The sequence below is a fragment of the Lissotriton vulgaris genome, chromosome 2_2 (assembly GCF_964263255.1).
Source record: "Lissotriton vulgaris chromosome 2_2, aLisVul1.2, whole genome shotgun sequence".
NCBI lineage: Eukaryota > Metazoa > Chordata > Amphibia > Caudata > Salamandridae > Lissotriton > Lissotriton vulgaris.
The window spans coordinates 21,103,620-21,680,335 of record NC_141688.1 but is presented as its reverse complement, the minus strand read 5'-3'; the positions used below and the strand labels follow the sequence as shown (position 1 = coordinate 21,680,335).

The 576,716-nt window shown below is 45.9% G+C and overlaps 3 protein-coding genes and 3 non-coding genes across 6 annotated transcripts in view; all 6 read right to left on the bottom strand.

The window, feature by feature from the left end:
* SNX1 (sorting nexin 1) overlaps window positions 1-12,704 on the bottom strand; it is a 672,004-nt gene extending 659,300 nt beyond the window's left edge. The window contains exon 1 of the mRNA XM_086959205.1: window positions 12,413-12,704. Coding sequence (XP_086815331.1) covers window positions 12,413-12,553 — 141 coding nt within the window. The 5' untranslated portion in view covers window positions 12,554-12,704. The remainder of the gene's footprint in view (window positions 1-12,412) is intronic.
* An 85,169-nt stretch (window positions 12,705-97,873) lies between these two features.
* On the bottom strand, window positions 97,874-389,062 carry LOC147728953 (uncharacterized). Its single transcript, XM_086959204.1, has 27 exons — window positions 389,017-389,062; window positions 343,311-343,461; window positions 337,875-337,949; window positions 336,457-336,585; window positions 334,741-334,830; window positions 327,842-327,954; window positions 326,158-326,178; window positions 321,122-321,207; window positions 284,560-284,660; window positions 280,764-280,907; window positions 239,857-239,970; window positions 224,996-225,191; window positions 221,542-221,678; window positions 212,910-213,005; window positions 199,601-199,720; window positions 180,151-180,226; window positions 174,918-175,067; window positions 168,388-168,519; window positions 166,929-167,052; window positions 164,230-164,287; window positions 162,987-163,163; window positions 157,149-157,328; window positions 153,197-153,339; window positions 135,119-135,212; window positions 119,383-119,624; window positions 117,765-117,913; window positions 97,874-103,125 (listed from the first exon to the last, which is right to left on the bottom strand). The coding sequence occupies exons 1-26, from the start codon at window positions 389,049-389,051 to the stop codon at window positions 117,781-117,783; spliced, it is 3,117 nt and encodes a 1,038-aa protein (XP_086815330.1). The 5' UTR covers window positions 389,052-389,062; the 3' UTR covers window positions 97,874-103,125; window positions 117,765-117,780.
* Window positions 389,063-498,689: 109,627 nt separating this feature from the next.
* On the bottom strand, window positions 498,690-534,677 carry RPS17 (ribosomal protein S17). Its single transcript, XM_086959203.1, has 5 exons — window positions 534,550-534,677; window positions 532,288-532,439; window positions 514,401-514,506; window positions 507,073-507,138; window positions 498,690-498,820 (listed from the first exon to the last, which is right to left on the bottom strand). The coding sequence occupies exons 1-5, from the start codon at window positions 534,550-534,552 to the stop codon at window positions 498,740-498,742; spliced, it is 408 nt and encodes a 135-aa protein (XP_086815329.1). The 5' UTR covers window positions 534,553-534,677; the 3' UTR covers window positions 498,690-498,739.
* Window positions 506,439-506,571, bottom strand: LOC147728952 (small nucleolar RNA SNORA71). Its single transcript, XR_015309235.1, has one exon. It is a non-coding gene; the product is annotated as a small nucleolar RNA SNORA71 (small nucleolar RNA).
* LOC147728951 (small nucleolar RNA SNORA71) lies at window positions 515,367-515,497 on the bottom strand. Its single transcript, XR_015309236.1, has one exon. It is a non-coding gene; the product is annotated as a small nucleolar RNA SNORA71 (small nucleolar RNA).
* On the bottom strand, window positions 532,555-532,684 carry LOC147728950 (small nucleolar RNA SNORA71). Its single transcript, XR_015309234.1, has one exon. It is a non-coding gene; the product is annotated as a small nucleolar RNA SNORA71 (small nucleolar RNA).
* Window positions 534,678-576,716: the final 42,039 nt, after the last annotated feature.

Below are 576,716 nucleotides of genomic sequence, written 5' to 3'. Positions count from 1 at the left end.
CATCCTCAGTTCTGTAGCCTCGTTTGCTTCAATATCATTAATTTAATTATAAAAAGGTTAAATACCCTGATTAGTAGAGGGAAAATCTCAGCTGTGATAGTATCCTGGGTTACATGGAACCATATAGACATATAGCCGTTAGGTTTTAGAGAGGTGAGTTATAGCTCATGTTTCACGAAGGCCCATAGGGCAGGCTACAGCGTCCCACATAAGACACATAACTTGGCTTTAGACAGCAGCGCTGTCTCACAAGTTAAACAAATTGGACACGGGTTTGCTTTAGACAGAGCTATCCCTCAGGTGAAACTGAACATTAAAGCTTTGGCAAGGTAAAGCATATCTAACAGGGACCAGGTACACTTACTGGGCCAGGTCTCACCCGCACTACTCTCAGTTGACGCCAAACTTAAAAGCTCATTCTTCAGACAGCAAAATTAGCTTAAAGGCTTTGCTATCAGATAACAGTTATCTCTTTTGTTAAGGACGTCTAACAGCATAAAGCCTGAATCTCAGGCTAGAGCTATTCAAATGTGAAATTGGAAAATTCTAAGCACTTTGCACGATTGATTAAACCTAATATAAATAGGTTAAGTAATTTGCTCAGGATCACACCGACTGTCAGCAAGAAGCTGGGAACTCCACACTTGAAACCCAGCAGCTCAGTTGCCTGTTCACTCTTTCCTCCACCTTGGCCATCCAAAAATGTATAGTGCATACAGAGAGTTAACTTTGGTTACTTGGATTACTTAGTTTTAAGTCATGCAGAAAAACTGGATTTTGCATAGCACATTAAAGCTAAGCTTTCATACGATCTCATCTTTCATCCTGAATCTCATTTTTTGTTCTCCCTTCCTTTATCTCTCCTCTTTCACTCTAAACGTTATTGTCTTTCATGCAAATTCCAACTCTGTGATATAATAGAGAAACTGAGGTAATACGTCATACAGTCATGTACATTTGGACTAACATTACAAAATCAATGTTACGGCACCGATTTCCACAAGTAACCCATAATGCAAGCCTTGCTTTTAGCAGTCATTTGCTGAGAATTCCATGCAGTATTACAGGATCTAGGAATGCTGCTGTGCTATAACACTACAACACTATTATAACCTTTTGAGTCAAAAGTGGATGACTGGGCAACTTCCAATAGGGGCCGAAGTCTGCCACATTCCCCTAAAAGAGGCACATTCCTTACCCTACTGACGTCCCATTTCCAGAAACCTATTGAGCCTCCTATGGATATCTCTGGCCCATTTGTAAGTTATCTCGGACCACGAAAAGCGTTGTGGTGCCATGCTAATGGGCGATTGTACACTACATGCATGGTGAACAACAAGGACAACAGCTCAGTTATTTTTGCATGGTCCTTAAGGATGCATTTATCATCATATCATATTTATTTATTTATTTGATGACATTTATAGAGCGCGTACAATTACCCGTGGGCGTCTCGGCGCTAGTATGCGATAATGTCTCTCCCTGATCAGTTGACTCAGAAGCTTGATTTACTGATTAAATAACCATGTTTTCAGTTTTTTCCTAAACTGAAGGAGTGAGGGGCTTGTTTTTATGTGGTTTGGTAGGGTATTCCAGATTTTAGGGGCCGCAATTGAAAAGCGGCGGTCGCCCCAAGAAACTGTTCTGCTGCGTTGAACCACTAGTTGGTTAAGTGAGGTGGATCGGAGTGTTCTGGGCGGATTATAGGGAATTCGTTGCTCTTTAAGGAAACGCGGTCCTTGGTCCTGCAGTGTTTTATAGACTGTGCACAATGATTTGAATTTTACCCTGTTTTGGATGGTTAACCAGTGGTAGCTTTTCAAAGTGTCCGAAATGGGTGCAAATTTAGGTTTTTTGGACAGCACGCGAGCCGCTGCGTTCTGCACGGTCTGTAGTTTTTTGGTGACTCTGTTTCGTGCATTAAGCAAAAGACCGTTACAGTAGTCTAAAGATGTCAGGACCAGGGAGGTGACTAACGTCTTGGCTGCCGAGTCTTGTAGATAAGGTATAATTTTCCTTATCATTTGGAGCTTAAAATGGGCGTTGGCTGCCACCTTATTTGCGTGAGCCATGAAGCTAAGCTGGTCATCGAATATTACTCCGAGGTTTCTGACCTTAACGGTGGGGCAGGGAGGAATACCTAGAGCCGATGGCCACCATGCTACAGACCAGACTGGCAAAAGGGTGCCAAAGATAACCACCTCCGTTTTATCGGAATTGAGCTTCAGGCAATTTTTTGCCATCCACTCACCGATAGCAATCATCCCACTTTGGAACCTCTCTGCCACCTCCTGTCCATCGCCTTTTATGGCCAGCACCAATTGAGTGTCGTCGGCGTATGAGGTTAGGCTCATCCCATATGCTTTGATGATATAGCAGTCTTTTTAGGTCAAGCCTGGGCAGTGCATGCATTGCTTTGCGAGGCATGCTGTATTCAGGTATGGACTTGAAGCTCCTCCCATTTTCAGCCCATCTTTTCAATTGGCTCCTGTTACTGTCCTTTTTAAATGGTTGTTTTTTAGGGCTCGCCTGCTGATGGGCATGTGCATAGCTGGCGAGCTATATTGCAGCTTAAACAGAGTTTACCTAACTCGGCGATTTGTTGCAGTGCCCGAAGCGCGTGCACATCAAAGCCACCAGCCTCCTCAGGCATCTCAAGCCTCCCCCATCCGCATTTCGGCATTTCTCCTCCCTTAATTATTCACTGCACGGCCGGCCGGCCAGCACATCAAAGGCTGCTGCTCCCGGCCCCTATTCTTCCCTTCTTGCCTCTCCCCGCTCCCCCTTCCCACCACAGCAATGCCGAGGGATTGTTTATATTGCAGCCTAACCATCTCGCACTCTGCTCTTGAAACAATTACCGTTGTTGGTCATGATATAATTAAACGCTCTAATTATTTTATCAGGGCCACAGAGAATTTTCTAAAGTCTTTTGCTGGCATTTTCGTTTTATGCTGATTGCTATTTTACACCTTTCACATGCTGGCGATTTGCTTCAAAGGAATACATTCATCCTGAATCCCGTTACAAGAGCTTTCTCCTCTTCTGCTATATATGGGGTTTAGTTGAATTTCATTGATCTCTTTTACTAATGATTTATAAAAAGTGCCACATACCACACAGCTCCACCGACACAGCTTCACCAATGCACCCACCACACAGCTCCACCGAGGCACCCACCATACAGCTCCACCGAGGCACCCACCACACAGCTCCACCGATGCACCCACCACACAGCTCCACCGATGCACCCACCACACAGCTCCACCGATGCACCCACCACACAGCTCCACCGATGCACCCACCACACAGCTCCACCGATGCACCCACCACACAGCTCCACCGATGCACCCACCACACAGCTCCACCGATGCACCCACCACACAGCTCCAGCGAGGCACCCACCATACAGCTCCAGCGAGGCACCCACCATACAGCTCCACCGAGGCACCCACCACACAGCTCCACTGATGCACCCACCACACAGCTCCACCGATGCACCCACCACACAGCTCCACCGATGCACCCACCACACAGCTCCACCGATGCACCCACCACACAGCTCCACCGATGCACCCACCACACAGCTCCACCGATGCACCCACCACACAGCTCCACCAATGCACCCACCACACAGCTCCACCAATGCACCCACCACACAGCTCCACCAATGCACCCACCACACAGCTCCACCAATGCACCCACCACACAGCTCCACCAATGCACCCACCACACAGCTCCACCGATGCACCCACTAAGCTCCACCGATGCACTCACCACACAGCTCCATCGATGCACCCACCACACAGCACCACTGATGCACCCACCACCAAGCTCCACCGGTGCACCCACCACCAAGCTCCACCGGTGCACCCACCACACAGCTCCACCGAGGCATCCACCACCCAGCTCCACCGAGGCACCCACCACACAGCTCCACCGATGCACCCACCACACAGATCCACCGATGCACCCACCACACAGATCCACCGATGCACCCACCACACAGCTCCACCGACACAGCTCTACCGATGCACCCACCACCCAGCTCCACCGATGCACCCACCACACGGCTCCACCGATGCACCCACCACACAGCTCCACCGATGCACCCACCACACAGCTCCACCTACACAGCTCCACCGATGCACCCACCACACAGCTCCACCGATGCACCCACCACACAGCTCCACCGATGCACCCACCACACAGCTCCACCGATGCACCCACCACACAGCTCCACCGATGCACCCACCACACAGCTCCACCGATGCACCCACCACACAGCTCCACCGATGCACCCACCACACAGCTCCACCGATGAACCCACCACACAGCTCCACCGATGAACCCACCACACAGCTCCACCGATGCACCCACCACACAGCTCCACCGATGCACCCACTAAACAGCTCCACAGATGCACCCACTAAACAGCTCCACAGATGCACCCACTAAACAGCTCCACAGATGCACCCACTAAACAGCTCCACAGATGCACCCACCACACAGCTCCACAGATGCACCCACCACCACCGATGCACCCACCACACAGCTCCACAGAGGCACCCACCACACAGCTCCACCGATGCACCCACCACACAGCTCCACCGATGCACCCACCACACAGCTCCACAGATGCACCACCCACCACACAGCTCCACAGAGGCACCCACCACACAGCTCCTCCGATGCACCCACCACACAGCTCCACCGATGCACCCACCACACAGCTCAAGCGATTCACCCACCACACAGCTCAAGCGATGCACCCACCACACAGCTCCACCGACACAGCTCCACCAATGCACCCACCACACACCTCCGCCGAAGCACCCACCACACAGCTCCACCCACCACACAGCTCCACCGATGCACCAACTAAGCTCCACCGATGCACCCACCGCACATCTCCACCGATGCACCCACCACACAGCTCCGCCGAGGTACCCACCACACAGCTCCACCGATGCACCCACCACACAGCTCCACCGATGCTCCAACTAAGCTCCACCAATGCACCCACCAAACAGCTCCACCGCAACCACTGCATCACTCAGCGCAACCACTGCATCACTCAGCGCAACCACTGCATCACTCAGCGCAACCACTGCATCACTCAGCGCAACCACTGCATCACTCAGCACCACCACAGCATCACTCAGCACCACCACAGCATCACTCAGCACCACCACAGCATCACTCAGCACCACCACAGCATCACTCAGCACCACCACAGCATCACTCAGCACCACCACAGCATCACTCAGCACCACCACAGCATCACTCAGCACCACCACAGCATCACTCAGCGCAACCACAGCATCACTCAGCGCAACCACAGCATCACTCAGCGCAACCACAGCATCACTCAGCGCAACCACAGCATCACTCAGCGCAACCACAGCATCACTCAGCGCAACCACAGCATCACTCAGCGCAACCACAGCATCACTCAGCGCAACCACAGCATCACTCAGCGCAACCACAGCATCACTGGTTCAAATATGTTCTTTCAATGTTTCAAGCTGTTTTCAAGCTTTCACGCTTTATTACAAATCACAAAAAGATGTTAATATTTCACTTCTGTTCTTGGATTTTCGTCACAATAAAAAACACTGAACATAATATTCACAAATGTTATTTACAAAAGTTTAAGCTATTGCCATTACAAATTAAATAAATTATTTAAGTATTAATTATTTAAAAAAATTAAAAGCCATTGTTATTTGTAATATCAATACATCTAAGTCACGTAAATAGAAAACATGTTGCATTACAAATGCTTTAGGTGTCACATTTGCAAAAGTTATAACTATTGGCATTGTAAGCGACAAAGCTATTAATTTAGCTATTAAAAAAAAAACACATAAATAAAAAAAAATGTATAACACTAATAGCTCAAACTTTCCTAATGCGAGCCCTATTGCATTTCCAATGCTTGTTTAAACATGCCTAGGTTTAGTAGTTAGTCCCACTCTAGTACCGCCTTGTCTATGTTTGTAACCTCCCCTGAGGACTGGAACTTTTATTTGTGTTATTGTTCGGTATGTTTTATTTAGTCTGTGAACACTATTTTCTTGAATGATTTCTCCTATTCCACCTACGACAGGTTTTCCTGTAATACACCATGGCACCAGCTATTATATTTTCTTAGTATTGGAGGATCAATCATATTGACAGCCTGCACCTTTTAATTGATAGACATTTTTTGGCAGCGCTGTACGTTTTAACTATAGCGGCTGCGCTCCTTCCTTAACTTACGTTGTCAGCGTGGGCAGCTTTGACAATAGCGGTCCCACTCCTTTTTAGGTCGAGGCTACCGTTGCACTGCGAAGCAGTCCCCAACACTGTACAGCGAGGAACTTTCCTATTAAAGGGACAGTGCTTGCGCGCACGCATCTGTGTCGTAACATTTGGGGTAATCTGCTGAGCCGCTGTTGACAGTGTCGCACAGCTTTCGGCCGGCTTTCATTGCCTTTCCTTTGTTGTACCGTAGAAATGACGGGCGCAGGCGAGATATCGTCAGGCCGCCACAGCTCCCCCTGCTGCGATATGCACAGAAGGCTCTGTGTGTGTGTGTGTGTGTGTGTGTGTGTGTGTGTGTGTGTGTGTGTGTGGCTCTGTCTGTCTGTGTGCGCGTGGGTGGCTCTGTCTGTGTGCGCGTGGGTGGCTCTGTCTGTCTATGTGTGCGTGGGTTGCTCTGTCTGTCTTTGTGTGCGTGGGTGGCTCTGTCTGTCTGTGTGTGCGTGGGTGGCTCTGTCTGTCTGTCTGTGTGTGCGTGGGTGGCTCTGTCTGTCTGTGTGTGCGTGGGTGGCTCTGTCTGTCTGTGTGTGCGTGGGTGGCTCTGTCTGTCTGTGTGTGCGTGGGTGGCTCTGTCTGTCTGTGTGCGTGGGTGGCTCTGTCTGTGTGGGTGTATCTGTCTGTGTGTGCGTGGGTGGCTCTGTCTGTGTAGGTGGCTCTGTGTGGGTGGCTCTATGTGAATGACTGTGTGGGCGGCTCTGTATGTGTGTGTGGGTGGCTTTGTGTGGGCGGCTCTGTATGTGTGTGTAGGTGGGTGGCTTTGTGTGGGCCGCTCTGTGTGGGTGCAAATGCAATAGGTCTCGCATTTGCGAGCGATTAAGCTATTGGCATTGTAAATGACAATGTCATTTAATTATGTTTTCAAAACAAAAACAAATAAAAATAATGTCATGAGCAATGCCAATGGTTCTAACTTTAACAATGCAGAGACCATTGCATTGTAAATGCTTGTTTTAACAGTAGTTATCCCTTAGGTACTTCCTTTTTGAACTTGGGGAGACAGCATGGCTGTGGCTGGTTGGGACATTCATGCATTTGGCTAGTCTGGGGAATGTTTCATCAAAGAGGCAATTAAGCCCTACATGGTAGGTAGTAGATTACAAAGACACTATAAAATAAGCCAATTAGTCCTAAGATTACATTTTTAAGATGTTGTACTTTAAGCTTGTGTCAGACACAGCGTGCATGTATGCAATATTTTTTTAAAAAGTAGAATCCTGAGGGGTTGTGGCAGGGAAGGTACCTTCTTTCATATTCTTTGGGAGTGCCCAGTGATACAAACGTATTGGAGTGGGGTGACGCGGACAATGGGGTGTGCTGGCCCATGAAGTACCTATGGACATTAAATGGTTATTAATGATTTCAGGGGGAAGATAATATGGCCCAAGTGTCAAAAAATGTGGTTGGCATTGGCAGCGGGGAGGCTAAGAGAAATATAGCAAGGGCCTGGGGCTCAGCGACTCCACCTCTACTCTCTGACTGGAAAGCTGACCTGGACTGGTTACTGCGGGTGGGTAGAAAAGATAGTCTACCAAAGTAGGGGCTGCCCAAAGAAGAGGGAAATGATCTGGGGAGCATGGCAAGCCTATAGGGAGTTTTGATATTGATGGTGAGGGTGGTTGTAGGGTTTGGATCTTGTCCATGTACTGTACAAGAACTTTCATAGTTTTGATTACTCGATTGCTCTACAACGTTGGTCTCAGTCATATGTAGTGTAGGTACTATACTATTTAACATGTCCAGATGTGCATTCTTCTGTATTGCACGTTTGCATTAAAAATAAAAAAAAGTTGAATCTTTGTATTAAATACTGACATTGAATGTAAAACTTCCTAACAAAGGCAGTGTGGGAGAATTATCTCAACCAGTTTTGAATCACAGGTTCTTACAAGTCCACGGTTTGTGAACCCACTGATCTTGATTTATGTGTGAATGATTACCCACTTGTGTTGGAGATTCACTTTTCATGCATTAGTTTAGCATTTTTTCCATCCGGGATGAAATATGGGTGTGCAGATTTTAAGAGAACAGATTATTACAAAAGAAAAAAAAATAGACAGTGATGATGATGTAGCCACTGTGCCTGTTCAAAGAGCGAAGAGGACGAGACTGAAGATAAAGCTACCTGATCCTTTAACATGATGATGTGATAAATGGAATGAATGGGTGAAAACTCAATACAAGTGGTACCAGATGCTTCTGTCATAAACCACAGAACTATACTTGCATTAAAGATCTAACTACAGCAACCCTGTCTTAAGTCTAGCAGCCAGTGACAGATTTATCACCAGAACGTGTATTGATGCTAAAAAATTAAAATAAAAAGGCAAGAGAAATACAATATGATATTTAGGGGCAAACAACATTCTATCTATGTAAAGGAAAATCTTCAAAACTACCAAGAGATTCTTTCAATAAAAGAGCTGCATAAACAACAGTAAAACTATCTAATCCTTTAAAAGACTATTTCAGTGACTCAAGTGTTTGCTCATACTTAACTCTATATTAGGTGCTTATTTTAATACTACAGGTTTAAGGTTCCTAGTTATAACATGTGCACAATGATGGCTTTAGGGCCAGGGATCCCAATTTCTCCTTGAAAGTTCTGGGCCTCTGGAACGGTTGACATCCAAGTCACAAATCCCTAGCATACAAGCGGAAAGGAACCTCCGGCTACTTAGCTACACACATTCAGGCACACACTCAATCCGTCATATCTGCTTTCTCATTAGCCAGAATCCTGAAGATTAAACCTTCCATTAATGTATCTCAAAGTGGGATCCAGGTGATTGACCTTTACTCCACCAACATTCGTTGTATACAATTACTTGAGTGCTTATAGCACAAGTGCCTTGAGGTTTGCGTGAACTGGAGTCATCCTGGATGTTTCACTGCAATGTATTCTATGAATCAATTCACTCCCTTCTTACTATGTGTTTTTGCACTGACTGGATAGCACTTGTTACTATGTGTTTCATATATACAATTAGTATGTGACTGTTTAATTATAACTGTGCAAAGCTGAATAGATTTCTATTCTCAAGCCTAATGCTAGGTAATTTTAAATAATGTAGGGTTAAAGTCTTAATAAAGTTTTTGGGTGAATCCTTAGGGACCACTGTTATGTAATATTTAAGCTACCAACATTCCCAGTTGTTCCATTCCTGTTTACCTGTCACACAGTTTCAGTCAGGCCAACAGTAACATCCCGAGAGGATATAATAGTCACTTTGTAGCTTTCAGATTGGCTTTAAAATGATTATCCTCAATGAAAATCATACCCAGAAGTCACACAGACAATACACCAGTCCATATGCACACATCTAAAAAATATAAATGAAGAGCTTGTTCTGAATACATACTCTGCCTAGATGAAAATTAAGGCACAGTCCCGCTGCAAACAATTGAACTCCTGCTAAGCCGCATTACGGAGCAGATAACCAGACGCTAGACTTTGTAAGCGGTAGTTGGATAACTTAAGGTACCTAATAGCTGACAGGACTGGTACACCTCCACCTAATTTCATTCAACCACTGTGTGAATTTGCTGAGTAAAGTACAGTACGACTGCATGATGAATGTTTGCAAAATAGTTCTTCATGATTTACTTCTAGTAATCATTTTGCTCTCCTTACAAGAAACCTATGAATACTCATTAATGTCCGTATATGGAGTGTGAATATGCATTTCATACATCAATTCAGTGTGACACTTGAAACCACTCCAGTTTTGAAAATTGATAAGGTAGGGTAGGAATCCTTTAGTACCAACTCTTGTGGTCCTGATGAAAGCTGACAGACCTACTGGGCTTTCTTGCGTCTGAAACATGTAGACTTCATAAGGATATGGCAGTAATTGGCACTTTATGAGTATGCTTCTTTGTTTTTAATTTATCAGCGGTACAGTTCCAATAAAGAGTTGCATACTGTGTAACACACTACATGATGTTGTTATCTTATTTTCTCCCTAGTTCAGAAGTTGAAATAGCCAGGAACTGAGGGGCACGACATGCCCATACTTTTTTAATTTAACCAAAACCATTCCCTTACTTTATGTTAAAAGGCAACTGCCTGAGACGGTTAATTCAAACATTTAAGATGCCTCCGCTGAAGTTGAGGGGAAAGAGTCTCCGATGCTGTAAATCCAAGGGAGGGGCAGATGGTTGAACAAGAAACACACAGGCTTCTTGCTAGGATGCCTGCTTCCTGAAAGAAATGTAAAATGTGCACATTTGGTTAATCTGAAAATGTACAAGCTGCTTAGAAGCCAGTATTGGCTTTAATTGATGGAGTCACTTGAAGAGTATTCTTTTTGGGAGGTTTGTAAGGTGACCTAATGAGCTGTGAAAGATGTGCTTTTAATGGAAAGTTATTTTTAAAAATTGCACTAGGTCCAGTCCGATCTATATTTTGGGAGTACTTTTTAAAAAATCTCAAACCTAAATCTTTTTGTGCAGTTGATGGTAGCCTCTCTTATACTGTGTGTAATACTAGTTTAGAATAATGACGTACATATTCAAGGTGCTTTCGGTCACAGGCTGGGACCTCGTAATACTAAAAAAACATCATTATTCCCCACTGCACCAACCAGAATTCATTACTTTAGCTCTCTGGTTAAATCACACAAATATCTTATTTATTTATTTCTTTAAAGTTTTGTATGGCGCGAACATGACCCAAGCGGGTATCAGAGCGCTTTACATGCGGGTTGAGGAAGACACCGATAGATAGCTCGGGGAGCAAATTAAGGCAATATACATCAGGAACAATAGTGACATATGGTGGGCAACACTGGGCTGTGACAAAGGCCAGTTAGCAGTTACGACAAGATACATTAGGAACAACAATGACATAATGGCGGGCGACACTGGGCCATAACAGAAGCCAGGTGATAACAAAATCAGCTAAAACAGGCAGGACGACAAAAGGTGAAAGGCTTCTAAGTTCAGTTGCAGTGATTGCATGTGCTAATAGAGATTTCACTACGTAAAATAGTGCATCTCTCACTGATTAGTCTAACTTGCCCTGATTTGTCATTTAAGGAGTGTGTTATTTTACATGCAGATACTTGAAGGTGAAAGACGAACCAAATAGTTACAGAATATTTTGTTAGTTTGAGCCATGTATTTGACCCCACCACCACTGGCATTCAGGATCACAGATGCCCTACTCAGTGAGTTTAGATCGTTCGCCTAGATCCCACCATGCAATATTCTAAATATCCAGAGAATCCACACCAGTGACTGCGTCCAGCCTGGTGAAACACCTTTCACGGATGTGGCCGTGACTTCTATCAAAAATAGATTTGGTGATACAGAGAACTTTTCTGGAGTCTTAAAACCTGGATGATATGCTATGGTGGATTTACATTTACAAAAACATTTTAAGTACCACTTTACCGCCGTCTTGAAGAAGATTTATACACTGGGTAACTTTGCTAAAACTTGGATAGTTTGTCATGCCAATAATGGACTTATTTTGAATTATTTTCAAATAAACTATGCACAAAACTGACGGGTAGCAAATGAAGAATATCGAACAATGACGACTGAACTACAACTTCCTCTTTTTGGCACCATAATAACTCTTAAGTAACAGAAAGGCGACAGGCAGCGGAATATAAAAGTGCTAAAAAATAGTTTGTTCCAAATTCAGTTGGTGTGTAGAGGAAAATAAGTTGGCTGAAGAGTAAGGAACAAGAAAAAAAAAACCTTCCCTAAACTTTAATTGATCACTCATACAGCAGTCCGTCACGAGGTACTTCCTCCCTTAAAAGCACCAACATCACCTAAACGCCCAATATCAACACAATCTCACAGACCCTACTTTATAGCCACATTGGAGTGTACATTTTAGTACATGTTCATATATCCTATACATTTACTCCTACTTCGTAAATCATCCACATTCATTTCCAGAGTCCATACTAACAACACTCACAACAGAACTAGCGACCTCGTGAAAGAAAGAGTACTCGGCATTACAACTGCACCAGAACAGTAACTGGTCAACTCCCCTAGAAGAAGCACTATGTTTTCTGGCAGGCCAGTGAGGAAGGTTTCCGAAATCCAGAGCGCAGGGGGCTCCCACATAACATTTAGTGACACTCACGCTGCCGCCAGTAAAAATGTCCTCGCCTTCCGTGTCGCTGTCTCCGGCTCCGCTGGACCCTTCCTCATCCCCAGGGAAGGGCGGTGGGTGTTTTGTGCTGCCTACGGTTGTGCTGGGGTTGCTACTGTCGGCGGTCGCCATCTTCCCGACCAGCGCCTGAGGCCGCCGCAAACGTCACCGCGCTGGGAGGAGGTGGGAGGGAAGTGGGGGCTGTAAACACCGGCGCGAGCCTAAACGCCTCTTCTGACAGACAGAGACACTCAACAAGGACAACTTTATTCAGCCCTGCGACTCGGACAGAGCGGGAGGGTGGGGAGATGTCAGGAGGGTCGGCACGTGGGACCCTGACTCACACAGGGCAGGAGAGGACGGGCTGCCAGCAGCGGCTGGTCCCAAGACAGGTCGACAGAGAGGGAGGGGGCCATAAGAATCTGTTCACAAACCAAAAATGAAGATTTTGTTTTTAAAGATACGAATATAGTTTGGGACTGGACTCATCCTGGGGTGCTTGATGAAGTTATAGCAAAAGTGGAAAAATATGTGTTATTGTTATATCATAGACCTTCTATTTCAGGCAAACGTATGAGGATGTGGTCCATCGGCTAAACTGCAGACTTGGGTGCAGGAAACTGTAAGGTCGGGCCTTAGGCCCGCATGACTGGAATGAACGCACGCAGACACTTAGTACGGTGGTGTAGTACTGGCCCGGAGCCCGTGCACCCCGGCCCCTTTTATTAACAGGGTCACCTCACTGGTGCGCCTGTGGTGGGTGGGTGTAAGGTGTGTGACATCACGGGCCAACCACTAGAACGTATCTATCCGGATACATCATCCCTCCCAAAATGTAATGAAGCGAAACTAAGGAAAGGTCCAACCTGAAAGAAAACAAATAAACAAAGATCACAGTAATGATGACAAGTAAGTTGTAACTCCTTTATTCAAGAGTAGTCCTAACACCAAGGCACGTCTATCTGCAGTCACCACTCAAAGTAACTGTCAACTCAACTGTCATCCTGCCGGTGGTCAGGTAGAACACCCTGACGTCACAATGCACCGGCAGGTCGCGTGTGCAATGAACAGGGCGCGCGTGCAATACATTAGCTAGGTACACTAGCTTAAGTAAGTATAACACATCTCCCTTCCCAAAACAACATGAAGGACCGTGGGTGCACGACTGAAGCTTATGGGTAAGGAGGGGAAACCACGGCTAATCACATATGTAATTGTGTAACTTAGCTGGAGGTTTGACCACTCTCCCATATCTGCTCACAGTGGGTTCATCCTCACAACTGACATCCTGAGACGTAATATCTTCATAAACAGAATCATCTGAATCAGAATTAGTATCGCTGTTGGTCTGATACCTGTACTCTTCCGATGTCTCCTTGCTCTGCCTACTACTACTGTCTTCCACCCGTGAGGCATCAGAAGTGTTCTCACTCTCAGAAGATACTTCGTTTGTACCTAAGGATACAATGTTAGTACCATCTGGCCGAGACCCTCAATTTCTTCATGATCCAGAATCCAATCGTAGTCTTGAGAACAGGAAACTTCATAATTTTCCGGAGTGACTTGAGAACCAACCATTCCTTTCCCCTCTTTGCACATTGATGAAGCAAAAAAATGCCAAGTTTTTCCATCACTCAAAAGAGCAGAATTACAAAACACTTTCTTTACCTCCATAGGTTGTGAGTAGTGATTTTTTCCCTTGCTAGTACCTCTGGTATTCTTCACTCTAACTTTGTCACCTTCTTTTACTACGACCTTTTTACAAGCATGCTTAGTGTCATAATATTTCTTACCAATGGTTTGTGACTTACGTAAATTCCCTTGTATCTCCGCTGGAGACCAACACTCTCTTTTGGGGGTAGCCCAACCTACGTTATCCTTGGTAATGGGGTCCTCCCTCTCAAAAGTACAAAGGGACTGGTACCTGTTGATACACATGGTGTAACCCTGAATGACCAAAGATTTTTGATATGTTGTTTTCTCCATGACATGTCATTTTGATTCGCTAGTTGAATGATTCCTTTAATCCCCCGATTGAACCTTTCAACAGCACCATTACCTGCAGGATGACAAACAGACGTGGTTTTGTGTTCTACCCCATGTTTCATCAGAAATTCTTTGAAAATTTTTGATGTGAATTGTGGGCCATTGTCCGACACAATGCAATTTGGAAGGCCCTCTCTTAGGAATAGCTTGCGCAAAAAACCTACAACACTTTTAGCTTCTGCGTCTTGTACCACTTCAACCTCTGGCCATTTTGAGAAATGGTCTACCAGTACAATAAGATATAACAGTTCCTCCTCTTCTTGAATGGGTCCGCAAATGTCAATACCCAATCTGACCCAAGGCATGTTTGGACAAGACAGGGGTTGAAGAGGTGGTCTCAGTGTGTGTCTGGACTTGTCAGAATTTTCACAGGCTGTACAATTCCTGACACTTCTTTCAATTTCTATGTCATAACCGGGCCACCAGTATGAATTCCTGACTCTACTCTTGGTTTTACCAATGCCAAGGTGCCCCTCGTGGCAAATATCTAGGAGTTTAGTGCGTAAACCCTTGAGAGGAACAACCTTGCCATTTCTCAAAATCAAATCACCTTCGATAGACAACTCGTCCTTAAGCTCCCAAAATGGTCGTAATTGTGCAGGAATTTTTCTCTTTTCAGGCCAGCCCGCTCTTATGTATTTTTTTACCTCAAGTAGAACATCATCCTCCTCCATTTTTTCTGACCACTCAGCACCAGAAATACATAGTATCTCTTCTACAACATTAGCTATGCAGAAAGTGTCAATGTCTGAAGCCTGATCTTCATTGTTTGGTAGAGATAAACGGCTTAGACAGTCCGCAACCTTATTTTTCACACCAGGAAGATATTCAACTTCATAGGTATATTCTAACAATTTCATTGAAATGCGTGACAAACGGGGGGAAGCAACTTGAAGACCCTTTGTAGAAAGCACCTTTACTAAGGGTTTGTGATCACTTCTAAGGGTGATTTTGTAACCCCAGATGTATTGTCTAAAATGATTCAATCCCCATGCACATGCTAGTGCCTCTCTCTCAATCACAGAATACCTTCCATCTGTGGGTGTGATTGAGCGTGAGGCAAAAGCAACGGTAACCTCTTTTCCTTCTCCGTTAACCTGTGAGAGTACCACTCCTAACCCCTTATTGCTTGCATCAGTGGTCACTATGCTTTTGAAAGAGGGGTTGAACCCTTGGAGAGATGGGGCATCGCAAATGTCCTCTTTAATCCTGTTAAATGCTTCTTCACAAGTAGCATTCCACTCAAATTTACTCTTCTGTTTTATGAGTTCTCTTAAATGTAAGGTTTTAGAAGAGAAGTTCCTTACAAATTTGGCATAAAATTCTGAAAAGCCTAGGAACGCTCTGACCTCTTCCTTGTTTTTGGGTGAGTGGGCTTCCCTAATTGCTGACAGCAGCTCTTTTTTTGGTTTTATGCCATTTCCATCAATTTCATGCCCCAAGTAGGTGACTTTATTTGCAGCAAATTTGCACTTACGCAAATCCGCTGTAAGCCCATGATGTTCTAGCACCCCTAGGACTCTGTTAAGTTTAGCATCATGTTCACCTCTGCTGGAATGGAATGGAATGGAATGAGGATTTGTAGAGCGCGTTGGCTACCCAGGGGCGTCCCAGCGCTGTTGGGAACTTGAGCTAATCCGGAGGGGTAGGAAGAGGGAGGCTAGGTTTTGGTTTTAAACAGAGGTTTTGCTGAATAACCAGGTTTTGAGAGTTTTTCGGAAGGTGAGGAGGTTGGGTTCGGATCTGAGATTGAGAGGGAGGGAGTTCCAGATCTTGGTTTCTAGAGAGAGAGTACCCCACTATCACCAGGGAACAGGGTACAGTGACAATCAGTCAAAGGGAAATCCCTGGGTGCACACTTAAGTATAGAGTTATTCTAATACCATACCTAACTAATTAGCCATTCAACCGTCATACACAGGGAACTATATGAAAAGAATTTAAAATTTCCACACTAAAATTTGAACGTTCACAGTCTTTTTAATTAAAGTATAAAAGAGTTTACTACCAAATAAGTAAATTAAAATTTCAAAGAGCGACCTTTGAAAAGGTTTTCTTAAAAAACATAAGTAATCATATCAATTTACTGTAATTCATTACATATATATTCAAAAACAAGTCAAATATTAAATATCACATTCATGTACTTTAAAAAAGATTGTAGACACAAATTACATTAAATCACAAAAAAAGAAGAAAACACTGAACCCCCTATAGTGTGGCTAACTAATATCTTTACCACTCCTGATTGTTGGATCCAACGGTCATTAGTTAATCAAAGAGTGACATCCAACAGTACCACTTATACATGCGTATCAGTTGTTCACTAGACCTTGTTTGGATTCTATAAGAAAAATGCGTCAACGCGTTTTGGTGCGAGGAACATTAGATACTGTGGCACCTTCCTCAGGACTGCCGTTGCTTCGGGGTCACCGGCTTCCAATCATATAGCTTGCCACCCTCTCATCCGGGTATGAGGCAGGGCACGGCTTCAAATGTAGATTTTTGTTGCCAGACCTGGTGTCTAGGGTCGGTTGTCCCTTTACCTACAGTTTAAATTATAATTTCACTCTTTTTGATATAAAGGAGGTAGTTAGAGACCTCTGATTTTCCTAGTCTGTGGGTAGTGGCTCCTCGGAGTTCCTGGGGCTCACTCTATCGGAGTCTCTAAGCACGTCTCATGTGTATGGACAGAAGACCTCTTCAATCTTTGTGTTGGTATGTGGGGAAAATTCCACTTGTCTTGATCAGTGTAGGTAATTATCTTAAAAGGTTAAAACCAAATCCTGAACGGGCATATTTTGGCGTGATTCACACCGTGAACTGGATATGTTCGTTGTGGATCGTGGATAGCGCGTCTGCCTCGTTCTCTTTCCGTTCAGGATTTGGTTTTAACCTTTTGAAGAAGCAGGAGGGAGATGGGACGGTAGTTGGCGGGGTTAGATGGGTCGAGATTGTTTTTTTTTTAGAAGGGCTTTGACCATTGCTCTTTTCCATAGGGAAGGGACGATCCCAGTACGGAGTGAGGAATTGAGCAGGTCTAGAAGGTGTGATCTGTGTGAGGGTACTGGGGGGAGCAGGGTCGGCGGGTGATCCAGATTTGACCTGTCCCATAAGTCTCTCCAAATTAGTAAGTTCTAAAGGAGGAAAGCTGTTCAGATCATGGAGAGGGACTGGTGGGCTACCTGTGTTGACGAAATCTGTAGGTGGAGTGACGAGGAGGGGGAAAGAGGAGTTGATCGTTTCAATTGTTGTGGTCCTTCAGTGGTTCCGGAAGTTGTAGAAGGGTTTTGGCTATTCAATAGATTTCTTTGGGTTTGGATGCTGCGTTTTCAATCTTGAGTTCGAAGTATTTAGCCTGGGCCTGGTGAATTTCCGTTTTGTATTTTTTGATTGCTGTTCTATAGCATGATTTATCTGAAGGGAGGTAGCTGAGGCGCCATTTCCTCTCCAGTCGCTTACATACACGTTTTGCCTCTCGTAGCTCGTTTGAGTACCACAGGGCTGTAGGATTGCCCCGTTTAGGGTGGGAATTTTTTAGTGGCAAAACTGTATCCAGGGAACTGGTGATCAACAGGTTGAAGTTGTCATTGTCTTGAGTGGGGATAGATGTATTAGTGGGTTTAGTACCTAGTAGGAGTTCCTTCCACTCAGATAGGTGGAGTTTAGACCAGTTACGTTAGCGTTGCGCCAACGGGGGTTGGGGGGGGGGGAGTGATCGGGCAGGGTCCAGGTGAACGGGATAAGGAAGTGGTCTGACCAGGGGAGGGGAGAGGAATTTCCAATTTGGAGGTTATTACAGTTGCTGAAAACGGAGTCCAGGAGATGACCCTTTTGATGAGTAGGCCCGGTGACACGTTGGTGCAATTCAAGGGCACTTAGGCCCAAAGACAGATCCCTTGCTATAGAGTCGTTTGGGTCATCCAGGTGGATGTTAAGGTCACCCAGAATTGTGAAATTAGCAGTACTGACTGCAAGACTTGCCGCTATTGAGGTGAGGTCTGAAAGAAATTGCCTTTGTGGTCCAGGGGGACGATATATAAGCATACCCGAAAAGGTATGTGTGGCACTTAATTTTATGAAGAATGGGAGGCATTCGCAGTCTGGGAAGTCTACGGGGGTGCTGGTGACAGTGTAACTTGATTTGTGAATTATAGCCAGACCACCGCCGATGCCTTTTTTCCGGTCGAGGCGGAATATTTGATAGCCAGGGGGAAGTGCTTGTATTAGGTCAGGTTCAGAATGTTCCTGTAAACAGGTCTCGGTAGCGAAAACGACGTCAGGGCTTATTTCCTCTAATAGTAGAGAGATTTCTGCGGAGTGTTTAGGGAGCGAACGGCAGTTAAGCAACAACATGGAGAATGAAGTGGGATTCTTTATACCATGAGAAAGGTGAAAGCCACAATGGTTGCAGACGGAGTGTTGGGTAGAGGGATCCCATGTGTGTAGACAGGATGGCCCAACTGTCTGGTTTAATTGGTGAATGGATTGCGGGTGATAGGTGATGGTCTGGCGTGATAGTTGGGCAGGGGGGGTGGCCCCTGGCCCCGGCCGGTCGCGGACGGGCGCAGACGGGCTTGCCTTAGGCGCGCCTTCGGCGCGCAAACGTCGCACCCGCTGCGCGACCGGAAGATGCACATTATTTATGCTGATTAGATGGGTGGGGACCGTAGGGGCGTGGCCTAAAAGGGGCGTGGCCTCGGCTCGTGGCGCGAGGAGTGTTGTCAATCAGAGTGCAGGGTCAGCGCTGGCTCCGCTGCCTCTAGCATCCAATTTCCCAACAAGTAAGTTTTTAAAATCAACAATACACACGTTAAATTTGTGACAGTTTTAAGAATTTTTAAAAGTGAATCGCTCCCGGCTTCCGCCTCAGGAGTGTGTCTCAAGCTTCTGTCGGTGCCTGTTACCATGATGTCATCCTGAAAAATTAGGAGTCGCTTACTGGTTTCTTTTTTTTGTTACCACCATCTTCAACATTCAACATTCAACACAAATAAATTCATATCTTCTTCTTCATCAGAAGATGTAAAATCTTCTTTTTCATCATAAACTACTGCTTTTACATTTCTTCCCCCTTTTTGTTTCTTTGGACACATGGCACTGAAATGTCCTACTATACCACAATTAGAACATTTTTGTCTTACAGCTGGACACGATCTGTCGTTAGCCAAATGGTATCTACTGCCACATCTAAAACATTTCCTGTCATCTGAAAGTTTAGCTCTGTAGCTAGTATCTCTTTTCTGTACGTAACTGGAATTAGGCTTACTATTTCCTTTCTTAGAACTAATGACTTTTGCCACCATAGATTTGTCCTCTGTAGAGGATTTTTCTTCCTGTAATACAGCCTTAGCACACATTCCAGTTAATTCAGTACATTTAACAATTTCTACTACTTCTTCTAATGGCAATTCACCTTTTGCCCACAGTTTCTCCTGGACATGTTTATTTGAGGATCTCATAACGACCTGGTCACGAACCCGCTCATCATGTAATGCCCCAAATCTGCAAGTTAGTGCTAAATTTTTCAACGCAGCAACGTAATCTTCTACAGATTCTTCTTGGGCTTGTCTACGTTGAAAAAATGTAAATCTGTTGACAGAAATAGAAATAGTGGGTGTGAAATACATGGTCAAACCTTCTAATGCAACCGTGTACACATCACCTGGCCTAGTTTTTTTGTTGATGCGGTTGTAAATTTTCATAGCCTTAGCACCTAAACAATGAAGAAGAATTTTCTTTTTCTTCTCAGGGGTCAATTCTTCATCACCTTCAAAAGTTGATAAATAGTTCTCAAAGTACTCCCGCCACTCTTCCCATTTAAGGGCATGTAGAAGTTATGAAAGGTAAAGTTGGAGATAAATTCCACACATTTCCTGAAGCCATGGCTAATTAACTTCTATTTTCAAATGAGGACAGATTTTGAAGTAAGTATATTTTTTCTTTGTAAATACCTCTTTAGACCCACATGTACAATTCTATATTTGAATTTTCTTTTAAGATTATAATCCAACAAGCTTGTAAATGTTTTTTCTATGAAAGTGTTATTCAGATAATGTTTTTAATGTTCCAAACCTTGGGGATAAGCGTAGTGTTTCAGAACCAATTAGTTCTAAGTTTAAAAAAAAAATACTTTTTTATGGTGTGCGTGTCACCGCATTGAGTAACACGCAAATTCCACAACTATTTGCTTTGTTGTGTTTCTTTCCGTTCTTAGAACACTAAACTTGCGCTAGAAGAAACGATTGGTTAATGAGGACTGGTGTGCGCATCACCGTAATAGTGACAAGCACAAAACTCAGCTTCCGACTTTCCCAAAATGGCCGCCCGACGTCGTTGAACGTATGCGTTCCACTGACGTCACCCAAATTCCTGACAGGAAAAAAAACTTCTTCACTGAATGCGTCGTGTAGTCTGGTCATAACAATCACCACCAAATGAGTCTCTTCAGACCGTCTGCTGGGCAGTGTTAGAGTTCTGGACAGCACCGTCAGGATGCCTCCTTCACCTAGTCGACGTTTTGTAGACCGGCCTGGTCTCGCAGTGGTGAAGTTCATATGGACAACTTTTGTGTCGATGCATCTGGAGCTGTGGTGAAATCCACTTCAGTGTCGGAGACAATCTCGATGAGTTACGCCTTCTTTCAGAGGTGGCGCGCTTGGTGACTCTCCATACTCCTGACTACTGAGCGATGTTGGACTCGCCTCTCTCGTCTGGACTCCACTGCCACTGGAGTCGCTTGGGGGCTTTTTCCTGCTGTCTGAGATGGGACCGTGTGGACCGTACGTGCTTCGCGGGAGCCGCGCAAAGGCGTTGCTGAGGAACTGCCAACAGACTCACAGCCAAGTCGCTCATGTAGCCTCTGAGGGTGGTGTCTTTGTCTGTACGCCCTCGCCGCCTGCACTCGGGTTCTGCGTCTTCCTCTGCCGATCTTATGGCTGACCAGTCTTCAGTTGTACTTTTCGTGCTTCCTGCGCCTGACGTGGAGCGGCGGCCGACAGACCTCTCCCACTCGGACCCCATTTCACACGGGGACTCCGTCGAGGCCCTTGTCCCCTGGACTGCCACCTGACTGTGTGGGCTGTGCGGGATGATGCGTAGGCCACGCTTAGGGTTGCTGCGGAACTCTCGACAGGGCCACGGTCAAGTCTTGTATAGTCCCCAAGGGTGGATCTCCCAATGGCTGGGTGTTCTCGACTTCATCAGGCTTTGGGTGAACTAGGGTGTACAGACTGTTTCTGGGTGATTCGCCTCTCTGAGCTTCGGTTGTTTTGGGTGTGAGGATTTACTCGGGTGGTGTACTGCTCCTTGATGGTGATGCACCTGGACGGTGGTAACAAGATGATAGTTTTCTTCAGTGGGCAGACAGGCAGCGATCTTCTGTCGGGGTGACTTGAGGGAGTGAGGAGGACTTGAGGGACTTCGTGGCACTGCTCCGTTGTCTGAAGGCAGGTGCGCTGCGAGGTGTGATGTTATCGATACCAAGCAGCTGTTGACAGGTGAGAGGAGGGTCGAACTGTGAAGTGTGGAGCTGGGACGCAAACTGCGCTGCTAGCGGCTTACAGTAGGTCCTCCCGCGGAGCTGTCTCCAGTGACGTCTCTGCACCCTGGTGGCTGGCTCGTGTGGATGAACACCTTCCTCAGTGCTAGTGCGAGTCCTTGGTCCTGTCGCTTTTCTCTGTCCCATCTTGCGTGCCTGTGGTGGTGGTCTGCCCTGTGGCATTGTGCCACTGTTCTTTCCTCCTTTGCGGAATGGCATTGTGCTACGCTCTTCTCCTTCTTCCGACCTGGTTTTTTTTCTTTTTTTTTTTGATGTGGTGTCCTGCCACCTGTCTTTGTTTGCTCCACAAGGACATTTCATTGGTCGCGTCGCTCTTGTGATGGTCTTCCTTTTCTGTTGCGTACCTATTGCCGGAGGACTTGCGGGTACATCTTGGGGACTTCCAGTGGCACCATCACCTCCTCAGGGATTTCACGGGGTCCCTCTTCTCTTTGCTCGAGGAGCTTCGTGCTTGAGCCGTCTTGGCGGCTGCTTCTTCCTGTTTTCCGGTGCGCTTGTCCAGACTGTTCACTCTGCGTGATAGGCTCCTTTGTCGCTGTGCGCTGTGACGTCTGGTCACATGTTGCTGTGCTGTTGGAGCATCTGTTGCTGTGGCAGCCTGCCACATGGGGTGTGCAACTCCTCTCTTGCCTGTCTTGGGTCCCTGCCGACTCTGTCTTGAGGCAGTGCAAGGGAGGACACTGTGCGGTCTTCGGCCCACTGCGGGGCATTTCGGAGTGGCGGCCTGCCACGTGGGGTGTGCAACTCCTTTCTTGCCTGTCTTGGGTCCCTGCCGACTCCGTCTTGAGGCAGTGCGAGGGAGGACACTGTGTGGTCTTCGGCCCACTGCGGGGCTTCTTCTTCCGGGATGCTCTCTTCTGGCACTTGGGGTGCCTAAGGTGTGGCTTGCAGTCGTGCCTGTTCACCAGTAGGAGCAGGTGATGCAACCTCTTCACCGGTGGCGGCGTTGGGCAGCCATGTGTGGTGCGTGCTCCGCACCAGTCTTTCTTGCGCTTTGCTGGGGGCAGGTCACTGAAAACGTTGCTGTCTTGGCTGGTCGTCCACTCTTGTGGGTGGAAATTGTCTTTGGTGTTGCTGCTTGAGTTCCTTGAGGTGGCAGGTGGTGCTCTTGTGTCCTGTGTAGTCTGTCTTAGCTACTGAGCATGAGCAGGCAATCTTCCTGGTGATGGGGGTGTGCACTCTGAGACCTGATGTTGCCGGTTGGTTCGAGGGACGCTGTGTGGTGCCCTGGTGCAGCTGGTCCATGGAGCACAGTGCTGTTTCGTTGGTCGCAGGTCTGCATCCGTTGGTCGCGGTGGGCAGTTAGTGTGCTGGACCGCTACTTCTGGCAGGGTATTGGGGTGTCCTGGCTCCTCTTACGGTCTCTGGTGCTGTTTGGGTTGATGGTCACAGGGTGCAAATGCCTATCCACTCTCTCCCGGAAGTATGTCTGTCCATCAGGGCATTGTGCCAGGTGAGCCACCAGGTGGTGCTGCGGTCATCTTGGTGTGTGCCCTGGATGCTGGAGGATTTGGGCTTCCTGGGAGTCTTTGGTGAAGTGCAACCTGTTGGGGTAGTGCGCACTGTATCCCGTCTTGTGTGCTTCTCTTGGGGACTTCCAGTCTCGCTGGGATTTTGCTATCCTTTTTCCGTTGTGGTCCAGGGCCCCTAGTTGTATATCTGTCACACTTTGACTGCATGTGCTGGCAGATCTTGGCAGGTGTCTAACCGCTTCTTCAATGACATGCAGCGAGCGGCTGACGTGTGTTGAGGCTTTGTCTTTTGGGAGTGGTGGGCACTATAAGCTGCCTCAACCGGCTTCTCTCCTCTCCTTTGCGACCTCAGCTGTGTCAGCCTAGCAAAAGAGACATGTTGGCGCCCTGCTGCCCACTAACTGTCTGTGCGATGTGACCTTTTGGCAGCTAGGGCGTGTTGTGGGCACTCCCTGTAAAACAGGGTGTAGGAGTATGGTTCACTTGCCACAGTACTGCACCGCGTCACTAAGGGGTATTGCCCTTGTTTGCCAGGGCTGTTGCAGTAAAATGCTTGCTGGCCTTTGTACTTGGAGAGGCAGAAGTGTGGACATGAGACACTTCATTTTTTTTTGATACTGCCTTTTTAAGCCTCAGTGTAACTCTGTCTCCTGGCAGAGCTCCTCATAGGAGCAGAGGAACTACTGGCTTCTGGGTGCTGGGGCTCACTTCTAGGCGCTGGGGCTCCTCCGCTATATCCTGCCTTAACTTGCTGCTTTAGCTTCCCTGGTGGGTGTGGTGCAGGCATGCGACCGCCAGGTGGTGCCAGCTTCGATGTTGCCGACCGCTACTGCTTCCTCTGGTGCGCGGGCCTCACGCTGTAGGCACCGCAGGTGTTGTCCGTTTTAGCAGCTGCATCCACGGAGTGACCCTGACGCCGCGGATCCTCACGCCTACAAGGGAATCCCTGGAGCAGCTGCAGGGGCTTGACAAAAGCGGCCGTCCGTTCCTTACATGTGCACGGGTGAGTGCCCATCTTGCGGCTGTAGAGTCAGGCGTCCAGGGTGGGGCGGCCTGTACTCGTCTCTGTGCTCGTTGTTGCGTGGCCCTGGTGAGCACTACCAGCACGTCGGTGCGAGACAGGTTTCACCGCCGGGACGGCAAGTGCGCAGCGTTTTTGAAGTGTTATTGCTAGCGCCAAGGGGGTACAGATGCGCTCCGCCACTTGCCTTTATATTCAGGGCAGCATGTAGCCACGCTAGCTAGCGCATGTAGGTGCAGGTAGCCAGCTCATTCGCTCCGGTTGCAGGCTTGCGCCGGGGTAGTGAGGCAGGGGTGTTCCAGACTCCTCTCGCCTGCCGGAGGGCGCAAACTTCTCCTCACACATAGGAAGTGCTTTTTCCGCTTCGCGGCGGCGTCACTAGCCCCTTCCTTCAGGTAGCGCGAAGATGGTGGAATGGGGGTGCACGAGGTTCCAATTCATAGGCCCAGAGAGTAATGTCCACGTAGCACTTTACTGGAACAGGGGCAATTGGTTTTTCCAATGCTTGATGGCTGGCGATTGGTTGGTTTTGCCAATGCTTATTGTTTGGCAATTGTTGGGGTCAATGCTTGTTGTCCACCTCCTGAGGTGAAGCCTCCTTGTCTCTCACAGTGCGTTCCCGTTCTCTGCCTTTCTGGGCGTGTAGACCTCCTCATGGACTTTTTCTGTCAGCGCTTGGGAGGGGAGCAGGCATGGAGGAGGACGACTCCGTCTCCTCGCAGCGGTTTCAAGGCTCCCCGACCTCTTTGCCTCACACGGATCTGCCTCGTGGAAGAAATCAAACATCTTTGGCAGTGTTAATGTTATGTTAATGTTAGGTATGTTTTATATAGCGCGCGGCTACTCCGAGGAGTGTCCCGGCACTTTATGACCTACAGCAGAAACAACAGGGCAGGCGAAAAGAAAAAGACCTACTGCACTAAAAGCCAAGATTTCAGACTTTTTCTAAAAGCCAGCAGATTGGAGTTACTACGCAGCGAAATAGGCAGGGTATTCCAGAGCGGAGGAGCCAGGCGCCTAAAGGACCGGCCCCCAGTCCGTACTCTTCTTGCAACAGGGACCACGGCAAGAGACAACGACTCTGACCTCAGAGATCTAGCCGGATGGTAAAAAGCCAGGCGTTTCTGAATGTACTTAGCCCCAGAGGCATGGAAGGCCTTGTGAGCCAGAGTAAGTGCCTTAAAGACTATCCGCATCCGGACAGGCAGCCAGTGGAGTGACTGCAAGAGGTCCGATGCTCAAGCTCGCCCGCGTAGGCCAAAAATGGCTCTCGTGGCCGAGTTCTGGACCACCTGTAGACGTTGGAGAAGATACTCCGGCAGGCCCCGATACAGGACATTGGAGTAATCCAACCTTGACCCAATAAGGGCCTGGACCGTAGTTTTCCTATGTGCCAGCGGGAGCAAGGGAAGAAACTTGCGGAGCATCTTAAGGAGGCCAAAGCATGTTCCTGCTAAGCCAAGAATCTGGGACTTCAGCGTTAAGTCGTTATCGATTTTCACACCCAGATTTTTAGCTAGCGTAGAGGAAGCCGCAGGGGGAAACATGTTAACCGGCCACCATTCCTGCCAGCTCGGGTCAGATCGACAGCGTCAGCGACAGTGACACGCGTCTTGAGTCATCAAGCGCTTAGGTAGGCCCCGGATGATGCTGCACAGGCCGGGAAGGTCACAGGCGGGTAGGGTAATACTCACCCAGACACCAGCACGCTGAAGGCGAGTCCCGCCAGCTGAAGGCGCTCCCGTGAAGGAGACACGTGGGCGGGCTCGAGCCGTCAGCGTTGTTCCTCACACGGCAGGCAGCACACGGAGCGATGCGGGTGGACACCGCAGCTCTTCTTCACTGTGCAGGCAGTCTCATGGGAGTATGGCAGCCACGGGTAGGCACTGCGCACTCCTCGTTTGAGAAGCCGCAGGGTTGCAGGCACGCGTCAGTATCGACCGGCCTTGTCGCCATTTTAGGTCGGGCCTCAGGCCCACATGACTGGAATGAACGCACGCAGACACTTAGTACGGTGGTGTAGTACTGGCCCGGAGCCCGTGCACTCCGGCCCCTTTTATTAACAGGGTCACCTCACTGGTGACGCCTGTGGTGGGTGGGTGTAAGGTGTGTGACATCACGGGCCAACCACTAAAACGTATCCAGCCGGATACTACAGAAACTAGGGTTCGAGCCTCGAGGTCGCGTCCACATTCTATGATTCTGGGCAAATCACTTAATCTCCCCGTGCCTGATTGTGTAATGTAAATACGGTGCTCATGTAAAGCGCTCCAATACCTTCGGTCGAGTTTGCGCTATATAAATATGCAAAAATAAAAGCAAAAAGCGTTACATGTGAGTGATCCAGCGTTTTCTGGGCCCAGTTGCTTTCCATTGGCCCCCCGAATGGACCTTGTTAAAAGTCCATCAAGTTTCAGCAAAGGGCGCAACTAGAGCCAAAAAAATCGAGGGGAGGGGCTAATACTTCCATCAATGTAGATCCATATTTCGGGTGGAGGAGTGTAGTAAAGAAAGGTACGCAGTAATAGGTTCCTAGTTTTATTGAATACAGCCCCACAGGGAGTAGCTTCAGTTAGGCTCAGGTGGAATGATGACAGTTGGGAACAGGGGGAGAGGAGAGGAGGCATTAGAATGTTGGGAGAGCCAATGGGAGGGGGTATACACAAAGGATGCTCTCCCGCAGTAGAGTCAAGGCAGTTACTGTCACGCGCTGGCAGAAGCGCGTGACAAGAATGCAAGTTGATTACAACACATCTTCCTCTCTTGGATGTTTAACAATTATTCACAAACAAAGTCATCAAAACGTTTGGTCTGTTGATAATTCTACCAAACCTTCCGATGGGGCAGTGGTGGTCTGATGCGACCTCAATGTTTGAATGGGGTTTGCTATTGGTCCTACCATACTTGCCCCTAAGGTGCTGACTGTCACATGTGACCTCGGAGTCAGAATGTGAATCACCCTCGCCACTCCGATCAAGCTCAGGAGCGCGTAAGTTGATATCCTCAAACTAGGCAGATGGAGTCAGTGGTGAATGGTGGAGTGTGATTTAGTACATCTTCACTAGTGGAACACCCTCTATTGCTACTTGGCATGTGACTTTGGGCGTCAACATTATCACCGTAATCTACCCACAGATCTTTACCTGAACTGTTGGGTTGGCACAAGCCTGAATCATCTCTGGTGGTACTAAAGGACTGATAATGGTTGACCTCACTCCTAGTGGAATGACGTTTAGCTAATATGTTCAAGTGCCAAACTCGCAGCGTTTAATCTAATTAAAAGGGTGACAGTGAGACAATGTTACCTACGCAAGGGGAAAAGACTTTATTACGATATGGGAGGTCCCAACGGGAGGCACCCGGTAGCTAACTAAGGAGTCAGATGTAAAAGAAGAGTTTTGGTGCACTACTATGTATCAATGTATTTGGCTAGCAGTATGATAGGTTCATTTAGCACCCACTGGGTCACACATGGGGAGTAAAGTATATGAATTTATGTTGATGTCTGCGCTGATGGCAGTTTACATGTATTGTTTTAATGTTTTATTATAGATACCCCTGACGAAGGAAACATGGCTTCCCGAAATGCATTGGGTCATTTTAAAATAAAGACGTGAGATGTGGATTTATATGGTGTCTTCTTCCGTGTATGTGATAATGCAAGCATGGTCAATGAATGAATAAAATTAATTGAAGTAAACATGGAACAAAGGAAACATGAACCAAAGTAAAGGAATACGCATGGATTAAAAATGATGATAAACTGGGGAAATTTAATTAATTTGATTCATTCAGAAACTGCTAAAAAGTGCAGTTTGATTGGAACCACAGCTGGTTCCCACGTGTTCGTCACGTGCCAAACTTTCCCATCACTGAGTCTGGCAGCGTTGTATAATTTGCTGATGCGCAGGGGGGGAGTGAATCTACTTTCTCCCTTCCTAGTTTTCCTTTCCAGGCGAACTTTGACAGGGTCACCAATCTTGAAGGAATGTTCTTTGACAGAATGTCTGGAGTCATACCAGTGTTTGTAGTTTTTTCTATGCTGTTCCTGATGGTTTCAGGTGACCATTCGATTTGTTTGGAGGCTGGCATCCAGCCTAAATCTTTGCTCAAGGGTTGTCTGCTTTTCATCAGGACAAAGGGTTCCAAGTTGGTGCTGGCACATGGAGAAATTCTAAATGCCAATATGAATTTGAAGATTTCTTCTTCCCAGTTGAGATTTGCATTCCAGTATCGTTGTATATGTCCTTTAATGACTCGGTTGAAACGTTCAACAAGGCCATTACCTTCAGGATGATAGAGTGAAGTAGTGAGGTGGGTAAAACAATTTCATTCTAAGAACGAGTTAAATGTTACAGATGAGAACTGAGGGCCGTTATCGGTGAGCAAGAATTTGGGTAATCCCTCACTCAGGAATAGCTTGTCAAGAAATGAAATCTCTGAAGAACTGTCGGTGCATGATACAATCTTAATTAAAGGCCATTTTGAAAAATGATCCATGACGACCAGGATATACTTGATAACTCAAACATGACCTTCAATGGGTCCGGTGATGTCCAAGCCAATCCTTTCTCATGGCATTTTTGGTAGGATGATGGGAGACATAGGAACTCTTGACGTTTTCAGACTCATTTCTGAGTCATTGCAATCCAAGCAATCCCTGATTAGGATTTCTACCTGCTTATCGATTCCAGGCCACCAATAGTTGCATCTGACTCTTTGTTTGGTCTTTGAGATACCTAAATGACCTATATGGCATAAGTTGAGTATTTTGTTTCTGAGTGTGAACGGGGCTATAGCTTTACCAATTCTGTACAACACCTTATTTTCCAGACTAAATTCATTCCTTATTTTCCAATATGCTTTGGTATTTTCGTCCAAACGCTTTTTCTCAGGCCAGGAACCCTTGATATATTTGCACACTGTAAGTAGAGTGGGGTCTCTTGACATGTGTCTTTTCCATTCTTCTGACGAGATTCCATCAAGATCCAAGCCGAATAGCAAAGCTACTTTCTCAGCATCATCTAGCTCGTTAATGACTTCCTCGTGGGGTAGAGGTAATCTGCTTAGGAAATCAGCTACTTTGTTCCTGACCCCAGGCCAGTATTCGACCGTATAGTTGAAATCCAGTAGTTTGACTGACATTTTGCTGAGTCTGGGGGAGGCATTCTGCAGCCAGGATGTCGAGAGGATCTTGATCAATGGTTTGTGGTCAGTGCGCAGACGTATGTTGAAAATCCAAATGTACGCTCTGAAATAATTTAGAGCCCAGGAACAGGCAAGCATCTCGCGTTCTATCACAGAGTACCTTTCTTCAGCTGAGGCGAGTGATCTTAACGCAAATGCTACGACCCATTCCTTGTTTGCAGCGTCCTTTTGAGCTAATACCGCTCTGAGTCCCTTGTTGCTGGCATCGATTGTTACGATAATTTCTGCTTTGGAGTCAAAACCATTGGGAAAAGGTGCATTACTGATTTCCTTTTTAGTGGAAAAGAAGGTGTTCTGACAATCAGTAGACCATTCAAATGTACTTTTGTTCTTGAGTTGTTGCCTTAAATTGTATGTCTTCTCAGTGAAGTTACGAATGAACTTGGAATAGTATTCAGTTAGTCCCAGAAAGGCCCTAACATCCTCTTTGCTAGAGGGGCATGGAGCTTTGAGAATGGCATCTACTAAACCTTGCTTCGGTTTGATACCCTCATGACTAATCGTGTGACCCAGGTACGCAACCTTTTTTTGAGAAAATTTGCATTTGTCTAATTCAACTGTTAAACCATGCACTTTCAAGTTTTCTAGTACTTGCTTGAGTCGTGTATCATGTTCCATTTGGCTGCTGCCCATGACCAAGATATCATCTTGGAAGAACCTTACCCCAGCAATTCCCTCAAAGATGGATGACATAACTCTTTGGAAAAGTGCTGCGGCTGAGGCCAGTCCAAATGGTACTTTCATGAAGCGATAACAGCCGAATGGGGTAATGAATGTGGTGTACTTTCTGCTGTCTTTCAATACTTGGGTGCGGCTGCGATAAGATGGAAGACTAGCCAGCCCACAACAGCTCAAGAACTCTGTGTATGTGTGTTGTGCACGTTGTGAGTGTGTGACACATGTATTGTAGTAGGACTCCGCTTATAGCGGGCTTCTGAGTACAGGGACCATTGGGCGTCATTTTGGAGGACCCCTGGCTTTCCACTTGCCGTGGCTGGTGGAGCGGGCTGCTGATTCTTGGAGCGTTGAGGATCTCGTGGGAGGATAGATGCTCCACAGACCCCGGGTTCCATACTGCGACTCGGGACTCCCCAGGTGTGTGGGCGATGAGAGAGGGGACCGAAGAGAACTAGGACTCCTGATGGAGCCGCCTGGTTCGGCTATTGGGGAGTCGGGCATAGGTTCTCCCTTGACCGTCTCCTACCCAGCTGGACATTGGAGAGGGACATTCCACGTCCTGCTGCCGCTGCTGTTCACTGCTTCTGCCTCGGACCAAATCGCTGCTGTTGAGAGTGGCGCCAGCCTTGGCGCAGCTTTGCCGCCACCGGCTGCCTGCCAGTTTCACCGTCGAGCGCTGCCCCCCCCCATGCAGGCTATCTTCCTGGATTTTGCCTCGCATCTTCATCGACTTTGGAGACCCCAGTGAACTTTTCCCTGGTGTGGGGACGCAGGAGCCACGACCAGCTGAATGTCCTCAACGTTGCTCCAGGGGACCCGAGCCTGCACGCCTCCTCTCCCTTCCTGTCTTTCATATTTCAACTGTGTATTCCCCCCGGACTTCTTCTGGCACTTTGATTCATACTCACTGGGTCATTCCCATGGACTTCTTTACTTTTGTCCTGCCTGCCTGCCATTTTGCTGCTGTTCTCGGCCGCTTTTCTCTAGACCCTGACCCGCCATATTGTCCATTCCCTTTTCCCTCGTTTCCCCCATGACGATCCTCTGATTTGTCTTTTCTCCATTCCCTTGTATCCCTCCCACCCTCCCTTGGTGCTGTGACTACGTCCCCCATCCGACCCCACTTAATGGAACTCTGCTCTCCTGGTTTTTTGGGTCTTGACCTGAGAAAATCTAATATTTGTATATATATGTATATAGAGATAACTCTAACCACTAGTATATGTAGTAGACCTGTACTCTCTACCATTCCTATGTGACTCTTAGAGTATACAACAAACACAAAAGGGGTGCTACTGGTCTGAGTGGGCTAGAAAGTGTCTGCTTTGTCATGGAAGGTGTGTGTATAAACTAAAGAGTAAGAAGAGGAAAGAAAGAAAGTAAAGCCATCAGCCCACCCATTGGCGGAACTTCGTCATCTGGGATTTTGATGTACGAACTGGTATCCACTAAGTTACTCACTGTTGTTATCGTGAGTGAACTCTAGTAGCGGATCCACCAGTGATGGAAAGCCAAAGAGTAGTAGTGTGAAGAGCTGTGGGGAGAAAAGTTGCACTGCTCAAAAAATATGCGCTAGTAGAATAGTGGTGTGTTAAAATTGACTAACATGGTGCCTAAAGATAAGTTTTATATGACGGTCACCATGATGACAAGGTTAAAAACAGAGTGTGGATAGTGTTTCAACAAATACTACTATCCTGATGGTAAATTAACTGGTTGACATGTTTCAGCCAAAAATGGCTTTCTTCAGGACCTATGATAACAGCACTACTGCAACTGTGACCAAAAGTGTAGTGAGGACTATATACCATACGTGAATGACCTACCATCTGACGATGTTGTGAATGGTAGCTTCGGGAGTCATGGTTGGGAAATCACCTCTCCTGAAAAGAAAAACAGTGTATACAAACACACAGTGTAACAGATGAAAGCAACAATTGCGAAAAAGACATAACAGCCAACGAGACATTGCTCCTTCATTGTTTTATTAGATAATCACTCACCCAAAATTTACTTGGGAGTGGCCTCACCTCGCCTGGCACTCGCTCAGGTAATGAAGCCCCGCTCTGAAGAAATGGAAACAAAAATACTTTTAGAGTCACTTTTCTGGTATTGGTTCCACTTCGTAAGAATATCCTCTGGTGTCAAGACTGGGCGTGGAAAGGAACGTGGTTCTCAGCTAGCCTAGCCGCATTTGATTCTATCGTGCAACATTTCCTTTGGAGAGAACAGAATAGAAGAAGTCTCGGTCATGATTGACTCAGGAGCAACTGGGAATTTTTGTGACCTTCAATTTGCCAAGTCTTTAGGAATTCAGTTTCAAAGGAAAATAAGACCAGAATCGGTTCGTGCTGTGGATGGCACCAATTTATCCTCTGGTCCCATAGTCTTTGATACTGAAGTCATTATGGTTTTGGGTCCTGGAGAACATCGGAGTTACATAAATTTTAATCTAATTGATGCTCCGCAGTTTCAGTTGATTTTAGGTTTGCCCTGGCTCACAGAGTACAACCCGCAAATTGATTGGGCTAGACGTACCGTGGAAATGAATGCAACCTTCTGTCAAGAACATTGCTTTCAACCTTTGCCAGACGCTCAGAGGTCAACCATGTCATCCAGTCTGGCCAAACAAATCCAGATGATCTGTACAGTGGAAGTTCCAGAGATTCCAGAAGAGTGCCTAGATTTGAAGGAGGTGTTTAATGAAAAAGAAGTACAAAGATTACCTCCTCATCGGGAGTACGATTGTAGGATCGAGTTGGAGCCAGGAGCTTCATTGCCCTGTAGTCGCATTTATGCTTTGTCCGAACCTGAGAATCTACACTTGAAGGAGTACATTGATCAAAATCTTGCCAACGGATTCATTCGGCCTTCATTGTCGCCAGTATCCTCTCCTTTATTTTTTGTCCCAAAGAAGGATGGGTCTTTGAGAACATGCATTGATTATCGAGCGATTAATCTGGTCACTAAGAAGAACCGCTACCCGTTACCTCTCATTTCTGAACTTTTAGATCAAGTCAAGGATGCCTGCATCTATACTAAATTGGATTTGAGAGGGGCATATCATTTAGTTCGTATGGCGGAAGGGGAGGAATGGAAAACTGCTTTTCGTACGCGGCTGGGGTTGTTTGATTACCAAGTAATGACTTTTGGATTGTGCAATGCCCCAGCCGCCTTTCAGCATTTTGTAAATGATGTCCTTCGGGAGTTCTTAGATCGATTTGCAGTTGTATACATCGATGACATTCTTATCTTTTCCAATAGCCGTGAGGAACACGTGAACCACGTACGAGTCATTTTGGAGCGTTTGTTGGAGCACCAATTATTTGTAAAACTGAAGAAATGTGTTTTCCATTCCTCAAGAGTGGAATTTCTGGGCTTCATACTCTCCCCGGAAGGAGTCTCCATGGATGATTCCAAGTTGCAGGCAATTAAGTCCTGGCCTGCCCCAAAATCAGTCAAGGAAATACAAAGTTTTTTGGGTTTTGCCAATTTTTATAGGCGATTTATCCAGAATTTTTCTGAAAAGGTAAGCCCGATCACTCGATTACTTAAGAAAGATGTGCGATTTGTTTGGGAGAAAGAAACTGAAGAGGCCTTTCAGTTGTTAAAGGATGCCTTCATTTCAGCTCCAGTTTTACAGCATCCTGATTTGAGAGAACCTTTTTTCATTGAGGCGGATGCTTCAAATTTGGCCATCGGGGGAATCCTATCTCAACGCCAGAAAGATTCTGGTCAGTTACATCCCGTGGCCTATCATTCTCGGGAATTGTCACCTGCTGAGGTAAACTATTCTATAGCTGACAAGGAGCTTTTGGCTGTAAAAGAGGCTTTCAAAGTATTGAGACACTATTTGTTTGGAGCTAGACATGTGATCAGAGTCTTCACTGATCATCGAAATTTGCAGTTTTTAAAGTCTGCCAGGACACTTACTCCTCAGGTGAGGCAGCACGTCGCCACTTGTGAACAGTGTGTTAAGGGCAAAAGTGCTAGGCAGTCCCCGCAAGGTCTCCTCATGCCCCTGCCAGTGGCCCCTTCCCCATGGCATACCCTCTCCATGGATTTCATTGTGGACCTACCATCAAGTCAGGGTTATTCAGTGATCTGGGTGGTTGTAGATCAGTATACCAAGATGAGTAATTTCATTCCATTAAAGGCTTTACCTAATGCTTCTCAATTGGCCACATTGTTAAATCCAACACATTGTAAAATTGCATGGGATACCTAAGGTTATCATTTCTGATCGGGGTCCACAGTTTGTGTCCCGATTTTGGAAATCATTCCTAAAGGGATTAGGAGTAGACTCTCGTCTGTCCATCAGTTACCATCCAGAAACGGATGGACAGACTGAAAGAGTAAATCAGGATCTGGAGCAATATCTCCACATGTATTTGATGGATCAAGAAGGAGAGTGGCGAGGAGGAGCTACGACAGCAAGCAAGATGGCCGCATAGACTCCCGGCTCCGCTGACCTCCGTCTTGTGCTCCATGATCCTGTCACTTATCCTGATTTTCTGCCCCGGATCCGTGTGTGTGAACTAATCCGCACTCCGATGGTGTGATCCCGGGGGTTTTCTGACATTGTGGAGCTGAGTAACGTCGAGGACCGATTTGTGGCCTAACCCAGTCTGGAAGCCGGGGTCTCGAGTGCTGGCTTAGCCGGGTCTGAGTTGAACAACAGTGGACTGGTGAGGGCGGCAGGGTCCGGTCTCTGGAACTTTCAACATTTTTGGATTGCTTTGCTACCATCTGCAGCCTGGTGTTGTGTTGGAGGTGAGGAGACGAGTGACACACAGTGCTGTGTTGCAGGGGTCCCTGACCCGGAGGCCCGGCACTTGCATCGCCGGCGCCCCTTGGGTTGGAGTCTCGTCGCGCACTAATGCATGCTGACGGTTGGTCCCTCACGGCTCACTCCTGCTCCGGCTGATCTTACCCCGGAGAAGGCGCCTCTCCGTGGGGATCATTATGCCTGAGGAAATATGGAACCGGGTGGAGCAGGCCCAAAGTGGCCCGTCACTGCGGGAGGTGCTGGCGGCCCTAGAGGCACTTCAGGCGACTGTGGCAGCTCAGACCTGCGGCCTGTTGTCGGCGGCAGATGGACTTAAAGGACTGAGACCAGATCCTGACTCGATGCCCGAGACCCGGCAGCCAGCTTGCCTTTTGATTGACACCCCAGTCGTGCAATTAGACCCGGTGCTGGAAGCTGTGCCTGCCCGTACAGAAGTGGATCTACTTGAATGGGCTGTGATCGGTGACTTAACTAATTTTTGGGAATCCCCAGTTTTGCAGCTGTCGGAACATTCAACTGCTGTCCCTATCCTGGAACCTTTTAATTGGTACTGTGAACTGTTTTGGATCGTGTCGAACCCCCTCCCCAGTCGGTATATCAAGATGGCGGATGTGATAGTGCCTGCCTTCGGAGACGGGGAGGGACATCGTCGGTACCAGCTGCTTACTTTGGGATCTACTGTTCTTTTTTCATCTACTGAACTATGTTCCGACCACTTCTGTATATCTTTTGACATTTTGATGATGGTCAGGGTAAAGAGTAGCTACAAGGGATTTTGTTTTTAAATCTTACTCAATTATTTTATAGATTTTTGGTTTGTACAATAGAGCCAAATGTATCCTCAGGATAACTAGACAAATTTATTAAACACTTTTATGAAGAAATAATACATTCATTAATGAAAAAATTAATTTGAAAAGTAAAAAGGCACACAGCAGGGAAGGGTTTATGTTAAAAGGAATTGTTTATATTGATATAAATCGCAGAAAAAATTGATGGGGATACATGTTGAACAAAACTATACAGAGACCATCATGAATAGCAACAAATAAATATTAAATTGACAATTCATAACAGTAAAATCAACTCCAATAAGTAGAAAAGGAAACCAAATTCACAAATGTATCTTGATGTCCTATGGCAAAAAATGCCTGGGGAGATGATATTTATGTCGACGTTTCGGTCTTTTGGGCTGTCGTCAACAAGACCATCATCAGGACTAGTTTTTTTTTAAAAAAACCCCTGTGCAAAGAATGACATACAATTAAAATTCATTGATGTGGTAACAAAAACAAGCACATACATAAACAATATTCATTTTTTACCCTAGCCAAACTACTGTGTGCGTCACATCCTATTGATGGACAACTAAACTAAAACAATACACTCTCAAAGAAATTGATCTGAGATGTTTGAACTATCGCATTTATTATTTACAGTTGTTGTTGTTTAAATCTAAATTTTCAAGGCAAGAAACTTATATTACTCACTTGGATAAACCCAGAGGAAATAATGGGTCTTAAGGTATTGAATGGTGTTTCACTCTGGAGTGGTTCTGAATGAGAACTGAAAAGATACATATTCAATTAACAGTTCGGGACTTGCACAAAAGGCACTCTAATTAGAGTCTAACAAGGTAGGATCCTATTAGACATACCTGAATGGAAAACTTTGTGTAATCAACGTTTCTTTTCTCAAATATGCTTCTGTATGAATAATTCAAGTTGATTTACAAAAACCGAACTACACGACCTGAAATGACATGAATGGGGTTCCTTATATCTAGTTACTGAAAGACATATGAACGTTTTATATGTCGCAAATTAATAGATTTAAAGCAAAGGTGCCAGCAAGGGATTTGTTTACTGATCAAAGTTTAACAGTGTAGTGAAGTCTATATTATTTAGACTTATCTGCTGAGCAGAACAGCAACTGTTCTACGTATTTATTATCTGTTCCTGGACCCTATAGAAGCTACCACACTAGCCCCATATAAGTCAAACAAATTCAACAGATTAACAACACTTTTTATGATTTTACTCAATGAATGAACTATTGGAAACAAGAAAAAAGAAAAAAGAAAAAAGGTAAAGCAACACGGAAAGGGTTGTTCTTCAAAGAAAATTATTATTTATATTCTTTTGAGTGCAGATTTGTCAAATTTTCAAGGGTACACAGTCAATGGTAATTGCATATGTATCTTAAGTAAATGGAGATGACAAAACAATCCATTAGTACATAAGAAAACAATCCAGTCTAACAAAATATATAAAATTGACTTCTTTTAAAAATAATAAATAGAAAGTCAAGTGCAGGAAGTAGACTTGGACTGGTGTGTCGACGTTTCGGTCTCAAAGGTGAAATCCAGAGACCATCATCAGGACAGTGAATTTAATGCAATGAAGATGACCCCTATAAAAAAAGCTTATAAAATTAACAAATAATCCTAACACGTGTTGCTAACATGTGACAATTTTTTGACATGTGTTTAAACTATTTACATTGCGAAAGTAAATCTAGAGAACGAGGGAAGCTTTAACAGACTAGTCAGTGTGGTGACAAGAGTGTTGGCTTACATAGTTACTTAAGAGAGATTAAAAATAAGGCAGATGCACTTACTTATGGTGAAATTTAGGACAAGCTATGAGTAATCAGAGCTGAAGTTCAAAATCAAGGTTCATTGCCTGTAGAAAATGAAAATAAATGAGCTCTGATGAGCCTACAGTGTGCAAAATAAATTGCTAGATGTGTCCTTAACAGTACATAAGAGACCTACTTCATAGTCTTTTACCTTAAGGGAACATCAAGTCTCCCCTGTAATTGTGTCCATATATTCAGGCCGATTAGTGATAAATCCTTTTGATGATGAATCCTTGTGTAATCAATCTCAGGATACAAGTATGCTGAAATATATAACATTTGCAATTTGAAAACGGATCTAGAAGGGTTCATGTCTTTATATAAAGGTAACCGGATCTATCCACTTCTTATGGTCTTTAATAGAGGGCTTTGAGTTAAAATTAGATGAAGACTAAATTAATAATACAGACAACAAGTTGTGTCTATAACTTGATAATGGGCGAATAACTAACTTAGTGATAATAACAGATCATGTGACCAGCCATTGCGGAAGTCTGTGCGGACTGAGCATAAACAGCGATCTGAGTTAACATGAAATCTCGAATGGTGTCAGCACAGCGGTGCTCTTTATATGCTTTTTAAGGTCGTATTTAAAGCAAGAATTTGCACATGTAAACTAGTATTGTGGGATGCTAGAGCACAACCGTGTCCAGGCTCTCGGAGGAATGTGTATATAAACACATTACAAAACATCGTTTATATTAATGCTTCATATGCGGAATTCAGTAAAAGTTATATTGCGTCTCTGCGGCTAAAAAGAATATGACAAGCTGATCGCAGCGATTTGGCATCTATTTAGCGTGTTAGCGTATTCAAACCGCCGATCTGAGGTCTGTACTTACTATTGAGAAATGGCGTAACAGACGTAGCGGCTCCTCTGCGTGGGGTCAAAGGTGATCAGAGGGTAGAGCCAGCCAATGTCTTTATGTAGTGTCATGACGTGGAACGTAACAGTCACGTGACATGAGTCAGCCGGATGACTGTTAGTTTGTAAACATGGCCGCCATTTTATAGTGGTCATATTGTCCTGTTATAGAAACATATTGATATAGCTTGATATGTGTGTTAAAAGTATAGTTTGTTGTAGATGCCACTGCAAAAAATGTCCTCGTGTGCATTAGTTAAATGAACGATCCTTTGTCAGTTGCTAATATCCAAAGTTGGTCACTATCAGTTTCAAGACATTATCTGAGCTGGTATTGGTGAAATCGCCCGTTTAGAGGTTGTCTATTACTCGGTTGTGTCAGTTACTTATGCCTAATAGAGGCATACCTGAATCAGTTGTGGTGCGTGCAAGCAATTTGGAGCGGTCAACGATTTGTCAAGATAAGTCAATCACGCTAGCGATCGTGATTTAAATCGCCAAATCTGTGAGATGAAATAATAGCTAACTTAGCTTATGTCTGATACAAAAACTGGATCAAAAGAGCATGAGATTACGGTGATTTAGAGACAATTGAAGCCTTTACAAAATATTAAGAGCATCAATGACGTCTAGAGTTAAGTAGGAGACTGGTTCGCGCTCATATGTATAAGACTACGATGGTTGTGCATAAGGTAGTTTAAATAGTGCATACTTTAACCTGTATCTTGAATCTGCTGATAAAGCTATTCTTAGTGCCAATGCTTTAGCCAGTCATAATCATTTCAAATGAGGAACTTAAAAGATCAAAGTCCTGGTATTATCAATATCAACCAGTTAGATGGACATTAATTTAGAAAAAACGGTTGGATGGACATTAATTTCGAGAAAACGAAATTATAGTAGCTACCACTAGTGCTCGTGTCGATTTAGTTTAAGCAGTTTACCGTAGTGCGTAACTTACTTATATTCCAAAGTAGCTGGCAGAGGTTCATCAATCTCTCCTGGACTAGCTTGAAGCAGAAACAAGAGTCGTCTGGCAACAAGGTATCCAAATGCTCTCCTACCTTTTAAACAGTGGGGCCCGGAAGTTCAAACAACCCCGAAGGCTATGTTTGACAACTGGAGTCTCATTGCAATTGTCGGCCATCTTTGAATGGAGGTTGATGTGTATGCGAATGGCTTATCTTGCATATCTTGCTTATTTTTGTTATTCTAACATTCAGATTTACATAGTGTTCTTCATGGGCTAAATTTTAAAGTTCCGACAGTGATGTCTGACTTTTTATGGGAAGTAGGAATTAAATGCTCTATTAAGAAACGTACGTAAATATCATTCCATATTTGTCTGTGACGGAGTACCTGATTAACGGAGTACGGGCTTAAGCCTTAAAACATTATGATACCTCAGAACTTACAGACCCGAAAATACATAGACTCGATATTTGAATGAAAGTAATAAATGCTGTAATGTCTACGATGTAATTACACAAAATCGAGCTGAATGTTTCACGAAAGCATAAATATACATTTATATGGAAAAAATGCCTATTTCACAATATTAAGATGTTTCTTGACATTGCCTTATATACATGATACTTGTGTTTGACATATTGTGTCATATAGTCGATTTCAATTCTATCCGACAACATTACATTTCTGTCTTGAGCATTGTAATACAGTAATAATTACCGTAAGAGGCATCTAGTATCGTATGAATGATGTCTAACAGTTATAAATCGGGTGAATGTCTATCTACGTGACATATCTGGGGTCTCGAGTGTTAACAGTTATTCATCAAGATTATATCTCAAGTTTTTCTAGAATCCTACTGTTGGATTTACTAGTTCTACACATCAATACTTATGGACAGTCAGAGACGACAGTGCATCTTAATAACAACATATCTATCTGGTAGACATTGTACATAGTGTCACGTTTAAACAGAGTAGACAATAATAGCAATTGATGGACATTGCAAAAGCGTAGGTATTTCTAATAACCTAATTTAGAATCTACTAGTTCTAGGTTGACAAATGTGGGATATATATACACATCAATCCTTATGGACAATCAGAACCAAACATTGCATCTTGGCAGCAATATCTCTACCTTAAGACCCATTATTTCATTATATTCAGAACCACTCCAGAGTGAAACACCATTCAATACCTTAAGACCCATTATTTCCTCTGGGTTTATCCAAGTGAGTGATATAAGTTTCTTGCCTTGAAAATTTAGATTTAAACAACAACAACTGTAAATAATAAATGCGATAGTTCAAACATCTCAGATCAATTTCTTTGAGAGTGTATTATTTTAGTTTAGTTGTCCATCAATAGGATGTGACGCACACAGTAGTTTGGCTAGGGTAAAAAATGAATATTGTTTATGTATGTGCTTGTTTTTGTTACCACATCAATGAATTTTAATTGTATGTCATTCTTTGCACAGGGGTTTTTAAAAAAAAAAATAGTCCTGATCATGGTCTTGTTGACGACAGCCCAAAAGACCGAAACGTCGACATACATATCATCTCCCCAGGCATTTTTTGCCATAGGACATCAAGATACATTTGTGAATTTGGTTTCCATTTCTACTTATTGGAGTTGATTTTACTGTTATGAATTGTCAATTTAATATTTATTTGTTGCTATTCATGATGGTCTCTGTATAGTTTTGTTCAACCTGTATCCCCATCATTTTTTTCTGCGATTTATATCTATATAAACAATTCCTTTTAACATAAACCCTTCCCTGCTGTGTGCCTTTTTACTTTTCAAATTAATTTTTTCATTAATGAATGTATTATTTCTTCATAAAAGTGTTTAATAAAATTGTCTAGTTATCCTGAGGATACATTTGGCTCTATTGTACGAACCAAAAATCTATAAAATAATTGAGTAAGATTTAAAAACAAAATCCCTTGTAGCTACTCTTTACCCTGATCATCGACCGCCCAAACCTACAAGGGTATATTGGGTTTCCACGTTTGTACAAATTTTGATGATGGGGCTTTATTCGTCTGAGGGACTTGGCGAATTCGATCGACGGGGCCAAGGCTGAGACTGTTGTTTGGGTTGTTCATTGTGGTTTTATCGGTAACGGGACTGCTTCATTAGCTTAACGGAGTCCGGGGCAGGGTTGGTTGTTCCCCCCGGGATGTTTTCTCAGTTTGGACTATTCAGATGTGACAGTTTCGGGGGGACCCCTTTGTTAGGGCGGGGGGGAGAGACCGGGAGCACGTAGAAGATAGCCCTCCCCCTTTCCCCTCTTTGGGTGGGGTTTAATTTCTTTCTGTCTTTCTCTGGGTCTCTCTATATTTCGGGTCTCAGTTCTTGGGCGACAGGCACGCTGCTAGGGGGGTAGGCCGTAGTCATCTGCAGGGGTGCAGGGTGGGGGGCTGGGGGATGGGTGTTTTGTTTTTCGTTTTATTTCTATGGCCTTTTTTCTTCTTATCTTTCTTTGCCCTTTTCTTTTCTTCCATTCCGGGTCAGTGAAATGGGTTCATTTTTACGGCCATCTTTGCTGTTTCATATGTGCCTCAATTCTCGCGATGTTTCAGTGCTACTGGGCGGACATTCAGCTGGCGCGAACTGTATTTGTCTGCTTGCTTAATCCTGAATAGTATGTTTTAACGCCGCTGACTTACACGAAGATGATTTAACTGTGGACATATAGCTATTTTGCCACCCCCCCCCCTTTTTTTTTCGCAACTTGAGATATTGTATGGCACCTGATCCTTCTATCTTATATTATAAAATGAAACCTTTTTATCCTGTTACCAACCTGATATGTTTTACAACCAGTACGCATGGTGGACGTGGCGAATCTGCTCCCCGGGATGCTGAGTCTGGGTTTTGATTGTTTTCTTGTGTTGCAAATGCTTAGCGGCCGGCCCTGGGGGTTGTAGGCCCGTGTTTGTACTTGGTTGAAATGTCAAATAAAGGTTTTCCAAGAAGAAAAAAAAAGAAAAATAAAGAAGGAGAGTGGCCTTCTTTATTGAGTACTGCTTATAATAATTCAGTCCATTCTGCTACTGGTTACTCACCATTCTTCTTAAATTCAGGTCGTCATCCTAATATGCTAGTGGGACTTGAGGAGATTAACGTTCCAGCGGCAGAAGAGGTAATTCGGAATCTGCAAAAGACATATCAATTGGCTTCCTCAAATCTCTCTAAGGCAAAGTTAGCTTACAAAAAGCAGGCTGACAAACATCATAGAGTTAGTCCGATCTTTGAGCCTGGGGACCAAGTTTGGATTTCCACACGTAACATGAGAATGAGTGGGAATCGTAAATTTCAGCCAAGATTTGTGGGTCCCTATCCAGTGATTCGGATGGTAAATCCAGTTAGCGTCAGGGTAGCCCTTCCAAGGTCTTTAAAGATTCATCCCACTTTTCATGTCTCCCTGATAAAACGGAGCCCACCAAATCTTAGACAGACACTTCCACCAGCTCCAATTCAAGTTCAATCCACTGAGGAGTTTGAGGTCAAGAGAATTTTAGACTCAAAATGAAAAAAGAGAAAATTGTATTATCTTGTGGACTGGAAAGGTTTCGGTCCAGAGGAACGGTCTTGGGAGCCAAGCAGCCATGTTCATGCACCAAGATTGGTATCGGAATTCCACAAGACATTTCCACAGAAACCCAAAGAGGGGGCTTTGGTGGGGGGTACTGTCAGGTCCCTCCCAGAAGCTGGTTCATTGACTCCCTCAGCCCCGTTCTTCAGGTTCCGTCAGGCTTATAATCAGCTGTCCCCCATTTGGAATTGGAGACTGAGATTGGCACGTTTCAGATGTAAGCAGGAGAGCAGGAAACTTCTCTCAGCGTGCCAAGATTCGGAAGCTGGTTAGCGCTCTAGTCTTTTGTCCAGTCCGCCATTTCGTGCGCTCGCGGTCAATACGCGGCGCACTTCAACTGATTTTTATCGGTGGTAAGACGTGTTTTGATGCGCTTGGCTGTAATCCGCATATCCCAGTTCTGAGTTTAATTCTGGGGTTACAGCTGAGTGTGAACCATCCTGTATCTACTTGTAGCCAGACATTCCAGAGAAATTCCGTTTTTGGCTCGTCAGGTATATTCTTGCAGCTGTTTTTTCTGTCAGTCCTGTGTTCGTCATATTCAGTCCTGCGAGTCTGGTAAGCCGAACCTTTACTTCTTCATCACATGCTGGATCGGACATTTGGTCTGAGCTGAGTTAAGGCAATTTCTGAATTGACAAGTACTGACATTTTCCTGTAAAGACTTTGGATGGTCTCAGTGAGAGTTTGAAAATTCTGAGAGGATTCTAGTTCAGAGGTATCCGGGTTGCAGTGTACACTTCAAGCTTCAAGTATATAGGAGTATTCTTATGTATGCATATATAGTATACTTGTATTTACCATCACTTCAGCTCATGATTTCTGCAGTGAAGTCTACATTGAACAGTTCTCTGATGTTGATAAAGACTGTTTTCTTCAACCATGAAATCCGCCTTCAAATATAGAGAGGGGCTCAATTCCACACTAAGTCAGGTAAAGAAGTTGTGTGTGGAGAAGGTATTAGACTAGTCAGAGAAAATTGGAGAACTTAATAATCTTGTGCTTAATGTTTCAGGTGCGTTCCTTCAATTAGAAAAAGACGAAGTGAATAGACGACACCTGTGTGGCAGTCTCTCTTATTTATTATTTTATCCACTTCCCCTTTCCCCCTCATTACTGGGCTCTGAGAAATCCGGGGCTAGGGGTGTTTGGGATTTGGGTAAATATCTTCGACGAAGCTTAGCAGTCGGCCCCCACGGAATCTGGAAATTACAGGTACTACTTCTGACAAGGTGATTTCCCAACCATGACTTCCGAAGCTACAATTCACCACATCGTCAGATGGTAGGTCATTCACGCATGGTATATAGTCCTCACTACACTTTTGGTCACAGTTGCAGTAGTGTTGTTATCATAGGTCCTGAAGAAAGCCATTTTTGGCTGAAACATGTCGACCAGTTAACTTACCATCAGGATAGTAGTATTTGTTGAAACACTATCCACACTCTGTTTTTAACCTTGTCATCATGGTGACCGTCATATAAAACTTATCTTTAGGCACTGTGAAGGGGCAGAGCTTACCTCCGGGTCGCAGCGACCCCGTACGAACGCCCATAGGGGCAACAACAACACTAACCTGCCGCTCAAAACGGCTACACCTCTCTCTGTCTCCCTGCAGGTACCGACAGCATCACTGACGCCCAGCGGACCGGAAACGACCTGGATTGACCCCGGAAGTTCCACGGCCATTAGAGGACCGGAAGTGACCCTGCCTGACCCCGGAAGCCGTTCCTCAGCGACCCGAGGCGATTGTATAAAGACCGGCAACACAGAGGTGGATTGGTTCCCATCGGTGGACTCGTGGCAGGAGTTGGCGAGACGCGAAGAACCAGCGGAGGAGGTTGTAGGAGAGCGGACGCGAGGAGAGAGCGGAGAAGAGGAAGAATCGTGGTGTGAGGATTGGTGGCATCCTCAGGAGGTGGCTGGAAAGCGGCCGTAACTCGGATGAGAGTTACGGCGGGGCACGTGAGTAATCTGTTATCATTCTCCGTGTTTCCCCCACCTTGTGTAATTAGTGTAAATAGTGTAAATCGTGTACAGATATCACGCGCACCCACACTGCGTAATATAGTCACCCCTCCACTGTATAATACTTACCACCCCCCCCCCTTCCTTCACGACAACCACTCTATTCCGAAGCCTCCTTTTCCTTTCCCGTCTTACCCAACCCTATCGTCTTCCCTCACAGTCTATTTCCCTCCCTACACTCCCGGTGCCGGTGTCGGTTGTCTCAGTTCCGTGTGCTTTGGAACTAATTGCCCTGTGTCTTTCTCACTTACCTCCGAGGGACGCCCCGACGCCCGCCAGCAGGAAGGAGATCCCCAGCCCGGCGGAGGAAGACCTACCTGTGTTTCCCTCTTCGGACCCCCTCTCGAGGACCCGGACCAGGGCCAGCAAGCATCGTACCCGGACACCGTACCAAAGGACTTGCTTTCCTCTGTAACAAATAAAATCCTTGCTAACCATAGCACACTACATTCGGCCTCCACGCCTGTTATTCCGGCCCGCACAACCCCACACCCCACAAGTGGTGTCAGAAGTGGGATCGCCCGGAAGCATGGAGGCCGCCGTCAAACAGCTGGCCGAGGGCCAGGAACTCCTCGGCAAATTGATGGAGAGGTTTCTGAAGACCGCAGAAGATGACAGGGGCCAATTGCACGACGTCCTGAAGGGGCAGGGAACAGCCCAGGACCAGGCTCTAGAAAAATTGACCACCGTCATGGGGCAGCAGAGACCAATGGCATCGTTACCCTCGGTAGTCCTGCAGAAGTATGTGGCAGGCGAAGATCCAGACTTTTTCTTCACAAATTTCGAACGGCTGGCTCAGGCCGCTGCCTGGCCTGCAGATCGGTGGGGCCACTACCTAGGTCCCCTGCTAACAGGGGAACTGCAAGCAGCTTATCAGCAGGCCAACATCCAGGGACAGACTCCGTATGCGGATATAAAGAAATGTATCTTGGAACGTCTGGGGATAGATGACGAAACCTACAGGGTTAGACTCCGCCAGGCCAAGGAGGGACCCCAGGAGAATCCCCGGGCCTTGTCGTTCAGGATACAAGACTTGGCCGACCGATGGCTCAAACCAGCAACCTCAAGTAAGGCTGAGATAATGGCCAAGATATACCTCGAACAATATCTGGCTTCCCTACATCCCGCTACGCAGAAGTGGGTCCGCCAACATGCCCGTTTGACTCTTGACAGTGCCGTCGAAATAGCCAGTGCCTATAACCGAGCACAGGAAGGCCAGCGGCCGAGGGAAGAACACCCAACCCACCCAGGTCGGGGCAACCATCCCAGGCCAACAAGACCACCTCCGGTGCAAAGAAAACCAGAATTAGCCCCACTGATGCCTTATCCCGTCATGCCCAGACCACCGCCACCCGGACCACAATGTTACCATTGTGGTGGATATGGACACATTGCACGCATATGCCCTCAGAAAGAGGAACCCATGGAGATTGGCTTGACGAGAAATTATGTGTGTCTCACCACCGAAGCAACCCCTCCACCCTTCCGGTGTCCCGTACAGATCGACGGACAAAGGATGATGGCTCTTGCGGATACGGGGTGTCGCCACAGTGTTCTGCGTCCCCAAGAACTACCTCACGCCGTGGGGCCCGTGACCGGGTCAGTGGCCATCAAATGTGTCCACGGAGACACCAAATGTTATCCGACCACACAAGTACGGGTACAACACCCTACTGACCCAGGAAGCATGTTGACAGTCGGTTTGGTTCCCAACCTTCCCGAACAGGCAATTCTGGGGAGCGACTATAGTGGTCTTCCGCATCTCCTCCAAGACACAACAGACTCTTTGAAGAAATGGTGGGCAGAGGCTCCCTTTTCCCGTGATTCCCCTGCTACTGTCGAGACACCCAAACCATGGAAGACCAAGGCCCAAAGAAAAAAGGAAAAGAGGGAATTCGCTCTGGCCTGCCCAGCCCAGGTGGACCCTCATCCGTGGGAAACCGATCGGGAGTTCAGAGCTGCCCAACAAGAAGATCCAGTGTTGCAGGATGCTTGGGGTCGGGCACTCCCCGACGAAGACCCCTTACACGTAGGTCCCTACTTCTTCATACGGAATGGACTCTTGTATCGCAAAGGAGGAGCCCCGGCCAATACTCAACTGGTTATCCCGGGGTTGTTCCGTGAGAAAGTTTTGTTTCTGGCGCACAGTCATCTGTTAGGTGGGCATTTCAGTGATGAAAAGACTGGAGAAGCGATCCTGGAGAAGTTCTACTGGCCCGGGGTGTACGCACAGATTAAGCGCTATTGTCGGGAGTGCCCGGTGTGCCAGAAAACCAGCCGGTATCGACCACCGAGAGCTCCCCTACACCCCCTTCCTTTGATAGATATCCCCTTCACTAGGGTGGGGATGGACATTATAGGCCCCATGTTACCCTCCAGGAGCGGCTGTAGGTATGCCTTAGTAGTAGTGGACTACGCCACCCGATTCCCGGAAGCAGTACCTCTCCGTCAACCAACCACCCAGAACATAGCCAAAGCGCTGATTGCCATATTTTCCAGGGTGGGGTTTCCCCGGGAAATTTTAACCGATCAAGGCACCCCCTTTGTCTCCTCCCTCATGCGCCAAGTCTGTTCCAAACTGGGGATCAAACAGATAAGAACATCCGCATACCACCCCCAGACGGACGGCTTGGTAGAACGCTACAATGCCACGCTCAAGACAACCCTGAAAAAACTTTTGGGTCTCGAGAGCAAAAGATGGGAGGAGATGTTACCTTTGGCCCTTTTTGCCATCCGGTGCAAGGCACAAAGTAGCACGGGTTATTCGCCCTACGAACTGCTCTATGGTCGCGCCCCCCGAACTCTTTTGGACATGGCTCGTGAGGCCTGGGAAGCCGAACCTGATCGAACCCGTCCTCTCCCCGAATACGTCAGCAACCTGAAGACCCATTTAGGAGAGATCCGGGAGATTGTGAGACAGAACCTACTGGCCGCCCAAACGTCTCAAAAACAACAGTACAACAAAGGAACCAAACTCCGGTCCTTTGTTCCCGGGGACTTGGCCCTGTTGCTCCTTCCCTCCTCCGACCATAAGTTGCTAGGACAATGGCAGGGGCCATTCACCGTCACCAGACAAGTGACTCCCGTGACATATGAAGTTCAAATCGACGCCACCAGGGGGTCCACTCAGATATACCATGTCAACCTCCTAAAGAAGTGGGAGGGTCCACGACCAGTCTTGACTGGTGTTAGCCCCCTCCCCTTTGAATGCTGCTTTGATGCAGAGCTATCTGAGAGCAAGAAACGGGACCTCTGCCAGACCCTGTCCTCAGTGCAAACCGTGTTTTCCTCCCTCCCAGGACACACTACAGTAGTGGAGCATGCCATCCATACAGAACCGGGGAAAATAGTAAGGCAGCGTCCGTATCGTGTCCCAGAAGCTCGAAGAGCAGTCATAAAAGAGGAAACCACTCAAATGTTAAAGATGGGCATCATTGAACCCTCCCGGAGCAACTGGAATTCGCCCATAGTCCTAGTACCAAAGCCCGATGGTTCTACCAGGTTTTGTATCGATTTTAGGGAAGTAAACAAAATTTCAGCCTTCGATTCCTATCCCCTACCTCGGGTAGACGAGATGGTAGAACGCATCGGTAGGGCCCAGTATATAAGCACCCTCGACCTCTGCAAGGGGTACTGGCAGATTCCCTTGAGACCCGAGGATAGACACAAAACAGCGTTCTCCACCCCAGAGGGACTGTTCCAGTTTAAAGTTATGCCCTTTGGCCTTCATGGAGCCCCAGCAACATTTCAACGGGCCATGAATCAGGTTTTACAGCCCCATTCCCACTACTCGGGTGCGTACCTAGATGACATAGTCATCTACAGTGACACCTGGGAGCAACACCTGTCTCATATACGAGCAATAGTAACCTCCCTAGGTGCCTCTGGCTTCACCATAAATCCCTCCAAGACCACGTTAGCTGCCCAAAGTGTGAAGTATCTAGGATACCTGCTGGGGGAGGGACATATTCGACCACAAGACAGCAAGGTCAAGACCATCCAAGACATTCCCTTTCCCCAAACCCGTAAAGATCTCCGAGCGTTCCTAGGTATGCTGGGGTACTACAGGAGAATTATACCTAACTTCTCCCATACGGCAGCCCCCTTGACGGATCTCCTAAAGAAAGCAACGAAAGCGGAGGAGATCCTCAAACAACCAACCCCCTTGTTGTTACAGGCCTTTCACCGTCTCAAACATTCCCTGACCTCAGAACCCGTGCTGATGAGTCCTGACTATTCCAAGCCCTTTATATTGCAGACCGACGCGTCTGACCACGGTTTGGGGGCAGTACTGTCGCAAAAGGACGAAACGGGGGCGGAGAAACCCATTCTATATCTAAGCAGGAAGTTGTTTCCCCGTGAAACCAATTATTCAGTGGTAGAAAAAGAAGCCCTCGCCATTAAATGGGCAATCGAAAGCCTCCGGTATTATCTAGAGGGGAGGGAATTCATTCTATACACAGATCATGCCCCTCTTGAATGGATGGCGCGTAACCGGGGTAATAATGATCGAGTACTCCGGTGGTTCCTCTCTCTTCAACCCTTTCGCTTCCGAACCTTACATCGGAAAGGGCTGGAACAGGGTAACGCAGACTATCTCTCCCGGTACCCACCAAACCTGACCCCTACAAGAAACAATCCTAGGGAAAGGGGATGTGAAGGGGCAGAGCTTACCTCCGGGTCGCAGCGACCCCGTACGAACGCCCATAGGGGCAACAACAACACTAACCTGCCGCTCAAAACGGCTACACCTCTCTCTGTCTCCCTGCAGGTACCGACAGCATCACTGACGCCCAGCGGACCGGAAACGACCTGGATTGACCCCGGAAGTTCCACGGCCATTAGAGGACCGGAAGTGACCCTGCCTGACCCCGGAAGCCGTTCCTCAGCGACCCGAGGCGATTGTATAAAGACCGGCAACACAGAGGTGGATTGGTTCCCATCGGTGGACTCGTGGCAGGAGTTGGCGAGACGCGAAGAACCAGCGGAGGAGGTTGTAGGAGAGCGGACGCGAGGAGAGAGCGGAGAAGAGGAAGAATCGTGGTGTGAGGATTGGTGGCATCCTCAGGAGGTGGCTGGAAAGCGGCCGTAACTCGGATGAGAGTTACGGCGGGGCACGTGAGTAATCTGTTATCATTCTCCGTGTTTCCCCCACCTTGTGTAATTAGTGTAAATAGTGTAAATCGTGTACAGATATCACGCGCACCCACACTGCGTAATATAGTCACCCCTCCACTGTATAATACTTACCACCCCCCCCCCTTCCTTCACGACAACCACTCTATTCCGAAGCCTCCTTTTCCTTTCCCGTCTTACCCAACCCTATCGTCTTCCCTCACAGTCTATTTCCCTCCCTACACTCCCGGTGCCGGTGTCGGTTGTCTCAGTTCCGTGTGCTTTGGAACTAATTGCCCTGTGTCTTTCTCACTTACCTCCGAGGGACGCCCCGACGCCCGCCAGCAGGAAGGAGATCCCCAGCCCGGCGGAGGAAGACCTACCTGTGTTTCCCTCTTCGGACCCCCTCTCGAGGACCCGGACCAGGGCCAGCAAGCATCGTACCCGGACACCGTACCAAAGGACTTGCTTTCCTCTGTAACAAATAAAATCCTTGCTAACCATAGCACACTACATTCGGCCTCCACGCCTGTTATTCCGGCCCGCACAACCCCACACCCCACAGGCACCATGTTAGTCAATTTTAACACACCACTATTCTACTAGCACATATGCACACTGCAACTTTTCTCCCCACAGCTCTTCACACTACTACTCTTTGGCTTTCCATCACTGGTGGATCCGCTACTAGAGTTCACTCACGATAACAACAGTGAGTAACCTAGTGGATACCAGTTCGTACTTCAAAATCCCAGATGACGAAGTTCCGCGAATGGGTGGGCTGATGGGTTTACTTTCTTTCTTTCCTCTTCTTACTCTTTAGTTTATACACACACCTTCCATGAGAAAGCAGACACTTTCTAGCCCACTCAGACCAGTAGCACCCCTTTTGTGTTTGTTGCAAGTAAGATTAGGGGATAGGGTGCACTTAGGTCAGTAAATCATTTTCCCCTTCAGACCCTCCTCCACGTTGTGTTTTTTGTTACTCTTAGAGTATATCCATTTGTATCACTTCCTTGAGTGACTAGCAACTTGTACGTTTGCAGTTTTTTCTGTGTGTATCTCTTCCTTGTGTGACTCTACAACTTGTACATTTGCAAAAATGTTTCTGTTTGTATCTTTTATGTATCTCATGTAATCCCAAGTCCATATGTATCACAACTGGTTCTTATGTAAAGCGCTCTGACACCTTCGGGTAATGTTCGCGCTATATAAAATCGCATTAAATAAAAATAAATAAAATAAAACCATGGCATAATATGGATGGTGGGTACAGCTTCCACAGACAGTAGACAACAGACTGCATTTCTTTGACTGGAGTGCGGAGACTGAGAACCTGAAGTGAAGGAGGATGGAGACAGAGCTCCCCTTAGAAATTGTTAACAGCCGGGCATAAAGATCTCATGCTTCATTGTGCCATTGTAATGGATACTAATGCATGGAGTGAGCATCATTGCCACATGTTGTGAAAACCACATCCTTGCACAACCACTGTGTCTGAGGAACACATTTAAAGGAGAACCCAACCAAACCGATTATGAAAACCTCACACAGTAAATCCACAATCTCTGACTAGAAGATGTGCACAAAAGTGCAATCAAATCCATCCTATTTTGTTGCTGTTCCGAGTTTTTCATGGCCAATGAAAAACTTGGAAAGGAGTGCTCTGCAGAGTACTCAAAGAACTTTCTGTATGAGGGCAAGTCTCCAGGAGATGAGGGGACATCACCAGAAAGGCGCACTTACTCCTAGAGGATTTGAGGGTCTGTCTAGAACGTAGAAGTCTGCCTGTTTGCTAATTAATGGATGGAGTGTGCCTGGCACTGTAGGAGAAGAAACTTTCCAGAAGGAGAAACCTAGCATGTTTTGAGCATGGAAAAGGCCAGAGAGAGCTAGCGACTGCCAGGGAGCAAATGCAGGAGTGACCCTTGAGTGGAGGGATCTCCCTTTCTTCCAGGATAGTTTTGGTCAATAACCACAACAAGCCTTCTACAAAAATCAAATATCAAGTGTGTCCTACAATCTCCCGAGACTAAAATACTAGTGCTCTCACTGCTGACGTTGGATTCAGTGTGCTCTGTCTTTGCTGAGAAGCGCACACTGATTGGCCAACTACCAGAAGTCTTCCACAATAGTTGTGATCAGCCAGAGGCCACAATTCTATCTGCATATGGACAAGTGAGGCCAGAGCTGACGTAGTAAACCTTATCCCATTCCAACCTGGCATATAGAGACTGCAAATGCTGAAGACCAGAGCTCAATCAAACAATCAATCATGGTTTTGTAGAGCTCACTACCCACCCGCAAGGGTCTCAAAGTGCTGAAGGAGGAGGGTGTGAGCAGCTCCGTTGGGGTCACTTCGAAGAGCCAGGTCTTTAGTTTCTTTCTGAATTAGTGTGTCGGACTTCGTAGGAGGTGAAGAGGGAGTTCATTCCAGGTCTTGGCGGCGAGGTAGGAGAAGGATCTTCCACCTGCTTTGGTCCTGTAGAAACAAGATACGGTGGCTAAGGTGAGGTCGGGTGAGCGGAGGTTTCTCTTGGGGGCGAAGGAGATTCGGCTGTTGACGTTTTGGGGTCCGGTATTGTTGAGGGGTTTGTAAGCGTGTTTGAGCAATTTGAAGGTTAATCTTCTTTTGACGGGGAGCCATTGGAGGTCGCAGAGGTGTTGGGTGATGTGATCATGTCGTGGCATGTCGAGGAAAAGTCTGGCTGCGGCGTTCTGGACAGTTTAGAGTTTGCGGAGGAGTTGTTTGTTTATTCCGGTATAGAGAACGTTTCCATAGTCCAGTCTACTGGTGATAAGTGTGTGAGTGACGGTTTTCCTGGAGTCGGGGGGGAGGATCCACTTGAACGTCTTGCAAAGTATGTGGACGGTGTTGAAGCATGCGGAGGATACAGCATTGATCTGCCGATTCATGTTTAGTGAAGATTGATTATAATGCTGAGGTTACGTGCGTGGTCCGTTGAGGTGGGTGGGCTTCTGAGGATGGGGGGCCACCAGGTGTTGTCCCATGCAGAGGTGGGTGGAGCCGAGGATGAGGACTTCTGTTTTCTACGCGTTGAGCTTCAGGCAACTGTTGCTCATCCAAGTCGCAAAGGCTTTCATCCCTTCTTTGGAATTGCGCCTGGTGATGTTGGGTTCCTTGGGGAGGGAGAGGATGAGCTGGGTACCATCTGTGTTGGAGACGATGTTTGTCTGTGGTTTCTGACGATGGTTGCGAGGGGGGCCATGTGGACATTCAAGAGTGTGGGGCTGAGGGTGGATCTTTGGGGTACTCCGCATCTGATCTCTGTTGGTTCTGAGAGGAAGGGCAGAAAAATTAATTGGTTTTGAGTCTTTCTTAGCAAGGCCGGCAAATAATTCTATAGGGCTGGAGCAAGGACAGAAAAAGAACTACAGCCACTATGGCTCTTCTCTGATGGGGTTTGGAGGCCAGATCCTAGTCTGATGAAGGTAAGACTCTCATAGAGGAATACAATTGCATCAGAGCAGCAAGACTTGGCAAATGAAGGTAACCATGGGACATGAAAACTATGTGAGAACAATGACTGAACAGCAGACCGAAGTTTAAGAATAAATCCTCGAAGAGAAAAGGGAGCTGTACTGTTGGGTGCATATGCTTTGGGGTGAGTGAGTGAACAGAGCCTGTGCCTAATCAGTGCAGTCTCCAAAATTAGATGCCAGGGATTAATGACTCTGCCAACTCCATCAGTGGGGTTGGGAACAGAAAGGTGTAGTGTCTCAAGATTGCTAACAGGATTTCCACCATGTATTGCATTCATATAACTGTGCTGTGCATGCATTATAAGTAACGCTTTGTGACTCCAGTCTATAATGGCACAGACAAGTTGAAAAACAATGGATTGGAATGGCAGCTAGAGTAATTAACAGTGACTAAGATTCATTCAAGTATTCCCTGAGATCAGCATGCGCAATTGTAGTAAGAACATACTAATATGTAACAAGATAAATGCTATCGAGTTTAGCAAATAAAAAATGACTATAGAACAAAACTCTAGCAAATATTTTTTTTTAAATCACGTGTAGGTCTGCAGAACTACTTTGGAGACTGCCAAGGCTTCCATTCTCATTGGAAGCTGGGCACTTTGAAACAGCTCTCAGTGCCCAAGCTGTTTCACTCCTGCCCTCTTAAACATGCAGCACAGGTGGAGGGACATTCATCTCTAATAGATGTTCCGACATTTTCTTCGTTCAGCAGAGGCAGGAGCCTTTTCTTCCTTCAGCAGAGGCAGGAGGCTGAGTCAGCGCCCTGTCGCCATGGTAATGCCAGGGCCAAAGGCCAGGGAATTGCTCAAACATCCGCAGATACAAGCTGTGCATCTTGTGCAACCAGCCTTTAGGGACAAGGGGACGAAATGCCAACGAGGGAAGGACACCTCTGCTGGGCACTCCAGGCTTCTGCGGGCCCCTGGTCACCTTGTCACCTGGATAAGGCAAGGAGAGCAGAGGGTCTCCGAGTTAAGGCAGAAAGGAAAGTTCACAAGCCAGAGAAAGGCCTGGAGTTTCCTCTGCTGTTGTGCTACCTTCATTGCAAGTTCAGATGCCCAAGGCACACACCCTTTGGGTCTCTTTAACTGGATTATGAGCGGGGCAGAGAGGGAACCCCCTTGCTAGTGAGACCGCCATGGGCAACAGTGAAAACTGGGGTTGGTCGTGGATCAACAACCCCCGCGCTGAGAGTCATGGCATCCAAAAACCTCGCAAAATCGGTCCGGTTACTCATTTAGTTAATGCATCCACCCAGATATCTTTGGCCTCATGGTCCTCAAAGGTCCACTCAGCTTTTCATACTTCCAAGGTCAATGAAATTAATAAGATTAAGTGTGGAATTGATAAAAGTCTGTTATTCAATGCCAAAATGTCCCAAGGGGTGAATGTTCACTTTACCAATACCAATGTGAAAATATCCGAATGGTTGGAGTGCCTGCTGCTAAGGTAAACATATGTGCAGCTCACAAAATTGACTCTCAATATGGAAAGCACTGCCCTGCATCTTCTGGGTACCAGTACATTTGGTAATATCAAAAAACGTGTACTGAAAGTGCAAAGGGGTCGGTGTAACTAGACCGCATATGCACCCGGGGAATTTTGCACCAATTCATTGCGATCGTACCACGAACTATGCAAATTAACGCAAAGAGCTCTGGGATCTTGGATTGCACTGGTACATTTGTTCACTGAGGTTTTGACTGAACAATGAGTACAAAATGTTGGTTTCTACATATGAAATGGTGAGTAACTTGGTGAAAAATGTCAACACCAGTACTGCATTCCAAGTGAAAGGGGAACGCCGGAACAAATGTGCACCCTTGCAATCTGCCTGATTTCACCACAAAAACCCAGTATGCTTGCGATGTGCATGATGCAGTAGGCTTATTTTTTGGCTAAGATCACATATTGAAGCTGGCTGGCTGGCCGGAAGGCTGGCTGGCTGGTGAGCTAAGTTGGCTAGCTGGCTAAGTCGGCTGGCTAGGCTGACTGGCGGGGCTCGTTGGCTAGGCTGGTTGGCGAGGCTGGATGGCTAGGCTGAATGGCTAGGCTGAGTTGCTAGGCTTGTTGGCTAAGCTGGTTGGCTAGGCTGGTACGTTGGGCCGGCTGGCTAGCACGGCTGTTTGGCTTGGCTGGCTAGCTGTGGGGATGACGGAAAGGACGGAAAAAAGAAAAGTGGTCTTAGATGTAGGAGTCACGTGGTTCTCTTGAGCCCTTCAATCCAAAGAGCTGATCCTTGATGTGGCTTGTTCCTACCAACCATCCTCTAACCTCATGCACCACAAATTAAAGACAAAAAGGAACCTTTCATGTAAAACAGGAAAGAGAAGAGATGCCCTTCTAGTGTAGGAATGGCACAATATCATATCAGAAAACTTTCACCCGTCACCAAATTGTGTGATCCTAGGCAAATATTTAGCGCCTTTTTCTTCATTATCACGTATGAGTCAGGATCCGTACTGTCCAAAAATCTCTGTTTTTCTTTTCTTTTTTTCAACATCTCTTTATTGAAAATAAATAGCGAAGTCATGGGCAAGGAGGGGACAATGGGATTACTAGGAAAGGAGAAGGTAGCAAAAAGGGAGGGGCAGAAGGGGACCTTATCATTGGGGGGACCTCAATGCGATGATGGACGCCACCATAGACATACACCCGGCCAGACCACCGACGTCGGGGACCTCACGCTTGCGGAGCTTCACTGACGCAATAGGGCTCGTAGATGTATGGAGACATTTGCACCCAGCAACGCGCCAATACACATACCACTCATCAGTGCATACTAGTTTATCCAGACTGGATTATTTTATGATGTTCGAAACCAATCTACAAAACGTCGAAGACGTAGAAATTAAGCCAAGGGGGGTCTCTGACCACTCCCCCATGATACTTACTTTCTCCTACCGCCAGAAGACTAGGCGGAGGATACACCCCATTCAGCCCAGTTACTTACACGTCCCTAATATAAAGAAAGAACTCCTCAAAGTTACGAAACACTTTTTTGAGGAAAACCTTAACTCAGTTCGCTCACCCTCAATAGTATGGGAAGCATACAAGACAGTACTCAGAGGGAAAGCAATAGCATCCATTTCGGGGCATTAAAAAGAAAAACAAAAGGAACTATTAGACTTAGAATTGGCATTGCAGGCAGCTGACGCGCAGCACTCGGCGGATCCCACGCCGGAAACAGCACACACATTACACCTTAGGCAACAACAACATAGGAGCTATCTACAAAACCGAACAGTAGCCAACCTAACGGCCACTAAACACAGAATATATGACGTAGGCGACAAACCTGGGAAGCTGTTGGCTTGGCTGGACAGGCGGGAAACAAGTTCCAAGGGGATACAGAAGATACAGAACGCGGAAGGAAGACTTGTGACGAACCCAGAGACCATAGTAAACATGTTAGCAGAATATTTTCGTAAAGTATATACACCGACATCGAACATAATGAATGCAGAGGTAACAGAGTCCCTAGTACATATAGAGATGCCAACACTACCACAAGAAGCAACTCTAGAGTTAGAAGCAGACCTCACGGACGAAGAGGTGCAGTTAGCGATCAGGTCACTTCAGTCTGGCAAAGCACTGGGGCCCAATGGGATCCCAGTGGAGTGATACAAACAAATGGCAGAAACTCTCAGCCCACATCTGAGGGCAATGTACAACGTAAGCCTACAAAAGGGCGAACTACCGCTTGACCAAAGAATAGCAACGATAGTGGCAATCCGAAAACCTGGCAAGCCCCTGTGTGAATGCACTTCATATCGCCCTATATCTCTGCTAAACGCTGAAGCCAAAATCCTACCTAATTTAATAGCCAACAGAATGATGGCCCATTTACTGCACTTAATACACCCAGATCAATCGGGCTTCATGCCCAGCTGGAACATGGCGCTCAACCTCAGACGTTTACATGGCGCAATGACGAGGGCTCCGTCACTATCAGAACCTGCAGTGATCTTATCCTTAGATGTGAAGATGGCCTTCGATATGGTAGAATGGCGATATCTCTTCACGGTCCTCCCGCATTTGAGGTTCGGCCCTAAGTTCTGTGCATGGGTGCGCCTCTTATACATGAAACTTTTGGCTCATGTTGTAGCTGACGGGCACATATCAAGCGAGATACCACTGGCAAGAGGGACGCGCCAAGGCTGCCCTCTATCGCCACTTTTGTTCGCACTAGTATTGGAACCTCTAGCTACGTTGATTAGAAAAGCCCCACTGCTGAGGGGCATTGGATGGAGAGAAGGTTGGGAGGATCGTCTCTCCCTATACGCGGATGACATATTAGTATACATCACAGACCCGGAGCGCTCAGTCCCAAGACTCCTTGACATCTGCGATGCTTTCGGGAAAGTATCAGGTTATACAATCAACTGGTCCAAGTCAATCCTATATATACTGAAGGGCCCGGAACCGCAACTTCCAGCTGACTACCCATTGATTTTGTCGAGAGACTCTTTTAAATACTTGGGTATTCATATCACCCCAGATGAAGGGGAATTCTTCTCTAAGAATTTGATAACCCCTTTAGAGAGGTTGCGAAGAGATGTAAGACACTGGGCATCCCTGCCCCTCACTCTCCTGGGCAGAGCGGCACTATATAAAATGATGGCCTTACCCAGGTTCCTCTACGCCCTCGAAAACACTCCATTCCAAGTATCGCCCAGATACTTTAGACAAATAGCGGCACAGGTATCGCAACTCCTCTGGGGCAACGGCCCGGCTCGTAAAGCACAGGCGAAACTACATAAAAGCTGGTACGATGGTGGGATAGCACTCCCGGACATAAAACTGTATTACTGGGCGGCACATCTCAGTCATAAATCAATGGCTACACGCACCACAGGATGACCCGGCATACAGGGCAGACAGAGCCCAACTGGGAACAAACAATATGCTAACAGTCCTATATGACAAAGGACTGGCAACAAAATTAGAGGGCCCTACAAAACACACGGCTATACTATGGCACAAGGCGCTGTCACGGTTGGGATGGAGAGGGGTTATCACTAAACTTACCCGGCTATGGGATACCAAACAGTTAGGACAACTAAGAAACAGCAAGGGATTTAACCAATGGGACACTATTGGTATTTCCACGGTGGGAGATCTATGGGACAAGGGGACTGTAATCCCATTTGCCCAGCTCCAGCAGCAGTACGAACTAGGCCCGACTGAGACCTACAGACACAAATAAGACATGCGTTATTGACAGCGATTCCACAAGGCACTGACGTCCCAGAAGCCTCCCCATTAGTGGATCGACTCTTGACTGACCACATGCCCAAGCGCGCTAAATGCTTCACATATAAGAAACTGATTAATAATTTGCCAGACCCGACAGTCTCACTAAGGGGCAGGTGGGCGGCAGAAGTGGGCGACACAGATGATTCGGAGTGGCAAGAAGCCCTAGCGTCACCAAAAGAGGTGGGAATCCCTACGAGGCTTCGGTTAGTGCAGCTCAAGATCCTGCATAGGGCCTATTACACCAGAACCATGTTATTTAAAATATTGAGGGCACAGCATCCGTACTGCATGAGGGGGTGTGGGGAAGAAGGCTCCTTCATACACACAATTTGGGAATGTTCAGCGGTGGCGGATTATTGGCGACAAGTACTTCGAACAATATCACAAGTGATGGAGGTGTCAGTACTGCCAGAGCCGCGCAGGTGTCTACCTAATATATGGGAGCCTAACGATCTCACGCGCCATGGTCAGACGTGGGTCACCCTAGGGCTCATGGTGGCAAAAAGGAACATTACACAGAGTGGGGAGCTGTAGACTCACCGTCGCTAGAGACTTGGTGCAGAGATATGGATCTCACTATGATAACGGAAAGAACAGTGTACACAAACCGTAAAAGCCCAAAAAAATGGACAAAAATCTGGGCGGCTTGGAACGCTTATAGGGGGGACATCTGTGACCCAATACCAGATTTGGATAGTTCAGATGAGGATTAGGGGGGAAGATGGGCTTGATGGGAACTGCTCAACAGAGTGGCCAAACTATATGGTACACAGATTTCTTTTGGTTGCTAGCAGCAATGTGTTAAAAACAGATGTGATCTAACTGTATAATGCGATTATTGTGATTTTGTCATCATTACCTATATGTCAATTGAATAAAAATTAAAAAAATAAAAAGGGAGGGGCAGTCAAGAGTACTGCCAATCCCACGTAGTTATATGATGCACCAATACAGCCTAAGAATAAAAACAATATGCATTGAAGGTTTCTAGGCACATCTAGGCAATAATATAACAAAGCCACTTGCTGGCAGACTACAAAAAGAGACTCAAGGCCTGGCTCTTCGATGGAGACACAGCGCCCTGCTACTCCTAAGGGGGACAGTGTGTGCTTTACAATGCTGTTGAGTGATTGATTGATTGATTGAGTGTGGCAGTTCCAGGTAGGTCAGGGTCCTGGCAATCCATCTCACTAGATCACCATGGAGACTCGACTTATGATCTTTGTTGGGGATAGAGCGTCACATTCCATTCCAGCTATTTTTGTATCCAGAAAACTGGGAACATTCCAGGATAAGGGGCATCCTTCTGGGCAGCGAGGCTAATGGGTTCACAATGATAAGAGAATGTCACCCGCTTACAGGAAAGATTTAATAGTTCCAGTGGATGAGGGCAGACCTGATATTGAAATTGATGAACACATGATTGAAGCTGTCTTCAGTGCTTCATGTTAGTCCACCAGTGGGGGCCCGTGTCCTTTAAAAGTGGTGAGGCGTAAATGTTTTGTGTGACATGCTCGCATTCGAACTACCTTTGCATTAACAATAGTGGGACAACACTAACACCCTGTGCGCTGCTGTCATGTTTTATTTGCCCCAAACCTAACCTGCACCAGGCATCATCACAAGGTGAATTGTTTGTATAGCGCTCTGTCGCCTGAATGGGCCATGGTTGGTTTGTAAGTACACAGACTATATGGCAACTTCAGACTGTCTATAACAAGTAAGCAAGAGTATAGTTGCTGTCACATCCGTCCTTAAGGATAAGTCTATTGCGTGCATGTTATGTGCTATGCTTTGCATCAGGCGCATTGACCCTCTGTGCTTGCTGAGTCAACCTGTGATCATGCTGCGCAGTGCACACAAATCACCCTAGCAAGTGCACAAACCAACATCAATTTACTGCCATTATATCCCGGGACTTCTGGGGTGTAAAATGTGCTCTTCAGCGGGTGCATTACCCTCATAAAATATTTTATAAAGCAATCTGTCTGTAAAGAAGCCAGAACAGCTTTGCTGTTACATTTGTCAGTAGGGACAAAGTTTGTAAAAACAGAAATGCATAAACGGACAGTCAGTCTCTGCATTTCCAGCAATGCTTGCCGTAGAGCATGTCCTGCAGCTCTAAAATGTAAGCAGCATATATTCAGAGGTGAGACTAGAAGAACTCTTAGAAATTGATCTTGTACACTAACATCAGAAGTGCAAGTTAGTGCACCCTATAGCAGGTGCCCACAGATGTGCCGGTACAGTGTGTGTCATAGTGACCATACCCTTGGATCCCCAAACACACGGAATAGCCCAACAGCAAGTGAAGGCACTTCAACAGACAGAAAACTCTTGAAGAGCCGGCCTTTGACCTAAATGCTAAACCACGTGTCAGCAATAAACAATAAGGCATGGAGTGGAGTGCTTCCACGGCCTAGAGGCCTGACAAACTATAATGCTAGGGGCAAACGTTGTATGTTATCACACAGAATCAAGCAGGAAGACTCAGTACATTTGTTATAATTAATGGCAGCCCCTGAGCCCCAATTCAGTTCTCGGTAACTTGATAAAACCAACCTGCTGCTCGCTCGTTTGAAACCATGGCTGCAGGCGCCTTTCTTTTTCCAGCAACAGTGTCCCGGAAATAGGAGCTGCCAAACGAATGCATACCCCACTCCCCTAAGCTCGCCCTCCCCAATTAGGAAGCCTAATACACGGAGGCGAAAGGAGTGCTGCAATTGTTACCACCCCCTTGCACTGTGAGCCAGCCCTGCCCCTTCCCATTATCGTGAATGGCGCTCCACTGACCGCACCCTGGGCCAATTCCTTAGCGCCCCATTTGAAATCCATGCCATGCCGCTTTATGCGGCCACTCCCACAAGCTTGATGTCACCAGCCTCCTTGCTTGTGCCTCAAGGGTGAGAAATAGTCCTCACCCAGCTTTGCACATGCTCAGGAAGACTTCGAGCACAAAAAAAAGATTTTACATAGTTTCACAAGGGAGCACCAAGCAGTGAGCACTTCTTTTAAAACTGCTCCATGGTGTTCAATCTCTCCCTTTTACCATATGCTGGTAGGGAGGGCAACGCCTCCTACGCTCCTTAATACCAGCCACCACTGTAGTCCACTTTAGAGATAAAATGATGGCTTACAGCGGCCCTCTCGAAGGTGTGCAAAAGGTATAACCACTCGACCCTACCGAAAGCCCTCTTTGCATCAGTCGAGGAGGCCAGAACCTCTATCCCGAGGTTAATGACAAAGATGTGATAGCATGCAAAGTGGTTCCTGGAACACCTACCAGATATGAAACCAACTTGTTGTGATCTGTGGATTACCAATGGTAGGACCTTTCCAAGCTTAGTAGCTAAGGGCCATATGTATCAAGGCAAAATGGGTTCGCAAACGCCGTTATTCGCAGAATTACGGCGTTTGCGAACCAATTTTCGCTAAATGGTATGTATGAAACATTTTTGGTGCAAAATAAGGAATCACTAAATTTGCCATTCCTTATTTTGCAATTGCATTTAAGGAATTGCAAATTTTGCGATTCCTTAAATGCAATGTATCAAGGAAAAAAACATTTCAAAATGCCATTAAGGAATCGCAAATTACCACCAACTTCTAGTTGGTGGTAAGTTGCGAATTCTTTAAAAAAAAAATTTTTTAAAAATCAAAAGGTGCCATGTGACGCTCATACATGTCTTTAGGGCATGTATGTGCGCCATATGCGCACACATGTCATTTTCAGGGGTGCAGCAGGGTGTTCTTGAGACACCCCTGCACCCTTGAAAATATTCACAATTTGCGATTAGCAAATTCGGATTCGCAATTTCCCCTTCATTCCTATGGGCCTCCTGGCCCATAGAAATGAATGGGAAATTATTCCTTAATTGCGATTAGCAATTTGCTAATCGCAATTATGGAATTTTAAGGAATCGCTAAAAAGAAGCGATTTTCTACATATATACCAATTTGCGATTTCTAAATAGCGATTCCTTAAAAATCGCTATTTAGGAATCGCAAAACGGAATGTTGATACATATGGCCCATTGCTCTTTGCAAGAATTGTAATGTCCATGTTAATGAGAGGTATCGATCTATAGTTGGGGCATGTGAGAGGATCATTACCAGCTTTAGGTAGTAGGGATATGAGTTTTTATTGGATAGGACACTCAGGGAGTCAGAGGTTTGGGCTTCCGTAAAACTTTGTTGAGCACTGGACTTGGAGAGACTTAGTTGTTGTGTAAAATTTGTCTGGATAACTGTCTTCTCTAGTTGAGTGGTATGTGTAGAATTCAGATTTAGCAGCTGAAATTGCCTCTGTTGTGCATCATCCTTCTAGGTAATCACCTTATTTTCAAATGCCACTCATCCAACCTCATTCTGGCATCACATTTAATCAATTAACTTTCCTCTTCAATCCTTTGAATGCTAAAGTATTTAGCCTGGAGTTGGAAATAATGGGAATTATATTGACTGCCAAAGTGGAGAGGATGTGTAAATAGTCACCTGTAAGGTTTCGTCACTGTAACAAGCAGCAGATAATGGAAGTGGAAGAAGGGTTGCAACCTTACCACACCACACAGTGCAAGAACCACATTTAGCAACTGGAGCTGTGGATCGATGCCACCGTCAAGGGCTTGCAAAGGTGCTCACTTGGCAAGGGGGCTGTTATGTCTTTAAGAGATCATAGAATGTCTATTATTCTTGGAATCTCATGAGTGGTTCCTTGGAGGACAGTTGGGTTGCATTTACTTTCAGAGAGCATCACAGAGGTCCTGGTGGCATTAAACTTCAGAACCGACATAGTGTGATTATTGGTTATAGAACTTTAGCAACAATGTGAGGCCTGCGCATCACCTTCGGGATGCTAGTGAGTGAAGCCACTAATGTGTTTTGGACCATTTGCTGTTTGATGCCAAACGCTGCATCATCAGATAAGTAAGACACAATTTATTCAAGTATGCTTCATGGGCCATCAACACTGTGGCAGACCTGTCAACTGGCATAACATGACTATGATTATTCGCGACAAATATTTAAAGTGTGACCTGCCGGTAGACTTACAGTGGGGCACTGGAATTGCACATGCTGGAACCTCAAGCGGTGTAAGCGCAGTGCAGGGTTGTGTGCTAGGTCGACTCTTCATGTTTACCTGCACCAAAACACGCAGGTTGCAGTGGCAGTATGTCTGTGTTTGGTGAGGGATCTCTAAGGGTGTAACAATACATGCTGCATCCCTTAGAGACTACCTCTCTCTCTGGTCAGATGACCCTCGGTACCATTGGTACCTTTTACAAGGTGTTTATATGTGTTCCAGAGGTGTGCCAATTGTGGAAACATATGTGCAGGTTTGGTGAAAGACCACTGGTACTGGAAACCTGATTAGCAAGGACCCACCCAGTACTATACAGTCAAAGTTGCTTCACAAGTCAGGAAAAAAGTCTTGGGGGGGCCTGCAACAGAAACCCCCTTTCCTACACAAGACCTCCTAGGCAAGCCCGCCCAGCCCATATGCCAGGAGACTCAACCAAACCTGGGATAGTCTTACTAATCTGTCAGACGAGGAAGAGTAGAGGAAGTGGTCTGAATGTTGCAGGGCCTACTCTGCCTTACATCCTTTAATCCAGGTGAGTTCCTGTGGGGAGCTGGCCTACCTCAACAGTTTCCAGACCTACCTTAGAATGCCCCATTCCTAACTCCTTAGTATCTTTACCTACTCTTTTTAGTTTGGGGTCAGAGATGTCCACCTCTGTAAATTCTAACTTAGTTAGGACAAAACCCAGCTTACCCAAAGAGGTCATCCACAACTTGATCAACCCCACCATGATCAACAGAGTCAGAAGGCCTATCTTGCTATTTGGCATAGGGTCAGGCCACCATGCCACGAATAGTGCAGCCGTAAAGGCTAAAACCCAGCAGAGGTCATTGACAGCTGTCAGTGTCCAGAACCACATCTTTAGCTCTTTACTGACAGGTGAAGGAGCAAATGTGCAGGCTTCTTTGCGTTCAGGTTGATTGTCTGCTGTTTTAGTGGGGGGGGGTCACCACTTCAGTTAGTGAGCACCCTACTTCCACTCTCTTTTCTGTCAGCTGAAAGGCCACCAACTCATGCTGGACATTTGCCTGACTAGTCAGGTCTTTTTGAGGGTCAGGTAGAACCTCACCAGGGCCAACATTGGAGGTCTCTCTTACTGGTGTAGATTCTCCTTCGCTCACTGTAACTGTGGCTAAAAGTTGCCTACCTTTCCTACACTTTCTCTTCTTTTTCTTTTGGGGCCTACCTACACTGGTTGCTAATTCAACCCCCCAGATTCCTTTGGTGAGGACTGGCACTAGATCAGTACCTCACTTGGCTCAGACCAACATGTGGGTGGTCATTCCTAAGGAGACAGTCAAGGGGGGGGTCTCTACTGCCTACCACCTGTCTCTAACTAAATGACCCAGCTATTTCTAGGGGCACTACAGCCACAGGCCTAACAGTGACCTCCCCAGGCATAGCCCTTACTCTTTTTGTCTCCCCTGGGACATACTGGTTTGAGAGTACCAACCTGTCATGTACCATAGTGTTGCTGGCACAGGCATCTCGCAGGGCAATGGCTGGAGTTCCATTCACCAGTAGGTGGTGGAAGTTTCTACTACCTCTAGAATCTCCAATTCACTCTTTGGACCCCCTTCCCAGTTGAAGTCTAGGAGGACTTCCTCATCAGAGGAACCATCTGCAAAGGCTATACTGGCAACTACTGAAGTTACACTAGGAGTTTGGTCTTTAGTTTGGCAAGTGTCCTTGGCTAGGTGCCTTGGCCTGTTACAGTTAAGGCACCAAGTCTTCCTGGGCCCCAGTTCTTAACCTGGAACCCTTTTTAGGTCTCGGCGTCAACGCGCGGAAGCGCGTCTCCGCCGAGATCTTTTGTCAGCGACTATCATTCCCAGGAGACAGTCCTGGCCACGCGCATCCTTCCAGGCGATTTGTAACTGGAACGCGCGCTGTGGCCAGGCGCTGTCTCCTGGGAAGCGCAAGCACCACACACGCATGCGCATACACACACACACGCGCCCATGCACGCACGCACATACATACATACAGAGACACCACCCCTGACTCATACACACACGCGCGCACACACACAAGTGCACCGAGGCCCCCCCTCCCCCTCCCCCGCCATCACCGTCGCACACATACATACACACACACACACGAGCATACACACACACAAGTGCACCAATCGCGCTCCAGCCTTTTGGAACTTACCTTACCTCAGCACGCGGCGCCCAACCTCCTGCTGGCGCGGCCCCGGGGCTCTACACCGCTCACAGGAGCCCCGGGCCGCGAGACGCTACGACTCCGCCTGCCTCCTCTTCCGGTGTGAACGTGGCCCCGCCCCCGTCACAGGCGACCGTGCCTGACTTCCGGGGCGGCCGCGAGTGTCTTAACCCTGTGAGAGATTTTAAACGCAGCCTCTCTGGGAACGAATAAGCTGGAACAGCCAATTTATTTTCTTTTAAATAAATGTATTTGTTGACTGTCAGACCCTGATTTCACCAGTCTGCCTCGCGAGAATCCACGCGCTTTTCTCTGCTGCACACTGAAACCCAGTGTATGGTTTTTCATACCATTCCAGCACTGGATGTGACTCAGCAGTCCTGGCCCCTCTCTTCCTATGAGGCGCTGCGGCTCTTGTCGCTTTGTACTGATGAACTTGGGAAACAATATTACAGCAGAGATTTGGAAATGTTCTATAAGTGCTACACTCGTCACCAGACGGGAAAGGATGACGCCGTCCACTCCAAGCCATTGGCTCACATCATCACTCTGTCATTGGGGTGTGTGTTAGTGCAGGTCTTTGTGTGCATGCTTCGTGAACTATACACCCCCCCCCCTCCATATCATCTTTTGATTTATAAAGGTTTAGCCACCCTAGTCAACGGAGAAACAAAAGTTAGGAAATCTGGGTGTAGGTACTTCATGATAATTTACACACGTGTGGTACACATACACTGAAAATTGTCCTCATTCGTGAACTATTCACTGCGTTCACACAGTGATACTGTGTTGTACACACCCAAATTGAGCTCACAGAGGGAGTGCGCTTTGAAGGTTAAAGCTCACACTGTAAGTATATTGTACAGCCTATATGTTGTGATCACACTAATAAGAGTACAATGCTAGCGGCCATATCAAAATAGTGCACAGGAGCTAATAACTATACCCTCCGAGCTGCGCACATGCCGGTGCCTCCTGTGGGGTTTCTTCACACTAACATAAGGGATGTTTTACTCATCCACAGTGGTGAGTGCAGAGTGGTGAGTGCAGAGTGGTGAGTGCAGAGTGGTGAGGGTGAGTGCAGAGTGGTGAGGGTGAGTGCAGAGTGGTGAGGGTGAGTGCAGAGTGGTGAGTGGTGCAGAGTGGTGAGAGTGGTGCAGAGTGGTGAGTGCAGAGTGGTGAGTGCAGAGTGGTGAGTGCAGAGTTGTGAGTGCAGAGTGGTGAGTGCAGAGTGGTGAGTGCAGAGTGGTGAGTGCAGAGTGGTGAGTGCAGAGTGGTGAGTGCAGAGTGGTGAGGGTGAGTGCAGAGTGGTGAGTGGTGCAGAGTGGTGAGAGTGGTGCAGAGTGGTGAGTGCAGAGTGGTGAGTGCAGAGTGGTGAGTGCAGAGTGGTGAGTGGAGAGTGGTGAGTGCAGAGTGGTGAGTGCAGAGTGGTGAGTGCAGAGTGGTGAGTGCAGAGTGGTGAGTGCAGAGTGGTGAGGGCAGAGTGGTGAGAGTGCAGAGTGGTGAGGGCAGAGTGGTGAGGGCAGAGTGGTGAGGGCAGAGTGGTGAGGGCAGAGTGGTGGTGAGTGCAGAGTGGTGGTGAGTGCAGAGTGGTGGTGAGTGCAGAGTGGTGGTGAGTGCAGAGTGGTGGTGAGTGCAGAGTGGTGAGTGGTGAGTGCAGAGTGGTGAGTGGTGAGTGCAGAGTGGTGAGTGGTGAGTGCAGAGTGGTGAGTGGTGAGTGCAGAGTGGTGAGTGGTGAGTGCAGAGTGGTGGTGAGTGCAGAGTGGTGGTGAGTGCAGAGTGGTGAGTGCAGAGTGGTGAGGGCAGAGTTTTATTTTTGATTTAAAGAAAAAAAATGTCATGAGCAATGCCAATAGCTCTACCTTTAATGATGCCGAGACCATTGCATTGCAAATGCTTGTTCATTCAGTTTATGACTTGTCTCTGGGCTCCCTCTTGGACAGGTTTTTGGGGGCCTACAGGGGACTCCTTACTTTTATATTTTTCATAGTGCCCTACTGTCTTTCTGAGGATTGGAGGGGGGTCTTCTTGGCCTCAATCTTTTATTCACCCCCACCATATCTAGTTTTGGACACTGGTTCTTACCCAATGATGAGCCTTCTTCCCGAACTCTTGGGGCGAGACTGGCCGTAGGTCTGCTAAATATTGTTTCATCTTTTCCTGCACACAATTACTTAATAGATGTTCTTTCATTATGAAATTATAAAGTCTATCATAGTCATACACATTACTTCCAGTTAACCAGCCATCTGGTGTTTTTACTGAGTATGCTACAAAGTCAACCCAGGACTGAGGTTTTGTGAGCCCCCCTGAACTTGATCCTATACTCTTCAGTTGTAAGTCCAAACCCCTCAATCAGGGCACCCTTCATGAAGTTGTAGGACTCAGCATCTGTTACAGTGAGTGTCAGAAGTCTATCCTTGCACTTCCCAATGAACGGTTCCCAAAGCAAGGCTCCCCAGTGTGAACTCTTTAAATGTCTCCATACACAGGCCCTCTCAAAGGCTGTGAACCATTGTGTGATGTCATCACCTTCCTTATATTTGGGCACAATTCCTTTGGGAAAATACGGTCATAAAGGTTCACTCTGTCCCTATTAATTATGCTGCAGCCACTATTTATGGGTGCTAGGCCCATATCTGCTCTTTCTGTTCCTATAGTAGGAGTTTATCATTCAGGGCTATACTACGAGCAATCCTTGCTAAAAGGATGTCCTCCTCATTGAAACTGTCCTTAGCACTGCTTGGAGTGAATGACCCACCTGTGTGGGAGCTAGGTACTCTTTGCACTACTCTTGAAAAGATGGATATAAGGACCATATCTTCTCTGTCTAGGGAGGAGGTTGGGAATGGTCCTCCTCATCACTACTTTCTCCTTCTGGGAGGAGGTTTGTGAGTCTACAGAGAGTCCTTCGCTCTTTTATGCCAAGATGGAGGTAAAAATTGGGAGAAGGTCCCAAAAGATGGTCAGGCGTTACAGATCGAGGAGGCGTTAACCTCATTAGATCTGGCCCAACAAGTAAGGGGCCCAACACATGCTAAGGGACACACCCTGGACTTGGTGTGGACGACAGTTCCTGTTCAGGACATGGCCACGGCCCAGCCATGCGTATGGTCCGACCACCATTTGGTGAGAGGCAAGCTATTGGTGGACAGACAGAGAACAACAACTAAAGGAGGGTGGAAGGCAGTTAGGAAGTGGAGCAAGATTGATGGGGATAAAATGATACATCTACTTCGCACCAACCCCCTTCCCAACAATCGCCCCCATAACCCAGAGGCCCTTTGTGGGGCACTCATGGATAAACTCCAGAAGGCCACAGACAACGTTGCACCAATCTGTAGGGTGAACCGTACGGATAGGAAACGAGGGGCCCCGTGGTATAACGATTCACTCAGAGCACAGAAACGTGGGTTACGTAAACTGGAAAGAACATGGCGCAAAAATTACAGTCCTGATTCTCGGAGCAACTACATACGGGCTCTCGCTAGTTATAAGCAAGCGATTATAGCCAGGAAGTCCGAGTTCTACGAGGAGAGGATTTCTACGGCTACGAACCCACAGAAAGAAGTCTTCCGAGTCCTTACGGAGCTCAGGAAGAACAAGGAACAGTCTCCGGACTTTAGTCAGGAGGATTGTCAGAAATTCCAGGACTTCTTTACCAACAAAATCATCGATTTGGTCACAGAAATTACGGCAACCTCGCAAATTGACTGTCCACCGGTGGATATTCCAGCTAGAATGCCAATCACAATTTTGCTCTCTAATCTACCCTTGATTACAAAGGATAGTTTCGTTTCTCTCATGGGACGGGTCAAGTCTGGCTCAAGGTTGGATCCATGCCCACCTGAAGTGTTTAAACTCGCACTCCCGGGCATAGAGGAAGATGTGCTGAGCCTCCTGAACCTCTCTCTACAGACTGGTCAAGTGCCCTCCTCCTTTAAGGAAGCCCGTCTGATTCCCTTGCTAAAAAAACCGGGGGCAGACGCAAAATGTCTGAAAAACTTCAGACCAATTTCCCAGCTACCATTCCTGGCGAAGGTTCTGGAGCAGCATGTCCTTACCACTCTTTCAGAACATCTGGAAAGCAACACGCTGTTAGAGCCGAATCAAGCAGGCTTCCGTGCGAATCACAGCACGGAGCTGGTTATGCTGTCAATCGTAGATGAGCTTAGGAACAGAGCAGACAAGAAAATCCCGGGGGCCCTGGCGCTGCTGGACCTCTCCGCGGCATTTGATACCGTGTGTCATGAACAACTACTGTCACGGATGAGGGATTTCGGCATTCAGGGCACAGCACTGGCATGGTTCACATCCTTCCTTCAAGGGAGGATGCAGAGAGGGCAATTAGGTGACATGCTTTCTACCGCAACCTCGATCACTTGCGGAGTCCCACAAGGGTCTGCTCTGTCACCCCTATTGTTCAACATATATCTACAGCTTTTGATTCGAATGCTCAATCAAATGGACTGCCAGGTATATAACTACGCAGATGACACTCAGATTATCATCCAGTTGGAGGATAGCCAGAATGCTTTTGCCAGACTGCAAAACATTCTGAGAAGTACAGCTAACTGGATGTCCGGCAACTCCCTAAAAATCAACCCGGACAAAACTGAGGTGCTGCCGATTACCATCGCTGGCAACCCTTGGTGTGATCGTTTCTGGCCCGGGGAGTTGGGCATGCCTTCGGAACGGGCGGAGGTGGTTAAGAGCCTGGGCATCCAGGTGGACAGTAAGCTGTCCATGAAAAAGCAAGTCACAGCTGTGGTGGGCAGCTGTGTCGGCCTTCTTCGTCAACTCAGGAAAGTTTCCCCGCTGCTCTCTTTCTCCACTCTAAGGAGTGCGGTCTCTGCAATGATTTTAGCCAGGCTGGACTATGGCAATTCACTGTATATAGGACTTCCACAGGGTCTTCTAAACAGAATGCAAACGGTCATGAATGATGCTGCTAGGCTCATTTTTAAGAAACCGAGGAGTACCCAGGCATCCCCCCTCCTGCGGGAACTCCACTGGTTGCCAGTTAGGCAGAGGCTAATGTTCAAAGGGCTCTGCATTGTCCACAAAGCTCTTCATGGCAGGGCACCCACCTATTTGAAATCTCGCCTGACCCTCTATAAACCAGGGAGGGTGCTTAGATCTGCTGATTCCATCTATCTGGTTCAGCCACGCTGTAGACTGACCACTGTGGGTGGGCGTGCTTTTTCACATACTTTGCCAGCTATGTGGAATAAATTACCGCTGGAACTTCGCAATGAAAAGAAACTAATGCCCTTCCGCAAGAAACTAAAAACTGTGCTTTTCCAGCAAGCGTGGGGTGGCCGCCAATTGTAATCTGATGCATCCTTTCTATCGCCTAGCTGATCCTAACAAAGCGCTTAGAGACCCCTGGGTTATAGTGCGCTATAAAAATCACAATAAATAAATAAATAAATAAATAAGTGTCAGCTTGAGTTCCACAACTACATAATCTGTAACTCTCATTATTTTACTAAAGTTGGGTCCTTTTTCATAAAAGGACAAAAAACTTCTAGGCACTTTAATCCCCTATCTAAAGCGGGCTTTTAACTTTAAAAAATAGGAAAGGGACTTAAGAAAGGCGTAACAAGAATTTGAAAATTTAAAAAAAAGTTAATTAAAGAATGCAGTTGAATCTAAAGGTAATGTTGGATTGTAGTCATGTGGTCACTTTTTGTCAGAGTGGTTCAGAAAATGCAAAGTCGTAGACCCAGAGCTGATCCACCACTGTAGGAAGCTGGCTCTGTATATACTATACCAAAGTAAGGTATAGTGTGCACTTTGTCCAGTGGGTCCTCAAAGGCTTTACAGAAGCTCATGGAGATAATACTAATGCTCTCTTTTGTAGTAGTGTGGGTGAGCAGTTAGGTTTATCAGAGGGCAGAGCTAAGCATTTGTTGTAGACACACAGGCAAGAAATTAGTACACACACTTCATGACTAATTCCGAGACCACTAATATGTAAAAATATTACTTTTTATATATTTATTTCTTAGAGCCAAGGAAACTTTGTTGCAGTGAAATACGTTTCCCAGTATCACTGTTTTTCAATGTAAAAAGTGGGCACATGCATTTTTCAATCAATACAGTTTTATCCTATGGGAGGATGGGATTAAATACAATGAGCAATATGCAGGTAAGTAAACAATGTACGTTATTGAGCTTTTGTATGATGGATCAGTACCAGGCAAGGTTCAGGTTAGTGACAAAACTGCACCACTGGGTCAACTGGGTGCAGAGGTCAAACTTGGGACCTGGTTTTACTGATATCCCACAGAGAAAGGGCAATCAATGTGGTACTGCGTGCCGGTGAGTACCACGCTTTTGGAACCCAGTCTCTGAGGGTTAAGTTAAGCATGGGGGACACAAGGCAGCACCACACTTACACCCTCAGCGGAGCAAGGGTGGCTGGGTGAAGAGGGCCAACACAGCGTTGGGCGCCCCATGCAATCAAATAGAGAATCTCAAAGTTGGAAAAAGGCTGCTGGCTCAGGCCAGGACCTACAGCTGCACAGATGACTTTGGTTGTGCTTGAGCTTCGGGACACCATCATATGGTCTCCCCAAGGCACAGGGGCTCCGGGTGCATGGGTGTCATATGGTGTTGGAAATCAGCTTACCAGTGCAGGTCGCAGTTGGGGAGGTTGTCGTGCAGAGGCTGCAGGTGTCGTAGTGGAGTTCGGAAGGGGTCAACCCATGGTGGACTCTTACTCTAAATTGCTACAGAACCATTGCTGGATCTGTGGGCCACTGGAACTTAAGCTGTGAACATCGGGTGTAGAGGTAGTTGGTTTTGTAGTACCACAGACAGACCACTTAGTATTTAAAATAGTTTTTTTCTCGACAGGTCCGCTGTGCAAAAGAGATTAGGAGTCTTTTTAGAAGGCAGGCAGCCCTGCCAGGGTTCTGGGGGTTGCTGGGCTGCGGGATGAGTTGCTCTTCTTTAGCAGGGTCTCTGAGGACTGCAGACAGGCCATTAGGCTTGGGGCCAAGTCAGTTGTTGCCTGCAGTCTTCGCTGCTGCCTAGCCCTCATTTGTCCTCTTGTTCATAGGTCATCAGTAATCTGAAGGATTAAAGATTAGTACTAATTCTATGGGTATTACCGGGATTAGAAGATAGTAACCAATGGGCTACTTACCTCTAGGGTCTACACCCTTTGCATGTCCACTCCCTCTGGGGAAGGGGCATATCCCTTAACCCTTTTGGGTAGCATCCTCCAAAACACCATGTTTGGATGATGGAAAGGATGGCGTGTATAAAGCTGTTACAAATGCTGAATGGCTAGCAGCGATGTATAAGGATGAGATTTTGAATGAAGCCAGGAAGACGTTTCACAAGGTTATATGGAGAGAGGATTCAGTGTCTGTGTCTGTAAAACCATATTGCAAGGTGGTGGAGGAGTGGAGAAAGATGAAGGATTCTCAAAGGAGGAGGTCACTTCAGCTCAGGACGCCGTAGGGGTGGTCTTGGCTGAGAGGAGACATGCCTCTCCTGCTTACTAATGTTCTCGCCAATATTGCCACCAAAAGGGGCCTTGGTTAGGGGAGTGGGATTCTCCACTGGCTGGAGAGGCCCTGGTCAGCATAACAAGGGGCAGGAAGCCTTTGAGGCTCACTGTCTTTCTATGCTTATCCTGCTTGGGGGTATGTGTGAAGCACCTCCACCCAGAGCAGGCTTGATTCTGACCCACAAGAGCAAATGGCTCCCACCTTAGGGGCAGCAGCGGTGCGTCCATTGGGGCGTAGGGGCGTAGCCCCACCAGCCACCACATGGACCCGCATCGTTGCCGCCGGCCGCAATCCTTCTCTAATTAAAATAAATACATACATTGCAACAATCAGCCGCCAGGTGGCCTGCTGCAGTTGCGCAATCCCGATAGTTGCGCAATCGGGAACTTACAGTGCAGTGCGCATGCTTGGGAAAGTTGGGTACTTCCTCAAGCATGCGCACTGTAAGGTCCCCAGCGGGACCCAGGGGTGCTGTTCGCCTGCCACAGCCCGGGTTCACAAAGGGCGACAGGGCGAGCAGCAAAAATGCCCCTCTAGCCAATCCTGGCGCATCATGGAGCACCAGGATTGGCTTGTCAGCCCCGCAGCTTCCATCATTGGATGCCGCGCGTGGGGGTATTTCGAATTGGCTGGTTTTGTGACGTGGCAGCCGCAAGCTGGGGGAGCTAACAGGATGTGGGGCGCATCGGAGCAGCGTGACTGCAGCAACACGTGGGTGGCATTTCGTGTCTGACTCGGCGCTGATAATTCCAATGCTGTGCCCCGGAGTTGCTGGAATGTTCACTTCACTCTCTCCAAGGTCGGTGCCGAGTGCCTCGAGCTAAGAGCAGGTGATGGGCTAGAGGTTGTTTAGGTACCATGGTGCATTCTGTGTATCAGTCTTTTTTACTTTTCGTGTTTTCTTTTTCAGTTTTAGAAATAAGCTAAAGAATAGACATAGCATCATATAAATATAATGGCGATTCAAAAGAAGTATTTTATTTAGATATATTTCAACCCCGGAACTCATTTGTCTTTTTCAAATGTACAATGCTGTGCATAGTGTTTTCTATTTACATTAAAAAAAAGCTCTGCTGCTTGCTCTTTTACCCACCGCGCACATCGTGTTCCCCTGTGTGTGAAAGCCATTGTCGCAGAGTGAAAACATCCTTTCAGCCCAATGATGCTCATTGTCCCGAAGAGCGGAAATTGGTTCCACTCTGATAAGTTTAAATGTACCCTGAGCAGCTGTAATCCCTGTATGCAAGACAGTGCCGCAGAGAGGTCAAGCTAGAGAAGATGTCGCCTGCGAACTAGCGCCTAATTTTCATCACTTTCCTAGAGACGCTTAATCAGGACATAGCAGATTGCAACTCCTGATCTAATTTAGATATCCCGATTTTAGAACAGCTTGCATTGCTTTAAAGCCTTGATTGTGTTTGCTAAATATCCCCAATGTTACAAAGCCCCCTCACCCACTTGTACACAAGCACTTCAATTAGAAGATGTTCTCTGAATGCATTTTTTCTCAGTCATAACGTTACTGTTTTTTAGATGGCAACAGGCGATCAGAGGTCCACTTTTCATTACTGAAATAGATTTGTACCTCCATTTGCCTTTCACTTGTGAAAAATGCTCTCAAATAAGCTGTAACTGCTGAAAATTGAATAGTTTAAGGCCCCTGTGTAATCTTCCACAGCCTAAAAAACTGGAACCATTAGATAAAGAATTCACATTCTTTTGAGTTAGTGCTGCAATTTCTAAGGGCAGTGATTTGTGAAAATTGCTGCCTCGCAGTGCTGCCCTGATTTTTCTCACTGGGGATCCTCAATAGACTGAAAACTTTGGGGCAGATTTACAATAAGTGGCGCATCCCTGCATATCAGCAGGGATGCGCAACTTATTGTGCGCTGCTGCTACGCCACCATGGATGCCCCGCATTTACAATGCGGCGCACCATGGGGCAAAAACAGCACAGATGCGTGATGCATCTGTGCCGTAAAAGCGGCGCATTGCTGGAGTTGCGTCGCAAGCAGGACACAGCTCCAGCAGGGTTTTGACACAAGAAAAGTCAGCGAGTGAGAACACTTCGCTATTTTTTGGTAGGTCCAATTCAGTTGTGTCTATTTTTATTAGCACGTTTGCTTAAAGCTCTGGATGCTCGCAGGGTGTTGTGTGTGTGTGTGTGCACGTGGTGTGTGGGTTTTATTTCATCTTCGGCTCTGAGCTGGATGGAGTAAGGGGCAGGCTTTTGTCAGGCAGAGGGGCGCTGAACTCCAGAAGCTCATTCACGCCTCAGTGCAGGGGAACAGCATATGCTGCGGTGACTTGTTACAATATCAATTGTGAACTGCACGTTTTGAAAGTGCAAGGTGTCACTGCAGCTATATTCAAAGGTCTTTTTAATTGTACCCCATAAATGTTTAAACATCCTTTCGTTTTTTACTGCAGTGCGTGTGTTGTACTAAAGTATGTAAACCTTTGACCCCTTTGTTTACTGGGTACCAGTGAAGCCCCGGGTAATGTTTGTTGCCACCCTATATTCGTCCCTCTGTCTGTCCCTCTCTAAAAGACGCTGGAAATTCAGTTGTTTAGTTCGGCAGATTGTGGGTCCGCAATAGCTCTGATTCACTTATTTGTTTCAAAGTCAAGTTTTTTTCTCAATGGGCCTTTGATTAAGATGGATTAAATGATTTTAAACTGACCGGCAACATGGTATTTACTCAAATTTTGTGATAAGGTTTATTATCAATATTATTAAACACAATTGTTTTATTACATTTATGTATCGTTACATGGAGCACAGAGGGGCTTCCTGGCACCTTTATTAGAAAACAAAAAAAATGACCACATTTCTTGTCAAATTAATTCACACTAAGCAACAACCAACTGAAAATGAAAGTGACTTTTATTGGTGTGAAAGCTGTGGGGTTCTCTGAAAGGAGTGAAGCACTTTGAATTAAATAACTAAGCTCTGTGTATGTTGTAAGGTCTTCAGTGTGTCTCACTCTCTCTCGCTTTCTTTTTCACACCATTTTCCTCTGCACTCTTTCTCTCTTTGAAACATGCTCCCATGTTCCTCCCCATATATTCCTGGAATCTTGCACCTGCATGCCTCTCAAGCAGTCGTTCTCCTCTCCAACAGTTTCCATTCTCTCCTTTTTGTGCATACTTCCTTTCATCTCCTCCACCTTTCCATGTCCCATGCACACAGAACATGCCCCTCCACTCACCCGTGAGCACTGCATCCTCGTTTCCTTTCTTTGGGTACATATTTGAGAGTAGTGTGACCCCCTTTATATGCTAGCTCACAATTGGCACACTACCATTTTCAAGATGCTCGCAGAGAGGCCAAGGACTGAATGTGCCTGTTGTGTGAATACCTTTATTACCAGTGCTCAATTTGAGCAGGTGCTTTCAGGTGCCCAGCACCAGCACTTCTTTTACAGGGCCGGGGCTACAATTTCTGTTCCTGCAGGTGATGGTTTCAATATTAATTGTCCAATTTAAAATAAAAAGAACCACATACCTTGCATGGTGACGGGCTAGTATGTTTTCATAGGGAGGCATACATCTGTTCAGCAGATAACACGTGCATGACCTCTTTTCAAATGTTTGGGTTCTAATGAGCACTAAATATACATTTCCTGCACAGACCAGCAGCCTACCTCACAGGAAGTTTCATTTAGTGTATAAAGTGCCTCGATTTTTTGAATAGCACACAGACTTTACTGTGAGTCCTCTTTCATTCACTCTTATAATTTCTGAGTGTTATGTTAATCAACATGCACGCCGAGGTCGCTGGTTCACCCAGTATGTACGATAATTGCTAAAATGCAAGGACCGTTTTAGACAGTCCTACTTGGGACAAAAAGAGCATGCAAGTTGTTCAGAGTACTGAACGAACGTTTCTTTTTGTTTTCTCTTCCCTTTTCCTTACCAATTTTACCTGCCAGACCCACAGATCTTCTTCTTTCTTGTTGACAAATACAGGTAGGATTTTTAGTACGGAATAAGGATATCAGCACAAATTATACGCACTGATACACAGGGGTATAAGGTTAAATTAAGGTATGCACAGATGTACTGATCCGACACATCCGCACAACCGTAGCTGACCCACATAATACACACGGGTGAGGAGCTTGTGTTTTGTTTTTGTGGGATCTCATTTCAAGGTTAGTTCTTAACAGTGCATACAAAGCAAGTTAATCAACACAACGTTCACTGCTCTAGATAGATTTCTGGTATGTATACATGCTGGAATTGGAGCCATGATCTCTTTTGTATGCAATTCATTCTAATTTAGAGTCTCACAACTCTCTTTAATTTCACCTGTTCACGTGGGCAATCGGGCCTGTGTAACTTTTTTGACCACATATGAATTTAATTTAATTTGATTTATGGAATGTCGTATTGAAATAATCACCAGTGCATGACATGCCTGTGGTATAGACAACCATTGATCTGTGCATGATATGCCTATATGATTGCCATTATGATATACATTCCCGCAGGGGCATTTGAAAGGTTGTATGTTCTAGTCCGCCTTTTTGCACGTGGCTTCAAAACGCTGTTATAATATGGATTCTTTAATTCTGCTTTTTGCATCTGGGGACACGTGACCAGCCCAGGCCTGTCTTACTTTTAAATGTTGTTCATGTGCCCCGAGGTTTATTCCCTTATAGATTGTTACTTGCACTTTATCATACATTGGTGCTGCGTGTCGTGAACTCTTTACACACATTTGTAAGAGTAGTTTTTATCTAATGAAATATTGTTTAGCCTGTATCATTCACAAAGGCAGTGTAGTTGCTATTCCCTTCTGCTTTTAATCATGTTGCTATTTTAACAATGTTTTAATTGTTTTGATGAATTATGAAACTGTACTGTATGTGGTGTTAAGGATTTTTGAAATCCGAAAAAAACTTGAGGATGATGACTAATTGTCGCTAAACAATAGTCTGAAAAATGATAGTGGTGAATTCACGGGCTGGTTTTTTATTGATTTGTTTTTTGTCTACGCCCTGACTGTTGGCCCTATGGTGTCATTTGTCAGTGTTTTCTTTCTGTTTTTCTGTCTTGGCCCAAGTCTGGCTTCTGATAGGCTTTCAGTGTTAGCTGTTAACTTGCTGATCTGAAGGCTCGAGTACACATTAATGTTTGCAGCACATGGTGGTTTCTCACAGTACACCACATGTCGACTGCCCCTCCACCTTTATTCATGTTTAAGGGTAGGTTATGTGTATTTGTAGAGCGCTCCTCCGCCCACGAGGGTATCCAGGCGCTGTGCACGGGTCCAGCCTCGCCTAGAGGACCTAGGGAGAGTTATTCGAAGGACCAGTGTTTCTTCAGCTGTATGTGTGGTGGGAGTAAAACACAACTTGTTCTTTATCCATCACATCTTTTATTTTTGATGTGCGTGTAAGCCACTGCTAATTGCCCAACATTGGCCTCCGAGTACCTGGAGGAGTACATACAGAGCCGGCTTTAGGGCGGTGAGACGGGTGCAGCAGCACCTGTTGCTGACCTTGGTTGGGGGCACGGTTTAAATTACTTATGGGTTTAAAAGGACTGTGATTCTGGGCAAATCACTTAATCTCCCTGTGCCTGAATGTGTCCCTGTGTAACATAACCGGTGCTCATGTAAAGTGCTCTAATACCTTTGTGTCGAGTTTGTGCTATATAAATCTGCATTTAAAAAAAAAAGGCTTATTGTATGTTGATGGCAAGGAAACCAGTCGCATCTTTTCTGCTGGTGCGTTTGAATTACAAGGCTCATCTCTCCTGTTTTGTCCCTTTCACTCAGAGTTTTTTGGGAATATCCTGATTAAGTGATTTGTAATGAATCTGTCACACATATATTCCTCATTGCCTCATTGCTTCCCCAGTGACTTCCCAGCCAAAAGACAACTGGATCCCCTTCCAGCAGTATCTGAGTCTGAAATGTGTCTCTGTTATGTAATGCTCACCTTAAATTTAGCCTTTACTACTCACATCAGTGGCACCTCCTGTTGTGGTTGTGGGCAAAGTTTTATAATTGGGTAGCTCATGTGCATTTTCATGACTAATAGTTGGGACAGATGCTAGTCTAAAAGCGATCCTTGGGGATGGTCTGAGAACGGTTCAATACATTTTACTCCTCTGCATGTACCATTGTTGCTTGCTTGGCATCAGTCATCGGTCATTGACATCATATTCTAGTTGCTAAATATTCTGATTTAAAGCTGTGAAAACACAAGGAATCTATTTACTCCACATCAAAAACTGTTTATTGGTAATGGGGTAACAGTCAGTACCAATGTTGTAGGGCAGGATCTTGATATGGCTGCCATCCTTCCATCATGCTGCCTTATCCATGGTTGCTGAGTCCATCTTTGAATAACTTCACTCTGTCAGTGCCACCAATTGCAATGATTTGATCTTTCCTTGTGTCATCACCCACAACAAATTCTTCTACTCTTAGGGCTGAGATTTTCATGAAAGTCTTATAGTCTGAATTCAGCACCTGAGCGTAATATGACGGAATGTATGCAGGCTCTGTGGTTATACTGAATAAGCAGCTACCTATGTTATGCCCTCTATTAATGTAATAACTGCACTTTCACAATTGCTTTATTAACCTTCCTGCTTTCTCAAATTTGCTTGAAAATGCGCGATTTTTCTTCTTTTTTTCAAAAATTTTCTTGGGGGGGATTATCCCCCCAAACCCCCCTTTTGGGGTTCAGGCTCGCTCGCTGCGCTCGCTCGCTACGGTGCTGTATGCAAATCACTTTGCGCCCCACCACTTTAAAATCTCACCCACCGCTACTGCTTAGGGGGTCAGAAAGATGTCTAGAGTTAGCAGACTTGCAAGGACCAGTCAGGCACACACTAGCGAGTTGGTCAGATTTTTAGGGGGTACCTCTGAAGTGCCCTCTGGGTGCATTTTTTAAATAAATCCATTACTGGCATCTGTGTGGGTTTATTAAGCTGAGACGTTTGATACTAGTGAAACCATCATGGAGCCGTGGAACTCATAATGACAAGCTCCCAGCCCATGTACTCAGTATGGCTTCACTTTGCACTTATAATGTCTAAGAATGGACTTAGATACTCCATGGGCATATCTGTTAAAAGCAGTTATGCCCTCATAAGGGTTATGGTGCAGCCTGCTATAGGGCTGTAAGGTCTGCTGTAGAAGTGACTTACCTATGCCTTTTGCAGTGCTGCCAGGCTTGGCACACAGGGATGTGCGCCAGGTTGACTCTCCACTTTTATCTGCACCAAAACAAGCAGGCTGCCGTGGCGCCATGTCTGCGTTTGGTATGGGGTCCCTAAGGGTGGCACAATACATGCTGCAGCCCTTAAAGACCCTCTCTGGTCACAAGGCCCTATATACCATTGGTACCTTTAACAAGGGAATTATATGTGAGCCATAGGTGTGCCAATTGTGGAAACAATAGTATAGTTTTGGTGAAAGAACACTGGTACTGGGAACCTGATTAGCAGGAACCCAGTGCTTTACAGTCAAAGATATATCAGAAGGCAGGCAATAAATGGGGGGGTGGGACAACTGCATTAGAAACACACTTCCCTATATGTGACAAACAAAGCAGGAGTGTACGCTCGTTCACCTGCTCATTCAGTTGAGGAATGACAGCAAAGCAATTAAGGGCACCAAAATAAGCAGCACACAAAAATGCATGGTACCAGAATCCTAGTGCTGAAGCTAACGGACATAAAACACATCAAAGTATAAATTGAATCTCAATTCAATGGAGCTGTCATTGGTGTGGTAGCTCATATCATGGTTCTGAATCAACAAATTTGAAGAAGATTTCAGGTTGTGTAGGAAACAATGTTAGTTCACCTGTGTATGTCATGAAAACAGAGGCAGAGGGGATCAATGGATGTGGCTTCTAAAGATATCATCACTAAAATCTAGGATGACCAGTTTGATGAAGTGCACGCTTTGGAAGAAGTTCAAAACCAAAATTCCACAGAGACATTGATAAGAAACTCTTTCCTAGGTTGAAAAGGCCAAACTAGATGCAACAAAGAACAGCTCAGATCTTTCATGGGTTTAATAATTCAAAGTTTGTGAGTACTATTGCTAAAAAAATGAATGGATCTCAGGGTGATAGTAAATAAAGTTCAATTTTCTTGGGGCAAAGAATACATTTGGGCAATTCAAGGACTCGAGCGTGAGACAGCAGAAGAAGGCATCCTCACATCTTCTGACATCAACAGACAATCCATAGTTATGGTAGATGCCGATACTTCTGGGATTGGGGCCATTCTTTTAAAAAAACACGATGGTAGAGACACGACTGTAACTTTGGCTTCAAGAGCTTTGATGTCTTCAGAAAATAACTATTCATTCATTGAGAGAGAGGAATTGGCAGCAATGTGGGGAATGGGACATTTCAGAATGTAGGTATGGGGATGTTGTGTGGAGTTTTAGGCTCCGATTGAATTTTCCCGAATTATGCCCTTATATAGGTACATTTCATATTGCCCTTATATAGGCAAAGAAATCAAGCCCTTATTTAGATATAGCCCATGCAGACCAAATACCGGCATGGCTACTTCCACCCGTACCAAACGTCACAACGATTTCTTGGAAAATTGACTTAATGAGTTAGGGAACTTCCCCTTGCTCGAATATTGATTTGTCCAAGAACTCGGGTACTTTGCAAAGAACAACTATTCCCTAGGGGTTCTTTCCATCTGTTTTTATGCCCGACTTTACGTCAAACTATGGCAGACAGAGGTTTTTAGACATGTGATTGGATATATGGTATAGACCCATTCATACAAGGCGTGCCCCCGTAACATAGATCCTATGCAAAAATTTTAATTGAACGAGCCGCAGCCGTGCGGGAATGGCCACCACTTTAGGGGGAGGACACAGCCGTTTGACAGTCCTCATCATAGAGTTCTATTCCATCCCTCACCCACTTATCCCTCAACTTTATAAGTAGGTCCGCCCTGTGAATAATTTGTTTCTTATAGATCAGGAGATTGTTTTTTCGGGGAGGTGACCATCCAAAATTCTATCCTCGAGGGGAAAGGCCTCCGGGTTTGCTTCCTGGTTTTTAAAGTAAATATTGCATGTATCAGTACCGCGATCACGTGACAACGTCATGATCACATGACCGATGACGCGCTAATGCGCCAAAACACGGAACTTTAAATACCAGGAAGCAAACCCGTGTGGTAAGATCCGGGCTGCAGTGGAGAGAACATCAGGTTTCGGGCGGCGAGTCTTCCGGCACATAGTAAGTGTATGCGCGATGTCTCTGTGAGGATGTGCCTCGCTTCACGGTGGGGCAGTCCTCACAGCATGCATACTAAATTCGTAGCGATAATCACTCGCTCTTTCTAATACGTTCCGTTTGGTTTTTGTCAGACGGAGCTGGAAGTGAAAATATGCCGAACACTGCGCGCCCATGAGGCATGCTGATTTTGCAAGCACCGTAAGTACATTTCAATTGACTAAGTCTGTTTTACCTCTGTCTGGTATCTGGCCTCTATGGCCTTCGAGAGTCGGCTTTGAGGACCAGACTTTTATGGTATGCATAGCTGGTATTGTAATCATAAATTCCGAATCAAAAAGATACATGCCTCCACTGGAGTTGAAATGCTAGGTAGATCCAAAATAGCGTGTGCATTTGCCAAAATAGCGTCTATATTTGCCAAATTATTTCAATGGGCAAGAAATAGAGTATCTGGAATAAGATTTACTCAGCTGGTCAATTAACTATAAAGGATACATCTAATACATATGTCTGTTTTCTGATCATTTTACAGAATACATCCTGACGATTAGCAGGAACATTGACGATGGGTAAAACCGTGAGTGTAAAGAGGAGAGTATAAATTCCTTGTCTTTTCTCTGTAGTCCTAACGGTGTGGGCACGCCTTAGCGTGCGTGGACCCCCGTAGGACGTTTTCATTTGTTTTCTTGGTCCTGATGAAAGCTGAGCTAAAATGGCGTTAACCAGCAGAAACATGTTGACCATCCACACTAAGTCACTGGATTTCTAATATAAATCCCAGTAACTTCACTGTTTTTATTGTGAACAACTGGCCTTTAATAAAGTTTGTTGAGGCACAGCTGTGATCTTTTAATACACTTTCCTATCACTGATCACATACACCACTTCTTTTCACACATACCTGCTTCGCTGCATTCGCAGGCGTCAAAGCACACAGGTGGGGATAGTCGGCCCCATCTGTGACTGAACCCCATGATGATGCATGTCACCACTAGGGTGAGTGAGGGTTCTTTTAGAGAATAATCTATTCTTCTTCACCTTGGCCCTTGTTTTTTGACCATTTAATTTAATTTAATTTATTCACTGTGTTGTTGTTCCTCACTTGAGACATACTGTCGTTTAACAATTCACAATTGTAGGCTCTCTTTTGTTGTTAATAGTTACTAATTTTGGGGTAGGAGAGTAGCCATTATTCCCTTCCTCTCTTGTTGTACATACAAACATTTAGACTAACCAAAGGCCTTGCAAATTACTGCCATCAAGATATGTTTCTTCTAGATCATATTTGGGTATCCTAAAAATCCAGCACAAGACCGACCCTAGTAGAATTACTCTGGGAGACCCCGTTTTGAAGGTACTATTTGGATACTAGAAACAGGTGTGTTTGTCAGCGAAGAAGAATATTGTTCAGTTGTGATAATCTGTCCAGGACAGCTGGAAATTCAGAACATAGAACTCTGGCCTTGGTTGCCTGTCCCCTGCGATCCACTTCTATATGGCTGGGACGCGCTTCAGTCAAGGTGAACAAAGAGCAGCAGAATTTCACCAGGTCCCTTCTCGCACTGCCCCCTTTGCCTTCACTGATTGGTTACAGTGCAGTGCCAGTCTTGACACTGCAACCAAGCTTCTGTTTGATTATCTTGGTTCATTGTTACAGTAGGGAGGCACAGCAGTGCTGTGAGCAAGGTTGGTAATCTCTGGGGCATTCAACACCATTATCAAACAACACAATTCACTGAAATTCCACTTGGGACACCCCCAGAGGTTGAATCACCGTGTTCCTTTAAGAGCTGAAGCCTTGATGTAGCAGTGCACTCTGGGCTACAAGATAATGTGTCATTTCTCAAAGATCACCAAGCCACAGAGAAATTGTACTGTGATTCAAGCAGTCCCTCCTTCACTAGTGTGTGGATAATGAAAGGATATACAAAAGTGTCTCAGAACACTCATTGGATTGTGTTGTAATTGCATTTAAATAGCGCTTGCTACCCCTGCTAATGACGTGCAGAGGAATAGGTGCAAAAAGAACAATTGATGGACAGAATTCTGAACGATGTCAAACATTCACCCCCTCTCAGAGATCTGGGTCTAAATCCATCGTTTTTTTTCTCCCCACGCCATTCCAGCTTAAACCTAGCCATGTGGAAATCAGTCTTGGCCCTGCTTTTTGTTGAAAAACTGCACTTTCGCTTATAACTGATAGAAAATTAAGCTAATGGTTGCAGCATCACTCAGCACTACCACAGCACCACTCAGCACCACCACAGCATCACTCAGCACCACCACATTATCACTCAGCACCACCACAGCACCACCACAGCATCACTCAGCACCACCACAGCATCACTCAGCACCACCACAGCACCACCACAGCACCACTCAGCACCACTCAGCACCACTCAGCACCACCCAGCACCACCACAGCACCACTCAGCACCGCCACAGCATCACTCAGCGCCACCCCAACATCACTCAGCACCACCACAGCACCACTCAGCACCACCACAGCACCACTCAGCACCACCAAATTATCACTCAGCACCATCACAGCACCACTCAGCACTACCACAACATCACTCAGCACTACCACAGCATCACTCAGCGCTACCACAGCACCACTCAGCGCCACCACAGCATCACTCAGCACCACTACATTATCACTCAGCACCACCACATTATCACTCAGCACCACCACAGCACCACTCGGCACCACCACAGCATCACTCAGCATCACTCAGCACCACCACAGCATCACTCGACACCACCACAGCATCACTCAGCACCACCCAGCACCACCAGAGCATCACTCAGCGCCACCACATTATCACTCAGCACCACCACAGCACCACTCAGCACCACCACAGCATCACTCAGCACCACCACAGCATCACTCAGCCCCACCACATTACCACTCAGCACCACCACAGCACCACTCAGCACCAACACAGCACCAATCAGCACCCCCACATTATCACCCAGCACCACCACAGCACCACTCGGCACCACCACAGCATCACTCAGCACCACCACAGCATCACTCAGCACCACCACAGCATCACTCAGCACCACCACAGCATCACTCAGCACCACCACAGCATCACTCAGCACCACCCCAGCATCACTCAGCACCACCACAGCATCACTCAGCACCACCACAGCATCACTCAGCACCACCACAGCATCACTCAGCACCACCACAGCACCACTCAGCAAGACCACAGCACCACTCAGCACCACCACAGCATTACTCAGCACCACCACAGCATCACTCAGCGCCACCCCAGCATCCCTCAGCGCTACCCCAGCATCACTCAGCACCACCACAGCATCACTCAGCACCACCACAGCATCACTCAGCACTACCACAACAGCACTCAGCACCACCACAGCATCACTCAGCGCCACCACAGCATCACTCATCGCCACCACAGCATCACTCATCGCCACCACAGCATCATTATGCGCCACCACAGCATCACTCAGGGCCATCACAGCATCAATCTGTGCAACCATTCAACAACAACTGGTTCTAATATGTTCTCTCAATGTTTCAAGCTTTATTACAAATGTCACAAAAAGATGTTAATATTTCACTTCGATTGTTGGATTTTCATCACAATAAAATACACTGAACATAATCTTCACAAAAGTTATTTACAAAAGTTTAAGCTATTGCCATTATAAATTACAATCACTTTTATTTAAGTATTAATTATTTAAAAAAATTAAAAGCCAATGTTATTTGTAATATCAATACATCTAAGTCACGTAAATACAAAACATGTTGCATTACAAATGCTATAGGTGTCACATTTGCGAAAATTATAACTATTGGCATTGTAAATGACAACGCTATTAATTTAGCTATTTTCAAAACCAACACATACATAAAAAAATTGTCATTTACAAGACCAATAGCTCAAACTTTCCTAATGCGAGACCTATTGCATTGCAAATGCTTGTCTTTCTTTTCCTTCCCCTTTTGCATTTAGTTTGTTCTTTTTCTTATGTCTTACAGTTTTTGTTCTCCCTCGCTTAATCTTGCTTTCGAACCTTTAAAAAGTGCACTTTCTGTGCCTCCAAGCACCACCACTTTGGTGGGTCCGGGTTCTGGGGATCGATTTTGGGTGCCATTTTGGATTGGGGCTTTACTCTCAACGCCGGCCGCCATCTTTGAGCGGATTCGCGCGCGCGCAGGGTGACGGGATAGCCTACTTAAGGCGGCTCCTTACGTGGCGGTGTCCCTGACCACCTACCACCTCGTTAAGCTCGCGCTGCACTAGCGCTGTGTTTTTAACAATTTTCCCTATCATTTAGCTGGGTTTGTATCTGCTTAGCGCTTACCTTGCTTTTAAATTGCACTGCCTCTTGCTTGTAGCGCGCGCCCTCTGGCCCCTCTCTGCATTTAAAAAGTGCACTTTCTGTGCCTCCAAGCACCACCACTTTGGTGGGTCCGGGTTCTGGGGATCGATTTTGGGTGCCATTTTGGATTGGGGCTTTACTCTCAGCGCCGGCCGCCATCTTTGAGCGGACTCGCGCGCGCAGGGTGACGGGAGAGCCTACTTAAAGTCGCCCCCTTCCGCGCAGCGGAACGCGCAGGAGTACGCCTTCGCTTAGCCTGAGTCGTGCCAGAGTCCTGCCCGTCTGCGCCCGTCAGCGTCTCGGAGGCGGCGAGGCGGCAGCGGACTCTGTCTAGGAGCTGGGAGGATGATACATTATACCTCTGCTACGCTTCGGTCCTTGCGTACTACGTCTTGCCTGTGTCGCTCTGTGTTCCCCAGCCGACACAAGGGTAAACGTCGTTGCCCGGCGTGTGGCTGGTCGCCCACCGGGTCACGCTGCTGCACCCCCAGAACATCCAAAGTGCATGCGAAACATCTTTGTCTGCTGTTGAACACTAGATCGGTAGGAGGACATGCTCAGCACATCTACGATCTTCTTGTCAGGGATAATCCTCTTTGCCTGCTCCTGACCGAAACTTGGTTGGGAGAGGCGTCCAATCCGGACGTCTTTACTGCGATCCCTCCATCCTATAATATCTTCCGCCAAGACAGGGCGAAGGGCAGAGGGGGCGGAGTTGCGGTGGTGGTGAGGAAGAACATTTCCTGCTCGGTTCTTCCTGTCAACCCCATTGAGGGCTCTGAATCCTTGGGCTTTACGCTCAGACTGTCTCCAGTTCAAGCACTTAAGGGTCTGCTAGTTTACAGACCCCCTGGCCCGGTGGGTTCCTTTTGGGAGGATCTACAGACAGCTATCTCGGAGCTGGCGCTTTCTGCACAGCATTGCCTCCTGGCAGGCGATTTCAACTTTCATCTCAATGTCACGGACGATCCGAATGGGGCCAAACTGCCTGATATTACATCTCCGCTCGGCTTGACACCGTTTGTGTCAGGGCCCACACACGAGAGAGGGCATACCCTAGATCAAGTGTTCTCGTCTGTCCCAATTGTTGACATCGAAACACGGCCGGTGCTCTGGTCGGATCACAGTCTGATTGGGTTTTCCGTGTTGGAAAATGGGCTGTCTGACATCTGCGCCCCCGCGGTGCCCAGAACGGCTTCGAGAGCGCTGCATAGAGTGACGCCAGATATGTTGGAGCAGGCGCTCACGGAACATCCCTGCCCCCTCTCGGGGGATCCGGAAAGAGACACTGAGGCCCTGCAGTTATGGCTGACTGAGAGGCTAGATGATCTTGCGCCAAGGGTGACCCCCCGGTCTTCGGTGATACGGCAGTCAGCTCCCTGGTTTACGGAGGCGCTGCGTCTGGCTCGCAGTCAATGTAAGGTTGCTGAGCGGGCCTGGCGCCTTCAATATGATGGGGAGGCCAAACTCGCCTATAGATCGGCGGTGAAGGCCTATCATCGTGACATTCTGGGTGCCAAGCGGGAATATCTTGCCAGGAGGATTGAGACGGCGGCGAACTCCTGTAAGGAGATCTTCACGATTGTGAAGGAGTTCACGGCCCCTTCCTCCTATTCCCCCCCGCCTGTCTCTTCGGATGCGTGGGCATGTGATCTTGCCACTTTTTTCACCGACAAGATTAAGGCTATTCAGGCCTCCTTCTCGGAGAGCGTTGTGGAGGGCTGTTGTGGCCCCGGGGCAGGACTTGGAACATCGTCCCTGCCTACGGCAGTACTGGCTGACTTTCCACCTGTCTCCAGTGATATGTCCCGGGCCCTGTTGGCCAGTCTCAAATCTGGTTCCCCGCTTGACCCCTGCCCTGCCAAATGTTTGGCCGGGATGGCGGCAGTGGTGAATCCTCTGGTCAACCCTATCCTCAATGCCTCCTTGAGAGAGGGGAGTGTCCCTCGCACCTGGAAAAGGGCGATGGTGATCCCCCTCCTGAAAAAGCCTGGTCTTGATGCCGAGGTCTTGGCCAATTATAGGCCAATTTCACTGCTCCCGGCCCTGGCTAAGATCACCGAGAAACATGTTCATGGTGTCTTGTCGAGCTTTTTAGAATCTAACAACTTGCTCCATCCGTCCCAATCCGGGTTCTGTCCGAATTTCAGTACGGAAACGGCGTTGGTGGAGGTCTCTGAGATTATCAGGGAGACCTTGGATGTGGGTGGCAAGGCCATGCTTGTCATGTTGGACCTGTCGGCGGCCTTCGACACCGTCCCTCATGAGGCGCTTCTCGCTAGGCTTCATGACATCGGCCTAAGGGGGACGGTGTTCAGATGGTTTTCATCTTTTCTGGAGGGCCGCCGCCAGACGGTCTGGGTTTCCCAGAGCTCCGCCGAGATGCCGCCATTGGGAGTTGGGGTTCCACAGGGTTCTGTGTTGAGCCCGACATTGTTCAACATCTTTATGTCCCCCTTGGCGGCAGCGGTGGAGGCTTACGGAGCCCAGATCGTGTCCTATGCCGACGACACGCAACTCCTTTTCACATGTGCTAAAGACCAGCCATTTGATGGGGAGAGAATTCGGGACTGTCTGGATATGGTCTTTGGCTGGTTCCAGCGGAACAGTCTAAAGGCCAACTCCAGTAAGTCGGAGGTGTTATTCTTCGGCTGTGTCACCGATCCCGAGTGGCGGCAGTGGTGGCCGGCCGCCATGTGCCCTCCGGCACATTCTTCCTTGGTGGCCAAAAATCTTGGCGTTAAGCTTGACAACAAGCTTTCTCTCAGATCACATGTTCTTGGCCTGGCTGGCACCTGTTTCGGCGTTCTGAAAATGCTCCGCAAGTTTCTTCCACTTCTTTCTGCGGAGCATAGACGGATTACGGTGCAGGCGCTTATCGGATCCAGGCTAGACTATGCCAATGCTCTTTTCCTGGGTCTTCCAGAGTACTTGGTCCAGCGTCTGCAGATGACACAGACCTCGGCAGCGCGCGCAATCTTTTCTCTGCATAGACGCGCACGGGCATCTGGTCTTCTGCGGACGCTGCATTGGCTCCCGATCCGTAAGCGGATTATGTTCAAATCCTTGACGCTGGTGCACAAAGCTCTGTTTGGCTCAGGCGCAGGATATCTACAGAAGAGATTGGCTTTCTATCGCCTTGCCCGCTCATTGCGTTCGGAATCCCTTTTCACGGCTGTGGTTCCACGCGTGAGGAAGGCCCGGATAGGGGGGCGCTCCTTCAGCCTCAAGGCCTCCCAGCTGTGGAACTCGCTTCCACTGGAACTTCGCAGCACTCCCAATCTGCTTCAATTCAGAAGGAATTTGAAGACTTGGCTTTTTAATCTTTCTGTTTAGGTGGATTTTCTTCTTTGTTTCCTTCTGGGCTTTTGTTTTTCTTGTTATGTTGTTATACACTGTAGCTTCATGTGGAAAGCGCCGGGACACTCTTTTAGAGTAGCCGAGCGCTATATAAACACATTTTAACATAACATAACATAATATAACCTCCCGAGCTATTCAATGCTCTCTAGTTATAGCTCTGTCTCATTACTTTTCCCTCTTTGACTTTAAACCAGTTTTTCTTTATTCATTTCTTTTTTCTTTCGTGGTGTCTCACTTTCTATTCTATTCCTATCCTTTTCTCTTATTTTCGTCTGCTGTTTTCATTTTGTTTCTTTCTGGCTCTATTTCAGTGTAGAATGAGTTTCTGTTTATTCTTTTTCTGTCCCAAATATTTTCTCTATCTCGTTATTCTTTACTTCTCTTCTTCTTTACTTATCCTGCTGTATCCCTTCCCCCGTTTTACCTTACTGTTCCTCTGTGTCTCTACACCTGTCTTGTTTTATTCTTCTCAACGTCACTGGATGGTGTACTCTTCCTTGTGTATCTACTGATGGATTAAAGGAAATTGTATAGTGTACTGTTTTCAGCAGGAAACAAAAAACACTATATAGTGGAGGGTATGAAAGTGTTTAGCTAGACAGATTACTAGGTTATTAAGTAACAGATACAAACAAGCATTAGAAATGCAATCGGGCTCGGATTTATTTGAGTTTGAGCTAATGGCATTGTAAATGCCAATGTATTGTTGCTATGTGTTATGAAGTGTGTTCATGTGGTGTGTACTGCCAGTGATCTCCTTGTGACTGTGCGAATATTGCACCACTTGCCTGTGATGTCCTTCTTGTGAGTGTGAGAAGCTTGCACCTCTGCTGCCTGTGGTCTCCTTGTGAGTGTAAGAAGCTTGCACTGCTGCTGCCTGTGATGTCGTTCTTGTGAGTGGGAGAAGATTGCACCTCAGCTGGCTGTGGTCTCCTTGTGAGTGTATGCACTGTCAACGCTAGCCTGTAGATATGCACTGTCATCGCTAGCCTGTAGATATGCATTGGCTTCACTAGCCTGTAGATATGCACCGTCATCGCTAGCCTGTAGATATGCACTGTCATCGCTAGCCTGTAGATATGCGCTGTCATTGCTATCCTGTAGATATGCGCTGTCGTCGCTAGCCTGTAGATATACATTATCATCGCTAGCCTGTAGATATGCGCTGTCATTGCTATCCTGTAGATATGCGGTCGTTGCTAGCCTGTAGATATGCATTATCATCGCTAGCCTGTAGATATGCACTGTCATTGCTAGCCTGTAGATATGCACTGTCATCGCTAGCCTGTAGATATGCTCTGTCATCGCTAGCCTGTAGATATGCATTATCATCGCTAGCCTGTAGATATGCTCTGTCATCGCTAGCCTGTAGATATGCGCTGTCATTGCTAACCTGTAGATATGCGGTCGTTGCTAGCCTGTAGATATGCATTATCATCGCTAGCCTGTAGATATGCACTGTCATTGCTAGCCTGTAGATATGCACTGTCATCGCTAGCCTGTAGATATGCTCTGTCATCGCAAGCCTGTAGATATGCACTGTCATCGCTAGCCTGTAGATATGCATTGGTTTCACTAGCCTGTAGATATGCACTGTCATCGCTAGCCTGTAGATATGCATTGTCATCGCAAGCCTGTAGATATGCACTGTCATCGCTAGCCTGTAGATATGCACTGTCATCGCTAGCCTGTAGATATGCTCTGTCATCACTAGCCTGTAGATATGCACTGTCATCGCTAGCCTGTAGATATGCATTGGCTTCACTAGCCTGTAGATATGCACTGTCATCGCTAGCCTGTAGATATGCTCTGTCATCCCTAGCCTGTAGATATGCGCTGTCATTGCTATCCTGTAGATATGCGCTGTCGTCGCTAGCCTGTAGATATGCATTATCATCGCTAGCCTGTAGATATGCAGTCATCGCTAGCCTGTAGATAGGCACTGTCATCGCTAGCCTGTAGATATGCATTGGCTTCGCTAGCCTGTAGATGTGCACCGTCATCGCTAGCCTGTAGATATGCACTGTCATCGCTAGCCTGTAGATATGCACTGTCATTGCTATGGCTTCACTAGCCTGTAGATATGCATTGGCTTCACTAGCCTGTAGATATGCACTGTCATCGCTAGCCTGTAGATATGCTCTGTCATCGCTAGCCTGTAGATATGCACTGTCATTGCTAGCCTGTAGATATGCATTGGCTTCACTAGCCTGTAGATATGCACTGTCATCGCTAGCCTGTAGATATGCTCTGTCATCGCTAGCCTGTAGATATGCGCTGTCATTGCTATCCTGTAGATATGCGCTGTCGTCGCTAGCCTGTAGATATGCATCATCATCGCTAGCCTGTAGATATGCACTGTCATCGCTAGCCGGTAGATATGCACTGTCATCGCTAGCCTGTAGATATGCTCTGTCATCGCTAGCCTGTAGATATGCACTGTCATCGCAAGCCTGTAGATATGCATTGGCTTCACTAGCCTGTAGATATGCACTGTCATCGCTAGCCTGTAGATATGCATTGGCTTCACTAGCCTGTAGATATGCGCTGTCATTGCTATCCTGTAGATATGCGCTGTCATCGCTAGCCTGTAGATATGCATTATCATCGCTAGCCTGTAGATATGCACTGTCATCGCTAGCCTGTAGATATGCACTGTCATCGCTAGCCTGTAGATATGCGCTGTCATCGCTAGCCTGTAGATATGCATTGGCTTCACAAGCCTGTAGATATGCACTGTCATCGCTAGCCTGTAGATATGCTCTGTCATCGCTAGCCTGTAGATATGCACTGTCATCGCAAGCCTGTAGATATGCATTGGCTTCACTAGCCTGTAGATATGCACGGTCATCGCTAGCCTGTAGATATGCATTGGCTTCACTAGCCTGTAGATATGCACTGTCATCGCTAGCCTGTAGATATGCTCTGTCATCGCTAGCCTGTAGATATGCGCTGTCATTGCTATCCTGTAGATATGCGCTGTCGTCGCTAGCCTGTAGATATGCATTATCATCGCTAGCCTGTAGATATGCAGTCATTGCTAGCCTGTAGATATGCACTGTCATCGCTAGCCTGTAGATATGCTCTGTCATCGCTAGCCTGTAGATATGCACTGTCATCGCTAGCCTGTAGATATGCACTGTCATCGCAAGCCTATAGATATGCATTGGCTTCACTAGCCTGTAGATATGCACTGTCATCGCTAGCCTGTAGATATGCTCTGTCATCGCTAGCCTGTAGATATGCGCTGTCATTGCTATCCTGTAGATATGCGCTGTCGTCGCTAGCCTGTAGATATGCATTATCATCGCTAGCCTGTAGATATGCACTGTCATCGCTAGCCTGTAGATATGCACTGTCATCGCTAGCCTGTAGATATACATTGGCTTCACTAGCCTGTAGATATGCATTGGCTTCACTAGCCTGTAGATATGCACCGTCATCGCTAGCCTGTAGATATGCACTGTCATCGCTAGCCTGTAGATATGCTCTGTCATCGCTAGCCTGTAGATATGCACTGTCATCGCTAGCCTGTAGATATGCACTGTCATCGCTAGCCTGTAGATATGCATTTGCTTCACTAGCCTGTAGATATGCACTGTCATCGCTAGCCTGTAGATATGCTCTGTCATCGCTAGCCTGTAGATATGCACTGTCATCGCTAGCCTGTAGATATGCACTGTCATCGCTAGCCTGTAGATATGCATTGGCTTCACTAGCCTGTAGATATGCACTGTCATCGCTAGCCTGTAGATATGCTCTGTCATCGCTAGCCTGTAGATATACGCTGTCATCGCTAGCCTGTAGATATACGCTGTCATTGCTATCCTGTAGATATGCGCTGTCATCGCTAGCCTGTAAATATGCATTATCATCGCTAGCCTGTAGATATGCACTGTCATCGCTAGCCTGTAGATATGCAGTCATCGCTAGCCTGTAGATATACATTGGCTTCACTAGCCTGTAGATATGCGCTGTCATTGCTATCCTGTAGATATGCGCTGTCATCGCTAGCCTGTAGATATGCATTATCATCGCTAGCCTGTAGATATGCACTGTCATCGCTAGCCTGTAGATATGCACTGTCATTGCTAGCCTGTAGATATGCACTGTCATCGCTAGCCTGTAGATATGCATTGGCTTCACTAGCCTGTAGATATGCACTGTCATCGCTAGCCTGTAGATATGCATTGGCTTCACAAGCCTGTAGATATGCACTGTCACCGCTAGCCTGTAGATATGCTCTGTCATCGCTAGCCTGTAGATATGCTCTGTCATCGCTAGCCTGTAGATATGCACTGTCATCGCTAGCCTGTAGATATGCATTGGCTTCACTAGCCTGTAGAAATGCACTGTCATCGCTAGCCTGTAGATATGCTCCGTCATCGCTAGCCTGTAGATATGCGCTGTCATTGCTATCCTGTAGATATGCGCTGTCATCGCTAGCCTGTAGCTATGCATTATCATCTCTAGCCTGTAGATATGCACTGTCATCGCTAGCCTGTAGATATGCTCTGTCATCGCTAGCCTGTAGATATGCACTGTCATCGCTAGCCTGTAGATATGCATTGGCTTCACTAGCCTGTAGATATGCACTGTCATCGCTAGCCTGTAGATATGCATTGTCATCGCAAGCCTGTAGATATGCACTGTCATCGCTAACCTGTAGATATGCTCTGTCATCACTAGCCTGTAGATATGCACTGTCATCGCTAGCCTGTAGATATGCACTGTCATCGCTAGCCTGTAGATATGCATTGGCTTCACTAGCCTGTAGATATGCACTGTCATCGCTAGCCTGTAGATATGCTCTGTCATCGCTAGCCTGTAGATATGCGCTGTCATTGCTATCCTGTAGATAAGCGCTGTTGTCGCTAGCCTGTAGATATGCATTATCATCGCTAGCCTGTAGATATGCACTGTCATCGCTAGCCTGTAGATATGCACTGTCATCGCTAGCCTGTAGATATGCATTGGCTTCACTAGCCTGTAGATATGCATTGGCTTCACTAGCCTGTCGATATGCACCGTCATCGCTAGCCTGTAGATATGCACCGTCATCGCTAGCCTGTAGATATGCACTGTCATTGCTATGGCTTCACTAGCCTGTAGATATGCATTGGCTTCACTAGCCTGTAGATATGCACTGTCATTGCTATCCTGTAGATATGCGCTGTCATCGCTAGCCTGTAGATATGCATTATCATCGGCTTTAGTGGGTCAATTTCTGCAAAGTCATAAGTAGTGGGCGGGAAGAAACGTGAATGACATAATAACGGGGTAATGCATGAAGAGGGCTCTTTAAAAACTCCTGTTAGTAAGTGTATTAAACATAAAATGTTTGTTCAAATCAGTAGGTCTTGGGTAATGGCAGTCCTAAAAAGTTAGTTACTGGCTATACAATTTCTAGAATATTTTGTGTGTGTTATCGAGGTGGGAGGCTGATGCGTTGATGGTGATTGTTTCCTGCTTCGAGCACATTCTGCAGGGGCATAGATAAGCATCCCCGCGCCAGACATCGAGTCCAGAAATCTCCGAGCCTTAGGCGCACGCTCTGCCCGGCTGCCCCCTCCACTTCACACGGCAGTGAATCACACAGCGAGAGATAAGAACTGAGAAGGAGTCAGCGCTCGTGATGTGTGAAAAGTTCAAGCAGGACACCTCTCTTAACCATCTGGATTGCATTACACGGGCACTCTGACAGCTCCTAATTAAGATTAATCACTCTGCCGTGCTCGTTCGCGCACAGAATATGCCACATCGGGCACGCGTAAATTACTTACAGCCTATCACGTCAACGCTACTAAATACACACCACAGCGAAGACGAATCACTAGGCAGATGCCATAAAAAAATAAGGAATGTGCCAGCCGGAGCCCTTTCTGCATTTTTTTTTTCTAAATACGAAAGAGCTCGGAAACTCCGCCCACCACTTCCTGGTGACGCGGAGGCCCGAGCCCTAAAAACGATGTCATTAAGTCAAAATACAGTCTTACCTGGGTACCTACTCGAGTTTGTGATCAAATGCCATTGGTTTTTAATTTCTACATAATGTTTACACTGAACATTTAAAAGTGTTGTTTCACTGTTACAGGTAACCAATGTTCACACTACAGTGTATACAAGAGGGAACATCAACTGAGAAGAACCCTAAACATTGTGCATTTGTTTAACAGTCATCAATTTTAAAGTACTTTTTGAAAAGGAAGTTGCATACAAATATGTAACTGATATGTTGTTGTTTTTTTATGGACTTTCTTTCCTGATGGAAAATAGTGCTTGCTGCAGCCCCACAATGTGAAAAGAACAAAAGTACAAATTGAGTTTCAGAAGACACAGCTACATGGTTGGGACAAAAACAGCAAGTTACTGTAAGAAATGTTAGGATATAGTATACTATCTGATGAATGTGAAAAAGCATTGGCAGATGTACATATGTGCGATAAAATGTTGATGTAGACGACGCCATTGAACCTGTGATGTAAATGTACTTTCTTTGTACATTATTGTACATAATTCGCTGTTCCATGCCTTAGATCTCCGTCAAATACCTAGCCTTGTTTGGTATTGGAATTCCAAGCAGACTTATTGCTTGAAGACGTCTCTAGAGAATAACTAAATCTTCTTAAAATGTGACACAGCAAGTATAGTACTTCAGACTGCCTTCTATACTAACTGGCTTTGTTAGACAAGGCACCTGAAATGGAAATTTCCCAAGTGTACGAATCTAGAATTGCTGCTCATTGTGAATCTGCTTTTCCAGCTGGGCCCGCACCACACAAACACTGTAAATAAATAAATAATAAATAAGCTACATGAGCATTTTATAGTATGGATGTAAGACTTGTTGAATTATAAGAGGACTTCCTCCACAAATCTCCAACACATAAATCCAATAATGTATTAATAACAGGAAACACATGTTTGGTCCTTTTTGTTTTCTTTATTTACACCTTAATAAAAACATACAAAAACAAATGTTTTCGGACATAGTTTAATTATGTTGCACAGCCACAAACGAATGGCGTTGGCCAATAACTGACATTTCCTAGCATCAGTGAAAGGGGTCAGAGGTAAATATCTCACTTGTGACAAAAAATATTGTGGACCATTTGGAAGCTATAGGATTGTAAGATCCAATCAGATCAAGAACTGATGGCATTTTGCTACAATTTACAAACGGTATTTACAAACTTTTATCAGCATTCATTTCGTGCTTCAATGTCAGTAGGGTAATTGGAAGAGGAAATTAGTCATGTGGTGTCTCAGATTTAGAAGAGGAATTTAATCAGTAAGTCCCAGTCAGGAGACAAACTATGAATTGTGAAGGAATTGATGTTATTATGTGTCGACGTGGTCAGGTGAGGTAGAATTAAAAGTTTAATTTCAACAGCACACCCCATACCCTCTTCTATACTCAAGCATTCGAGCAGAAAGAGAAATTCATCTGAATCTTGACAGCAGAAACATGAGATCGGTTTCACACACCTTCTGAAGATGTATCTTTTTCTGTAAATGTTTAAAATGAAAACATTAGAACGTTTTCCTCTCATGGGGGAGGGGGCACACTTCACAAAGAAAGTAGTACATTTGCACCCATAAAAGTACACCTGCATTTGGGTCCAGGTTTACTACTTTTTTCAATTCACATGCATTCTCAGCAATAAGCCAAGAATGCTTTACCTTTGTTCAGGTTTTCAGAGGTACTACTAGAAATGTCATGTGACATCTGCCCTGTGTCCTATTCTTACTGTGCATAAAGCTACATAGCATACATTAACACCACGATGGAATGCTTCCTGCTCTCCAATTCACACTTTTATTTCTTTTGTTCTCAAACTAGATGTATTTTCTCCAAATTTGCCCTTCCTCTACAGCCACCTCAAATTTGGGGGTGATGAGATCCTCTTCCCATCTCAGAAAAGGAAATGGCTGAAGTAACTCTCCAACCATTTTCATAGTGGGAAAGTATTAACATTTGATAATGGGGATGCCTACAAATGCACGAGTTTCTGGGTGTTCCCAAACTTACAAGGTTAGCCACTGCTTGTTATGTCCACTCACACCTCTTAAGTGGGGCTTATTTCTCTGGATTGTTTCACACTTAAAGTGGAGAAATAAACAGTAGGGAAACTATTTACTCCGATCAGGAATCCTTTTGCCAATTTCTGTCAGGAGGAAATTGAAGTATTTTCAGTGTTAAACGTACGTTTACAGCCAACAACACCAATATAAATTGTCCCCAGTGTACCATTTTTTAAACAAGGATCAAAATGAAACAAAAAAGATTTTGGTTGCCTTTTATTTTACTTTGAAGTTATTATGGGAACGAATATAATGTAGTTCACAATGAAGGCTGGGTTAGAAATTGAGGTGATGTATTGTCTCACACAAAAGGCATAATTATACCAGGGAGGTATGTAACATCTCACACACATAGAAAGCTGAGCATGTATAGGAAGTGATGCAACATCCTACATAAGAAGCTGGGAGTGAATGGTAGATGAAAAAAGCATCACACAAGAAGCAAATTTAGAATAGGAGCTATATTAGTAAAATGGAATAAGACGTCATATTTTCCTTTGTAAATGTTCTTTAAAATATAAGGTGAGGCTGTATCTTCTATCTGGGGAAGTGCATTTTAAGATTGAATGAATGAATATGCATTTACAAAGCACAGAAATACTCAACATGTGTCCTTGTGTGAGAGAAGGCTAAAGCTAACTCACAAGAACTTCATACTGGAAACTTGAATAAAAGTGGTAAATAACCAAGTTTCAAGCTGTTATTAGCGAACAGATGGCTTTTAGTTCACCAAAAGCCAACCAGCAGGGCATTCCACAGTTTTGCTCCAACAACGGACAAAGGCCTCTTGTCAACACGGGAGGTTTAAAACTAAGGGGATTGAGCAGTCCAAACAACTGCTGCACTATAGGGCCAGAGAACATCATTTTAAAGGGGACTAGGGAGTGGTTCGACCAGGAGTCTGGAAAAAGAATGGAAGCAGCAATTAAGACAAACACTGCTAGAATCAGGTCGAGCAAGTAACCTGCAGAATGAGTAGGTACACTAATTAGCTACTCCAGTCCAAAAACAGCACATAAACGGGAGTGAAAGGTACCTCTGGGTTGGTGGAGCAGTGTGCCCATAAGTTGAAATTTTAAAAGGACAAATGTCTTCGAAGCACCTTGCACCAAGAGAATACTGGTGGCGGATTTATCAAAGGAATAGGCAGCACCTGGGAGTACAAGACCACAATGCTTACAAAAGGGCAGTTTAGAGATATAGCCACATTCACCTCCTCAGTATAATCATTCCTATCAAGGTGAAGCTTAGTCAACTGAAATCAATCTCAAGTCACAATTTCCTCCCTTCCACTGGATTGCAAAAGAAAATTCTTGACATGTGATGGATAAACCGAGTTAATGATTGCCTACAGGGGAATCCTAAAGATAGGTGGTATGTGTTTTGCATTACACCCACCCCATATTTAAGAATGATGAGCCTCTGAGGTAGCTCGAGGGAGGTGGGACTATTTTTGTTTTGGAACAACAAAAGGGACAGGATGAGATTAAACTAAAAATTTTTAAATCTTTCAATCCTCTAATTGTATGTTTAAAAGAAACCTGGGCATGTACAGAGTTTATATTTGTGGGCTACTTTGTGTTTTCTTGTAATTCAAGGCATTCTAAAAGGGGTCATGGCAGTGGGGGTTGGGGGAGGGAGGTAATTTTACTTAATAACCCGATTAATTGGAACCATGACGTTTTTCTTTATCCCTCAAATGTAGGTCTTCGCTTGAAACTGGCTTTCCAAGATGCGAGAGGCTGTTCTTCCGTTTTCCTACCAGCAAATATGCTGGTGTGGTGTGGCTCACTGGTTAGAAGCAGGAGTCGCCCTGGGACCAGGGTTCAATTCCCGACGCGGCAGGGTCGTGGACCAGGGTCAGCGGACTTGATAATTCTCGCCTCGGTGCCTACTCGAACCAGGGTTCCCACTCGGCAACTCTGGGCATTAGCTTGCCTCATTTCCACAACGGCCCCATCAACGCCGGGGATGCCTGGCTCCACCTAGGGGACTCCCAGTAGGGACCATCCCACAGGGAAAGCCAGGACGGGTTCCCCAGCGGTATACCGCGCCATGATACTCCGGTAGTAATTGTGCGCGTTAAAAAACAGCATATAACATATATCACTCCAGGGAAACCATTGAACTACCTTGTGAGCTCATTCTTTGCTTTTGTTCATTACTATTACAGAAGATTGCCCGTTGGTAATAATCATGGGTTATCCAAATGCAAAGGTGTCCAATTCTGCCTCCTTGACCGTTGCTAATGTTGAAAAAGAAGAAATATGGTATATTCTTGAGATTTTGCTCCCAGAAAAAATAGAAGAAATAAGTGTGGTTTTCAATTACTTGAAACTCTGGGAAAACATGATTTGGTCATCTTAAATGGAAGATCTCCAGTGGGTAAAACTGCCTCCTATACCCTTCAGTCAACTTCCACAGAGTCTACTTGATTACGTGATAGCATCCGTTCAAATGTTTGGAGCCGGTGAGAAACTTACTGTATTTTTAACTGATATGGGTTATCACAGCTTAGTTGGTATACAGCTGTGGCCTTTAATCTCCAGGAATTACTTCCTGTGAATCCACCCCTTGGCACAATCCGCTTCAGTAAGTCGAATGGTCGTACCTTAAAGACATCTAAGAATATCGCAACCTTACTTGCCAAGATTAATGGATAAACCATAGAAAATAGTGATGGTGAGATCATGACTGAAGTAGTCTTTTATCTAGATTTCTGCAAAGCCTACAATCAGGTTTACAATCTATAATAGCATTGTGATCCTCAGCAGTGCTTAGCAATTGAGCAAGTATTAGCAAGGGGCCAACATGGCCATCAGAGACAGGGTGATGGCAGAGGTTTTTTTTCCTTATCATTATTATTATTATTATTATATTTCTTATATAGCGCCAGAATCGACCCCCGAAGGGGTATCTCCGTGCTTGCCTTGGGAACCCATCCTGGCTTTTCCCTGTGAGATAGCCCCTACAGGGCATCCCCAAGGTGAAAGCCAGGCATCCCGCCGCGGGGGGGCCCTTGTGGAGATTAAGCAAGCTTAATGCCCAGAGTTGCAGAGTGTGAACCCATGATTAGGTCAGGCACCGAAGCGAGAATTATCGAGTCCGTGGACATTTGAGCTCAACACCTTTGAGCCGCACCCTCATGGAAGCACATTGGACAATACAAAGTTATCACTTTTTAATCTTTTCTTATACATTTGAGGATATATTTTTTTAATCTCTCCCCAAAATATTCCAGGATTGGAGTTACAATATTAAAAAAGGGCCTGGTGTAAAATAGGGTTTTACCCATGCGTTGACACATCAGTCCTCAAATTTCCTGGTAAAGCTGCACTATTCCAAAATATTGTACAAATGGAGTTAGAATAGTACATTTCACCTCCCAGGGTACACCACACTCCCTGCTGCCCTGATGGCACAACTCAAGGCAATAACACATAGACTGGAGGATGAAAAGGAGGAAGAAGCAGTGGCCACCTGTATAGTGACAGAAATTGTAATAGTACAGGGTATGAAGGAGTCTCCTTCATGACAGAATGTTTAAACTTGAGGAACCAAGTTGTTTTCAGCCTGACAAGGGGAGTTGGCATGGCAGGTTTTGCAGCATTTCAGCTCGGAAGCTGATCTACAAAGACACACTGAGTTAAGCAGAAGGATGATTTAGATAGTCAGGCATGTGAAGTGCAACACAAGGAAACCTATTACAAGCACAAGAATGCAAATAATGCAGCCTTTCTCACCTGGTAGGTAAGGTAGGATGCAAATAGACGCAATGCTTCAGATCTGGAAGAGAATGTTGGATTTTGTCTTTCTGTGATGGGAGGCAGACTTGGAATGGAAAGGGAAGAGATGCAGCTAGTGTTTGTTGTTTGCCCTATACATCCCTCTCGTTTTAGTCCCTTGCTTTGTGAGTTTGAGTTCTGAAATGAAGATTAAATCTGGGACCAAAAGAAATAAGTAAAACGTATTTGGGTACAATACTCATGAGAACACTGCTTTCAATGGGTGCTGCTCCAACTCGTAAGGGAAGGTCCCACCAGAAGCCCAGATTCAGATGATCGATGGACAGCTGCTTGTCAAGTTCTTTCTTTGCCACGTCCACCACACCTAGGTCAAAAAACATATTTGGTGAGCTTTAGAAGCAATGAGCTATAATTCCACATCACAGCCTACTTTGCCTAAAATCAACCATGGGCTTGTCACAGCGCTCTTTTGAATGTGAGAAAGTAATTGGGATTCCAGTTCCAAAGTTCACTGAGAAATTAAGTTAATTACTTATATAGGGCTCTGGATTTGCACAAATAAGTACAGCCGAATTGATTGAATCATTCGACTTCATTGGCTAATATACTTAATGTCTACCTGTCCTTATAGACGTTTGAGCACCAAGAACAATAAATGATTGCCTACTTTTAGCCTCTCACATATGTCATTAAAATATCATTTTTACACAGCATCACAGCTGTGAGTATGTCGAAGTAATTTATTTTCATCTGCCAACAAACTAAGGTGGGAGCCACTCCTGCCAGAAAGCCTTCACTGTCCCCATCCTTCATGCTTGCCCTTTTCCAGCACCGAACTAGTCACTATCCATGGGATGTATGTCGTTACAACGCATACTTTTACAACGCATTTTTTACACCGCAACATCCATTAAAACGTATTCCATTACAATGCATGCCATTACAACTAATTCTTTAAAGCTACCTTTACAACGCATTCCACTACAACGCATACTACATTTACAACACATACCATTACAACGCATACCATTACATTGCATGTATAGTAAATATTGGATAGTGTAGGGGTAAAAATTACTATTCTAACTACAGGGGGTGCAACAGTAGGGTAAGTGTTGGATAGTGTAGGGGTAAAAATTACTATTCTAACTCCAGGGGGTGCAACAGTAGGGTAAGTATTGGATAGTGTAGGGGTAAAAATTACTATTCTAACTCCAGGGGGTGCAACAGTAGGGTAAGTTTTGGATAGTGTATGTATGCGTTGTAATGGTATGTGTTGTAATAACTGCGTTGTAATGACATGCGTTGTAGTGATATGCGTTGTAGTAACATGCGTTGTAATGGTTGCGTTGTAATGGCATGCGTTGTAATGGATGTTGCGGTGTAAAAGTTTCGTTGTAAAGGTAGTGCGTTGTAAAAGTTGCGTTGTAAGTTTTGTTTCCCCTATCCATGGTATGCATGGTGTCAAACTCACACTAAAGGCAACAACAGGCCTAAACCAGTATCACATGTTATGGTAATACTTCGTTCCATCACTGACTTCAGTAACCATAATCCCTCTGCATTTATAATTAATGGTCAAGCATTGAAATCATGTGTCCGCATTATCAGTAATAAAGCATGACATACCTGCATTATCAGTGGTTAAGCATGAGATGCTCTTTTGCACTTATTATGAGTGATCAGGCATTGCACTAGGGTGCCCACATAATCAAAAACTCACATCCCTTCCTCCTTAATGAACCAGCTAAATCCATCCCGGATTAAAATTTGTAAAGTAAAAAAAAATGGCAAGAAAACAAATAGTCGTATAAAAGACAGGTTCATCGTCAGATAACCCCAAGCTATAAAAAAGTAAACAATGTAATAAGCAAGACATCTATAATAACAAGAGAAAACACCAGGATTCTCTGTGGATTGAACTGCACAACGCATGCCGCACAAAATAACTAAAAGAAGTTTTGGTAGCTCGTCGGGTTGGGAACTAAGTTTATCAGATCAGGGAGAGACTATCAAATTCCAAATTGAGTTTTGGAAAGAACATCTGGAAGGGCTTTACCGAGGTCCTACACCGAATACTTCCATGGATAACAACATCACAGGTCGAGATAGATATGGCATAGCACCTCAGGAGGCTAAACGGCGTATATCTGCAAGCAACAGCTCGAGAGCTGTGGGTCCAAACAGCCTCTCTACTGCAACAATGAAGAAAGACTCGGCTGCCTGGCGTGGGCTGGTTGCCAGTATAATCAATTCAGTGCTGCATGTAGGGAAAATGTTGCCACCAAGGAAGGGTTCCATTATACATCCACGTTACAAGCGTGGCTCCAAACATTTGCAGAAGAGCTCAATGTGGAAGGGAACATTTTCATAGAACATTTATTAACTTTTCTGGAAAATGGGCTAATACAGTAAGCAGCCTAACATTTCACCAAGCCGGATTCCGAAGAGATTGCAATACCATCAACAACATCATGGCATTGGCCATTCTTGCCCAAAGGGCACCAAGAGGCAAAAGTAAAAACTTATTTACATGTTTTTTTGACTTCTCAATGGCTTTTGACAAAGTAACCGTGACAAATTATGGGCAAAACTGGATGCTTGAGGAATTGAGAATAGTCAGCTTAAATTTATAATGGATTTACATATGGATAAGTGGGTGAGAGTAAACTTCTCCCATGGTAAAGGAATGTCCACAATTGGCTAAAAGAAGCCCCTAGCCCCTTTGCTGTTCAGATTATTTCCAATCATTTTGTACTGACCGAGGCCTGGTAATAAACACCAACAAAACAAAGTACCTTGTCCTCAATCCTCCAAAACAGCATGTGCGTTCCCCTACCCTAAACACTGAGCTTTTGGAAAGGGTAAAAGTTTTTGATTACCTTGGGATACGCCTTTCAGACAGAATGGATTGGACGCCTCATCTAGACAAAATGCTGCTGAACCATAAAAGGATCACAGGTGCCCTTCTAAGGGAGCAACGTTCCAGCTCAACAAAACCAATAGGAACAGTCCTTGAGATCTACGCAGCCAAAGGTGTCAGCTCTGCCCTTTATGGAGCGGAACTCTGAGGCTTTTCATCTACTGAAGCTCTGCAAAGATCTGAGAACAACTTCTGCAGACAAATAATGTCCCTTCCACAAAGCACCCCACTACTTCCTTTATTTATGGACCTTGGTTGTACCCAGATTGGCGAAATCGCGAAATTCCGTCCACTACTATTATGGGCCCGTATTTGGCGGGTAGAAGAACTCAGCAGATATGCCAGAGGCCTTAAAGAAATCATGGCAACACCGAATTGGGACAGAATCAAATGGTTAAAAGACATGAAAATTCTACTGACCAAGCTGGGCCTACTCGAATCTTGGCTAAGTAGAACCTCACCCCCAAAGCAAATACTCAAAAAGCTCTATCGGGATTGGATTTGCTCCCAAAGACATTCCAGCACGTCCCTTGGCAAGCTAACAGAGGACTTCCTGATGTTTAAAGACTGTCCCAGGCGGGAACCCTATCTGGACATAATTGGGAAACCCTTTGCTCGGACTTTGTATTTTAGATTTAGAACGGGTACTTTGCCACTGAACACTTTTACCAAAAGATGGAAATCCTGTATAGACAAAACTGATTTATGTCCATCGTGTCTAGCTAACCCAGAGACATTAGCGCATTTTCTGTTTGTCTGTAAGGAATATGCTAATCCAAGAAGGGTGTGGTTGAAAAACCTTTGCCGACAGCTGGGAACTAGGAGCCATGATGTGGCAATCAGGATACTTGTTTCGGACAGTTATGTACCCTATGTTTGTGCCCTAGCCAAATTTCTATCTTGGGCTTGGGCTATCCGAGCCAAAAAGCTAAAACAATCTGTTTAATCCTTTTTCAGAATAACTATTCTTGTAATGTTTTAATTTTTCACTTTTTTCAAAAAACCAACTGGCTACACAATACTGAGCAAATAATTTCAGAAACTTTTTGCTTGGCCCAGAGATACAGAATTCCTCTTTTTAAAAAGTAAAACTTAATTTGTAATTTCTTATACATTTATTGTTCTGCTTTTATGATAATGAATTTTTATCGAAATAAAGCTTTTTGACTTGACTTGACTTATATATCTCTGATCTCATAAAGGTGCTGCAGGAAGTAAAAGGAGATTTTTCTAAACTAGGAAAAACCAAAATAGTATATCTGGCTTATGCCAAGGATATTGTTATGTTATCACCCACATCGATTTGGCTCCAAAACCAGTTGACGAGTTTACATGTATAAATGTAGCTAATGATTTACAGATCAATAAAAGCAAAACAAAAATGATGGCATTCGGCTGCAAAAAACTGTTACACCTGGTTCATAGGGCCAGACGAAATTGTGCAGGAGCCCAACTACTCATATTTGGGATGAAAATTGATAACAAGTTAAACTGGAAAGCCCATGGAATACACACAACAGAAGTTGATGGTTGGATCCGGTTCCATCATAACAGTCGGTATTTGTATAGCACAGCTTATCATCCCAGGGGGTATCCAGGTTCTGAGGTCCTAATCAGCCTTAGTTGAAGAGCCAGGTCTTGAGCCCCTTCCTAAAGTTGGTGAGTGAAGGGGAGGTTCAGAGGTAGAGTATGAAGTGTTTCAGGACTCGGAGGCGAGTCTGGAAAAGGAGCGACCTCCACTGGTGCTCTGCTGGATGTGAGAGATGTGTGAGAGGGCGAGGGAGGTGGTTCAGAGTTGTCTGGTCGGCTGGTGTAAGGTTAGGCGATGGTTGATGTAGGTGGGTCTGGTGTTGTTGAGGGCTTTGTAGGCATGGGTCAGCAGCTCTTCTGGATGGAGAGCCAGTGTAGGCTACTTGAGGTGGGGGTGAAGCTGGTCTATTTGGGGATGTTGAGGTTGAGTCTGGCTGCAGCACTCTGTATAGCCTGGAGACGTTTAGGGCGATGGGTGGTGGCTCAGGCGTAGAGTGCATTTCTGTAGTCCAGTAGACTGGTGACGAGGGCTTGAAACACTATTTTACTGGTACTGACGGGGATTCATCTGATATCTTGTGAGGCATGTGGAGGGTGTGGAAGCAGGCGGAGGCTACAGCATTGTCCTGGCATTTCATGGAGATCGCTGTCCAGGATGATGCTGAGGCTGCAGGTGTGGTTGGTAGGGGGAGGTGAGGCACCGAGTGCGTCCCATGGGGAGGTGTTCCTTCTGAAGATGAGCAATTCCGTCTTGTCCGTGTTCAGCTACAGGCAGTTGGATCTCATCCAGTTGCATACGTTTGCCATGGCGTCCCAGAAGTTGGATTTGGTTTTGCCAATGTCTTTCGTGAGACAGAGGATGAGTTGGGTGTCATCGGCACATGAGATGATGTTGACTCAGTGGGCGTGGACAATGTCTGCCAAAGGAGTCATGTATGCGTTTAAGAATGTGGGGCTGAAGGAGGATCTTTGGGGGATGCCGCAGATGATGCTCTCATGACCGGGGAAGAAGGGCAGTAGGCGGATTCTCTGTATGCGTTCTGTGAGGAAGGAGGTGATCCACTTGAGAGCATTTCCTCTGTTGCCGATGTGCTGTAGTCTGGTGAAGAGGGTGTCCTGGCATACTGTGTTGAAGGCCGCTGGGAGGTCGAGGAGGATCACGGAGTCTGTCTCACCATGTTTGATAATGGATCTGATTTTGTCTGTAGCAGCTAACAGGGCAGCCTCGTGACGTGGTTGGAGCGGAAGTCAGACTGGGATGCATCAAGTAGGTTGTTTCCTTCCAGGTTGTCTGTGAGCTGGTGGTTTATTGCTTTCTCCAGGCACTTGGGAAGGGGAGCAGCGAGATCAGATAGTAATTCTTGAGCTTGCTGTGGTCTGTGGAGGGCGTCTTATGTAGGGGTTTCACATCTGCATGTTTCCATGCATCAGAAATGGTGGTGGTAGGGATGGAAGCATTGAGGATGTTGGTGAGTTCGCGCTGATCTCCTTTTGTCCCAGGTTGAAGGTGTGGTGGGGCAGGGTTCTGTTGGTGCTCTGGAGTGGATCAAGCTCATGATGGCTCTGGTGTTTGGCGTTATGTGCGGAGTCCAATCGGTGAGCAGGTGACTGTGGGAGTTGTTAGAGTCAGTTGGCTGTGGGTAGAAGTTGCTGTAGATGTCTCCTATTTAGTTGTGGAAGTAGTCCGCCAAGGGGTCGCAGAGGGCCTGAGAAGGGCAGATCATGGTCTTGGTGGCAGGTGGGCAGGAGAATTCTCCGTCAATGCTGAAAAGTTATTTTGTGTGGTTCACGCTTGCCTCGATGCAGTGGTTAGGGTTAATTTTTGGTTTCTTTGAGACGATGGTGGTTTTCCTGAAAATGGATTTGAATGTAGTGAGGTCTGGGGCGTTCATACTGGTGTGCTATCATCTCTTAATTGCTTACACTCGTGTTTGTAGGCCTGGAGTTCAGTGGTGAACCAGCTGGAATATTTGGTGGCTCTGGTAGTTTTCATGGAGGTGACTGTGTCGGTGCAGTTGGTAATCCAGTTAGAGAAGTTTTGCACGGCTAGCTGAAGTTAGCTGATGGTATTGGGTCTGGTGGTGTTGAGGGCGGTAGTCCCTTGGGTCTTGATTATTTATTTCCTATTTGCATTGTGCAGGAGTTGAGAGCATGGTGGTGGGAGGTGTTGAGCTTGCAATGCTGAAGGGGACGATGTTGTGGTCTGTTCAGGCAAATTTTGTGGCGTGGCTGTATTGGATTCTGTCACTGGCTGTGAAGATTGGGTTCTGGGTGTGTCCTGTGCAGTAAGTGGGGCTGATGTTGCTCATGCTTTCCAGGAGGTTGGCAGAGTTGGTGTCATTGGGGTGGTCGAGGTGGAAGTTGAGTTCGCCGAGGAGGATATAGTGCTTGGAACGGATTGCTGAGGGAGATACGTTTGGAAATGGCAACGCAGAAGCCTGGACGGGGGGCAGAGGACCTGTAGGCGAGGGTTCCTCTGATGGTTGTGTTAGCGTTGATTTGGATTTGGAAGTCGAGGTATTCCATGATTGCTGTGATGCCGTCTTCCGTGGTGGTGCACTGAAGGGTATCAGTGTCGATGACGGTGATGCTTACTCCTTGTGTGTTTGCGTGGTTTCTGTGTATCATCTTGTAGCCGTGGGGCATTGCAATCGCAATTTCAGGGGTTGAGACGGTGTGAGCCAGGTCTCAGGTTGAACATCACGTCAAGGGTGGAAGTGGTGATGGTGTCCCAGATATCTGTGGCATGCTTACCTAGGTTGCCAAGGGAAGAGCCAGCACAAGTCACGCTGCATCCTGCCAAAGCTGTCAAGCATGCTCACTGGCAACCTGCTGAAGTCCACAAACGAAGACTTTGAGGTACTTATTGACCTCTAAAAACGAGTAAAATTCACCCAGTTTTTCAGCAAAAACTGTAGCATTCTCTACTTAAGTCCTGAAGACATCCCCCTGACCCTTCTGGGCAGACCAAGGGCTGAAACATGTCGACCTTTTTTTGGACAACATAGTGCGCAAAACTTATAATACGTCTACACACGCATGACACTGTTTTAGACAAATCTGGAACCTAGACCATTAAATAATTCTTAAACTAGGTAAACTAGATTGTTTTAATCATCACCTAGTTCCACCTTCACTAAAGCACTGTTCACCACCTACCTTCTCCTTGATCACTACTGCAATAACCAGTGGTTCTCCTCCGGATGGAGGAAGCATACAACTGAAAGAAAACCCAATGATTACTTTCCCACACTGTAATACTTGGTCAATGGAAAACTTAATATGTCCATGTGACGATATCTCCATTCAATCAAACATTCATTGTGTGTTCTTTTGTAAATTCTATCAGATACCAAGGAGGGCCTTCCTGAAACCTATTTTAAAGGAGTGGGGTATCCGCACTTGTAAATTAGCATTTATTAGATTGCAACAGCTAGAAAGTGATCCTGTAATCTATGCAGTATCTAGCTTTTTAAAACTTGTCATTAGGTTTCGAACTTCAATTTTAGACTGTTTTAAATTGAAACATTATGTTTTTTATTTTATCTAAGCAGATGATTAGCCCAGCACAACAAAAATTGTTTTTATCTTGGTGAATTTTAAGAGTTATATAATCCATTCAATATTTATGGCACTTTCTAATGTATGCTTTTATGATTTTGTTTTTAAAATTCGAATAAAGCTTTTCTGAACTGAACTGAAAACCCAATGATGATGCTGTCACGTTTTTAACAGAAGGCAGAGAACCAAGATATACCGCCTCGCAACTGGAGTACGTGAATGAGGGTTTGTTATTGACAACTTGGATAAATATTGCAGACCCCGGTTACTGAGGTCAAGTGATCCATTCCCTATTGATTTTGAATGCGTACAGAAGGATCATCAGACGGTAAGAAGCATGCATTGGAGCTGTTCCGAGGGGATTGAGGTCAGTTGTGTGGGTGCGGCAAGGGTTTCGGTGTTGCAGGTGAACTGGCAGCGGTGGCAGGAGAAGGGTCCTTCCATGGGTAACGGGGAGGAGAGGCAGCAGTTGCTGTCGCGGTCGCTGGGGGCCAGGGCTAGGGGCTTAGAAGAAGTGTAGCGGTGAATGATAGGAGAGCTAGGGTTCCTGGCACTGGGCACATTCCAGGCACGGACAGTCGCAGACGGACTTGCCTTTAGCACGCCGGCACGCATGCACTGTGGCCTCCATTAAATAGGTCCTGGGGAGGGAAAAGCACTGGACGGCGGTAGGCTCGGTGGTTGAGGGCAATGAGAAAATGTCGGGAGGGCACAAGGGGGCTAGCTTGTTCCAGGAAGTGAAAAGGCTGACTGTCTGACTGGTGCAAAATGTACAACAATTACATAAAATAAATAAAGGCTAGTCAAATACAGGAAGTGAAGGCTGACAAAAATGCCAGGTTTAAGGGGTGGCCAGAGTGGCAAAAGGCAGACCTTGGTGGTCAGAGATTGGATCCTGGTGGCGAGAACGGGCTGGGGAGCGGCCCGCAAAAGGAGTGGAGCGAGGAGAAGGCAGAGTCGGCTTACTCACGCAGCGGAGTCAACTAAGCCTGACCACGACTGTGAGAGCTGGTGAGAAGACTTACTTCCATAAAACTCCCTAAAAAGAATTGCCGCAGAATACGGTGGAAACGCTATTGGATCTGTTGTGACAGTATTTATGGATAAGATAAGGAAAATACTTAATGTATGGAATGCGACTCCCCAAAGTTTAATCAGGCTGTAATTGGGCCTGTTATCAATCACGGCCCGTATAAATATCAACCGTATTAATTATTGCATAGACTGTAAAGGGAAATTCAAGTATAAAATAAGATATGTTATAAACATAGAACTGGCCAACTCAAAAAATGATTCTCTAATGGCAGATTACTATTTTAAGGATCTTCTGGTCAATTATAATCTGCTTCCTCTAAGTGAACTTTCCAAAATGACCAGTGCCACTCAGAAGCTGCTGGTGAAGCAAGAAATTAAAATGGCCAGTGTAGTGTCTTGTGAGTTTGCAGTGACGTAACCCTTTTGGCTCCTGATGGACTCCATACTCCATAGAGCTGTGATGTAAGTGTTATGTTGGAAGGCAATGAAGGCAGATTAAGAATGTGGAGTTCGCAGTTACATGCAGAAGAATAAAGATATGTAATACTAAACTCTGTGTATGGCGTAGTCATTGGTGGATACCTAGGCTGGGTAACATGCTAAAATCGGTGACGAGATAAGGGATAAGTAACCGGAAGATCAACAGTGCTTTCTCAGAGAGTTTACCATGGTCAAAGCAAACTGCTCATGCCTTCCATGTTGTCAAAGTACGAAATCGACACTTACTGCATGCGAAGTCAAAGTGCTGTTCTAGCCATTGTGAAGAAGTTGTAAAAGACACACAGATGATGGAAGGAATGCAGAGCAAATCAAACATTCATCCCCAGTCAAGGGATCCGGGTTAAATCCATTGTTCTTTTGCTCACCATGCCAGCCCAGTTTAGACCCAGCTATATGCAAATCAGTCTTGACCCTGTGCTTCATAGAAACAGTCAAGTCTGAACTTCCAAGCCAGGTCCTCCCTAGACCGGAAACAAGCATCCTGGGATCGGTTTTGGGGCATCACCCTGGTAGCCAGTCAGAAGCTGCATTAAATTCAAGGTCATTTGTATAGCCCACAAGGCCCTACACAATACATGTTCTGAGTTTCTTAGACATGTTTTTGACTGGTACAAACGCGGTACACTCCTGCTCATGCATCTGTTGCTAAGAAGAGGTTGGTTCCCAGATTATATATTAGGGCTTTACTCTCCCTGACTTCATTTACAAAGGAGCTTAAGACTGCTTTTTAATACCTAAAAGTTCATTCCAGTTGTACATGGTTTTAAATAACTAGAACAATAAATATATCTTACTTAGTACTTAGGTATCATCTTGGAACTCTCAGATTTTGGTTTGGCATACAGGTTCAACCCCTTTTCGATACATCACTGGTTTCTGTAGGCATAAGGGAAGCAAAAGTACAAATATACAAATTCTTTATGTACTCTGTGTCAGTCTTCCCATAAGTGTACATGGAGTGTCACTGCAGAAAGGACAGAAAACCACGTTGACTTTCTCAATTAGTGTACACTAACATTTTGAGGCCCATGCCAATGTCCAAACCTGCAAAGTCCCCTCTGCACCAAGCTCCCCGTTACTCAGTTACTGGTCTGCGCATGACAGGAGTCTCACACATGCAGCCCTCACACGTGTGCACACATGTTCATTTGTAAACCAGCCAAGTGCCCCTTACCCATACTGCGTCGCAGTGGCCTCATCCTAAAAGGCAGGCACTGGCGGTAAACATGCACAATTAATTTGTCAAGTGTTTGCCCTGGGTGAGTCATCAGTTTTGATGCTCACCCACAGTAAAAGTGTAAAAAAAATGGTCAAAAAGCAAATAATCTGGGTGGATTTGGTGAGCAGAGTCTATTTTAAGATCAGTGAGGGCATAGAATGACACTGAGGAGTGGACTGATGTGTCGTGCCCATAACCAAGTTTCCCTCCTTTCCATACACCCCCTTTCCTGTGGATAACCCACACCATCCCACGAGTTGCACCTCGCCCCCTCACCCCACTATAACTAAGCCCAACCCCTCATCGGCAAACTTGGTTATCTCACACAAGCATTCGAATGCCACCCTTATTCAACCTGCACCTCCCGATTACCCTATTGTCTACTCTATTCCGACCATCTCCTCTGTCAGAACAAAGTTTCCACCTAAACCCTCCCGAGCACCCCTGTATAAGTTTAACATCCCAATCACCCTGCAGAGCCCAAGTACCCCCATCACCAAAACAGTCTTGACAGAGCTGCGCTGTCTGCTCCACAATTGCAGATCAGCAGTAAGACATAAACTTCAAATCTCCAATACCATCACCCTTCACAAGGTTGACATGCTCTTCCTCACAGAGACCTGGTTCAACGGCACCTCACACGCTATCTTTGATCTCCTACTACCCACAGGCTATTCTATACTCAAGAAAGACAGAACTGACGGCATTGGGGGTGGTGTTGCAGTCATCTTTAGAAACTCCCTTCAACTGAAGGCTCTTCCTTTCAGCTCTTTCCGCACTTTCGAAGGCCTTTCTCTTGAGCTCCAATTGCACCATCGCTCACCCCTCAGATTCCATGTCATTTACCGTCCACCGGGTAGCGACCCTTCGTTTTTAGAAGAAATCACTGACTTCATCAGCGACCAATTCTCGGAAAGTGACCATCAGACCTTTGTGGGGGACTTCAATCTCCATTGGGGCTCACCGCAAGACTCCTCTGCGAGCTCGCTTGCCTCCTTCCTCTCTGCAAATGATCTTATACAACACTGCATACAGTCAACACACTTTAAGGGCTCAATCCTGGACCTTGTTATTTCCAAAGCAGACAGACTTTCTATCACCACCCCTTTTCATGTTGACTGGTCTGACAACCTCCTCATCCCATTCTCTATTCACCTTTCACACTCTATAACTCTTGGCCAACCTAAGAGGGCTACCTCGTGGCTCCGTGATGTTAAAAATATTGACATTGGTTCCCTCTGTGAATCATCCTTGTTATCACTTCCAAAGCTTGACCCGAACCTAGATGTTGACGTACTCACCTCCCAATACCTCACAGTCCTTGTAGTCAAAATCAATAAGGTCGCTCCTCTCCAAAGCAAAAAGGTTAGGCCCACTCCTTCAGCGCCTTGGTACAACAAATCCCTCTATGAAGAAAGGAAGCAGCTAAGATACCTGGAGAAACAATGGAGGCAAGCGCCCTCCACTGATAACTTAGCCACGCTTCGTTCTGCAAGATCCAAATACCATAAGAACATCTTCCTTGGGAAAGCGTCGCACTTCAGAACTCTCCTTGACTCTGCCAAAAATAGACCCAAAAAACTTTTCGATCTCATCAAGATTCCTAACCACTCTCCCACATCCTCCAAGCTGGAGGACTCTACCAAGAAAGCAACGGACTTTGCTCTATTCTTTGACGAAAAAGTGAAATCCCTCGTGGCTCAAGTAGCTCACCCTACCCCTCCTGAGGAGCGCAAATCCTTAGCCGTTTGGCAGAACTTTGACCTCATCTCTGAAGATGCCCAACTATCACCTCTACGCAGATGACACTCAAATCTACCTCAAAGTTGCCTCAACCCACGATCTCACTATCCTTAGCTCAACTCTCGATTCCATTCAAAACTGGATGTCAAATCATCAACTGATTCTGAATCCCTCCAAAACTGAATTCCTCCTCCCTCTCCCCTCCCCCCGGTTCAATCTTGGATGGATCAGACAAATCTACTCAACAATAAGCCTATCATTGTTGAAAGCGCAAAATCCCTTGGTGTCTTACTCGACAAGAATCTCAATCTAATCCCTCACATCAATTCCATTGCAAAGTCTTCTTTGGGGAATTTGTCGCTTTTTTCCTGAGCATGACTTTAAAACACTGGTGCAATTGCTGGTCCTCTCCAGACTGGACTACTGCAATTCTCTTCTTACTGGCCTCCCCAAATCCTACCTGTCCCCCCTGAAATCGGTCCTACACTCAGCAGCCCGTTTCATCTATGGGGCTAAAAGAAGCGACCACATCTCACCGCTGCTATCCTCACTGCGTTGGCTTTCCATCGAGGCTAGAGCTATCTACAAGACTGCCTGTATCACCCACAAAGCCTTGCACTCCTCCTCTCCTCGCTACCTGTCGAACAAACTGAAACTCTCTGGAGGCTCTAGACCATCTCGGAATGCGGAAAATCTGCTGCTTGAACCCCCCACTTTCAAGAAGGAAAGATCGATGGCCCAATCCTTCTCAGGCAACGCAGTGAGAATCTGGAACTTACTCCCGCCTCAGCTCCGGACTACCTCCTCCTCTCAGGCCTTCAAACGGGACCTTAAAGTTCTTCTCCTCCAAAGACACCTCCAAGTCTAACTCGCACCCTTGCCTTCGTTTGAAGGAAGACCTCCCATTACTGGAAAGTCTATTGGCCAGGTTTATGGTACTTCCTCCCCAGTGTGTTCTGGTAGTTTAAATGTTTAGTAGTATCCCAATACCTGTGTATGGTACCCTTTTGGAACTTGCACACGTCACGTTTGTTTTGTAACACACTGTTTGCTACCTCACACATTTTGTTTGTTTTAGTTACTTGCACAAGTGCCTCCTTTGCCTACGTAACGTTTGTTCTTGTGATGGAGTGTCTGCCTTTTATTGCAATTTTATACTTCTACTTGTATTTTGTACATTTTTGTAACCTGCACCAATTTCACTTTTTTCTCCTGTAATGCACCGATTGCTACCTCATGTATTTTGGTTTCTCACTAGTGTCACTTTTGATCCATGTAACCTATTGTCTGCATTTGTATTTTGTTCCTGTATGTCATTTTTGGTCCTTTTGTGAAGAGCTCTGACACCTTCGGGTAAGGTCCGCGCTATATAAAATTGCATACATAAATAAATAAATAAATAAATAAATAAATAAATAAATAAATAAATAAATAAATAAACATAGAGCACTAGGACCCTGCACATGAGTAAGGGAAGGGCGGGGGCAGGAAACCGGACACGAGTTCCGGTCTGCGCACGCACACAAAGACACAGGAAATGACCAGGAGCAAGACGTGCATGGATGAGCTGTAACGTGAAAGAATAAACCTACCTTATTGCACCATTGGTCTCTGTCGTGATTATGGCGTGAGGATACTACGTGATGTAGCTGCACTTTGAGTGACACAATGTACTTCTAAGTTGCACGCTAAGTGGTGCTTGTTTGACACAAGCACACAGTTGTGTCCTTGGGTGATGTGATGTCCCCAGAGACGTGGTTCCAACATGTTTCTTGTCTCTGTGCATGGGATCACCTCAGCTTCATAATGGATCCATAAAAGGTGAATAGAAAGTGACAAAAGTGTTCACTTCACGTACAGCGAGTCAGGATTGTGTGTTTTTTCATTTGTCATCTTCATTTGTGTTTTTTCGTCGTCCAACTACTGTCAGAATATTGGAGATTGAACAATACTAGGAATGTTTCACATATTTCTTCAGCGTTTGGAGCACGCGGAAATAATTAGCGGGTTGCGAAAGGCGCTCTTTATAATATTCTAAGCAGGGTGTGCACCAGGACACAAACAGAAATGTAGATTTACGTCCTGCTTACATACGAGGCTAGAATATGATATGCCAGATGGGAACACAGAGAAACAGGAAGGACCGCAAACGTGCAATGCCAGCCTGGGCCCAGCATGCGATGAAATACGGCATTCATCGATTAAGTCATTACTCTGCTCTGTGGCGTCCTTCTACCTGCACTATAATGTTCTTGTGGGAGGGTATCCTGTATCAGCCAGAGGGCAAGCCACAGAACGTCTCGACGATCAATGCCGGATACTAACCTGCGGCAGGAGCCGACTTTCTTGCACGCGCGAGGCAGGCACTGCGTAAGGACTCCACAGGGCGGGCACGGACACACACACACGAACACCCCTCCCCCCATTTACGTGCAGCATCACAGTTCCCATACTTTATTTAAACGCACTTCGACCACTGCTCAAGGCTTACCGTGTCTGGCCAGCGGTCACGGCACCTCTCGGTTATTTATGTTGACTGGAGCCACACGCCGAACAGGAAGGAAGTTTCTCAAAGAGGGGGCCGCCCCATATGTCCTCAATTTGAAACCATTGGAGTAGTCCAGGGGGTGTGAGAGTACACTGCAAGATAATGACAATAGCCATTTGTTAACGTGAACTACACAAATCGATTTCCTCTTACGAACGGTATTATAAAAAAAACAATTGATTTATTTATTTAACATGCAAGAAAGATGACATTTTTTAACTCAGCGGCACGGACGGGTTTCAAACATGCGACGCATGAGTAATTTGATGGTTCATGCAGTCGCTCATAGCCGTGGGTTTGGAGAAATTGATGGACCCGGTGGAGTACATTCAAGGTGAAGCACGAATTATGACAATATGCAAGTAAAGATGAGCGGGATGGAAGGTTCAGGTTCTAGAAAGCCCAGAAAATTCCATCTGTTAGGCGCTTGAGGTTTCAAAATCCGTTAGAGAGCCCAGGGCCTGCCTTCAGGAGGGACTGTAATGGAACGCAGAGGACCGAGCTGATGAAATGAGCGCCAGCAAGACTGGCACAGGAGAGTTTTAGGCGCTGTGAGAAGGTGGAGTAGTGTGTAAAGGCGGGTGACGTTATTAGCAAATACACAATTCTCTGCAACACTTTTGACTTTCAGGAACAGTCTCCACTCCCAAGGATCTCCAAGAGGTTTCTAACAAATGGACCTGATTTCAATATTTGAGCAGTAGTTTCTGCAACCTTGCCTGGAGACTAGATGGAGACAATTGGAAGATTCTGGCCAGGTGTGGATTTTATATCAGGTGCAAGAGTGCGGGAGGGGATCATTTGTTACAGGAGCTTCCTGGCTGTCTCTTGGTGCCTCACTCTGGAGTATGCCTACAAGAGTTATAATTCAAAAAACTAAACCAGGACTGGTTGGCTAAATCACTTTGTTGCCAATCCACCACAGCTTGACAACAAAGTCATCTATCTAACCGGTTCTGATTTAGTTTTTTGAATTATAACCCTAGTAGGCATATTTAAATACCGATAGCTGTATTTCCCAAGCCTCCAAGGGTATATTGGGTTTCCCACTTTCGTTTTACTTCACCCTGGAGTAGGCAGCAGCCAGCTAGTGGTGGAGCTGATGGGTGATTCTAGCTCCTGAGCCACCAGAGTAATGTCTAAACCCAGAGGAGGGAGGGATCACTTTTTTTTGATCCATGTACAATTGCACTGGTGGTCTCCACTGCATGAATGTGGGAGTCCTCCTGCCTTGGACCAGCTAAACAGATACCCTGCACAGGTTGAGCAGTAGAAAGAAAGCAGAAAAAAAACTTGATGAGTAAATAGAGCCATAGGTCTTCGTAGGATGTCTCAGGGCTTGTTGAAAGCGAATGAGATGAAAGCAATGGCCATTGCTGGAATTCTATATAGTGGAGCAATTGTATTTTTTGAACGAAGGACGAGGCTAATTAAGAGAAACAGAAGATTAATTGTCTTGTCTCAATAGAATGTGGCATTCGTACTTAGGGCTAAACATTCTCATATCAGTCGAAATAATCTTCAAAGGCTTGCTCTTGATCTGAGGCATCAATGCACCTACCTCACCCGACTCTCATCGAACAGGTAACGGTTTATATCCATCTCCAGTAGCTTCGGCGTGACAACCATGGCACTGGGCAACACCTGCTTAACATCTGCTGACCCGTAATCTCTGGTTACAGATGGTTTGCCGCTCCAGAACATCTTGGTTGCTCCTCTGGCAGTAAAACTGGTGGGTAATGAGATGCCCTGGAGAGTGATACCACAAGAAGTCTTGCCATTGGTAGGAAGAGGAGAAGATTCCTAAAAACAAAAATTCAAGAAGGTGAATTAACTATCTCCGCCATGTGATTAACAAGTCTAGTGTGTTCAGCTGCTCCAGCTAACGATTCTTAAAATTCTGCACACAGATCATCACATTTAAATATTATGCTCACCCTTCATTTTGGCAACTTGCTGCGTATTATTTACTGAGGTATTCTTTGTTATGCCTTAGTCACCCCAAGGAAAACTCTACTTGACGTACAATTTTTGAACATAGTTTTTGTTGCTTTTCGCTCCCTTTACATTTTTAAATAACATTGCTGCTCCCCGAGAGGAGCCTGGCCTACAGGCACAAAGCATCCTGCTCTCTTGCTGCTTACTGAGAGGAGCCTGGCCTACAGGCACAAAGCATCCTGCTCTCTTGCTTCTCACCAAGAGGGAGCCTGGCCTGCAGTCACCAAGCATCCTGCTCTCTTGCTGCTTACTGAGAGGAGCCTGGCCTGCAGTCACAAAGCATCCTGCTCTCTTGCTGCTCACCGAGAGGAGCCTGGCCTGCAGTCACAAAGCATCCTGCTCTCTTGCTGCTCACTGAGAGGAGCCTGGCCTGCAGTCACAAAGCATCCTGCTCTCTTGCTGCCCACCGAGAGGAGCCTGGCCTGCAGTCACAAAGCATCATGCTCTCTTGCTGCTCACTGAGAGGAGCCTGGCCTGCAGTCACCAAGCATCCTGCTCTCTTGCTGCTCACCAAGAGGGAGCCTGGCCTGCAGTCACAAAGCATCCTGCTCTCTTGCTGCTCACTGAGAGGAGCCTGGCCTGCAGTCACAAAGCATCCTGCTCTCTTGCTGCTCACTGAGAGGAGCCTGGCATGCAGTCACAAAGCATCCTGCTCTCTTGCTGCTCACTGAGAGGAGCCTGGCCTGCAGTCACAAAGCATCCTGCTCTCTTGCTGCTCACTGAGAGGAGCCTGGCATGCAGTCACAAAGTATCCTGCTCTATTGCTGCTCACTGAGTGGAGCCTGGCATGCAGTCACAAAGTATCCTGCTCTCTTGCTGCTTACTGAGAGGAGCATGGCCTGCAGTCACAAAGCATCCTGCTCTCCTGCAACTCACCGAGAGGAAGCCTGGCCTGCAGTCACAAAGCATCCTGCTCTCTTGCTGCTCACCGAGAGGAGCCTGGCCTGCAGTCACAAAGCATCCTGCTCTCTTGCTGCTTACTGAGAGGAGCCTGGCCTGCAGTCACCAAACCTCCTGCTCTCTTGCTGCTCACTGAGAGGAGCCTGGCCTGCAGTCACAAAGCATCCTGCTCTCTTGCAGCTCACTGAGAGGAGCCTGGCATGCATTCACAAAGCATCCTGCTCTCATGCTTCTCTCCGAGAGGAGCCTGGCCTGCAGTCACAAAACAGCCCTCTCTTGCTTCTCACCGAGACGGAGCCTGGCCTGCAGTCACAAAGCATCCTGCTCTCTTGCTGCTCACTGAGAGGAGCCTGGCCTGCAGTCACAAAGCATCCTGCTCTCTTGCAGCTCACTGAGAGGAGCCTGGCATGCATTCACAAAGCATCCTGCTCTCATGCTTCTCTCCGAGAGGAGCCTGGCCTGCAGTCACAAAACAGCCCTCTCTTGCTTCTCACCGAGACGGAGCCTGGCCTGCAGTCACAAAGCATCCTGCTCTCTTGCTGCTTACTGAGAGGAGCCTGGCCTGCAGTCACCAAGCATCCTGCTCTCTTGCTGCTCACCGAGAGGAGCCTGGCCTGCAGTCACCAAGCATCCTGCTCTCTTGCTGCTCACTGAGAGGAGCCTGGCATGCAGTCACAAAGTATCCTGCTCTCTTGCTGCTTACTGAGAGGAGCCTGGCCTGCAAGTCACAAAGTATCCTGCTCTCTTGCTGCTTACTGAGAGGAGCCTGGCCTGCAAGTCACAAAGCATCCTGCTCTCTTGCTGCTTACTGAGGAGCCTGGCCTGCAGAGGAGCCTAGCCTGCAGTTACAAAGCATCCTGCTCTCTTGCTGCTCACTGAGCGGAGCCTGGCCTCCAGTCACAAAGCATCCTACTCTCATGCTTCTCACTGAGATGGGGCCTGGCCTGCAGTCACAAGGCATCCTGCTCTCTTGCTGCTCACTGAGAGGAGCCTGGCATGCAGTCACAAAGCATCCTGCTCTCTTGCTGCTCACTGAGAGGAGCCTGGCCTGCAGTCACAAAGCATCCTGCTCTCTTGCTGCTCACTGAGAGGAGCCTGGCATGCAGTCACAAAGTATCCTGCTCTATTGCTGCTTACTGAGAGGAGCATGGCCTGCAGTCACAAAGCATCCTGCTCTCCTGCAACTCACCGAGAAGAAGCCTGGCCTGCAGTCACAAAGCATCCTGCTCTCTTGCTGCTCACCGAGAGGAGCCTGGCCTGCAGTCACAAAGCATCCTGCTCTCTTGCTGCTTACTGAGAGGAGCCTGGCCTGCAGTCACAAAGCATCATGCTCTCTTGCTGCTCACTGAGAGGAGCCTGGCCTGCAGTCACCAAACATCCTGCTCTCTTGCTGCTCACTGAGAGGAGCCTGGCCTGCAGTCACAAAGCATCCTGCTCTCCTGCAACTCACCGAGAGGAAGCCTGGCCTGCAGTCACAAAGCATCCTGCTCTCTTGCTGCTCACCGAGAGGAGCCTGGCCTGCAGTCACAAAGCATCCTGCTCTCTTGCTGCTTACTGAGAGGAGCCTGGCCTGCAGTCACCAAACATCCTGCTCTCTTGCTGCTCACTGAGAGGAGCCTGGCCTGCAGTCACAAAGCATCCTGCTCTCTTGCAGCTCACTGAGAGGAGCCTGGCATGCATTCACAAAGCATACTGCTCTCATGCTTCTCTCCGAGAGGAGCCTGGCCTGCAGTCACAAAACAGCCCTCTCTTGCTTCTCACCGAGACGGAGCCTGGCCTGCAGTCACAAAGCATCCTGCTCTCTTGCTGCTTACTGAGAGGAGCCTGGCCTGCAGTCACAAAGCATCCTGCTCTCTTGCTGCTCACTGAGAGGAGCCTGGCCTGCAGTCACAAAGCATCCTGCTCTCTTGCTGCTCACCGAGAGGAGCCTGGCCTGCAGTCACCAAGCATCCTGCTCTCTTGCTGCTCACTGAGAGGAGCCTGGCATGCAGTCACAAAGTATCCTGCTCTCTTGCTGCTTACTGAGAGGAGCCTGGCCTGCAAGTCACAAAGTATCCTGCTCTCTTGCTGCTTACTGAGAGGAGCCTGGCATGCAGTCACAAAGCATCCTGCTCTCTTGCTGCTCACTGAGAGGAGCCTGGCCTGCAGTCACAAAGCATCCTGCTCTCTTGCTGCTTACTGAGGAGCCTGGCCTGCAGAGGAGCCTAGCCTGCAGTTACAAAGCATCCTGCTCTCTTGCTGCTCACTGAGCGGAGCCTGGCCTCCAGTCACAAAGCATCCTACTCTCATGCTTCTCACTGAGATGGGGCCTGGCCTGCAGTCACAAGGCATCCTGCTCTCTTGCTGCTCACTGAGAGGAGCCTGGCATGCAGTCACAAAGCATCCTGCTCTCTTGCTGCTCACTGAGAGGAGCCTGGCCTGCAGTCACAAAGCATCCTGCTCTCTTGCTGCTCACTGAGAGGAGCCTGGCATGCAGTCACAAAGTATCCTGCTCTATTGCTGCTTACTGAGAGGAGCATGGCCTGCAGTCACAAAGCATCCTGCTCTCCTGCAACTCACCGAGAAGAAACCTGGCCTGCAGTTACAAAGCATCCTGCTCTCTTGCTGCTCACCGAGAGGAGCCTGGCCTGCAGTCACAAAGCATCCTGCTCTCTTGCTGCTTACTGAGAGGAGCCTGGCCTGCAGTCACCAAACATCCTGCTCTCTTGCTGCTCACTGAGAGGAGCCTGGCCTGCAGTCACAAAGCATCCTGCTCTCCTGCAACTCACCGAGAGGAAGCCTGGCCTGCAGTCACAAAGCATCCTGCTCTCTTGCTGCTCACCGAGAGGAGCCTGGCCTGCAGTCACAAAGCATCCTGCTCTCTTGCTGCTTACTGAGAGGAGCCTGGCCTGCAGTCACCAAACATCCTGCTCTCTTGCTGCTCACTGAGAGGAGCCTGGCCTGCAGTCACAAAGCATCCTGCTCTCTTGCAGCTCACTGAGAGGAGCCTGGCATGCATTCACAAAGCATCCTGCTCTCATGCTTCTCTCCGAGAGGAGCCTGGCCTGCAGTCACAAAACAGCCCTCTCTTGCTTCTCACCGAGACGGAGCCTGGCCTGCAGTCACCAAGCATCCTGCTCTCTTGCTGCTCACCGAGAGGAGCCTGGCCTGCAGTCACCAAGCATCCTGCTCTCTTGCTGCTCACTGAGAGGAGCCTGGCATGCAGTCACAAAGTATCCTGCTCTCTTGCTGCTTACTGAGAGGAGCCTGGCCTGCAAGTCACAAAGTATCCTGCTCTCTTGCTGCTTACTGAGAGGAGCCTGGCCTGCAAGTCACAAAGCATCCTGCTCTCTTGCTGCTTACTGAGGAGCCTGGCCTGCAGAGGAGCCTAGCCTGCAGTTACAAAGCATCCTGCTCTCTTGCTGCTCACTGAGCGGAGCCTGGCCTCCAGTCACAAAGCATCCTACTCTCATGCTTCTCACCGAGATGGGGCCTGGCCTGCAGTCACAAGGCATCCTGCTCTCCTGCTGCTCACTTAGAGGAGCCTGGCCTGCAGTCACAAAGCATCCTGCTCTCTTGCTGCTCACTGAGAGGAGCCTGGCCTACAGTCACAAAGCACCCTGCTCTCTTGCTGCTCACCGAGAGGAGCCTGGCCTGCAGTCACAAAGCATCCTGCTCTCTTGCTGCTCACCGAGAGGAGCCTGGCCTGCAGTCACAAAGCATCCTGCTCTTTTGCTGCTCACCGAGAGGAAGCCTGGCCTGCAGTCACAAAGCATCCTGCTCTCTTGCTGCTCACCGAGAGGAGCCTGGCCTGCAGTCACAAAGCATCCTGCTCTCTTGCTGCTCACCGAGAGGAGCCTGGCCTGCAGTCACAAAGCATCCTGCTCTCTTGCTGCTCACTGAGAGGAGCCTGGCCTACAGTCACAAAGCATCCTGCTCTCTTGCTGCTCACTGAGAGGAGCCTGGCATGCAGTCACAAAGTATCCTGCTCTCCTGCAACTCACCGAGAGGAAGCCTGGCCTGCAGTCACAAAGCATCCTGCTCTCTTGCTGCTCACCGAGAGGAGCCTGGCCTGCAGTCACCAAGCATCCTGCTCTCTTGCTGCTCACCGAGAGGAGCCTGGCCTGCAGTCACCAAGCATCCTGCTCTCTTGCTGCTCACTGAGAGGAGCCTGGCATGCAGTCACAAAGTATCCTGCTCTCTTGCTGCTTACTGAGAGGAGCCTGGCCTGCAAGTCACAAAGTATCCTGCTCTCTTGCTGCTTACTGAGAGGAGCCTGGCCTGCAAGTCACAAAGCATCCTGCTCTCTTGCTGCTTACTGAGGAGCCTGGCCTGCAGAGGAGCCTAGCCTGCAGTTACAAAGCATCCTGCTCTCTTGCTGCTCACTGAGCGGAGCCTGGCCTCCAGTCACAAAGCATCCTACTCTCATGCTTCTCACCGAGATGGGGCCTGGCCTGCAGTCACAAGGCATCCTGCTCTCCTGCTGCTCACTTAGAGGAGCCTGGCCTGCAGTCACAAAGCATCCTGCTCTCTTGCTGCTCACTGAGAGGAGCCTGGCCTACAGTCACAAAGCACCCTGCTCTCTTGCTGCTCACCGAGAGGAGCCTGGCCTGCAGTCACAAAGCATCCTGCTCTCTTGCTGCTCACTGAGAGGAGCCTGGCCTGCAGTCACAAAGCATCCTGCTCTTTTGCTGCTCACCGAGAGGAAGCCTGGCCTGCAGTCACAAAGCATCCTGCTCTCTTGCTGCTCACCGAGAGGAGCCTGGCCTGCAGTCACAAAGCATCCTGCTCTCTTGCTGCTCACCGAGAGGAGCCTGGCCTGCAGTCACAAAGCATCCTGCTCTCTTGCTGCTCACTGAGAGGAGCCTGGCCTACAGTCACAAAGCATCCTGTTCTCTTGCTGCTCACCGAGAGGAGCCTGGCCTGCAGTCACAGAGCATCCTGCTCTCTTGCTGCTCACTGAGAGGAGCCTGGCCTGCAGTCACAAAGCATCCTGCTCTCTTGCTGCTCACTGAGAGGAGCCTGGCCTGCAGTCACAAAGCATCCTGCTCTCTTGCTGCTCACCGAGAGGAAGCCTGGCCTGCAGTCACAAAGCATCCTGCTCTCCTGCAACTCACCGAGAGGAAGCCTGGCCTTCAGCTGCATATGGAGCAGTGGAGGTCTGGCCTTAGCATTCAATGTTTCCAATAAAAAATCACCACAGAAACTGGTCTACAGTATGCATTCTCTTCCTGCCTGATGCTGATAAACCACCATCTTATAGACCAGGAATCAATTTGAAGAAAGGGGAGGAGGGAATCGTACATCAGGAAGATGGTCCTGCACAGCAGAAAGTCGGGACCCAAATGTTCAATCCAAGTTAAATAAATTACATGAACTGCTCACTAGAAAACAAGGAATTTTCTATCTCTGCCTCCCTCAACTACTTCCTGTCGCCCACTTTCTCTCACTCAGTGTATTCCAAAATGCATCATAATATTTCAAGGCTCAGCAGGGAACTCACTGGAACACAGGACAGACTAGAACACTCCCCACTCCCCACTCCTTACTACACAACAGAGCAACAGAAAACGGCAGATCAAGAACTAGGAACATTCCAAATCTACCACAGTGATACAGAGTTCTTACTCTGCCATAGTACTTGCATATTTAGTTAGAGTTCAGATATTATTGAAAATGTACTACTGATGTGGAAGCGGATGTGGAGCGTACACGTCTGCCATGCACATGGAAATGCAGGGATACGTTGTGGCTTATGGGCCACAGGCACACATGTACCCAGCAAATCTGAAACTCTTGCCAGTATTAGCTTATTCTCAAACACATGGTGAAATGGTTCCTATCTGTGTGAAACAACCTCTCATAGCAGGTTGGTTGAACTTGGGCTTATGTTTGCCTCGTGAGGAGCGGTCTTTGTGTACGATGCCACCCGCCCCATGCTCTCCTCCATGCGGCCCTCTTTCTGCTGACTGGCTGTGGGCCGCTCAGGTAATAGAGCTGTCAATTATGAATAGCGTGCAAGAGCACTACCTATGAAGGTCCTATATCACACTGCTGACCAGCTCCCAGAGTGTCCATGTCCAATGTGGTCGGTGGGGCTAAAATCAACTGTGCTGCTCTGCCTTGTACCTTAATTTCAGTCTCTGTGACATCACCAATGAGGAGGACATCAAGACACAGGAATTTGAGGAGGAAGACACTGGGCCTGACCAGCCCTGACAAGTGGCAAGTTAAGGAGGCCTTTCTAGACCTCACACCCCTTTATTGCCCGCCTGGCGCGCCATAACTGTGTCTGTATGCCAGCCCCTTCTCAGCCCTGCCTCTGCCAATTTATCGAGCCCTGATGAAGTGCCATAATAAAAAGAAAGAACTCATTAAGCTGCTAGGGCCCACATAATATTGTCCTGAGTGCCCCATTCAGACTATCTACAGAAGCAAAACTAAGTAATAATTGATGGGAGGGAGGACAAATGCATATTAGTTCTCTCCAGAAAAAAATGGGCCAGCAGGTACATCAAAGCCTTCACTGCAGAGTAGGTCTATCTGGAAGGAATTCAACATCTTGCTGGGAGAGGAAGAGAATGGGGGCAGGATCTGCATAACTTAATTTAGTTCACACTGCCTGGCATGCCCTTCCGAGGGAAAGAATAGGGTAGAGGCCAGACCTCTGTCTCCAGCCTCTCCAGGAGGTCCATTTGAAGTTTGGTGGGAACAAAGTAGTTTGGCAGTGGCAGTGACAGGGCTTAGAGTTCTCAGAGCACTATGACCACTTTCGTTCGCCATTTTGAGAAGTCGCAAGATTCTGTGCAGGAGAGATGGGACAGGGGTGAAGTGGTGATGTACCTACTTTCTGTAACTTCCCACACTCACGTAAAATGCCTACACATGAGAGATTTTGAGAAGCACTGGATTTTGCAGGCCTTCAAGGACAGATGGACACCTCGTGGCTGGACCCCAGTGTGGAGTGGAGGGAAACTCTGTACTTGTGTGGGCTCTGTGGATTTGTCTCTTTAGGGCCAGTGACTCCGGCTTCCCCACTCCCTCTGGGAGACAGTAGAGTGGGGACCAGCTGGGAGACTCTGGAGGAAACTGGAGGAACGTTTGTGAACAGGTCCTGTAGATGGGCGACTCCCTAAGGGGAACCATCAGACCCCATTACCACATGAGTGATGAGGAGGATGACGTGTGGCTTGGGAGTGCAGGCAGCGAGGGTATTCTGCCTTGTCGACCCAGGTGCCCACTGTACAGGCCCTGGGTCTGAGGAGCGAAAGGTTCGGGCCTTCAGCTCTTTATCCTCAGAGTAAGAGCAGTGAAAATCACCTCTTCGAAATTTGAGAAGATTTAGATGTTAGGAGACCAAAATGAACACCCCTGGTGGCTAGAGTGTGCCCATAGGAATAAAATGCAAAAGCAAACTTGGCCCAATAGGACCACATGTGTGCTTCTCCCTTTGGTATAAATGTGCCCAACAGCCCTTTGGTGACTCTAGTCTCGCAAATCTGTATTATCATGAGGAGTGGTATGTGTTACTCCCACTCCAAGTACTACCAAATATTCCCAATGGAGGACCAAGGCTGTGCAGGCCGATGCAGCCCCGAATGCAATGCGCTCCTCTCACCCAACAATCTACCACCCCTGTGGATAATACATATTTTCTAATTTTATACCGAGTTTGGCCCTCTGCAAGTATAAGCTCTATATCAACTTACTACTAGTCAGGAAATCTGGTGTACTGTAGCCCAGTAACCACGTAAGCATTATATGAGGATGGTGGGCTCTGGGTAACATTTATTTGTTATAAGTAGGTTCCAAAACTCTCTTCATCATGAATAGACCCAGTCAAGAGTGCACAGTAAGGATTTGTTTTATGTTATTGATATTGGATACTAGGGCTAAGTGATGGGAAGTAGACGTGCACAGTCTTTTGTGACCTTTATGAACAAATTAGACTTAGTCACCCATTTTGGAAAGTCTCACATCAGGGCATATGGGCCAGGAAGGAGAAATGATTGGTTGGCAGTCAACCTTTGAGTTGTGTTAACAGTTTCCCTTATTTGGGAATTGTTTTCGACCCTACAGGGTCTTGGCAATCACAGGTCAGAAACTCTTGCCTAAAGCTTAGCAAGTAGGTAGGATCGATATTTGATCTCCCACATACTGTAGAAAGAGCGACACCCTCACCTGTGTTGGCCATATACAAATCTCAGTGCGTCCCAGCAGTTCGGTATCGAGCAGGGGTTTGGGGTATTCGAATGTTTTTCCTCTGCAGTAAGAGGAAAAACTGATGTGTTAAATGGCTCCTCTGACACCTTCCTACTAGTTATCTCTACATTGCGCCCACAGAACTAAGTTTACAATTTATCTCAGATCATGTGAAGCTGGCTCCTCTTTTACTGTGGGTTAAGACCTGGGCCAATAAGGAGACTCGTTTGAACAGGGACATTATACGTGGCTGTCTTATCCTAGGGAAGGGGCTAAAGGTCCCCTGGTTGAGTTATGTCCAAAAGGCCTTTAAAGAACTAGGGGCCTGATTTAGAAGTCGGCAGAGGGAATACTGTATCACAAACTTGAAAGATATCCCACCCGCCCTATTAAGATCCCCATAGGATAGAATGTGATCGTAATACGGCATCAGAATATCTGTCACGTCTGGGACTGAGTTTTCCCCTCTGCCAACTTCTAAATCCGGCCCTTTGTCTGCTCCATATGTTTGAATCACCCGCCTTCTTAACTAAGGATGATAAGCAGGTGGTCAATCTCCGTTTCTCAGAACTGAGCCAGGCACAAAGACTACACGTAGAGTCTAATAAAAGCTCTAGTAGAGATTATTCCTGGTTATCAGCTTTGGATGAGCTTGTATGCCACTTAACTCTAGATTTGACACGGTGGGAAAGGTCACTTCTGTTCTGTTTTAGAGGGCACAGTGCCTTTGGTAGCACTGCGCTGGCCTGTCCATGCAATAGGCTGCCCAACCAAACTCTGACACACGTATTTTTTTGTTGTTGTAAATTCTATAGAATGTGTTTTATTTCCTTTTTTCAAAACCTATTTTCAAGTATTTAAAGTTACAAAAGTACAGGTACGTGCATATCTACTTGCAGCTTTAAGCAATCTTGATGTTTGTCCAGAGTGAGCTCTTCTTAAAAGCAGCAGTGAGGGGCGGAAATCAATGGTAGAGTGATTTCCAGGCCTCACTAATTGTCTACTGTATTTCATGCACCTTTTTCTTTCCAACCCCAAAAATCGTTAAGGTGATGATGGTTAGGCTCCAAGGTGCAGTGTACATGCGTACATTTTAGGATGTCTTTGGTTTCTAACTTATAGAACCATAATAGACCCCAGGAGGTTTTTGATCTCAGTATAGCATGAGTCCCTAGGCCCTAGGGTCTCTTAAGAAATAACTGATTGTTGTAATGATTCTGAACATGAATTAGGCGCCCTCGGGAGTGTTGGTTTTCTTTTCTGTATTGCTGCTTGTAGCGATTGTATGTACTTTATTTTGATATCCGTTCTGGTGCTGCTCTGGGTACAGATATTAAATCAGTTCTAGTTATGTGATGTATTGCTTGCCTCCTTTATGAATGTATTTAAAATATAATAAAGATATCTGATCGATCGATTTGTTTTATGGTTTTATTAAAATCGATGCTCTCCCCTACTCCATAAAATATGAATAGTTATGACTATAAAAATAAACAAAACTGTGGCAATTAAATGATTATTAAGCATCATATTAAAAAAATTGCAACCGTATAACAGCGGTACAATAGTCATAATTTACTTGCATGAATAGAGAGAGTCCATCTGTATCCTCCAACCCCTCCCTTCTTGCTCTAGCTAAGCTGTATTAGCACCACAAGGGCAATGGGCATCTTTCCAAGGTGGCCTCTGCATACTTACTGGAACAATGGAAGTGTGATTCTATGTGAAGAAGGTCATTGTGTAAGTGCTTGGTAGCGAGGGCGTCATAGTGAGCCCATACGGTCATACGCCTTCCTCTGGTCTTCACGAGCAGTATTTTTAGTTTCTGCTCCGTCCTTCTCAAGGGAAGATTTCCTCTCTGCCTTCTACTTCTCTCTACTGAATGAAATGAAATGAAATGAAATGAAATGAAAGGAATCTTATAATGCGCAACTAAGCCCGAAGGCATCAAGGCGCCTAACAGAAAACCATAAACTAAGTATAAACACAACTACGGGTACTCCCTAGCGAAAAGCCAAGTTTTCAAGGCTTTTCGAAACAGCAAGGCGGAGGACATTGATTAATTTCGCCAGGGAGAGTATTCCATAGCTTAGGAGCAATAGTAGAAAAGGCCCTACCACCCCACTTAATCCTGCGGAAACGAGGTACCACAAGCAGATTCTTTGAAGAGGAGCGGAGCTCTCTCCCCGGAAGTATGGTAAAAGCAACTTGTTAACGCCCCCAGCACCTTTACCAGAGAGAGCATTATAGGTAAGGCAAAGAATTTTAAAAGTAATCCTCGATTCAATTGGAAGCCCGTGTAGGGCCCTCCTGGCTGCTGTTGCTGACGCTGATCTGGTGGCGTCCAAAACAAATTTGGCTGCCGCGTTTTGGGCAGTCTGAAGACGCTGTAGCAGGTTCTTATTCATGCCTATGTATAGCGCATTACAGTAGTCAAGTAGCGAAACGACAAGAGCTACCACCACTTGCTTCCGCGCCTGAGGGGACAGATAGTGCTTTATTTTTCAGAGTATTATAATAATACCCCAACAGGACGCCACCGTTCTATTTACCTGCAAAGACATGGATAGAGCGGGGTCAATTAACACCCCCAGGTTCCGTGCCGACTCCGTGGGTGTGGGACAGGCTCCCAGAGAGGGCGGCCACCAATCGGGCAACCAGATGTTCTGGTTGGGACCGAACACCAAGATCTTAGTCTTCTCGCCGTTCAGTTTAAGTGAGTTGTGAATCATCCACAAGGAAACTGCTTCCATGCAGCTCCTAAAACTGAACGGTGACAAGTTCCCCAGATGGGAAAGGGACACCAAGATCTGTGAGTCGTCGGCATAAGAGACTACCTCCATCCCGAAAGATCTTACAAGCCTAGCAAGCGGGGTCACATAGATGTTGAAAAGGGTCGGACTTAATGCCGACCCCTGTGGGACCCCGCATTGCACCGGAAGGGATGGAGATAAGAACTCTCCCAACTTGACCCTCTGCACTCTCTGGTCCAAAAAGGAGGCCAGCAGACTCAAAGCCGTCCCTTCCACCCCTATCTCCCTCAGGCGAGATGTTAAAACCGAAGGGGACAGGGTATCGAAGGCAGCTGTCAAGTCCAAAAGGACCAGAATAGTAGTGTGTCCCCGATCTACCTCCATGCGGATGTTATTCAAAACCACCGTAAGGGCCGACTCTGTACTATGGTACCTCCTGAATCCATGCTGGGAATGATCCAGGAGACCCGAGGAGTCCAGAAAAGCTGCCAGATGTTGATTGAGATAAGTCTCCATCATCTTTGCCGGTGCTGGGAGCAAAGAGATTGGGCGGTAATTCTTAAGCACCTCGGGATCGAGTGTAAGCTTTTTTAAAAGGGGCTTGACCACCGCGCTCTTCCATTGAGAAGGAAAGATGCCCTCACTCCTAGCCCTGTTCATGATATCCAACAAAGGAGGCAATAAACAGTCTCTGCACTCCTTCAGGACTTTAAGGGGGCAAGGGTCGAGTGGAGACCCCGACTTTATCTTATTCAAAAGCAAATCAAGCTCTGAATAAGAAATAGGTGGGAACTCAGGCAGAGTCTTGGAGATGATGGAAAGAGCCTCCTTCGCAAACAGAACCGGAGAGGCGGGTGGGAGAGGAATAGCAGATCTTTGTATCTCAAGATCAGAGTAAATATCTGCGATCTTTGAGTGAAAAAAACCGGCAATTTCATTGCAGAATTCCTGGGAACTTACAACGGGATCCGGCATCTGTAACGTACAGAGCGTGTCCACTATTTTGAAAAGATCCCTCGGAGAAGAAAGAGAGAAACAGCTTAAATAAACTGTTTATCTTATTGAAGGATGTCAAACACAAGAATTAACATATTAATCTTGTTGCTTCTTAACTTTTATCTATAAAGCATTATAAATCATGTGAATACATATATAAATTATTGCTGAATTATCAAAAAAAATAAAGCAAATATTATATGATATTTATGTGCCAACAATTATAAATGCAAGGTGCTTTTATAAATCAAAAATATGTGCTTGGTGGTGTGCAGACTGTTAGAGGTCGCGCCAGCACAGGGGGTACAAGTAACGTTAAGCGATTACCTTACCAGTGAGACTGTCTTTACTGTGCCACCCTATGGTATTTTTCTGAACATCGCTATTCCTGCGAGACGTGAGTATATGGATTTGGTTCTGGCCCTGAAACATTTTGGTCCTGATGACTCCGTAGAGGAGTCAATAGAGAAACATGTTGACATTTGGAAATTATTTTAATTTTATTTTTTTACCCATTAATTCTATGCGGTACTAAAGTGTGCAATCACACTACTAATAACATTGAACAGGGAATGAACTCAGCAACAATTTTATCATTATAGAGATTGTATCTCTTTATAGCAGACCTAGAGTTCACCTCACATAAAACAGTGACCAGGTCAGATAAGGGTTGTATGGTATGAAGGAGGCAACTGGTTAGGTAGAAAGGGGTGTAGGGTGGAGTAAAAAGATGGCAGCACTTCAGGGCAGATAGGATTGCACCTGTCTTCCGCCTGTTTCCTTTCCCACTACATGTACTGTGTGGTTTTGCACATAAGTGAACGTTGATGATGAGAAATTAGATAGTGATCAAGATTCAGAGCCAACGCCATTTGCTACTGCTCCCATGATCCATTTTTCTTCACATCTTTTTTTACACTATTTTACATTTCATTTGTACACCTCTGTTAGATTAGTTGGGCAATCAAACATTAGGGATATTTTTTTTAAACTGATAACACCTTTGAGATCTACATGGAGGCGAGATTCCCTTGATGTTCTGTGTATTTACAGTGATACTACTATCAGTTCTATGGGCTTTGTTATATAATTGAGAGAGTGAGAGTGGGCCATGAGACCGCGAGGCTACATGAAACCAAAACTTTCAAACAGCCATAGTTGGGGAAATTTACGGGGGAGACTGTGACTGCATTATTATAGGCTACAAGAAGAACAATCTTCCAAGAACACTGTGGGCTTTTACCAGAAATCTTTGCTATTTTTATTTTTTAGACATGTACTAGAATGAAGAAATGTGCTATCTCGAACCTAAAGGTCGCCCCTGGACTAAGGACCATTCCCAACTAACAAACTCAATATGACAGAGTAAACAGTATCATAGGCACTCTGGCTATATTTTTGTTCAACTATATCAAAATCCTTACTGTATGCAAAATGAACAGTTCGGTAAACCCTGATTTTCATTCAAGTTATGGTCACAAGTAATGCACAGCGGAATTTCCATGTGGAATTCCGCTCTGCACTATATAGTGAGTGGCAAATCCCGGAATACCTAGAAAACGAGCCTCTCTAAAACCTACAATTGACGTATGAACTATAAAACCCAGATCCCTTGAACGTATAAGATAATTATAAATCCCAGAATATCTAAGTGGGATACACAGAACAACGTTCAAAATACCTCAAATGATCGAACTTACCAGAATGGTTAAATGGATAGATAGAAACGCATATCCAAATCCTTCAATGCAGAGTGGAAGAGTAAAACCTTTTCCCCCCGCAAGACTTTTAAGACCTTGCGACAAAGTTCTGCTCACTGTTCCAAGGGTTAGAAGGTACCGTTCAGGGGGCAGGTTGTTTTATTTCCTAGTCCTGCTTTATTGGAATAGGCTGCCTCTCCAAACCCGAACCTGCCCGGATCATTTCTAGTTCAGGAAATTGCTGAAGACTAGCCTATTCTAATTGTGTTATTTCTTGCCTGCTATCCTGGTTACCACGCTGAGATACCCGTCCTGAGGTGATTTGTGCATGTTATGAACCATAATAACATAACATAACATAAAATAAATACTTCAGAGATAACAGAAGCAGAAGTCTGAGAAGACTTCAATGGAGTGTAGAGCACCACCTCCTTCAATATGGTAATGCAAGAGCAGACTCTCCTCCCAGAATGCTTTTAGAGAGATAAATATGATACGATTCAGTCAAATCATTTTAACTAGATTAAAAATATACAAAATTGTCAAGCGCATTCAAGGTAGGCGAAGTCAACATTTCTGTATAATATAAAGTCCCCAATCATTTAAATCGTTAGTAATGCTTTCCTATAAGTTTAGGCCTACATTTGGAGTACATTTCTGACTTACTTGGAATTGCAAAAGGCTTGGTGAAGTACCCCTGAGAAGCTACACTAGATGCTGTTTTAGAGACTCCTACATTCCAGATTTTTCTAGGTTGGCGCATTCATACCTGCCCTGCAGCTGCATGCGGAGAAACTGTGATGTTCTTCGGGACCACTTTCAAGTAGGCATTGATCCGAGAAGACGACTTTAATAAAGTTGATCTGAAAGGGAAAAAAGCACATTTATGTGGAAAAGTCTACCTAAATCAAGTAGATGTTTCCTCTGCCAACGTGAAGTAAAAGTATTCTGATCCAGAACCAGAAAATATGGGACATCATCTCAAATGCAGCTATACAGATGTGATGGGCCAGCTAGCTTAGGTAGGCCCCTGTTCTATTCTGGAAAAAGCTGCTACTTTGTTATGAACATCAGTGTATTTCCAGAGATCTTCATTATGATCACTATCATTACATAGATAATGCCAAAAATGAAAGGTACCAACCGCTATGAAAAAGTTCAGTGGAATTCAGAGTGCAGGAAGACCATACAGTAAGGTCATATTGTCCCTTTCTGTTGCAGTAATCAACAGACACCATCATTGATTGACTAGAAGACTGCGGTCCACAAACACAACCATGGTTTCAGTTCTGAGAACATTCTCAGAGTCATGGCCTTTATTGAGAAGATTTGACTACAAACAGCGGTCTACATTGCTGTTCAAAAGGAAAACCCAGAACTAGTAGCAAAGTGTCCTAGGGCAATAGAGCCTTCCGAGCATCCACAGCCGATGCAGAATAAAGTCAAAGGCAGGCATGTCAGCAAAGGAAAGAAGGACACTGGGCCTCATTGCAAAGTTCTACCTCTCTTTCAAAAAATATGTAAAGATGAAATCCAGGTTGCTTGGTCTTTGAAGCAGGATCATACTTATGCTTTCTTCTTCTCACCAGTGCCAGCATTTGCCTTTTCCTACAACCTCTGGAACAAACATGTCTTCACCTGATACTCACTCCATCACTCTTTTGTCTAGCAAGAAATAACTCAGCCCCTCCTCTGATTCCCTCCTCCCCACACCCTATGAGTTACCTATTTTGGGTTGCATGCCACCAGCCCATTTGTCAAATGAAGCTCAACACTTCTAATGTGGTATTCTGTTGGTATGGAGCCATTTGGCCAATGCATTGCCACCCCATTACACCATCTCTGCTCTGTGCCACTTGCCGCTTGATTAGTGAATACATATGTTTGTTTCCGCCTGCACCTATGGGATCTTATAAGAATTTATATAATTCTCTAATTCATGCTTCTATAACACGAATCACTCAGGAGGTTTTCATTTCATGTCCTATGTAGAGTTCTGTGCACAATAATAATATCATCATATCCCAATAAAATAACAAATAATATGCTATGTAGATACTGTGTATCAAAATATCTATTTGTGTTTCGATGCCAACTTGAGTGAAGATGGTAGTGCCCATCTTCACGTAATCTGACGCCAGAGGATCATGCAGGTGAGACCACATGGTCCTCAGTAATAAGCAGAGAGAGAGCTGTAGTTGCAACTTGTGCCTCGCTGTTAAACTGGAAGTGGTAAGTAGCATGTCTTGTTGATGAATATGGAGCTGGAGACCACATGGGCACCAGTGGGGAGCTTCCACTTTTTCCTTACAAACTCTTTTGCATCTGGAAACATGATGGCCGGATAGGTTCTTTTGGGAATCTTCTGGTAAGCGGTAACTGGGTAATGGTGCATTAGCAGAGAGAAAAATGTACCAGCGTCTAAAGGTTCTTGACTAGGCCTCATACCCCCAAACAGAAGGGTTGTAATTAAACCCCTCACACTGCCAGTAGGAGTATTGTGACTGCCTGCACTATATGCAAAACGTATTAAGAGGTACAGTCCGGCTCGTGGTCCCTCGTCCAAACAAGCCGAGTGTTTTTCAATGGTGCCCAGCCTCTTAATAGAGCCTGCTGAGGATGAAGAGCTTTAGCCATTAGGTGGAAGGGTAAAGGATCCTGGAAACCTCTACTGTACAAAGTAAACCCTATATTAAAGAGAAAAGGATGGATTTTGGGTGACTGATGCTCAGAGGAAAATTGCCTGAGCGTAAGGGAAACAAGTAAAGATGCACCAACTACTGCCCATCTTGAAGACTGAGTGAAGCATTAGGAGAATTTCTGCAGGCCCTGTAATGTAGCCCTATCTCACAAAACCGCTTCAAATGAAGAGGTGTGCTCCAGAGCCAGTGAAGCCCCCCATATAATACGGCAATAAGGACAACAACAAAGAGCCTAGTAATGGCATGAAGGATAAGGGTAAGAGGTTGACATGTCTTCAGGAACAGCATGCACGAAAGCAGTGAGCAGTGAGAGCAGTGAACTGGATAATAAAATCATTCTATCAGGGCAGCAGAATACGTCTATTTCATGACGTTGGCCCTATGAAGAAGTTGAAGAAGCTAGTGGTAGAACGAGGGCCCAGGCCTCTGTCCACTGCCCTGCCCGGTTCAGAGTCATCGTAGGAGAGAAAGGTTCGTGTTCGTCCAGGCAGCGGGTGCCTATGTAAAGAGCCTCAGTTATGATGAGGGTGAAGATGGAGTGGCTGTGGATGGAATAAGTTGATGCTTTTCGGCCCTTCATTGCTTGTTGTGTGGTTGCCTTGTGCACTCTTGCTGAGGTTCTGTTCTTGGCTGTTTGTCCAGATCATCAGTACTTCATTTTGGGGGTTGATTCTTGAGTTTCTATCAAGGCTATTTTCTTGGATCCCTTCCTGGCTGCTGGTTTAGGGACAAGACTGATGGGGGTTGGGGGGGCTGTTAACTAAGCGCACAGCAGGTCCCACAAACAGGAGGTGATGACACGACTGGTATTGAGATTCGGCCACCATGTCAACAGCGTCATCATGTTAAGCTCAAAATAAGACAAAGTGAATTTGTGACAGTCCTCCATCTTTAAAAGATGTCTGCATTTGGTTATCTAGTCACATTAGGCCCTTGCCTCCCGTGGACGACACCACGCTGCCAGTAACAAAACTGCACTTTTTATCAGTCTCTTAAAAGTACTATCCTGTCAGGGTCCTTCTCAAGAGATCAGGCATTCCTGCCAGGCCTAAGCTGGTACTAAATCCCCTTGGGTGTATGTCCCTCTATTTTTGGAATGGTCTGGGATTCGGCGTGTCCCAGATATGGTTGCCACGTGTCCAGTATTTAATGGCATTATCACTGTTTTTATCAATTCAAACGTATTAGAAAACTATCGAAATTGCTGCTGTCTGTCAGGGAGGAAGGGCACAAACAGCCATGCAATGAACGAATGTATAAGAATTTGTATTCTTTCCTATTCAACAAGTAGGTCTAGGCAACTTCAAAATGTGACCAAATGACCCGTATTGGTCTCTGGCAAGCTACTCTCAGCAAGCCAAGATGGTCTATGTGTGGCCCAGACTCAAGGCCTCCCTTTAAGGTCATAGGCTGTGCTCTATGGAGTGAAAACCATCAGATGTAAGTGCTAGAATATGCTGCTGAGATGGCACAGAGAAGCAGCTGAACCGCCGTGTCTTGATACTTACAGCAGCTTCCCCGTCGGAGTGCTGCAGCGCTGAGTAGGGTGAGTGCGTTGGGTGCTCAATGGCAGACTCTCAGCCGAACTCTCCAGTAATTATGTTCATTGTAGATGGTGCTGAGAGCACTCTGAAGTCTGGGTCTCTGTTTGGTGTCCCGCCTCCTCCTTCAGTTCAAAGAGAGACGGCTGGGTTGGGAATGTCCCCTGCATGGCGTGCAGGTCTGTCCCTCTGCATTGAGGGCCAGACTTGGTTATCTGGTATCCCGACTTGATTTTTGATGTCGGGTCGCACTGACCTAGTCCATGACAAGAGTAACTCTTGGACTTTCCCTGTTACCAAGAATGTCTCCTTTAATTGGCAGTGGACTACTCTCCCTGTCATGGGTTTAGTACATGGAGTGGTGGTATTTTGTGAATCCATATTGTGACCAGGCCTTTTTAGTTCTCACCGACTAGACAGGACAATAGAAAAGCCTATTGTGAACCTACAGTGGGCTTAGAGCTTGCCCATTGCTTACCATTGGTTTAGCTTTGTTGACATACTTATTTCGTTGCTTCTTCTTCAATGGTTTGCCTTCCTCTTCCTGTGTCATTCCCTCCCTTGCAGCATACCCTCTTTATGATTCTTTTGGTTGTCTGGCTTGTATCCTTCGACTGCTCCAACTTTTTTCTTTTTAATTTAGCACTCCATGAGAGAGCATGTGTTTCTAGCTATCTCCCTCTTGTGCTGCGGCCCCCTCAAATATTCCCAACCTCCCCTGATGTACATCAGGAACCCATCATGAGTCGCGGTGTGAGATTCCACTTGCTGGACCCATTATGGGACAAACTGGGAAATTATGGATAATTTGTCCCTAGTGATACAACACATTTGAAGCTTTTTGAATTTATATCAATTTCAACACATAAGGCCTGAGGAAAAGGGTATTCCCTCGAAAAAAGTCTTGAGTGTGCTTTTGAATTTAACCTGAGGTTGTGCTATTGGATTAACAGGAATAAAGATAAATTTGATAAAGATAATAATGTTGACTTTTTGTGAAGTACCTCCTTTTGATGAATTTGAATCATAAACGAGTGTGGCTGGTTAAGTTGGAAGGTGCTGGGGTCCAGATCCCTCAAACAGTTTTTTTATTGCAAGTGCAACAGGGGTTGTGCTTGGCCCAGTTTATAGGGCAATACTAGGGTGTACCCCAATAGTTGTGGCCCGGTAGCCACTGCTTGACCATAGTCCTGAAAGGGGTCAGACAGAGATAAAAAAAGTTCACTAAAGATACATCTAGTATTGTAATTTTCTGATGCACAACAATACAGAGAAGCAAATCATGAATAGATTTATCAGATCACTCTATTTCTGCTCTGTGGACGCCCTTACCTGATCGCTGTGTGCTCTTCTGCCCCTGTTTGGCCCCAGGAGGGGGGTTGCTGTTGCTCGGCGCGGTTGCACACATCTTGCAGCGCCGCCACTCCTACTTGTAAATAAGGGGACTACATTGCCCAGAATTCCAGGTGGCGCAAGAACAGCGCATCACAATCCAGCGCCAGGAGGCGCTTAAATTGGATCGCGGGCTCCCCAAGCGCGGGATGCTTCACTCTATTTCTGCCCTGTGGACGCCTTTACCTGATCACTGTGTGCTCTTCTGCCCCTGTTTGGCCCCCTGAGGGGGGCTGCTGTTGCTTGGCGCGGTTGCACACATCTTGCCGCGCCGCCACTCCTACTTGTAAATAGGGGGACTACATTGGAGTGGTGTGGCTCACTGATTAGAGGAGGCAGACCCGAGCGCAGAGGACGGCCCGGGACCAGGGTTCAATTCCCGACGCAGCGGGGGTGTGGACCAGGGTCAGCGGACTCGATAATTCTCACCTCGGTGCCTACTCTAACCAGGGATCACACTCGGCAACTCTGGGCATTAGCTTGCCTCATCTCCACAACGACCCCCCACATACGCCGGGGATGCCTGGTTTCACCTTGGAGATACCCAGTAGGGACCATCTCACAGGGAAAGCCAGGACGGGTTCCCCAGCGGTCTACTGCACAGAGATACTCCTTTGGAAGTCGATTCTATTGCATTACAGACCCACAATTAATTAATTAATTGCCCAGAATTACAGGTGGTGCAGGATCAGCGCGTCACAATCTAGCGCCAGGAGGCGCTTAAATTGGATCGCGGACTCCCGCAGCGCCCGTCGTAGCCTGAAGGAGGCTGGGCCTGGCCACCCCCCGAAAATGTACAGAGTTGCGAGGGGACCATTAACTTTATGTGTAGATTGTTGCATTGAGTTTGGCTGGTAATCTATCGCTGGGTAGTAGACTAGGCGCGCCGACCTATACTCACTATATCAATGGCGGCACGCGCAGGGAAGGGGAGGAGGGCCGCGGCGGGGGGGAACCATAAGCGAACACTTGACCAATTCATTACCAGGGCAACATCGGTACTTACGCCACCTTTCCCTAGAACCAATGTATGTAAGGTGATCTTCTCTAGGGGCTATAATGTCTGTTATCTCCCCAAACCATTTAGAAAGACAAGTTAGTAATATACATACTAATGAGGGAGTTAACAATGAACACGAAGCGGAAAGTTTACTCAACATTTCAGTGCCAAATGAGACTAGCTCATCTGTCTTACCTAATACCCTTGCCCCTGAGTATGTACCTAACAATGTTGTAGCCCATTCAGCCACAAGGTCTTCTGTGAAACATAGTACAAAAATTCAAATGTCAAAGCAAATTATAGGATCAGCTACCACTGCTAAGAGGAAGCGGGGAGGGGGGCCCACAAGGGGAGATGCCCAAAGATAATAAAAACCTCTAAAGTCCCTAACAATACTATAGAAGAGATCGCAACCTCTCAAGTTACTGCTCTGACATCACAGGCATTGTCATCTACACCCTCATTAACGTTTCCAACTACTAAGACGGTCAACTTGACTTGCCCTTCGCTGCAACCACTTGAAGGCTTTATGGTCCAAGTGGAACAGCTGATGAACTCCTTAATTTTACCCCTTTTAGAGAGGACAAAGGTAATTAACGAAGGACTGGGGAGACTTGAGCAGAATACTATAGAGAACTCTGGCACATTAAAAAAGCTGGTCGAGTTTACACTGAGAGACGGCTGAAGTAAATATACGAAAAGTACCTGTAGTTGGAGCAACTTCATTGTCTAACCCGACTGCAACTAATATAACCCCTGTGGTATCTATTAGTAATAACCAGGCTGCTATACCTCTTGAAAGCAGGACAATGGATTTAGTGAGAAGCTGCCGTGGGGCGGGGGAGGAGAGGCAGTTAAATGAGCATGGTACCGTGAGGCAGATCAAGGACAATCCAGTGGTAGTTAAGGAAACTTCCGATGCTACAAAGAAAAAACCTGCTTTAAATTGTATTGATCTGCCACCAGACTCCTTCCCATATGTTCTTGTACTTACTGGGGTTCCTGAAATAAAGAATGACAAAACAGAAACTTACCCAGAATTGAAAAATAAGGTAACCTTTTGGTTAAATAGGAACAGACCCCTCCCAAGTCATATTCATGGGAAAATCTTGTATGCCCGAAGAGTAAGCTGGGTTGGGCAAAGATGCAAGGATATAGCTGGGGATTCTGTCATTGTCAACTTTAGGGATAGACGGGTAGTTGGCTATATTTGTGACCGATTCTATCCACGTGATGGGAGTGGCATTCACACTCATGACCTGAGCTATTTCTATCGTCCAACTCCCCTGGCACTACCTAAGTATAATCCCTTTGGGATACACCGAGTAGGAACTATGGGTAGGCTTAAAAACCATTTCACCATCCCTACTTTTAATCATTTTGATGAGCTACATGGGCTTGGAGGAGTTGATTGACTGAGAGATGAAGGACAGAGTACATTAGCAGCCTTGGACCTGGGGGACGAAGGACTAGTAGATGTGTGTAACAAAGTGATCCTTGAAAAACATCTTAAGGAGCAAGAAAGGCAAAGTTCTAATAATCCGGACTCTATATTGCTTCTAAATAGCATGACAGAGGGCTTAGACTTGGGCATTACCATTATTAATGAGATTATGATTACTGAAATGCCCAATGAAAGAGTTTGTGAGAATAGCCTTGCGCACATAATACCCCAAGTGAAGGCACACGACCCTTACTTCGTGCAGGAAAACCGGAGCAACATAATTGAAGGTGACCCCATAAACAATAGTGACCAATATATTAATATTGAGGTTACACAAGTAACAGAAGCCAACAATACAAGATTAAACGGCAACACACCGGCTACGGGTAGAGAATTTAGTATTAAATTGAGGTCCTGGAATATAGCAGGTATTGGAAAAAACGAAAGTGATCCCACGTGGCAGAAATATATTGATAATTGTGAAATTATATTATTTCAAGAAACCTGGGCTGTGGTAAACCGTTTTAAAGTTAGTGTACCTGCAACAACCGCGAATCGGTTAATCCCCATAGAACTTTAAAAAAAACACTGACGGCTAACACTGAAAGGATCGAATATGTGCAAAATTTTAATTATTTAGGCATTACTTTAGACACTAAACTTGATTGGAAAACCCAAGTAGATAAAAGTAAAACGATCCTCACCCAGAATCTAGTTCCGATAGCGAGGCGACACAAGAGAAGTTACTCGAAAGCTGTCTCCCCAGCATTAGAGCTGTTTAAATACAAAGCCCGATCGGCTTCTCTTTAAGGGGGCCGAATTATGGGGCTATGCAGCCAAACATGCCTTTATGACACAAGAGAACATCTTTTTTAGGAAAATACTAGCAATTCCACGGCGTACACCTTTACTCCCACTCATAATGGACCTGGATATTCATCGTACTGATGACCCTGTGGTTTTACGACCCCTGTTGTATTGGGTCCGCGTGTGGTCAACAGACAAACTAGAAGATTACAGAGACGCCCTAAAAGAAATTTTAAAAATAAAAAACACCACTAAGCTGGTATGGTTGAACCATATCGAAGATTGGTTTGCTAAGCTGTGGCTAAGTCACTACTGGGCTGATCCTGAGGCCCTTACTTTGAGTTGTAAAAAGCTGTTAAAAGAAAGATACTGGGTGTTTGTCCTAAACTCAAATTTACATAACCCGGACTTGGGGACTCTAACTCTTAAGTATCTTGGAATGAAGACAGAGAGTAGATTCGAATCCTTTATGGATGAGATCTTACCAAGCCTAGCAAAATCGCTGTATTTAAAGTTCTGTTATGGAATACTACAAATTAAAGCAAACACTGCGAGATGGGTATGCAATGAGGGTAATGCAGGGAAGGACGACCTGGTTAGATGTGAATTGTGTAGTACTGGCGCTAAAGAGGACGAAGCACATGTACTCTTCTTCTGTTCTGCTTACATACACTTAAGGAAAAAAATTGATAAAACATATTTGCCGTCTCTTGGGTTTTAGACGCTTTAGTGAGGTGGAAAGAATTCTCAGAATTGAAACAACCCAATCTGTTGTTTTTAGTATAAGCAGATATCTCTTTTCTGTGGAGATAGTACGAAGGAGACGGGGTTTCAAGCTCTAATGTCACTTGATTAGACTTTTAGTTAAATTTCTATAATTACTAGAGGTGGGACGGGGAACCATGAGTATATGTCAGTACTGCCTACTTATAAAGTATGGTTTAATGAAATATGAATTGTAATGCCATCATTGTATTATCTTGGATGTATGGTCTATATTTTTTAGATTTAAAAAATGTATCTATTGTTCTATTATCGCAAGTGCCTATGACTGGTATTCAATTGGCATAAATGAATTGTGGGAAAAATGGGGGTGGAACTGGAAATTGGTTTCTGTTTTTATACTCTATGTACATCTTTTATGGTTTTTGTTTTAACCAAAATAAAAATATTTGACTTGACTTGACTTGACTGTCATTGGGACATCTCATTTCCATTCTGGGAACTTAAACAGTCAGTGCATTCTGGGACATGCAGTCTGGGTTGACTTCAATTGGATCATATGGATTAATTAATCTTGAAGCATTTGGAAGCAACTACTTGTAATACGAGAGGAAAGGTTGGAATAGGTGTGTCCTTGTGACGTAGAGTCATCTGCAAATCCTATCCCGGATCATAAACATGAGTTATATCTGCTCTGTGGTCGTCTGTAGGTTTGGGTCTGTGTGTACTAAGAGATATGTGCTTTATCTGTGCATGTGATATTTCTGCCTCTGTTTTATCCATGTAGGTGAATTATCCAGCCTCGTGTCTGTCATTTCCGATGAAATGCTGTGCGTACCAGCGGTAAAGATCCTGAACAGAGTTTCTGCTCCTGGCGCATTTGCATGTGCAATAAACCTGCCTCAGTGTACCAGCCTAAATGTTCATGTGTTTGATTTTGTCACCTGCCTGTATTGCTGAAAATAGTAATTGGGGACATCGAGATATCAAAGGTAGTATCACCGAGCTCACCAGATACTTTGCAGAAATAATAAACTGATCAGGATTGAGCATTCCTTCTTTAATTACTTCCTTAAAGTCCCCTGTGTTCCCCTGAAGTAAAGCTACACACATTCTCTATGGAATCCCTCAGGGATCTGTTCTATCTTCCCAGTAGACTGGAATTTGCCCCGCTCATGGATGTGGCTGCAGTTGACACACTTCCCTGCCCTGGGAGTCTAGTATAATGCTCTTTTTACAGGTTAAGCATTGCAGTTTTTCTTTGCAGCCACGACTACCAAGTATTGGGGAAGCTTTTTGCCTCAGAAAAAGGGTCAGATGATGCAGCCTTGTACTGTTTCTCCTGTCTTCTTTACACTGCTATGATGGAAAAAAGGAGTGAGAATGGTGTGTGTTGTCTACTCCGGCAAGCTACCAACGGTCATGTCTCAAAAATGATAAAGGTTTTAACCAGGGAGCAATCTCTGCAATGCTACCTCCAGAATATCTATTTCTTCAGATTTTGTGTTTGCTCAGCATCCGTACTCGGCGCACTACATTCACATGTCCCTTTCTTGAAGATCAGTCTCTTCCACATCATATTCCCAGGCCCTGTTCCTCACTCTCTGGGAGAACCCACTCCTGCCATTCCCTTGGCGGTCCATGTCCGCCAACTTACTTGCCACCACCTCCTCCCAGGTCCTTGAAATAGTCTGTCAGATTTCCTCACTCCTGTTTCCCCATTTGTTAATCTTCCATTCCACTCCCAGGATTGCCTCACCTCTCCTCGGCTCTTCGATTCGGGCTTTTCCTCACCGAACTCAGAGGGCTTCCATCAGACCCAGTGGGTTGAGTCAATCTGGGCGCATGGCTTGGCCAGGGTCGGATTCCTGACTGTGCCTGTTGAGTACTTGACACCCAAGTTCCTAGATTTGACTGGGTCTGACTAGGCCTCAATGCGTTCTGAGCCCGGGAATCCTGCCGCCAGACGAGAACTCAGTTTATCAATGCTTCGTTTCTTATATTGAGACTACCATACGGCCCTGACTATTTCAATATACTCAGGGTTATCTTCGCTGTCTCTTTCAGAAAGAGCTTCCAATTTGGTATTATACATACACACTAACCTGGGGGTCTCCATTCAGGTTGCCCGGTGACTCAGTTACTGCATCACATCGACTGACGTATATAAGGACTTTATATCTGTTTTTAGCAAAATTAATGTTTTAAAGATCCCTTGACTTTTCAGAAATCTTGTGTCCTTCAATTTATCAACAAGTAATCTATTTACTTTGGGTCAAAAAATATCCATTTTGGTTCCCATTCGCATACCTATCTAGGTTCTCTGTGGCTGTCCTGAAGAAGGCGCTCACAAGCCGAAACGTGCGTAGACCAAAAAAGAACTTGTCCACCATCTAGCCACTATGTCTTAATAAGAAAGAATTTGTTTATGTTTATATGTTATTGTGTTGTATGTTTGAATTTTTCGTAGTGAATTGGTTCATATTTGTTAGTATAAATGTATCTCATGTTTCTTTAATATGTCGTTAAATACAGTATGTCTCAGTATCTTGGATTAAATAGTTTTTATTATGAATTTATTAGAATAAAATAAAGATTTTAAAATAAATGTTTAGTACACTGAGTTTGCACATATATCAATGAGCCTGTCATAGGTCGCTTGATGACCAGTAAATTGCCTAGGTTTTTTGCCTCTTTAGGCCTCACTGTGTCACATGGATAAGACAATGGACATGTAAAGGGACTGGCAGCATGTGCTCTATGGTGCTAGCATGACATCCATTTGTTAGAGGTCGAGGGAGACAGTTTGCTGAGGCAAGTCAATGGCCTTTCTGAAGGTAGATGTGCTTGTAGATTGGTGATGACTGTAAACTGAATTTGCCTCTATCTTAATCTGAACTAGTTTTTTTATACCAGTATATTAAAAATCCAATTGCTTTTAACTATATGTTACCTTATCGAACAGCTAATTTAGTTTTGTTAATGTCGGACTTTTTGTTCTATGAACAATGATCATTTTAATATGAGAGGAACATTTGTGATGTACATAATATTTGATGCATTATCGCTTGTTTCTTTTGAGATTAACCGCACTTTTGAAGTCTCAGCTAAACAGCGCATGCTCGTGTTCTTCGAGAGATGTTGTCTACTGTCAGTGGGCTTGGACGACGCCCATTACTTACCAGTGGATGGCTTCAAAGCCACTCCTACCTGCAGTTTTTTTCCCTCATTTTTCATGTTTAAATTGAAAATAAAATATCGTTTATATATTCATTGTAATAACTCCTGGGCAATATTAACTTTTCTCCCATAGTATTGTTTAGTTATTTTCCCGTTGGGACCGTTTTTCTAGTAACATAATTACAATCCAGCAAATTCCACTCAACATATTTCCACTCCACTCAATGTTGCATGATCCCACTTCACATAATACCATTCCACACAACATAATTCCACTCTACTCCAGTCCACATAATTACACACCATGCAACACAATTCAACTCCAGATGATTCCACTACATGCAACACAATTCCACTACACATAATTCCACTCCGCGCAACGCGCCACATAATTACATTCCACATATATCCATTCAGTTCCAAAACACATAATTCCACTCTGCACCATGCCACATAGGTGCACTGCACATGATTCAACTCCACACCACATACATCCACTCTATTCCATAACTCCGCATCATACCAATAATTCCTATCCACAATATTACACTCCACAATATTCAACTCTGCTCCATGCCATATATTCCACTCTTCATAATTGCACTTACCACCACACAATTCCACACAAAATAATTCAACTCCACAAAATTCCACTCAACGCCACGCACATCAATGCTGCACATTTGCATGCCACATAATAACACAACACATAATTCTACTACACAACACACATTTTTACTCCACAGCACATAATTCCCATCTACAACACATAACTCAACTCCACAACACATAATTCCAATCCATGACACTCCACACCTCAATGTCACTCCACATAATTCCACTCCAGGCCACATAATTACAATCCATATAATTTCACTCCACACCATACAACATATTCACACTCAACATAATTCCATTCTGTTGCATGAAACACAATTTGACACCACACAATCCCATGGTACACAATTCCACACAACACAATTCGACACCACACCACTTAATTCCACCCACACCACATAATTTCACTCCACCAAAACAAAAAGAAAAGGATGAGCCGATAGTCTAGAAAGCACACCTTATTGGCTTTGCCAACGCTTGTTTATACTCCTTATTATTATGTTATTCTTTTGTTTTTATCTGTATTGTCAGAGCCTGTTGTAAACAGTGCCATATTCTGCTTCTGAACGCATCCAGCCTGCCCCTTCGTTCCAGGGCATTGCAGTGATGTTGAGTAATGTGCTGCCCTCTGTCACTGCAGTTGCAGCCCTATCTTCGGGCACCCTGCAGTCATCACCTGCTGGCAGGTGGCCTGGTTGCTGCCAGATGAACTTTAGTGTCACTGTTGCCACCGGAGGGAATTTATCGCACCTACTTCGTCGATCAACAAGTCACAACCAGCTCCACTCCACAGAAAACACCCCTCAGCATTTAATCATCAATTTGTGATGTGGAGGCTGCCTGACAAGGACCTGCGGCTCGGCGCTTTACATAAACAACCGCGGAGATTCTATAGGCCAAGTGCCCGGATCCTACTTGCCTAGAGTAGTATCTTTATTTAAGTGGGCCGGGTCTCAAGGGGTCTGAGCACCGGCAGTTTTTTAAAGGGGGCTTCGAAACGGGTCTCTATCGGGCTCTGTTTTGAGCCCTGGCACAGGTGGTCTGTTTTTTTTCCGGACTGCAGTGACAGCAGTTTGCTGTCACTGCAGGCCAGAAAAAATTGCCAGGGAGCAAAACAGCCTGATACAGACCAGTTTCGAGACAACAAGCACATTGATGTGCGCTTCTCACACTGCTCACTTCTCACTAGTGGAGAAGTTATGGCATAACGTCATGCCAGGTGAGCGTTGTAGGGGAAGGGAAATCCTTTAAAGAGTCAATTTCTTTCTGGATTTCCCTTCTCTTTCTGAAACGCAAGAGCAACAACATTGTGCTGGGTCACCAGGGCTTTAATTGGAAGCGTTTTCAATGTTATATGTAACAAGCCATCAGGGGCGCAACTAGGTCTTAATTTCGGGGGGGCTAACATGGCAGATGAAGGGGCGTGGCTAATGTAAATCAATGGGGCGGAGCTAAAATGGCAAATAATCAGGATCGGTTAATGCTCAGGTCAAGCTGAGAAAAAAATGTGGTGAATTCTGCATTTGAAACTGGACAACAATTAAAGCACACATTTTTGTTAGTTTGATGCATTGCCCCCCAAAACCCATACTCACCCTGAATCGTAAAATTACCCCTGGCACACCAAAACACATCCCCACGCTGAACCCTAAAATTAACCCCCTCACACCCTAAAACCCATGCCTGCCCTGAAATCTATAATAACCCCTGGCACCCCAAAACCAATACCCATCCTATCCCTAAAATTATCCCTCCCCGGCACCCCAAAATCCATACCCACCCCACACCCTAAAATTACCCCCTGGCACCCCAAAACCCAATACCACCCTGAACCCTAAAATCACCCCCCTGGAGCCCCAAAACCCATACCCGCCCTGAAGCTTAAATTACCCCTGGCACCCCAGAAACCATACCCATGCTGAACCATAAATTCCCCCTTGCCCCCCAAAACCCAAACCCACCCTGAACCTTAAAATTACCCCAGGCACCCCAAAACCCATACCCATGCTGAACCATAAATTCCCATCTGGCACCCCATAACCCATACCCACCCTGAACCCTAAACTTGCCCCTGACACCCCAAAACCCACACCTGCCCTGAAACCTAAAATTACCCCTGGCACACCAAAACACATACCCACGCTGAACCCTAAAATTAATCCCATGGCACCCCAAAACCCACACCCACCCTGTACCTTAAAATTACCCCTGGCACCCCAAACCCCATACCCATGCTGAACCATAAATTCCCCCCCGGCACCTCATAACCCATACCCACCCTGAACCATAAATTCCCCGCTGGCACCCCATAACCCATACCCACCCTGAACCCTAAAATTGCCCCTGACACACCAAAACCCACACCTGCCCTGAAACCTAAAATTACCCCTGGCACACCAAAACACATACCCACGCTGAACCCTAAAATGTCCTCTGGCACCCCATACCCACCCTGAACCCTAAAATAGCCCCCTGACATCCGAAAACCCACACCTGCCCTGAAACCTAAAATTACCCCTGGCACACCAAAACACATACCCACGCTGAACCCTAAAATGTCCCCTGGCACCCCATACCCACCCTGAACCCTAAAATAGCCCCCTGACATCCGAAAACCCACACCTGCCCTAAACCCTAAAATTACCCCTGGCACCCCAAAACCCATACCCATGCTGAACCATAAATTCCCCCGGCACCCCATAACCCATACCCACCCTGAACCATAAATTCCCCCCTGGCACCCCATAACCCATACCCACCCTGAACTCTAAAATTACCCACTAGCACCCCAAAAAAAATGAACACTACAAACTTACACTACATTTGCATATTTGGAGGGGACTGTCCTCTTTGACGTTTCTATGTATGTAAGTCAAGAACAACATTCACAGTAACCTTGATATGCAGGCAGTAGGTAATGCTGTGCTGAAAAATGCATTAAAGTTACTGGAACTTACACAAAAAACTGCTGCCTGTTCTTCTGATACTATACTTTGGAGTCTGGCTGATCAGCAGCACTGTGTCCTGGCATCCAGCCCCTCCCGAAGGTCTCACTGTGTAAATCAATGTGGGTCAAATGCACAGACAGCAGGGGGAAAGGGATGGCCAGTGCAGGTGAAGCTTTTCCTTTGTAAATTAATTCCTGCTGGCGTCATAGCCAAGGGTTTGCTGTCTGTGCAATTGTATGGAATACACATCTATACAAGTGCACAGACAGCACACCCTGGGCTAAGATGCCAGCAGAAATTCCTTTACAAAGGAAAAGCATCACCTTAACTGGCCATGCCTTCCCCCTGCTGTGCACATCTTCACACCCCATGCTCACAACCCATCAAGTGCTTAGGTGAAATCCCTGCCTTCAGGCAAGGATTTCACCTCTGTGCCACTCTAAAGTAAACACAAGAGGTCAGGGCAGGGGGGTTCACTCGCTGAAACTTTTCAGAGGCTTGCTGTCTGGCTCGGGCTGCTGGGCCTCTCAGAAATCATTAAAACAATCACATTCTCGGTTCGGATGCGCAGCCTTCTTGCACCATTTCAGTGCGTGTGATCTTAGCCCGGGCAGAGGAGGCGACGGGGGGGGGGTGAGCGGGGGGCTGAAGCCCGGTGAGCCCAATGGGTGTTGCGCGCCTGCAAGCCATAGTTGCTGCTTTTTTATCTCAACTAACAACCATTGACAAAGCCAATAGTCCTGACCTGTTGTAGGTGTGATGTTACTTGTTATCTCACATATCTGGATGCAGTGACAGAAACAGCAAAATACAAGTCGGGCGGCACACTATTCTAAACACAGATTTTTAGCGTAAGTGTTTTAAAGCCGCGCCCCTAATTACTCTGGCCACGCCCCTTTGAGAGACCCCCAGTTTTTTCATCCCACTTAAAGCCCTGCCTAGCATACCTTGCGTTACAGATGCTCGTCATAAACGTCTACAATTTATTTACATTGATTTTGGAGGTGTAGTTTCTTTACCTTGCCGGTTTATTTACCTGTTTAGTAATAATAATGACAGGCCATTTTAGTGCATGTCATAAACACAAGTAGGCTGATATCACTGCAGACCATCAGAAGTGGTGATGAGTGGCCCCGTCAAAGATGGACGCTGAACCACACGTCATTCCGCCTTGAGGGACTATGTTGTTTTTTCACAACTTCTTTAAGCCCCTGCCTCTCCACTCTGCCTTTGACTGGAATAATTAGCCCCCCCCCCCGAAATTTTTATCAGCCGCACCCGAAATGTGGCTCTAGTTGCGCCTCTGGTCTAACCAACCCGTAGTCACTAGGGAGCACCTCTCTATCAACTAAGAGTGCCGATGTAACGAAGAAATGGGTCCCGTGGGCATCAGTTCTGTTCCATTAGTCTATCCAACCTCTAGTCGCTATAGAGCACCTATATATCAACCAAGAGCGCGTATGAAAAGAAAAAATGGCTCCAGTAGAACACCACGGTGGTGCATCAGTACTGTTCCATTAGTCCAGCCAACCCCGATCGCTAGGGAGCCAGAGAGCACCTCTACATCAACCAAGAGAGTGTGGATGTAAAGGAGAAAGGGGTTTTTGTGATAGTCTTAAAGCCAGTAATGGTGCAAGGGTGCATGCAGACCTAGACAAAGTGACATTTTGACTTTGCAGACCTCATTACCCAGATGGAAGGCAACATTCACTGTTTTTCTGGGCAATCTGGCACCCCTCTTCCAATGGTGTCATAGATGGCTGTCTGGTTTGGCCAATCCTATGGAAAACAAATGTACCAGGGCAATCCACTACTCCCATGAGAGCTTGGGTAATAGTATCAACTGAGGTAAAAGGCCTCCCTTCATTCCCTCATTGGGGTTTTACCTCAGTTGATCTTGCTATAGAAAAAGTCCTACTCAAATACATGAGAGGCCATCACGAAAGGCATATATTTTCCTGCTGTCTTCATCTTCCAACTACTTGACCCACTGCCAAGTCCATTAAAGAGGACTTCACACTATTGCAGTTTATTTGAGCATTGATGACAGAAGAGCAACCTACCAGTATGATTGATTTGTCTCAAAGCCCTAACATACATAGCGTTCACACCTGGAGGCCATCGATACCAGGGGACCAATTCTCAAAGCTAGTTGCGCATGTAAATTTGACTTGCATACACAAAAGGCTTCTTTTGCGTGTGCATTATGACCTTTCCTATTCAAAAAAGGTCATTTTGTGCACCTAAAAGGATTTACTTGGGTTCACTAAGATGTGCCTGTGAGTAAGTCCCTGTTGGTAGGTAGCAATGGGCATTTCATGGCTGGAAGCCCCACAAACATTCACCAACTCTCTCCCTTCCTGCTCTGGAATTAGGCAGGAGTAAATACCTTTCCAAAGCAGGAAGGACAAGGACCCCACCCGCCCCTAAAATTTATGTACAGTACAGAAATCATTTTAGACCCTACTCATTTGTTGTAATTTTGCGCTTACCCTCCGGCCCATGACATAATGGGCTTAATCAGAAATATCCCAGACTGCACCTCGGCGTTTCGGAGGATTTCATTTAAGGATTCTGACAGCAGGCGTCGACTCTCGGAGCTGTGGCGCCTTGCTTCTTTCCAGCGATGAAGTGACTGTCACAAACAAGGAAAGAACATCTTGAGATATGATGAGCTGGACTTGCCAACTATCCTTTAAGTCTCGGCCTTGTTTCACAACAAAAATGATCGAGAAACTTTGCTAGATTTCCAAGTCTGTAACAGTGATTTTTTATGATTTTGTTTCACTCTAGTCTGTGTATTTGATGTCCACTGAACCCCAAGACTACTGTGAAGATTCATTCATGAGAGTAAAGTGGCTACTCTAGACATCATGTGCCCTCTCATGTGGGAACCCACTGCTACAGGCACCTTAAGATTTTATTGTGGTTATCTACCTTATACTGCAATTCCCATATATACAACATTGTGCCACCTCACTCTGGTGTGAGACTGGAGTCTCAACCCCAAACCTGTCCCAGTCCAACTGGATTCCTTCCACACGTCACTACTCATCCTTCTCTGACTCCCCAGTCACTGCTTCGCTTACACACTTTCAACGTGCCTGCACCTTTCATCCATCGTGTAATATCCACTACAATTGATCAGTTTTACTCTTACAGCCCATGTTTTCCACACGCATACTGGACAGCTCCCCACAACCCCGCTACACTAGCTACTCTCCAATCAAGCCATGTTCTCTGACTTTTCCCGATTATCTCGCTTAGGGGCTGGGATCCAAAGTAGGGTGGCATAATGAGCAAATGAACAATGGATTAAACCCAGATCTGTGACTGGGTGTGAGTGGTTGAAAAGTGTCAGCGCTTTGTCCATCATCTTGTTGTGTTTGCTATGTTCGCCCTAAGTGGCCAAGAGTATGTCCAGACGTGGGTCCCTTGCTCATTGTGCCATTGGATTCAAGCTAGCCTGGATGGTCCCAGGATGCATGTTTCCGGTCCAGGGGCTGGATACAAACTGGACAGTTCCCATGAGGAACAGGGTCAAGACTGATTTGAATATAGCTGGGTACAAACTGGGGTGGCATGGTGAGTAAAAGAACAATGGATTAAACCCAGATATGTGACGGGGGTGAGTGGTTGAAAAGTTTTGGCACTCTATCTATCATCTTGTTGCAATTGGTGGAGACAATGTCTTTATAAACAAATTTATGCCAACCATACACCTAACCTTCTGCGACTCCTGCCATCCTCTGTAGAATATCTAGGACTCACATCACAATTCAGAATGCATAATGTCTGCATCTAACTCTGTGTCCCAATCTTCAACAATACCACTGTGAACCAATTATAAGGAAACAGAATGGAAGGCGCACTCAAAGGAATTACGCAGGTACTTGTAGTCTTGAATTTTCTTTTCTTTATTTGGGTAATTATACCAAAAAGGACATACACAGCCAACGTGTTTCATTACGTGTTGTAACTTCGTCAGGGCTAAGTCTGTGTTGTTGGTTTAGAATCATGAATGACAAGTGAAGTACAGAGGATAGGCGTAGTATGGAGCAGGCACCGTAGTAGGTAACGGAAAATCCAAATAATATATTGTGGTACAGCTAATGATGCATCCTGCTACAAACCCGTGTTACCGTGCTGGGAGACCGTCATCCCTTATTGGGGAGATTAGTATGTCCAGGGGGTTGTTGTCTTGATTTTCGACACGGTCCAAGAGCACACTTCGCATTAATCACTGAGGAGTACCACACATGTTGTGAGCGACATCCTGCATAGAAACCATCATTAGCTGTACCACAGAGACAAGATTTCTGTACCCTACAGTACCTGTTTCCATCAACGGCGGCAGGCCACGCTTCACTTCTTTTGGAACCAGGCACATTGAGCAGCTTTACCCAATATATTATTTGGAATTTCCGTTACCTACTACGGTGCCTGCTCATTACTACGCCTATCCTCTGTACTTCACTTGTCATTCATGATTCTAAACCAACAACACAGACTTAGCCCTGACGAAGTTACAATACGTAACGAAACACGTTGGCTGTGTATGTCCTTTTTGGTATAATTACCCAAATAAAGAAAAGAAAATTCAAGACTACAAGTACCCGCGTAATTCCTTTGAGTGCGCCTTCCATTCTGTTTCCATATCTGTTTGTTGTATTTGTGCCCAGGGACAACGGGCATGGGAAGTGTGCTGCACCATCCTTATTCTTATCTGGACTAGTGCTTTGGTTGTGCTAAACCTTGGTCGTGTTGTCCTGTTGCTTCTGCTAACGTAAACCAATTATATCCCTCTTCTCCTACCAGCATACTAATAGAAATGAATCTGAAACTAAAACATCACACTCAAAATATGCTCTTCTTCAACAAATTCTCTTTTACATGGAATCCCTCTTTACTGTATTCTCATCTCTAACCAGTTCAACCCCTCCCAACCAAGTCTCTCTCCAGCCCCTGGATCACCATTGTGTAATCTGAGTCCTTGTGCAGCCTACCATCTCTCGCTCAGTGACCTGGAAGCTTTGCATATGCACTTATTAGTACCTGGCTTGGGAAACAGGCCAATGAGCTCACTCCTGTTACTGCTAGTGGGAGAAGCACATCATGCCCAACCTCTCAGGCCTTAGGCAGCAGCCGTATAAGGGCAGGGAAGAATTGTGTGACTTGTACCCACCTCTGCCCAGCTTCCGCTGGAACTGGCTAGGCCATTCAACTTAAGGGAATGCCAGTGAACCCACATAAATATCTGGGCCCACCACAGCTGCATTAGGTCATCATTAGCCCCTCCATGGGCCGCCATAAGAAGCACCAGATCGGTAACCAAGGCGAGCAATGAGGAATGTGGTGGATACACAAAGAAATTGTGAAGGGACTTCTAAGCTAAGGCCTGTCGAAGGTGGACATAGCTAAATTACTAGAGTAGTGTGGTTGGCCAGTGATAGCAGGTAAGAGGCACCACAGTGGCCTTTGGATGGCACTAAATAAGCCACCTATCATTAGTACAAAAAAAGAGAAGTTAGCTGACTATGGTTGGTACATAAAGAATGCAGAAATATAATGCGGTGTTTGTCATTGGTTAGATAAACATTAAAAAAGCCTTTTTCATAAGGGGAGCTACTGATTTCTGGGGAGAAAGTATGCCCTCTTTGGTGGTGTCAGCCAATCAGAACTGCAACATTTTTCAAGTTTCAACCAGTCAACCGCTGTGGACAACAGGACATTTCTCCATCCCCCATCTTCACAGTGGTCTTTATGCAGAGCTTGCATAGGCACGTGTGCGGTAGGTAGGCTATCGAGAAACACTATTTAAAATACTAAAAATATTGGGTTAAAAAGAAAGTACCTAATCAATAGTACATCTCTGTATAAAAAAGTTCAATCTTAGAGTGCATTGTGAAAGTTTTATAGGTAGCTGGGGTACGGCGACAGTTAGACTGTTCAGATTAGTCTAACTGTGGGTGATTGTGGTGGTAGCATCATGTGGCTGCTGCGACCACTGATTATCTGAAGAGTGAAGCTGTGAGGCTCACTCTTGAAGGCCTAAGGCCTCGGCTAGGATTGCGAGAAGAGTGAATTCTACAAAACTAACCAGAGAGTCAATAGTCCAGATTGGAGTGAGAGAGCATACCCGCACACCAGACTTAATGCACTGTAGATCCATTTCTGGATATCAAGTGCTATCATACTGGCCATTCCTAAGATTAAATTGGGTTACATTATTTAATATCTGTGGTTAGAGGTTTTATACCCTAGGCTCGCTGACTTCATTTCTAGATAGGATTAATGAACACTCGGTTGCTTCTGTCGAGTGACGCTTCATTATGACCTTGGTGGATAGGGGACAGTGAGTTGAGTAAAGTTGTGTGCATGATGTTTGCCTTCCAGTCCTGGTGGCATGGAGGAGCTGGTGTCAGTTCACCCAATCACAAATACCTGCTGCTCGAAGTCTCGCAGTAGTTTCAGCGATTTCCCGGATTCCGGCCGGCAGTGGACTTCTCTTTTTATCTTCTTCACTGCCTCTTTCAAGCTGCTGCTTCGAATGTAACCATTCACCAGGGTGACCAACCTTTCACGTCGAATCTGGCCATAAGAATCCATGGCAAGGATAGCACTCTGTCAAAAAAGTCAAATTAATCGAGTGGGGAGTGTTCTGCAGGTAAAGTGAGCAAGAAAACATGCATCATAAAAAGGTCACCTTTGGTTTCTAGAAAACTGCATGTCCTCAGGGACACAAGACTCCAGTCATGGACATTCCTTTTACAAACCACTGCAATTTCATGCCTATTGCAATTGGATTACCCGATGTAAACTAAAATTCAGCTTCCAACAGGCATTTATCTTAATTTAAAGGATAGGGCTGGAGCACTGAGTTATGGATGACATTACATTTTATCCTTTACCAATTACAAGGCAACCTCATAATTATTTCTCTTTTCCTGTGGTGCTATCTTTGTATACAAAAGCATATTGGAAGAGAATATTGCTTGCTTAGTCAAAGTGACACCCTTCTTTGCACAGTACTGAACCCTAAGCACAAGGATAACATGCGAGCTCCCCTTTCACCACTGATGCATGACCTATGGCTTTAAAGCAGAGTTTATAATGCAGACAGAACTTACATCTTACTTTTTTCATATAATCATTTATAATTTCATCTTTTGCTTATACAATAAGGCAAACACTCACGTTTAGGATTGTTTCCCTTAAATGCATCTTCGATGCATCATTGCGGGTTGGGTTTTCCCTCTTTGCGATTCTAATTCTACCTTTAACAATACATGTCTTATCCTCACCCTTAATTCTGTAAATAATCTCTAAAATGGGAATCCTAGAAATGGCAATAGTTGCATATGAGTGAAATTAGTTTGTATATCACCAAGATGGTGTTCACTGAGAGGAACCCTGTGTCACCAATGTGATTGGTCAGAATGTCTTTCATGTTAGTTAAACAAAATGCACGAAGAATCCTGTGAAGATACCTGCACAGGAATGTATCACTAGACAGGATACAAGACTAAAAGTGAACATAATAAAAACAAACACTTTTCGCAAGTTAATTTTTATATCCCAAGACCCCTTTGAAGATACCTGGGGAGGTAGCTCCAGCATAAGCTGCTGGACTAATAGTGTATTGTAATGTAATAAAACAATATACAGCAACCCATCGCCCAGCTTAAGCTAAAGTAGAATGAGACTTATGTGAAAGGGTGCCACACACGATGAAAAAAATTGAGCAAATAAGTAAATATCTTATTTCTCACAGGATTACTATATAAAGTCATACACAACTCTTCTAATAAGAATTCTCTCCATGAGGCGACCTTTACTGCGAGTCCTTTTGGACCTGGCAGAGATAACAACTAATGGTCGCCAAGTTCTCTTTTTAAGAAATAACCCCTCGCGCCTCCTTGAAAAAGAATACCACATGCGGAATGGGCTGAAAAAACATATAGGCCTCTCAGCATTAGCAGTTGCAGAAGCGCATCCATCATACAAGAAGAGGATATTTCATCAAACACATCCGTGCCGGGTATATTGAGTTCCCAAAACATGGCTAGTGATCCTCCACCAGGACAACAGACGCCAGCGTCTCCGCTGCCCTGGCGGGCTCCCAGACCACCGCCAAAGTTTAAAGGTGCCCCTAAGTCTTTGAACACCAGACCATTGATGGTTTTTCTGAATTTGACACTGGCAGGGATCAGAATGCCCCTTCCCCCTTTGATCTTTGACATAAAGAGGCTATTGGTGCAGGATTGGGGAAGCGGAGAGAAAGGCTGCCACCCAAAAACCAGTATCAAAGTAAACTGGGAGTGAGCTGGTCTGGGGAAATGGGAACACATGAGCCAGAACTTATGCCTCAGCTAGGTCTGCTACATGGAGGTAATGCCTGGGCAAACGTGTACTGTATCTGTACTAAACTCCTTCCTAGGTGCATGAACAGGGCAGAGGGACATCTGGCATATGTTGGGGTGGCTAAGCACATGTGGCACTCATACCCATGTATTCTGGTAATGCCTGAAGTTCGCAGAATACTGGGGGATCATAAATGGAATTCATGGAATTGCTCTGCCTCAAAACTTAGACGATCCTGTATGGATGCAAGTTCCAGATTACTTCCCGCTTTACACAGAGGTAAAGAAGCTGATAATTACTCCAGCTCAGCCTGCTGCAGCCCACAGGAGCTAAGTAATAACCCATCTAGTTTAGACTGAATCCACAAGTTATAGGAGTTGCTGTGATAGAGAAACTGAGTATTACAATGAAAAAGGCGATTCATCCTTGAGAGGTGAATGGTGTCTGCCACTGGAGCCCATAGCCAAAAAATGCTGAAAAATTGTGTGCACCCATTTCGTGAAGGTTCTAAAAATAATTCTCAACATCAATCTCAACTTCTGTGATTGTGGGGAGCTTAAACAGAGAAGTGCTTGTCATGTGGAGGACATCTTGAGTTTTGGGACCGATTCGAAACAATACAGTTTGCACCAAACACAAAGAGTAGCACTGGGGTTGGTGGTTAAAATGATTATTTGTGCTTTTTAACTTGTACTTCAGTTGTCTGCCAATCCGTTGGGAGTGTTTCACAGATTTCCTTGCAAAAACCTCCAATAAAATATTTAAATCTAAATACCTGAAAATAAGTCTGAAATACGCCTAACTACAATACAACAGAAGATGGTCCATCAAGTTCAGATTTCTTCTATTAGCCAGAATCTAGGCTGCTGGTTAGGGCCCAGAATAGAAACCTAATCCCCCGACCGAGATCCAGTCGGTTAACTATTTTGTGGCTCTTGGAAGGCAATGCACAATGAACATTTGGCGGTGGTAGGCGTCCTCCATGCCCAGACCTGTCTGCTCATACGGTGCTACCATGTGTCCTCTGAACTATTCTTCCAGTCATACTGTGACTGAATAGCGGATCTTAAACACTGAGCACAGGGTGAGCTGAATATCCCTCCATACAGGGCCGGCACACGGCATGGGCAGTGTGGGCAGCTGCCCAGGGCCTCGCACTCAACCTACCAGCATGGAGCGGTATACAACGGTTACAATGCAATTTTTACAACGCACTACCACTACAACGCAGCCATTACAACGCATTGCGTTGGGGGGCGCTCTAGGATAGGGAATAAGTTTAATTTTATATCCAACACCTTCCCTAGTGTCCACGGGGACTGGAGTTGGAATATAAAATTATACTTACCACTATCCAGCACCTCTAAGCGCTACGCGTTGTAACGGTATTCGTTGTAAATCCGCGTTGTAATGGTATGCGTTGTAAAAGTATGCGTTGTAACATCATACATCCACATGGAGCCCCACACAATTGCAACTCCCCACCTGCTCACCTTACCTAAAGCGCCGGGATTCTCTTTTTGAGTAACCGTTGCGCTATACAAAAAAATAAATAACATAACATAACACCGGTGCTCATGTACCCCTGCCGATCCAACGGAAAGAAAGGTGTCTCTTTACAATTGGGCCCATGGGAGGGACCCTGGCACTCTGCGAGATGGTGTGGGGGGGGCCTAGGGAAGGGGGACACTTCCTCTTGTCCAAGTTGCAAAGAAACACCCTTTGCAGGTTTGTCCTACAATTCGGCCTCCTGTCCAGCTGCTCATTCAGAGACACAGTAGGACTCCCATTGTAAGCACTTACAGCTCCCAAGCCATTCTCACACCTTCAGCCCGATATGAGCTGTAAAAGAGGTGCTTGTAGGTGGCTGAGAGGAGGAGCTGCGGCCCAGGAGGAATCTGCACAAAGAAGCTTCATGAGCCCATAAGGTGTCACTTATGTAAATTGGAGGAGCCTCGCATATTCCCTTTCATCCGGGGCCCTGAAAAACCTGCCTCCATATAATACCTCTGCAGCTCAAGGGTAGAAAGCCTTCAAATCACCCCTGGGCACAGAAATTGCTGCCATAAACCTTTAATTGTGTTCTTGGGAATGTAAGAGCTGGCTGTTGAGGCAGTACCCTGCTGACCCTGGCCCAACCCTTCCAGAACTCTTCCACAGTTCCTTAGGGAACAAGAGGGTCCAACTCCCAATCCCTGACCATAAACCACCCTCTTATAAGGCTCCTCCATAGGGAGGTGCAGTCTCAAAGCCTGCCCATGTCTCCAAGACCTGCGCCCTCAAAACCCCGCCTACTTTCTCCATAGGATCAGACAGTGAACATGTATTTTAAGGTTGGAAGGTTGGCACCCCACCTACCTACTGAATTAATAATGTACTTACAAATTTAGACATATGCAGTGGTGCCTCTAAGCCAGTTATGTCACGCATTGACGACAGAGGTCCCAAAATAATAGAAATAGCCCGAAAGACTTCATGAATAACAATAAAAATTTGTGGTGCTTCTAAGTCATTTATGTCATACATGGAGGATGGGGGACAGGGTTGAATCATTGCGACTACTTTCTATTTGTTAAAAGTATGACTTCCTGACGTTTGGTTTAGCTCATAAAAACTTGCCAATTCTCCCAGTGGTACTTTTGGAAATGTATACGGTTATCCATATAGTTGAATTCTAGTTTAAAGGCATGAACATACTATCACAGCATGTTTATCCTTTATAAAATCACGCAGACTAAAAACGTTAAATGAAACTTAAATTCGGCTATACCAAAAAATGGCATTGTCTGAAGAATTTTCTCTCTCCGCAGAATGTCACAAAACCTTAATCCTTGGTACTATAGGGCAGGAGGTATGGGATAATAGGGTATTTAGTGCAGCTGTACCAGTAGGCTGGCTACGGGTCCTTACGCCACCAAGGCCTGCTTGGCACTGGGTAACTAATGCCCTAAATAGTTTCTAAATAAATACATAAATAAAGGAACTTGCATGAGTTCACCCAGATTGGCATTCTAACAATGTACATTCAATAATTTCAGATAAATAAAGACCTAACTGCAACATCCGGTCTTCCACCTCCTGGGTATTAATGAGTCATACTCTTAACGATCTGTTCCATATTCAAAACATCAATGCTTAATATGTTTACAATGTACAATAGTCTAGAGATCAGACAGGCAATCATGCTAAAAAAATAGCAATAAAAAATATTTAAAAAAAGATAAAGGATCTCACTACAGGAGACGCAGGAGACGCAGGACTCTCAAAACGGTAATCCAGGACGGGGACATATGGGTTTTATGGGGGGGCGGGATCTATACTTACAGGAGGCATTATTATTGCATCATTAAAATTCCAGAATCAAAAAATGGGAAATACCCTCAGGATTTGGCGTTCTGGGTAGATTCACTTAGGAGTTTGTTATTAGCGGACCTCTTACCCCACAAAGATTTCACAGAAGTTTTTCAGGGTGCAATGTGAGTGAGGAAAGAAAAGTGTGATTTAAACACGCATCTTATAATTCGGAAACTTGTGAAAACCCCTGTTTCCACCAATATCAGAATTACATTTGAGCCAGTAATGAAGGCTCAAATGATAATGTTGCTCCTAGTAGAGAGTAGAACATTAAGCCCAATTCACTCAGTTAAAGCCCAAGATCAATTACTCCTGCAGATCTTGTTTATAGGCAAACCCATAAAAGGGCATCTGGTCCTACTTGAAACTATTAAATCACACCCTATCCTGCACTCCATGTGCCAGGCAACTAGTTTATTGTTTCGCGACACACTTTGGTGCTGAAGTGGACACCTTTAACAGGATGCGACCCTTGCCACTCTAACATGCTCATCCTCATATTTCCTGGTCTTCTTGTATTAGAGCTCTATCTGAACTGAACATAAATATGTCTTGGCTGCTCACCTGGTACAGGTCTCTAGGAAGCCTTCCACTACTGACCCCTCGATTCAGGGCCCGGCGATTGTGTGCCTCATCAAGATGAGTGAAAAGAACCCCAGCTTGGGTGGCAGGCCAAGAGCTACCCGTCTCAATGGGGTCGTTCAGTGTCCCAGCTATCCTTATGTCAGGTACTGGGGTTGTCTGGGAAGCAGAGAAAAGGGAAACATGATATAATTTGATGAATAAATTAGTAGGAGGCTAATGCAATTTCTCCGAAGGAGTACAAACTGGACTGAAAGGTAGCATCTACCTGACATTACATGAAGTTGAAGGCAGAGGATACAGGTGACCAATCATAGTCCGGCCAGTCCTTGATTCGCACCAAGATCTTAATGTATTCCAAGAAATCATGCAGGATTAAGTTCATTCATGGAGACTCCTTTTTCAATAAGTCTATCGTGCAAAACCCTTTACTCTCAAATTTGTGACATTCATCTTTACTCTTCAGCACATTTAGGGTGCACTGACCTTCTGACTATTTTCTGAATGTTAGATAATATTACATTAAGAATAACAGAAAACTTAAACAATACAAGTATGCAACAATAGGAATATTGTAAACAAAACAGAAAAGGCTTAATAAAGTATTAAAACTAAAGAAATTCAGGATGTGGACGAATGTACAGGAGCCTTCTGCCAGCGCTTTTTGTGCCTCCCACTTTTCATAATATAACTACCACCTTCCTAATAGGCCTGCACGTGAAAAGAGTCATGGGTATATTTCTTTGAAAAGACAAAAAACTTTCCAAAAGAGGTTTTTCAATATAACCTTAGCTATTTTTATGTTTATTTGCTTGTACGTTGGTGCATGAAGCATGAAAGAGCAAGGCCAACAGTGTGAGGTGACAGATTTCAGTCAAAGAAGAAGATTAAAGTGAAAAAGGGAGCTATGGGTATTTGCCCCCATTTAACAAGAAAAGGTGGAGTGCATTGGGAAAGGGATTCACCACTCACCGAAGTAGTTATCTTTTTGTATAGTAGACAGTTAAAAAAAATATGATTTTAGGTTTGTTAATCACGACATTGCCTTGTATTTACATTATCACTTTTTTATGTTTTTAAATTTGTGCATCAGAGTATTAAAGTTGGTATATTTTAAAATATAACTCCACTCATCTCTCACTGTTTTAATATTTATGTTTCAGAACAATTTTCCTGTCTCCAGATTTGATTTTTTTCTTATCTCTTCCTCTTCTTGGACTCTCACCAGAATGGATAGCTTGCTGCTCCTCCCTGAGGTGCTGGTCTTGTCTAATGCCATTGACCTGCAACAAAGAAAATGTAAGTTCAGTAAAGCTTGAAAATGTTCTTCCCAGGAGAGAACGCCGTCAGAAGCCCAGGTTTAAAAGGTCTTTAGGTGGCAATCTTAGTTTGAAGGATCTTAGCCGAAGATTTGCTGTAATCAAACCCTTTAGACTAAATTAGATTACATTGATGGTGATCTTTGCTTGCAAAACCTACTGGGCTTGTAGCTTGAAAAACCTTGCTCAGTTCATGGCTTGTTGGAATGATAGATGAGGAAATTTTGTGGAAGTTTTATAAAGTTTTAAAGGATTAAGCCAACCCCGAACCGTCCACATTTAGGACTAGGGATAGAGTAACAGATTACCTGCAGGGTAGCACTAAGGAGGGAGCATGAGTGTGCCTGATGGGGCCAGACACTGGTTACTGAAAATGGAAAGATCCGTATGACAATGTATCGGGCACTCATATGGTTCCCATACTCTGTTTACTATGTTGATGCTCTTGAGGCCCAGGCTACGAAGAAAATCTATTATTTGCGAAAGTCAGTGCTGCTTCTTTGTAAAAGAGTTAGTGTTGACATCAGCCTGTGTCTCTCTTTATATTAGGTGTTATACTAGACCTCAAGTCTTACAGCCACCAAACCAAATACACTTGTACAGGAATTAATATTCATTGTTTTCTAAAGGTTACTGGTGAAGGAGCAAGATGTACAGTCTGAAATGCCCCCAAGCTGCTAGTGTGAGAACCCCCAGGCAGCTCACAGCAGAACGTTTTAGAATGAGTTGAAAAGAAGACTAAATCCATTGGCAAGAACAGCAGTATATGCAGCCATTTTGCTGAAGCAATATTTAACGCCATTGGAAAAGAGTCTTTTTGTGCTCATGCAGGACTACCCCACCTTCAAAACCAGCTCCATCATTTACAAAGCCGTCACTCATGCCCTAGTCACCTTCACGTTGGACTATGAGAACATCCTCTATACTGGGATCACCAAGCAACTCACTAGAAGACAACAAACTATTCAGAACTCAGACCCAAGACTCATCCTCAATATACCACAGAGAACTCACATTCTACCACACCTCAGGGAACTACACTGGCTCCAGATATACTAAGAAACAAGCTCAATTCAAACTCCTCACACATGAATTCAAGGCACTACACAACTCAGGCTCCACCTACCTAAACAGTCGCATCTCCTTCCACCAACCACCCAGACACCTCCGCTATACAGGACCCATACTTGCACACATCCCATGCATACACAGAACCAGATTAGGAGGATGAGCTTTCTATTACATCACTCCTAAAACAGGGACTGGCCTTCGACTCCACATAAGCGTCTCCTCATCTCTTCTTGCATTCCTCAAGAAGCTGAATATCTGTTTTTTCAATGAACCAACCTACCATAAGCAGGGCTAGGCACACACACACCTGCTCAGTGCCAAGATTCCCTTGCGGGTGATAGTGCACTTTACATCACATACCATAATACGACCAGGACTCTCATTTATCTTGCAGACACGTTCACCATCTCCGGTGACGCTCGGCACACCCACAGCCATCAGACTGCATACTAAGACGCATAAAAAAGAAAAAAAACAAGGCAGTAGACATTTTCCATTTTTGCACCCAGGGTCTGCAACAACATCCCTGTTTCCATCAGGAGAGCCCCAACGCTGCTCCAATTTAAGAAAGAGTTGTAGACTCACCTCTTATAAGAACACTATATAACAATACATTAACAGTCCATAAACCAGCTACCTCTCCTAGCACCAGCTGACTTTATGTCCATCTTTAATTCTGTACTGCAGTAAGCTTCCTTTTGGCTCGGGTCACGATATAAAAATACCACACACAAACATGTTACTGGGCATAGAGGGGCTTAAGTAGAAAGTGTTGCTTATGTAGATTTTGAAACCAGGATGTGACTCATGCTCAAATATATACAATATTAAAATATCCATTTTTGCAACATCATATATTAAAAGTAATCATGATGTGTCTGTTGTACCACTTTTGTCATTGAAGGTTATAATTTGGGGCACAAACGTTTGGAAGTCACTACTAGACTCTGATGGAGCATATGTCATAGGAGTAGTACGCAAATCCTGGGTGGGTCGTGATTTCAAAGTATAATGTTGAGATCATATAAAAGTTCAATAGAGTTATTCATGTTTCTTCTTCGAAATGTTATAGTTGATGTATGTGAAGTAATTTTACATGGATGTAATTTGTTTTTATAGTTTGATACATGAAACGTAGTAAACGGAAATAAAACGAATTGCAGACTATCATTACATGGTGAGTGTATTTCATTATCTGATGGAAGTAATTCACTCTTTGATTAAAGTATTCTGTTGCTTAGTGAAAGTATCAAGTTGCCTGAGAAATGTATCACATTGCATGAAGAAGATATTGGATTGACTGATCAAACCATCATTTTTTTGATTCTACAGTCTAATGAATGTTTTAAATTGCCCACAGAAGATATGTTATTGGCTGATAATATCACTTTGGTTGATGACGTCTTAACCAAGGGGAATTGCCTGTGAATTTCAAATTACCCAGTAGGTCAGCACAGTTAACTAAGGACCAAGGAACTGCAGAGTGGAGATGAAGTAGCACACACTAAACCTACCACAAAAAACATGCACAAACCCTATCTCAGATATGTCTTCATCTTCTTCTTTCACTTCCTGCTCTTCACTTCCTGTGGCCACTTCCTCCTGCATCGAAGGCACTCCACAGTGGTAGCTAATAGTTTCAAGTAAACTGTGGAAGACTGAAAAGTAAAGATGAAAATACATGAAACATTATTTTCATTTTTCGCATGTGACTTTATGTTCTACAGTGCATAGCAACAGTCTAACACACTTAAAGAGTGCACCGCACTAGTGCATAACTAAAACAACTTATTATAAGAAACCACCAGGAGCCACATAAAAATAACATCACAAAGAGAGTAGGCACACAATGTAGGTTAGGTAGAATTGACTGTAGTCAGCTCCTCTGTCGTGTGATAGCACTGGTTTAGGTCAGAGGTTCTAATCAGCGAGAGATTCAGGCTTGGACTATTGCTGTTAAACTGCTATTTTACAGAAATGTCTTCTAGATTCAGATCAGAGTGGATGCCCTCATAGTACCAACCAGACACCCAGAGAAAACCTTTCCTGGCCTAACAACTCCAGAAAAGCAAATTAAAAAATCTAGGTTACGAAATCCCACAGAAGGCAACTAATAAACCACAAATGAACTACATTAATCTTACGCTTCCTTAAAAATCCTCAAACCACTTATACTGCAATTAACTTATAGTATATCAATATTGAAGTTTTCAAGCCCTGCTCTAAACCCCTTAGTCACAAGCTTAGTGATTTAATTACTTGGTCAAAAGTCCCTTCTCTGCTAGTGGTGTCTCGTCCAGTCCCAGACCAAGGGCAGGGCCAAGACTCGAAAATAATCAGGTGTCCGCAATGCAGCAAAGGAATCCAATGAGCAGATAATGTCCCAGTAGAAATATCGACCGGCAGATATAGCGTGACCGTCGCATTGACTCCAAAATATTTCTATGGTGGCGTTAATATTGAATCCGCGCCTACCTTGATCATATTCTGGAAGCTCATGTTATGGTGAAGATACAACTGCACTTCCATATTTCGACTACAATATTGCAACTTCCAACCAGCGTAGCATTACTGGACACGAGTCAGTGGAAAACAGACCACTCCACTGATTGTCCACCCTTGAAAGGAGGAGCGCCAGGTCATTGGAACCGTGCACATTTTTGCTTTTAAAAAATATTTGAAGCACGTTATTCACATGAACTCCAATTCAAATGAGGAGCTATGTGATTTGCACCTGTTGTGTTGCTCATAAATTTACTAATCACAAAATATGGCAAGACTTTGGGGGAAAAAAGGTAAAATGAGGTAGCATGTGCTGGGAAAAAAGTCAATTTTGCTACTAAAAGGTTTGACACCTCTGCAATAGATTATTTGTGGGTCTTTGTAGTCATCTTCTCTAAACACATGCTTTTACTAGCTCAAAACAGAACATGGGCTATACTTTTATTTGTAGCCGGCCCAGAATGCATGCTTAGAGTGTCAGAAACCTGTACCTTCTGTAGCATTCTGTAGCAGCTCCAGGCTTTTGGCTAGTTCTGCCTTGTGAGCTTCGCCTGGCACATTTATTTCTCCATCCTTCTCGAGGATCCAGCCACCGTCCAGGAGTTGAGCGAGCGAGTGGAGACCTGCAGCACACACGGGGTATAGAGGGTACAGCAGTCAGAGATATTCACTGACCTGATCTCACAGCGGTTAGCACAGATCGCCTGCACTCAGTAAGTATGACAGCATTTTAATAGGTACATCAACTCACAGGCAAAGTTGTAAAATGAAACGCTGAAGCGCAGGGTATGGACTCCAAGGAGACCACAAGATTTGGACATTATGTGCTAATTTAAATGTATTCATTCCAGAGTGATCTCCTGCACATTACCCCCTTCTATTCAACATATAGTTTGTGGCTGCCGGATCAGAGAAGATCTTATTGGGTTCATGCTTCTTAACAACACTGCATTGGTAGAGTGGCCACTAGAACACATAGAGCGTCTTTTTGTGCCTCTGCCTTCCTACATCCTTTTCCCTGAGCTATCGGAGTGACTGCCAGACCTCCGTCGGTAGTGCGCTGTATGGGGAACAATAAAGGAGCTGCACAGTCATGTGAAAGCCAGCTGAAAACCAACAATAATTCCACAGCCAACTGTGGCTAGCAGTGGCTGACATGTCTGTAAACTGGGCTAATGAAATAATGAATAAGAAAGATCCCATATAAAGCAAAGAGATCTGGGGGCTCAAGAACCTCTTAGGCGCAACCAAACAAATTATACACAAAGGAATGAGACTAGGGTCAAGGAAAGGTAACAGAAAATGTAGAGTATGTGGTGCTAGAGTAGGCGCGCACAAGTGTCAATTAACCAGAGGTATAGGACAGTCAGAACTCCTTTCATAGGGCCACGGGGCACACCGAGGCTCCTGGGCTCAACTGCGGTGGTTGAGGCCTTTTACTCCTGGATGTCCCAGGGCACTATATAATGGACCCTGAGCAACAGGGCCAAGTACCTCTTCTGCACTTGACTCTTATTGGTAGCTGTGGACGAGCAGTCAAAGGATCCCTTGGTGGGAGGAGGAGAGGCGAGTGTAAATACAGGCTAGTAAACATGAGTCATAACTCAAAGCGCGCGCCCAGTAGTGTCAATAAATCAATATTCAGGCAAATACTTATTTTTTATATTGAAAAGAAGGGCATTATAGCTAACTGTTCACATTCAAAGAAGTATCATTTCATTCATAAGCAATAACACAATCCCCTTGTGGGCCGGGGTCTATTATTGATCAGGTAAATCCCTGCCCCACCCTCTTCCTTGAAATGTGGTTGGAGTAATTCACCATTCACTGGTGGCCGTATCCAGGGAATGTTCCCTACTAGGCCTCATTCAAGAGTCCATTCTGACTCTTAGGAAATAGTCAAAATGGTCTGTGATGCTGCAGCATTGTTAGTAGCAAGTTCACTGGGGCCCATCAGGCCCATATCAAGACTTTCCTGCAGGGCCAGCTTTAGAGCTGGTGGCGCCCGGTGCAACAATGTTTGTTGGCGCCCCCCAATAACCACCTCCACCACGGATTCCCTCAACATCACCCTTTAACAGTGCCAAAGTCTCCATCTCTCTCAGATGCATATATATAGCACTCTCGCTCAGATGCATATATAGTGCCACTCAACAGTGTAGGGTGTCAGAGCACTTTGCATCAGACACACTTTAGACAGACACAATAAATCATACGTGTGTAACTCAGCATAAAGGAAACGTTACATAAGTCAGAGGACTCCAAGGTGTAGGATTCCATGTTATCAAAACTGGTAGGCATTATAGTTCAATAGTGCTTGTTCTAGAGAAGCACATACTCAGAATGTAAAAAGAAACACCATAGTTGGGGGTTCTGTTTAATAATAAGAATAGATTTCTAATACTTTTTGCAACCTTAATCTTTTCACAAATCTATACTCGGCAGCCTGCATGCAGTTCTTTGATAAAAGTTAATAGTTCAGTACAATTGCAAAGTGCATAGAATGTAAATAGGTCCGTATTGTACTGCTTTTAAAAGAGACATCCTAATATAGGATTTGTACTTATAAATTGCAAGTAACAAAATGATGTCTCTTTTAAAAGTAGTAACCCACTGGCCTATTTATGTTTTATGCACTTTGTAATCTGCTCGGTACTGGTTTTCTGCAACAGACGTATTAACCCTCTGTGCTACTTTATAGTGAGTCAAAACCCCAATTAAACACAACTCCAAATTTTCTTCAGGAAGAACATCAATCACAGGAGTCATCCTGACATTTGTTTGTTGGCTGGAAATTACTGGAGGAAATGAATGCGGTAGCAGGAGCTTTAAAATAATAATAAACTTGCAAGCACTGTACCCGGTGCGGTGGCACAGGCCGCACAACCCTAGAGCTGGCCCTGCTTTCCTGCTCCAGCAGCATGGAAGCTTTCAGCATTTCAGCTCCCTGACTGCAGGCACAGGCAATGCGCAAGTCCTGCTTGGTCGGGTCAGGCTGCATGCTGGACAAACAGCAGCACCTAGCTGGCCCTCTTCTGAGTGGCATGGCAGGCCTCAACAGCAATTGGCGGTGCTCCAGGCATCTGTTGGCAGAGGAAGGTCAGTTTTTCCCTACACGGGGGGATCTTTGTGCATCTGACCAGGTCCCAGCAATGGAGCAAAGTCCTCTCAATGTCCTCTGGAGTCCATGGGTCAGGTCAGGGGGAAGGTCTCAGTTTTCAATTCTAACCCACAGGTTGCAGCTTCAGATTTCCTTGGCAACTACCAATCTTGTCAGTACTTGGTACCAGCATTCCCTCTTGACATTCGGTGTTGCTGCGATACCTGCTGGCAAGGCATCAACCTCTCCTGTACAGCCACATATACCACAGGGGGCTCTCCTGGCATACGGGGTCGCCATTAAGGTGCACACAAGCCTTGGCCTTTGTCGGCACAGCCACCTCTACAGTGGCCCTTTCTGGCATATGGGATCATAGGCTGTACTAGCTTCATGCTCCCCACACAGCACTCGATTCATATCTTAGTCCATGGCAGCCCTCTCCTGGCACTTGGGGGAGGGGCACGGATTCAATTCTGCACAGGACAAGGACCAGTTCAGTGTACAGCTGTCTCTTCACACCTTGGAATGGGAGTCCTCTTCACAGGGCTCCCCACCGGGCCTTAGACTCCTAAACACTCTTCTCTTCCTCACAGGGCACACTGGTCTTGGCAAGCATGCAGCTACTGGTGTTCCAGCCTCCAGGGCAAGTGGTCTTGGTTTCCCTGGGTGATGCTCCTTCACCAAGTAGGGAGACTAGCAGGCCTTTGCCAACAGCGCTGGTCACAAACATAAGTCTTGCAGAGCTTCCCCCTCACACAGCTCGCTTGGCGGCCTGGCATAGGACACAATTTGAGGTCTCAACCTCACCCTACTGATAGCCCATTTCCAGACATCAGATGTAATTTAGAGTTTGAGTCTTTGAAGTTTTTTGTTGGGAGTCCTGCTTCTTTTGAAGTGTGCACTTTTCGCTCTCTTCTTCCTCTTGAATGGTTGTCTGTCATAGCAGGAGAGACTCAGAGGCTGATAGTCCCTCCCACATCACAGGTCATGGGAGTGACTAGAGTTCACACCTGGATATCAACCACAGTGATATGTACATCAAAAGGTTAACCCTGGGCTCCAAACCCCACTTTTTATGATTAGCATATGAGCCCCATCTCCTTCCAGAGATGTGTCCAGGCCCCTGCCTTGTGATCGATCACTGAATCAAAGAACAATCTTTTGAAGAGTAAAGGGGGAGTCTCTCTCTTTTCCTTCTCAGTCGTGTCCCACCCAGCTCACAGGAATGCAGCAATCCACTAATCTGTCTGCGGGGTTCTTCTACTCCTCATGTCTTCACCAGGCAGGTCTGCGCTTCCCAAGATGGTACCCAGGCTCCTCCATGTAATGTCCATTGCAGGAACACTGGCACTCAGTATATGGATACAACACACACTTTTTTCAGTACTATTCCCTTCATGCAGTGTGCCCTCACAGACACACATATTCAGCACACACAGTCACCTTGCCCATTGTTCAGTACTGTAGCCTTTCTGTATTGTGCAATGGTGTGCTACTTGCAAACACACACACTGCCAGTACACACATTCATTAAGCGTGCACTGCCCAAAACTTAACCTTTCATGTATTGTACTTTTTTCAAACACACATACACCCAACACATGCTTTCACTACACAGCACTACATTTCACATGTGAGATATTCCTCACAGGTATACATACACTCAGTACATGCACTCACCACGCATGTACTGCATAGCTCTGCTCTAACCCTGCACAGTACCCTATCCAGGCACACAAGCATCCAGCAGAGAATCACCATTCCTACACTGTACTGCACGTTACATCTAACCGCTTTAGGCCAAAGGTGAGTTATGCACACATCAGCAGAACTTTAAAAATGTGAGTGAGCAGGTGAAAAGGACCTGTTCACTTCTACTGATCACTACATGGTATGCTACCATCACTGCGCTCATGCTGCTTAGCTCCTGGTGAAGGCAGTAGCCTTCCGTGACTATGAGGGTAGTGCTTTGGGCGCCCCCATGGTCCAACAGGACCGCAATCCGATAGACAGGCCTATGTCTTGGCTCACATGTAAAATTCGTGTTTGTCTATTACATCAAAAATCATCATTAGGGATCCAGACAACAGTACACTTTGGCACTCAGGGTAGGGGTACACGTCCTTTACCATGCAGAGGACTTTTTCATCCCAACAGTCACCATCTCTACTAGGCAAGATGTATCTTCATGGGGCTATTTGGGGTGTGGGACCCCATTAATAAATGCATTGTTTACTTGGTAGTTGTGCTTGGGGGGGCCTGAGTTGGGTTTGCTGTGTCTCTATTGTATTTTTTTGTCGTCATCATTTCATTGAGAGAAGGTTTTAACCTGTAAATATTTGATCTTGACCTTTAAGATATATAGTGACTGATTCACAAAGAAAGTTGTAAAAGTGAACTCAGCACTCCTATGAATGGGTGCATATTTCCTAGGTTTTGGAATTCACAAACATTGGCACTAGTAGGCTTGGAAACCTGTGTCAATCTCAGCTTTCCAGGCATATTACTGACAATGTCGTGTGACATTCTGGTCACGTGAGATTTTTAGATTTTACTATTTCCAAAATGCAAATTGTACAAACTACGCATGTTGCCAATGGGAATCTTGATTTACAGTTGCATCTTTTTTTCTTTTCAGGCAAAATATTTTTCTGCATGGAGAAATTCCTTCCTCTGCACTCCACAACCCACCCAAGACGCGGAATTACTCCAGCACTTTGCTGGAGCAAGCCTCCAATCATTTCTAAGGTGGGAAATAGTGAGACAGATGTTTGAGAATGCCCACAAGCTTACAATTTGGTGGGCATTCGCAAACTCTCAAGGCAAATCATGGTTGATCTTTCCATTCTACACTCCTTCCACAAGGTCTTGTACTGCATAAATACATGAAGTTGCGACACACAATTCTGCAGTAGTAAACGCTGGCTATCCTTTGGCGGACATCTATTTTCAATCATAAACTTGTCTTTGTTAATTGGGGCCACAATGTCAATTTAGTTTGCGCTGTAGGGTCACAATGTAAATATCAATGGCTCTCTTTTCTGTTTTTCTTTTGGGAGGTGGAGAGTGAAATGGAACAACATGTCAAAAGAACACACCAATTAAACGGATATTTTTTGCTTAACATTGCAGAGCTAGACTGTGCACTAGAAGCATCCCTGGAAAATGTTGTAATCTTAGTCTTTTACTGCTCTAAATGCAACGCACCAGTCTGACCCTCTCTTTGAAGGCTTGGGTTATCCCACCAACAAAATCTGAAACAAATTTCGGAGTGAACTATTCCTTTTAAAGGAGAATTTCCAGAAATACTTATTAGATATAAAACATACGCCTGATTCAACAAACAGTCAGAAAGTTTCACCTACAGGTTTCCGACCTCTCATGGCTGTTGTACCCCTTGGTCATCTCACCACTCCACCCTACCACCTACTGCTTTTTTGGTTAGTGAGATTTAAGATTCACACCCCTACAATCTCACTGACTAAGTCCTGCTAGGTCACCATACACCTAGCATCTCTGGGTAAGTACTCTTAAATTGAAGGTGTTTAAAATGTCTCTAAAAAGTAGACTTAAGGGTCAAAAACCCAAATTAGGCCAAACTTTCAAAGATTCTCATGCACGCCAAAGTTTGCATCCATTAATACATAGCAAGGCCTGCTGTGGGCTCAGAGGGTGAGCATGGCCTCCAAAAGCATTCGATATGCCTAATAATTTGCATGGCTTAGCCTATCTCTATTGTAACTTCTTAGTATGTAAAGTATAGTAACTTTATGGATGCAGAGGACTGCTCAACTACTCTGGAATTAATGTTATCTTTATTATTATTTTTCATAGTTCAGGGGCTATGTGGAGCACTTTGAAAACCTTCATTGCCAAGTACAGCCTTTTCCTTCTGTATACTGGGATATAGTGGGCTCTTACCTTGGGCCAGCAGGCCTTTCTTGACACTTTCCACCAAGGTCCTAATGCCGCGCTGTAGCCTGTGGATACCATCATCGAATGCAGGGTCCGCTCTCCCAGATCCTGGAGAATGACCACTTCCAGGCCTTTGCTGGGGGCTCATTGGAGATCCTGTAAATAATAGAGACACAGAAGAAATTCTCCCTCTACACACACACGCACACACACAATAAACATACATTTCAATAACATTTGAAAGGATCTTACAAGCCTAAGGTACAACTGCAATGAGGATTTGTAATTCCAGTGTACAGGCTGGGTTATGGTTGAAGCATGTTTAGATATTACATCTAATGAGCCAACTTAGCTTAATTTTTCAGGGCTGTAATGCAGCTGCTGGTTAAATTACATGGTTGGTGTTGTCTGTATATTACTAGAGGAAAGCGTTTCAGACCTAGCTTCAGCTGCACAGATGCTGCCTTGCAGCAACCTATTATTAAAAGTGTTATGATGATATGGTTGTCCTTTGCTCCGAGTATTGTAAACCAACATGTTTTTATTGCCGACGGTGAATTACTAGGACGCTGAAGTGTTTAACTTGAAGGTATACACTTTTCTGACAAGGGTACCGCCACTGTATGTGCATACGTCTTCAAGCCAACATAGGCCGGCACAAAATGATAGATTTCCAGAGCCGGCATAGGCAGGCACTGTAAATGATAGATTTCCAGAGGTATGTGCTCAGTTCTCCGAACATACAATCTTGTCTCAAACCAGACCCTTCCAGAACACGCGGCAATGCCTAGGTACACTCAAAGTTCATCATAAAGTCTTACGCAAGATTTTGGACAAACGCCCATACCAGCTATGCACATAACTTACTCTGCCATGGGGATTGGATATCTTGTAACGATCTGCAAAGGGCACGGAAGAACACCAGGAACAGAAATGACTCTATGGTGAAAAGTATGTGCCACGCGTGGATCCGGGCACCAAGCACAAAGTCTGTGCCTGCGCCGTCGAAGAATGACAGAGTTTAGAAGTCGAGACTAATGTTTGCTGCGATTTGTGATTCTGGGATGCTGGAATTTATGCGTCCAAAATGTCACAAGATCCTGAGAACTAGGCAAGGGAATCATACAATTGATGATTATGACCTATCCGCGCTTTTAGTAGATATCACCTCTTTCCAATAATGTCCTCTATATTTTGACGGCGGTGCCAGTGGAGCCACTGTCTTCGCAAACCAACACAACTGTTGGAGGTCATTTATTCTGTGCAAGTGCAGGTTCAAATTCTGACCCCTTTGCTTGATGTCTATTATTGTGACTGATTCTTCTCCCCATTGTGGCTGGCGATTTCCTAAACAATATTGATGACCTCTCTTTCTGTCTCATTGCAGATCCATGCATTGGAGGCTGCTGCCTGACCCTCAAACGTGTACTCTTTCTGTGCAGTTGTCATCTTCCCTATTGTAGAATCTGCACAGCACGTTTGAGGGTGTCTTCCTCATGGTTAAATCTTAGAAAAACCCCAGGGCCATATGGGATATAATTTCAGAACCTGCCTGAATTTTGCCAGTGTCTGCTTTGAAGTTCCCAAGATAGTTCCCTTTACCTTAAAACCACTTTGAGCTCCCACCTTCTCTGTTTGGTATTAATTACGATTACTTTTTGCTTTAGCATTTATGCTTGAAGGGTGTTTTAATGTTGCTTATCCTTATATATTATTATAATATATTGTAGCACTTGTATTCCAGTAAAGCCACTGATGTGTTATCCTCACCTCCTGCATCTCAATAAATATTTACTTATCTGAAGTATTATCTTAATGCTTGCATGAAAGACACAGATGATAGCCATGTGCTCTCACGCAGCATATAAAGTTGTCAATGCACTGCCTTAACCTAGGGTTCCTGTGGTTCAGGACCACACTATGGTAAACAGTAATAAGGTCACTGAGTGGGCCAAATAAATCCACCATAAAGTACTAGCACACTTTCTAATACTAAAAATGGAGGTAGCACAAAACGTGTAGCGGTCTTATGTCGAAGGTGCTTAGGATTGGCCAGCAGCCTATTGGCAACCCATGGAAGGAAGACTTGGGTATTGAGCTCTTCATTGAGTAAGATAAGTGGTAGGTTATGCATGCAGGCTGTGTAGTACACTCACCTGCTAGTAATCAAATACAAGAATCTCACCTTTGCACCAAACGGAACCCTCAAAATACAACTCATATCCAAACCAATCACGACATACACTTGCTACAATAGCTTCGAAACCACACCCACCATAATTCACTTATCATGAACGCATAATAATAACAACGTAGGTAATAATATTATATAAAGAGTCCACAATAATACAAAAGAAGTCCAAGCAGTTCAGTGTTCATTGAAGTACTCGATGAAGAATCCTGAAGGCCATTTCACTACTTCCTGGAGTAGTTTTACTTGGACTTGCAAATTATTGCCTTTCCCTTCAGACACAAATGCATATTGTGTTTGATACGTCATTAGGAAATATGTGATACCCAAAACAAAAATGCACCACAATTCCTTTCTATGACATCAGATTCATTCAAATCTTCCTACTTCAATCCACACAGTTCTTTTCATACCTTTTCAGGTATGTTGTCATTTATTGATAGCAGGAACACACACAGCAGGCGTTACCTTTTATTAAATGAATCCTTTATAATGCACAGTTGCACCTCTTGGGTCAGGTTTGAGAGTCCACTGTTAAGTTTACTGATGGAAAAACTGTAAGCAATACCTGATACATTCATCTGAAGATGCAACACATGTGATCCAGAACATGAATGCAACACCCCCAAAAGTAAACTTCTCGTCTGAACTCATGTTCCTGTTTGAGATTATGTGTCCCAAACCAAGCTCTCGGTTCCTCTTCCATTATTAAAGTAAATACTTTTGAACTAAGCCACAAAATCAACATATTTAAGTTTGAAAATCTAAAATTCAACCTTCAACACTTACATCTTCTGTTAACCCTTTCACCATGTTGGAAATATTCTTTCCAAATTCCTTCCGTAGTTTTACACATTACAGTTTTTGCCAACAGCTCCTGCAAGCTCCTTTGACCCGCAAAACATTGGTTGCAGTTAGATAGATGAGACCCACTACCACAGCATCAGCATAAAAACCAAACCCTGGGTTCAGAGCAGCATGCTGCTGGCAATGTAGTGCTTCAATGCCTCATCACGGGTAGAAAGTGCTGTAAACATGCAGTGACAATAGAATAGAATACAATGAAATAAGTAAACCTCCTGGCCTATACTAATTGTAATAGGATAAGAGTCAGCGCTCAGGCGTTTAATTGTAAGCTGCATAATAATTCCTTATACAACTCAACCCTCTTGCACTCACATACGATAACACTGCTATGGGTCATGTCCTTTAATTACCCTGTAGAATAGATTATAAGCAATACCACCTGCAGAGCTGCTCAAATCAACAAATTACTAAAAACCATAATCCGTGCGTCTGTGTCTCACAATTCTCCATCCATCACTCGTCTAAGTGCTGCGTTCCAAAGCATGATCGCTGCAACTCAGAGGTCATCACGCATGACATGGAAACACTTCTCACATGAGTCAAAAACAAAGACAACACACTTCCAGCCATACAACCTACATGCTGTACCAGGCAATCCATGTAGGCAAGAGCTTCAATGCCCCACAGAGGTGTAGTACGCACTGCATAAATGCTGCCATACAGTTCATTTCGATACAGTATGCTTTCTTCAATCTTCTCTTCCTTTTTGTCGCTAGAGACAGCCCATACATAAGTTGTTCATGTGATATGACTCATTTACATCGTGGTTCTCTTTATCAATGACTCTAGACAGTCTGACCACATAAATCATAATGTTTAACCCGGTTAGCCACCCCAATAATGTCTTCTGAAAGTCAGTCTCTCTAATGTCACTCCTTATATTGCACATAGGCACGTATTGGTGGCTGATCTATCCATCATGATTTGTTTAACAACAGGGGACCTTGATGTGTTCCACATTATTACAGCTTGGATCCACATACTGCCCTCACATTATAGTTAAAATGGTCTACTACTGTCCCAATTTCATTGTGGGTTCTCTGGGGCAAGCCAAAGCAAGGAAGGATGTGGCGGAATGGTGTGCACTTATTATGTGTGACATTCAATAGTGACCAGTACTGCCCAAGTATAGATAATGTGTACGGGTACACATCTACTTTCCTTTGACCTATCATTCCCTGCAGCTAAGTATAGTTGTGCATTGGGTAGCATCAGTATATGTTCCTCCCAGGTAATGTGGGGGAAGGCACACAGAGATAAGGGACAGCCTGCAAAACAGCAGTGCGACTGTCCACACAGAACAGGTACCACATGGGGAGCAGACTGACTCAATCAACAATCCCTCTGCTCATCAGCACTGCCTGGACCTACAGATAATGCCAACCTCCCGACAGCATGTCTCCCATTCCCAGTCCACCCTCATCATCAGTACCCCGGTCAGCCAATAGCTGCAGTGACACACTAAAGATCCATCTGAAGCGGTACTCCTTCGTCCTTGAATCAAGTACAGCAGAACACTTACAAATAAAGAGTGTGTGTGGTTAACCTTAGTTATCAGATCTGCAGCTAAGCAGGGTGGGAGGCAGGAGGAGTGATTTTGGGGTGAGGCTAAGCAAGAGGGAGTAGGAGCAGGAAGGCAGTAGAGGTCACGGTGGTGGAAAGGGTGCAATGGGTAACAGTTAGGGGACGTCCAATAAGTGTCTGAGGCTGCCTCTTTTCCCTATCAACTGTCCCTATAATCAGACTTCACGCGCAGCTGCCCACTAATCGATGCAGCTACCTGTGCGGGAGAGAAAAATAGAGGGAGGGCATGCTAAGTCCTCCTAAGGATTGTGGGAGCACATGGGAACCAGGGATGGAACAGTAGCCCTCCACAAGCTGCTGGAGGCTTCGTCCCTTCCACTTATCCAGTGCTCTGCACTAGCCTGGCGTAGTGTGCCCTGCACTGGGCTTTCAACCCTCAAGACCCCTAAGTGGTCTTATGCACCTCGCAGCAAGCTTCGGCCCAGGCAGGAATTCGTTCTCTTTTTCTCTCATACACTAATATGGATTTGAAGATGTGGATTCTGGTATTCCAGCTGCAATGATGTATCCTACTTACATGCAAAATAACAATCTTTTTTGCTTGCATTAAAAACACATTTAAACATAGGAAGAGTTGTCAATAAGACTCATACACACCTGATCCCGACGATTTGCCGATGCTCTGGCTCCGAGAGGTGCAAGATTCCTTAATGGAGACATCAGGTGCAGGTGACTGAAATGTTAGATATTATTTTAATATCTCATTCATTTTTTATACTAGCTGTTGGCAGGTTGTTTTATCATTTCCATTTCAAGTTTGCAAACATTTAAGAATACCTTTGTAAAATGCACGGTCATTATGTATTATTTGGTTTTTTTTTACTATTCAATGAGACAGTTGTCTGTGCTCAACAAGCCCCAGTTCTCTAAAGTACCCCTGAAAGTACTCTACAATTTTGCCCATAAACTTCAGACAGCGCTATCTGCTCTGGGGAACGAGATGTATTTTGCCAGCAACTCGCTGTGGGGATTGGGCCACTGCCATACTGAAAAGACCAGTAGTGACAACACTGCTGGCTTCTCTGTGCAAATGACTGCCGGGAATTTAAAACATGCAGGTGTCCTCCGGTTATTTGTGGAAATGATGTACCTTCTGGGGATTCAGAAAAAAACATAAAAAAACACATACAAATCTAAGGAATTGATAGATTTTAATGCATATTCCTAATTCTAAACTAGCAGATTTTCCACCGTTGGAATGCCTGCTGGTTTACGGCTGCAAATGCACCTTAACTATTTTTTATTTCAGGCATTCTGATTCACTGTGGAGAAACCCACTCTCCTGAACACCTTGACAGAGGAGTAGTTTGGTTATAAATAACAACCATGCAAACACTTATCTCAGCATTTTCTGGCACTAACTTTAGGTGTGTAAACGGAGTGTGAAAACAATAAGAAGGTTTGTTAATAACTACTGCTGTTCAATGTATTTTTCAATGGCCGACCAGTAGCATCTATGTGGGAAAAGCCTATTTTTTCACCCTGTCCCTAAACCTTGCGCAGCAGACAATCTGCTGTACTGTTCACCTGATAGCATATACGTCCGCCGAACTCAACTGTGTGAATCACAATCCTGGAATTTTTGGTCGTACATTTTTGCACACCTACTTTCAACTTAATTTGTTCAAAATGTTTGTGAATCGTGTCCTGCAAGGTAAGTTCCTCAAAAGCTTGAAGGCCCCTTTGAGTAATGTAAAATGCCCTACAAGAGTCAGATGCTAGAATAGTACCTTGTAGGCTTTCTTCAGCAGGAAGGTAATTAAATGTAGTTCGACTCGTGGTGCGATCACCTGCTATAACAAGAGTAAGCCGTCTCTACTGGTGATTGCTTTCTTCTGCAAGTCTGGATATCAGCCACACATGGCTTCCAATACGTAGTTCTTCCAACGCTAAGAAGTGTTCGCTCCTACAAGAAAGCCTTAAATTGGTGGAAACTAATATGGCAAAAGCAAAGGAGCGGTATGTAAATCAAGCAGATGTCAAGAGGTTGACAGACGCTTTTCCAACAGGAAAGCTGGCTTCGTTATTCTAAAACAAAAAAAAATATCGATGGAAAACAAATTGTCATTGTAGTAGTTTGTCCATTCCCAGTACATTGCATGATCAAGACAGAAGCTTTTCCAAGCAATCTTGCTCCTTCAATGCAGATCTATCCTTTTTCCTTTTAATCAGCATAGGTGGCAGATACGATAGAACCCCAACCCTTAACGTCGCATCAGTAAGAAGCAGATGAACCCTTGTCCATGCACGCCTTTAAGTCTTCCTGTAGCTCTTTAATCCCTACCCTCAACTTGGAGTTTGCTTATCAGATCCTGGGTGACACGCAATGTCCAGTCCAAAACTAGGGCTTGCAAAAAGGGCTGTGGGTTAGGACTGGATTGTGCTGTTGTGGGCATAGGAAGACACAATCAGATCCTATTGTACCCGTGAGCTCTTCTGCGGGCCTTGGTTTTCTTGGTCCATGTTAAGATGCTCCTTAAACTAAGTACCAAGAACAGGCACAAAGGTAATGACTGCTTCTGAAAATGGGAAATCATGAGTGTGGGAATTCCTGGTCTTTGAGGAACTGACAGAAAAAATAGATGTGAATGAACCAAAAGACGTCGATCATGTTTATACCCCCACAACAATGAGAAAAGAGCAAGTGGCAAACGCCCCTTTTTTCACATAGTGCCAACGTAGGAACAGATAAAACAGGAAGTGAAAAGGAACCACAATCCTTATTGGAAGTCTATAGCCCTGGATGTTAATCTTACAGTCAGAGCCTCAAATGAACCTGGGAGATATACATTGAGGGAATACATCCTCGTAGAAGGACACCATCTTTACACCATATGTGGTCTGTCAAGAGAATTCACTACTTCAATACTAATTCTCAGTTTAAATGGCCGTCATGTGGGTTCTCTCTAAATATTGATATTCAAGTCTGTCTCTCTTATATGGAAAAAATAAAGTGGCAGAATGAAACACATCAGAAACATGCATGTATCTGAGAAGGAATAGTGGTTTATATTGTACCCATGTTAGATAAGGAATGCTGTGAGGAGGCCCTGGGAGGACAACAGAAATTCTGGGAGTCAAACAAACAGGGCGCCCATGCACACTCTAATGATAAAGATAAACATCGTAGTCGTGGTTAACAGTTTCTATAGAGACAAAGGTAAGTGCAAGAACATGTATAACAAGTATATAACACAAGTAGTCCAGCGTAGATGTGGTGTCTTTTATTGTTCAGACACGAGAAGGACCAGCCGACACGTGTTTCGTCATATATTGCACAATCAGCCTACGACTCTTCAGGGCTGTACCGAACGTGCACAAAGTGAAAGGTCGCCTTATCGGTGATACTTCCGACCCGATAGGGCCCAGGACCGGTGAAAAAGGACGTCATGTCTGTATGTAAAGGCTCTTAAGCAGAATCTGAGTATCAATCTGGATCCAAATGTCCAAACAAAGTAAAAATGCAAGGCAATCCGATTTTAACTGGTTGCGAAATTATTTCCGTAGGGAAGGAGTTGATAAGCGGACGGGTACGTCCGGAGAAGTATCAGTTGCGAGCCGGATAAGCCCATTGCAATGGGCTTATCCGGCTCGCAACTGATAATTAACCACAACTACGATGTTTATCTTTATCATTAGAGTGTGCATGGGCGCCCTGTTTGTTTGACTTTTTTTGTACTGATTTTGGTTAGCACTCTTCTGGGGGGTTATCGGGCTTATCCCCTCGTCCCTTTGCACCTCGCATAACTGGAATCCTTACTTATTTATTTATTTGTGGCATTTTTAAAGCGCAACATTCATCCCAAGGGATATCAAGGCGCTGAGCAAAGAGAAGGCTGCTGAGGTTTATTCAGGAGGGGTTAGTCTTTGGGGAAGAGATGCGTTTTAAGTTTTTTCGGAATGAAAGAAGATTTACGATATGTCTTAGGTCAATCGGTAGTTCATTCCATCGTTTGGCCGCAAGGTGGGAGAAGGCCCGTCCTCCTGTCCTTGTTTTGTAGATGCGCTTAGGTTTTGCCAGGGCTGAGTTAGTAGACCGCAAGTTCCTGTTTGGAGCATAAAATTCAATTTTCCCCTGTAGGATTGTAGGGCCTGTTTTGTGGAGGGCTTTGTGCGCATGACAGAGCAGTTTGAACGTTGCCCGCTGGCGCATCGGCAGCCAATGGAGTTGTTTTAGGCATGCTGATGCCGAGTCACGTTTGCTTTTGTTGCATACCAGCTTGGCAGCCTGGTTTTGCAGAACTTGTAGTCGGGAGAATAGCTGCTCGTTCATTCCCTCGAATAGAGCATTGCCATAGTCTAGGCGGCTGACTAGGAGGGCCTGGGTAATCGTGCGACGGCAATCGAGTGGGATCCAGGTGAAAATCTTGGCGAGGAGTTTCAGGATTGCAAATCCCTTGCCCCACAGTGTGCGCACATGATCTTTCATGGATAGTGCATCATCCATCATAATGCCTAGGTTTCTGGCATATTGTTTCGGGGTTGGGGCTGTTCCCAGTGACGGGGGCCACCATGAGGTATTCCACGATAGTTTGGCTCCTCCGAACAGCAGGATTTCCGATTTTCCGGCGTTGAGCTTGAGGCAATGGTCACGCATCCAATCCGCCATTTCGGAGAGGCAGCTGTGGAGTTTATTTTTAGTTGTTTCGGATTTTTCAGATCTTTCATCCATGGTCACCATCAGCTGCGTGTCATCGGCGTATGAGCAGATGCCGATGCCCCACTTTCTTCCGATATTTGCCAGGGATGATACGTAGGCATTGAAGAGAGTGGGGCTTAGGGAAGCCCCCTGTGGAACTCCGCAGCCAATGGGACGGGGTTTGGAATGGAATTGACCCATGTGCACTGCTTGGGTGCGGTTGCTCAAGAAGGATTCTATCCATTGCAACGCAGTGTCCTGTATTCCTTTGCTCCTAAGTATATTTAGTAGGCATTTGTGCGACACCGTGTCGAACGCTGCCGACAGGTCTAGCAGTATCAGAGCCACCGAGCCCCCTTGGTCGGTGATGCATCTGACACTGTCAGACACTGCCAGCAGCGTAGCCTCGGTGCTGTTGTTGGATCTGAATCCGGTCTGGGTGGGGTCTAAAAGTGCGTTGTCCTCCAGATATTTGGATAACTGTGAGTTAACCATTTTTTCCAGTGCTTTGGAGAGATAGGGGAGTTGTGAAATAGGTCTATAGTTCTCAGGATTGAGAATATCGGAACCAGCTTTCTTCAGGAGGGGAGTTACAGATGCGTGCTTCCAGCAGTTTGGGAAGAACGCGGAGGTGAGGGACTGATTGAATAGCTTGGTGATGAGTGGGCATAGAGTCGGAGCAATTTCGGAGAATACAAAGTGCGGGCAGGGGTCTGCGGGGGAGCCCGATTTTATGGCTCTAAGGACTGATAACACTTCTTCTTCAGTCAGTGGTTGGAAGTTGGATAGACGAGGAGAGTTGTCTAAGTCTGTGCGATCATTGTTTTTGTCGGGTGTAGATGGGCATGAGTCCTCGCCGGGGGGGACAGGATGGGAAGGGGTGAAGGTTGAATAAATTTTATTAATTTTGTCAGAGAAGAAGGTGCTAATCCGTTCGCATGCTTCAGTGGAGGGGGTGAGAGTTTGCGAGGTGCAGGATGGGTTGCTGAGCTCTTTCACGATTTTAAATAACTCTTTTGCAGAGTTATGGTTTTTGTTGATACGTTGCACAAAAAATGCCTTTTTTGCCATTCGGATGGCAAGGATGTATTGTTTTCTTTTGGCAGTATAGTTGGCTCTGGTTGTGGGATCTTTCGCTTGTCTCCATTGGTGTTCTGTTTTTTGGCATTCCCTTTTAAGGCTCTTGAGGGCGGGGGTATACCATTTTTCGTTAGTGGTAGTTTTCTTTTTAGCTTCTCGTAGGGGTGCTATTCTATCCAATGTTTGAAGGATTCTAGTTTCTAACCGGATAACATTATTGCCAATGGGTTCATTGTCTGGCAGAGAGACATCTGTCTCGTGAAAATGATTTTCAAAGTTGGAGTTGTTAATTAGTTTCCAAGCTCTCTTAGAGGAGAGAGGGGTGGGTCTGGTCTTAACGGGTTTGCCGGTATGTTCGAGTGAAAATGAAAGCATGAAATGGTCGGTCCATGACAAAGGGAGAGATTCCATGAGAGTGGTCGATTCGATGTTTGTAAAAAGGAGATCCAGGGTGTGTCCAGCTATGTGCGTAGGGCCATCAACTAGTTGTTTCAGTTGGAGGATTTCCATGTCAAATTTGAGCTGTGCGACTCCTGGGGCATTGAGGTTTTCATAGTGGACATTGAAGTCTCCAATGATTAGGTAGTTTTTGTGCTTTAGGCACAGAGGGAGTATTTGATTCAGGAGTTTAGCGCTGAGTTTGGTTTGTTGTCCCGGTGGATTATAGACAACTGCACCGGCTAACATGACATAGTTCTCAGCGAGGATTTTAAATGGTAATAACTCATGTTCGGGATCCACAATAGTTGTGTCCGTTAGGCAAGTTAGGTGGTCCCTGAAAATTACGGCGACTCCACCTCCTTTCTTCTTGCTTTGTCTGTTTTGTGTTATTATTTTGTAGTTGGGGGGGAGGGCGTTGGCTAGGTCTGGGGTACTGACATCGGATAGCCACGTTTCTGTGACAAAAACTAAATCTGGCGTTTTTGAGGATAATATGTCCCATACGTCTAAAGCATGCTTGGGTAATGATCTGGCGTTGAAATATAGACATTTTAGTTCATGCTTGGGTTTAGTAGAGATTGTGTGAGGATCCGTTGAGTGTTGACCCAGGCTGGTCCATTGACATGAGCGGCATGAGATGGGTCCGTAGGATAGGCCAGGGCCAGTTTGGATGCAGTTTGTTGTTGTGATAGGTTTGCGCAGGGCAAGTAAATCGCTACGATTGTAGCGGATGGTGGCTGCCCTAGGTGCGCTGAGGTCTGCAGGGGATATGGCCCCTGGTCCCGGTCGGTCGCGGACGGGCGCAGACGGGCTTGCCTTAGGCGCGCCTTCGGCGCGCAAAAGTCGCGCCCGCTGCGCACGTCCGCTGCGCTTCCTGGCAAGGCACATGCTTTATGTTGGCGAGTCAGGAGGTTGGGGGGGTGTGGCCAGCCGAGGGGGCGTGTCTCGCCTCGCCCTCGGGAATGGCGGGGATCGTTGCAGCGAGTATCGCTGTTTAAGTAGCCAAGTGATGCAGGTCAATAAAGTGCCAACACAGTATTACAGGTAAAAAGTTTTAAAATGGTGATTTGCCCTGCTCCCGGCTTTCCGCCTCAGGAGCCAATCTTAAGCGACGCTGTAGAGCGGCGCGCTCTATTTGTAGGTATGGTGGGGGGCGTGGCCAGCCGAGGGGGCGTGTCTCGCCTCGCCCTCGGGAATGGCGGGGATCGTTGCAGCGAGTATCGCTGTTTAAGTAGCCAAGTGATGCAGGTCAATAAAGTGCCAACACAGTATTACAGGTAAAAAGTTTTAAAATGGTGATTTGCCCTGCTCCCGGCTTTCCGCCTCAGGAGCCAATCTTAAGCGACGCTGTAGAGCGGCGCGCTCTATTTGTAGGTATGGTGGGGGGCGTGGCCAGCCGAGGGGGCGTGTCTCGCCTCGCCCTCGGGAATGGCGGGGATCGTTGCAGCGAGTATCGCTGTTTAAGTAGCCAAGTGATGCAGGTCAATAAAGTGCCAACACAGTATTACAGGTAAAAAGTTTTAAAATGGTGATTTGCCCTGCTCCCGGCTTTCCGCCTCAGGAGCCAATCTTAAGCGACGCTGTAGAGCGGCGCGCTCTATTTGTAGGTATGGTGGGGGGCGTGGCCAGCCGAGGGGGCGTGTCTCGCCTCGCCCTCGGGAATGGCGGGGATCGTTGCAGCGAGTATCGCTGTTTAAGTAGCCAAGTGATGCAGGTCAATAAAGTGCCAACACAGTATTACAGGTAAAAAGTTTTAAAATGGTGATTTGCCCTGCTCCCGGCTTTCCGCCTCAGGAGCCAATCTTAAGCGACGCTGTAGAGCGGCGCGCTCTATTTGTAGGTATGGTGGGGGGCGTGGCCAGCCGAGGGGGCGTGTCTCGCCTCGCCCTCGGGAATGGCGGGGATCGTTGCAGCGAGTATCGCTGTTTAAGTAGCCAAGTGATGCAGGTCAATAAAGTGCCAACACAGTATTACAGGTAAAAAGTTTTAAAATGGTGATTTGCCCTGCTCCCGGCTTTCCGCCTCAGGAGCCAATCTTAAGCGACGCTGTAGAGCGGCGCGCTCTATTTGTAGGTATGGTGGGGGGCGTGGCCAGCCGAGGGGGCGTGTCTCGCCTCGCCCTCGGGAATGGCGGGGATCGTTGCAGCGAGTATCGCTGTTTAAGTAGCCAAGTGATGCAGGTCAATAAAGTGCCAACACAGTATTACAGGTAAAAAGTTTTAAAATGGTGATTTGCCCTGCTCCCGGCTTTCCGCCTCAGGAGCCAATCTTATACTTTTAGCGTTACTTTAAGCTGCGCGCCACTTTCAAAAAACCCTTGCTCTGTCCCATATCAGAAATTCCGGGAGCTTTTTTCTCGTGAAGGCCAAATTGCAATTAATTTTTGTTTTTAGGCGTTCCTGTGGGTCTAGAAGGGCAATACAGGAACGGGTACGTAATTACTTAAATGAATGAACAATGAATAAAATAATGAAATGTTGATTTCCACTGAAACATGTGGTTGTCAATTGATTACGTCTATAAGGCAAACACAACTAAACTTACAAAGGATTGGATGGCACCTAAAGCCCCAGTAAGGATGGCACAAATTACAGGCAATATTGTAGTTTGATTTGTTAATACTCTTAAAACACTAGCGTGAATCCACATGGATAAATTTCAACACCCGGGCACCAATTCTGAGAAAGATTTATGCTTTTTTTATTGTGCAACAAAGGAAAATGTCAACAAGAAACACTGTTTAAAGCAAAAGAACTACAGTATAGGACATTTAGGTGGTAGATAAAGGGTATTTTTTAGATAAGCTGTTTGTGAGTAGTGAGTCTGAACAATAAAACAGACTAAGCAAATACCAATAATCACATTAGACAAAATGGTAAATATATATATATCTGCTGCTCTCTTTTTTAAATCTGGCGGAACACAGGAGGAAACAGACCTTCATTCCCAGTGCACGCTCAGTGGTGATATGCAGGGGAGATAGGCACCTTATGCACACACTTTGGAGTGTCATTGGACCCTTCCGCGCAGTGGGGTCTGGAGCAGACAGCTTTCTTGGGATAGGCACCGCTCCTTTGTCCATAATGCCATTAATCCTCGACGAGACTAGAGCTCCCTTTTGAACAGCCATTGACACCGTAGATGAATAAATAGCGCTGTTTTGCACGCTGGGAACCCGTTAAAAAGATACATATCTTTTGAAAAAATTCACTGACACCACGGGGAACAATGAACAGCTTCCTTGTGTACACCAATAACACTCCAGAGGGGAGACAGGAATGTTCTGTGCACTGCTGAGGGGAGCTAGAATTTCCCCGTGGACGCTCCGCTCAAGGCCCTTTTTTAACTTTACACAAATACTACACCTCCGCATAAACTCCGAGGCGATAGCCTTATGTGTCCATAAATAAGACGGCCAAACTCTTGCCAAGTGGGAGAGGTGAAGGAGCTACGGACCGCTGCTGCTGACCTGTGACCTCATCCCTCTGGACACCGCTGCTCCCGCCACTGCTCGCCGCACCCGCTTCGCGGGTGCCGCTTCGCGGGCTGCAGCGAGGGGCCAGGCAACAAGGCTATCATCGGAGCCAGGAGGCGGCAAGGAGGAGGGCGCAACATCACTCGGACTCCAAAGACCAGGAGTCCCTGCATTCGCCCAGGTGCGCACGGCAGCGCCTCCTGGGAGACACGCCTCCCCCCCCACAACCACCTACTTAAACGGCTTACGTGACGCACAGCGGGACGCGTGTGGGACGCGGAGCGAAGCCCGAGCAAAGGGCGGGCAGTCTGTGGCAGTCAGGGGCTGTCAGAGGCTGGGCTGGGCCACCCCCTTACATCTATTGCCCCCGGACTAAGACCTCGGAGTTCACTTGTGGGCCCCGAAGCCACCATGTCAACCCGCTCTGGCAAAGCTTTGAGGGGCGGTGTAGAAAGCACTTCAGGGGGTACTACGATGATTGGCACTATGGACAAATTTATTACCAGGGTGGCCGCCGTCATTGAAAAGGAGATTGCAATGACGGAACGCCGCCTCTCACTAGACCTCCTCCCTTCCAAACGCTCTTCCCTGGGTGCTGCGGCACATGTTCTGTCCCCAACTTCCTCTATCCCCACCGCACCTCCGCCTGGGACCCTCTCTGGGGAGCCACATATTGTAGCGCTAGAGGCTGGAATAGACAGGATAGAAGTTTGATATCTGATTCTCTCCCCAGCAGTCCTTGCAATGTGGTAGTAGAGTACCGCCCCGCTCATCCCATAGCTAGCTCGCCCGGCATTATGTCTCAATCCGGTACTAATGTACCTACACCCGGCCTAAAACCATTGTCCCAGATTCGATCTACCCGGGTGCATAGAAAAAGGAAAAAGGCGCCCAGTAGCCGGAAGGGTTGCTACTCCACGCTTTATAAGCGTCCTAGGACCCAGCACCAAAGGGGTCCTACACACTCAGACTCCGGAGGGCCTGATTTACCTGGGAACCCCACCCCCCCTCAGCTTGCAGCCAACACCCTGCAACCTCCCACCTTGGTCCCGGCATTACTTGTTCCACTAAACGAGGGCCCTTCACTCGAGCCCCTCGAGAAACTGGTAAAGTCTCTGCTGGCACCACTCATTGACCAAGTCAAGAGTCTGGGGGATAGGCTTGACCGATTTGAACAGGTTACCAGGGACAATTTTTTCTCCCTGAAAACCTTGTTTAAACTACAGCCAAAGCTTAGTGAGGACAACACAGACAGGAATGCTGGAAAAGGGGTTCCAGCGAGCCAACCATTGGGAGATCAGTCGACACTGCCAGCTAAGCCACTAGCTACCGGGAATGCTCCCACACCAGCTCCCCAGGCCGGTGCGAGGCAGGCAAGGCCGAGTGTTTCCACTCATGTTGCTCAAGTGCATGCTACTCACTCCCCAGCAGTGATAATACCTGTGCCTAATCCTGCCCATAAGAAGCAACAGAAGGGAGGGACTGGCCCAAACTCTCATTCCCTGACTGCTCCACTCGCTAAAGCTAGCGGAGTAGCCACAACCTCTAAGGCGAAACCTACCACCTCTCCGCCTAAAAATCCCTCCCCAGTGGCCATTTCGCAGAAACCGACACGTAAGTGCCCCCCGGTCAACCTCCCCCCTGAGTGCCACCCATAGGCTGTTGTCCTTATCAAAGTTCCCCCCCTAAAAGATACCCAGCAGGAAACTCACCAGGCGCTAAAAAACAAGGTCATCCACTGGCTGAAAACCAATAGACCCCTTCCATTGGGCGTGGATGGCCTGATTCTTGGCGTACGTTGGGTGGGCTGGATCGGACACGGGAAAAAATCTTTTGAGGGTGACTGTGTGGTGGTCAACTTCCAAGACACAAGAGCTGCCCACTCAATATGTTGCCAAGGGCGACCCGTGGCCGGCCCGGAAGTTGATGCAGTTGATCTGGATCACTGAAATAATATCGAGGGACAAAATATCGACTTGCCAAAATATCGTGGACAAAATATCGACAGTCAAAATATCGAGTTTGTATCTACAAACAGGTAAGTACAAAAATATCGAGTACAAAATATCGTTAACAATAATATAGATGTAAAAAATATCAACTTTATTAAAAACAGTGTTAAATTAAATTAATATTAAATTTTAATTACTAAAATATACTTAAAACTACTTAAATTAAATTATAATAATTAAATATTAAATGAAAATAATAAAAATAATTTTTTACAATCTTATTTGTTGACCCTGAACCCTAAAAATACCCCTTTACCCAAAAACCCAAAACTGACCCTGAACCCTAAAAATACCCCTTTACCCAAAAACCCAAAACTGACCCTGAACCCTAAAAATACCCCTTTACCCAAAAACTGAAAACTGACCCTGAACCCTAAAAATGCCCCTTTACCCAAAAACTGAAAACTGACCCTGAACCCTAAAAATACCCCTTTACCCAAGAACTGAAAACTGACCCTGAACCCTAAAAATAGCCCTTTACCCATGAACTGAAAACTGACCCTGAACCCTAAAAATACCCCTTTACCCATGAACTGAAAACTGACCCTGAACCCTAAAAATACCCCTTTACCCTAAAACTGAAAACTGACCCTGAACCCTAAAAATGCCCCTTTACCCAAAAACTGAAAACTGACCCTGAACCCCAAAAATACCCCTTTACCCTAAAACTGAAAACTGACCCTGAACCCTAAAAATGCTCCTTTACCCAAAATGTATCAATATTATTTAATTACCAATTAATTATTAATTAACAATAACAATAAAGTAAATATATTAGAACATTAGCTGTAATTATTTTAATAATTAATATTATTTTTTCCAAATTAATTACTTAAAAATAACACAAAATTATATATATTAAAAATTTACTCTAATTAATGTAATTAACTAATTACAATTAATTAATTAACAATTAATTACTAATACAAAATATGTTCAAAATTATATTAATTAATTAACTAATTAATATTAATTAATTATCAATTAATTATTAATTAAAAATATTAACAAACATATATTAATTAATTAATTATTTTAAAAATTACTTCCCACCCTATTCCCCTATAAACCCACAACCCGCTACAGAATTACATTACGCAATTATTATAAAAACAAAATTCATTCAATAAAATATTTTATAACATTAATACACACTATTCACACATATTATTACATAAAAATACACTATAAAATATTATAAAATATTAAAAATTCGATATTTTTGCTATCTATATTTTATACAGTCGATATTACTTCACTTACCTGAAAAACGATATTTTTGTAGTCGATATTATGTCCAGTCGATATTTTGTCCAGTCTATATTTAAAACTCGATATTATGTCCAGTCGATATTTTGGAGTCGATATTTTGTCTGTACACCAGTTGATCTATCATTCTTCTACTCGCGGCCGGCCCCGATTATCCAGTTCACCCATCCCGGGCCCCTTCCTCAAAACAACGTCCATGGCCAACTTTTCCCAGGAACTACTGTAGCGCAAGTCGCATACAGTTCCACTACTACCGAACTGGGGCTTCTGGGGCTGCTGACTTTGTGACGCTCCTGAGGAGGCCTTGATGACTAGGAGTCCCGGTGTCGAGTCCCCCCCTTCTGCCAAAATTTATAGCCCTCCGACCACACCAGAAGATCAGGTCATTGTCGAGACTTCAGGGGTACCAGGGGAGGTGAGGACGCCACTTGACCCCCCCAGCTGGCTTCCCAACTGAGGGTGCTGTGGACTTGTCTGCTCCTGTTGAGACTTGTAGCATTGCAGCTGTGGCGGACCCACTCATTAGGGTTCTCAGCTGGAACGTAGCAGGCCTCGAGAGAAAGCTGGCATTGCCCGACTGGAACTCGCTTGTGGAGCAATACTCCATATGCCTATTCCAGGAAACCTGGAGCAAGGAGCCCCTATACAAGGCAGGATACTCTACCCACTATTTACCAGCTGTCCACTCAGTAACTGGTAGGGGTCGCCCTTCAGGCGGCCTCCTCATCTGGGTGGCTTCTGAACTTAACTGCAGGGTGGTGGAGCGGGATACTAAATGTCCGGACCTCCTCAACATTTCCCTGAAAAATCCTCAGGGTCGAGTCATTCTAAACATCTTCAACATTTACGCCCGAGGCACGAAGGGGGGTAGAGAATCCCCAGTTATAGCTTGCCTGGAAGCCCTGCTTCGTTTGTCACCTCACAAGCATTGCACTCTGGTGGCGGGCGATTTTAATTGCACCTTTGAGCCCCTGGGCCCCGAAATTTTACAAGATCAAGAGGATCAAGATAATAGGTGGGGGATACCGTCCTTAGAACTCAGCCCAATCAAAAAGTGGACAGAAGTGGCCCTCCAGATTAATTCCCTAACTATGGAGTTTGGTCTGAGGGCAGGACCGGTTCTGATAAAGCAGGAGCCCACACTTACAACAGGCCTGGACATACGTCAAGAATTGATTATTTTCTTCTTGACGTAAACTTGTGGAGCATGGTAAATGATATGGTGATTTTACCATCTGTGGAGAGTGATCACAACCTCCTCTCGCTCACACTGTCCCATAGGTGGATATCTGGCACTGAGAGTAGAACCGCTTGCAATCTCGCCCCGGATTTGACAGCAGTCTCCAACTGTGGACGACGATTAAGGTGGGCGAAGCTGTCGCTCTCAGAGGAGAAAACCTCTGCCATAAGGCAGCTTCTTACCTCAGCTCTAGATAACCTCGACTCTTGCGAGGATGGGTTGTTGGAGTTGACCACTAGGTTCTGTACCCTAACTCAGGTCATCAGCGACCTTTTCGTAGTCCCAGCTAGTACCAACAGGAGGAAACCCCGCACACGGGCTAGACAGGGCTGGTTTAACCAGAAGTGCAGGGAGGCGAAGTTGCTACTTATTGAAGCAGTTAAATCTAAAATACCCATTAGGACCAGGGTGGCTAGAAGGCAATATTCCCTCTGCCAAAAAAATGCTAAGAAGGAGTGGGAGGATAACTACTGGCAGGACCTTTTGGCTGCCAGTCGGGGGAAAGATGCTAAAGGTTTTTGGGACTTGGTGGGAAATAGGAATCGTCCCGATGACACACTAAGGACCTGTAGCATTAATGCCCAGACATGGTTTACCCACTTTCAAACACTCTATTCCGCCATCGAAGGCCCACTTAATGATCCCTTTATCCATCCGCCATATACCTTAGATAGAGACCTGGATTTGTTTTCTGTACAGGATGTGACAAAGCAGATTAAAACCCTGGTGCCATTAAAAGCAGCTGGCCTGGACGGTCTCCCTGGAGACATCCTCCGAGCCTACCCAAAAGAATGGGGGGTACTGATCTCGGCCCTTCTTAACGCAATCATCGAGGGAGGATCTGTGCCAGACTCCTGGAAAGGGGCCGAGGTAGTCCCAATTTTCAAAAAGGGTTGCCGGGACCTACCTGGGAACTATAGGCCCATAAGCCTAATAGACTCGAGTCAGAAACTGGCGGGGAAAGCCATTTTGGGGAGGATCTTACAATGGGTGGATGACAACCACATTCTGTCTGATATGCAAGCCGGGTTTCGTTCAGGAACCGGAACTATTGAACAAGTGTTCAGGCTCCTGTTACTGTACTGGAAGGTGGTGGAGCTAGGCAAAGGCAGTCTTTACCTGGCCTTCATAGATCTGAAGACTGCCTTTGACCTGGTTCCTAGGGAGGAACTGTGGAGGGTGTTGTATGGCCTAGGGATGCCCCCGTACATCTTAAACCTTCTCATTAAATTGCATAATGCCACCTATGCCCAGGTTAGATGGGGTTTGAATGGGGAAAAAACTGAAAAGATTAGGGTCGAGAGGGGAGTGCGGCAGGGTTGTGTTCTGGCTCCCACCCTAATTTCCCTCTACATCAATGGGGTGGTAGAGCACCTGCTCGGCGAACCAGCAGACGCCCCCACTTTGGGAGGCGTAAAAATTCCAACATTGCTGTTCGCCGACGACACCCTCCTCATTTCGAAAACCCCCCAAGGACTCCAGAAACTCCTGAACCGCTTCCAGGACTTTTGCACCATTAGAGGATTAGTCATCAATGTGGACAAAACCAAGTATCTAGTCATGCACCCCCCTCGTAAACTTGGTCGTCCCCCTATTTTGAACTCCACCCCCCTTGAAAGAGTGGCAGAATTCGATTACCTGGGAATCCGTTTAAGTGATGCGATGAGCTGGTCTGCCCACATCAATAAAATGACAATCGGCCATAAAAGGGTGGGGGGGGCCCTCCTCAAGGAGTACAGCAATTCAACCAAACAATGTGTTGCCCCATTAATAGACATTTACAAAGCTCGAGCTGTATCCGCGTCACTTTACGGAGCCGAACTGTGGGGCCTAGGTAAACTGGAATCTCTGAGCAAGGCCGAGAACAAATTCATTAAAGACCTCCTTGCCATCCCGACGAGTACTCCAACAGTTCCGGTCTTAATGGATGTAGGCTGCAAAGCAATCGGGGACCAGGCACACCTTCGCCCTCTCTTGCTTTGGGCTCGTCTGTGGAGGGTTCCGGAGTTAAAATCCTACGCTGACGGGTTAGCAGAGGTGATGCGCTCTGATGGTTGGCAGAAGATTAAATGGCTCAGGGTCATTAAACAACTTTTAGGGGATCTAGGTCTGGAATCCTGTTGGCTCAGCCACTCAGCCCCCCCAAAGGAGTCCCTAAAAAAACTTTATTGGGAATGGGTCTCCGCGAGGCGCATCAGCAACCAGCACCACTGCAAAACCACCGCAGCATTTTTGTTAATAAAAGATGTTGTTGCCTTCGAGCCCTACATGGTTTTAATTACCATCGCCATGGACCGGTCTCTGTACATTAAATTCCGATTAGGAACCCTTCCCCTTGCCGACCATTGTTCGAGGTGGAACAAGTCCCAGCCAGCATCACGCCATTGTGCCCTATGTTCAGACAAACCAGAGAGTGTGCCACATTTTCTTTTCGAATGTCCGGACTATGGGCGCCCCAGATCACGGTGGCTCAAACCAATTTGCAGAGAACTGGGCACCCGCCAGCATACGGTTGCCCTCCGGATTCTATTAACTAATACAGCCCCTCCCATTGTCTGTGCCGTTTCCAAGTTTTTAAAATGGGCTTGGTTGATTCGACTAAAAAGACTGTCCATATCAATTGAATTCTGTCTTAGCTAATTTATTCTGACCAATTGTGTTTTTATTCTTTTTATTCTTAATGTACAGTCACATTTTTCGATATGCTGTTTTTATTTTTTGTAATGCTTTTATGATATATGCATATCGAAATAAAGCAATCAACAACAACAACAACAATATATCTATATCAATATTTCACATTAAAAGATATTAGTGAGCCAAAGAAATGTAGGGGTTAGTGAATGAGAATTAGTTAAAGCCAGTTTCCAGGGTTAGCAGGTGAGATGCTAAGTCACTTTTGAGCGTAGTTTGGCCGGGAGTCTATTCCACAGGTAAGGTCTGAGCTGGGATGAGCAGAATCACAAGGAACTCGTAGGAGGCTTTGGTCAATTGGGTGAAGGATGCATGTATGTTGTCATCATGCATGAGAGGTAGGTGGCTTTAAATACGAGATTAAGTCGTTTGAATTAAGACATTGTTGCTGATAACCAGCTAATTTGGTAATGATAGAAGGATGTATGATTGTGCCTCAGAATGCAAAATTTTGAAATTTCTGATGGAAGGAACAAGTAGTAAGGGAGGCTAACAAGGAGGCTATTGTAGTAGTCTAACTTGCTCAAGATGAGTGTGCCGAATAGTACTTCAAACTCGTGAAAGTGTATATAAGGATGCGTTTTGAATATAATGAGAACCACACAGCCGCTGGGTTATCTTTGATGGTGTACTATATCTATACATGGATGCAAGATATTTGGTAGCTGGTATTAACTACCAAAGCCTCCATTTGGAGAGTTAAAATTTATTTTCTACCAACCCTGTTGTGGATGGTTCTTTATGCGCTCAGCTGCCTAGGGCAGACTATGAAAAATTAGGGATTCATTTAGAGCCTGGTGGGTGATCTGCTGGTGCTCCAGGGGTACGGAGGTCGCAGTCTCCTTCACCATCCGTCCCATTTAGAGATGCCCTCTTGCCTGAATAGGATTTTTGTGCTTTATTGGGAGCCATGACAGTATTGCAAGTTGGTCAAACAGGTGCCATGCTTAAAGCTCAAGCACAGCAAGCTTTTTTTGTTTTTAGAAAATAAACTCCTGAACTAGATGTTTTCTCTTAGCAAAGATCAAATGGTCAATCAATCAATCAATCAAGGGCATTTATAGAGCGCACTACTTACCCGGAGGGTGTCAAGGCGCTTGGGGGAGGGGGGGTGCTGCTACTGCTTGAACAGCCAGGTCTTGAGCTTCTTCCTGAAGGAGAGGTGGTTTTGGGTCAGGCGCAGGTCGGTCGGGAGGTAGTTCCAGGTCTTGGCGGCCAGGTAGGAGAAGGACCTTCCTCCTGTTGTCGTTCTTCGGATGCGGGGGACGGCGGCGAGGGCGTGACTGGCTGATCGGAGATGGCGTTTGGGAGCGTAGAAGTTGATGCGGTTGTTGAGGTAGCTCGGGCCTTGATCGTGTAGGGCTTTGTGTGTGTGGGTGAGGAGCCGGAAGGTGATTCTTTTGTTGACGGGGAGCCAATGCAGGTCTCTCAGATGTCCGGAGATGTGGCTGTGTCATGGGATGTCGAGGATGAGTCTGGCTGAGGTGTTCTGGATCCGCTGGAGTCTCTTCTGGAGCTTGGCGGTGGTTCCGGCGTAGAGGGCGTTGCCGTAGTCCAGTCGGCTGGTGACGAGGGCCTGGGTGACCGTCTTCCTGGTCTCGGTGGGGATCCACCGGAAGATCTTTCGTAGCATGCGCAGGATGTTGAAGCACGACGAGGAGACGGCGTTGACTTGTCTGGTCATGGAGAGGGAGGAGTCCAGGATGAAGCCCAGGTTGCGTGCGTGGTCTGTCGGTTTGGGTGCGGTGCCCAGGGCGGGGGGCCACCAGGAGTCGTCCCAGGTGGAGGGTGAGGAGCCCAGGATGAGGACTTCCGTCTTGTCTGAGTTCAGTTTCAGGCGGCTGGTCGTCATCCACTCGGCTACGTCTTTCATCCCTTCGTGAAGGTTGGCTCTGGCGGCGGCAGGGTCGTTGGTCAGGGAGAGGATCAGCTGGGTGTCGTCAGCGTAGGAGATGATGTTGAGGTTGTGTTGGCGTGCGATGGCCGCGAGGGGGCTCATGTAGACGTTGAAGAGGGTGGGGCTCAGCGAGGATCCTTGAGGGACGCCGCAGATGACTTCGGTGGCCTCTGACTTGTACGGTGGTAGACGGACTCTCTGTGTTCTTCCGTCGAGGAAGGAGATGATCCATTCCAGAGCCTTCTCCTGGATTCCGACGTTGCTGAGGCGCTGCACTAGGGTGCGGTGGCAGACAGTGTCGAATGCCGCGGAGAGGTCTAGGAGGATGAGGGCCGCTGTTTCTCCGTTGTCCATCAGGGCTCGGATGTCATCGGTGGCAGCGATGAGGGCGGTCTCGGTGCAGGGAGTTTTCTGCCTGTGGCTCCCGTCATATTTTCTCTGCCCATACCCGTCATGTATCATATGGTGGATATGGTCAAGGTAAAGTAAAAGCTTCAGTCAGAATAGGGTGGGGTGACTGTCACTGCAACCTAGCAGCCCGTTGGTGGACAGGTTGCCAGGTCTGTGATAACCAGTGATGGATGCTCCACTTGTGTAAACCTAGAGCTTCTCCGACTCTAAGTAGAGTGGGGGAGCCACAGGGTTGGGGGGCAGAGACACCATCAAATAGACCCTGGTAAATGCTCTGCAGGTCTACCAGGGGGTGGAGGCAGCAGAGGACAGTCTGTCGTATTTAGAGATGCACCTGCCTTGTAGAGATCTCCTCACTGTGAGGGGTACTGTTTATAAATATTAATAAATTAACACATATAACTCGACATGAATTGTACACAACACCACTTATATGGGAAAGTCTAATAGCGGTAGGTAGTACAAGGGCTATCAGGCTTCAGATCTTTCTTTCCACATTCAGAACTGTTGAATGGAATATCCTTTCTACAAACATTTATAAAAAATTTACCTTCTCATGTTTAAGGAAAACACTAAAATCATTCTTGTATTGGATTTGTTTTGAACGTATCAGTTGTTGTACGTTTGATAAAGAACACTACCCTCTCACATCCACCTGGAACTTCATACGTGAATCAAAAAAAGTTTTTTTTTTATTTTCCTACTGATGTTACTGCTTTTTAATTATTTAGACGATTATTTACCAAGTATGCTTTATGGTTCTCTGTCTTTGCATTCGCGAGTGTGATACCCACCCCTGTGTCACTATGATAAATAACAGAAACATATAAAGTACAACACTCAAAGGGTTTTTGGTGTTGGAACCAAAAACCTTGTGCCCAAATATTACCATTTGTTGGCGTTCACTGGTCAGTCGCTGCAGCTCATTCAGAGCGAAGGCCGCCTTCCTCTCACACACCTCCAGGTCCTTTGCTGCCTGCTGGATCTGCAAGAGCAACTCCCGCCTCTCCTAAAATTAAAACAATGGACTTAAGACTTTGTGACAGTAGTAGGGTGACAAGAGAAGCATGAAAAATTACCATTGCAGTCTAGCAAGTCTTTAGCAAGCGAATGACTTGACAACTCAAGAAGAATTAAGCCAGGCTTTGCTGTGTGATGGAGGGTGCAGTTCAAGGAAAGCCTTGTTCAAAACAGTTCTGTTTTTAAGCATGTAGGTTTCCCCCTGCTGTTACATTCAACTAAAATGAACAACTTCCAGTGTAGTGGATAGAGCACAGTATGTTATTGGTCATAGCTAGCGTTGAACAAGAATTTGAATGTCTTTCTTTTTCATTGGCCTCCCATAGCCTCTCTGCCCAACAACTGATATGGAATTGGCACCAACAAGAGTACCACTGGACTTGACTTGCAGGGGGTTTTTGACAGAAGACCTGAAGGTTAAGATGTTTTCATGCCTTTTGTGCCTCGCGCCTTTCCTTTCAGCATTCTCCTAGTGATGAAATACTGCTGAGGGCTGGAGGTGCTTGAATCCTCTGATGTTAGAACTGTTCACTCACTCACTGGTGAATGCTGCAGTGGGTATCTTCTCTGGAATATAAGGTGTTACTGGAAAGCAATTCAGACAAATTGTCACCTCAGTGATATATGTCCCCGCCTAGTGATTCTGTGTTAAAATATTGATAACACATGGTGTGCATCCTTTTCCATGAGATGAGGTTTCCTACTTGTGGCTTCTGGTCCAGAGTGCTGGTGGAAGACGTCTGTGGCGTATTCATTCTAAGCCACTTTCTGGCATTCCTCTTTCTAACTTCTGTATGTTAAGAAGCATCCCTGCACTATACATATACTTGTGTGTAGGCAGGGTCAGTTTCTGCATTTGGGCTTCTGCACTGTCACTCAGCCAGCGCGCTTATGTCTTTCTCGTGAAGGATCAGTGGTATGGGTCATTAAGTGAACTAGGATTTTAGCTACTGGCATCTGTGGTGACCATTTCCTGGGTGTAATTCTATGTCCCAAAGGGTGCTGCATTTTCTTCATTTTAACACAGCAGTGGATCCATTCTCTATATGGAATCCAAATCATCATGGCTGCTTGTGCATCTTGCTTTTCCTATCACTTGTACCTCTGGAGTTGTAGCTCATAGCGTTGCAGTGTGTAGGTTGCTCCTCTTTCCGCCGGGGTCTTCATCGCAATCTGGTCTTTGCAGTCCAGTCCTATTTCTCTATGCCAGACAATCAAGCTCCAATTTATGTACTCTAGTGACCAGCCTGAAAATCAGGTTCCTTTTACAAGGCTCTTATACTTACAAGACTAAAGCTAATGTTCCAATGTTGCTATTCCTTTGAAGCTTGAAGGCCAGACCTATATTGACATTCCATTCCAGAACTTATAAGCTACAAGATGCAAAGGGACTACAGATGTCACACCTACACCCAGTAAAGAACGTGATTGGCTCATTTGAGTACAAGACACACATTTGTTTTTTCACTAGGCCTAGTTAAGGGATGCTATGAAACATTCTGTAATATCCTATGCACTAATTTGCAGTTTAAGGAGGGGTATTTCCTTCACTATGTACTTCTTCTAGTCTCGTTCCAAAAGATTACATTATGTTTTTTGAACGTTTAACATGGCATCATGGCACTAAAACACCTTAAGAGTGAGGAGTGCTGCCATACGCTGGAGGTAATTCCATAAAGCATGTATTAAAACAACTGTCTGCAAAACTATTCTTTTGCTCTAAATTTTACTGCAACAATTTGAATACAAGGAAACATGTACCTCTTGTGTACACATCATGCATGAATTTGACTAAGTATAAAGATGAATTAGGTTGCATTCATAGTGGCTTCCTTGCTGACTTCTCCTAGCACCCATGCTGAACTACAACCAGGGCAACCCAGGATCTGTAGCTTCCAAAAGCCGGGGTGAGCAACCTGTGGCTTACTAGATGAAGCAGGTGGTAAAAGCAGACCTTAAAGTGGAGCTTTTATGTTTCTCTGTCCCTTTAATCATTTGGATGTGAATGCCAGTAGAAGCTGGTCTTAGTCCAGGACTTGTAATTGCTACTCATGCTTTGCCAATAAGGATCAGAAAGAATGCTGTGTCTAGCAATTTCATCCCCCCAGGCAGAAAGTAGAAACATAACTCACAGTCTCTGCCAATGAGACAGAAATGTCTCACTCTAGACTCTAAAGTTAGATTTTCTCCTTGATCTCTCATGCCCCAAAGAGATAGTATCACACTGAAACCCCCCTTACATCCCCTCCACTGATTTCCGTTTGTTTTCATTGTAGGAAATCATTGGTCTTAGTCCTTAAGAAAACTGCTGTATGTTATAAGAAGTATGGCACAGAAAGTTTGTATCTGCAAGTGTAGCAGGTAGATTTCATGTGTGGAATGTGGGCTTGAATACAAATTGGGTCAAACTGCGCCAAGACATCTCCTTGTACATATTACGCTATACAAACAACATATCACTACAACCTGTTGTGTTTAAACAAGTTTCATTGTAGACTCATCAGGATGATCTTGTAAGTGACACAGATGTCAATGCAGTTATATTAGATCTTTTTGGTGGAGTGGGCGTCACATGAGATTCTACAGGAAGCTCTTTTATATGAAAATTGTGTGTCTGATGGTGCATAAGTAAAATCTCCAGAATGAACCATTTGTGTCTCTCTGGAGGTGCACAAGGATGATCTACTGAGTTGACATGGTCTGTCTTGAGAATCAGGGGAATGCTCTTCTGTGTGAAGATTGTGTCTCATGATAGGTCTAAGACCTCTACTTCATACAGGAGACGCCTGAGGAAGAGCTCAACTGCAACACATATTGCACAGATGGAAAATGCAGTACTGTTAAAACAGTCGACGTGACGTTTCGATCCCTATCTCCAATAATTAACTGGGATCATCTTCAGGACTACTTATAATACTTTTGCCTGAGTGTTTTTTAGCCGGTTAATGGTGAACCGACGGCGTCTATTTGCGGAGCCTCGTAGGCAATTACGCTACACCAGACGGGACTCCCAACGCCCGTTTCCGAGATTCTTTCAAGGATCTGCTGGAACCGGACTGCATCACCCTGCAGCCGCCCTTTGCTCCAAGTCGTCCAGGCTCGCAAAACCTAAAAACGCACCTGGCCTTCCGCCACCACGCATAGGCTGCCCTAATTCGGTCAGGAACGTTCCCCAGACGTCCTGCCACGCCGCCCATAACCTCACGGAAGCCTCATCAGGCTTTCTGTTCATTTGTTCAGGTGTACCACACCGCCTACGAGGCTCCGCAAATAGACGCCGTCGGTTCACCATTAACCAGCTAAAAAACACTCAGGCAAAAGTATTATAAGTAGTCCTGAAGATGATCCCAGTTAATTATTGGAGATAGGGATCGAAACGTCACGTCGAGTGTTTTAACAGTACTGCATTTTCCATCTGTGCAATATGTGTTGCAGTTACTGTTGGTTTGTGCTTACACAAGATTTAATTGTATTGTAAGCCACCTTTTGCTCCACTCTGTTTGCCTGTCATTCTTTCCCCATGTATTGTGTTCTCTCCTATTTTACTTGGTACAGGCTTGTGCCCAGTTTTTGATCTGTGTTGTGTCTCACGTAACCGTGCATCTTCATTTTATTTTGGAAATACATATTCCTCTGTCCGGCTGGACATTGGAGAAAAAGAGACATAGTTCTTTTCTAAGTCTGTGTTTATCTCTCATAATTGCATTGAAAAAGTTTTGGACCTTTGTCTTTCTTAAAAATCATTAATTACCCAAGGTCCTCAGCTACCTAGACGGGTCCCCTTGTTGCCTACACTGGTATGTATTTTAACTGCATATATAACTGCATATATTTTAATTGATTATGGTCTTATCGAATGTGTTACTTGAATTCTGTATTTTAAGTTCAGAATATGTACTTGAAGCTTTAATTCTCTTATGTACAGTAATACAATGACATGAACAAGTTGTGAGAAGTTGGCCTGATATATAATGTTCACTATTCTAGTGAGCACTTTGTATCAGTCCAAACAACCCTTATTGATGATTGGTTGTAAGTCAACCTTATAGACCAGCTATCCTAGTAGCATGGATACGAGCAGTCTTCGGGCTAAACTCCAGAGGGCGTGTTAAGCCAGCTGTTATACCATCACATATACCCCTTGAACACCAAGTGAAAGGACACCACACAAGTGTTATGAAAATAAACAGTGTATTTATTTAGATCACAACAGCCCTGTACTCTTTATGAGGACAATTTACACAAATGCCCGAGGGGCACGAAAAACAATATACTATGGAAGTGGAATGCGAAATTACTAGCAGGTAAGTACGGTACTAATAGGCTTTGGAATCGCTAGGAATACGTTACTGAACCTTCAGATTACTAGTAGGAGGCCTAGGGGACTCGGGTGCAGAGTGTGCACTCTCACGCGGGATGCGGGACAAAGTCTATGGTAGCTAGATATCACAAAGTTAGTGTTATCGGGCGAACCCGACTAGATAGGATGAAAAACGAAAGGGATCTGGACCCTTGGATAGTGAGGCTATGCTGGGGCACCGAAGTGCCGAAGTTACCTAGCCCAGGGGCTGCAGCTGCATAGGTCTGAAAAGACGTCAGGAATCCTCGTTGCAGTCTATGGAGCCTGAAGAAAGAAGTTGCTGGCAGGCGACCAGTGAAGAAGTTCGAAGTGATCCAAGCCTGGATCGAAGATGGATGACACCTGAAAGCAGAGGGGACCAAGTTCTTAATCACTAGCCAGTGATTGTGGGGGCACCAGGATGGCACCGGGCGAAGTCACCTCGACCAGGTGAGTGGCGACGCTGGGCTCTGCAGTCTCACGGACCAGGAGGCGTTATCGGCGACAAGGATGGAGGTGCGAGCTGTCCCACGATGGTTGATTCTGTCGACGTCGCTGGACCCAGGATTGGGGCAACAAGTCTCGGCAAATGCAAGCCCACGCGGTGGACTTAAAATGGCATCTGGGGTGGACCAGGAGGGTCCGGGGTGCTCCTCTTTTGGAAGGGAGCAAGGGCCAGTCTGGAGCAACCAGACCAGCAGTGTTGTCGTCGTTGATCGTCGTCGGGAAGGCCACAAGCCAGCGGGCTAGTAGCCAGACAACGCGGTGAGCAGCAAAAAGCAGAAGGGCCCCTCGCAGATCTCGTGGATGCTGGGAGGCTGGACTTCGGTGCTGGAGCTGCTCAGGGTCGGGGCTTCTCGGACCCCAAAGCACTCACCAGAGGATCCCTCGGCGGTCGTGCTGGATAGAAGTCGTGCAGTTCTGATGATGGCCGGTCCTTCGAGGTCTCATCGCACCTACGGTTCTCAGCGTAGCTGTAGAGGTAGGTAGAGGTCAGAGGTGCCAGGGAGGCCGGGTCTCGTCGTGCTGGTCGGTCGGATTCCGGAGGAAGGACGTGCAGCAAACCGCAGAGTTCTTAGATGGTGCCTGCGGATGCAGGGTGACTACTCCTTAGTCACAAGGGAGAAATCTTGAGAAGAGTCGAGAGTTCCTTTTGTGGAAAAGTAGTTTCTTGATTCAAAGATGATCTAATTTGGAAGGGTCCCCGCTCCTGCCTTTATCCTAAAGAAAGGGGTGGGTACGCGACTAGGTCCTGCCCTAGGGGTGGAACCAGGAAGGGGGGTGTTTACACCCCTCTCCCACGCCGGACTTTCCCCAGCTCAGGGGCTGGTGTGCCCCTGGAACTGGTTTAGCCGGCAGATGCGTAGTGAGCACCGGGGTGCCACTTGCAGTCACCTTCCTGTAAAGCCCTGCCTACCCAGGATACTCAAAACCCTGTCTGGGATGGTGCTAGCACCGCCCCTGACAGGAAACCCTTTGTCCAAGCTCCCCTCGCTGGAAGGTCTCCCAGCTGCAGGGGGTCAGACTCGTGTCTGTGGTGGCAGCATCCATTTTGTGATGCTGAGGCTTGAGTTAACTTTAACCGGGGTTCACAGTTACATACATGTCGTGTCCCTCTAGAAGGGTGGAATGCTAACCCCGTCGCCAGAATTGGCGAGGGGTTAGTATTCTAATTCGTATGACACCTTACTCGACATGTTTTGATAAAGCGATACCAAAGATAGCATTTAACCGCAAGGATTATAATGCACTTAAGAGTATATGGTATGCGTTATCATGGAACAGCTATTAGGACTTGGTTCCGCAAGCTGCAAACGGGCTCAGCTCATGCCAGAGCACCATCTCACACGATTCCAAGCACTCTGCCTTCAGGATTGTCAAGGCCTGCCATAGGAGTGACTGATAGGAATCTGTGTGTTCATTTTAGGGTTAGATATAGGTATACTATATCTAAAGCAAAGGGTGATTACACCACCTTGCCCCAGCTGTCGTGCAGCCAGTTGTGTCCGATTTAGATGGCCAGCCAGGGGTGGCATAATACATGCGTCAGCCCCTGGTAGGCCCTGGGTACACCTATGCCCTGAGTTACAGGGTCTGATAAGGTGGCCCAGTAACAATTGGAAATGTACCTAAGGTACATGGAATCCATTTTAGAGAGAGAGCAGTAAGCCTGGGGTCCTGATTGGCAGGGCCCCAGGTCAACTAAGTCGGAAAACCAGCAAAACACCAGGCAAAAAGTTGGGGGCAACCATAGTCAGGTATCCACCTTCCTACACAACCCCCCCAAACGAAAGGAGATAAGGCTATCCTTGACCAGGTAAGCCTATATTGCCTGAGTGGCCATATGAGGTGGTGCATGCACTGGCATGGTTACCCCCTGTATCGTGGTCCACTAAGCAACCCCTCACTCTAAGGGTATCTGAGGGTCTCCACCATAGGGAATCACTACCTGTGGTGTGCTTTGGCAAAGTAAAAGGCTGGTGTGGGAATGGAGTACTGAAGTGAGACTCCACTACTGTTGGGCTCAACTTCCTCCAATCACTATCCACCATATGTGCCTTTCTTTCCAGTACTGAGTTGCTATGAGCTCTCAGGGTCAACCTCTGGCTACCTAAAGCTGGAGGCTGAGTCCCTCTTTTTGGCTTACTGGAGGGACAGGTCAGGTTTGGGGGTTTTAGGCCCCAGGTTTGGCTGTGCCCAACAGTGTCCAGCTGTGGGAGTTTCCTAGCTAATTTTAAGGGGGATCCCTCAGGAGTGTGTTTTATTTTCACTTGGCTAGGGTTACTAGCTTCAGTGATCCTAATATGTTGATTGGGGATTTCTTTTGGACAGGGGGCCCTTTGGGGTCCACCACTGGCCTCCCTGACCTCTACAGCCCTGGGCTGGCTGAGGCAGGGTAGAGAGGTGCAGGTTACCTGCTCCAGACTGGGTCCCACCTTGGAAGGGTCCACTGACATCAGGGGCTCTGCCAGGCTAGGCCTGACTACCTCTGGGGCAGTTTCTTCACAAGGGGTAGAGTCAGTTCCCTGAGGAGGCTGGCTCTCACCTAGTGTCTGGGAGGGGGAAGACTTTTCTTCCTCCTCAATGCTCTCAGTTTGGGTGGAGTGATCCATTGTTTCAGGCTTCACAACCCCACTATCTGTTTGAGTAGAGGCTGAGACCATTTCAACCTTGCCAACCTTTTCAGGAGGGCACTCAGTTTGTGTTTGGGCTGTGACTGTCACAGCCCTCCTAACCTGTTCAGGAAAGTCTGTCTGAGCCTGGGCAGTGGCTACCACTGCTCTTCCAACCTTTTCAGGGAGGAAGGATGCTGGGACTGGGGCTGTAGCTATTACTGCCCAACTAACCTTTCTGGGTAGGCCTATCATCCTGGAGTGAGTTTCTTGCTCCACCTCAGCCCACGCTGAGAGTTCCAGGTCATTCCCCAGTAAGCAATCTACAGGTAGGTTATCTGTCACTGCCACTCTCATGGGCCCTGTGACATTACCCCAACTGAGCTCGACTACTGCCATGGGATGCCTTCTTTTCACTCCATGAACGTCTGTCACCTGATAAGTGAAACCAGGGGTCAGTTGAGCAGAGGGGACCAGATGGTCAATCACCAGGGTGATGCTGGCCCCTGTGTCTCTGTATGCCTCAACTTTCTGACCATTGATAAAGGGCTCTTGTCTATACTTTCCCAAAATGTGGGAACCAGTAGTGAAGTTGGCAAACCCCAGGCCAGTCTCACAGACAAGAGTGTTGTTAGGGGACCTGGCTAGGCCATAGTCCACCTGGTTTCCCAAAGTAATGCCCACTACATTCTTGGGGGCACTCCCACCACCTGGGGGATTACCACTAGTGGTAACAGGAGGTCTGGGAGTATTACCTAGGGGTATGTTCTCCTTATTGTTGTTGGCCTTGGGACAACTGCTGTCACTTTTATAGTGGCCTACCTGTTTGCAGGTATGACAATAAGGTTTCTTTTGGGTTTTGGGAGAAGTTTGGGACCCACCCTTTTCAGAGGAATTTTGGGGCCCTGTGGTTTGATCAGAAGATTTATTCCCACCCTTCTCTTGAGGCTTGGTTGATTCCTTCTTTTGGTCACCACCCTGGTTCTTAGGCCTGACCCTGGTTCTGACCCATTTGTCTGCCCTCTTACCCAATTCTTGTGGAGAGGTCAGATCAGAGTCTACCAGGTGTTGGTGTAATAACTGGTTCTGACAATTACTTAAGATTTGCTCTCTCATAATTAGATTGTATAATCCTTTGAAATCAGTAACCTTACTTCCCAGTAGCCAGCCTTCAAAAGCCTTAGTGGCACAATCAACAAAGTCCGTCCAATCCTGAGACTGAGTTTTCTGGGTGTCTCTGAACATCAACCTGTACTGTTCAGTTGTTAAGCCAAACCCATCAACCAGTGTATTCTTCAGGACTTGGTAATTGTTAGCATCCTCAACTCTAGTAGTGAGGAGCTTATCTCTACCTTTGCCTTCAAAGGAGAGCCACAAGATATCTGCCCACTGACTCTGGGGGACACACTGTACAGTGCAAGCCCTCTCCAAAGCAGTCATCCATTTGTGGATGTCATCCCCTTGTTTAAAGGGGGGTACTATCTTACTCAGGTGTCTAGTGTCTAAACTCCTGTCCCTGTTGCTAGGTAAAATGCTGCCACCAGTGGGGTCTAACCCACTTAACCTTTGCTCTCTAGCAAAGGCAAGTCTCTCTTTGACCAGGGCAAGTTCTTCCCTTTCAATCCTCAGATTGACTTCCTTCATTTTTGCTTCATGCTCTCTCCTCTGAGGGGATGTCATCCCTCTGCGAGAAGAGGTCTGAGAGCCATTGGTTCGAATGGATCTGTTAGAGCCTCTGGATAGAGACCTAACTCGCCCATTCCCAATGTTAAGCTGGCCTGAGAGGGGTCCCAGGGGTCTCCTAGTACCATTCTCATGCCTGCTTAAGTTGGTCCTAGTTAGCTGGCTAACTACTTCTTGACCTTTGTCTGCCTCGTCCTCAGATGGCTCTAGATCCTCATCCTCCTCTTCACCTTCTGCAGAGAGATGGATAAGGTCAGGGTCACCTGCGGTTCCCTCTAGGGGAGGCATTGTCCCATCTGGATTAGAAGGGTCTGGGTTACCAGCCCTCCTGGCATCATAAGTCTCTAAGAGACCAATCAGGAATGGGATTGTAGGGTTAGAACCCTGTTTTAGCTTCCTGGAGGTACACAATTGTCTCATCTCCTGGAAGCTAAGTGCTGCATATCTGGACATGACCTGTGGAGGGTCAACTGACACAAGGGGAGACTCAGAGTTTCCTCCTTTGTCTGACATGCTGCTTTTCTAGTGTGGTGTAAGTGATGCACCTACCTACACTATATGTTTGCCTACTGATCCCTTGCTAAGAGTTGTAGTCAAGGTGTGCTAAGCCTTGTTGAGCTACAACAGCTGGTTCAGTAGAACTCAGAGTATTCTAAGCTAAGTTATATGTACCTTAAGTACTTATGTGATCTTTCACAATGATATTCTTAGGATACGTGTGGTAAAACAACAGCAAGCTCAAATCCCAACCGCTGCTCACCAATGTGAGAAGTTGGCCTGATATATAATGTTCACTATTCTAGTGAGCACTTTGTATCAGTCCAAACAACCCTTATTGATGATTGGTTGTAAGTCAACCTTATAGACCAGCTATCCTAGTAGCATGGATACGAGCAGTCTTCGGGCTAAACTCTAGAGGGCGTGTTAAGCCAGCTGTTATACCATCACATATACCCCTTGAACACCAAGTGAAAGGACACCACACAAGTGTTATGAAAATAAACAGTGTATTTATTTAGATCACAACAGCCCTGTACTCTTTATGAGGGCAGGGTACTAAGCACACAACAAAACTCTTACGAAAATACTTTAAGTTGCACAATTTACACAAATGCCCGAGGGGCACGAAAAACCATATACTATGGAAGTGGAATGCCAAATTACTAGCAGGTAAGTACGGTACTAATAGGCTTTGGAATCGCTAGGACTACGTTACTGAACCTTCAGATCACTAGTAGGAGGCCTAGGGGACTCGGGTGCAGAGTGTGCACTCTCACGCGGGATGCGGGACAAAGTCTATGGTAGCTAGATTTCACAAAGTTAGTGTTATCGGGCGAACCCGACTAGATAGGCTGAAAAACTAAAAGGATCTGGACCCTTGGATAGTGAGGCTATGCTGGGGCACCGAAGTGCCGAAGTTACCTAGCCCAGGGGCTGCAGCTGCATAGGTCTGAAAAGACGTCGGGAATCCTCGTTGCAGTCTATGGAGCCTGAAGAAAGAAGTTGCTGGCAGGCGACCAGTGAAGAAGTTCGAAGTGATCCAAGCCTGGATCGAAGATGGATGACACCTGAAAGCAGAGGGGACCAAGTTCTTAATCACTAGCCAGTGATTGTGGGGGCACCAGGATGGCACCGGGCGAAGTCACCTCGACCAGGTGAGTGGGCGACACTGGGCTCTGCAGTCTCACGGACCAGGAGGCGTTATCGGCGACCAGGATGGAGGTGTGAGCTGTCCCACGATGGTTGATGCTGTCGACGTCGCTGGACCCAGGATTGGGGCAACAAGTCTTGGCAAATGCAAGCCCACGCGGTGGACTTAAAATGGCGTCTGGGGTGGACTAGGAGGGTCCGGGGTGCTCCTCTTTTGGAAGGGAGCAAGGTCCAGTCTGGAGCAACCAGACCAGCAGTGTTGTCGTCGTTGATCGTCGTCGGGAAGGCTACAAGCCAGCGGGCTAGTAGCCAGACAACGCGTTGAGCAGCAAAAAGCAGAAGGGCCCCTTGCAGATCTCGTGGATGCTGGGAGGCTGGACTTCGGTGGTGAAGCTGCTCAGGGTCGGGGCTTCTCGGACCCCAAAGCACTCACCAGAGGATCCCTCGGCGGTCGTGCTGGATGGAAGTCGTGCAGTTCTGATGATGGCCGGTCCCTCGAGGTCTCGTCGCACCTACGGTTCTCAGCGTAGCTGTAGAGGTAGGTAGAGGTCAGAGGAGCCAGGGAAGCCAGGTCTCGTCGTGCTGGTCGGTCGGATTCCGGAGGAAGGACGTGCAGCAAACCGCAGAGTTCTTAGATGGTGCCTGCGGATGCAGGGTGACTACTCCTTAGTCACAGGGGAGAAATCTTGAGAAGAGTCGAGAGTTCCTTTCGTGGAAAGTAGTTTCTTGATTCAAAGATGATCTAATTTGGAAGGGTCCCCGCTCCTGCCTTTATCCTAAAGAAAGGGGTGGGTACGCGACTAGGTCCTGCCCTAGGGGTGGGACCAGGAAGGGGGGTGGTTACACCCCTCTCCCACGCCGGACTTTCCCCAGCTCAGGGGCTGGTGTGCCCCTGGAACTGGTTCTAGCCGGCAGATGCGTAGTGAGCACCGGGGTGCCACTTGCAGTCACCTTCCTGTAAAGCCCTGCCTACCCAGGATACACAAAACTCTGTCTGGGATGGTGCTAGCACCGCCCCTGACAGGAAACCCTTTGTCCAAGCTCTCCTCGCTGGAAGGTCTCCCAGCTGCAGGGGGTCAGACTCGTGTCTGTGGTGGCAGCATCCATTTTGTGATGCTGAGGCTTGAGTTAACTTTAACCGTGGTTCACAGTTACATACATGTCGTGTCCCTCTAGAAGGGTGGAATGCTAACCCCGTCGCCAGAATTGGCGAGGGGTTAGTATTCCAATTCGTATGACACCTTACTCAACATGTTTTGATAAAGTGATACCAAAGATAGCATTTAACCGCGAGGATTATAATGCACTTAAGAGTATATGGTATGCATTATCATGGAACAGCTATTAGGACTTGGTTTCGCAAGCTGCAAACGGGCTCAGCTCATGCCAGAGCACCATCTCAGACGATTCCAAGCACTCTGCCTTCAGGATTGTCAAGGCCTGCCATAGGAGTGACTGATAGGAATCTGTGTGTCCATTTTAGGGTTAGATATAGGTATACTATATCTAAAGCAAAGGGTGATTACACCACGTTGCCCCAGCTGTCGTGCAGCCAGTTGTGTCAGATTTAGATGGCCAGCCAGGGGTGGCATAATACATGCTTCAGCCCCTGGTAGGCCCTGGGTACACCTATGCCCTGAGTTACAGGGTCTGATAAGGTGGCCCAGTACCAATTGGAAATGTACCTAAGGTACATGGAATCCATTTTAGAGAGAGAGCAGTAAGCCTGGGGTCCTGATTGGCAGGGCCCCAGGTCAACTAAGTCGGAAAACCAGCAAAACACCAGGCAAAAAGTTGGGGGCAACCATAGTCAGGTATCCACCTTCCTACACAAGTTATGCACTACAATGCATGTGTTTTAGTCAGTGTGGAGATTTTATCTCATCACAGACATGAACCACAGTGGATTTGTCTCGCGTGATGCATAAGGAAGGTCACGTGTAGAGGTCTCATCTCTGTATAGCTATCAGCTACAGGGCATTTGTCTAAGGAGTTGGGAATTCTATGAGGAAGACATCCTGTGTGAAGATGGCGTCTCTGAATAGGTATTTGCTAGACCACATTCATCTCAGGAGATATATAAGGAACTCTTGTGTAGAGATGGCACCTCAGGGCAGATATCTGCTATTGTGTATGTGTCTCAGACGTAGAAGGAAGATCTCTCCAGAGCATGCGTGTATTTGTATGAGCAAGGTATCCAGTGTCATGCATGTGTCCTTGGAAGATAAGTATTACGAACCAGGTCTCTGGAGATGCATGGTTGTGATCTCTTAAAGGGAGCATGCATCTTTACATTTTGAAAGGGATGGAACACTCCTACCAACCCATGCATCTCCGAGGATGAGTGGTAAGATCTCCAGCAGGCTTTCTTTTCCCTAGTGATACACACCCACCTCTTCCCATTGAGCAGTCAGTCCCTGGAAGCTGGCCTTCAGCTTGGCAGTGGTCTCTTCATGCTGCTTGTTGACTTGGGCGAGTTCTGCTGCCAACTGAAATAAAGATATATTTTAGTAAACAGAACTGGGAAGAAAAATTATTTGCACATACATTTAATCTGTTATTCCATCTTTCACTTGCTTTTCCTTATCTTGTATACAGCAGCAGCTCCTCTGCAATGGTGGAGCAGCGTCGCCCCACTGGCTCAAAGCCAGCCGCTGAAAAATAAAACAATATTTTATTATTGCTTCATCTCTCAGCGACTGGCTCAGCCAGCATGTGTAGGGAGGCATGGGGCTGGGCCATGGGAGGGAGTAGGAATAGTGCACTTGTGCTCTTCTGTGCATGTCTGTCTGTTTGGCCGGCCGTCTTGTACAGCCGGGTTAAAGAAACAGCATAGGCTCCGTATGCCTGAGCAGGCGTTAAACCAGCCCACTCAGGTCAATCCCACGCTGCTCTCATAGCATTTGCGATTCAATTCACAGGAGACTTATCTCAATCGGGAACAATAATCCCATGTGAAACACTGGTAGAGCAATATACAGCTTGCACACAGGGCCCTTCTTTATTCAGAGGCAGTTTATCACAGCACTTCGCTCTCCCTGAAGCATACCCACCTCTGAGCTGCACACTCATCCCCTGATTCAGCCAATCTACACCATTGGCAACACTATGCTTGTGGCTCGGGCAATCAATTCAGTCTCAAACTGATAATCTGGGTCATGAGGATACATTGTCAGATAGATATGAATAGGTCGGGCCCTGACTCTAAAGCAGTGGGAGAAACGCTTATCACATCCCCACAAAATGTCTCCAAAGATCTGGTTTCAGTATATTCACTTCAACATACTATACCATGCATACCTGGCCTGCGAGCAGCTAAGAAAAATACATTCAGGAGCCATGTCATGCTGCCAGGGCAGATATCAAGTACATGTTTTGGCACTATAATAATGTGACAGTTCTTAATTTGAGCCGGTGGAGTCCACCGGCACCCATATTTGGGGACTGGCACAGCACCTATTTTTCCTCATCAGACATTGACCACGAGCAAGAGAGATAAAAACACACAAAGGAAGAAAAAGATGGAAACAATCAGAAAGGGAGAAAATAGCCATTTGCATGGCTGGGATAGAGAGGTAGGGAATGTCTGATATTGAATGGAAGAGCCATTAGGTTGAGTCAAGACTATGCAGTCTTGATAGTCAGTGTGACGACATTTAAAAGCACTGGTGTGGGTTTCTGAGCAGACACCGGCACTCATTCCATTACTACTTAAGCACTGGATTGCTGGACATTACTTGAGGGAAATCAGCATAATATTAGCATCCATACTGGTCGTACTGACCTGTACAGGCTGGAGAGTTGGATACTCGGTCTCTTACGTGCCCTAGGACAGATCTAGCACTCTTACCCCTCTTACTCGCCAGAAGATCCAGTAAAATGACCTGGAAGGCGCCATCCCTCTCCGGGATAAATCCATGGTAGTAATACACCAACAGCACTGCTTGCACAAAACTCCACACAAATATAGTTATATGCTGCATCTACAACAGGCAGTGCACAGTCCTTGGGAGTAAAGCATACCCATGCACAATATGACCTATTCTATGGGTCGAGTCTGTAGTGTAGCGGTCTAGCGCACGCACGTTGCGTAACAACGTGACTTGCGCCGGCGGCCATCTTAGGATGCGCGTGCAGCAGCGCGTGCAGCAGCGCGAGCAGTAGCGCGAGTGCCGGAGCACGGATAACAACCGGCTCGGCGCTCTCTGGCGAGAATAAGTAAATACAAGCATTTACAATGCAATGGTTTTGCCTTTGTTAAAGTTTGAGCTTTTGGTATTGCTTTTGACAAATGGTCTTTTCTAACTTCTTTGAATTATGTGTAAAACGTGACTGGTAATAGGAATCGCTTGTACCGAAGAGCGTCTGTGGTCCTCTGCAGTATGAACATATTCGGCATTGGATATATTTCATTATATAGTCTGCCGTCATCCATGAAGATGCTACGGACATTATAAGTGCCCGCAGTTTATTTTTGGTCCTGTCTGCATTAGAAGATGGGGCGAGTATCACCGTCCTGGAACTACATTCCTTTTTTCCGGGGGGGGGGGGGGGTTGGAACGTCCGCCCCCTCCTCCCCAGGCCTCATCCTAAACCCTCCTTCTCCTTTCCCTGGGGGTAGGAGCGTTTCCGAGACCTCATTTTGTTTGCTTTAGATACTTGCCAAAGTGCCACCATTGCCTACGTTACGTTTGTTCTTGTGCTTGAGTGTCTGCCATTTATTGCAGTATTATACCTCTACTTGTACTTTGTACGCCTTTGTAACTTGAACACATAACTTTTTCCTCCTGTAATGTACCGTTTGCTACCTCTTGTATTTTGTGTGCTCAGAATTGTCACTTTTGCCTCATGTAACTTATTGTTTTCCTTCGTATTTTTTTCCCTTGTAATTTTCTCCTCATGTATCATTACTCTTCCTATTGTGACGCGCTCTGACACCTTCGGGTAACGTCGACGCTATATAAAAACGCATTCTAGGAACCAGTGCTTTAACGGGGATGAAAAAACTGAAGTGTCACAAAGGGGCGTGGCCGATGTAATTAAAGGCATGACATAAAACATCAATGCTAACCTTCCTCACTCCATTCAAACTAGCGCCGTAATTAAACCGGTAAGTTCAGGCAGAGTTTTGATTCTTTATGTTATGAGACTGTTGTATAAATCCTCAATCTAAGTTCCTTAGATTGGGTTAGACTGAAGATGTCCGGGGAGCAGGGCTGAAAGCAAAGGAAGAGTTCTGTTCTATTGCACACATCTACAAGCCCTTGATGCACAGCACATATAACGCTATCATGCAACTTATCTAGCAACTTATCTACTAAAATGTTGTTAATGCTTCCTTCCAGCAACGTTACGTATTAAAACATTCAGAAGATCAGACTTCACCCAGGTCAGGATTTCTTCAGTGTTCGTAATCCCACCATGGGTCTCCAAGTCACAGTGGAAGATACGAAAAGGAGAAATTATCATAGATGGGCCCTGGTTTTATCTATGTTTTGTTTTAATAACTCCAAAACAGGATTTAACTATGAAAAAAATATATATGTGTTTGCAACATTTGGTTTACCCAAATAATTGTCCTTAATAGAAATTTTAACATTTGTCCCATTACGAGGAAATATTTTCACAAACTCCTGGTCATCATCAAGATATTTAAAAGCTGATCAAACATTCTACAATGAAACGCCGCAATACCCAAATTATTTTTAGGTCACGCCCAGATACAGCATAAACTGTCTTGCCACCCACAGTTTTACCCAACATTCACACTAATAAATACAAATGCACATAGAGAGCCCGCTTCCTCGTTTGGTCCGTTTAAGTGTCATAGTTTGCTACTGTACACCATGGGGCAAAGGGTCAGCCTACTTAGCAATGCTCCCTCTTCATTGTAAGTGACAGCATTCTGCTCTTATGAACATCCACCTAAAAAGTAGTTCACTTAACAGCCAGGCTGGTAAATCAATCTCCACTTGTACTACCTTATTTATTTTTGCAATGGTTCGTGATATTTTTGCAGTTTAATATTTGCAAACCTATTCAGAACACCTTTAAAAATGGTGGCATTTTTATTTTTAACTTTTATTGCCTTCGTTTGTCAAAAAAAGTTTTAAAGGTTAGGCTTGTCCTGGCTAGACCCAATGGCTTTTCGAATGCTTGTTCAGCATGGACATGGCACATACTACATAAGACATAAGACAGAAAAAATTAGCCACCCACCCAGGAATAGAAACAATGGTATGAATTAACTGACAATCTAACTGGAACAAGCAGCAGAAGTTCATGCTTTATAAACAAACTGTTTAGAATATAATTAATTTATGCACATTGGACAAAGAAGCAATCCTTACGAAAATAAATCACGCTTATAGGCAAAACCAAAACAAGTATTGGCAAAGCCAATCGGACTCGTGGACGGGAGACCTATTGGCTTTGTCAATCGGTGGGGGTGGCTAACGGGGGTAGTGAATAAACAGATAAGGTGGGGGGGGAGGTGGGGAGAAGACAGGGTTGAAAAAACAGGGAGCGGGTGGGGATAAGTAAAGCACCACATTTAGAATGCTTTGCCAGAATAAGTGGACTTGCGTGCAGACCCTCTGCTTTAGAAGTACTTGTGACAGAGGCAGTCTTAAGGAGTCAGGTGTTCCACTGCACCATTACAGGAACCGGCTGCCACGCTGACACATGCTAAAGTAGCGAGCTACGCACAGAGAGCATGCACAAGCGCGATGCGCCGGGAGTTAGCCATGTCCCTCCTGTGAACAATCCTCCCAGGCGCTCTGGTGGATCGAGTATTGTTAAGATCATAATGAGCGAAGGATTTTCACATCACATGCCAACATTATAAAAATAAAACTGCTTATAAAAAGTAAAAACCAAAATAAAAGTTAAAAAAATTGGCAAATGTGACGATCAGAGACAGAGCTCAGAAGCAGGGGGCGGGAGGGGGCGGGAAGGGGTAGAATCGGCTGCGTGGAGGAGGGAGCGGCGGCGGAATTCGGAGGAGGGGAGAGGGGAGTGAGTGGGTGTGAAGAGGAGTGGAGGGGAGGGAAGGGGAGTGTAGTGGAGGGGTGGGGGCGCTGAGAAGGAGGAGGCCGGGGTGTGAGTGACAGTGGGAGCAACTCCGACGTGGCTGAGGGAAGAAACCGAGAAGGCCAGGAAGGCGGGTGTCGGCTCAATGCCGGACCAGATTCGGGGGCGTTCCCGAGGGCTTTTGGCTGACGTAGCGTGACGTCGCCAAAAGCCAAAAATACTCGGGAACGCCCCCGAATCTGGTCCGGCATTGACGGACAGGCCCGTCTTCCAATGGCTAGCCTCCATTTATGGAGCTAGCCAATGAAAGACGGGGGCCGTTCCTGTCTCCCGTATTATTCTCATTAGGTTTTCGCCTGCGCGAAAAAGATGCGCAGAGCGCATCTTTCGCCAGGCAAAACCTAAAAAGGCGCAACCTCCCATAACTGTGTCCTGTCATCATTGGGGGCAACCATCTATACAACAGAGTCTGTCACAGTTGAACTATTGGTGTTGTGTTTCCTATGTTTCTGTTCCACCCACATACGTGTTGCACTCATATGTATGTTTTTCTCCCAGCTCGGTGCTGGGCAGATGCTGTGAACAACTGGAGAATGATTCCAACCTGCCAGCCTATTCACAATAAGTACTGTAATGGCCATGGAGTACTGAGAAATGGCACTGTAACTGCTTGAAACCCTATAAAAGCCCTTAAAAGAAAACAGAGGGCTTCCAACTGTTTCAACGGAATGTAATCGATAAATTACACCAAGCCAGGCATGGCATGAGGAAACCCATCAAAGTGTGCTTTCACGAAGAGCAGCAATGATGCTTAAGTCAGGCAGATGGTTCTAGCTGTTTTCAGAAAGGAAGCCCAGGGGAAGAGTTGAAGTGAAGAATATTTTTCTAATAAGTGCTTCTGAAAGCACTCACCATTATCTACAAAGAAAACCTGGTCAATAAATATTCCTGAACTCTCTAAATGTATAGTCAAAATTGGAGGCAAAAACAAATAAAATATGAGTGTGTTTCTGGCTTGTGTGTGTCAAAGAGTAATCAGGGCTCGAGTCGGGGGTACACGCAGGTACACGGCGCCCCCCCCCCCGCCCCCCACTCATTTCACAGGGTGGGCGCCGTCCCCCTTGCCAAGAAGCTGGGCCCCACAGAAATATGCTGTACGTGTCCCGGTGTAATATTCATATACGGGACACGTTCAGCACGTGACGTCATGAGGTCATTTGCATATTGTCAGTCCCTCCACTTTTTTTATAGGATTTGTGCCCTACGAGTAATCTACATATTAAAAGTCATTCAGTGTTCAATTAGTAAAAAAAAAAAAGGTAACTGGAGAAGACCAACGTTTTCTCATCTTCCTTCCTTCCCTATTTTCTGCCTTTTTTCTCCCTGGATTTGGATCAAAGTCTGATGTCCAAAAACGAATGCAGGCGCACCAGCTGAAATCACTAGCACAAACGAATCCGGGGAGGAGAACGTGTTTCACGCAAAAGAGATACTTCAGATCTCACTAGGGCTGTGATGAAGCTCAATAGCGTCAAAAGCGTTTTCCTTCTCAATGCAGCTTAAGTTGCCTGTGAAGTGACCTGACTGTTACTCCTTCCACGGACATGATGGGAGTTGAGTACCTTGGAAGCAGTTGTATCTCTTGAGCTTTACAATAGTACAACACGATGAGACTCTTTTCTTGATTTTACCCAGGGATGCATTCAAGAAATATGCAGAAGAGGAGTGTGGTGATGTGGAGATAGTTTGGGGTCCAGTACACATTCTGCTGATCCTCAGCCTCTGCAACACCTACGTGCCATGCACCCAGATGAAAACACATTTCTGGAAAATGCTCAGTACATGTCACAGGAACCAAAGTTTAAACTTTTAAGGTTAAGCGGCCATCTAAGTTGCAACTCCACAGGAAAAAATTGTCACTACGTAAACCACTGGTAATTCAAGAGACGTCCAACAGAACTTCTCCTCTTTTGGTCCACCTTTTATTGAGTAGCAACATACTACCAAGTGATAGCCTTTTCAGTATTTCATATTTTACACTCATTGCTTTCTTGTAGAGCAACATGACATTGTCATTATAAAAAGGTAGGAATCTGCTCATCAGTGCTTACATCCGGACTTCCATGCTCCACATATCTGCCTAAATACACTTGGTCCTGAATTACCTCATGTGCGGCATAGGCTGGATTGTAGCAGCATGTCATTAGCTGGCAGTTAAGCCCACCTTAAAGGCTTCATACATAGCCCGAAATCAAGAAGAAGAATTTCTGGTTTGAGATTCTTATGAATCAAAAGAAAAAAGAGGTACTGAGAGCGCTCCTATGGTCCAGCATACATGCTCCCTGATAAATGTATAACCTATGCATACTTACTGTTTGCTCATATCCTTATGGGCATATGCGTGTAAGCCATTGTTGTGTAGTTCCTAGGATCCCTCATGACCTGTACATTTTGGATGACCTAAACTGAGGGCTAGGTGTGCAGACAGACTCTGGACACCCCCACAGGACGAGTCAGCCATTAACCCAGCTAGCTTTACAGTGCCACTACCACCCCCCTGTATTCTACAACGGTGTAGGTAGTTTCTGGCAACGAATGAACAAAACAACCCTGATTCCTCAGGTATAGTGGAAACAATACAGTATCTTTCGCTCAGTCACTCATGCTTACTTGGTCTCAGACTACACACAGAATGATGATTGGAACGGTTTCAATAATTCTTTAATGGTCAAGTGTGAGTCTAGAATGAAACATATTTGCTGCGACAATCAAAAGACAGGATCAGACAAATGTGATCGCTAGCACCAATATCTTAAATAGCAGATACATTTCTACCATAGTGCTAATAAAATGAATAAAAGCAGATTATATAAAACAATAGCATTGGCGTACTCCTACAATGCGTAGCCTACCTAAATGTACCTAGCCTAGATATGTAGGGAAAGCATGTGTATGTGAGTGCTAAGATATATCCTAATGGAGCCAAGAAACCCACAGGGAAGTGCTAACCCCTCACCTGATGATTCTGAATGAAGGACCCAGTCTCTGCGTCGAGGATGGCACCCCGCAAGGGATGTCAGGTCTCTGACTTTTGAAGGATCAGACTGCAGAGTCTCGGTCCAGCCTGGAAGGAATTCTCTCTCTCTCTGTAAATGGGATTGAGGGTCTTTTATACTAAAGTGGTCACTCCAGGGTTTTCTAGAATCGATATGTTTTGAAAACATTCGCTAATCCTCTGCTAATTATTTTCTAAACAAACATGATCATGCACAGCTGGCTGTTGGCCATGGATGAAAAAAAGTGGTGACCCTTATACAGAATAAATCTGTGGTGCCTGGAGACATGTTTATGTGCGTCAGATACAGGGATTAAGATAGGGTATTGAGAGCCTGGTTGTCGAAGAGACAGAAGTAAGCTACTAGATAAAGGGTCACCTGTGTAAGACCGTTATGTCGTGTGGATGGGACAAAATGTATGTAAATGGTATGTATATGATGGTAGTTTCCTAAAAGACATGACACCATTGCTGCCATAATCTGGCAGAAAAATATCTGGGCTTCACCTTCTATTAGACTGTCTTTGCCAATTATTGAATCAAAGAACTCTCTGCCACAGCAGTACTCCAAAATCATGAAGATCTTCTTTGAAGTTTTGATACCATGATACAATCAGCAAATGTGATGTTGGCTCAAGCTCTTCATTGCTTTAATCTCAGTTTTAACATAAGGTAAATCAGGCCAAATCTGAATTTGTCCATAATTATCACTGGCACGATTTCACCAGTAAAGGGATGACACGTAAGTTTAACCGTTGCAAACTCATTCCTATAATTTTGTTCAAGTCATAACATTTGAGTAGTTTATCATAGTCATTGACAGCCACGTTAGTTACTATAAATAGGGAGTCTTGTTGAAAAGCAAGTTCAAACCTCAAGAAATATCCCCGCTCTGCCACTTGCAAGGAATTTAATTGCTTTTATCCTCTTGGTATTACCTTATCACTGATATCCTCAGTGGAGATTCCATGGAGATCAGAATATTGGATTCCAGCCACTGGTGTCTTCTTGACTGAGATGGTTATTTGTTCTGTGGAGTTTGAATCCCCAAATGCACCTAGGCTACTCGGATTTCCTAAAATTAACCAACACAGAAACAGAAAGCTAGAAAATATTCAGGGTTGATGCGATTGAATAAATAAGGGAAGGTGTATAGTAATAGGCAGTTTGTAAACATTAGCTTGCCCCAGCGGGAAAGGACAGACTCGGGACCCCCCAATCTGTGCCTTCGTCAATCAACCCAGGGCTGATTCTTTTGCTTATTACAGTATTCCTCTATATGTGGGAGAAGCCTTGTTAACCCACAGATATGACTGTAAGTTTGAAAGTGTTTTAAAGTGTCTATAAGCATATGTGGATCAGTTTATCCTGCCAAAAAAATGGAGTTAGTCATTTTTTATCATACAATGATCAACACTGAATTTTAGGTAGTAAACACTACTTTATCAAAGTTCCACATTGAACAAAAACAATTGTCATTTGGAGCACTTCTGATAGTGAGCGGCAGCAGAAGCTTTTCAAATTTGGGTACACAGTGTGGATATCCATCTTTTGGTCATCCCTTCTTATATTTCCACAGAATATGTTTTGTTCATGCAAATGAATTGTCAAATTGTAATGTATTACTGCCTCCCTCCAGGAAGAGCTCTCTAATATCCTGCCCCAATATAAAAACCCATAAAAATATTAGTTCTCATCACAATCATCTAAACTCTAGGGCATCAAATGGTTTGACATATTGCCAATGATTTAATAAGGTAGTGCATAGCATAAGTGAATAACTCTCTTTAACATTGCTTTGCCATGACAGAAGACCACAGGATTTCTTGCTCACTTATACCTGTTGAGATTGCTGGTCTTGGGACAGTAGTGACAAATTATTTATCCTGTGAGGAAGACTGGAATAACTAAATGTTTTGTATGATCATGTATACAAAATAACCCTTTAGATATTCATAGCTCCTTTCCATCCCAAGTGAATACAATCATCTTACAAAGTTATCTCTCCTCTTCCAGAAGTTTCCCTCCCATTCTGGAACAGTTTTCCCCATGTAAACTGGAAGACATGCTGGGAGCAATGGAGAAAATTAAATCAGGCTCACCTGTGGACCCCATACCACCATGTTTTCTTCCAAATATTGCACCAGTACTTGTGGATCATCTTACCAATCTGTTTAATCGTTCATTATCACAGGCAGTGGTTCCTAAGATATGGAAGGTTGCTAGAGTGAGGCCTATCTTGTAAAAAAACACTGCTGATCCTAATCTCCCAATAAATTATCGCCCTATTTCGCTCCTACCATACTTTGGAAAGATGCTGGAGTCATTGGTCAATAAGCAGCTCGTTGCTCACCTGGAAAGTAATGGTCTTTTGGATCCATCCCAGTCAGGTTTTAGGGCTACACACAGCACTGAAAATGCACTGGTTGAAGTCACTGATAACATCAGACTAGCATTGGACAGAGGCTTATCATCTATTCTCCTCCTACTAGACCTATCCGCTGCCTTCGACACCATCTACCGCAGTATTTTAGATTTAAGACTCTGGGATATTGGTGTCTGAGGGAATGCCCTTAAATGGTTGAGGAGCTGCCTAACTGATCGAGTTATGGCTATCCAGATCGATGACATTGTCTCTAAAAACAGGCCGGTAAAGATGGGAGTGCCACAAGGCTCTATTTTGAGCCCGACGCTCTTTAATTTTTACGTAATTCCGCTGGCCAAGGTGATCAGATCTTACGGCTTTGATGTAGTGTCATATGCCGATGATACTCGGATCTTGATCACCTTAGGCCCAGATCCAGCAGATACCAAGTTACTTTTCCAAAACTGCATGATCCACATTGACAAGTGGATGAATCTAAATCATCTACAATTAAATGGAGGAAAATCCGAAATAGTCCTTTTTGGCAAAGCTCATGAACACTGGTCAAATGACTGGTGGCCTCAATCTCTAGGACTTTGCCCAGTGCCAAAACAATCAGTTTGAAATTTGGGTATCCAAATAGACAACCATTTGTCTATGAAAGACCAGGTCAACAACCTAATTGGCTCCTGTTTTGGCATTATGCGAAATCTACGCAAAATTTTCAAATGGCTCCCGTTGGAAGCCAGGAAGCCACTAGTCCAAGGCCTAATCATCAACCATATGGATTACGGCAATGCTTTGCTGTCCTCAATAAACGAAGACCTTCTTACACGACTTCAGGTTCTGCAGAATACTGCAGCTAGACTGGTGTTGAATCTGCCTCCAAGAGCTCCTTCAGCCCTCTGCTTGAGACTCCTTCACTGGCTTCCTGTCAGGAAACGGTTGCATTTTAACATTCTCTGCCTAACTCACAAGAATCTACACGGCAAGGGCCCCAGATACTGGAAAAAGAAACTCATCTGGTATCGCCCTCACAGGACTCTAAGATCTAGCAGTAAATTTCTTTTAACACCGATCAAAATCCGGGCCACGAGAATGGGAGGGAGATCTTTCTCTTTTCTTGCACTAGTCCTATGGAATAAATTACCCTTACTTTTGCGCGTTCTCAGATCAACATAGTTTTCGAAAGTAATTAAAAACGTGGTTATTTTACTCCTAACCAGCTCCTGTCGAACCATACTTTCGAGCCTCTGCAAAGTGCCATGAGACTTTCGGTTGATATGTTGCGCTCAATAAATACTCCTGATTTGATTTGATTTGATTAGATGTAAATGTGAGGTATTTTGATGTCCTGCTAATTGTTTATGTTTGAGTTTCTGGGGTACTGTGTAGTATGATCTGGTACATGGAGCGTCTAAGTGCATCAGTGCCCATCAGGCTTCTCAACAATGGAGAGGAAAGTCTATTGAAACCATGTGACCAATGAGGGTACAACCTGACCGAGCATCCTTGAATACATTTTAAACTTTAGTTTTGTGAGATGGAGCATCATGAGAGAAGCTGTGGTTGGACAACAAACTCCCTATACACAGGTAAAGGCCATAGGACAGATGTTGTGTTCCTGTATTGTTAAGCTAACCTTGTATTTTGCTTTGGGGATGGCTTGTCTGGGTACATGTGGTAGCTTGAGTTTGTAAGCACTACTGAAACAATGATGGGACTGCTGAGCATCCTAAAATAGGGGAAAGCTGGCTAGAGAACCCCTTTCATGGGCATAGCTACCTTAAATCAAACATTTTGAATAGGTCTGAAAGCAGACATATCAGTCACTGGAGCATACACAGTAAAATGAACCCCCAAATAATTATCTACCGTACTTCACAAGGAAAATACTACAGGAGAGTGCAGAGTCCAACTTGCTAAGTCACTGGAAAGTGGCTTCAGTAAATGGAGAATTAAGTCGTCAACTGTAATGAAATTGTCAACTGAATCCGCATTAGGCTTTCGCCAGGTTTTCTCCTCACCTGTCTCCTCTCGGTCATACTGTGGGTGGTCCAGCAGTTCTGGGGACGTCACCCGGCTGCTCTTCTCCAGGATGTCGACCTCCTCTAGAACCTGCGATCCTTCATCTGGAGAGTCTCCTCCAGAGTGAGAGGCGGGAGGCGGAGCAGAGAAGGGTGAGAAAGGTAGAGGAGTAGGGCTGGCAAACAAAGTTGGGGACTAGGTGGAGGTCCAGAAATGGGGACCCAAATAATTGGAAAGGAGGACAATGATGGAAAGGAATGAGGAGGCAAGTCGGAAGTAATGACATAATGAGACATAAGATATATTACATATCGTTTATGAATTTACAGTTAAATTCAGATTAAAAGCTGAAGTTGTGTGGCTCACCGAGAAGAAATGTAATAGCTACACTCTAATTGGTTATAGGCGATCACTATAGTCTAACAGACAGGGAGCTGACATGTTTGGGGTTACATTGTATGTAGTTCAAGTTCAAAAGTTCAAAAGACCTTTATTCGAATTTCATAAAATTCATAACAGTACCAGATAAGAACAAATCATTTACATACACATTATTACAGAAATTCATAATTAAAATATAATACAGTTCTAATGAGGCAAACATCAAGGATTTTCCATCGTTTTACGCACTCTTGTTATCAGTCTCAGAAAGGTGCTGGTGCGAAAGATTAATTCATCTGAATCCAGGGAAACCAACATTAAATAAGACTCCTCAAGAGAAAGGGGTCTGTGTTTCGTAAAATATGGAGTTAAAAACCATTTGATATATCTTAAGTAAAAATTGCAGAAGAATAGAAAGTGCAGATCATCCTGTGTACTGACACCATCACACAGGCATGGATTGTATTCTGTGCTGTGTCGATAACCCAAGGGAAATGACAACAAAAATTTCACTGAACCCACTCTTAGGCGAAACAAAAGTGATCTCTCCCAGCTGGTCACAGGTAGGGCAAGATACAGTGGGAGCGGTTGTCTACACAGTTCATTTCCCAAATATTTTACAACAGTTGATTTTGATGATTCTCTTTCCATCCGTTCAGATTTGTAAAGTGAGTACAGTGCATATTTAACCTCAGTTTTATCCTTAGGCTCAATCCTGGTAGGGTTGGAGAATAAATTACCCCTGTCCACGGCGCTCAGTGTCTTGAAGACTCCTGAGAGCCATGGAATTGCCATCCCATGGTCACAATTTAAACAATCCTTTATAATATTTTTTGTAAGGGTGGCTGAAATGTTCCTCCAAACCCTAATCCATAATAATGCTGGTCTGGCTCTGATAAAATCACAAACAAACGGAAGATTTAGTTCATTGTGGCAGATAAAATCAGAGGATGAGATTGGGGCGCCCAGTATTTTCCTGCAAAAACGACTTTCTTCCCGCTGAATGCATGGGCTACTTCCCAACCCCCAAACCTCTGCTCCATATGAGGCTACTGGTAGGCACTGTAATTTAAAAAAAAAATTAAATAGCTCTTGTGGCACCTATTTTCTTAGGGCGAGGCAAGCTCAAAATTGAATTGCTGGCTTTCGAGAACTTACTCGTGGCGTGGGCCAAATGCCCACTCCACGAGCCGTTCGCAGCGAAAACCAGTCCAAGGTAAGGAAATGTAGGAACAGATTCGAGTTTATCTGTCCCTACATGTATTGTGTTGAGCTTCCGTTTCCTGGGCCCACATGACATAATAAAGATTTTTTTAAATTTACACGCAGATCTAATCCCTCCATATATTGAACAAAACTTTGAACTAATAAGCGGAGGGCATTTGGTGTGCGGGCCATTAGCACCGCATCGTCTGCGTATAAAAGCACTGGTAGAGGTTTCCCTAGGATTATCGGGACATCAGTGGTAACTTGTTTAAGACTTCTGGCTAGGCCGTTAATATAGATAATGAACAACAGGGGTGCTAAAACGCACCCCTGTCTCACCCCCCTGCCAATATCAATAGCCCCAGAAACTTCTCCACCCTAATTGGTTATAGGCGATCACTATAGTCTAACAGACAGGGAGCTGACATGTTTGGGGTTACATTGTATGTAATTTAAAGGTCAATAAGATTAGGTGGCTAAAATAGGATATAAGGTCCATGGAGTTTACCTTTCTTAAAATAGCCAAGATGTGGCCATTCCCTTGAAGCCATCTTTAGAAAGTGACATTATGCTCCGTTTGGTCTCCAGTGCCATCCCAAGAAGCTATATCACACAGCCTTTGACCTCAATGATCAGCCGTTCTGTGTATATACCAGTCCGGGGGTTGCAGCATGTGCCCCTAATAGGAGCTGTAAACAGGACATAAGTATATAACTAGCAGCTACCAGCTGCCACTAAATGACGCCTTAGCATAGTAAGTAAAACAAATAAGCAGCCGGCAGAAGGATACCCCGGCAGGACTTCTTCTAGAGCCAATCCACTGTTAAGTAGATCCAAAGTAAGAAATACGCTAAAAAATCATGGCAAGGCCGGTGGACCTCATATTAGGCAACGTTCTCCAATCACCTTCCAGCAGCAGCTAATATAAGTTATTTATTTTCTGGCACCAAACAACCAGAGCAAGATAACTTAAATATTTCACAAACAATCCTATCTTGATTTCACATATAAAAAACAACTCTGGTTGATGCCTTCCCAACCAAACACAGCACAGCCACTACCCCACCTCTTAACCAATCACAGCATTTTAGTCAATATCTCAACTACAAGGCTACCACAGAAACTTAACACCATTCACAGCTGAGTTTCTACTCCCACAGAACTTCCTGATTGCACCTACTAAACAAGACCTACACAACATTGTAGGTGTTAAGATGTGAACCCAATACTAATCACTTATTCATTTAGCATTTTACATTTTAATAAATGCAGTACCTCTTACACGGGTATCTTCGGTGTGCTTTGACATTGCAATTCCCATCCCTCCATACACCTGAACCCTACCCTAATCACACCCACCCCTTTCAATGCCTTCCCTCATTTTCTTGTGATGCGAGTGCCCTGTTTGTACTTCCTCAGCTCCACGCATGTCCTCCATGCCTCTTCGCTTTGACCCCAAAAGTGGTCTCTATTTTCCTCCATAATTCGACTTGTGCTATTTTTAAACGCAGGCAGAAAATTAATAAATCCAAAATTATACATTAAGTGTAGTGAACTAAGTAAAAGCAAGAACGGAACGTTTCTACAAATACATACATTGAATGAAGCAAAACAAAAAGAGATGGCCCTCTAATCGATAAAAAAGGTAGGCCTCTAGAAACTTTCTCAGAGGCAGTAAACAGAATTAATATATTTTTCAGTTCCTCATTTAAATATGCTGGGCATGACAACTTGTTACAAACTGTTAGAGAAAGGCGTTGGATAATTTATAAGGCATGCACAGATCTATATTCTAGTGCTCTTAGGGAAGTACAGGTGGTTTAAGAAAAACATTAGCGGAGATTTGAAGGAAATAGTTTTGCGTTACATAAAAAACAATACACACATGAAAAGGAATTATGTGAAGCCTAACAACTGGAAAAAGGAAAATGTGTCGCCCATAATCAAAAAAGAGTAAAACGATTGGCACCATAAATTAAAGATAAGGGGCCAGATTTACCTCTGGGAGTTTCACATGCTGCTGGCCAAGGATCCCTGGCACTAACTTGAGGCAAAGGCTCTTATCTTCCTATAAGAAAACACTGACTGTCGTGAGCATTGGCTGAACAACAACAACAGGGGTGCACGGTCACAAAAGAAAACAGAATCTCCAGTAAGAGGAGCATAGGTGAGAAAAACAAATGAAGAACGAGATGTCTGTTCCAGTAACACTAGCCCCGTAACCAGGTTTGAAGAAAAAGAGGTGAACTGAGTCTGTGGAAGAACTATGGGCAGGGCAGAGGTCCTCCAACCTCTAGAAAAGTCCTATGGACTGCTTGAGTGTGAGGGAACTCAGTGTGAGGAAGAGATGACGGCCCAAGGGCCCACAAAAGGTGGAAGATATATTCGATGGAGGAAGGTTGTTGAGAAACTGACATTGTTGAAAAACTATTAAGAAAATAAGCATACAGTTATGTTTGAGGAAAAGAAAATGTATGAAGTTAGAGTTAAAGCAGAAGCACAATATTTGGATTATGTAAATGTAACAAATAATTGGTATCAAGAACTACCTGATAGTGATGCTCAGCTGAATGCAAACAACATGTTATGCCCACAAGCCCAAAGACAGGCCTACACTTTCGAGTTGGCTTTCGTATTGGCAAGGTAAGCCTATTCCTCATCCGTGTTCTAGTAATTTTATTAGATGTATTTTGATAGATCTGCCTCTTCTCCAGCAGAGGACTTCCCTGTTTGTTAAACAATCTAAGTCTGGTGGCTCAGTGGATTGTTGCATTGCTCCGTGAATCTGTGTTTGATCTCATGATCTTGGGCTCAAATTCTAGCAATCATTCACACTCCTGAGGTGGATAAAAGGAGTACCATTGAGTTGGGTAACATAAACATATGATATTCAGCTCCAATATCACTAAAGGGTGAACCTGCACCGTAAAAATACACATTATGTTATTCTCCTAGAGGTAGGTCATCATATTAACAACAACGTCCTAAATATCACCTAAAAGACTCTCCACTGTCTAGTACCAATGTTCATACCCATATTGCCCATGCACTCTCTCTCCCCTGTGCTCTTTGCCCTTTAACAGTTCCCACTGATCAGTCAATTTGTTTCCCATTACCATTCCAGAGTATGGTCCTTTCATTATTTCACATATCTCTGAAATGATCTGTAACTTAATATATTTTGTGTTTATTTATTTGGATTATGTACAGCATTGCACACCGTTGATGTCCACCTCAAAGAGCTTTGGATGTGGGTCCATACATAGGAACTCAGCAGTCTCAGCACAGCAGGAAAGACATTGGGTTCAGGTGTCTATCATCCTCCTATGATTGATGTTCCACAGTATTTTACACCTTGGCTGGCTCTATCGTCACCCCACCCCTCCGCAAGAAATTGTGGGGATTCAGAGATGCATTGTTAACCCTTTCCTGAATGTACCCAAATTTATATGAGCGATTCTGACGAAGACATAGACTTTGGCTCTTACAGCATTGTATCAAAGCAGTAGATTTGATCTATTATCACCATATTCTAGTCTTTCCCTTCCCTTTGAAATTTAATTGAGGTAGGGGACAAAAGAGAAGGTACAACATTATACAATTCAAAGCAGTTAAGAAAGACGTCATCTTGTTTTGCACTAATGGAAGATCTCGGTTTTAATCCATCTCTCTTTCCTGCCTCTCAGACTTAGAGCTTCCAACCTTATAGATGTACTTGATGCCGAGAGTCCCTTCTTCCTCAGACCCATGCAGAAGAGACTAAGGGCCAGATGTAGGTCGCCAAATACCGGTCGGTAACGGCTGATTTCGGCCGTTACCGACCGGTATTAGGATATTGAGATGTAGGGGGTCTGAATTTACAGAATCGGTAAGTTACAGATTCCGTATATTTACCGATTTAGTAAAATACCGAATCAGTAAATTTACCGATTCTGTAAATCCAGATGTAGGTGGCACTGAAAACAGTGCCATAGGCCCTTAGGAATGCGCTATTTACCACCAAATAATACTTGTTGGTAAATAATGAATTTCTGTGTGCATGCACATCTGTGCATGTACACCGGTGCCATGTGGCATACATACATGCCCTAAGGGCATGTATGTGTGTCACATTGCACACAAGCCAGAATCAGGGGTGCAACAGGGTGTCAAAGTGACACCCTGCCCCCCTTGTAAATTCAGTAATTTTACCGAATCGGTGTTTACCAATTCGGTAATTCACATTGATTCCTGTGGGCCTCAAAGCCCATAGGAATCAATGGCAATTACCGAATCGGTAAATACCGATTCGGTAATTACCGAATCTTACCGATTCGGTAATTGAATCGGTAAAAATACCTACATCCCGATTGCCAGTTCTTAAATACCGAATCGGTATGATTCGGTATTTAAGAATCGGTAATCTGGGATTACCTACATCCGGCCCTAGATGTTTCTTTGGGCTTTGTTGTCTATAAACATCATTCACTTTGCTACCTTACTCCATCTAGCCATTATTATTGAGGCTACTGAATTCTGGTTAGACAATGCTAATGTGAACTAAATTGGTCTCCCTTAGGTCACTATTTATAGTCTGCAGGTAAGTTAGCCGTCTGATTGGTCGGCTCTGCAGAGGTGTGACACAGAAAACAGAATTGTGAGTAGCAGGAAGATGAAGAATTGAAATAGCTGCTTACCTCTTGTTGGCAGGTCTTTTGGAAAAGATGGATTTTCAAGAATGTAATGAAAACGCATCTTGCCTCAAGTGTAGGAGGCACCACATTCTAAAGTAATGAGTCATGTTCATGTTAAGGTCCCCACACTCATATTTATAATTAACTCCTGTATGTTTCATATAGAACCACCTTCGAAACCTGCATTTCCACTCCACCACTAGGCTTTCCATACTACACTTCCTCTATAACCAGCCCAAATACGAAACTATTTCCCAAATTGCCTTTTTTCTCTTTTATTCAACAGAATAAATTCCTCCACTGATAATCCACGGTCGGACAGGCAACTTCAGTACTTTTGCCTGTTGATACCTGGATATGTTTTAAGATATTTTTGATTGTGGGTGATTATTAGGTAAGACTCCAAGTTGAATGATTAGCAGGGCTGGACATTTGGGTCAAGAGTCCACCTTTTTTCTTCAAGGAACCTGAAATGACCCAAGAAGGCAGGGGTACTATTTGTTCAGAGATAAAGACTACAACGGGAAAGCCGTGGGCTAGCTCTAGTAGTATAGCTCTAGAGCAAAAAAAATGGTTGAAAGAATGCTTAAGGACATCCTGTATGAAAGATTATCCATTCCCTTTTAAATTTAAGTGAGGCAGAGGACAGAAGAGGAGGTGACAGGAACACACCAGGTAAAAATCCAACCAAGATCACCATAACACTTTCATTCAAGTGATCTACCAGCATGACTTCAGAGGGAAAGATCACCTGATAGAAGATATTGAGGTGATTGGCACAATTAACACTAAAGGAGATTAAGCAAACAGGTCATTTGCTAATAGGAGGAAAAGTGACGAGGTAGAGAGAGGCTAAGAGACCTACTGTGTTATGTTTCATATAGGTACTCCAACATAGGCTTAGGTAGCAACCTAACCTTTCACCTATATTCTCCCCTATCATTACACTACATAACGGTACTTTGTGACTGACCTTTTACCTAGTTACGGTACTGCTTACAGGAGCTGGGGTTTTCCCTGAAAATTAACTTTATCCATTGTGTATGGGAATTCTTGGAAACTCAGTAGGACTACCATCTCCTGCAAAATAACTATGTATAAGGGTCATTCCTCCTGTCATCCTAAGTCCGACATGACATAGCAAGGTATGACCCCTGAGGGTACCACTATGGGTATATATACACACCATATCTTTGCTGAGGCAAGGAGAGGAGAAAAAGGACTTCCATGCTGACACACTGACGCAAGACGCTGAGGTTCCTGCACGAAGACACTCCAGCTTGCTATGTTCTGACATCCCTCGCGGGGTGTCCATCTCAAGACCAAGATGGGGTCCCACAGTCTCTTACTTCAGGTAATGGGGTTGACTTTATCCTACAGGGATTCTTGGCTTTAAACCTACATACATGCTAGGTACACTTCGGTACATCTAGCTAGGGTCGCATCGTAGGAGAATGCATTTTATTGTCATGTATTTTTTATACCTGCCTGTATTCATCGTTTTAGCACGATGGTAGAAATCTACTGTCCTTTTACTTTGTTGGCGCTTATTATCATTTAAATCTGTTTTTGTCTAATGGTTGTTTCAGCACACCTATTTTACACTAGAAAGACACTAGTTCAATAAATGCTTATTGAAAACATTCCCACCATTTATTCTGTGTATCTCTCTGAGACAAAGTGAGCACGAGTGACTGAGCGGAAAGTAATACATTGTTTCCATGATCCCTGATGAGACAGAGTTGTCATGTTCGATAGTTGCCAATAACTATTCTCTCCTTGGTAAGAGGGGTTTCTAGTGGCACTGTGAGCTAGCTGGTATGCAGGCGAACATACCCGGTAGGGGTGTCTGGATTCAGTCAGTCAAGTAATCCTTATTTCAGTCAAAAGACCATAAAAGATGCATAGCAGCCATTGATGACAAATTAAAACTTGAGCAAATAGCAATAATTATAAAACTATAAATACATAAAAAAGTACAGCATAGATACTTGGTAAACTTATAAGTAGATTCCACAAGCTACAAACAGTTACTACAAAAAAGATTTTCTCCTGCGCCACATAGCATCAATAAAACGAGAGATTGAAAATACAACCAGAGTGGAAGTATTACTTTTCAAAATCCTGAGAGCCTCTTGGTGGGATCTGAACCCCAAGTTTTTACAAAGTTGGATGAGCCAACGTTGCCACATGTTTTTATAACTAGGGCAAAAAAAGAAAACGTGGGACTCAGACTCCTCTTTGGCTCCACACGCCAGACAGTTAATTAATTTAGTAGTACACCATTTATGGGAGAAGATCCTAAGAGGAAGAGTACCGTATCTAAAATTCAGGTATAATGTCCTCGCTGAAACAGGTAAAATCTCGTCAAGAAAAGGCTCAATTAAATAGTCATCTTTGAAATTAAAGAACTTGACAGTAAGTGGACCAAAGGAAGAACTGCCAAGGATGGCCAAGATCCTTGACCAACGGTCAAGTTGACTAACTCTGCATGAGATAATTGCACACAAACCACAGCTGGGTTAGTCCATAGTCCAGGTAAGTCCAGTCTCTTACTTTGCCTTTTTAAAAAGGCAAACCATGGCAGTTTCTCAGAACCAGGGAGGCCCAGTACCTCTTCTAATGTTCGTCTAAAACATAATAGTTCTGGGTCTACCCATAGTCTGCACCAGTAAATTATAGGGCGTAGTGCGACTACCTCTTGAATAGGTGTTATGCCGAGATCCAATCGCATAGGGATCAGGGGGGGTACTAGATGGAAGGGCCAACAGTGTTCTTAGGAATTGGTTTTCAGCTTTGCCTATGCCATCAACCGAGCAATGGCCCCGGAGTTCAGCCCCATATAAAATTGCTCCCCGAGCTAGGGCTTTATAAATTTCTATGATGGGAGCAACTGGCTTAAAGGTGGATTCTCAATGGATTTTCAAAATGCCACCCTTGGTCTGAACTAATCTAAGTTTGGCCTTTGCAAGTTGGGGTGCCCAGTCCGTTTTATCCGTAAGGGTAATACCAAGATATTCAAAGACTGTTACCCTGTCCAAAGCTGTGCCATTAAGGGAGGGGTTAGAGTATCTAGTCTTTGGTGGGTTATAGATCATAAACTTGTTTTTTTGGACATTAATTTCTAACCCCCTAAGATGGCAAAAGTTAACAAAACTGTCCAGGGCCCGTTGAATACCCATGGGTGATTTGGACAATAGGAGGGTGCTGCCACCTGTTCATTGTTCAATTTGGGGGCATCGATGTCTTTAACCCCCTTAAGGTGGGAGATCAGGGCATTGAGACACAGAGACAAAAAAGGGTGGGCACCAACACACACCCTTGTCTGACTCCCCTATTGACTGGAATTTTGGGTGTCAGACTACCCCATTTACCACTCCTAATTTGTGCAAAGTGTTTAAAGTGGAGTCTCTTGATGATGTTGCGAAGGTAAGCCGGAACCCCCAAGTCCTCCAAAACAGCCCAAAGGATTTTGCGTGGCACTATCTCAAAGGCCGTTTTGAGGTCGACAAAAATTAAGTAGAGGCTGCCACTCTCTACTCTCACGGTCTTCCAGTAGAGAAGCTGGAGTCTTAATAACTGGTCAACCGTGGAGGTCTTTTCCCTAAAACCGGCCTGAAAAGGGCTGAGAATCTGATGTTCCTCCATCCAAAACTGAAGCCGATCCAAAATGATACGAGAAAAGATTTTTTGACTAACGTCGATCAAACTGATCGGACTGTAGTTGACCGGGAGAAGTGGAGAACCTTTTTTAAAAACCAGAATAATCTCAGCACCAACCCAAGTATTGGGTAAGTAGCACCCTTCATTATAGTATAATATAGGATGTACAGATAAGGGCCCCAGACCGCAATTTGATCTTTAAAAAGGTCTCCGGGAATTTTGTTGAGACCAGGCGCCAGACCCCATGGAAGCCTAGTTATGGCTGTTTCAAGCTCCTTCAGTGTAATTTTGGATTCTAAGGGTTGGCTATTATAGGGGACTAAGGGAGGAAGGACCAGATTGTTGTTTGGGGCTAGGACATAAGAGGGTACCTGAATAGAAACATCCATTATGGTACCATCTTCAGTGGGAGAAGCATACAGCTTCTGATAATGTTCGACCCATCTCTCAGGTGCAATGTTACAAACATCAACCTTTTGACCCACCTTACTACCAGAGTGAACAGTGGTCCAAAATCCCCTCATGTCCCTGGACCCAAGGGCATTTTTTATTGTGGTCCATTTAGAATCCTCCCGGGTCTGTTTAGCATTAGACTGTACTTTATTATGCTCATGCCTCTTGGTTTGGATTAATAATCAGTTCTTGGCTTTAATAGCAGCCAGAAGTGCCACCTTGACTGCCTTACAATTAGCGTCGAACCAAGAATTTCCCCTCCTATTTTTCCTTGGATTACGGGCAGGTGGATTAAGTAATTGCATAAGACTCGATAATAGTTCTGAATGGGTGTTAAGGATTTGGTTGGAACGTGCTTCCTGCCCCCGTCCTAAGTGACCACTAAGATCATCAAGTGCCCAAAGAACACTTTGATACAGTAGACTCATGAGTTCGAGAGAGTTTTTAACAGATGGCCATTTAAGCCTTCTTCTGTTGTTGGATATTAATGGGGGCTCCCAGGTGGTTGTTCCATCGCCCTGGGTTATGCCCAATTCAGGGAGATTTAAATCAAGTACAAAGGCATTGTGGTCACTATCGTGACGAGGATGGACCACAAAATCAATGATCTTGGGCCAGGTACAAGCCTCGACCAGAATATAGTCAATACAGGAAGATTGGGCTAGCCGATTGAAAGTATGATTACCCTCTAGGTCAGATTTAGAATGACCATTACAAGCTCTCAAAGAGTGGCCCAATGCAATGGAATTCATTTGGAGTGCTAAAGTGGTCCAGGCCCTGATTGGAGAAATTAGCAGATCAGGGAAGGACCATACGGAGTCCTCGGTGCTAGAAATAGATTCTAGCAAGCCTGGGAGCGGCTCATATTGATAATTGAAATCTCCCGCAACTATCAAAATACTCTCACCCTTGACCTATGAGATGAAATTATCTAGTATATCCAAAGTAGGAGATTCTTTACCCGCCCTGGTAAGACGGGAATAGACATTAATAAGGGTTAAACGAAACTTTGGAGTAAAGGAGAGTCTAATGCATTGAAGATCTAATGAAGGGGATTTAAATGTGTCACCATACACCCCAGATGGGAGCCTACAAAAATAGTCAAAAATAGTCATGCCCCCAAAGGGTCTCCCTCTCGCACCCGACGAAGCCAAAGTGTTTACTGACAAAAATCCTACCCAATGCACGTTTTCCCTAGTCCATGTCTCTTAAAATGAAAAGCCTCCCCAGTCAGGGCTATACATTTTATTAGAGAGTCCTGCAACATTCCAGGATAAAATAGACATTTTATCACTAGAACCTTTCGCCCCACCATTGTGTCCAGGTTCAATCCTAGTCACTGGGGCTTGCCCAGCAAAACTACTATCACTAGTTACGATATCAACATTACTGGCTTCCACCTCCCTGCAGCCCCTTAATGGATAGTCCAGTTGGAAGTGACCTACAGATAATGCTGGCTCTGGGGGGTCTAAAGTTACTAAAAGATCCCTACTTGTAGTGGTGGCAGCTGGATCTAATTTTCCAGGGGACACGTCCTTGATAAATGTAGCCACACACGACCTGGGTTGGGAGACAGGGCTATCGAGGATAACTTGCCCACTTAGTCAGTCAACTTCCACCAGGGGGGCAAAACGATTTGAAGCAGGAAAACCAAAAGAAAATGGATTTCGGTAGCAGAAAGTAGGGGTATTAAGAGAATTGTTGGCCCGTAGGTTAAGACGATTTATGGGCTGAAAGAAGCCTTCCCTCCCTGGCCCACGATAAAAAAAATCTAGGGTAAGGGCTCCGATAGACAGAGATTGGTTGGAAGGGAGTGAGACATGAGACATTATTCTTTGATTAGTTGCTGGATGCCTAAAGTTGATAATTACGCAATCTCCACTAATGGACTTGTAGGTAGGGCCCACCCTTGCAACCCTCCTAGCCATCAAAATCTCACCAGCCTTTTCATAAGGAAACTACTTGTTCTTCACTAGCCAGTACAAGATAGCTCCGTCACACCTCAGCACTGGAACAAAGGAATGTCTTCGGGCGGCTAGCAGCAGCAAGCTCACCCGGTTTGTTTACCCTCTTCGTGACACGGATCACCCGCTCCACTGGAGCTCTGTCTTACTTTTAAACTCCACCGGGCGCAATGTAGGCATAGGCTGCGTCCAGCCTCAACGACTCCTGGGGATGTAGTCTCCCCCGTTGGCGGCCGCGCACTGAGATGGAAACAGGCAGCGGAAGCCGGGAAGACCAACGGTGAGTGCCCCCACACCTCAGCACTGGAACAAAGGAATGTCTTCGATGTGGCCAGCAGCAGCAAGCTCACCCGGTTTGTTCACCCCCATCGTGACACGGAGCACTGGAATCAGTCTGGACACCAATCCCACAATCTATGTTGTCTAAACGTGCAGATCCTATATAGGTTTATAGGAACTACACGACAAATGACATTGCCATAAAGACTATAAGCGCAGTATCTATTGAATGAAAATAACTGTAACAGTGAGGAGACAGAAAACGAAATTTGATCCCAGGGAAAGGAGATTTTCAATCTTCTCAGAGAAACAAAGAATAACATAAACAGAGCAGAAGCAGTGACATAGCAATATTGTGTAGAAGAAAGAGGTTGAACCTCAGCACAATACACAGTGAGAAACCAAACAAAAACTGGGCAGTTGCAGGGAGGAATAGTCAACGAGGCTACACTGGAGTAGTTTAATACGAGACTGGAGGAATGGTAGGTGCCAGTATCATCTGTTAGGTCTGATCTTGAAGGCCGAAATACAGCGAAAAAACGTAAGGTCTCATATTCAGTTGAGCCTTAGGTCACTTTCTAGTCAGAGGTGTGTTCACATAGAAAGAAGAAAGGAGGGACAAGGCATTGAAAATAATTAAGGAGACAACTATTGGATTACATATAGTGGAATTGTAAACATCCTCAAAGCTGTTCTTTGATTTTCACTGTTGTGAATTGTGAATGTGAACTGATTTGGGATTACGAACACCCAGCAAATAAAGCTGCCGTTTTTAGAGTTTGTGTATATGTCTTATTTTAATAATGTGCACTAGTCCACTAAACATCCAAGTCACGTTTACCATTTTATTCCAACATTAAACGGAACAAGCTGATTAGGCACTCAATTCCACATCAAATATTGTTAATGCAAGATAAAAATTATAATTCCAAGCACAAAAAGAAATGTCTTTATCAATGCTTGTTTATTCTGTCTTTTGGTACTATTTGGCTGGTGAAAAATGGGAGCTTGATTTTTTGTCGGTTTCCGTGTGCCCAGTTTCAAAAAGTATAACATATATGTATAGTATGCCCTGTCCTCTTTTAATATTTCTGCTCTGACTCCCAGTTTCTTCTTTCTCATCCCCTCCTTGTGTCTCTTTTGGATCCTTCTCCTTTCATCTTCTCGATCCACTGATTAGAATACCCTCACCCTCAACACCTAGGGGCCCATTAGGATAGCGGGCGGATCACCCCCGCCAGGTTGGCGGTAGCCACCGCCGGCCTGGCGGGGGCGATCCGCCAGCCATCCTTGCTTCAAAGACCCCCTGCCATATTAAGATGGCTGGGGGGTCAGCGGCGGACGGAAAGACCGTCTGCGCTTTTCCACCTTGGTTGCCTTGCGACCGGGGCGGAAAAGGGTTGTATATGGCGGTGGTGTGTATCAGACACCGCCAGCCACATTACAATGGGCTGTAAACAATGCCTTTCGGTGGCGGCAATGCGGCCATGGAAAGGCATGCAGAGTCTCCCTGCGGGGGCCCGTTGCGGGCCCCCAGGGTCTCCGGGGGAGTGAAAGGTGCACATGGGAGGTACCGTTTCAATGTACAACATGACAGGCACCGCACAGTGCCTGTCATGTTGTGCAATGAAAAGCACAACGTGCATTTTTAGCATTGCGGCAGGCGGTGCTGAGAGCACCGCCTGCCACAATGTTAAAAATGCAGGATGTGCCCACCACTGTGGCGGGGGCATCCTAATTCCCCCCACGGGACCCCCGCCCTTATGGCGGGCGGTCCCGTTGTCCGATAGGATGGCGGGCAGACAAAGGTCGCCCGTCATCCTTATTTCCTCCTTAGTCTTTGCTGGAAACTGAAAACACATCTTTCCTTCTTTCCCATACAACTTGACCCATCCAGGCTCAACATCCAACAATAATCTGTAATTTCCCATAATGCGTTGTTGCCAAACCTGCTGTTGTCTTTGTGTTTCTGGCATGGTTGGTGGCTTAAATTAAAAGTGCCTTAAAACGATTTAATCGGTAAGCAGAATGAAACTTTTGCATAAATATGTCTCTTGTTGGTGTCACAAGAGGTAACAAGAGTACTCAAGGTTTGTTTGGACAAAAGGTTTTTACATTTCAGTTCCAGTCATCATTCCTCCCAAACTTCCGATGTCTTCAGCTAGCAGAATGACACATCCCTCCAATATCTACACCCCCATCATCAAACCACTTAAAAATGCAGGAGACCAGGATACCTACCTTAAAGGTGCCTGAGAACTCTGTTCCATCCAGCTCGTCACGGATCTCGAGTTCCTTGTCTAATTCTACGTCCCATTCAGAGGCGCTCATGCTGGAAGTAGCACGGTCACTCCACTGGGTCAGGAGAGAATAGAGAAGCCTGGGTTATCTTCGAATAGATGCAAGCTTGTTAGTATAACTCTACAAAAATACCAACTTCAAGATTCCTGGATCTGAACAGCAGTTAGTGGATAGTACCAGATTACTGCTCTGGCGTCCAAATCAACTTTATCAACAAAGCACTATTCCGCCACTCAAGATGTGACCTTACCACTTTACATGAACTACTAGCTGTGGTATTGTGATGATCCCATCAATTGACCTACTTTCCAATACAATAAAATGTATATATGAGAAATATATTTAGAGACCTTTCTGGGTGCTTGCAGAAGCATTTATAAAATGATTTAAAAAGTAATTGCAGATCACGATTTGATTATATGCTTGTTTGTAAAATTATTCCTTAGGAGTGAGGAAAGGAAATGGATTTCATACATGTGAATTTGGAGGCCGGGAATCCTTCCAAGCGTTTTTTTAGCAGCACAGATGCTGCTGAGGTCCTGAAGATTTATACATCTGATTTGTTGAAATATATATCTGTCTCAGCATTTCTTCCAGGGTTTTCTGCTGACTTCCACCCTTCATACACATAAAGACAGTGTCATGCTGTACTGAAACAGCAGGGAATGTCCCAAGCCTAGTCAGCGGCCATCTTGCCTACTCCATTCCTTGTTTTTTTAACTTATAAATCAAGCAGCAGATGGCAGGATGGCTATTTCAAGTGCATTCTTTGGGAGCGATGATTTTCATCTTCTAAATAGATACAGCCAATTTTGTTCGTGCTCAATAAACCCTTGAAATATAATTGCATATATAGAAGCACTTGTGTGACTATATGGATACCAAGGGCCATGGTAAAAAGCAAAAGTTCCAGGGTGGTCTTTCACCAGCCTCAGATTGACCAAGTGGTAAACACAGTTGTATGATACAACCACACATGCATAAAGCAAGCATGCCTAAACAACGCAGTCTGAACCACGACCGCATCTTTACCAAGCATGTCTTTACATCGAATTTTGTTGTAAAGGCATGACTGCTAAAGGATATTTGTGAGAAATTGCACACACCAGCCCCCTGCCCTGTCACCTAATAGCCAAAACCCTAGCCAGTGCTTAATTTGTAAAAAAAAAGATAGGTTCCAGGGCTCTAGTCAGGAGTTCTCTGCAGCTTGCACCATCCATTGCCACTGTCATTGTTGCCAACGGCAGGGCCTACACAACTACTACTAGCCAGCACGCGACAAGTGTAACAAAGCAGTATATTCCAGGCCCCCAAAGCTATTGCAATAGCTTGGGCGGCAGGTATTAATTATGTTTAATGCATACTGAATGAATTAACAATTGCTTTTCTGCTGTCATAAGTGCCAGTGTAGACAAATGAATATTCATGTTGACAACTAAGTGCTGGTGCCGACCACCGGAAACCACCAGCTCAAATTAACCACTGACCCCAGCCCTGCACTACCCTCCCCAGCCCTTAAAACTACCCCAACTCCACACCCTGAGCCCTATAACCCAGCACTGCCCAAAAAACTACCCCACCGCTAGCTCCCCCATCCTGAGCCTTAAAGCTGACCCGCAGCCCTGAGCCCTAAAACTGCCCCCCACTCCTGGAACTTGGCACCTCTGCCCCACACCCAGCCCTAAAACCAACCGGGCCCCATCTCTCAAAACTACCCCGGCCCCTACCCCCCACCCTGAGCGTGAAAACTGGCCCCCAACCCTAAAAATTAACCCCCCCCCCCCAAAGACTCGGCCCCAGCATCACTTGCCAGGCCGCCTCCCATAGCTTTCTCATCCGACCCTTCCTGTTCTGCACATCAAGACCGCTGACTGCCTTATCCATGCAAATGCGTGGTTAAGGCATAAGCCTGGTTCAGGCAAGTGTTGTTCCACTTGCACTTAAACTGGACTTGTGGCTCAGCCCCCATTGTAAAGGTGTTTCCTGGTAAAAAGCGGACACTTTCAAATTAGTACATTTACACGTATTTTTCCCTTTTATTAGTGTCCAGAAGTACACATATTGCTGAGAGTTTTAACATGGTACTGACATATCTACTTAGATTTGCACAAAGGGTTCATTTAAGTTCAGTAGTTAATATCTAATTTACCAAACTTTCCACTTAGCCTTTGGAGACCACAGTAACTCCAAGCATTGGCAAAGGCAATAAGTCCGGGGTTAGTTGTCAACTTTGTGGCTTCTTTTTTTGTCTTGTCATTGCTTTTGTAAAGCTTGATGGTTCAGGAATTCGCAAGACAATAACCCTTATATAAGTAAAACATTGGCTAAATTTGAAAAATATTTTTTTAATCTTACAAAGCACACATTTTCAAAGCCACACAACAACAAACCAATGGATGAAGAGGGCTGGCTGAAAGTTCCTATAAGTAAATATACCATATTTACAATTTTAGTAAAATCAAAAGGTCTTGGCTAATGTCAGACCACAAAAGCAGTTGCTTAGTGGATATAATGAACTTCCCAATGTTTTACTACAATACTCTGCACATAAGCCATTCCAGAAAAGAAAGCTACTACACTGTAAATGGTGTAAATGGCGTAAAATCCCTCAATTCACAGACCCAGAAAGGAGGGCGTCTCAAGATTTAGACTCACTTTTTGGGACATGTGTTGCTATTGATAGTATAAATTTGGTGATTGAGGAATGCTGGGGGTTACCTTAACATTTATCCTCAATACTTGGCACATTTTCTGCTATTAGTGTTATGTGCTTCGGGGACTGTGCAAGGGTCAGAATGGCCCAAGATATTTACTCTGTTTTGGGGTTCGTTGTTTGCTGTTAGTACTGTGAGTCTGAGGAATGTAGAAAGTGTGGCTCAAAATATATCATTCATATTTTGGGTATTTAATTTTTTTTGTACTATAGTTGTGGATCACTTGAAATTTGGGAGAGCCTGCGGCACTATCTTGAACGTTAGTAAAATTTTTGCTGTCGGTGTTACATATCTGTGGGGTAGGGCATAGATAAGTGGGCCCAGGTTTATCCTTGATTTTTGGATCTTTGCTTACTGTTTTTAGCATCTTCCCCAACCCACAGAGCAGGCAGATGAATTAAACCACTCAGGAGCTGTAATCAAGGTCAAGCATTACTCTATCCTTCAACACATACTGACACACTGAATTGAATTGAATTGAATAAAAATTTATACCGCGCAAACAATAACCCGAAGGTATCAAGGCGCCTAACAAAAAATCATAAATGTAAACACAACACCACTACAGATACGCCTGCGCAAAGAGATGTGTTTTCAGAGCCCTTCTGAATGCCTGAAGAGTGGGTAGGGATCTTATTTACAACGGGAGGGCATTCCACCACTTGGGCGCCAAGGTGGAGAAGGCCCTGCCACCCCATTTCGCTCTCCTGAAACGGGGGGTAGATAGGAGAAGTCTGCCAGAGGAACGCAGATCCCTAGAGGGAGTGTAGCGGGACAGGATGGATCCTACACCAGTGGGACTGTTTTTAGCGAAAGCCCTCTATGTCATACATAGGGTCTTAAAGTGAATGCGGTCCTCAACAGGAAGCCAATGCAACAGCTTTCTGGCCACAGTGGCTGAGGTGCGTTTAGGAAGATCCAGGACAAACCTGGCAGCAGCATTCTGGACTACCTGCAAGCGCTGCAGTAGACTCTTATTCATTCCCGCAAACAGCGCATTGCAGTAGTCCAGCCGGGAGCAAATGAGGGCAACAGCAAGCTGTTTCCTTGCCTGCAGGGATAGGTAATGCCTGATCCTCCTCAAAACATGAATAATGCCGCAGCAGGTGGAGATGGTTCTGCTGACTTGTTTACCCATGTTGAGGGCAAGATCAATCATAACCCCGAGATTTTTTGCAGAGGAGGTAGGGGTGGGGCAGGCTCCTAATGAGTCTGGCCACCAGCAGGATGACCATACGTCATCTTTCCCTCCAAACACCATTACCTCCGTCTTCTCTCCATTCAGTTTTAGCGAATTAAGGATCATCCATTGACGACTGCCTCCATACAAGATCTAAAGTTGGAGGCAGTCGGGACGCTAGTTCATGATATCAACCAGAGGGTTGTAATCCACACTGTGCATTACATCGTACTTTCAGTTAACCACGCCCTAACACCTCCTGAAATGAATCGTTCAATTACACCATTTGCTTGGAGCCAGAAGTGTGTACTCTTTTGGTGTTTGACGTTGAGACAGACAAATTATTTTAACACTTTTCTGTTGAAGGACGGGCCTTGTCAGATTTGAGGATTTTGGGGACACCCCACACTGCAAAGATGTAACCAAGACGTTCTATGCTATGAGTTTGTCATGGGTTGTCGAAGATACGTCTTCCACTAAATGAAACTGTGAATATTCATCATTGACTACCATGAGATGGTGTTCATTTAAAGGCCCAAAAAAAGTCAACTGCAGGAAGATCATACATTGTCACTGGGTGATGCGTTTCGTTGGGCGACAAACAATTGCAAATGTGGCATGCCTTCAATTCCTTCTCGACTCGTTCATCTAGCCGAGGGAGCCGCACTCGATCTCTTAAGGCTCTTTTCGTTGCTACGATAGCACGATGTCCTTCGTGGGCCAGCTCGATGACCTGCTGTTTTAGGACCCAGGTTTGACGATTTTCGAGCCTCGCAGTATTACACCTTCTTGGGTCCCTTTTAACTCATCCAGTACATTTTTGAACTTTGGAATTCAACATTATCTCTTCCATTATGCATTGTAATAAGTTATTTGATTATGGCCATGTCCTTCTCTGCATTGTTGGCAGCAGTGATTTGTTCCACAGACAGAGCCGCTAGTGTTCTGGATTTCATAATAAAGTTAAGATATGCTTCAGCTGTTTATGGTGTTGAACTGTGATGATGTGCTGGTAGCTGCTAAAAGTAATCTGCAGGAGTTTGTTCCTTCCAAGGTTGATGCACAATCTCATAGTCATACTCTTGTAGTCTTAACCCGCACCTCTCAATGTGAGGGGGCATCTTAGCCTTCGGGTTTCCAAAAATTGTAAGTAATGCCTGGTGATCCAGGATGACAGTGAATCGTTTTCCGTAGAGGCACACATGAAAATGTTCGCAGGCCCAGATCACAGCCAGACTCTCTTTCTCCTGCTAAAAGTAGGCACATTCTGTTTCAGACAGGTTTCGACTAGCAGACGTCACAATGTGTCCCTGGGTATTCTGATTGCCATTGTGTTGAGCAAGGATTGCCTCTAGCCCTAGTTGGCTTGCATCAACTGTTATTTTGGTAGGCAACTTTATTATTATTATTATTATATTTCTTATATAGCGCCAGAATCGACCCCCGAAGGGGTATCTTCGCGCTTGCCTTGGGAACCCGTCCTGGTTTTTCCCTGAGAGATAGCCCCTACATGGCATCCCCAAGGTGAAAGCCAGCCATCCCGCCGCGGGGGGCCGTTGTGGAGATTAAGCAAGCTTAATGCCCAGAGTTGCAGAGTGTGAACCCATGATTAGGTCAGGCACCGTAGCGAGAATTATCGAGTCCGTGGACATTTGAGCTCAACACCCTGCCGCGTCGGGAATTGAACCCTGGTCCCGGGTCTGACCTCTGCGTCAGGGTCTGCCTGCTCTAACCAGTGAGCCACACTTCTCCAGGTCTCTTAGGTTGAAGTAGGCCATTTAAGTTGCATCCTCAATCGCATGTTTAATGACTTTGAAAATCCGGAGGCCACTGAAACAGTACATTTCGCTTTGTCAAGTCTCTCAATGGGGCACTCACTATGGCAAAGATGCAAATGTTTCTTGAGCAGTAACTGATCATGCCTAGAAAGGATCGCAGTTTGGTAACTTTATGCAGGGGCAAGTGGATGAAAGTGCTTGCACCTTGTCTGGGTCTGGAGTCGTTCTCCTTTCACAGAATATGTGCCCCCAAAACTTGAGTTTAGTTTTGTGAAACACACTTCGCAGCGTTCGGGCTGAGACCTGCATAAGCAAGTTAATGGAACACTTGAGTAAGGGCTTTGTCATGTCCTTTCTGTGTTCTCCCATAAACCAGTATGTCATCACTGTAATTGAAAGAATGTGTAACAGATTGGATTACCCTGCGAATAACATCCTGAAATATACACAAAACTCATTCTCTTATATCTGAACAAACTAACATGAGTTGAAAATGTAGTAATGTACCTGCACTTCTCCTCCTTCTTGAGCTGATGGTATCTTCACTCTGGTCAAGATGCAAAAAGACTTTGGCTCTGCTCATTTGCATGATCATCTCCGCAATATGTAGACCAGGGTGTCTCTCCCGCTCAATGGTTTGGCCTGTCACTACTGTCCTTTTTTGGCACTCTAATTATGTGCGAAATCCATGGGGTGGGGCCTGTGGAGTGTTCAATGATGTCATGTTTTAAAAGTGCTTCCAACTCGGCAACTCTGTAGTGCAGGTGAGCAACAGGGCGAATGTCTTCATTGATATGAAGCTGTACATTCATTTTCTTGAGTTTTCCAAGGCCATGGAACAACAACAAGAATTGGCTTGGGATCTGAGCACAGAGGTTGTTTTTGAGGTATTTCAAACCAATGTTAGCAGCGGTGGCAAAACTGAGCAAACGGGCCCAGGACAAAGTCCCTTGAAGAACAGGGAAGACATGGCTTGGCAGTTCGGGCTGCACTGTTCCCATGAGGCACAGGGTCAGACTGATTTGCATATAGCCATGTCTGAACTGGGGTGGCTGAGTGAGCTAAAGAATGGTGATGGATTAAACCCAGATCAGTTGACTGGGGGTGAGTGTTTGATTTGCTCAAACGGTGAGTCCCTTGCTCACTTGGCCACTGGATTCTAGATAGCCTGGCTGATGAGGATTATGAATCCGAAACTGGTCTCAGGATGCTTGTTTCCGGTCCAGGGAAGACATGGCTTGGCAGTTCGGGCTTGACTGTTCCCATGAGGCACAGGGTCAGACTGATTTGCATATGGCCATGTCTGAACTGGGGTGGCTGAGTGAGCAAAAGAATGGTGATGGATTAAACCCAGATCAGTTGACTGGGGGTGAGTGTTTGATTTGCTCAAACGCTCTGTCCATCATCCCCTTTTGTATCGCTATGCTACTACAAACAACATGAAAGCAGCAACCGGATTGGTGAAGTTGACGGGCGACACACCTTTGCAAGACCACTGCGTGACGACGTGTGGTGGGGCATGACGCCAGATCCTTAGCGCTCAGGTCTCCCTGACTATAACTAGAAGGCCAAGACCCAACGGAGAAATAATTAGAGTCTCACCACATTTAGCCCCTCCTAAAGCATTGTCTCTGACAAGATGGGAAACATAGTTGTCGTGCTGCTTTCCCTGAACTGCAGCCCCACCACCTGGGACGTGTGCCACCATAAGAGGAAGACTGAGCAACCAGCAAAACTGACTGCCACTCGACCAGCCCTGGGATCCCAAAACTACAGTAGACTTTGCACGACCTTTGCAAGCTGACGTGAAAAGCTGCATAGGGCTCCAGCATTCTGTCCTTTGCAGCCTTAAGGAGGACTGCGGTGACATCAGAGACAGCGTTAGCGAGTGAGTAAAATCACAGATAGCACACAGTGCATACCACCTTCGAGGGTAGAAGCGGGTGCAATTTAGGAAAATGCTCTTGGGCTAAATTAATACTGTTAAAGAGCAATAGCATAGTGCTATATTGCCATAATGCGCCTTTCGGTATGGTGGGAGTTTGTCTACCTTCGCATTCTTGTCTTCGGGACTCCTTCATAGGAATGTGGTAGTAGATTAGGGTCATCAGTGGTCCGAGCGTGGTTAATATGCTTCATTGGCGTGTGTGTGTGCTTGTATGTGTGTGTGAACGTGATTGTTCATGTCAGTGTTTCTTCGGAGGTCTGTACCAGTCGGGGTGAGCCATCTGGGAGGATATGCTTACTTTTTACTTTGTTTATTGTTATTTTCATTTGTATACAACAAGCGGCACATGACATGTACAGTAAATCATGATCTTTTATAGTTCTTTCAATTGGTACTCATCTTTAGAGGATTTGCTTACTTGTGTCTAAGTGATCAGCGCATGCCTGGAAGAAACACAATCCTTTTCCAGGGCTTTCTGTTAGTGTGTAAATAGAGTAAGCATGAGCGAATTTTGCGAATCTGGCGTTCGCGAATTTTGCGAATTTGCGAACTCGCAATCCGCAAAATCCGCGAATTCTCGCGAATTTTTTTTTGTTTGTGTTGTCAAGGATTTCTGCCAGTTCGCGAGGGTTTTGTACAAGTTCGCAATTGCGAACTTACATGTCGGCTCGCAACGGTCGCGATTATGTTGTTTCTACGTCTGGTTCATCATCACAGGTTCCCAGCACCCTCTGTTTCACCCCTGCCACCCTCTGTTTCACCCATGCCACCCTCTGGTACATCAATGCCACCCTCTGGTTCATCATCACTGTAGATTATGGGGGGAAAAAGCAAGCACACCTGCCCTGCTTCAACTGACATGAATTAATTTGGGGTTGATTTATTAATGTGTCACTGTTTTCAAATTCCAGTCTGGCACCTGCTTGCTTATCTGTAATTTGCTTTCTGTTGCAGTGCAATTTTTTTTCCAGGACCTTTGTGGCCTACTTGTAGCTATTCTATGAGCCTGCTGTGAGGGTCAGAGCAGGGTCATACAATTGTTGCAACTAGCAACTGAACTCTGGAGGGGCCCCAGTCAGGCAGCACTACAGGGAATTGTTACTAATGATGAGTTTGAACTTTTGAACCTGCTGAATGCTTTCACTTTTGAAAAACTCGTTTTTCTGCAGAACAGCATTACAGCAACTGTAATGCCCCAAACAAGCTTACTTGTGAAAGTTGATTTGTAATCCAAAAGTGATCCAAAGAAAGTCAAAAGGCCTCAAATCCAAAAAAGTGCAGGCAAATGTCAACCTGAGGAGTTATTCTGATAAAAATCGTCATTTTCAGAAGGTCTATGCTGCTTGCTAGTGGATTTCTTGTGCAGAATTGCAATTTTTGTAATTTTGCGAGTGCAAGATTGTTGCTGCCCGCCGCACCTACATGTTCGCAATTGCGAACTTACACCGCACGCCGCAAAATTGTATCACCAAGAAAAAAAAATCTGCTGCGTGCGAATTTGCGGATTTTCGGTAAATTCGCGAGCGTTCGCGGATTGCAAATTTACAGAAAATCCGCAAAATTCGCGAGCGGAACGGATTTTCCGCCCATGCTTAAAATAGAGCCAAGTGGAACATTTGTCGCTGCGGACGAGTCTGGCAGCTTCTGCAAGTTCCATTTCGGGAGCTGCTGCATGGTCAGTGTGTGCCCAAGCAGGCAGCTTTTGATCACGTAATCAGCAAAAAACAAAACATTTACATTTGAATGTTTGATTTAATATGCATTGGTTTTGGGTCAATTAATCTTATTGTCCTATTTACTGCAATGAATGATTGGCTAGTTTAAACAAAAATACCCATTTTACACCCTGTGGCAATACTGCGCAAAAGTGTCTCAAGCACAGGATGGATGTTTTACCTTTTCTATGCTGTCACATGACAGACAGAAACATGTAAGTGAGCAGCATGTACCACCATACATTACTCGAGTATGGTTAGGAGCAGTTTTAACTTTTTTTTCGTTTAATTGGCAGTGGAGGCTCTCTCTTTCAAGCTTGCAAAGAAAATCTCGGCCCTGCCAACCACACTCTCCACCTCGGAGAGTTGATGCAGTTTTAAGGGTGACAGACACAGAGGCAGCGTGTTCACAGCACTTGTAAGTACATGTAAATATGTGTTAGCAGCTTTTCAATCTACATCTGCTACCTTCCTATCCCATTTCTGTGTTTCTGTGCAGTGGGTCAAATGTGAAGGTCTGATTTCCTTTCATTCCTGTCGCTCTTCTTCTTTCTTATTTCTTTTTAACCCCTGGGCACTGGGTATTGTCTGGCACCATCCTACATTGCCACTTGATGAGTGGTATGAGGATTGACAGGGAGTGAAAAATTTGGTTTGGCGGAAGCACAACAGCACTGTTGAGTGCACTAATAAAAAAGTGCTTCTTACAATGGGAACTGAATGCTCAGCCACGCTCCATCACATGATGATCATATTTGCTCTATATAATATGCATGCTTTATGTCTTAGATGTGGGGAGCATTGTAGCCCAAGAGGTTGTGTAAATAACCATGGAGGAGGTGAATTGTGGTCATCCTAAATAGGCAACTACCTTCGTCAATATTATATGAAATCTTTTTATTGATGTCATAACTACTCTTTCACAATTGCCTTATAAACCTTCTTGATTTTTCAAATTTGCACTATTTGCCCACTCTTTTTTCAAAATTTTCTTGGGGGGAGAACCCCCCCTGAGCTCCTAGTATAAGATTTGGGTTTCCTCACTACCCTCGCTCGCCATAGGGCCCTCATCAGGAAACTTTACGCCCTACCACTTTCAAATGTCACCAACCGCCACTGCTTTTGGTACAATTTTACATCAGTCTGTGAAATTTTCTTTAACACTTCTTTCACTCCATCACCTGCAAAGTTTTTCAAATATTTGATGATCTTCTTGTCATCTTCTTCTTCCTCTAGCGCATCTATTAAGTCATTGAATGTTTCGATTCACTCAGCCCACCTGGTACTAATGTTCTGCTTCTTAGAAGTGTCAAAAGGTAGTGGCGGCCTTAGGAACACGGTTGCATTGTATTTTGCATTCCCTTCACCTGCCATTGTGTTGGTATGTGCTGTTCAGGTAATTGGGGTGTGGGTTGGCACCTACCGACAACTTCTGTAATGAGAAGGTGCCGGAGAAACATGTGTTACAGTAGGCTTCAATTAAATTGGATGGTGAGTAAGTTCTCTGTTTCCCGTACCTTGTTTACGTTATCGTTATTTCTTGCTTTGTAGGACAAATGGCTCGGTTTTTGGAGCGCAGAATCTCTGTTGTCCATCTCACCAGTGGTTTTGAAGGCTGTTCTGAATAGGTTCCTTTGCAGGGCCTTCGATTGCTTCTGCAGATATGTATGGGCTGGAGCAGGGCTTTGATTTCAAATGTGTTGGTTGCAGACCACTCTGCATCAATTCTGAGCACATGTAGCACGCCTGAGCAGTTTGCCATATCGTTGCGAACTCTCAGGGAGATCAGTTTTGTCTTTTTGGGCCGTACCCCATACTCGTCGCCAGTTGTGGCATCTTCCCCAACCCAGAAGCATGCAGATAAATTGAGCCACATGAGAAATATAGTCAAGCATTCCTTTATTCTTCAGCAGACACTCACACACTGCGAATTTTAGATCATACTTTACATTAACCACACCCTAACATCCCCGCATATTATGTACTTGAGAGAAAAGCCTTGTGGTCATTTTGTCTGCCTGACTATTCTTTGTATGTTGGGTCTAGCAATACATGTTTACCTTGCACACAACATTTTGGGAGGATGTGGGTACACACTGGTGCTGTTGGGGGGCTCTTCAAGGGTGAAGGCTGGCCCAAGACTTATTCTTAATTTTTAGAAAATATTTTGCTGTGGTATGTGTCAGGGAAGTGTTGGTATTGCTTTAAGATAGAACTTAGATTTCAAGACTATTTTATTTTTCAAAAGATTGACTGTTGGCAACCTCACAATTAAGGCAGATTTAAAGTCAGAGAAAACATATTTATATATATATATATATATATACACATATATATAGATATATATATATATATATATATATATATATATATATATATTAAACAACGCAAAAACCCCAAATCCTGGGTTTTCCCAATGAGAGCACTCCAAACCAATACAGCGTAGGTTCGTCACGATTTTTATTAACAAAACCTTCAGCAAATCAATCCACAAACGCGTTTCGGCGTTGCCGCCTTCGTCAGTGTAGATTGACACTGTTTTTGAATTGCATTTAAAACAGAAACCGTGATTACTTTTAGGTCACGTGTCCTCAACAAAAATGAAATAAACATTGACATAGAAAACGGTACATGAGGTAATTCATTCATTACTTTCACGGCGGCCATCTTTGAACGGCTATTCGGCTCATTTCAATATATACATTCTAGGTTACTCTAGGAGAGCCTTTATCTCCTCTCAACACAGTCATACATGAAAATTCATTTTCTTAAGCTTTTCTAGTGTCCTATGCTTTTGCTATATGTACAGATGACACCAATGCCGAAAGTACCTGATATGTGATTTACACAACTTAATCTTGGTGAAAATCACTGGGTGTTCACAGTATTGCAAGTCACCAAAAATCCAAAACACAGTTAAATAGAGTATTTACAATCTAGCCCTGAATGAAAAAAAAAATATATATATATATATATATGTATATATATATATATATATATATATATATATATATATATATATATATATACATACACAATTATTTGGTTATCTAGAAAGATTAATGAGAAACGAAATTAACAAAGGTTGGGAAGTAGTCACTATGGAGAAATATATTGCAGTAGATCGAGTGCCCAGAGGCCTAAGAATTTTACATTACTGAACCGCCCTAATACAAACCTGAAATGCTGGAAGAATGGGGCAGAAACAACATGTAGTGCTCCAGAAAAATGATGCAAATCATCTTCAAATATGCAAAGATAGATCTGGATGACATACATAAACTGATAAACAACATAGAAGCACTGATCCATTGCCTAGAAGATAATGAAGAAAGCAAGAAATACAGAAAAGAGATGGAAACCAGACTTGACAAGTATGAAAAAGAAATTGAGGAAAAAAAACAAAGAAAATGTAGACGGGATGAAAGGGATTATGAATTTGGTACAATATTTACCTTTGCCAAAAGTTTGCAACATTAAAACAACAATTGCAAGGAAAGTAGGTGAAAGGGAATGAATATGATTCCACTATTAGCGAATCAGAGGCTGATCTAAGTGAGGGAGAAGGCACAGCGACAGCCATGAATAAAACCACTTTTTTTTAGAGGAGATGATACTCCTCTATATAGACCAACGACCAGGGAATGCAGGAGGGCAAGGGAGAGGGCGTGGACGATGTTGGGGCCGAGGAAGAGGAAGATGAGTCAGCCATTCAGGAAAAGAAAAACAAAGAGGGGGAACAAGAAAACACAAGCAAATACCCTCTACGCAAAAGACAGAAGAAATAGAATCAACAGCTGACTCTGACATAGAAAAAGCTTTGATAATTAATCTATCACAATACACACTGACTGAAAATCAACAAAGAGTCTTGAACAAAGAATTAACATTCTGTCCAGAAAAGCATTACGACTACGTGGAAACACAAATTGACTTATATAAATATATATGGAAACTAAAATTAGTACAGTTTTTGGCAAAAATAGGTATACAACCGCCCCATGATCAGAATATAAGGACTCCCAATGTCAAACTATCCATCGATCAAATACATGATTTAAAGAATGTGTATGATCTTGTTTTGAATCTAGATGATGAGGTAATGCCCAATACACGGATACTAAAGGAATTAAAAAAGAAATAACCTAGGACATGAACACACAGAACTGAGATCACAATCCAAATTTTGTCCAATACTAAATCCAGGTAACAGAATTTATCTGTATCAAGAATTGGCCGTAGCGGACTTGGAAATGCTGAATAATAACATACATCCAAATCGGAAGGAGAATCTAACAAAAGCAGAGAGACAAGCCCTAAAAAAATTGATAAATAACCAAGAAATCGAAATTGAACCAGCAGAGAAGTGTGGAAACGTAATAATGGACAAAGCTCAGTACAAAAGAGTGACGCTGAGACAATTGAATGTATCCAATAACTATAAAAGATTGAAACAAAACCCAATTAATGAACTAACATTAGCTCTAAACAAGAAATAAAATCATGTCAGGAAAAGTGTCTGTTGGAGGAAGAGGAAGCAACTTTTTTGAAAAACAAAAGTCAAATCATTCCCAAAATGTACTTCCTTCCTAAAGTCCACAAGACATTAAATAATCCTCCTGGAAGACCAATAATATCATGTTGTGGAGGATTATATGAATGCATCTCAAAGTATGTAGATCATGTTCTGGCTCCAATGGAAACATTATTAAATTCATACATTAAAGCTTCTGGAGACGTTTTATGAATGTTGGAAGATATCGAGTGGCAAGATGGATATCTTTTAGTTACAGTGAACGTAGTATCATTATACACGTCCATAAGCCATGAAATCGGACTCAATGCTATCAAATATTTTTTGTGCCAAAAAGACATAAGATACTTGGAACAGTCAAGAATGATAATGGAAACGGTGGAAATCTGTTTGAGGAATAATAAATTCATATTTGATCGTCAAATATACTGTCAAATATGGAACTGCAATGGGAGTTTCCTTCTCTCCAAGCTACGCAAATCTCACAATGGGCTGTTAAGAGAAAACTGTAGCTTGGGGAAAAGGAAAGGATCAGTACACGGAAAAATCATGCAGTGGTTGAGGTATATCAATGATCTTTTTAAAATATGGAATGGTACGATAGACGAGTTCATGGAACACTTCAGCCTGTTAAATAATAATGATATTGGTGTGTAGTTCACATGCAATAGTAGCACCAAAACTGTACAAGTGTACATAGAGCAACAACAAATAAGAACTACGGTCTAGCGGAAACCAACAGCAACAAATAGCATACTGAGTGGCTCAAGCTTCCATCCAAGAACTCTAAAAAGAAGTATATAGTATGTAACCCTGGGCTAGTAACTCTGCTCCGCCAGTGGAGTTTGCAGAGATTTGCCTACTCCGCGCTCCATTGCGAATGCGGAGGTAGGCTAAACTCCGCCTCCGTGGTGGAGTGGAGTTAGCCGCTCCCTCCCCCCTCCCAAAGTCTTTAAAAATTAAAAAAGAAGGCACTTAACTGTGTGTCTGCCACCTCCCCTGCCTGGCTGCTCTCCTTCCTGCTCCTCTTGCGTCCTTCTTCATTTAAAAAACACTACTACGTACAGCAAAGTGGTTTTTTTCATGAAGAAAGACGCGAGGAGCCGGAAGGAGAGCAGCCAGGCAGGGGAGGTGGCAGAAACGTAGGTAAGTGCCTTCTTTTATAATTTTTTAAGAATTTGGGAGGGTTTGGGAGATGGAAGGGAGCGAAGGGAGCGGAGTGGAGCAGAGCAAAAGCGTAGCTCCACAGAGGTTTTTTCAAACTACGTGGAGCTACTCGTAGAGGCACTACGCCAGCTCCGCCCACCCTTAAGCGTATGGTGAATTTTTAATGATAAAAAGAAATTGCTCAGATGAAAAAAGAACAGATAAAAAATAAAGAGACTGAAAGTAAATTCTTGAAATGAGGATGTAAGCGATCTGATATCGAGGAGGGCAAGAAAAGACCGGAGAGCATCACTAGAGCACAAACCTTAGTAAATACTAATAAAGAGAAATAGGCCCCCAGACTGCTTGTGGTCTAAGCGGAGGTCTCCCGCCCTCCTTAAGGGAAGCTCTCTTAGTTAAGTTGTTGAAACCTGATAAGGCATCCAAACGCTGTGACTCCTACAGCTCCGTCTGGATTATTAATATTGACGCCAAGATATTAGCTAAGATGATTGCCCTCCGGCTAAAGCCACTGGTTCCACTGCTAATGCTCCCTGACCAGTCAGGACTTGTACCTGCCCGGTCCACCACACACAACCTGCGCACGCTTTTTACTACTCTACTTTGACTCTGATTTTCAAGCTGTAGCTGCGTTGCTTGACGCAGCAAAAGCCTTTGATTCCCTTCAATGGGCTTATATGTTTACAGTCCTCACAAGAATGGGCTTCCCTCCTTTTTTTCTTCAGTGGATCAGGGACCTCTATACTGAGCCGGTAGCCAGGGTCTGTTTCAATGGGTGGGTGTCCTCTACCTTTCCTATTCACAGGGGCGCTAGGCAGGGATGCCCTCTATCACCAATGCTTTTTGCATTAGATCTGGAACCTCTCGCATGCAAGCTGTGCCAGCTACATGCCTCTGCCGCATTCCGTTATCGGCAGCGCCCTCTTCTTGTCTCACTATATGCAGACGATATACTGTTATACGTCCGCGAGCCTGCCACCTACTTACGGGAGTTGCTTTGTGAGTATGTCAAATTTGAAGGATACTGGGGCCTAGGGATCAATTGGGCTAAGTCTACGGTATTTCCCCTGACGGCTGGCACCTGCAAGTTTCAGCTAGATTTCCCACTGCCCTGGACCCGGGGAAATACCTGGGAATCTGGTTACACAGGGACCATGCGCGGGTTATTTCCATGAATTATGGCTGCACCATCTGACACCTTACAGATAAGGCTGAGCGCTGGTCCCGGCTGCCCCTGTCGCTTGCGATCGCATCACAGTGATGAAGATGACTATTTTACCTAAGCTGTTGTATCTTTTTGTAAATATTCCTATTCGTCTGAACATCTCTGTTTTTAAGGCCCTGCAGTCAGCCTTGCTATCATTCGTTCGTCTGGGGGAGCAAGAGGCCTCGCTGTAGTTGGTATACACTTGTTCAGCCATTTGATAGTGGTAGCTTCGAAGCTCCAGATATGCGTCTCTAGTATTTGTGCGCTCATGTGCTCTTTGCGCATTATTGGTTCTTCCCTCAAAAGTTCCTGCCACATACAGCAATAGAAGCGGATGCCATCCTTCTCCTGCCGTTTGTGGCGGCGGCGCTTATCGATGTCGGTGGTGGCCCCAGGGCAGAGATTAATCCAGCCTGGGCTTGGCAAGCTCTCACTTAAAGGGCACAGCTAACCTATCTTTATGCCCCACAGCTGCCAATAGCGGCGCACCCTGACATTTCGGCGGCACAGGAACATCTGGCCTTGTGTGCTCTGAGGTCTGCCGGCGTACTTCAACTGGGAGATCTGTATAAACAGGGCCATTTCCGTTCACTGCCAGACGTGCAGGCAGGTCAGACTAACGGTCTGATGTTAAGTTTCACATATGTGAGGGTGCGACAGACGGTTAAAGTGATCTACCCTGATTATCCTGCTGAACCACAAATGTTGCGAGCACGTCGGGTAGTGCTGGGTGGCGAGGAGGGCAAGGGTCTGAGTACTAAATTATATGCTGCATCCCAGAGTGAGATGGAGCCGGGGGAGCACCATTCATATCGTAAATGGAATGCTGCATTGGGTTACATCCTGCCACTAGACCACAGGCAATTTTGCTGTACGCTAACTGGACGCCTTACTGCCATCTGTAATTTGCGCATTATTCATTTTACATGTCTACACCAGCTATACTATACTCCATTGCAACCATGTAAATTTGGATTGAGCGATACAGCTTGTTGTGTGCGGTGTGGACAAGCGGATGCCGATTTCTTGCACCTTGCTTGGCAATGCGCAGGTGTGGCTGCCTTTTGGACTAAAGTTGTGGGTGTGCTGATGGATGTGGTGCTTGATCGTGTGCGGTGTGTGCAGGAAGTATATCTGCTGGGTGACGTGAAATCCTTGAAACCGGTAACCAGCAACTGGTTGCAGTAGCGACATTATTGGCCAAACGAGCCGTGGCACAGTGCTGGGGTGCCAAGTCGCTCCTTACGGTCCAGAGGTGGATCCAACACCTAACCTACTGCAGGGAACAATTGGAGACCTATGAGGAGGACCTGCCGGAGTCATCTCGGCCCAAAGATTTATGGACCCCACTGACCATGTATCTAATGAGTCACCCTAATCTGTGATGTGTCTTATCTCCTTTTTCTTTTTGTACTTTGCTTGTTTTCTATATAGGTTTGTTTCACCTTGGGAACAACTGCATGTGAACCTTTCTATTTGTGTTGACGAATAAATACATTCATATCACTTAAAGTTCCTTGGCTGTAAGATGCCACATCCTCGTAAGTGCCGAGGGGGGAGTTGGGTGGGGTGGGTTGTTGGCTCATGGAGCTTTTGCTATGTCTATTCCCTGTATCTTGTTATTCCCAAAAATTACTTGTGTTGATACACGCTTTGTTGATAATGATGGCTCCCTAATGGGGCGTGTATATTGTAACTGCAAGCTCTTAATAAATAAAATAAAAAAATACAAAGAGAAATAAAGCGCAAACAGAAAAGGATAATCAAAAGATCAGGCTAATATTGACATACAGTAAGGAGACTCAACAAATAATTAAAAATATTAATACACTTTGGGACACTTTAAAAGATCCAAATATTAGCTACAAACTAGGAAACAGACTGAATGTGACATACAGAAGAGCCCCCTCTTTTTACGATAAACTGGTACATACTCACTTCACGAGGCCGAAAATTGCATCATGGCTACAACACCACCAAGAAGGATTTACCAAATGTAAGAAACGTAAATTTTGCCAAAAAAGTAAAAATGTCAAAGAAATCAAGGATTTTAAAGGAAGAACATATGTGATTGATGGGAAAATCAATTATGAAACAACATATTTGGTTTAAATGCTAGAATGTAAATGAGTCCTGAGATATATAAGCAGCACAATCTACTCACTTAAAAAAAGAATTTTAGAGCATAATAATGACATGAACTATGCAATGACGAAACAAGTTGACACATCATGGATACCACTGGCAACAAATGACCTATTGGGGATGGCCACAGTACTACCAAATGAAAGAGGTGCAGACAGAACATTAAAATTGAGACGATTGTAATCTAGATTCCACATTAGGTTCAGAACCAAACAACCTTACAAGTTGAATGGTGATGAGGAACTGTATGTGCATCTTTAGTCTGTGGTATTGGACATAAAAAAATCACATCATCAACATACTATGTAAGGTACTCTTAAAATATCAATTAATATGTGGTAATAACAGGTTGAATTATGTCATCATCAAGAACTAAGTTAATGAGTTTCCATTATCCACTTAGAATATTTGTTATGATACAGTGGGCACTTAGCCGGAAACATGAATTCAGAAGTAATACAGATGTCTCGCAATCAATATATTGCGGAAGAGCTTATTACTAGGGTAATAAGGCACTTCTAATGATCAAATGATTCAGTTTTCACTATCCACTAAGGATTTAGAATGTGTGTCTTGTGATGGTGAGTAGAAAATGATGGCACTTAGCCGGGATTGTGAATGAATTGTGGGGAGATCACCAACACACATCAGTACGTATCCGGGAATGTGTAAAGCAAATAATAGTCCGATAATCGATATATGCACCCATCAATAAAAATTACCTGCCATTCATTTACAAATACATGCTTCCATCTAAACTGGAAAATAAGGACCAATTTGAAGAATAAATGCCTCACTATTGTTACTCATGGGAGATGTAGCGATTTGAATATAATATCAAATATTCAATTGCAATGACAACACAATATGGATTGGTGTCGTTACAACGCAGGCTATTACAACGCCTGCTGTTACAACGCGGTTTTTACATCGCATACCACTACAACGCATAGTGCTTTTAAGCGCTGGATAGTGATTTATTTAATTTACTATTCCAACTCCAGTCCCCGTGGATAGTAGGGAAGGTGTTGGATAGTAAATTAAATATATTCCCTATCCTAGAGCGCCCCCCAGCGCAATGCGTTGTAATGGTTTGCGTTGCAATGGTTGCGTTGTAATGGTAGTGCGTTGTAATAAATGCGTTGTAAGTGATGTTTCCCCACAATATTCGTAAATGTACATGTTTTTAATGTCAGGAACTACATGTCCCATAATTCCTCATTGTGGGCCTACTGGGTATTTGTGTATAAATTAGAAATTAAAAATTGAATCGCTAACCGTGATCCAGACCAAGTTCGTCCAAACGTGTTGGTTGATGGTTGAAAGTGTTTAAAGACTGCTGTAATTTAAATCCTTGGAGTGAGATGAAGTTATTTTTGATGGTGAAATGAAACTCTAGGTTGGATTCAGGACTCGTTGGTCGCACCGGTCGTGATGCGTGCTGTGTTCAGAATCCTTTGATGAGATATATATATATATATATATATATATATATATATATATATATATATATATATATATATATATATATATATATATCTATACTACTATTATAAAGAGAGAACTGTGTCCTTTGAGCCAGGTAAACTCGAAAAGTACACCACCAATCGCAACACCCAATACAGCGTTGGAAAGGGCAGTTGCAGCAGAAGGACATAGGCTAGGCAGACGCCCACCATATACATTTAAAAATTAAAAGAACCGTGCCAGCAAAGTAGTCCCTTGTGGGCGTGTATGTGTTGTGCTGTGGGCTTGTGCTGGGGGGGCGTGACAAATGCTGGGGGCGTGTGGTACGTTCCGCCCTTCGGGCTGGACTGTTCCCATGAGGCACAGGGTCAAGGCTGATTTGCATATGGCCATGTCTGAACTGGGGTGGTGTGGAGTGCAAAAAAACGATGGATTTAGTCCCAGATCTCTGTACTGGGGTGAATGTATGACATTGTTCTGCATTCTGTCCATCAACTGTTGTTTTTGCATTTGTCACCCCGAGTGGTTTGGGTATGCTGAGGCATGAGTCCCATGCTCTCCACTCCACTGGAGTCAAGCTATCCTGGCTGAAGACGGCTGATAGCCAGAAGTTCGTGAAAGAAATGGCTTGGCAGTTCAACCTGGAATGTTTCCATGAGGCACAGGGTCAAGGCAGATGTGCTCATGGCTGTGTCTGAACTGGGGGTGGGGGCGTGGAGTGCAAAGAAAATGATGGAGTAGGCCAAGATCTCTCTATTGGGGGGAATTTAAGGCATTGTTCTGCATTCTATCCATCAACTGTTGTTTTTACATTCTGCCCTTCATGCCATGTCTCATATTGTGTGCTGGGGGTGTGGGCGTGTGCGGGGCGCGCGTTGTGTCATATATTTCATTGTTTTTCTTCCCAGGTTCTGTACATTCCAGCTCCGCGTGTCCACCCTGCTCCCTTTAAATACCCCTGAACCCCGCAATCAAAACCCACCCTTACTCCTTAAAATACCCCAACACCCTTAAACACTAACCCATCTTAACCCTATAAATATACCCTGTACCCCAAAACCCAAACCTATACCTAAATCCTAAAAATACCCCAAAAACCAAACCTACCACTGAACCCTAAAATACCCCTGTACCCCATAACCCAAACCTAGCCCTGAACCCTTAAAATACCCCTGTACCACAAAACCCAAATCTACCCCATAACCCTAACATACCCCTGCACCCCAAACCCCAAACCTAGCCCTGAACCATAAAAATAACCCTGTACCCCAAAACCCAAACCTACCCCTGAACCCTAAAATACCCCTGCACCCCAAAACCCAAACCTAGCCCTGAACCCTAAATATACCCCTGTACCCCAAAACCCAAACCTAGCCCTGAACCCCTAAAATACCCCTGTACCCCAAAACCCAAAACTACCCCTGAACCCTAAAAATACCCCTATACCCCAAAACCCAAACCTAGCCCTGAACCCTAAAAATACGCCTGTACCCCAAAACCCATACCTATCCCTAAACGCTAAAACTACCCCTGTACCCCATAACCCAAAACTATATCGAACCCTTAAAATACCCAAACACCCCAAAACATATACCTCAGTACCTCAAAAACATACACCCCTATATCCATACTTACCTTATCCAAACATTAAAAATAAAACATGCTTTTACAATTCATGTATTTACAACGAATTTCGTTGTAAATGTATGCGTGGTTAAAGCATATAAAATGTAATGCCATGCGTTATAATGGCATTGCGGAGTCATGGTACTTTCATAATGAAAGTATGCAGAGTGATGGTCTGTGGAAAGAAAGTTGCGGAATAATGGGTGTTCACCCTCCTCCGGTAAGTACATTGGTGGCACGGCCGCCCACATCTCCAGCAACATACTCATATTTTTTCACCACCGATTTGAAAAATGCACAGTTTCTCTCATTGATGGCCAGCACCGACATACACTTTTAGACACACCTTCCGCCACAGGTTCTAGAATTGCGAACTTTAGAGCTGGGGAGCTACGTTCGAATCTCGGCATCAGGTCGACATCCTGTGATTGCAGGCAAATTGCTTTGTCTCCCCGTGCCTACCACAAATTAATGTGTTCTTCTGTAATGTAAATTGTGCTCATGCCATGTTGTCGAGTTCGCGCTATAGAATATTGCAAGGAAAAATAAAGTAGGGAAACTCGAGTTCACACACTACTAAATGCGCACTCTTAAGTGCATCAGCAGTGCACTGTGAATCGGAGCGTTTCACAGGCCTGTCACAGATAAGAAATGCTATCAAAACGAAATCCTACAAAACAAAAATTCACCTGGCCGGCAGCAATTCATACCCGGACAACGTCGGGACGGGCTGCTAGTATATATATATATATATATATATATATATATATATATATATATATATATATATATATACATATACATATACATATACATATACATCCTGTGAGCTCGGAGCCAGGACTTGCAGTAGTTACCGTGAGTAATCATGGAAATTAAATAATTGGCAGTGTTTGCAATTTTGCATGAAGTTGGTGTCATTATGGAATCGCCTGCCAACATTGGAATGGAATCTTTTCATAAATCAACTTGTTTGCTGCCAGCAAAGGAGGTGAACTTTTAATATCAGTATCAATAAAGACTGCTGATTCAAAACGGAAATAGCTTTATTATATTACATTTATACAAGTGTTTGCTGATAAAGAGGAATATGCCTTTAATGACAAAATGACATAGTGTAAAGCAACACCTGTGGGCAGTATTTAAAAGTTCAAGAGTGCAAATTTAAAACATGCTTATTCAGGTTGGGAAAGGCTGCCAAGAGAGCGAAACGCGTTCCTGGTATCTTTGAGTACTTACTGCCAAATAAAAGAAAATGTTTCTTGCTTGAGTTTGGGCTCGGTCTGAATGGGAGTGGAGGTGTATTTGATATTAAAGAGGCATGCCTGGCATTCTCCTCTGACCTGCACTACCGGCGTTCTGCATGCAGCCAAAGTTTCGAGCCCCCTTGGCCCTTGATCACATGAATATATATATCTGTGAGCAAGGGCGGATGCCCGAAACGCGTCAGATTTAGTTGGACTCAGCTTGTAAATAAACTTTGTGCCTTCAAACATGTTGGATTCGTGTGGTTTCCTTGGGTCGTTCCGACGGAGCTTTTGGAGACTGCTGTTGATATATACATATATATATATATATATATACACACAAAGTTCACAGAGTACCCACGTGCAGCACGCACTCCCAGCCGGCTCTCTCCAGGTAAGGGAAGGAGATGGGTACAACCTGTGTCAGCAGAGCCTGACGCGTTTCGGGCATCCGCCCTTCATCTGAGGCTTCTCTGCTCCGAAAAAGACTGCCAACACTAGGATTACCGATAATAGTCCCATATTTATTGCATCATCACCTGCTAGTTGCATACATCCATTGCAAAGTATTCTTGGATCTGCAGTCCTTATACAATATAACCCAAGTGGGCTGATGGCAGTCGTTTTCAGTAAATATTACAAATCACGGGTGTCTCCCACAAGTTCTTCCCTGTTCAAATGTTAAGCCTGGCTGCTCCACTCCGCCGATAAGCGTACCAGCAGAGGAGCCGCTTTGTATGCGGTGGTGCGTGCCCCGACCAGGTCGACCGTCAAATATACAAAGTTCACAGAGCACCCACGTGCAGCACGCACTCCCAGCGGCTCTCTCCAGGTAAGGGAAGGAGACAGGTACAACCTGCGTCAACAGAGCCTGACGCGTTTCGGGCATCCGCCCTTCATCTGAGGCTTCTCTGCTCCGAAAAAGACTGCCAACACTAGGATTGCCGATAATATTCCCATATTCATTGCATCGTCACCTGCTAGTTGCATACATCCATTGCAAAGTATTCTGGGATCTGCAGTCCTTATACAATATAACCCAAGTGGGCTGATGGCAGTCGTTTTCAGTAAATATTACAAATCACGGGTGTCTCGCACAAGTTCTTCCCTGTTCAAATCTTAAGCCTGGCTGCTCCACTCCGCCGATAAGCGTACCAGCAGAGGAGCCGCTTCGTATGCGGTGGTGCCTGCCCCGGCCGGGTCGACCGTCAAATATACAAAGTTCACAGAGCACCCAGGTGCCGCACGCACTCCCAGCGGCTCTCTCCAGGTAAGGGAAGGAGACGGGTACAACGTGCGTCAGCAGAGCCTGACGCGTTTCGGGCATCCGCCCTTCATCTGAAGCTTCTCTGCTCCGAAAAAGACTGCCAACACTAGGATTGCCGATAATAGTCCCATATTTATTGCATCATCACCTCATAGTTGCATACATCCATTGCAAAGTATTCTGGGATCTGCAGTCCTTATACAATATAACCCAGGTGGGCTGATGGCAGTCGTTTTCAGTAAATATTACAAATCACGGGTGTCTCGCACAAGTTCTTCCCTGTTCAAATCTTAAGCCTGGCTGCTCCACTCCGCCGATAGGCATACCAGCAGAGGAGCCGCTTTGTATGCGGTGCTGCGTGCCCCAGCCGGGTCGACCGTCAAATATACAAAGTTCACAGAGCACCCATGTGCAGCACACACTCCCAGCCGGCTCTCTCCAGGTAAGGGAAGGAGACGGGTACAACCTGCGTCAGCAGAGCCTGACGCGTTTCGGGCATCCGCCCTTCATCTGAGGCTTCTCTGCTCCGAAAAAGACTGCCAACACTAGGATTGCCGATAATAGTCCCATATTTATTGCATCATCACCTCATAGTTGCATACATCCATTGCAAAGTATTCTGGGATCTGGAGTCCTTATATAATATAACCCAATATATATATCTGATCCAACGGCTGCCCCGTCCAACAAACACCAGCTCTGACTCCAACTTTCAGTTCAACTTAATGGAAGCAAAGCGCATGCCCCGAAGTTGGGAGATCATCAGCTATCTAACCTCCTATACGCAGACGATTTAGTACTCATCAGTTGGACACCCACCCATAGGATTACAACGCCTGCTGGACATTACATCTCAATACTCAGATACTAACAACTAACCATCAACCAAGACAAAACAAAAGCCATGTGTATAAATTACCGGAAAATAAAAACAAAATACAACTGGTACTTGGCAAAATGAAAGCTTGAAGTCGTACAAGACTACAAATATCTGGGGGTTATGATCGATAGCAAAGGCAATTACAAAGCACAATTTGAGGCAATAAAAAAGAGGGGATTAATGACAGCAGTAGCACTAAGAGACCTGAAGAACATAACAGCGGGCCCTAGCTTCCTCCCTCTGACCAAGGTGATACTGGCCAAACTCATACCATCTATCACCTATGGAAGTGAAGCCATGAGAGGGAGGGACGCGGAAACATTAAATGGCACCATCGCGAGAGCGCTAAGAATTATATACGGGTTGCCTAGATACACATCTGCGGCGCAAATGAGGCTGGAATTCGGGATATAAAAACAGGAGCTAGCCAGAAAAGTAGCCTTTGTTAAAACCCGGTTCAAGATCAAAATAGGGCAGCCAGAAACGTTAAATTTCTACTTGTGGAGAGAAGTAGAAATGAAAGAAACTTGCCCAGCCAGATATTTCTTGGACACTGCACTGGACCAGTTGAGGTTACGGCAACTCTGGGCAACGTCTGGGACTATGGCAAGCTTCAAGAAAATAACATTGTTAAAAAAGAGTCTATCTTACAAGACAAAGCGGCCTTGACTGAACGTTCGCATGGCTGGCTCACTATACAATACTACAGTAAAGCGACTCCTCAAGCTTACCTCCTCTCTAACTTCTCCAGAACCACCAAAGAGAAGTTTCTGAAATCTCGGTTAGGTCTGTTATCGACAGTATACCATCTGCCCCCTTGGCTGCGCCCTCCAAAGCCAACAATGTGCCGTTTTTGTGGGGAAGGAGAGGAGGACATATTCCACATTATAACTATTTGCCATGAGCTGATGCAGGAGCGCCGGCTACTACTCAGACCCATTGTTATATTTAGCCTGTCTCTTTTCTGTCTGTGGGTTTTCATTGTCACCCACATGATGTCACCATTAGAACCTTTGGTGACATCATGGAGTGTTGATGGCTTAGCCTGGTCTCAACTGGCAGTTGGCACCAGGCAGGCTGATTGACAAGGTGTCACTCCTGGTGGGTCTCTTATTTTACCATCTTAAAGACTTGACCATAAATCTATCTTGAATAAAACAACCTAAGTTATACCCGGCTCCAGACTTCTATTTACAACATTTTTGGCGACGTTTGGAGAAGCATATAATAACTTACACCATGCAAGGACGATGTAGAAGTAAGCAACTTAAAAGTAAAGAAACTGGAACTTCTGAAAATAAGCCTACAGTGTGCAAGAAACAGAAAGCGAAGAGTCTGGGTATTTAGAAGAAAAGAAGATTATTACTGTATCTGCTGAAACGGGTAAAACAGAAAAGATGCACCTGGGTAAGATTCACCAGTGTCCATAGTAATCTGGACGGCCTGCAAACCCAGGGTGTTGGTGTGCTTGGAATTAATGTTGTGACATAGTTGGCAAAAATCGTTGGTGTTGAAAATGCAGCAATCAAGGAAAGGAAGGGTTTAATGCAGTGTTACATCTGCTCAGGAATTGCGTGACAAAAGTGACTGTGAGATTATTTAACCAGTAATTCGGCATGCATTCAACACTGTAAGGACAGATTATTATCGAGCGTCTGGGGGAGTGTTAAATTGGTAAAGAAGCTGTTATCAGTACTTTGGAGCTATGCAAGAGTATGCAGAACAGCGATTTAAATTTTGGAAGCTGTTAAGACTGTCACATTAACACAAAAAAATAGCGAATGTCTTGAAGCAGCTCACTCTATTATTCACGGGAAAAGCAACACAATTTTAACAGCGCAAAGCGAAATGCGCAACAAGTGATTAACCGTCACCTTCATGTTTAAAAAAGAGAAGTGCGCGAGGAACGTGAGGAGCATACCTTCGTCTTTCAGCTCCTTGTGACGTTGTGATGTCTTCTTGTGCTGCACTGGCACGTTTGAGAGCGGCGGCGTGCCCAGAGCCACCCGGTGCAACGCAGGATGCGTGCCGCCATCTTGGGCCGATATCGTATTGTGGAGGAGCCTTGTAGGGAGCATCACCATAGTAACGTGATTTTGTGAGATGTACGAGACTTTCTTTTTGGTGAAATTGCTGCTGAGAGTAGTGGCAGATGGTGCCCTTTTCTTTTTAAGCGACATAGAAGCGCGAAGAGTGGAGGCTGCAAGGGGTTCACTGAAAAGGTACTGTCAAACTCTACTACTACGCGGGGAAACGCTACTGGCACTTGGAGAACAGTAACACTACTGGCACTTGGAGATCAGTAATACTACTCGGGTGAGAGACCGCTCACCGGAGCACAAGACTTTCTCTTGCATTACTATGCTGGTCATTGTGATGTTTGTCGCGTGGTTCGTGTAGGGTTAATGGTGAATCTGTTTTTTGGGGTGGTGAGTGCCTGTGCAAGTTTGTTTTTTTTTCACGTGTGGTGAATGGCAAGTTTGTGGTGAGTGACGAAATATTGTGTTTTTGGGGAGGCCTAGTTGGTTATAATTCAGAGTGTTACCCTGTTGCATTTTTGCTTTATATTTTTAGATGGAGGCTATATTTGAAGTTCACAGGGTGAGGTGCTTGGGACTATATGTGTCCTAGTTAAGTGTTTTCTTTTTAATTTAAGAGTGGTGAGTACCCCATTAGAAAATTGGGGGCGGAGCAATGGCTACTCCAAGGTGAATTCACGGGGAGAGTTGCACCCCCGTTACGGTGTAGAGTGTTTTTTTTTTGTTTAAAATTTAAGAGTGGTGAGTACCCCATTAGAAAATTAGGGGCGGAGCAATGGTTACTCCAAGGTGGTTCACGGGGAGAGTTGTACCCCGTTATGGTGTAGAGTGTTTTTTTAAAGATTTACGGGTGGTGAGTATCCCATGAGAAATTTGGGGGCGGAGCAATGGTTACTCCAAGGTGGTTCACGGGGAGAGAAGTACTCCGTTACAGAGCAAAGTAGGCTCCAATTTGTGTTCATGTTTCCCAAGGAAAGGGGATGGGACTTGGGACTAGTTGTATTTTGATTTGTTATTACCTTTGGGGCTTGTTACTGATTACCTGAAGATGTAAATGATATCTTAATGCTCTAGCTTTAGTATATGTTGTGTACGTTTATCTCAATGGTTTGTTTTAGAATGCACTGTGTACTTTTACGTGGATGTGTACACTGAAACTAACTCTACTTATTTGTATTTCATTCTTTTTTGATTTCCCTAAAGAAAGGAGATGTGTTATATTTAGCCTGTCTCTTTTCTGTCTGTGGGTTTTCATTGTCACCCACATGATGTCACCACTAGAACCTTTGGTGACATCATGGAGTGTTGATGGCTTAGCCTGGTCTCAACTGGCAGTTGGCACCAGGCAGGCTGAGTGACAAGGAGGTCACTCCTGGTGGGTCTCTTTTATCTTACCATCTTAAAGACTTGACCTGAAATCTATCTTGAATAAAACATTATACCCGGCTCCAGACTTCTATTTACAACACCCATTTAAAACAAAAACCAAATACGGTCGTGCAGACAAGCGGTGCTTGCAAGCTTCTCTGGCCAAGACACTCAACTAAGCTGCTGTCTGGTAAAGTTTTTAGCTGCAGCTGACCTACGTTTTTTAAAAAGTGCACACAACCGTAATAGTGTTTTAAGCACATAATGTCAAGCTTTTTTGCACACCTAAGCCTCAAAGGAAGCCATCGAAAAGCTAACTATGTGACATACTTTGCACAGACCAATGGAAGTTGAGGCAGCACTATACACTTTAAATCGGCGCCTCTCGGCCTGTCATCATTCCGCAGCCAAGACTTTAAAAAGTGGGGTAATTCTATCTCACGGACTGTTACTAATATTTGCCGACCGAAATTAAGAAACAAGATTATGGATCACCAAGGCCGGGGTGTGGATTTTCTTCGTAATCTTAACGTGTGTTTTTAACTATGGCCATTAGCCTTTTTTTAAAACTGAGGTTTTACTGTTTATAAGAGAGGGTCGATTATTGCAATGGTTTTAATTAACTGCACAATAAACTTATTTACTTACTTATTTACCAACTTCCAGGTCAGTTTTAAAAATGCATATTTATTTGGCTAAAACAATTGGCATCATACAGTACTTCTGTTTACAATGCCGGACCAACGCATTTTGGTGAATTGCCTTCCACTGGGTCACTGTGGGTTCGACATTGCATACCTTATATTCAATCAATCAATCAATCAACCAAAGACATTTATAACGTGCACTACTCACCCGGAGGGTCTCAAGGCGCTTGGGGGGGGGGGTCCGCTACTGCTCGAACAGCCAGGTCTTGAGCTTCTTCCTGAAGGAGAGGTGGTCTTGGGTCAGGCGTAGGTCGGGAGGGAGTTCCAGGTCTTGGCGGCCAGGTGGAAAAAGGACCTTCCTTCTGTTGTCGCTCTTCGGATGCGGGGGACGGCGGCGAGGGCGTGACTGGTCGATCGGAGATGGCGTTTGGGAGCGTAGAAGTTGAGGCGGCTGTTGAGGGAACTCGGGCCTTGGTTGTGTAGGGCTTTGTGTGCGTGGGTGAGGAGCCGGAAGGTAATTCTCTTGTTGACCGGGAGCCAGTGCAGGTCTCTCAGGTGTCTGGAGATGTGGCTGTGTCTGGGGATGTCGAGGATGAGTCTCGCTGAGGCGTTCTGGATCCGCTGGAGTCTCTTCTGGAGCTTGGCGGCGGTGCCGGCGAAGAGGGCGTTGCCGTAGTCCAGACGGCTGGTGACGAGGGCCTGGGTGACCGTCTTCCTGGTCTCGGTGAGCATCCACCGGAAGATCTTACGTAGCATGCGCAGGATGTTGAAACAAGATGAGGAGACGGCGTTGACTTGTCTGGTCATGGAGAGGGAGGAGTCCAGGATGAAGCACAGGTTGCGTGCGTGGTCTGTCGGTTTGGGTGCGGTGCCCAGGGCGGGGGGACAACAGGAGTCGTCCCAGGTGGAGGGCGAGGAGCCCAGGATGAGGACTTCCGTCTTGTCTGAGTTCAGTTTCAAGCGGCTGGTCGTCATCCACTCGGCTACGTCTTTCATCCCTTGGTGTAGGTTTGCTCTGGCGGTGGCGGGGTCTTTGGTGAGGGAGAGGATCAGCTTTGTGTCGTCGGCGTAGGAGATGATGTTGAGGTTGTGTTGGCGTGCGATGGCCGCAGGGCCATTGCCTGTCCCTTTTCCATGATAACAACCCTTGGTGGCCACTAGAGCGATACATTTCTTTGATTTTTTTGGGCCAAAATTCCCTGCCATTAGTGATTCACTTCATCACATTGAAAGGAAATCTTATTGCATTTATGTTTTTATATTTCTAAACAACGTGGCATTTTTTCTCTTCCTTCTTTTTTCCTCATTTCTTTCCGTTTTCATTTTTATCATTTTATATACTTCTAGTCTGTTTTCCAAAAATCTGTTTTAAAAATACATTTATTTTCCATTCTTTATCTTGTCTGATCTAAAAAGTTTTTTTAAAAAATATTAGGAGAACAATTCGAAATAAAGTTTTAATGTGATCATCAAAGTAAAAGTTTACAATAAGTAATGCAACTGTATAATTTTTGTATCATGTCAATGTAAATCCCACAGTCAAGTAATTTACTTGCAAAGGTGACATTTTAAATCATACACTTCTCTTTCTGCTTCACTTGTACTTAGCTATGATAATTTTGACTCATTTTCACTGTCCTCTCTTTTGCTGACATATTTGTTTTCTATACTTCAACATTTTTCTATCTCCAACAGCTGTATAATTATAGTTAGTTGGATGCGATTTTAGATATACAAAACCAACCAGGGTTTGGGTAAAGTGCCTGTATTGTGTCATGCACAGTCCAAGGAGCATCATTTTTACAGTATGCAAATGGAAAGGCAGGATACGTTTACGTTTTGACTAATACAGTCTCAGCGCCAATAGTTTGGTGGATGAAACCTACTGAAGATGTTCTCACCTAAGGGAGCTAAGATATAGTTAACATTTACATGAAAAGCTGTTTACCATCAAGGAAAGCATAATAGTGAATCCCGGCCCTGAGTATATTTATAAATCATAAAGGTGCATTTTGCCTCCTCGAATGACATTCGGAAATGTCATTCGAGGCTTTTTCGATGCTTTACCCACCTCGTGTCGGAAGAGGTGCAGAAATGAAGGCGCTCTAGATGACATTCTGGTTCATGTGGAGATTCTTATCGAATATAATCACACGGCATCAACAGTGCTCAGCATTCTGAAAGGCGGAGTGAGTGCATAGATTTGGGAAAGGTGTATTCTGAAAGACCGAGAGAGTGCCTTTAGTTTGGAACAGTGAATTCTGCAATTAAGTTGGGAAAGGAGTATTGTGATAGAGTGGGTGCATAAGTCAGGAAAGTTGTATTCTGAAAGAGAGGGGGGGCATCGAGTCGGCAAAGATGTATTCTGCAAGACAGAGTGGGTACATAAGTCAGGAAAGGTGTATTCTGAAAGACAGACTGGGTGTATTAAGTCGGGAAAGGTGTATTCTGAAAGAGAGGGGGGGCATCGAGTCGGGAAAGATGTGTTCTGCAAGACAGAGTGGGTGCATTAAGTTGGGAAAGGTGTATTGTGATAGAGTGGGTACATATGTCAGGAAAGGTGTATTCTGAAAGACAGACAGGGTGTATTAAGTCGGGAAAGGTGTATTTTGAAAGAGAGGGGGGCATCGAGTCGGGAAAGATGTATTCTGCAAGACAGAGTGGGTGTATTAAGTTGGGAAAGGTGTATTTTGAAAGAGTGGGGGGTGCATGGTCAGAAAAGATGTATTCAGAAAGACAGAGTGGGTGCATTGAGTAGGGAAAGAGGTATTGTTCAGTGAAAGAGTTGAGTACTTTCCCCATGTAATAGCTGAGAAAATTGTTAAACCTAAGTCTAGTCTGGTCTCTGCTGTAAGTGATACATCACAAGCCATAGGCAGGTAAGCTTCATTTAAGAGGGTGCTTTGAAAGCTAAGCTAACATTTTAACTGAATTTAACACCATATTATGACTTTGGCAGTGCGGGAGCGAGCCGCCAGTGCCCCGTTACGCCAAAGCTATAATTAGACCTCGTGCCGGATTCCGACTGGAATCCAGGTCAAGTGGTCCTGCGGCAGCTGGTCCACAGTGGTGCCTGTTTAAAGGCTCGTAGGAGAGCCGTAACAGACACCACAATGGGAACGCCATAGCGCATTCCTTCATGGCATGGACTGTCGAGTTCATGCCCTGCGGGTACTGGGGGTGCATGCAGACAGGAGGGCACACCATGTGTCCCACTGCATTCATCCCCTCATGCAGAGGTGAAAGGGGGCCCTTTTCTTTATTTCCTCTCCACCTCACTTTTCATGGCCGGCTCCTCCCCATGAAAACCGTGGTGGAGAGGAAACTCATAAATATGCTGGCGGGTCCGCAAGCATATTGCACCCTCAAGACTGCCACAAAACTACCAGGGATCTTTGATCCCTGGCGGTTGCGGTGGTAACAAGGTGATCTGACCACCCAAGTTGTAATGGGGCAGTCGGACTGGGGGTGCCCGCACTACCACCGTGGCCTGCTATAGTCATAATAAGGCTGTTAGCCTGCAGAGAATTGCTTAACTATGGAGTGGAGTTAACAAGGTATAAGCAGCAGTAAAATAGTTTTGAAAGTGTGGAACAAAAGATTTTTTCAGCTCCATCCCTACAACCATTTAATTCTTTCTTGCCATGCATTATAACTATATATGCATGAGCCTGTGGCCTTAGAGATGTTGGAAGACAAATGGTTGGCATTTTCAGGCACACCGTTACTTTTGGGCCAGGCTCATCTGAACTGAACTACTTCGTACATGGGCAACTAAGCATTATCATTGTAGACCGCAAACCTCTGCTACCCATATTGGCATAAGTAGAACGATGAACATACACTTGGAATCTCTAAACGCTTGAATATCAGTTTCAGGCTAATATGATAAAAAAAAGTTTGTTCATGGATTTTGGAAAGCAAGGAAAGATTTGTCCAGTGAGTGTGCTTTATTACACAGGAGTGACAAGTTGGTCCTGCCTGGTAACTTCTGTTCATTATTAACAGAGAGAAAGGTCCTGGTGGCTGGGAATGGATGCAGAAATGGAAATGGTGGTGAGCCATGTGTCTTTGTCACCTGATAGACAAGAGTTTAAGTATGAATGTAGAACCACAGACTTCTGTACATCCACCTGAAGTGCCATGGAATGTATTTACTAGAGATTTTATGGTTTCTTCCACATTCCTCTGCTAGCAAATGTGCTGCCATTACCATGACTATTAATTTACCCAATGGTTGGAAATATGGTTATTGGAAAAACCTAAAACAAAAGAGGTGATAACATTTGTAAGAGATGTTCTTGGCTGGAAAAGCTGTTCCTCAAAAAGGGTTAGTAACTACTATGAGTCTTCAAGTAAGACAAATTCTTAAGATAGCAGGCATCAGACCCTGTCGCACAGAACTGATGGTCAACATCACCAGAGATGCTCCTGCTCAGAATAACCCATAGCCCCAACCCTCGAAGCCATGTTTCCAATGTTGAGGCCAGAGAAAATGAGGAGGTCCGAAAATTTGTGTTAATTTGCACAGCTGGCCGGAGATGAAAAGTATTTAAAAATCTGAAGCTCTTAACTTTACTATTGGAGATGCATCAATGATTAATTTGCAACACTGACCCTCTTCACTAGCTTTAAACAAACCTACGCTGACTCACCCTTCACTGCATCAAGGTTTAATATTGTACAGTGGTGACCCCCAAACCATCATTCACAAAGATTCACCATCCCTAGTTAGCAAGATGTATTCATCACTGTGCCACACAAGGCACACTTCGGTGGTTCATCACATCAATCACCGCTTAAGTGCTGCCAATACAGCCACACCATCTCCCTCACCTTCAAAAACCTAGACTACCAACCTCCACTGGTCTGTAGCAGCCCAGACACCCTCATGGTGCTGGAAAATAAGAGTATAGAGAGTATTTCCTTTTTGTGAACATAACCTCCTATCTGTCAGACCAACACTGGCCCTACCTATCACACAATTATATATGTGCAATATGAGGGAAAATTGAATGCATTTCTCCCAAACTAGAGGTATTAATCTTGACAGCTATTACTGCCCAAAAGGGGAAAATAAACACACAGTTTCTATTCTACACCATGGAGGTTGCATCAAGGATCCAGACCTCCAAAAAGGCCAAATCGACCACCCCTCTGAGCATGATCACCTGTTGTACCAAGCTTGTATCCATTTCACAACGTAGATTACAAATCACAAACATCTTTAAGAATGGAAAGACAAATGGCCTGATGATACCTAACTCCGAAGTCAGTATGGTGAAGAAAGCCTACAGCATGCTGGTGGCTATGTTAAAGGGTGCAACACCCTAAGACTAATGTCAAACTACTGTATTGTATTGTATTGTAATGGTTTTTGTAGAGCGCGGTTGCTGCCCGTGGGCGTCCAAGCGCTGAGCTGACCAGAATGTGACGGAAGAGGTGCTTATGGTACAGTGGGTTTGTCAAACAGCCATGTTTTTAAGTCCTTACGGAATGAAAAGAGATTTGAGTTGGACCGGAGAGAAAGGGGAAGGTCGTTCCAGAGTCTGGCGGTGTTCAGCGAGAACATTCTTCCCCCTGCTCTGGCTCGCTTTATTCTCGGAATGACGGCAAGGAAGGCCTCCTTTGATCGTAGGTTCCTGTTGGGATGGTAGGGGGTGACAAGGTTTCTGTTGATCGCTGGGCTTGTGTTCCAGAAGGAGCGGTGCGCTAGGCATAGTGCCTTAAAAGCTATCCTCTGCCTCACTGGCAACCAGTGGAGCGTTTTTAGGGCAGGTTTAGCAGACTGAGTGCGCGGAATTTGTAGCAAGGCACGCGCTGCACAGTTTTGGACAACCTGTAGTTTTCGAAGTGTAAACTCAGGTGCCCCCATGTACAGGGCGTTGTTCGAGTCAAGGCGAGACTGAATTAGCCCTTGGACCGCAACTTTTTTGGCTTCTAGCGGCAGCAGCGGAAGAACCTTCCTCAAGGTTCTCAGAAGGCCGAAGCATGTGGCAGATAATTTTGTAGCCTGGATGGAAAAGGAGAGTTTGTTATCCAACCACACTCCCAGGCTCTTCACGCTCTCCTTTGGGGTAGGAGGGGGACCCAGTGCATTGGGCCACAGAGAGGTGAATGGTACTGGCGAAGGTGGGCCTAGGAGCATGAGCTCCGTTTTGTCTCCATTTAATTTAAGGGAGGAGTTGGTCATCCATCCCTTTATGTCCTCTAGGCAGTGTAACAGATCGGCTGGGGAGTGCTTGCTGTTCTCGGTGGCCAGTGAGACCACCAGCTGAGTGTCGTCGGCGTAAGATACGATTTTAATGCCATATGGTTCGACGACACTTGCCAGCGGCCTCATGTAGACGTTAAACAGCACAGGGCTCAGGGAGGAGCCCTGTGGAACTCCGCAGCTCAGGGGTTTGCTAGAGGATACTGTTGCACCGTCGAAGATCTGGAACGACCTCCCAGACAGGAAGGACCCAAACCACCTTAAAGCGTCACCCGAAACTCCGATGTTATGGAGACGGTCTAGCAAGGTGGCGTAGCTGACCGTATCGAATGCGGCACTTAGATCAAGGAGGATCACTGCCACTGATCCTCCCTGGTCCAAAATCCTTCTCGTGTCTTCGGTGACTGCTAATAAGGCGGTTTCAGTCCCATGTTGTGGTCTAAAACCCGTCTGGGATGTGTGCAACAGCGAGTGATCCTCCAGGAACTGTACCAGCTGTGCATTTATGTGCTTCTCTAGCACTTTGCTCGTCCAGGGAAGGAGTGAAATGGGACGGTAATTTGACAGGTCGTTTGGGTCTAGGCTAGGTTTCTTTAGCAATGCCCGTACCATGGCCTGTTTCCAGGCTGTGGGGACAGAGCATGCAGAGATGGACGAGTTCAAGAGGTCCAAGATTACAGGCAGGGTGGCTTCGCTTGCCTGCATCAGGATATCTGGAGGGGCGGGGTCACGGGGAGATCCTGATTTGACCGTACGGGCCACTTTACTTAAGGTGTCGAGGTCAAGAGGGAGAAAGTGCTCGAGCGATGGTTGGCCTGGCCGGGGAGGTGGTCTAATGAGAGATGGTTTGCACGTTTCCGGGGGAGTGGCTACAGATGGGAAGGTGGAATAGATTTTTAGGACTTTGTTATAGAAAAAATCTGCAAGCTCATTGCATTGCTCCTGGGATTTAATAGGGGGGGGGGCCGTGGTGGCGCTGGAGCATTGTTTTATGATTTGGAAGATTTCCCTGGGTTTTGACTTCGCTTCCATTATTTTCTCAGAGAAATAGGTAGCCTGAGCTGCTCTAATCCCTTCTTTATATATCTTAATGGCCTCTTTGTAGGAGGTCTTCTTTTCTGGGAGGAAATCTAGGCGCCAGGCTCTCTCTCTTTGTCTGCAAGTGCGTTTAAGTTGTTTTAAAGAGTCAGAAAACCAGGGGGCAGATCCGTGAAGTCTTTTGACGGAAGATTTTCGCATCGGTAGAGTGGAGTCTAGTGAGCAGGTGATCCAGTCTCTGTAGATGTCATTTCCCACATTGGGATCCGGGCAGGGTGTGGGGCGGGTAGAGTCTAGTTGGGACAGCCAGGATACCAGCGGGAGTTTTGACCAATTCCTCTTGATGGTCACTTGGGGGGGTGCTTGGGGATTTTTGTGAATAGCCCACGAGAAGGGGATCAGAAAGTGGTCTGACCACGGAAGGGGAGAGGGTTGATCGACCGTTAGGTCTGGGCAATTACTAAAAATAGGGTCTAGCAAATTGCCTTTTTCGTGGGTCGGAGCCGCCACTAGCTGGGTGAGTTGGAGGGCCTCCAAATCTTCTAGTAGGTCCTGGGCGATGTGATCAGCAGAGGAATTAAAATGAAGATTGAGGTCCCCCAAAATCGTGTGGTTGGCTGATGTAAGGATTCTTTGTGCAATGATTTCTGGCAGGGACCTGTGGAACAGTTTTGTAGGTTCCGGGGGGCGGTAGATCAGGGTACCTGAGAAAGAGTTGTTAGCATCGAACTCTAAGCAGAAAGCTGCGCTTTCACAGTCAGGGATGTTGTCTGCCGAGAAGCGGCATTGGTACTGGTTTTTCAGAATTATCGCCAGTCCTCCGCCTCTGCCGGCCGGTCTATCTACTCTGAGGATGTGGTAGCCTGTAGGAAGTGCTCGCACCACGTCTGGGTCGGAATGGGCAGTGAGCCATGTTTCTGTCAGGAAGATTGCATCAGGTTTTTTCTCCTCGAGCAATATGGCTATCTCCGTGTGGTGTTTCGGTAGGGAGCGGCAGTTTAGTGCCAGCAAATGGAATACTTGTGCTTTAGCCGATGGAATAATGCGGAAGGGGTGCTTGCAACCCTGACATGAACCGGGTAGTTCGGTGGGGTATATATATGAGGGCAATGGGGAGTACAATTCCTACCTATTTTGTGTAGGGCCGCCGTCCTGTAGATGCACATTTGTAGAGCGATGGGGCGTGGCCTCTGGTGGGCGTATCCGGCGAGCGCGCCTGCTCTAATGGCGGCCGCTTTGTTGTGCTGGGTGGCGCTACAGCGTATGCACCGCTGAGTGCTTCAGGGGGGTGATATGGCGAATCAATAGTATATCTAAAAACAGATTGCAAGTGACACCACACAGGTTAAAAGTCTTGGATTAGCCAAGAGTTTCCGTTCTCGTACCTCCAGCCCCGGCTTCCGCCTCAGGGCTGGGTCAGCTGGTCTATCGTTGCGCTGTGGAGCAGCGTTTTATACTCAAAGGGGGCGTGGCCTCTGGTGGGCGTGTCCGGCGAGCGCGCCTGCTCTAATGGCGGCCGCTTTGTTGTGCTGGGTGGCGCTACAGCGTATGCACCGCTGAGTGCTTCAGGGGGGTGATATGGCGAATCAATAGTATATCTAAAAACAGATTGCAAGTGACACCACACAGGTTAAAAGTCTTGGATTAGCCAAGAGTTTCCGTTCTCGTACCTCCAGCCCCGGCTTCCGCCTCAGGGCTGGGTCAGCTGGACTGGAGAGTAGCTTGCTCCGAGCAATTACACAAGCCCAAGCAGAACTGCAAAACAGAGCTTAAACCACTACTAATGCCAACCCAGGGCTTCCAACGACCTCAAATAATGAGATTCTAACCGATCTACACATCAATGAGAGAAAAACAACTTGTCCCACCCTCAAGCGCTTTCAAACTCAGCCAGGTCAAAAAGACCAGCATGCCTAGCAGAAGTCAACCTGCATGCATCCCTTTGGCTTCTCACTACCCATCACCTCTTACTGACTAGAGAGCCATGTTTTGAAGGTGTGAATGACACAGCCTCATCAATTACAGAGATGGTGTCTGAGAATGAAGTTAATGTCTCCCAATTTCCTCGTCTAGATTCTATTATAGACAAAGTAACCAATGAAAGGTTTATACTCAAAAATGCAACTAATATTTCTGACTTCATTGAAGACAACACCACCAATATGATGACAGTTAAAGCAGTGCTCGCAGCACTGTTGTAAGTCTCAAACAGAAACAGACCACTCCACCAGATGTCTGAGCACAGGAGTCTGACTGCTGTCTTCAGGTCATCTGATACACAAACCTTCTGATCCTCCCATCATCACAACATCCCATGAACCAGCATGCACAGCCCACAAACCTTCAGCAAGTGTGTTCTAGTCCAAGAATCTGAAATCAAGATTATCATATTATTGTTTAAGTATTTCTTCCGCCCATACAACATGTGTCCCACACAAGGCCTTAACATGACCACCCTACTTTGATCACCATCAACACATCACTTCCCACGAATTAAGTCCCTCACAAAAACGATTATGCTATCATAATTCTTTTCCCCAAAAACACTGAACGCTAACTGTAATATTAAGCCTAAATACTGATCTATACATTGGAAATGCAGCTAGAGTTTTCATAGCACAGCAGGCAGTCCATTTTGAGAAATGTCTTCCATCCTATCTTTGGTCTTGTCTGGGGGATAAAATTCATGATTCGAATGGCAGAGGACAGCCATCATGCTCATGACATGAGTTTACCCATCGCCGCTTCTTTTCATGTGGCTTATTCCATGAGCCTACCACCATTACCAATCCCAAACATATAAAACATAGGTGTCCTGTTTTACAATGACCTCTCCTTCATCCCTTAAGTGAATACATTCACCAAGAACATTTTCTCAGTTACACGTTACGCTGCTTTTCTTGCTGGAGTGCGATCCTTTATGGACTAATGTTTCAGCATTTACAGGAGCTCCCGAGAAGTCAAATGGCGAATTTCAAAGAATCGAGAACCAGGCGCCCAACTCATATTTGATACATTACCCCTAACCTATTGGCCCATCCAGCAGCTCATATTTACAGAGATCTCCCTGCACAAAAAGCTTCTATCACTACCATCAAACAGTGAGCATAACGTTGGTAACCATTAACCTATTTGACATCGCCTTGCCTGGGCCCAATAGATTCCATGTACAAGGAACAATACTCTGGAATTGCAGCTCAAGGAGTATTTCTTAAAGTTCTGTGAGGTACGTATTGTATTGTATTGTATTGTATGGCATATTTATATAGCGCAAAACTGTCACCCAAAGGGTATCCTGGCGCTTTGACTTTGACCAGCCATACGTGATGTTATAGTGCCCCGATCTTTACGCTATCCTGAGGAAAAGGTATGTTTTTAATCCTTTTTTAAAGGAGGAAAGATCCTCCTTACTTCTCAAGGGCAAGGGTAAAACATTCCACAGTTTAGCTGCGGCGAATCTGAAGGAGCGTCCGGCCATCAGAGACCTCACAATTTTAGGAATTACCACCAAACAGGCTGATGAAGAGCGAAGGGGTCTGGTGGGAGTATACCAGGAAAACATTGCCTGCAGCGGAGACGGACCCTGACCATGAAGGGCCCTAAAAACTAGACATAATGCTTTAAAATCAATGCGCTGGGCGATTGGCATCCGATGGAGGTCCATAAGCGCCAAGGAAGAAGAATCAAGACGCCGTCTAGAGAGAGCCAGCTTAGCAACCATATTCTGCACTCACTGCAATTTACCCACTAGGATAGCTGGCGCACCCAGAAGTAGCGCGTTGCAGTAGTCAAGCTTGCTTAAGATGATACTACGCACTACCTCTGGGCGGGCATGAACCGGGAGAAAAGAGAGAATCTTCCGCAATGTTCGGAGCAGCATCATACACGTGGCCACAGTTTTATTGACAAACGCGTCTAGCTGTAAGTGAGTGTACGTGTCATTAAACTAGGTAAATCGACCTCAGTACCCTTGCATCCTTTATTCCCTTCCACTGTTTTGACCAAGGGTTAAAAAAAACTGAAGCTGACCCTAGATATTCTGGGCTCCCACACTCAAGACTTTTCCAGCACCAACGAGGCATCCCAGTATTCAGAGTTCAGACAGCAAATCCGTGGTTGGGCAAAATGACAGGAAATTTGTATCTTTACTTGCCATTTTCACTATTCTTCCCAGCCCCACTTTTGTAACACCCTGAAAAAAAAGAAATATGGTATACAGCACTTATTGTTATTGTTATTGTTATTTTTGATTTGTAGCGCGCTCAATCGCCTACAGGCCTCTAAGCGCTCGGGAATCGATGGTAAACAACAACTTTGACAGTACAGGGGGCAGCCACTAACCTAAGTGGCTCACAGAGCTCTCCTGAACAACACCGTTTTCAGCCCCTTTCTGAAACGTAGGAGGTTTCCTTCCTTACGTAGTGGCTCACTTAAAGAAAATAATGTTCCATTATTTTGCTGGGAACTATTAGACTTTTCATCATTCAATGCTAAATACACAAAGGAAACAGGAAAGTTCATAACCAGGTTTATTTACTCTGTAGGAAGAAAGATGAGATCAAAAGTGAATGATAGCTGCCCTCGCCTTGTCGTTGGGTCAGTTAGGTGTGGCTCACAAAGTTTCCGAGGGTTAGCATCTGGCAAGTAGATTTCCCTAATGACTTACCTGTGATGCTGTCTCTCTCCTGAGCTCCACTTTGGCCCTCAGTTGCTCTTCCAGGTGAGTTACACTGGCCACCTGCCTCCTCACCTCTGCTTCGAGCAGGGCCTTCTGCATCATGTAGTCCTCCTGGAAATGCTCCAGGTGTATCTGTAATGAGCGTAATAAAAATAGGTGACTGGACTGCATTGGGCGTAGCTTGGTCAGTAAGGCTGGGGGGAGTGGGCTACAGATGTTCCGACAATGATGCTGGCATATCATGTTAATCACTATATGGGAAGCAGTGCATGGGGGGCCCTTAAGAGCCAGTGGAAAGAGCAAGAAGTGTGGATTGTGAGGAGTACATAATACACAGTATTCTGTAAGATAACCATGTTTTAAGACCTTCAGAGATGAGTGAGTGTGTGTGTTTTTTGTCTGAGCATTTAAAAATCCCAGGTGAAATCGAACAGACATCTTAACATACCCAACTGAAACCTCCTGTGCCCAACTATGTATTAAATAGTACATGTATTAGGGTGGTGTAACACCCCAAACATCCGTCCATTGGGCTGGTTGGCAGGCTATGGGACTTCAATTCAAATGCCCATAATCCATAATGACCACGTCAATCCTGACACAATACAATGTGAAAAATGTGGGTAAAAGACCTTAAGTGAGGCCTAAGCCCCAAAGAGAAAGGAGAAAACGAAAAGATCAGAAAGTAGGCAAAAGGATAAACCCACAGCAAGTGTGGTATATATGTATATATCTTAATCACTAAGTACATGGGTACGTGATCCATATACATATCACTAAGTACATGGGTACGTGATCCATATACTGGTGCTCACAGCATAGAAATAACATACAGCAATGAAGTTCTCATCACAAGGGTAGACAATGTACGAACTGTGGCTCTGAGGACAAGGATATATTATGGACACACAGTGGTGTTATAAGCAAATATTATAAGATGCAGGCATTCTGAAGCTTTCAGTACACGGCTATGCAGTGTATACAATATGGATCTCTCTGCCTTACGGTCAGTGGCGGCTTCTGGCATTCGTTAGTGATGGGGTGGGGGGAATACAAACAAATTGGAATATAATTAAAATAAATAACATTTAACTTACCTGCCACACCTACAACGCTTCTCTTATGCTTGGAATACTGTTCCCAGCATGAGAGAAGTGCTAGGATAAGTATGAGTGGCCTGATTTGCTGCTCGAACAGTAACTGGGAGTCTGTGGTGTTTCTCTAACCCAGCTGTGCAAAACAGCCGGGTTGGAGAAACCTAAGGGAGCATGACTGTTTGGCCGGCTCAACTGACATGCACACTTATAAGTGCCCACTACCTCTGCCATTGCTGTCACGGCGGATTGCCTGGCCACGCCCCCCTCTAACCACCCGCGTCTGCGCCGATCAGATAGGCAAATAAAATGATAACAAAATGCTTTTATTTTTTATTTTTAGCAGGGGGGCGGTGCTCCTCCGCCATTATGGAGGAGCCGCCCCTTTATAGGGTGCCCTGCCCACCATGGACGTCTCTCCCATTTATAGTATACAATGGAATGCAATTTACACACTCTGGTGCTCTCAGCAAATGGACAAGAGATACACACACCATGGAGTTCCTGGCATATGGTTATGGGATGGAAACGTCAATGGATGGTCTGCAGAAGAGTGTCTGATGTGTACACCTTGGAACATGAGATTGAGATGAATACATTGTGCAGCTTTTGGCACAGAGTCATGTTAGTTGCCACTGTGTACCTCTTAGCCCATGAGAATGTCAGGTGCACAGCACATACATGAAGGATATTCAATGGAGCTCCCAGCACTTGGGTAAAATATGCACACACCATTGAGCTATTGGCAAATGAGATGTACACACTGCAGTGCTCTGTATACAATAGTGCACCCTACACAAACCATGGAGATTTCAGTATATGAATATAAGATGTGACCAACACTATGCCATAAAATGCATATTGCCATAGAGCTCTTATCACATGCATATAAGAGGGACCCATTGTAGAGATTTCAGTCTCTCTATAAACATGTGAACAACTGCTACCATCTACGCTTGTCAAAGATTTTCACTAAGTTACACCTGGCGAGACAGCTGCTAAAGGACCAAGGTTGATTTTTGTTGTATTGTCCTCTTGCTAGTGGGTCTGACAATGGCAGCTTATTTGGAATTTGTTTTCAGATTTAGTCTGACACTCCTGATGACCATATCATCCAAGTAACCAGTCAACAAACTTTCAAGAGATTTAAATTACTGACAAGCTTTGCACATATGAAGAAGGTCTTAAATTCACTAATTAAGTTAGGAGCCTGAAATGTCTCATTTGAGGCGGCGACTTCGTAATGCACCATTTCTGGTCCATAGATTTGTACACAGTCTCTGGTCACCATCTAGGTTTAGCTTTGTCTGAGCTTTGTTCCTAGGGACTAAGACTGTCATCAGCCTGCCAATGTAAAGCAGGCTTTAAAAAGACCAGCTAGGACCATGAAACAACTCTCTGATGGTCTGAACCTTATACAGCTCCTGACCAGGGGACTGGGCGCGGACTCTACTCATCATCTGAAATGTGCTGTCTCAGTAGCCTCGTGTTGGCGTTTGCACTAGAGACAAATCTACTCCATCAAGGTGTTCATTCTTCCAGCGCTATACCAGACCCAATCAATGGCCTCAACAAGGGATCAAGTTAGGGCATGGATCAAGCGTTCAGGAGTTCAAAACGAAAGCGAGTCTACTCTTAAAGTATCCCTTGGACCGGTTGCACATCACACGCCATACACCATGTTAAAAATCTACAATGCTTCTATCACCGCCTTTGAAGACTTAAAGGTCAACCATCAAAGGTGCAGTCCTTTGTTGGGTCTCCAAATTATTTACCAATTACAAGCATCTAACTCGATTAGGCTCTGCTTCTGATCTCATTTCCATCTCCGGTGTGTCCCACAAAGTTCCTTTTTAGCCCAGTCTTAAAACTTATTTTCAAGGCGGCAGATGATAGTCTCCAATAGGCAGCTGATATCTAGCCATACTTACAAATGTCATAATTTCAAGACATCTGAACACTGAAAAACGGCCTAACAGACCCTAGTAGCAGATGTCCCATTAGTTTCTGACAGTGAATCCAGAAAAAAACAAAACCTTTTCAGCACAGTTCTCATGACATCCAATGTCATGTCCCTGATATCTGAATTTCAGTTAATTAGATTCTCACTTTCACCTACACAGGCTTTTGGCTGAGCACTCACTTAATGAACAATGTCTTCCCATATTGAGCATACAGTCACTGCTGTCAGATCGATACTGCAGTGTATGAAAACATTACAACTCTCCTTGCCTTCGGGCTTAATGTATATTGTGGCGAGTAAAGATTGCTACTTTGATTGGAATAAACAAGGCCAACATTGAGCCCCTGGAAACCATTCTTCACTCCATGGTCAGACAAGTCGCTGATGCAAGAAAACTCGAACATATCACTCTAGTGCTCAGGACCCTGGAGGCTAATATCAAGTTTAAACAAAAATGTATTGCTGATTGTTTATGCTCTGGCAGTCGACACATAGGTCAGATGGGAGCAGAGGACTCAGTCCCCTCTCTAGAGGACCATCAAAGGGATATGGAAATGGTGAACGTAAGATACTTTTTTAAATGTATGACATAACCATATGTGCTCGGTGTGTGAAGGATATCTAGATGGGAACGTGATACACATAAAATGCAGCTCCTATGACATAAGTACCTGGTCTCTCTGGTGCTTCAGAAACATGCACTTCCTGCTTTGCGAGAAATACACACCTTGGTGCTTTCCAGCTGGGCCTTGAACTGCTGGCACTCCAGTCCTTTCAGCTCATTCTGCTTCAGCAGCTCTTTCAGGCGCGTGTCTTTAGACTGGACGTCTGAGGAGGGACAACAGTGGGTGTCAGCGAGAGAAGTACATCATGGGTTCCCAATTCCACCCTCAGCGGGGAAGAGCATTCACTACAACAACCACCACCAGGGTCTATGCCTGAGCACAACAAACGAACAAGGGGCTGTGCTCAACTTCCCAAGCTTTGTTTCATGAGAAAGTGTCGTGTCTTGATTACTCCTCATAAGTAAGGCGCACCTAATCAGGAGTAAGACACTAATTATTTAAGAACAAGCTTTGTAAATAGGATCCCATGTGTTTACAACTTACAGTAAAACGAATCATTGCATTCTTTTTTACCTCCATTTATTCCTTTTTTCAGAAAACACATACTCATAAGATAGCGGAGTGGTCAACTTTAATGCAGCAACTAATATCAGTGGTGTTTGGTTATGCACATAAATGGTGGGTTGACATAAATACAATAAAAAAATATACATACAAATAAACATGAACATTTAAGTATGGAAAAAAATGTTCACTTCCCTAGGCCTGCTGCAGATCCTCTATGTTCTCCAGTCCCCGGCTCCAGACTCCTCTGAGCACGAGGTCCCACAGCTCCCACAGTTCCTCATCCAATCCAGAAGCAGCTCTCATGCTGCATGAGTGAAGTGTCCGGAGTGGCTGGAGCAGGCTGACTCAGCGCTCCGAAGTGCACTGAAGGTCTTTGCCTGCTCTCCAACCAGGCTGTCTAATACAGCTGGGTTGGATAGTTTGAATTGCGCATATCGGTTTGGCCATAGCAAGGGATCAAGCCATTCCGACATGCGCACTTCAAAGTGTAAGGGCTACTCGTCATTACTGCCAATCAGCAGCAATGATGCACTGGCCCCGCCCTGCCCTCTCTTCGGCAGAAAGCGGGAAAAATAAAATGATAATAAAATCCTTTCATTACCATTTTATTTTTCCAGCTTTCTACTCAGCAGTGTGTGGGGGGGGCTAGGATCGGGTCACACCTGGATCCTACATGATGGACGATATTAACTCATACAGGCCCGGCTGGAATGGAGGAAGAGGGGTGTGGTTGGGGTGTTGTGTGTGTTAATTTGTTGCGAGGACAGCGAGGTGAATGGCATCGATATAATCAAATGGTTTGCATTCTCCATTTAGGAACAGCATTGAAGTGTTTGTTGATCATTACTTAATAAGAAATGTTGTTGCAAAAAGGACCTCACCAGCAAAATGCAAGGCTTGGAGTTTGCTTTCTCTGAGGGAGTACAAAAATAAAGACAGAAGGTAAATTCCAGCCGTGGTCGAACCGGGTGAACAAAGGCATTTTATATTTTACTAGTAGTCTGGCTGCAAGCCATTCTTTTTACGTCTAACAATGCTAAACTCATTATCTGGACATCTACTGTTGTGTTAAGTTCTCACTCCCAAAACAAGTAACTATGCCAATTCATTCATGCCATATATAGGTTTTCTTCAAAGACGGTTGTTTTAACGGTTTTGACTCCAAGACCTTTGCTGAGCTGCAAATACTTACAACTTAAATAACATTAATTTCTATAGCTCCTTAAAGCTCAAAGTGGCACTGAGCAAACACAAAAGAACAAACTACCCGGACCTTATCAATCTGCTAATGAAGCTATCCACACAGCCACACCCTGCAGCTAGAATATATAAAATACTAAATTCCCACAGTTTTAACAAAAAGCTAACCCTAAAGATCCAAAATAATTGGCAGTGTCTTCCCCAAATGAATCTTTTTAAGTAATATCTCAAATATCTCAAAAATTCATGGAATTATATTTGGAAAAAGTCCTTGAAAAACAAAATATATCCCATCTTATTTGACAGCCAACTATGGGCACCTGATAAACTGGTCCCATTGAATCCGAGTTGTGTTGGAACTGTCGCGACTCTCCAGGTTCCGTTGAAAATATGTTATTCAACTGTAAGATAGTTACACCGTTCTGGAGAGAAACTGAGAAAACTATAACAAAAGGTATTTCATAGGAATATCTCCCGCATCCGTACACCGAATCATTAAGCCTGTGGTCCTGCTCACCTACCCAGCGGCCTCCTTCTTCTCGAGTCGCTGCTGACTACAGGGATGAAAGGATATTATGTGAATGGAAATCACAGCAGAATGCATCTCATCATACCTGGTGGGCTCGGGTCTGGTGCCCTAGAAGTGCGAACAACTCAGCGTTCAACAAGAGCTTCCATCCCCACTCATCACACAAGCTCTGGAGCAAGTTAGAGTCAGTCATTCATTCAATAGGTGAAACCACCATTTTGTCATGCTGCTCACATGGCTCAGTCACAAAGGGACAGAATTTCTCCAGCACACCTTCTCTTACACAGGGCTTTAAGTGGGGAGTCTCTTTAAGGGGCGTGGCCAATGTATTTAGGGCGTGGCTTAAAACACGTAAGCTAAAAATCCCGTGCTTAGCATAGAGTGCCACCTGACTTGTATGTATTTTGCTGGTTCAATCATTTTATCCCAGATATATGATAAAACAAGGAACATCACACCTACAACTAGTCAGGACTATTGGCTTTATCAGCGGTTGTTAGTTGCACAAGATAAATAAGCAGCAACTATGGCTTGTATATAATATTGAAAAGGCTTCCACTTAAAGCTCTAGTGACACCACGACAGTGCTGCTGCTCCTGAGTTTCAAAAAGAAAAGGGAAATCCAGAGAGAAAATGACTCTCTTTAAAGGATTTCCCTTCCTCTACAACGCTCACCCAGCATGACGTCATGCCGAAACTTTCCACTAGTGAGAAGCATGGGCATCCGCAGAAATTTTTCCAGGGGGGGGCTAACCTGGCAAATGAAGGGGCGTAACTAATGTTAATCAAAAGGGGCAGGGCAGACAATCAGGCCAAGCTGAGAAAAGAAAGTGGTGAATTCTGCATTTGAAACTGGACAACAATTACAGCACACATAAATCCTAAAATTACCCCCCTGGCCCTTTAAAACTCATACATTCCCTGATCCCTAAAATTAGCCCCATGGCTTCCCATAACCCATACCCGCCCTGACCCCTAAAATTGTCCCCCTGGCACCCAAAAACCCATACCTGCCCTGAACCCGAAAATGTCCCCCCTTGCACCCCAAAACCCATACCCACCCTGAACCCTAAAATTACGCCCCCGGTATCCCAAAACCCATACCCACCATGAGCCCTAAAATTATCCCCCTGGCACCCAAAACCCGTACCCACCCTGAACCCTAAAATTACCCCTGCCCCCCCAAAACCATATCCTCCTTGAACCCTAAAATTATCCCCCTGGCCACTTAAAACCCATACCCGCATTGCACCCTAAAAATACCCCCTGGTACCCCAACACCCATACCCACCCTGAACCCTAAAATTATCCCCCTGGCGCTTCAAAACCCATACCCACACTGAACCCTACAATTACCCCCTGGACCCCAAAACCCATACCCACCCGGAACCCTAAAATTACCCCCTGGCACCCCAATCCACCCTGAACCCTAAAATTACTCCTTGGCACCCTAAAACTCACACCCAACCTGAACCCTAAAGTTACCCCATGGCACCCCAAAAGCTGAACAATAAGAGCTTACACTACATTTGCATATTCGGAAGGGACTGTCCTTGACGTTTCCACGCATGTAAGTCTAGAACACTGTTCACTTAGAGTAACCTAGATAGTAGGCAATGCTGATGCTGTAGAATGCATTAAAGTTACTTAAAAACTGCTGCCTGCTCTTCTGATACTAATCAGTGGAGTCGGGCTGATCAGGAGCACTGTCGTCCTGGCATCCAGCCCCTCCTGAAGGTCTCACTGTGTAGATAGATGTGGGTCAAATGTCTCCTGGTTTCTCCTTGCCAGGGCCTCCTCTACTTCTTCGTCGGTGCCCTTGGATGCAAAAAGAGACAAATCCATGGCACTGTTCACCATTCATCTGGTGAGCAGCGCCGTGGATGTGTATCCCATACACATGCACAGACAGCAGGGGGAAATGGATGACAGTGCAGGTGACCCTTTTCCTTTGAAAAGTAATTCCTGCTGGTGTCATAGCCCAGGGTTTGATGTCTGTGCACCTGTACAGTATACACATCTATACAAGTGCACAGACAGCAAACCCTGGGCTATGACGCCAGCAGAAATTCCTATACAAAAGTAAAGCGTCACCTGCACTGGCCATCCCTTTCCCCCTGCTGTGCACATCTTCCAACTCCCACCCCATGCTCATATTCACAACACATCATGTGCTTAGGTGAAATCCCTGCCTTCAGGCAAGGCTATCACCTCGGTGGCACCAGGCTAAAAGAAAACAAAGGGTGGGGGCAGGGAGGGTCGCTGAAACCGTTCATAGGCGTGCTGGCTCGGGCTAGTTCTGGGCCTCTCAGAAGGGGTCATAAAAATCACATTCTCGGATGCTTAGCATTCAACCATGGCTCGTTCTTAGCACTTGGTGGTGGCTCAGATCAAAGTAGGCGCTTTACAAGCGTAATATGCTACACGGAAAAAATACAGAAACACAACATCCGGGAATAATAATAAGGACCCATTGCAAAGTCCTCTGCGACCCGGGGGACCCGGCCCATTTAAAGCCCTGGCTGAGGGGTCACTTCAATGTGAGATGAAGATCGGCAACAAAAGGGCCCCCACATGCAGAAGATTTCTTGAGAAATCCCTGTTCTGGAATGGGGGCTGAGCAGGACGTTTGTGGCGGGGAAGGAGGCTCATGGTTCCTGCGCGGCTTGTTGCGTATCTTTTCCCTGCTAGTGGAGGTGCGTGCTTCAGTTATGCTTCTGGGCTTAAGTCCTGTCCAGATCTGCGCATCCGAGCATTTCACATTGTAAGTACCATGGATGCGTTGGTGAATGCTTTGCAGACACGTTCGGGTGAACTCTGAAATTTTGGTGACGTCATGTGTGAACGCTGCGCCCCGAAGTGAACTCACAAGTTAATGTAGGGTGACCAACTGACATGGTCGCAAATTCAGGATGGTAAGTGTAAAAATTCAGGACAAAGGGTCAAAATTCAGGACGAAAATTCAGGACAAAAATTCAGGACAGAAGGTCAAAATTCAGGGCAAATCTTCGGAACAAAAGGTACGTTTTACAGACACATCAGAGGAAGTCGCGCAATAGTATAAAAGTAAATAAATAGACAACCACTTAAGTACAAGTCAAAATAAGTTTACATCAGGTTGAGACATTCGTGCACTTCACGTTTTTTTGGTATGCGCACCGCTTTGAGCAACTGTGCAGCTCTTTTTGAGGTATTTCATATGATAATAATCTATTTATATGGTTACCCGCCTGGGTTAGCCAGTCTGATATTTTGTTTACAACCATTGGTCTTGAGCAGACATGTATGGTGAGAAAAGTGCTCAGGAAGGTCTGCTCGGATAGACTTTGTTACTAGCATCTCATATCTGAGTGCCATTGTGAGATGTAACGTGGCACGCAGAGGTGAACCAAAGGGAGGATTGCTGTGATGAACCCTCTACAGGGAAAACATTATGGGTGTTTAAGCAAATGGAACTTAAAATATGGAATCTGACTTTGCTTATGGGGGCTTTGCAGAGAGTTGCACGAGCTGATGGAAGTCACAAAGGTGCTTTTCCCTGCAGCTTTTATAAAGAACGCACTGTCAATAGACTATTACATAGTTTATTTTTGACACCTTGCCTATTGTTACAAATACAATATACATCTCAAGAACAGCTTATAGTACTCTGAGGCTCTCCCTAAAACCTTACACCTAAAACAAAGCAAACATTTACAATTACTAATGTAACATTCAAGTAGCAGTTGGGTGTCACTCGAAATGTCGTGTTCATGATGAATGGATCCCACACATAAGCACACAGCAAATACAGAATAGTAATACAAAGGCAAGGGAGTAGCCAGAAAAGTGAAATACCTCCCACTTTGTACTAAAGCTCTTATGGCACTGAGAAAATGAAGTAAGACATCACCCCCCCCCCTCCCCCCAGAAGAGCTCTCTTGTTCTGGGATCTAGCTATTCATCCTTTTATCAAACCCCTGACATCCACCATTTCAAATGTACTTTATGTTATTTTTTTTTTCATCCAACATTCAGTCTTTCACCATTCATTCTGTCCTTCCATCTGTGTTCCCATCCATATCCAAACCTTTTCAACCATTTGCAAACCTATCCAACGTCTATTCTTCCATCCATCATTTCACTTATCCATCCCTCCATCCACCCTTTCACCCAATCCATCCATCATCCATCCACCCTTTCACCGAATCCATCCATTCACTCCTCCATCCACTCCTTCATCCAACCACTTACCCTTTCACCCATCCAGCCACCCTTTCACTTATCCATCCATCAACCAGCCACCCTTTCACCCAATCCATCCTTTCACTCATCCATCATCCTTCCACCCTTTCACCCAATCCATCCTCTCACTCATCCACCCACTCTTCCACTCATGAATTCCATTCACTCATCTATCCAACTATTTACCTTTTCACCCAAGCTACCCTTTCACTCATCCATCCACTCTTCCACCCATCCATCTATTCAGTCATCCATACATCCATTCATTCACCCTTTCACTTTTTAATTCATTAATCCATCCATCCTTTCTCTCATACATCCACCCATTCACTCGCCCATCATCCACCCTTTCACTCATCAATCCATCCTTTTACTGATCTATCTTTCATAATTGGTGGTGTGAAGGGTGGGAACCCCCAGGACAGCACACACATGTGCACATTACTGTTCTTTCACATCCCGCCTTTCCAATCCCAATCCAGGTGAACATGGCACAGAACATGAGGCGCTGCAAAATACAGTGAAGACAGCTTGTGTTGCATCTCATAAAATCAAGGCTTCGGCTGTAATGAACTTACCACAATCACCCTCTGGGCACACACCACTCCGTGTACCTTGGAGATGAGATTGCAATGTTTCTCAGGGACTCTGGGGCTCGACTGCGGTATTGGAATGCAGGCTTACGAGGTTGCAGGACAGCAGTGGAGATCGCGCTGCTCCTCCTTTACAGTACCTTGAAAGTGAACCTAGTTGATCTCCTTCATGCCCCGAGTTCCGGCGCTCACACACCAGTATTGGGCATGCCTGCAGGAGTGCGAGCTCTTCAAAGGCTCCTCACGATCAGCTGGATTGGCCCACACACTTATACAAAGATCAGGTTGTTAGCAAGGTGCTTTCTCAACTCAAACTGACCATTGTCATTCTGTACGGGATAATCAGCCACAGACAGAATGACAATGGGCGGGAGGGGCTGCGAGGAGGAGTGCGAGGCACCCATCAGGGAGTTGAGGCCTCGGGCAGGGCACAACTCTGCTCCCTGCAGGTCCTAGAATTATAGACAAAAGGCGTCCGTAAAAGCATGGGTGTCTGCAGGGGGGGGGCAAGGAGGGTGCTCCAGGGGGGAGCAAGCGCCGCTCCTTCCCCCAACCCCACCCCCCCCCCCTCCCCCCCCCGCGGACGCCCATGGTGAGAAGTGCGCAGTGTGAGCAAACACACAGCCATGTGCCTGCTGTCACTGCAGTCCGGAAAAAAACGGCCCGCCTGTGCCAGGGGACAAAACAGAGCCCGATAGAGACCCCCTTTAAAAAAAACTGCCGGTGCTTAGCACCGGTGAGACCCGGACCATTTAAAGCCCTATTCTTACATACATTTAGACATTTAGCTTAAACTTAAACTGAATATTACAAATGTGCATCTAAAACCAATCTAAGGCCAGCCTTGTTTCGCTTCCTCTTCTCTCTCCCTATTGGTATATTGGTATAATCACTAAGAATGCTTCAGGTGTAACCATGAGGTAGGCATGTTCTCACTATGCTTAAAAGGCTATAACAAAAGCCTACACAACTAATTTTGCAATGTCTTTATGATGAGCTTAAATAGTTTCTTTAGAAAATTAAATGAAAACATTTGAAATATAAAAAATACCAATACAACGATAGAAGAACATGGGCGGATGCTGCAGAGGAGCGCCGACCGTGCACGAGCAAAATGCATTATGATTTATTCTTGTGGCAAGTAAGTGTTTTATTGTTTATTGTTTAGGTGAGTAAGTCTTTGGTAACGCTAAAGGCAAAGTAATTTACATCACTGAAACATAAACATGTAATCAGGTGCGTGGATTCAAAAGTAGAAGTGCTTCTTGTTATTATTATGTCTTATGTAAAGTGGAACAGAAGAATGTGCTTCGGGCCTGGAGTTGGCTTGGCTGCTGTTGAACGTGTTCCTAGGAGTCTGCCTACTACTGTTGTGTGAAAACGCTGACACCTAGTGGGCATTAATGGAAAGTGCCTAACAAATGTATTTCAATTTTTAGGTCTCGCCTGTTGCCGATGCGCATGCGCATCGAGCAAAGCGAGACTATTGCGAGTTATCCACACTTTATCTGCACTGCAAGGAATCGTGGCGATTCCTTGCAGTGCCCGTGAGTTTTAAGGTCAATGCGCATGCGCATTAAGCTTATGCGCATGCGCATTGACCTTAAAAGTCACGGGCGCGTGCACGTCCGTCTTTGTTTACCCCTCCGCCCCCTCCCGCCGTGTCGCATTTCTCTTCCCCCTCCCCTCTCTTCCTTCCGTCGTGTCGCACCTCTCCCCTCTCCGCCCCCTCCCCTGCCCGCCCCCTCCCGCCGTGTCGCATTTCTCCTCCCCCTCCCCTCTCTTCCTTCCGTCCTGCCGTGTCGCACCTCGCCTGCACGTTTTCGGCAAGGAACTTTGCCAGCGCTTGTTGTCTGTGCAGTGCCTCAAGATGCAAATGTGTGACGCTGTCTCACCATATGAAGGGTGCTGCTGATGGGCACCTAGTCTGAAGCGTTAGGATTTTAACAATTCACCCTTGCCGCATTAAACTACCTGCTGCCACCCGCTTTTCAGCGCCGCCTGACGGAATCGGCTGCCTCAGGGCGCGCATACACGAGAGATGCCAGTACAGCTGCTGCCTAGCGTGACCTATGTATTTGCACAACTACATAACTCTACGCTGTCTCACCATATGAAGGGTGCTGCTGATGGGCACCTAGTCTGAAGCGTTAGGATTTTAACAATTCACCCTTGCCGCATTAAACTACCTGCTGCCACCCGCTTTTCAGCGCCGCCTGACGGAATCGGCTGCCTCAGGGCGCGCATACACGAGAGATGCCAGTACAGCTGCTGCCTAGCGTGACCTATGTATTTGCACAACTACATAACTCTAAAATGTAAGATGCCTATGGGGGTGGCGCTCTACTTCATCAATTCTGCTATCCGCATTGCAAAGCGTATGTGTGCACATCACCTGCCCGTCTTTAGGGTAAAAAGGGTCAAGAGTGTTCGTACCTCAGTCCCTGTCAGCCACTGCGTCCTCGCCGACACTGTCACCCTTTCTCTCCACGCCGGCACTGTCACCCTTCCCCGTCCACGCCTGTCCGGTCAGCCTCCCCCTTCACGCCTGGTCCCAAGTCTGCTCCTGAATGTGGCACAGTGCATGCGCTCGCGCCCGGCCGGGACCAGGGGGCTGCGGCCACCTACCTGCCTCTGCGAAGGTGATGATCTCCGAGGTCTGCTCCAGCAGCTCGCTCCTCTCCGCCCGGCGCCCGACGTCGTCCTCTATCTCCACATAGCCGTCCTGGCCCACCTTGCCCACGTGCAGCTTCTTGATGGCGTTGAGCAGGGCCGCCTTGGGCACGGGCTGGGTGATGTTGGGCCGGCTCCGCATGTGCAGCATGCTCAGGATGTGCTTCTTGACAGCCTCCACCATGTCCGCCTGTGAGGAGGGAGCCGCCTTCTCCAGCCTGCCCAGGGCGCAGGACGGGCAGTCGGTGACCGAGCCCTGCCCCTCAGTCCCCGGGGTGGGGGAAGCCCTCGTCGCAATCCAGCAGAGCCCCAGCAGCAATCCTCTCAGCAGAAGCACGCGCAGCATCCTGGCAGCAGCCTGTGGTGAACCTCTGGCTAAAAAGTGCCTCGCTTTTTGGTGTAACTCCTCGCCCCACAAACACGCACAGGTTTCTCGTTTTCCTTCCTCACTCTCACTCACTCACCCTCACTCACCCTCAACCCCTCCCCCTCAACCCCTCACCCTCACCCTCACTCACCCTCACTCACCCTCAACCCCTCACTCACCCTCAACGCCTCACTCACCCTCAACCCCTCACTCACCCTCAACCCCTCACTCACCCTCACTCTCACTCACCGTCAACCCCTCACCCTCACTCACCCTCACCCTCACTCACCCTCAACCCCTCACCCTCACTCACTCACCCTCAACCCCTCACCCTCAACCCCTCACTCACCCTCACTCTCACTCAGCCTCAACTACTCCCCCTCACCCTCACTCACCCAAAACCCCTCACTCACCCTCACCCCCACTCACCCTCAACACCTCACTCACCCTCACTCACCCTCAACACCTCACCCTCAACCCCTCACCCTCACTAACCCTCACTCACCCTCACTCACCCTCACCCTCACTCACCCTCACTCACACTCACCCTCACCCTCACACAGTGCTCACAGCCACCAGTCAGCCTCCGTCCTCGGTGCCTCCACACCATTGTTGCTGCGTAGCAGGATCGGTACAGCGCTGCCACCTCACCTCTCAATGCTGTAGGTCAGGGCGCAAGGTGCGTGTCCCAGCGGCCACTCCAGCATTCAGCACCTCCTCGCCTCACCGCCTCGGTCTGCCTCTCACCTTCGCCGGCATCAGGCCTCCGCCCGCATCCCATAACTGCCATCTTGGGAGCGTAGTGCACCACAGGAAGGTTAAGGCGATCTCGCCCTCCAGACTCCTCCCCCAGGACTGCCGCCTCCGCAGTTTTCCGCTGTGAGTCTGCACGCCGAATCGCCTCCCAGCCGCTCACAAACAGAGTGCACATCTCCCGTTGCCGCAGCCGGTGGAAGTCTCCCCCTCAGTGCGCTGCCGTCATTTTAGATGCGCAGCGCCCAGCGCTCAATCGGGTGATTTTGCTGCACTTACACCCTTGTAACAGCACCAATGCGCCCCAGCAGCAGTCCAGCTCATGCACCAGGATTTCCGCAACCAGTTTTGCAGTAAGGGGCCACCTTAGAATCGCCAACCCCTCACCCTCAACCCCTCACCCTCACTCACTCACCCTCAACCCCTCACCCTCAAACCCTCACTCACCCACCCTCAACCCCTCACCCTCACTCACTCACCCTCAACCCCTCACTCTCACTCACTCACCCTCACTCACCCTCAACCCCTCCCCCTCGACCCCTCCCCCTCAACCCCTCACCCTCACCCACCCTCACTCACCCTCAACCCCTCACTCACCCTCAACCCCTCACCCTCAACCCCTCACTCACCCTCACTCATCCTCACTCACCCTCAACCCCTCACCCTCACTCACCCTCACCCTCACTCACCCTCAACCCCTCACCCTCACTCACTCACCCTCAACCCCTCACTCACCCTCACTCTCACTCAGCCTCAACTACTCCCCCTCACCCTCACTCACCCAAAACCCCTCACTCACCCTCACCCTCACTCACCCTCAACACCTCACTCACCCTCACTCACCCTCACTCACCCTCAACACCTCACCCCCTCACCCTCACTCACCCTCACTCACCCTCACTCACCCTCACTCACCCTCACCCTCACTCACACTCACCCTCACTCACACTCACCCTCACTCACACTCACCCTCACCCTCACACAGTGCAATAGTTCTCAGACCATTTCAGTTAGAGCTTTTAGAAATGTTTATGGCTTTTTTTATTTGTAATACTTTAGCATTGGCTACAGGAAACAAAAATGCTAAACATTTACAAAAAAAACCCATAAACAATTCTAAAAGCACTAACTCTAATGGTGCGAGACCTATTGCATTTCCAATGCTTGTTGTATTGGGTTTCAAAAAGGACAAAAAAATTGTCACGACCTCGTTATGCGAGGGTCCCGCTGATAGTTGCAGCTCCTGCTGGTTTAACAAAACAAAACAAAACAAGCAAATACAATATGTCTCGCATTTACGCGTGTTTAAGCTATTGGCATTGTAAATGACAATGCCTTTTATTTATGTTATAAAAACTAAAACTAAAATAAAAGGCATTGTTATTAGCAATGTCAATAGCTCAAACTCGCGTAAATGCGAGACCTATAGCATTGCAAAAGCTTGTTAGATTAGTGAGTAGAAACGCTCTTTTTCGGCCCGCGCAGCAAATTAATAAAAAAATTAAAAAAAATGTGCTGACCGACTTATGAAGGAGACCGTGTAACGCCACATGTAATAGATCCAATCCTCATGGGAGGTAACAAATGGCAACAGGGCAGTAACAAAGAGGGACTGTGGTGTCGCGACCAGGCCCCACACAATCACAGAAGGAGACCACACGTGTACTATGTTAGTGGTCAGTCAAGTGCCTGCCACGCCCCGGGCCCTGGGCCTTTTATTAACCAAACAGCGTGCTCTCCGTCCCTACGTCGGGCGGAGCCATTGAACACACGCTTAAGGGGGGGGGGAATATGTACAGTAACTCAAATCGTGGGCCAGGGTGGTTGCGCCCACTTCCACAACATTACATTCCTCCTTTACCCTAAGGAAAGAAAACAAACACAACAATATGGCTTCAGGTGTAAGCTTCTGTATACAGTCTTTGAGGTTTTCAAAAATGCAAAAGGAACAGTCTTACTTCTCAGGTGGTCGCGGGCCAGCTTGAGACCTCTCAGCGTCTGCAACAGGCCACGAAGTCCTGGTACTTCTGGGATGGCTTCGGGCAGGGGCGCAGATTGTACCTGCTCTGGCTGCGCTCGCCCGACTGGGTGGGGGTTAGTTCTTCAGAGTCTTTAGCTTCTCTAGCTTCCGGGTGGTTCGGTGTCGCCTGTGGTTCACGCTCACTCCTGATTGGCATGGTCGGGTCTGTTTGCGGAGTCTCTTCTTCTTCGCTGGGAACATCCTCTCCTTCGGTTTCTCGTGGGCTTTGGGTCATCCTTGGGTGGTGGTCGGCTGGATCTGGAAGTTCGTCGTCCAACTGGTGCAACAACCTTTTGAAGAACGATACGTTCCTGGTGACTGTCTCTCTCCCTTTTACTGCAGTGATCATGGTGCCATTTACACCGGTGACTGTCCAGGGGTGTAACTCAAATATGAGGCGGAACTTCCCTCCTGGGTGGCGGTCTTTCACCAATACCCGGTCGCCAACCTGGATGGGACTGTCTGCAGCTCTTCTTCGCCTGGACGCTTCTTTGTTGTATGTGTATGTATTTGAGCTTATATAGCGCACAGCTACCCACAAAGGGTTTCCCGGCGCTTGCTTAGGGAACCCGTCCTGGTATTCCCCTGTGAGATAACCCCGGCAGGGTATCCACAAGGTGAAAGCCAGGCATCCCGCCGCGAGGGGCCGTTGTGGAGATTAAGGAAGCTATTGCCCAGAGTCGCAGAGTGTGAACCCATGAGTCGAGAAGGCACCGGAGCGAGAATTATCGAGTCCGTGGAATTTTTTAGCCCAAGACCCGCCGAGGCGGGGAATTGAACCCTGGTCCAGGGACGATCTCAGCTTCCGGGTCTGCCGCCTCTAACCCCTGAGCCACACTTCTCCACTTGTTAGACTTGGATCGTTGTTCCATGGACCGGTTGTTCGGGGCCGGAGTTGAGGCCCACACAGGATGGTGAGGGAGAGTGTCCACTACTGCTCTGTTGAAACACAGGCGGCTTGGAGGGACTCCGGTGGTGCAGTGGGGGGTCAGCCTTTACTCTCGCAAGAACTGGAAGAGGGCTAATTCCAGGTTTTGGCCATCTGCCATAGCAATTTGGATAGTCTTATTCAGAGTTCTCATTAGTCTCTCAACTTCGCCGTTGGCTTGCGGACACCTTGGGGTTATCTTCCTGTGCTTGATGCGGTGTGATTGTAGATATTCTGCTAGCTCACCGCCGTTGAAAGGAGGTCCGTTGTCAGTGCGTAGTTCCCCAATGAGGCCATGGGTCGCCAGGATCTTCTCTAGCTTTGGGATCACTTCGGATGCTGCGGTGGAGGGTAGTATTTCAATTTCTGGATACCTTGAGTAGTCGTCTACCAGAACAAACATATACTTCCCGCCTGGGAGGCTCCCGAAGTCTGCGCTAGCTCGGGTCCACGGGGCGGTCGGCCCTTCTTCCGTAATTACTGGTGCAGGGGGATTGGGAAGGCTGGTTGCTATGCACACTGGGCACCGTTGGATGACATCTTCGAGCTTTTTGTCGAGTCCTGGGAACCAGAGTTTGGTCCTGATGCGATTTTTCGATTTCACAATGCCCTGGTGAGCGCCATGGGCCAGGAGGACTGCTTGCTGGGTGAGGCTGTCGGGCAGAACAAGGCGGGGCCTCTCAGGAGGCATCCTTCAGGCGAGACGGACAGCTCGCTCTGGACTTGGTAGAGCGCTTTGAGTGTGGCCTGGGCTTCGGGAGTGCGAAACGACGCCGGGCTCTGTAGTGGTTTCCAGTTTCCCGATTGGATGGCCTGAATGGCAATTTGCAGGCAGTCGTCGTCTTTGGTGGCTCGAGTCACCTCTTCCAGGGAGATGGGCAGTGGCCTTGAACGCTCCACAATCATCCTCACATACTCTTCAGTGGCGTCGGCCTCCGCGGCCTCTGTTTCCGTGGCCGGGCGGGCATGCCGCGACAGATAGTCGGCGGGGTTTCTGGAGCCTGGTCGATACTCCACTGTGAACTGATATTCTTGGAGCTGGAGTACCCATTTCTCGATGCGTGGAGGAGGACGTGAGGAGGACCCTTGGAACAGTGGGAGAAGTGGTTTGTGGTCTGTGACCACCACAAATGGGTGTCCGTACAGGTAGATGTGGAAGTGACGGCACCCCCACAGGACAGCGATGGCCTCTCTTTCGATCTGTGAATATCTTTGTTCTGTTGCAGTGAGAGTTCTGCTTGCGTACGCGACAGGTGCCCACTCTCCGCAGGGTTGCTGTTGTGCTAAGACTGCGCCAAGGCCGGTCGGACTGGCATCCACCACCAGTTAGGACTCATACCGAGGGTCGAAGTAGGCCAGGGTTGTGTTTGCAGAGAGTGCTGCTTTGGTCTTTTGGAAGGCTTCTTGTTCTTCTCTTCCCCACTCCCTGGTGGCTGTGGACCTTGTGAGGTCACGAAGAGGGCCGGTGAGATCAGACAGGTCTTTAATGAAACGTCCGCAGTACGTCACCATACCAAGGAAGCTGCGGACGGCTGTTATTGATGTAGGGGCGGGGGCTTCATGGATGTCCTTTACTTTGTCCGGTTCCAGCCCAACGCCCTGGTCGGAGAATCTGTACCCGAAAAAGCTGATGTCCTTCCGGAGGAATTCACACTTCTCTCTGTGAAGGGTTAGACCTCTCTCCTGCAGCCTGGTGAAGACAGCCTGGAGGCGTCGGATGTGTTCATCTAGAGTCGCTGCGTGGACTAAAATGTCATCGCTCACGTTCAGTACGCCGTATAGGCCCTATAGGACGTTTTGAATGATGTTTTGGAAAACTTCGGCAGCACTGGATATTCCGAAGTTGAGTCTGGTGTATCTCCACTGGCCTGCGTGGGTAGAGAAGGTCGTTATCGGGCGGGAGTCCGGGTGCAGAGGGATCTGGTGGTATCCGGATCTCAAGTCCATCTTTGAAAACCACTTCGAACCCGATAGCTCACCGATGATGTCGTCAATGGTTGGCGTCAGGTGGCGTTCTCTCTTGATCGCGAGGTTCGGAATGCGCATGTCCACGCAGATCCGCACGGCGTCAGGTTGTTTCGGTTTCTTGGCCACTACGATGGGCGACACCCACGGAGTGGGCCTGCTGACTCTTTCAATGATCCCGGCTCTCTCGAGTACCCGTAGCTCTGCTTCCAGTTTGGGCCATAGGTGGAACGCTATGCGCCGGTGTCTGAGGGCTACTGGGGCGACTGAGCGGTCTATGTGAAGACGGACTGCGGGTCCTCTCAAGCAGCCGATCCCGTCAAACAGTGAGGTATGTTGTAGCACCAGATGGTCGAGGCTGTGGGCTTGGACCGTGAGGGCGAAGTGTATCAGCCTTAGGTCTTGGGCGGTCAGGCAGCCGAGCAGGAACCCGGACCCTTCTTGTGACACATAGATCTTGGTGTGTACGTGGTGGGAGTCATGTGATACTGTTGTTCGGAACACTCCGCAGAGGAGGAGGGGTCGACTGGTGCCATAGGCGTATACTTGTACTCTCGTGGGATGGAGTTCCGGTGGTTCGCTTAATGCCCGGTATACACTGGCCGCCATTAGGTTGATCGTGGCCCCGGTGTCGATCAGTGCTGCGAGTGCTTGGCCTTGCACATTTACTGTGCACATGGGTTCTGCGGATGGGGTGGCAGCTAGCGTGTTGAGCATTCGCACCACGTGGACGGACGCTGCATCCGCTTCGTCGTCGTCCATGTCACTGTTGGTGGCAGTATACGGCATCGGTTCTATTTGTCGTACTCTTCGGGGTGGGCCGTTGGGCTTTTTCCTTTGTGAGGATAGACACACACTTGCGAAGTGGTTGGCCTTCTCACAGGCGCTGCAGATTTTTCCATGCGCTGGGTATGTTCCGCTGTGGAGGGTTGCTCCGCCGCACCACATGCAGGGGCGGTCGTGAGATGACTGAGCGGGGCTCGGCCGAGGTCTTAGGGGCTGTTTCGCGCGTGTGTCCGTGGTAGTCGTCTTGATGGCGCATACGGGTTCAACTTTGACTGCGACCGTTGGTTTTGGCTCCATATGTGCTGCTCGAGCTTTAGATAGTTCTTTAGACCGTCCAAGCACCAGTATGTCGCGCATGCGCATGTTGTCTGTCTCTAGGACTCTTTCCCGCAATTTTGAGGAGGCGCAGCCATGTATAAATTGAGCGCGGATTTCGTCGTCCACATCTGGAAGGGTGCATGTGCTGGCCAGCTTCTTGAGTCTCGCGTAGAAGACATCAACGGACTCTTCTGGGAGTTGGCGGGCTTGGCGGAGTAAGAATCGTTCGTAATCCACGCTGGCGAAAGGTTCAAAGTACTCGGTTATTGTGTCGCGTAGCGTGATGTGGTTCCGGGGCGGGCCACCTTCCACCACGTCCTTCGAGATGTCGTGAATAGCTTCTCCTCCTAGATGTAGAAGCATCGCACGCCTCCGCTCAACAGCAACATCAGCTGCCACAAAGTAGTTTTCTAGGCGTTCTACCCACTTTTTCCACCGGGCGGCCTGGGAGGGAGGTGTGCCCGTGATAGTGAAGGGCTCCAGTGGAGGTACGGTAGCCATCGCCACCGTGGAAAGCGGGGGGCTTGGCAGACAAAAGAGGTCCAGTTACCAGAAGGCTAGCAGTCCAGACACGCGCTGGTGGCAGCTGTGGGAAGGTCCAGGCAGCAGTAGCAGAGCACGGCAGCGTTGCACGCGAAATGCGTGGGAAATAGCAGGCAGACCTCACGCGAGATGCGTGGGATATGGCAGGCGGGCCGCAGCGGTGCACGCGGGAAGCGTGAGGGATGGCTCGGGAGGCGCGCGGCAGGCCCGGCAGACCGCGTGACGTCAGGCAGGAGGCAGGCGAGGTCTGGGACGCGGCGAAGCGGAGCTCACACCGGAGGCTGCGGGGAGGCTCACACTGGGGTGCACAGGCCGGGAGCACGCACCTGAGGCCGAGGGCGGGTCCAGTCGGGTGACCGTCGGCTGGCAGGAGGACTGCGGCGCAGCATGCTGGAAGTAGCAGCGAGGTAGGCGGCGGGCGGTAGGGTCCCGGTTGTTGTGGCTGGGCCTCCGCACAGCAGGGCACAGAGCTGGGTGTTGGTGGGCCGGGAGGGCCTCGCAGGACGGCGGCTCCGGGGGTAGTAGGGCGGGCTGCACTGCAGGGGCCACACAGCAAGGCGGTCTGCCCAGGGTGAGGGAAGGCAGTGCACGCCACGAGGTGGGGTGGCGAGACCACCTCGTCGCCAGTGTGGTGTCGCGACCAGGCCCCACACAATCACAGAAGGAGACCACACGTGTACTATGTTAGTGGTCAGTCAAGTGCCTGCCACGCCCAGGGCCCTGGGCCTTTTATTAACTAAACAGCGTGCTCTCCGTCCCTACGTCGGGCGGAGCCATTGAACACACGCTTAAGGGGGGGAATATGTACAGTAACTCAAATCGTGGGCCAGGGTGGTTGCGCCCACTCCCACAACATTACAGGGACTAACAAGCCTTATTATCAATTGGAACCCAGAATTTACCAAGGACAATGACGCCAGCCAATCAAAAATATGGGAAGAGTAGGCGAGGCTTCGACAACATACTCGACTACTGAATGCCTCGCAGAGCCAGAAGCACATGCGTACTGCGGCTAAGCTCGGCCTAAAAAACTTAGATGAATTGTACACAGGAGTTCGGCAGTGAGAGCTGATGATTGTGCTACCCAAAAACAGACCGGGTATGTACATATGTAATGTTTGCAAGTGAAGTAACTGCTAAACAACAAAGGATGTTGGGAGGGGACACGCCACTGTCACCCCTACATGCAGGTATAATGGAGGGTCCCACTGTCACAAGGGACAATGGTAATAAAAGCAAGAGCATGACGGGCGGAGTTACTCCTACCCGGGTGCACCCAGCAAGTAACCCGTTCTCCATGTCCCATCTCATCATTTGCTCCAGCGTGCTCCTTTCCAGGTGAACTCAGGGCCCAGAGTCTCTCAGTGCTCACTGCAAAGAGCCGCCATCACACTGGTGATGAGGTGGGGTGTGGCCCATTTCGGACTCTACTGATATGCGCAGGCAGTGTGGCCATGGAGGCATGCTTGTTGTTCTTCTCATGGTTTGTGGCAGCCGACAGGAGTAAAGTAATGCTTGTGCTGCTCGTGCCATGTGCATGGCTGAAGCCCGGATACACAGAAACAATGATCCAGACCAGATAACGAGGTCAGTGCCCGACAATTCAACGAAAGGCAGAATAGAGTAAGACGACTGAAGTGGTATAAAGCACTGCGGGGCAGGGAATGCCTCCACTGTAACCACTCCCCAAACCGAAGCAGGCGCACTCGGCACTACAGGGTGCTGTAACCCAAGTAAAGGCTGGCCCTCGACCCCGTGGCAGAGGAGTGCTGCCAGTGTCACAAACCCATGCTAAGCGGCCCAGTGGTGCCCTGTGCGACAATGTTAGTTGCCACTCCGAACCCCAATGACCACCTTGCCACGGATCCCCTCACTACCACCATTTGACAATGCCCCAAAGTCTCCATAACCACTGTCTCTTAATTCATTTCGCTTTATAGCGCCACTCATACCAGTGCAAGGTGTCAGAACACTTTACATCACACATACATTCCACGAAGACAATCATACGCTTGTAAATCAGTGTATAGGAAATGTTACACAAGACAGAGGCCTACAAGGTGTAGGAGTCACATCATCCATACTAGTAGGCAGTATAGGTTAAGAGTCCATGGCCTGGAAAAGCACAAATTCAGAATTTAAAATGCAACACCATTGTTAGGTGTTTTCTTTAATAATAAGAATTGATTTCTACCCAAATGAACACTTTTCGCAATATTAGGATAAGGAAAGACTGGGCAAAAAACATGTAGCTGTAATATATTCCTTGCAGTTTGCATGCAGCTCTTTGAGGACAGTTAGCAGCTCGGTGCTCTATATTAGGATTTAAACTTTTAAACTGCAGGTAACAAAAGGATCTCTCTGATAAAGCAATGACCCAATGACCTATTTATAGTGTATGCACTCTGTGATCTGAATGGAACACGTTTTTTGCAGCAGGCATATTAACCCTCTGTGCTTTGATGAGTCAAAACATTCTCTACTAGACAAAGCTCCGGTCTGTCTACAGGAAAAACATGAATCACTGCAGTTATCGTGACAAGGAACGTAGCATCTGATGCTTCTTAAACAATAAACATGGCGCCCCCACCCCAAGTCAGCGCCCAGTGCGGTGCCACCGGTCGCACCACCCTAGAGCCGGCCCTGGCGCAAGGAGTGTCCGCACACGTCCGCCACCCGCCAACGGCACGATTTGCATCAGCCGCCTGCGTGAAGAACATCCCTACCATAGATTGCTTCCTCATTGAAGGAGCCTCTTCCACACAAGCACTCAAGTGGAAAGACTAGGTAGAATGCTTGGATCTGCCACTAAAGCCCTTGAAGAACGGCAGTGACCACTCCCACTTCACCTAGAAGGGAAAGGCATACACAAACTCTCCAAAACAATCAAAGTGGTGACTCCAGAGACATATGTAACACCTGAGCTGCCCTCATTGTTCATTTAGAATCTATGGCCAACCAAGATTATGAAAACTTCAGATTCAGATAAGCCAGACAAGGCCCGAGCAGTCGCTAGACACATTTATGCCAGACTAAAAGAGCTCGCCAGCACATGCACATTTGCTGATGAGAGAGACACAATCTATGGGAAAACATCCTACAGGAGACAGATACATTGTTAGGAGACATTGTGACTTTGGGACGATCCAAAAAGCTATCGAAGGCACCTGCCTCCCACACAGAGGCGGTGCTGCAACAGCTGGAAAAAGTAGAGACTGTCAACACAGTCGCACCCAGACGAAGGCCAGAGAATCCCAAGAAGACACCTTAAACCCCACGGACATGTGGATATTGCGAAGGAGTAACTTATCAACTCAGGGATTGTATGGCAAAAGGATAAAAATGTGCCATATTCAGGAAGTACAACCACTTTGTGAGGGCCTGCCAGCAAGGCAAGAAGCAAAAACCCAATCCGACAGTGAACACCTTACCGGAGACAACAGAGGAAACTGATCACATGGATTAGGACTAGGTCGCAGAGCATACACTACACTCCAGGGGATGGGCAAGACGAAAGCTAGTTCCCCTGATGGATGAGTAAGTAGAAATAACTGTGAGATCCTGTCCTTGGTGCTAAGCGGCTGAGGCCCCAGACCTACTGGCACCTATCATCACGGAGTGTGAGCACCAGCAACCATGGGTCTGTGTGAGTCTGGATTTTGGGTGTCTGCCAGATGGCTGAAATACAGGATCGGATTGGTAACGTGGGCACTTGGTAAAATGACCGAAGGGCCGGTAGCCGAGTTTTAGCTGTGGTTTGGGCAGCCTGGGGGCTGTCTGTGCTGTAAGAATGCCGCCAGCAGCCCAATGGGTGCCTGAGTGGCCTTTCCAGAGGCAGATGGACACCGGTATCACTCCTTTCTCTCGCTGGGCCGGCCTTTAATGTATGCTGATTGAGTGGGGTAGGGGTCCTGATCAGAAGTGGTCTCACTTGCATTCATATGTGGCTCAGCAGTGTGAACTAATCTGTGCATTTTTTTTATCTAAGTGAAGTTAATAAAATATGCCCCCCACCCCCTTTCTTTTCATACAACTCCGCTGAAGCAGTGTTTTGCGAAAAGGCAAAACGCAAATGTGGGCCACTTTTTTTTTGGTGTGCCCGGGCCTGTTTTTGATCCCAATCCAATCCTGCTGATACACCTTTGATGACTACTGGAAGTACCCTGAGGTCAAGATAGTCAATATCCAAGGAGCCAGTGATGTACTTCCCAAACTGTAAAAAATGATAGCCAACCACGTACTCCTCCAAGACCTCCAGACGGACATTTACTCGCCATTCCAAGATCAAAAAGTGGCCACTTAAACTTTGATCACTGAATATTAAACATAAGGTGGTCACCTCAAGATGGCCCCAAGCTAATGGGGAGGTTGAGAGATTCATGAGAAAGCTGAATAAAGTAATACGAAAAGCCCATGCCAACCAGCAGCCTCTGGAATGGGCTATTTACTCCTTTCTGAGGGAGTAGTGGTAGACTCTCGACATGACAATGTGGCGAGATCTGGGTCACCTCAGTATGGGACGTGTTGTCAATGATTCTATCTCATACCATCCTCAGTGGAAACTCTCACAGATGGAGGACTGGCAAACCCTACAGAGGTGGAAAGCAACTGATGACAGAGCCAGCACACTGAGATGCGTCAAATCATCAGACATACAAGTAAGGGACTATGTACTGATCAGAGATAGTTTTCTGGGGAGTAAGTTCAGGCTCCTTTTTGAACACCATCAATGCATGGCCACTTAGAGGCACTTCACCAAGATCACTGCCAGGAGGGGCAATGAAGAGGCAAGAGGCTACCTTTAACATATTGCAATTTTAGAAACTCTAGAGAATGCCAACTTCAGAGGCGGAAATCGAGGAGTAGGCTGACGAAGAGATGGAGGGAAAGAGCAGGAATCGACAGGCCCGATCCAAGGAGAAGTCAAAGAGAGACATCACCAGCAACCGAGACCAGGGATCAGCCCCATTTGAGACTAACTCACCACCTCAAGTTCAACCCGAGGTGAGGGGACCATGCTCCACTGATGTCTCGAGTGGTTGAGAAGGACGAACCAGGTATCACCTCCAGTGAAATCCAGCACCGTCAACGTGACAGAGACCATGTCATGCGACTGCATACATGTGGCAGCTCACAATGAGACAGTCCTGTATACTATATGACATGAACATTACAACTACCTGTGGGTTACCCCCGCACAACGTTTATTTTCCTTCTATCTTACGTCCAGTTGTTAGTTGGTCACATTTTTTTGGGGTTTGTGTTTTTCTTTTGTAGTTGGGGAGGAATTTAGTTGTTACCAGTGAAGTAACTGGTAAACACCAAAGGCCAGTGGGAGAGGAGGCCGCAACTGTCACCTCGCCCATATTGGCATAATGGAGAGTCCAACAGTGCTCATGGCCCTAAGAGCCACCATCACATCATACGTCCCAACATTTTACACGTTTAAAATGGAGATTTTCAAAAACCATATTGAGAGAATGTATTTTCCCCATTGATACACTTTGAATCAGAGGCAATTTTAGGTGGGGCCAGCTAATCTGAAGCTATCTTTGGCTCCAAAAAGCAGGAGTCTCCGCCCGAATGGGGTTTGTTGGCACTTATGTTTGTATGGACCCCTCGCCTATACATCACCATGTCTGGCTCCATAGAGGTCGCTGTTTCGGCCTCAGAGAGATGAGACCAACTGCCATGCTTGCCAACATTTTGTGACCAAAAATAAAATTCAAACCCACAAATTGTCAATCTGCTGACATCATCAGGACTAACGTCATAACTGTTTACCATTGATGAAATCTTTGGAAATGTGAGTGAAAAAGAGCTGGAAAGGACCTGTCACTTATTTGTATAGGAAGGAATAAAACAGTGGACCTGCGCCATCAGGGGCACACCCGAGCCATCTCAGAGGTTTTATCATTTAAATGTAGGCAAGCTCTGGTAAAATGTCTATGTCCAAAACTAAGCCATCACTAGCGCCGCAAAAAAGCTTTTCACCAAACAAAAGTCAAAATAACTGGTTTTCCCAGCTACGGGTTTTCAAATGCATGTAACATGCATAGGAGAAATGTGTGTCTGTTACCAAAATAATGTTTCCACAGATGTTTGTTTTCATAATTATTAACTGAAGTGACAGTAAGGGGATACCTTGCAAAATATATCAAAAAGATCTGACATTTTCAAAACAGCAATAAAAGGGCAATTTAAAATGACAATGAGCCTTAGGAAATTGGGTATTGGAGTATTTGCAGAAAGAGTAATATAGTACCAAGCCAGCTTACTTCTTGTGGTTTCATGGAAGGGATGTAACGACTTCAGCGGGGTACAGTAATTAATTAATGCTTTGAGACAGTGTCCAGATTTCCCTTTGCCCTTTTAGCTTTTGCCCGCTGTTGATGCAGAATAGGATGTTACAATATTTCATTGTCATTCAGACGATGTTAGTTGAGTGTGTAAATGCAAGAAAGTGGGCAAGGAGCGCGCAACAAAGGTGATTTTGAGACTTGCCTTCTGTGACACAGAAAGCAAAACTTTAGCGATTTGAAGGTTGAATGAGTGCTACTTATTTGGCTGGATTCTGTACAACAGGAGCCGATTAGCTAGTATGCCTCATCCCCTGCCAGAACTATTTTAATTGTGTTCTTGAGGTGCAGCTCTTGGTAACTCACTGGTCCCGCCATATCCTCCGGGTAGCAAATTTCTAGAGTGCATGTTGACCTCAACTTTCTTCTTGAGGACTCTAGGTCATAGAAGACTTGAAGACTCTTAACCTCCAGCGTATTAACTCTTCACCTACTCACTTAGTGAGGCACCGCTTGGACCCCATTTTTTCCAATCTCTGTACCTTATCTGCTGAACTTCCTATTCAACTCAGCTGGTCTGACCACTTTGCTGTTTCTTTTATCATCAATTCTTTCCTGGTCCCTTTTACTCGACCTACTTAAACGTCAAAATACCAGGAATTGGTCCAAACTTGATATGCCAGTGTTAAATGAGCTGCTCTTAAACACAATCACTTGCCTTATGTCCCAACCCTGATCAAATTTATGTGCATCACTGGCTTTCAGAGGCTATTGAATCTACCCTTCCCCTGTCAGCCAAACCTCAACTCAGAGTATATCCTCCCGCCCTGGTTCACAGACCCCTCAAACAAGATAAAAAAACATTGCAAAGTTTTAGAAAGGCAATGAAGAAAGCACTACGCAGCAGCGGCTAAGTTAGTTTACCTGACAGCACTGAAAAAATACCATGCTCTGTGTAGATCAGCTTGCGCTACTTTCTTCCCGGAAAGGATTACTAATTCCCAACACTGCCAAAAAACCCTATTTAAGGTTGTGAAACAACTTTCAGCAGCTAGTACTTTTCTGCCTTCTCCTACACTCTCACTACATCAGAGCAACAAGCTTGCTTCATTTTTCCTTAATTAAGTAGAGTCTATTCACCGCCAGCATGATTTAAACTCTTCCCATCATGGTACCTTTACCTTTCGTGCTGCTTCTCATGCTGATCGGGCTGATATACTCCCTTAGGCTACCTCTTCTAACGAGACTCAACATATCGTGGTCTGGCTCCCTCTAAAGTTGGTCAATCTTCAATCTTCACTGGGAACTATCAACTCCAGCTCCCCACTTGACACTCTTCCCCCATCCAAGCTCAGACTTCTGAATGAGTCAGTCCTTAGTATGATTCTTAATCTTCTCAACACCTCTTTAAGCTCTGGTCTAGTTCCTCAGAACTGGAAACACGCTTTGGTGCTCCCACTACTGAAAAAGAGCTGTCTTGATCCTCTGCTGGTTTAGTATTCATCTTATTCCCCTCCTTTCTGTCTTCTCTAAAGTCCTGGAAAGGCATCTCAACTCCCAACTTTCCTCTCACATGGCCACTCACCATCTATTTAATCCGTCACTATCTGACTTTTGATCTGGCAACAGCACCGAATCAGCTTTGCTTGGGGTCACTGAATATCTCAGGCAACAGCTTACTTGTGGTGGCAAGGCAGCTCTAATTTTACTGGATCTGAGCGCAGCATTTGATACGGTCTCACATTCCATCTTGGTTGATCGTCTTGAAGCCTCAGGCATTGTGGGTGTGGCCTTGAGGTGGCTGATCTCATTTTTAAAAGATCGCTCATTCTAAATCTTCTCACATACCACTAAACAAAAGCCAGTAGCTCTAACTTCAGGAGTGGCGCAGGGCTTGATTTTAAGCCCTTTTCTTTTTAATCTCTACATTCGCCCTCTGGCGGACAATGTAGAGAAGTCGGGCTGAATATTTTTTCCTACACAGATGATACCCAGATCCTCTTCTCTCTTTCAGCTGCTCAGCATCAGGACTCTTTCTTGCTCCAGCTTTGACTGAGCAATATTTATTTGTGGCTGTTCAGAAATGCCTTGAAGCGGACCGTTCTAAAACGGAGGTCCTCTCTCTGGGCAACAACTCTGAACTTTGGGAAGTACCCATTAGCCTGACACTCTGGGACCTTTACCTCCTCCGGTCCCTAAAGTTAAGAACCTCGGTTTTATGATTGACAACAATCTCTCCCTCAGACCCCAGGTGTCTGTGGTCACCGCAACCTGCTTTGTGGTTCTCAAGTGAAGTGGCTAAAAAAAATCCTCTGGGTAATTCCACCTGTCACCCAGAGAACGGTAATGCAGGTGTTGGTGATTTCCAGACTTGACTATTGCAATGTTTAGTACCTGGGCGCTGATGAAGACACTGTCCATTGGTTATGGCTCATTCAAAGTGCAGCCGCCTGCCTTCTTTTGTAGCTGCTTCGATATGCCTCAGTCTCACCATTAATCCATCAACTCCATTGGCTCAAGGTGAACAAACTCGTTGAGTTTAAGGCCATATGCTACATGTTCTGGGTGAAACATGGCTTGGCACCCATCTATATACATAGTCGGGTCAAACCCTATGGGCCCACTCTGCAGCTGAGATCAGCAAGCCTCTCTCTATTTTCTGTTCCCAGAGTCTGTTCCACTCGTATAGAGGCCGCTTGTTCGCCTATCTTGGCCCCAAACTGTGGAAATCTCTTCCGTTGCAACTTAAGTTGTGTCATTCACTTTTAGCCTACCATAAGAAATTAAAGACCTTCCTTTACAACTAACCATAACCTGTTTTGTGCTCCTTCATCAAAGTGTCACTTGCATATTGTTCTGCTCAGCGCCAGGAAACCCTGTTGGGTAGCTGTGCGCTCTATAAATCTATAAATAAATAAAATAGATAAATAACAGTGAACCCTTGTGAACCCTTGTCAATGAATATAATATTGCCTACAAGCGGAAGATTCTTGAAAACATATTACATTAGTGAGCCCAAGCTAGTGAGAATAGGGTCATTCACAAATAAACAAACATAACTTACTTAACTATGTACAGCAGAAATAAATAGCAATGAATATAATATCATTTTGAAAAATATGGTGTTGAGATCTAATTGAGGCCTACTTAGCATAAGACATGAAAATACACTGTACCAATTCATACTAAAATAGTTTCAAAGGCAATAGTATCATGTCCGTGCACATGTGTGAATTCAAGTGTAGATTACTATTCTGTATATACTACACATTGTTAATAATTAAATCTTTTGATTAATACTCAAAAGCTTCCTCACAGTAATGGTTCTTTCTGGGCCTAATAAGTAGTAGGCAGTCATCTAATCAGGTTTGCTGTAGGGCTGCCTGAAATGTAGTAGCCTACTGTCTAAATTAGTAAGTTTGGCAAGTATGTGATGCATGAATGTCGCATCGAAGGAAGGGAACATGACCAACTGGAGTTTATTGAACGAAGTTACTAATCAATAGGCAGCTGTCACAGGTAAACATAGCTCCTCCTAACCAACCTGTAATACATCCCTCCCTCTTGCTCTCTTGAGAAGGTTGACAGCTCTGAGCCTCAACATTCTACTACCGAACAGAGAAAGTAAGGATACCCAGGCATGACGAGTATGGCCACATAAAGCACCTCCCCCTTTGCCAACAATAAAGTAAACATAAGAAATGAGAAAAAAACAAAAAAAGTGCAAAACGATGGAAATAAAAGACGTGTAAACAATTTACTCTTAATCTCTTCTTAGAGTATTGTAGTGCTATACAATCAACCTACATTGTAATCACTGAATTTGGATGCTACTTTAGAATTTTGTTTTTCACGTTAAATGGGTAACTTAAACTAGGTCGATGCCCTGATGAGGAGCATGATTCCCAGGGCCCGCTACTTCATTATGAACAGTATAAGGGATTGTGTTTCCCAAATCTACACATATATAGTTCCACCAATGTCCATTAGACAACTTTACAGCAAAACACATTACTAACTTCTTCCATCTTACAGGGAGGACCAAACTTCATCCTTCTTTTCATCACCTTGTGTTGGGTAATCTGATATGCATCAAATCTTCCTTCAAAAAGGAAGAGTGTTTGGTTCTCCTGATCATATCGTACTTTTCCTTTCTTTTTGACTATGGGCAAACCTCACACATGTATTCTTAACCCAGTGATATCTTTCTTCAACAGGCAAGACCTTTCTCAAGTAATTTACCTATGTGGGACGTAACAAATCTTGAGGCATTCTATCCTTCAATATATTGACATATTTCCCCTCAAGACACCGAATGGTGAAATGCCAGTGACATTATATGGGGTGTTGCGATATGACCACAGCATAGCTTTTACATCAACACCCTCAATAATCATCCCTTTAACACATTCATTTACCATTTTGTTCACTCTCTCCACTTGTCCATTTGCTTACAGGTGATATAGAGTGCATGTCTTGTGCTTGATACTTACACCCATCAAAAATTCCCTTATCTCACCTGATGTGACTTGCACCCCATTGTCTGACACTAATTCAGATGGAAACCCCTCTCTAGCAAATATATTGGTGAGAAATGTAATTACACTATTGGAAGTGGATTCATGTACAAATCTCACCAACATCAACGTAGATAAATTATCAATCAAACAATAGCAAACCACTGAGCATCAGGAAGTATATAAAACGTCCCAAGAAATTCTATACTTACCTTCTCCCACTCTTTTCCTGGCCTCACAATTTCACTCATGGGTGGAGTTTTATCGTTTTGCGACAAGTCACACATTTGCCAATCCATCTTCTACATCTCTGTCCATTACTATCCACTGGTATGTTTCTCTCACTCTCTTTTTGTTTTCATTTATTCCCAGGTGACCACTGTGGCTCCAGATGAAACTGGATTGAACAAACATGTCATCAGTAAACAACAACCTAACCTCTAATGACACCTCGGGCTATACCTTACAGTAAGACTGGAGTTCTGCTGAAAGCTTCCCTTCCCTAGACAAACACCTGCCAGTGTACTCCATCATGTTCCTTAAAATAAGGTCTTCTGTAACTGTCTTCCTGTAATTCTACTCAGTGCCATACAGACAGTCAATATCTTGATGATCATGCAAAAATTAATCTCGCTCATCTCATGATTGTGGAATGCGAGATAGGCAGACCACCTTCCTGTTTTTCCCACCAGATAGTTATTTCAAGTCAAAATGATGTTCCACAAGTTTCACACTCAATCTTGCTAATCTGGCGCTGCCTTGAACTGTGTGTGAGAGAAATGTGAATTGTCACACATAAGACCTTGAAATGCCTGATCGCCCACCTGTCCAGGAGCATTTCCCATTCAATCACTGAATACAATTGTTCTTGAGGGTGTGGGAAACAAATGCAATGGTGCACTCAACCTCTTCCCTTCCTTGGGGTAATACAGCCCTAACACCTACCCCACTCACATCTACCATAGAACTGGGAACATAAGGCAACCTAGGTAGGACAAGTATCGAACACAACAGTGAACCACCACTGCACAGACCAGTTGTGCACCACAAGTTTCAGCGTTTCAGTTTCTATGGATCACGCATGTGCCCCTCTGGGTTGAGGACCTGAGAACTATGCTGCTTCAGATCCTAGACCCCTGGGAGTGGTGTTGACCAGGACTGCCAGGGTCCCAGGTATGCCGGAGGTTGAGATTCCTGGCAGGGAGCCCTTACATGAGGAGCCTCAAAATGCCATTTTCAAATGTAATTTTGCTCTCATAAATTAAGGATATATACAGGAGCAGCTTGAGGGGAGGCTAGCTGGACGAATCCTTCTTGTTTTCCATGGGTAATCATGAATTTCATATCTTTAAGATACATGTTTTTTATCCTGCAGCAGTTATCTGATAATAACTTGAATATATGTGAATATTTGGTGCTCTGCTGCTTATTATAAAATATACATTCGCAAACTCCGTCGTATCCCTGGTTCAAGCGTGGTTTGGTCTTTTGGGACCTGTAGCCTGATTTTTATAATGGGGACAAGGGAACTTCAAACTCAGTATCAGCTACCCATGCAAGGAATTGAGAAACTAGAGGGCATTTGCAAGTTATTGTTTCACTGCTTCATGCTGAACTTAAGGTGCTTATTGCTGATGCTTCATTACCCACATTAACGCGCTGCTGCCATGATACCAATACCACACTATTTTACTTTTTATTTCTCCTCTTTTGTGTATGTGAGCAATCTCTTCTCTCAATGTGCATTTTTGCTCCACTCTCTTTCCCTTTGAAAGGTACTTTTATATGTCTCTCTTTCTATTATATGTCTCTCTCCTTTGCTTGACTATCACTACATGGTGTCTGGGCTCCTACTTTCCCCTCCAGATGTTCTTCTTTACTCTTTGCGAATGTCCATCCTTTCTGATAATCTTAGCCTCTCAACCATGATCGACCACTAATGACTCCATTCCTTCTTTCTCTCTTTCTCACTCTTTCTTTCCTTACCCCTTGTCTTCTCTCCCACACGTGTTCATACTTTCTGTCTCTCTCTCTCGTTGCCCTCTTTTAGTTGCTGGCTATTTGTCATCAAAAGCTCAGACTGTGCAATTTTAATCAGTTTTATTTCTTAAGTTGTATAGTTGTACCCTTTCTCACAGAGGGAGTATAAGGTTCTCGTAACACTGGTAGCAAATTGCAACTTTACTAGACTAGAAACATCTCTTGGACTGACCTTTCTTGACATGTTGTGGAGTACCAGGGGAATTTGGATACATTTTATCCCAAAAGGTTATTATTCCCTCCACCGTACACAGAGCCCACAGAGCTCATTTACAAGCCTGACATTTATATTCTCTAATAGCCCTCCTCCTCCTCCTCCTCTGATACTAATCTCTCATACTTGACTGTATACACGTGAGGTATTTGAGGCAGAGGACAACATTGCTCTATCGATCCTATTTAATTGGTTCGGTGACTGGGCTAAACCTTTGCAGACAAAATGTGTATCTTTGGTCAAAGGGAAATAGCTTGTACATGACAGTTGTCCTACTGATTCTGCTTTGTTATCTAGTCAAGTTGTGTTGATCTTTTCAATAAAAAATGTGGAAAGCTCTTCGCATAAGTGAGCTGAGGGTAGTCTCCCCATATGGCAAGCTTCAGGTTCCTAAAGCCCTTTAACTGTCTTAGAGAGCGCTTTACACATATTAGGAGCGCATGTAAGTGGAAGAAAAAATTATTTAGTTTAGCAAACTTAATTGTTTTATAATATTCTGTGGCTTGTAAGGTACATTTTTATTTTACTTTATTTTCATAGGCTCTGGGCCATTGTAGTTTTTCAAATTCTAACTTACTCTTTGTGAGTTCCTCAGTAAACCAAGGATTAATTATCCTTCACTTAGATTTGGACATACCTTCTTTGAAAGAGTATCAAAAAAGAACTTCAAAATACGGTTGTTAAATGTATCAAGCTATTTTTTAGGGTTGAGGGTATCATTCGCTAGAGGTTGATTGTTAATTTTTAGTCAGGCTCTGCTTCCTATATCATGAGGTGAAAATCCTTCCCAGGAATGTCTGCACTTTGGAAGAAGGCACATGAAGGCAAAAAAGCATGGCAACATGATCTGTGTAAGTCATAGGAATGAAATCCTGATTCTGATGTTTATCACAATTTGAAAACATAGGGTCAATTAAATGATCAGCAAAATGAGTGGGGAGTACAGAGATAAGTTTAAAGGTAAACATTTCAAGTGTTATTTAAAATTGAATACATATTCAATTAAGGCTTGTAGCCCACATTTAAGTCTCCTAGGACAATTAACCTATACTTCTGAAGACAAAGTGAGCCTAGTTGTTCACAGAACTGGTAAAAATGAAACGGCCATGACCGAGTTGGTCTGTAAACCAAGAGAAAAGTTGATTGCAACTTGTTGACATCATATATTAGAATAAGACCATTCTTTTTAAGTTCAAGAGACATTTTATTTGGTAATAAAAAAGAAACAACAAGGTGTCAGCATAGGATACAATAAAAATATACAACATTAAAAAACTGTGGTATGTAAAGCAAGCATGAAATTGCAAATAGTAATAAAAGCAAAATCTGGACATAAAGAATCAAAAAAAGAAAAAGAAAAGGAATAATAAACAATGATCATAAAAGCATGAAAGTATCTAAGGAAATTGAAAAGCAATACAATGGAAAAAAGAAAAATGGAATGTATTGAGCAATTAAGGAGGCTTAAGAACTTCTTGTTGTGAGGGAAGTAGAGTAAACTTGCGAGCTGCACAAGAATCCAAATAAAGCGTGACAGGAAGCCATAAGTCCATGCGTTTTGTAGCCATGTTAGCCGGGAAAACAAAGGCAGTGTCAAGTCTATGGTTGTGGCAAACGTTGAACCACCGCGCCTTAAAAGAAATTTTGGAAAAATCTTTCCAGTTTACCGTTATCTGCTGGAACGCAGCGGCCAACAATAAATCAATAATTTGGGGTTTCAGTTCAACATCATCCCAACAGGGGGAGAGGCTTCCTAGAAAAATGTTAACATCAGAAAAAGGAATGCATGTATGATATATAACATTAATTTGAGCCCAAACTTGTAACCAGAAATCATGAACAGAGGCACATGAGAATAGCATGTGAAATAATGTTGCATGCGAGGAGGAGCAAGACCAACATGTATGAGAGGTATTTGGGAAATGTTTATGAAGAGCAGAGGGTGTATAGAGAAGCCTGTTATAAATGAAAAACAAGGATTGCGTCAAAGTGGCTGATCTCGATGATTTGCGGATTTTGTTCCATAGCTTATCCCATAGTGAGATTGGCCAAGAAACGGAGAAATCCTGTTCCCAGCACTCCTCTACCTTGGATTTAGGCCTGATAGAATCAATAGTGTGAAGATATACATAAATGGAAGAGGCCTTAGGAGTAGTGCGTAAAAAAGAATGAAATAAAGTGGTGGAATTAGGAGTAATGGGAGAGGAGGGTAGTCGAGACAGTCGAATGTAAACTGCTAAAGTAGCATCTTTAAGCAGATGGTATTGCGGGAGGAGGAGGCAGGTAAACCATAAAGGGAGCGGAGAGTAGCAAAAGGTATGAAAGAGGATTGAGAAAAAAGTTAGGAGATCCATAGCACCCCTTGCGGTGCCACGTTTTCCAAAAGAAGGGTTTGTTGCGAATAAGGAGGGTGGTATTATGCCAGATAGTGGAAGAGAGAAAGTCAGCAAGCGTAGAGGGAGGAGGGTGGGAGGAAGAAAGGAGCAATTTAGTAGTGAATTTGTGTATGGGGGTAGAGATAGAGGAGGGTTTGCGTGAGAAGGAGAGATACTCGGAAAACGAGAAGGGGGAAAGAAGAAGGCGTTCGAATTTAGTCCAAAGAGGGCATCTATCAGTGGGATCTTGCAACCAGAAGGAAGCTTGTCGTAACAAAAACGCCCTATGATAAGCAGGAAAATCTGGAAAGTTAACTCCGCCCTCTACTTTAGGCCTAATCAGTCGGGCAAGGGACATTCTGGATTTTTTATGTTCCAAAGAAAGGATGTCAAAATAGAGTTAATTTTTTTAAAAAAGGAATGGACACTGGAATATTAGAAATGGTATAGAGGACTATGGGAGATAGCATCATTTTAATAGTGTCCAGACGTCCCCACCAGGATAAGTAGAGAGGGTGCCATTTAGAAGTTAAATCCACTAATTTTTGAGTGCATTTGGCTAAACAGAGGGAGACAGTATCTGGAATGGAGGAAGTAATATGTAGGCCGAGGTATTTAATATGAGAGGATTTCCATGTAAAGTGTGAAGCGGCAAAGTCAGGTTTAAATGTAAACTTTGTCAGTGGTAGGATCTCACATTTATCATTATTGAGTTTATAACCCGATATTTGAGAATAATCATGCACGTCAGCAAGGAAAGCAGGAATTGAATCAGTGGGATTAGAAATAAAAAGAAGGATGTCATCCGCATAGGCAGCCAACTTAACCTGAGATCCTGAGATTTGAAAGCCCTGTGTATTAGGATTCTGACGAAGTTTGGAAAGGAAGGGTTCTAAAGCAAAATTGAATAAAAAAGGAGATAAAGGGCACCCTTGACGAACACCCCTTTTCAGGTCAAAGAAGGAGGAAATTTGACCATTGGCACATACCGCTGCCCGCGGATTTGAGTAAAGTAAGGAAATCAAGGAGATAAATGTAGCACCAAAGCCAAACCATTGGAGTGTATAGAATAGATAAGTCCATTCAACCCTATCAAACGCCTTCTCAGCGTCCAGGGCGATGGCTGCGAGAGAGTGTTGTGAGTGACGGGATTGAGTTAAAACATTAAATAATAGTCTAGTGTTATCTGTAATGAAACAACCCTTAACGAAGCCTGACTGTTCCTCACCCAAAAGATCAGGGAGAAGAAGGTCAAGACGTGCCGCAAGAGACTTTGCAAAGATTTTATAATCAATGTTAACCAAAGAAATTGGTCTATAGTTTGTACAGTATTGAGGATCTTTTCCCTCTTTGGGTATCAGACATATGTGTGCGTCAGAGAAGGAACCTGAAGAGGCACCTGAGGTAAGGAAAGAGTCAATAAGGGAGTGCAATTTTGGAATGAGAATCTTCGAAAAATGGAGGAAAAATTCAACAGTGAAGCCATCCGGGCCAGGGGCCAGAATAAGACCATTCTTGATCTGTGAAATTGAACTTTTTATTATTGAAAGTCAATCTAGTTTGAATTAACAGTATGCAAACAATGTTTACATCCTTTTAATATATTAACATATCTCCACTAAGCAGTAGCGAGGGAGGTGAGGCAGGCATGCTGATTTGCATGCCGACTAGAAAGAAAGTTCTACCTCTACTTTCATCTCCCCCTTCCCTCCATCCCTGCCCCCAGCTACCTCCCTGTTGAAAATTATGAAAAAGTTTGCTCCAGTTATTAGTCCAGTTCTATAAGCTTTGTAATCTTTTTTAGCAATAGTGACTGAGGTTTAGAAGAATTCTCTAGTTATACCACTGATGAAAAAGATCCTGTACTCGCCAATTATGGGGCTCCTTTCTCTTGCTAAGGTCCTTGAAAGTTTAGTTAAATCACAACTCTCCACTTCCCTGGAGCTTAACTGTTGCCTGGATCTGGAACAATCAGTTTTCACCCATCCTTTGTAAAGGAAACAGTTCGATTTGTAATTTCTAATGAACTATGTATGTGAAAGGGGAAGCTGCCTTTATGTTGTTGCACCTTTCAGCAGCATTCTCCCACCCATCCTCCTAAATAGATTTTGAGGGACTGGGGTGGGTGGCTTTGCCCTCAAGTGACTTGACTCATTTTTCAAAGATCTGTTCCAAACAGTGCAACTTTCTCCATTGCAATCAGATTTTAAAAACATCACTTGTGGGGTTCCCCAGGGCCATGCCTTGAGTCACACTCTTTAAAAACATTATACAGACTCATTTGTTTCTCTGATGCAATTCTTCGATCTCAGATTTTTTCCTACGCTGACGATACGAAACTCAATCTGAATCTTTATGTAGACAATTTTTTTTCCCAAACTCATTTCAGAGACTGCATGCGTGCCATTGCCCTTTGGATGGATGCTGTACCTTTCTTCTGTTTGGGTCTCACCTGTTTGGGGTCCAGATTGGCAGCCTAAAGAGCTGGGCTCTGCCCTTCATCTTCTATCATGTGCCCACAACTTATCATTTCCGATTCCCATCCAACCTTCAAGGAACATATTAATGTTGATATCCACCTACTTTCTCCTCTTAAATGTTCTGAGAAAAGTATTAATTTCCTTCTTTCCAGTTACCAGAACCTGGTGGTCCAGGCCTTCAATTTTTTTTTATCTGAGACGGACTCCTAAAACTCTTTTTTGGAGCGATTCTGGAATATCTTGCATCATCTCCAGATTGTCTAAGCCTCTGCAGCCAACCTTAGAATGAAATCGAAAAAGCGTGTACACATTTATAATTATTTCAAGGCACTTGCAATGTCTACCAATTTGGAAACTCAATCTTTTAAAATCTTTGTGTACATGCAAACGCCTATTTAAATCTTTGTGCATGTGTCATTGGGCAAGTCACAAGGCTGCTCCTCAGTAGGTGTTTTGCTGCTATTCTGCAAAACCTCTCCATGTAAAGCTCCCTCAGTTCAGACGAGCTAAAGTGATGGAATAGTCGACTTTTTTACTCCACTCGACAACTTTCCTTCATTATTTTCACAAGCTACTGAAAATATTTCTCTTCTCACTGCCTTAAACACTGAAATGCCTTAAGTCCATTACCATCAGTACCAGGATACCTGGTTCCTGGATAATTGGGATCTCTAGAATTTAAAAATGAATCATCAACCAGAACACATAATGTACTCAAGTTATGGCTCCATCGCTGTCATTAAAGCCACATTTTCAATTCCTCTGTTTACATATATTTCTAACAGAATTATAATATGTTAGGGTATCCCCAGCCAGACATAAATGAGGGATGAGAGCAGAGGGACTGAGGCCCCTGTCCCTCGTAAGCCCTCTCACGCGTTTGTATGTGCTGTTCATTTGGGGCAGCCGGATTTACCAACCTAATCCCAAACACACTTGCAGGGCCTGTGCCTGTAATGAAGACTCGAGGTGTGGGGGGCTCATCTCTCTAGTAAGGGCCCTGTTCTCACACTGCCTCTCAGGTCCTAAAAGTGAACATAGAGCCTGGGATTGACCTTACCATTCTAATGACCAATTAGCTCAAATCCAAACTGGAAAATGTTGCAGCATGGCATTTCTAGATTAACCTTTCCAGGCTTGCACATTGTTTGGTTGGAATATCAAACAAAATATTTTTATCCCCAAAAACAAATTAATGAGGAAGGATTCTCCGAGTACATGTCTTCATGGATCCATTACATTCCAGCTCCTCCAGGCCACAATCATTGTAGATACAGTGATAAATGAGCCCTTACGTGTTCCCCAATCTCTGAAGTTCCCTGTCCCACATACCTTCCTGCGCCTGCAAGAGTTTGTTGGTCAACCGCATAATGTCATCCTTGGCCTGCTCCATTGATTTCTCGAGTTTCTTGCGGCTCCTGTAAGGCAATGCCCAGAGATCATTCAGTGTATAGCACCCACATGGATATATTGTGGATATATTGTGGCTCTAAACAGAAGGCGCAAGATGGCCACACTAAAGGAAACAAACATTAGACATGTGAGTCTTAGGGAGGTGATGTGCTTTATTAGGACTAAATTATGAACCATGGAACCAGTAGACTTTCACACTGGAATAAAAACATGGGAAAATTTAAAAAACATAAAATTATATGCGACTGTCAATTTGACATTTTCTTTGTAAGCCTACAACAGTCATGTTTAGGCAGCCATAGGTTTCTTTTATTTTTATTTTCGCAGCATGGGCTTTAAATGGAAAAAAATGTAAAAGCAGCACTAGCTTGCCAACCCCAGCCTACTCGCTTTACCAATGCATGATTTTGTCTAGCATTCAAAGCATCGTCATATGGAGGGGGTTCCAGTAGATGAAATAATATATTACAGGCACATGCATGGAGCTCCATTAGGAGAGTGGAGGGGCAAGGAAATGGGTGGTGGGTAAAAAAAAAAAAAAAAAAAAAACACTAACCTGAGACATGTCCGACCCAAATCCCTTACTCGCTGCACGTCTTCGTCCTGCAGCATGAGCCCTCAAGAAGTACCTTAACCAAGTCTGCCCCTACTCTCATGCCGTCAGAGCAGCACCTGATTGGAGGGAGTGGCCTCACTCGCCCCTCCCAAGGACACCGGAGCCCTGCACTTACTCTAACCCAGCTGTCTTAGCTGGTAGAGGTATCAAAGACGGCCAGCCAAAAAGACATGTACACTCTGAAAAATGCTGATGCAGCCCACACTCCTCCCTGCTGCTGTCACGCAGCAGTGGCCCCGCCCCCGTACTGACGAGAGTGTCAGGACGGGGTTATAATGAAAAATAAAATGGTAACAAGCCAACTTTATTACCATTTTCTTTCTTAATTCGGTGGCATGGAGGTGCATTTTAACCAGTGGGGCAATGCTTCCCCACTCAAATGATGGAGCCGCACCTTGCCCGATTGATGTTCTCTGTTTTCGCGCAAAACAATTTCACCTTTACGGTGCAGAAAAGACTTGAAGCACACGAAGAGGCTTACTACTGCAAGAATGGACACATTTTAGTATTCCACTTAAAATCATTTTGTGGTTAATCTTTTTTTGATGCATGGTTGGATATGGGAACTCTGAGGCTCATTAGGATGGCGGGCAAACTTTGCCCGCCCGCCACCCTCGCGGAAAACGGGACCGTCCGCGAGCTGAGCGGCGGTCCCGCACTGCATATTAGGATGCGCCCGCCACAGTGGCGGGCGCATCATGCATCATGCATTTTTAACATTGTGGCGGGCGGTGCTGAATGCTAAAAATGCATGTATGCATTTGCATACATAAAGCGGCAGGCACTGCGCAGTGCCTGCCACATTTATTTATTTTATTTATTATTACATTTATTAAGCGCACAGCTACCCGGAGGTTTCCCGGCGCTAAAGCAAACTGAGCGGTGACAGAAAAAGGAGGGACATTAGTTGTTAAAAAGCCATGTTTTTATTCCTTTACGGAATTTCAGAAAGCACGATTCTGTGCGCAAGGGTTGAGGAAGAGAATTCCATAAGGATGGGGCCAGCAGGGCAAACGAGCGGCCACCCATTTTGGCTCTGTTAATGCGTGGAATTTTAAATTTGTTTTGTGACGAGGACCTGAGTGTACGGGGGGGAACATATCGTTGGACCAAAGCAGCAAGATAGCATGGGGCTCTATCAGTCATGATTTTATGCATGAAGCAGAGTGCTTTAAAGTGCACTCTGCTTTCAATGCGCAACCAATGCAGGTTACGCCTGTGCTGAGTGACCGATGATCTTGCGGGAAGTTGGCAGATCAGACGAACTGCCATATTTTGAACCACTTGATATTTTCTGGTTACCTCTTTGGCAGCACCTAAGAGCAGGATGTTCCCGTAGTCCAGGCGAGAGATGACAAGGGCCTGGACCACGGTCCTCAAAGTGTCTGTAGGCAGCATCCAGGTGATCTTCCTCAGCCACCTGATGATAGTAGTACAGGTGGCCGCGACTTTCACAACATGATGTTTGAAAGTGAGTTGGTTATCGAAGATCACACCGAGGTTGCGCGCAGACACTGATGGAATAGGTAGAGGACCCATCTCCGGAGGCCAATGGTGAGGGCCCCAGAGAGAGGAGTCGGGTCCAAACAGAAGCAGCTCTGTTTTGTCCCCGTTGAGCTTTAGTTTGTGCTTCAACATCCAGTCCGATATATGCTTTAATCCAGTTTGTAAAGAGGAGGAAGGGAGGTTTTTGTTAGTGGAAAGTGAATAGATGACCTGCGTGTCATCAGCGTAAGAGTAAATTGTAAGACCAGCCTGTTCTGCCAGGAACGCAAGAGGCCTTACGTACAGGTTAAAGAAAAGGGGACTGAGAATAGAGCCCTGGGGAACACCGTGAGGAGAAGGAAGGGTGGAAGATACAGAGGTAGAAGAAAAAACCTGAAACGTGCGATCAGACAAAAAGTTAGCAATCCAGGCCAGGGCGGTGCCCCCAACACCAACTGTCTCCAAGGTGGATAATAAGATGGAATGGGAGACGGTGTCAAAGGCGGCACTCAAATCAAGTAAGATGAGTGCCACCGTCTCACCATTATCCACTTGGCGCCTGATGGTTTCTGATACGCCAAGGAGAGTGGTTTCCGTGGAGAAACCAGCCCTGAAACCGGACTGGGATCCATGGAGAAAATTGGAGGACTCAACAAAAGAACTAAGTAAAGAATTGACATGTTTCTCCAAAATCTTGGAGAAACAGGACAGTAAAGAAATAGGGCGGAAGTTGGAAGGATTGCTCGGGTCAGCATTGGCCTTCTTTAATAGTGGTACCACCATTGCGTGCTTCCATTCATTCGGAACAGTCGCTTCTACCAATGAGGCGTTGAGGACATCCAAAATAATGTGGAGAGGAGCCGGGTCCAGGGAACCCAGAACTTGAGGGGGGAGGGGATCAAGGGGAGAACCAGATTTGATGTCCTGAAGGTATTTTTTAAAAAGCACCGGGGAGATAGGATCCCAGGACAGCAATGGGGGAGTAGAAGGCGAAGAACAGGGAGGAGTAACCAGGGGCACGTCATGGGTAGGAGTAGCAGAAGTGGAATTAAAAATGGCATAAATTTTGTCTATCTTTTCCCGGAAAAAATTAGCTAGAGCATTGCACTGTGCAGTGTCTAAGCATGGGTCATTCGGAACTGAGGAAGCACCAGAAAGCTCTTTAACAATTTTAAACAGGGCCTTAGGCCTGTTTTGAGCCGTGAGTATGGTGTTATTGGCAAAATTGGCTCTAGCAGTGTCACATGCCGCATGGTAGGTTTTAAGAGCGGCTCTATAATTAACTTTGTGCTCAGGATCATACTTTGCACGCCAGATACGTTCAAGTTTCTTACAATGGGATTTTTCCAGGCGTAAAGAGTCATTGAACCAGGGCGCCGGGGGGTGGTGAATTTGAGTTTTATTTTTTTGAGTAGGCAAGCAAGAATCCAGGGCTGTAGTTAACCATGATGTAATTCTGGGTAGCTCTTTAATCGTAATATTAGAGCCCGACGGAATAGAGTTGGCCAGAGAAGAGTTAAATCTGTCAAGGTCTAGACGTTTCCAGTTTCTACTAGTTTTGTGGGTAAGGTCTGGCCTAGGAATGTCAGCTATGCATATTTTAACAGAGAACTTAATTAAAAAATGGTCTGACCAAAGAACAGGGGTAGAGGATTGATAGGAAATGGTCGACAGATTGGAAATAATAGGGTCTAAAAGGTTACCGGCCTTATGGGTAGGGTCGGAATTGTAGAGATGCAGGTCAAGAGCTTCAAGATCTTGTAAGAGACGTTGAGCAATAGCACACGAGGCAGAATTAAAATGAATATTTAAATCTCCAATAATGGTAAAATTAGTGGATTGTGCTAATAAAGGGGCAATGAGTTCTGGAAGTGCAGTAGCCCAACCGCTCACTGATCCAGGTGGACGGTAAATCAAGATGCCTGTTAAGGTAAATTGGGGGGAAAGAGTTAATTTAAACAGGCCCGCCTCACAGTCAGGGAAGTCGAGATTTTCCCATTTACAGGAGAACTCTCTTTTGTAAATAACAGCAATTCCTCCACCGTCTTTAAGCGCTCGGTTTCTCCCAACATAGGTATAATCATTGGGGAGGGCCATGGTGATATCTGGGCATTGTGTATGCAAATGCAGGGGGGTACCACAGGTACCCCCCAGGCGCACCCCCCATCCCCGCTTCACCATGGGGGCCTCTAGGGTGCCCCGAAGTGAAGACCGCATGCCATTCCGTGGCGGCATTGCTGCCACGGAACGGCATCTGTTTAAGCCCATCCTAATATGGCTGGCGGTGTCTGATAGATACCACCAAGGGGACCGTGGCGAGAAAGCGGCGGACGGTCTTTCCGTCCGCCGCGGTCCTCCCCTGCCATGCTAATATGGCGGGGGGAAATGGGTGGTGGTCAGACCTGGATGTCGGACGGATCGCCACGGCTCGCATGGCGGTGGCGATCCGCCCGACATCCTAATGGGTCCCTATGTCTGGTGAACTCAAGAAAGCGGATGTGAGCACTAAACCACTGGTATTGCTAGCCTTACCCTTCAAGTGATTAACAACCAGCACCACCCATCTCTCCCCAAAAAATAGAAACAGTCATCTCACACCTCTGCACAAGCTATTCTGTGGTTAGTACGTGGTGTAGAATTTAGGCATGTACTCGGCTATATAAATTTGGGTTTAAGGATGCTGTGACCTTCATAAACTCAAGGTGAGAAGGAGAGTAAGCAAACACGAGGGATGCAAAGGTTGAGGATTGAGACACCTGATGCTTCTTGTGCATGGACAAGAAGCGCTACATATTCCTCTTGCATTGCACATTCAGGGAGAAGTCATTCTTGAGTACTCACATGCATTACTTACTTGTCATCTGCAGACTTCTTGCTGAAAGAAAGCAGAAAAACATGTCATCAGTATCCTCCCATCTGGGTCTTCTTTCTGAACAAGACTGTGGGAAATCAGGAGTAAACCGTGGCTCGATAGGGGTGGGAGAAATTTGTGCAAACAAATTAGCATCCAGCCCAAGTGATGTGCAATCACTCGTTCAACCTGGTAGAGTGGTGAGTATTGTGGGCCCAAAAGACCCATCCTCTATTTACACACAAAAAATACATGACAGATCTTGACAATGTTTCTGTGAGCAGAGGTCTAGATCAATATCTCAGGAAATGAGCCAATCAAGTGCCTTAATCTGGAACGGTTGTCTTCAGGGTGAGATCTGTTTAAAAGCCGAGACAAAGCTGCTTGAAGGGATCACTTCTAAGAGTGAGAAGAGAAGGAAGTCCTAATGTCTGTTCCAGAATAGACCACTCTCCTAATGCATCAGCTCTGGGGCTGGGATATAATTTGTCAAATCATCCTCATTTCATCCGGTCTATTCATTTGGGTATACAGGACGGAAATTGAGATTAGGTTTAATATAAATATCACCAGTGGAGACTGCTACTAAACGGGGGTGGCAGGTCGTCAACTCCTAATAGCAGGAAACAAGAAGCACACAGGCTCCCCTAGCCAATCACAATGCTGCTGTTCCAGCATGACAGCAGCACTGTGATTGGTCGGAGTGTCGTCATGCGCACTTAGAGAGAGCCCACCACTCCTTCCCCTGCTGTGGCCAGCCCAGCCCCGCCAGCACCTAATTCGTTATGGATAAATAAAATAATAATACCAGTGCATTATTAGCATTTTATTTTTCCCTTTTGATCTGCTCACAGAGCAGTGAGGCGACGCTCCTCCGCCTAAGCAGAGGAGCCGCTGCTGCATATCACCAAAGACCACTTGTCAACAAGGGTCAGCCCTTAGGTTGATATGGGTGCTCACTTGCAATGTTTTCTCTGCAGGGACATCACTTCTCAGGGTGTGAGGGAGACTCAGCTCATGACCAATGATTTCCTCAGCTCCCTTGGGAATGGGACCACCTCTAAGAGAGATCTCTCTGAAACCACACTGTGCAAATATATTGTTTGTGATTATATGGCCCTTTTTAAGAGGTGTCATCCCTCCTCGTAAATAACATTACTCTGGGCAGAGGTATTTAACAGGTGTGGCAAATGCCTCTAATTCTGAGTTTTCTACTTGAAATGAGGCAAACATGCAGAATTGGTAATTAACATACCAAATTCTGCATGTTTTGCATTTTGTCTTGGCCTTTTCTTCTGGTAGATTGCGAAAGGTCAGACCTGCCAAAGTTTATCAGGGGAAAACTTTAAGTGTGTTATAATGAATGTATAATTATCACACAACTCGTAATTCCAATCCCTCTGTATAAACTTATGTTTGTATAAGGTATACAATTTTGCCCTGAACTTCCGGTCTATGGAGTGATCTGAAGGAAATTGGCAGTAGGTGGTAAACTCAATTCTCAGTTAATATCCCAGCGTTGACAGTTTGATACATATATTTAATGCACTCTTTTGTAGCAATTACATTTTTAAAAGGCAACGTAAGTGAAAGCATTTTCTCTCCAATCACTTGAATATCGAGCTAGAGTCCCATGTTTTCTTTTCTTAAAATTACTAATATTAGTTATGCTACATTTAGGGCTCACATTTTTGGGATGACAGTTGCTGGACGAGATTTGTTCACATAGTCTACCATCTGTTTGTTCAGATCAGCAAGTCGGGCCATGGCCATCTCGGAAGAAGATAACGCAGCCTTCACCTGTTGGGGTAGAGCAGAAGTGATATGATGATGCAATGATCCTCATCAGAAAGCACAGACAACCGTATGGGTCCCACACATGATCCTTTAATGTGCCAAACCAATGCAACGCCGTGACTTATGATCGTTATATAACAGAACATATGAAAATCAATGTGCATGACCCTACACAACTCAAATCAATTAATTGGCCAAACATTAAGGTAAGCCGCCAAAGTCCCCGGCCTAGGAGTATTGCTCAATGTTATCTGTAATCTGCATATAGACCAGATGGCTAATACTTTCATTGGCCACTTTTGGTCAATAACAGAATTGACTTTGATGCACAATATTTGCTCCGTAAATCGTATCTCAGCACTATTGAGGACTTGTATTTATTCTTCATCTTTCTTAAAGAATTTGCTCATTCAGTCTTCACTAATTTGGTTGGTAGGTGGTAACAATTGCTCTCTTAATATGAGTGTGTATATTACATCTTAAAATTATTACATCTAATCCTCCTATTTAGCAATTTCAGTATCTCTTTATTGGGGCTTACATACCCATTCATCTAGCATTCACATCTCAGCATTTTTAACTGAGTCCAAAATGAATTATGCTTTAAGTTATGTACATGAAGGGAGCGGTTTGGCCCTTTTAAAGAAAGATATCCAACCCCCTCATAGTGGACTTGCATGCACCAGAAGTGGAATTACCAGCGATAAAAAAGGTGTCTATATTCCAGCTACTAATCCCAAAATGACAGCCATCTTGGCTGCCACATCATCCTCCGCTACTGTCCAGCCCATCTCAGGGATAGTAACCCACCCCTGATCAAAGAGTAACATTTCAAACTATGAACTAGTTCCAAACCAGGGCCTGATTCACAAAAGTACCTTACACTTTTGAGTATGTTTACAAATGTTTAGATATTCACAAAATCAGAGTATAAATTGACACCAAAAGTGTAACTTTATGTCCCCACCAAATTGAAGCACCTGTGCGCTATACACCTTTGAGTAATTTTCACCCTAGCGCCTTTAATCCAAATGTATCTTATCTTACACTTAGGAGTACATTTACACTTGTATTTTGTGAATAGCCAGAATGAAGTAAACATATTCAAAGTGTATACCCCACGCTCTTCAGTTTGGTGGAGACATGCAAGTTACAGTTTTGGAGTAAATTTACACTCAGATTTTGTGAACTGCCAAAAAGTAGTTAACTTCCTTCGGGAGATGTGGTACTGAGTGAGGGACAAAGGCGGGTGTTGTATTTCTGCAGTGGTAACACAGATTCAGTTTCGTCAACTTTTAATCTCCATCCAACGCACCAAACATTCCACCATCATTTCCCTTTATACTGGTACACTGATCATCCGATATCCCCTCCAGATCCAAATTCTTGTAGGTGGTCTTTAAAACCTCACTTTCTATCTTGTACTGGTTTTGTAGCTTCATTCGCCCTAACTACATGAGGTTGCATTTACTTCCACTAAGCATCAATTGATCACACTGAGGCTATTCTCTAACTTTTATAAATAAATTTCTTCTCCAAGTTATCAGCCTGATTATATATCTTCGTTCCATATTCAAAGATGCACTCATTTCTTTTTCAATGTTTCCATGCACTAAAGAACAACAGATTCTGTATGGTCTACCCATCCAAAGATGCACTCATTTCATTTCAGTTTTTCTCTAATGACAGATTTGCATTCACTAAAGAACAATAGAGGGTTAAATGATCCATAAGATACCCGATAAGATATCACACTTGTCCCCTAGATGTCCCTAACTCTATTTTCTGAATATCACACAGCCATATCCTATCCAGGCTAACTACAATTGTCCCCACTCTCCCCACAACAGGATGTCTGACATTACCTAGGATCCACGCAGTTCCATATTGGAGTTTTAATTCAATCTAAATAGACGCCTTTGATCAGTCCCCAATTATCTATTTCCATAGGCGTCCAGTCACTTCGACATTCTGCCATTAATTTCAGCCTGTGATACTATGCTCCTATGGGCATTGTACCCTGTGTGTACACTGAACTCATCAATGTCAGCCACACCTTTAGAAAAGCAGGGCTTTATATTCAGTACTGGGAACCTGGATCTTCACAAATTTTTTTTCAAATATTTCTAGCTCCCTTTATTGCCAGAGCCACATCTTACCAGTATTCCAATATATATATTGTAGCTCATAAAACACACCTCCTGATATTTGACTTATCAATTAGAAAGCATTTGCTGCTGACCGTCTTTTCCTATTTGTATTTTAATGTGAGGTGATGTCCCCTTATCAGGGGTGACATTTTTAACAATTAACATAGTGATTATAAACGCCTAAAGGATGAATGGTAAGTTTATAGTATGACGTGAGGCAAATAGTCATTTTTAGATGGAAACGTTGTTAGCCTATCAAGATCTTACAGGAGGCTTAATTCCCCCCCACCCAATGCTTACCATAAGTTACCTTTATGTTCACTCATTTGCTTGCTGCTTTTTCGATGGCTTATCCATTTTGCATTTGTCCCTCCCCTTGTGTGCTTCCACTGCTCACTGTTAGGAAACTATTATTTTCTTTTTGCTTAAGCACCCCATGAGAGTGCATGTGTTTTCCCGTGGTGTCCATCATGTGCTTCTCTCTTCCTTCCCATACTGTGTTGCTCTCTTTCGTCCACCTGTTTTTCACCGCCCCACACTGCTCTGTCTTGTGCCTTCATGCTTGAGCACTCCAGGAGTGCATGTGTTTCACAGATGTCTGTCTCCCTTTAATCCACATTTTGCAAATCACCGATGGGGTGTTCTGATTTTTTTTTACAGTATTCTTCACTACGAGTTTCCGGAAAAGAATTTACTGTGCCCATCAGAATTATATGTTCTATTAAATTTCACATTACGATGTTAGCTTCTGCAATCAACTGAAATCACTGTGTGAGATTCAGGAGGAGTAATGTGAGAATCAGTGAGGAAACACCGATTCCTGTGTATTATTTCCCCAAATCTTGTTATGCCCTGCCCCAGCATTGCCAGGACCCCTGGTAACAAAAATTCTGGTGTACAGAAATAATAGGGATTATAAAGGGCCACTTGTTAAGAGAGCCAATGTGCAAGACTAAATAATCACTGGAAATCTATTGATCTATGATGAAAGGCACAGTCATGTTTGATTTTAATCTGAATCCTGTGCATGTTCCTAGAAGGAACCTCTAATGTGCTTGTATTAAAACGCCTCTGCCCTTCCTTCTGGGTTAGAACATGGATCGTTATGAACGAAGTGTGGCCTTTTTTCCCGACTGTTTCATATTGGACATGTAACTTCAGCTATTCTAAGCAGGACCAGTGTCCTAGATATAGTCGTGTATAGTATATGAATGCAGGAAGGTGAGTGAACTTTGATTATTGGATTTTGCTTATTTAACTGTTGGATTAAAGTTTTTTTGAGAGGATACTGAGACCAACATGGGTCCAACTCCTTACTGAAAAATCCTTGTGTCTTTAGACATTCTTCCTTTTGCTGAACCAGGGGTCAAAGCAGAGTGATTTCAGGGTGTTACATAGTTCTTGTTTTAGGTCTCGCCTGTCGATGCGCATGCGCATCGAGCAAGCGAGACTATGGGGGCTTATCCACTCTTTGTCCAACTTGCAAGGAATCGTGGCGATTCCTTGCAGTGTCCGTGACTTTTAAGCTCAATGCGCATGCGCATTGAGCTTAAAAGCGCGTGCACATGCCCCCAGCCGCCTGCCTTGCCTTCTCTCCCGCCCCCTCACTTCTTGATTGCACGGCCGCTAGGCCGTGCCTCCCCTACTCTCCTCCTCCTACTCTCCTCCCCTCGCCGTCTGTTCCCGCACTCCTCCCACACCCCCGCTCCGCCCCCTCCCCTGCCTGCCATGTCGCGTCGCATTTCTCCTCCCCCAGCACGCAACGCCTTCCTCTTCTCCGCGGTGATTGCACAGCCCCTTGTGTTCATGGGTTGCTTTGCTTGTTAAGTTTCCTGCAGTGCTCCGACTTGTCGCATTACCCATGTGATGCCTCTTTTTCTTAACATATTCACCCACTGCTTGTGTTTTCTCCTGTTCTTTAACTGGTTGCGTCTTGGCCGTAGAATCACCTGATACCGAGTGCAGCTTCATGCTGAAGATTTTAAAAACATGATGAAAACCAAAATGTGAGTTAGAGTTTACTGTTCAAGTCGCTGATCGTGCCTGTTTGCGGGGCACCCTTTTGGAATGGGCGATAGAGCGCGCACAGATGAACTCTGGAGATGTCTCTTGCCCAGCAAATCGCGGCTAATATTGTGCTTCAATAGAGATTAAAAATTGTTGCGCACTGACGGAGCACAATCGCTACGAAAACACGGCTCATTTCCAGAGAAAAACACAAAGGGTGTGGGAAAGCGTAGTTAACGGTTTTGCACGCCAAAAAGGCACAGAAAACACACATGGGCATTCGCCGATTTATAAACTTTAGGCGACAGCATTTCTAGGAGGCGAGTCTTTTCCACATGTAGGGTTTCAAACAGGTTTGAAAGCTGCGCAGCTATTTTTAGCGCGCGCTCCGGCTCCCTTCACAGTTTGCCTTGTCTACTTTGCTTAGTCTCCGTGCTCGCTGTCAGACATCCTGACTCCAATTAATAAACCAGTGAAAGCAAAACTTTCTCAAAGTAACAGTGCGGCTGGAACATAAATTAGTTCCTTCAGCATCAGGCAGGCAGGCACACACCTCCTTTTATTCCGCTTTGCCCTATGCGCTGCGAGCCACAATGAACTAGCTGTGGTCACTAGTTAGGGGTCACTCTCACCCCACACCCTCACCCCCTCACCCTCACCCCTCACCCCCTCACCCTCACCCTCACCCCCTCACCCCCCACCCTCACCCCCTCACCCTCCACCCTCACCCTCCACCCTCACTCACCCTCAACCCCTCACCCTCACACCCTCAACCCTTCACCCTCAACCTCTCACTCACCCTTACTCACCCTCACTCACCCTCAACACCTCAGCCTCACCCTCACTCACCCTCACCCTCACTCACCCTCAACCCCTCACACTCACTCACCCTCACCCTCACTCACCCTCAACTCCTCACCCTCACTCACCCTCACCCTCACCCTCACTCACCCTCACCCACACTCACCCTCCCTCAACCCCTCACCCTCACTCACCCTCAACCTCACCCTCAAACCTTCACCCTCAACCCCTCACTCACCCTCACTCTCACTCACCCTCACTCAGCCTCAACTACTCTCACTCACCCTCAACCCCTCACCCTAACTCACCCTCACTCACCCTCAACACCTCACTCACCCTCACCCTCACTCACCCTCAACACCTCACCCTCAACCTCAACTCCTCACCCTCACTCACCCTCACCCTCACTCACCCTCACCCTCACTCACCCTCACTCTCACTCACCCTCAACCCCTCACCCTCACTCACCCTCACTCACCCTCAACCCCTCACCCTCACTCACCCTCACCCACCCTCACCCTCACCCTCACTCTCACACAGTGCAATAGGTCTCAGACCATTTCAGTTAGAGCTTTAAGAAATGTTTATGGCTTTTTTTATTTGTAATTCTTTAGCATTGGCTACAGGAAACAAAAATGCTAAACATTTACAAAAAAAAACCATAAACAATTCTAAAAGCACTAACTCTAATGGTGCGAGACCTATTGCATTTCCAATGCTTGTTTAATTTTAGTTCATAGTCTCATCAGCTAGTTTTCCACTTGTGGAGCCTCATATTTATATATATATTGTATTCCACTAATCCAGTCAGCTGCACTCAGTGATGTTCATGTGGTATGAGAAGGACATCAATGTGAATGAACATTTAGGACTAAATAACCTTAATCACCGAATTCTGTAGATATAATAAAGGTTAGACTGTATAAAGTGCATCACTATTCTTTGTTTTGGTGCTTTTCAGAGGATTCAAAACATCGAATCAGTACTGAACCATATTGAAGTAGAGGAAATCCACAACTAGTCCTCCAGGATATCTTTATTGCCAACCTTTTCAATGTATTTCTATTGGACCACATTAAACAAACTCTTATTCGTTCATGGAAGCTCATCTTGGAATAGCTTGGACCTTTCTCCTTCCCAGGTAACACACTCACGGACAAAGATGAACATAGATGTACTTATATACTATTATTTATGTGGCATTTGTATACTTTTATTTATATTTTGTTATGTGTATATTGCCTAAGCCTTCTTCAGTTAAAGCATGCAGCTTGATATATATATTTAACTGAGCCGCGATCTAGAGAATGCAAAACATTGACAAAACATGTTTGAAAATTGGAGGCAATTGTTGTGCTGGGACAGAAACGGCAGCATGTTTCTTTCTCATATAACAATAATGGTGCAGACAAACCCACATTTCAGATCGTTATTCTTTGTGCCAAAATATGTGAAAGTCCCACAGATGTTTATAAGAAGAATCTCTAAACCCATTTTATATTTTGGAAATTGAATTTTAGAGAGATTTGTGATGCATTAGTAATTGCTATTTCAGAATCACAATATCGAAGACTATCCCTTGTGCTGTTATCTGACAGACTTCATTGTGAAAATGGTATTGCTGTTAAACAGGTCATGTGGTAAAATAATAATTAACAAGTTATACAGACACTGACTTTTTCGCTGGACTTTGTTGACTGACAATAACTTTGTCTTTACTATTTTGCATTTACAAAATTCAATGTACAAATTAGCTGATAAAATAGATAAAAAGTGACTATTCACTTCTTAAAAAAAAAAATGAATGCAGGAAGGTAACATCCTACAATACCTCGTCTGCCACATCGTCCAACTCTGGGTGAAGCTCTTCCGTCACAATGGAGGTGTCTTCTTCTGCAAGCTTCGCATAAAAGCTGAAAAACTACATTAACAAAGCAAAACAACAACAGGGGAGGGTTAAAGTGTTTTCATTTTGATAATTTATAAAACATCCACTGATTGGTCACTTCAGAATGTCTAGAGTTGGGTTGTCTTGACAGGTGATGCTTACATGTACTCAAGTCTCCCCTGGGAAGACAGAGGCTCACTAATGACACATGCATTTGGGTTCTAGCATTGTAGAAGAATAGATGAGACAGTGGAAATTAAAAGAATACACAGGGAAAAGGGGCAGATAACAAAAGGACATCATGAGGGACCACTCAAGTGCTGCTAGTTTTTTTAACGAAATTGCCCTGTTTTGTTGTTGTGAGCTTTGTCGACTGTTCAAGAGTCAGGATGCAGCCTCTTTAAGATGCTGTACAGTTATAGATTGCCATGGGTATGCTGTGAAGGATTAACAAGACGCAATGTCCACCAGCGACCCGCTGTTGTAAGTCATCATAAACCCCCAAGTACAGTGACTGGACTAGAGAGGCAGTGGTGTTGGTCTTCATACTGCTCCAGTAGAAGTACCATGGTCATATGTATGGTTTTAGAGGTAAGAGCGAATCTGGGGATAGGTGAAACGTTGGACGGAAAAGATGGGTGCAAACAATTTATATTTACGACAGCAATATAGGCCTTGGTGAAACCTGTGGTGAAATATGTACTGAGAAAATCTCGAAGGGTAGACGCAAATATTTAGTGTGAGAATCTATTCAGAAGCTGTAGGACCAAGATGTATAGTGTGGTACCATCTATGTAGGAGTGGATAGAGCAAAACCCTTGGTATGAGATAATCCACGATGGAGCTGTTGGTGTGTGATAATCTATGGAGGAGCAGTAGGAGGAAAAAAGGTGGGTTTGGGATAATCTATGGAGGAGCTGTAGGAATAAAAAGGTGGATGTGTGGGATAATCTATGCAGGAGCTGTGCGGATAAAATGATGGGTATGAGAAAATCTAAGCAAGAGTAGTAGGAGCAAAAAGATGGGTATGGGATAAACTATGGAAGGGCTGTAGGAGCAAAAAGATGGATGTGGTATAATCTATGCATGAGATTTGTCCCAGTGGTAATCAGCGACAAGATTCCGAATATGCTCTTCACATACTTGTTAGCGCTGAAAGGGAGGGGAGATAACACTGTTGGGGAGAGGAGCAGACCGGGATTTGGCTCAAAAACAACATCGTTATTAATAACTATTCTGCTTGCTGTTTTTTATAAAATTCTTGTTGTTTTAGATGTCCAAAGAAACATGTTGTTCCTGTACTAATAAATACTTTTAACTAAAAGTGTACATTCTTCTTAGTGGAATGTGTGTGTGTGATATTGCGAAAAATGTTACTGTTACCATGGTGCACCTGTTCTATTTATGGGATTGCTAGTACCCCAAAAACAATCCTTCGATGTCTAGGTCAATTACAAATTGAATACGATACTACGTGGCTACATTTACCTGTCTTTCACATTCATCGTGGTGCATAAGCCAGGTTCACCAATGTCACCCATGGGTGGAAAGCACCCCTTGTACAGTAAAACCAAAGTCATAACTTACGCAACAACCTATGACGGTTCCCATATCTACACAACTTTTCCCCTAAAATGATTAAATGTAGAATATTCCAACCTCCTGCAGCTGCGAGAGAAGGTATTTCCGTTGTCCACAGGTCTCCTCGTAGCCCACAATGAAGACTGTGAGCTGCTGCTGGTACTTCTTCTTCAGGACATGGTCCCCCAGGATTGACTCCAGCTTTTCCTATAGGAAGAAAAATATTGAGCTATGGAGAAGAAAACTGTTGATCAGACAAACCTTCACATGGGGTTTGTTTCATGGCGTAGACAGTCTGGATGTGAGAAGTTCCGGTACCTGTACCCCAAGGCTAGAGTGAGTGTTAAAGGACTGAGCTGCCTTCAGGGGAAGAGAAGAGAGGCTCAGTGGGGGTTACATGTGCCAAAAATTAATTTACAATATTTTCATTGCTGTCAATTGATCTGCCTGGGGAGTTGCAGGTGATTGACTGTGAGAATATCAGGTGCTTGCTTCATGTGCAGGGGAATATATGGGTCATCAGGGCTTTTCTAATTCAATTGATGTTAAGATGGGGCCAAGAAGGTGAGATTTCACAGAGAGAAACACAGTGAACCGCAACAACCTCCAAATCAGTGTGCTGGTCTGCTGTGGTTAACAAACGTTACATAGAGCACTTACCACATCCTCTACAATCTTCATGCTAATCTGCTACTATTAGCTTACCGTGTATTACATACCCCTCATACTTCTTTCCTGGTCTTATATAACCACGTCTTCCCCAGTCTCTATGTCAGTCTCCTGTCCTTAGCATAACATGTCCCCCCCGTTTTTCATGACACTCTCCAATTGTAAGCGTACCACGTTGTCCCCAGCCTCCATGCCATTCTCCTATCCTTAGCATACCACATCTTCTCTAGTCTCAATGCCAGTCTCCTATACTTAGCTTACCATGTTTTCCCCAGACTCCATGCCACTCTCCTGTCCTTAGCGTGCCACGCCTTCTACAGCCTTCATGTCACTTTGCCATCCTTATCTTACCACGTCTTCCAAGGCCTCCATGCCACTCTCCTATCCTTAGCCTACCATGTATTCTACAGCCTCCATGCCACTCTCCTGCCTTAGCATACCACGTCTTCTTCAGCCTCCATGCCAGTCTATCATTAGCTAACCCAGTCTTCCATAGCCTTCATACTACTCTCATATCCTTAGCCTACCACGTCTTCTTCAGCCTCCATTCCAGTCTGTTCTTGGCTTACCACGTCTTCTCCAGCCTCCAATCTCCTATACTTAGCATACCTGGTCTTCCCAGCCTCGCCGTCTCCTGTTGTTAGCTTACCATATCTTCTCCAGCCTTTATACCTCTATCCTCTCTGTAACTCACCATATCTCCGCAGCCTCTATGCACATCTGCCATCTGTAACTTACCATGTCCTCCACAACCTCCATGCCAGTGTCTTTTCCTTATTTCCTCAGCTTATCACATCTTCCCAGCCTCTACATGATTTGTAACTTACCACATCTTCCACAACTTCCATAGCTGTCTGTGGTCCCACCTCTGCCAGGTTACTACGCTCAAAGGCTTGGACCATCTAAGAAACACAAAACCAGAAGCAGTGAAAATTTCCCCACATACATGTAACATTTAGCACGCCACACAGGTTTTTAGGTCTGCTCAACAATGCTTCCTCATCTGATCAGCAGACCCAAGGTAGCTAAACTGAAGTCTAAACAGGGGTACACCTCGGGTCCCCCCACTGCACGATGACACAAATGGGCTATTCTGTTACAGTGGCGAGCCAGAGAGTCACATTGTGCGTTTTGTACACCATGCAAAGCTTATGTGGTCTGTTGATATATTTATGTTCATGGTTTATTATTTATTTATTGGGAGTTTTATATTGTGCGAACAAGACCCTTTCCGGTAACAGAGAGCTTTACAAGAAAAGCAACAGAAGGTAAGTTACAAAACGGTAGTCCATTTACAAAAGTGCAATAGCAGTTATGGTTTGTAAACTTTGTAAGCATTACTTTAAATAAATGAAAGCCTTTAAGTAAATGAAAAAGTACATAACAAAGAGCTTCCACCCTCGGGTATGAGATGCATGAGTGACCAGTGAATGCACAAATGGTAAACTGGCATATTTTTTAAGCTTCGTTGGCTTTTCCAGAGGCACCGGGGGCCTAACTCCGGTGGCCTTCCTTAAGGATGGATTACCTACTGGGTGCCCACACTACCACTCTCTAACTGCTTCGTGGTGAAGGAGCACTCAGATGCTTGATGCAAACTCTGGGATCCGCCCACCCGATTATTGCAAAAATACTGCACTACAATCTGACAAAATCATTCAGAAAGCCCAGAAAAAAAGGGGAAATCACCTAGCAATCCAAGCGTTTAATGACATTTCCTGACTACACCCCGCATTTTCAACGAGTCCAGAAATCATATGACAGAGTTAAAATGAAACTTCGGGCAATAAAACTACAATACATGCGGATATTGAAGGCCAGGCAATTTCCTTTGAAACTCATCGAGTCGGAATGGGAGTAGACAACGGCACAACAACCCGTACAATGCATTCAGTCTCCTGCCTGAGGGTCACCCTCGGTGCAAGGCTACCCCTGGCCTGGAACCATACTGAGCCCCTGTCAGACAATGGAAATCGTGGAGATGTCAGTGGTGGGTGTAGGCGGCCGGCTCACACTCTGACACTGATGATGACCCTCTTTCCATCCACAGGAGCAGCTGTGGCGGCATCACCCACCCAGACCTTAGACCAGGAATCCTCCCTGGACATAACAGACACCACCTGAGGCTCCCGGGACTCCATTGGATACTTATGAACCCTGTATGCTTCGTACATTGCGGATCACTACGGAGCCAAGGTTGGAACACTTCTTAGGACTCACACCTACGTTTGTTCTAGTTCTGTGGGGGGCGAACAGATGCTTCTGGGGGGGGGGGGGAGTATGGGTGGGAGAGATGTTGGGGGACACAGACCTTTATTAAGTTAGCCAGTTCTGGCTTTATGGGTTTACCGTTCTTGATGTTCCTCTATTATGCACACCACAATACTAACCACTGCACCTACAGAACTTGAACTTTACTCCTGTGGAATTCAATGTCATTGTTAGCTGACCCAAAGTGTGGGACACGCTGTCAGCTCAAGACGTTCCCTTCTTCCCTGATATGGGCTCCTTCATTTTCATGACATAGAATGTCAACGTCCTTAGAGCCTCCGCCTCCTATGGGATCTACTTTATTGGGATGGATTTCATAGATATTTTGACTTCCACTCCTACACTCCATGGGCCTTGGTACCCCCGCCCCCCGGGCAGGGTGGATGGAGAATTGCGGGGCTGGGTTGAGGGTCTGAAGAGATCAGGATACGTAGTCGCAGGAAGGTAAATCAATATTCACTTTTATTAGTAGATAAGATGCAGAATCACTGAGCCCAAAAGACCACATCCAGTCCCCTACCAACTTCTCTCAGTGTGCCTCCAGTGTTATTTTACAGAACCTTAACATGTCATTACAGAACATTAACATCCCACTAGCTACTAATGAATGAGGACATATCCATGACATAGACATATAATAAATAGACCTATAACTATACCACATGGTTTGGACCTCTGTGATGCCTGACGAGAATGGAACCTCCAAGTTCAGGCTTGCACCCGCCACTCTGCAGCACTTAAATCACTATCTTGAATTGATCTGATACTACTCCCGCATCCGAATTCCCATACACAGTGGGCTCCCACATATTCCCATGTTTCATTTCTGATCACACCCCAGTGACCCTCGTCTTTGGTCGTTGGAGGAAGGAACCCCTCCCGATGTGGCAGCGCAATGCCTGGTGTCTGGAGCAACGTGGCTTTGGAGAATTTCTTGCTCAAACAAATAGGTAGCATTTATTAATTAAATCAAGATACTGTGGGCTTCCCTGGCATGCCATGGGTGGTGGGTAAGACCACCCTTTGAGGAATGGCACAATCCCACCTAAAAGGGAAGGAAGGGGACATACATCAACAAATGGCAGTCTGGTACTCAACATCCTAACATTAGAACAAATTGGCTCTGCCAAAATGCCTGATACTAGGAGCAACCTTCTAGCACTAGAGAAAGCGTCCATTCGACAGCTGGCTCTTGACGAGGCCCACAAATGCTGGTTTGCATCGACGAAAAGGTTTAGGAGGAGGGGAATAAATCAGGCACTCTTCTCTACTGCTGGCGATGAAGGACGTCGCCTCTTAGAGCATCTTGTCAATTACAACTGAGAATGGCACAGCAACATTCATGGCTTACTATTTCGGGCTTTATGCATTATGCATTATGTGAACGACCCCCAATAAAGCTCCTCCCCACTAGTGACTGGCATCAAGATGGCAAGAGTTAGTGGAAGCAATAGGCTGATCTGGAACTCCCCCTCACAAATGAGGAAATCACAATGACACTTTGCGACATGAATTCGGGTAAAACTCCAGGCCAAGCCAGTTTTCCTATTGGGTACTACTGATACTTTCATGCCCAGTTGCCCCCCTCCTCCTCTACATCAGCAGACAATTAATAAATCATGTTTCAATCCCGAACTTGACTTGGCAACCATAATGGTGCTGCAGAAATTGTGCATGCCACGAGATCATTGTGCATCTTATTGCACAATCTCCCTTCTCAACTCCTGAAATAAACATATCTGCTAAAGTACTGGCTAGCCAGCTACTTAAAATCCTACCACATATGATCCACCTGATCATTGTTGGTTTATGTCCAACAGGAGTACCAGTCCCCGAGCCTAAGCCTGTGTCAATGGCACCCTCTCCGCCCCATTCGTAATAAGCCATGGTACCCATCAGGGCTGCCCTCTATCCTCTTTTATCTTTGCCCTGGCCATAGAGCCTCTGGTAGGGGGGATTTGCTACAACACGCAGATAGGGGGATTTAACTGGGGTCTCAATGGAGGATCCCTGCACCCTATATGCTAATGACGTCCTACTCTTTATATCCCAACCATCCCTTGTGGTCCCACGACTTCTCCAGATGCTCACCGTATGGAGAGTCATCTGGACTGAGCTTTAACTGGCCTAAAATCGGTCCTGGTCACTCTGAGGGCAGATGAGCAAGTGACGGCCTGGGAACACACTTCACAATACGTAGACTGAGCTTTCACTCTTTAGGGATACACATAGTGCTCACACCTAGCCTATCCTGAAGCCCCTCGTGGCTTGGTTCATGGCGGACAGAGGCAGGTGAGTAGGACTTCCTCTTAATATCTTGGGCTGCATAGCCCTGTTCAAAATTATTGTGCTACTTTACAAAGATACCACATACCTGATTCCGTAACCTTTTGGCCAAAATATGTGCCTTCTTGTGGTTTAACCACCCCTCCTGATGGAGGAATACGCATGGCAGAAATCTGCCTAGTTTATTGGGTGGCCCACCTGTTGGTGGTCAATTACTGGTTGAATGAAGGCTGGAGTGATCCAATGTTCTGCCTAGAGGAGGCAACTGTTGGATTGGAAAATAGCATATGTATGCTTTATAGGAAACCCATCATCCCCCACCTCCCTGAGCCGGCCCAGCTACTCCTTGTAACATAGCGCTCAAAGCTGAAATGGATTGGATGGGATGAAAGGATCACGCTTGAGACCCCGCTGTGGACGGGGTGAAGGCTATGTCATTCGTCCTCCCTTGCTGGATTCGGAGGCTGGGAGAAAATCAGGATCTCCATGGTTGGAGATGTGTGACAGGGATCCCACATGAAATCATTCCACTCCCTTCAAACAGATTACACCCTGCACAGATTTCAATTCTTCAGATAATTACAGGTACACCATACCCTTGAACAACTCCATGATTCTCTAGCTGTGGGTCTGGAAGTCAGACCCACAGAATCCCAAATCCTCATGGGTCCTATTGAACAGAAGGTCATCTCGTGGATTTATAAAGCCCTTATACTGAACTCCCTAGACCTGTCTACACGATTGCTGTCCTATTTGGAAGGAGGACTGGGCCCATTAGATGACTCTGATTAGAGGGAAGCATGCATGTCGCCTACGGTGTTGGTCATCTCCTCGAGGCTCAGGCTCATTGAACCTAATTCCCTGCTCATGACTTACCAGACACCACTGAGACTATTGCATGCAAGCTCACTGCCAGCACCAAAATGCTGAGTCTGCTCAGAACCCTGAGCACAGTTTATTCTACTTGATATGGGAATGCCCCGAGATCACTCAATACTGGCGGACAATATTTACCACCCTCTGCAGAGTGCTGGGGAGGCTGGTGTACCTATCCCCCAATGTAGCTCTCTCAGAAGTCTGGGATGGGTTGAGCAACACGCCTGGGAACAGAACCCTGGAGGAGATTGAAACAATGTTAGCCAAGAGATACACAGCAAGATTGTGCAATTCTACATTTCCTCCCCTCTAGGTCTGCTGGAAATGTGGCGATGAACTGGTGTGCCAAACAGCAACAACATTTTTTTATATAACAGGGATGCCCCAGGAAACATGGGAAAATATGGGAGAAATGGCTGGAATATAGGGGGGTGCCCTAATGCAAAGTTACTGTGATTAGTATTGTGTGATAGTTTAATCATCTATATATACACATCTAAGTAATATTGTGGCATTTGTTCCACAACAATAAAATGCAGTTTATTAAAAAAAACTTTACAAGTGAATAAATTAGTAGCATTGAGTTGGGTAATAATAACACCTGTTACATAAACCCGCACTAATGTGGCTGCAGATGCCACAGGTAGATACATTGGCTGTTATTATGAAAACCTTAAAGAAAGAAATACTGTTGTACTGCCATCTTTGGTACTGGTATGCAACTCTTTGCAGCACTCCTATGCATCGCATTCACATGCTCTGATGGGTTCTTCTTCTCTAATATAGTAATCATGTTGAAGGGTCTATATGTGGTTTTTGTGATCACTCACCTGGTCAACTCTCCTTTGTATCCTCAGCAGCTCCTCCTTGGTCTGCTCAGCTTTCCGTGCCATTCGGGCCATCCTATTGGCTGAGAGTACTGCCTGGGCTGGCCCATCGCCTAAAAGGTCTACATCAGTGGGGGGCTCCATACCGTACTGCCTTGATAGTAAAACAAAGTGAAAGAAGAGACAAAGATTAAACAGCAAGAGGTAATAAAATGTGTTCTTCTGACCTGTGATAACAGAGTATGTTGGTAAGTTGCAAATGTATATTCATCACATATCACTTGATACTGGAGGGCAAGTGCTGTTTTTGTAACATTTATAAAGTGCCTAATATGAGCATTCAATTGTTAAATACATGGCATGCAAAGAAATAAAGAAACAATGACCCCTTAAAAAGAGTGATGATTTAATTTTTATGCAATACCGGTTGAGCACGACTCAAAATTTGATTCCAAGTGTGTTTCTCCTCAATATTTAATGTATAGACAGAAAACTGTTTTTACTCCATTGCGATTACAATCAGCTTATCAGTCAACCTATGAAATACCACTGTGGATAACCCAATTAACTTCCTTCCCAAAGACCTGCTCTCCATGTCATACTTCCTTCCTACCCCATCTCTGTGGTCATTGCTATCCTCCTCCGGATCAGTATTCCTTTCATTCCCCATCTGGGGCCTTTCGCCTTAGCATCTCTACCTCTCCCAAATGTGAGTGCTGGTCCCAGTTTTGTAGTAGTCCAGGTCCAATCAGCCATGGCAAACTCCCCCAGTATTCATTACAGTAGGCTAGTTTGAAGGGCCTTTTTGAATACCAACAAGGTACTTCAAACACAGAAAAGGTGATGGGATGAATGCTTCCAATAAATCTAACCACTGGCCATTGCTCTGGGTGGCCTTCCAATCCATCGTTCTTTTGCCCACCATGCCACCTCAGATTAGACCCAGCCATATGCAAATCAGTCTTGAGTCTGCTCCAGTAGGAACAGTTCAGCAAGCACTGACAACCCAACTGTACGCTGAAGTGGAAGACCAGCAACCCAAGACCAGTTTCGCACTGTCTCTTCAGTCGGGTGTAGCTTGAAGAACCTGAAGACAAACAACCCAAGACCAGTTTTGCACTGTTTGAGGCTCTTCAGTCTGGTGTAGCTTGATGAACCTGAAGACAAACAACCCAAGACCAGTTTCGCACTGATTGAGGATCTTCAGTCGGGTGTAGCTTGAAGAACCTGAAGACAAACAACCCAAGACCAGTTTCGCACTGATTGGGGCTCTTCAGTCAGGTGTATCTTGGTTCCAGTGGCACAGTGAGCATGGGACCCATATCTGAGCATGCCCTTGGCCACTTAGGGTGGTACATCAAACACCAAAAAGGTGATGGTGGGCAAAAGAATGATGGACTGGAATGCTACCTGAGAAATTGCAAGTGGTTAGAGTTATTGCTAGCATCCTCCTATCACTTTGTATGTTTGTTGTACTAACAAGTACATCTGTTAGTTTCATGGTAAGCAAAAGCTCTACCTCTGGCTCTTCACCTTGGGACAAGTTGTACTTGATCATTACTGGATCTCAGCTGTGGTTCTTGGACATACTTTTGTGTTGGTGCAACAGAGATGTGAGTATGCGATGCTGAGCATCACCTGCACCGGACCTCATTTATGATCATCCACCAAAGCATTGATGGCAAAGGGCCAGAAAAAGCAACCTCCTGATATAAGAGAATTCTTCCCTATGTTTGGTCAACGATAAACAATCTGAGAAAGACAACTGAAACTGAAGAATGTTAACATGAGGAGGTGGAGAAGAGATGGCAAAACTGAAACATATATATAATAGATAGAAGAGGAGACAAACATTAGGAAAGGTCAATCTCAGGTGGAATTATCCCAAAGGAAACGAAAGATCAGGCACTGACAAAAGTAGATAATAAAAGATAACTATAATAAAATACAAACACACTCCCAATTCCCAATTCTAATCCATCCTGTCTCTATTTCAAAAGAAAGCTAAACCGACTTTCAAATGTCTTTTCAAATGTCTTTACAGGCACTCTCCCTCTAACACCTTCTAGTAACCCTTCTCAAGATGTTCAAAATCATCCCAAATCTCTCCATGTGAAACTTATGAACTGTTTTCAATGTTATTTGATCTGCAGCAATCGCGTCTTCTATTACATTAGTTTGCTTTGTTCTGAGTCTCAGGTAGTTTGATCTGTTTATCCATGGCCGAATTATGACCTCGCTGTTATTATGCAGACATGACCACACTAGCCCAAGAAGAATGTGTTCACAGTGTTTACAGTATGTATTGTGACTTGGGCGTCGCGGATCTGTTGTATTTACTCCCTCGTTAATGCTTTTGTATTAGCTGTGGCACCACCAAGCATATTACTAGTTTCTTCACTGCCAGAGTTTTCATTGTGGTGCGACTGCCATGAAAAGTGTGGTAAGGTGGAAACAAAGGGGGCCTACGGGGACACCTGTTGCCTCTGGGCCAGGGGGTGCATGCAGGGGGGGGCACATATTGTGCCCCCCTGTCTGCATGCACCCCCAGTTCCTGCAGGGTATAGACATGAAAGTCCATGCCCTGCAGGAACGTGCAATACTGTTCCCATTACGGTACCTTGGTAAGGCTCACATATAAGGCTTGGTACTGCACTGCCGTGGGCCAGCCGCCACAGGACCGCCCGACCTGGATTCCAGTCAGAATCAACCACCCACCTCCCTTGTAATGTTGCTGAATGAAAGGAGACAACTTAATACACTTTGCTAAATATTTCCATGTACAAAGTAATGTGATTTATGAAATTACTTGAAAGCTTGTAATCTGTATCACTGTATCACTGGTTTAGGCATATCGTTTGTATGGTCTTTTTAGGATTTACCTGCTGTTTGTATTATATACATGACATATGATATAATAATTTGCTGTTACCCAAAAAAAGAGTTATTAAGAATAGGTATAGATGTCATCAATGACATGTCTCAATAACGATATATCTTTAAAAACGTTGCTTTAGGACAAAGTCGGAGCTCTTGTCCTGGTCGGCGATCCGCCAGTGGTCCCGGTGTCATGTCCAATCCAGATTCAGACGGTAGGATTCAGGTACTTGGGTATTTACATCACGATGGATCCGCGGCTGCGATATACCAATAATCTCGCTCTTCCATTGGACAAATGTAGGAAAGACGTGGAACGTTGGAAGGCTCTTCCGCTATCCATGCTCGGTCAAACCACTCTTTTCAAGATGATGGCCCTTCCTCGGTTTCTCTATGCCTTGCAGAACTCGATGGACCCTGTGCCGGTATCCTATTTTAAAGAGATAGAATCCCTCCAGAGGCAGCTCTTATGGGACGGTGGGGCCCGAATCGTGTTTGTTAAGTTGACTCTCCCTTGGTACGACAGCAGGATAGGTCTCCCGGACTTGCGGAGATACTATTGGGCTTCACAATTGGCTGCAGTGAACCACATTATTTACGGACCCCCAGGTAATCCGGGATTTGCTATGGATCGGGGTCAGGCACCAGAAGAAATGTTAGACAGAGCATTATATGCCAAACCGGGGAAGTTCGCACTAACTGGCCCGACTGCTCATGCGGTGCAAGTGTGGCATGTCGCTAATAGATGCCTAGGGTGGGAAGGTAGACTTAAATTGGCTACTCCCCTGCTGAACTCAGAGAAGCTGGATAGCCTATGGAAATCCAAGGGGTTCGATAAATGGGACACCATTGGTATCACTCATATAAAAGATGTCTGGGGAAGAGATGCGGTGCTTCCATTTGAGTCTCCAGGAAACATAAAGACTGCATAACAAAGAGCGTTTTCGGTACTTGCAGGTAAGGCATGCTCTTGCTGCACATGTACCCAAGGACTCGGTTCTCCCTGAGTCGTCTCCCCTTGAAGACCGAGTGTTAGACAGGTATATTCCAGAGAAGACTGTCTCCTTGATATACAAGAAACTGGTCAACAACATGGAGAGCCCACTGAGGCGAGTCAGAGCCCAGTGGTGTATGGACAGGTTGGAACTGGATGATGAGGATTGGGTGGAGGTGGTTTCCTCTCCCAAGGTGGTTGCTATTCAGATGAGGCTCCGACTTGTGCAATTGCAGATACTGCATAGATCATATATCACAGGGCCCCAGATGGTACGAATGGGAAAGGGAGGGAGTGGGGAGTGTAGGAGAGAGTGTGGAGAATCAGGCACCCTGATCCATATCCTATGGCATTGTGTAGTGATACAAACTTATTGGATTAAGATTCATGAGGTGTTAAGAGAGGTTTTGAGAGCGGAGATATTACCGGAAGCCCGGCGGTGTCTGTTGAATGTTTGGGAGCCTACAGACCTGAATGTATACTGTGATATGCTGTACTCTTCCCCTTTAACTTACAATGTTCTTTCCCCGCATTTCTTGTTCTGAGAATGTACTTGCATGTACATTCTCTTGGAGTCAGTTACTGATGGCTGTTCGTGGGATGAGGTTTTATTAAACCCACCTAACCTCTTCAAACCAAGTCTCCTCGTTTTCCTTAATTTAATAACCAATTTTACACTGGCGACGATTGGACACCTCAACCACAACAACTCTGAAAGAAAACCTACCTCGTTTTCTCCTCCAGCGGCAGCTTTTCAACAAAAGAAGAGAAGCGTCGGCTTCCCAGCGGCAGACTCGTCAACCTTAACATGGTGAGGAGAGCGGGAGGTTAATTCTTAAAACGAACTATTCTGGGATCTTAAAAAATAGAAATCAGCGTTTTAAAGACTTATTTTATTAAAGCGCGAGCTTAACGCTTTCCCCGGCTCGCGCAACGTCCAAGCATAAACAATACGCGCCTACGTCAGACGCATCACCTGATCAGGCTTACGCTGCGTTTCAACGATCTAACGCTGCGTGTCAGCACAACCACAGAGTGCGCTTGCGTCAGACACACTCCAAATCATAGCGCGAGGTCGTTCTACTAAAGAACAGCGCGAGGACATTCCAATTAACAATACTTAGCGTTCTAGTAAGCTTCAACAAGCGCATTAGAACACAACTTGACTACTCATTCCAATGACAATTGAAAGAACATTTAGTCAAAGGATATTCTAAAAAAAAAAAGAACCCATTATTCTATGAGACTATTCAGACTAAATTTCACTTTATGATCTCACAATTGCAATAGTAGCTGTCTAGTCAATTATTGTGTGTTAATTAAAAAAAAAAGGAGACTGGAAGATTATTCTAAAGGATAGTGAAATTAAAATTTGAAAAAGGAGCAGATTCAAAAAAGGAAAATTAATTCTACTCTGTAAATTAAATACCCATCACTCACCTGGAAATATAAAAAAAAAAAAGAAATAAGAATAGCAGAAATGCAAAATGTTACTCAACCGGCATTTTTTCTAATTAGTCCAGGCGAACCAAACGTGAAATGGAAAAAGTGGAAGAAAATTTTCGCAAACTATGCGAGAGTATGTGGAACGAACCTTAGTGCTGAAAGAAAACATTCACTTTTGTTACATTGTCTAGGAGGAGAAGGTCAGGATGTCCTGGAACATCTACCTGATCTTTCAGCTGCAGAACAAAGAAACCTGAACGAGTACGAGATAGCCATTCTACAACTAGATAGACATTATTTACCTAGACTCAGCACAATTATGGAAAGATACCACTTTGGTCTGAGAGAACAAAAGAGTGATGAATCAGTGGAAGACTATGTGTCGTCTGTGAGGAAACTTGCTTCCTCATGCAATTTTGGTCAATCGCTTGACGAAAGAATTCGTGATCAATTTGTCTTAAGATGCGCTCATGATGACATAAGAAAGGAACTCTGGCTAAAAGACGAACCACCTCTCGAAGAAGTACTAGTGATTGCAAAACAAGTTGAACACATGACCAAATGTGTAGGTGAACTTAAAAAAGAAAAAGATAAACCTACTGTTTCGGATTCAAAAGTAGAGGAAAAAGTTGATGAGACAATTTGTCAAGTTAAGAAGACTGATGGAGCAAATCCAGAGGAAAGAACATTCAGAAATATGAATTCTGCAAATGTAAAATTTTCTTGTTTTAGATGTGGACAAACTAACCATTTAGCTAATTCTCCTATTTGTCCCGCTCTAAAGTCTACTTGTAATGTGTGTAATAAGAGAGGTCACTATGCTAGATTTTGCAGGTCCAAACCCACAAACAGTGATCCTAGGAGAAGGTGGCCACAGCCGCAAGTAAGGTCAATTTGTTTTGAAGTAAATGATGAAGAGTCTGACCATCCTTCATTTCCGGTTAAGGTAGAAAATAACATGATTAACTTAAAATTTGATTCCTGCTCAAAGATAACTATCATAGATGAGAAGATGTTTAATGATTTGTTTGCAAAGAATGTAAAAGTATTTAAATGTGACATTATTCCTTTAGGCTACAGTGAAAAACCTATTTCTATGTTAGGATATTTTTTGGCAGAAATTGAACTGGGATCTCGCATTATTGTGGGAAAAGTGTATATTTCAAAAAAAGGGGATGCTTTGTTAGGCTGGCTGCATCAACGACAGTTGGGTGTCACACTCGATCCGAATGCCTCTCCTCAAGTCCAAATACAAGAAATATCTGATTCACCCTGTACAGCAAGTGATGAAAACTTATCTTTAACTCTTGCTAGGAAATTTCCTAATGTATTTAAAGATGATTTAGGGTGTTTACGTGGGTACAAGCATTTGATCAAATTGAAAGAGAATGCTCTCCCAGTCGTAGCCAAAGTTAGGAGAATTCCTCTTTCAGAACAAGCCAAAGTACAAAATGAGTTAGATAAACTCATTAAGAGTGACATAATTGTACCAGTAGAAGCCACGGAATGGCTTGCTCCTGTCGTTATAGCCAAGAAACCCACAGGTGAAATTCGTCTGTGCATTGATCTAAGGTCTCTAAACAAGGAGGTGGTAGTAGACAGGTTCCCACTTCCCAACATTGATGAAATGATTGGCACTCTAGAAGGAGCAAGATATTTTACCACCCTTGATCTTGCTTCTGCCTACCACCAGGTAGAATTAGATGAATCGTGCCAGGACTTAACTGCTTTTATTACACCAATGGGTACTTTTAAGTTCAAGAGAATGCCGTTTGGTTTAGTGTCAGCGGCCTCTGTTTTTCAGAGGATCATGTCAAGAATCTTAAAAGGGTTGATTGGTGTAAAGTGCTACCAAGATGATTTATTAATTTATGGTAGTGATGCACATGAACATGATAGTAGAGTTTCTATGGTCTTAAAAAGGTTAGAAAGTGCAGGCATGACTCTAAAAAGGGCAAAGTGCAAATTTGGTGTACAGGAGGTTAATTATCTGGGGCATCGCATCACGTGCAATGGGGTTTTTCCAAAAAAGGAATTAGTTGAAACAATTGATAAGGTAAAGGAACCCTCTTGCAAGGAAGAGCTTCTCTCCTTTTTGGGTATGGTAGAGTTCTATGGAAAATTTATTTTCAACTTTGCAGAAAAAACACATAATTTAAGAAAGTTAACAGTAAAAAATTCTGTTTTCAACTGGTCATCTGATTGCAAATCTGAGTTCTTGAACTTAAAGAAAGATTTGAATAAGGCACCCTCACTTCACGCTTTTGTCCCAGGTCTACCTACCATTTTGTTTACTGATGCTAGCGATAAGGGACTTGGTGCGGTCTTGGTTCAGAAGAAAGATGGGAAGGACTCTTTAATATGTTGTTCTTCTCGATGTCTCAGAGGTTCGGAGTTGAATTACTCCGTGATAGAAAAAGAATCTTTGGCAATTTTTTGGGCATTAAGAAAGTTAAAAAATTTGATTTGGGGAACCAGAATCTGTGTTTTGTCTGACCATAAACCTTTAAAAGAAGTGTTTTCTAAGAAAGGCCTAGATGCAATCTCATCCAGGATAAGAAGATGGATTGTTTCCCTACAGGAATTTGAATTTGAAGTTGAGTATATTCCTGGAGCTTCTAACAAATCAGCAGATTGTCTATCTAGGTTGGTCAATAATGAGAACTTCGAGCATGATGATGTATGTGATTCTGAAGAATTTGTTAACGTTTGTGAAGTGACTGATGGTGCAATTTCTGAATCTGAATGGAGATCAGAGTTAGAGAAAGATGAAGATATTTTGAAAGTAATTCTTTCTTTGAGAAATGACTCTCGTTTGGACAAACCATGGCTTTTGGTTGCTGATGAACTTTCAGAGAGTAATGGTCTACTAACACGTGGAACCAAACTTGTTCCCCCACTCTCTTTAAGGAGTAGGTTATTGGCACATGCTCATTGTGGTCATTTGGGTATAGTTAAGACTAAAGAATTTCTTCGCATGCAGTTTTGGTGGCCTGGCATGGATCTCGAAATCGAAAGAATGGTTCGTGAATGTCCTGAATGTTGTTCTAGTGACAAAATTTTGAAAACAAGACAAATGCCTATGGTGAAGAGGATGTTACCTGGTCATCCATGGGACGAGATTGCCATTGACATTCTTGGTCCTCTTTCAGGTGTTTCTGATACCCCTTATCTCATTGTCCTGATTGATCTGTATTCTCGATGGATTGAAGTCTCTGCTGTCAGAGAGATTACTTCTAACTCTGTTATAAGATTCTTAGAGCCTATATTTAGTAAGGAAAGTTTTCCTAATTCTCTTCTAACTGATAACGGTCCCCAGTTTTGTTCCTCTTTGTTCGTTGATTATCTAAAAAAGTGTGGAATAAAACATAAAAGGTGTTCCCTTTACCACCCCGAGACAAATGGTGCGGTGGAGAGGGTTAATAGGACTCTGAAAGAATCTATACAGCTTGCCCGGTCTTCCGGCCTAGATTGGAAATCCACCCTGCAGGACAGGATTAATGTTTATCGTTTTGCTCCCCATTCCACCACTGGTAGGTCTCCATTTGAGCTCTTCAAAGGGAGGGTTCCCAACACTTTAATGTGTCCTGGGTGGATGTGCCTCAACAAAGGGTTAGTTGATAATCATGTTGGTGAGTGGAGAACTAAGGAATTACTTAAACAAGATGCTCGCAAGGTGAACTTTGATCTCAGGAAATGTGCATTTCCTTGTAAGGTCAAAGTAGGTGACTTTGTGAGAATAAAGACCCCAGCAGGATGTAGACCTTGGTCCAAGTACACTGATGTTAGGTCTGTTGTCAAGATTTTTAAAAATGCTGTCAAAACTGATGATGGTAGAATCTGGAACAAGAGTCGTATAGTGGTTGTTAATGGAGATTCGTTATCTTCTCATGCTCCTATGTATGATGGTAATTCACACAATAGTTCTCGTTTGAGCTCTAACTTTTTCTCCCAAAGGTCGACGTTTCCTTCCAGAAGGAGTCCAAGGATTTGCAAGGCTCCCTCCTACCTGAAGGACTATGTTTAGTTTAAATTATCAAGTGTTTGCTCAATGTTTTATTTTATCTTTTTGTATAAGAGGGAGATGTGTGATATGCTGTACTCTTCCCCTTTAACTTACAATGTTCTTTCCCCGCATTCCTTGTTCTGAGAATGTACTTGCATGTACATTCTCTTGGAGTCAGTTACTGATGGCTGTTCGTGGGATGAGGTTTTATTAAACCCACCTAACCTCTTCAAACCAAGTCTCCTCGTTTTCCTTAATTTAATAACCAATTTTACATATACCAGAAGCAGTGGGTCACTCTGTTCTATATGGTGGCTAAGAGGAAGGTAGCCCGGCTTTGGGGAGCTAGCCAACCGCCCCGAATCGCTCAGTGGGCGGAAGACCTTGACTGGTGCATGCTCAAGGAAAAGTCGGTATTCATAGCTAGGAGAAGTCCGAGGAAGTGGGAGAAGGCGTGGGGAGCATGGAATACTCACCGGGGAGGGATTTGTGAACCACCGCTACCGAGTATGGGATCGGAAGTGCAGGAATCCCCTTGATCCTAGCATGGTATATTATTGCTTGTGATTCTGTAATTGGCCGAAATGACCTGTGTGTATTAGATTATATGTGATCACTTGATGTTTTATCTTCCCTTTTTTGTATTGTCTCGATTATCAATAAAAAGAGGTTTTTTTAAAAATCGTTGCTTTATCTATGTGCTTACCATTAAAATTATAATTTTACAAGGAAGATATATTTCAAACTCGTAACAATATCCCTAAAAATCATGGCGTTATCCAAAAATCAACAGTACTGTTATTGATTAAGAACAATGGCTTTTGTTAGCCTTTTATGGCTTTTGTTAGCCGAATAAAGTGGTTTGATTTGATTTGATCGAAAACAAATTTAGGATATTCCCTAAGATCTGTGCTTCAAGAATCATTCAAAGGTCCAATAATGTCAAATGCTTTAATGGACTTCTTGGGGGTGGCAAAGCTGTTCAAAACCTTGTTATGATTTATCAAATTGCTTGATCATTTTAAAGTAATACCTGAAATCTCTTGTGGTGAATCCTGTATAGGTCCTTGGTACATTATGTGCCCATTGTGAAATAATCGTTTGTAAACTTGCTTGTACATTTGCTTCAGCCACCCCAAGAGAAGGACCAGCGCTGATACTAAGGTTGAAAAACGTGTTGCTGCCAACTGTACCAACACAAATGTCTTTATGGGCACTCTACTGTTTGAGGCATCAGTAGGTGCAGGTTTGTTGTGCAAGATCTATGAAAGTTAAGTCATCAGGTAATACTATAATTAAGAAACTGAAGCCTGCTGTTGAATAGAACCTTACAAGTAGGTCCTGGCAATGGTACAGGTTGTCCTTTAATGTAGCTTGTGCAAAAATGTTTTACTATAAAAGGCATGTTTTAACCTGCAGGAAAAAGAAAACGTCTTGGCACTGCATGTTAGTAGTTAGTATTGGGTGTACGAAGTTGTAGAGTTTGGGAATACCAGGCACTTTTCATAAAAAAATACAGAAAAATACATAAAAGTCATGAAGTTCCATCCAAATAGGGCGGTCTTGTGAAAACTTGGTCCTCCTCTGGTATTTTGAATGTCTGTGTAATTTGTGGTGAGATAATCGAAGGCAAAAGCTAAGAAAGTGATGCACTTGTATACAAATGTTCTGCACGTTAGGTTAGTGACACAATTTGAGCACTTACGAGAAAAAGCTTAGCAAGGTACGCACCTATACACAATATGCTTGTGAACTGCCACTGTGACGTTGGAACAATACTGCTGAGAAATTGCTGGGCAAGATATGCACTGGCACACACTGCTTGTGAGTTACCAACCCCAACTATCACTTGCAAGAGAAAACGAAGTGAAGGAATGTGGGAAACTGTAAACTACAGGTAGGTCCATGAGACTAAGCTTGTATAATAAAAACGGTGTACTTTCACTGGTATTCCTCTGTTGACACATTCAAACCCAGCTCTGTTTAAATATCATCCTGGCCCAGATGAAGGACAGCCAGTTTTCTCTGACTAATTATAAGTTTGACATCATTTTTGTGATTCACTTCCTTCCGGTCAACTCCCTCCTACTTTCCCCCCAAGCCAAGAGCATCCATCATAATTAGGTATTTGAACTGAGATACTTATGCAGTCATCAAATCAGCCCAATAAAAGCCTTAATTCCTTCCTTTGCCACACCAGGACCGGCATATTTATGCCATGAATAACTGCATATTACACAAAATGTAGGCTATCCTGTTTTTTTGGCTTAAACCTATATTAACTGATAAAACCCCACCAAAAGACAAACAACCCTCGTTAGTGTTATTATATAAACCCTGATCCACACCTGCGCAACCACAAACTAAAATATAATTCAAAGAAAGGGAAGTGAGAGTGAAATTGTTATTTCTTCCTGAAGAGGTCAACAAAATGTAACTTGATTATAGAAGGTAGCAGCAAGAAAGACTGATCTGGTCAGCCTGAGTTTTGTTGTTTAGGGATGTCACTAAAAATATGTTTTCTTCTTCCTTTTGTTTCCTCTAGTTTTGTGTGCTTGAATTTAAGGTGCAGAATACAGAAGCATGTTTAGGTCTGATCAATTTTTTTTATACATGGCAAGAATCTGAGAATATTAAAAACAGATTTGATCTTTAGGCAATGTTTAATTCTTTCACTGATTGGTACAATGGCTGGCTCATAAGCATCTTGTCCAATACGTAATATCACATTTACCCACAGGCACACAATGAGGAAACTCTGTGATACATAGGCCCCTTTTTCTAATAAGTTAGTATTGATAACAAATCAACTGCCAAACACCCCAGGCTTTAAACAACCAATGCAAGGTGTAGTGACTGTGAAAAGGAGTGCTGTCACGATGCACACGGGATAGCAGGAAACACAACACAACTTTCCACATACCAACAAAATTAACATCTGCTTGTTGTAACGTAATATTGGATATTTGTCATACCTTCAACATATCATAGCTATTTACCCAACTGCATTTCTAAAGCTGGGGATTCTGAGCCCATAGTTACAACGTAAACAGCAACATTTCAAGTCCCACGAAAAAAAATGTGATGTCTGTTAAAAGGCCAGGTGTGACTTAAAGTGAGACATTTGTCAATGTGACACTTGGCAGCTATGAATGTCCATACAACACCACCTTAGACGGTTGTGCCTCATACTATATAGATGGAAGCTCAGATTAAGGCCTCCCACCCACCCACAAAATAAGTCTGTTTTACCTCAAATTAAAGGGTGTTGGGAGGTGGTGATCCAAATGTGGAGTCACTGCCGGTTTTATCAGAAACACTCAGTCACCAGAGCAGACAGCAGTGAAAATGGCATCTGAGGGGTCATCCAAGTAGGGGAGGCTCCTCCGATACTTTTAACATAAGCATCCTCTCTGTAAGGGGCTGTCATGTAAACCAGAGTTCTCCAATGTCTCTAAATGTGGATATACTAAAAATCTGGCATGGATCCGGCCCTGCCGGACCGACTTTGGAAAATCCGGATGTAAACCAAGAAAGTCCAGAAAGAACGATCCTTGAAATGTTCCGTAGGAGCGGGTACAAAACATATCGCATATAGAGCACTTTAAACATGCAGTCTGATTTTGGGGAGGTTTTGTCAAGAATCCTAGGTAACAGAATGTCTTCCTCCTAGCATACCATCATGGGATTGCTGATGTGGATCATCCTCATCCCTTCAGTGCACTCCTGACCTATATAAGAGAGCTACTGCAGCGGAAAAGGGCACCAGAGATCTTTACCTTTTCAGCTTTAGCCGTCCAGCAGCTACTTCCATTACAGAGACACGCATGTTCTGCCTCTAAATGTGCTGCTAAGCCTTTTAGAAGTCAAGCTTATACCAAACTTGTGCTCTGTATCATCACCTGTGCTTGCAAAAAATGTACTCCAACACCCATCAAACTCTTCCAGATCCTCTATCGATTGCACCAGTTTTCTGGAGTCAGATTTTGTGGTTCCAAAGGCATGACATTAAGTTTGATCCTTACAAATAGAAAGCAAGGCACTTTCTTGAAATAATCTATGAGACAGGCCTAGGTCACCATGCACACGCATGATCCGTGTTCGCCCAGGACAACACAAATCAGCTCCAGTGATCTAGACCTCACTGCAGTTGAGGCACTTGGTGAAGGAGTACACGTCTATCACCATGTGAGGGACTTTTCCTTCCCAACATTAGACAAACCTATTTTTTCCAATGCATAAGATATACTTAGAGTGGGCTTTATACCAGCTGACTAGCACAGCTGCCTGCTCTTGATTTGATGGCTTTCTGCCTTGTTTTGTCTTGATCTTTCCCAGGAGCTCTTCAGTCTCCCAGTGCTCTGACTGTATAAGTGATACCCTTCCACTGCATGCCTTAGGTGGGTCATATTTTATTTAATACTAACCACTTCATGAGAGTGAATTAGTTTCTTTGGTCTGTCCCGCTGCTTGTTTGTATCCAACCCCCATGCCTCCCCCTATATACACTTTCTCAAAAAGTATTGGCAAATATAATAGAGCAGCAATTGAAGCCGAGGCCTATTGGCTTTGCTAGTGCCAGATTTGATGAACTTGATATCCATATCTCACTGCATGTTGCACATTGCAAACACTTGACTGTTTCGTGCTATCAATACACTTGTTTTTAATATTTGTACAGTTTGAAGGCAATGGGCAAGGTCTCTCTGGTTTACAGCCCGGCCTCGTTTGATATCACTGAGGCTACACTTTAGTCTTTAATCAGTTCACTTTAGTGAAGTCCAACATGCAGAATGGCGTATACAGAGAAAGTGTAGATGCTCTGCTTACATTTTCTCCTTTTCTGCTCATGTTCTCAATCTTGCCTTTACTAGTTTGCAGTTTTAGTTTCTGCCTTCCCTTCCCCTTAGTAGTTCCCCTTCTTGCTGTCCTTGTGCTTGGAGAGCTCTTGTGTCTCTGGCAATCTCTGCACATTAAGAAATATCGAAGCGCCTACTTGCATCCCACATACACAGAACCAGATCGAGCAGCAGTGCCTTCTCTTACTTCACACCTGAAGCTTGGAATGACCCACCGCTGCATATCAGAACCCCCCCTCAGTTCTTGAATTTCACAAGAAGCTGAAGCCACAGCCCTTAATCTAGCCCCAGCGCTGGTTCAAGCCATACAGCTCTTGCTGGAACTAGGATACCTGCTCTGTTGAGTTTTGCACTCTACAAATACATATAATATGACATAACACCTCACAGGATATTTGTTTGAGGGAGTTCTTGGCCACAGACCCTTCAGCCTCACATACAATGGCAAAGCTGCCACATCGCCGGTCAGTGGCGTAACAAAACTTGAGGGGGCCCCCTGCGAAGTACATGGAGGGGGCCCCCCCCCGGCCGCCCGGCCCACCACCTACCACTTTGCCCACCGGCCAAAAATCTGGTACATTTAATGAAATGCCTCTATATTGTCTTGCTCAAAGTTCTAATGAGAAAGTGGGAAACACTCTTAACATACAAGCTACGCCATTTGTAACATTGTCAAGAACAGATTATTTAACTGAGGCAGCAATCAGAACAATACCAAGGAGCGGTCCAGTTGTCTCAGTAACTGCTTATTGCTGAACAACAAAAGAAGAACTATGTAGGGTCTGAATTATAATTTATATTGATGGACAATAACTTGAAACTGTCACAGCAGCTCTACAGAAATAATTGCCATCATTAATGCCAACTGCTGAGAAAAATACCTGGAGTGTATTTCAAATTTAAGGAAGCCAGGCAGTGTTATGTTCCATCATTACCAACCACTTGACCTCTGGATTCTAAGACACTATGCTGGGCTAACATTATTTACATTCTGTTACTTCCTGCAGGAGTGTCCAAGTTCATTCAACGTATTTCTCATGAGTTTTCTGGTAAATAACGTTGGAGATGGAAATTATGACCTCCCATGTGAGTGATAAATACTTTTTAAAAGAAACATGCATTTGATTATAATTTAGGCCTTGTTATGCTGCTCATCTGGTTGTACCATTCTTGATGAGATGAAGCGAGAATATTTGCTATTTTTACATTAGGCAGCCTACGAAAGAGGAAGTTAGTGCAATCAATACTGTGTGGTACTTCTGAATACTACCAATTTCTCTTACATGTTAAAGGCTTTGTGGGTTCAACCAACTCTGAATTCTGTGAATTTTGGGAATTCAGAATTCAACCTTTATTTACTAAGAGATGTGTGGATGAAGTACATCAGTAGATGCAGGGTTCGTTTCTGCATCATGATGCTCTTTCCCAGAGGTAATGTTTCACATTGAGGGTATATGATGTGAGCACAGTTGTATTACAAAGAGATCTGATGTACCGTGCCTGTAGCATTTCATATAACCTCAGAAGCACTTATGCAGAATTTAAACATTCTGTAGCTTTGCTATCAATTGCTTTTTTGCGAACTTTGTACATAAAATATCTTTTCTATGGGCCTCGACATGCCAGCACACGTGGCAATTGGGGCCAGCATATTTGCAGATGGCGGCACCAGGGACCTCCTAAGAATTTTCCGGGCCCTGGGCCAAACATATTTTGGGGGCCCCTGTAAGTAACAGTTTTGAAAGTATGATTCTATTTCAGCTCGTTCATGCCCTCTTTGGCCAAGTCGTTGACAGAGCACAGACCCACTTGTCCAAATTCTAAATGTGTTTACATGTAATATTCAGGGACAGTAATGTGTGTTTTCAGTATTGTAACACAGCAGCTGCTTGCTAATATTATTTCAAATAATCTCTGTGACAAACTCCCATTTCCCATATGTGAGGTCATGATTTGATCCAAAGAAACTATTTTATTAATGTTGCATGAAACTTAAACACAGCATTTCTCTACAAAATGTAACAGACACATATCACCCACAGTGAAAATACAGCAAAGGAAAATGGTATTCAAAACAATCTGTTTAAGAATCATTCAAAGCCATCAAGCAAGCAAGACTCTAAAGAATAAGGCTGGTTCTATCAGGGGGCCCCCTGAAATGCTGGGTCCCTGGGCTATAGCTCACTTTGCCCATGCCTTAAAACGTCTCTGGCATCGGCCCTTAATTGGTTGCAACAATCTCCCATCCAGTAATGGCAACTTAATAAAAGACAACAATCATGAACTGGGGAAAACAAAGGAGGCACTAGCAAGAGGCCGCCTAGACATACTGAGGCGGGGGTCCACTCCAATGTACCTAGTAACAGCAAGCAACCCCAAAAAAAGAAGCAGCGCCATCACAACCCCCATAGGCACCCCACCTACCCCCTCCCTCCTTTGCAGCGACCGAGGTCACTGGACCCGCCATTAAAAAACATCAATCAATCCAATGCCCTCACAGGGCTGCATGCAGGCTAGACTGGGCTGTATGTAAAATGTTTGCATAGAAAAGGCCTTACCTACCAAAGCTTGGTATATTGTAAAAAATTCAGAGCCAGCTGCAAAGGCCACTGTCACGTCTTTAATAAGCTTTGGAGTGTAAATTAAAAACTTGATGTCTCTTCTGGCTCAAGTCGGGCTACAGCACCGTGTGTGATTAAGACGCAGCTTTAGAGCAGCAAACACATTTGTTGTTTATACCCAAGAAAAAACACCAGGGGCAAGAAAATGTATTCCCCAACCCAACTGCTGTCATCCGAGTTGGAGAACAGCAAACATAATCAGTCCTTTAAATGGAAAAAAATAAGTGTAGGTACTCATTAATTTGAGCTGGGGCGTGGGAAGTGGGCAGAGTTAGAGGCGGGACGAGACATGATGATGCAAAGACATTTCTATGGGGTATTCATTTTGTCATACCATTTCCCTTGATAGAGGTTTCCAACTTCCCATATATGCAGATTAACAGCTTTTAAATGAATACAGCCAAGCCATCAATAGAACTATTCAGGCTAATAATCTGTGTGCCTCAGAACAAGAGAGACTTTGGAATAGCAGCATTAATGAGTACTATGCCTGTTGCAGGACATAACAAAACATGAGAAAAGTATCAATATAAACAAAACGTGTTAACTCATTACAAAATAAAGGCCCAACACGATGTGTTAAGGTTTCCTTGTTTAGCAATATTTGCAGCTTCTTACTGTTATACTCTTCCGACTTGGTTGCTTTTGGCACAATACTTACATGTACACAGAAATAAGCAGACATGCACACACAAAAGCATTCCACGCATTTCTTTAAACCTACATCCTGAGAGTGTCTCGATTCCCTTCCTCTATGAGCTTGCTTTCTCTCTCACACTCAAACATACACAGAGCAGGTAAACACACACACACACACACACAAGCAGACAAATACACACCAAAAAGGTTCATCTGGGATTATTTCTGTGTTACTGCACAGCAAGGGACAGTGTGAATGGGATTGACAGAGCAGGGCCTGAATGGGCCCTACTCTATCAAACAGATCAGAGCCTGAAATTTCCGACACACGCGTATCCCTTGCATAACGCGAATGAGCCGCTGCTGAATGGTTAACGAGTGACTCGGCTAAGAACTAGAGAGGCGCTTGGCTGTTAGAGTGCCATACAGATCTGCTCCGCTCAGACTGCCTCGAGTTCAGCTGCAATAGCACCAATGAGCTTACCTTCAATGAGTACTGGTACTCTCCTTGGCAGTGGAGAAGTGCTGGTACTCATCAGTAAAAATAAGAAGTGCCGGTACTCAGTACCTGCGAGTACCGGCCCATTTAAGGCACTGATAATAATAGCTTACTGTAAAGCCTACAGTCACAATGAAAGTGCTGTCGATAAAGCATGGCACATAAGGCTTTGCTGCGCCGGGAGAGAGAAGGGAGCCGCCATCCGCCGTTGGAAATGAAAGCACGGCACAGAATCAAAACTCGGAGAACCCGTTTGGTTCCCAAACACGCGAAACGGCGGCAGCACGCCAGACAGTGGGTCAGACGCAGGCTAAGGGGAGATATGTCAAAAAATACAAATAATCACCAGTACGAATGAAGAATAATAATAAGGGCCTAGGACAGCAATTTTAATTATGGCCTCACTCACCATCTCAGTGCCCAGGGCCCACCGGTCTGCCGCCTCACATGGAGTTTACACTGCACATGAACATTCCAGTCCAGCCCTGCCCCATCCTGAGGTCGAAGACCACAAAGCTGCGCAGAGCACACCACGCAGCATTTTTATTTGTTTGAGGAGACTGGCGCATAACAGGTCTCCAACCTTTTCTGTAGTGAGAGCTACTTCTGATCAGTCAAAATTATTGTGCGCTACTAAAGGCCAAGCAACTTGCGCCTTTTACAAGAGACACCCCAAATCCCTCTCCCCGCCCAGCTTTATCCACTTTGAGCCTAATTTCTCCAGAGCCCATACTGTGGTTTGAACATGCACTGCAGTAAACTGATTTCCTGTAGAGTCCAATTGAAAAGACCATATCAGCACGTATTGATCATCACTTGCAAAAGTGAAAATACAATCATTATTTTAACAAGTGGCTGTTCTCATTTCATTACATCGGACACATTCTGTGTTAGAAGATAATGGCACACAAAGTACGTTAGAACCATTCAAATAAAGTTACCTAAATATGACACCGGAATGCAAAACATATCACACAATAGCTCTCTGCCTGGCTAGCAATGTGGTATAAAACAATATTTACAAGCAGCACCATGGACAACTGACAACCACATGCAAACAAAAGGGCAACGCTGTCACACCTATCCGTGCAAGTGACACACTACACATGTTTAACCCTTTCGATGCTGATGACGAGCTCAGCTCGTCATCACCCACGGGTGTCGTGTGCTGATGACGAGCTGAGCTCGTCATGGTGCCACTAAAATGGCATTTTCCAGCACAGGGGGGGGGGGGAAATGGCCAGCAGCCATGTGGTTAAAATAATCAAGCTCATTTTACTTTATATTGACCAACAGACACTGTTACTAGATTGGGCCCTTAACAAGCGTCTAGCCAAGAATACACAACCAAAGCACATCTGGTTGAGGGAAGTCCCCAAACGCCATAAAATGGGTCGTCTTGCATGAGAAAGTGCTCAGCTGAGAAACTATTTGTGGAAGGCGCAATAGAAAGGTTGATTGGCAGTGCACAGGCAGCTTTGTTCTGCACCTGATTTATTTGTAGGGGAATTTCATGTTTTGAGGTATTAACATTTGGTTAGGGAAGCTGTAAGAACTTGCATGTTAGTATGTCTGCTTGAGAGAGAAAGAGAGCACCTAATGGTTGCCACAAGCCTCAGTCAACTTGTTCAAAAACACTGCAAAAGATCCAGGTGGATAATGGTGGGTTACAGCTGCACAAAACATCCAGTGCACGTAGTGGTGAGAAGTGATGCCTAACCCCTTACACTTATGATTGTGCATAAATATTCCCTTACTTCCCAGGCACCCCGCATCATAGTCAACCACATGAGCTGCAGGCACTAACCCGCATCTTACACATTTCCAAATGGTTGTCCATAGTAAAGCTCTGTGGGAGACCTTGGAAATGACCTAGCTGGACGCTAATCCCAGCTCCGGCGCTTGACCACTCAATTGTGTGATTCTGGGAAAACCTCTTCTCAAACAAAAAGTAGAAGTAATATAAGCATGTAATAGAATACATAGTGTGCTGCCTAGTAAATGTTCTCGCTCCCAGGGCCCATTACAACTTGATCTATGCAACTGACCTGTTGTCAACTGAACTCCGCGCACCATAATCTTCTAACTACAGCACCTCCTGCTACAATAAAATGTTCTTCATAAAGCGTTACGCTGCTCACTGGAATTAGATCCGTGCCAGTCAGAGGCACCTAGGACCTGTTGATGATGGCATTGCAACAATCAGATACATCTTCCTCTCCGGATTTGTACCTCTTCAAACGTTTGTGTTCCAAGATGTGAGTTTGACCCTGGCACACCTCACTCCTCCCGCTCTGTATGAATTTTGCATTGGAGCTGGCATCTCCTGATGACCTCTGACAGCGGGGGCATGGAGGTATTGAACCAAATACATTTGGCATGGTACCTTTAAGCGCCACATGGCTTCTGTGCTGCAGTAATGCGAGCAAAGTTCACTTCTGTTCCACCAGTTATACCCTTGGTGCAGCATCAACCTGGGGTGCTCCTGATAAATACCGTAGGAGAGCCGTAAAACAGCTGCCTGCAGTGCTCTTAATGTAGAACTGAACTTTCACCTTAGATCACCTCTCAGGGCTGAGTTGAAGTTGCTCTTCCAATCCTTTTCCATTTACGCTGTTTCTGTCCCCTGCTGATTGAGAAATCCAGCCTGTTTTTGTCTTCCCCAATATGTGAATGTACATTTAATTTGCTCGATAGTAGTCAATACCTGGTGTTATTTTTAACAGCCCTTAAAAGTTGAGTGTAAGAATCACGGGGAAGCAGGGGAAAATACCCTTTGAGGCCAGGCAGACTGCTCTTGTTGTTTTTCCCCACACTTCCACACCAGCAGCCACTGCTTGCAACTAACAAAGCACCCACAACAATTTTAGGCCAGGGCCGGGGCTTACCGAGCACGCAGATCAGAGACGTGTTGCCGGACTTGAAAAAGGTAGCTACCAAGCTTTCTGGCCTCTTTCAAAACACATCGCGCAGGTTGAAAGCAGAAGCTCGATGTCAGACGGCGAAAGCAGGGGGCGCAGAGTTCACGCAGTTGACAAATAACGTAGAACTCTTCTGCCCGCCCCAGCGAAGTTCAATTAACCCTGTCATGGCAGGTGGATTTGGTGAGAGCGATCAAAGACTTAAAAAAAAGCTGAAAAACTTAGAAAGACAAAAAAAGGGCTACATAATGAGAATGCTGGTGCGAGCTTCTCACCGGGCCTTGGCGAGCCTGTAGCTCGCAATCTAACGGTTGGAGACCTAAGTACCAACATCGTGCATGGACCCCACTGACAATTACTGTACTGTGTGCTGACGGGGGCCCCTGGAGCTCGGGGCCCCCCCGCAATGCGGGGCCTGCGTGGGCCTGTGTTACGCCCCTGTCGCCGGTATGAACCTAGCAAAGGTGGGGGGGCGTGGCCAGCAGCCGATGAGAGCGGACGCTACCTAGCGAGGCTCCCGGCCCTCAGCCCGCTTATCCGCCGAATATCCGCAAATAAACGTGGGATCCCCGTACAATTCGGGTCGATCCCGCGTCTGTCATATATGCCTGCACTGAGCGAGTGACGAGCCACCAGGACGCCCACAGCGAGCACTACTGGCCGCGGAAGAACCGAGGGGGTGACGCGCAAAATGGCGGCTTGAGGGCGGTAGGCGGCAGCGGACCACCGTCGGCTCTGATCTGGTGCCCATTTGGGTGAGGGCTGCGAACCAGGGAGCGAGGGCGCCTACCCATTTGGCGCCCCCGAAACAACGGATCCGGACCTTGGTGGCGGCCGATACGAGACCCGGACGGCCTGGTGGGGCTCCAGCCTAGAGAGCTCCGAACTTTACCCCCCGGCTTCGGGGCCTGCGGCCCATTGGAAATGGCGCCACAGCGCCTGTTGATGCAGCGGGAGCAGCACTGCGAGTGAGCGAGCGGCGGGGCGGAGAACCCGGAACGGCTGTGGGGCCCCACCGTGAGACTGCCGGAACACTGGCCTGATGACGACTGGCGATTGCTGGGAGCTCCGGCCCTGAGGCCCTGCGGCCCGAAGGTGAGAGGTCTGCGGGGGAGACAAGTAGGGGATTGCCCGGGAGTCCGTTCGGCCAGGCTTTGGAGCGACTGGCGGGGGACCAGGGCTCCCTCAGCAAGACATTACCCGCCTGAGATCGTGACTTTGAGCCCCGGCTCTGGCCCCACGACGATCCAGGGGTGCGCCCTGCTTTGCCCGGAACCCTTACACTTGGCCCCGGGCCCCCCGGGGCATCTGGCGATTGGAGATCCGGCCCCTGGCGGAACGCCCAGCGGAGACTCGGGAGGGAGCAGCGGAGCCCTGGGCGGGGGTTTCGGGTAAAGAGACACTGCAAGCTGAGAACCCCTACGGCTGGCCACTGTGGAGCTTTGGTGGTAGGCGGCAGAGGGGTGCGGTTACTCCGGATCTGGGGCGGCAATTCGACTCCCCGGCTTTGGGGCCTGCTGCCCTCCCCTGGGCAAGCGGGGGGATGTATGGAGGCCCAGTACAGTGACTGGTGAGGCCGGTGGCTGTGGAGTGCGACTACCCTGTGGAGTGGTGTCCGTCAGCTACGTTTCACCACATGGGGGGGCGACTGCAGCCTCCTCCATTGCTCCCTGGGGAGGCAAACGCGCCTCAGTGGCACCGTGACCCGCCGGACGCCGCCAACGGGGGGGTGCTGACCCCACGATACGAGGGACGCCGCCACCTGGACAGTGACCACTTACACCTAGGCCGCCGACTACCCGAGCGGAACCCGCTGGTACCGCAGAGGCATCATGGGGAAACCGCGGGGACCAAAAGGAGATGGAGGCCCGACCACTGAGGCCTCGGAGGACGCCCAGCAGCAGCAGCCCCCTTCGGAGTTGCAGTTGATGCAGGACAAGATCCTCGAAGCCATCGCAGCCACGAAGGACGCCTTGCACCGGGACATTGTTCAGGTATCAACGGGCCTGGGACTCCTGAGGGCGGACCATGGGAAACTGGCCGACAGGGTTAAGGAAGCCGAAGACACTCTGAAAGTCATTGAACCGGGTCATAAAGCACTGGAGGAGTGGCTCACGGACGCCTTGGACCGCATACAGGCGCTGGAGAAACGGGCGGAGGACGCCGAAAATCACAGTCGTCGGAACAATGTGCGCTTAGTGGGCCTTCCGGAGAAAAAAGAAGGGGTGGACATGGTGGGTTACTTGGACGACTGGCTGAGGACGGTGGTGGCCCCGGAAGGCCTATCCCCCTTCTTCACATTGGAGCGAGCACACCGTGTACCGGCAAGACCCCGAAGCCGGGTCTACCCCCGCGACCGGTAATTATCAAACTGCTCCACTACAAGGACAGAGACTGGCTATTGCAGCGTGCGAGAGAGGCGGGTCCATTTCAAGTGGATAACAGCAAAGTCACGCTGTTCCCAGATTACACCTTTGAAACTCAGAAACAGCGTGCCTCGTTCCTGTCCATTAAAAAAGAACTGCGCACGGAGGGGTTGCAGTACTCGCTTTTATTCCCGGCCAGGCTCCGGGTGCAAGTGGATGGTACGGCAGAGGCATGGACCTGGTGGGACTCTTACAAGGCTGGGACGGATGGGGCCCGCTTCAGAGCGGAGGAGGAGCTCCAACGGAGCTCAGTGCGACAATCCAAGAGGCTCCGGAAACGTGGACAACACACGAAAAAACCGACAGCGTCTCAGACAGGAGAGGAGCGGAAGGCGGCGCTACAAGCGGTGAAGGATGTTTCTGGCGCAGCTTCGGCGCCGCTGGAGGAGGACCCGGCCTCGGACGACTTGAGAACGGGCTCGGAAACTGAACTATCAGAAGTGGACAGCACGAGGGGCCCGAAGGTCACGCCACAGACCGCGGAGGAAGTCTTTGGTAGTTGAAATTGAACCATGAGGAACCAGCTGCGACAGACTAACTAATATGGCTCGCACGAACACTTGAGCAGGCAGCCGTGAGACTGGACTACTGTGAGTTTGGATGTATATTGGGGGGCGGAGCGGGGTACAGGGAAGGCTATAGCACAAAGCAAGGCTAGTGCGCGCACCCAGAGGCCCATAAGGCCACTGCAGTACAGACTGCGGATTTAGACGTTTTGAGGGCACGTTGCTCGCCTGTTTGGATGGGGGTAACTCTTTTGCAGTTAGGACCTGTTCTGGGGGGAGGGGGAGCTGGAGAAGTTGGGGTGTCTCAGGCTATGTTGTGGGTGGGGGGGGGCACTGAGCTGGGGGGGGACGGGAGCTCAGAGAGGGGTGGGGGTAGGGACGTTGAGGGTTGTTGGGGCTGGTGTCCTGCCTAGCGTCTGGTCGTTACTGGAAATGGGGATCATCCGACTACATAGTGATAATGGATAGTGTAGGGTCATTGAAATGTGTGTCCTGGAATGTGCGGGGTCTCAACTCAATGGCGAGGAGGCACAAGATACATTCCCACCTTGTCCGCAGAGGGATTCACATTGCGTTTCTGCAAGAGACCCATTTAACTAAGAAGGAGGGTATTGCACTGCAGAGGAGGTGGAGGGGTCACCTATTCTACACCACATACTCAGCGTTTGCCAGAGGAGCATTGATCTGGATCCGGGCGGGGGTTCCCTTCCAAGTCACTAGGCACGTTGTAGACCCAGATGGGCGGTTTGTAGCTGTCGAGGGCTTGCTCAGAGGTCGCCATGTAGTACTTTGCAGCACCTATGCGCCGAACACAGAGCAGGCATCATACTTCACTAGATTATCCAGGCTGTTAGCTACTTATTTAACTGAGCCGGTACTGATGGGGGGGGACTTCAACTCTGTGGAAGATACCACCTTAGATAGGTCACACCCACCACTGCATGCATCCCCGGTACACAGACTAGCGAGGCATAGAACGACCTGGCAGGGGAAGTGGGACCTGACGGACGCATGGCGAGCGCAACACCCAATAGAGAGGGACTACTCCTTTTACTCTGGCATTCATGACCTCCACGTTCGCATAGATGCCTTCCTGTGCTCCCAGACGGTTTTGCCGATGGTTGCCCGAACAGAATATCTGGCACGCACGATATCAGATCACAATCCCTTACTCCTCTCACTGGCCTGGATGAACGAAGTTCCGCTGATCCCGACGTGGCGGCTCCGCCCGGATACGTTGGACTATCCACCATTCAGCGAAGCGCTGGAACACAGAATCTCCCAATACTTTGCGGAGAATGAGGGGACTGCCTCCTCCAGGGCTACGGAATGGGATGCACTCAAGGTTGTGGTGAGGGGGCACTGTATAGGGAAATTTGCGGGTGCGCGGCGGACACTAATGGACGATTTGGATAAGGCCGAACGGGCATTGCGAGATGCAGAGAAACAACGACCCAATCACCCTGAACTGCAGGACAGGGTGTGCGCAGCCCGAGAGGCAGTGGCGGTGGAGGTGGAGCGCCTCCGTAGTTTCGATTATAAGATTTACCTGACTAAAGCACTCGCGGAAGGAGATAAAACGGGGACACTGCTAGCCTGGCTGGCCAACCCCAGTAGGGGCGCTACGCCGATACTGTCACTAGCCACTAGGCTGGTGGCTCATATGCAAGGTCTGATCCACAAGGACCAGTCGGGCTTCATCCCTACCAGAAACACGTCGCACAACATTCGCAGACTGCTTAGGCTAGTGGCGGACCCCCCGCCAGCCGCGAGAGCCCCTATGGTGATGGCGGTAGACATAGAGAAGGCCTTCGATAGCCTGGAGTGGGGTTACTTGTACATGGTGATGCGTAGTTTTGGCCTGGGCGACGGTTACGTGCAATGGACGAAGGTGCTCTATGCGTCGGCGGGCACTAGGGTGAGAGTGGGGACTTTGATATCGGATCGGTACGAGGTGCGTAGGGGAACTAGACAGGGGTGTGCACTTTCTCCCCTGTTGTTTGCCCTCGCGATGGAACCGTTGGCAACACTGGCCAGGCGAGGGGATTCTTACCGTGGGTTGGAGGTCAGAGGGGCCCACCACTATATTTCCTTATACGCGGACGACCTCCTGCTATTCTTAGATAATGCCGAGGAGGCTGTGGAAGGTGCGGAGGACCTACTGGCGCGATTCGGGAATATCTCTGGACTAAAAGTGAATTGGGCGAAGACTTGCCTATTTCCGCTTCGGAAGGCGGAACGGTGCCCCTTGGCCCGCCCCGGGCTACGGTGGGAGCCGAACTGTCTGCCCTATCTTGGAGTGCATATCTACCACGAACCGGCAGACCTGTTGGATGGCAATATAGGCCGCTGTATCCGAGCGTTGCAGGGAAACATGGCCTTTGGGCCACCCTCCCTTTGTCCATGACGGGCCGGGTATCCCTACTTAAAATGATTGCCCTGCCACGGTTATTGTACTTCTTCAGGACTCTTCCCATATGGATACCGGGAGACACCTTCAAACGCCTAAAATCCCAGATAGTGTCCTTCCTGTGGGGAGCGGGCAGGCGGAGAATTGCATTAGCGACCCTGACCCGCCCAAAGAACGAGGGTGGGCTGGCGGTCCCAGATTTCGAGCTCTATTACCTGGCTGCCCAGCTACAATTTTTCACGCAGGAGGTAGCGAGGGTGTATAGGGGCCCGGAACTTGAGAGGGCTGTTGGCACCCCCCGACATGTGCTGGCGTATATTGCCTTACAACAGAAGCTAACACTCAGAGAGCTGTCCCATGAGGAACGGACGCTGAGACTGTGCTGGAACCGCATGCAAAAACGAGCCGGTCCTGAGCACCCTTATGCGCCCGAAATCCCACTAGGTATGATCACTGCACTGCCACATGGTGGAGACTGGTTGAACCTCCAGTTTTGGGAGGAGGCTGGCCTACAGATGGTGGGAGACCTCTACACCGACGGGGTACTCGTACCGTATCAGACCCTACAAGAGCAATATGATCTACCAAGAGGGGACTATTTACTACACGCGGCTGTGGTGAGGGCAATCCAGGCACATTGGGGAGAGGGACTGATCGAACCCACGACGTCGCCGGCGTGCCAGTACACGATGATGGCAGCGGGGACGGTCAAGGCAGTTACGTGCCTGTACTCCAGATTGCACACGGAGAATCTACAGCCTCTTACGCGACTCAAAACCCAGTGGGAGGCAGACCTACGGAGAGAAATCCCGGATACAACGTGGTCCCAATTAGTTCAGAGAGCCAGGAAGGGCACCAGAAATGCCCGCTTCCAATTGATACACCTACACATTCTCCATAGGGCATACCTTACCCCGAATAAAATAACGAGATACTTTGGCGCAGAGGACGCGGCATGCCCCAGATGCGCACTATTGGGTGCAGATTTCCTACACATGTTGAGGGGCTGCCCACATTTGTAGGACTATTGGAGGGAAGTGGGCGACACTCTGAACGAGGTAACTGACAGGGAACTACAATATGACAGTGCGGTTACACTCTTACACTGGTTTCCGCACACACGTAAAAATAAACTGTCAAGCAAATTCATAGACATGGGCCTACTTATAGCGAAGAGGGAACTTACCAGGGGGTGGAAATCGAAGATAGCCCCGACACACCGAAAATGGCTGAATGAATTTCAGAAATGGGCTGCAGCAGAGAGCACACTTAGGTACCAACTAGCCCGGCGTGGGTCGGATGAGAAAGCTCAGGAAACAGCGCTAGCATGGGAAATCCTGGTCCAGGCTCTTAGGGATAGTGCAGTGGAGGGCGAAGAGGAGGAGGAAGCTGTAGATCCAGGGACCCCGGAAGGAGCGGCTCCAATCCTAGCACCTGCCCCGGACGCACACACTTAATGATCGATTCCAAACTCCTGAGACTACCAACATAATTCAGTGTACTGGTAATGGACGCAGGCGTGGGACACCGGAGGGGGGGGGGGGAGGAAGGAGAACGGGGAGGGCAGCGTCCCAATGGTAACAATGATCACAGCAAATATATGCTGGATGCTGGGGGGGGAATGTTGATAAAAGTTAAAAGCAGAAAGCGGTTGACCTCTAAGCACGATTGCACTTAGTGGTAGAGGGGATGTACTCCATGTATGAGACGCCACCCGGCCTCCGGGATGCGGGTTATAAGGCTGTGTATGTGCTAACTAGATGGAGCGATGGACTCTAAGGTCCCGCGTAAACCGATTTGACGATTTATTGTGTTACTTGCATTGAACTCTGCAATAAAAATTGTTTTAAAAAAAAAAATGAACCTAGCAAAGGTTTCGACCACAGCAACAGCATTCTTATCAAGTACTCCAGTTCTGCGTGAATCAAGCCATCTGACTACTTGTCTCTTCCACTGAGCCCGAACACTAAGGTTGCCTGTACGATAGCTGCGATGTGGCAGGGATAATGTGTTTCCTAAATCAACAGTTATTTCCTTGGGTGCTAATTGAATCACAAAATCTGAAAGTATCTACAATATTTAGCTGGACAGCCCTATTTCTCACCCTTCTAAGAACTGATTGGCTCATTTTGTGCATTACTCAAGGTTCAATGACTTAAAGCCCTCCCTGATGGCCATAGGGCGTGGACCATTTCATGTGCCCACCCTGAACAATAATCTACATCAGGTTGAGCATTCAGATGAATATTCTGTCACAGAAGATACAAAGTAATTCTCGACACACTTGCGTTTATTCGACAAGCACTGTCAAAGATTCTTCGCATGTCTGATGACAGCGCTGATACCCACAGACCATTCGTGAAGAAACAACACTGAAGGTCCATTAACACTGCACACCGCTGCCAAACCTCCAAGCCCAGTTTCAAACTCAAAAGCTTGATCCTGTTACACAATCAGTTCCAAACCCCAAAACTCCAATACCTGCAACCCTACACCATAATTGGTTGGTCAGTCTACGACAAACACTGCTTTGTTCTACAGGAGGACTTAAATGGCCTCCCGTGGTGATCAAGCTGCAAAAGTATTTGTTGTAATGTAAGATGTTTTGGCACAGATCTATTCAGTGTTGTTAGTTCTAGATTTCATTTGTCTCATTGTATAGGAGGCTCAGTTAAACAAGAGAGCGTGAATGTGGCATTAGCAGGCCCTCTGTCTTTTGACTGGTATAGATGTCAATGTTTGTTGCATGGTATTAGCACTGCCATGGCAGGGTGAAGAGCTTAGAGGCACAGTCTGGCAGGGGGCTCCCTGCCTTGGGCAGGTTGCTGGAGAAACGTCGGTTGCCTTGGAACCCAACATATAGAGTGCATTAATACAATTGAACTAGTTGGGCTAATGAACAGTATAGAGTTCCAACCCTGCTCCTAGTAATCCTATTGGTTGACGGGGAAGCTACTAATGTGATATTTTATGAGTCAAGTATTGCGTACCCCGCCTCAACAGCTCAATGCAATGTGAATTTTATAGGTTTTGTGCATTTCTTGAGGAGTTCTCTTTTTCCTTTTCATAATTTGACGCCTTCTTTATTCTTGCGTTTCAAACTGGAAACATATCATGGAGTTGTAAAGCAGTGGGGGGGGGAAACACCACAGGTTGGCTATTGCTTATTGGTGCTCGGTTTTGAATGAAAGACTCAATGGCAGACTATGCTGATGCTCTTTGGAAATGGCGTCCATATGAGCATTTTACAATACATGAGCCAGTGATTATTAAAACAGGGAAGTTAAAATAACATTGAACGCCCACACAGTGTTGGACGTTGTCTGGTTTATTATCCCTTTTTCTCCCAAATGGACATTCATTTAACAAAAGATTCAATGACCTAGTCCATTATCCCTACACCCTGGTTTAGGTCATCACATGTGCATTGAGGTATGGACGACTAGGTGACCGAGTGAATGTGGACGTGCATGCTCGATGACAACTTGCGTAACATGCTAAGCTAACACCCACCAACACTCCACAGCTAGTCTTGTTTAACAGGCCGACTTTGGCTCCCTACAAGATGTCACCCTTTCAATGACCTCAGACACATACTAGGGGCCCAATGCATAAACCGTTCTTCATAGAGGGCACTTTTTGAATTCGGTAAAGAGCTCGGCTACACCCACCAAAGAACAATAACCAGTGCTTAATTTGAGCCAGTGTTTGCCAGTGGGGACCGCCGGCACTCCTTTTATAGGGACCAGTACTTATTTTTCCTCATACGACATTTCCCTAGAGCAAGAAAGGGAAAACAAAACTAGGGGAAAGAAGGAATACGATCACAAAGGGGAAAAGAGAGAGATGAAGGGGCAGGGAGTGTCTGAGGCACGAGGTTGATTGAAGACGACACAGCCTTGGTATTGGGTGGGCCAACGTGTAATAGAGCTGGCTGCGGGCTTCTGAGCAGAGCTTCGGGCACTGGTACTCATTCTTTTACAAACTAAGCACTGACAATGACCATTGCAATACAGACACCACCAAACATCCCCACAAGGAGCATAGTAACCAAATTCACACGAATGATGAGCCAACTCAATCACAAAACATACTCGGGTCTGTAATTGAAACCTCATGACAAGAGCATGAAGGTACCTCAACTCAAACAGTGCTCAAACTAATAGCAGTATGGTGCACTGCAGTGCAGATACTAATAGAAGTATGGAGCAGTACACAAAACAGTGTGCTTAGGTATCTGGGTTTGTCTGCGAGAAGACACCGGGATGGTTTGGCACACAAGCTGCCTGATGACACCCTCCTCTGGGGCGGAACGGTGTATGCATAATATTTGGTCCACCCAACCAGACAGTGCAAAAACTACTATGGGCTTCCCAAGAACTTACAGGAGCTCAGAGCCCACCCGTTGCTTACCATTGGTCACTTATTTGCTTACATCTTATTTGCAGGCTATTCCAGTCCCGCCCCATGTGCTATATGCTCTCATCAGCACATAGAGGTGCCCTTAGGGTGACCAGGTGTCGGTGTTCCGCCAGCTGTCCGGGCAGATTTTGGGAAACGTGGCTCATGCTCCAGTTTTTAGAGAGGGTCGAATGAAAACAGTGTGAGGTGCGTTTTTATGTTTTCCAAAGCAGGGATAGCTACCAGCTGTTATAAGAAAGCAATTTAATTAACAGTTATGATACTGCTTTTAAAAATTGCTGTTTGTTCATTTTCTTTAAAGCGTCTTCTGTAATTCTGTAATTCCCTGCTGATGAGCGCGGTCATTCTGTTAGCTCGGTTGATGTAAAATTGTAGTCCTTTTATTTTTGCTAAATGTCCTGGTTTTTGGTTTTAAAAATCTGGTCACCCTGGCTAATATCAACAGCACAGCCCTCCTTAACCAGCACATCCAGCACACAGTGGAGTGTATATTTTTCCCACTTCCTGGGCTAACCGTGATTCCCATTGTAGGAAGGTGGATATCTGACTATGGTTACCCCCAACTTTTTTTGCCTGGTGTTTTGCTGGTTTTCCGACTTAGTTGACCTGGGACCCTGCTATTCAGGGCCCCAGGCCCACTGCTCTCTCTGTAAAATGGATTCCATGTACCTTAGGTACATATCTAATTGGATACTGAGTCACCTTATCAGTCCCTGTACAGTGTACCTTAGGTACCCAGGGCATAGGTGTACCCAGGGCCTACCAGGGGCTGCAGCATGTATTATGCCACCCCTGGCTGGCCATCCAAATCTGACACAACTGGCTGCATGACAGCTGGGGCAAGGTGGTGTAAACACCCGTTGCTTTAGATATAGTATTCTTATATCTAACCCTAAAATGGGCACATGTATTCCTATCAGTCACTCCTATGGCAGGCCTTATCAATCCTGAAGGCAGAGTGCTTGGAATTATGTGAAATGGCGCTCTGGCATGAGCTGAGCCCGTTTGCAGCTTGCGGAACCAAGTCCTAAAAGCTGTTCCATGATAACGCGTACCATATACTCTTAAGTGCATTATAATCCTCGCGGTTATTTGCTATCTTTTTTATCGCTTTATCAAAACATGTCGAGTAAGGTGTCATACAAATTGGAATACTAACCCCTCGCCAATTCTGGCGACGGGGTTAGCATTCCACCCTTCTAGAGGGACACGACATGTATGTAACTGTGAACCCCGGTTAAAGTTAACTCGAGCCTCAGCATCACAAAATGGATGCTGCCACCACAGACACAAGTCTGACCTCCTGCTGCTGGGAGTCCTTCCAGCGAGGAGAGCTTGGACAAAGGGTTTCCTGTCAGGGGCGGTGCTAGCACCATCCCAGACAGGGTTTTGTGTATCCCAGGTAGGCAGGGCTGAGAGGAAGGTGACTGCAAGTGGCACCCCGGTGCTCACTATGCATCTGCCGGTTTGAACCAGTTCCAGGGGCACACCAGCCCCTGAGCTGGGGAAAGTCCGGACAAGGGAGAGGGGTGTAACCACCCCCCTCCTGGTCCCACCCATGGGCAGGACCTAGTCGCGTGCCTGCCCCTTTTTTTAGAATAAAGGTAGGAGCAGGCCCCCTTCCCAAATTAGATAATTCTGAATCTTGACTACTTTCCACGAATGAACTCTTGAACATTTCTGAAGACTCTCCCTTGTGGCTAAGGAGTAGCCACCCTGCATCAGCGGGCACCATCTAAGCGCTTGCGGTTTGCTGCACGTCCATCCTCCGGATTAAGACTGCCCAGCTCAATGAGACCCGAATTCCCTGGCATCTCTGACCTCTAACTGCATCATCAACCCAGCTGAGATTCGTGGGTGTGACGAGGCCTGAAGGGACCGGCCATCTTCAAAACTACACGATGCTTATCCAGCACGACCGCCGAGGGATCCTCGAGTGAGTGCTTTGGGGTTTGAGAAGCCCTGACCCTGAGCAGCTCTAGCACCGAAGTCCAGCTCCCCAGCATCCACGAGATCTGCGTGGGGCCCTTCTGCTCTTTGCTGCTCACCGCGTTGTCCGGTCACTTGCCTGCTGGCTAGTGGCCCTCCTGACGATGAACTACGACGATTAGAACGCTGGTCTGGTTGCTCCAGACTGGCTCTTGCTCCCTTCCAAGAGAGGAGCACCCCGGACCCTCCTGGTCCACTCCAGATGCCATCTTGACTCCACCGCGTGGGCTTGACTTTGCCAAGGTTTGTTGCTCCAATCCTGCGTCCGGCATCGCCGACAGCAGACACCTTCGTGGGACAGCTCGCACCTCCATCCTGGTCGCGGACAACGCCTCCTGGTCCGAGAGACAGCAGAGTTCAGCATCGCCCACTCACCTGGTCGAGGTGACTTCATCCGGTGCCATCCTGGTGCCCACCTAATCACTGGCTAGTGATTAAGAACTGAGTGCCCTCTGCTTTCAGATCATCTCCAACTTCGATCCAGGCTTGGATCACTCCGAACATCATCACTGGTCGCCTGCCAGCAACTTCTTCTTTCAGGCTCCATAGACTGTAACAAGGATTCCCGAAGTCTTTTGAACCCTATGCAGCCGCAGCCCCTGGGCTAGGTAACTTGAGCATTTCGGTGCTCCAACGTAGGTTCACTATCTAAGTGTCCAGATCCTTTTTCGTTTTCCGCCTAGCTAGTCGGATTCGTCTGATAACACTAACTTTGTGAATACTAGTATCCCTAGGCCTCCTGCTCCTAACCTGAAGGTTCAGTAGTGTAGTCCTAGCGATCCTAAAGCCTCTGGATCTTGTTACTTACCTGCTAGTATTTTGCATTCCACTTTAAGAGTATATGGTTTTTCGTGCCCCTTGGGCATTTGTGTAATTTGTGCGACTTAAAGTATTTTCTTAAAAGTTTTGTTGTGTGCTTAGCTCCCTGACTCATAAAGAGATCAGGGTAGGCTTGTTATAAATAAATATCCTTTTATTTTCATAACAACTTGTGTGGTGTCCTTTCACTTGGTGTTCAAGGGGAATATGTGATGGTATAACAGCTGGCTTAACACGCCCTCTAGAGTTTAGCCTAAAGACTGCTCTTGTCCATGCTACTTGGATAGCTGGTCTATAAGGTTGACTTCCAACCAATCATCAATAAGGGTTGTTTGGAGTGATACACAGTGATCACTAGAATAGTGAGCACTACGTATCAGGCCTACTTCTCACACCCATTCACTGATTTCATTCATTATTCTCTCCCCATTCTTTGCACCTCTGGCATTATTGTAACACCCCGTTCACCGGCAATGTCCTTGCTGCCAATCATCAATCCAAAAGCATACAGGTATTTGTATTTCTGGACACGTACACTTATCCCATATTTTCAGCATAGCCAAGCCAGGGATCAGTAGGAAGTTTACACCTAAAACTGCCATCAATTCAGTTTTCACTTTGACGCAGAGCATTCCCATCACAGAGCGACCCTAGACAGTGTGGACAAATGGGCCCTCTTCCCTTTTGGTAACATGCGCACGTGGGGAGTCTCAGCCAAACCCATGGTGCACAATCTTAATCCATGACACTAAATCCAAATTTTAAACTGGACAACCCTAAAACTGGATTGAATGATCACCTTCGCTTCCCGGTGTGGGAAAGAGCTGTGTCCTAGTCTCTGTCCTCCGTCTGACCCAAGTGGCTCATCCACTTCTCCCTCACCCCTCTAAGGAGGTCTGACAAATGACAGAAGCACATGACTTTGAAGGTGGCTCCAATCATTAGCACCACAGCCTTGATTGGGTAATGGTTGTACTATCGCATTTGAGCTTGTGTGCGAGGGGAGCCTATAGAAATTGAAGACGAAAGAGTTTTATGTGTTTAAAATCAAATTCAGCCCGGAGGTTGTTACAGGACTTGCTCTATGTTCCCTCGAACAGCTTGGCCAATTTAGAAATACCAATAACATTCACGCCCAATATCCCGTCACACCAGAGTCTTCCAAAAGCCTGGTTCGAGCCCTCCAGGCTGCTTCTTTCATAATTGTCTTTCCTCCCCTCTGGTTTCATAGTGGTGCACCACGCCCTATTTACTGAAGGCTTCAAATAGGGTAATGCGTCGATTCACTTAACACCATAAAGAAAGCGCATATATATGTGTTACTGCCCATGGCTAGCCTGCCTAATCAGACTGATGGTTTGACTTGTGGAGAAGTGTACCCAAAATAACTTCAACCACCAAATGGGCTAGAACTCCTAGAATACGTGGTGCACTCATGAACCCATTGGCGTAGAGCAAGCAGTCGACTTCTTGGGGTCTTTGATTCACAGAGTTAGGTCCCAATCATAGTATCAGTTTTCTTAAAAATATGATTCTAGAACCCAGTATGAAGTAATATGTCGGAGGTGCAAAAACCATCATCGTGATTTCATCTAGAATAGAGCAGTTCTACCAGTTGGGTTTGAGGAGACGTTATCCCACTATACAACGTCCTGGTAGAACTTATTCAGAAATGCATTAACATTGCATTCCATCAACTGATTTTTTTTAAACTGTTTTTATTGACAATTATGACATTTATACAAACAATGAATTGACTGGCTACTCAAATCTTTGTGTTAATGCACAGTGGTTAACAAAGCAATTACTTCAATTGTTCACATCTCTGTCCGAATCTCTATGCATTTCTAATTCCACCAATGGGGATATGCATATGTCTCCACGATAAACATTCTATTTGGACCATTTTCTATCCCATTTTTTTAGGCACCCCCAGGTTATGAAAACTTTTTTTTCTGCAATCATGCATCTATCTAATTCCTTTCCCCATATAGAAGTGGAAGGCGGAATCAACCCCCACCCCTTTGCCAGTTTCCACTTTACCAATGTGTAGCCTAGCGTCACTAACTGTTGTTCTATTTCGGTAAGGTCCGTTGCTTCACAGATGTTCAGTAATCCGAGTTTCGGAGTCAGTATCACATCCTTACCTAATGCGGTCTGAATGTGGTCAGTGGCTTCCTCCCAAAGATGTTGAACCACAGGACAATCCCAGATGCTGTGATAAAAGGTGGCTGGCTGTCGACAGCCCCTCAAGCAAAGGAAATCTGGTCTTGTGCCAATTTTAGCCAGGGTGATCCCTGTCATATAGGACCTGTGTAGAATCCTAAGCTGAATCAATCTAAATCGAAGTGTGATGGCTGCTTCTAGGGGAAATAAGAGCCGATCACCAGTCCTCCTCATCTAGTGGTCCCAAGTCTCTCTCCCACTGCTCCCTAAGCTTGCCAAAACTATCTGGCAAATTGTTGCAGAGTTTTTTATATGTTAAGGATATAGCTTTGGAGTGTAGTGGCCCGTCTAGCAAGCGATCTTCTAATGGCGATGATTCTGGTATATTCTCGAGGGTGGAAAATGCTGCCTGCAAGGCATGTCTTATTTGCATGTATCTGAATACTTCCCCACGAGCCAGGTGGTGCTGTCTCTGGAGCTCCTCAAACTTGAGGATCAAGCTCTTTTTAACCAAATCCTTTACTACTGATATCCCAATCATGTCCCATTTGTCGAACCCAGGTTGATAACACAGCATGCCAAGTTTTTGGGTATACCACAGTGGGGTTGGTTGGGTAAGGGTGTTGTCCCAGCCCAGCGTTTGCCTGGCGCCAGATCCCTATTGTGTGCGAGGTAAGTCCTGCATATCTATTTTTCCTAGTATGGAAATATAGGGCACCCAAATCCCCCGAACAATCTGTTTGGTACCTATCCAGGGTGTATGCCGGGTCGTTGGGAGTGTGGTATATCCAGTAGTTCACCACCACCAATTGTGAGGCCCAGTAATAGAGCTCGAGGTCTGGTAGTGCAATACCCCCATCATAACAACTTTTTGTTAGCTTTTTCAGTGCCACTCTAGGGGTCTTACCGTCCCATAGCAGTGCTCTGATCTCACTATCCACTGCTGTGAAATAGGTATCTGGGACATGGTTTAGGCAGTTCTGAAGAATATATAAAAAGCGCGGGAGTGCCAACATTTTAAAAAGGGCGGCTCGACCCACTAGGGAGAGAGGCAAGGACCTCCAATGCTTTACATCTGTTCGCAGTCTAGCTAGTGAGGGGCGCCAAGTTAAAGGTATAAAAAAAAGAGTTGGAAATGGCATAACATATACTCCCAAATATCGGAACCCCTCTCTAGCTACTTCTATCGTACAGTTTACCGGAAGACGGGTGGCTGCCCCGCAGAACGAATAATACTGACTTGCTCCAATTAATCGCATATCCTGAATATTTCCAGAAGTTCATAAATATGTTCAGGATCGCATGTATGGTTTTATAGGAGGAGGCCAGGTACAATAGTATGTTGTCGGCATACAAAGATATGCGATCTACCTGGTCCACTGTCCATCGCAACCCCCGTATCATTACGTCCCTACATACTCATGCCGCCAGGGGCTCCAACATAAGGGAGAATATCAGTGGGAACCATCAACTGATATTTATCTCTATATATAAGTAACAAAACCGTTCCTCATTAATATAATAATTATAGTGCCCAAGAGGACAATAGATTGACCAGTTGCATACCAGGAACAGGGTACTCTGCGGCCAGTATGTATTGAATCCGAAGTGTAATTGAACAAATAAACAGAACTTTAGTCTAGATACTGTCACCAGGGGTACGCGATAAACAAAAGAATATCATCAGCACATAGCGATAAGCAATCTTCAATGTCACCTTTCCACTAGAATCCTTGAACGAGGGCTCTCAGATTACCCAACAAGCCAAGGGTTTTAGCGTCCAGGCAAGCGGAATCAGGGAAAGGGAGCAGCCCTGCTTCTCCTCCCGAGCGAGTCAAAGCTACCATACGGGGTTTTGATTGACCCATACACTGCAATAGATGTTATATAAAGAATAACGATCATTGAGATATACTCCGGGGCAAAGTCCATTTTTCATTTGACTCCAAAGGGAATGTCCATTTGATGGATTTGAACACCTCCTCAATGCAGAGGGGACCATTTCGCAAGGGAGCCGGCCACATCCTGGGTCTTGTTTGAACACCTCATGTTTAGGAACATGGACCTGGGTGGCATTAAGCCCGATTGATAAAGATGTATTAAAGAACTATTTAGTGGCAAAAGTTGTTTAGCCAGAACTTCGGCTAGGGTCTTGGTCTCAATTAGTGTTGCTTTCTTGAGTAAATCAGCATGTGAAGCTTGCAGCTTTTCCCTTACCTCATACTGTGAGCTTGGCTTAATTGTGGGTCATTTTGTGGGGCAACCTAGCATGTGTTAGAGATGGGATTCTGGGCACAAGCTTAGTGTTGGTTAACTTGTATGTTGAAGCACCTGTGAAAACATCTCCGTTTTCAATAATGGGTCATTTTCAAGCAAAATTGCAATATAACATCTCATATAGAACATGAGGAAATGTCAGTCTACCTTTTAAATATAAAATAAAGGGGGGCGTGGCCAAGATGGCGGGCTGAGAGGTCGCACTCGCAGAGAGCTCCCGGGCCCCTGAAACCCTGCACCGCTCACAGCCGCTGATTCCCCCCCGGATCGAGCGGGGACTGAGCCTGGGGACCCCCGTGGTGGTGTGGAGCGGTCGATGAGCCCTAAGTGCCCCGCCAGAGGTGCGATTCTGACAGAGATAGCCTGGGGCGGAGCCCGCTGGTCGGCTTGAGAGCGACCCGGAGGCCGCGAGACCTTCAGGCTTGGGGTCTCGACGGTGTGCTTTTACCGACTGTGAGTGGTCTGCTGAAGTACCTGCACCGCGGTGTTCGCGTGGGTGCCGAGGAGGACTTCGCCGGCGGAGCGGAGTCGAACGGAGGAGGACGACGGAAGCGGAGCCGGCCTCCGGCTACTACGCAAGTCCGGGGCTTGTGAACACTCGCCTCGCGCGGCCGCTCCAGCCCAACCCTGGTCGTGGCGGAGCGGTGTTGCGCCTCCGGAGCATTTATTCAACCAGGCGTGCCGGCCCCGGCTGCCCTCGCCCCGCGAGCCTGCCCTCCGGCTGTGTCTATCGCCACTGGACTCGCGACGGAGGTAGGCCTCATTCCCTGGGCGTTGGCCCATTGACTGTAACGGGTGGCCATTTTGGGAACTCCGGCCTTGAGCAGGGCCTCTGTGCGGCGGTGCTTCCTGGCCGGAGATTAGCTGCCCTGACCCTGGTGGCCCCTTCACCGAGCGACGGCCACCGGTGGCTCCCGCGCCGCCAGGATGTCAAACGCCAGGGGTCAAAGGAGAGGCGATCGGACTTTGCCGGACATGTTGGGACGCGGTGCCCTACGCAGCGGAGGGAGCCAGGCCGCCCGAACTCCCCTGCCCCTTCTAGAGGCGCTGAAGGCGGGGAGCCCCCGGTGACGCGATCGTTCCTGGAGTCGCTGTTTAGCTCCCTACGGGAGGATTTTCAGACTTTGAAGCAGGAGGTGGCCGGGGAGGTCCGCGAGGTACGGAGAGAGGTGGACTCCCTGGGGGAGCGAGTCAACACTGTGGAGGAAGCTGGCCATTCCAGGGACGAGGAGATCACCCACCTGCAGCAGGAGGTTCTGCGGCTGCGGGAGCAACAGATTGAGCTGCAGGCCCACGCCGAGGACCTCGAAAACCGGTCCAGGCGGAACAACATCAGGGTCCGAGGTGTCCCGTCCGGCGAGGAGGGTGAAGACGTGACCGCCTACCTAGAGGCCCTCTTCCGTGCAATTTTGGGGGAGTCAGAGGATTTTCAAGTCCGCATCGACAGGGCGCATCGGGTGGGCCGCCCTCGCAGGGCTACGGCGCCCCCCCGGACATTTTGGCTTTCCTACCGGACTTCCCCCTGAAGGAGCGGATCCTCCGCGAGGCGCGGCGGCAGCAGCCTTTCCGCTTTCGAGACCACCCGGTGGCCCTCTATCAGGACTTATCTACGGTCACACTGCAGAAGAGAAAATCCTTTAAAATCGCCACGGACTTCCTCCGGGAGCAGGGAACACAGTACTCCTGGGGGCACCCCTTCCGCCTGATTTTCCGATGGAACGGAACATTGCACCAGCTCCGGTCCCTTCAGGATGTCTGCGCAGTGTTGGGCATCACAGCATCAGATGCGGACACCCCGGTGCCACGCCGCAGACGAAGCACTCGAGATGGTTGGCAGCAGGCTGAGGAGAGGCGCTCCCCGCCGCCGGAGCGACCTGACTCGCCCACGATTCGGGCGGACATGTCGGCCGCAATCCAGGAGGCCTCCAGAGCAACAGCGGTCGGTGAAGTGGCCTTGACGGCCTGAACTTACTCCGGGGGGAGTCTATACTAGCCTTTCTTATTGCAGGTGCGGGGTTCTAGGGGTGGGGAGGGGCGGGATGGCGAGTGCAGGTGGTGGTGGCTGGACGTCCACTAGATTGACTTTCCACGGCCTTGTCCGATAGGGGCCGAACTGGGACAATGACTTCTTTGAATGACTTGAGAAGCGAGGAGCGGGAATGGGAATTTCAGGGGGGTGTTTTGAGTTCGGGGGTCTGCAGGGGGGCTGGGAGTTGGGAGCGGTGTGGGGTTGGGTGTGTGAAGTTCCAGGGGAAGGGGCGGGGTCAACTTAGTTGGGGGGTTTTGGGGTTTGGGGACTGTACTGTGCCGTAGGGGTGTCTGCATTTGCTGTGCGCTGAGGTTTCGTGAGGTGGCCTCCATGTTCGCCTGCCGGGCCTTGCCCACCTTCATGTGCGTTTCAAGGGTTCCCCTCCTTGATGGCTCTTAAAGTTGTTACTCTGAATGTGAAAGGGCTGAATAACCCGGTTAAAAGGAGGGCGGTGCTGTCTCTGTTGGAGAACTCCCAGGCTGACATCTGCCTACTACAGGAGACCCATCTGCTGGCCAAAGATTGTCCCAGAATGCGTACCCCCAAGTTCCCCACGCAGCTTTTTTCCTCCAGCGCTTCTAAAACGGCAGGGGTGGCACTTCTGTTCTCCAAGGGGTTCAGGGGGGAGATCTTACAAAAGGTAGCAGAACAGAAAGGGAGGTTCTTAGCGTACAGGATCAGGGTGGGGGGCTTGGTGATGACTGTAGGCTCTATCTACGGCCCCAACGACCGTCAGGATCAATTCTTGCACAGGGCACTGGAAGATGTGGCGTCCACCTCTGATAGGCACATAGTGTTGGGGGGAGATCTTAATCTGGTTTTCGACGCGGCCCTGGACAGGTCCGTGCAACGGCGCCACCAGTTGGGAGAGCTTTCGGGCTCGGTTCGCACCCGACTTGAGGAGCTGGATTTGCATGACATGTGGCGCTGCCTCCACCCTACTACCCGCGCGTACTCTTATTTCTCACACGCACACAAGTCCTATGCGCGACTGGACCATCTACTTGTGTCGGGCCCGATGCTCGTTCTGGCCTCGAATGCCGACATGGGGGTCCTCTCTCTTTCCGATCATGCGCCGGTGGAGGGTGCCTTCAATCTACCCCCGGTGGCTCGACCGAGAGGGGTCTGGCGACTCCGGGACACACTCTTGCACAGGCGGTCAACGGTGCAACAGATTCGCGAGGCCATTGCGGACTTCCAGCGCGTAAACGATAATGACAACACCTCCCGCGCGACGCAATGGGCCGCCCTGAAAGCTGTGCTCCAGGGCGAATTTATCGCTATCTCCTCGGCGGAGAACAAGGATTGCCAGCTCAAAAGAGATGAGCTTACCCGGCAGGTGCGGGAGCTGGAGCAGGTCCATCATAGAACGGGAGCCCCCAGAGTTTGGAGACAGCTGAAAGCCGCCAGGAAACTCTTGTCTGCCCTTGACATGGACCGGGCTGAGTACGCGATGCTTCGTCTGAAGCACAAGTATTACACCGGTGGCGACAGATGCGGACGGCTCCTGGCCAACAAGCTTAGGGTGCAACACCAACAGCACCGGGTGAAGGAGCTGGTTAACCCTACCGGAGGTTCTGTCATGGAAGACAAGCAAATCGCGGACGTGTTCCGTAGTTTTTACGCAGACCTCTACACTGGCGAGGCCCCCTCCGCCCGGGCGGAGGCCGACTATCTGGAGTCGGTACCGCTCCCGTCGTTGACGCCGGATCAGGCCCAGTATCTGGAGCGGGAGATCCATATCGAGGAGGTGGTCACGGCGATCTCCCGGCTTAAACCGGGCAAGGCCCCGGGCCCGGATGGCTTCTTCCCGCTTTTTTATAAGACCTTCTGTCAGGAGCTGGCGCCTCTGTTGACCCGCCTCTTCAACACATTCTCGGAGCCGGGAGCCATTCCCCCCGAATTTCTCCAGGCCACGGTCTCCGTGATCCCGAAACCGGGCAAGGACCGGACAGCCTGTGGATCCTACCGTCCTATCTCACTGCTGAACGCGGACCTGAAAGTGTTCACCAGCATACTGGCGGCACGTTTGGCACTTCATCTCCCGGGCATGGTCGACTCGGATCAGGCAGGCTTCGTGCCTGGCAGGCAGACGGTGGACAACACAAAGAGGGTGACCCATATTCTTGAGAAGGCTTCCAGGATCCCCGGGGAAAGGATGCTCCTCTCCATAGACGCGGAGAAGGCTTTTGACAGGGTGCATTGGCCCTACCTAGAGAAGGTCCTGGGCAAGTTCGGGGTGGGCGAGAAGTTCCGGCACCTGATTTTCAACTGCTACCGGTTTCCGTCCGCGGTGGTCCGAGTGAACGGGGGCAGCTCCCGACCCTTTCCCATAGAACGGGGTACACGACAAGGATGTCCACTGTCCCCTCTGCTCTTTGCTCTTTATATGGAGCCATTTGCTCAAAGGGTTCGACAGAACCCCGATATCATCGGGGTCAAGATGGGAGAATTTCACCACGCGATTAGCCTATATGCGGTTGACGTCATTTTGACGCTCGATGACCCACGGAGGTCGCTGCCGGCTTGTATCGCGGAATTGGACCTCTTCGCCGCGGTGGCGGGCTTTAAGGTGAACCTCGGGAAATCTGCTGCCCTCGACATTTCGCTGACCAGTGCCACCAGGGCGGAACTGCAGAGGCTTTTCCCTTTGAGCTGGTCCAGGGACCGGATTCCGTATCTGGGGATCCTGTTGGCACCCTCCCTCCCAACGATGGTCACGGCCAATTATGCGGCCTTGAGCACGAAAATCAGAGAGGAACTGGGTCGGTGGGATAAGGGCACGTTGTCGCTGCTGGGTAGGGTGGCCGCGGTGAAGATGACCCTCCTGCCTCAGGTACTGTACCTGTTTAGGGCGTTGCCGCTACAGCCCCCCACAGGGTGGCTCGCAGAGACTCAATCGGCTATTGCGCGGTTTGTGTGGCAGGGCCGCAGACCGCGGATTAAAATGAACATTGCTACGCTGGCGCCTGAATCTGGGGGGCTAGGGATACCAGATTTACGGAAATACTTCCAGGCCGCCCAACTTTGCTATCTGGTGGAATGGAGCCGGTGGGAGTCAGACAAGCACTGGCTGTTTCAGGACCAGGCGGTAGCAGGCAGAACGCTACAGGAGGTGCCATTCTTGAGGCGGGCTCATCGACCCCCTAACCTTTACGCATCCTTTGTGACGCGTGTCCCACTTCGGGCGTGGGACTCGGTGGCCGCTAGGCATGAACTCACTACCTTTCCCTCTCCCTTCACGCCGCTAATTGGCAATCCGGACTTTGGTCCGGGAACTGAGCCTGGCGCTTACGACTGCTGGCGGGCAGCCCGCTGTTGCACCCGCTGTAGCGGGTGTCATCCCCTTCCAGGACCTACGGCGGGATTACGGCCTCCCTGAGACGGAGCGCATGCGTTATATGCAGGCGCGCCACTGGGCGCTACAGCCCCAGGTGCGCGAAAAGGCGGACCGGGAGATCACGGGGTACGAGCGATGGTTAGTCACTCGCACGTCGGACGCAAAGCTCATCTCCGATTTGTATAGGATGCTGCAGCCCCCCCCCTTTCACATTCACAACCCGGGTCGGGAGCGCTGGGAACGGGAGCTCGGACGAGTGTTGAGTCACACAGAATGGGACCACATTTCCTACCGCTCACGCCACTCTGCCCATCACACGGGGCTCACGGAGACCTTCACCAAAATCTCGACCTATTGGTATCGCACTCCTGAGAAATTACATGAGATGGATAGGTCAATACCAGGGACGTGCTGGCGTAACTGTGGCCAGACTGGTACGCTTACACATATTTTGTGGGATTGTCCCCTTTTGGCTTCTTACTGGGAGGAGGTCATTAGCGAGGTGGACAAATGTTTCGAGATAGAGCTGCCACGGTTCCCTGCCTATGTCCTACTGGGATTGCCGAATGGGTTGATGTACCCCCTCAGGTCTAGGAGGGGTAGACAGATTGCGATAGCTCTGGGGTCAGCGGTGCAAAACATTCTTATACACTGGCGCTCCACCACGCTCCCCACCGGATGTCGGCTGGCTGCATAGATTGTGGCATGTTCTTGGCATGGAAAAAATGTCCTTGGTGGCACTGGGGGATACAGACGCTTTCGAGGAGCTATGGGCGCCTTTCCATGGCCTGTTGTGTTCTGAGTTCAGGGAGATCACCTGCCCTAGGTATCTCAGGCTGTTACGGCTGACACCGCCACCGGATCCGCCTGTTTGATTGGTTGAAGTTGGCGTCTAGTAGCGGAGTCAACCGGAGGGTCGCTACGAGAGGGGAGTAGATGGTCATCGGCACAGTACAGGGGGTGGGTGGGGGTGCAGTAGTTGGGGGGTTTTGTTGGTTGGGTAGGTTATGGAGCAGGGTTGTTTCCCCACCCCTTTTCCCTCCTTTTTTTCCCCTTTTCCCTTCCCCCCCTTCCCTCTCCCCCTCACCCCCCCCCCCCCCTTCTTTTTGTCTTTAACCACGGGCGCGCAAGCTGTATTTCCATGCTGGATGGTGCCTACTGAGGAGACAGAAATGCTTTGATGAATCTGATGTACCGTACGCATTGATTGTGGGGCACCTGTGGTTTTTCATTTTCTTGTCCTGTTGTTTCCTTCCTTACCCTGCTTCAATAAAATACTTTAAACCTAAAAAAAAAATATATATATATAAAATAAATTAAAGAGCTTGCGGCATACCTTTTACATTAAATGAAAGACCACTTGACTTTTTTTAGTGTAATATCCCATATCAAAACAGTTACCCTTCATCTGCAAATTGATAGGGGTTCCTTCCAAACCCAGGGAGAGAGTACATCTGGTGCTCCCCATGAACACTGGCTATATATAGACCGAAAAAGTGCTGGTATAAATGTGGGGGGTGCTCTGCCTTCGAACAGCCGGCACCATATTACCAAATAGGCATTCGAAAGAAGCCACAGAAGGGGACTAAATGTTACATTTGTTCAAGGCACACCGCCATACAAATATGTTTTTGTACATCCAGCGCAATGTTATTCATTCAATGAAATAATGTTTTATAAATAACATGCAAAAGTATTAGAATCACAACTTGTAATTTGATTTAGCTTTCCTATTTGGAAGATTTATATGCAAACCTTATATACACTTATGGTGAAAGAATGAAGACTCCTCACGAAACCAGGTACAATAGTTTCAAGACACCACAAGACTCTTACATATGAAGCATACCGTCAATATCAGATGTTGCACAGCATCACACTGGAAACAATGCATCTTTAATAAGTCCTTAGCAACGCTACATCCTATGGAACATACAAGATGGAGTACACAGTCCCAAGGGAGGGGGAGGGGTTAAGAGTTTGCCAGACTTGATATAAATGGTGGACTGTGGTGAGGCATTCTGACAATGAAGGACACGGGCTATGAAAGTAGTAACGGAAAGTGCGTACGAGTCTGAGAGGCCTATGTACCAAACTCGTATTGGTGCTACTGTTTAAACGATCCAATAAAATTGGCCACATACATTTACCAGTGCAGCTGCAAGACAACCTGTTGCATAGCCAGTGGCCCAAACCGAATGACACAGACAATGTTCCTAAAACAATTGATCCACAATTTAAATATTTTAGAGACAACATTCACAAAGCAATGCACCCTCATCTGGTGCGTGAGTCCAGTTAGTTCAATTAAAGCAAAGAAAGACTACATCTCCCAGAAAGCTTTTTTACGTAAAAGGACGCAGATTGAAGTCGCCGACATGAAGACCCCTGTCAACATTACTTTAAAACCACCATCAGAGCGCGAGTCAAAGGCAATAAAAAGCTCAGGGGGGGAGTTCTTACCTGTGCCCGGTGTCTGGAGCCGGCTCGCGCTCCATCCACAGGTGAGCCTGCACCTCAGCACGGCTCGCGGGCCGACGCCGTTACCATAAACAGGTGATTAGTTACTGGCTCCTGCTTTGTACGTCTGCGGAACACGCCTCGCGCTCATACGAGAGGACAAGGTGTGCCCTGCCCTGGACGTCATCCATCAAAACAAGGGCCTCAGGGCTAGCTCTCGGGGTGTCGGGTGTCACGTGAGAGTAAAGCCGTCAGGTCACTCGTGTCACAAGGGCACCCTGTTCCCAGTCCTAGCCCATTCTTTTCCAAAGCAGTTTTTCTGGTGGGTTAGTCCTCCTCAATCGTACAAATACTACAAATCCCAGGATGCATGTTTTCAGTGAACGTTCAGGAATGAACATATGGGGTTTCCGACCCTCTGTGCGAGATGGGCCGCGCCTTTTTATTATGCCATTTGCATTTTAATTGTTTGCCCATACGACTATAGAGCTGCAAATGGAAGCAGTGCTTAAAGGCCGGAGCGCAAAGGGTTCTTAGATAGCGCTAAAATAGGCTACATTTGTTGTCCACATTAGGGTATGATAGTGTATCAGGAGAACATATTGGCAAACTCTTTGTCTCACTTTCTGAATTCTTCTCTCCAGCACAGCAGACCTAACAGCTTGGTGGTTTAAGCACCTGCTTTGGAGCAAAATGCAAGCACGGATTGGAATTCCACTGGTTTCACTCTGGGTTGACCCCTCCATAGATGTTGAATGGAGAGATGGGGCCAGGTGGTTCTCCGGGTAAGTATGGGCCTGCATGTACAAGACTCATAGGGGATATTCTCAAGAACGTGCGATAATCATCACCAAAGTAGGCTAACGCAGTTTTTCAAATCGCCGTCTATCCCAGGAAAAATACTTTGTGTTAACGTCTTATTCAAAACACAGCGGTAGCATGCAATAGTTTCCCGATAACACGTCAAATGTCCACAATAAAATTACCGGGAAGGTGATAAAAATCTAAACCCGAAAGTGAGAAAAGTTGCGATGGGCCCTACGGCGGTATAATAATTCAGCAATAAGCAGCATCAGGCCTGCAAGTCCCACAAGTCAGGCAGGAAAAATCACTATAAAAGCGGCAACACATGACACAGACAAAACACAAACAACTGCGAAGCACTATGGACATAGCCGGAGCAAGTACAGCGGACAACTAGAACCCCACAAGCCCCACGGAGGACCAGCCTGGGACCTCGGGGTCAGGGAAGGGAAACAAGAAGAGGAACCCGCTTTTCAGTCCGCAGGAAAACCAGATCCTCATTACGGAGGTGATAGAACACCACCACCAACTGTTCATCAACTCCACTGTCATTGGCAACTAAAAATACAATATGGCAGTCCGTCTTGGCCAAGGTGAATGCAGTCGAAGTGAAGAGAAGGGAAGTGGACAATTGCAAGAAGCGCTGGACTGATCTGAAGCGCAAAACCAAGCTGAAACTCGCAGCCAACCTGAAAGCAGCAATGCAGACTGGAGGTGGGAGTCCAGCGACACACCAGAAACTAGATGAGATGGAGGAAATGGTGTCCCGAGTCATCATTGGGGAGTCGGTGGCAGGAGTTGGGGGACTGGACACTGCACAACATGACCTGAGCAAACAGCAACAGGGTAACGACCAGCGACTGGGGGGAGATGGGCACAATGGCACACATACACAATTAAGTATAGCACATCTGTGGACAAACCATGCCCAAGAGTCACAACTCCGACCAAGTGCCCAATTCACCCAAGCCTGCAATATCTCAGCATTGTATAAGCAAAGAAGTGAAAGGTACACTGCCTGAAAGGGATATGGGTCAGCCAAATCAGAGCTGAAGGGGCAACTCACCCACAATGCAGCACACACACATAAGAATCAGAGCACAACCACATTGACAACATAGTGGTACAAACTGCAACACTTTCACAACAGAACAGAGGACACAACTGCTGCTACCTGTGTGTAGAAAATGGCCATTCACATTTGGCATAGCAGGAAACTGTGAGATGATAATGTACCAGTACAACCTCACATCTGTGATGGTGTAGAAATGTCAACTGTCCCGCATCAGATAGGCATCTCCTCACAAACAGTCACAATGTACATTGTCATGCAGTCTGTTAGTAAACATGTACAATGCGTGAACATACATGTGAACACAATGTCAAACTGCATCTCCCCCTCACATTGCAAAGGGAGAATCAACACCTAATGCAGAGCAGACCCAACAACTCAGCACTGATGATGAAGAGGACCTCCCCAACATCGACACCAACACCCACCAACAGCTCATGGACCGCTCCGGCACCCCACCTCCAAGAACAGGGCTGCCCAGCTGCATTGAGGAGACCCCACCCCCTACACAGACCACACAGCAGAAAGCATCCACCACCACGGCTGTCTCCCAGGACCCCCATGACCAACACATGGCATTCCAATGCCATGTGTTGGGGCGCCAGGAGAAGATGGCTGATCAGCACAGGGTGGGGTTCGACCTCATGGCAGCCAAACTAATTGCCATACGTGGGTGTCTTAAGTCCCATTAGGGACGGCTTACAGTCCCTAACGGACACCCACTATCCGCTCCATGCTCTCCATCAATCCATGGCTGACATCGCTGGAGCCAGGACTCTGAGCCAAGCACAACTGTCTAGTCAGAGTGCCTCCAGCGATGTCAGCCGGGAGTTGGGACACATAAGGAGAATGATGGAGAGCTTGGAGCGGATGCAGGCTGAAAGAATGTTTGCCAGGGCTGCACACCAGCGAGATGAAGCTGTGGTCTTCAGTACCCTGCAGATCCTCCTCATGACATTGCCACCACAAGGCCTGGCGTGAATGGATGCTGCTGTTACTACCCCATCCACCACCCCATCCCCCCTGAAGTGTCAGTGCCATACAGTGCTGCAGACATTCCACCTCCGGCTCCTGAATGTGTCACTGCCACACACTGATGCAGACAAACCACCACCACCCACATGTGCGGCACCTGACACATCAGAGGACGAAGATGATGATGAATTTGGCTTTGTGGTAAGAATGAAGTGGTAGCATTCATCTCCACCATATGGCCGGTTTCAGCTTGGTTCTGCCTCTGCATCATGTCCTGGAATAACAAATTTCACTGTCCCCCGATACACTCAGCGACACTCACCTTAGACCTCGCCATGGACTGCCACATTTTGTTTGGTTACCGATGACACATCAATCACACTGCGGACTGAAGTCTTCCCCTTCTGATGAACTTGTCAATCCCTAAAGGACTCTGGCTGGCCCTCCACGAGGCAACAATGTAAAGTGGGGTTTGCATGGCCCTGTACTGGTCCAGCTTCAACACTCCACTGAATGTGAATAGTCCAGGCGAATGCAGCCATGTCCACTGCTGTCATGGGATATGTGACCAGATCACCAAGATGCAACAAGGTGTTGGGACATGTGCAATGGGTTCCAATCTGTTGTGGCTGCAGGTACATAGCTACTCGTCCATGAAAGCGATTGCAGCTTCGTAGGCTACCATTTCCAACATGAGGTCAGTCGACTTCATCAAACTGGACTGCGAGGCGATCCATTAGCAGGTCCAGACAGATGTGCTGCGTCTACCCCTTTTTCACCAATTAGCACTACAGCCCAATAGGGGAGCAGTTCAATGTGGTCACTGCACACGAGGAGTTGTGCAGTCTCCCAGGTCCAGCTGCCAGCATGTAAGCCTAGTATCAAGGTATCCCATAAACGGGTATCACGGTAGCACTCCTGGTCGTGGGCCAACAGGGGCGCATACACGTCAAAATCCAGTTCAGCTACCGTCCTGTTGGATAGGCAGACATCCATGGACAACTCAAAAATGCGCGATCGACAATGCAACACAGGCTGAATGCAGGTGACGTTGGCAAGGCGGAAGCTTAGCCGGTAACTGATCCTCAGCACTGCCAATGGCAGTGCCCCCAGTAAATGCAGCATATGTGCAAGGTGCAGTTCTACGTGACACGGGTTGTGCATGTGTCCGGGATGTTCTGCCATTGCGTTAGTGGCTCTGGTTTAAGCGGCAATGGTCTGACCTGTGCCAGTTCTGTGGATGCAATGCCACAGCTCGGTTCAATGGTTTGTTTTAGTGTGTAATGGTTGTACGCTTGGGATGGTGTGGGAGTAAGTGTGAAGGCCATTCCATGAAAGATAACTTTGAGAAAGGACTTCTTTGTGTGGGGTGTGTATATGTTGTATTATTCAACACGCAAAAGGGGAGAGGGCCAAAATTGTTTATACTCCAATACCCCAAACCCCCTGAATTAACTGTAATCACATATGAGATGGGTATATAGAGTGCACCAACACTACAAGGGGAAATTCCCAAGTCTGGAAAAACTTCCCTCACTCACATACCGAAGTATGTGACATGCTTCATCATAGGGCCTGCTACAGACGCCCTGGTGTAGCCAAAGTCAAAAGTCAAAAAGATTTTTATTTGTGTTGGTACTCGACAGAGGACCACAAATATAACATTAAACAATCAATAAAAGAAAGGTTTCATCACTGATCAATATAAAGGTAAAAAAGATTTTAAAAATTTATAAAAATTATAACATACAAGTTCATTTGGTGGCTGTTTACACACTGTTAATAGTTCTTTTACCGTTGTAATTCTGCAGGTGCGATATATAGGATCAAGGTATCTTGCACGTGCTATTGTTGGAACTAGGGCATACAAATAATAAGTGCTCGATGTTCTGGACACCCCCTTGGCAAAGAGAACATAATGGGGATCCTCCGGGTAACCATCTTGATGAAAAAGTTAGCACAGGTAAGATGCCTAGTCGTAACATTGTAATCGCCCTCCTTGCACCATGCGTAATGGAAAACCCAATATATGGCTGGACATATTTGTACTCCAGTGATTCTACGAAGGGTTTGTAGGTAGATCATTTATTACAATGTGTAAAGTCAAGTTCATAGCTCAATTTTGGGGTAAAACATTTTAGGAAAAGTTTCAATTGCGATGCTGACCAGGTGAGCAAAATGTCCGGACAAATTTTGGCCATTTGAAATACAACAGTCATATTCCCAAGAAAAGTTTGCTTTGTGGCTTCTAAATCGAAAGTCTTGTTTTTCAGCAGGGATCTTAATGTTACCTCTTTTGCATGGAGGAGATTCTAGGCCCACCTAATAACGTTGGCCACAGCTGTAGCATAAGAACTTGTAATGGAAAATTCTAATCTTAAAGCTTGGACTGGTATGGAATCTGAGCCCTTCATGATTCTTTTTAGGATTTTTCCTTCTTTGCGGTCCATGTAAACCCACTGCTTTATAGGGATATATTCCGTCGCGTAGGATAAAACAGGGGGGATCTTTGCTCTGTATATTTTTAACAGAGAGGAAAAATGCCTGTTCCCAGTAGCACTATAGAGTCTAGAGAGTGCCTCGGCATGTAATTCGGATTTCCTTTTTAAGTTGTTTATCTGTTTTGTATTTTTTAAGCTCTTTGAGAGAATCCTGCCAAGGTATGTGTATTCGTCAACTTTTTCTATCTTTTCTCCGCCAAGCCTCCAGCTGTATTTAACACTTTGTTTCCTCCCCGAAAAGGCTACAACTTTTGTTTTCTTTATATTTGGGATTAAAATAAATTCTTTTGAATATTTGTGCAAGATATCTAGTAGTTTTTGCAGTCCGAAAGGAGTGAGATCTAGCATCACTATGTCATCAGCGTAAAGCAACGCATGTATACTTTGTTTAGCGATTTTAGGAGGCAGACTTGAGCCCTGTTGTAGTTGATATGGCAAGTGACTGAGATATAGGGAGAATAGTATCGGGGCTAGAAGGCACCCTTGTTTAAGTCCGTTAGCTGTTTTAATTATTTTCGTTAAACCTTTTTCACCCCCCATTTGTACTTGACACCAAGTATTGGTATGGAGATTTACTATGATCTGCAGCAGTTTGTTCCATAGTGTTGGTCGATCAACGCGGTCAAACGCGGTAGAATAGTCTATAAATGCTGCATATACAGCCTGAGTTTTCCGTGTTACATATTTGTCTAGGATGGCCTGAATGATTGCAATATTGTCAGTGACGGAATGTTTAGGTCTAAAACCTGCTTGAAACATAGGTATTAGACCCTGCGAGAAAGCCCAGTCTTTCAATCGATCTAGTACCTCTGCGGCAAAGATTTTCCCTGTGGCATCCATCAGTGCTATTTGGCGGTAATTGCCTGCTATGATTTTACTCCCCTTTTTATGTATGGGGATGATGATACTCCCCTGCCATGATTTTGGTACTTGTCCGGTGTTAAAGATGTGATTAAAGAGGGGTGATAGCATCTGACTCCACTCCTTGGGGTCTGCTTGCAAGATCTTGATGGGTATTTGGTCAGGGCCTGAGGCACCAGTGTTTCTTGCTTTTCGAATATGCGTTTCTACAGATATTGCAGTGGTTTTAGAGATCGGTGAATTGTGCTTTTCCATGATGTTATCGGCGCTATTTTCATCTAATTTAGTCAGATTTGCTTTATAAAGATAGTCAAGTAAATTTCCCAATCGTTCGGTGGAACCGGTATGGCTTGAAGTTTCTTTTTTGTTCCAGTTATTTTGGCGATTAGGGACCAATATTTACGCTGGTTATATTTTTTTGCGGCTATTTGGATGTCAACCCAATTACGATCTTGCAATATTTTTTTGTAGCTAAGTTTCTCTCTTCTCAATTGATTTTTTAGTTTATTAATTTCTTTCTTGATTGAAGGAGAAAAGTTCACGTATTGAGCACGTATGAGTTTATTGAGCTTTTTTTTAGTTATTGAATTCCGGGTATTGTTTTTATTTTTCTTCTTGTTATTTCCTGTTGTGACCTGTTGTAGCTTGTTTGGTAGAGCACATTTAAGTTCCTTGATTATGTATTCAAAATTTGCTATTGGATCATCCGAATATGTTTTCGTTAGGAGTTGAGTGTGTATGATCAATGCGGATATATTGTCCAAAGTTGATGAGTTCCAGAAGATGCGTCTCTGTTCACTTTTTACCAGAATTGTACTTCTATAGAAGATGATCTGACTGGCAGGTGAAGGGTTAGCCAACCAGTAGGTGGTTAGGTGCATCAGTGCATGATCACTCTCTGCTGTAAAATTAGAGTGCAAATACGTGACTGTTTCCAGCAAATCCATACCGCAGATGATGTAGTCTATAATAGAGAAGGTTCCATTTCCCCGTCTGGTGTACGATGCCGGAATATCTCCTTCCACATTGCCATTCAAGATTACCCCATTTAGATTAGGCAATACTGATAGTAGCAGTTTACCTCTTTTATCTGAATGTATACCTTTAGGGAACTGTGGAGTTGAAATTTCCAGTGATTCATCTTTGTATACGTTTACCCACTTTCTGATTTCGGAGTTAGAGATTTTGCCATTAAGATCGCCCATGATTATGTATGACAGATGAAGTTGATCTTCTATTATCTGCGTGATGGTTTCCATGATATCGGCGAATAGGGTATCTTGTTTTTTGCCAGGAGGGGCATATACGTTGAAGAGCAGGATTGCCTTTTGTGGGGCTGTATTTTCAAAGAAACCTTAATGCACTGTAAGTTTTCGAGGTTGGTCTCAACGATCTCCTGGGCCCACAAGTATTCTTCCCTCAGTAGGATAGCCAAACCACCTTTAGCATGGCCCCGGTTGGTTGCTTTTGCAGGAGTATCATAAACATAGTAGCCTTTCTGGGAGAAGGGTTCAGTCGCCCAAGTTTCTTGCAGAATCAGGATATCAGGCTGGTTACTCGTGACTTCAGTCATTTTATTCTTAGTTTTTCCAGCCATGTTCCACAATGTAATCTTTAATCCATTGTTAAACAGGGTGTTGTAGGCAAGTAAAGGTTTTATTGCTATTCAATGTCTCAGAGACCCAAGACCAAGACTTTACGCTATTAATGACTTCCTTCTCTTTTGAATCTTGGTACCAGACTGCCCTTTCACCGTTGTTCACGTGAATTTTCACGGTATCCTTCCCTGGATATATAGATCCTGAGTAAGTTGATCCTGGATCTTCTGATGCAGAAGAGATTCTAAGAAGATTTTTGGATTGCGTGCTAGAAATTAATCGCATACGATCGTTGAACCTTTTGTAGATTTTGTTTTCCTTTGGTTCCGATCTTTCAATTACGTCGTATCCACATTTATGAAGTATCTCCTTTTCATTAAGAATGATCCCAGGAAGAACTGATGACCAGAATGATACCATTGCTATTTTGATATTATCTTTTTTGGGAAAAGTCACTAACTCTATTTCATTACTGGTCAATGATTGTAGAGGCCGTATATGGTGCAGAAGATTGATTATCCTTCCTCTATTGAGTGGGACATTATTTGTTGGAAAAAGTTCTTCGAATTGTAATAGTTTGGACTGTGTCACTTCACCACATTGAAAGTTCTTGTCATCATCTTCTCCTGCCCCTATATTTCTATGTCCTGTTTTTGTGAATAGCCTGGATGGAAGGTATTCATCTGCTCTTGGGTTCAATGATTGTGTTTTCTCTACAATGTTTCTATCACTGGTTTCCACTTTTTTTGTGGTATGAGGCTTTATAATTTCATCTTCTTGTTCCTCTCAATGTTTTTGAGGTGTGATAGGTTTTTAAAATTTTAGCTTGCGGGTTTTCTTTTTGTGGATCCTTCTTAATGGTTTTTTCCTCCTTTTTTTTCTTCCTTCTTGCTCAGTTTCCGTTCTTTTGTTGGTTATTTCTCCTTTTGCAGTATCAGGTATGTTATTAGTGCTGATTTCCTGGACGTCTTGGACAGAATCATTTTTGTGCATATCAGTTTTATTCGGTTTAGAAAAAATTGGATACTGATCTGCATTATTTATCGGTTTTTCTCTGAATAATTTTTTTACGGAGTATATTGTAGATTCGTTTTGGGTTTCCAGATTTTCCCTTTTTTGTTTTTCTATTTTTAATGTTTCTGTTGTCTGAGTACTAGAGTCACATTTTGTTTGCTCCTGTACATTCTTGTAATTGATTGAGTTATTGTTTTGCAATTGCTTAGTGTTAGCTATTAGTTGATTTGTCGCTGCCTCGGAGGAATCTTTTTTCCTTTTTTCTTCTACTAGGAACTTTAGTATACCAATTTGGACATCCAAAGTTTGATCCGAATTTTCAAGAATGTTTCCTAAAAAGGAAAGGACCGATTCCAATATTTCTTGTAGAGAAAAAAGGGCCTTTGACATTGGTGTTGCGGTGTTAACAAAAGTATTGTTTTTGAGTGTGAAAGGATCCAAAGAAGAATCAAGTGCAAGAGCTTGTTCTGATGTTTTTTTCGAAAAACTATTGGATACCTTTAATTCTGATTTATTTTCTGTTGGCTTCAAATTGTTTGCACGTAGATCCTGAGTTTGGTATGAGCTCCCAAAGCATTTTATAGGAGTTGAGGATTTTAAAAGAATCGCCTCGTGGTCCAAGGAGTGTAGGTCAGGTGAAGAGTAGTTAAGCTTGTTATTTAGGTCAGGATCCAGATCGCTCCAATTTTGAGTCAGTTGAGGTTTCATTGAGGAACACGTTTGTTCCCCTATACTTGTAGGTGGATTAAGGTTATTTTCTGTTTACGGGATATTCGTATCTAGTTCCCTTTTTGATGTTAAGGCAGAAAAGTAGTTGCTAATTGCCGGGGTCTGAGTTATCCGGCCGTGTTTTATTGCTTTATCTGTGGATTTCCTAACTGCATCCTCTGTGCCCATTCGCTTCATAAATATTGTGCGAGATCGTAGTTTTTTAAATCCCATTTCGCTTTCCTGTCGTAGGCCTGATGGTGTTAGTGATGCTGGTTTCCCCAAAGGATAGTTTTGTTGTTGCTATTGGAACTTCAGCACGTTTCACTATCACCCTTCACCTTACTCGCGGTTGCTTTGATGTGCGCTTACCGCATTTATTTTCGGTTGGGATTCCTTGTCACAAAATTGCACTGTAAGTGTGGGTTTTGGACGCAGATGTTAATAGGGTGGCCCGTCCCGTCCTTGTACGTCCCCGGACGGCCACAGACGGCCCGCCCTTTGCCCGGGCTTTGCCCGGCGTCCCGCGAGACGTCGTTGATGCAGATTTAAAGCGCCACCTGGCGCTTGCTGATGTCGCTGGACCCCGCAAGGGCTTCTGGGCGTTGTAGTTTAGCCCCTCGCCGGTCTCCTCCTGGCGGCCCCGCTCTAGATGGAATTACGAGCGGCTGGGCTGCTGGAGACTGGCGGGCGGGTCCAAGCGTTCACAGTGATTCAGGCAGCGGGGTTCTTGGCCAGAGAGATAGCGGAACAGCAGCTAGGGCAGCAAACGATTCAACAAGAGATCGCACACTCAATGGCGTTGATGCAGATTTAAAGCGCAACCTGGCGCTTGCTGATGTCGCTGGACCCCGCAAGGGCTTCTGGGCGTTGTAGTTTAGCCCCTCGCCGGTCTCCTCCTGGCGGCCCCGCTCTAGATGGAATTACGAGCGGCTGGGCTGCTGGAGACTGGCGGGCGGGTCCAAGCGTTCACAGTGATTCAGGCAGCGGGGTTCTTGGCCAGAGAGATAGCGGAAAAGGAGCTAGGGCAGCAAACGATTCAACAAGCCACATCCAGGGCGGAGCATTAGGGAGGGGGAAAAAATAATAAATTCCACGTTACAAGACATACAACATAATCAGTAAATACGTACAACGAGCAACATACATGAGTGATACAATGTGCAAAGGAACACCTTGTGGATCTGATGTGAATGCGACGAAAATTAGTGCAGTAAGGACGTGTGTTAAAACTGATTAGGGGTACCAATAGAAAGAAATACTTTATTAGAACCAATTGTGGTACCCTTATCAGGATTAAGAATTAAAGAGGATGGGAAAAATGTCTTAGTGAGAAAATGAGGTTCCTCAAGACTTCCCTCCTACCACTGCTCGAGTCAACATGTTTTGACCGCTTTCTTTATGCCCCGAAAGGTCACTCCGGTCTTCCTCAGGACTGTCGCAGTCAAATCCACCAGTTACCCATGTCGTAATTCGATCATTGGGTTTCCCAAATAGAAGTAGGTCTCAAGGATCCGTACTCTTCTGGGTATGTCAGTAGTTCAGTGGAGGAAATGTCCCCAAATATTAAGGGAAAACGTTCACGAGTTTATGAACTTCACAAACTCGAACTGGTGTCCGCCCGGGAGGTCTGCTCATGAACACAATCGTTCAGTCCGGCTAGACCCGCCCACAGCTGTTCGGACGGAGTGCCACCGCGGTCCGACATACCCAGAAGAGTACGGATCCTTGAGACCTATTGTTAGTTTGTCATCTGCTTGCATTCAGGATATGTGGTTTGGCTTGATGGGGGTGGGGTGGGAAGTGTGCGACTTTAGAATTCATGTTTTAGATGTCTTCATGTGGCAAATGAGCGGCATTACAATGTGTTACGTTGCCTCACAGCTTCTCATCCCTCCCACCGAGCCTATTTACTTGTGTGCGTTGCGCGGTTGCATCACTTCCACTCCTACAGCACACCATTGTCATGCCTGTTTGCGCATGTCCACAAGCCTAACAACACTGTGATGTTGGCACTTGAAGGTGGCCGTCAACGTGAGTGTAGGCCTATGGTAAGGATAGGACGGACATAGATGCCTGGCTGAACTCGCGCTGCGATTAGGGCTAGGCATTTGGCTCATACTGCGGCAATACAGATACATACAACACTTGGCATGTATGAACCAAGACCCCGAGCTGCCTTGCACTCCTTCATCTCTGTTCATGCGAGCCCGCCCTCCGGGTCCCTGCTACATTGCAACATTGTCAATTGCGGGCCGGGTAGCGCCAACACTACAACAGAGACACACGCATTTGTTACTTCCTTGTCCAGACCAGGACTGAACCACGCCCAGAACCCCGGGCAAATTCTTCACAACCCTTCGCTGGACAGGCGTACGTCGACCCGGCCCACTTTGCTTACGCTTACAAGGGGGAGGGAGGGCAGCAAGGCTGCATGTCCAAGGTCTTACCCATTGCCTGAGATGACATGGTTGAGTTCACTGTCCACAACACAATGTAATGTGGTAGGGCCCGGGGGCAATCATGCATACATAATGACCACACTGACACACTTAGATAGTGGAACTGGCTACGGGCATCAGCGCCCTGTCCCTTTTTATTACCTGGGTCACATGTCCAGTGAAGCCTGTGCTGGATGAGTGTGGGGTGAGTGTAGGCCAGCCCTCAGGGAGTGGTTGGTGCTGGCAACAACTAGAACAGTGATCATCGGATCACACACACAGATTCAATCATGAAGGGTCCATTAGAGGGTCCATGACTTGCAGTGCACTGAGGTAGGGGCACCAAATCTGAAATCACACACACAAGATTCAATCATAAAGGGTCCTTGACTTGTGGTGCACTGAGTTAGTGGCACCGGATGCACTGCCGCCGGCACAGGCTTACCGCCACGTGGCGATGGCTTGAGCTGCACTAAGGTAGGGGCGCCGGGGGGGGCGTGGCTTGGCCGGCTGCAAGATGGACGCACTCTAAGTGGGCTCTGCCGGCCAAGCTAACAATTCGACATCATCCGCAAGCAGATAGCACTACCTCTAACACTCACCTGCCTATCCCAAAGCAGCAGTAACCTGGGAGTCGTTTGGTGCCATTTGGACTCGCGGACAACCTGTGTGGACCGAGATCTGTGACCTGCCTGCTTTGCAGGGCCTGCTGCCTGATTCCCTGATTGCTGCCTGAGAGGTCCGTGTTTCCCAGAGGGCACTGAGGGCTTCTTCTCTTCCTGCTCCGGTGAGTGCGGCTGTTGCTGGGGCTGCTTGCATCGGGGTTGGGGGTCCATGAGCTGCACGGCCTGGCCCAGGCCTGCCGCAACACTAACTCAACCTTGATTCCCGGCTGGGCTCTCTCCTGCGGATGCTGGAGCCCGGGCCTGGTGGCGGGTGTGGTGCACCCCCCGCACCTCCCCGCCGTGGCTTCTTCAGCTTGGCGCTTGCTGCCGGTTGCTTCCTGTGTGGGGCGGCCGGTGAGAGACCGAGCTCCGGTCACATGCTATCACGGCCTGACGCGTCCTGCCCTGGCCGCTCCTCGGCGTCTGGGATCAGCTGCCTACCCGTCACCCATGCAGTGCTGGTCCTGGGCCTCGGCGGCCTTTATTGAACTCATTGGGCTGACGGCACCTTTCCCCTGATGGGCCTGACTTCGCACTTGTTGCTCCACAGAAGGCGAGGTAATATGGTGTGACGCCGGAACCTGCACCCTCTCCCTGCTGCATCTCTTTGACCGAGGCCCCGCTTCCACCGCATCGCCTCGGCTTCAGGTGCCTGGTGTCACCCCGCATCCTGGACTCGCCCTGCTTTGGGCTGCTGTGGCTCCTATCATACGGTGCAGCTCTGGATCTGAAGCCTGCCTGACGCCAGCAGTCTGTACCGCAGTTTGCTCACTAGTCAGCCCCACCACACGTTGGGAATTCACTCCTGTGGAGCCACGCTCCGGCGGTTTTGTGATCCCAAGGTACCGGTGCCTCCGGCCGCTGCACTTTGGTGCCCTTCTGTGCCCACTGGGGGTTGCGACTGGCCGCTGCTGCTGCTTGGCGCTGGGTATTCTGCCAGCTCTTCTACCCAGACTGCCTTAGCTGAGAAGTGGTGTCCAGCCTGCTGTACCCTGCACTGCTGTCCTCCTGACCGCAGTTCAGCCTCTCTGCACCTTAAAGGCGCCTTCTGCCGGTGACCATTCGCCATGGGGAGAACCGACCATAAACAGACCAAACTTGCCTTTGACCAGCGTAGATCGAGTCACCAGGACGGTCCAGGGCCGGACGGGGATGACTCTGCGGCCAACATGGAGGCTCCTCCGGCACGTGACGACGACCTGAAGGCGATCATGCTAGATGTTAAATCAACGGTCACCGGTATTGCAACTCAACTCGACCAACTCTCCGCACGTTTTGACTTGGTTAAGGCCCGGGTGGACTCTCACGACAATCGCCTACTTCACGCGAAATCCCGGATCTCTGATATTGAGGATGCTGCCACTCAGGATCGTCAGAAGATGCTCCAGATGAATAAAATACTGGACGTTATTTGAAATAAGAATGAGGATTTGAAAGCACACTCCTGCCGGAGCAACCTCCGCATTACGGGCGTGCCAGAATCAACTAATATCTCCCACATAGAGGATTTAGTGGAACAGCTGGTCCGGAAACTATCTTGGGATATTCTTTCCTCAGTCTTCATTGTAGAACGTGCCCATCATTCTCTTGGTCCCCGCCCTGGTCCAGGTCTCCCTCCTTGCCCCACTATTGATAAAATGTTAAACTTCAGAGATCGAGACACGATTCTTCATGCAGCACGCGACAGGGGGAAAATCAACCATCAAGGAAACTCATTCTCATTCTTTCCGGATTATACTCTGGCATTTCAAGCCGCTAGACGTGAATTCTACCCAGCAAAGCGGATCCTTCAAAAACATGATGTTGCTTACTCATTGACTAACCCGGCAAAGCTGAGAGTCCGACAGGGTGCCAAGACGCTCATGTTTCCTGACACAAGAGATGCACTTGCATTTGCTAAGAAACTTGACAAATCTTCACCACCAATCACCATCCGGCTCCCAGCTCGCTACATCTGACAACCTCAGTGACAATGACTGATTGGTGCTGACTCATTGGTGAACTCTTATCTGTACGCTGTCTGCTGTCTCAACAGCTTGGCCACCCTGCTTTATTGCGGGGGTGTTCGCTGAGCCCTGCCTTACCCTCACAGGATAAGTCCCTTTCTTATTGTTGTTTTCCTTTTTCCCAGTTGAGGGTCCCCTGAGTGGGTCGGGGAGGTATCTCATCCTGATTGGGGGGTTGGAGTGGGTGTGCGGGTGGCAGGTTTTCTGGAAATGTTTTTTGGGTTGCAAAGGTGGGGGTTTGGTTGGGCGGGGGGTTCTTGTAATACAGTTTCTGCACTCTGGCTGCTCTAACTCTGGCAGATTCTGGATTCTAGATTGCTGAAGGTTCATCTAGCGTTGTTATGCCCTAAGGTGTGAGATTTCTGGCTGGCTGTATGCGCCGCCATCTCAGAGAATACTTCTGAATCGGTACAGCCTGACCCACTGTTGTGTCTGCTGGGCTTTGTTAAATTTTGCCCAGATTATTCTCGCCGCCTGATCGCAATGCTGCTCGTCCTAGCTAGGTGTAGGGTGGCCATGTGCTGGGGTCACAGACCTGCGCGCCAGTTCGCATCCCTGGCTTGAAGATGCCTCGAGATGCCAGACCTTGCTATCCGAATTCTGGGACTTACTTCCCGCAAGATCTCGCCCCAATTGACACATGGGGGCCCTTAGTGACATATCTTCATTCCCGACCTGATGTGAGCCGCAGCGGCCACCGGTGCTGGTCAGTAACTGCCTCCCTCTATCCCCCTGCTTCCCCTTCTGATCGTGCGTGCCCCCATCTCTACAGTGGTGTCCCCACCTCCTTTAGCACTGTGTTTATTATGGTGCCATAGCAGCGCCTCACAGATTTAGACTCTTGCATAATGGTGTTGTCATTATATCTATGATATTTGGCTAATAACCTGTGTACGATGCTCTGATCTGATGCAAAAGTGTATTTTGATTATATTGAATATGTCAATAAAGGTTTTGAAAAATTAAAAAAAATAAAGTAGGGGCACCAGAGCTGAGCATGCTCATGTGAAGAAATTGTTAATAATTGTGTCCCTTCAGGATATTTCTGCTGCAGCTGCAGTGGGGTGTGGTACACCCACCTCATCTTCATTATCATCGTCCCAGGTCTTCCCGACTGCCTGAGGTGACATTGTTGCGTCCGCTGTCCACAGCACAAAACTCAATCATAAAGGGTCAATGAGTTGTGGTGCACCTAGTTAGTGGCACCTGAAGATTGAGATGCTGGCTGTAAGACTCCTCCAACTCCAGCAGTTGTTGGTTGGAGGTGGCCCTGGTGGGGGTGGCCGGTGTGCAGCCAGCCATGATGGCATGTCCTTGCAGGTCAGGATGGGAGTTGATATGTGTGAGCCCTGCTGACTGCAGTGTAGGCCAGAGGCAGCGGTCAGCAAGGGCTCACAGCCACGTGGCGTTGACTTAAGCTGCACAGAGTTAGTGGCACCTGAAGCGCTTAGTGGGTACGCAGCCGGCGATGATGCGTCGTCTGGGCAGGCCGCACTGGAAGCCATGTCCGTTGCCTACTGGACTGCGCCATCAATAAATCAAGAATCGATTTGAATTGGGGGACCTGCTGACCGCAGTGTAGTCCTAAGGCAGTAGTCAGCACACACATAACTCCGCGGTGCTGTGCCGCTGGGTGCGCTAGGGGCCTGTGTTGCAGAAGTCAGCAATCCGCTGAGGAGGATGGTGGTCACGGCAGGGGACTCGTGGCAGGGTGAGGGGTGCCGCCCAAGCAGACGCTTTGGCCATCACGGAAGTAAACCATGCCCAGAGCCCAGGCCTATTTATTCACACTCCTACGCTGGACTGGTGTACGCCAGACCAGCCCACTCCACTTACGCTTACAGGGGGGACGACAAAGCTACACAACCAAGGTCTTCCCCACTGCCTGATGTAACACGGTTACGACCACTGTCCACAACACTACAAACACCAGCTGTACATGTCCACATGGACATGTGTGTGCTCTGCTTACTGAAGTCTGTCCAGCACATCACTGCTACACTTGGCATTGTGTACATTCTTATTCATGGGTAGCCTGCCTCCTTCACACATACTTGGTTCCCACCTCTTCCCACATTCTGCAATTGTGTGACTGAGGGGCCATGCCTTTTTCAGAAGGTCAGCTGTCTTGTTCTGCGCTGCCTCGGTGGTAGTCCAGGGTGAGGGTATGGGGAGGGGGGTCCTGGGGGTGGTGGCAGTGGGTGTTGTGGTCCTCTTTGGTCTCCGAACTGCTGCATGATCAGTAGCTCCATGACATGTGTTGGTCTTCAGATGTGGCTCAGAGCTGGGCCCCCTTTCATACTGCAGGTTGTCGTCCTGTTTAACACCAGTAAAAGGCAGGTATTAAATCCCTGCTGCTAACACGCCTTATGTCCTGTTTTTGGATCACATTGCAGATCTGGCTGGTCATTGAGAATGTTGCGAAGAGGTGTTTTCATGTGTTTTTGCACTGGAAAGCCTACTCCACATATCATTAGCGTTAGTTGTCGCGCTCATCTGTGGTGATGTGTTTTGCGGCAGCTATCGCTGGAAGACTGGCGATATTGGCAGTTTGCACCAGCTTGAGAATAGGGCAATAAATCTATTGCCACTTTTGCGGTGCTAAAGTGCTGATAAATCAGTCATAAGTCATTGATAACATGCCCCATAGTGTGGTTGGCTAATTCAGGGCATATGAAGCTCACTTAGCATCCATAACCGCCCTTCAGTGTAGTTCATTTATTGGCTGTCGAGGGATCCCAAGGAGCAGTTTACATGCTGCTGTGTTGTGACTTTATGGTAAGTGTAAACGGCCTCTGGAGCGTTGCTTCCCAAACCTTTTAGAGTCACACCCAATTTTTAGAATGACAAACTTTGGCAACCCACTTAGCTATAATGGACTAAGGAGCGATTGCTTTTTTTAATATAAGTAATGCTTCGTGTGGTAGGGCACTGTCAGTTACAGACAGCATATTTTCCATTGAAATGACCACTAAATTTGCAGACAAACAGTCTTACTGATAGAAATATATTGCACACAAATTATAAGGTGTGGAAATGAGGGTTCAGTGAACGTTTATCATTTGTGCATCACCAAGTAAAGTGTCTTCATTTGTTTTGATGCTATTACATTTTTTGCTTCCATCACACTTCAGAATTACATAAAATATGCTTAATTGTGCTTTCCTAGCTGTTCGATTTGTACCATTCTTTTACAGATATTTACATTTTGATGTCTTTTACAAAATAAAAGTAATTCTACAATCTTTCTGTTTATGCTTCCTGTACCCCAGCAAGACTGCCACATACTTGACTTCCCTTCTCTTTTTCTGGCTGCAAAGTGTGTGGAGTTTATAAAAGTAAAAATAAATAAGCAGCAATATGTCAGAAGACATGGCCTGACATTTGACATCTTACTTTCAAGTTTAGCAAATTTGGCGAGCTAAATAGATCCAGGGGTATATGGTAGGTAAAAAAACAAACTCCCGAGCACATGTTATTAGGTAAATGCAATTGATTGGCAAAGTTTCTTGAATCAAAATTGTTATAAGACAAGGTCCACAAAAGTTGTTTAGAATTTCTTCAAATCATTTAATCTCATAACATCAAAGGACATAACCAGCCAACATGTGTTTCGTCACAGTGGGAAGTAACCTGTGACTTCTTCAGGGCTGTTTTGACATTGCTGGGTATCTTGGTATGAACGTTCCGCTGGTGATAATTCCGACCCAGCTGCTCTGGTTCGAGTAAAAGGAAAAAGGACTTGTCTTTCTGAGTGTATATTAGAGATATAGAGATCCGGAATGCTGGAGATCCAAGGACGTGAGTGCCTATAAATCTGTAGAGCGCCGGGTCAGCCGAAAACTAAAACCTCTAGCGTGTTTGCTAAGGCGGCGTATAGGCACTCTTTCCCTTCTGTTCCGGATAAGATGGATAATGGTCTGGCGTTAAGATCTCAGATCGTTGGTCTCACGGGGACATGTTTTGGCCTATTGAGGATGCTCCGAAAGTTTCTTCCTCTGCTCTCAGAAGATCATAGGAAGACGACGGTGCAGGCCTTAATTGGCTCAAGATTGGACTATTCCAACGTCCTGTATCTTGGCCTGCCGGAATATCTTTTACAACGTCTGCAGGTCGTCCAGAACTCGGCAGCGCGGGCCATTTTTGGCCTTTATAGACGTTCCAGAGCTTCACGCCTTTTGCAGTCGCTCCATTGGCTGCCTATCCGGAAGCGGATAGTTTTTAAGGCCTTGACCCTGGCCCATAAGGCTCTCCATGCCTTGGGAGCTAATTATCTCCAAAGGAGGATTGCCTTCTACCAGCCGACCCGATCTTTGAGATCTGAATCACTCTTCCTTGCGGTGGCACCCCGAGTAAAGAGGGCCCGCATTGGGGGTCGCTCCTTCAGGTTGCTGGCACCACAGATTTGGAATACGTTGCCTCTGGCACTACGCAGCACCTCTAATCTGTTGACTTTTAGGAAGGGCCTTAAAACTTGGCTTTTTGCCCAGTAATTATTTTCTTTCTGATTTTTGCTGTTCCTTTTTTTGCTTGTTCTGTGTTGTGTTACTCTACGACTGGTTTTAATAAAAGCGCCGGGACACTCTCTGGAGTAGCCGTGCGCTATAAAAGACAAAACTAACATAACATAACATAACATAACATAAGGACCGCTGGAGGACCAATAGAGGTTTTAGTTTTCGGCTGAGCCGCCGCTCTACAGATTTAGTCCATTGGCTACCACCCTACAATCCCCCTAATTCTCCTAAATTTTGTATTTAGGAGAGCAGTAGGAAATCAGATCCTGCCAACCTGAAAGATGAAGGACGTGAAAAGTCGCATCCAGCAAGAACAGAAGATTCAGCAACTGACTTGACACCAACCCTGTTGGCCTGCCTGCTGCCTTTGCTAATTGCACATAAAGTCGACTTGTTCTGCAGTTGCTGAGTCCCCAAATACCTGGAGATCAGCCACACTTCACCCAGGAACCAAGACCTTCCGAGAAGTAGCCGTCCTGCTCCACTGCATCCTGCAGGCATCCACAGATTCCTGTGAGGAATGCGTGACCACAGAAACCAGACGCCTGAAGACACCACTGCACCCATCACTCCAAGCCTGAGTTGAAGTGGGCCAATGGTGTCATCGTGGTCCTCCAGCCCTTCAAGTGAATGAGTCCACCATGGTTTAGCCCCCAGTGAACTCTCAGATATCTCCTGCAGCCTCTGCACAAAGGCCCCTGCTACAACGACTGCTCCTGGTAAGGGAAACCCAACGCGTAGGGACAACTCTGCACTTGTCGCCCCTGGACCGTGGAGAAGAGGACCAAAGTTGCCCCTATGTCCCCGGGTATTGTGAGGCCTGAGGCCCCATTGTTCAGCCCAACTTGCCTCCCAATCGGAGCCTGCAGCCTCTTTACGCAAAGACCGATCCCCATAGAATAACACTGGGCACCCCATGCGGTTTGGCACCTCTCCATCCTGCTGACCAAGTACAGCTGGTGGACTTCTGCTGTTGCTGCCTTGGACCTTGCCCCCACTCACCCTAACTCCTGGAGATTGGTCACCTAAGTCTCTGTACTATACCTGAATGCCATATTAACTTTTCCTTCCATAGGTTACATTTCAGTTTCTAAAAATTGCAGTTTCGGGGGAGGAGCCAAGATGGCGGCGGAGACGGACGTGTAGTCGCCCGGCTCCCCGACCCTGGCTCTCCTGCAGCATCATCCTGTTCACTATCCTGGCGTCCCTGGACTGTGGGCGGAAGAGGACAGCGCGCTGATACCGGGGGTGCTTCTCCGGTGTCTCCACCTGCCTGTTTTCTGATGCTGCGGGCATTTTGATCCTCCGACCGGCGCCGAGCCCTGGAACCGAAGCTCCTGTCCCTGCATACCGCCGGAGAGGGCTGCAGCCGCGCTGGTTATTGGATCGGCGGCGTGACGGGTATCAGCTGTCGGACTCCCTGCTATCTGTCTGACCTTCCACTAAGGGAACTCTCGTGATACGGAGCGACTGGCACAGTTGGACTTAAAGCTTGTCCCCCACTTTGGTCCCGTCGGAATTGTTTAAGCTCGCTGCGGCTTCCCTGGCGGAGTCAACATGGCGGCCGTCCTCACAATGGCGATTGCAAGCTCTATCCCTGATCAGGCTTGGGTAGCGCCGACTGGACTCCAGCGTGGTCGAGAATGCAGAACCGCGCTCGAGACTGTGGAAATACCTGTTCACCCGCCTGAAGCTTCCCTTACTTCCATTCTGACAGCGGTTGCCGATTTAAAGGCTGAATGGCGAGCCTGTACCCGAGCACTGATTACGCAGCTGGACGCCGTCTTGCTTGGGGCGGACTACACATCGCCGCCATGCCCTCTTCATTGTGCTGACCTGGCCCCTCTCGGCACTGAACGCGCTACATTGTTGCCGCGCGATGGAGAACTGGGACAATCCTTCAACGCGAGTGACTACGGAGATTTGCCGATTGCTGATCCTGACGAGGCTACATTGTTTCCTTCTCCGCTACTGCCTTTCACCATGGACGCGGATTTGCTATCTTTCAACTTGGATCCGCTGCTGCAGTTAACTTTTCACATGGCTGATTATTTCTCAGGCACTAAGCCCCCATTTCCTAGTGCACTGCATTATTTGGTGGCCGTGGGACAGGCTTCCCTTTGGGACATGGAATCGGCGTGTGCTTGGGTGTATTTGAATCATCTTGAGGGGCTTCTTCTTCACCGTGAGCGGCCATCTTGCCTCTTTGTTCTTTCTGACGCGGATTCTTCTCCGGCGCCGTTTTTGGATGGACACTTGAGATCTGGCCAGGGTTAGACAGACCCCCACGCACATGGACTGTTTCAGGTGGGCAGGTGTGGACTTGGAAAGGGGTACCTCCTCGGCGCGGAACGTTCTGCTACACTGTCTCTTTCCCGATTTCCATGGTATTTTGTGATCCTTTGATTTGACTGACATGTTTGGGGGAGAGAGCGTTGTAGGGTCGGGGTAGCCCGGGTGATGTGGGATAGGCCCTCCCCCGGGGGTGGGGGATTCTTGGGAGTTTTAGATTAGATTGCTCTCTTTAGGATTGCTCTTTTCTGGCTCCCTACGACTTCTGTGCTGTGATAACTTTTTTCTTTCTTCTTTCCCTTCTTTTCTTTTTCTTCTATATTTCGGGTTTATGGGGCGACAGACACACTGCTAGGGGGGGGTAGGCCGTAGCCTTTGCATGAGTGTAGGGTGGGGGGTGGGGGGATGGGTTTTATTTTATTTCCGTTTCTATGGTGCCTTGTTTTTCTCTCTTATTTTATTTCCACTTTGCTCTGTCTTGGGTCTGCGTAGGTGATGCTGGTGTACGGGTGGCGGCAGATTTTGTTATGATCCTGACGTTATTATTTCGGTTGCACGCTTAATGGGCCACCAGGTCGCCTAGGATGCGGGGCGCAGTATGCCCTGGTTGCTATAGATATGTTGTGCCTACGTGAACCCTGTTTCTTATTTTATGCTTTCTTTTCTATATTAATGGAACTGTTTGGACTTTAATGGTTGCTAGGACTCGGAATACAGACTTTAAAATCCAAAATTAACCTTCAATGCTCCTTTGGCGTAATGGCATGTGATCTCCAGTGTAACTGACAATTGATTGTTTATTAATATTGCTGCGCTATTGCGCCTCTGTATTGCTCGCTCCTGTGCTTAACCAGTTTTTCGTGGCCAGCCTCAGGGTTGTGGGCCCGTATTTGTATTTCTTTGGATGCACCAATAAAGGTTTTCAAAAATTTAAAAAAAAAAAAAAAATTGCAGTTTCAACTTTTTGAATTCTAAAATATTTCTATTACAAAATGCATTTACCAGAGCAAATTGATTCTGGTGCCAAAGGATATGTAAAGATACTGTTTTTAAAAAAATTGGTGTGGATCCCCTTATTTAAGCGTGTGTATCCTTTATTGACCACTGTGTGTATTTTCAGATGTCTTGCACCCCTCTATGTTAAGCCTACGGCTGCTCGACCACACTACCTTCTAATAGAGCACCCTAGAATTGCCATAGCAAGCCCCATGACCACTCATACGGGAACCCATGGACTATTTACGTGATATATCTCAATTTGCTATTTAATATATAAATATGCCAGATTCCTACATAAGTGGTGCAGTGGTGGGATACTAGGCTTGGCATTTGCTGTACCACCTGATTAATAAGTGGTTCCACTATGGTATGCAAAATTGTCATTAGCTTTAAAAAAATTGTTGATTTTCTAATTTTTTCTAAATTGTTTTAAACTTGCTGTTAGGGCCTTGTGTTAAGTCACTCAGTAAAACTATTTAGAAGTTAACAAGCATTAAAGTAAGTAAGACCTTTAAAAAGTACTTAGCATTTGTGTAAGTTCTTAAAAAGTGACCAACTACTTTAAAAACCATGTGGCCTTTCTAAGAGCTCAACCTGGTACCCTACCAGCACCTTTGGTTGTCCCAACTTACGGAGCTCTGCAAAGCATGGGAACTTGCCAGGGGGCCTAGACCCAGAAAAGCCCATCTGCAGCCGTTGCTGGCAGAAAATGATAGTAAAACACACGGAAGATACCTCAGGTCTCTTTTTAAACCAATAGCAATGCAGAGCCTAAGAAGTGTTCTACACAGATGGTTAGGATTAGAAGGGTACTGCAATACAGGAGAGACACACAGGATAGTGAGTGTTGAGACACAGTTCAGAATAGGAACCCATGAAAAAAGTACCCATCAGCCCACTCAATAGTGGAACTTCGTCATCTGGGATTTCAAGTTTGAAAAGTGGTGTCCAAACTGCCCTTCCTCAAGAGAATCTCGAGGTTAGCTTAGGAACCACTGGTTGAGCCTTCAACCACAAAAGATGACAGAGTGTGAGGCTGGTAGGGCTTAGTTGCAGTGCTAGAAAGAAGTGTAAAAGAATATGTGAAACAGAAAGGATAATAGTCCAAGTGATTAAAAATACCTATCTTGATGTCAATAAGAAAACTTTATTAGGTCTGCCCATCAAGATGGTATAGTTAAAAGCACAGTGATAATAGCGGAAAGAAATGCTATTTACCATCGATGTTATGTGGCCAACATGTTTCATCCTTTATAGGATTTCGTCAGGACCTATGGATCACTACTGCAACACTTACGTTTGATGCTGTGAAGGACAAACTACAGACATTCTCAAAAAGTGGTGTATCCTCTCCTGTGAAGGCAGTATATAAGAGCACAAACAAACCACACAGCATAGAGTTATGGTCATTACAACTCTTATCATATAAATATATATATATGCATTCTTTTGTTCTTACTTGTAACTTACCCACATTTTTGGGATGAGAAACCTCACCTCACCTGGCAACGGCTCAGGGTAAAGGAGGCCACGCACTAAAAAATAGGAATAATGTGTTTCAATTCATCTTTAAATCCAAATAAAGTGTATTGATACAATTGGGCATGGGGGGTAGCCATAGGGATAGTAGCTTGTTTGAGAGAATATACAGGCTGCCTGTTTGTCATTTAAAAATACCAGGGGTGAGCTCCTAGTTTTACTCAAAAAATAATAAATAAATGACATGTTGTTATCTTAGTTCGTATCAAGCATGTGCAGAGATACAATGTGTATCTCTTTAAGAAAACCTAACCTTCATGAATTCGATGTTTTAAAGACAATCGGGTAGCTAAATGAGAGCGCTGTCAACACTGCTACTAATGCGCTCTCTGTCTCCTATTTAAAGTAATTACAAATGCTGCGATCTAATCTCTGCGCCGCCCCAAGCACACCTACCTCTCCGTCGTTGCCTCGTGCTGTACTAAGCCGAGGGGGAGGTGGTGTCATGGTGCGGCGCGGAAGCATAAAAAGTTAACAAGCGGACCTTAGTGAGAGTCAGCTAACGTGGCGATATGATAGGCTCGTCACGTAGTTTGAAAAAGGATCAATCCTAGTTTACGTAGAAGGGGCACTGTATGCTAATCTGAGGCTGAATGTTTCTTCCCCTTTGACCCGGATAAGAAATCATAGCCTGCACTAGCGGACCGCTCCGAACACTACGAGCGATCTAGTCCTGATTGGTCTTTAGGCTAAATCCGGAAATCGGCAAAGTCGCTAGTGTCTTCTTGTTCCGATCATGAATACTTTACATCGGGAAACAGCGCTCGTACACTGGACAGCGCAGGTTCTTATTTAACAGTTATATTCATAAATTACCCTATTCAGAGGCCGAACAAGAATCTATCCTTTAATGATTTGGTAGTGCCTTTATTATGTGTCAGACCTCTGTTCTAATTTTATCGTTTGGAAAAACCTGAGACACATGTACTTAGTCAAGTGTCTGTCGTTATCTAGGCTATATACAATGCACTTCTTTTTTCTGTTTTCAGATCATCAATATCCGAAGTGGGAAAATATTTTTTATGAGTTTCAATACTTTCATAGACTGTTGACTTCATCAAAAACATGACTCTGTAATGGGTCATGTGAATGAAGGACAGCTTCCGCTCCTAACACAGTATATGTAATTTCTTACTGGGCCTAGGGTAGAGCGAGCATCTAGCGCTAGCTGATCGCTATTAAAGCCTGAACAAGGTCTGTACCTGATCAGCCCATTCAGTGTGAGAAACAACCACATATAACCCATAGTAAGGGCAGCAGTACACAAAGTGACAGTATCAATATCAGGGCAGTGTAGGGTCCCTTATTTATAATCTCTCTCCTTTTTCTTTTTTCTTTCTACGCTGTACCACGCAACATCAGGGAGTGTATTGCAGCATTTGTAATTACTTTAAATAGGAGACAGAGAGCGCATTAGTAGCAGTGTTGACAGCGCTCTCATTTAGCTACCCGATTGTCTTTAAAACATCGAATTCATGAAGGTTAGGTTTTCTTAAAGAGATGCACATCGTATCTCTGCACATGCTTGATACGAACTAAGATAACAACATGTCATTTATTTATTATTTTTTTAGTAAAACTAGGAGCTCACCCATGGTATTTATAAATGACAAACAGGCAGCCTGTATATTCTCTCAAACAAGCTACTATCCCTATGGCTACCCCCATGCCCAATTGTATCAATACACTTTATTTGGATTTAAAGATGAATTGAAACACATTATTCCTATTTTTTAGTGCGTGGCCTCCATTACCCTGAGCCGTTGCCAGGTGAGGTGAGGTTTCTCATCCCAAAAATGTGGGTAAGTTACAAGTAAGAACAAAAGAATGCATATATATATTTATATGATAAGAGTTGTAATGACCATAACTCTATGCTGTGTGGTTTGTTTGTGCTCTTATATACTGTCTTCACAGGAGAGGATACACCACTTTTTGAGAATGTCTGTAGTTTGTCCTTCACAGCATCAAACGTAAGTGTTGCAGTAGTGATCCATAGGTCCTGACGAAATCCTATAAAGGATGAAACATGTTGACCACATAACATCGATGGTAAATAGCATTTCTTTCCGCTATTATCACTGTGCTTTTAACGATACCATCTTGATGGGCAGACCTAATAAAGTTTTCTTATTGACATCAAGATAGGTATTTTTAATCACTTGGACTATTATCCTTTCTGTTTCACATATTCTTTTACACTTCTTTCTAGCACTGCAACTAAGCCCTACCAGCCTCAGACTCTGTCATCTTTTGTGGTTGAAGGCTCAACCAGTGGTTCCTAAGCTAACCTCGAGATTCTCTTGAGGAAGGGCAGTTTGGACACCACTTTTCAAACTTGAAATCCCAGATGACGAAGTTCCACTATTGAGTGGGCTGATGGGTACTTTTTTCATGGGTTCCTATTCTGAACTGTGTCTCAACACTCACTATCCTGTGTGTCTCTCCTGTATTGCAGTACCCTTCTAATCCTAACCATCTGTGTAGAACACTTCTTAGGCTCTGCATTGCTATTGGTTTAAAAAGAGACCTGAGGTATCTTCCGTGTGTTTAACTGTTGAGTTGGGGGACAAGCTACCAAAAGGTCTATAAATATTTTTTTCCCCTTGGGCCCTTCTTCACCCTGTTGTTCTATGGAAGTTTGTGCAGCTACGGCTGCGGGCCCCGTTTGTTTTATAAGAGAAATACATCATAAGACAGAGCATTGACACTGTCTTTCTGTTCATCTTTCTTCCAGTGATACAATGGCAGATTTTGGGGGCCTAGGTTTTGATGATGAAACCCTGTCATCTATTTTGAGTGAAAACCCGAGCATGTTAGACCAACTCCCCACCATAATTCCAGCAGTAGTAGGGGACTGGGAAACAGTACTTAATCTTAAAAAAAGTCATTCACGTACGACAATACATGGGCAAATAATGGCTGAATACTTACATGGGAAATGTGCACCCACAGGACTCATAGTAACAAATGCGCCAAGGCTTTTCCTAACGGATAAAGCCTTTATCAAAGACTGGTCATTAATAGCCTGGTGCTGTACTAGAGATTGGCTCATTCTTATTATTACAACTGCAAAGAGAATTGCAGACGCCATCCTAATAGAGATACAAGTCCTAGAGGGGCAAATAAAAACTACTCTAACAACAAAAAAATTTGAGAAACAACAGGAAGACTCTAATAAAGCTAATAAAGAGTATAGAGATCCAATCTTCTTTGCCAAAATAGAAAAATTTAAAAAAGACTTAGAGAAATTCTCACATGAGAAGATATACCCATACACGAGTGAGAACTACAATTCGAATGACTCTGGCAAACAGAAACAAACACATGGTTCTTCCTATGCTACTTCCTCAGATTCTGAATCTTCGGACACTGAAAACAATAGTACCAACCAGTGGAGAGGGAAAGGTCGCCAAAGTCGACCGAACCGCAGATACAATGGGCGAGGAAATATGTACCAAGCGGGACCATGGTGGCCACCTGCCCCATGGAGTTATCCCCAATTCCCTCCCCCAATATCCCATTATCCGATGCAACCTCAGTATTTTGAAAGCCAGGCTTTTTTAGGACAGGGCCGAGGCTGGAATCGAGGAAGACGGAGAGGACAAGGTCAAATTCAATGGGCAGATGATCAGGAACCCCCAGTGACCTGCAACAAACGAGGTCAGTGAGGAATATCCCTGAAGTGGAAGAAGACCTTGTTGTGAACCTCAGCACTCGGACATTGACTCCCAGCGAACTGAAGGTACTTAACAAAGGACTTGGATTTGTGCCCACTAACAGTGGAGACGCGTTCCAAACACGAGGGGAGATTGAAAAATTCTTTAGAACCGTGAGGTTACACTACTTTTTTAAAGATAAAGAATCAGAAGAAATGACCATAGACACAAACACAGGTCTAAGGGCTAAGTCCACCTTCATGCCCCTACTTCAACAAGTACCATCCAAAGTAGGCGCCTTTGAAGCAGCAGTGATACATGATTTGAAATCTCTTGATTTTTCGAAACAAGACACTTACCAAAATCTTTCCAAAACAGAGAGAAGAGCACTCGAGACCTTGTCTAGAGACACTGATATTGTGATCAAGCCAGCGGACAAGGGCGGAGCCACAGTCATCCAGGATACCATCTCATACCGGGCAGAGTGCCTGAGACAACTAGGGAACACCCAGTTTTATACACCTCTGGATGAAGACCCAACGACAAGGCTCACCAATGAGATTAAACATCTAGTGGAAGAAGCCAGCATGGAAGGCTGGATTACGCCGCAAGAGGCTACCTTCTTGATCACCAAATTTCCTATCACTCCATATTTTTATACAATGCCCAAAATACACAAACCCACGAGACCGCCGACAGGCCGTCCCATAATTTCGGGCATAGGGTCTCTTTTGGAACCCCTATCTTCGTTCGTGGATGTCTTTCTCAGCCCTCTTGTGAAAACAATGCCATCATACCTACAAGATACAAAGGATGTCCTAAGCATACTACCAGAGGTACAGTTCGACACAGACTCGGACATACTGGCGAGCCTTGATGTCGAATCCCTGTATACTTGTATACCCCAGACAGACACTCTTGAAACAGTACGTGAACTTCTGGAGAACTCCGCCCCAGACACCATAACACCGATCCATTTTATAATGGAATTAGCAAGAATTGCAATGACAGAGAATTTTTTCGCTTTTGAAGAAGGTCTGTACCTACAGATATCAGGTACATCAATGGGCAGCAAATTTGCGCCCAGTCTAGCGAATCTTTATGTCTACCAATTCGAGACTCGTCATGTACTTAACACCAACAATCCACACCATCAGCAATTGATGGTGTGGAAAAGGTACATTGATGACATTCTGCTAGTCTGGCGTGGTGATGAACAATCTTTACTGTCCTTTCAAGACTGGTTGAATAGACAAAATCCCTATCTAAGGTTCACCCTTGACCATAGTAAGACTGCACTCCCTTTTCTGGATCTCTTAATATTTCCACAAAACGGACATTTGGCGAGTTCCCTGTACCGCAAACCCATGGCGCGCAACTCTTTGTTAAGATTCGATAGCCATCACCCCCGATCGCTACGGGAGAATCTTCCATTCGGCCAGTTTCTGAGGGTTCGTAGAAATTGCTCAGACAAAGTGGACTTCCACTCCGAAGCGACAGATCTCTCTATGAAACTGAAAACACGCAGGTACCCAGGATCACTGGTTAAAAAATCTTTCAAACGGGCTGCAAACAACAATCGTGATGCGCTTCTGGAGCCCCCAGTCAACAAACCACCTCTGGAGAGATTAGCATGTGTAACCACCTTCAACACCTCATCCTCCAGAATCCAGAAAATAATAAGACAAAGATGGCGGATTCTGAACAGTGCCGGAGACAACATCCCTTTACCTCTTTTTTCCTTTAAAAGAGGAAGCAACCTGAAGGACAAATTGGTTCATACAAGACCACGATACACTACGGAGGAACCCAACTCTACTTTGTGGAATCTCCCTCCTGTCCAAGGACACCATCCCTGTGGTAATTGTTCAGTGTGCCCACAAACCAAAAGAACTCTTACTGTAGACATTGGCACTACTCGACCATGGGTACTTAAACGCCACACCAACTGCAACAGCGAGAGAGTCATTTACTCAATTACCTGTCCATGCAGTTTGAGGTATATAGGGATGACCACTAGGAAAATTAAGCTATGCATACAAGAACACAAGAGCACAATCAGGCGGAATAAACAAGCGACCCGTCTCACTTCCCATTTTCTCACCGCCAAACACCATGCAGATGAGTTACAGTGGGTGGTGTTAAAACAACCCTATATACCGCAACATATTACAGACGTATCCCACTTTCTACTAAGAAAAGAACAGAGATGGGTTCATAAATTGAGATGCGACACAGAAGGGTTGAATGACGACATCCCGTGGATTCAGTTATGAGTCTTTTGGACTGCAATACACTCCCTGATGTCGCGTGGTACAGCGTAGAAAGAAAAAAGAAAAAGGAGAGAGATTATAAATAAGGGACCCTACACTGCCCTGATATTGATACTGTCTCTTTGTGTACTGCTGCCCTTACTATGGGTTATATGTGGTTGTTTCTCACACTGAATGGGCTGATCAGGTACAGACCTTGTTCAGGCTTTAATAGCGATCAGCTAGCGCTAGATGCTCGCTCTACCCTAGGCCCAGTAAGAAATTACATATACTGTGTTAGGAGCGGAAGTTGTCCTTCATTCACATGACCCATTACAGAGTCATATTTTTGATGAAGTCAACAGTCTATGAAAGTATTGAAACTCATAAAAAATATTTTCCCACTTCGGATATTGATGATCCGAAAACAGAAAAAAGAAGTGCATTGTATATAGCCTAGATAACGACAGACACTTGACTAACAACATGTGTCTCAGGTTTTTCCAAACGATAAAATTAGAACAGAGGTCTGACACATAATAAAGGCACTACCAAATCATTAAAGGATAGATTCTTGTTCGTCCTCTGAATCGGGTAATTTATGAATAGAACTGTTAAATAAGAACCTGCGCTGTCCAGAGTACGAGCGCTGTTTCCCGATGTAAAGTATTCATGATCGGAACAGGAAGACACTAGCGACTTTGCCGATTTCCGGATTTAGCCTAAAGACCAATCAGGACTAGATCGCTCGTAGTGTTCGGAGCGGTCCGCTAGTGCAGGCTATGATTTCTTATCCGGGTCAAAAGGGAAGAAACATTCAGCCTCAGATTAGCATACAGTGCCCCTTCTACGTAAACTAGGATTGGTCCTTTTTCAAACTACGTGACGAGCCTATCATATCGCCACGTTAGCTGACTCTCACTAAGGTCCGCTTGTTAACTTTTTATGCTTCCGCGCCGCACCATGACACCACCTCCCCCTCGGCTTAGTACAGCACGAGGCAACGACGGAGAGGTAGGTGTGCTTGGGGCGGCGCAGAGATTAGATCGCAGCATTTGTAATTACTTTAAATAGGAGACAGAGAGCGCATTAGTAGCAGTGTTGACAGCGCTCTCATTTAGCTACCCGATTGTCTTTAAAACATCGAATTCATGAAGGTTAGGTTTTCTTAAAGAGATACACATCGTATCTCTGCACATGCTTGATACAAACTAAGATAACAACATGTCATTTATTTATTCTTTTTTGAGTAAAACTAGGAGCTCACCCCTGGTATTTATAAATGACAAACAGGCAGCCTGTACATTCTCTCAAACAAGCTACTATCCCTATGGCTACCCCCCATGCCCAATTGTATCAATACACTTTATTTGGATTTAAAGATGAATTGAAACACATTATTCCTATTTTTTAGTGCGTGGCCTCCTTTACCCTGAGCCGTTGCCAGGTGAGGTGAGGTTTCTCATCCCAAAAATGTGGGTAAGTTACAAGTAAGAACAATAGAATGCATATATATATTTATATGATAAGAGTTGTAATGACCATAACTCTATGCTGTGTGGTTTGTTTGTGCTCTTATATACTGTCTTCACAGGAGAGGATACACCACTTTTTGAGAATGTCTGTAGTTTGTCCTTCACAGCATCAAACGTAAGTGTTGCAGTAGTGATCCATAGGTCCTGACGAAATCCTATAAAGGATGAAACATGTTGACCACATAACATCGATGGTAAATAGCATTTCTTTCCGCTATTATCACTGTGCTTTTAACTATACCATCTTGATGGGCAGACCTAATAAAGTTTTCTTATTGACATCAAGATAGGTATTTTTAATCACTTGGACTATTATCCTTTCTGTTTCACATATTCTTTTACACTTCTTTCTAGCACTGCAACTAAGCCCTACCAGCCTCAGACTCTGTCATTTTTTGTGGTTGAAGGCTCAACCAGTGGTTCCTAAGCTAACCTCGAGATTCTCTTGAGGAAGGGCAGTTTGGACACCACTTTTCAAACTTGAAATCCCAGATGACGAAGTTCCACTATTGAGTGGGCTGATGGGTACTTTTTTCATGGGTTCCTATTCTGAACTGTGTCTCAACACTCACTATCCTGTGTGTCTCTCCTGTATTGCAGTACCCTTCTAATCCTAACCATCTGTGTAGAACACTTCTTAGGCTCTGCATTGCTATTGGTTTAAAAAGAGACCTGAGGTATCTTTCTTGTGTTTAATTGTTGAGTTGGGGAACAAGCTACCAAAAGGTCTATAAATATTTTTTTCCCCTTGGGCCCTTCTTCACCCTGTTGTTCTATGTAAGAAAATGATAGTACTCTGGTACGTAAAGGAACTACCTACTGGGGAAGGGGGGCGAGAACCCTGAGGTGGATGATGTTGATTCTGATTCCACCATTAGTCCTTCAGAAAGCAATCCTACTGGGAGCATTACTAGTAGTGCCCAGAAGAAATAGATAGTGATGATGCAGATCTTCTAAACCTAACCAAGAGGTTAGCATTAAAGGCTAAACTCCTGGCTATAGAAAAGGAAAGAGCCAGGGCCCATCTCTGGTGGCAAAGTTAGAAATAGGGAGAAGGATGATGCTTTCAACCCTAAAATCACAAAAGGGATTGTCCTCAAATACTCAGAGGGTGATGATATCATGAAATGGTTACAGTCTTAGAAAAGGCTTGTACAATGATACACCTCAACAAGACGTAACAGGAATCTCTTTTATGGGATCTGTTTTCAGGAAAATGTAGGGATAGGCTCCTGACACTGAATGAGACAGATGCGAGTGCTATGACCTCATGAAGGCCACCCTGATTGGGGGCTTTAGATTCACCACTGAACAATACAGGACCAGGGTTAGGGAGACTCTGGAAACCCAGAGTCAGACCTCAGTAGATTTTGTAGACTTTTCAGTAAAGACACTAGGTGGCTGGTTGAAAGTTTGCAATGTGCATGACTATGATGGGCTTTGCAATGTAATATGAAAGAGCATCTGTTGAGTAATTGTGTTCATGAGAGATTACACCAGTACCCAGTAGACGTAGGTTCAACTTCTCCTCAAGAGTTGGGGAAGAAGGCAGATCACAGGGTCAAAACAAGAGTGACCAAAACTACCACTGGTGGATTTGACCAAGTGAAATGGGTTGATGAGTCCCTTCCCCCCCCCCTCCTCCCCAAGGGGGAAAGATGGTAATCAAGTAAAAGATTAAAAAAAAGTCTTCCAAAGGTACCCAAAAACCTATTAAGGAGGGTGGGCGCTGAAACAACACACAGTCTAGGGTCGGTACTAGGGTAAGAACTGGGATCCCCAAAAGGTTTGTTACTTCAAGTGTAAGACCAATGGGCATCAAACTGGAGACCACAGCTGTACCAACAAAAAATGCCTCTTGTGCATCTGAAGTAAATGCAGTGGTAAGTACCCAGATGGAATCCCAGATGAGCCCTGACCATCTCAGAGAGCTCACTGAGGCAAACTTAGTATCAGAGGGTGGGATACATGTTGATGCCCTGGCTGTCTGGCTGGCCCAGTAATCTGAAGAAGTACAGACAACAGCCATATTTCAATGGGTTAACATTGTAGCACTGAGGGATACAGGTGAAAGGGTCACTATGGTGATTGAACAACTGATATCCCCAGGGCAGTACCCAACTGGTGAGACATTCAAAGTCCTCAATGCTGACAATCAGGCTAAGGTACATCCCATGGCAACGGTGTCCATAGAGTGGGGAGGGGTTACTGGCCAAAAGCAGGTGGTGGTATACTCTGCAATTCCTGTCGAATGTCTGCTAGGCAATGATCTGGAATCCTCAGCATTGGCTAAGGTCCAAAGAAAGACCCATACAGCTATGCTGGGTATACCCGAATGTGTGTGTGTAAAAACAACAAAACAATGCAAAGCCCAGGGTAGAAAAGAAGAGTTGGAGCCTGGAATTATGGCCCAACCTTCTAAGAGAAAAGACAAGAAGCCTTGTAAACTAGCTTCTGAACAGACACCAGCTCATGTCCCCTCTCTTCAGGGAGAAGACCTGTCAGCCCCAGGAGCGTGGGCCTTACACGGCATAGCTCCTGTGCCCAGGTGGACTCTCTAGGGAAGATCTGTGCCAGGGACAGAGGACCTGTACCGCTCTTGAAAGCCTGAGAACTCAAGCTGTTGATAAGGAAAAGGGAGATGTCAGTAGCCTCTAAAGAACCTATTGGGAGGAGGGACTCCTTTAAACTTAGGCCATCTGGTACCACTAGGAGATTGGTATTGCATCAGCAGTATAAAGTTTCTCCTCACAGTGGTTCATGACATCCCCATAACTGGGCATCTTGGCTAGGCCTAAACCTGGAGTAAGTTAGTCACCAACTTCTATGGACCAGGTATGTCCCAGAATGTGAAAGTTTTGTAATTCCTGTGCCACCTGTCAAGCCAGTGAAACAAAAGGGGATGATGGACGGAGCGTTTGAGCAAATCAAACACTCACCCCCAGTCAACTGATCTGGGTTTAATCCATCACCATTCTTTAGCTTACTCAGCCACCCCAGTTCAGACATGGCCATATGCAAATCAGTCTGACCCTGTGCCTCATGGGGACAGTCCAGCCCGAACTGCCAAGCCATGTCTTCCCTGGACCGGAAACTAGCATCCTGGGACCGGTTTCGGATTCATAATCCTCATCAGCCAGGCTATCTTGAATCCAGTGGCCAAGTGAGCAAGGGACTCACGTCTGAGCATACCCTGCCAACTTAGGGCGAACAAAGCGAAACAAAAGGGGATGATGGACGGAGCGTTTGAGCAAATCAAACACTCACCCCCAGTCAACTGATCTGGGTTTAATTCATCACCATTCTTTAGCTCACTCAGCCACCCCAGTTTAGACATGGCCATATGCAAATCAGTCTGACCCTGTGCCTCATGGGAACAGACCAGCCCGAACTGCCAAGCCATGTCTTCCCTGGGCTGGAAACAAGCATCCTGGGACCGGTTTCAGATTCATAATCCTCATCAGCCAGGCTATCTTGAATCCAGTGGCCAAGTGAGCAAGGGACTCACGTCTGAGCATACTCTGCCAACTTAGGGCGAACAAAGCGAAACAAAAGGGGATGATGGGCGGAGCGTTTGAGCAAATCAAACACTCACCCCAGTCAACTGATCTAGGTTTAATCCATCACCATTCTTTAGCTCCCTCAGCCACCCCAGTTCAGACATGGCCATATGCAAATCAGTCTGACCCTGTGCCTCATGGGAACAGTCCAGCCCGAACTGCCACGCCATGTCTTCCCTAGACCGGAAACAAGCATCCTGGGACCAGTTTCAGATTCATAATCCTCATCAGCCAGGCTATCTTGAATCCAGTGGCCAAGTGAGCAAGGGACTCACGTCTGCGCATACCCTGTCAACGTAGGGCGAACAAAGCGAAACAAAAGGGGATGATGGACGGAGCGTTTGAGCAAATCAAACACTCACCCCCAGTCAACTGTTCTGGGTTTAATCCATCACCATTCTTTAGGTCACTCAGCCACCCCAGTTCAGACATGGCCATATGCAAATCAGTCTGACCCTGTGCCTCATGGGGACAGTCCAGCCCGAACTGCCACGCCATGTCTTCCTTGGACTGGAATCAAGCATCCTGGGACCGGTTTCGGATTCATAATCCTCATCAGCCAGGCTATCTTGAATCCAGTGGCCAAGTGAGCAAGGGACTCACGTCTGAGCATACCCTGCCAACTTAGGGCGAACAAAGCGAAACAAAAGGGGATGATGGACGGAGCGTTTGAGCAAATCAAACACTCACCCCCAGTCAACTGATCTGGGTTTAATCCATCACCATTCTTTAGCTCACTCAGCCACCCCAGTTCAGACATGGCCATATGCAAATCAGTCTGACCCTGTGCCTCATGGGAACAGTCCAGCCCGAACTGCCAAGCCAGTGGTATGACAGGTGGCCACCCACAGGTCCCATAAATTCCACTTCCAGTGGTTGTGGTTCCCTGTGAAATGATAGGTATTGACAGTGACGGTCCCCTTTACCCACCAACTGCTTCAAGGAACAGTTTCATACTGGTAGTAGTGGTTCATGCTACCAGGTACCCTGAAGACATTCCCCTAAAGACTACCATTGGTTCCGCAGTGACTAGGGCCCTCATTGGTAGGAGGTGGTGTCAGACAGAGGTACAAACTTCATGTCTGGTTACCTGAAACACATTTAGACAGAATGTGGAGTGACCTATAAGTTCACTACCCCATACCACCTAAAAACCAATGATCTTGTTGAGAGAATCAACAAGAACATGAAAGGTTTGATTGATGGACTCCCTAAAAAGCTCAGAAGGAAATGGGATGTCTTACTACCATGCCTGCTTTTCACCTACAGGGAAGTGTCACAGAAGGGAGTAGGGTTTTCACACTGTGAACCTCTGTTTGGCCATCATATCCATGGACCATTTTGCCTTGTAAAGGAAGGCTGGGAGAGACCTCTCAAAGAGCCCAAACAAGACATTGTGGACTATGCGCTTGGCCTTCGTTCCAGAATGGCTGAGTACACAGAAAACGCATCCATAAACCTTGAGGCCAGCCAAGAGCTCCAGTAGCTCTGGCATGACCAACACAGCTACTCTGGTGGTTTTTGAACCAGGGCAGAAGGTGTAGGTTTAGGGGGCTGTGGCGCATAGGACACTCCAGCCAAATGGAGTGGACACTACCCTATCCTGAAAGAAAAGGGGAGGTCAACTATCTGATTGATCTTGGCAGTTGCAGGAAGCCCAAAAACGTCATCCATGGAAACCACCTTAAACCCTATCATGACCGGGCTGGTATGACTATGCTGATGTTCACAGATAAGGATCAGGGAGAAGAGAGTGAATCTCTCCATGACCTCCTTTCTAACAACCCTAATGATGGGCCAGTGAAAGGAGTCACCCTCACTGCCCAACAGCAGGCTGACTGCAGGCTGCTCCTGCATCAGTATGCTGAGCTCTTCTCTTTGACCCCTGGTCAGACTAACTGGTGTATACCCGATGTGGATACTGGGGACCGCATACCTGTCAAAAAGAAAATCTACGGCGGGGCGTGGCTAGCAGCCAACGATGGCGGCCGCAGCTTAGGGAGGCTCCCGGGTAAAGGCAGCTTTCCGCAGCAATCCGTACAATTATCCTGATCTACTCCGGCTACAAAGGGTAGACCGGACCCGGAGTCCATGCAGCGAGCGTCTCTAGAACTTTCCGGTGCGGCAGCAGGCCGAACAAGCACACTCCCGCTGGCCGGAGATGGAGGAGGAGCCGGGCCTACTTTCGACCGCGAAGCCGCGGAGCCACAGTTTGGTCGGACCCGGCCGGAAGCAACCTGAGGCCAGGGCCGAGGGACAGGAAGTGTCGGCTCATCAACTGCATCGCTCCGAAGACCCACGAAAGTTCCCCGTAGCGACCCAAGCTCAAGAACACACTCTGCAATCGCCTGTTGACCCCCTCCGGGTGTGCAAAATTCTGCCGGAGGCGCGGAAGGCGCCGCGCACGTTTGGCTCAACGCCGCTATTACCCGGCGAAGACGACCGGGAAGGCCGCTGGGCCGCCTCAACAATAACTGCGCCATGTCACACAGGGGCCCCAAAAACACAACAACCCAGGCCAAGTTGGACAAATTTGCATACGAGAGACGCTCACCCCCCCAGGACCAGCGCAAGACCGTTGGAAAAATGGATGCCGAGGTGGTGAGAAAGGCCACGCTGGATGATGTCCTGGCGGCGTTGGCGCAAGTACAAGAGACTGTGGGGGCCACGGCAACTGAAGTCACCTTAATCAGGGCGGATCTCCAAAAAATGAACGAGCGGGTCAAACAGGTCGAAGTGGTCACTAAATCGCTGGTCGAAGATGTGTCCGAACTGCAGACAGCGATGGAACGCCTGCAAACTGACAATAAACTGCTCAGGGACAAACTGGACGACCAGGAAGGTCGCTCAAGACGCAATAATGTCCGCATTCTAGGTGTACCGGAATCGGAAGACACTGGGGCCCTGGACTTATATGTGGAAGATTTGGTGAAAACTCGACTCCAGCCCAAAGGCCTGTCCAACTTCTTCTCGGTCGAAAGGGCCCACCGTGTTCCGGGGGGAAACCCAGGACGGGAGGCACGCCATGACCAATACTGGCGAGATTGTTCAATTTCCGGGATCGAGACGCCATTTTGCAGGCCGCAAGAGTGGCGCCGGCCATTCAAATTCAAAACTCGAAAATTGCCTTCTTCCCGGACTATACAGCGGAGGTGTCTAGGAAGAGGAGAACATTCCTGGAAGTCAAAAAAACCTTGCGAGAGAAAGAAATACCGTACTCAATGGTATTCCCGGCCAAACTACGTGTGGTGGCGGACAAAAAAGTATGGTTTTTCGATTCTCCAGACACGGCCCGGGACTGGCTGGAGGGCTGGCACACCGTTGGACGACAGCGCAGGACACATAGACAGGATCAAGATCGCAGAGGAGGCAGCAGGAATGGCTCGCAAGCATCTGGTCGAGTGGAGGGTGCAGAACGCTCACCCTCCCATGGATTTGAAGGGGGAGGGGGAGGTGAATGACTCCGGCTACGGACTCTGACCTGACCGAGATCGTCGATCACCGACCTAACTTGGTGTTTTCATAGCTGCACGTTGACTCTGGCATGGCAACCCCGAGAGCCTACAGGGGAGCCGCCAACCCGGGGAGACGCTCTCCCCCCTACACGCAAGTACTCTGGTTTTGGGATGGGTAAAGCACTCTGCTCAGTTGGGGTGGCGGGCAGTTGGAGGTCCGTTAAGCAGGGGGGCAGGGAGGGGGGTCTGTCTTGAACTGTTTATGTTGGGAATGTACGCAAAGGGTCAAGGACGATGTTTCAGTACTTATGTGAATCAGGACACATTGCTGGGAGCGGACAGTGACACTATGCCCCCATGATGCTTCTGAACGCCTCGCTGCGCGACGATGCAGCGGATAGACCGGTTACATCTCTGGGGCAATACAACATGCACCTAATACTCCCCGATGGCTAACAACTCCGCACCGACAGGGGGGGTGAATCCCTCTGACACACAATGCCTACCTATGACCTTGATGTCTTGGAATGTGAGGGGTTTGGGGGACAAGGTTAAGCGGGGGTTGGTATTGACTGCTATTAAGCGTCTGCGGCCTACTGTGGCCCTGTTGCAGGAGACACACCTGGTGGGGGGAGCTACGAAGGCCTTGGATAGACGCGGTTACAAAATGTGGGCCCACTCTGCTTTCACGTCCGGCTCCAGAGGGTCCGGCATTTTGGTACAGAAAAACTCCCGATTCATGCCCCTATCAACTAAAACTGACGACCAGGGCTGCTTCGCGGCCGTGCAGGGACAGTGGGAGGGGAAACTCTTCAATTTAGTGTCAGTGTATATTCCACCGGCTTTGCATTCGGTCCACCTCCCAAGATTAGGGGACTTCCTTTTAACTCTCCCTGAGGGTGAGACCATTCTAGGGGGGGACTTCAACGCTGCCATAGACCCACAACTAGATAAACACCCCTCACCAAACCAGACAGGGGGGGAAACATATTTTCAACGATTTACCACGGCCATGGGCCTGACGGACATCTGGAGGCACTTACACCCGGGCATGAAGCAATACACCTTTCACTCCACGGTGCATGGCAGCCTGTCTCGCATCGATTATTTCCTGTCGCTGGGGGATGGCCTTTGTCATGTAGATACCCTGGTGATTCACCCTCGAGGTATTTCAGACCATTCACCGCTCACACTGACGCTTTCCCTACAGACGAGAGCACGTAAGCGCATTTACCCCATGCACGCATCATATTTTAAGGTTCCACAGGTTCGCAAAGCACTCAAACACGCCACGAAGCAATACTTCCTTGAAAATACACATTCAGTGCGTTCCCCAGCAACGCTTTGGGAGGCCTATATAACGGTGCTGCGGGGCCAAGCCATAAACACCATAACCGGGCACAAGAGGCAGCAGTCACAGGAACTGGCCGACCTGGAGGTGACTTTGCAGGAACGGACCGCGGCTCATGAATCTCACCCTTCTCCCTCTGCCCTACACGCACTCACTCTCCAACAACAGCTGTATAATGATCACCTAAGTTTGGTAGTTAAGGGTCACATAACCGACACTCAGAACAGGATTTATGAAGTGGGGGACAAAGCAGGGAAAATGCTGGCGTGGCTCGATAAACGTGGGGGCAGCACCAGGGGGATCCAGCGTCGGAAAGATGAACAGGGGGTGCCACACACTGATCCTAGGCGAATAACAGAACTGCTTGCGACCCATTTTGAACAAGTATACACCCCGGCGCGTAATATTACACCTGAGAGTGCCAGGGCGCTGTTAGCGCCGATTGAGGTCCAAACTCTATCGCCAGAGGCGTCGAGCGAGCTGGAGGCGGACATCACAGCCGATGAAATCCAACTGGCCATTAAGGCTCTGAACCCGGGCAAGGCAATGGGACCGAATGGGATACCCATAGAATGGTACCAGGTGATGCCGGACACCCTCAGCACACACTTGTTGGGGATGTTCAAGGATTGTTTAGAGAGGGGTTCCCTTCCCCTAGACCAGCGAGTGGCTACTATCGTAACTATCCCCAAGCCGGGTAAACCACCAGAGGATTGTTCCTCCTATCGACCCATTTCCTTATTGAACGCGGAAGTGAAAATCCTGGCCAAGCTCCTGGCGCAGAGGATCCTGCCCCATCTGTCATCGATTATACACCCGGACCAGTCCGGATTTATGCCGCACAGGAACACAGCGCTGAATTTGCGGCGACTGCACGGTATCCTGGCCAGAGCTGACACCATCAACACGCCGGCAGTAATTCTAGCACTTGACGCCAAAATGGCATTTGACCTGGTGGAGTGGGAGTGCCTTTTCGAAACGCTGACGCGTATGGGGTTTGGGCCTCGCTTTCTTGCATGGGTCAAACTGCTGTACACAGCCCCAGTGGCTCACGTAGTGACAAATGGCCACATTTCACGTACATTCCCGCTGGGGAGGGGCACGCGACAGGGATGCCCTCTGTCACCCCTGCTATTTGCCATCTCGCTGGAGCCCCTTGCGACTCTCATACGAGCCTCTCCCCTCCTCAAAGGTATACCAGGGACCGGGGGTTGGGAAGACCGTCTGTCCCTATACGCAGAAGACATGCTGCTGTAACTAACGGACCCCGAGGAAGGTGTACCGGCCTTATTACGCATTTGCGACACGTACGGCAGGATCTCCGGCTACACGCTAAACTGGTCCAAGTCAGAGTTATATGTCTTGCACGGCCCAGCCCCGGATCTCGACAGTACTTGCCCGCTACAACTGGCAGGATCATCTTTTAAATATCTGGGCATACATGTCACTAAGGACCCAACAGAATTCATAGATAAGAATCTGAAGCCGCACCTGGAAAGGCTTAAACGGGACGTTGAGTTTTGGTCAGGCCTGCCGTTAACACTCCTAGGTAGGGCGGCGCTTTACAAGATGATGGCGTTACCACGCTTCTTGTACGTTCTTGAAAATTCGCCTTGTCCTGTGCCCCCCATGTTTTTTCAGAAAGTAGCGGCTTTGGTCTCCAACCTCCTATGGGGCGCCCTCCCGGCGCTTGTGGCACAATCCAAGTTACACAGAGACTGGTATAGCGGGGGCATTGCGCTACCGAATCTAAAACTGTACTATTGGGCTGCACACCTCAAACCCATTAATCAATGGATCCACGCACCGCATACCGAGCCTGCATTTCAATCGGACAGGGTGCAGTTGGGCGCTGATAGTCTGTTGGGTCCACTGTATGATCACCGCAGGGTACGGACTCTAGTGGGCCCCACTAAACTTACTGTACAGATGTGGCACGCAGCTACGGCAGCTCTGGGCTGGAAAGGGAGGATCACTAGGATGACTCCGCTGTGGGACTCTCGTGCACTGGGCAACTTAAGGAACACTAAGGGGTTCGCACAATGGGACACAATAGGTATCTCCACGGTGGGTGATCTGTGGGAGAGGAATGAGGTGATCCCGTTTGCCCGGCTAAAAGAATTATATGAGCTCAATGACAGGGAACTCTATAGATACATTCAAGTCCGACACGCACTGCTTGCAGCCATCCCAACCGACACACCACTGCCTGAGTCTTCGCCCTTGGAAGATCGCCTACTCACTGATTACATGTTAGAACGGGCGACATCCCTCACTTATCGAAAGCTACTCAATAACACCCCTGAGCCTACATTACATCTGAAAGAGAAATGGGAAGGGGAGATTAACGACATGGATGAACATGAATGGAACGAGGCACTTGGGTCCCCTAAAGAAGTAGGCATCTCGGCACGCATGCGGCTAGTGCAATTTAAGATCTTGCACAGGGTTTATTATACAAGGACAATGCTACACCGCATACACAGGGCACCCCATCCTTACTGTCTGCGAGGGTGCGGGGAGGAGGGCACGTTCTTCCATACCATATGGGACTGTCCCAGGATCCAGGAATACTGGAAACAGATACTCCGCACACTTTCACAGGCATTAGACCACTCCATACTGCCTGACCCGAGAAGGTGCTTGCTAAATATATGGGAGCCTACCGACTTGTCCCGATACGAGCAACTTTGGGTCACGGCGGGGCTAATGGTAGCGAAACGTGACATAGCACAGCGCTGGGGGGCGGCAGAACTTCCAACTAAGTCCCAGTGGTGCTTGAACATGGATCGAGTAATGTTGACCGAGCGAGCAGTTTACTCCAACCGAGCCTGCCCGGGGAAATGGAATAAGATATGGCTGAAATGGAATGAATACAGAGGGGACATCTGCGAACCCTTACTAGAGGATGATCAGGACGATTCCGACGACGAGGGTGAGGAGGGCTGATGCTAGGCGGGATGGATGGGTGGGGTGGAGGCCTTGGCTGCTGCGTGAGGCCTCATCTTAGAGCTTAGAATGGTGAGTCAAGGGGGTGGGGACACGTGTTGTAAATAAATGTATGCATATACTGTGCGGAGATGTCGGATTTTCATAATCCCAAGAGACACTTGTAACTTGAAATGTACTGATTCGTGCCAGACCGTACTGTCATTCCTAACTGTTTACCGTTATGAGTTTGTTATTTTTCAAAAAACGTAAAAACTCCATCAAAACCTCATTTTTTGCACTGAACACTTGCTTCAACTGCACTTTTATTTTTTCAGTAAGCTCCGTCAGACACTTAATGTAACTGTTGATTTACTATCCTCTTTGCTGAAAAACACTGTGAACAACGTCCCTCTGATAGCGGCCGGCCCGCAGGGTTGTAGGCATTCCGCTGTGTACTATGCAAAGTGCAATAAAGGTTTTGGAAAAAAAAAAAAATCTACAGGCAGTCTGATCACTTCAGAGAGTATCAAAGCTGAAGTAAGTAATATGCTAGATTTGAACCCTCTGAGAGCCTCTGGGCCAGCTCAGTTGTCTTAGTCTCCAAACCTCACACCCTGGGTGATTAAAAGGAGCTGAGGGTTTGTGTGGACTATAGGGGCTTCATTGCAGTAACCAAGATAGATGCACATCAAATTCCTAGGGCTGATGAATTGACGGATTAGGGGTGGCAAGTATCTCGGTAATTTTGATTTAACATCATGGTGCTGGCAGATTGGTCTTCCCCCTGGAAAAAAAAGAAAACTAAGAATTCCCAACCGCAGGTGGGCATTATCAGTTCTCTGTTATGCCATTTGGACTATAGAATGTCTTTACCACCTTCCAAAGGTTGGTCAACAAAGTCCCTGCTGGGTGGGAGTCATCTGGTACAGCTAATATCGCTGTCTACAGTTCCATCTGGAAGGAACACCTAGTTCACCTTGGCAAAGTTTGTGAGGCTCTGAGATGTGCAGGTCTCAATATGAAGCAAGCAAGTGCCAGATAGGGCAGGGCTCAGATGTATACTTGGGCACTTTGTAGGTGGAGGCCAAGTTTAACCCCTACAAAGCAAGATCCAGACAATTGTGGACTGCGTAGCTCCAACCACCCAGACTCAAGTCAGGGCATTTCTTGGCTTAACTGGGTACTACAGGAGGTTTGTGAAGGGATAGTGATCCATTGTGGCCCCTTCATGAACTGACCTCCAAGAACATGCCAAAGAAAGCGAACTGGACAGTGAGCTGTCAAAAGGCTTTTCACTCTCTGAAAGAAGCAATGTGCTCATCACCCATTTCGAAAGCTCCAGATTATGCCAAGCAGTCCATAGTGCATACTGATGCCTCTAAACATGGGATAGGTGCGGTCCTATACCAAACTGACGATGATGGCAAAAACCAACTTATTGCTTTCATTAGCAGGAGGTTACTCCCCAGACAGCAGTACTGGTGTGCCATTGCTGTAGTTTGGCCTTTGAAGAAGTTGAGGCCATACTTGTTTGGCACTCAAACTGACCACATGCCTCCCTGCTTGATAATGTAAATGTAAGGTAAAAACCCCAAGCTGTTAAGGTGGTCCATTTCTCAATGGGTATGGACTTAACAGTGGAGCACAGACCTGGGACTGACCATGCCAATGCAGATGCCTTTCTAGGTTCTTCCACTTAGAAGATGAAATCCCTCCTGGGAAAGGTTAGTTTCATATTCTTCAATTTGCAGGGAGCGTTATTTTGGAAAGTGCCCCTTTTACACATGGTCAGCCCCACTTTTTGCCGGGTACATGATGTGATTTCAACTGGAAGTGCACTGGGTTCCAGCTAATGAAGTTCTCATTGCCAGATCTGTTTCCTTAAAACTGTACAATTGGTTCCCCAATTGCCAATACCTTAAGCACCCTTGTAAGTCCCTAGTAAACAGGGGTTAAAATAGATCAATACTAGAGGAAGAACATCAATTTCTCTACATTTAGGACCGACGTGCGCTGGTTTGGAATGAGCTTTTTTCCTAAAGAGCATAGAATGCACATCTGTTATGCATGTGCCAGCATCTTTTCACTGGTTATGCAGTTGTAACTGCAGATTGACCCCCTTTCTTGAGCGGTACTGATTAATTAAGTTTTACATCCAAATCAGATCTGTTCTCAGATACACTAGGTGAAAGGTTTGATACCATAACTTAGACTTATTAGGTCTCCTGATTTCAGACTGGGTCACTGGTCTCGATTTTTTTTTAAGCGTCCTACATATAAAGAATATGACAAGATTCTATTCTGCAAGTTATTTTGGTGTCACCGCCCTAGAGTTGTTTATTATAACTTAGCTCCAGCTGCAGTTGAGCTAAATTCAAACAGCTTCACTAAGAAATAGGAGGGGGGCACCTGTAGGCGAGCTTCTTTCTTGCTGTACCAAAAGGTTCAATCTGCACCCAAGCGAGGAGGATCAACAAGGCATTTATTTACCAATTTTGGGTTGCTTGCAATCGAAGGAGATGTGACCTAGCAGTGAGGGCTGCACCATACTCATTGGTGGATGGCCACGTCTAATTGGCGTATGTTTGGTCCCAAAGTGTAAATGGTACAGAAAAGCTTATAATAACACACACAAAAAAGAAAGAATAATAGACTGTATTGAAACCCACGGTGATAAGCAATGGTTGAGAAACAATCCATACATCACTCTTTTGCACTCTCCAAACAAAAAAACCTTGACTCAATTTACACTTGTACACATTCAAAAGGAAGACAATGTAATTATTTAATCTGCATTAACCGTTTTTGGGGTAGACTAAATACACGCTTCTCCTGGGATCATAATATCAAAGTTCCACAGGAGTTCAACAGGTAGGGGCAACCGCATTCTGTGCTCCCAAGCCATTTTACCAAATGTAAATATATCTTTATTGTTTGATTTAAAAAATCATTGCAATTAAAACATCTTAGAAACAACACAGTATATAAAAACATTATCACATTCCTGTTAAGATTATACACCTGTATAAGACAAATCTGTAGGTACATACCATACCATATCAATAAAACCATTTGTGAGCTTCTATTTCAAACAGCCACACAAGTATCCTTAACAATTTATATTTACATTCATAGTTATACATTAAAATCCAATTTGGAGGCAAGGCCAAGATGGCATCTTGGTAGGACGCTAATTCGGAGCTCTCCACTCCCACCGGGCAGAGGGTACTAACACCAGCGTAAATCCTCTCCCGGGCAGTGCTGCACTGCCGAGAAGGCGAGGCGACGGCACCGACACCTCGGAACCAGTCCTACTGCGGCAACTGCAGTCCCTGTTCAATCTCGGGGGCTGCCACAATGCACCATCCAAGGAGAGCCCTTCCGGTAGACCAGAGGACGAGTCTGCCGCACAAGAGGGGATCCGAAACACGACCATTACGCGAGGCCCCGGCTCCACAGACGACAGCGGGCCACACCCCTGGAGGCTTGGTGGGGTAGGAGCCATCGCGTCCGCGATCTGCACGGCGCCTTGCTACTGCTGAGCTACCTGCCATCCTCACCTGTAGAGCCTGTTGGGAGACTTCCAGTTGTCGGCCCCAAGGCCCTCCCGACCCAGGTCAGTGCAGGTCCTGCAGGAGGTGCTGGGAAGGGGAGCACATTGAGATGTGTCTGACCCAGGAAGCTTGGATCCCCAGCACGGACACTAATAAGTCACCAGGAGTGAGCGCTCACAGCGGGGTCAGCAGGCTGAGCCTCTCCACCCATCGGCCCTGCTTGGGAGGCCCCCCGGAGTTTCTGATTCCACCACCAGTATCTCCTAATACGGCAGAGAGCTCTTCTCAGCCCGGCGCATCGCCTGGTAGTTTGGATGGACGACAGGTGGTGTTGCATATTGGGAGGCTAGACAAAGAGCTCCAGCGGGCACAACAGTTTTAAAGCTTGGCCCGGGCATATTGTCTTGTGCAGGCCTAGGCGTTCCCAGTCTGGAGATGCAGCAGTGCCCCCTCACTCACCGGCCTTTCTCCAGGGATCCCCAGGGTCTCTGCTGCCAATGCCAACTCCCCTTGTTAGCAGTGGGGCTTTCAGGGGAGATGGGCACACTCCCAGGTACCTTGCTGAGAAGACAGCGACATCACAACAACATTGGGACAGAGGGGCCCCAGTGGTAGGTCTCGATATCTACCATGCTCAAGCCCGAGTTCTTGAAAGCGAGGTGCCCGCGAAGAGCTCGACCCGGGGAGGGGAGGGTGTACGGCTGAGGCCCTGCGGCTGTGATACTCTTCCTCATAGCTTCCCCTGTTTGTGGATCCCTGTACACCTTGCCCTCACCTCAATGGTGGGCCCAGCGGGTGCAGGAGTCATGGCTGCTTCCAAGGGCATGAAGGACAGGTCCGTAAAAGAACTACTGCTCAAATCCACTCAACAGTCGGAAAGACAGCTGGGCCTGGGAGGCGCAGATGAGACGGAGGGGAGTGAAAGTCCGAAGGCCCCAGTCAGCCGATCCTTCCTGGAGTTCCTTTTTTCCTCTCTCCGAGATGACCTGTCCACAATGAAACGCGAATTGCTGGCAGACCTACGGGACGTACGTCGTGATGTGGACGCCCTGGGAGAGCGAGTTCACACACTAGAGGAGCACAAAACAGGAAGGGACGAGGAAATAGAGAACCTGAAACAAGAAGTCCTCCGACTGCAAGAACAGAACCTGGACTTACAGGCCCATACCAAGGACTTAGAAACAGGTCCAGACGGAACAACATCCACATCCTAAGTATGGCACACGACGAAGGCGACAGCGATATCGTGGTGCTGGTGGCGGGCTTTTTCCGCTCCATCCCTGGATAATCCTCGGAATTCCCGGTCAAGCTAGATCGCACTCATAAGGTGGGCCCACGGAGAGCGGATCCTGCGCCCCTGGCGGACATTTCGACCTGTGTCCATGACTATCAGCTAAAGGAGAGGATCCTCTGTGAGTCTCAGTGACACTTAGACTGTAAATACCAAGGACAGAAACCCACACTCTTCATTGACCTGGCTGCCTCCACTTTGCTCAAACGCAAGTCCTTCCGGCCGATCACACTCCATCTCCTGGGATCTGGCATAAAATACTCTTGGGGGCACACGTTCAGGTTGATATTTTCCTACAAAGGGTATCTGAGACAAATCCGTTCACTCCCAGCGGCCTATAAACTTTTGGGCATTACTGAACGCACACCAGACCAGTCCAATCAAAACTCCCGCCCTCACCAACACCCAAGCGGTCATGGATGGACCACCATTAAGCCCCTGAGCTCAGCGGTGCACCCTGATCCGTACACTATGGCCAAAGAGCGGCTGGCAGTGCTATCATCCCTTGCAGGGGCATCTTCGGAGTGAAGCGGTACTCACACTACCTGCATTCTGGTATTTTGAAAGTGCATCCTCACCCCAAACCGATGGTGTTGACCATTTTTTTCATGCGCCTTACCTGGTGAGAGCGGGGAGCCATGGACCACAGGTACCCCACTCGTTCTTTTCTAAGAGCAGAACACTCTGGACATTGACTCTAGTTCCATGTACTATGTTTATGTTTTCGTTCATTATGGGGTTTTGTTTTTTCATTGTTGCCGTCTCCCCTCCCCCCCACTTGAGTCTCTTTTGACTTCTGCACAAGGTAGTAACCCTTATATGTTATTGGCACTCTCTCTGGGACATTTCAGGATCAAGATAGCAATGGTTAGATTGGCTCGTGTGCACCTACTGCGCGTAGTACCCCCCACAAGTAGATGAGTGTCACAATCCTTACGTTGAACATGAAAGGGCTTAACAACCCTGTTAAACGCAGAGCTATCCAGTCTTATTTGGAAAATTCCGGGGCCCATATCTGTTTATTACAAGAGACCCACTTGCTGTTTAGCGATACCCATAGGATGCACTCTAAGGCTTTCCCAGAACAATACTTCTCCTCCCTTCCCACCAAGAAGGCCGGGGTTGCTATCCTTTTTGCGCACATGTTTCCTGGGAAAGTGGGAGCCAGAGTATCGGAGATTAAAGGGAGGCTCCTAGTGTACTCTGTGAACATATGGGGACACACACTAACAATGGCTACTATATATACCCCTAATGAGGGTCAGGAGACTTTTTTACATGAGGCGAAAGGTGACTTAACATCTACACCAGACCAGCAAACTTTTATCAGGGGCGACCTGAATATCGTGTTCGACAGTCAGCTTGACCGTTCCGCATAGAGGCAGGGACAAACAGGAGATCTCTCTGATGCAAACCGTGAGGGGGATACACAACTTGGGACTGGTTGACTTGTGGCGGCATCTTCATCCCCACATCCACTACTACACTTTCTACTCTCATGCCCGGGGAACTTATGCAAGGCTGAACTATTTCCTAATGACTCGTTCTCTCCTCCAGATAATGTAGAACTCAGTAACTGAACCTCAAGCACTCTCGGATCATGCGCCCCTGACTGAGACTTTACTGTTTCCCCCAACCTCTAGACTGTCATACTCCTGGTGGCTTAGGGGCACGCTTCTCCACCGAACTGAAGTCGTAACATGCTTCACAAAAACACTGGAATACTTTTTAGCTATTAACTACACCCAAGACACCTCAATTGTCTACCTTTGGGAAACCCTCAAATTGGTAGCCCGGGACAACTTCACAGCTATGTCGGCTGCAGATAATAGAGTACGCAGAGAGAAGTGGGATGAACTTTCTAAGCAGGTACTTAAATTAGAAGGGATTCATAAGAGGACGGGGGGTCCCTCGAATTAGAAGGAAACTGAAAGCAGCGAGGGCGCAGCTAGCCAGCCTAGACCTCGATAGAGCGGAATACGCTGCACTCCGCTTGAACCACATGTTTTATACCGGGGGGTACAAATGCAGCCGCTTGTTGGCTCATAAATTGCGTGCACAGTGACAGGCAGCAACAGTCCCGCTCATCCTGACTAAAGAGGGCCTGGAGACCACATAGGAGGAGGATATAGCTAATAGATTCCGGGATTTTTTTTAATTTTTTTTTTACTTTTTATTGGCATTTTGTGTAAAGAGACAATCAGTACATCAGTGGAATAGTCATTAGCGCATGCAGTAGATGACATAAACATTATTTAGCAATACAGCAGTACAGCTCTTACATTGAATAATAGATTTCAAATCATACTCAGCATCGATTGATCTACTGCGTGTTGTGAAAAAAACCCTGGTAACCCCATCTCCGTTGGTTAGTTGCTATCTGCCGACATCTGCTCTTCCTGAGGGGGTTTGCAAATATTACCACGGAAAGTGTTTCATTTTCCCCACACCCGGGCCCATTTTCTGGGACATACCCGATGGACATAGACTGACTTCTCAGTTATCATTGTGCTGTCCATATCACAGCACCACTGCCGGTGAGTGGGAGTTGTTCCTGAGCCCCAGTGCTGTGCTATATTGCGTTTGGCCAACACCATTCCTAGTGCTACCCAATCTTGAGCCGCGCGATTGAGATCTGTGGGTTCCCAAATGTTAAGCAGACATCTCTTTGGTTCTGGTGGGACCTCTACTCTAGTCACTTGTAAAATTATGTGCATGATGACCTCCCAATAGTGTGTAATTGCCGGGCATTCCCAAATTGTGTGCCAAAAGGTGCTTATTGCACCGCATTGTCTGAGGCAGAGTGGAGTATCCGCCCTGCCTAACTAATGTAGCAGGCTTAGTGTGTAGTAGATACGGTGTAAGATTTTAATTTGTAGTAGTTTTAGTGTAGAAGCTATTGCACATTCCGGAATTTTTATGCAAATCTGTAAACCGCTCAACCCTTGCCTGACCGGAACCCCGCCAAGTATGCCAGGGCGTAAAGCACTCTTTAGGACATCTTTCCCATTGCCCCTCACTCCTATTACTGAAAATCCAAACTTCTCCCCGGGCCTTGACTGGTAGACATTTAGTCATTGGGATAAAGCAAGGTACAGGTCTATAGGGCCTTTTTTTTCACATTGAGGGCACTCGATCCTTCGAGGATTTTAAATCTGATTTTAACATACCCGAAATTGAACACTACCATTATTTGCAAATACGACATTGGGTCATGCAACCCCAGGTTCGTTCGGGAGCGGAGAGGTCCCTCACTCGGTACGAGCACTGGTTGCTCTCGAAACAATCCACAAAGCAACTCATTACAGAATTATACCACATCTTACGCCCTCCAGAACAGGTGGTCAAGTCAGCAGGCCAAAGACGGTGGGAGGCTGAGCTCAGACTCTAACTCCGAAAGAATGGGCAGACATTCACTACAGAGCCCGACATTCAAGGCGTAATATATCTAGCATTGAGGCGGCCTCTAAGATTATTATGTACCTGTATCTGACACTCACCGACTCCACAAGAGTGACCCTGACCGTTCCCCTACTTGCTGGAGGGGCTGTGACGCAGAAGACACACTATTACACCTGCTGTAGAAATGCCCCACCCTCACTACTTATTGGACGCAAGTACTGGACGAGATAGATAGTCATTACGATACCACACTATTACGCTTCCCCGCATATGTGGTTCTGGGAGTGTCCAATAGGCTTACCTTTCCCCTCAATTCTCGTAAAGGGTAGCAACTAGGCATAGCTCTAGGAGCGGCATTACAAAATATGCTATCACACTGGGGCACAGACAGAACACCAACTATATAGGGATGGCTCCATCGACTGTGGTATGTTCTTGGCATGGAACGCATCTGTTTCTTGCTTCAAGGAGATGGGGCTTCCTTCGCTGATGTGCTGCGGCCTTTTGTCACCCTGTTATGCTCTGAATTCCGTGAGCTGTGCTTCTCTAGCTATCTACGGCTACTGCGCCTTCCTGAGTTGAGCCAAGACGTAACCTAAACATCACTATACTGCGCAATAGAGTGCTGAGCCTGCTTTTCGCTTTTCTGTTCAGACATTTTGAATGGGGGGAGACAAGAGGGCGGTACGAGAGGGTTGGGGGAGGGAGGGGGCGGGAAGGTTCATTCTGGTATTATTTTGATGCTCTGCGAAGCAATACGATGGTTGATGGCCCACGACCTGGGCCTCATTTCTCACTGCATCTTGTTTGTTGTTAAATCAATAAAAATATTTCAACTTAAAATCCAATTGTAATATCCTGAAGTTACTTATAGTTTCTTAATTCATTTATCACTCCCTTTGGTATTTACAGGTTTGTTAGGTTACCATTTGGTCTGGTGTCTGCGGCATCTTTATTTCAGAGGGCATTGGAAAAAGGTTTTGAACGGAATTCAGGGTGTAAAAATGTACCAAGATGATGTGCTTGTTTATGGGAGAAATGATGAAGAACATAATATGATACTCAGGGAAGTCTTCAGAAAATCTAAGGAATACAGTTTAACTGTAAGGATTGACAAATGCAATTTCAAAAAGCCATCCATAGATTATCTGGGACACACCATTTCAGGTCAAGGTGTTCAACCCAAAGCTGAACTTGTAAGTGCCATCCAGAAACTAGCCTCTCCATCCAACAAAGGAGGAACTAATGACATTTCTTGGGATGTCAGAATATTATAGCAAATTTATGAAGAACTTTGCTGGGATGTGTGTGGATATGCGGAAATTGTTATGCAAGGGTGTCAATTGTATATGGTCAGATGATTGTGAAAAGGAATTTGTTGCGGTTAAGAATTTGCGCAAGAAAACTCCCAAGTTAAAAAGCTTTGCTCCCACTAAAAGAGCTGTCCTCATTACTGATGCCAGCATGAAAGGTTTGGGGGGGGGGGGGGGGGGGGTTACAACAGAAGGATGGTGATACAGAGAATGTCATCTTGTTTTTATCACGCGGCCTCAGTGGTGCGGAACTGCGATATTCTGTGATTGATAGAGAGGCTCTAGCTGTGCACTGGACCATGAAGAAACTCAAGAATTTGCTATGAGGTGTGAAATTTGAGGTATGGAAGGATCACAAACCACTGTGTCAAGTATTTAACAAAAAAGGTATAGACGCTATTTCAGGAAGGTTTCCAAATGGGTTGTAGGACTTAAGGGTTACAATTTTAAAGTTGTGTATTTGCCAGGTGCTAGGAATAGTGTTGCAGACACTTTGTCAAGATTAGTGGTACAAAGTGATGATAAGGCCGAAGCTGAGGAGGATAATATCAATGAATGAGTTTGTGCTATTGAGGTTGGTGGAATGAAGGAAAACCAATGGCGAGAAGAATGTGCTAAAGATAAAGAATTTCTTGAGTTAACCTATTTACTCAAGAATGGATGGGTCAAGAAAGTCAAAGGGAACTGTGAAAAGTATTGACTAGTAAAGGACGAATTAGCTGAAAGTGAAGGCCTTATTTTTAGGGGAACCAGATTAATTCCACCAACTTCACTTAGTGAAGAACTTCTTGAGATGGCATACAAGGGTCATCTTGGCATGTCTAAGACTAAGGAGAGATTAAGACTTACATATTGGTGGCCAGGAATAGACTTGCAGGTGGAACAACTTGTGAGGGATTGCATACCTTGTTGTATGAGTGAAAAGTGTCAGAAACCTAGGGTCCAACCAAAGATAATCAGGGAAAGGCTCAAGAAGCCATGGGAAGAGTTAGCCTTTGATATTTTAGGGCCCATTCGTGGAAATGGTTGTGAGAGTTATGTCTTTGTGTTGGTTGATATACATTCCAGGTGGCCAGAAGTAAAAATCCCTAAGTGCATTAATACCATGCCTGTGATAGAGTTCCTCAAGGAGGTTTTTCGGAGAGAAGGGCTACCTGGTGCCATATTGACTGATAATGGAACGCAATTGGTCTCGAGTGAATTGGAGGAGTTCTTGTTGAAGTGTTCCATCAAACATAAGTGGTGCGCTCTATATCATCCAGAGAGCAATGGCATGGTGGAAGGCTTCAAGCGTGTTTTAAAGGAGACCATTGAGTTAGCTAAACAAAATAGTTTGAAATTGGAAGGTTGAAATTTACAGAGTGACACCCCATGCCATAACTGGTCGCACTCCTTTTGAATTACTTAAAGGAAGATGTGCTAATACTTTGGTTGCTCCTTTTTGGGTCAATGATACAGAATCTAAAAGAGATGAGAAAGCTTATGTTAGTGATTGGAAGCTCAAAGAAAATGAAAAAATAAAGGCACGCAAAATGAAATATGATCAAAGAAAAGCTGTGAAGGTCACTTCTGTCAAAGTGGTTGACTTACTTATGATCAGAGCTCCAGTTGATTGGAACACTTCAAATTTGTTTCAAAAACCTCACAGGGTAATCAAAGCATTGACTAATGCTAGCAAAGCTAAGGATTTGGGTACTTGGAATCGCAACAGAGTGGTGATTCTAAAGAACTGTAAGTTGAATGACAATAAAGATAAATTCTCCTCAGTTGCTTCTCAACCTAAACCCACTGTGGACAGTGGAACTGAAGGTGATTCGAGAAATAAGAGGTTTTCCAAGTTGCCTTTGAGGTTTAATGATTATCTCATGCAACATGTTTTTGTGTATATTGTTTTATTGTATTTCCTTGTTTAGTTTTGTATATAAGAGGAAGGTGTGTAATATCCTGAAGTTACTTAAAGTTTCTTAATTCAAAGATGTACTTATCATAACAGAGATCCTGCTTATATTTAAAGGTGCACCACAGCGATAGAACCTGGTGTGGCGATGCCTCTGCAGCTGGCTGTCAGTTGCACCTGATATCTTCTGTTGATGGATTGGATCACTTTACTGGAATAAACTTAACTACCCATTTTACCTCTTGGAGTCTCGCCATCTTTTACCTAACTTTTACACCAATTAACCTTATAATAATCATTGTACAACTCAACTATAAAATCCATTAAGACATAGACTGGATCATTACATATTAAAGTGCAAATGTGTGGTAAACAATGATTCCATTGTGCAAACAGGCTATAAACGTGCATCTGTGTCTTCCATTGTGCAAACGGGATATAAAAGAGCACCAGTATCTTCGTCATTTAAATTTCTAATAAATTACCATGGTAGCATAGACACTAAGGGGCACATTAGGATGGGGGCGGACTATGTCCGCGCGCCATCCCCGTGGAAAACTGGACCGCCCGCGACCTGAGCGGCGGTCCCGCCATGCAAATTATGATGCGCCCGCCACACTGGCGGGCGCATCATGCATTTGTAACATTGCGGCGGGCGTTGTTTACACCAGCACCCGCCGCAATGTGACAAATGCATGTTGTGCATTTGCATACACAAAGCGGCAGGCACCACGCAGTGACTGCCGCTTTGTGTATGCAAATGCAGGGGGGGTACCAGAGGTACCCCCCATGTGCACCCCCCACCTCGCCTTCACCATGGGGGCCTGCAACGGGCCCCCAAAGAAAAGACTGCATGCTTGCCGCCTTGGAGAAGCATCTGACCGCACTCATCCTAATATGGTTGGCGGTGTCTCGCAGACACTGCCACCATAGACAAGCACTTTTTCCGCCGATCGACTTCGCGACCGGCAGAAATGAGGCGGATGGACTTTCCGTCCGCCACGGACCCCCAAGCTGTCCTAATGTGGCTGGGGTCATTCTGTTGAGGATGGCAGGCGGATTCCCCCCCCCATCCTAATGGGCCCCTAAATCTTTCAGGAGGCCGTAATGTGCAAATGAGCAGTTAAAATGCATCTGTATTTCAAAATTTCTCATGAACCATTTAATTTGATTATAGTACACCTTAAACAATCAATACCAAACATTTTTATTTGGGGGGGACCTTTATTTTAGCATTCAATAAAAATACAAGCATGGGCCTACAACCGCGGGGGCCGGCCGCTAAACAAATTAAGACCACCGATATCTCAGTACAACACAGCTCATCAGCCGACAACCCAGAGGTCCGGCAGCGATTCAGGATAATTTTATATTATATAAGAGTGGATCAGGTGCCATTTAATCAAACAGAAGAATGCGGGGGACAGGGCAAGAGACAGGATATGCATGTAATAACCGCTATAATGGAGCATTGGCGCAAAAGCATATGGATCGGTACAAACGACAACACAATATACATTCAATGTTGCACCAGTTCTCGAGGCCTGCCCGCCCGGGAATCAGGATATCATAAAAGCATAAGCACTAAATACAAGCACACAATAAGAATCTGAATGATTCGTAGCTATACTGATAATTTAAGGAAAGAAAAAGAAGGAAAAGAAAGGCCATAGAAATAAAAAAAGGCAAAATAAAAAAAACCCTTTCCAACCCCCCATCCTGCACCCCTGCGAATGCCTACAGCCTGACCCCACTGTCACCCCTAATAACTAAAACCCTAAAGGTAGGAAAAAGAATGGAGGAGGGCTTGTCCGTTTGGGCTCCCAGCCCCTTTAGTCCCACCGCCAGAAACAGACACCCCCTATCACTAAAAGACAAACTTATGACAACACTAAAAAAAAAGTCCCCGGCTCCTAGTATTTACTCAGAAGGGATCTCCAGATTTCAGAAGTAAATAAGTTGAGGTCCACATAAATCAAAAGAGTAATGTATGTATTGGCATTTATATAGCGCACTACTTACCCGTAGGGTCCCAAGGCGCTTCGACCACTGCGAAACCCTTCCTGGCTTCCCTGAGAGATGGTCCCTTAATGGGTATCTCCAGGGTGAGACCAGGCATCCCCAGCGGTCTGGTGGGCCGTTAGTGAAGATGAGGCAAGCTAATGCCCAGAGTTGCCGAGTGTGATTGCTGATCAGAGTGGGCACCGAGGCGAGAGAATTATCGAGTCCGCTGACCCTGGTCCAGAAACCTGCCGCGCCGGGAATCGAACCCTGGTCCCGGGCCGTCCTCTGCTCTCGGGTCTGCCGCCTCTAACCAGTGAGCCACACTACTTCTACTACTACACTACTAAGAACCAAGCCTCTACACCTTTCACTGTACATGTAATTTCTCAACTTTGTCTCACTGGGATAGATCCATGTATTGCATGGGTGCAACGCATTAGTTGCACAATATTGGCATTTGCAAAGAACTCTGCCATTTTTCCACTAACTGGACTACCCGGACTCAATAAAAATTAAATGCATATATGGACGTGACAGGGAATCCTGGGGCAATTGAGGTGCCCACTGGTCAAGACACTACCACTAGCAGATACAATACACCAAACGAACATCGCTGGTAGATCATATCGATTAGAGCAATAACAGCTGCAACAATATCTTCACCAAAGATTTCATTGCGCCTCCTGCTGCCTCCAGCAACATCACTCCCTCACAAGACGTTTGTAACAAGCTCTCAAAATTCTTCTGTAACAAAATCGCCTCTGTATACAGCAACTTCGACCCTCAACCAGGGCCATTTACCATTTCAATTCAACTTCCCATCCCAGCCGATGAACAAACCCTGACCTCACACCCTGCCGTCACCACTGTCTGAATCGCTGCTACCATGAAGACCATTAAGACCATACACTGGGGGTTCCATCTGACCCTTGACCCCCACCACACCTTCACCAATCGGTAAAGCACAGCACCCAACTTCAATGCCTCCATAGACACACATTCACGGACACCCGGAAACATGCCACCATCATGCCCATGCTCAATAATCCATTCTCTAACCCAGCCGCACTTTCCAACTACAAACCCATCTACCTCCTACCATATCTGGCAAAGGTCTTCGAGAAGCTAATCAGTCCACGCATCACTGACCACCTGCGCAACCACCAGCTCCTCGATGCCATGTAGTCTGGCTTCAGGCCTAACCACAGTTCAGAAACAGCACTCTACTGCTACAGACGACATCTCATTCTCCTAGACCTCTCGCAGCATTTGGCATGGTCGCGCACCCCATCTGCATGAAATTGGCATCCAAGGACCCGCTCTCGACTAGATCTTCTACTCCTTAAAGCATGGAACATAAGCGGTACGCCTCACACCTTCCTATTCAGGAGCTAGCAAACTCACCTGCAGTCACTCAGGGGTAATCGCGCAACCCCACCCTCTTCAATGCATACGTAATCCCTTTAGATAATGTCATGTGCACACACAAAAACACACATCAACATCCTCTCCTATGCGGAAAACAAGCAACTTATATCTCTCTCATGGACAAGGCCCTCAACACAAGAAACGAGTTCACTGCCTGCATGACTGAAGTTGCTAACTGGATGAAAGCCAACTGTACCAAAATCACTAAGAACAAAAAAAAAAGTAGTGATCTTCGGCAAGAACACCTCACCATGGGACGCAAACTGGTGGCCAACTGAACTCAGACCCAGACCCAGTACCTATGCCAGGAACCTCAGAAAAATAAACAGCAAATTGGACATGACTACACTAGTCAACCATCAATATATACACAGCCTGAAGATGCGGAGGAAGATCTTCAAACGGCTCCCAAGAAACATAAGAAAAACTGTCACTCACATCCTAGTCACTTGCAAGTTGGATTATGGGAACACGCTCTACAACAGGATCACCAAGCAACTCACTAGAAGACTACCGACCATCCACTACTCAGCAGCCAGACTCATCCTCAACCTCCCACACAGAACTCACATTATACCTCAGGGAACTACACTGGCTTCCAATAAACAAACGGCTCACACACATTCAAGCCCCTCCTACCTGAACAGACGCATCTCCTTCCACCAGCAATTCAGACACCTCTGCCTCGCAGGAATCCTACTCACCAACGCTTATACAGGAGGACAAGCGCTCTCTGACAGCGCTCCTGAAGCATGGAACAACTTTTCTCTCCACATCAGAGCCTCCTTCTCTCTTCTTGAACTCCGCAAGAAGCTGAAAACCTGGCTTTCAGTTAACAAACCTATCATAGGTAGAGCAAGGCACACATAACTATTAGGCGCCAAGAAACACTGATAGGTGAAAATGCGCTTTACAAATATACATATCATTAACTGCGTATACAAAGATTAAGTAAGTACGGCTTTGCAAACATAGCGGTTATTTCAAATTAGCGAACTGAACTTGGTTTTAAAACAAAAAGGTGCGCCCTCACTGCTATGGCTGAGGCTTGCTGCTAACTAAACAGTGAATTGGAACCAACTAGCCCCACCACCCCAGAAAACTCTTAACACAATACCATAAAAATAAAGCAATTTTATTTCCTGTGTCAGAGAAACACAACTAAACCCATCATGATTGCTGCTGAAAGTATTTATCAGAAAGTGTCTATCTCCTCCCCCCCCTCTGAGTCTTATATAGCAAGAACTTGACCCGAAGGTATCAGAGCATTTTACATGAGTACCAGTTGCGTTAAGGACTGACACATTAATTTTTTGTTAGGCACGGGGAGATTAAGTGATTTGCCCAGAGTTACAGGATGTTGAGCGTCCCTGCCAAGACTTGAACCCAGTTCCCCAGAGTCAAGGTCGACTGCTCTAGCCGTAAGGCCACATTCTCTCCCCAGTCTATATGTGAGATAGGACTCAACTTGTATACAGAGGAAAGGTGCTACAAAAGTGAAAAGACCAAGAAAGCAATAGAACAAGTTTTGAAGGCCATCGCCTATAAAAATATACTTTCACTCAGAACAGTAGTTTCTATTTTGTTTTCTAACTGACAACTGCATAGCTGAATGACCTAGAATACTGACTGGAGTGTCGAACTTTTATTCACCAAACAACTTGGAACCCACATAAATGCAAAGGTTTGCAGCACAGTTACTCGTTCTAATTTCGTAGCATGCAAGTTATGTTTAACCCTAGGTGTAAAACTCCGCTCCGCTTGCGGAGTTTGTGGATTTTTGGCAATTCCGTGTAGAGTGCAGAGTTGCCAGAAAACTTCGTACTCCGCAATGGAGTGGAGGTTGTTTTGCACTTGCGTGCCCAAAATGCGTTTCTGCGCGTGTGGGAGTGATTTACCGGGTGGCTGCGATCGCCGTCTAGATTTCCCATCCGTTTGCAAGCGCCGCAAGATTTGCTTGGTGGCCGCATGGTCCAGTGAGAATTTGGGATCACGTCATTCGGGCACACCATCGGACTTCCGTCTGAAGTTTTGTGAAGATCACGATCCTAAACACGCAGAATTTGCAATCTGGACAAGGTTCTCTCCCACATAGCATCAAAACCTTCTCGACATGATGATTTGGATTAAAAAAACTCCTCAGATTGACATTTGGCTGTACTTTCTTTGTTCAAGGAGTCCTTTTTTCTTTTTTTATGAGGAAGGAAGGTCCAAGAGTCACCAACTTCCTGTTCCTGTCCAGCAGGCTCCTCCCAGTGCTTTGTCCATCTCCTGTTCACTTTAATTTGAATTTGGAGCTGGAAGGATCCGCTTTGTGTCAGCTGCATCATATATCATTGGATTTGAGGTGTTTTGAATTTGAAATTTCACAAGTAAGTTTGAAAATTGGTGTTTGTTTGATTGGGGCATTGCACCTACATTTTTTTGTACTTTTTATCGTTTAAAAATTTTTTATTGTGGTGGGTGCCTGTAGTTTCACTAGGGGCCAAGTTGTTTCTTTGTAAGTGATTTTTCTTCTTTTATAAAGGAAACATGTTGCACAGTTCACGAAATGATCTCAAAGTTTTGAAATCAATTTGCAATATTTATTTACTTCACTAACCCAGTAGTCTGCCCACAGGCCTTTCAGCCAGTAGTACCAGAGATACTCATGGGTGCATGAAGCAACTGTTTCTGTGGTGTATTTTGAATTTAAACATCATTTAGGGCATTGATGGCACTGGGTTAAAATGCAAAATGTGGGTGTTTTGTATTTCTCTTTTTTTCATGTGTTAAATAAATGCCTTTGTTGGATGTGTGTAGTTGTTGTAACTTGCAGATCTTTTTAGCCCTGTGGATTTTCGTTTTTGGCATTGTTGCATTAAAGCTGTGTTGCTTAGTATGCCTCCTTTGTCTGGCCAGTGTATGTGTGTTTGTAATAGTGGGCCAGCATTTGCCTTGGTTGAGCCCCCCGTGTGGCCAGGGGCTATTTTGTAAAGTCTGTGTTCCTGTAGGCCAGATTGAGTTAGTTGTTTTCCAGGGCTCCTGCTTCTTGTTGTTTTGACTTGTGAGAGACTATGTGGCTGTTGGCCATTTTGTGGTGGCAGCCAGTGTTCTTCTGCATTAGGCCTGCATGTCTTTCCTTTGTTTTTCTTGGCTTATTGCTTCTATCCATTGTAAGCTGCAGCTCCCTGAATCGCACGTGATGCACAATGCCAAACCATGTCCGTTGCATTTGCATTTTTGTTGTTCTTCTTTCCTATCCTTCCCGAGTGAACTGTACACTAGTACACCAACCATGAAAGCCCTTGTTGTTGCCAAAGTCTCACAAATGGCTACACTGTATTGTTAACTTTATTTAATAACTGAGGTAATACATTTAATATTAATAACACTAACAAGTGTGACCACACACTAAGTTATATACTAAATTTGTTTGTTTGTACTAGTAGTAATTGAACCACAGCAATAAATGTCACGTTTAACTGATGTTCTTCTTTGCTTTCAGGTGCACAAAGAGAAGGAGACAACATCACTCATTGTACTGGCAGACAGAGGTCCAACTGTGCACGACGTCACATGACATGTGACCACAGACATCTCTTCAACTTGTGCCACTGCGTGCTGCTGACATCTTCAAAATGGCCCCAAAGAAAGGTACCAGATCCAGTACCAAGAAAGTTGCCAGTCAGAAGGCACTGCCACTTACCAAGACTAGTACGTAGTCCAAGACGTTTTTTGGGAAATCAAAAATTGCGCTTGCAGCAGCAGTGTCCGGGGAGAAAGCTGGGAGCAGCACCCCCGCATCAGTGGACCCACCAAATTAGGCCCCAAGCCCATGTCTGTCGCATAGGCAGCCAGTCTAATCACAAGTACAACGGCTCCGAGCAGTGATGTTGAAATTGACTTATTATGGCAAAGTAGTACCCAGTCAATGCAGGAAACTCAGATAAGTGGGAAACAACAGCTGCAACCACCTCAATAGTAGTTGTTCCTCCCAAAGTATGGGCAGTTCAGGAGATTGAGCTTCCTGAAGAGGAAGAAGAGCAAGCCAATCAGAAGATCTATCGTCCTCCAGGTCCCCAGCAAGGAAAAGAAGGGTTAGTCCATCAACTTCTTCTCCAAGCTCCCCTTCTGATGATATAGACACCACTTGGATCCCGCCTCAGTCTGAGTTAGAGTCACACCACGCCCAAGAGACAAGGCTAGTGAAAAGGAAGGCTCTAGAAAGCCTTAGAGTTATGGAGGTAGATTAGAAGAGGAGGATGATGATGACGAGCCAGTCATCATGGACATTAGTCACACCCCAGTGGAGACTGACATTACCCCATCCCAAATTGCTGTGAGAGATGTGACACGGACACCACCAATACAGATGATACAACCACCACCACCTCCAGCTTCTACATTCGCCGGCAGCGACCTACGTCCACCACAACCACCTCAGCAGAAGTAGGTACTGCAGAGGGTCAAACTTCAAGCCAGCTACCAGTTCATCTTACATTGCAAGTGGCACCAGCAGTCCAGAAAGTTGACCTCCCCAGTTTGGGACTTCTTTTCGGTTAGCAGGAAAGAGGTGAACATTGCTATATGCTCAATTTGATGACAAGGTGTTAGTCAGGGAAACTTGGTACAAACTATGGTACCGGAGGCCAAACAACCGATCTGAGAAAAACCACTTGATCCAGTGGGAGGCGCCACCTTAGGGCCAAAAAACTGCACGTTGTTGGTGGACGGGATGAAGATGAAGATCCGATCCCTGTGGAAGGTGAACAAGAGGGAGACATTTTCTCTGTTACATAAAGCAGCCCGGTCCCCAGCAGTGCAGGGGTACCGCCCACACGATCAACAGTAATATCACAATGGTACGAGAGTCAGGCTGAAACACCAAGGGGTCCTAGGCAAGAGAGTACAGCAATGAAAAAACGTGCATTGAGCCCAACATCTGGCATCAATAAGTCACCTGCATCAGTGGCACCAGAAAAGAAATAAATCTGGGCTACCATTCTCAGCATGTTTAGGTTGGAGGGGCAATACGAACGCAACCACCCAATGGCATGTTTGTACAACTCAAATCTGGCTAAAATGTTACCACAGGCCCTCCTCCCTTTTTCTTGTGTGGAAGGGGTGTGTTTTTCTTGAATTTGTGGCAGCCATCTGCCCGAAATGGAAGGTTCCCAGCCGGTCCTATTTCGCCAGAGTTACTGTTCCAGCACAACATCATGACGTTCTGGAATTGTTTGCACTAGCTTTGCAGCAGTGCTATTCACACTATCCACCTGACAACAGACATGTGGACCAGTTGCCAAGCCACTGATTACATGTGCATCACTGCACATTCGATCTCTCTTATGGAGGTTAGAAAACAGATATCTGCAACAGATGTTGTTGACAAAGCTGAGATTTTTAATGTTGCTCAAAAACATGCAACTGTAGCCATGTTTGCCATGAAGAAATCTCATACTGCTGCAAACATTTTGGAAGACTTTGACAGAAAAGTCTTTGAATGGCTGCGACCAAGAGAGCTTAACATTGGATTTGTTACCACATACAACGGCAGTAATATATTTAAGGCCATGGCCGATGGTGGCTATTTCGGGGTCCTGTGTTTGGCGCACTGCATTAAGACCTTCGTTCAAGACTATCTGAAAAAAGATCAAGTCAGCAACTTACTGACCACCTGTAGAAGAATCTGAACATATTTCAGCCATTCTTTTGAAGCCCGGAAGTAGCTGAGGATCATTCAATGTGATAATAGAATGCTAGGTAAAGCACTCATCTAGGAGGTGCCAACACGTTGGAACTCAACTTATTACATGCTTGATTGTCTGTTTGAGCAGTACAGACCAATCAATGAATATGTCATGCAAAGAGGGGATGCTACTGTGAAAGGCATGATCATTGACGTGAACCAATGGGGCCCAGTTAAATGCCTGACAGCGATGCTTCTTCCTTTTGAGGTCTTCACAAGTGAAGTCAGCAAGGAGGACTGTACTATGGGCCAAGCTATCCCATTGTTCAATATGCTACAGGAACAGCTGAAGAGGATGACTTCTATGTACACAGGTGTGGAGGAAAAAAAGAAAGCATATGAGTTGATGGAGAGCTCAACCCTTCACTTATCTGAAAAAACAACGGTACAAAGAGGCATTGTGCCATCCAAACAGCCACAATTCTGGATTCACTGTACAAACCATTACTGCACACTTTCACTCCTTTTTTAGACTGGTATGTTGCCAACTACAAAACTTGGATTGCTGTGGAAGCCAGTCATCTAGAAAAAGAACGGGTGGGAATTAGAGGCGCGCTACTCCAGGACACAACAAGTACTGCAGGTAGCCAGCTTCAAGTTCAACTTCAGAGCCTGAGGGCAGTGTGGTTGGCTCACAGCAACCAAGAACACCATCAACAACAGGAGTATCCGCCCTAAAATCGACACAGGAATGGTTTCTACAGCAAGGGCTTAAGTCCAGTGCTAATGTAAAGGAAAAAGAGGCCGAACAAAGCGGAGCACCCCTGAGCATTGAGCAGATGGTCCAGGCCTATCGGGAGGATCCAACAGAGGTCTACTATGAGCAAAACCCGTTGATGTATTGGTATGGGAAAAGAAGCCAATGGCCAGTGCTCAGCAGGCTGGCGATAAACTATCTGGCTTGGCCTGTCGCAAGTGTCGATTTCTGACCATGTTTTCAGTGAAGCTGGTGCCTTTCTGACAATGAGAAGGACCAGTCTCTCACCCCAAAACGTGGAGAAGTTAACCATGATCAAAATGGAACAGCCCTTCATACCACCGGATTACACCACACCTGAAGTAGCAGAGCAGGAAGATGATGACGGCGACTCAGGTCATGGAAGTAGTGTGTTAGGTGACCTACTTCTACCACCAGAGTTTTTGCAGTCAATGAAGAAGTAAAATCCATTCCTGACTCGCCCAAAAGCAATTTCTCTCAAGACAGACATTGGATATAGAATTCAAACAAATGTGTGCCTGCCTCCAACCGTGGGCCCTGACTATCTCTCAATCCTTTCCTAACCTAGAGGTACTGCCCCGGAAGAACAGGTAAAAGATGGCATGCATGGCACGATGAGTGATAGTTGTTTGTTGTGAATGTATCTTCTACAAAGTAACACATTGTAGCAGGGTTTCCGTTCTCCCACAGAACTGTGCACAGAGATCTAGAACCTGGGTGAGTTAGGGTGACCCACAACTAACCTTTGTTTCAGAAATCCCCTTACCAAGCTAGCTACAGTGTCTCATTGGTAGTAATAACTTACCAATGACTTAGACAATCCAGAACATGAACTTAGAGTACCTCAGGTATCGTGGAACACATGAACACTCTTTCGTTATATTATCATTCCAAACCGAAACTGGGAGGCAAAGAATACACGTGCAAGTTTCAAATGTTTATTTTTCAATGCAGCATTCTCAAACGCAGTATCTTGTATAATATCAACATACATATTATAAAAATCAGAGTCAGCAGCATAGTCACTAATCCATAGTAAGCAAAAGGTGATAGCATGTTATGATGCAAAAATCTATAGAATTCTGTATCACCTATATTTCGCGCACCCTAATTAGCATATTATATTATATCTAAGAAGGTCTCATCTGGGTTCTTAGCAGGGCGGACCCATACCTCTAATTCTCAGTAGGAGGAGATCACATCAACAGCTACCAGCTCTCTGCATGCTCAGCATCAAGTGTGTTGATTCATTCCCTGTAACTGTATCTTAAACCCACGTAGAGCCCAATGTTGGCAGCAACATTATTTGTGTTATGACTAACGTGGTGCGAGGATCAGGCCTTCAGCAACCTTGTGTTAGGTTATTCTTAGAGTGTGCAGTTCTCAGTGTGCAGACAGTTGTACCAAGCGTATCAAGCACGACTGATACCAGGGCAATAACATATTATTCTCAAATAAATCACATCTTTCGTCTAGGTTGAAAGCTACAATAACAATTAGGTGTCGTGTGCAAACCGAAGCAGAAAGAAAATATGGCGTTTAAACATTTAATAAGCACATGCTAACTTAACACAATATATAGAAACGTAGTAACCATATGACACCCCCCCAATGATCCGAGGATGGTTAAAAAAGAAAAAATATAAGCCAATACTCTATGAGAGGCAAGACATGAAAGCAGAGTTCAATGATATTGAGCCAAGCTAAATGTATGCAAATGTATGTAAAATTTAAAAACAAAATCAATGTATGAATGCCTATAGTGGCCACACAAAATATAAAAAGTCGAACTTAAGGCCTACTCTCAGTTAATAGGCCTAGAACATATGAAAAAATCGAATGTTCGTATTGAAAAAGGCACCATTCAGAATTACTAAAAAGTCACGTGCCATAATGATGGAAGTCTTCAAAGTCACTCATGGTTGAATGAATATGCAAAATAGGTAGCTACAGCTTCCAACATGAAATCACTGCCATCATCCGAAAACAGTTCAGCCATCCAATTAAGCAATGGGAAAGAACATACGTGCTCCTCCAACACCGATTCCTCTAGCAACATCAGAGGACAACTCAGTGGGTTCTCGAGAACGCTCTGTGCCAGGTAGTCATGCGCCGCTGCGAATATGTCCCACTGACCCATTAGTCCATGCATCGCTGCCACAGCCATAACCCTTTCGCCAGAACAGACCAGCTCGTGAACCACTACGGGGTTCATCAGTTGATCAAAGTTGACGTCAGGAGAAGTCGGTAAACAGAGACACAAATCAATGGCCCAGTCGAAATCACAGCTCAGGCAATGAAACACGGGCTGGACACATGTGAAATAGGAAAATCTGAAGGATAATCCAAAAGCCGTGCTTAAAGTCGCAAGCGGCAAGGAGCCATAGTAATCAAGCATCCGGTTGCGAAACTGCATCAGTAGGGGCTGAGCATTTCCTTGCGCAGGATGGGCATCCATGTTTTATAAAGTAAAATATCACCAGAACGCCTGCAGCCAAAGCCAGCAAAACAGGAAATCCGCCAAACAGGCTAGCGAATATAGAATGAAAGAATGCAGGGATAATACCAAATACTTTTTCAAATGTAGTCACGAGACCACTGCTAACCATTTTAAAAAAATGAGCCAGGCTCGTTGTGGAGGAGGCATTGAAGATTTGATGAACCAGCTCGCAGAAATGAAACGGCAAATCAGTACTTAAAAGTGCCTGTACTTCTGTGCGTGTGTTTGCTATGTGAAGGACATAAGTTTCGCGGGCAGAGCTCAGGGCCACCTGCTTTTGAGACAATAGGGCTCTTATACGGCCTAAACCATTGAACTCAGCTCTCAAGGTTGGTATTCTTGGCCAAATTAAAACATCTGAATTCCCATGCGTGGGTGGATATAACACATTCTTGCAGCAAACCACCCTTTCTGACACGGTAACCACATAAGCGATACCGGCCTCTAACCCACAACAAAACTCGTTATTCAAAAGCAAATAACTACCGTTGGACAACAAAGTGAACGTGGGAACTATTGCAGGAACTGGTGTCCCTTTCAAAACACAGGCCAAATTAGGTTTGTCCTGATTACAAGAACCATGCAACTGTATGTGTCTGCATATTAGTGAGCGGTCAGGCGACTGTGTACATTCTTCACCATTCAGATTCACTTCATTTCCCTCCTTTAGGCTTCTGTAAGTGTATGGTAAAGACCATGTCTCATGGAGGAAAGCGCTGCCTAATGGTTCATATCGCCCAATGGCTATATATTTCATACAATTTGTAAATTTATACAAAGCAAAAGGTAAGGTTATAACACCATGGATAAGCCATGTAGCAGCAGTCACCTCAGCCACAGAAAAGGGCAGGGATTCTAATTTTTCAATATGTAACATAGAAAATGTTGCATCTCTCATTGATAGCATGCGCTGTTTCTCAGTCAGATTAAATGGGGCAAATAGTGATGAGACGTTCATAAAATTCCAAGGCACTCGACCAGACTTAAGAGTCTGTAGTGTCCAAGCAAACTGCATCACAGAACATAATTGATTCTGACCATGATATAACACGGACACTTCATCATGTACAATGTCAACAACAGAAGACACAATATTGTTTAACGTGTAAATTCGGGAAGAAAGCGTGTTAATACTGTTATCAACAACTGCAAGCACCTTTTCTAAATTTGCTTGATCAATAGCTCTCAGGCGTTTAGCAGCCTCAACCTGGGTAACTTTCCAAATTTCATTGTAAATCGCATACAGCCATCGTTTAGATCTACCTTTAGCTGGGCCTTTTATAAAATCGTTCAAATCCACATCATCATTTAATAGAGACAGATGTAGTTTAACTGCAGCTAATGTGGAATGTTGTAACCAATTCTGACACAGCTTCCCCACAGAATAAGTCGTGACAGTATAGTCTTCTTTAAAACGGGGATCGAGTCTGACTTGTGTGAACCCCTCAGCCAAACCCAGAAAACGGCGTTGGCAAGAATCAGCACTCCTATGCCACACCAGCCAACCCTTGGAATCCAAACTGGAAATGTTAAAGGACGAATTGTGTAAAAGAGTTTGCAACTCATGAATGGACTAATCAGTAAAATTACCCCAACCTGTATATTCCTCTAAATCTGGGATGGTCGGTGTATTTAATTTTTTAGAAGTAGCCAATCCAAAGCATGTTGTTTGGAAAATGGATGAATTTAAAAACAACATGTGATTCGGGACGAGACATGCACGGTGCAAAGCCTCAGTGCCTTGTACCTGCCAATCTTTGGTACCCCAAACCGATTTAAGGTCAATTGTTCCTTTCCAAAACTCGTAGCCATCTACAGCCAACCTGTCTAGAAAGGACTTCGAATACAGCAATTTTGTATCGGTAAGTCTAACTTTGGACATGGACTTTTGTGTCATTTTAAAATAAAATGACTCGGGATTAGATTGATTAAAGTCTGTAAAATAGGTGTATTTTTTCAGAAACGTATTGGAACTGCCACCGAATGGAGCAGGGCAATGTTCCCATTGTGTATAATTTACAGCAACCCTCCTGGAATTTGTCTTATGTAAAAAATGATTACCATAGTGTTGAAAACAAAACAAATCACCATAATTAATAGAATCTGTGTACAGATCCTCAGCATCGAAGGCAGCATAATACTTCAAATCAGAGAATAATGCTTCTACGGCCTGAATATCCCAATCATCAGAACGTATATTCTGTTTAATTACATCTCCCATATTTACTCTAAGCACATTTGGAACATTAATCACTTCAGTGGGCCCATGTATCTGAAACCTAACCGCATCCCACACAATCCCATCAAGGACAGGCCAAGCAGTAATGTTAACTGTATTTAAGTTTCGTTTCAGTCTGTGTGCAGAATGTGAAAAGGAAAGAGGGGCCAATGTTCCATTAAGGTACCGAATTCCTGTTCTTTCTTTAACGTAGTGACCATCAATCAGGCGGAAAAAATAAAACACAAAACCAATTGACAGCAAAAGATAAAATGAAAATAGGATCAACCAAATGTATGTCCAAGGGGGAATTTAAAAATGTTTTTTAAACAACGTGGCATATCTTGCAATGTTTGAGGGTTTCTTTGAAGGTTCCGAAACAGAGTCAAAAGAGAATCTGGACTGGTTTGCCAAACGGGTCTGCAAATCAGGCATCGATAAATCAGCAGGATAAGTGTAGTTCAACTCATCAATGTCAGTAACAGGAATAGTATTTAATAAAGGACTGGATATGGCAGGCATCTCGAGGGACACCTCCTGTTCTGCACCAGATGTTATTGCTAGTACAGAGTGCCTCACCATGGAAGGACAGGATACAGCCGGTGTCATGCTATGACGAATCGGCCACCCTGTGTGTCTTGACATTGTCAATAGAAATAAATCTGTTTTCCTTACGACCTGGAAGTGGTGGTAAAATGACTGTTCTTGTGCCCTTCACTCCAAGAACTCGAACCGGTGCTCGATATGAGGGACCAAACTCTTTCTTGTTATCGATCTTCTCTCGAACCAGTTCTCCAACTTTGGGTAGCCAGCCAACTACCGGGATCTGCAGCGCATCATCCGATGTGGAGGGCAAATGTTCCTTTGCAAGACTGTCTCTGGTCTTTTGTAGATTCTGTAAAACATTGCAATGTTCATCTACGTCAAAGGCCGTGGCCTGGGCCTTGCTGTCTAGCCCATCCAGGTCAGGTACATACATCTTGATACCAAAGAGCATTTCGTATGGGGTCCGCCCACCCAGAGACCTTCTAGGGAGATTATTAAGCGCACGCTGCACGCCTATGAGGTGGGCTAACCAGTTTCTGCCAGTGCCTATAACTCGAGCTGTCAAAGATTGCTTTAAGTCGCGGTTCATTCGTTCAACTACACTATTACCCTTGGGTCTGTAGGGACTCGAAAATTTGACTTGGACCCCCATCGAAACCATAGCATCCTTATACGCCTTAGAGGCAAAAGCCGGACCCTGATCCGAATGGAAGGTACCACAGGCAAAAATTCCCACAAAGACTCGCAAATCCTTAATGACAGTACGTCAATCAGCGCTTCGATGTGGCCATACCCACACAAAGCGTGTGCATGAATCTACTGCTACTAAGATGTACTTGTATGCAGTATCAGATGAAAATGGACCGCAGTGATCCAAATAAACGCATCCAAGCGGTTTATTCGAGATATACAACCATGTCTGAGGCGGACGTGCAGCAGTTGAAGGCTTAATCTGCTGGCAAATGTCACATTGAAGAACATAATCGCGCGTCTGTTTGTACAGTCCCCGCCACCAGAATCTTTGTTGTAGCTGAGTTACAGTGGCTGAGACGCCCGCATGCGCAGACGCCACACCTTCATGGGCCGCTGCAATCAAAGCAGCCCTGCGATCCGAGTTGGGAACTAGACGTTCGCCAACATCAGGGATTTTCACATAAGGAACCTTATCGGGACTTAAGTGATATGTGTATTTAGAAGGGAACCCCGCAGGATATTTACTTCCCTTCTCCGTTGCAGCAACTGCCGCCAAGATGTCATCATCTATTTTGCTTTTGGACCTCGTGACCGCTGCAACCAAGTATTTTGATACTGCTGATTTCGCTGCTTCATCAGCAAGCGAATTGCCAACAGCGTGGACCCCCACGCGCTGATGACCGAGAGTATGAATCACAAACACGAGTGGCAACTTCTCTTTAAGTTCCGCCACTCGGACCCAGATCATTTTATGTTTTATTGTGCTACCTTTGGAATCACGAAATTCATTCTGAATCCAAAAGAACAAGTTTTCATTGTAAGACTGGACACAGTAGTAAGAGTCACTTACGATCAAAGTCGTCACACTAGGTCCTGCGTACTCCAATGCAAGCATCAGAGCACGAAGCTCTGCTAATTGTGTGGTGCAGTCCCCAAGCGTCTGCATGTGCACAACACTGGATTTGAACTCATCGTTCACCATGGCACCGACCACAATGGCGCAAGCGGAAACGTAGGCATGTTTAGAGCCATGCACAACTTGCGCCGAACCATCAGTGTAAATGATGCAATGGAAATCCTCTAACGGCCGCATTGCTAATGGAGCAGGATGAACAAATTCATACTGTAAATACTCCTGCGACCGTAAAGTGGCGTCAAAAATAAACGTGACATCCTGGGACGTCAAGGATGCAGCCCATTGAATCCACCGAGGGTGCAAAGCTTTGGAATTAGGTACACTGGCTTTCGTAACCGCCTCTAATGCAGGACACGGGGTAACAACCAACATGCGTTTTCCTTGTGACAGGGCACGTTCCTTAAGAATTGCCATCTGCACAGCCGTTAAAACTTTTTCTACAGTGGAAAATCGCAGTTCAGCCGAAGTGTACAAGTGTGACTTGTAAGCAATAGGTACTGTATCTCCTTCATTAAAAGTCAGGTACGTGAAACCCACCGCCCCAGGGATAATCCTTATCACCAGGTTGGTTTGGTTATCACGAGTCTGTAAGTATTCAGAAGCGAGCAAATCAGCCTGCAAAGACTGCAGAATGGCCGAATGCTCAGGCAGCCAGCATGATTTGGAAAAAGATGGCTGTATCAAAGCATACAAAGGCTTAATACGCTGGGCATATTCTGGAATGTATGTCCTTCTGAAATTCAGAGAGCCCAGTAGAGATTGTAATTTTTTCAGTGTTGTCGGAGAGCGCAACTGTGCGCATTTCTCCAGGAAGTGGGGTGCTAAACCCTTCCCTTCGTTGTTAAACTCGAAACCTAGAAACAACACTGTGTACTCTGCAATGTGCGACTTTGCAAAGTTAAACTTGTAACCTATGTCAGCAAAGTTACAAATTATGCTATTTACTCGACACAGATGCTCCCAAAGATCGTCGTCTGTGAGATAAATGTCATCCCCATACGAACAAGCAACTGGGTCGAAGCTCTCCAGAAGAGAGACAATGCGGGCGGAGAATACTCCAGGACTGTTCTTGTAGCCCATTGGGAGTCGCCTAAAAATTTTTTGCACACCGCTGCATGTAAAACTGGTCCATTGGGAACTTAGACCGTCTAATCTATGGGCATAAAAACCATTGGAAATGTCAAGCGTGGTTTTGAACCGTTTACGCTCAAGACTATTCACTAACGCAGAGCCATGAGTATTCTGTACTGCGCAGTTACGGCAATGCGAGTTCAAATGCCTATAATCCAAAACCAAACGATATGAGCCGTCCGGCTTGTTTACAGTAAAAAGGGGATTATTCATCGGTGACACACACGTTTCAATTACACCTTGATATTCCAATTGTTCAAGGATAGCCGCGACTGAAGCTTTTGCTTCACGCCGTATGGGATATTGAGGTTGAGGCTGTGGCTGAGACCGTAAAGGAATCTCGTGGCTTGGTGACAATTTATCCCAGCCACACTGATTGCGGTACACAGCCGGCGCAAGCGCCAGAGCCCACTCTTCTGCAAAATGCAGCGCTTCCACTCTCGGCACAGTGTGCGCGAAGCTGGGTAGGATTACCTCCTCCCCTCGCGGAGCTGCGAGAACAAAAGGTGGGGGCCAGTCAGCCTCCGAAAGCAAAATGTCATACGTAGACGAGAGATTTTCCCAAAATACCCCTTTTACAGTTCGCTGCATGTCACCTTCAATTAACAGGACAATTTCAAAAAGACGTTCAGGGGGAGCAACATGCGTATCAGCAGTTTCAATCGCAACATAAGAATCAGTCGCTGTCACCTTCAACAGTGGACGGAGGGCCTCTCTCACTATGGTAATCTCTGCTGCGCTGTCCAGCAAGGTCAGAGCCCACGTCAGATTCCGAAGCCGCGTTCTCACTATCTGGGGCATAACGATGCGCGGTCAGGGCGGCGACTTTCTTCGTGGCAAACTGTGGTCTCTTGGGCGTAGAGCCTTCCGGCTGCTCTCCACTGTTTCGCGGGCGGGGCTGACCACGTCCTTGCTGGCCACCCCAGCCCCTGCCGCCCCCTCCACCATCGGTTGACGGAGCCGATGAGTCCTGAAAGGAACGAGGAGAGCGTTGGTCAGAAGCCTGAAACCTCTCAGGCGATTTAATCATCGCGCGGTCATGCAAATCATAAACTCGATCCGGCTGCGCAGGCAACGGAGACGCAGGAACAGAAACCTGTGTTTGTTGTTGTTGTTGCTTACCCTGATTCTGCTTTTTAGGCCAATTTTGTTTCTTCGACTTTTGTTGACCACTAGTTTCCGATGTCTGACCCTGGGGCTGCTTCTTCTCCTTATCAAGAAAAGCTTTAACCCCCATTGCATTGCGGCCAACCATTTTGTAAGCAGCTACAATTATCCTTGCTAACCGTCGGGGTCGTTCGGCCTCGGGAACCAACGCCAATGCGTTAGCAACCTGAAAGTTCACTGCATCCCCCTTGACATTCGCAAGGATCAGATCGCAAACCACATCAAAGGAGCCACACAGGCGCATGCCCAATTCAACAGCCGACTCCGGTCCGTGTTCGTCTTGAACACGTTCAAGGACCCCACCTAGATTGGTCACAGAAGGGGAGCCATAGCACCTCGAATAGACCGCTGCAAAAGTCTTGCCCCAGGTCTCACAGTCAACAAGTTCAGGAGCCAAATCTTTCGGCAAACTTAGTGTAAGAATCCGGTGTTTATCACCCGGACTCGTGTTGGGAAACACAGCTTCCAGCTGGCCGAATTTCTCAGCAAGCCAGAACGGAAAATCATCCTTGTCCTGGGGCTTTTTACCCATCACGGAATTTACCATGACCGGATTGATTTTCAGACCAGCATGTTCTGCACGAAGCTGTGCGCCCCTAGGGGCCGCGTCCTGAACATTACGGCTAGTGTAATGAACAAGCGCTCTAATCACTCCCACCGCGACTTCATGAAGCCGCCGCAGATCAGCCACGTTACAAGTGGCACGTTGAGGGTGAGGAGTAAATCCAGCCAAAGCGGGCCAAGGAGTGCCCGGAATGGACAAAGGACCTAACCTCGGAGCGGTTAAAGCGTGCGGTAGGGCGCCACCAAACCAAACTCCATGCTGCCAAGCATCAATAGGAACTTCCAGTGCCCTGTACGGAGCGTACGCAACTGGTACATCCGAAGCAGTGTATGAGTGGAACACACCAGTATTAGCGTTCACTGCCGGAAATGTCACCCACGAATAAAAAAGTTCGTACGGGTAAGCATGTTCCGCACTCACCACCAGAACCACAGCCAAGCCTTCCACAGGAACATCATACATCCGCAAATGGTCACGCACCGCAATGCGACTATGCTGCGGGATGTCCACGGCTTGTGCCATGTCAGCACAGGAAAGTGAAAACACAAAGATTACTTTGTAGCACAACTGGGTAGTAATTCAAAGAAACAGTTTTAGATAGATTCAAGCTTGAAAAGACCTATTTCAAAAATAGGTAGGTTTTTCCGACACTGCCGTTTTCCGGAAACGGGAATGAAGGCGTTAAGGTTTGAATGATATACTACTCGAGTGTCATGATATACGGCCAATCAACGTATGGGCGCCATGTAGCATGGTTTCCGTTCTCCCACAGAACTGTGCACAGAGATCTAGAACCTGGGTGAGTTAGGGTGACCCACAACTCACCTTTGTTTCAGAAATCCCCTTACCAAGCTAGCTACAGTGTCTCATCGGTAGTAATAACTTACCAATGACTTAGACAATCCAGAACATGAACTTAGAGTACCTCAGGTATCGTGGAACACATGAACACTCTTTCGTTATATTATCATTCCAAACCGAAACTGGGAGGCAAAGAATACACGTGCAAGTTTCAAATGTTTATTTTTCAATGCAGCATTCTCAAACGCAGTATCTTGTATAATATCAACATACATATTATAAAAATCAGAGTCAGCAGCATAGTCACTAATCCATAGTAAGCAAAAGGTGATAGCATGTTATGATGCAAAAATCTATAGAATTCTGTATCACCTATATTTCGCGCACCCTAATTAGCATATTATATTATATCTAAGAAGGTCTCATCTGGGTTCTTAGCAGGGCGGACCCATACCTCTAATTCTCAGTAGGAGGAGATCACATCAACAGCTACCAGCTCTCTGCATGCTCAGCATCAAGTGTGTTGATTCATTCCCTGTAACTGTATCTTAAACCCACGTAGAGCCCAATGTTGGCAGCAACATTATTTGTGTTATGACTAACGTGGTGCGAGGATCAGGCCTTCAGCAACCTTGTGTTAGGTTATTCTTAGAGTGTGCAGTTCTCAGTGTGCAGACAGTTGTACCAAGCGTACCAAGCACGACTGATACCAGGGCAATAACATATTATTCTCAAATAAATCACATCTTTCGTCTAGGTTGAAAGCTACAATAACAATTAGGTGTCGTGTGCAAACCGAAGCAGAAAGAAAATATGGCGTTTAAACATTTAATAAGCACATGCTAACTTAACACAATATATAGAAACGTAGTAACCATATGACAACATGTCAATCATTCCCTCCTTGTAGTTCAATAACAAAATTGTACTACTACAGGCCGATCCATAGCATTTTGAGTTGGGAGTGGACGAATCTGGAGGAGTCACTCGGGTGTCGGACTCAGAGTTGGAAACAATGACCACCATACTCGCACTCAGAGTCAGGTCAGAAGGATCAGAGATGATTGTTGAAATAACTCAGGGTGTGCCACCAGAAGATGGATTTTTTCCAATGAACTGAAACTAACTGATTTGGACGATTGATGATGACTTTGAAGCGGTCTAAAGGTAAACAACAACAGAAACCAGACCTGCATGTCTGCGTAGTGGTGATGGGCGGTGAGGGTGGTGTGACTGACAGTGGTGCATTGATTATTTACTTCTTTCGGAAAATGCTATTTTGCTGTGTGCATACTATGTATGTGTGCTCAGTGTTGTCTGCTCAAATCCGAAGCTAAGTGGAGTTTCGGTGGGGGTGAGCTGTTGTTGGAGGTAACTGCTGTCAACAGAGTATGATTTAGCCATGCTGCCTCTGAAAGCCTTCTTGTTGCACTTCTCCTTATGCAGTATACCTATTTGTTTTCTCCTTGATTTTTCAATATCCTTTTTTGTTTTTCCATCTACAGGCCATACTGGAAAAACAACTTGCACTTACCATACTAAACAGCATAAGCCAGGCACCCAAGATTCACTGGCGAACAGTCCAATAGGAATGCGAAGATGCAACTCCCAATTTATACAGAATCCTTTTCTTTCTCTTCAATCATTACAACTGTGTTGTTTATGTTTGCTTTTTAATCCTACAGATCATTTAATTGTATTTGCTATCTTTCTTAGACCGGCACAACAGAACAAAAATATAATGTATGTAACTTGGGTCTCCTTGGGGGCAGACAGACAATTGTATAATTAATATACTTGCCTAGCACCACTCACCATCATGCATGCATTTCCTTTTTCTCCCATAACAGATTTATGAAGATCGACTGCCAAGATGAGTGTTGTCCATGCATAGTGTTTGTCTTTGTCAAACCTTTCCCTCAATCCCTCTTCCCAACCATTCATTAAACCCCTAACCCTCTTAGCCCAGGCTGTGTGATTTATTGAGGTGTGACTAAACAATTTGTACACCATTAATTGATCACATACTTGGTGGGGCTGATGTGGTGAAAGCAATACAACAACTCAGTGGAAGGTGAGGAGGATCTTATTCTTAACTAAGCTCTTATAGCCCACACTGGCAGTATAGGTTATACAATATCCACCCAGCCAGCACAGTGTATGATATTTTTTTTCAGAGGAACGTCTCAATGCCAGCATCATCATTCAGGCACTGTATTAATTTCAGTCTAAGCTGGTTAAGCTTGTACAGTCCGTAGTACCTCAACATTGTTCTGATTCAATTTTTCATTGCTTATCATACTCTATTTTTGTGTCTGAGACCGAGTCTGTTCTAGTAGTCAGGTCTCTGGTGACTGTCATCAAGTTTGCATATAATAATAACAGCATTAACCTAGTTTTTTTCCAGTTTGTTAACTTCCCTTTCAATGAATAGTTCCGACTCTTCGAGTCCTTATCCTACAGTTCTAGTTCGCCTAGGAGGGGGTGGAACCTCGCTTCAGTTCTGATGAGTTTGCATTCAATATAAGAAGAAAAGCTATCAATGCATGCTGCTACTACTCCTACCACCACCATGCTGGCAACTTGGGAAACCATGGAGCCCTTGCTTCATCTAATCAGGTAAGAGAACTGATCTGTGGTTGATTGATCATTGTTGAACGGCAATCATTCTATACAATGGTAATTCACCCCCATCCCTTCCGAGTCGTTAGTGGTTAGTAATATTATATAGTAGCAGCAGAGTAGACTGCAGAGACTAGGAGGAGAGAGTAGCAGGACAAGGGAGGGTACAGCATCACTATTTTATTCACACTATCAGCAGACTTTTAAAACTGGCTGCGGCAAAGGCAGCATTAAGAAGTAAAACAAACAATCAATAACCCCCATTTTTAAAAAAATCATTCATAATCATAAAATGTAAAAGTATGAAAAGTGTATTATTCCTTGAACAAAATCCTGAACCCACAACTGGCCCACCCCTCCTTCTAACCCCAACCAGTGTCCAAGAAATGTCCATAAATAAAGAAAACCCAACAATCCCCCAACTACCCAAAAAACAGATTAAAAAAGTGGCTGAAGAGAGAACTAACGGCAGACTAGGAGCTTCTAGAGGTGCCTCTCCACCCGTTTCTGCCTAACTTCAACATCCGCCAGCCATCGCATGATGCAGCGCTCATAATGGCAGAAATAAGGGGGAGCAGCAGTGCTGGTGGAATGGTGGCAGCGCAGGCAGGCACCAATTGGACCTCAGCAACGATGTGGTAGTGGGGTGGCTGTTGGGGCCTGCCTGGGGCCCGGGGCAGTTGCAGCAGCTCCTGCCTCATCCTCCTCGGCCTTGATGGCCTCCATTTTCCGCCGCCGGGTCCAAGCTGCAATCTCCTGCCTGGTCAGTGGAGCAGTAGGAGTAGCTTCATATCAAGAAAGAAAAAAGTCAAACAAACAAGCAGTAAACAATGCTCATAGTAAATGTCATGGTTTATCACCTCCGCGCTTTCTGTTTGTACTATGTGCATGGATTCCTTGGCATTCATTCCACATAGTAGATATGTAAAGGACTGTATGTTCATTTCTTCAAACATACTGTGCTATGAATTGTTCTCTGGTATGTGACAGGTTAAGTCCATCTTGCATGTTCAGTCATTTTTTTGTAGCATACTGTATTATTTTTATCTTATTCTTTTCTTTGTTTTTATGTACATCTTCTGGAGAGTTCCAGAAGGAGTATTCTGGAGAGTTCCAGTGGAGTCCTGAAGAATCCCCGTCAGGTTGTGTGCAGTCTCAGCCTATAAAAGAAGACTACAGATTTAGGAGTTACCGAGAGGCTTCGTCAATATCTTGATGCAGGACAGACAGTCGCAATTATTTTGCTGGACCTGAGTGCGGCTTTTGATACCATCTGCCATAAACGGCTATTTAACACTCTAAAATCCATAGGCATATGTGCCTCTGCTCTGGACTGGATTATCTCCTTTTTGGACAATGGCACATTCCACATTTTTTCAACCACAGCATGCCCCAACATGCATGCATCACCTCATAGCGTGCCTCAGGGCTCGATCCTTAGCCCACTGCTATTCAACCTGTACGTCAAACCTTTGGCTGACATTGCGGACCAGGCCAGCCTAACTCTCTTTATGTATGCTGATGATTCTCAGATTATTTTTTCCTTCTCCAATTCCAAAACGAGCCATGTTTGAAATCTGCAGTACAAAAGGGGGTGGTGATGGACGGAGCATCTGAATCAATCAAACACTCACACCCAGTCAAAAGATCTGGGTTTAATCCATCACCGTTCTTTAGCCCACTCTGCCACCCCAGTTCAGACATGGCTATATGCAAATCAGTCTGACTCTGTGCCTCATGGGAACAGTCCAGCCCGAACTGCTAAGCCATGTCTTCCCTGGACCGCAAACAAGCTTCCGAGGACCGATTTCTGGCATTCCAGCCGTCTTCAGCCCGGCTTGTTTGAATCCAGTGGCAAAGTGAGCAGGGACTCACGTCTGAGCATACCCTGCCACACTTATGGCAGCCAAAAGCGGTACAAAAGGGGGTGGTGATGGACGGAGCATCTGAATCAAACACTCACACCCAGTCAAAAGATCTGGGTTTAATCCATCACCGTTCTTTAGCCCACTCTGCCACCCCAGTTCAGACATGGCTATATGCAAATCAGTCTGACCCTGTGCCTCTTGGGAACAGTCCCACCTGAACTGCCAAGCCATGTCTTCCCTGGACCGGAAACAAGCTTCTGAGGACCGGTTTCTGGCATTCCAGCAGTCTTCAGCCCGGCTTGCTTGAATCCAGTGGCAAAGTGAACAAGGGACTCACGCCTGAGCATACCCTGCCACACTAATGGCGGCCAAAAGCGTTACAAAAGGGGGTGGTGATGGACGGAGCATCTGAATCAATCAAACACTCACACCCAGTCAAAAGATCTGGGTTCAACCCATCACCGTTCTTTCATCCTATGGATGCTGCCTGCCTCCACTCAGAAAACTGTGGTCCATGCCCTTATCACATTGTGTCTCGATTACGGCAACATTCTATACCTTGGCTCAAACAAGGCCGTGATCCGCAGACGTCAGCTACTCCAGAATTCTGCAGCTAGACTCCTCTGCCGAATCCAACGGGCCTCGCCCATTTCTGGATACTTGCGGGACTTACATTGGCTCAGGGTGGAGAACCGTATCAAGTTCAAAGCCCTAAGCTATATGTTTAAGATCAAGGCAGGTACTGCCCCTCAATATCTCCAATCACGTGTTCGTCTTTATGTTCCCTCCCGCCACTTACGATCTAATACCATGGGCAATTTTGTTCTGCCCAGGGTCAAACTCTCCCGAATGAGGGAGGGAGGAAGGGGCGGCGAGATCTTTCTCCTACCTAGGCCCTTCCCTCTGGAATGCTCTACCTTCTAACATTCGCAAAGAAACCAACTATATACAATTTGGTAAAATTCTCAAGACCTGGCTTTTTGATCAATAACTCCATCTGCCTGCCCCACGTTTGTTGCTCCATGTCCGCCATGGTGCCGGGAAACCCTTTTTGGGTAGCTGAGCGCCCTACAAATTCAATAAATAAATACAACCTGTGCTGGTTATTGAGGAAATTCCCCAAGGCAGGTGCTTGACTCGTGGCAGCAGCTGTTTCCCTACGTGCAGGATTTTTCTTAAGCGCTGGCTTTCTGAAGAGAAGATTTATTTGCAGTGGCTCCGATAACAGAAGGTTTGATTTATCGAAGCTCCGTCCATCATTTCCTTTGGTTTTTCTTTGTTCGCAATAAGTTGGCAGGGTATGCTCAGACGTGAGTTCCTTGCTCACTTTGCCACTGGATTCAAGCAAGCCAGGCTGAAGAAGGCTGGAATGCCAGAAACCGGTCCCCGGTAGCTTGTTTCCGGTCCAGGGAAGGCATGGCTTGGCAGTTCGGGCTGGACTGTTCCCACGAGGCACAGGGTCAGACTGATTTGCATATGGCCATGTCTGAACTGGGGTGGCAGAGTGGGCTAAAGAACGGTGATGGATTAAACACAGATCAGTTGACTGGGGGTGAGTGCTTGTATTGTCAACGCTCCGTCCATCATTTCCTTTGGTTTTTCCATTGAAAGAATACAGCCCAGAACATGACTCTTGGGAACCTTATTATGCTATTCATGCACCAAGACTTTTGCAACGTTTTCATGCTACGCATCCATTCCCTCCCTAAAAATCTGAGCAACATGGGACTTTGGGGGGTGTGCTGTCATGGTTCATCACCTCCGTGCTTTCGGTTTGTACTATGTGCATGGATTCCTTGGTTGTCATAACACGTAATAGATATGTAAAGGACTGTATGTTTATTTCTTCAAACATACTATGCTATGAAAAATGTTCTCTGGTATGTAACAGGTTAAGTCCATCTTGCACATTCAGTAATTTTTTGTGGCATACTGTATTATTTTTATCTTATCGTTTTCGTAGTTTTTATGTGCGTCTTCTGGAGAGTTCTAGGAGTATTCTGGAGCGTTCCAGTGGAGTCCTGAAGAATTCCTGTCAGGTTGGATGCTATCTCAGGCTATAGAAGAAGACTGAAGCTGAGAACGTGTGCTTGTTATTGAGGAAATTCCCAGAGGCCTGTGCTTGACTTGTAGCAGCATCTGTTTCCAAATGCGCTGGTTTTTTCTTACACGCTGGCTTTGTGAAGAGAAGATTTAATTGCAGTAGCTCCGAAAACAGCAGGTTTGATTTATCGAAGCTCCGGGAATTAGGTAGGAGACTTGACTTCGATATGTTTTCCTCGCATTTGATTATTTAAGTAAAAGGCATGGTTCGTTCTCTCGTAAATAACTAGCAACAAGTTTGGTTCATGTTAGTTTGTGAAAGCTTGTTTTCCAGATATTTTCTCCGCAATACTTCAACAGTAATTAATCCAAATTAAGGACATTACAAGAGATACAATATTCTAAGGACATTACGAAAGTAAAAATGCGCAAAGTCATTAAAGGTTTAACAGAGAACTATCTGTGTACAAAAACCCAGCTCATAAGTATTATTGCAATTTAATGAAGAGAGATATTATCTCTAAAGACATATATCTAAACTAACAATCCTCTTAACCCTTTCCATGCGGCCGCGATTCCCCTGGTGTGCTGTAAACAACACGAACAGGGGGCGGGCCGTGACGAACCCCAGCCGTCATCAGCACACGAGCCCTGTAGTGCATGACGGCTGGGGTTCGTCATCAGCATGGAAGGGGTTAATTAATAAGAGACATTTTAAAGACTGAGACTTTCATCCTCCAACTGAAAAATACATTTTATTTACAGGTAAGGACAATGATATGAATACAAATTAAAGCATAAAGTATATCGTAGAAGGATTTCATTTGCCAGTTGTCTCGTTCCAGGTCTCCCACCCCGCAGCACCCGCTCTAATTACCATTCTCCTCCCTTTTGGCCACTCCGTCCTTCTGTTTCTATATGTGCAGAATCAGTGCTGCAGAAAGGTGGGCATATTGGGGGAACTGTTCCTTAGGAATCAGACTGACCGCAAAACACATAGAAAATTATGCAATGGGTATGAGGGAGGTGATGATAGGTGGGTAGGAAGGATACATAATGTTGTGCTTGAAAACTACTGAGAGTCCAGGGAGGAGTCTGAAATACCACCTCCTCAAACATTTGAATAAAAAAAAAAAACCAAAAAACTTTTCAGGCAAGTAAAGGTGATTCAAACACCACTACAGAAGAGCAGCATTGTTCCTTATTCTCCTTCCCAAGGATTTTAACATTAATCATTGCATTCTCGAGTATTTTTTTTTCTTCATCTTTGGTTTTCCCACTCACCACCATTTAAATTGTTTTTACAGTCTCTCAATACACTCTTCACCATTGAAACTACCCATCCATCATATGGCCATCCCTCCAAAGTTCCAAACATGGCTCTGTCTCACTCTAGTCTCATGATCTCAAGTACAAACCTTTCAGAAATATATATTTGTCATTTCAATCAAAGGAAACCACCACAGGATCTAATCACCCACCCAGGCAGGCATCCTTCCACACCTGCACTTTCACCGACCCAGGCAAGCTTCGTTCCTAACTGTATTTCAACCTTTCATCCAACCTTCACCCACCCATGCATCCTAGCTATCAGCAACCTATGGTACTAGTGCCTGATGAACTCCATCCACTCAGGATCCCCCACAGACCCATGCCCTCACCACATCTTCAACAAAGCAGACTCCATCATAGCACCACACCTCCGAGACGTCATCAACTGCTCCCTCAACTCCGCCACCTTCCCGGAAAGCTGGAAACACGCAGAACTCGGCGCCCTTCTGAAAAAACCCACAGCTGACCCCACCGAACTAAAAAACTACCGCCCCATCTCGCGCCTTCCATTCCCGGCCAAAGTCATCGAGAAAGCTGTCAACAACCAGCTCGCCGACTGGCTCCCCGTTAATAAGAGGATTACTTTCCGGCTCCTAACCCACGCACACAAAGCACTTTACGAACTTGGACCCGAATGCCTCAACACACGACTTTCCTTCTACACCCCCTCCCGCCAGCTACGATCCTCCAACCAAGCCCTTGCTACTGTACCTCGCATCAACAAAACCACCATGGGAGGAAGATCCTTCTCCTACCTGGCAGCTAAAACCTGGAACTCACTTCCCACTCACCTTCGCCTCACTCAGAACCACCTAGCATTCAGAAAGCAACTTAAAACCTGGTTATTCGACAAGTAATTCCCCACCCTTCTTCAAGCGCCTTGAGACCCTCTGGGTATGTAGCGCGCTATATAAATCATTTGACTTGACTTGACTTGACTTGACCTTTCCCCTTCCATCCTTTCCTTTTCCAACAACCCATAGTTCAAGGTCTTGCTCATGAAACAATTTCTGCTGAGTTGAAATATGAGCGGCCATTAGTTACTCAGCTCAACTTCAACTTCTGTGTTCACAGGTCAACAAGACTGCACCTTTTCGGTGCGCTTATAATTGTCAATAATAAGTAAGCAATATGATTTAACGCCACCCTTCTGCTGCCGCATCAGCAGACTGGCTGGTGCAGTCTGTGCTGGCCCCGGCACAGGTGGTCGGTGCAGCTAGAAAGAAAAAGCGCACAAATTTCTTAGATGCCAGATACACCTCCTCCTATTGTCTGGCTGTGCCATGTCGCTCATTCATGGCGTGCACACTAGACGTACACAGCTAAACTATTCAGTCTAGAATGCTGGATTCTTCCATCTCCGTCTGGCACCCAGATGGGTATCTAAGCAGTGTATTGGACGGATGGATGGGCTCACCATCCCTTATGATCTGTATTGGGAGCACGATTATGCTTTGTAAAATGATAAAAACGTTTCCTCAACCACAGGGCGGTCTATTCAGGTGAACTACCTTTTATTAGTATATTTCGTCACCTCAATTCAACCCCAGGGTACATATTTCTTATGGGTGTTTTAAGTTACCCATATATCGGATGCATATTACCACATATGAAGAACCACTTTATTGACTCTTTGAAGCGGTCAAGTGAGCCACACAACCGCTACACGATGGTAAGTTAATTATACAGCCAATGCTGGGACAACATATCTTTGAATCCTTATACAGATAACTCGTGATTTGTTGCATTATTAATATTGCAGGCCACCTTCATGATCTGGATTTAGTCCGCCCAGACAATACGGACCACACAGTTTGGATTGTGCTAGCCGACCTACAGCATCCACGGTGAATTGTTTTTTACCCCCATTCATTATACTTTACTCACCAGAGACAGGCTCGAATTGCACTTTTATTATGTTTAGGTTGTCATTTTTAATGTCCTGATGAAGACCTGCATGCAGAGGTCGTTATCAACCCTCACCGCCCATGACACATCGAAACGTTGACACTCCCCATTTCACGACCAGGAATACACTATGATGGCTCAGTTGAAAGTTGGATGATGCATTGTTAAATAAGTTGCATCATTCAGTAGTAAAACACACAAGGTGATGGACGGAATGTTGCACATTGGCAAAACATTCACCCCCAGTCACAGATCTGGGTTTAATCCATCATTATTTTGCTCACCACACCACCCCAGCTCAGACATGGCCATATGCAAATCAGTCTTGACCCTGTGCCTCATGGGAACAGTCCGGCCCGAATTGCCAAGCCATGTCTACCCTGGACCGGAATCAAGCATCCTAGGACAAGTTTCTGCTATCAGCCATCATCAGCCAGGATAGCTTTACTCCAGTGGAGTAGTGAGCACGGAACCCACATCTGGGCATACCATTCCCACATAGGGTGAAGAGCAAAAAAACAAAGGTGATGGGACGGAATTTTGCACATTGGCAAAACATTCAACCCCAGTCACAGATCTGAGTTTAATCAATGGTTATTTTGCTCACCACGCCACCCCAGTTCAGACATGGCATATGCAAATCAGTCTTGACCCTGTGCCTCATGTGAACAGTCCAGCCCGAACTGCCAAGCCAGGTCTTCCCTGGACCGGAATCAAGCATCCTGGGACTGGTTTCTGGCTATCAGCCGTCATCAGCCAGGATAACTTGACTCCAGTGGTATAATGAGCACAGGACCCACGTAGGGGCATACCCTTTCCATATAGGGTGAACAGCAAAACACAAAAGGTGAAGGAGGGAAAGGTGCACATTGGCAAAACATTCACCCCCAGTCACAGATCTAAGTTTAATCCATTGTTATTTTGCTCACCACGCCACCCATTCCCACAACGGGTGAACAGCAAAACACACAAGATGATGGACGGAATGTTGCACATGAATTTAGGCCCAGATCTCTGTACTGGGTGAATGTATGACATTGTTCTGCATTTTGTCCATCAACTGTTGTTTTTGCATTTGTCACCTGAGTGAGGCAGGTATGCTCAGACGTGAGTCCCGTGCTCTCCATGTCACTGAAATCAAGCTATCCTGGCTGATGAGGGCTGAAAGCCCGAAACGGGCCCTAGGATGCTGGTTTCCAGTCCAGGGAGGACCTGGCTTGGCAGGCTGGACTGTTCCCATGGGGCACAGGGTCAAGAATGATTTACATATGGATGGGTTCAAACTGGAATGGCATTGTGAGCAAAAAACGATAGAATTAGGCCAAGATCTCTGTACTGGGGTGATGTATGACATTGTTCTGCATTCTGTCAAACTTTTTTTGCATCATTCAGTAGTAAGGCCATTTAATACAAATTATAATAGTGTTGTATACATGCCTAACACTGGTTAAGCTATTCCATAAATTACCTCAACCAATGTTTGTGTGTAAGTTAAGACATTTGCATTTTCAAATGTCTGATTTTCCTTTTTCTCTCTTCACCCACATTCACTTTTTTCTGCACCTTTTTGAACAACCTCCTATTTTACAAATGCATTGATTATGCCTATTTATAAGGATTATATATAAAAAGATTTGTTCACAAACTTAGTTGTATGTCTTTCTCTCTGGTTCACTTCAAAAGAATGATTCACCCATTTTAAAATATTTATATGACTGGTCTGATGGATTCTTTGAAGTCTCTGCCTCTTCAGGACTAGGAAATAGGATGTGTTAGGACCAATTGTTGTTTATACATTGTAATAAGGCACACGGTAATGCAAAGTACAAGAAGAAAAAGGGGGAAATGAAATAAATTCACAGCCATCATTTGCAAGAAACTGGTCTCCAGGTAGAGTTGATATGATTAGACACAGATATATATCAGCCTCACAAGGTACTTAACATTGTGCAGAAAGCGACCTAAGAAAATATGATTTCTACAGGGAAACTATTAAACAGCAGTCCACAATTGTGGTTACAACCAAAATAAATGTCAAAAAGTCATAAGTATCATGATAAGAGGATCATACAGGAGCAGTCCAGTCCTCCAACTTGTTGAGGCCGGTATGCAAGTTATTTGTGCGTAGTATCCATTTAAGTTCCTCTTTGAGTAATGAAGCAATGTCTGCGCCTCTTGGTAGGGGATTCACGAAGATGGAGTGCAGGCTTACAAGATGGGTCACTAACGTGTACATTAAAGTCATCCAAGGTAGTAAAATTAGAGAATTGAAGTAGGAAAGGAGCAACCACTTTATCTAGCAATTCTTCATATCTCCTCCATAACCTCCAGCTGCAGCAATATCTGGATCATTTAGATCGATACCAACCAAATCCAGCAAAACTGTCATGCAGTCATCAGCAGCAGACTGGATTATGGCAACGCTCTCTATGCCGCAATCAACAAGAAGCTCCTTCGCAAACTCCATACTGTCCAAAACGCCACAGCCAGACTGATCCTCGACATCCCCAGTCACATCACCCAACACCTCTGCTATCTCCACTGGTTTCTAGTCGAAAGAAGAATAACCTTCATAGTCCTCACCAATGCATAAGACCCTTCACAACACCAGACCTGCATACCTGAACAGTCGCCTCTACTTCCGCGCAACCAAAAGACACCTTTTATCAGCCCACCTCTCACTGACCACCGTCCCACGTATCAGCAATACTAGAATGTGAGGAAAGTCATTCTACAACGCAACAAAGGCCTGAAACACCCTCCCCCTCCAGCAATCTCCAACATTGCCCCAGGTCAGGAAGGACCTTAAGACCTTGTGACCCACATGGGAGAGTAGTTACAATGTATCAACCCTGAATGATTGACCATTGTTTCAAATTTTTCATCATGGTCGTACACAGATCATGGGTGTGCACTTTGACTTGGGCCTATCTCACTAATTGCAGTCTTGTTAGATCAAAGAGTTAGCCTGGTAGTTGTAAAGGCCTACTGTCCTTACTCAGAGTAACGCACAGGCGCTGAGGTGGCGCAAACAGTTTGTGACAGTGAAGTAAAGAGACCTTTTAAGCAGTCATTGGAGGGAGGCCTACCAACCCATGTACAGTTCTACTACAGTGTACCTAACTCGCCATTGGCCTACATCAAGTCAGTATGTGGCACTGTGCAAGGCAAGCCTATATAGGTTACAGTGCATCAAGGCCTGTGGGTTCCAGAATGGAAGCCCATGGCTGTGGAGACACATTTGGAATTGGAGGGGTCAACCCTGTCAGATTTGTGAATTGAATGCATTCCCGAGAGGTGGGTGGGTCACCCGCTGGAGGAACAGATTGCAAGGCTCTTTTGTGTAATTTAAAAGGGATTTTTGATTCCGAAAAGGTCAGGCATGTGGGGCAGGGGCAATTCTCAGGAATGAGAGGATGGCTGATAAGTGAACCATTAATAAAAGGGTCAGGGGCTTTCAAAATCTTTTGATACAGTGAAGCAGACATCCGGTGTGATCATCTAGCCACTTCATGGCCTGTGTGTAGGGCTATTAAGTTTGGAGTTGCTCCTTCTGTGACAGACTAATTCCTGGACAGAGTAGTGGTCATTTCAAATTGGGCAACCACCAAATTATGAACTTCAAGAGAATCAAATCTGTCTGGATTATAAAAAAAAGGGAGCTGGAGCCTCCCATAATTGTCAAGATTAAGTACATCAGCAATGGACCGGTGACTACGGTCTGCTAATCTCCCTACTGAGGAAGGTGACATCAACCAGAAGAATCAAGACTCCTCATATTTGACCAGTGCTTTGACAAGCAGCTGCCTGTCACTCGTTCAGTGATGACTCAAAGGGTCCATCCCCATATGCCAAGTGGGACCGAAGTAAAGATACGGTTTGACGCACTGTTGCAGCACTGTGACAAGCAGCAGTCTTGTGTGTAGTATTGTGATCTAAAGGGGCGGTCATTTGGAGTGCGCTAGTTGAGACTCCTCTTGTCACGGAAAAGATAAAAGCCGTGGCCCGCAGCAGCAGACAGAATTGTGGCCCATGGGACCAAAGTATAGGTTCCATCACCCCAGACCAGTAAGATTTGCAGCATAATCTGAGGAACATCCTGGACACTTTCCACCTTGCTCACAGCACCCACAGATCTGCACACCACAGGGCCGCAGACGTGCGTCTAGACCTGCCAAACTGCAGCTGGAGAGGCAAGAGTGATTACTGGGTTAGGCAACCTCTGGAGAAAACTTTTTCTATGTGCTGGGATTATGACTTTTTAAAAGATGTTTACTTTCTAACTGAGCCTAACCTGTATGATCACCTCCCATGAATAGGGAAATATTAACTTTCCTTAGACACAAAAGCGGGAAACAGGACCCTCCCTGGATAATGCTAGAGTGTTGGTCTTACGCCGACTGTGCAAGTAAGTCTTAGAACTGCTCCGAAACACCATAGTTTGCCATAGCAAGTGAAGGCATATTTATACCTTGAAGGTGTTTAGGAATGCCATAGTTTGACGTAAAGTCGGGCATATGAACGTCAGGAAAGAACCGCTAGGGAATAGTTCTTTGCAAAGTACACGAATCGTTGGATAAATCAATATTCAAGCAAAGACAGCTTAAGCCAATTTTCCAAGAAATCGTTGGCGTCTTGCATGGGTGGAAGTAGCCATGCTTGTATTTGGGTAGCATGGGCTATACCTAAATAAGGGATTGATTTCTTTGCCTATATAAGGGCAATGTGAATTGTACCTATATAAGGGCATGAATCGGGAAAATTCACTCTGAGCTTAAAACACCACACAACACCCACTCCACTTTCTTTTGTGCGACATTACTAAGTTCTAAAAACATTAAAACATATATAAACATGTGTTAAAACCCACCCAAAATACATAAAAAAGCATTGGTATTGGTTGTACACGAAAAGCATTTGTGCTGTACGTATTTAAAGCAATGTTTCATTCAAAGCATATAGATGACATTTGAAAAATGCTGTCAGAATGAACCAAGAAAATACATTAATGAAATGGCTCCTAATTACAGAAGAAAAAGGTAGAGACCATTTCATGGCAGATTATAAAAACTATTTGAATGTGGACAAGGTCAAATATGGTCTCTTGGAAGTTTTCAAAGAATTCTAGTTCTCTATGAATAGTTCTATGAGCAGATTACTTTGTGCCAAAAAAATAAATAAATACACATTTGGAAAAACAAGTTTGATCATAGACAAAAATAGAGTTTCTAAGTTAGAAACTTTGTTTTGAAAAATGAAGTGTGCCAAATCAAAAGTCAGTGTTATTGTTTGGAGAAGACATCTTGTCTACCATTGTAGGTGAAAGTTGGATTACCTTGTTAAGATAAATTGCACATAGATGTGAAGCATCACCATCAGTCACATTAGCAGTGTTCGAATTGCATGGTACCGGTGTGCTGCTTTCATCTCGTACCTCATCATCAGCATTTTACATCCGAGATCTCAATGAATGCCATCATCAGAATTAGTAGCCGCTGGGTACAACAGTGCATGAGCCGTCACTGGTCCAATCAAAGTATCAACATCCGTTGGCATGACTGATGGCAGTGTCAGACAGATGTCTAGCACGCATTCTATTCCACATAGCAGGCATCGTAACAGGTAAGATGCAATCTTGCCAAATTGGTCTGAATGACAAACTATGTGGTATTCAATTCTCTTAAACGAGTTAATCCCAAAATTTAGACTATGCAATCATGACACTTCGACAGTAGAGTATTCTCCACGGTGAACTGGGTATCGCTGGTGATTTGGCTTGCCATATCAAAGCAGAAGGAGCAAAAATAGTATCCCTGCTGCAAGTCCGAAAAGGAGAGGCAGTCCGCCAAACACAGTGTACGAAGTTTGGAAATATTCCTAGGACTGCTTCAAAATGTGCTAACAGTCCCGGAAAAATAGTCTTAAATACATGTACAATACCGCTCGTATCAGACATGTTTAAGATACGACCTAACATTTCTGAGAAATGTACAGGGCAGTTTGTAGTTAATACGGTGTGTATCTCTGCAGAAGTCCTTGCGACTTGCAGATCAAAGGTCTCTATGGCAGAGGTCAGTGGCACGGTTCTCTATAAAAGAACGGCTTTCATTCTGCTCAAAGTATCAATTCGTATAGAAGAGATGTTCAGTGAAGGCCATAAAGGAGACTCCCGGTCTGCTTGGTTTTTGGAAACCATATTTGCATACAGCAAGTGACCCTGGCTGACACAGTTACGAGATAGGCTAAACCTAGCAACATGTCACAGCAGCTGTGATCATTCAACATAATGTAACTTCCATTAGAAAGTTGGCTAAAAACTAGATCAATCACTGCAGCTGGTGAACCTTGCAGGTGGCAGGATAAATTGTTAGAGGAACCATCGCTGGCCCCATGTAAATTAATACCCCGACATAGAAGAGAACTGCTTAGTGAGTTTTCACAATTATTACCACTAAGAAACACTTTTTCCCCCCCACTCCAACATTTGTGTGTGTATGGTAATTCCCAGGATGTCGATGTATACCCAACACTTCACATAGGCCTGCTGGTACATGTTTTAAGCAACACTGAAAATCGAAGATTGTAACAGGCAGTGTGATTGTACTGTGTATTATCCATTCAATGGCTGACTTTTCAGCGACAGAAAATGGCAATCTTTCCAGTTTTTCAATACTTAGCACTGTATAGTCTCCTCCCCTCTGTGCCAGTGTGATCTGTTTATCAGCGAGATTGAATTCTGAAAACAGTGACGTAGTGTTGATTAAACACCAAGGCACATAGCCTGAAAGAAGGTTTTGTAAGTCCCGCCTAATAGCATTATAGAACATAATTGCGACTGACCATGTTGCAACATGACCAAGTCCTGTTCCATTAGGTCTATGGCAGAGGATACTATGCTGTCCAAAGAATATATCCTGGACAACAGAGAAGTTAACCCATTGTCAACTACAGAGATCTCTAAATTAATACAATCAATTTCTCGTATTCTTTCTGCAGTCTACGCTTGTGTAATCTTCCACGCTTCATTATATAGAGCATAGATACAGACGTATGTAAAACAGTTATGACTCAGTTTAGTAGGTCCTTGTAAGAAGCCTCTCAGGTAAGCTCCATCTTTAAGAAAAGATAAGTGTTGTTTTACTTCCTTCAGTGTGGACTTGTGTAGCCATTCAAGGCACAGTTTCCCTACACTGTATGATGTTACTATCCCTGGATGCTGTCTCTGAGCATATCTTGGATCTGGCCTAGTGAATGTGAACCCTTGTGTCTTATTCAGGAATCTATCTTGACAGTTGTTTGTGTCAGTGGGCCAGATTGACAATGTTTCCAATCTTGTTCTGTTGTGAAGCAAAATAGTATTCAAGTCAACCTCTCCCTCTGAAGTGTTACTGTTATCACTAACAGGTGTAGGTATGGATAGGTAATTTAAATATTAGCTCAGGTAACACAAGACAAGATGTCTGTTGGACAGTGTCATTCAAAAACATTTGCTCTGGGATGATGCAGGCTCTAAATAAAGCTTCTAATCCCTGCACCTGCCAGTCTTTTGTACCCCAGACAGTTTTTGTCTCAATGGTCTTTCCAAAAGTCAAAGCCTAATGTATACAGCCGAGCATAAAAAGCTGCAGAATACATTTGCTTTGTATTTGTCAACATACTTTTCCTTACTGTCTTAACATTTTTTAAGTAAAATGATTCTGGATTTGAAACATTAAAACCTGAAAAGTAAGGAAATTAGCTATAAAATGTTTTTGAGCTACCCTTTGGTGGCGTAGGACAATGTTCCCATTGGTTATATTTAAGGACATTTCTAGGATTTGCAGATCTGTTCAAGAAATGACGACCATAGTGATTATAACAATACATTTGTTCATAATCTGATGCACCCTCTAAGTATTCATGATCTGTAAACTTTGCAGGCATTTCTAAGTCTGACATCTTATTATTAATAGTCTCAAACTCCCAATCATCCGAAAAGGTACTAGATGAGTCACTCGAGGAAATCGTGAATTGGTGTGAAATCTTCAACAGCTCCGCTAGACCAAGAATGTAATTCAGTTCTGTCCCAAGCTATAGCACCAGGTATAGGAACGGCTATGATGTTCACTGATGACAAGTCTTTGTTCACGAAGAGATGTGTGGCTGGAGGTATGTTGATGGTCTTACTTAAAGTGTCCTTTAACATATCTTCCATTTATCAGCATTCCCAAATACAAGAGTCAACCAAAGTAGAAGAAAAAGTACACTCAACAATCCAAAATTCAATAAATTCAATCCATGGTGAAACCAGATAAGTATTTTCCAGTTGATGAAAAAGTTCTGTAGCTTGTTCTTTAAAAATTATTTTTACTGACATCGCTTCTGGTTTCGCTGGAAACCTCGGAAAACGTATCAAAGCAAATGAAATAGCCAGAGGCAGTTCTGTCAAATGTAGGGATTGCATCAGGATTCCATGAAATCGCTGGAAACACTTCATCACTTGTTACATTTGTATAGTCAGATGCTATTTCATTGCAGACCGGCATTTGACGAAGTGTTATTTGGGTCTCAAGAGGTACAAGTTCCATGGCTTTGTTGCATAGTCCTTTTCGCACTGCAGATTCTTCAAAGGTGACTAGTCTCTCAGTTTCAACCTCTTGGATAGTAGGCAGATTAGGGCATCTGCTACATCTTTGGAGTCCACTTGGCCTACTGCTTATGATTGGCCACATGTGGTTTGACCAGGTGGATTGACACAAACCTGTTCTTTTTACCAGCAAGTGGCGGCAGTAATACTGTTCTTGATCCGGTGATTGCTGGGACAGGTACTGGTTGTCTAAGAAGGCCCAAATGCCTTCTGGACCGCAATCTTTTCTTTGACTAAATCCCCAATCTTTGGAATCCAGACAGGTCTAGCTGGGAAGGATGGTTTTTCTTCAGTGGTCATTGGCTTCAGGAACACGTTACTTTGGCTTTTTCTTATTTCCTTCAAGTCCTGCAAAACAGCCAAACTCAAAGGGTTTTTGTTCTACCATTGAAGTGTGATAATCGAGGTCCAGCACAATCATTCTAGTACCAAAAACGATTTCATATGGAGTGAAACCCCCTAGAGAACTTCTTGGCAGATTGCTAAGACTACGTTGGACACTAATTAGATGTCTGACCCACCCATCACCCGAGCCAAATACTCTAGCTGTTATAGATTGCTTTATGTCCCGTTTTTTTCTCTCTACTACTGAATTTCCCTCAGGATGGAATGGATTAGAGTACCGCAATGCAACGCCCAAATTGGCCATGGCCTCCTTGTAAGCTTGAGAGCTAAACGCAGGCCCCTGGCCAGAATGTAGCGCATGTGCCGATAAAGACTCAGAAATCTTTTATAACAGTTCGAGCTTTAGCCGAGCGTTGAGGCCACATCCAAATGAATCTTGAGCACGAATACACTGCGACCACGATATATTTATAGTTCTCATCCCTCTATAAGGGACCGCAGTGATCCAGGTAAAAACAAGCCAATGGTTTTGTCCAAGAACGGTTTTGTCCAAGAACATGAGTTCTTGGATAAATTAATATTCAAGCAAGGACTGCTTAAGTCAATTTTCCAAGAATTCGCGACGTTTCGCACAGGTGGAAGTAACCATGCCTGTATTTAGGTAGCATGGGCTATGCTCAAATAAGGTATTGATTTCTATGCCTATATAAGGGCAATGTGAATTGTACCTATATAAGGGCATGAATTGGTTAATTTCACTCGGAGCTTAAAACGCCACATCACAAAATACTTTTCTATAAAAGCAAGTATCTGGATAGGCATTCTGTTATTGGGTTTGCTGAACCTGTTTGGAGTCTATGTACACCTTGCATATACCTGCCTCCCCGGAAAGCCTTGGACTGCTCAACCCACGGTATGACCAAGCACGATATCACAAGAGTCAAGTACTGATGGGGTAGTACTTAGCCCAGTTACTCAGGATTCTTAGTAGGTCAGCCCCAGGAGGAAAAGGCCTCACCCACCACGGTGGGGCCAGGTAACTGATGCTTGCCCGTGGCCTTCTGAAAATGGTTCCAACAATGTGGAATTGGAAACACTACCTTTAACAAGAATTCAGCATGTTTCCTTCGCACAATCTTATCCAGTCTTTAGTAGGCACGGCATCTGAGTAACGCTTTACGCAATGGATCAAAGGATGGGTCATCATCCTTTCTAGCACAAAGTTGTGGTCCCACTGTCGCACATTGAAAGTATGAGAGGTGAAGAGTCTTAGCTCCCTCTAAAAACGGGAATAGAAACTTTTCAACCCGATGGACAAAGTATGCAATTATAACTGGCATGACAGACGTTCCTGGAAATGTTTTTACATTCCATTAGGTGCCTTGTTCACTTTAGGGCACAGTACTTTGTAATTGTTTCCCTAGATCTCTCGAAGAGTGTGGTGTTCCACTTTATTAAGTGGCTAAATTTAGCTCTCAGGAACCACATATTCGGGTGTAACACCAGTGTTTGGATGAAACACCTTTCCCTCCTGCATTTAGTGTGTCCTTGTGGATTGCCATTTTGACAGGCATCTTGTAATATTTGTATAAGGTGGGAGAACCACGCTTGACATCAGCTGGGAGCCATCAATGTCCTGTTGGATGACATCAACCTCTCCAAAACTAAAGCCACCAGGGATCCTGGAAGTAGAAGCAAAAATCCCATACCAGTTTAGTGACATTGCATTCCATTGTGACCAAGGATGATCGTACAAGGATAAGGACTGCGCATCCGGTGTTTTCAGCTGTTTCACACAGGTCTACCTGTGGAATTCCCCAGTGACAATGTACGAGGGTCTGTTTTAAATACCATTGGGGGGGGGGGGGGGGGAGTAATTTGCCTAGTCTGGTTGTTTTCAACCCCTGAGGTGCAGCTTACACGTAGAGGTTTCTTGCAATGGCCAACCTGCAGATGCTCTATACCTCAAGAGGGGGTAAGAAACCGTTTTCTCCTGACTCTTTAAAAGAAAATACAGTTGTGTGGTTTGTTAGGTTTAGTATCTGAATTGGGAAGACCTTTAGTGCTAGATAAACCATATTCATTGACATTTGACCAACAATGCGGCATCTTAATCCCTCAGGATATCCCTGCCCATAACACTATCTCCCCCTTGGAAAGCCCGGCCTTCCCTTCCTCCTCCACGTCTCCTGTGCCTGTTTCTCTGAGGGTGCTGTACTTAAACACCCGCTCCTTAGTTCGCCACCAGCTCGAAGTTTTCCAACTCTTGCATGATAGCTCCATCGACATCCTCCTTTTAACCGAAACGTGGTTAACCGAGGACTCAGGCCCTGACATTCTAGCCGCTATTCCCGCTGGTTATTATATTATGCAAGCCAACCGACCTGCTGCTAAGACGGGTGGAGGGGTGGCGGCCATTATCCGTTCTGAACTAAAATTCTCGGAGCAGACGACCCCCATCCCCAAAACTGACTGTCTCACTATAAAATTCTCTTCACCCAAATCCTCATTTGTCTGTGTCCTAGTCTACAGGCCCCCGGATCATATGCCTCTCTTCTCCCAGCTTTTTGGTGATTCCATCTCCCAACTCTTGATCAATCATGCTAACATCATGATCTTAGGAGATTTTAACTATTGGCCATCAGATTCCCATGAAAGCCATCTCTCCGTGGAATTTACGGACCTATTAGTAGGCATGAACTTTCACCAACACATTCATACCCCTACGCACTGTAAAGGTCACGTCCTGGACCAAGTGTGGACATCTAATCTTGACATTTCCCTTCCCTCTGTACTTCCCTGTACATGGTCTGATCACTTTTCTATTTCCTTCTCCCTCCACCTTCACATCCCTCGCCCACCTCCCCTCATTAAAAACCTATCTGCGCGTAATTGGAAGAAAGCCAACTTAACTGACTTTCACGCTCTGTTGGCTTCCTCTGTTCCAGTCCCTGCGAGCTCGGTCAATGATCAAGCCGCCCATCTGAAGGAATGGCTGCTAACTGCCTGTGATATTGTTGCTCCATACAAAACCATCAAAGCGAAGGCGGTAGGGAGACGGTGGCAGTATCTCCCGGACCCGCTGCTGCATACGTGAGATAAACAGAGTGTGTACATTGTCAGTGATTGGGCTGCGAGAAGCAACTAATAATTTATAATAGCGCACTGATTTTAATAGTCGCTTGCTTTTTACCTTATATTTACAAAAAGGGGTGGTGAGGGACAGAGTCTCTGAATTAAGCAGAAAGCTCTCACCCAGTCAAAAGATCAGGGCTAGATCCAACACCGTTTTTTAGCTCACTGCACCATCCCAGTTTCAGAACCTGGCTGTATGCAAATTAGTCTGTTCCTGTCCCAGTGCATGATGGGAACAGGACAAACCAAACTACAGAAGCCAATTCTTACACTGGGAAGGAAACAAGCTCCCGGGGACCGGTTTCTGGCATTACAGCCGTCTTCGGCCCGGTTTGCTTGAATCCTGATGGTGCAATGAGCAAGGGTCTCACATCTGAGAATACCCTTCCACGCTTAGGGTGGACAAAAATATTTACAAAAAGGGGTGGTGAGGGACAGAGTCTCTGAATTAAGCAGAAAGCTCTCACCCAGTCAAAAGATCAGGGCTAGATCCAACACCGTGTTTTAGCTCACTGCACCATCCCAGTTTCAGAACCTGGCTGTATGCAAATTAGTCTGTTCCTGTCCCAGTGCATGATGGGAACAGGACAAACCAAACTACAGAAGCCAATTCTTACACTGGGAAGGAAACAAGCTCCTGGGGACCGGTTTCTGGCATTACAGCCGTCTTCGGCCCGGTTTGCTTGAATCCTGATGGTGCAATGAGCAAGGGTCTCACATCTGAGAATACCCTTCCACGCTTAGGGTGGACAAAAATATTTACAAAAAGGGGTGGTGAGGGACAGAGTCTCTGAATTAAGCAGAAAGCTCTCACCCAGTCAAAAGATCAGGGTAGTTTAGTCTGCCCTGTTCCCATGATGCACTGGGCCAGGGACAGACTGATTTGCATATAGCCAGGTTCTGAGCTGGGATGGGGCAGTGAGATAAATAACGGTGATGGATCAAGCCCTGATCTTTGGACTGGGTAAGAGTGGTCTGCTCAATTCAGACACTCTGTTCATCACCACCCCCTTTTGTAAATCGATTTTGGCCACTATAGGTGTGGCAGGGTATACTCAGACATGAGTCCCTTTCTCACTGCTCCATCAGGATTCAAGCAAGCCGGGCCGAAGAGGCTGAAATGCCAGAAACCGGTCCCCGGTAGCTTGGCTCCTTTCTGGTAAAGAATTGGCTTGGTAGTTTAGTCTGCCCTGTTCCCATGATGCACTGGGCCAGGGACAGACTGATTTGCATATAGCCAGGTTCTGAGCTGGGATGGGGCAGTGAGATAAATAACGGTGATGGATCAAGCCCTGATCTTTGGACTGGGTAAGAGTGGTCTGCTCAATTCAGACACTCTGTTCATCACCACCCCCTTTTGTAAATCGATTTTGGCCACTATAGGTGTGGCAGGGTATACTCAGACATGAGTCCCTTTCTCACTGCTCCATCAGGATTCAAGCAAGCCGGGCCGAAGAGGCTGAAATGCCAGAAACCGGTCCCCGGTAGCTTGGCTCCTTTCTGGTAAAGAATTGGCTTGGTAGTTTAGTCTGCCCTGTTCCCATGATGCACTGGGCCAGGGACAGACTGATTTGCATATAGCCAGGTTCTGAGCTGGGATGGGGCAGTGAGATAAATAACGGTGATGGATCAAGCCCTGATCTTTGGACTGGGTAAGAGTGGTCTGCTCAATTCAGACACTCTGTTCATCACCACCCCCTTTTGTAAATCGATTTTGGCCACTATAGGTGTGGCAGGGTATACTCAGACATGAGTCCCTTTCTCACTGCTCCATCAGGATTCAAGCAAGCCGGGCCGAAGAGGCTGAAATGCCAGAAACCGGTCCCCGGTAGCTTGGCTCCTTTCTGGTAAAGAATTGGCTTGGTAGTTTAGTCTGCCCTGTTCCCATGATGCACTGGGCCAGGGACAGACTGATTTGCATATAGCCAGGTTCTGAGCTGGGATGGGGCAGTGAGATAAATAACGGTGATGGATCAAGCCCTGATCTTTGGACTGGGTAAGAGTGGTCTGCTCAATTCAGACACTCTGTTCATCACCACCCCCTTTTGTAAATCGATTTTGGCCACTATAGGTGTGGCAGGGTATACTCAGACATGAGTCCCTTTCTCACTGCTCCATCAGGATTCAAGCAAGCCGGGCCGAAGAGGCTGAAATGCCAGAAACCGGTCCCCGGTAGCTTGGCTCCTTTCTGGTAAAGAATTGGCTTGGTAGTTTAGTCTGCCCTGTTCCCATGATGCACTGGGCCAGGGACAGACTGATTTGCATATAGCCAGGTTCTGAGCTGGGATGGGGCAGTGAGATAAATAACGGTGATGGATCAAGCCCTGATCTTTGGACTGGGTAAGAGTGGTCTGCTCAATTCAGACACTCTGTTCATCACCACCCCCTTTTGTAAATCGATTTTGGCCACTATAGGTGTGGCAGGGTATACTCAGACATGAGTCCCTTTCTCACTGCTCCATCAGGATTCAAGCAAGCCGGGCCGAAGAGGCTGAAATGCCAGAAACCGGTCCCCGGTAGCTTGGCTCCTTTCTGGTAAAGAATTGGCTTGGTAGTTTAGTCTGCCCTGTTCCCATGATGCACTGGGCCAGGGACAGACTGATTTGCATATAGCCAGGTTCTGAGCTGGGATGGGGCAGTGAGATAAATAACGGTGATGGATCAAGCCCTGATCTTTGGACTGGGTAAGAGTGGTCTGCTCAATTCAGACACTCTGTTCATCACCACCCCCTTTTGTAAATCGATTTTGGCCACTATAGGTGTGGCAGGGTATACTCAGACATGAGTCCCTTTCTCACTGCTCCATCAGGATTCAAGCAAGCCGGGCCGAAGAGGCTGAAATGCCAGAAACCGGTCCCCGGTAGCTTGGCTCCTTTCTGGTAAAGAATTGGCTTGGTAGTTTAGTCTGCCCTGTTCCCATGATGCACTGGGCCAGGGACAGACTGATTTGCATATAGCCAGGTTCTGAGCTGGGATGGGGCAGTGAGATAAATAACGGTGATGGATCAAGCCCTGATCTTTGGACTGGGTAAGAGTGGTCTGCTCAATTCAGACACTCTGTTCATCACCACCCCCTTTTGTAAATCGATTGCTTTTTACCTTAGGCAGATTAACGTATCTTTTAAAAACACTTGCATTCTCTCCCATTTACTGTTACACCTGGGCTCGATACTTCAGCCTGCCCGCCTCGGTCCGACTCGGCAGCAGTGCCGTTGTGCGGAGGGCGGACAGGCAAGAGCCAGGCTGCACTTCCGGTTTCGCCCGAGCTGAGGTTAGCGCTCTAGTGGCTACCTCACTCGGGGCTATTTAGCCACGCCCCTCTTTCAAGCGCGCAGCGGTTGCGCGCAGGGGGCGCCTTCGAGCTCGCCTAAGAAGCGCCGAAGAAAAGCCCGTCTGCGCCCGTCCGCGACAGGACGGGGCGAGGGGCGATGGACCCTGGTCCCTCTACACGAGCTAGTACTGGTAAGAGCAACCAATCTCTCTCCTACTCCGCCCTTACACTACGTAGCCTTAGACCACCTACATGCTGCAATATAGTCATTCCCTGGCACTGTATTGAGGATGCCTATTCCTGTCCTCAGTGTCTGCGCCATTCTAACGTCATTGCACCTTCTCCCAATTTCTACACATCAACTAAGGGTTTGAAGAGTTTTTTGCTAAATGTACGCTCCCTACCCAAACATCAACATCAGGTCTGGGACGCAATACATTCCATTCAACCAGACATATGTTTCCTTGTGGAAACCTGGTTAAAACCCCATACAATTACAGCCATTGCAATGGGGATTCCCTCTGGCTATAAAATTAAACACCTAGACAGCGACATCAAAACGGGTGGTGGATTGGCTATTATATATAGGGACCATATTCAACTTACTATTATTGAACAACACTCAAACTCACAGCTAGAAATACTACTTTTTAAAATTCACCTTACTAATCTTCTTACCTGGAAGGGTGCCTTGGTTTATCGCCCCCCAGGAGTAAACCCTAATTTTGCACTTACTCTCCAAGAAATACTAGCCCCGCATATAAGATCGAAAGAAGACTTTTTACTCCTAGGTGATTTTAATATACATGCAGACAAGCCTATGCTGACCGAATCCATGACTCTAATTACAGATCTATCGAACCTGGGCCTAGAATTGAAAAATCATGGGCCTACTCATGTAGGAGGACATATGCTGGATTTAATTTTCTTAAATTCTACTAAAATATTCTGCTTACCGGCTAAAAGCATTTCCTGGACAGATCACTCTTTGTTGGAATTTACTCTAACAACCCCTGTAAGGCCCACAAAGAATGCTCCCTCCCCCCCCTCTTGGAGACGTCAATGGCATAAAGTTAATTTTAATACAGCTCAAGAAGCATGGACAGACCCCAATTTTTGGGAATCCGACACAGTAGACATAGCTCTAGCCAAGCTGAATGAGTCTATCAAAAAAGCCATTGACACTATAGCTCCTCTAAAAAGACATAAACAACACCCAGTGTCAAAACAAGAAAAATGGTATACGAAGGAACTGAGAGCAGAGAAACAAAAGTGCCGACGAGCTGAGAAAGCCTGGCGGAAAACAAAATCCGAGGATAGTCGGAAATTTTTTTTAAATGCTCAAGCAGAGTATTATAAAAATATAAAGTTGGCCAGGAAACAACAACTAACTCAACAAATAGCTGAAGCAGGCAACAGCTCTAAGGAACTTTTTCATATTCTGCAAAACTTTATAAAGCCCACGGCATGTGAAAGCTCTGATGACTTCTCACAGGATCTGTGTGACAACATCTCTCTATATTTTGAAGATAAAATTAACACCATCTATGAGAGAATAGTAGAAGCTAATGACATCAGCAAAAATAACTCCAAAACGTGCTTAATTACAACCCCCTCCACATACAATGAACCTTCTCTGACGTCTTTCCCTTCTATTGACCACACAGAGCTCCTTATTCTTTGCAACCACATAAAAACAGGTTCCCCTAATGACCTAGTTCCAGCTAAAATGGTTGGTTCTCTGATACCTTTATTAGGCTCACACATACTTGAAGTGGTCAATATCTCCCTCAGAACAGGACAGGTCCCTACAGAATGGAAAAAGGCAGTGGTGAACCCGATAAGGAAAAAGACATCATCTCCCTGGACAGACCTTTCCAACCTACGTCCTATCTCTCTCCTACCTTACCTGGGCAAAATCACGGAGAAGCACGTGAACACCTATCTCTCTCAACATCTTGAAGCGACGGACGGCCTGGACTATTCTCAATCTGGGTTCAGGCCGAACCACAGCACAGAATCAGCACTTCAAACAGTGACCAACAACATCAAAATGGCACTGGATGATGGTTGCTCTATGATTCTGGTGCTGTTGGATCTCTCCGCCGCTTTTGATACGGTGTCTCACAAGGTGCTTCTCCATCGCCTAAGGGAGGTAGGAATAGGAGGAGAGGCTTTCGCGTGGTTGGAGAGTTTTCTGTCCGGGCGTTCCCAAGAGGTTAGGCTGGGCTCCCATCAATCCACCCACAGAGAGCTCAATAAGGGGGTGCCACAAGGCTCTTGTTTGAGCCCCACACTCTTCAATATATATGTGGCCCCCCTAGCCAACCTAGCAAGATCTTTCGGGTTCACCCCCGTGTCGTACGCTGACGACACCCAACTCCTTTTTCCATTTAAAAATCTCACACCTGCAATAAAAAAATCTTTTGCAGATGGCATGAGTGCCATTGCAGACTGGATGTCATCAAATTGTCTGCAATGTAATGTCGGGAAAACCGAAGTTATGATGTTCGGTCAAGCGACGACACTTTGGTCATCAGATTGGTGGCCCCAAGAACTAGGTCCTGTCCCTACCCCTAATAGCAAGGCTAAAAACCTAGGAGTACTATTTGACCAACAACTTACTTTTAAGGATCACATCAATCAGGTAGCTGGTACCTGCTTCCGGGCTATCGGGATGCTAAGGCGGGTTTTCCCCTATTTACCAGACCATTACAGGAAAACACTGGTCCAGGCTCTTGTTATCAGTAGGGTAGACTACTGCAATGGTTTGCTCCTTGGAGCTAACGAGGAGCAAATCAAGAAACTACAGGTTATACAAAATACTGCAGCAAGGATTGTCATGAATGCTCCACCTAGGACACCTTCCGGCCCCCTACTGACTCATCTACACTGGCTTCCTGTGAAGAAGCGAGTTCAGTTCAAGACCTTATGTACTATACATAAGAGCTTAATAGGGATGGGCCCCAAATATTTCATTGACATCTTTCAGCCCTACATCCCAGGGCGCTCTCTGCGATCCAGCAATCAGCAACTGCTGAAGGTGCCCAGAGTTAAGAAAGCCAGGCAGGGTGGCCGTGCATTGGCTCATACCGGACCCACACTCTGGAACAAATCTAAAAACCTACCTGTTCCCTACCAACTAATGATCATATTACATCTGGCTACACCTCTTGTTCTCACTCTCATTTGCAGTTATAGCGCGGAGATACCCCTTCGGGAGTCTAGTCCGGCGCTTTATAAGCATATAAAATAAAATAAAAATAAATAAAGAAGCGCCCCCATGACGCTCAACGCTGGTTTTCCGATCAGCTTAAGACTGATAAACTTGCACTGCGGCAAGCAGAGCGCCGCTGGAGACGCAATTATGACCCTCAACTCAAACTGGTCTATGTAGATACTTTAAACACCTATAAAAAAACAATACTATCTGCCAAAACAGCCTACTTCTCTCAAAAGATTCTTAATTCGAACACCAAAGCCAAAGACCTCTTTTCTATTGTTAATGAGCTTTCCCTGCCGGATAGTATTACCCCCCAACCTCAACCCACCCAAAGCTTATGTGATTCGTTAAACTCCTATTTTATAGACAAAATTTCTTCCATCAAAGACAACATTCCCTCCCCTTCTTCACCCCTTCCTTTACCTCTTCCCCCTATGAATTCCAGCCGCCTGACTCAGCTCCCACCAATTTCTCAAGATGAATTCTTCATTCTTCTCCGCAAAGTCAGCTCAGGCTCGCCTAATGACTGCTGCCCCCCTCAGATCCTCAGAGAAGCCTTTCAGTCATGCCCTGGACCCCCATTAGCCTTGCTCAACAACTCTCTCGCTACTGGGGAGGTCCCCCGTTCCTTCAAACAGGCAGCTGTTCTGCCTATTCTAAAGAAAACCAATGCTGACCCCACAGTTTTAAGTAATTATCGCCCTATTTCTCTCCTTCCCTACTTGGGCAAAATTCTTGAGACCTATGTCACTCGCTGCCTGAGTACCTTTATAGAGAATTCCTCCTTCCTGGATAACCAACAAGCTGGCTTTCGACCCCTCCACCAAGGCGGTCATAGTAGCTGTCATGGATGCCTTGAGGAAAGGTGCCGACAACATCTCCCAGGCCCTTGTCCTCTTGGACCTGTCGGCTGCATTTTACACGGTCGATCACACCATTCTGATAGACCGTGTCCACAATGCCGGCATCCAGGGGGTGGCTCTCGAGTGGCTCAGATCCTTTCTGAGCCATCGTACTCAAGCAGTCCACCTATCTACCTTTTCTGCACACTACTCACTCCTTACTTGCGGGGTCCCTCAGGGCTCCGCGCTCTCACCTTTATTGTTTAATCTGTACCTCCAGCCCCTTCTTGTTTCCCTACGTAACACTCCGGTCACCATTTTTAACTACGCAGATGATCTTCAGTTAATTTTTCCCATTGACCCCCTTCCTTCCTCCCGTTTCAACTTTCAATCCATTATGCTCAACATTGCTGAGTGGATGCTCCACAGTCAGCTAAAACTGAACCCTACAAAAACTGAGCTGGTACTAGTTGGAGGCTCCACGAACCCGTGGAATTCCACCTTTTGGCCCTCCTCTCTGGGGACGCCACCTAACCCAGTTAGCACGGTGAAGAGTCTGGGGGTGATCATTTCTGAGGACCTTTCCATGAGGCCTCAAATTACTGCAGTTACCTCATCCTGCTTTTTCCATCTTAGGCGGATCCGTAAGATCAGTAGGTTCCTCACTAGAGATGCTCTGATCCTGGTCATCCTAGCATTGATCACCTCCAGGCTCGACTACGCTAACACGTTGTATGTCGGAATTCCATCTATCCACCTCCACCGGCTACAACTTGTCCAAAATCAGGCAGCCCGCCTGATTTTTCGCCAGCCGAAATACCAGCATGTCACTCCTCTTCTGCGTAGTCTCCACTGGCTCCCCATCACTAAACGCTGCATCTTTAAACTCGGCTGTGTCATCTTCAAAGCCCTTTCAGACTCAGCCCCAGTTTTCATCTCGTCCTGCTTGACACGCTACGTCCCTCATAGAGACCTCCGCTCTGCTACTCATAACCTCCTGGTTATCCCTAAAACCAGGCGGAAAAAGCACGGAGGCCTCAGCTTTTCTGCCATGGCACCAGCCAACTGGAATTCTCTCCCCAACACACTCCGCCTCTGTCCCACTTACGATCACTTTCGAAAACTCCTGAAGACCTTCCTCTTCCAGTCAATCCCCGAGTAACTCCTCCACCCTAGCTGCCGTTACGTCAAGAGCGCCATGAAACCGTTGAACGTGCGCTATATAAACATTTTTAACGTTTAACGTAACGTAACCTGGGTAGGGCACAGCCCCTCACACTCCAATGACTCCTGTGCAACCAATAATCCACATGAGGCACCCATTTGGATGGTCTGTGGTAATGGTGTATTGAATGGCCTACCCTTAAACTGTTTCTGCTCCACTAAATTATTTCCTTAATAACCTGGTCCTGTGGAAAATTAATACAGTTTGGTGAACATTATCTACGCCATCTTGCCTTTTTCCGATGCCACACTTTTCGTCATGCACATCCGCCATATTTTAGCCGTTACGATCAGAATCACCCTCACGAAAGACCCCCACGCACCGGTCATTCCCACTCTCACATGCCTTGCGCATAAGCAGCAGCCATTTTAAACACCATGGCCTCTCTGCCCCTCACTGATAGCCAGCGCGTCTCTCTCTCTCCTAACCTCGCAAGCATCCCCCGCACGCTGACAACCCCCGCTCTCTCATGCCTTGGATCATAAACCCCTCTTCAGCGCAGCTCCGCCACAGAATCCCATCCTGTTCCCAGCGCGACACCTCCCTTCATTCCTTTCATGGTCTCAGGTCCTTTGATGCAAAACCCCTTTTTCCTGTGTCCCCGTTTGTCTTCCTTGTTCCCAGGCCACCACCTGGCCCTGCGGATACTGTTTATCACCCTGTACAGTAGGAAGCTTCTCCTCCCCATCAAAAGACCCTCGAGCTGATCAAAGCCCCCACCCTATGAGATCCGATCAACTCCACGCATTCCGTGAATCGGCGGAATGCCCTGCTGCGCGACAATCATCACCTGTTGTGACCGGGGTGGGGAATTCAACTGTAAATGTATGTGGGAACGGGCCTGAAGGGGAGATTCCGAGGATGTTCTTTCAAATATCAAAGTGTTGCGAGAATGTGTTACGTGCAATAAAGGTCATAAACCCTAGTATAAGAGGCCAGGCCTCAGATGTGGTTAGAGCACCTCGTGACGATACTTGCTGTCTGAATTGATGTGTTCTCCTCCGGAGAGAATAAAATCCTCGTTTCCTGCCTTCCAGTCTCCAGCGCCTGCTTCTTCATTTGATTAATATTGGTGGGTCATAGAGGCGGCACCGCCGGGCAACATAAAGGGGTCTTTGGTTACTGGTTGTCTTTGAACCCCTTTTAACAGTCCATAACTACTAGATCTTGTCAATTTCAAATCTGTTTAGACACTATTAAAAGGGTCTTGTGTAATCGGGTTTGCAATCAAGTGAATGTAAAAGGCAATCATCCAAAAGCTTAATTGCAGTCCGAGCAGATATCTGGTAAAGGAGAGTTTGACCCTGCACCATCTTCAAGGAGTGATAAGCCAATGTTAGATTTGTCATTGTTCTTCGTAAATGCTGGATTCCGATTCGTAAATAGGCTCGTTAGTCTCTCCTTGGTACCGCATTGTCTGCATTTGTTACCTCTCATAAAGACTGGACCTTTTACATGGCTTGTTTCACGCTCTCATATCGGCGAGCAATATTTTGTTTGACTAATGTAGACAATGGCGGCTGCTTCTTGTGTTTGCAGCGTGCCCTCACAGGGCAATGGCAGCTGCTTTCCGTATGGAGCACTATGCTGCATTTACTTTAAAAGAGGCTGCCCCCTAACCTCACAACATTCACAGTAAAATGGAAACGCTTTTTTTTTTACTTTGAAGATAAACGCGGCGTCTGCTTCAGGTACACAGCGCTTTCAGCTTTTTTCAATATACTTGAATGCTGAGCTTGGCGCCCGCTTTAGGGACACCACGGTGTGCAATACAATAGGTCTTGCTTTTGCCAAATGTTGACCTATTGGTATTGTACATGACAATGCCTTTTAATATCATAAAAGGCGTTGCCATTCACAATAGCTCAAAATCTCCCAATTGCGACACCTATTGCATTGTAAATGCTGGTCTCCGATTGGTGAAGCCCCAAGTTAATCTATAACTATCACAATTTTCTGAATGTTCAATTGCACTGTTTGGAGGTGCTCACATTTACTAGCCAGCACTCCTGAGCTGCACTACTGGATTTTAGGTAAAATCCCTCAGTGCACGCTTTATGCTGAATGAAAGCACTTGAATTGGTATACCCTCCTCATCAAAAGCCACTTGTGCGAAGGGTGCACTGGAATATGGAATTAGGCACCCTTTAAATCTAGTCACTGGATAATGTAGCTTCTCCTATAGGGACATGACTTCACAAGAGTCATCTTCTGGAACCTTGGGATCCTTATTTAACTGGTTTAAAAATACTGAAGGTCATGTAAAGCCAACAGCTAAATCTGGTTTGAAGACCAGAAAGTAGCTAATTACACCCATTTTCTCCACTTGAGGGGTACTTCCTATTGCAACTTTCTGCAATAGTTCCTGTACCTCCATTTGGAATACTTTTATCTGGTCCACTTTATATTTTTGTAATTTTACAGGCATGTTGGCATTTTCAGCTACTGAATATCAATCTCTTATCAGGTTTAGTGCCCATATGTTTGTTGTGGTGGGCACCCAAGTGCTTATAAGTCCCATATAGTCACCATTACAGGTGTGTGTAGCGGAGGCACCTGTTGAAGATGCGGTCTCTGGCTTGACAAATTTATGTCTACATTGGTTTCTGCCACTGCTCTGCGAATCAGACCCAGTTTTGCCCTTCTGAGTTTCAGGGATGTGTATTGGTCTACCCTGCTCCCTTCTTTCAGTGATGCAGCCCATTTTCATTGAAGGCTTGAAAACCAGCAGGGTTCCTAGAGTTGGCTGTCTCATTAGCCCTTTTCTTGTACTTAAATGTTTAATCCACCATAATTAGGAGGTTGTCCAAGAGGCACGTGGATGGTTTGCCTAGACCTCTGGTCTAAAACCAGAGACGCACAGCCATGCATGCGTGCCTTCTCAAATCAAAGTCTAGTGCGGATTTAAGCATCTAGTTAGCTCATGTTGGTCCAGTAATGTTGAAGTACATGCCTATTGAATAAAACATTTGAGTTGGTGAAAGGGCCACCAAAAGGCTGAAGTTCTCACCAATGCTGTCCCGTTATGGTGGCTGGCACACAGGTTGGTGACTTTACCCTCTTCCTAGCTGAGAAACTATGAAGTTGGGTCTCGGGAGAGTGTGCGTTTTCTTTGGGCCGTAAAATGACCTATTTCTGGCATTACTGACTTGGATGAAGCCAGTTTATTTAAGTCCCCTCTTTCCTGCTAGAGAACACTGGCCAGAATGAGTAAGAACAGATTAAGTCACCAAGAGAAACCAAGTGTGTTCACTCTTCAGTTCCACCCGAACCACAAAAGCACCTGCCACCTCCTCCGATCACTGATGTGTCTTCCGGAGGGGATGGATGTATCCAATGTTTCCTGCAGTGTTCTCCATCCTCGAGTGCCTTGAAAGGTAACATTTCTCTCTTTGAGGGTGTATGTACAGGTCGCACTCCTTGTTAATCTGTTTTCTGCTCAACCTCTTATGGTGTTTGAGTCTTGCCTCAGTTTCTTCAACCTGACGGTGTGGACTGTCGATATAGCATCCTCAAATGCTTAAAAAAAAAAAAAAAAAAAAAAAAAAAAAAAAAAAAAAAAAAAAAAAAAAGCAAAACCATAATCAATCGCATGTTCGATCTCTGCCTCCACTGCTCCATCCTTCCTCCTACAACAGCAATCCCGCGGGCCTTTTTCCACCTGTGGGACTTTTCTTCCTAGGCTGCCTAGCCCTCCTCCCCCCTTTAGGGTGTGACACTGTTCAGAAGACGAGCAAACGCTTTGCAGCAATTCCTGACTGGTGGCTTTATCTTTCAACACCGTAGGATGGGAAGAATCTATGTTCTTTGATGGCAAACCTTTTCACCAAAAGGCTTATATGTTTGGGCAACTGTCTTGTTGCTTGAGATTTTAGAGTTCTATTCAACTGACAAAATGCATGGTCTTTTGATGGCACTGAGATTTTATTTTGGAGCACTATAGGTTTGTCTATTCGTGTTCTGGACCTTCAACCTTAAGAATAATCTAGCCCACCCCGAGCCTCCTCGGCCTCAATCTCTTACATCAACCACACACTTTATCGAGTGCCCGTCCAATGGTATTGTAAAACCCTGCCACTATTCAAAAATACTGGGATTGAACAGCGACCAGGTGAAGCAATATTCGGACTGAAGGTCATCCAGAAAGCACAGCACAGATTGATGTTAGTCATCAACAGTAAACTTTGACAGTTAAAGGAAAATGTAAGGATTGCACACAATCCAAAATGGTGCACAGGAATCTCAGGGACCCCAAACTTCAATTCTTCTCAGACTAGCTCTAAACATTATCCCAAAACTATTTCTAAAAACCTCAATCCAACATTAGTCTCTGATGCATTCAGCTGCTTCTGTTCTCTTGATGACCTCAACTTTTTTTGGGCGATCTTGGTGTACCACCTAACTCAACAGCAGAAAAATGCAATCTAAAATGGTGCACACAAAGGGGGAATTACAGACAAACTCTGGCTCCACCAATCAAGAGGAGGAAGTTTTGCATACATTTCCTGACCCAACCACTGAATGGCTGAATCATACACAGCATGACAATCAAGAAGAGATCTCTTTTAACAAAGCACATGGATTCAAATTCAGTCTAGCCATAGGAATTAAGACGGCACTAGAAAATGAGTTTTTACACCCAACTTTATTTGAAACACTATGATACAAAGGCGGTTTTAAATAGCTCCTCTGGGCTGTTTAAAGTTCATCCCAACAGTTGGCTGTGTGACCTGCAGATTAGAAAGGCCACCATAATCCTGAAAATAGAGAAAAGCATGAATTAGATAACAGAATAAATACTCAACTGTGTAAAGCACAGTTTAAAAAGAACATGTTCTGTATTTTCTTTTTAGCAGTTCAAACGATTAAAATTTACTGTATCTGAAATATCGCCATCATGCTAAGAAACTCACCATGATTTTATTGAGTCTATTCTATTGCAATAACTTAATCATGACTTCTATAAAATACTAGGAGTAGTTAAAAAGATAGGATAGTTATGAGTGTCGGAAGATTCATATTGAAGACCGGTTTCTAATTGGTTAGGAGGGTGAAGGCTGGGGACTTTGTGTTTTACTGAAAACACCATTAAAAAAATATAATTTTGTACACAACAACTTGACATGGTCTGCTGTGCATTAACCTCCAGTAATTGGATGCAACAAGTATTTGACTCAAACGGGGACAATCCCTTTTCCACCCACCAGATGACAGGATACAGCCAAGACATGGATTAAAACATTACCAGGCAATGATATCTAAAAGCTCCATAGTACTCTCAGGATCTGTGATAGAAAAAAAAAAAACAAAAAAAAAAAAAAATATAAAAAGGATAAGGAAAGAAGAGGACCTGGAAAGAAGAGGCCCTATAAAAAGGAGAAAATCGAAGTTAAAAGGCTGAACCAACAGCCTTGGCAGTAAAGTGCGCTCATTTTAAGGCGGATGTGCTTATGTCTTTGGGAAAAGCCACCAACAGCCACAACCGAGTCAATGACTGAAAAGCACTGCTCCATTGCACAAAACTGATGTTTGTCTTGGAGGGATTGATGCAAAGTGTGACAACTTATCAATGAGCTAATCAGGCCTACAGCTTTTACCATTGGCCGCTCAACAGTTTTTACCATGGACTCAAACTTTGCATACTGTAGTGTGCATAAGCTGGCCCACAGTACAAATACATATACAGAGTTAGCATTGGGAAACTTTGCAGTCCCTCCTGAGAGGGTAGAGCAGGATAAATCGCAGTGCAAATGTTCCACTCCCAAGAGTTTTCCCCAAACACTTCAGTGGAAACACATCTGCACTCAATCAAGGAAGCTAACATGCAGGAGGAGCCAGAGCCCATCTATGCATTACTTGAAAAGCTTCCCCCCCCCCAGTAGATCACAGCGTAAACCGACAGATGTGCTTTTGAGTAAGACTTAATTAACTACAGGAAAAGAATGACTTATTAAATTGAATAAGTAGGTGTAGGAAGCTGCCTCTGTATATACTGTATCAAAGTAACGTATAGAGTGCACGGAGTCCAGTGGTACTCCACAGGTAGGCAGAGGTAAAAGTAGATAATACCTTGCTCTCATTTGTGATAGTGTGGGCGATCAGTCAGGCTTAATCAGTGGATAGTGTTTAGCATGTGTGTACACAGGCTAGAAATTATGCCACACTCAAAGCTCCTTGGCTTATGGTCAGGGCAAAGGGGGATCCTATTTAACACACAAGGTGCACCCAATCGGGCGGCCGAATGAAGGGAGCTGTTTCAGCTTTGGGTGCCCGGTTTTCAATGGGCATTCTACAGTTGCACCAAACACTGCAGGCTGGGGAACAAACTACTTCTGGATGTGATCACAGGTAGGAGAGCTATGTTGAGAGGTCTTGGGATCCCGGGACGGTTGGGCCACCAGAGGGTGTGGAACGTTGGGTAAAGGGGTGTCTTGCCATCAGGTTTTTCTTACTGGGGCCAGTCACAGGGATCATCCAGAAAGTGGTTGTATATGTCGGTCGGAGACATTAGGTAGGTCAGTGATCACCAGATCCCAGGTGAGGATCGCCAGGGAGACCTCCTCATGGAGTTTGGCCACTAACTCAGGCGTCTGGTGCAGACTCGCAGATTTGGCCGGAGCCTGTGATCAAATCAAGTGCTCACAGGAGACAGTCTGGTTTGGGAAGGCAGGGCAGGTTCTTGGGGGCTGCTGGCTGCAGGACACCGGGATTTCGCTGTAGCAGGTCTAGATTGGGACAGGCCGGTATGGCTGTGGCCACGTCAGTTGATGTCCAGCTCTTTGGTCATGGTTTCTTCTCGTCGGAGGAGCCATGGTTCATGGATGCCCATAAATACTAAATTTAGGGTAGTTACAGGTTGGGACCAATCCTTGAGGTGGGTATACCCCCTAGTATGCCACCCTCCAGTGGGAGGGGGCATAAGCTTCACTCTGGTTGGCTGGATCCCCCTCCCCCACCTTCACGATGGCGGAGACTGAGTTGTGCTTCACCTTGCCCGCCCCACCTGAGGGGAGGGGTTGGCAAAGGAGGGCACAACACTCCTCCGAACTTGATTTTCCCACCGAAAGTAGGGGTCAGAACTGGTGGGGGTCATTTGCTGGAAGCAGCAAATGGGTGGGGTAGCTCACAAAGGCAGCAGGCATTTGAAGCTTCTCCTTTGTGGACCCAGCCAATCCCAGGGAAGGAGGCTTGGCACCTCATCCCAGTATGTGCTTGGTTTCAGGACCCCGAGCGTGCCAGGCTCTCGACCCAGAAGACCAGAAATATGCCTGGTGGTGGCAGCTGGCGAGCAGCCACTCAGCCAGGACACTAGAGTTCTGGTTTTCAGGGCAGGCTTGCAAAAATTGGCTCTTTTCAACAGTAGGTTCCTCACAACACAAGTTGTGATTTCACAGAATAAGAGGAAAGGGCATGGTCCTTGGGGTTAGAATTCCATTGGATGGAAAGTATGGCAAGTTTCAAATTCCTTGTCACAAGTTAATCTGTATTTTCAAGGTCCAGCCTGGAAAGCTGAGGCATGCTGTATTCAGGTATAACTTGAAGCTCCGCCCGTCTTTTCAATTTGCTTGTTACTGCCCTTTCTAAAAGGTTGCTTTTGATTCATGAATACGCTTAGTAGTCCCTCTTTAGTACTGCCTTATTTACATTTGTAATCCCAAAAGGACTGGCCTTTTTACTTGCGTTGTTATTCGGAATGTTTTATTTGTTCTGTGAGCAGTATTTTCTTGAATAATTTCTCCTATTCCACCATCAACATGTATTCATGTAACGCAGCACGGTGTCAAGTCAAGTCAAGTCAAATGATTTATATAGCGCGCTACATACCCAGAGGGTCTCAAGGCGCTTGAAGAAGGGTGGGGAATTACTTGTCGAATAACCAGGTTTTAAGTTGCTTTCTGAATGCTAGGTGGTTCTGAGTGAGGCGAAGGTGAGTGGGAAGTGAGTTCCAGGTTTTAGCTGCCAGGTAGGAGAAGGATCTTCCTCCCATGGTGGTTTTGTTGATGCGAGGTACAGTAGCAAGGGCTTGGTTGGAGGATCGTAGCTGGCGGGAGGGGGTGTAGAAGGAAAGTCGTGTGTTGAGGCATTCGGGTCCAAGTTCGTAAAGTGCTTTGTGTGCGTGGGTTAGGAGCCGGAAAGTAATCCTCTTATTAACGGGGAGCCAGTGGAGGTTTTTCGGGTGACCAGAGATGTGGTCTTTACGCGGGATGTCTAGTATGAGTCTGGCTGAAGCGTTCTGGATGCGTTGGAGTTTTTTCTGGAGTTTTGCGGTGGTACCGGCGTGTAGGGTGTTTCCGTAGTCCAGGCGGCTCGTGACCAGTGCGTGGGTGACCGTTTTTCTAGTTTCGGTGGGGATCCAGCGAAATGTATTTTTGAGCATGCGAAGAATGTTGAAGCAAGATGATGAAACGGCGTTGACTTGTCTGTTCATAGAGAGTGAGGAGTCCAGGATGACACTCAGGTTCCGTGCGTGGTCTGTCGGGATGGGTGCTTTTCCAAGGGCCTCTGGCCACCAAGAGTCATCCCAAGCGGAGGGGGAGGTACCTAAGATAAGGACTTCTGTTTTGTCTGAGTTCAGTTTCAGACGGCTGTGCTTCCTCCATTCGGCTACTTCTTTCATTCCTTCATGTAGGTTGGTTTTGGCAGTGTTAGGGTCTTTGGTGAGTGATAGGATCAGTTGAGTGTCATCAGCGCAGGAGATGATGAGGTTGTGTTGGCGTGCGATGGCCACGAGGGGGCTCATGTATACGTTGAAGAGGGTGGGGCTGCGTGAAGATCCTTGTGGCACGCCGCAGATTACTTCAGTGGCCTCTGACTTAAATGGTGGGAGGCGGACTTTCTGGGTTCTTCCGGTGAGGAAAGAGGTGATCCATTCCAGTGCTTTTCCTTGGATTCCGATGTTTGAGGCGCTGTAATAGGGTGCTATGACAGACTATGTCGAAGGCTGCGGATAGGTCGAGGAGGATGAGGGCGACTGTCTCCATTGTCCAGTAGAGTTCGAATGTCGTCTGTTTCTGCGATGAGGGCGGTCTCAGTGCTGTGTTTGGCTCGGAAGCCGGCGAGCTGGTTGTTGACAGCTTTCTCGATGACTTTGGCCGGGAATGGAAGGAGCGAGATGGGGTGGTAGTTTGAGTTCGGTGGGGTCAGCTGTGGGTTTTTTCAGAAGGGCGCAGAGTTCTGCGTGTTTCCAGCTTTCCGGGAAGGTGGCGGAGTTGAGGGAGCAGTTGATGACGTCTCGGAGGTGTGGTGCTATGATGGAGTCTGCTTTGTTGAAGATGTGGTGAGGGCATGGGTCTGTGGGGGATCCTGAGTGGATGGAGTTCATCAGGCGGATGGTGTCCTCAGTGGAGATTGGGTTCCAGTCATTAAGGATGTTCAAGGGGGGTGAAGGTCCTGTAGAAGGTTGGGTGGGTTGGTCTCCGGGTTGGTTGTCGACGCTGTTGTGGATGTCTGCGATTTTGTTGTGGAAGAATGAAGCTAGGGAGTCGCAAAGGGCTTGAGAGGGGGTGATGTCGTTGGAGTTGGCTGAGGGGTTGGTAAATTCTTTGACGATGTTGAATAATTACTTGCTGTTGTGGGCGTTATCTCGTCGGTCTTTGAATGCGGCTTTGGCAGTCCGGATTAGTTGGTGGTGTATGCGGGTGGCGTTTTTGAAGGCGTCCCTGGTGCTGGTGTTTGGGTCTTTTTTCCAGGCCTTCGAGGGAGCGACAGAGTTTTAAATTTCTTAAGATCATCGTTGAACCAGGAGGAGTTTTTGCTGCCTAGTTTGATTTGACGTTTTTTCAACGGTGCTAGGATGTCGGCGCTGTTGGATAGCCATTGGGTGAGGTTAATGGCTGCTTGGTCGGGGTTTGAGGAGTGGGCAGGGGAGTTTTGAAGAAGCGATGAGGAGATCTGGTCGATGGTGAGTTTGTTCCAGTTTCTTCGCAGAGTAGGTTGAGGATGGTTGTGGGTTGTGGTCTTTTTGTAGATAAAGTGAACGCAGCTGTGGTCCGTCCAATGGAGAGCTGTGGTGTGACTGAAGGAGACATGTTTGCTGGAGGTGAAGATAGGGTCGAGTGTGTGACCTGCAATGTGGGTGGGGGTAGTGACAAGTTGTTTGAGTCCGAGGATGGCGAGTGTCCAGAAGGGTGGTGGCGTTGCGGTCATTGCTCTTTTTCAGGTGAAAGTTGAGGTTTCCCAATAGAATGTATTCCTCGGAGGGGAGGGCGTGTGGGGTGAAAGTCAGTGATGTCTTCACCGAATTGTGCACGGGGTCCTGGAGGAGGGTGCCTCTGAGTGTGGTCTTGGGGTCGGTGTGGATCTGGAAGTGAAGGTGTTTGGCGCTGGCAAGGTTGATGTCTGAGCTGGTTGAGATGTGGATGGAATTCTTATGGACGATGGCGATGCCTCCTCCTGTTTGCTTGGTGCGGTCCTTACGGATGATCTTGTAGCCTCCCAGGATGGCAACGGTGATGTCTGGGGCTGATGAGGCGTTCATCCATGTTTCTGTTAGGAAGGCGACGTCCGGAGAGATGGTGTCTAGTAGATTCCAAAGATGGCGTGCCTGTGGACCGAGCGGGTGTTGAGCAGGATGCATTGTAGGTGGTTGGTGTCAGATATCTGTTTTGTGTTCGTGGATGAGGAGTTGTTCTTGGTGCCGTCGAACTTGCAGGAGTTGCAAGAGAAGGGGCCATGGGTGTGTCCGGAAGCGGCTTGGACGCAGTTGGGGAGACGGCCGGGGTTTAGGGCTAAGAGGGTGGTGGCGTCGTATGTAATGCGGGAGGGGTGGGTGGTGCGGGGCCAGGGGGTATGGCGCTGGGCGCGGTCTCGGCGCGGACGGGTGTAGACGGGCTTACCTTTGGCGCACCTTCGGCGCGGCCGTAGCGCGTGGACGCTGCGCGTTGGGACATTCGCCTTAAGTGGAGAAGGGAGAGAGGAGCAGCTGGGGAGGCGGGTGCGGGGCGGAGAGGAGGGGCTCGCTCGAAAGCACAACAAACAAAATGGCAGCAGAGGTAAATACGAGCTGGGCGAGCTTGGGGCCAAAAAGTGAATAAAGCAATGGAGAGAAGGCACAGGTAAAACGAACAGCAAGATATAAGGTAGAAGCCAAACAAAGCGAGCGCAGTGCTAAATGAAATATGTAAATGTGAGCAGTCAAATGCGGGCGGTTACAATGGGGACAAGCCCTGCGATGCACGCAAAGAAGAGCAGTGCTAATGAGAAGCGCTACGATACCAGCCGGCAGTTTTCAATCAGGGAATCACTCAGAGGATGAGGATAGCGCTGAGGAAATCGGCAGAGAGCGAGTGAGCGGCCGCCTCTTACAGCGTAAGGGAGGTCACAGCGCTTCAGTCTACGGGGCAATTCTAATCAATCCTTGGGAGGGAGCAGCAGCTGGGGAGGTGGGTGCGGGGTGGAGAGGAGGGGCTCGCTCGAAAGCACAACAAAAAAAATGGCAGCAGAGGTAAATACGAGATGGGCGAGCTTGGGGCCAAAAAGTGAATAAAGCAATGGAGAGAAGGCACAGGTAAAACGAACAGCAATATATAAGGTAGAAGCCAAACAAAGCGAGCGCAGTGCTAAATGAAACATGCAAATGTGAGCAGTCAAATGCGGGCGGTTACAATGTGGACAAGCCCTGCGATGCACGCAAAGAAGAGCAGTGCTAATGAGAAGCGCTACGATACCAGCCGGCAGTTTTCAATCAGGGAATCACTCAGAGGATGAGGATAGCACTGAGGAAATCGGCAGAGAGCGAGTGAGCGGCCGCCTCTTACAGCGGAAGGGAGGTCACAGCGCTTCAGTCTACGGGGCAATTCTAATCAATCCTTGGGAGGGAGGAGCAGCTGGGGAGGCGGGTGCGGGGCGGAGAGGAGGGGCTCGCTCGAAAGCACAACAAACAAAATGGCAGCCGAGGTAAATACGAGATGGGCGAGCTTGGGGCCAAAAAGTGAATAAAGCAATGGAGAGAAGGCACAGGTAAAACGAACAGCAATATAGAAGGTAGAAGCCAAACAAAGCGAGCGCAGTGCTAAATGAAATATGCAAATGTGAGCAGTCAAATGCGGGCGGTTATATTATTATTTAGTAATGGTGGACACGTCATTTACAAAACCAGCTTTAATATTTATTATATTTTGCTAGCGCGGTCCACTTGGACTATAGTGGCCGCCAATATTTTCTTCTTCCTAATCAGGGTACAAGACAATGGCAGCCACACGCCTGGAGTACCTTTGCCTCTAGTTTAGGCAGATGCTCATATTTTTCCCAGCATCATTTGATTGTTAAAAGGGGCAGTGCTGCCCAGATAAAGCATATTTAATGCAGAAAACAGATTTGAAATGGTAGCCCCACGCCAGGAGAATGTGCGTGTGGCACAATCACCAACAAATAAATTGTCTGAAAGTCACAGGGTTTGGAAGGGATAGATGTTCATACCCTGCAAACACGGGAAAATCTTTCAAACGTTTCTATGCCTGCATTATCTATGACCAGGTCACTGAATACCAAGATCACTTTCGATGCAGGTTCACCAAGTGCAAAAGATAGTGGCAATAAATCCTACTGTGTCTCAGACCATAGCACAAAGACCTAGAAATGTACATCCCCAATCATCTTACCAAAAGGCAATTACCCAGCACCTGAAAGTAATCAGTCTTATATCAATGAGAACGGAAACCTACCTCGCTCCAACGTGCAGAACAGGCCTGCAAGCAGCAGACACAATTATAGATACACTTCTTAAAAATAGTTGGGATATATTGAATTCAACAAAAATCAGTAAAAAAAAAATATATGGACTCTACTCCAAGTAAGCTATTTCTAAAAACAGAAACCAAAGTAAACAACTGTCAAACAGTTTTAAGTTTATGTATAGGCAACCAGCGCCAAAGCTCAATTGCTATGAAGGTCAGGCACAAAACTACTAAACTGCCTAACATTTGATATTTAACATTAGTTTTAGTTCTTGATAAAGTCAGGCAGGACTGCCACGTCTACCAACACTATCCACACTATGTACAATACCTACCATCAGCCTCAGCATTTCCTTGGTGTCAGGGTCGACTTCAATGATTTCCTGGTCGAGGGCAGAGACCTGTAAATATATAAACAGTGATCACACTTCAAATCAAGAGAACAGTGCACATGGCTCATGCTAACAGGTGCAACTCTTATTAATTAAAAAGAGGCATTGCTTTGCCACCCAAAGGAACAAACCCTCATGATAGCTTTGTGCCATCAATGTGGAGTGACGACAAACAATCAGGACCAACAAGTTACAGTCCATGCGAAGGTGAGATAATGGGTAGCTAGACCTCACCAAAACAGCTAGCTTTTCTTTCCCTTACTTTCAATCAGTGCTTATTAACAATAAGAGTATATACACTGAATAGAACTGGAAGGGGAATTTTCTGCTGCTCTTAGAGCCCTTAAGATTAACAGGTTTTCGCTGCAAAAAAGTAATTGCATACAGACTCCCCCGTCACTTATTTGTAACTTGGAAGGAAAGGAGTACAAACGTTTCATGACTTACTGTAGCATTTAATAGCAAGAACTACAGCAAACACTAGCAGAAGATAATCAAAGGTTGAATGAGGTATGCTGGTCTTCAGCAACACAAGCCACTTCTTCTAACCACCATTAGGAGGGAAAGTCCTGATTTAGTGTGCGCACACGTGTAGTTTCTTAAAATGTGCAACTGCTTCCAGAACAAGAAACTGTCTGAAAGTTACAGGGATCGATAGGAATCAGGATCAGATGCTCCAAACACCAGACAATGTTTGTCTTTTCCTGCACTATTGATGACTGGGCCATAAAGTACCTCGGTCACTTTCAATTCCGGTTCTTAAGTCTACTGATTAGAACAAAGCTTCTGAATACAGAATCACATTAAATGATCAGAACAGTTGCCAGTACATTAAAAAAATCTTATTTGGAAAGAGGAGACGAAAAAAAAAAAAAGAAGAAACAAACACGAAGAAATGTATGTAGATCTGTAGTTAAAAATCAAATAATTAGCTGACACTCCATTTGAGCGGCATGTTTTGCCATGGATAATCACCAGTGGGGTTTGTAGGTTGTAAACTGGGAGAGATTACTTCGCTGCAGAGATTTAACCGCCCTTAAATCAATTCTCTTCAGAAAGAAGTGGTTAGGGAGCACAAATATATAGGCCACAAAAAAGGGTGTTTTTATTAAAGGTGCATTGTCTGTAACCTGGTGGCAATTTCGAAGGAACATGGTTAGTAACTCGACAAAGGTTCCTGCTATTACAAAAGGCATAGGTGACAAAATAGAATGTCTTTAATTTTACTACTGCAGATAGCTGGGTTGGGCATGGCTTTGAACAGATTTGTACTAAAGGGAGAACCAGTAATCCCAAGAGGCCTTGGTTTGCCGTGCGACTGACCACAGACTTGAATTCCCAAAAGGCTTCCTTGAAAAGGGGGTTATTATACACTGTTCCATGATCTTGCTGCAGTTTTCAGATCTCAGCTAGGTCAACAACAGTCCAAAGACAGGATTAAAAATTCAGAATTATTACTCAGTAAACTATACTACAATCTTGTAGTGGATCTACACAGTTTTAGATCTGGATGGTTCTTTAGGGGGGAGGAGGGGCATGGGCAAACAGCGGAATTCCAGAAAGTCAGGGGCATTAATAATACATTTGTAAAGCGCACAATCACCCTTAAGGGTCTCTAGGTGCTGGGGGCCGTCGGGAAGATTAAGCAAGCTATGGCCCAGTCACATGGTGCTGGGCTAATCTGCCGCCGGTGCCTGGGATTGAACCATGATCCCCAGATTCCGGATTCAGTTGCTCTAGCCGTGGCGCCACACCTCTTCCTTTGAGTCCAGTACTTGGAACTAAGTTGTTGTATGCATCAGAAGCCAGCGAGTCAACATCAACTCGCAGGTAATGTAGTTAAACCTAAGTTTAGCTGCAAACAGAAACGTTCTTCTGCAGTTACTCGAAGTGACCAACTTAAAATGTTACAGGGAAGGCTAACATGGATGATGTTGCAATAGTCCAACCACGAAAAGGCCACTTTCAAACTAAATAAGTGGGATCATCTATCATGGCTTATTGGTAAAATGCAGATTGTGAACTGGCGGATGGATATGTTGAGTCTCCCAGCTGGATACTCAAATTCTCATGAGACGAGTGAATACATGGTTTCAAAAACAAACAATTGGGGTAGCACACTAAAAGTTCACAGGTATGTACCTTCATTGAAAAGTGGACTGTAGTAAATGCTTTAATTAAAGAAAAAATATTTTACTGCTAAATGACTGAAAAAAGGGAATGAAAAATGCAACCACTAGCATGTGAAAACAGAAAAGATTCTATGTCAGGACCGGAGGCTTCAGATTATGCTTTTGTACCTTCTCCGCTGTTTTATTACAAAAGTCACAGCAGCCAAAAACAAACCAAATAACAGCCCTACCTTAGAACAAAGGATATGGGCAAACAGAAAAGAAATGTCCATTAACTACAACTCCCATGAGTCACATTAGGCAGTCCATATTATAGTCCTTTCTTAGTCTCCACTGCAGCTAGATAGGACGTCCCTCTCATGACCACTTCCTCTTTCTTCGCTGCTCACAGCCAGTTAAGTGTTTTTTTCTCCCTTTCTCCTCAATTTGTGTTGATTGTGGACTAATGGGGGTTTTCTGTATCTGAGATTGTTTGGTTTTCTTATTGTGGGGTTTATTGCTGTGCTCCGTTTCTTTCAGAGCCCTTTGTCGGTCGCGGGAGTACTCCTTGCTCCTACGCGACTTTGTCCGTTTTTGGAGTGTGGACAGAAGAATGCTCTGCTAGCTGGTAGCAGACGCCGCCCCCCCCGCCCCCCCCAGTCCCCAAGAAACCCTGTAAGGAAGGGGTGTCGAGTGGGGCACGCGGTGTGGATAAAGACTCCTTCGAGAGACAGCGCGACGCATTCATGGCGAAAGCGATAGATCCCGCCTCGTCGTCCTCCCCAACCCCGGGCCCCTCGGGAGCCCCTGCCAGTTCGGCTCCTTTGTCACCGGAGCAAACCTCCCCGGCGGACACCGATGATGACGAAGGGTCAGAGCGTTCTTGGAGGCCTTCGGGCTCCGCCATCGAGATTCCACAAGACAGTTCAGGTATGCTGGACCCGGACGAAATAATACATCCGAGGTCGGCGCCTGGGCCCCTAGGGAGAAGGTGGCGAAGTTTGTCGCTGGCCGCCTCCGCAAACCATTAGAAAAGGAGGCGAGGAGATGTTTGCGTGGGGAATGCCCCAGGCCTACGCTTGAAGGGAAGGTTGCCCTGACCCCAGAGTTGGACCCAAAAATGGCTACCTTTTTGGCAAAATTTGTTAAGGACCCTAGGAAAGGGATTGATCGTTCCTGGCGGGCTTGCCAGGATAAGCTGTTGGATGCCATAGGCCCCATAACGAAGATTCTGGACATGGCTGAGGAGGCCGACATGGCTGAGGAGGCCAAAGTGTCCGGGTGGCCATCTCCCCTGAGGTCCTCTCTAACTGGGCGCAGAGAGTAGTGGTGTTCCTGGGGAATGCGAACTGCGCACTGTCCACAGAACGCAGAAGGTCCCTCCTGATTAAGTTAGACCCAAAACTAGGGGACCTGGCCTCTTCGGAGGCATGGGCCCAGGGAGGTCTCTTTGGAGAGACCTTTATCAAGGAGCTGGGGAAGTTTGTTAATACCTTTACATCCCTAGATAGGGCCCAGTCAAACATCAAAAGAGTCTTCCACCAGCGTTTCTCCAGGGGGGCCAGTCGCGGAGGGGGCCGCGCAACCGGCCGTGGTGGTCAGCAAACGACCACCAGAAATCAAGGCTCCGGGCGAGGGCAGTACAACTCCTCGCAAAGCCACAACAACTTCCATCCTACCAGAGGACAACGCTTCTGTGGCCGTGGTGGATTCAAGAATACTGCTGGGAACTCCTCCAACGGTGAGTGTAATCCCAGCGGATGAGGTCCGCGTGGGGGGGTCGTCTGGCCTGGTTTCCAGAGGCCTGGGCCGCGATCACAGCGGATGCCTGGGTTTTACAGACTATCCGAGGTTTCCACGTGGAATTCTACGATCAGCCCCGATAGGTCAAGCCCCCTCCTCCTATCGTTTTCTCTTCAGCGGACACACGCCTAGTCGACGAAGAGGTTTCAGACATGCTTGGCAAAGGCGCCATCTGCCTTTCTACTCGGCACCCGGCGGGGTTTCTGAGCAACTTGTTTCTGGTGGACAAGGTGGATGGTGGGAAGCGCCCGGTTATCAACCTCAAGGAATTCAACGGTTGGTTAGTCTACCGGCATTTCAAGATGGAGGGTATCCATCTTTTGAGAGATGTTCTCCTTCCGAACGATTGGATGGTACGCCTAGACCTCAAGGATGCGTACCTTGTGGTTCCCATTCATCCCCCGCACCGTCACTTTTTGCAGTTCCGGTGGGTGGGGGTCAGGTGTTCGAGTTTACCGCCCTTCCTTTCGGGCTTTCTTCGGCCCCTTGGTGTTTCACCAAGCTTCTTCGGCCGGCGATGGAAGTTTTACGGAGCCAGGGTATTCGTATGATAGTCTTTCTGGACGACATCCTGCTGATGGCTCAGTGTCCCGAGCAGTTGGACCTACAGCTGTGCCAGACCATTTCCTTACTCCAGGGGCTAGGGTTTGTGATCAACAGCGGAAAGTCCGTTCTGATTCCGTCCCAGTCGGTGGTTTTCCTCGGTTTCACCGTGAATTCTATGCAATGCACCCCGAGCCTTCCTTCAAGGAAGCTAGGGAAGATCCGCCACATCCTCCACCAGACGATCTCGCGAACGCACACGTCTCTCCGTCAGATTGCCCGGGTGGTGGGGCTGCTGTCTTCCTCCATCCAGGCAATCTTTCCGGGGCCTCTGCACTACCGAGCCCTTCAACGCCTCAAGGCGCATCACCTCCGACGGGGCCTGACGTACGATCAGGTGTTTTCCCTATCGGATGAGGTGAAGGAGGAAATGCATTGGTGGCTCGCGCATATGGAAGCCTGGAACGGCAGGGCGATTTCCGGTTCTGTCCCGGACTTGGTGATAGAGTCAGACGCCAGCCGTGCGGGCTGGGGCACTTGCTGTGGAGAATTTTACAGGCGGCGCCTGGTCATCCGAAGAGCAAGAGCTCCATATCAACTGTCTGGAGCTATTGGCCGGGTCCTTCGTGGTCCAATGCTGGACCATGGACACAGTTCATTCTTGTGTCTTGCTTCGCATGGACAATATCTCAGCGGTGAGATACGTCAACCATCTGGGAGGCCCTCGCTCCAAGGCCCTTTCGGACTTGGCGAAGGTTTTCTGAAACTGGTGCCTGGCGCGCCAGGTGTCGGTGGAATATTTGCCGGGTCACGACAACCAAGTGGCAGATTGGCATTCCCGATATCTGCGGGACTCCAGTCAATGGAAACTCGATCCACAAGTGTTCAAGTGGCTGGACGATACCTGGGGCCCGTTCTCAGTGGACCTCTTTGCGTCCCGTCTGGACTTCCAGCTTCCACGTTTCTTCAGCTGTTGGCCGGACCCTCTAGCAGAAGCGACAGATTCCTTCCTCCAGGACTGGAGCAGAGAGAAGGCGTACACTTTCCCCCCGTTCGATGATACTGAGAGCGGCATCCCATCTACGCCGCCAACAGGCGGATGTATTAATGGTGACTCCCTGGTGGAGGTTGCAAGTGTGGTTTCCGGTTCTTCTGGAACTTTCTTGGGATTCTCCAATCCTAATCCCCCGGTTTCCGCGGCTTCTTCTCAACGCGGACGGGGAACTCCATCATCTGCTCACTCAGAGCTCTCTTCACCTCATGGCGTGGAGACTTTTGGGCGACGTTGGTCGCTCCCGGGCCTTTCGAGACCTGATTTCCTCTTGAAGGCCTGGGCAGGCAGCACGACAAAGCGGTATCGCTATGCCTGGAATAAGTGGTCCCGCTGGAGTCTTCGACGGGACCTGGATCCCTTGGTCGCAGGCGTCGTTCCTGCATTGAACTATTTGGCGGAGTCGGCCAAGGCAGGTCTGGCTTATCGCACCATCAATGCGATGCGATCAGCGATCTCGGCGGGCCATCAGCCAGTGGCAGGAGCACCACTAGGAGAGCATCCTTTTGTATGTCGCCTACTGCATGGAGTTCGCCTATCTTTGCCTCCAGAGCTGCGTTATTCGGTTCTTTGGGATGTTAACTTGGTGCTGAATCTTTTCTTGTCGTGGCCGCCGCATAAGTATCTGTCCTTGAAGGAACTTTCGGCGAAGTTGGCAATGCTCTTATGTCTGATTTCATGCAGACGAGTATCGGACATTCGTGCCTTGGATGTCACTGCGAGAGTGCTCTCCCTTGATGGGGTGGTATTCACCTTGAGACGTCGCACGAAATGTGCTTCGAAGTCGATTTCTTATCCATGCTTCGCGGACTCTCCCAAACTGTGTGTAATTCAGTGTTTTCACTGCTGACGCTGTGGCAATTTTTTTCTTGATAGGAAATGATGGTGCCAAGCAGGATCAGTAATGACATAGCGTGCCTCGCGCGGAGGAAGTGGTCATGAGAGGGACGTCCTATCTAGCTACAGTGGAGACTAAGACAGGACTATAATATGGACTGCCTAATGTGACTCATGGGAGTTGTAGTTAATGGACATTTCTTTTCTGTTTGCCCATATCCTTTGTTCTAAGGTAGGGCTTATATTTGGTTTGTTTTTGGCTGCTGTGACTTTTGTAATAAAACAGCGGAGAAGGTACAAAAGCATAATCCTAGCCTCCGTGTCCTTAATAGAATTGAAACTTGTTACACTGCTAGGCAAATTTCGATTCATACTGCAAAACCACATTATCTACCACACGAATATATTGCATAAACTTATACAGCTTTACAGAAGGCACACTTGTGAAAGTATGAGTTACTTTGATTGCTAGCACAATTTAGATTTTTTTGTTTCTAGTAATGTTGGCTTTTAAAAAATAGTAATACAAAGGCTAGACCTCAGCACTGCTAATTTTCACACGTAAAGGAAACTGCAATCCGTAGTCTACCCCTTTAGACATGAAATTCCTCAAACTCAGTGCTGCTTTAAAAATTATATTTCAACACTCTTCTTAGAAACCATTTATTTTAAATACACACTGGTTAATGTGCTGGGCTTTATTTTATGGGTATCCAAGCCACCAAAAAATTCCTTGCTCTAAAACGAATAAAATCACGAGCTTCATACAAGGACTCCGGAAAAAGTACGGTAACTGCAGAATTCACTGTCAGTGGAAGCAACTTTTCACTATTGCACAGAGTAGGTTAAGACAAAGTGGTACATTATACATACTAAACACTACTGTACAGATAAAAGTATTTAGCGGGTGTTAGAGGAAAACATACCTCGGGGACATAGTTATCCCTTCTTTCTCTTTCCTCTTCCTGCAGTTTGATGGAGATGCCTCTGACCGGGCCCCTCTGGATACGCTTCATCAAATGTGTGACATATCTGCACCAAGAGTACATAACAGTTTCAACCAACAGGAATTACCAAGTTCTAGCTAAAGCCTCATTTTCCCAATACAGAATAAAACTTTTAGTATCAGTGTTGAATAGCATAGTTAAGAGCCCACATAACTAGCAAGAGTACAACTTAAAATACCCAACCGCATAGATTTACCAACATTGTCCAAAGAGGCCACGTATCTTGGAGCAAAGATTCAGATTCTATTGCCAGGACTTAAAAGAAGATCCTAAAAATGTAGCAAAAAGACGCAACAAAGACCACCATCTACACACTATCAATCCATCCAGAAATTGGCAGAAAAGTTCCACTTGCGGAATTCAGTGAAGTTACATTAAAAAAAATCTGCAAATTCCCAGAGCTCTGAGAGTGGGCAGAATCCAGCAGACCATGCTGATTAGTGCCAGGAGCTTGTTACGCACTACAAAATCAGCACAAAAAAAAAAAAACCACCATGCAGCCCACAAGTGGGGGCTGCTTCTTTGATGTCATTAGAGTAGATGTTCTACACACACAGCAGCTTTCTCACAATGAAAGGACAAGACCTCCCGAAATCACGCCGGGTCCTAGCGCTTGAAAATAGTGCTGGGGGTGCAGATTCTCACTCAAGCTCTGCAACTTACTGTTGGCGAGCCACACATAAGGGGGGAAAAAACCCCAACATGCAGCATTTAGCGGAGTTTTGCCGGAACTCGACCGTACAAGCATACTGTGGCATGGGCAAAACTCTGCGAACCCCGCCAGCGTCACAGAATTTATCTCCAACGCTAACACAAATTAAATAAGCACTCACTGAAATGAGCATATAAAAGGCCTCATGAGCCTTGGGCATGAAGCAGTTTAATTGTCTGAAAGTCACAGGGTTTGTTAGGGACAGTCAAGAGACCCTTCAAACACGGGAAATGCTTACAAAGTTTCTCTCCCTGCAGTATCAATGACCAGGTTACCAAATACCATGACCACTTTCGATGCAGGTTCAAAGCACAAAGAAACAAACAGTTGCTTCAAAGACTACCAAGCATCAACGTAAGCATTTATTCAGTCATATCAAATGAAAATCAGAATCTGCAGAATAGGGGCAGCAGTTCTTAACCAAGGGATACAAAAAGTAAAACGGAACATTTTAAAATCTGTAAACGTTAAGTAATTTGAAATTGGAGACTAAAAATAAAAGCTGGCATCCTTAGCTTGAATCGTAGGAGCAGAAAAACAAAAAACAAGCATTGGAAATGCAATAGGGCTCGCATTAGGAAAGTTTAAGCCCTTGGTCTTATAAATGAATTTTTTTTATTTATGTGTTATTTTTTTTAAATAGCTAAATTAATAGCTTTGTCATTTACAATGTCAAAAGTTATAACTTTCGCAAACACCTATACCATTTGTAATGCAACATGTTTTGTATTTACACGACTTAGATGTGTTATTACAAATAATGGCTTTTTTTAAAAATAATTAATACTTAAATCATTTATTTCATTTGTAATGGCAATAGCTTAAACTTTTGTAAATAACTTGTGAAGATTATGTTCAGTGTTCTTTATTGTGACAAAAATCCAAGAACAGAAGTGAAATATTAACATCTTTTTGTGATTTGTAATAAAGCAGGAAAACTTGAAAACAGCTTGAAACATTGAAAGAACATATTCGCCCTGAGTGATGCTGTGGCGGCCCCGAGTAGTGGGCACATCGGTGGCGCTGGGCGCATCGGTGGCGCTGGGCGCATCGGTGGAGCTGGGCGCATCGGTGGAGCTGGGCGCATCGGTGGAGCTGGGCGCATCGGTGGAGCTGGGCGCATCGGTGGAGCTGGGCGCATCGGTGGAGCTGGGCACATCGGTGGAGCTGGGCACATCGGTGGAGCTGGGCACATCGGTGGAGCTGGGCACATCGGTGGAGCTGGGCACATCGGTGGAGCTGGGCGCTGGGTACATCGGTGGAGCTGGGCACATCGGTGGAGCTGGGCACATCGGTGGAGCTGGGCACATCGGTGGAGCTGGGCGCTGGGTACATCGGTGGAGCTGGGCGCTGGGTACATCGGTGGAGCTGGGCGCTGGGTACATCGGTGGAGCTGGGCGCTGGGTACATCGGTGGAGCTGGGCGCTGGGTACATCGGTGGAGCTGGGCGCTGGGTACATCGGTGGAGCTGGGCGCTGGGTACATCGGTGGAGCTGGGCGCATCGGTGGAGCTGTGTGGTGGGTGCATCGGTGGAGCTGTGTGGTGGGTGCATCGTTACAGAGGGAAGTAATCTGTACTTGGAGGAAGTGGGGAGAAAAATCGGTAGGGGATCGGTAGAGCTTGAGCCGGGAGAGAAATGCATCTACAAGCGGCTTGCCAATAGTGAGATTACAAAGCTTCACACACGAAGCAGAGCCGAGGAGTTTGACAGAAACAAAGGTCACTCCCGGAATGGGTACAAAGCAAAAAACTAAGTTTTTCATGAAACAAGAGAGTAAACTGGCAGTGGAACTATCCAGACTACCGGAGCAGTTTTGAGTTTCTTAGCACACCTCCGCCAAGGCCCGCATTCAAGGAAAGATCAAAATGTCAAACAAACATGGGCACTCTTCATATGCAGCTGCCTCTTCCTAGAGATGTCAGCGCTCCATTGCTAGGCACTGCTCGTCAGACAAGGTCCACAGGAAAAAAGAATATAACCTTAAATGCGCAATGAAAACAATTACGACTGGCAAGGTGATCTGCAAGAATTATACTTAGAGGGAAGGAATCTGTACTTGGAGGAAGTGGGGAGAAAAATCGGTATGGGATAGGTAGAGCTTGAGCCGGGAGAGAGAGAAATGCATCTGGGAGAGAAATGCATCTAAAAGCGGCTTGCCAATAGTGAGATTACAAAGCTTCACACACAAAGCAGAGGAGTTTGACAGAAACAAAGGTCACTCCCGGAATGGGTACAAAGAGAAGGGTTTAGTCCGGGAGATTGATGGAGTGAGTAAGGGTGACGAGAATAGGGTGAGGGAAAGCTAGAAGACATTCAACCAGAAAAGGAAAAGCTGCCATGTTAAAATAAACACGAAACACGGCCTGGCGGCCGTGTAAAGTGAAAGTACGGTCGGTCTGGGCAGTGAAAAGGGAAGAGAAATGCGAGTCACGGCAGCAGCAGCCTTTGATGTTGCTGCCGGCCGTGCAGTGAATAATTAGGGGAGGAGAAATGCCGGCTGGGGGAAGCTGAGATGCCTGTGGGAGGGAGGCTTTGATGGGCTGGTGGCTTTGATGTGTACGCGCTTTTTGCTAATGCGCTTGCGCATTGAGCTTGTTTTTATCGGGCACAGCAACAAATCGCAGAGATTATTAAACTCTAGTTAAGCTACAATATAGCTCGCCAGCTATGCGCAAGCGCATCAGCAGGCGAGCCCTAACCAGCTATGCACAAGTGCATCAGCATGCGAGCCCTAAAAACAGTACGGGTGACTGGTAGCCTCAAGTAATACACTGGTATGCATTGAAAACAAAATACATTAGGAAAAAGAGAGGGGGGGGGGCGGTGTGATATGCTAGGATCTAGCATACTGTTCTATCTTTTCGAAATATAACCACATTTTGAAATGCTTCAAACGTCATGAAAATTTCGATTTTCATATGCTTCCAATTTAAAACAAAAGATTAAATAATGTGTCTGTATACTGGTTTCTGTATTTGTATAACATTTTGGACATTCAAATAAAAATCGCTTAGTTAGGGGTACTCGCCTTCCAGTAGTAATACCAGGGAAGTCCAAAGCAGTCAAAAAGTTAAAGGACCCCTGTATTAGAAAAGTAGCAGGCATTTTTTTTCGTTTAAAACATTTGTGCTGAATTGCAGCTAACTGAGGAGAACCCCTGTAGTGTTACATGGATCAAGACTTAAGGCACCAATGCCCCCACAGTTCCACCTAAACTACAGAGGAGTAACCATGACAACTATCCTTGTTCACCTAACACTTCAACTTATAAAACATGTTAAATATCTAATGTCAGTTGCATATATGTTCTGTGCTATTTCACATCTATTTGCTTTAGCCATTTCTTAAAGCCGGGGTTGGCTTAAACGTATAACTCGTGCACACAGATAAGGATTTAGCAACAGTCTGCAACCACTAGTTACAAGTGATTAAAGGCACCCCAAGTGACAACAGCCATGTCACTGGCCCACACTGTTCTTCCCCTCAGTACTTGAAACGTAATTATCCTCACCTATAATACAATGGCTACTAGAAAAAGATACCAATGAACCCCTACTCCCACAAAAACGTTGTACTTGGTCCAAAACTATGTATGTATGTTGACGCCCATTAAAGTGCACTCCACTTGTAAACCCTAGGTCTGATTATAAGAGTCCCTCCACTCTTCCTCTTGTGCTCACCTGTTTCTCTCCATTGCTTTCCCCACTTGCGTCCCTTGATGTTGTTTTTGCTCTCCTTGCCCCGAACTCTAGCATCTGTGCCCCCTCCATTTCTCTCACCTGTTAATTTTGGGAGCCTTCCAGTGTTGCTTCAGTCTCCACCTACTATGCCCCCTCCAGCCACTCCCCATGGTGCTTTGCACAGCTCCACCACCCTCCCCAGACGACCCCTCCAAGAATGAAACAACTTCACAGTTACAGATTCAACTCGGATAGGTAAATAGCAGTAGCTCTCAGTATAGAAAAGGCTGAAAACCACAGCTGTACACCATGGTTTAAACGTGTGGACTAAGTCACAAGCAGGACTTATTATCCCCGTTAACGATAGTTACAGCAGAATACATACTAAAACAAGCCAAAGGATAGAACATTACCAATCAGTTGGACACCTCATGTGACCAAGATTAGCTTACACGGTTTGTCATTTTCGCCATCTAGTTTACTTATGAATTACTAAACGAACATTATAAAGAATAGGATAATGTGTAGATGGTTTGCTTAAAATTTAGCATTATGCAGTTACTTTTGACTTTAATGTCCATGGGTAGCAAAAATTAAGAAACCCCTGCTATGCTGAGGGCCACCAACGTTCAGTAAGGACAAGTTCTGGTGAAATAGACAAAATGCTTTTTGAAAACTAAGCCCAGCCCACTTGTGTGAAATCAATAATCCTTAAAAAAAGATTTGCATGCAGCTTACAATGCAGGCAAGTATATTGATGGTGCTTTTCAGTACCTTTTCACCTCAGTACCTCACACTGCAGTACATTTTTAGGTCTAAACCAACCACACAGCTCAGCTGTTTGGTTTGCTTATGACTTAAGAGCATTCTGAAAGCTTCCATGGGAATGCATTTCGCACATGGCTTTGTAGTTCGTAACTCACATTTTCTGACTTTCTTTAGGCTGTCCAACGTGAGCTTGTCCCTTCCATTACCCAAATCGTGTTTACTGTATCCTTCTGAGTGCTCACTTTCTGTAAACAGGTCCTTAGATCTTGTTCTCAGTCACCTTTACTGTGCATTCAAAGTCAGAGGTCAAATGTCAGGCTCTGTATTGGTAGGGAGTTTGAGGTTAACTTGCTTTTCCTGACTTAAGTGACAGAATTTATGTGACAACCCATCCTGATGACTACCCATGTTTGAGGAACGCTGTAGAAGGTTATTTTTTCTAGCACACAGATACGCATTTGAATACGAGCAAAATATTCATGAGTATGACATGTCCACACATTATCAATTGTGCACAGTAAAACGGTTTGCGCAAATGTAACTCATTTTCATTGGAAATATGAGTGACACCGCACTACCACCCCATGCCTACTCCACTCTACGCCAATCCAAAACTCTGCTCCAGTCTGCCCCAAACCTACTGCACTAGACTTTCTCATGCTTCCTCGCTCCACTTCTTCCCAATCTACCCCTGTACACCAGCCACACTGGTGTACAGCATGGCTAAAATCATTGCCAAAGCCAACAGCTCTCGCGTAGAAAGACAGTGGGTTTACCAATGCTCGTTTAAAATGGTATCGAGTGTTACGTTAGTTATAAGTGTTTAGACACCCATGGCTAGAACACTAATTTGGGTTAAAAACGTTTTTAGGAATGGGTAGTAAAGGATTTTTAGGTTCAAGGGTAGTTACTGCTGAGGGACAGTAAATGGTTTTAGGGTTCAGTGGAAGGTAGGTAAGTGGCTTTAAGTGTTCATGAATTGTTAGTGTTAAGGGGTAGCAAGGGTTTCTCATGGTTTGGGTAAGGAATTATTTATATTTTTACCTTTACCTTTAAAATATACATACAAGTTTGATAAATTTACACACTGAAAAAACTAAAAGGTTATAGGGACGTTCTAGTTAGGAAATAGATTTTTTATTTAAACTTAGAAAGTCACAAAAACAAAGGTTACATGGACGTTCTAAATAGGTTCATATTTTACATGCAAATCCAATGAAATGTAAAATATTTGCCCAAGACCGGGTACCATGGTTTGTCCTCAGAATAATGCACGCAAAAAAACTGATAATTGAAAGCATTTACAATTCTATACATCTCTGCTTGAAGAATCAGCGAGCATTGAGCACAGACAAAATGAACTGATGTTGAACATAAACCCCACAGTTAAGTATAAACTACCACAGGGGATTCCAAAGGAAATCCCACAACCGAGGCACACTCCTAGCCATGTTGGTCACAGCGACCAGAGAGGAACTGTATACTTCTACAACTTCTAATCGACGGGTAAACTTTGTTGCACACCTGTCCTGTGCCATACAATTGCAGTCCTGCCATTTCTGTTCTCCTTTAATACGGTTCACACCTCAATGCTAGGATTGGTTTCCCTGCACTCATTATAAGCACTTAAACAGCAACAGTAAGAAAGAATTTGTCTAATTTGTAAGGAATAGGAGGGAATCTTGAACAGATTTAGAAGGGAGCTGTAATCATTTTGGGGGCATTTGTCAGAGTACCTGTTGGCTCATGGAGGCTTCCATAACAGTCGCTGGTGTCCTGCTGTGCCTGACCTCCCACCGCCTCACATAACATCGAGGCCGCAAGAAGGGAGGACTACAACCCCCAGGCTCCTCAGCGGCCGAAGCCGCACACTTCTATTTCCGTGCCCGGAGGCGCTTTAAATTGCGCGAACGCGTGCAGGGCACGCCGGGAGAAGCCCGGGACAAGGGCGGGACAGTCTGTGGCTGTAGGAGGCCGGGGCGGGACCCGCTCCCTTTTACCTGCGATTCTGGATATATACCTGTAACGTAAGACTCTACGATATTATTCTTAGTGGGACTATTCACTGGAACTCTTGTTTCTTTTCTCAGCTCGAGGCTGGGTCATTCCCCCAAATGTAATACCAAGACCTGTGCGTTTCTTGCTCACATCAACGTGTGATCTATTTCATATATGTTTTTAAGTAGTTTATTCTTTTATTTTAATACCTACACCCTACGTCCAGCAATGGCGCTACATCTGAGGAACATTGTAACAGGGCTGTGTGGGGTGCTCAGGGACGCTCGATCAGTTTATGTCAAGAGCAGCTGTTGTCCTTAAGCACAAAATTGCATTTACTGAAAAAAGGCTGTCTAGAGCGGTTGGCGAAGAGATCCTCTCTGGGCAAAATTATGGCAGCCGTTTCCAAAGACGATGCAGTTGGGTAGTGAACTCAACCCGGGCGCTAGCTCGGAGAGGGTAGGGGACGACATTTCTAACAATAGTACTTCTTTAGATTCCATCACAGATAGTATTTCCATTCTAGGGAATAGATCTTCTGTACCAAATCCCACCGTCATGTCCACCACGCCACAAGTAGCTGCACCACCGGCACCACCTATAGTAAAGGGAAACTCATCCCAGTTGACCGCTGGCAAAAGAAAGCGTGGGGAGGGTCTCAAAAGGGTAGATGTGCCAAAGTTTCAAAAAACACCACCCAGCCACATCCTATTCCCCTCGCAGCATACCACTCAACACCCACAAACTACTAGTTGTAGGACACACAAGTCAACACCTTCCCAGTCTGTAGAAGTCAAACTCCCTATAGGAATATTGGAAACCCTGGAACAATTATTGAAATCACTATTGCTTCCATTACTCGAGAGAGTCAAACAACTTGAAAACGTTGGGAAGTTGGAAAGAATTGTTCTAGCGAACACAGCCATCTTGGAAAAAGCTGTAGAGTCCCACTCTAGTCCCAGGGCCCCTCCGCCCCAGGCGTGGTTGCACCCCTTAAGAACGCCATGACTGGTACATCCATTCCTACTCTACCTAGCCAACCTCTTCAACACCATCACACAGCTACCCCCAAAGGCAGAAATCTCATCTGTTACTGTTTCCTCTAGGGAGGCAGCTGAACCTCCTGCGAGAGATAGCAGGAGGAAGTCGGTTACCATAGAGCATAGTAGCGATAACAGAATAAGCCCCCTGGGAAATCGGGATATCACCAAAGCTCCGATGTATTAACCTACCCCCAGAGTCAGCACCCTATACGGTAATTATGGCAGTGCCAGTAACTTAACAAGACCGGCTAGAGCCCCATAGTGAGCGCAAGAATAAGGTCATCTTTTGGTTAAATGAAAACAGGTCTCTCCCACAAACTCAGAAATTTTGCTCTGTAGAAGGGTGAATTGGTTAGGTACCAAACCAAAGGATTTGGAGGGAGATTGCACAAGTATAAACTTCAGGGACCCTAGAGTGGTTAGGCACATCTGTTACCACCCTAGAAACCTGGGCCTTGAGGAATTCTTACTCTTGATTGGTGCTTTTTTTCCCCAAACCTTTGTGAGGGGAGCACTATGTAGAGTGAGGGATGGGAAACTATCCCCAGACGACCCTTTGGTCTATCCAGACAGGTGTCCCACTTACCCGTTAAACCAATTTGAGCCATTGAGTAACCTCGCGGATGTGGACTGACTGGCCTACAGCCATGAGGCTATTAGCCCCGTCAGGCTTAGGGGGAAGGGTTGTACTGTTGTGGACGAGAACTTAAATCAGTAGCAGCTTAAAGGAGGTGCTACTGGGTGTAGGGAACGAGTGTCCCAACACAGCCCCGCCACCACACCCAGTGTTGCAAACAAGACTGGGACTTCCATCCAGCCCGGTTCCCTCAGTGAGCGCCCTGGGCACGAAGCCACTTTGCTCCTTGCCTTTGAATCCAGTTATAGCTCAACCGGTTGGGGAGTACCCTTTGGCAATGGGAGAGTGTATGTCCACGGAACCCAGCTTTTGCGAGTATGGGTGTCCAAATTATGGTAACCAACAATTTAAACCGCCAACACGCTACGTCTGCCCCAAGAGCTCGCTGACAGGGACACCCATTTGCTCACTGTGGTTTCATGGAACATAGCAGGGTTATGGGGTAAAATCCTCATAGCCGAGTGGTCTGCATGGGTGGAGAATTACGACAAACTAGCCTTCCAGGAGACGTGGGCAGTGGATCCTGTGTTCCTACCTGGCTATCTCAACTACCACAAAGCAGCAGTTAGTGGGGCCAAGGGCAGACCCTCAGGTGGCCTTAGTATATGGGTGAGGGAAAGTATTAACTGCAGACCCACTGAATTAGTCATTGACAGTTTGGATCTCTTAGTTATATCGTTTCACTTCCAGGACTGCCCTGATATCCTTATTGTCAATGTATACAATAGAGGCCGGCCCGGAGGGCGTGGTACTGATAACTTCCTAAAACTGGATGGGTTCCTGGATTCAGTTAGCCCCGATATCAACGTAATATTAGTAGGGGACCTAAACTGCTAGTTTGAGCCTCTGAGCATAGACGGGGAAACACTACTGACAGAAGCGGATGCCCAATGGAACATCCCCATTCTTGATCTTATACCCATCAAGAAATTGACCGAATCGGCCCTACAGTGGACGGGCCTCTGTTTAGAGCGCGGTTACAGGGCGGCTAATGGATGGACTGTCTCCGACAAAATCGGCAAGAACACCTTTGACAACTGCCTACGTAAAAGCTGAATAGACTACGCCCTCCTTAACGTTGAATTCTGGTCAACTCTAAGGGATATGGAGATTTTGGACCGCCTGGAAAGTGACAACCCGCTTGTAGTTAGCCTCCAGCTAAGCAGTGTAATTGCTGTGGCAAAATTCCTAGGTTGGGTGTGGATCATTCGGGCCAGGCCGTAGCTGTATAGTGATTTCATTCAGTTTTATTTCTATCGTAACTACTGTATTTTTACCTCATTTTTGTGCCACATTAATCTCACTTTTTAAAGTTAGTACTTTTTTATGAATATGTATATTATCCTCTTTTTAATGAATTATTGTACTCCTTTTAAGGTATTTTTAATGTACAAAGTCTTTTATGATGAAACCAACGAAATAAGACAACAAAAAGAAAAAAAAGAAAAAGAATCTGGCTTGTGGCTCAGACAATTCAACAATCAGGCAGACCTTTCTTCACATGCGCCAATGTCGTGTGCCATCTTAAGAATATCAATTTACTTAACTGAATGCTCGTCAAAACAGCCGAACACCTTAATATGTATTCAGGCGCCAGGGAGGAGGGTGTTCTACCTCATGACCAGAGAACTGCTGTAAATGTCGTAATCCCCAAGGAGGGAAAGTCCCCCGGATTGCGGGCCGTACAGACAGACAACGCTACTCAACTAGAAGGTCAAAGTATCGGAAAAAGCCCTATCTTTACGTCTCTGTTAAGTAATTACCTCTCATACATCCAGACCAATCCAGATTTATGCAGCATAGAAGTCTGAAGCTAAATATACGCCGATTGTTCGGGGTTCCACAACCACAAATGCAACTGACCAGGCAGCTCTGCTGTCCCTAGACACTAGAATATCCTTCGATAGCGTGGAGCGGAACAATTTTTTTGCTGTCCTGGACCAAATGAGATTCAGAGCACAATTCAATCACTGGGTTAGACTTCGCTTTGACGCTTACTATATACGCTCCAAAACACAGCATAAAATCCCCAACTCCTTTCAAAAAGTTGAAGCCGAACGGAGATCACTGCTCTGGGGCGGAAGTGCACCACAAATAGCTCTGCATAAACTGCAAAAGGGAGTATAGAAAGGTGGGTAGACAGTCTCCGACATCAGAGCTTACTACTGGTCGGCCAAATTGGTGAGCGCGAATGAATGGGTTTTTAGCGACATCAGAGCTTACTACTGGTCGGCCAAATTGGTGAGCGCGAATGAATGGGTTTTTAGCGACAGAGTGGAACCAGTCTACAGATCAGACAGAAGGGCTATGGTATCAAGAGGGCATCTCCCTATATTATACGACAAGGAAAAGATCAGGGACATACCAGCGCACACAAACAGTGGTAAAAGCATGGAGAGCTGAAACAAAGTTCTTGGGGTGGGAAGGGAAAATAACCAGGACGACGCCACTATGGGACAGCGATCAGCTACGACAGTTGGGCAACTTTGATCAATGGAAATTGCTGTGCCTTGATCGCTTGGGTGATGTGTGGACTGGACAGGCATACATCATGTTTGTCACTCTACAACCAGAATATGAAATGGGACAAGGGGAGTGATTGAAATATCTCCTATTAGGGCACACCCTCAAAAACTATATACTAAAAGTAGTGATTCTAGAGGATCGGCTGTTGAAAGATCCCTTTACTGAAAAGGTAATTTCATTAATATACAAGAAAAATCAAAACTCCAATGATACACTGGGAGCACAGATAGGATCTTGAGAATGTGACTTAGGCCATCTAGAAGACGAGGAAAGGACTGAAGCCACACGGGGCCCCAGGGAGGTAGTGATACGTTCCAGGTTCAGACTGAACCAATTAAAAATCCTGCTTTGGGATTACTATCCTAAAACAATGCTGCACCGAATGGGGTGAGCTGGGAACGGATAGTGCAAGAGAGGCTTCGGACCGGATGGATTTTTTTCATTTGCTTTGGGACTGCCAGGCAATAAAACAGCATTGGGTGGAAATATGTAGATTAATGGCCAGAGTAGGAGGAGCAGAGGGCCCAGTAGAACACAAATGGTTCACGTTACTGATACCAGGTGAGGTGCCTTTGGGGACCACAATGCTTTAGAGGTTAACATTGGCTTGGGTCCCCCGAGTGCCCTTGTTCGATCCCTGGGGGCAAGGGATATTACGGTTTCAGCCAACAAATTGAGGTTAAAATGGCGAGGGGTAGATAGTGGACAAGTAACGGACACTATTATAAGTAACCATGGTCTGTTACTTGAATCATGTTCTTTGGATGATGGGAACCATCGCAGAATAGTAAAAGATTTCTCTAAACTCTGCAACACTATTAAATCCCTCTTAAGTGTCCCTGTCAAACCGATTGCCCCTGCGCCAAGGTGGTTTGACCGCCATTGCTCAGCAGCAAATAAAGCTCTTCGCAGAGCTTTAAACTGCAAACCCAGAAGCATAATAGATGTGAGGACCGCTAGACAGAATTATAAAACAGCTATAGGCTCAAGGAAGGCTGCTCTACTAACTGAGCAATGGGAGGCATTAACAACTGCTGCCACTCTGGGGAGCAGTACTACTTTTTGGCCTGCTGTTAAAAAGATGCGGGATATGGGTAAGCAACTAACCCCGACTAGTTGTACCATAGCAAGTGAGCAATGGGAACTGCATTTTTCCAAAATATACGCCAGCCCTGGAGTTGTTTCAGAAGATTATACCCCAGGAAAACTGGAATCCCTAGAAATTACTGTGGGGGAAGTCACCGTGGCCATTAATCAGAGCCTTGGCAACAAGGCACCTGGGCCGACGGCTTCCCAATAGATATAATCAAGCACAACCCAGAACTCTGGGGAAACATTTTTGTTAACCTTTTCAACAGTCTACCGTTTGTCCCAATACCCGCAACTTGGTCCACGAGCATAATAGTGCCTATTTATAAAAAGGGCGAAAGATCTGATCCCGTAAATTATAGGCCTATTTCGCTCTTGGACAATACTTTAAAGATCCTGGGTAGGGTACTCTATAATAGAGTTAATGACTGGGCTGAGGAAATGGGGGTACTTGACCGTTGTCAAATGGGTTTTAGACGCAAGGTGGGAACCATCGAACAATGCCTAAATTTAAACCTTTTAATTAGCAAATATAACATTGCTAAGGCATCACCCATTTACCTGGCGTTCATGGACTTATCGTCCGCATTTGACCTGGTAAACAGGTCAAAATTGTGGTCGATTCTTTTGTTGTATGGCCTGGATCCCCCTCTGGTACATTTCCTCGCCTATTTGCACAAAGATACAAAGGCACAAGTACGGATTGACATGGAGGGTACAGTCTCTGGGCCAATTAATGTAGAGAGGGGGGTGAGACAGGGGTGCGTTTTAGCACCCCTGTTATTTATTATCTACATAAATGGCTTGAGCAACTCCCTAAAAAAGGCTACCCCAGATGTCCCTAAAATTAAAGGATGCCAACTACTGTGTCTTCTGTACGCGGATGATGCTGTGCTTATGGGATTAACACCTAATGCCCTAGTCAGGGTTTTTTCATCACACATGAAGAATTTGGATTTAAAAGTAAATTTTAAAAAATCATCCATCATGTCCTGTGGGCCGGGTGCTAAGCAATTAAATTCCATTATGATAGGAGCTGATAAGTTGCTCTTAACTAAAACTTTCCCATATTTAGGTATGGTCTTTGCTGCGAACTGCCTGTGGAGTGGGCATATTGCCCACGCCACAGGCAAGTTCTCAAAGGCCATAAACTCAATTTTATCTCTTCCCAAACCGAGGAAAGTTGGAGCAACTAAAGCAATTTTAAAGATTTATAGGCTCCAATGCATCCCAGTGGCAACTTACGGTGCCGAAATTTGGGGGTCAGCAAAAACCCCCTCAATACAAAGAGAAGAGAACCGGCTCTGTAGGAAGCTACCGGGAGCTCCCATTTCATCATCAGGGTTTATCTGCCACTCGGAGCTGAATGCACGTCCACATTAGTGACTTTATTGCAGCCAGGCCTGCATTATTTTGGTTAGCTATCTGGGCAAATGAAAATGCTAGCTTAACATGATATTTTGAGGGAATGTTTAGCTTGTGACAAATGGAATAAGATCCCATGGTTTCGTGGTATACAAGAGAGTCTGTCTAGTATAGACAGGGGCAACCTCTTTGAAAATCCATCTCATATAAAGAGGACCGACAAAAAAGAAGTCCAACTTGAACTGTATGCCAATTACAGGGAAAAAAGACTGTCGGAAGAGATGAAGAAACAAACTGTTGTGTCCTATATTAACAATGGTTTATTAACCCAGCAACTCCCGCTGTATTTGACATTACCAATGTGTTGCTGGGAAAGATCTTTATTATTTAGAATGAAAGCAAGAACGGTAAAATCTTTACTTTGTTTTCCTCTGGGACACAATGTAGATGACAAGATTCCGTGTCCTTGTGACGGAACCAGTAAACAAAACGATCTACATTTCTTCTTCATGTGCAAGTTTTATATGAAATATATTAAATGGTTTCTAGCACCATATTTTAAAAAACTTAAGACTCATCTCCCTGAACCAGTCTTATCTGATGCTTTTAAAATTGGAGGACGATGAACTTATATTTCGCACAAGCTGTTTTTTAAAAGTTATTTTTAACCCCTTCGAGGCTGATGACGAGCTGGGCTCGTCATGGTGTAGCCTCCTCAAACACTGATGACGAGCCCAGCTCGTCATGAACAATGGGTTTTTAAAAACATCAGCATAGCAGCAGAATCAGAGCAGCGCGCATGTGGTTAATGTACGTAGAAGTATTTATTTATTTATTTTATTTGCTTGTTAAGCGCATGAATAAATTCCCGAAGGGATATCTCTGCGCTGGTGCTCGCATATTAGAGGGTTGCTGCAAGGATTAGAGCTGAGGAAGAGAACCTGAAAAATTTAAAGCATGGTAAACAAGTAGGTTTTCAGTTTCTTCCTGAATAGTTCCAGGCTCCTAGTCTGTTTTAGTTCAGTGGGCAGGGAGTTCCAAAGAATTGGCCCTCTGTAGGACAGTGCTCGGCCTCAGTGCTCGGCCTCCCTGTCTGGAATACCCTTGATTTATTTGTACTATCAATGACTACTGATCCTCCTTGCACTTCTGAAATGTGTAACTTAGTAAATGCACTGATAATGTACTTTATAGTGTCTATTGCACCTATTGTAATTGTAAATGTCGAATTGTATTTTAAAGTGTGCTTTTATGGATTTTTGAAATCCGAAAAAAGATTTTTGAATTGAAATTGATACCAGGTGAGGAAGCTCTGGGTAATTGGCCACAGTAATAGCAAACAAAATGGGAAACACCCATTAGTCCAGCCACAAGACCTCTCCCTGCTAACATTTTTGGTTCATATGGTCTTTAAACTCCTTTGCCACCACTATCCCCTTTCCCTCCAATCACCTAGGTGCAGGTCATTAACACTTACTTCAGTCTATAGAGTGAAACTTTTTGCTCTTCTCCCCTGTCCACCAAAAAAACAAACAAAAAAAAAAAAAAAAAACAGCTCAGACCTCTTTACCGCATTCACTCTCCTAAGGTGGCTCACAGGCCAGGAAACAAGCAGACCGAGTGAGAGCTATTTTTGTTCAATGAAAATCGTCCCCAAAGACTAATATTAGAGCTGTTATAGCAGCCATATCCGACCAGAATACATTAGTGCCCATCATATGCAAGACTACTAGGAATTATCACCTCCATGCATCAGGCAGTGTTGCCAGCAGTAATGTTTAATATAGAAGACTATCAATATGGAATTACTGTACATAGGAGGTGAATGTAACAAAAGACGATGCAAGGCACCTTGCCACAAGTCCAACAACTGGCAATAGCTCGGTTAGCACTCCCAACTCAAAACACAAACAACCCAGGATGAGCCCATACCTAGAGCGGAACTGGTCTTGCGTTGCATGTGTTCCGGCTTAGGGAGGACCTGCGTTGACAGTCTGGATTGTTCCCATTGGAGCAGGGTTAAGACGGATTTGGATGTAGCTGGGTAAAACTGAGATGGCATGGTGAGCAAAAGATTGATGGGCTGAAGTGCTACTCTTAGTGGTTAGACTTTTTGAAAGCAGTTTCCCCATCACCTTTAGTTTCATGGGTACTACATAACCGCTATAGCGACAGTCCCCCCCCCCCCCCCCTAAGTTAAGTATCCCCAGGCTTCCAGAATCATTGCTCAATTAGCATTAAATATGTTTTGGAAATGATGAGGTCTGAAAATACACGTCTGGAGGACACTTGTATTTTGGTCAACATATTAATTCAACCAAGCAAAAGCTTTTAAGTTGGATTGAACAAAGGGGGAGGTGCTTCGAGGTAGGTGAAGAGGTACCAGAAGCTCATACATTACTCATTGGAGAAGCCTGCACTAAAAAGACATTCGGCAAAGTGGCAAATGGATAGAACAGTGAGCCAACAGAGTACACGACCACTTGCACAGCCAAGAAATAAGAGCACAAAAAACATACCAGAATAATAGGGGACAACTGCTTCCAAGTCCAGATAGTTCAAGTAAACAGAGATAAAAACAGCTGCATAAACCTCCAAATGTACTGTAATTAACAGGCCCAAAACACCAAAACAGCAACTTGACGTGGTGAATACGATGCCATATACAATCAATGTTAATACAGGAAATGTGGGAAGAAACAAAGCAGATATTTTCTTTTCTTTGTAGTGTTCAGAATTAACTCCCACATAACGATTATACTATCAGAAAGACAAGGATAGACTTAAATGGTCAAACGGATTAAAGTGCAAACTTGAACAGGGCTGACAGCCATTAGGTGTGCACACTGTAATTGGGAGAGCGACAGCCATAGGGAGCTTTACATTGGGCCTGGGAATACAGACATTAAGAAAATATATACATCGCTGGAAAACAAAATTCATGATCACACTAAAAGTGGTTACTGAATGAGCACAAAACTCAATCTTTACCCCACAAAGTCACCACAACAAGTAACCCCCAGAACCTATAGAAAACAGTCTGCATGCATAGCGCAACATGACGAAATATGCAATTGAGTGCTTTTTAATCAAACATATGTACCAAATAAAAGGTGCCCTCGAAGGGCCCATTCTATTGTGGTGAATTGATCCTGCCTCCTAAGTTGAGAAAACAATTACCACAGGAACGAGGGGGTGAATGGGTATACATTACAAGTAGGGCTTTAACAGTTCTACAGGGACAGACTAGACTGGTGGGGTTAACTAGTATCACTTTCAGAGAAACAATACCGAGACCCGAGAGCAGAGGACGGCCCGGGACCAGGGTTCAATTCCCTGCGCGGCAGGTTTCTGGACCAGGGTCAGCGGACTCGATAATTCTCTCGCCTCGGTGCCCACTCTGATCAGCGATCACACTCGGCAACTCTGGGCATTAGCTTGCCTCATCTTCACTAACGGCCCCACCAGACCGCCGGGGATGCCTGGTCTCACCCTGGAGATACCCATTAAGGGACCATCTCTCAGGGAAGCCAGGGAGGGTTTCGCAGCGCCTTGGGACCCTACGGGTAAGTAGTGCGCTATATAAATGCCAATACATTTACATACAGTCAAGCCCAGTCACTCAGAACAAAATCTGGAACAGAAAGTCAATCAGTTTAGTCAATACTTGGAAAGAAATGCTATGTGCAGCTCTACTAGCAATATATAGAAGTTGCAACCTGCTTAAACCCCAGTCATGACACTCAAACCGTGTTTTAAAGCCACACAATCTTACTAATTAGCAAACCGATACATCTGGGTGGAGCTAGACTGCTTCGCCAAAGCCATGCTATTTTCTATGTGCGTTCAAATTCCAGTACCCCTATTAGTACGGTGTAGCCACACCGAATATAACTGCACCCCAGACCTACAAACGATGTCCATTCCAACAACATACTCCATGTAAGATCTAGTACACAGATGCCCCACAGTCAAAGGTTCCTTACCCTGCAATTTTGTTGCGGAACTTCTTGCTGGGGATGATGGCGATTTCCTCGCACACTCGCTTGTTGGTGTGGAAGTCATTGCCCAGCCGGGTGTAGTACTTCTCGATGATGACCCGAGCGGCCTTTTTCACGGTCTTAGTCCTCACGCGTCCCTGGAAATAGGCATAAAAGTATTTATACATAAACAACGGGTTCACAAGTCAATGCAGCCCATGGTGTAGTAAACAAATCTCAGACTGCAGAGATTAAGCAAAACAGTTCAAGTAGTGTCTGAAAGTCACAGGGTTTGATAGGGATGTAAAACCCCTCAAACACGGGAAAAGCTTCCAAAGATTTCTCTCCCTGCATTATCAATGACCAGGTCACTTATAGGGCCATGATCACTTTCGATGCAGGTTCGCAGGAGTGCGAGGTAACCTAGCCTTCTAATCCCAAATTGTGGGAGGGAGCACACCATTATTAACTAGGCGTTAAGGCCCTATATACAAAAGCAACTTACACGCGACCTAGATAGTCATACCCGTGTTCAGACGGGTCATGGCTCTAAATTCCCAAGAACCTCTTCATAAAAGCGGCATTTTAAGAAACCAACTCACTACTCCGAGGTTATTTTAGACACTACCCAATAAACCCCACAAGAGGGAATGCCAAAGATACAAAATGGCTATTTACAGTTTTGCTTCGAGCGCTACACGGCCATGCTAATTACAAAATGAAGCTATACTGATTTTAACGTGCTGAAACCAAACCAAACTCGTGGAAATTCAAGTGAAAGTATTGAGATATCGCCATCTGCAACCGAGCTGCCCGAAACGCTTACTGGGGCAGTGACGTATTACGAACATTACTATGACATCACTCATGTGTCGTATTAGGCAAAATAACCGTGCTTTCATTTTAAAGTCCGCAAGCCAAGATCACGCTGTCTGAAAGTCAAACATTCACATAAGAGTTAGTTACTTTAATGTAAACATTAATAAAAAAAAAGTCGAGATTCTCAAATAAACCACATATTGCAGTACAAAGCGCTGAAGACGAGGGCATGGAACATACGTCAAAAACCACTACAAGGAACAGTCATTTAGGCCCAGGCAAAAGTCCACACACCCCGGACTTATTTTCATTATCAATGTAACCACCGGGCTATGGGATAAATTGAAAAACATTAATTCAATAACGACCAAATCAACATACATGAAATAACTAAGCACCCTCAGTACTTATTACAATAAATAGGACTAACACTGTAAAAGATACAAATAAGGATTAACACTCACTGTCCCAAATCACTCTAGTGTAGAGAATTTCACTCCCAGAACGTCAATAAAACTAGAAAAACACGGCAACACACCCATTTAAAAAGAAACCCGAGCAAATAAAAAAAAAAAATCTGAAGACCAGACCGCTCACTTCCGCACAGGTACCGAAGGCTGAGAGAGGGTCACAGCGTACAGGTAGGTACCAAGCTCACCAACCAATACACAACACTGCCAGGTGTACTCGAACTCAACGTGCTGTCAAGAGTAACTGAACACATCGATAACAACGTGCAGTATTCAACTATACTCAAACTTTGGCATATTATTCTGCCGCCATCATACATGTTTGGACTGCAGGTCTCAATAAAACAAATTAAACACAAAAGAGAAGATTTATAGCGCTATGATGGAGAAAGCGTGACACTGTCAAACAGCGATATAGACCTGACAAACCAGACGGCTCCGCTCCTGAAAGCGTGCATTGCTACTGCCTGTTGAGCAAACTCGTAGGGTGGCATAGAAGCAACAACCGAGTAACATGAGCGGCAAGGATTTGTGGGATCAACAATCTAATAATTGCAAGCGTTACACATCTGTACTTCCCTGCAGCAAGAATAAGCAAGCATTAAGCAAAGAAATGAACCGATTATGCCGTACATGGATCGCCCTCTGGGACGAACGACTGCTTCGTCCCACAGATTCAAAACCCACAGCTCGCACACACGCTCTTTCTTAACCACTACTCTGAATCAGCTGCAACCTCTGCCGTGCACCGGCAGACCCAATGAGTCCGTTTCCTCCCTTCTACAAGAGCGGCCTCCAGCCCGGGTCTTTTCGCAACCACAAATCGACCCACCCTCCGCAGACTTTCCGGCCCAAACCGGGGCAGCAATTCATTAGCAGCGTAGACTACACCCTAGGCCGCTTCTCAGGCCACAGCATCGCGCGCCCGCGTTGGATGGGGGCAGATTATAGACCGGAGAGGTAGCAGAATAAGACCCACCATGTTGGACGAGGCTGGTAGAAGAGGGCAAAGGATGCCGGGAGAAAAAATATAAAGCTGCGGAAAGAGCGTCGCTAGTTCAAGACGGGCAAACGAAAGTTAGATGAGAATTAGACGGCGCCGTCCAGTGGCCAAATTTGGTAATGCAACCTGTTTGCCACTGAAACCCGTAGTTCAATTCGGAAGCGCAAAAGCTGCGACCATCTTAAAATATACACACCTCCTTTTAAATGACTGAAAGAACCTTATTGAAAACAAATATGTCGACTAATTCTTGTCAAAATACATATATTAATAAGATTTAAATAGAATTACTCGTGTTTAGATATATGCCCATCTAAATTATTGCACGTTTTGACGTATGTTTGGGTTGATATTTGTTTAGTTCAATTTTTAGTTAAAATAGCTAAAATTTGGTGGGCTGCCAAAGGAACTATAAAGGAACGAACGTCCTTTGTTGTTCACCAGACATAATCAAAAGCTTTATCTTTACTCGACCCTTGAGAAAGCGACTTTTTCATGAAATGGGGATTTACTATGAACGTAATGGAAGTGTAACCAGGAAGTGGTCTGAGTGGTCTGTTTTGAACGGGTATATACATTCTTTTCTTATCTCTACATGTGTGTCTATTGAGAACCACATTCGTTTAATACAAGGGAATAAACAATGCCAACTATAAGTGAATGTGTTAGTCAAACCAATAACACGAATCTGAATAGCCAGAGCTGCCGACTTTGGTGCTGGGGAACGCTTTTGAAGTGTGCTGCTTCAGGATTTGACATTTGAAACACAAATGCACGTTTTTTCATACCTTTCAGAAGCATGGAGCGCAATGGCAGGCAGATAGAGTGTGATGCAAGTGTTGTGTACTGGCCTTGCAGGTTGGTTGCTAGCAGTGCATGCCCCCCCCACCCCGTGTGACAGCCCGGGCTAAAACAGCTTCCTGTGCACACACACAGCCTCCCCCACCCCCAATACTTCACAGGTCTTTAAAAGACCATTCCCTCGTTAATATGCGAGAAAGGAAAACACAATAGATGATATAACTAGGGAAAAGAACAGTATGTAAAGCACAACAACCAATTAAAAATTACAAGTTCGATTTATTTATAAAAAAATACATCATCATCTTAAAAAACAATCAATGCAATGTTTATACAAAAATTCACAAAATTATGTATGAGGGGAATATTTGTAACACAGTTATACACAAAAACATATAAAAACATTGGTGGCGAACAATAAAAAGCATTGACGCGCGTTTCGGCGTTAACAGAACGCCTTCATCAGGAGCCACATTCAATCTAATGAACACACGGTAGGTGTCCTCTATTAGTTCTCGGATAAATCCAACATCTGTTTTCTTGGCGGAACTGTGTCTCACCTGGCTAGTAGTGTTAGTCCATTGATAGTGAATAACCGACCAATATGTCAAGTAACGTAGTAAAGCTAGCAAGGTTCAGTTGGAGCAATGTTGTTTAAAAGGTATGTGGTATTGTCAGCATACCAGCGTTCACAACCGAGGAATCCTATATAGTCCTGGTGTGGTTCAATCGTGCGGAAATAAAAGTAAGGCGAGCCGTGGCTTCAACCTGTCAAAAGCTAAGAATGCCACAGTCTGTAGTCTTTCGCAGCCGTTGGAATACGCGTGCTTTCACCGGGAAAGATGCAATCCGGGCGGTGACTTCAACCTGCGGGCGCCGCGTTTAAAGCTTCAGTTGGCGTCCCGCAGCCGTTGGGAAATGCTAGCTTGTCATTCCCTCGTTAATGACGTTTTGCTGGTTTTTCACCCCTTCTGTAGCCCCTGCATGGCCACTCTGACTATTGCTGATAGAATTGTCACTTTACACAATACCAAGCCCTGTCAGCTGAAACCCCTGAAGAATCGGGTTTTTTCTTGCAGGAATCGGGAGGCGGGAGACTAGCCTTGAAATCGGGAGTCTCACGCCTGAATCGGGAGGGTTGGCATGTCTGGGAACGGGGTTTGAGACTCGGCGACGGCTCAGCATCCTGTGATTCTTGGTAAATCTCTCAATCTCCCTGCGCCTACCGAAAATGAATGTGTCCTTGTGTAACATAACTGGTGCTCATGTAAAGCGCTGCAATACCTTTGGGTCGAGTTCACCCCATATAAAACTGGAAGGAAAAAAGGGTCACTCAGATACCTTTCAAAATGTGTACTGAGTTGGAGAAGTAACATCCTTTTGATTGCAATGGTTTAAAAAGAATTTGATGTTTGGCCAGGTACTCAATACAGCAAAACTTACATGCCCGGTATTGTTTGATAAATAATGTGAATCTGTCCTGACTACTATTGTGAATTTCCTTTACATTCACTTATTCTACACTCTAATCACTCTTTTCTTTGCACGCTCTACTCAGGCAACCACCTGTTTTTACCTATTTTTGAAATAATACATTGTGTATAAAAAATGAATTTAAAAAGATGAAACAATGAATTAAATACATTGTACCTTTCGCCTTTGATCGTGGTGGCTGTTTATCATTTTGTACTAAGATTACTGAGTATATTAGAGTAGACTTGATGTTGGTGCTCTAGACTTTTAAAAATTCGGAAACAATATTTGATTGAGTCAATTCATACAATCAATAGGATTAGGACCATTGTTTTTTCATATCATAATATACCCAGGTCCATACCTTACGGGTTACCCCATTTTTCTTAAAGGAGTCCATAAGAGGCACAGAGGTGCCACGTGACAGCATGACATTTATGTTCTGCACCTTACTTTGCGGCTCTCAGGCGAGGAGGCAGCGGTTCTCATCCCAGTGCTGCCAGGTGCAGTGCTCACATGGTGTTTCATTTACGCTGGCTCTCGGCGCTGCTCTGCAAACACGCCTTATCTGTGCTGGTCCAATATAAGAGTATCCTTTGTATTCCTCGGCACTTAGTCCCTCTCTTATTAACATTTACGCGGACCTCCTGCTGCCCAGATTCAGTCCTTCCTATCACTCGTTCCAACTATGCAAATGACACGCAACTTGTTGAAAGGCTCGATTGATTTTAAATCCATGCCCCCTCGATGGAAAGATCGCATGTGGTCCCTGCCATCTATTCGGTCCCAATTATGATAAGGTTCTCCTTGGACCGGTCTCTGGTAGCTGAACATGTCTCCCGCGGCTGCAGTGGCCGGACGCCTCGCACATGAACAGTCTAAGTCTCCTTTTGCTAGGGATCTCCTGCGGGGTTTTACTGTTTCTTCCCTCTAACTGCCTCAGGCCGGTGATCTCTAGCCTAGACCTCTGTGATCCTCTTGCCCAGAGGCCTCCCTCCTGGATTCCCTGCCCTCTCTGCTTCTCTTCAGTGCTGAAGCCACGCTCACAAATGTGTCAAACAGCTCCTTGTACTCCCCCCATCAACAATGATACAGGCTGTTCAAGTTGAATGTTACCTTACAGCCTGGAATTTTCGGGGTATGCAAGCAGTATTGAATTTTTGGCAGAGAATGAATGGAGAGGGGCCCGCTAAAATAGCAAAACTATGTAAAAAAGAAATAGAGTCTAGCGAACTAAATTGGGCGTCCCAAGCTAGAATTAGGCTAGATAAGTTGTGTGTAAAACTATCCCTAGAACCAGACCAATGGAGGTTGGGGCAGCAGACTCCCAAATCTGTGTTGCATGCTATTATTAATTCGAAGGCCCAAGAGGAAGATTTGGGTTATTTGAGGAGTAAATCGTCCTCTAGGTTCTTGATAAACCGGTGGACCAACAATCAAATATTCCCCTATATCGAGGCCATGCCTAACCCAAAACTTAGAAATATAATCTTGAAATTTAGAGTGGGCCTGAACTCTTGCAACACAGATTGGAAGATAAAATCCGCTATGATGAATGAACAAGGCTTCTGCACATGTGGATTACAAGTGAAATGCAAAGGCCCACATATTCTATTACACTGCTTGTGGTTCTTAGAAGAGCGGAAAATATTTTTTAAACCCCTTTTTATTGTCTATGAAATCTTTAGTAGGGATCAAGCGCTTAGCTTGCTGATAAATATGAGATTTTTAAATGTAAAATGTGCAATGGGCAGATTTTTAATTGCTATACAGGAGTCATTGAAGGAATTCCTTATATAATTTAAACGGGGCGGGGCAGAAATGTGATGTCACCAATATTTGGAGATTGCCCGGGCCCTTGTAATTTAGGGTGGATGTAGAAATGTATACCAAATGTATAGGTGACTCCATCCCCTTGCCAATGATGAACTAGATGTCCCCAATGGTTTGGTCGAGTTCCTTTTGTCGATTTTATCAGGAATTTATTGTGTTTTACACTGTTTTTATGGTTATAGGGTCTGTACAAATCAGATTTTAATTGTATGTATTGCAGCATTTTCTTTTTATGGCTTGATATGTCAAATAAAAATATAATAAACAACAACGGATTATACAGCGTTATACAGATTAACAAATTACAGTTACTTTCAAGATTGCATAACAAGAAAAGTTGGAGCAATTAGGGTTACAGAATACATATTTACAAAATTGCGCTCTGGTGAGTGTTGTGTGGCAATCAGGGACAGGACCTGGGATGAGGCAAATTATTCATAGAAGTGTCTTTGGAAGAGAAGAGTTTTAAGATCTGTTTTGAAAATTCGGAAAAAGGTGGTGGGCTGAAGGTTTGGAGGTAGCGAGTTCCAAATTATAGTCGCATTACCTTAGAAGGATTGCGCCATAACAGTACCTTCATGACTACTAATCATCACATTGCTACAATTGTGACATTTCAGACCCTTCGAGGCCCCCAAAGCTATAAGAATGGTTTGGGCTGCTGGTGTTAGTTGCTTTTATTAATGTAAATTTAATTAATGAACAACTGTTGTTCTGCTCATCTGCTCATCTTTTAATTGCCCAAACAGTGCAACCATGTGGCAGCTATCACAAGTACCTAAGTTGACAATTAGGTGCGGATGCCGAGCACTGGAAACTACTTGCTCAATTGAGAGGGCGCACTGCGGAATGGCCGCACTGTCGTGAGGCTCCCGCTGCCCGGAGCTATTATCCGCCTAGGGATCCTGATTACCATCGCTGCGCCCTGATCTGACCCCACAGATCTACTGGGGTACCGACTGACTACCCACGGTCCAAATCCTGGGCCATTCGGAGGGTGCTGGCCGAAGTTACGAGGATCCCAAGTTTCCCCGACTTGCGCTCTGGAAGTCTGATGCCCCCTGGCCCGGCGTCATTGTTCGTGCCAGTCCGGGGCTCTGCACGTGGGGTGTAGGCCTTGCTCCGCCCCTCTCCACCGGGCCCGCTCGCTGGCCGGGCGGGCCGTTTGGCTCTTCCTTGCTGTCGGACTTATCTCTTGGCTCCTACATCTGCCTGCCCAGATACCATTGCTCATGGAGGCGCAAAGGATCTTCTTCTTGTTTTCTGGGGGCTCGCCCCTTTGAACTGGAAGCGGAGACGGCCATTGCTCGTCGTTGGGAGTGGCGGGGCGCGCTGGCCTGCTCGTGCCCCCACGATTCGAGCTTTTTTTTGGCCGTACCCTGTGTCCGACCTATATCCTGACTCCTATTTGCTTTGGTCCCCCACTGCATCACTAGCGCACCATTATGGGGAAGCCGGACACTAAACAATCCAAATTGTCCTTTGACTCTGGAGGGGCTAGGCGGGGGACGCGGTTGCTCCAGGAAGCCGGGACTTCGCGGTCCCCCCCCCCCGAATGTCGCTGATAGTGTCCCGCAACCACCACCACCGGACTTTACCCAAATGCTGCAGGAGATGAGGCAGGGGTTTGCCACTATAGTGGACAAAGTGGACAAGATATCGTCGCGCATGGACGCGGTCGTCCAGAAGCTGGACGTGCATGAGGAGCGATTGACGGCGGCGGAACAGCGCATTTCGGACCATGATGACATGGCGGCCACCCATACCACCCAACTGGCGAGAATGGACAATATCTTGCGTGTCATTGCCGCTAAGAATGAGGAGTTGGAGGCGAGGAGCAGGCGAAACAACGTGCGCATTGTAGGTGTGCCGGAGTCCACGAATGTGGGCAAAATGGAGACTTATGTGGAGAGGCTACTGGTGGGCGCCATTGGGCCGGAAGTGTTCTCATCCCAGTTCATCGTTGAGAGAGCACATCGGACACTGGGACCTCGGCCGGCCTCTGGGGCTGCACCGCGCCCCATCATTGCGCGTCTTTTGAACTATCGTGACCGGGACGCCGCCCTCCAGGCTGCCCGCACTAATAGGGCCCTTTCCTTCGAAGGGGTGTCTTTCACCATGTACCCCGACTTCACGCCGATGGTGCAGGACCAGCGTCGTAAGTTCCTGGGGGTGAAGAAGAAGCTTCGGGATCTACAAGTGGACTACGCCTTGCTTTACCCTGCTAAACTTAGAGTGACGCACCAGGCTAAACAACATTTTTTCACCAACCCACAGCATGCTGAGGATTTTGCGAAGCGCCTCCAGCGCGAGCGAGCAGCTGCGGATCGGGGAGGCGATCGAGACCCTGAGGGTGAACATTCGGCGGCTGAGGAGGAGGTCGCCTGATTGTGGTGACTTTGGACTTTGTCTCTCTTTTTCCTGTTTTTGGAGTATTCTGGACGTGTATCTTATGTTGAGTTCTACTGTCTTCCTTCTCCGCATTTGTGGCCAAATTATTGCCCGCTTTTATTTTTGCTGGTGTGGGGGTCATGTCTTTCTTGGGATGAGTGAGTGAGTTTTATTTCTTGGGGTCGGTATGGCACCGCAGGATGGTGCTCTCTGGTGTCGCGCTCTGGGCACCCACCCCCCCGCGCTGTGCCTGGGGCCGTCTGACACTTGTTGGCGCGGATACTGGCGTGGCGTGGGGGAGTGGCATCGTGCACCTCTGGAAGGTTCCCCGGAGGGTGTGCCCCATGTGTACCTTTGGTTTGGATTCTAGTCCTTTGTTGTTTGACTGGATGTGTGTTGGGGAACGGGGGGGGGGGGTGGGGGTGCGTATGGCCTGATAGTTGGGGTGGTATCAGGTGGGTGGATGGGGTGGGAATGATGCTGTCCATGTTTGTTTGCCCAGGACTCCTGGATCGATATGAGAGGTGCTGCTGTTGTTTGTGTGCACAGGTGTGGTGTCGCGCCCGCTATCTAGGCTGGTCCACTTTTCTATCTGGCGGAACTGATCCTGGGGTCCATGCTCCCGTCCATCTTGGGCCCGAGTGCACCGGCCGCCATCTTAGGCTGCCACGTGACGAGGAGCGCTATGCAAGAGTAACACGTGTGCGAGTTGTGGGTCGCGTGAGATGGATTGCCGTATGTCCTAAGTGCTTGTTGCATGGATGGTTTGGTTGGGGGGGAGTTGTTGTGGTTTTGGTTAACTGGTTCGGAGATGGCTGGGGAATGTGTGGAGTGTATGTGGGGTGTTGTCCGCGCCCTAGGGCGTGGACCTGTCGCTGGCTGTTGCTGGTAGTTGGATGCCCTGTATTTGCTTATTGGGTCCCATGGGGCCCTGAAACTGGGTAATGTCGACTGCTGTTATAGATCAGATATCGATTCTGTCCTGGAATGTACGGGGACTTAATGATGCCAGGAAATGTCGTAGTGTGATCCAGTACCTGGACAGGCATGCTATTCATGTTGCTCTCCTCCAGGAGACGCATCTGCGTCCCGCTCCTTCCCCCAACTTTGGCGGGAGGTGGGCTGCAGCCAGGAGGTTTGCTTCCTATTCTTCTTATGCTCGGGGGGTTGTCATCCTTGTTAAAAGATCGCTCACATTTCAGGAACTGGGATTTGTGGGGGACCCTGAGGGGCGCTATGTGCTACTGTGGGGGCGGCTTGGGCAGAACACTGTACTGTTTGTTAATTGCTATGCTCCTAATGTCGATACGCCAATCTTTTTCGTCACTTTGTGGAGTCATGTCCTTGCTGTGGATGCCACTTACATTGTGTGGGGGGGTGATTTCAATTTTGCATTTCATGCCCAGTCGGACAGATCGGAGGGGAGCCCTCAGTATAATGTACAGGCTAGAGAAGTGTTGCGTGGGATTGTGGAGGAGGCTGGGTTGGTCGACAGCTGGTGGTACGCCCACCCTGCCACCAAGGAGGGCACTCATTACACCACACATGCTCGTTCATGGGCGAGACTGGATTATGTGTTTCTCTCTAGAGGGTTGGTAGCTGGTCTACGGGAGGCTACACATCTGGCTCGGACGTATTCTGATCACTGTCCGGTGAAGGTTGTTCTATCCGTCCCCGGGCTGCATAGGCCACGCCCACCTTGGCGTCTATTTCCGACTGCTTTGCTTGACCCGGTTTTCAAGGAGGAGCTCGGTGTGGAGGTGGAGGCGTTCTTCCCTAGAAACAAGGGTTCTGTGGACAGCGTCGAGGTTATCTGGGAGGCGTTCAAGGTTACGATCCGGGGTGTCACTATTTCTAAAAGTTGTGGAGTACTTCGACTGATTGTTCGGACCCTCGAGAGCTTGGAAGCTGATTTGCGAGACTTAGAACGCAGGATGCAGGTTGACCCTGATCCCGATCTTCTGGCGCAGTTCCGTACTAAACTCTCCGAGTACGAGGAGGAGGCTGCTAGAGAGGCTAAGCATAGGGGGAAATACTGGACGTCGAGGCGGTACTGTGAAGGGGAGCGACCCGGTAAGGTCCTCACTGCCCTTACTAGACATCCAAGGCATGGGTCGGACGTGTTGGAATTGGTGTCACCGGATGGCACTCGCTGTCGGGACACTTCGGAGATTCAGCGTACTTTTATTGATCATTATGCACACCTTTACACGACACAGCAGACGGGTGAGACTCGATACGGCGGATTTCTTGATGAGCTGGCACTTTGTTGGTTATCGGATGGTCATCGGGAGTACTTAGGCAGGCCCCTAGAGGTGGAGGAGGTCAGGAATGCCATCATGTCTCTTTCTAATGGGAAGGCCGCCGGTCTGGATGGCCTTCCTGCTGAATTTTATAAGTGTTATGTGGACACCATGGCCCCTGTTCTCCGTGAGGTTTTTGAGGAGGCCCTGGAGGAGGGACGTCTGCCGGGCTCCATGCGGGAGGTCGCCATTACGTCGCTGCTTAAGCCGGGCAAGGATCCGCTGGATGTGGGCTCCTATAGGCCCCTCTCATTGCTTAACTGCGATGTCAAAATTCTCGCGAAGGTCTTGGCAGTGAGACTAGCCGAGCTCATGCCCGTTATTGTATTGCCTGACCAGTCGGGATTTGTGCCCGGCCGTGCTACCTCCCACAATCTTCGCACCTTGTTTTCGCTTGTATCGACCATTGCTCCCACTGTCCCGGTTGCCGCTATCTTTCTTGATGCCACTAAGGCGTTTGACTCTGTTGAGTGGGGCTATCTTATTGATGTTCTTTGTTGGATGGGTTTCCCCAGGATCTTCATCTCATGGGTTAAGCTCTTATATACTGATCCGATGGCGAGGGTAGTGGTGAATGGGGTGTTATCCCCCTCGTTCCCCCTTACGAGAGGGACCCGACAGGGATGCCCCCTCTCGCCCCTCTTGTTTGCTATAGCCATTGAGCCGCTGGCCTGTAGGATTCGTCAGTTTCACCAGCAGAGCGCCTTTAATTGTCTTCAGCGGCAGGTCGGTATTTCTTTATACGCCGATGATGTTACACTCTACGTCAAGGACCCTGAGAACAACCTTAATTCGCTCTTACGAGAGCTGGTCGCTTTTGGAGGTGTCTCCGGTGTCCATATCAACTGGCGGAAGTCTCAATTTTTCCCCCTCACTGCTGCTGTAGCTAGGTTTCCCCTTGACTACCCTCTGGAATGGTGTGATTCGGAGTTGCGATATCTCGGCATTGTCGTGTCCCTGGACAGAGAAGAATCGGTTCGGCTTAATTACGGTGTGGCTATTACTAAACTTGCAGATGATGTCACCAGGTGGATGGCCTTGCCTCTCTCCATGGCCGGTAGGGCGTCCCTTATCAAGATGGTAGTTTTGCCCCGCTTTCTTTATCTCTTTCAAAACCTTCCGTATCATCCTGGTGCTTATTTCTTTCGCAGACTTCGTTCCGAGCTCATGCGGTTGTTCTGGGGGGGCAAGCAGCCACGGGTGGCTTGGGCTACCCTTACGTTGCCCTATGCTGATGGCGGTTTCGACGTCCCTGACTTTGAGCTGTATTATCTCAGCGCTCAGGCGCATCACGCTTATCACTGGATGCGCCCCACGCCGTTTATGCCCCAACTTGCTGCTGAACATTGGGTCGCCCACCCGCTCCCACTGGAGGGGATGGTTTTGGGCAAGGTGTCAGATGTGGAAACGCCTTGCACGACGGTGACGTGCACGGTGGATGCTTGGAAACGGGTGGCTCAATTGCTGGGCGTTTCCTTTCTTTATTCGCCGGCCTTGCCTCTGTCTTATCATCCTGCTTTGTCGCTGTTGTTGGAAACGGGGTTTCAACGAATGTGTAGGCGGCTAGGCATCCTCACGTGGGGCGACTTGTTTCATGAGGGTGCCTTCCGTACGCAGGCACATTTCTTCGGAGCGGCTGCTTGTTCCCCTCTGGAACTGTTCTACTTTATCCGTTTGCGGCAGGGCATGCGTGCTCTGCTACCAGATTTCCCTTCGGAGCCTGGGGTTACCCTCCCCCTCCACGTGCTGTTGGTTTCAGATGGGCGACACCTGGTGTCGAAATTATACGGGGCTATTCGCAGACAGCGTTCGGTCCCGGCCTATCGGGTGCGCGAGCAGTGGGTTGCCGAGTTGGGTGCTCCTATTACCGACGAGCAATGGAAGTACTGCTGTGGGCTCACGGCCAGTGTTTCCTCTAGTTGTCGCCTTAAAATTATCCATTACAAGTTTGTTCAGAGGTACTATTATACCCCGGCGAGGAAACTACGGTTTCATTTAGCGGAGGATGACAGGTGTGCTAGGTGTCGGGCGGAAGGCGCTGACTTCCTGCATTTGGCTTGGAGCTGTGCGGGGGTGTTAGAATATTGGACCCAGGTTCATGAAGCCCTGCAGATTATGGCGGAGGATGGGGTGGCGTTTGACCCCTTAGTGATGGTGCTGGGCTACTCTAAGGACGTGCCTGCCTCTCACCGTAGATTTGTTGACGTGGCCCTGCTGCTAGCTAAGCGTAGGGTTGCTTGTTGCTGGGGTCGTGGCAGGGTGCCGCGCTTTCAGGATTGGGTGACTGACCTCATCTACTGTCAGGATCAATACAATATCTATTCTGACCTGATGCCTGTCAGATGCAGACCGAAGGACTTTTGGAGCCCGCTCCAGGTGTACCTCCTAACCAGAGCTGTGCAGGACTCTGATTCTGAGCCTGGGGACCGTGAAGGGATAGGTTGATGGCAACGAGGTGGGCTGGGATTTTACATTACACCTGCTGATCTTCCAGTATCGGGGGAGAGGCTGAGCTGTCTCCTTTCAATGCGAGCTATTGGGGGCTGTCTGTGGTTCCCCTTACGACAAGTGTATGGCTGGGAATTGGGATCGTATCCCTGCAAGGCACCTTTATTTTATGTGTCCCTTTTATCTGAGTCTCCTTTGTTTTATTTGCTGTACGCTAACGGAATGTGTCCATACTGTATTGTCTTATTAGCTTGCCTGGACATGCTGGATCATTGCTCTCTCTAATTTGCACTGTACATTTCGCTGTTGTTCCTTGTATTGACTGGTATCCTGCCCTGTACTTGCTTGTATCTCCTTTTTTGGTTCTGACGTACCATTGTAATGGCCATATGTGACTGTATGTATTGTGTATGCACTTCCCTTGACCCTGCTTGTCTCCAAATAAAGGTTTTAAAAAAAAAAAACTACTTGCTCAATTTCAGCACTCCATAGTAATGAGATGCTCTAAAGAAGGCCCTGAAACAGCTGTGAACCTCTGAAACGAGACCACTAGCCTAGAAGCTAAAGCTACTGATCAATTTCTAAGTAGGCACTGTAATGACTTAATTATAATGGTAGTAGGAAATTAAATTCAAATAGGTATACTAACGGGGTGACAGGAGTGTCTGATGTGCTGTAGGTCAGACGGAAACATGCTATCATACAATATCTTACAGAGTGCATATTCTTAATTGCACACATGCTACACTAGAACAGGCACCAGAGAATGTCTGGGCTAGCTGAGGAAGCCCTCTTGCACAGGTTTCAAGGCCCAGAGCAAAAGGATTTCATAACTCCTTATTTCTTTGAGGCTAAATAATTTGTATTACCTAAGGTATAAAGCCATTCAGTTCAAACCTAAATCCATACCATATAACAGTACCTTCGAAGAAGTGTGAAAAGGTGACATTAAGAGACCTAGGTTTTTAGCAGAATATAAAACACTTACTTTCATCAAATGGCGAATGCTCAGACAGCTCAAACCTGCAAATACCTTTACCCCTACATTCGGGAAGCACGTTGGCTAAGTGAAAAAAAATCTGAATATTTAAAGATCAGTTATTAATTGGCATACACTCCAATGTTGGGTTGAAGTGTGCCAGTTTTAGTTGTATGTTAGCACTGAATTTGTCCCGCTTAACATGGCCTCACTGCTTTCTTCACTTGTGTTTTTCCATGTGAGGAGAGGAGGATTTGCTTGGTCTGGAAAGAGCAGCTAACTGTTTTTATGTAGCTGGCAGTTTCATAGCAGTAAACAACTTTGCCAGGTTTAGGCTGAGATGGTCTCAATAGCAATCCTCTTCCTTGACCTGGGGCCGGCTAACACTGAGTGCACTGACTAGCTACAGGGACTCACCACTATAATTTAATAAGCTGTAACATCTTGTAAAGCATTATAGAAGGTAGATTGGCAATATGTGACAGAGCATTTTAGAATGGTGCATCGGACACCAGGACTGGAATGCGCTACTTTAACCTCTCATGCGTGGTACTTGGCAGGGCTGATACAGCATAGTGAGGTATGCTGTTCTGGAGGAAGTGCGTTCCAAATTTTCGCGGCTCTGCTTGATCGTTTCTACCAGAGTTCTAGTTTGAATGAAGTAGGTTAAAGGACAAGGGATTATTTCCGGAACCTTGGTGTAAACCTGCCAATTTAAATATGTTAGGTATCACACAGCTCATCTTTTCTGAGTCACGGTAAAGACATCTAACTTTTCTTGTTTTACCAAAGTTAACTATTGCTGTTCATACTTTTTAATAAGGTTTTACCCATTGTTCAGCCAGTAATGTCATTTAACTCATGGTTACACCGAAGATGAGCGAGCTAGGAACCTTTTCGTTGCAGCTGTAATGTAATGGTGTCTTGTAAAGCACATGTATCATCCCGCTATGGGGTATCTCAGCACTGTAGACCGCTGGGGAACCAGTCCTGGCTTTCCCAGTGAGATGGTCCCGGCTGGGTATCCTCAATTACCTGAGCTGCAGCCAGGTGAGGTGAGGCGCTATCCCCACACAAATTGGGTGAGTGATAACATGTTGAGATATACGTACTGACATTATCACAGAAATAACACTACTGATGAGTGTATTTTTACAAAACTGTCTGTCTCTTTTCACTTTCTTTTCTTGTTGACGTGACTATTTTTAGATTGTGGCGGAGCATCTGAACCTGACAAACAGGTGATATGATTCCTTTTTAGGTCTCGCCTGTCGATGCGCATGCGCATCGAGCAAGGCGAGAGTATTGCGAGTTATCCACTCTTTATCCACACTGCAAGGAATCGTGGCGATTCCTTGCAGTGCCCGTGACTTTTAAGGTCAATGCGCATGCGCATTGAGCTTATGCGCATGCGCATTGACCTTAAAAGCGCGAGCGCGTGCACGTCCGTCTTTGTTTACCCGCTCCGCCCCCTCCCCTTCCCGCCGTGTCGCATTTCTCCTGTCGCACTTCTCCCCCCTCCCCTCTCTTCCCTCCGTCTTGTTTATTGTACCCGCTCCGCCACCTCCCCTTCCCGCCGTGTCGCATTTCTCCTCCCCCCTCCCCTCCCCTCTCTTCCGTCCGTCCGTCTTGTTTTCTTTCTCTCCTGCCTCTTGTTGACAGTTGTCTCCAGACACCGCCCTGGAGGGCCCGGGTGCAGGCAGCGGCCGTCGGCGCTTTTACCACCGACTGAGGCGCTTTACTGTTGTCACTCATTCACCTAAGTTGTAGCGCATTTCTCTCAACTTACTTTGGGGTAAGCACCCTGTTTCCGCTGTAAACAGAAAGTGACTGGAGTGTTTTGGTAATAATGTGCATTCTAAAATATCCCACTTAAGTGTATAGTGCCCGAGCCTTTGTTAGACCCTAGATATCACTTCCCACCATACAATCATTGCACATTGCCTAATCTCAATTGCAAATTTTTCAATACATGGGCTGCTCTAGACGTTTGACAAAGTGCATTATACTAATCTCCCCATAGATTAAGTTTAGTAAAGTGTGTTATGATGGGACTGTAAGTGCTGTGAACTGCCTCGCTGTATTGCAGTCTTATTTTGTGTCACTCCTGTCCTCTTTGCTTTTGCCGCTTGCTACAGACTTCGCCTCTCAGTCCTGTCTCAAATGCTTTAACTTCACTGCTTGCTTGCTTTGCACATTGCATTTTTTGTATTCTCCTGCACATTTGTTTTTTAAAGCTCTTACTCATCGCCGTACTGTGTTTGTTTTAATCCATCTCCGCCTTCCCGGTCTGACGCGGCTGTGCTTTTTTTTAACATAATACGTTCCCGAATTAGAAATAGTTTCCCCACGAAGAAAGCGAAAGTAAAATACGATGGGCGGAACAGACAACTGTTTATTTGTCAACATCTATTTGTGTACCTTTATTTTTACCCCAGAGACACAGCAAGCCTACGTCACTTCCCACCATACAATCATTGCACATTGCCTAATCTCAATTGCAAATTTTTCAATACATGGGCTGCTCTAGACGTTTGACAAAGTGCATTATACTAATCTCCCCATAGATTAAGTTTAGTAAAGTGTGTTATGATGGGACTGTAAGTGCTGTGAACTGCCTCGCTGTATTGCAGTCTTATTTTGTGTCACTCCTGTCCTCTTTGCTTTTGCCGCTTGCTACAGACTTCGCCTCTCAGTCCTGTCTCAAATGCTTTAACTTCACTGCTTGCTTGCTTTGCACATTGCATTTTTTGTATTCTCCTGCACATTTGTTTTTTAAAGCTCTTACTCATCGCCGTACTGTGTTTGTTTTAATCCATCCCGCCTTCCCGGTCTGACGCGGCTGTGCTTTTTTTTAACATAATACGTTCCCGAATTAGAAATAGTTTCCCCACGAAGAAAGCGAAAGTAAAATACGATGGGCGGAACAGACAACTGTTTATTTGTCAACATCTATTTGTGTACCTTTATTTTTACCCCAGAGACACAGCAAGCCTACGACAACGCTCCCTATTCCAGCAGAATCAAATCAGAGGGGGAAGAAATGGGCCGAGGGGGTACATTTTAGTGAACGCTGTCAACAGCATTCGTTTGGAAATGCACTATAAATTATTCGAAGCCACCGGCTCAAAAAATATGAAAGTAGGCCGAACGAGCTCCCGTGACAGGCCGGGCCCCGAGGACAGACCGACGCCACAGCTGAGGCGAGACGAACTGTCCGGGACTGAACCACCCCGGAGCCTGCCTGACTAATTCTTTTTCCCGTTAGCGCCTTCTTCCCTCCTCTAGCACCTAGAAGTCTGTCTTCCAGTCGACATGTCAGTCTAGTCTCGGCATTTCCATTAGTTCTGTTTACTTCACAACTTTTCTCGATGCCCGTCTTTCCTTCATTTCGTTTTCTCATTTCCTTTACAATTCTCCCTTCAGTCACTCACTCTCTATGTCTCCCATTTCTTTAGCTCATTTGGCCTTAGTTCCTTCCCTGATCTCACCCTATTTCCGCATTTGTAATCATATTTTTTCTTTCTTTGCTATGTACGTGGTTCGTGTGTTTTTCTCCCATATTAACATTTCACTGTTCTTCGGTCCACTTTTTATTCGCCGTTTGTATTCGCGTTTCCGATCTTTGTATTATTGTAGTCTCACTCGTTGGTCCCGCACTTCTAAGGCTGATCGAAGACTTGTCATTTCTCTTCTTCTCTCAACACCACGCCCCACTAATAACCGTTCTTTTTGTTTTGCGTTTTCACTCATTTTCTGAGTCTTTGACCATGAATCGCTCCCTCGAGTTTTAAAATATGTTATGGAATTCGTTCTTCCCCATTCGGTTTCTGACCGTCTACGGATGCGCGCCTTCACATCATCACCCCCTCATCCTCACACACCCTCACTCACCCTCAACCCCTCACCCTCACTCACCCTCAACCCCTCACCCTCACTCACCCTCACCCTCACTCACCCTCACCCTCACCCTCACTCACCCTCACCCACACTCACCCTCACTCACCCTCACTCACCCTCACTCACCCTCACTCACCCTCAACCCCTCACCCTCACTCACCCTCACCCTCACTCACCCTCACTCACCCTCAATGCCTCACCATCACTCACCCTCAACCCCTCACCCTCACTCACCCTCAACCCCTCACCCTCACTCACCCTCACCCTCACTTACCCTCAACCCTTCACCCTCAACCCCTCACTCACCCTCACTCTCTCACCCTCACTCACCCTCACTCTCTCACCCTCACTCACCCTCAACCCCTCAGCATCACCCTCACTCACCCTCACCCTCACTCACCCTCAACCCCTCACCTACCCTCACCCTCAACCCCTCACCCTCACCCTCACTCACCCTCAACACCTCACTCGCCCTCACCCTCACTCACCCTCAACACCTCACTCGCCCTCACCCTCACTCACCCTCAACACCTCAACCTCAACCCCTCACCCACCCTCACTCACCCTCACCCTCACTCACCCTCAACCCCTCACCTACCCTCACCCTCAACCCCTCACCCTCACCCACCCTCAACACCTCACTCGCCCTCACCCTCACTCACCCTCAACACCTCACTCGCCCTCACCCTCACTCACCCTCAACACCTCAACCTCAACCCCTCACCCACCCTCACTCACCCTCACTCTCACTCACCCTCAACCCCTCACCCTCACCCACCCTCAACCCCTCACCCTAACTCACACTCACCCTCACTCACCCTCACCCTCACTCACCCTCAACCCCTCACCCTCACACAGTGCAATAGGTCTCGGAGCATTTGAGTTAGAGCTTTTAGAAATGTTTATGGCTTTTTTTTTTTATTCTTTAGCATTGGCTACAGGAAACAAAAATGCTAAAGATTTACAAAAAAACCCATAAACAATTCTAAAAGCACTAACTCTAATGCTGCGAGACCTATTGCATTTCCAATGCTTGTTATTCTTCTCACTACATTCAACAGCAGTAGCAACATCTAGGTACTGATGAATGCATAGGCACTTTTCCTTTTATGCAGAAACATGTTGACCACCCGCTGAGCAGATATTTTGTTAAATCTGTTATCTCACCATTGTTTTTATATTTGGGGAGCTGAGAGAAAACATTAAAAATTCCACTTCTACTCAGTCTTACCTAATTTTATTCTTTCACTAATCACTCACTTGCACTGCTTTTTTCAGTTGTCACATCACACTGACACCACTCACTAGATAAAAACACAGGGTCTTCTTACTCTCACAGTCCTCTTTCCAACTCTTGTGACTGTGCGTGCACTAACTCCTGGGTAAGGAGAACCCATATGATGTAAGAGTGGCGGAACAGATCGACAACCGATGGGAAAATTCTCACCTTGGGTATGTGCCTCACGTGAATTTGGTTACATGGTATCACGTGGTGTCACTGAATAATTCAGTTCACAATCACTTTTTTTGTCATGTCAATGGTCGTTTGTGATTAGAGTTTATTTTTGACTCCTGGATACTTTCTGTGTAAATTAGGTTATTGTTGGGGGCGTGTATCCAGTATGGAGTCGTTAAACTAGCCCTCGGACCCTTTTCTATGTAGTGTGTTTTATACTACCCGGCTGGGTATCTCCAATGTGAAACCAGGCATGTGGGGGGCCGTTGTGGAGATAAGGCAAGCTAATGCCCAGAGTTGCCGAGTGTGATCCCTGGTTAGAGTAGGCACCGAGGCAAGAATTATCGAGTCCGCTGACCCTGGTCCACGACCCTGCCGCGTCGGGAATTGAACTCTGGTCCCGGGCTGTCCTCTGTTTCCGGGTCTGCCGCCTCTAACCAGTGAGCCACACCACTCGACCAACCAGTGAGCCACACCACTACTGTAGTAACTCTCCAGCCTGTTCTCATACTAACATAATAATTTTCAATATATTTATTAAATATTTGGAACTACTAGGAGGTCCACATAAAATGCATACATATTATTACAATTAAAAGAAAAACACATAACAAGCACAATCCACTAACCATCATAAAATTATCAAAAGCCTGCCTTAGATTAGCTAATTTCTTGTCAATAGAAACAAACAATATTGTCAGAGAGGCCATATCATACAGCACTAAAATAATATATATTTCAGTAATTTGCAATATGAGTAAATGCAGGATATGAGTAATATACATTTCTTACTTTTCAGTCAGGCTAACTAGCTTTTTTGGGATTTGGGCTGGCCAGAGTGGTTTTAATTGGACCCTGTCTTTTCATTTTAATAATTTTTTTGTTATAAACAATTCTTTTTTTGTTTAATCAAAAGAAAACCTAAAAAACGGTAAAAGAAAAAAAAATTAAACTTATGTCGTCATGCATTGAGTCGCAGCATAAATCTGGCCCTGATTTTAGAGACGTTTCAAGGCATTGACAAAGTGGGAAATTGCCCTAAGCCCCCACCTTCCCAATGGACCCTCTGGGAAAGTGAATTGTTTGTCTGTGAGTTCTGTCTATTCTATTTCTCTGTCTAAAGCTCTCTCCCTTACTGCCTTGTCAGGGGCTAGTGGTGTACAGTATGAGACCAGAGCAGTGTTATTCGAATGTTCACTTTTATTAAGGGTTCACACTACAGATTAGGATGATTCTGGAAGTTCTTTCCTTCTCTGGGGTGTTTGTGGTTCTTGGAGCTTCAAGGGGTGGTCCGATATCCCGGTTCTTGTGGCCTCGGGGAAAAGAAAACAATCGGGTATTACTGTTCTGGTCACAGCTATAACTGGTCGTGCTACCGTCACCAAAAGAAAGGGGGGTGTCTTTGTGCAAGGTTCACCGCTGGACTTGCCCTATCTCCCGCCTCCCCGAACGTACTACCTCCCTCCTCCCCACACACCCCACCAGAATGCCCCTTTTAACAACACCGCCTCTCGGACCACAGCAGCAGGACCCGTGGCTTCTTCTCCCTTCAGCCCGCCGGGTATGGAAGCAGTGTCTGGAGCGTCGGTCTCTGTTGCTCTTAGCACGCTCTCCGCTCTTCAGTTCTCCTCTGTTCTTACGCTCTCCTCTCTTCGGTCCTCCGCTGCCAGGTGCTCCGCAGCCTCCTCCGCTCTCACGCTCTCCTCTCTTCGGTCCTCCGCTGCCAGGTGCTCCGCAGCCTCCTCCGCTCTCATGCTCTCCTCTCTTCGGTCCTCCGCTGCCAGGTGCTCCGCTACTTCCTCTCCGTCCTTGCACACCGTCCGTTCAAAACCTACTCCTCTTATCCTTCCTGCTTCCGCTGGCTGACGGGACTCCTCCCCCTTCCGCCGCTCAACCACTAGACCGCGGCTGTAGTCTTCCTGGTTCTGGATTATTGGCAACCAGGAATTGGGGTATAGTTCTTCCTCCTCGTCAGCGCAGGGGTTCTCCAGCCGCTCCTCCTCCCCACATGCCTACTGTAACCTTTGTCTGTTTACCATGCGTCATCTTTAGGATTTCTGGGGTCTCAGGTAGGACATTCTCAAGTGTTTTTGTTAATACCCGGTTAAAGTTTAACATATAATGTAGTATTTTTTGCAATGATGCAGGCTTGAGGTTGCAAGAAATGGGTAATCCAATTTAAAATGTGTTCCATACAAGGGCCCCCAAAATGTGTAGCTATTACCCACAAAATCCTTAAGATGACACTGTGTGATTTTGATTAGCTCCATAAGCTGAGCAAGGCTAGTGAAAGCCACAGCAATCTGACCGTGCAGGGGACAGGTTTGTATACTATATTGTGATGCTACTGTTCCTGCTCCTGGAGCATTAGGAAAAGAATACGGTGGAGGTATACCTATTTTCAGGTCACGCTACTTACAACGCTAACAGGAGGCATGTGGTTGGGATTAGAGTGCATTTTTAGGTCTGGTTTATGAGCAGCCCGTAGCTGTTAGCTTTATTATCAAAAGCTATGGTCCTCATTATGGTGGCGTTAGAGAACAACTGAGCGGTTTGAGCAGATCGCAGACCGAGCGGGAGCAAGAGCAGCGAGGAGCTGTAGCGAGGAGCTGTGGCGGCGGCGTCCTATTGAAGCCGTAAACCGAAGCCGCATTCAAGCAGGCAGAGTGAGGCGGCTGCAGCGGCGGAGCCTCACCGAAGCCGCTAAGCCGCTAGCCGAAAAAACTGAAAGCCGAAAAGGAGCTGAGCAACACGAGCTGGAGCTGCAAGGAGCTGCAAGGGGCGGCGTCGGCGCCCTACTGAGATCGCGGAAGTATCGGGTGCTGGGAGCCCTCAGAGACCAAGAGGGTCATAGAGGGGAATTTGCTGGAGCCGCGGCAAGGAGCCGAACTGAGCCAAGCAAAAGAGTCAGAAGCAGTAGGAGCCGCAGGTGCCGCGCAGGGGAGGAACCGGGCTCAGGCAGTAAAACTTGGGAGACGGCAGCCCGACCCTAAGCTCCCGCCCGGGCCCAAGCTCAGCGTGAGAGGTGTGAGAGAGCCCGAGCCTGAGCCTGATCGTGAACAAAGTATTTCAGGCGGTTGAGGAGTTATTACGGGATTCAGAACGGTGGCAGCTCCCAGAACTCCCAGGAATCAGCGAGGAGCAAGGAGTGGAGCAGCAAGACCGAAATCTTGATCCAGGATTTGTGAGTACTAGCCCCCTTCCCCCTGGGAATAGAGAAATTCAAGGAAAATCAAAGAAAAGAGAAAGGGGCGGAGCGGAGCAAGGGGGAGTGGGGAGTGGAACTCGGATAAAAGGAGTTGAGCTAGTGGAGGGGGATAATCTGTGGAAACCGTGTTATTAGCAGGATCCCAACCCCCCCCCCCCTTACTCCCCCCGAAGCCCTGCACAACAGGTAAAAACTCAAACGAGCATAAAACTCCTAAAAACAGAAGGGCACTCCCAAAGACTCCCAAAAGACTCCCACAAAAGACCCCTACTCGCCAAATATCCAGCCGAAACATCCTGCAGGCACACAGAACCATCACATCAGGAAATACTAGAGCTGTGGCCTCGGTAAAGGCAACCCAGACACAATCGATATCGTCTTACGCGTTCTAACTCATCTCCATTAAGAAGAGCCATTATAAACGGTCACACTACCAAACATCTTCCGTTCTTTTCTCGCTCTCTCCCCGACGGCAGTTGTTCCACAAGGGGCAGACAGGCTTGGGAGGTTTGGGAATGCCAGTGCAAGTGTGAGGTAGAAGTGAGGGTGATTAAAAGTGGCTAGTAGTCGTCTGGAGATTACATCATTCCTACGTAACGAGTGAATTTGTACCCAAGGATCCCAGGAAAGTCAGCAGGGTAAACTGTACCACGTGCATGCAGGCGTAAGAGCGGTGAACCGCGCTGAGATAATAACGCCGCATGCAAATCAGTAAATTAGTAACCCAGAGTGGACCAGAAAAAATCAAGTGTTGGAGAGTCGGAGTGAAAAAACATACTGTGCGGAAAAACACGTGAGCCCTCCGGAGAAAAGAAAAACAGTCTAAAAACAAAGGGATAATCAGACACACCCATATTTGCGAACAAACAAAGTAAAATCCCAAATACTAATTCAAACAGGCCACCGGACGAAATATCAGATATTGGATTATGCGGTCGGGAAAAATCCGACAAACTCCAATACAGAAAATAAAAAGAAGGTTGGTGGAAAAAGGAAGAAACAAACAACAAAACAAAAGCAAGTCAGAAGAGTTGCTCAGTAAAGAACAAACAGTTCTGATACCAGTCCCAATGGCAGAGCCTTTCAAGTTTGGGGAGGAAAAACTTAAGTACAAATTTCACTTTTTAAAAGATCAAATGGCAGCAATTCACACCTTAAGTGAAGAAGCTAAAACCCTACAAAGCCCTATAAAACCACCACATTTAACCTTATCAAGCAAAAAACGTAAAAAGAGAAATGAATCAGAAACAAGTTTGGGCACCCATTCTAAAGAAAAATCCGCAATAAAAAATTGGTTGGTAAAAATTACGGCACAAATTCATGTACCTCTTTGCCAAGCGATGTCCACACCAAACAAAATACCCACCGAGGGCAACGAAAAAAGTTTAATACTTATCGACCAAAGTAAATTAGGATCTCAAATAAAATTGCAGAGAAGTATACAAAAAATTGACTGGTCAAAATCTTTCTCAATCTTTGAAGAAGCAGAACTCCGGAAAATGCTCCAAGATAACACACATAAGGAAGCCGAACCAGAGCAACGTAGTCATGAAAAATTGAAAGAATCCGAAACTCTGGAAAGAAATTAAAATTGAGAGAAACAGCAAACAACATCTTCTCCAAAAATACTTACATCAAGCCCAATCAGACAATTGACCAGTAAAATTCAGGAGTCCGACGTAGCTAAAGAGGGCATAAAAGAAGACTATCCAATAACCATTTCTTCCACAGGCAGCTTTAATACAGCCACAGGGGCACGGACGCAACAAACTGAAGCACAGTCCGCATTCTGGGGGGACGCTTTTTAAAAAAGCTTACAACAAGCGATCAACGCTTTAAATTTTCAATCAAACAAACTCGATGTTCAGGTGGATCTGATGAACTTAATTGCAACACATATAGTGGGAATAAATTCTAAATTGGATAAAATCTTGGTGTATCTCACAAAAGAAAAGGAGGAAGATAAACAATGGAAAGCTAAGTTAATGGAACAAAATTGTGTCTCTGGGGACATAATGGACAAATTGGCATCATTACCTGACATTCTGAAAGAAATACTAGCGGTAACACACTCAAAAAATAACAAAGGGGATAATTCTAATGACGAGGTTACAAAAACTGGAAAACAAAATAGAACAATTCCCCCCGTTGAAAAGGAAAAAAACCCTAAACGGGTCAGAAGAAAATGAACCAACTAAGAAAGGACAAGATGAAAATAAAACAATGGGGTCATCTGGCACAAAAGACAGCGCAAACGGGCAAGGAAGGCAAGGAAAAATGCCATTAAAATCAAGCAAGGAAAACAAATCTTTGCCATTTTTGAACGAAAAAAAAAAGAGACTACAAATGATCTGTTTAAAGAAAAGTCTGTTAAAGAAGTTAGTAACCAAGAGATAAATATAGAAGAAGTGGAAGAGCATTCAAAATGTCTAGGCAGAATGAAATAATATTAATTTCACAAGGAAAACCAAAGGACGAGGAAAAAGCTGATATAATTATACTGAATAAAAAAATAAATAAAGTAAATGAGATAGCAAAAATAGATCACGGTCAGGCCATAGAACAACAAAAAGTACAGGTAAATGCATCAACACAAAAGCCCGAGCATGAATTATCGGCACAAAATTGTTCAAAATGGCAGACAGGAAGAAACACATCATACAGTCTGAACATAATGGAAAAAGAACAGAGCCAAAAAACACAAGTAGATCAAGTAAGGGAAACAAACACATGCCTAGCCATAACGGTAGGAAAAAAAGGAAGAACATGTAACGATTCACAAGGAATTTTACCAAATGATAAGATGGGGCAAAACACAAGTAACGCACCAGCAGATCGAGAATTAATGAATCTCCAAAAAGTGGTGACATTGGTAGGTTCTAGTCCACCAGAAACAACAACAACGGAACTCACCAATTCCATGGGATGTTTATCTCAGGTGATTTTAATAGTAATCTAACAAGAGCCATGCAGGACAAAAATAACATCCAAAAGATATGGAACGAGCTGGAATCACTAGGACTAACGATCTTAAATGGAAACATGAAGGGAGATCGACCTGCAAGAACCACCTTCTCGAGTGGGAAGAAAAATTCCATACTAGACTTCACACTAATTAGTAAAGATCTAATAAAGATGGTGGATCATTTTGAAATAATAACCCGACCGGAGAGTGATCACTTTCCACAAGAGACCACACTGAGCATAAACATCGAAGAAAAAACAAAGATAGAATCTTTAGCCTTTATTCCGGAAATACACACCCTGAAGAAACTCAAATGGAAGGGTCCCATAATAAACAAGATAATGGAAATGATGCTCGAACGAGTAAAAACCATGGAAGCCCTATGAAACCAATCGCTCGAAAGAAAATGGGAGAACTTACATAAACTTGTGCTAGGAAAATTCTCGGTAAAAACACCAGTAAAATATGGACAAGATGCTAACAAAGATCCATGGTACACCACTAAATTAAGAGATAAAAAAAGGGAAATTGCGAAAAAAACTAAGAATAAAGGCTGCAGACAAGAGGTTGGGAAAAGAAGCAGACAATAACGAAATACTGAAAATGAGAAAAGAATATAAAGAGGAATGCAGAAAAGTGAAAAGATCGCACATGGAGACAATTTGGGAAGATTTGCTACGGACGAGCAAACTACCAAATAGTAGTGAATTCTGGAATATAATTAATAAATTATCAAAAGGAACGGGTGGACAGCATAACATCTAAATTAGCGAAACAACATGGGTTCATTATATTGAAAGCCTGTATAAGACACACAGGAATCAACCCCACAAAGAAATAAATAAAGACTTTAAAAAAGGAATGGTTCAGAGAGAAGCAGAAACCGGACATGGAAAAGATGATCAGCATGAAAGTACAGACCTAGAAGAACTAACTCTACTGACAACAGTTAAACAAACAACCGGCTTGATAAAAAAACTGAAAGCGGAAGGAGCAGCAGGCCCCAATGGGCTTCCAAACGCTCTATTCAAATACGATCCCGATTTTTGGGCAAAATACCCGACGCCGTTATTCAATCATCTCTATATGGAAAAAAAGATTCCGCAGTCCTGGCAGGGTAACATCTTCCACCCAATATACAAAAACGGGTGTAGAATGGAACCCGGGAATTACAGATTGATAGCCCTAATTGACGTAGAGGCAAATCTTCGCATCTTGTATATTGATTCACCTCCGACAATGGACAAATAAAAACAAAATAGTACCAAAATTCCAAACGGGTTTTATGGAAGGCACGGGTTGTACAACTAATCTTTCAGCACTTGCACTGCTAATCGAAGGAGCAGGAAAAAAGAAGACCGGACTACTTGCCTGCTATATAGATTTGAAATCCGCTTTCGACCGAATTCCAAGAGACCGCCTATGGAAAAAACTTGACTCCCGCTGACTTTAATTGACATTATAATAGCTTTATATAGCTGAACGTGGGCAAAAGTAAAGCTTGGCGATGGGAGACGAATATCCGCAGAATAAAAAATAAGAAATGGCCTCAAACAGGGCTGCGTGCTCTCTCCAAGCCTTTTTAACATAAATTTGGCAGATTTAGAAAGTCATCTGCAGAATGTGAACGGACACCCACCAAAATTGGCTAACGAATGCATCCAGTTCTTACAATATGCAGACGACATTGTGGTTTTAAGTCAAACACCGATAGGTCTCCAAAGAATAATATCCAAATTAACGGAGTACTTTGACTGTGAAGGTCTGGAATTAAACATCAAAAAAACGAAAGTGGTGAGATTGGCGGGCTCAAGTAGACGATCATTTAAATGGTACACAAAGGACAAACATATTGAGGAAACAACATCATATAAATACTTAGGGGTCACACTAAGCAAAAACATGTCCATATTACATCAAAAAAGAAACATCATTGCTAAAGCACAGTCACTGAGTTTCGCCTACAGAACACTTCAAAAGAAACTTCAATGCCCGTCATATGACCATCTTCTAAAAGTAATGGCAGCCCAAGTATTACCATCTCTCTCCTATGGGCTAGAACTATGGCACGGGAAAGAAATTGACATTTTAAACACACTCCAGACAAAAATATATAAATCAGTGTTCAATCTTTACAAAGGATCAGCTCCAGCACAAATAAGATTGGAATTTGGCCTGCAAAATCAAACATATCAAAGAAAAGCGGTCTTTGCGAAATGGTGCTGAAAGCTTAGATCGGTACAAAAGGGGGTGGTAATGGACGGAGCATCTGAACCAATCAAACACTCACACCCAGTCAAAAGATCTGGGTTTTATCCATCACAGTTCTTTAGCCCACTCTGCCACCCCAGTTCAGACATGGCTATATGCAAATCAGTCTGACCCTGTGCCTCATGGGAACATTGTTTTAAAGACTGCTTTTAAATTATAAGCGCTACTCAGCAAAGCACACTGGCGTCTGCGTGTGTCTTTTTATTTCACTAATTGTGTACTTTGTGTCACTGGGGACTCAAACCCTTGTCTGGAGGCGATCCGCTCCGGAGGGTACCGCCATTTTGGGTTGGGAGCCGGCAGAGCAGTGCAGTGCTCCGCCCCTCCCGCCCTTTCTCCTTTAAATGGCCCCCCTCACAAGGAAGCGCAGCGGACGAGCGCAGCGGGCGCGCCGGCGGCGCGCCGAAGGCTCGCCAGAGGCGAGCCCGTCTGCGCCCGTCTGCGCCGGACCCGCGCCCAGGGCCACTCCCCCTGTCTCTCCCGCACCACACCATTTACCCAGACTTATCTATAACAGAGACACGCTCCTAGCCTTAAATATCACACACCCCTGTGAGGACTGCGATATATGGGAACCCGGGACCAAATACCTTCCCACATCTTCCCACTGCGCCAAGTGCTCATCACTATTGCTTAAACCCCTCTGGCTACCGATTGCTCAGTTTAGAGACCAGACCACTTGCTCTACTATCAACACCCCCCTGATAAAGTGTCTCCTCCTCAATACGAGGTCGCTAGTTAAACATAGCTCAGAAATTGCTGAACACATCCAGGATGCAGGCATACAAATTGCATTCATCACGGAAGCCTGGACTGATGCAGCATCAGGTCCAGACATAGTTAAAGCCACCCCCCAGGACTTCATCTGCTACACCCAAAACAGGGACAAGAGGAGAGGGGGCGGTCTAGCCATCATTTACCATAAAGATATCAGGGGCTCCTTTCAACCCGGTCCCTCTGAACTTGACGAATCCCCGCTGTTCAACTTCACCCTCTCTAACCACCAGTCCTTCAAGGGTTGCCTTATTTATAGGCCCCCAGGTGAGAAAACTAGATTTCTAGCAGCCTTAAGCAAACTACTAGAAGCAGCAGTTTGCGCCCAAAGATTCACTCTTTTGGGTGATTTTAATTTCCACCTGGAATGCAAGACATCCTCAGACACCCAGGAACTTACTGACCTTCTGGCTGGGATCGATATGCAGCAACTAGTTACCGATCCCACCCACAGAGCAGGACATACCCTAGACGGGATTTTTTCCAATCTGCCCAATCTGAAAGTCTCCCTGGTCCTACCAGTCTTCTGGTCCGACCATTCAGCAATCCACTTTGTAATTTCCCTCACCACTCCTGAAAAACCAGGCAACAAGAGAATCATCCCGAAACTAGTTAGAAAATGGAAAAACATCACTGGGGACTCGCTAGACAACGCCTTAAATAATTCACTGACCCCTCTTCCCAACAACGTGGAGGAAGCAGCTAAGTCCTATACTACCTGGCTGGACCAGGCTTGCCTACTTTTAGCCCCCCCCAAAACCACTCATTCCACTCGGGCCAGGCCTGCCGCCCCGTGGTTCACAGATCAAATAAGGGAACTCAAAATAAGGTGCAAAAAGCTTGAAAAAATCTGGCGTACAAACTACAGGGAATCGGACAAGAAAACCCTCAACGCGGAACAAAGACATTACAAGGAAAAAATCCTGCAAGCGAAAAAAGCCTTTCTCACAAGACAGATAGAAGACGCTGCCAACACCCCTAAAGAACTTTTCCTTACGGTCGCCTCCCTTGCAAACCCCAAACCCATTGAAATTCCAGCAAGCCTCACACTATGCGAAAGTTTGGCAACCTTCTTTCGTGAGAAGGTAGAGAACATCTTCCTCCCCCTAGACAAGCTAGTGAAGTGCCCCTCACAGAGTGAGACCTCTGATCCCGCCAGATCTGAGACTTCGCTTCAATACTTCCTGCCCATCACGGAAAAGGAAGTGAGGAGTCGCCTACTAAAAATTAAATCAGGCTCCCCTCATGATCCCTGCCCCACAGCAATAACGAAACTGGCACCCGATGCAATTGCCAGGGGCCTCACTCCCCTCCTCAACCAGATGCTGGAGAAAGGTGAATATCCCTCAAGGTGGAAGCAAGCCTCCATCCTACCCCTGCTAAAAAAAAACCAATCCAGACATCACTGAGATGAACAATTATCTCCCAATTGCCAGACTCCCCCTCCCGGCCAAAATAATAGAAGGTCACCTGAACGCACAACTTAGCACCTTCTTAAAATCAGCAGATGTACTTGATTCTTCCCAATACGGATTTCGGGAGGAGCACAGCACGGAATCCGCCCTGATTAAATCTATGGAAGACATCAGGCTGGTGATGGATGCAGGGGGCAGAGCAGCCCTGATCCTATTGGACCTCTCTGCGGCCTTCGACACGGTCCACCATAAACTATTGGTGGACCGGTTGAGGGCCTGTGGAATTCAGGGAAAGGCACTAAAAATCCTACAAGCCTTCCTATCTGATAGATCCCAGACAGTGGCACTGGGCAGCTACGAATCACACCCCTTTGTACTTCCCTGTGGTGTCCCCCAGGGGTCCTCTTTAAGCCCAACCCTTTTCAATGTGTATGTGTCTACCCTCGCCCCGGTAATTCGATTGTTCGGCTTTCAACTCACGGCATACGCCGATGACACACAGATTGTGGTGTCCCTACTTCCCGGCAACACAGAAAACACCGCAGACAGATTTAGAAACTGCATGTCTGAAGTAGGCCGCTGGATGGCTCAAAGCTGCCTTAAGCTAAATTCCTCAAAGACCGAGGTCCTGCTCTTTGGTGCCAAAGATAACTTCTGGTCCCCGAGATGGTGGCCAGACGAAATGGGACCTCTCCCAGAGCCGGTTGACAAAGTGAAGAATCTCGGGATACTGGTGGATTCCAGCCTGACTTTCAAATCCCAGGTGAACGCCCTCTCGTCCTCTCTCCACTTCACACTCAAAACCATCAGAAAAATTCTACCATATCTGGAGAAGAAATATAGGAAAACAATTGTCACAGGTCTAGTGCTCTCACGCCTAGACTATTGCAACAGTCTGATGCTAAACGCCCAGCAGAGCGTACTCAACAAACTCTAACTTCTGCAAAATGCAGCCGCCCGCCTAATCACTGACACACCCAAATTTGCCTCGGTATCCCAAGATCTGGTTAAATTACACTGGCTACCCATCCGTAAAAGAATCACTTTCAAGGCGGTATGCATGGTCTTCAAAGCCCTCCACGATACAGGCCCTAGGCACCTGAAATCTCTTTTCTGCTGGCATAAACCAGCAAGAACACTGAGGTCAGGACAACTGGCCCTGGTCACAGTCCCCAGAAATAAAAAAGCTCGCTGGGGTGGCAGGAGCTTTTCTCTTGGAGCGGCAGAGGCCTGGAATAAACTCCCTCTTGCGCTCAGACAAACTCAGGATCTGATGGTCTTCAGAAGAGGACTCAAAACATGGCTCTTCACTCAGTAAGCACGCTCCTTCACACCAGCCTATCCTTCCAGCGCCAGGACACCTCCGGGTAACAGAGCGCTCTACAAATGTGTAAAATAAATAAAATAAATAAACAGTCCAGCCCGAACTGCCAAGCCATGCCTTCCCTGGACCGGAAACAAGCTTCCGAGGACCGGTTTCTGGCATTCCAGCCGTCTTCAGCCCGTGCCCTGCGAATGCCTGAAACCGGTCCTCGGAAGCTTGTTTCCGGTCCAGGGAAGACATGGCTTGGCAGTTCGGGCTGGACTGTTCCCATGAGGCACAGGGTCAGACTGATTTGCATATAGCCATGTCTGAACTGGGGTGGCAGAGTAGGCTAAAGAACGGTGATGGATTAAACCCAGATCTTTTGACTGGGTGTGAGTGTTTGATTGATTAAGACAGATTGGTCCATCACCACCCCCTTTTGTACCGCTTTTGGCCGCCATAAGTGTGGCAGGGTATGCTCAGACGTGAGTCCCTTGCTCACTTTGCCACTGGATTCAAGCAAACCGGGCTGAAGACGGCTGGAATGCCAAAAACCGGTCCTCGGAAGCTTGTTTCCGGTCCAGGGAAGGCATGGCTTGGCAGTTCGGGTTGGACTGTTTCATGAGGCACAGGGTCAGACTGATCTGCATATAGCCATGTCTGAACTGGGGTGGCAGAGTGGGCTAAAGAACGGTGATGGATTAAACCCAGATCTTTTGACTGGGTGTGAGTGTTTGATTGATTCATATGCTCCGTCCATCACCACCCCCTTTTGGGAAGCTTAGATCAGCAGAACCAGAATCAATAAATAACCTATGTTGGCTAGAAATCAAAAAACAATATGATCAACAAGAACCCAACTCTTGGGGTGATGATCTGCGCACAACCTTAGAAACCCTTAAAATAGAGGAAATCTGGAACAGCCAACTGGAAGAAGCATCCTTTAAAAAGATTTGCAAACTAAACGCAAAAGCTCTATCTCTGATAGAAGACAAAAAGACTTTGGCCAAACGTCGACACGCATGGACTATATTAAATTCATATAAACGATTCAAACCGCAACCTTACCTCGTGGCACACTTTCGGCTATCTTTAAAAATGAAATTCATGGCTTTTAGACTGGGCGACCATTCTTCTAAAGATTTGATTCCATCATGGAAAAATACACACCAAAAGTCAAGATGTAGACTATGCAGGTACCATACGGAAACCTTATGCCATCTATTGTGTACGTGCGAGTCAATAAAAGATGATGAAGAACTTTGCTGAAATCAGTCCTAAATGCCCTTCAGATCCGCACCTGCAGGCAGGCTGTCACCAGCTGAATGGGAGCGGGTTTGAACATTTTAATATGCCGCAGGGTGAAATTTATGAAGAAAGTAGAGACTTTGCATTTAAAAGCCGAATTAACTTAAAAGTGGGGACTGTAAAATAATGTTTTACTTTTTAAGAACCGAAAAAATGGAAATATATTTTAAGAAAATGAATTTTATCTTTTTTCTCCTAAATTGAAATTTGTATATGTATACTTTATGGTTGTGACAAACCAAATAAAGTTAATTTTTGACTGACTGACTATGGTCCTCATTATAAATGGTGCATTGAAATAATAAGTTTTCATTTTCCACATTGAGATTTTGGTTACTAAAAGCAGACAAAATCTCTATGTGAAATTCTAAAGGAAACATGCAGGCATCGGTGCAGAAACTCTGATTCCTGCATTGTATTCCCCAAAAGCATGTAATCCCCATTCTTCCACAATCCAGGAATTACCAGGACTCCAGTAACAGCAATTCCTGGGCAGGGAAATAGCTAGGGTCTTAACGGTCCACTCATAGTAAGGGCTATATTGTAACTAATACAAAGAAACATGTACTTTTCTTTGGGTCAGCCCCTTGATCCTTATTGGATTACTTTTTTTTGTCTATTTCATCTCTCTGCTTCTTATTTGATGGCTTCCACCCACCCCCAATTATTTGTTTGTACTGCTGGGAAACATTTTTTTCTTTATTCTGCTCTGATTCTGACTTGCATCTTTCCACTGCTTTCATTCAGGTAACTATTTTTTCTTTTTCTTTCAGCATATCATGGGCGTGCATATGTTTCTTGCTCCCTCTATACTATTTCCCCTTGATGAGCCCCCCTTACGCAATCTATGTTGTTTTTTAATTGTTCTCCTCTTTCCCTGCCTCAATACCCTCCATTGCTCCACCCACCCACCCACTCCTCCATTGCTTCCCTGCCCCTCCTGCCACATTCTTTTTTTCCCCAATAAAGCTTTTCAAATCATTTTAGATATACCCACTGATGCAGCTTGCTGCTGTGCCACTTCTTTTTCAAAATGCGCTTCGTGCACATTTACATTTCTTTATTTACTACTTCAAGTCCAGAATCTGGTATCTTGGAACAGTAAATACACAACTAAATGATAGCCATGTCATGCTGTATGTTCGTGCAAGCACAGTGAGACCTTTGTACCTGTAGGTCATCACACTTATTCGCCATAGCATCATGACCCATACGCGCATACATGTATAAAGAGAACACAAAAAGCATTTTGTGTTCTCTTTTTTAAAATGATTCAGAACAGCATCAGATAAAAAGAATTGGCAAAACCAATATGTTTTTTACTGGCAGTGAAAAGGCAAGACCTACTGGCTTTGCCAATGCTTGTTTTCTGTGTGGTTTGGTTAAGAAAATATAGATCACAGTAAAAAGGTTGGCTCCATGAACTTCTTAAATGGTTTAAGTTTTGAAATATAGGCTCTAGCTTTAGGAGTTGGTTAGGAATTCTGTTCAAGCCCTTCAATAGATCCTCTTTACAGGTATCCCATGGTTCCCGGACAGGTTTATTTCGTAGCATTCGGCCTACTAGGTCACAATTAACCAATTCAATGGTGCGGGAGGGAAATGCAAATTGACCTAGGAGAAGATTGGTCTCCTCTCTATCTACATGTACATTATGCAGTTGCATGCGGGGTAGTGGACTCTCTCTACAGGATCTGTAGGAACCCATGTTTGGTAAATAGGAGCCAAGCCCTTTAGACCATATTCATCGCCCATGGGTGATTGTTCAGCTGCTAATCTGTGGTTGGGAGAGTGGCTTTTACTTGAGGGTTGAGTTGCCTGTGAACCCTCTGTTAGCTTATAGATGGCCTTCTCCTTTCTCCCTAGCCCCTTCTCAATCCCTGTGGCTGAAATGGAACCCTTGACATGGGGTTTGGGTAAATTTGGTATATATTGTTACCCAAGTAATTCAGATACTTACAACATGATAATAGGTATGCTGAAGGCCAGTATTTGTGTGGTGTTCACCAGCATGACACTTTTCTAATATGGCACCCACTTACAGAACAAAAGAGAGGGCTGTACTCTGGAACGAGGACAAGCTGTCATCAGAAACAAAGCCATGGAATTTGAGGTAATCCAATTACTCACATTTAACCTGTTGGCTGGTTTGCCTTGCTCCTGGTGCTAAGCCTGTTTTGGATGTTCGGGATATTTCGGGCTAAAACCTTCATAATTGTTTTCTACAAAATATATCCATGACAAATTTGCATCCTTTTTTTCACACATCCTGGGGATTTCATTATAAGACCGGAGGCTACCATTATGCATTATTCCTTTAATGCCACTCGACACAGCACTTAGAAGTTATACATCACAAAGAAAACTATTCCAGAACAGAACCTTCCTTGCATACAATAGGCATGCACACATAACAGTCTGCCTCTTTTAAATGTGGCTCCATGCAGAAAAGTATCTTAATTTTCAATTTCCATGCTTTCAACTGTATTCTTTATGTATATTTTACCTTTTAGTCAAATGTTCTGTTTCCAATTTACAGGTATTTTCTTTATTGTGTATTTTAACGTTTATAGGCTTCAATTGTACTTTATTTTCAGAAGCCGCTTACTGTGGATCCGGTTGTTGTGAGGTTTTCCTTTTGCCCCACGGACCTTTCCTGCTTTCCCGATCGGGCCACGCACCTTCTCTCACAGTGGCGGTTTCACCATTTGGGCGGTGGGGCGTTGCCCCACTAATAATTATCGGGCAATTTATTCGAGCGGCGCGTTAATAAAAACTATTATTAATTAACGCGCCGCTCGAATAAATTGCTCGATAATTATTAAAACTGCTGCGGCGTCATGTCTTAAATCACGTGAAGTACGTGGCATGGCTGGGACGGAGTTTGTGCTGCTGCTGCTGCAGGTGCGCACTGCGCATGTGGTGTTTGCCCGGCTGCCTTTTTAAGCTAAGAACTCAGTGGGCTGTGAAAAGCAAGCACCTCTGAGTACGGAGTTTGCCTAATGCCACAGACCCCAGTGGTCCCAAAATGAGCGGCATTTTTTTTATGTTCACTCCAATCCTGATGCTGCTCTTTTTAGAGAGCAGCTCTCCTCTGAAGAGAGCAGCGTCAGGATTCGCTACTACTGGGCCGTTGTCGGGTTGTTGCAGTCTAGTCTGCACTGCGGGGGTGGGAGCATCCAACGTGGGGCAATGGCAATGCCCAATCACTGTAATGGCTTAGTGTTAAGCCATTCAGTGATTGGACAACATTCTGCACTCTGTAGGTTCTGGGAAAATTGGGCCGGCCCACGGCCAGTCACCCTTCCTCCTCTCCAGCACAAGAGCACGTGCAACACTGCAGTCGACTCGTGGTGGAGATCTTGGAACTTGGAGATTTAAAAGATCATCCCCCAACATCCAGTGAGTGACTATGTGGTGGTGGTACAGTGCGTGTCAGTGCTGGGCAATTATTGACAAGACTGTTGTGATATTTCATTTGGTAGCCAGCATGGTGTAATACTAACAAAATATAAATGGTACAGTATACTTAATGTGTGTGTGCTATGAAAAGGGCCACGGGAACTCTGACATTTTCCACAGACATAATTATAGATTTGCTCCACTTGCCACAGTATTTTGCATGATTTTTAGATTTCAGCTAAGAAAATTGTTTAGAGCTCAAACGGATCAAAAGTTACTGAAAAAGAAAAACTATGCGAGTGTTACCGCGCAGTGGCAGGCCTTGTATTGTGCATAGGCAGGTCCGAGTTGATCATTGCTGTATTTAACCGTCAAACTCAAATTATTGAGGTGAACCAGTGAAGTAATACTGCTTCAAAACAAACCCTATAATTTGCCTTTTCTTGCCCTATAATTCAGTTAACATTGCCGCATAATTTGGTCCTCCGCTGATACATAATTCCAGTGGCCCAAACTATGAGTTTCAGGCCCATCAACCCAAAAGAAAACTATTTCTGGATTGGTGACAACCCCATTCATAGCAGGAAACCACGCAGGTCTATTCGGAGACACTACTTTTCAATGAAATATTTTCAAAATAACTTGTCCCACTTCCTAATTTTAATACATTTCAACATTTGTCATGATATGGTTGGAGTATTGTGATAGATTACCGTAATTTACAAATAACTTCTATGTGTTAAACATTTTAACTGTATTTCGTCCTCTTTTCTTTGCTGTTAAGGGGTTCTGTTTAGCATCGCTTGAATATTAATACAGGGATTTTACCAGGCTGACGGTCCTGAGAAAGGAGATTGGGCAATGTAATGATAAGCGTGGCTCAAATCCACCGGAGTGACTTACAACACTCACCTATAATTACCTTATAGGAAGTCAGCCGGACAGTGGAGAAGTATAAACAAAAGTCTTTATTAGGCCAAACAACACTCATATGAGAGGGCCCTGTCCGACCTCACTCCTAGGAGTGCGAACGAGAGGACTGACTCTCTGCACCACAGCAATACATTATAATGCAATACAGTAAATGGGGTACGCCCCTTGTGGAAAATTACCGAGCCTCAGCCCAGTGGACAATGCTCTCATACAGCAGGCATCTGCACCTGCGAGGGATACATTATTATCTCTGCTCAAGGCCAGGGAGCTAGGCTTCGGCGTCTCTGGGCATGAGAACATTACAGATAACACGAGTTGTTAGTTTCGGCCACAGTGAGCCGAGAAACGAAAACTGCTGTCTGAGTATATTTCTGTATTCCTGCGGGAGGGGCATGAGCGAGCAAAGCCCGCAGGCACAGAGAGTTACACAAAATGGTGGCACACAGGCTAAGCTAAGAAACTAATATGGTCACACATACATTTGAATATAAGTAATAGGTAAGAATATGAACTCAGCATAAGTGCGTTTACGTAAATGCATTAGTTAGTCATATGATGCTAACTCACACGTCGTCATAGGGTAATTAGAGCATCGAAAAGTGAATTCTATCAGACCCTCCTTTTAGCATCATTGGCTAACTATAGCCTCATTTATTTGCCAAAGGTAGTGCCGACATCCATTCTAGGGGCAGGCCTGTATAACTTCAGTCTAGAACATCTTCTGCAATAAACATTAACCAACTTGCATCAGCAGGAATTTCAGTAATCATAGAAGTAGCATATTGACCATGTAACTTCTTTTTCGGACGTATATTTGCAGCACACATTGAACAGCATGGAAGGAGGCAATATATGCAAAGGCAGCATGACAGAATTACACTCACCACTCCAACCAAACCCATCAATATTTTCCAGCCCCAGGAAGAAAAGGCACCCCAGAGCCACCCTTGGAGAGACCATGTCCCATTATCTTGGTGCAGTTCAGTCGCTAATCTATGCAATTTTTGCACTGCCAAGTTAACAGTCGGGGCGGAGTCAGGGATATAAACGCAGCAAGAGGTCCCGATGACGCGACAGGCCCGCCCCTATCAGCTAGTATGACGTCAAGAACCATCCTGTTCTGGATCGTAAATAATCTCATAGCCTGAACCTCAACAGAGATGTTAGTCGTAATGTCAGCCTCAACCAGAACCACCTTTTCCATTACCCTAGAGAGTCGTCTAATAGCTCTACTGTTGAATATAGGACCCCAGAAAGGAAGCAAACCCTTAGAAAAATCAGTCCATTGCTGATACGAAGTATCTGTCTGATCAACGTCCTCTACCTGAAGTTCCCTCCTTTTACGCGTGGATGATCCTTTATGCTCTCCGGCTAACCAGTTTCTGGATGCTTTGAGGGGTTTAAATCTCCCTCAACTAGTTCAGGGCCCCACGCATAAAGCAGGCCATACTTTGGATTTGGTCTTCTCAGGGCACCTGGACATCCTCCTTCATCCACCTCTCCCTCTTACCTGGTCGGACCACTATCTCGTGCCTTTTGATCTTCCCCTTATCTTGGCGCCCTTACCTACTGTACTCAATAAGGAGGTCAGGAGAAAATGGCACAAAGTAACCTGTGCCACCTTGAGTCCTCTTCTGCTTAATGGTCATGCACCCTCGTCCTGTAACACTGTTGATGAAATGGTGTCCGAATTCAATGCAACTTTGCTGAGCGCCATAGATACCATCGCGCCCCTCCAATCCATCACGTCTGCTAGATCTCGTCCTTCATCACCCTGGTTCTCCCAGACGCTTAGGGAGGAGAAGAGCCGTTGTAAAAAACTTGAACGTCTATGGCGAAAAAACTATGATCCAGAGGCCAAAGTTGTTTATAAATCCGCTCTGAGAAAGTTTCTCTCCTTAAAACGGTCAACTATGAGAGATTTTTTTGTCCTCCAAATCGAGAAATCTAGGAATTCCTCCAAATCCCTTTTTAAAATTGTGAAGGACTTTTCGCATCCTGCGGCCTTATCTTCTCAGATCCCGGCCAGCCAGGTACTGTGTAGTGGTCTCTCTGAATACTTTCAGGAGAAGATCGTGACCATCAGGTCCTCCTTCCCCCCAGAGGGTATCTCACCAGCCCCTAGTGAGATAGATAGGGACATCCCTCTCCTCGAATCCTTTAAGAAGATGACTATTGAGTCTTCTCAGAGACTAATTACACAGTGCAAATCCGGCTCTCCTCTTGATCTGATTCCGGCTACCATGATGGGTATTCTTGCCCCTATATTGATTGAGCCCCTTCTCGACATCTGGAATTGTTCTCTGGGTTCAGGCCAGTTTCCCTCCATTTGGAAGGAGGCCATGCTGGTCCCGATCCTAAAAAAGGCGCATTCAGATCCTAGCCTCTTCTCAAACTACCGGCCCATTTCCCTTCTTCCCCAGTCAGCTAAGATCTTGGAGAAAGCAGTCCAACTGCAATTGGCTGAATTTCTGGAGACTAATCTGCTTCTCCATGACTCTCAGTCGGGATTCAGAGCAGGCTTTAGTACGGAGACAGCTCTCCTTGAAGTCTCCGAAACTCTCAGAGAGTGTGTGGATAGGGGCGAGGAGGCCATGTTGGTCCTCCTCGACCTATCCGCCGCCTTTGATACGGTTTCCCACACAATCTTATTGGATCGCCTGTGCCAGTTGGGCATAGGAGGTACTGTGCTGACCTGGATTAGTTCCTTCTTGAAGGATCGTTCTCAGAGGGTCTTTCTGAAGCCTTTTACTTCGACTGAGAAACCTCTTCTTTGTGGTGTCCCCCAGGGCTCGGCCCTGAGCCCTTTATTATTTAATGTATATCTTGCCCCTCTGGCCAAGGTGGTGGAATCTTGGGGAGTCAGAGTGATCTCCTATGCTGATGATACCCAGCTGGTGTTTTCTTTTAGGGATCACTCTGACACCTCTTTTGCCAACTTTCGTCAGTGTTTAAATAACATCTGCAATTGGATGACCACCAACCACCTCAGGCTTAATACTGATAAAACGGAGGTTATGTTTTTTAATCAGAAAACTCCTATTCCATCCAGCCTGTGGTGGCCAGTGGTCCTTGACCCCCCCCCGATACCAGCTGTCACAGTTCGCAATCTGGGCTTCCTGTTTGATAATACCCTTTCTTGTGCTCCTCACATTACTAAGACTACATCTGCCTGTTTTGCGAAATTGGGTATGATTAAAAAGATTCTGCCTTACCTCCCATTGAATGCTCGTAGAACGGTGGTTCAGTCACTGATCACGTCTCACTTAGACTATGCGAACAGTCTCTACGCAGGTGCCCCTCTGTACCAGATTGAACGTCTGCAAATTGTGCAGAATGCCGCTGCCAGATTGATTGGCAATATTCCGTTTCGACAATCTGTAGCATCCTATCGTAAACAACTGCATTGGCTCCCTATTACTAAACGGATCTACTTTAAGATACTGATTCTTGCTTTTCGAGCCTTGAACAATCTTGGCCCAGGCTATCTGAAAAAACGTCTTGTTTCTTTCACACTCTGTGAGATCCTTACGATCCAATAGTTTACGTCTCTTGGTTGTCCCACGCTTCCGCCTTTCTAGAGTAGGCGGTAGAGCTTTTGGAGTAGCAGCAGCTAGACTGTGGAATAACCTCCCCTTGGAGCTAAGATTTGTCCCCACTGAATCCATCTTTCGCCGCAAACTAAAGACTTGGTTGTTCTCTTCTTGATTCTCTCCTCCTTCTTTGAGCTCATTAGTTGTTAGCGCCGGGACACCCCCTCGGGGGTAGCCGTGCGCTCTATAAAATTCAAAAATAAATAAATAAATACGCTGCTCTTGCGGCTGCTCCTGAGGACTGGGGAATCGTCGATGAGTTCTGTGGTAATCAGAGGGAGCCACATACACGGGAGGAATCATATAAGCCAGGTAGCACACCCCACCCCAACCCTCGGGCAACCATAAGTATCCATTTTCACCGCAAACAAAATAGACACTGGGTGGGGCAATCAAAGAGGGACTAACGGGCAGGCGTATTGAAGCAGTCACATTACAAGAGCTATTTCCAACCTTGATGGGACCCCTTCCTTCTATACAGAAAAATGGAGAAGGACCCACCACAGCCAGGGGTATCAAAGACTTGGAGCTGTCGTTACTCTTAGGGGGATGCCTATAAGACAAAGTGGCGTTCAATTTCATGAAACTATCCCTGAGTCGATCAGTATCATTAGGTGTCAAGAATCGACCCAACTTTTTCTCACATGTCTCTATAAAAGTCTGGTCAAAACGTCCGTCAGTATATATTCGTCCAAGGGAAGCTGAAGGCAAAGGGCGTACTCGCATCGTCATTGTCCACCCCCTATTCTGCAGCCGTGGAGTTAGGGAATCTGGCTGTTGGAAATATTTAACAAGACCTATAAGGGTGTACCATCCCACACAACTATTTATCGGAGTCAAAGGAAGAGCAAGGAATCTATCTTTTTTATAAGCAGCAGAAGGCAAAAGCCCACAAACCCAGCAATCTGTCATGTTGGTAGTGGCATGTGCATGATGCAAAGTCTTAATAAAAACATTGTCTTTATAATTCTTGCGTATCATTCGTTCACCATAGTCGACAGTGATCATTCTGTGTTCTGGAACAGCAGTAGGTGTGGGTGCAAACGTATGAACGGGATAGTATTTATCTAGGAAAAACAGTATTCCAAGAGTCACCAGAAAAGCAATTAGAACAATTATGATGAGTACTATTTTACCCTTTCGGGAAAGGGCCAACCAGGGGGAATCAGGCACACGTCTCGGGGGAGCTGCAAAAGGCTGCTCTTCATCAAGGATGGGCCGCCCAAAAGGATACATTTCTAATAATTGTTCAAAAAGTATCAAAAATCCAAAAAAGGAAAAAAATCACACTGTTACTAAAAAAATAGTCCCAGACAATCCTCAACCGGCCAGAGGGGTTCTTCAACCCTTAAAAAGGGATCTTCTCCCTGTGTCCTTCAAAGCCTCACAGGCAGGCTTTTACCGTCCATACCTACTCCAACGTCGCTGTTCAATAATTTGAAACAAGGGAAGCACTTAATTCGGGCCCCGCGCCACTCTATAGTCTCATAGAACACAATCTTCAGCTAAACACCAGGGCCTTTACAAGTCCATCCCTACCACTAAATCTTCTTTTTTTCAGAATGTCCACTAAGCCCTTCTTCCAGTATTTAGTCCATCATATTCCAGCACTGTTACTTATTTTCTTCGGGGCCGCAAATTATAGCGAGCGCTCCCTGGCACTTCGGGGTCAGAAAACAAAGCAGGTGTGTCAGAGGCAGATGCTGAACTTTCCGATATCTCTTTGCTAGCAACAGAGGGAGTGGTAGAGCTCACAGTATTCTCAATTCCGCTTTGCTCTTCTCCAATCAGTGAAGCATCCGAGAAAGGAACATACCTCGGGATATGTTCACACTCCTGGTCAGCGATGCCATCTTGTATCCATTGGTCATAGGGCAACGGGAGCGGGACCCTCTTCACATGAGAGGCATGGGTCCACGCTTTCCTGCCGTCTATCCGAAGCGCTGTGCGTGTAGTGAGGAGCACCTGGCGCGGCTCTGACCACCTCGGCTCCAGACAAGACTTCCGCTGGTATCGTCGCACCACGACCCAATCCCCTGGGTGGATGGTGTGTCCAGGCCCCTCCGGCAACGGCTTCAGAGTGTCTGCTACCTGCTGATGAATAGAACGAAGATCTTTAGTCAAAGCATACAGATAGTCTGTCAACAGAGGGTAAGGAACTTCGGAGAAACATTTAGGTCGGGGCACTCCCCAGATATTGGCCGGGCGGCCAAATACCACCTCGTGCGGGGAGACGCCCATTTTCGCATTTACAGTGACTCTTGTGGAAAGCAAAGCTAAGGGAAGTGCGTCTGGCCAACGGAGACCTGTACTCTCACATATTTTGGCCATTTTTAACTTGAGTGTGCCGTTAAACCGTTCCACCAGTCCTGCCGCCTGAGGATGCAAGGCTGAGTGGAACTTCTGGGTGATGTGTAGACCTTTGCATATATTCTTCACTAATTCAGCATTAAAGGACGTGCCATTATCACTCCAGATCACCCTAGGTAATCCGAAGCGGGAGAAATACTCCTTTATCAACATTTTTGCAGTAGACATAGCCGTGCAGTCTTTCGTTGGGAACGCCTCCACCCACCTACTGAAAGCACATACGACTACAAGGACGTACTTCAAGTTATTGACTCTTTCCATTTCAATGTAATCCATCTGAATCACCTCAAAAGGGAAAGAGGGGGGTGCAAAATTTCCAGTTGGGACAGGGGTACCCTTTCCAGGATTGTGTCTCAAACACACCATACACTGACGAACCAAATTGGTGGCCATCTTGGAGATATTTTTATTGCTCCACACCGGGTCTAACAATTTGCAAATACCCTTGGCACTCACATGGGCAGGCCCGTGTGCCATCGTCACTACTGGAAGGACATACGCATTCGGTAACATCCATCGTCTCTTATCTGTCACATCCGTCCAACATTCATCCGCATCCAGTCGTCCCTGCCCATCCTTCCATGCCCTCAATTCCTCATCCGTCGCTTTTCCCTGTATGTTCTTGACACTCTGTACCGTGTCTGCGAACATATGAACATCTGGGACCCATCGTGCTGGCCCTGCCACAAACATTCGTGGTCATTTTTCTCTAGCAGTCTCTTTTGCTGTCTTATCGGCAAAAGCGTTGCCTCGCCCGACATCGTCCACTATTGTCTTGTGTGCGCTACATTTTATCACAGCCAATCTTTTGGGTAATGTCAGTGCCGTTAGCAGTCGTAGTGGACCATGTTGGATGCGTTGTCCATGGGAGGTCAAGAATCCCCGTTCTGCCCAAAGTCGCCCATAATTATGAACCACGCCAAAGGCGTATTGGCTATCGGTGTAAATGTTCACATCCAACCCCTCGCTCAACTCACATGCTCTCAGTAAGGCAATAATCTCGGCAGCCTGAGC

What these genes read in the sequence shown, in the direction of transcription:
- LOC147728953 (XM_086959204.1), bottom strand. Translation starts at nt 389,051, where the DNA reads ATGGAGCGCGAGCCGGCTCCAGACACCGGGCACAG. An exon ending in AGTTCTCAGGCACCTTTAAG is followed by an intron (nt 225,192 to 239,856) that starts GTAGGTATCCTG and finishes ACCTCCACCTAG; the next exon opens with TCCCCAACTTTGTTTGCCAG. An exon ending in TGACTGCTCAATGGGAAGAG is followed by an intron (nt 199,721 to 212,909) that starts GTGGGTGTGTAT and finishes TTTTAATTTTAG; the next exon opens with GAGAGGCGGGAGTTGCTCTT.
- RPS17 (XM_086959203.1), bottom strand. An exon ending in GGGATAACTATGTCCCCGAG is followed by an intron (nt 507,139 to 514,400) that starts GTATGTTTTCCT and finishes ATATATTTACAG; the next exon opens with GTCTCTGCCCTCGACCAGGA. An exon ending in AGGAAATGCTGAGGCTGATG is followed by an intron (nt 498,821 to 507,072) that starts GTAGGTATTGTA and finishes CTCTATTTTCAG; the next exon opens with GATTATGGTGGCCTTTCTAA.